Source organism: Antechinus flavipes, chromosome 2, assembly GCF_016432865.1.
Source record: "Antechinus flavipes isolate AdamAnt ecotype Samford, QLD, Australia chromosome 2, AdamAnt_v2, whole genome shotgun sequence".
Lineage (NCBI taxonomy): Eukaryota > Metazoa > Chordata > Mammalia > Dasyuromorphia > Dasyuridae > Antechinus > Antechinus flavipes.
In genome coordinates, this window is record NC_067399.1 from 377,072,955 (window position 1) to 377,649,670 (window position 576,716).

The following is a 576,716-nucleotide window of genomic DNA, read 5'->3' on the forward strand; positions in this document are numbered from 1 at the left end:
GATAGATATGGTATTGTGGAAAAAATTCTGGATTGGGAATCGGGAATCTTGAGTTTCAGTTCTGACTTTTAATTCTCAGCTTGTATGACCTAAGATTGTTTCCTTTAAGATAAGGGGGCTAGTCTAGACTAAGATGGCCAAGGTCCTCTCTAACTTTCACAATCTTATATTCTTGTCTTTGGAACTCAATTTTCTTATCTCTCTTTTTAAAATTCTTTATTTTTAATAAATATTGTTTTTATGAGTCATGTTGGGAGAGAAAAATCAAAGGAAAAAACCATGGAAGAGATAAAAAAACAAAAAAAGTGAACATAGCAATTTTCTTATCTCTTAAATGGCCAGGGGACTTCCTTGCCTACATTACAAAGGCTTTGTGAGGATGAGATGAAATAACAGGTGGAAGAGTCCAGTACAAATGGGAGACATTGCCATTATATATATTGATGTTTTTATGGTTGATGAGACAAATCCAAGACGCCGAGAGCCAGAGCTCTGGGTGGACAGGAAACAGTTTATTACCCATATGAACACAGATACTGTGGCGCACTGACGTACCGTTTGGATATTGTGAGACCCTGGAATCCACCCACTCATCCCATGCCCCAAGCACCTCTGCCTTGTGTTTCCAGGTGGGGCCCCCACTCATGACAACTGTCCCCTTACTGTTGGCAGATGCTCCTCAGCTGCTGATGGCTGGGCCCAGGGCCCTTCTGTCTCTTAGGAAGCCAATGGTTCCTGCTGTCCTCTCTACCACTAAAAAGAAACGTCCTACACGTAGATAAACAAATACAAAATACAAAAAAGGCAACAAACAACCGAATGGGCAGTGTCAGGTGGGCTTGAGAAAATCCAGGAATTTCAGATCCTTTTTTTTTTTTTTAAATTTTTTTTTTTTTCCCTTTAGGTTAAGATTTTTTTAAATGAAGTGAATCTCAGACAGCAAAGCTTCACTGTGTGCTGAGTCTGCTAATAAAAAGGGATTCTGGACCAAGAAGGAGAGGATGGGGTGGGGTTAGGGGATGGGGTGAGAAGTGCCCTTGGAGCATCTTGGTGCCCCATGAGATGATTCAATCTTCCTAGAGTCCTGGGCCAGGCTGGAAACCCCGGGACCAGTTCGAGGCTGACCCATCACTATGTCGTGCTGATCCGGCTCAGCTCCTGCCGGATTGCTGTAGGGACAAAGGAAGAAATTGTCTCAGAAGCAGGCAGAGGCTTCCCCAGGAGTCTCAGTAATGGTGTTATAAGAGAGTCCAGTGGGTACGGGGAAGGGGGACCAGACTGGGAATCTGGATTTGCTCAGTGGCTTTGGATAAACCATATCATCTGAGAGTCAAGTCTCCTCGTGTGAAAAATGGGAATAATGATAAGTGCACTACTAACCTTACTGGACTCTTTAAGGGCTTAAACTTGGCAAACTTGATGTGAGCTATTCTAGATCTAAAAGGAACTTCAGAATCATAAGCTATAAGATCAGGGCTGGAAGAAGTTTTAGAGATTTAGCCTATTCTTTTCATTTTATAATTAAGAAAGCTGACCACATTGCTAGTAGGCCCTATTTAAATGCTAGCTGTTAAAATTTTTTAACAGAACCCTGAGAGACTTCTGTCTGTACTCCCTGAAACCCAAGAGCTGCCACAGGGTCAGAGAACTTTGGGCTGATCAAACACAGCTTCAGCTACCTCTCTGGGCTTAAAACAACCCCCTTGTTTATTGTTAATACAGTTGGTGCCAGGGGAAGAGAGGGTGGGGCAGGACAGAGAAGGGAAGGAATAGTGGGTGTGTGGAGAGCAGAGTTAATAGTTTACTTTTAGTGATTCTTTTCTCTCTGGATTCTGTATCTCTCCCTCTCCCCTTTTTCACTTATTAACTCTTTGAATCAGCATCTGATATCTGAGCAAAACCAGTGAACATTACTTCCTTTGTCTTTCTTCTCCTTAGAGTCCCAGGACCTGACTGAATTTTAGGGATCCACCTTGGGAATTGCAGAAGAAAAGAAAAGGAAAATTCCAAACTACTCCCCCTCCCCCCCTTTTTTTTTTCTGCATAAGCCATAGTTTCAATAGATGTGATAATGGTGTTAATAGTCCCAAATACCTTAAGCTAATCATCCCCTTGTTTCTTACAAATAAACAAAAAACTCAAAACACAAGTATTTCCAGCTCATTCTTGTATAGTTCTTACATCTGTTTTCCCACCACTTTGTGTGGGAAGCAGGGAGGAAATGATTTTCCCCATTTTTAGAGGAGTAAATTTGAGGCAGAGCGGTTACACGACTTGTTCAAAGTCACACATCTAGTAAGGAGGAGAGCCAAGACCACAGCAAAATTGTCCTGACTCCCATCTCACTATCCTTTCCCCTAGAAATGCAACTCCCTACAAGCTGCTTCTCTAGCTACTCCAACCACTGAAGTGGAGAGGGATGCAGCTTCTATAGACTTGGTTTTTTCTGATGGAGTGAAGAATTTGGCTAAATAATTCCAGATGGCAACCATCCTGGCTCTATCTTAGTCTTGATCAATTTTTTTTTTCTCCACAAGGGCAGATGTGACTCAGATAAAATTCCATGGGATATTATAATCAATCAGTCAATATGCATTCATTAAATGTCTGCTCTGTATCCCAAACTGATTTCTATAGAATATGGTTTCATAATGAATTGTGCCGATCTTTTTTTTTTCCTCCTACCAATTTTGCCTTCTGAAATATGCCCTACTGAGGCTGCTATAAGGAAGCTGATATGGGGAATGACCAGCACTGACTAGAGAAGTGCTAGGATACCTGGACTCTCTGGAGTTATTGATGTGGCCTTGGGAAAATGACTTCCTCATTTGGATTTTCAAGTTTCCTCATTCACAAAATTAGAGTTTGCTTTCCCCTGGACCCACTTGGCATTTAAAATCAAATTTCACCTTTTATTTCATTTCACCTTTATTGAACTCAATGAGGAGGTATCCTTATTCTTTAATATGCACACCCTCCCTCAACCAGACTGTAAGCCTCTGGAGTAGGGGCTTTCTGCTTACACACAAAAATTATATATTGATTGATCCTTTCATTTTCATGTTAATTCTGTTGACCTGAATATTCAGAATTCTAAGCAAAGGACAACTCCATAATGGGGCTTCTACTCTCCTCCCTTATTAAACGTAAAAGTCTTTTCATTTCTTAGTTTCTTCAACTATAAAATGAGGAATCTGGACTAGATAGTTAAATTCTAAGCTCTTTCCCAGCTCTGACATTCTATATTCTATTATTTTAACTTCCCTCTTACTTCTAAGGCCTTATAGACTATGATCTTATCTATGTTCTATGATCCATATTTGACCTGTGGTTCTTAATTCTAAGGTTTCTTCCATCTACGAGAATTTCGGTTTAAAAATTCCTTTCAGCTTTATGATTCTGAAGTCCCTTTCATTTCTTTTTTGGACTATGTATCTGTATATTATCTATCTACACACACATTATATATATACATATATAAAAACATACATTACCATACAGAATGTACTATATATAATTTACTAATCTATTTTTATATTGACAGATTTTTTTCTCTGCAATCTTCCCTTTTCCCATTGCCAAAGAATTCATTCCTTTTATTTTTAGCATTCTGTGTTTTAAGAATTCCCACTCACAAGGTCTGTGGTTCTTCCCATTTATGGGCCAAACCCTGCCAAATGATTTTGTAGGAAACAGATCAAGCCTATTCACCTGAGGCCCAATTTCTATTCAGTAGGACCTGCCTGGGGTCCTTACCATCAATGATTTCCTCTTTGACTTTGTGTAGCTCCCTGACCACTTCTTCCAGTATTTCCTGTGTAAGATGGGAAAAAAACAACAATAAAGCCTCCCAGAGTTAACATATGGTCATTCATTTCTTTGTCCCACTCTACTTCCCTCAAAAGAATAGTAGCTCTCGGTATTGGGGACAGTTTGGGTTTAGTTTCCTTCATCTGAAGATGGGAGGCTCAGGACTGAAGAACTGAGGAATGTCTCTATGGAATTGTGAAAGACCCAGGCTAGATCTAGGTAATAAGGGGTTCAGAGCCTCCCTAAGGGATTGTTAGTATCCCAGGGCTATCTTTAGGGTCTGGATACTTCCTAGGGGTTGGATTAGATTCTTGCCCTTTTTCTTTAATCCATCCTTCCTCCCCATCCTACCCCCTTTCCTCCCCAAAAAGAAAAGAAAAAATCAAATTAAATGGCAGCTTCAAAAAGAGTCCCCAAATGAATGTTGAAGAGTAAGGAAATTGCCAGGATGGAGAGAATTTCTTGGTTTGGTGTGACAAGTTGATTGTATAACATTTATACAAAAGAACTCCTCTTCTCCTTTGTCTACTTCCTGAGTAATAACTGACTCAAGGGCTGGTGTGCCAGCAGCAGGCAGTGGGTGGAGCAGGGTGAGTCCTAGTTCCTGAATTCTTCTTCTTTCTCTCTCCCCCTTCTTTTTTTTCCTTTCCCTCTTTCTCCTCCCTTTTTGAGGGTGAGTGGAAAGGACACTTACCTGTTTCATCCGGTCAAAATCTAAGGCATCTAGAGCACCTTCATTGCCACTACCAGCAGGCTTCATCCTAGGAAGGGGAGGGGAGAAGGAGGTAGAGCAGGAGCAGGGGATTGGCCCTCCTTACACCTTCACTCCTCCAAAATCCCCTTCGAAGGACCCCTTAATGACACGTGGGCAGCCAATGTGTACAATCTACTCACCCTTCTACCTGTCCAACCTCTGTTGTGCCGAGTCCCGTGAAACTCAAATGCTGGCTTTTTAAGTGTCAAGGGGTCCAAACCATACTGTCCTTGTCCTGACTTCTCAGAGCTCCAGGCTTGGGTTCACACTACTCTTTTTAGCTTTACCGTGGTCCCATAGCAGAGTACAGATATGAGCCCAGGAATAGTTTATCATATACAGAGTGATGGAACGATAGCCATGGACCTGAGTTTGACCAGCTCTGCCCACAGGTCAGTACCAGTTTCCTCATCTGTAAATTGGGAATACTACTACTTATACCATCTCCCTCCCAGGGCTGCCGTGAGGAAAACAATCTAAATGGGATCATACATTACCAGTAGTAATATTGCTATTAGTCCTAATAGTAATGAATATTACTGATAATTCATATTACTGTTAATACTAATAGTAATTTCAATCACTGATGGTACTTAATAATTACTAATAGCTCATATCACTAATATCTAATAGTAATGAACATTTAATATTAATAATTTAACATATATTAGTTATATGGTAATAATATATTAAATTCAATAATTAATAAAAGAGTATTACTACAAATATTTAACAATTCATATTAATTATTATTAGCAAAAATCGAGAGTTTGGTTTTGGATTAGGGATCTGGCTTTCAATCCTGCTTTCCTGGAATGACAAGGACGATCTCCTTGCTTACCCCAACTTGAGACTTTTTGCTTTTTTTCTCTCTTTCTCTGCTTTCTGGGACTCACCTATAAGATCTGGAACCCATGAGGGCGCTGCGCCTATTGAAATCTAGGAACAATATTCCCATTGATGTTGCCCGGAATCCTTTCTTCTTTTATTTCTAAGAGCTATAGAATGATTTCTAGTGCTGGTGTCAGGAGTAAGATGGGGACTTGGTTAAAAGACTAGGTGGATCATAAGAGACTCAGGGCATAGGTTCAGGTTTTTTATTTTGGAGACAGGCCTTGATGACATTCTATGGGACTGTGTGAAAAATGGAGCTGTATGACAGCAGATAGAAAGATAGCTGTGTAATACTAGACACTAGAGGCAGAGAAGTTTATTGACTTTTTCCCCCTAAGATAACTTATTTTCAAAAAGGAAAGAAGACTTCACTTTCTGACAATTAAAAAAAATTGTTAATGGATAGTTAATGAACATCTAGAAAAAAAGTGATAATCACAAGGAGGTCACATTATGTGTAGAAGTCATCTGAAACCAACTTGATTTCTTTTTTGTTGAGGGTTTGAAACTGAGATAAGGAGAATTACATAGATAGTTTGCCTAGATTTTAGCTAAGTACTTGACAATATTTCCGTGCTAATCTTATAGATAAGGTGGAGAGATAAGGACTAGATCACAAGGGAATTAAGTGGACTTGAAACTGCTCACGTAGTTGGACCTAAATGATTACTGGTTCAAAGTCAGTTTTCCAGTGAAGTGAATGAAAACCTGGGCTTGATTCTGTTCTGTTTAACATTTTTATCAATGACTACATGGAGATATTAGATAATAATAATAATGATAACAGTAGCTAACCCAAAGAGTTTTAAGGTTTGCAAAACACTTTATATATATATTGTCCCAATGTGATGTGGAAAGCTTAGGAAATCTGTTGCAAAACTAGAAAGAATTAGTTAACACTCTGAATAAAGAGTTAGGATCCAAAGATAATAAGCAGCCAAATTTGCTATGATGAAATTTAATAGGGATAAATGTTCAATTGCTCAATTATAAGATTTGGAAAATTGTATAGAATCAGACAGCAGTCTGTTGGAAAAGCTTGGTGGGGTGTTAGTGAATTCTAAGTTCAATATGTGTCAACAGTGTCACAAAGCAGATGAAAGAGGACAGGAATACTGCTTTATTTTTTCTTTTTCTTTCTTTTTAGCACCTTTTAAGCTAATTAGCTTAATAGAAGGTATAATAATTTTTGCTGACCTAATTTGTATGTTCCTGGGCCAATCCTAAGGCCATATTGGGCCTTAGTTTTGGGGACTATAAAATAAGAGGTTTGAACTTTTGTTGTTGTTCAGTCATTTTTAGTCATGTATGACTGACCCCATTTGGAGTTTTTTGGCAAAGATACTGAAGTGTTTTTGCCATTTCCTTCTCCAGTTCATTTTACAGTTGAGAAAACTTAGGAAACAGGGTTAAGTGACTGCCCAGCATCACATAGCTAATAAATGTCAAAGCCCAGACTTGAACTCTGGAAGAGGAGGCTTCCAGGTTTTTGGACCAACACTTTGTGCACTATGGCACCACTTAGGTGTCCCAGAGATTTAAACTAGCCAGTCTCTGAGGCAGGGGGTTCTTAACTACTTTTTACAGGATGGATCCCCTTGGCAGTCTGTTGAAATTCCGTCCTTTTTAGGATGTTATTTTTTTTTAATTGAAGGAAATGGTCATTTTCAATTGGAAGTTAGTGAAAAAAATATTAATTTCCCTCCTCTAACCAAGTTCTTCTGTCCCAGATTAAGAACTCTTGCTTCAAGGGTTCTTTTTCTGAATCTTGTCTATCTATTCCCTAATTGTTCTCATCAAGAAAGGAAACAAGGACTACTTTTGACATAAGATTATAAATATAGACCTGAAAGGGATCTCAGAGAACATCTAGCACCTTTCTCTCCTTACTTTACAGATGAGGAAACTGAGGTTCATGGAGATTAATACTCTTGTCTATAGTCACACAGAGGAGGAATTTGAATTCAAGTTAGGAAAAATATACCCCGAATTTCCATTCCCAGTAGCTTTAGGGTACTAGCTTCTTCAGGAACCACATCATAAATCTAGAACTGGAAAAGACCTCTGGTTATCCAGCCCAATTTCTTTCTTTCTTTTTTCTTTTTTTTCTTAATAATTATAACTTTTTATTGACAGAACCCATGCCAGGGTGATTTTTTACAACATTATCCCTTGCACTCACTTCTGTTCCGATTTTTCCCCTCCCTCCCTCCCTCAATTCCCTCCCCCAGATGGCAAGCAGTCCTATATATGTTAAATATGTCACAGTATATCTTAGATACAATATATGTGTGCAGGACCAAACAGTTCTCTTGTTGCACAGGAAGAATTGGATTCAGAAGGTAAAAGTAACCCGCAGCCCAATTTCTTTACTTTTTACTACTGAGGAAACTGAGGACCCCAACAGGAGAAGTGCTCATGGTTTCACAGGAAGCAAATCTTGACTTCAAATGTAAAACTGTAGGAGCTGCCATAAATAATAGGTTTTATATACAAGAACATGCAGAAACAGAATCATTTTTGTGGGTAACTTCTCATGTAAACATTGTAAATTTTCCTCTGAAAGAAAAGATTTTTTTTCTCTTCTACCCCTTTTTATCAACCTTGGTTGCCTCCAACTGAATAAGGTGAATTTGGGAATGAGAAGAATGTACAAGAAAAATCCAAGACAAAAAAGAGGCAAAGAAAGGAGAACACCAGGCTAGTTGGAAAGCATGAGTGAGAGACCCAATATCAATCCCTTTCTCTGTAACTTGGGTACCTTCCAGAGTTCACTTCGGCGTTTCCTTCCCTAGCAGCACGGAGCCAAAGGAGGCAGGATACCTGGGTCTGGTGAAACCTTAGCCATTATCTTACTTCAGTAAGTCACCTTTTCCTCTGAATCCCCTATGAGGGGGCTGCACCAAATGATTTCTTAGGTCCCCTCTTGATTCTAATGTTCTATGAAAACCCAGATGCCTGTGGACATACCCATTCTTGCCCACCAGAAAGGTCTTATATAGAGATGGAGAATAACCCTCCCAGAGCAAGCTGTTAGAGGACAGACACTGGAGAGATTTGGGAGTGGAAGGAAGAGGTGTTAGTTAGGTGGCAGCAGACAAGAAGAACTCCACCTCTCAGAGGATAGGTGGGGTGGGTGGTGGAACACATGGAACAGGCTATTCAATACCTAGTGTGTGGCTGTGACTGAATGGGACTCTTAGCTTCAGGGCTCTTCGCCGATGACGGGGTTCTGAGCAAGGGAATGAGACAAATAGGATTGGAGCAAGGTTTGCTGAACCCCTTGTTCACCCCCACCCCAAACCGACCCCAAACTGGCCCTCCCTGGCTTGAGGATGCTCATGGCTCACCTGGAGAGTAATGAGGCTACGGGCTTCTCCACAGAATTGCTTCTCTCCCAGGGCTTCTTCCCAGGATCTGTAGGGTGGGATAAAAGAATGTGACTTCTTAGCTTCCACCTTTCCACACTAAAGCCCACTGCTTGACTATGACTCCCTCAGATGCACCAGTTAGAATCTGGGAATCATAGGGCTAAAAATGCGGGGACATCAGGTCCGACTTCTCTTCAAGTCATGAGTTTTGTCTACAATATCCCCAGCAAGTGGTAATCCAGCTCCTCCTTCACTTAAATATCTTAGTGACTATCTCTAGAATCCTACCATTGTACAATATCATTTGTTAGACTATTTTAAAAGTATATCAAACCTTTTAGATTTTATCCATTTGCACAGCATATGTTAAAACCAACTTACTTCCCTGATCTTGACCCTTACTTTTCAAAGTAGTTCCAAATTGCATAAAATACCTGATAGTCAATAGACCAAGTCACAATGCAGACTTAAATAAATACATTTATAAAACCATCTACAAAAGTGAGGGAGGAATATTCATCATCATGATGCTTCTTTTCATATGAATACATGACTTAAACATAAAGGTTGTATCATTAAAAAAACACAAAATAGGTGGCCATATCCTTGATTAAGTAAGTGTGATTAGCCAATTAATTAATTATGATTAAATGTGATCAATTAAGTGTGTCTAGGGGAAGAAGGAAGAATAGAGGAGATTACAAAAAAATAAAAGGAGTAATTTCCATCGATACTGAAAAACATTTGCATGAGTAACCCAATTGTGCTTAAGAACTTGTTTCTCACTGGGTCAGTCCTCTATTGCATAGGGTAAAAGGGGAAAATGTGAATTGGGTGAAAAAGTCTTCACATTATTTATCTCTTAATAAAGATCTGCTGTTCCACTGGTAGGTAGGCAATTAACATATATTAAAAAGTCAAGAACCATAAAGTCAAGAAGGCTTGCACTTCAAGCCTTCAAGTGGACGAGTAATCAAAGTCTAAGAACTTGTAGTTCTTTTTTTCTATGTTTGATTGTTTTTTTTAAACATTATTTTGTTTTCAACATTCACCTTTGCAAAACCTTGTGTTCCAATTTTTCCCCATCTTCCCCCCTCTCCCCCTTCCCCAAATCAACAAGCAATCTGATATAGGTTAAACAGAATATGTAGTTTTCAAAAAAAGAATTACAAATAACCATGTGAAAAATAGTTTCAAATCCTTAGTAGTAAAAGAAATTCAAATGAGAATAACTCAAAGTTCACTTCATAACCAGAAAATTAGTAAGGATGACAAGAATAGAAACTTTATAGGAGACTAGCAAACTAATACATTATTAGTGGACTGTGAATTTGTCCAACCATTCTGAACAACAATGTAATAAAAGTAACAAAATTTCCACACTTTTCAATGCAGAGATCTCTCTGTTAGGCTAATGATCAAGAAAGCAAAAGATAGAAAACTCCTATATATACTACTTTTTGTTGTAGCAAAGAACTGGAAACAAAGTGGGAACTCATTTGTACTATTTGAACTGAAGTGATTTAAGTAAATATGGTAAGTGAATGTAATGAAATATTATTACAGTATAATAAATGGTGAATATAAGGAATTCAGAGAAATACAGGAAAACATATATACTAATGCATGGTAAGTAAACAGAACTAATAAAGTAGACATAATGCAAATAAAAAAGAACAATGTAGGATGGAAGAAAAAAAAAGTGCCTACAATGTGCCAGGAATTATGCTAAGCACTTTACAATTATTCTCTCATATAATCCTCACAACAACCTTAAAAGGTAGCTGCTATTATTAACCCCATTTTACAGATAAGGAAACTAAAGCAGATAGAACTTAAATGATCTGCCCAGGATCACACAACTAGTATCTGAAATTGGTTTTGAGTTAAGGTCTTTCTGACTCTGGGTCAGTGAATCATCCAGCCAAACCAAAACTGAATTAAAATATTTATAATAACTTAATTTAGCTCCAAAGAAAAGAAATAGTGCTCTTCTTCTCTTTTAATGGTAAATAGGGGTAATAGGGGATGTAAGATGTCTTTGTTTTCAGATACAGTATTGCTTAGGTGGCTCAACTTAAAAAAACAAAACAGAACAATAAATCACATACCACTTTGTTCTAAGTAAAGTTTTGCTGGTTTAGAGACATGGATATATTTGAAAATAAGTGTAATGTATAACCAGTTAAGGGATCTTGGACAAATCACTTAAATTTTAGCACTCTAGGCATTTCTCTAGAACTTGAAGTTACTTACAAATTGCTTGGCTTTATGGGAGAAAGATTTTCTATATTGGGCAATTTTTATAAGCATGAAATATAATAGGCCTTGGGCCATCTCTCTAGTTCCCTATCAGAAAAAGACAAAAACTTGACAGAATTCAGTTGAAGTTACTAGAGTCCTAAATTTAGTTTCATTTAAAAGTCCAGTGCTAATATATATATATATATTTTCACAGCAAATTTTCTTTAATCTCATCTGGACACATGTGCCTAAGATTTTTCCATTACTCTTCTGGGGAGGCTAAATTGCCTCGTATTCATCACTTCAGAGATGCCTTTGCAACCAAATGAGTTGAAAAGAGACAGGAAAAATGATCAAGCCTTCATTTGAAAACTTCTGGAATTCAAACATCTCTAATAGCTGTAAGAAGCAGTCCTAATTAAACTGGGCCCAGGAGCTGGGTAAGTCATGTTCCTCCAGTGAGATTCCTTAACTCCCTGCTCCAGAAGCTCCAGAGGCTCAGTTTTCTCATCTGCAAAATGAGCTGGAGAAGGAAAAGGCAAACAGTTCTAGTATCTTTTTTAAGGAAATCCTAAAAGGGGTCACAAAGGGTTGGACACAGCTAAAAATGGCTGAACAATGTGGTCCAAAGGAAGGGCAAAGTCTAGAATGGATGCTTCAAAGTCCTGTGTTAATAAAATTTTAAACTAAATGTATATTAGGAACAGCTTCATTAGCATGAAGTAGAACATTTAATCAGTAGGCACAGTGGTAGTTTGGAAGACTGAAGGTAAGGCTATCCTTAAAGACAGTTAACAAGCTATATGTCATGGCTGTTGACTCAACCATCATCCTTAAACAGTCCCTTTACAATAATATGGCTGGCCTTGAGAAGATTGGGCTAAATTTTATGGATCATCAAAAAGGCATTAGCTAACCTAAATATATATATATTTTAAATAGTCTCATGTTTTTATATATATATTTCCCATTGTTTATATTTGTTTTCTTTTGACAAAACTTATTTTTCTAAAAATCAATACCGATAAATTTGTTGACTTTTTTTAGAAAGAAAGGAAATGTGATGGTAAAACAAAAGGCAACAATGAAACTTAAACCAAAATTAGATTAAATAAATATGGCAGAAAGAATAGAGCTTTGGAGTCAAAAGACAGGTTTAAATCCTGGCTCTACTCCTGCTTAGGAGTAGAAAAACCATTTATTTCCTAATGCTGGTAGTTTTCTTATTTGTAAAACGATAGACTTGAATTAGCTGACCTCTAAGGAATCTTCTAGTTTTAACATTCTGTAATCATTTGATTTTGTGATTTGGATTCAAGCTGTGAGCTCCTTCCTCCTTGATGGGATTCTATGTTCAGTGAGTCAAAATGTCTTCCCACATCTAACATTCTAATGAAAATTAAGATTATATAAGATTCCTCTTATAATGTAGACCCTTCTCTTCTGGAGCTTTTAAAGAATCTACCTTGAGGAGAGAGCCAGTTCTTAGTTGGATTCTATCATGAAAGTCTCCATCAGACAGAATACAGACAGTGTTTGATCTGGGACAAAAGTTTCTGCCGTCAACTAGGTTTGTGCTTACCTGAGGCATTTGGTGGCTGTCCAGCCCCTCGGGTCCCTGGGGAAGGCGAGGTGCTAGATTCTTCCTGTAAACAAAATATAGGACATCCTGTCAGTGCCTGGATGCTGTCAGCCTTAACTAGTCATACAAATGAATAATATGAGGCTGGAATCTTTTGGATGTCTTGTCAAGGACAATAATAGCAGGTGGTTCTCTGATCACCTGAAAAAATGATATCTATAGGCCTTCAGGACTGTTTCCTTCCATGAGGAAGTGTGAAATAATAGAGAGCCAGCCTCAAAGTCAGGAACAACTTGGTTTTGTCAAGACTTTCCTTTGACATAAACTGGTGTAATGAACCTGGGTAAGTCCTAACAATTCCATGGTCATTTTTGTAATTTTGATACTCTCAGAACTGAGAATTACAGAGAAGGTGCTGACTTATATTGGTAGAGGGCATTTCCTCTCTCAATAATATCCAAATCCCAGTCTGTAGATTGCAAGACTGAATTTTATCTAAACTATGTCATGTCTCATTGTATAGTCTCCACTGCGCAACATCCTACAGCTGGTGATTAGTTAATGGTTTCAGTAACTGAAGCACTGCCTCAAGGACTGAGTCCCAGATCCTAGGTTTGAGACTCAATGCTTTTTTAAAAATTTAATTAATTTATTTTTTAGATTATATATGTATATATATTTTTTACACATTTCCATATGAGTCATGGTGTGAGAGAAAAATCAGAACAAAAGGAAAAAAAAACAAAGAAAAAAAGGTGAAAATATAGGCATTGATTCACATTCAATTACAATATTTCTCTCTGAATGCAAATGGCATTTTCTATCCAAAGTTTATTGGAACTGCCTTGGATCACTAAATTGCTGAAAATAGTTGATCATCACACAATCTTTTGTTGCTATGCACAATGTTTTACTGGTTTTGCTTGCTTCACTCAGCATCAGTTCATAGAAATCTTTCCAGACTTTTCTAAAATTGATCTGTTTATCATTTTTATGGAACAATAATATTCCATTATTTTCATAAGCCATAACTTATTCAGTCATTTCTTAATTGATGGGTATTCATTTTCTAATTCTTTGACACTACAAAAAGAGCTACTATAAACATTTTTGCACATTTTTTGGTGTGTTTGGGTTGGACATTCTGTACCTTATTTGTGTCTAATATGGGCATATAGGGGCTGCTACATAATGACTTGTATAAATGACATTACTGAGGATATGTATGATCAGAAAAGATGACTAAGTTATATAGTGAGAAGAACCAAGAAGAGAATAAACATTTATATAGTATCTTCTATGTATTAGGATAACTCATACTCACAACCTCCCTCTGAGACAGGTGTAATTATTAACACCACTTTATAGGTAAGGAAACCAAGGCAGCTTTGCTAGTAAGTATCTGAGGCTGGATTTGAACTCAAGTTAAGATTACTTGCTTAGGGAGTCTTAGGGAAATAGAGGGAAAAAAATGTTGAACTCAAAATCTTACAAAAATGAATGTTGCTAATCTTTACATGAAATAGGTAAAAAACAACAATCAAAAGGTCTAGTATTCTATCCACTGCAACTTCCTAGCTGCCTTATGACAGATGAACAGCTGGAGTGAAAGTAGTACATTTACAATTCAAAGGAAAGCTCAGGGAGACCTCATAAAGCTGGTTCCTTTAGTTCTCTATGTAGCATGAATGGGAACATATGAACAAAAATACATCAAGATGAAAAAGACCTGAAAGAACTATGATCTGCTTTGGTTAAGAAATGCTCACAAAGTAAAAGTCTGAATGAGGTTTTAGTTTTCATTAGAATGTAAGCTCTTTGATCATTATATACAGCAACAAGACTATATGATGATCAGTTCTGATGGATGTGACTTTTTCCAACAATATACTGTACTGTCTGGAATATGAAAGAGATGCTGGCTTCTAAAAGGCAATCCAGAGGGAAAGAAGTTTGAAATGTGAAAATTTGATTGAAATTAAATTTGATTTGAATTTAATTTGAAAATAAAAATTAATCATGATCCTTGTCATGGATCCACCCCCAGAAACAGTTTCTCTCTTGTTGATCCCTTTCAAATCATCATTTGTGATCGAAATTTGCCTGTAGTAATCATATACTCCCAGGAACACTTTGCATTTTGTTTGTTTTTCAGCTTCCTCCCTGACTTTGGAAGAGGGGGCAGAGTTGAGTAGGAAGGGGAATTGGTGCTACTTCAGGAACTCTGCTTTCAGACCTAAAGCTCTTACTTGATCTTTTGGTCCTTTCTGAATATCCTAATATCTAAGAGGGGCACCATTGCACCCTAGACACAGCACTATTCTGGGAATTAAAGGGTCTGGATTTCTGTCTTGTCTCTGTTACCATTCACAATGTGATCTTAGGCAAATCATTTCTAAGATCTCATTAGTCATCTGTAAAATGAAAACAACTGAACAAGATCATCAAATCGTGTCCCAGATTTAGAGCTGGAAGAAGCATTATCTAGTGCAGTCTCCTCATTTTACAGATGAGGAAGCAGAGGCATAGAAAGGGAGAGTGATTTTTTTCCTAGAAAAAAAGGGTGTTTTCTTTCACCCTTGACTCTTATGGAAACATTTTACATGACTACACATGTATAACTTACATTGAATTGCTTCTCAATATGAGTATAAGGAGAAAGGGGGGGAATTTGGAATTCAAAGTTTATAAACTTTGATCATCATATAGTCTTGTTGCTGTATATAATGATCAAAGAGCTTACATTCTAATGAAAACTAAAACCTCATTCAGACTTTCACTTTGTGAACATTTCTTAACCAAAGCAGATCATAGTTCTTTCAGGTCTTTTTCATCTTGATGTATTTTTGTTCATATGTTCCCATTCATGCTACATAGAGAACTAAAGGAACCAGCTTTATGAGGTCTCCCTGAGCTTTCCTTTGAATTGTAAATGTACTACTTTCACTCCAGCTGTTCATCTGTCATAAGGCAGCTAGGAAGTTGCAGTGGATAGAATACTAGACCTTTTGATTGTTGTTTTTTACCTATTTCATGTAAAGATTAGCAACATTCATTTTTGTAAGATTTTGAGTTCAACATTTTTTTCCCTCTATTTCCCTAAGACCATATGGCAGAAATGGAATGGAGCACTTTGGATGCAGTGTTCTTCATCTTCTGACCCATTTATTTCTTTTACACTTGCTTCCCTCAGTTGCTCTACCAGTTAGCTCCACAGACTTACCAGCAATTCATCAAATACTCCTGTGTCTTTGCATTTGCTGTGTCCTCCATTCCTGGAATGACTTCCTTCAAGACTCAGGTAAAATTCTACCTATACTAAAAGTCTTTCTCTCTCATCTACTACTGTATTCATCTTCCTTCTCTCTCTGTCTCTGTTTCTGAATCTTTCTGTTTATATGAATACAAAGTAAATAATATTACAAAATGTGTAATATGTGTGATATCTACCTAATTGCTGACATGTTTTTTTCTTAACTAGACTGAATTCCTTGAGGGCAGGACCATCTTTCTGCCTTTCTTTGTATCTCTAGTGCTTAGCCCAGTGTCCTATACATTTATTGTTCAGTCATTCAGTCATGTCCAACTCTTTGTGACCACAGCGCCCATAGTTTGCAAGGAGTTTTCTTGACAAAGATACTAGTATAGTTTACCATTTTCTTCTCTAATGAATTAAGGCAAGTAGGATTAAGTGATTTGCCCAGGATCTCACAGCTACTAAGTATCAAAGGCTAAATTTGTACTCAGGTCTTTCTGACTCCAGACCTAGTGCTCTCTCCCCGAGCCACTATTGAGCATCATTTAAAAAAATGTTTGTTGATTTGATTTTTCACTGTACCACATTATTCTTTTATTCTTCACTCTTAATTGATTCACCTCAGACATTTCCAGAGATGGAGGCCAATTTCTCTAAAACTGTTAAATTCTATGCTGAGGGAAGCTTCCCTTTTCCCAGTGTTACAATTATGTCAACATGAGATCTTGGAAACCCAGGAGGGGTTAATCAAGAAAGTTAAGTAGATTAAACAGGGTAATCAGAATAACTAGAGGTTGTGTTTTGATGGCACAAGAGCTTCACACTACCTCATTTGGCTGGCTGCCGTAATTCAACAAAATGACAGGCTGGGCCTTCAATTTCCCATTATACTATGTTATTGTGAAAACTTTTGTTTAGAGGAAAAGTATTCCTTTGGACACTTTTAGGATCTTCAAGTCACTTACAGATTTATGCTGTTCTCTTAACCTGAAATGCGTGCTCTTCTTTCCCTTTCCCTTCCTCTTCTTAGCTGTGGATACACTGTACTTTATTTCTTTTTAAAAATTTCTTAATTTTAAATTTAGTATTTTATTTTCCCCCAGTTACATGTAAAACCAATTTTTAACACTGTTTTTATAAACTTTGAATTCCAAATTTCCCCCCTTTCTCCTTATACTCATATTGAGAAGCAATTCAATGTAAGTTATACATGTGTGGTCATGTAAAATGTTTCCATAAGAGTCAAGGGTGAAAGAAAACATAAATCAAAAAAACCCCAAAACCCTCAAGAAAAATTAAGAAAGTTAAAAAAAAAAGTATGCTTCTATCTACATTCAGACACCTTCAGTTTTTTCTTTGGATATGGATAGCATTTTTCAACATAAGTCCTTCAAACTTCTGTTGGATCATTGTATTTCTGAGAATAACAAAGTCATTTACAGCTAATCATCTTACAATATTGCTCTTACTTTGTAAACAGCATAACATTTCCCTTTGTATCAGCTCATAGAAGTCTTTCTAAATTTTCTTGAGAGCATCCTATTCATTTCTTATAGCTCAATAGTATACTATCATTGTGCTTTCTTTAGAGTCCAAATAAAATGCCATTTCTTTGGGGCTCTTATTCCTCTTGGACTTCACATTGTATTATTTCTGGGCCTCTCAGATTAAGTCATAACATTTTCTTTGAATCATTGCATTAAAAACTGTCTTTTGGTAGGGACTATGTCTTAACCAAACTTTGAATCTCTTCTGGTGCCTTCATACTAGACACATATAATAAGCCATGAATCTTTGGAGTTGGATAGATATAGTCTGACTTCTCATACATTCCATACAATAAGTTGTAGGACTGAGGATTTAACATCAGAAGGGACTTTAACCCAATGCATTCATCTGAAGGATGAAGATACTGAATCTAGAGGAAGAAAGTGATTTGTCTAACTTTACCCAAATAGTAAGAAGAAGAGCTGGGACTGAGAAGGCTTAGAAGAACTTACTTTTCCTGACTTAGCAATTTAGGGATTTTTTTTCCCTATGCAAACCATACTGACTCTGTTTTTGTTCAGTGGGATGAAATTGGATTATGGAAGCCCCATAGGAGCCATTGTTAATGCTTACGGTTTGGCTTTCATCTTCCTTTCTATCTGCTGGCTTGTCAGTCTGGGATGCTGCTTTTCTCCTAGGTAAAGGAAAAGAGAGAGAGTACATGTCCATCACTCCAAATTCCTGCATAAGCACACCTTATTAGGATCCTCTGAGCTCAAAGCTTCCTCAGTGAGTGGCCACATCTTGGGCTCATGCCATATTTCAGGGCTAAGGCTCTCCTGGGTAAGGTATACAAGGAGCAATAAGAGGTCCCACAGGGACCCTGGCCTTTCCAGCCCTGTCTCTTACTAGAGCCGCCACAGATTCTGTACACCTTGCTCCAGGGATGGGGCTGGAGTGTGGGTACCACGGAGGGGGAGGCTGCTCCCAAGATCCCACAAACCTCTTGGCCAGCAGTTTGTTCATTTCCTCCATGAGACCTCCGCCACCGCCACCACTGCTCGTCCGGTTGGCTTCTGACTTGGAAGTTCCACTGGGACTGGAAACCCCCGAGCCATCTTCTGGCTAAAGACAGAGAAGATGATACTCTAGGAATTTTGGGGATGGGGGTAGGGAGAAAATAGAGGAGGTAATAATGGCAAGAGAAATTATTGGGGACATTAGATCACTTAAAACCATGGAATTCTAGAGTTAGAAGTGACCTCAGAATCATAGAACATAGAACATAAACTGGAATGAATGTCAGTGATCACTCAATCCAACTGATTCATTGCATAAGAGAAGAAGGGACTTAATAAGATCATGGATTTAGAGCTGAAGTAGAGTTTGGTGATCATGAAATCCAAACCCCTCATTTTACAAATGAGGAAACTAAAGTCAGAGAAATTAAATCACACAGTTAAGTGTCTGAGGCAGCTAGGAAGCAACCCCGGTTTTGCTGATTCCAAATCCAGCAAGCTGGAGATAGGGTGAACAATAGAACTTGGTCCAGATAGAGTAAACAATAGAACTTGGTCCAGATAGAGTGAACAATAGAGCTTAGTCCAGCCAGTTGACTACTGAACTGTGCAGGGGTGCTGGAGAGGGGACAAATATTTCCTGGGCAGAGGATGGAGAATACAAACAAAAAAAGCAGAAAGGAGCAGGAGCCTTCCCTGAATTATAGACAGCCAATCTTCACAGATAACATTTACAGAGTCACAGGATATCAGAACTGAAAGGGCCCTCAGAGATCACCTAGTCTCATCCCCCCATTTTAGAGAAAAGGAAGATGAGTCGCAGAAAAGTTGTTAACTGTATGAGGTTACACAGAGAGTGAATAACATAAATGAGTTTCAGATCTAGATTCTCTGACAATTTAGTCAGTATCTTTTCTAGTTCATCCTATTTTGCAGAGGAGAAAACTGAAGGGAAATGATTTGCTAAGATCTTGCAGTGAGTTAATTTAATATATATATATATTTTTTACTACATCTTATTATGAAAGTTCTTTAGGGAAAATTTTAGGGAGATGGGAAAAGGAGGAACCAGGTAGGGCTGGTTTTTGCCCAGTAAGTCCCCCCACTCACCCGCTGGACTCTCCGTAGTTTTGCACCTGCCAGTGCTGCTGCAAGTCCAGATACTGAAGCATCGTCATGGATGGCGCTTTGCACTCCACTGATTGGCAGTGGTGGCGGTGGTGGTGGTGGAGCTGCCCCTGTGAGTGGAGGGGGCACTGGTGGTGGGGGCGGCGGGGGCGGCCCCCCTGAAGGTATAGAGGCAGTGGCTGTGGACGAAGGGTGTCCTGGGGGGAGGATGGGACCTAGGAACATGACAATACCTGGTCAGTAATGCAAAGCTCTTTCAATATCTCCATCCTGCTTCCTCTCTCAGGTCAGGGCTTACCCATCTCTGAATTTCTGGCAAAGATCCTGGAAGGTCTAAGGGCTCTTCCCTTCTGAGAAATTAAGGGGATCTTAAGAGCAGCCTCTTTTAAGAAGCATTCTGAGAGCTTTCCTTCCCTTCCTCCATCTCTCCTTTTTTTCTCACTTCTTTCTCAGTGTGTAGGGACAATATGATAATAGTAATAATATTAATAACAACAACAACAATAGCTTACATTTTTAAGAGTCCTTCATATTTTAGAAAGCAACCTCCTTCCAACAACCCCTAAGTTAGATAGCCCAAGTATATCTATCCTTATTTTATAAATGCAGAGAGATATGACCTGCCCAGAATCACCCCTTTAATAAGCATAGAAACCAAGTGTCTCAATTCATATGATCATTCATCCTATCTCACAGTCTCCCAGCTATCATAAACTTGCTTACATGTTGTTGGTTATGAATTAAAATTGTTTGTTCCAATTATGTCTCCTTAGTGAAAGAGTAATAATAAATAAAAGTTAATTATAAATATTTATTTCATGCCTGCTATATGCCAGTACTGTGCTAGCTCTGAGAATACAAATATAAAAAAAGACCAAAAAAAAAAGTTCCTATTCTCAAAGAGCTTCCAATAAAATAAGGGAAGATAACACACAAAAGGAAACTTAAAGGTGTGGGGGATACGTGTAAAGTGTAGGTGCTCGATGTAGGAGCATGGTGGAGAAGTCACAGAAGTTCCAAAATGTTACATTCAGTGGGAAGTGAGAAGATGTAGATCACTAAGACACTTTGTAGTAGTCCATAAGGACAAAGCTAATTTTTTAAAAAATAAAACTGATATTTTAATTTCAAATGCCATGAAGTATTTTTTAGATTTGTGTCTGTCCAAAGTATCTAGAATGGTGGTTCTGGTAGACAGTGCTTGCTGGTTACTTGGTCTTGAGTATAACGATATAAGATATTTGGAACATGGAGATAGAAAGGCAGAGAAATTCCTAAGAAAGCAAGTGATTTCTTATGATATGAAGGTGTCTGGAGGTAAGTAAATGACTTATAAAAGAATTGTAGAATATCAGAGATGGAAAGAATGAAAGAATGTAGATGACAAAAGCTGGAAGGAACATTACAGTTATAAAAGACAGAATGTTACAAGAGGAAAGAGTCTTAAAATAAGAACTTTCTATGTTACAATAGTAAAGGGCTTTATTATGAAACTATAGATCATCATAGCTGGAAGGAGTATCAAAATCCAGAATGTCAAAGCTAGCAGGACCTTAGAATTATAAGACACATTACATTAAAGTTGAGATGGACCTAGAGATTATCTAGCTCAATATCATTACACATAAGAAAACTGAGATCCACAGAATTTAAGTGTCTTATTCAACATTATACTCTGACAGAGAGAACTGAGGAATCCTAACTCCTAACCCTACATACATGCTGAATCTTAATTGAATGAATTCTGTTTAGTAAAGCTTAAGTTCTGTGTTCTTCACTGAAATAGAATTATGTGAAAATAGAGACATGATAAAAGACATGAATATGTCTTAAGTTTATTTTTTAAGAGGCAATTGGTGTTAAGTGACTTGCCCAGGGTCATACAGCTAATTGTCTGAGGTTGAATTTGAATTCAAGTCATTCTAACTCCATTCTAACTCCAGTGCTATTGCAATAACTACTGTGCTACCTAACTGCCCTATTCCTATAAAGCAATTTCCTCCTGACAATCCTTTTTATAACTATTTTAAAGACAAGGAAACTAGGCTCACAGAAGGCAATAATTAGCTAACAAATATTAGAAGTGAGATTTCAACTTGGGTTATTCTATCTTCCAGTCTTTTCCTAAATCAAACTGCCTTTCCATAGAATGTATATGTGATCATTCTTCTATTAAGAACACTTAAATAATCTGGACACTCAACTGATCAACTCTCTTGAATGACCAAGAGTTGACTTCATTTGGTTTCCTCTCACTTTTTTCCCCAGAAAAATCGATCACTGGGGCCTTGCTATTGAAGGTAAATTTCCTGCTAAATCTTCAGTGGATCAGCTAGGCTTCTCTGTTAACCACAAAATCACACGGCCTTGGGAATATAAAATGGCAGAAAGGGGACCCTATAGAAGAACAATTTTAAAAATAGGATCTGGGGACCTCTGGGGTCACCAAAATTCTTTTAAGATAGTCCATAAGGACAAAACTATTTTCCCAAAATAATTCTAAGATATTTTAATTTTAAATAATGTGAATAGCAATAGATTTGTCACATAAACAAAAGCTCTGTTAAATAGTCCTCAATAATTTTTAAGAGTGTAAAGGAGAACAAAAAGTTGAGAACTGTTACTGAAGAACATATAATCCCAACCATCATGAATGAAGACCCTCAGGTCTAGAGAAGCACTACTCCACTATTGCCCACTTCAACCCACCCTCCTTTGAAGTGATTTTTATTAAAATTTATGTATATGCCAATTATATCTCTCTCCCTCCCCCTTAATAAAACCCCAATGTCCAGAAGCCTGGGTTACAACTAATTTCCCTGTTTCTTCTTTGTTTTTCCTTCTCCTCAGAGGGTAAAGATGGAGGCCTTCATAATATGTCTCTCCATCAAAAACATCCCATGTATGGCATAGTACCCTGTGATGGATATCAATGAATAAGATATAGGGCATGACTTCAGGAAGCTAACATCCCTGTAAGGAGGAAGGAGAAAGGGAAGAAAGACTTATACACAAATCACTATGATTCAAGGGAGAAATACTGGGAAAGTTCAAAGGAGGGAGTCTTCCATAGTAGGCAGTGACAATAATTTTCATTTTGATATTACCGGGTATAGTGCCTGTGGGCATATGTTTAATAAATGCTTGTTGATTAATTGATACCAGATGAAGAGATCAGGAAGAAACTTCAGAGAGGAGATAATCTTTGATCTTGACATTGAAGGATGTTTAGATTTCATAAGACTTAGTTCCCAAGGGAAGGGAATTTTAGGCAAAAGGACCAATAGGAGCAAAGGTGTAGAAAGTGGAAAGTGGAAATACTAGGAAAGCACTATAACTGGTAATATCAAGATGAAAATCATTGTCGCTGCCCACTATGGAAAACTCCCTCCTTTGAACTTTCCCCTTTCTCCTTGGAGCTTGGAAAAGAGAGTTGTTTCTGTGGCCAGGGGCAAACTGAGGAAGCTTCTGGTAGGAAGTGCCCCTTGAGGTGAGTCTTTCCTCTAAAGCTCAATATGGTAGGGACCTGACCGATTGATCTCTGTTTCTTCCTATCTGCTTCCCTCTAAACTTTGGAAAAACCCAGCTTCTTTACAAGGAGGCTCTGCTGAAATCATAGACTTGAAGAGGGGGAAGAGACCTTAAGAGATCATCTATCCCAGAAGAAAAAAAAAATTGAGACCTAAAGGTAGAAAATAGCAGGATCCATAGCTAGCACTTTCTACACTTTCACAATTCTTTCTTTTTACTTCTTTTTTTTTTTTTAAATCAAGCCCCCATGAGAGGGAAGAGGCCAGGGCAAAGTATCAATGGATAACATCTCCATAATCCAGCCCTTCCTCACCTGGAGTTGAGGTTCTTCTCTCCAAGGACTCCTGTCGCTGTTGCTGTTGTTCCATCACTTGCCTGAAAGAAAGGGAGCAGTTCAGGTTTGTATCCTTTACCTGTCCAAACCCATCACCTCCTCACCACTGCATACATAGCATCCACATATTTATTTTTATGTCCGTATAGGCAGAGACTCGAATACTGTGTGTATATAGGATAGGAGGGCTTAGCATGGTGAAAAAAGCCCTGGCCTTGGAGCCAGTGAATCCCAAATGGGTGTTAATCCCACCTCTGCCATTTCTGCTTTAAGTAGTCTTGGACAAAGGAGATTATTTCAAATCCTTAAGTCTTTCTCTTCCTTTTATCTCTAAAATGAGGGTGTTGGGAACTAGATGATTTCTGAGGTCCTTCCAACCACAGCCCACAAAGGAGAACATGAATACTAGACATTTGTTTCTTTTTGGGGGGGTTAGCAGGGGGCAATTGGGGTTAAGTGACTTGCCCTGGGTCACAAAGCTAGGAAGTGTTAAGTGTCTGAGGCCAGATTTGAACTCAGGTCCTCCTGACTTCAGGATTGGTGCTCTATCCACTGCACCACCTAGCTGACCCTAAATATCTATTTCAATTTTCAAATTTAAGAAAAATTTTTGGTGGGGAAAGAGATTTGGATCCTTGATGTCATTGGCATCCTGGTGAGAAACTTGCCTATTGACAACTGTCCTACAGTTAGAGATTTTCCCAGGATACTGAGACATTGCCCAGCCAGTATTTGTCAGTGACAGGACTTGAACCTAGGTCTTCTTGCCAGTGTTTCTCAAGTAGTTTAATATAGAGGGGGGGAGGAATAACCACTGTACTGAGGACTATGAACCTTTGGTTTGAGTGCTAGCTCTACAATTTACTAGTGTGTGAACTTGGGCAAGTCATTTCATCTCTCTGGATCTTGTTTCTTTATTTGCCAAATGGAGATTTGTCTGTCCTTCTGGGACTGATCAGAAGAGATGACAAATATGAAAAGATTATGTAATTTATTGAACATCACTAGAACATTAAGTGATACTCTTCAATACTTCAAAAGACCCAAGTCTAAGCCTTTAGGCAAAGAGTACAAATGTTGGACCTGGATCCAGGAAAACCTAAGTTCAAATGTGGCTTTAGATACTTACTAGCTGTATGACCCTGGGTGAGTCACTTAACCCATCTGCTTCATTTTCCACAACTGTAAAATGAGGATTATAATAGCCCTTTCCTGCTAGGGTTGTTGTGAACAGCAAATGAAGTAATATCTAAAGAGTGCTTTTCAAACCTTAAATGCTCTAGAATTGTTGGCTATCATCAGTAACAGCATCATCATTAACCCTCTCATCTTATAAAGGAGAAAACTTCTGGTTCACATATTTTCCTCTTCTTTATGGTTGATGAAGTACTAGTCTCCTGATATGCCACTGACTGCTGATATGACCTTGAACAAGGGACCTGATCTCTTTAAGCCTTAGTTTCCTCTTATATAAAAATGAAGGGATGACCTAGATGAGATGCAGGTGCTTCCCTTCCATTGAACCGTAAAAGACAGTCTATGGTTGCTTTGAATAAAAAAAAAAATTGTCACCTAGAAGCCACCATTCTAGGAGTGAGCTCCCTGTCTTCGAGAGCTGAGAAGCAGCTGTCACCAGGCCTGTGTTTTAAGTATTTCCAGTTTGGTAGGATTTTTTCCATGGCTTTTTCTCCTCAAGGCACAGACTCACACAGCCCAGGATCAGCTCCATGCAATAAAGATTTCATTATGCTACTTTTAATTTACAAGCTTTTTTTTTTATTTTAAAGTTTTAGAAGAACTTAATCATTCAGTTTTAGCACTTTTCCCCCCCCTTTTGTTGTTGTTGTTGTTGTTGAGGCAATTGGGGTTAAGTGACTTTCCCAGGGTCACACAGCTAGAAAGTGTTAAGTGTCTGAGGTCAGATTTGAACTTAGGTCCTCCTGATTTCAGGGCTAGAGCTTTCTCCACTGCACCACTAGCTGCGCCAGTTCTAGCACTTTTTTATGTGACCTTGAATAAGACATTATTTTGGGGAGGAAGATGTGAAGTAGCATCTGAACATGAAGGACAAGACTTAGTCATTTAAGTTGATTTTTGTTATTCAGTTGTGTACAACTCTTTATGATCCCATTTGGGGTTTTCTTGGCAAGAATAGTGGAATGGTTTATCATTCCCTTTTTCAGCCCATTTTATAGAAAAGGAAACTGAGGCAAATAGGGTTAAGTGACTTGCCCAGGATCACCCAGCTATTAAGTATCTCAGGCCAGAACTCAGGAAGATGAGTTCCTGATTCTAGGACTGATGCTCTATCACTGTACCACCTAACTTAGAGAAAACCAAAAAATAGAAGGTCCTTAAACTCATAGAACACAGTGTCAGAATTGGGAGGAGCCTTAGAATTTTAGAATCTGAGACGTTAGATCTAGAAAGACCTTAGAGGTCCTTATTTCACATGGAAGGGGACTTAGTCCCCAAAAAAGTAAAGGGATCTGGCTAAGGTCATGGCCAAGCCAAAGGACCCAGCTATCCTGATTCAGGTTCTGCTGTTTTTCATAATCTAGCCTGGTCCAAGACAAGTTAATGAAGTTGTATCTCAGTTCCATCACTAATATTGCATAGCCGTAAAATCACTTGGTCTCTGTGGGTCTCACTTTCCTCCTTTTTATAAAATAAGAGTTGGAGCTGATGATTTCCAAGGTTTCCCGTAGCTCTGATATCCTGTGATTAAACTAAAGCAATGTGTGTGGTATCTTGATTCAAATCCTACCCATGTCCCAGACTTCTTGTGTGATCCTGGGGGAACCCCTTGACCTCTTTGAGTTTTGGTTTCTTCATCAGTGAGAAATAATGGGTTGTCCTGTTGTTTTTCGGTCATGTCTGACTCAATGAGACCCCATGGACTTCCTCAGCAAGAATACTGGAGTGGTTTGCCAGTTTCTTTTCCATTTTATAGATGAGCAACTGAGGCAAACAGTCATCAATATAGCTCGTCACATAGTTGGTGAACTCCAGATTCTTCCTAAGAAGAAAGATCTTCCTAACTTCAGACCTGCTTCTCTATTCATTGTGTCACCAAATTGCCTGAAAGATTAGATAAGAGGCAGACTAGAATAATAGATGGTAGGATAGTCTGTGAGTCAGGAACACTTGAGTTCAAATCTTCCCTCTGTCCCATACTAGCTAGGTGATTACAGGGTAAAGCAAGAAGACCTTGCAGAGAAGAAATGATCTGCCCTTTTAACTTTTTCACCCCTTTACTATTCCTGCCTTCCTGTCAGACCCAATCTGGCTTCTCCAGCTGGTCCCTTCCTTGTCCTTATGATACTTAACTTTTCCCATCTCAAGCCACTCCCTAAGATTAGAAGCTACAGGTAGTTGTATGTCTTCATCTATGTAAAGGGGTTACTAACTAGGGAGTTCCCAATGATGAAATCCTGGAACCAAACAAAAACACCATATCAAACATGTAGAGGGAAAGGCATTTGAAGGCTAGAAGAACCTGGTTAAATCATATTTCCTCCTTTTTAAACATCAGTGTCCTCATCTGTAAACTAAGGGGACTAGACAAAATCTTTAAGCCTTTTGCTACTTTAATTTTTCTTTACTCTCAACAATGGGCTAGAATAGGTAGGAGAGAAGGGTCACAGGTTGACAATTTTCCTGGTTTTCCAAGCTTTAAGAGCCCTGGTATTTAGAGAATACCCACTAGGGGGCCTCTCGACCACAAGAACACACTATAATTTCCCCCTTTGCTGTCTGACTGTTTCGGCCTGGTATTTATTTTTATTATTATTTATTAAAATCAAAATTCACCAAAAAGCAAAAAATAGTGCTCAAGTCAGAAATTCAGCAGAAATTTGTATGCTTAATGAAGGTGAAAGAATCTAGGTCTTTAGCAGTGAAATCTAGTCATCATATCCAGAATTAAATAATTCTGATGAATTCTAGAGGGACTTTAGCATCTAGGTGTTCTGGGTCTGAATTTTGTCTTTGCTACTTATTTGCTATGTGATCTCAAAGGGAGTCACTCTAGAATTGTTTCCTCATTCATAAAATGTTTCAGACCTGCATCTGTGTAGGGAGTTACTATGCAGGTTGTACTATATAAGGATGAAGTCATGATGAAGTCACCAGTTTGTGAAACTGAATTATTTAATATTTTGGGGTCTCAGTTTCCTCATTTGTAAAATGAGAGGGTCAGAGCAGATCAAAGTCTCTGAGGTCCACATGTGCTAAAATTCTGAGACCATCTAGCCCAATCCCATCTTTGTCCAGAGGAAGAAATTAGGACTCAGAGATTGAAGAGAAGTGTTCAAAGTCACAAAAGGTAACCTTTTGCCTTGTCTTGTCCAGAATCAGGTCTCCATGTCACTTGGTTCCAAGTATAGCCACATCCCCTTTTTTTCCAGCTTCTCCTTATGTGACCTCTCAGATTTCACTCAAATGATTTACCACTTTCTTTTCCAGCTCATTTTACAGATAAGAAAACTGAGGCAAAGAGGGATTTAGTAACTTACTTAGGGTCACACAGTTGACAAGTGTCTGAGGCAGAATTTGAACTCCGGTCCGACTGACTCCAAGATCAGTGTATTATCTACTGCCCTACCTAATTGCCTCTCTCAATTCTTAAGCATATATGCTTCTGATAATTTTGGAAATATGTATAGAAGAACTGTACATGTTTAACATATATTGGATTACTTGCTGTTTAGGGGAGAGAAGAGAGGGAGAAAAATTTGGAACACAAGATTTTGCAAAGGTGAATATTGAATACTATCTTTGTATATATTTTGAAATTATAAAGCTATTATTAAAAAAATTAGTACATACTTCCATGATTATCTTTACTTTCAAATCTTGGAAATGGCCCTCTTCAAAATGGAGGGCCATGTTTCTCATAAGAAGGGCAGCCAGGTAACATGGTAGATACAGTGCTGGGCCTGGAGTCAGGAAGATTCCTCTTCCAAGTCCAAATCCGGCCTCAGACACTTACCAGCTGTGTGACCCTGAGTAAGTTACTAACCCCTGTTTGTCTCAGTTTCCTCATCTGTAAAATGAGCTGGAGGAGAAAGGTAAAGCACTTTACTATCTTTGCCAAGAAAGCCCCAAGAGGGATCATGAAGAGTCGTACACGACAGAAAAATGAAAAATTCCTTATAAGAGACATTTGGTTTTAATTGTGGCAAAGAACAAGGTGACTCCAAGGGAAGGATTCTTGCTCCCTCTAAACTTTTTTTTTTTTTAAACTTAAAAATACTACCCTTAAGTACATCCTTACCCTGTGGCTATTTGGAAAGGGAGGCTGAGCTCATTTAAAATGTCAAAATAATTGGTTAATTTTGACACACCTACCTTACAGCATTATTCTATTTGTTCAGTAAGATAAATAAATCACTCAGTTATCATGTTTGGCAGAGGATATGACAAGTAGTATTTAGGCTTGGTTTGTACGTATGAAAATCTTCCATCTGTCAGTGCGGAGGGGAGGACACCCAATTTTTTCACTTTGAAAAACCTATAGATAACTTCCTCTCTAGATTAGGAAACTGGGTGAATAGTCAAATACACAGAACAATAATGGAAATAGCTGGTATAAAACTTTATTCTTTCTAGTACTTCCACATTCATCATCAGAAGGGTCTATATTAGTTTTGTGATGCAGCTAGGATGGGAAACTGAAGCACAAATTAAATTAAATTACTTTTCTTAAGATTTCATAGAATGTTAGTGTAAAATTCATAGTCAGAACTTAGGTCTCCTGAAAGCACTCATAAACACAAAGGATTCTTGTCATAATCAACTCTACTTGACCTATATTTAGTCACTTGGCATATAGATTTAGGTTGATATAATCTGGGATGCATGTAGTTATATATACTGCAAAGTTATAACTTCATTCATCCATTCTTTCATACATCCATTAATTCAACAAATATTATGTCTGTGACAGGAAGGGAGATATAAGATTGGGAAAAAAAATAAAAGGTTTTATCTCTGCCTTCTGTTAGAAGTGGTAAGACTTGAGATAATATGGGGCTTGATGGCCAGAGACCCACTTATGAATGTGAGATATTTGTAAGCTATGTATTCAACGGCAAGACACTTTACTTCTCAAAGCCTTGATTCCTCCCCCTTTGAGGGGAAAAGCTTAATATGTTATAGAAATGTGAGTTACTATTAGTACTAAAAGTACTTGCTAATAATGAGTCCTGACAGAGAGTCAACAACAGAGCATTAGAACTGGGAAGGACCCTTAGTACCTAATATAATGCCCCCATTTTACACAGGAGGGTTAGGGAGTGAAGTTTCTTGTTCATACAGCAAAATAGTTACAGCCTGTTCTTTCCATTATATTCTACTATTTCTATTGTATTTAAGTCTCCAATGCAATTGGAAGCAGTGGGGTACAGGAAAGGATTCTTAAATATTTCTGTCAGTTTAAACAAGACTCTAACACTATTTTTTTTAATGCATAATAACAAATAATCTTGTTGTTCAGCCATGTCCAAATCCTTCGAACAGGTTTACTGGAGTGGTTTGCCATTTCATTCTACAGAGGATTAAGGAGAGAACATAAGTTAAAGTGTCTTGTCCCAGATCATACAGTAAGTGTCTGAACTCAAATCTTCCTGATTCCAGACTTGGCGCTCTATTTACTGAGCCACCTGGCTGCCCACAAACAATCCTAGGTTCATTTATAACAAATAGACTCATGTGTTTCAGGATTCCTGGGAGTAGAGTTTGAAAAATCCTGGGGTCTTAGATAGAGTCAGTCTCAGAAAAAGGAAGACTATTTATTAAATTTCTCAACCTAGAGATTAAAGGTTGAACAAGAGAAGTTCTACATTTGGCACATCATATTTGTGTGATATTGAGCAAATCACTTATTCATTCAGCATCTGAGATAATTCTGTTTTAAGTCACAGAGCAGATTCTGAATTTCATTGGTAGAAGGTGTTTGCTCATCAGGAATGCTTTATACTAACAAACCTTCAGTTTAGTCCAAAAATGTCTACAACTATCACCAAAGAAAATGGCCTCTACAAGCCACAGTAACTCTCTTTTATAGATGAAGTAATATTAGCTAAGGTACTTGAGAAAGTAGAACCTGAAATTAGGGTAACTAGATGGGGTCTAAAATCAAGAAGTTCAAATCTGACCTCAAATAGTTACTAGCTGAGTGACCTGGACAAATCATTTGACTTAGTTTTCCTCAGTTTCCTTGTCTGTAAAATGAACTAGAGAAGGAAATGGCAAACCTTCACTCCAGTATGTCTGCCAAGAAAACTCCACATGAGATCATGAAGACTCAGACATAACTGAACAAGTCCTGACTCCCTGTCACCCTATCACTTCCAGGTTCCCGTTGTACACCAGCCCTAGTGCTAGAGTGACTGGTTATCAGGTCATTGAGTCAGCCCATCCAGGCAGGGTAGAACAGGTTACCTTCTCTGGACTTCCATCTCATCAGGAGAAGGGCCATTCTGCACCTGGCGCTGAGAGGGGGGGCCTGTTGAGGAGAGAAGCAGAAAAGTTCAAGAATTAGTAAATTGAAGGCCTAGCTTTGGAGTACCATGGTTAGAGGATGCTTGGGCCCTTTGGGATTTGGAAACATCCATAGCCCCTCATCAGAGAAACAGCTGATGTGCTGTCTTATACAGCATGTTTCCTGAGAAGGCTCACAAAGGTTATTGTGCTCTAAAAAGAGACTAAAATCAACCAAGAGGCCCATGGCAGCTGCTAATCTCAGGTGACCTTAGAACCAGAGAAGGTCAGAGCTGGGAGGCACTTTAGAACCATAAACATCCGGAGCTCAGAGAAACCTTAGAATCCTGGAGCCATCATGTTAGAGTTGGAAGAGAATGTGAATTCAACAAAACATTAGAAACATCTTTAGAACCATCAAACATGGAATATCAGAACTAGAAGAGTTCTTAGAATCCTAGAACCATAGAATAATAGAACTGGAAGATTTTTTAGACTCATGGAATCACAGAATGTTTGAACTAAAAGCAACTTTAGATGTTATCCAGTAGTCATTTTCATAAATGAAGAGGTTAATGATCAGAAAAGGAAGTGACCCATGTAAAGTCACAGGAGGAAATTAGTAACAGGGTGTATAACATAAGTGGCCTGAGCTCAGGGAAAGAAAGGTAGAACCTCTCCTGCATTCCTATATAGTTCATCCTCCACTCAGCTGTTAAAATGTCTTAAAGCACAGGTCTGATCTTGACACCGCATTCAATAAATTCCAGTGGCTCATCTAGAATCATCTATAAAATTCTCAGCTTGAAATTCAATATGGACCCTTCCTAAACTTTCTTCATGGATCTTGCCTCCCTCTCTCCTATCCCCATGGTCCAATAACACTGAACTCCTTGCTGTTCTCAAGCAAAATACTCCATCTTCTGAATCCTAATATTTTCCCTGTGGAATGCACTCCTTTCTCATCTCAAATTTTTGGTTTATTTAATGTCCTTCAAGTCTAGCTAAAATCCCATTTTCTTCACATTTTCATAATTACCCTAATGCTAATGCTTCCTTTCTGAGATTATTTCCAATTCATATATGTATATGATTGATTCTCTCTCTCTTTCTCTCTCTCTCTTCTTATTTAACTATCAATCTACCTACCTATCAATCTATCGAGTTTATACATAATTGTTTATATATTGTCTCTCCCACTAAATCCTGAATTCCTTGAGTGCAAGAACTTTTTGCCTTTCTTTGTATCCCCAGTACTTCGCATAATGCCTGAAGTTATTGAGTTATTAAATTAGCACTTAATAAATATTTGTTGACTGACACACTGGCACACAGGAAGCTCCATCATTACTACCACATGTAATGGGGTCACTTTTATTTTCTTTCAATTTCAACTTTTCCTTTTTCCTACTTGTTTTAGGTTGGAGCAGATGCTTTTAAAAGTACTTGGTAGGTAATAATCTATGAAAACTTTAGAAAATGTTGTCTGTTAAATTAATACAACTTTAAGGTAACTGTAATGTGTCAGCCCATCATCTATGGTAGATCTGGGCCCTTGATAAAGATTATTAACTTTGTGGTTCAAGAGCTGTGCTGATGTTTTTTAGAACTCTTTAATAGGTATTCTTTCATTAAATTTTCTAAACATCCCAGGGAATGAGATAGGGTTTGTGAAGGCTTGATGTCAGGAAAAATTCCTTAATAATTCAAGCTATCTCAAAGTAGAATGGGTAGCCTTGGGAAGATGTAGATTCTTCCTCATTGGAGGGCTTCAAACAAAGGCTGGAGGACCATGGGTCAGATATGATATTGTGGGGATTCCTTTGGAGTGGAAGTTAGAATACAAAGTTGCTGAGGTTCCTCTAAATCTCAAATTCAGTGATTCTAATTCAAGTACATTTTTTGTTGTTGTTATTTGACTAAATCACAGAATCTTAGAGTTGAGAAGTAGCATCTCATCCAACTTACTGATTTTACAGAAGAAAAAATTGGAGCCCAAGAATGAGAAATGATATGTCCATGTTTATGCAGCAATGATATAACAGAGTTGAAACCAGAACCATGAAGGGGTTGAGTCCCAGGCCTGGGCTCTCTCCTCTGCACCACTCTGTCTTACATGTTGATTTGGACTATATAGGTAAGTAGTTTAGGGCAAATTGCAGCTCTTGTATTTATGGGCCCATTCCACATTTATCATCCAGCTTTCTGGACATATCTATCCCTAGTGCCAAAGTAACCTGTTGATTTAGCCTATTTAATTAAAAAGAAACAAAGTTGAATTAATTATCCAGGATAAATCTGTTCAAGGCTCTGGCCACAAAAACCTTTAATAGCTGGATGATCAAATTTTTAATCTTTCAACCACAGTAGAGGGTGTGATGTGGTCAGAAAATGAAATTATATAAACTTAAAGTTGGAAAGAACTCGGAGGATTATCTAGTCCAACAAGCATCTAAAAAGGAATTTAAGTAACTTAGTCATTGGCAGTTAGTCATCTAGTCTTTACTTGGATCTCTATTTTTTTTTAAATTTCTCAATAGTATTTTTTCCTCCAAATACATGTAAAGATAGTCTTTAATATTCATTTTTGTAAGACTTTGTGTTCCAATTTTTTCTCCCTTTCTTTCCCCTTCCCAAAACGTTAAACAACTCAATATAGGCTAAATAGGGGCAATCCTTTTAAACATATTTCCTATTTGTCATATTGTACAAAAAAAAAAAAAAGCAAACCAAAAGGGAAAAAATATGAGAAAGAAAAAGCAGATAAACAAACAAAAAAAGATAAAGATATTATTTATCAATCCATATGCAGTCTCCAAGGTTCTCTATTTTGAAACAAGTAGTAGTTGCCATCCCTAGAATTTTGGAATTGTCTTGAATCACCTCAATGCTGAGAAGAACCAATCCATCACAGTAGATCATCGCATAACTTTGCTGTTACCGTGTACAATGTTTTCCTGCCTCTAATTGCTTCACTTAGCATTGGATATCTATTGAAATGAGGACCCAGTATCTCATTGCGCAGATGATGCTACTTTCTGATGGCTCTGATTTTTTTTTTTTAGGACATTTATCTATACATTAAATCAAATTAAGTCAAGTCAAAAATCACTTATTAAATGTCTACTATGTGCCAGCTACTGTATAAGCAATGGGTTTGCAAAAAAAGACAAAAATAAGACCCTACTCTCAAGAAACTCACATTCTAATAGGAGAGACAACACAAACAAAACATTGTACATAATTCAGGATAAATTGAAGATAATTTCAAAGAGAAGACATTAAGGTTAATGAGGACTGGGAAAGGTTTCTTGCAGAAGCTGCCATTTTTTGAAATGTAAAAAATAGGCTGAAGAAGATGAAGATGAGGAGGGAAAGGTTCCAGATATGGGGGATAATCAATGAAAATGTCCAGAGCTGGTAGATGGAACCAAGATTTGTTTCTTTCAGCTGTTCTTGGTTGTAGCCTCTGGGCCAAACTGACCAAATCTAATTCCTTTTCCATCTGATTGATTCCCCTTCAAATATTGAACATGACAACAGTAAATACAACAATCTCTTCAAGGCTCAATCCACTGTCTGTGTCATGAGAAAGGGAAGGATTGGCAAAGGAAGGTAATTCCAAACAGGGTAACATACTCTGTTGTACACTCTACTATGATAGCTATGAAGATCTGGCAGGATTCTTGAAGTCCATTGGGATCTGGTGATCATACTGATTGGGTTAGTACCCCAGTCAATGTGATATCAGTGCTTCTATGGATTCAAGAAATAGATGGGGGCAGTATAAGGTTTCAGGCCAGGGCCACTCTGAATTATTGCTGGACAGAGAAGCCAGAGGAGTCAGTGGTGCTCCTTTATTTTTTGGTTCCAAAGGATACTCAGAAATACCAATTTCCCACATGCTGGAAGTGCTTCAGTTCAGAAGGCACCAGTCACTAATGCAGGCAAACCATGATTACACGTGAAGTAACTTGAAGAAATGAATGCTTTTATTAAATGGCAGTCCTGTAGCATAACAAAGTAGAACTGGGCAAAGGCTTTAGCCTGTTTTTTATCAATATGATATGCTTGTCTTCAACTTACACACCAATATATTGCTGATCAGTTGAGGGCAATTGATTTCATTCCTCAACCTAGATTAGATGAAATAAAAGCAGAAATAAAGAATAGCCTACATTCAAATAAGTTGCAGGTTTTGAAAATCTACCCTATGCAAACTCTAGGAGTATTACCTACTGATGAATCAGATAGCAAAAATAATCATGATGCTACAAATTATTCTGCAAAGGGAGACTGGAATTTTAAAAAGCTTGTTCTTAAATACTATATGATGATCAATTTTGATGGACTTGGCCCTCTTCAACAATGAGATGAACCAAATCAGCTCCAATAAAGCAGTAATGAATTGCACCACCTACACCCAGCGAAAGAACTCGAGAGATGACTATGAACCACTACATAGAATTCCCAATCCCTCTATTTTTGTCCACTTGCATTTTTTATTTCCTTCACAGGCTAATTATACACTATTTCAAAGTCCGATTCTTTTTGTACAGCAAAATAACTGTTTGGACATGTATACATATATTGTATTTAATTTATACTTTAACATATTTACTATGTATTAGTCAACCTGCCATCTGGGGAGGGATGGGGAGAAGGAGAGGAAAAGTTGGAACAAAAGGTACTGAAAAATTACCCATGCATATATCTTGTAAATAAAAAGCTATAATAAAAAATTTTAAAAAGGAAATAAGGTCAGAAAAAAAGCTTGTTCTTAGTTTGATGCACAAATCCAATTATAGACCTACTATACAAGGAAAGAGAATTTTAAAAAGCTGGTAGCTACTATGACCATCATGAATTAGCATAGTATTTTGACAGAGTGCAAAAAATATTTTAGGACCTGCACACAATAGTTTATGAGAGTGAATATGGCCATCATTATGGTAAGGATCATGGGAGGAAAGGTAGAGCTATCTAGGAATACTCCTAAGGATGGGTATCAAATACCACCATGGCAGAAGTGGTTTGAGAAACTATTGAAGCCTCACACAAAGATATTGGAAAAGGATATCAATATGATAGCTGGTAAGCAAAGGAAAAAATCTGGACACTCTATCATTTAATTTAAAATAATGAAAATGAAACAGTTGGAATGGAATCCAGAAAACAAAAGTAGATCAGAAATTTGTGGTATCTTTAATTAAAAATGAAAGTCAAACAGGTTAAAATAATGCAAAGAGTCAAAGCAGGACAAATAACCAAAAAAAAAAAAACCCTAAAACAAACCCAATAAATACTAGGCAAAAGAAGTTTGAGAAGCAAAGGTATTGGAGGGGAGAGACAGACAGAAACAGATATACATTCACACACAGACAGAGAATATTCCTGAAGCATGTGAGAGAAATCTGATCATCTATATGGTCAAAAAACAATCTAAAAAACAAAAGAATTACTGGATCAAATGTGAAATAGAAAGCTGTATATTATTAATATAGTGAAGAAAAAATGTGATGTTGAGAGAGATGGCTAGAAATTCTTTGAAAATTTAATAGAAAAATGTCATGTTCAGACAAAATTCACTAATATTGGCTAAAAAGTTTCACAGTGACACAGAAATGATCAGCAAATGACTTTACTCACATTGTCTCCAATGCATCCCTAATTCTGTCTTTCTTAACAGAAGATTATCACATCTTTATTACTAAAAGAAGAGCCAGTAATGACTGCTCCCAATATAGGCCAATTTCATACTTATGTATTTTATACAAAGCAGTCAAAGCTTGCATCATTCAAAAAAATTCAATATACACTTAGAAAATATATTGTCAGAGGAACAAAATGAGTGTGCTTTAAAGTCCCAGGCGTATAAATAGGTACTCACGGATTTAGTATTTTTGGACAAGCCATCTGAAAGTGCTTTAACATTTATATTACTTTAATTGTTTACCATAAAGCTGTTGATTGAGTTCCACAATACTCACAGGTCAATCATGTACTGCAAATAGGTAAGAAGGGAAAGCAAAGTGAAATGTGAAAACATTTGCTGTCCACATCAAAAACTGTTCTCTAGGGGCTGCTAGTTGGTACAGTAAGTAGATAGAGCACCAGCTCTAAAGTCAGGAGGACCTGAATTCAAGTCTGGTCTCGGACACTTAACACTTCACAGCTGTGTGACCCTGAGCAAGTCACTTAATCCCAATTGTCTCAGCAAAAACAAAAACAAAAACAAAAAACCTGTTCTGATACATGTCATCAGTACAACATTAAGAATAATTGGCAAAAAATGGGGGCACTTAGGTGGTTTAGTGGAAAGAGCACCATTTCTGGAGCCACGAGAACCTAAATTCAAATCTGACCACAGGCACTTACTAGCTATGTGACCATGGGCAAGTCACTTAAGCCTTATTATCTCAAAAAAAAAATTAAAAAGACATAAAATATAGCATCTCTTAGGGAAACAAGTTTAACTCTGCTATAGTTAATAATAATTTATATTATATAATATACAATTCCTATTATATGTTAATATTTACATATAAATAACATAGTTTAATATTATATATTAAATAATAATCATTTTAAAACCATCATTATCACTTCTGAGTAGAAATGAATACATTTCCAAATCAGGAAATTATACCAAAACACTATTTATCACTTGAAACACATGAAGGATGATAAGGTATCTATTGAAAAGTCCATTAAATAGCTGCTTCTTCCTATGGAAGCTTTATTAATATCAAAACATTATATTAACTAACTAAATTCTAAATAACTAATTCTTTATGTGAGCTAAGAATGAATAGACTGAAAGGTTATGGATCATAAAAAGAACCTGATCCCAGTGAGATGTTGCTTGAGAGTTGTCAGAAAAGGAGGTTCTGGAACTGAGAATTGTGTTTTCTAGGCAAAAGTAGGAGGTGCCTGTTTCTCCCACTTGTTGCATAATTAAGCATCAAAGTCTTGAGGGGGATGGAGGACTTTGTGCCTGCAAGAAGCTTTATGTACATAGAGTAAAATTTATGAATAAATTAATCAGTATAGTACAAATTAGGAAGTATTTATTTTACAAAAATATTCCTCGTATTATTTGAATAGAAATAGGAAGTCTTTTGTAAAACTATTCACATTTAAAATTTATTATAAAAAAGTTCATTTTTGTAAATAAAAAATTTTTGAAAAAAAAACCCAACAAATAAATGAAACCTTCCCTAATTTATCTCTTTAATCAATGTTGATCATCACATATTAGAAGTACTTAGAGTGGAGCCACTTGTATTACAGGGATGCCAAGAAAAGCATAGCATGTCAGAGCTGGAACTTAGAATCACAAAACATAGATTAGCTAATTAGGAAAATACAGTAAACATCATTTAGTTTAACTGCCTCTTTTTAGATTAGGGAAGATGATGTCCTGAGAAGGGAAATCACTTGTCTAAGGTCATATCCAGGCCCAGATCCTTTCCCTTTTCCTTTCCTTTCTTTGTTTTAATTTTATTATTATTTTTGTTTTTCATAGAACAGTGATTCCATCCTTTCCCTGCCCCCATCCCACCTTCCATGTTGTTCTCTAACAAAAGGAAAACTTTTAAGTAGATCAGATACAGTACTGTATCTGATAGTACATACAGTGCTCTACTTTTATAGTCCTCCCCATCTACCAAGGAAAAAGAAGTATGTTTATTTATCATTAGTTCTCTGAATCCCAGGTATTTTTGACTCCATATCCACAGTAATTCTTACTACTATTCTATACCATACGAACATTCTAGGATCTGTTTCCTTCTTTTCTCTTCCTTCCTTCCTTCGGGTTAAGTGACTTGCCCGGGGTCACACAGCAGGAACCTGTTTAAGAACCTGTTTCCAACTGAGGACAGATGCAATTGTCCTTCAGCTCCATGAGCTCAGAACAGAGGATGCCCAATCATAGGCAAGAATGAGAAATTGAGTTTGGACAGAGACATCTTCCTAAGAGCAAAGATTTTTTTCCAAAGCGTGGGAGTAGAATTCCATTTTCTAGGTTTCCTTTATCTTTCTAGAATGTAGAAGCAAAAAGATGAACCTGACTTTCTGAGAATACTAAATACAATTCAGCATTGGCTCAGTTCAATGCCTCTGTAACTGCAACCAGGCAATAGGCCTGCCATCTGTTACCAGTGGACAGCAGCAGCACCAGAGCAGTCATGTGAATCTTCCCTGCTTTCTTTCAGGTATGGCCACTGCTGGGCAAAGTTGCAAAATAGGTGAAAATTTGCACTCCTTCCTAATTCTTGTGCCTTTTCCTCTGAGAGGGTCATAAAACCATCATCGAGTACTTTAGAATCATAAAATTTTAGAATTAGTGTAAGAAATGGAATTGAAATAATAGACTTTAGAACAATATGATCATATAGTAATATAATCCTGAATCCTAAAAACTTAGATGATAACATTTTAGAATTATAGAGTTAAATTCATTGTTCATTTTCTGGCTCAGAAACCATGCTTATTCAATAATAAAAACAATGATAATAGCTAGCATTTTTGCAAAATGTACTACAAAAATTAGCATATTAGCTAATAACTCTGAGAGGTAGGTACTATTTACCCATTTTACAGATGAGGAAACTGAGGCAAACAGAAATAAGTGACTTTCTCAAGGTCAGGAACTATGTATCTGAAACCAAACAGGAACTCAAACCTTCCTGACTTCTGGTCCAGAGTTTTATCTAATATGCTACCTAATTGTTGCTTGTCCTTCACTTTTGAAGAGAACCAACAACATTAGGGGGTGATGTCTTGACTTATGTGTGAATTGGATTTAAGTGAGACAGAGTTGCACAAAAACATCAGCATCACTCTATTCCAAAAGCAAAGTCCAGTGGTCAGACAGTGCCTTGGAGTATGGAAAGCTTAACTAAAAAGAATGAAGTCCTAATGTTGGGATTTCAGGCATTAGAAGAGAAAATGGTGGTTTGGGAGGGGATTCTTACAATTCACAACACATAGGTGACCGATTCTCCTTCGGGAAAGGTTGATTCTACCTTTCAATGACTTTTAGCACTTGGCTCACTATCTACATATTCACAGAATCCTCTGTCCCCATCACTTTCTCAATCCTCATCCAGATTGTTATATCACTGACATGGGAAAGCCTGTAGAATCACAGAATTCACAATTCCAGAATAGGAAAGGCTCTTTGGATTACATGACATAGAAAGTGTGAGCTACAAGGGAACTTAGAATCCTACTGAATAGTCTCTTTTACTTGGCTTCTGATCTGTGTTGGGAATGCTGAAGCAGTTTCCTCTTTAGGATAAGGTTTAAATCCCCTATTTTTTATTCTACTCTTAAAATAGCTCTTTTTCTATTTCTTTTCTGGTTCCTTATCCTTTTCTCAATTCCATGTAGTGGCTGTTTCCCCTAGAAAATATCTTTGTTCCTCTTCCTTCTTTGTATGCTTTGCTAAAACAATTTTATTCCGGTAATTTCAATTATCAACTCTAAGTATAAGATATTCCAAACTCCAATCCTGACCTCTATTCTTAGCCTGAGAGATTCAAAGACAGATATCATGTCCTTCCCATGACTTTCCTTCTTTAGTCTACATATTCCCATTTTTTTGGAATTTTAAGGTATTTTCTTGAGATCTTTCACCATTCTGATTGCTTTCTACATTTATAGATATCTCTCTGAAAACATGGTATCTGGAACTGAAGACAATACTTCAGATGTAAGAAGGTGGGTTTGGGTGTATTGCATTTAAGGTACTAGTAAACATCAAAGAAAGAGGTACAAGCAAAGGGTAGACAGCCACTTGGTATACTATAAAGAGGCTTTTTGTTAGGTAAAATTAGACCTTACTCGTGTGAGGAAGTATGGAGTAGCAGAGGTATAACTGGCCTCAGAGCTAGGGAGATGTGGGCACGAGTCCTACTTCTGACACATTCTAGTTTTCTATAGTCCTGGGAAAATCATGGGATTTTATGGACTCCCAGGAAATTCAATAGACCTAAGTTTGAGAATAGATCCTGACTTATACTGGTAGATGGATTTCTTCATAGTAGTTCCTTCTACAGTGATGAAATCACAGATCCAATTTTTAAAAAATTAGACTAAATGGTCTCTGAAAATTCAACTCTGAGGTTCTGTTATTCTAATTCTATGTAAATAATTTTGTGCAAAATAATCAATGAATCATCTTATTTTATCAAAAGAGATTGAGTGGTTTAATGGAAAGATTTACATTTATTCACTATGATAATAATTCATTTTGATATGAGAATTTGGAACATAAAACTGAGAATGTTAGAAAGAATCTTAGAATTATAGGCATATGAATTTCCAAGCTGCAAGGGACCTTAAAATAAGGCTATGAGACCTGGACTTTAGATATTATTGAACATAAAATGCTTGTGTTATAAACCTTAGAATCACTGAGCCGATGGACTCTCAGAGCTTGAAACCAACATTCAGAGAAGATGAATAACTTCCCTAGGATCACACAGCAAGAGGCATCTATCTTGTTCACAAACAGTGGGGGGAAGGGAAAACACTTTTGTTGTAGAATATTTTTTCCTATATCCTATAAAACATAGAATTGTTTTTCCTCCTTTCCTAGCTAACAATAACAACAAGAAATAGACATAGCATATCAATTGAAAAATGTTATGGTTCATTTTCTTACATTCTTGAGCAGGCTCTCTCTAGGAAGAATGGGCAACCAAAGGCTAAAATTGATGAATAATTCCTGTAGAAGTGAGTTTGGGAGCAGCTGGTTTCTGAATGAGATCACTATTTATTTGTACCAAAACAAAAATTAGGAGAAATGGGACATTGCCGGCCCAAAGGAAGGAGAAAGCTGGATTTGAGAGGATCAGCTTGCCCACCTATTAGAATAGCCTATTAATTTCTCCACAGCAAAAAAAGGTAATGTTTTTTTAATCTCCTACAATGAACTGTATGTGAAGTCAGCAGAAACTTTTAAGGAAACTCAGAATCATAGAACATAGAATGTCAGAAGTAGACAGGGCCTTAAAGTCATAGAACATAGACCAAGAAAACTGGAAATAACTTTAGAATTAGTACACTGAATTTCAGAGCTGAAAAGATCCTGAGAGAATAAGTTCTCCATTTCCCAGATGGGAAAGCTGAGGCCCAGAAAAGGGAAAAGTCCTGTCCAAAGTCTTAAGTTAGTTGATAACACATTATCATACTACTTCGAGCTATTGTTTCATGGTGTTTCTGAGTTTTCTTGATTATTTTGGTGACAAATAAATCTCCTCTCTCAAATAAAAAAGTTAACAGATAGCAAAACCAGGACTAGAGCCCAGTTTTTTGGCTAAGACTTTTCCTGTTGTACTTACCTTCATAAATTCTCTCACTCTTCCCAACCCAATTTCATATGCTGGTACTCCATGCTGAAATATATTCTCCTCATAAAATGCTCAGTATTTTTCCATCCTCTTTCTAACCAGCTCATTATTTTAATGGCAAACAGGCTTGAAATGCTTCCCTCCCCACCCCTTTCCTCCCTCCAACCAGTGGAACCAAAATCAAAGAATCGCTGCTCCTACATCCCTGGAAAACAGCACTTTTCAATCTGCTATTGTGTTAACCTGGGACCCCTGGTAGAGAGACACATATCCCTGCCCCAGGTACAGCCTGGTGTGCAAGTCAAGGTCAACAGAGGAACAGGAAGGAGAAGTGACTGTCACCTACAAGATACTCGGCAGAGAATGATCCAGTCACAGTGGCAGAAGCAGACGCAATGTAAGATCCACTCCCTGCTGACCATAGCTTGCAGGGTCCAAGGCCTCCCTCTAGACAGTCCTCCAGGTTGCTTCCTCATCCTCGGCACTTACCTCCCCTTCCACCTGGGGCTGGATTACCCAATGGGTAACTGATACTTTGGGTCCAGCAGTCAAATGTGCTTCTCTGTCTTCAATCTTTCATGAAGTTCCTGAATGAGCCTATGGGAAACCTGGCTGGGTGATTCTATCAGTCACCATGGACATTGCCGGCCCAAAGGAAGGAGAGAGCTGGATTTGAGAGGATCAGCTTGCCCACCTATTAGAATAGCTTTAGTGGGTTCATGCACCCCTGGACCACAGATTCCTTCTCTTTTTCCCTCTCATTCTACTTACCTATCCCTTCCAACTAGGGAAAAACTAGATAGGAAATATTGGGTTAGAGAGAAATAGCTGAGAGGCTGAACTGATGTATTCATTGGATAGTTGTTCCTCTGTAGTTCTTTCTTGCGTTTTATCTGACTCTGCTCATCAATTATTGCTTCACTCCCCTTTTCTCACATAAGCTTATGCTTATTAATCAACTCCTATTCTCTACTTTCATTTTCTCTCTCTCTCTCTCTCTCTCTCTCTCTCTCTCATTCTCTCTTTCATTTTCATTCTCTCAACTAGTTGGGATTTGTTTGACTGATATTATAGATCTGTCAAATGTCAGAATGGAAAGAAGCCTTGGAACCTGACAGAGATCCTTGACCTGTCCAGAAATACTCTACAAAAACTCTTCATTTCCAGTTCCAATGATCTTGTGATGGCATATAGTTGGGCAAAATAACTCCTAATTATTGCTCTAATTTCCTCTTCAATGGTGGAAAGTTCTCCCTTTTCATTTTTAAGACTAACAATTTTATTTTTTTCTTTCTTTTTTCTAATCTAACTAAAAGTTTATCTATTTTGTTGGTTTTTTCATAAAACTATTAGTTTTCTTTATTAATTCAATAGTTTTCTTATTTTCAATTTTATTAATCTCCCCTTTTATTTTCAGAATTTCAAATTTGATATGTAATTGAGGGTTTTTAATTTATCCTTTATTTCTAGCTTTTTTTTTTTTTAGTTGTAAGCTCGATTCACTGATCTTTTTCTTTTTTGTGCAAGTAAGCATCTAGAGATATAAAGTTTTCTTTAATAACCACTTTGGCTGCATTGATCTTGTGATGAAGAGAGCCATCTACACCCAGAGAGAGGACTATGGGAATTGAGTGTGGTTCACAACATAGTATTTTCACACTTTTTGTTGTTGTTTGCTTGCATTTTATTTTCTTTATCATTTTTTTCCTGTTTGATTTGATTTTTCTTGTGCAGCAAAACAATTGTATAAATATATATGCATATATTGGATTTAGCATATACTTCTACCATGTCCAACATATATCAGATTATTTGCCATCTAGGGGAGGAGGGTTGGGGGAAAAGGAGGGAAAACTAGGACACAAAGTTTTGCAAGGGTTAATGTTGAAAAATCATCTAGTTTTATGTTTTGAAAATAAAAAGTTTTAATAAAAATAATAACAAAATAAAATCTCAAAAAAAAAAAAAAGCTCTGTCATCACTTGAAGACTTTTGGTGATGAGCACCTTATTATACCCTTCCCTCTTAATATACTTCACTTCATATCAACATCTGCCCTTTTCTATTCCTATCCATTTTTGCTCATTCCTGTGAAAGTTCTACACATTTGAAATCCCCATCATCTATAAAATGAGGTAGTTAGACTAGATGGTTTTGGAGCAGTAAATGTTTTAACCACCAGCTCTCTGGAAAAGAAAGATGTATACTTGGCACACTTTTAAGTTTAATAATCATTAGGGAGATGGGAAGGAAAAGTGAAAAGGAAGGAGGGACAGAGGGAGAAAAAAATGAAGAGAGGGAAAGAGGGAAGGAAGGAGGAAGGGAAGAAAAGGAGAGTGGGAGGCAAGGGTGAAGGGGAAAGAAAAACAAGGAAAGAAGGAAGGGAGAAAGAATAGAAAGAGGGGATGAAGGGAAAGAAGGAAGGAGGGATGGAAAGAGAGAAGGGAGAAAGCAAGTGTTTATTAAGCACCTACTATGTGCCAGGCACAGTGCTAAACACTATAAATATCCCATTTGATCTTCACAACAACAAGGGGGGTGCTATTATGATCCTCATTTTACAGTTGAGGAAACTGAGGCAGACAGTGATTAAATAACCCGTTTAGAGTCACACTGCTACTAAGTCAACCACGATAAAAATATTAACATTTTCTTAAATCTGGATAATCAACAAAACAATAAACCAAGCCCTGATCAATAGCATTTGTCTGTTTCCCAGTATAAAGCTCCCCACTTTAAAATTAACAGTGTTTTTGAGATTTGATTCAATCCAGTTCCAGCTTTTCTCTTCTTTTTAGGTTTCTTTTTCTTCTTGGATTGGATCTATGGTTCTATGATTATATAACCCTGCTAAAAAAATCTTCTTTCCTCCAGGATCAATGTACCTTGTTCTTATAGCCACAGAATTCCAACATTTTCAAGGGGTTTTAAAATCATAAAATGGAGAATATGAAGCTTGAATTGTCCTTAGAGAAAGCCTGGATTTAGTACTCTTGCTCAGCACTCACTATCTGGGTATAATTAGGCAAGCACTGAGCAACTTGAGAACAAGGACTGTCTTTTTACCTTTCTTTGTACCCCCAACACACCAAATCTTATATAAAAGATTCTTAATAAAATGCTTAGAATCCACTGATTGGTACAGTGGAAAGAACCTTAGATTTGGAGTCATAGTGTTTAAAATTTAGAAGGAAGGGGCTTTCCTTAGGTCTCTGAGTCTAACTACTCCATTTTACAGATGAGGAAACTAAGTCCTGAAATGCTTGTGACTTGATCAAAGCTATATGAATAATAAGTAACAAAGTTTAACTATGATGAACACAGACTCGACTCTAAAACTGTCAATTTTTTTCATTGGCCTCCCACTGCTTCGAGTCCAAGGACCTGTGGTTCAAATCCTACTTCTAATCTTTACTATTTGTATGACTATGAATAGGTATAAACATGTTTACTTCTCAATAAATGATCAAAAAAGCAAAAAGGTTATACTCAAGTAGAAGGACCTGTGTTCAAATGCTCCTTCTAATTTTTACTACCTGTATGACTATGAACAAGTTACTGAAACATGTTTAATTCTCAATAGCTAATCAAAAAAGTGAAAGGGTTGTATTCAAATAGAAGGACCTGTGTTCAAATCCTACCTCTAATCTTTACTACCTGTATGACTATGAACAGGTTACTGAAACATGTTTAATTCTCAATAACTGATCAAAAGAACAAGAGGTTGTATTAGATAATCTTTTAGGTGCCTTCCAATTTTACACCTATGATCCTATGATAGACAAGTTATGTCTCTCTTAGTTTCAACTGGAGATCACAGTGCTTGACAGGTCCCAATTCATGAAGTTTTTGTGCTTCTTGTGGAAACCATGGGATAGACTCTTAAATACTATGGAAATGTGAGCTATAATAATGACAATGCAATATTAATACTAATGGAACTCCAGATATCCCTGTGTCAAAAATCCTCTCTGATAACTATTGCTGAAGCTGTGAGTCTCTGCTCCCATTATCAAATAACCTGAAATTCAGCAGAGCTGCCAACCCAGACAGTTGGCTCCTTAGGAACCAAAAGGAGTTTTCTTCCCTTCCCTGGCTGAATTCCAGGGAAACCCAGGCAGCAGGATCTACCACCGATCAGCTAACCTGTGTGGGCTAAAAGGGCCAGGCTGCCTACTTCTTTGGATTGGATCAGGGGAAAGGCTCCAGGCTCCTTCCATTACATCGTGCTCATAGACATAATCAATTTTCCTCTCTTCAACTGGTATTATCTTCACTGAGAGATTTTTAGTTTGTTTTTTGTCTGTTTGTTTGTTTAATTTTGTTTTATTTTGCTATTCTTCATGACCCTTCCAAACATAATATTTACCTGTCTTTGGTAACAGTGTGTAGCTGTGTGTGCATCCAAAGTGAATATTAATAAGAGCACAAGCAATGCATATAGGTCAACCAGAAAAGCAATTTTGTTTTCCATAATCTTCAGCAGAGATGACTAAAGAATGCTGGATCAAGTTGGTGAACCATGGGCAAATTGAAAATTTGGGCAAGTCTTTTTCTGGCCTCAGTTTTCCCTTTAGAGTTGTTATTGTAGAAGTCACTTTGAAATCCTTAAAGCACTTAGAAATGCATCATCATCATTAGTATTATCATGACAGTATACAATTGGATTGGATCATTTTTATAATTCTTTCCAGTTTATAACAGTCCATGTTCTATGTTCCACAGTCCTATTTGGTTCTGACAATTCACACTTATATCACAAAAACTTACATTTATTATTATTGAACAAAATTTTGGTCTTTGAATACCTTTGGAGTGTGAATGATACAATAGCCAAATAAACTTAACTAAATAAATGTTTAAAAGAAAAAAAAAGAAAAAGTCATTTTGAGGTTTATAAAAAAAATTTTCTTTACAATATTACTTTGTGAAGTTGTTGGTCTAAGTACAGTCATAGCTGGGAGATACTGTGGCTTCAGTTTCAGATCACCACAATAAAGTTAATCACATGAATTTTGTTTTTCAGTGTATATAAAAATTCTGTTTACACTTTACTAAAGTCTATTAAGTATATAACAGTATTATTTTTTAAAAAGGTATATACCTTAATTTAAAAATATTTTATTACTTTAAAAAAATGTTAAGTATCATCTGAGCCTTGGGCAAATTGTAATTTTTTTGCTGTTGGAGGGTCTTGCTCAATGTTGATGGTTGCTGACTATGGTAGTTGGTGCTTACGGTTGGGGTGATTATACAATTAGAAAATTAGACAACAATGAAGTTTGCCACATTGATTCTTCATGCTATAGCATGTGATGCTGTTTGATAGCATTTTACCCAAAAAGAATGTCTTTCAAAATTGGACGTAATCTTCTTGAACTCTGCTTTAACAACTAAATTTGTGTAAAGTTCTTCAATATTATTAGGTCTCAGGGAATAGGGAGGGTAGAGGAAAAGAACAGAGATGTAAATGGCTGTTGGGTGAAGTAAGTCAAAACACACACAACATTTCTCAATTAAATTTGCTGCCTTACATGCCTGTGGTTTGTGGTGCCCTAAAACAATTACAATATTAACACCAAAGATCATTGATCACAGATCATCATAACGGATATAATGATAATGAAAAAATCTGGAAGACTGTGAGAATTACCAAAGTGTGACACAGAAACACAATGTGAATTCATGATGTTGGAAAAATAATGCCAACAGACTTGCTCAACTCAAACCTTGTCTTAAATCTTCAATTTGTAAATACCTGCCAAGCACAATAAAACAAAGTGCAGCAAAAGTTTTCCCTGTCACATCCGTTTAACTGAGAAGGAAAATAAAATTTAGGAAACTTGTGTATTGCCACAAGTTAATGATCAATTATTGTTATTGTTATTATTAACATTACTACTATTATCTTTACAATATGTACTTGGAGTAGATAATTTCTAAGTTCTCTTCCATCTATAAGATTCTATGTTCTATGTTCTAAAGTCTTTCCAGTTTTGACATCCCGTAGTTTTATAATATAAACTTCTATTTATATTTCACTGAGGTTTATAAAAAATACATTTTTCTACCAAACAACCCTGTGTTCTTAGTCTAAGGATTATTATCTCAATTTGACTGAAGAGGAAGTAAAGTTCAGAGAACAAGTTAGTAGTCACTAACCAATGAGTTTTGAATCCAAATTCCTGATTGAGGCTATTTGGTTGTCAGAGTCAGGATTCAAATCTATGTCATTCTGATCTCAAGCTTAGTATTTTTTCTATTGTGCCATATTAGTCTACTTCCACTCTGACATTTTAAGGTCTTAGGATTCTATGGTATTTTTAGCTCTTACATCCTGTGCTCCAGTTTTTATTATTATTATCATTATTCTGAACTTAACAAAGTTCAGTTTTTGAAAGAAAATATATTTTCATGTGCAAAATAAAATATGAAAACAGGATTATAAATAAAACCACGAATCTCTATTCCATAGTGGTTGCTTAAAAAAAAAAGGTCATTATATTGACCAATTGTGACTCTAAAAGACTAATGATGAACAATGTCTCCTATTTAATATTATATAAAACATTCAACTGGTTACTTTCAAACATGTCTTGCTTCTGTTTCCTTTTCTGTACACTTTTTTTTTTTTACTATGTTTCAATGACTCTCTTTTTTTCTTTTCTAATTTTTTTTTTTGCCTCGTCCTTCTTCCTCATACCCCATTAAAGCGAAAAAGAAGAAAAAAGAAAAGAAACCCAAATAAAAAAACTATAACAAATAAGTCCTATACTCTATTTTTTCCTAAAGTTTTTTTTACAGCTTTACTATTATAATCCATTCCAAGGCTAAATTGAAATACTTTTGGCTTCCTATATCTCCTTATCCACCTCTATTTGACTGGATAATTAATTATAATTATGAATGAATTATGATTCAATAAGTATTCAGTGTTTTGAATAAATAAAGACAGTAATACTATTTCCTGCCAGGAAAAGAGTGCTGTCTCTTCTTCCAAGAATTCTTGCTATCAGTCTTCTCATCTTGGCAACCTAAGAACAATACTGCTTCACCCAGCTTCAAGCCTTTTCTCATACCCAGCCCAGCTCCTAATACAGTACAAGGAAGTTCTTGACTTGCAGACCTGCCTTCGTTCAATTCAGGAAAAAAGATTCCAGAGTTTATAGAATATCACATCTCCTATCTGCCTTTAGGAATTGCCTGACTTCCTATTTATATTTTTTCAACAAACTTGAAAATTAATAAAGACAAACTTTTTTATATATAAAGGCCAGAAAAAAAAGCTATGAATCCATAATGTGTAGCTTATTTTAAAAATACATATACATATGTGTGTGTGTGTGTGTGTGTGTGTGTGTGTGTGTATCTGTCTGTCTGTCTGTATGGGCATGAATATGTATATCATGGCCATACTTGTCTGTCTCCCTCGGAATTTCCTTCTATTGTCTTTCCTGTATTTTAAAAATGTCTCAAACCAAAAACTTCAATAAAAATTTAAAAAAGTCTCATTGATATCTTTTTTCTTTTTAAATCACTATGACTAATATCCCTTTCTTATCAATAAAAGCCTTTCTTTTGAATAAATAAATTTATAATATGAAAAAAAATAAATGTATAATGAAGCAGACTATTGTAAACTCTTCAGGAAAAACCAATCAGCAAATTATTGCAATAGTCCAAGCATGAGGTGATGAGGACATATACCCAGTCAAAGATCAGAGGAGAGAAGGGGATACATGTGAAAGATGTTTTGAAGGTAGAATTGACAAGACTTGGCAACATGTTAGATATGAGTGTGAATGAGAGTGAGGAATTGACAGCTAAATTGGGAGTTTGGGTGACTAGGAAGATGATATATAATAGGGAAGTTAGGAAGGATTTGGGGGAAAGATAATGAATTCAGTTTTGAATATGTTGAATTTAAGATGTCCCCCAGAACAGCCAATTCAAGATGTCACTAGGTAAATATGGAAAACAGAGGATCATTTACATAGATTATTATTGTCTTCTTTATTTTTGTAGTTTTATTCATTTAATTCCTTGCATGTCCTAATAAATGAACTCTCAGATATTTTATATATATGTAAATATATAAGTTTATACATGTATATACATAAATGTGTATATATCTATACCTATTTATCTCTCTAATGTATATTTGGTAATTTTTAATGAGATTTCTTTTTCTGTCTCCTTCTGATGGATTTTGCTGGCAGTATACAAAAAATTTGATTTTTGTGGGTTTATTTTCCATTCTGCTATAGTTATCCCTTCTACATTGTGGGAGTTAGTGGCACAGGGCCCAGACAACCTGGAAAATCTGCATAAAATTTTTGACCCTCCTCTTCTAGAGAAGTGTGAATTACTATTGTATTAAAAGATAAATATGTTGATATTATACAATACTATACATATATTTTATGCATTTCTGAGTTTCTAAACTTTTCTGTATCATCTGCTAGCCTTCCTGTATTGTCTGCAGATTCTGCAAAACTGCCCCCAAATTTCCCCTTAATTTCTTAAGCCACTCTGTAACATATTGAAACTGCAATAGGGAAAGCTGCACTATGGAACTTTGCTAAAGTTGTGAATTATTTCTTTTAAGTATTGATTGAATCTCTGGAGTTCTCTAAGTAATTAATCATATCAGTAACAAAAAGTAATAACTTTCTTCTTTATCTTTATTCCTTTAATTTCTTTTTCTTGTCTTTCTGATGAGGTTAGAATTTTTAGAATTGTATTAAACAATAATTATGACAATGGCTATTCTTGTTTTATTTCAATCTTACGAAAAAAGACTGAAGTGTTTCTCCATTAAAAGATGATGTTAACTTTGCTTATCAGAACAAAAAAGTCTAATGTGCTTTCTAGAATTAAAAAAAAAGTAGTTTTTAAAGAGTATCATCTTTTATCAAAAACTTTTTCATCATTTACATATATAATTATGTTATGTCAAATGTTAAGAAATTGTTTTGTTACTATGGTGATCTGTTATGTTTATAATTTTCCTAATATCAAATTAGCCCTGCATTCCTGGTGTAAGTCCAATCTAGTCATGGTATATAATTATTTCATATGTTGTGATAGCATCATGGGTAACATGTTAGTTGATATTTTTATATCAATATTCATTGAAAAAATTAGCCTACAGTTAGTTTTCCCTGATATATATATTTTTTTATTTAGGTGTCTCATCCATATCTGTATGTTGAAAGAGTATGTTAGGATGCCATTTTCCCTACTTTTGCAAACAATTTATGCAAAATTATAGTTAATTCTTCTTTGAATGTTTGGTGGAATTCACTATTTGCTCCTTTGTTTTTTTCTTTAGAAGTTTGTTTAGAGCCTCTTCAATTTCTTTTCCTGAGTTTGACTTATCTAAATTCTGTATCTCTTATTCTTATGCCATGGATATTAATATTTTTATAACTTCATCCATTTCATTTGAGTTATTTTGTGCTGACAAAATCAGAACAAACCATTTCTAATAGTTTCATTTCTAGTAAGTGCTCTTTTTAAACTTCTAATTAGAAATTTTAGTTTTCTTTTTTCTTTTATATTTTCACTCTCATAACTCATTCTCTCCTTGAATTAGCCAATGACTTATTTAATTAATTTTTAAAAATCCTTTTATTGAACAATTTAACAGTTTTGTCCTTAGTTTTCCTAATCTTTTTTATTTTCAGAATTTTTATTTTTATATTTAGTTAATATATTTGATTTGTTGATTTTTATGTTTTTTTCTTCTAGCTGTTTACCCAAATGAAAATTTTAGCTATTATTTTAAAAAGAGCTGCTATAAATATTTTTGTATATAAAAGTATTTTCTCTTTCTTTGATCTCCTTTAGGTATAAACTGATTAGTAGTTTACATCTTTAAACATTTTTATCACAACAACAAAACAAGACACTATTAATAAATGTAGTACCCATATGACCCCAAATTTCAGAAATTTTTAAGGGGCTATCCTATTGAGGAATGACTTAAACATATTATCTTATATAAGCATAATAATTATGCCATAAAAACTGATAAAAGGATAGTGGAAATTAGAAAGACTTCTATTTACTGATGCTTAGTAAAATGAAGTTATTTATACCATGATGACAATACTGTAAGGAAAATAACTTTGAAAGTCTTTAGAACTCAATTAATGCAATCATAAAACATGAGATCAGAAGACTGAAAATGAAATATATCAATCACTTCCTAGCAAGAGTAGTAATGAACTTAAAAGAACACATACACAGGCACAGCCAATGTGGGGACTGATTGGACCATGTTTGTGATTATGGCTTCTTTTTTTCCTTTGCTTCCTTTTTTTTTTTTTTTTTTCTTTTCTTTTTGTTAAATGGAGCAAATAAAGGAAGAACAGATTAAAAATACATGTATAAATATATACTTTTTAAAACTTTGTGTGACACAGATTATGCTAAGTGCTGAGGACATAAAGATAAAATGAAGGTCCCTATTATCAAAGAGCTCAAGCTGTAGTTGGATCCCTAGATAGCTGTGATTAGTGCACTGAGTGTACTATAAACAACCTTGAATAAGTGTAAACAGCAAAAGAAGCTCTACCTGACCAGCTGGAAATTGATACGTTACTTATCCTGCTGCTGTCCAGGAAGACTGGCCTTGTGAGTAAAATTCTCCTAATTAACCAAATTAGTCCTAATATAAACATATTAATGAGTATGAGTCCCTTTTTCTTGGATATTTTATTATTCTCTCAGATGGCATGCCATCCTACATTTGGCATAATTAAGGCAGACGAGATCTAACTTATATGTTATAGTTGGCAGGATAATCTTGCCTGCTTAGACTGGGCCTGGAGTTAGGAAGATCTGAGTTTAAATCTAGCCTCAGACACTTACCAGCAGTGTGATCTGGCCAAGTCATTTAACTGTGGTTTGCCTCAGTTTCCTCATCTGTAAAATGGGGATAATAATAATACCAAACTTCCAGGGAAGTTGTGAGAATCAAATGAGATGATAATTACAAAACGCTTATGGACCTGGCACTTATATGCCTGGCATATAGTACATCCTATATAAATGTTAGCTATTGTTATTATTATTATTATTATTACTATTAGTATTATTATTAGCTGGGTGATCTTGAGCATGCAATTCCCTCTCTGAGACTCAGTTTCCTCATTTGTAAAATAAGGGTGGGGGAGGGTGAGACTTTTGAAGTTTCTTCTGGCTTTAATTTTATGATCATTATGATTTATATCTCTCCACAAACACTCCAGGGGTTCCATGTAGTTCTTCTCATCACAGCTTTGGGGTTACATTAAGTAGGCTTATTTTATCTGGCATTTCACAGACACTGTGCCTCAGGGAAAGCAACTGCAGGAAAGCAACATTTCTCTAGACTTTGGGTTGGGCTACCACGTGACTAGCTAACTGGCTGGCATGGCAGCGTGCCCTGAGCATTGGGATGGTGGATCACAGCTCTCAGACTTTTCACTAGCTTTATCATGTTATAATCTTAACTGGAGAATGTAACAGCACTGAAGACATCGTTCTAATGGGTATGGGAGGAAGTTGAAACGCACAGAGGATCCCGCAACTTTATCTAATAATCTTTTTCCAGAGATAGGAGGAACTCAGGACTGAGCCCTTATCTCTTATTTTCATTTATATATTCATTCAACAAGTATTTATTAAATGCCCTTTGTCCCCTGCTAGGATAAAGAAAAATTGAGATGACATGGTCCCCAGCCCCTGTGCAACTGTGCATACTGGGGATGGTAAGTCCACATGTACCCAAATAAATTAGAATTTTATAACCACTATAGCACTACAATAAGCTTTATCACAGCATGAAGGTGAGTTTGAGCTTTTGGAAGCTCTTTCCACAGAGTCTAAGGTCTGGCAGTTCTTACCAAGCTGGAAGGACTTTGAATAGAGACCCAGCAATGGTGTATGTGTCTGTCACTGATGTAGAACGAGGCTCATTTCTTTGTTTTGTTGCAGCATCTTATGACACTGTCATTGAAGGCATGCTGGGGATGGAGGAGAAGGCTAAAATGGTAGAAATAACCATCTTGAGGAAACCAAAGATGGATATATTAAAGTGAGTGCAATAACCATACCCCCCAACAAAATCCACGTGTGAAGAGCGTGAGAAATGTATGTTACTATGAGAAACTGGAGGAAGATGTGAGTAATCATTTTCCTGCCATGTTTTCTTCAGGATGGTATAAAGGTTGATGTTAGCTTTAACCAAGACCCATAATCTAGGTGAAGAAGACCCAAATAATCAAAGTCTCATTATACAAATAAAAACATGTTACAGACAGCCCTTTGTGATGGCATGCCAGCCAGGGCAGAATGTGTACCAGTAAGAGGAGTAAATGAAAGTATGTTTGCTGGGGATGTTGTAGAATCTTGGCCAGAATGATAACAATGGTTATCATTTACACAATGCTTTTAAGGTTTTACAAATTGCTTATATTCATTATCTTATTTCTGCTATGGAATGGTACTTAAGAGCTTAGTTCATGTTTATAGTTTCCTGGAAAATGTCCTGGTGCCCCAAAGAATTCTCAACATCCAACTCAACACTCCTTCAGGAGTGTGAGCTCATAATTTTATGCTGCAATTTTTATCATGTACCCATAAAAAAATTTATCAAGTAACTATTACTATATTTGTAAGGCAGTTTGTCCTTCTATTGCTCCCTTTCCCTACTCCTAATTGCAGAAAGGATTAAGTCCTGAACAACTCATTATGTGACCATGGGTATGAGTTTTACTTTTCGTCTGTTAAATGAGAGGTATACTAGGTACTCTGGTCTAAAGTCCCTTCCATTAAAGACATTCTGATTCTATGCAACCCTTCAAAAGTCATTAGACTGTCTAAAATCTTGTGCCTGCCTGCGTTTCCTTCTACTAATCTAATACAAACTACATTCCACTTGGCAAGGTGAACATCCTGTTCTTTGCTCACTAAATAAGTCATTTCTCTAATATTTATCTGATAGAATCTTACACACCCTTCAAAGCCTACATCAAATTCCCCTTCCTCATAGGGAAGCTTCCTAATCAACCCAGCTCGTAGTTATTTTTTCCTCCTCTAAACTCCTAGAGCACATACTACCTATGCTATCCATTAGGTACTTGACATAGAGTCTTAGAAAAATAGACTATAGATGATCAAAAATGGGGGGTGTTTTATTAATCTTTTTTTGTAAGGCAATTAGGGTTAAATGGCTTGCCTATGATCACACAGCTAGTAAGTATTAAGTGTCTGAGACTGCATTTGAACTCAGGTCCTCCTAACTTCAGGACTGGTGCTCTATCCACTGCCTCACTTAGCTGCCCCAGAAGGTGTTTTATTTAGAGTAACTGAACACAGAATATCACTACTGAGGGAAAGGGCCTTAGAATCATAAAATATAATGCTGGGAGCATGAAAAGCCCTTAGAATCATAGAACATAGAAAGCCATATCTGAGAGGAGCTTTACAATCAGAAAATGTAGAATAACAGAGGCGGGAGTTGCTTTAAAATCACAGAATATAGAATACCAGAGATGAGGGGAATCTTGAAATCATAGAATTCAGAACATCAGAGCAGGAGGGACTTTGGAATTGTAAAATACAGAAGGAACCTTAAATCCTAGAACTGCCAAACTCTGAAAATAAATAACCAAATTGTTCACAGAAGGCATAAGCAAAAAGCCTTTAATTCCATCGTAAGAGGGAAACTAAACATGTATGCTAGGGTCTCCTCTAGGAGATGTTTGGCCTATAAGATCAGTGAGATCTTTAGTCATTTATTTTAACAGTTTGACAGAATGCAGAATGTCGGAGCAGAAAGAGACCTTTGAGTCATATAACATATTCTAAATTAATTGGAAGAAAGCTGGGAGAGACTTTGGGCCTAGAATTATAGGGAGAGTTGAAAACATGTCTGGCAGCTCAGGGCTATGTGACTCATGCTAATTAGATTGATGAATGAATCGATTTATGGAGCCACAATAATAGTGACAAACAACACATTTTCACTTACAATAGAATTCCAAAGATCTCATTGCTTATTGAGTTTCTTTTCTTTCTTTCTTTCTTTCTTTTTTTTTAAATGAGAAGGGAAATTCAGAAAATGTGCATTGCAATTTAATTTATAAATCAAGATGACCACCAGAGAGAGTTCTCTGAGCAGATCAGATTTTCTCTCAGCAGACTACCCAGAAGGCTGGGATTCTTGTTTCACATTCATCTGGGAAAGCATTACAGGTGTTGTAGAAATCACTAACCACCTCAGCAGCCCATGAGGTCAGGCATTCTTCCACCAGAGATTTAAAGAATTCCTTTCTCTTTTTTCTAGCTTTTTTGTTTTGGGGAAGGGGTGAAGGGAGGAATGGGAAAGGATAGTAATTTTGGAGTATTTTGGAAGGGAGAAATCTGCAATGGAAAGTAATTTGCCAAAAGCACTTAAGTGAACTCCAAAACTGAAGGTCACTGTGGTCCTATGGGCCAGTAGGTTCCCTGAGATGTCCCGTGGAGAGTCTTGCACCTTAGCTGGAGTCAGCCAGCATTGGGTCAAAGACCATTGGAGCAAGAACCAGGGTTCTGGTCCTACTCCTAGATTAGATTCCTGACTTTGAGCAAGACAGTTCCCTTCAAGGACACTCAGTTTGCCCATTTGCTTTTCCATCCATCCCTGGTGAGGCAGCTAGGTGGCTCAATGGATAGAACCAGTGCTTGAATCAGGAGGACCTGAGGTCACATCCAGCCTCAGTCACTTATTAGTTGTGTGATCCTGGGCAAGTCACTTAACTGTGTTTGCCTCAGTTTCCTATAAAATGAGCTAATGAAGGAAATTGCAAATCACTCCAGTATCTTTGCCAAGAAAATCTTAAATGGGGTCATAGAGAGTCAGACATAATTAAAATAACTCAACAACAATGCTATCATTGGACTAATCACAGAAGTGAGTGAATTAAAAGAACCTGATTGTTTCTAGAGACCAGTCATGATTATCATTTGAGTGAGAGGTATGGTGAGATTGGAAAAGAACACTTTTTTCTCTGTTGCTGGGCTCTTGGCCCTATAGGTCTGGCATGGGCTGCGGAGTCTGACAGCTGCCTGTGACTTCTCCCAGACCCTTGGGGATCCAAACTTCCTCTTGCAGCTGCTTTTTGTGCAATCAACAATCAGGGCACTCCCACAGCAAAGGTTTTTGTTTGTTTGTTTTTTTGTTTGTTTGTAATTAAAGCTCTTTATTTACAAAACATATGCATGGGTAATTTTTCAACATTAACCCTTGCAGAATTTTCTGTTCCAAATTTTCTCCTCCCCATCCCCTCCCCTAGATAGAAAGTAGTCCAATATATGTTAAATGTGTTAAAATATATGTTAAATGCAATATATGTATACATATTTATACAGTTATCTTACAGCAAAGGTTTTATGTCACTATTTTATCTTCATTTTGAAAGCGTTTCTTTCTCCTTTAATCTCTTTCTCAACTCTTATTGCCAAAGCTAGCATTTCTAATACAATATTAAATAGTAACGGTGATAGTGGGCAACCTTGTTTTACTCCTGATCTTATTGGAAATGGTTGCAGTTTGTCCCCGTTACATATAATGCTTACTGCTGGTTTTAAATAGATGCTCCTGATTATTTTAAGGAAAAGTCCATTTATTCCTATACTCTCAAGAGTTTTTAATAGGAATGGATGTTGGATTTTATCAAATGCTTTTTCTGCATCTATTGAGATGATCATATGGTTTTTGTTAATTTAATTATTAATATGGCCAATTATATTGATAGTTTTCCTAATATTGAACCAGCCCTGCATTCCTGGTATGAATCCTACTTGATCATGATGTATTATCCTGGGGATGATTTTCTGTAGTCTTTTTGCTAATATCTTATTTAAGATTTTAGCATCAATATTCATTAGGGAGATTGATCTATAATTTTCTTTCTCTGTTTTCAACCTACCTGGTTTAGGTATCAGTACCATGTCTGTGTCATAAAAGGAGTTTGGTAGGATTCCTTCATTCCCTATTTTTTCAAATAGTTTATAAAGTATTGGGGCTAATTGTTCTTTGAATGTTTGGTAGAATTCACATGTAAATCCATCTGGTCCCGGGGATTTTTTTTAGGGAGTTGATTAATAGCTTGTTCTATTTCTTTTTCTGAAATGGGACTATTTAAGCAATTTACTTCCTCCTCTGATAATCTGGGAAGTCTATATTTTTGGAGGTAGTCATCCATTTCGGAAAGTGTTTCTTTCTCAAGAACTCTCTTGAGTTCTGTGCATCTGTGGATCCTGATGCCAGTCAACCCAAGCACTGCTCATCTTACTATGGAGTTATCTAGTTCAGCTAGCTCATAAGGAATGTCCTTCTGTAGCACAGGAAGAATAGATAATTAAGGATGTCTAATAATTGGCTCATGTAACTAAAAGCAGATTCTGACCAGCACCTAGTCTTGAAGGTGAAATCTTGCAAATGTGTTGACCTGATAGTAAATCTCCATTATTAGAAAGTATATCAAAACACCCCAAATCCTCAACAATTATTAGTACCAGGGAAGCTGCTCAGGCTTATCCAGTGACACTTATAGTCTGTCCAGAAACAAATGGATAAAGGAGGCACAATAGGCTTTTTATTCTAAGAAATCTGAGACATGGGTTGCTACAGGTTTAGTTCTCTCTTTATGGTGGTACTGGATGGAGAAAGCCCCAATAAATGTGCAGAAGACCGTGGATGCCTCTAAATTGGGTTGAAGCCTATATAGGCTCCCAGAAATAATTGATTCAGCTAGGCTCTGGATTATAAGGACTAGTCTGGGTAGATATAGTTTACTTGTTGGACAGAGAAGGATTCTTTCCTTCACTAGCTTGAGGAGACTGTGAAGAATAAGACTGGATGAGGGAAAAGTTCAGCCGGACAGGTATGTTTTCATTTTAAGACTAGGATGTGGGAGGTACTGGAGAAACAACTCAAAGAACACATTTCACTCACTCCTGACCTTTCTGAGAGCATTCTAGAAAGATTTCATCTATTTGGATGGAAAACCTCAGAAACTATCCAAATGATCAATGGGAAAATTCTAGTACTTGTTTTTAGTATTTGATTAATACATTAGATACTAACAGATTCCTAGGAAAGAAGGGAAAAAAAGAGAAGACAGATTTCATTTATCCAGATGGATTATTTAAAACTAGTTTAAGCATATGCCCTGGATTCTTGTAGACTGGATACTCACTTAGAAAACCACATACTAACATTATCTTTGTTTTATAGTATTTTATTTATTTTGTTAAAATTTCCCCAATATTTAATTTAGTTCTGTTAGCATAAAACACAGCCTGGGGTTAATACCTTTGCCTTAAGATATCCTGGAGGTACTTGCAACACTTCAATGACTGAGAAAGGCACTAGGAACATGAATTATATAGAGGTGCTAGTATATATACAAGACCTTATTGTGTCTGGAAAGATACTGGAAAAACATGCTGAGTTCAACAGAAATGAAGAATGGATTAGAAGAAGCTAGTCTGAATCTACTGATAAGTATTAGATTTACGTAATTTCTGTTTAATATTTACAACTCAGCATTACAGCAAGCAGTAAACCTCGATTCATTAAATATAAAAAAGCATTTCTCATTAGGAAATAGCCAAAGAACTTTTGAGACTTATGGTTTTTTCCTAGGATTTTGTAGTTATTACTGAAAAACTAGATGCAGAAAGGGAAGACAGGTCAGTTTGTCCTGAATCCTCTAAAATTATTCTGAGAGCATCTGATTGAGATGCACAAGCTCTCATAGATTCAGTGAAGTGCTTTACACATGTTGGTTTATGCAGACCTGAGAAAGTTACATCTTGAATATGGCCATTATCCTGGTCATCAGAAACCGGATTTGCTAGCAGAGGACTTACTAACAATGAGACTTCATATCCCATATGCAGACTGGAATTCTTTGTCTTGAGGCAAGCTGTGGCTGTCACTGTTACAGAGAATTCAAGGACTATGTAAATGGAGCTAAAATTCAAGTGTAGATAAACAACAGATCTGTATTTTGGTCACTGCCAAATGGATATTTTTTTCTTTTTTTTGCTGAGGCATTTGGGGTTATATGACTTGCTCAGAGTCACACAGCTAGAAGTATTAAGTATCTGAGATCACATTTGAACTCAGGTTCTCCTGACTTCAGGGCTGGTGCTCTATCCACTACACCACCTAACTGCCCCAAAATGGAAACTTCTTGCTAAGGATGGGTGGCAGTACCTGTAAGTGTGGCCAGAGAAGACTAATATGGTTGGAGAAGCTTGTTTATGAAGGTATATGAATAATACTATTATGATAGCTTCCATCAAACATTTGCATGTAATAGTCATTTACTCAACATCTTCCCAGGGCAAAGTGATTTCCTCGAAGGTAGAGACAATATATTCACCTTTTCTTTGTCCCCAGTACTTAGCATTGTCTGGCACATAGTAAGCACTTAATAAATGCTTGTTGTTGATTGGCTGATTTTAGTATTGAGATCATGGAAGAAGAGCTGTGCAATGGAATTTTGTACTGGACTGTAACATGGTACCCTTGAAGGCAGTTGGTATTTGACAACTTTATTACCAGGAAAACATGACATGATAATTTTGGACATGAAGTTCAAGAGAGAACCTCTGATTGAGCTACTAAAAAAGTAATTATATTATTTATATAGAGGTCAGATATATTAACATACGTGAGATATGCTTGTTGTGTTCAATGTAAAATTCTAGCAATTTGTGCTGTATAGTTAGAATTTGGAATAGAAACTTTGGAATTTACGTACGTTGACTTTCTTTTCTCTGGAAGGAGATAGCTAAAACGTCATATTGACCAACCATCCCAAAGTTTCTAGAAGTCTTTCTCAATTTATGGATTTCCTGAGATCCATTCTGATTCTGGCAGAAAGTCTGAGAGCAAATAACTGAAGTAAATTTCGGCTATGGAAAGAAGCAGGAAGTCCAGGACCACACCCTACCATGCCCAAAGAGGCCCACAAGCTGAGCTGAGCATTTATTTAAACACCTTGATGTGCATATTAGGAACACCATGATCCAAACAAAAATTTCCCTGGCGTCACAGATAACATCCCAATTGCATAAGTGAAACTGGCAGCAAAGCTATTTGGGTAAGACCCACACCTATCCACTGACTCTAAAGTCTCTGAAGATGAAATGTATGCAAATCCTTATAGTTAGTATTTCTCTCAGCCTACAGATTGGCTAAAAGGAACTTACCAACCACCCAAAGTAATCTGTCTACTTACAAAATCACCCTGGCAGTGAGGGAAACTCTACAAAATCAATTTATCACAAACACCTATTGTCCATAGGGATGTTAGGTAGACTGTCTACTGAGTAGGAAGAAAGGAGTGATGGAGAAGGGACCCCTCATTATTCATAAAGAGTCAGACTGAGCTCAGAAGATAATGCTTTGGTGAAGAACTGTGTCCTGCAACTCATTTGTTTTCTCAGACTGAAAGGAAAGTGATTTCAGTGTTGGAGGGGGAGAGGATTGAACCTAAAAATGCTTGTTTTCGTATGTAGCACTACTTACTGTGAAAACTAATGTCCCTCCATAAGAGTTTTAAAATGCTGAGGTTATTTGGGGTCATTTACAATCTCAGGTTCTAGAGTGAAGACCTAAAGGCTTGAGGTCACTGACAATCAGTCTATATTATAAATCAGCTCAGGTCTAGGGTCTAAAAGGTTAATAAGTCACAAATGAGTTAGAACCATCTGACTTATCACCAAACTAACTTATAATATTGCCATAAAATTAGGAGAAATGATTATACATGTAACCATCAGATGAGAATATTGATGTTTGTGCACATAAGAATTCATTTTTGCACATGTTGATTATTATCGCAAACTTGCTGATTTATTTTCTTCTTGGCTGCTCATGTTTATTTCCTTATTTACTGTGAAGATATTAGGAGACAGATTGTTTTCTAGAGTTAAGGCTCAGCAAGTAGGATGAACCCTGAGTTTGGCATAGCAAGAATCTGGCAAAATCATGTAATTAGTATTTGATTTTGACTAATACCAGGTGTCCCTGAACTCAGGTAAGCACTGCTTGTTCTGAGTCTGTCCATATTCCAGTCATGAAGCTCTGCTATGAATCAAACTTATCTCAAAGTTGCTGTTACCCTCTCACTGTCAGGGCTACAGCTCACTGCAATAGCCACTGGCATAAATATTGAGATCTCTGCACACAGCCTCAGCTCCTCCCATTAGGGGTAGAGCCCCAGCACATGGGTCTTTGCATTCAAACTCTTTTCTTCAATTTGAAATTAAACTTCTAGAAAAACCTGAAAAGACTTACATGAACTGGTGCTGAGTGAAGTGAGCAGAACCAAGAGAACATTTTTTTTTTAAATAACTTTTTATTGACAGAACCTATGCCTGGGTAATTTTTTACAGCATTATCCCTTGCATTCACTTCTGTTCCGATTTTTCCCCTCCCTCCCTCCACCCCCTTCCCCAGATGGCAAGCAGTCCTTTACATGTTGAATATGTTGCAGTATATCCTAGATACAATATATGTGTGCAGAACCGAACAGTTTTCTTGTTGCACAGGGAGAATTGGATTCAGAAGGTATAAATAACCCGGAAGAAAAACAAAAATGCAAGCAGTTTATATTCATTTCCCAGTATTCTTTCTTTGGGTGTAGCTGCTTCTGTCCATCCTTGATCAATTGAAACTGAATTAGATCCAAGAGAACATTGTTTACAGCAACAAGAAGATTATATGATTATCAACTGTGATGGACTTGGCTCTTTTCAACAATGAGGTGATTCAAGGCAATTCCTTCCAATAGACTTGTGATGGAAAATATCATTTGCATCCATAGAGAGAAGGCTATGGAGACCGAATGCAGATCAATACATTGTGTTTAAAAACAAACAAAAACAGAAATTAAACCTCTGCTTGATTCCTGACTTTCCTGTCTATAATCTGTTCTGTTTGTTTATGGCCATCTAGTCCTTATTATTATATATGTGCTAATTATGCATTGTTTTTTGTTTTTTATGTTTCTATTAGCTATGTAGTGTTACTGTTAGTTGTTTATTTTTTCTATTCATATTATTTGCTTAAACATCAATAGTATCTGTGTGTCATCACTAACATATATGTGGATATGGCCTACATGTCATTTAAACATCTAGGTTTTTTTAATTATAATTTTTTTATTGACAAAACATATGCCTGTGTAATTTTTTACAACATTATCCCTTGCACTCACTTCTGTTCCGACTTTTCCTTTCCTTCCCTCTATCCCCACCCCTAGATGGCAAGCAGTCTTAAACATGTTAATACGTTATAGTATATCCTTAAATATCTAGTTTTTGAAGCATCCTATTTAATGATGGACTATCATCCCATATCTGTGACATGTAAAATCAATGTGGATGTGATACAAGTGGTACCATGTACCATCTTGTGATGTCAGAAGTACTCTCATCTTAGAAATACTTGTGATATTGGAATAATCATTTCTGACATATTAAATATCCATATCTGTTATCATTATAATATATATTTCAAGTATGCCTCAAGTAATTTCTCAGGGACTATGAAATCTATGGCTAAAGGATAAAAGTAGCAGGGTTTGATTGCATTTTTTAAAAAAAGAATTATAACTTTTTATTGACAGAATCCATGCCTGGGTAATTTTTTACAATATTATCCCTTGCACTCACTTTTGTTCCAACTTTCCCCCCTCTCCCTCTCTCCATCTCCTCCCCAAGAAGGCAAGCAGTCCTATACATGTTAAATATGTCACAGTATATCCTAGATACAATATATGTGTGCAGAACCGAACAGTTCTCTTGTTGCACAGGAAGAATTGGATTCAGAAAGTAAAAATAACCTGGGAAGAAAAACAAAAATGATTGCATTTTTTTTTTAATGTGGGAGTTGGAGAGGCTTTGAATATTGCCACAGAAGAAACTGAGTTTACAGGATGTCCACAATCGGGACTACTTGTCTATGAGTTTAAGACTGGAATAGAATTTTAGGAGAGGCTGGAAGATGGAATGGCATGTGTGAAAAGCAAATCAGCCCTTTCCCTTTGACTGATGAGACAGAGAGAGGGAGGGAGAAAGGGAGACAGAGAGAGACACAAAGATATAGAGCCAAAGATACACAGAGATAAAGAGATAGAGAGAAAACAGAGATATATTTCATCATTCTATTCATTTCTTTCATTCAAACAGAAGAGTCTGAGATTGTGAGCTCTTTAAGTGGGGCAGGTAGCCCATAGTCCAGGGCTGGTCTGCAGCTCTTGCTACAGCTGTTGAACAGTATACTGAAGCTACAGCCCAAGTTGTGCACTTTGATGGATGAGCAGAGACATAGCCAAAGAACTGGGATGGTGATGGCAGAAAGCTGGTGTGAAGCTGTGGCTAAGGCACTGAGGATGTAAGACGGACCAGAATCTGAGACCAGGCTTGAATGCTATTAAATAGGATTAACACTTGCCATGAAATTCCAACCTTGTGAAGTCTAGGTGGGAAACCAATCTCAAACGCCACTATTTTCCCCTTGTAATGTTTGTTTAGTAGACCTCAGTGAGTTTTAAAACAAGGAATTTCCCCCCTTATTTTTCTCTCCATCTACTGGATTTTTTGAAGGGTGATAGGAAGGCAGGTGATTGGACAATGCAGCTTTTTTTCCAAAGGGTTTTTTTTTTTTATTTGGCAGATTTGCTTATCATTATTTTTTTATTGTTTTAAAATAACAATGTGGTCACTAAAAAAGTTGATTGCCTATGACTTAAATTTATGAGAAAGGTTGGCTGATGAAAGGCCTATTTCTCCAATGTAAAGTTAGGATTTACCAAGTAGACATTTTCCTAATTTTTATATTTCGAACAATATTCCCTTTTTATTCTACTAGGTCAATATTGAATTGGGGCCAACCCCCAATGTCTGTGACCTATGGTAACTTTGGAAAGTGAGAGAAGGAATCACTTAGAAGTTTGTAAGCTGGACATTCAAATGAGCAGAGGAAATCCTGTGACCTTATACATGTTAGTGCACATACACTGAATACTTTTTGATGAAAACCCTTAATTGTTAATTTGACTGAAGCATCACTTGGAAGCCAAGTTATATATTATATGGTTAATTAGTTGACGCTTGTTTTTCTGTTGTTTGTAGAAAGTAGGGAAATGATTCAGGTATAGGTTGTTGTTGCTCCAAAAAACCCCACCAAGTATTTACCTGGCCCACATCGATCTCCCTCACTCCACCCCCTCATCTGACTATCTCTGTCTGCTCCCCCCACCCCAATGTCTCTCTCCTCTCTTTGTTTCTGTCTCTCTCCAGTGTTTCTTTCTCTCTCCAGTTTCTCTCTCTCTCTCTTTCTGTCACTGTCTCTCTCTCTCTCATTTCTCTCCCCTGTCTCTGTCTTTGTCTCTCTCTGTCTCCCTCCAGTTTCTCTTCTCTATCTCTCTTTCTGATTCTGTCTCTCTGTCTGTCTCTCTCCAGTTTCTCTCCTCTCTGTCTCTCTCCAATTTCTCTCCTCTGTCTCTCTTTCTGTTTCTGTCTTTCTCTTCAGTTTCTTTCCTCTCTGTCTCTCTCCAGTTTCTCTTCTTTGTCTCTCTGTCTGTGTCTCTGTCTTTCTCTTCTTTCTGTCTCTGTCTCTCTGTCAAAGGGAGAAAGAATAATTTTTTTTCCTATGAGGATACTAACAATTGGGGAAACCAGTGAAAGACTCTTCTAGAAAGTGGCAGTTGGGCTGAGTCTTAGAAGAAGCTAAGAGTCTTCAGGGGCAGAGGTGAAGAGTGAGAGCATTCCATGTATATGTAACATAATTTGTGTAAGGAAGGACAACGAGAACACAGGTGGGTTGTCATACAACAGGAAAAGGTAAATAGCTCAGTTTGGCTGGAAAGCAGAATATGTCAGGGAGAGTAATATTCAATTAGTCTAGAAATATGAGTGAGAGCCAAAATGTGAAGAACTTAAATGTCCAAAAAAAGAGCTTTCATTTTATCCTAGAATCAACAAGAAGGCCTTGGGTGTATTTTGAGAACCTAGAAACAACATTTCTCTCTTTCCTCCTTGTCACTCCTGACCCATAACCCATCCTTCTCAGGACCAGATTCAAACGTGACAATTACCCAATCTGATCTATTTACTGTAGCAATGTTCTGATAGGAAAGGCTATAGGAATTGTTTTCCAGTTTTTGATATATTTGTTCTAAGAAAAGAGCTTTTGCCAGACAATAGTTATTATTTGGCCTTTTTATTGTATTATAATTAATTCATCAAACAATTATTAAATACCTATTGTGCTTAAAAGGTTTTGTGCCTTTTGTTGGTGATAATAGTATAGATTACTACATTGTTCTCACCCTAGAGAAATTTATAATTTGAAAAAGGGAATGGGGAGAACATACTAACACTAATAAGAATGCCAGGAGCAAAGAGAAGGTGTGGTTTATATAGCATATTCTTAAGTAATATGAAAAGGAAGAAATGACTTTCACTTGATGATAATCAGGGATGCTCTGAGGAATTCACCTGCATGAAACTGGAAGGAAGAGGAAGAGTTTAATATTAATGTGGAATGAGCTGAAGAGGAAATGTGTTCAAAGCATGGAGGAAGGCATGCATGGATACATGGAGATGGGAGAAAACAGGAAAAGATCAAAAAACAGTTTGGAAAAAGAATTAGAGATGGGGGACATTGGAAGCAAGGGGACCAATTAGATGTTTAAGCCAGAGAGATTCTGAGGATTTGAACCTGAGTGATTCTTAAAGATTATATTAATCTGTATGATAAATACAAAAATGTATAAACCAATATTAATTGAAAATGATATATCATGTGTCAATATGCCTTGGTGGAGGGATTTTATTACTCATAACAAAAAATCACAGATCTAGTTAAAGAAAAACATAAATTGGGGCAGCTAGGTGGCACAATAGATAGAGCACCAGCCCTGAAGTCAGGAGGACCTGAGTTCAAATGTGATCTCAGACACTTAACACTTCCTAGCTATGTGGCCCTGGGCAAGTCATTTAACCCCAATTGCCTCAGCAAAAAAAAAAAAAAGAGAGAGAGAGAGAGAGAGAGAGAGAGAGAGAGAGAGAGAAATATAAATTCTTATCTGATTAGGGATCTCAAGTCTTTCACAATGTTGTCATTATTTTAAAATTGTTCTCTTGGTTCTATTCACTTCATTTTGTACCAATTCATGTGAGTCTTCCTGGCTTTCTTTGAAGCTATCCCCTTCACCTTATTTTTTTTTAAATAGCAAATTAGTGTTCTATCATTCTTATATGCCAGAAATTAATCAACTTTCCCATTGATGGCAATCACCACAAAGAAGCTGACTTCTCTCTCTCATACACACACACACACACACACACACACACACACACACACACACACAGAGACATCTGTATAGATATATCTATCATTATAATTATACACATACACATACATAGAGTGTATCTAGGTGTACAGTGGATAGACCACTGGGTCTAGGGTCAAGAAGATCTGAGTTTAAATCAGGCCTCAGACATTTACTAGCTATGTCACTATATATATAATCTTGAGTAAGTCATTTAACCTTTTTACATTCATTTCCTCATCTTTAAAATGAACCAGAGAAGGAAAAGGCAAGCCACTCTAGTATTTTTGCTAAGAAAACCCCAAATGGGATCATGGAGAGTAGGACACAACTGAAATGACTGAACAACTATATGTGTCTGTGTGCACATACACACACATATAAACCCATCTTTTGACACTGATATCATTAATAAGTCTATACTCTAAATAGATAAGAAAAAAGGAAAAGTATCCTTATGTAAACATATATATTTATGTGTATATCTATCTATCCATGCACGCATACATGTATTTATACATATAGGGTTTTTTCTTCATTCTTTGGTCAAAGAGTATATACTCTTTAAGTAATTTTAGGGGCATAGTTCTAAATAGCTTTCAAGAATGGCTGATTCACAGCTCCATCAACAAATACTTTTCTTTTTTTAACTTTTAACACTGATAAACAATTTTTATTCAGGCAATAAAACATGATTAAAAAATATGAGTACTTAGAATAATTTCATTTGTATAACTCTTAGAAATATTTAACTGACATAAAAGGGAAATTATGGTACATATGAAATTTACATAGATGATCATTACATATACAATGCAATCTTGGTAGGAGTTAAGGAGCTTTCACTCCTCCCTTACTGGCAGGTAATCAATCACTCACTCTATGGCAGTCACAGAGGCACAGCAGAAGCAGGTGTATAATTAGGATGGTCACTTATTGACACATAAGGTACTATATATAGAAATCTATTGGCAATGTACTCATGATGACAGCAACACTGAGGAACATACTGGCACTTTTGAGAATTAAAAGGGGCATTTAAATTCTACAACAAGGAAGAGAAGACTCTAGGTTAAATTTAGTTAAGGTTGGCTTAGAGTTCTAATTCTTAAGTCTACAAGACCATTTGAGGTCTCAAGTAAATACAGAAGATTACAATTATTATCCTGGGAGCTCCATGAGGGAAGGAACTGGTTGAACTATGGATCTTCTCCAGTCTAACACACAGTTCATATACGTTTGTCAAACTGATTTAATGATTTGATGGGCAGAGAACTTGATGAATTTTAGATGCCAGTTCAGGCAAAGGACAATATAGTCTTTAATAGCTCTAAAAAAAATAAAGAATAATTCAAAATAGAAGAATGGTTTAGCTGCATGCCTGGTCTCCCTTTACTTTTAGGTTATAGAATGCCATAGATATAAAATGATGCACTCACAGCATCCATGCAAACACTCTTTAATCCTTTGTAATTTAGTTTAGTTTCTCACAACACTATTGAAAATACTTGCTCTACTAATTCAGCTTCAATTAATCAAGGATGGACAGAAGCAGCTACACCCAAAGAAAGAACACTGGGAAATGAATGTAAACTGTTTGCATTTTTGTTTTTCTTCCCGGATTATTTATACCTTCTGAATCCAATTCTCCCTGTGCAACAAGAGAACTGTTCGGTTCTGCACACATATATTGTATCTAGGATATACTGTGACATATTTAACATGTAAAGGACTGCTTGCCATCTGGGGGAGGGGATGGAGGGAGGGAGGGGAAAAATTGGAACAAAAGTGAGTGCAAGGGATAATGTTGTAAAAAATTACCCAGGCATGGGTTCTGTCAATAAAAAGTTATTAAAAAAAAAAGAAGATACTTGCTCTAAGACCACTAATAATATTCTTGTCATGGAATCCAAAGACCTTTCATTCTTCTTGACTTCTCTATAGCAATGGATACTGTCGACATCCCCTCTACTGAATACACTCTCTTATTCTTATCTTTGCAGACACCACATTTTCTTTTTGGGTTTTCCTTCTATCTTTCTCACTGCTCTTATCTTTTCTGTCTCTTTTGCTGTTTTTTTATTCACTTCTTTCAACTTTACAGTAAAGCATTTCTCAAACAATATTTTTGATCCTTTAATCTTATTTCTTTAATCTGTATCTCTTGACAATCTTTTTCACTCCTATAGATTCAATTAGTATCTTTATATAAATCAGTGGTTCTTAAAATGTTGCCTGGTGACCCCTGGGAGCTTCCCAAGACCCTTTCAGGTGGGGGTCTTTCAGGTAAAAACTATTTTCATAATAATACTCAGATGTTTAAATTTCTAAGAAAGATAATAATATAGAGATAATCCATACACACAAATCTCTTTGGAAATAATCCTCAATAATTTTTCAGGATAAAAAGGGGTATCCTGAAACTAAAAAGTTTAAGAATTATTAATATAAGTTATTCTCAACATATATCTCTAGTTTTGATCTACTTCCTAAATTCTAGACCCCCATGTCTGGCTGCCTACAGGTTTCCATTTAATGTCCTCAAATAGGTCATGCCCCAAATTTACCTTATTACTTTTCTCCAAAAGCTCCTCTAAGTTCTTCTAACTTCATTCTTTTCTCCATTTGCTAGCTTTCCTATTGATACAATACCATAATCTCTCTTCTATCTGTTCTTTCTTTATTACTCCTATTGTCATGATTCTACTACAAGTCCTCACTCATCTGTTTGAAACATGTCAACAGTCTCCCAATAGATCTTCCTGCCTTTACTCCCTCCAGCCCATCCGATCTTCATACTGTTGCCAGACTAATCTTCTTAAAGCAAAAGTCTGGTTGTACCATTGCTCTACTCAAATCCTTTAGTGGCTTGCTACTGTAAAATCAAATAAATCAAGCCATTAAGAAAAGCCCAGTTTCCAGGTTTGTCATTCAGTTTCCACCATGATCTTTCACCCTTTTGCCCTCTTAGCCTTACTATATGCTATTCCCTTCAATATACTCCATCATTTCTGCCATGTTGCATTATTTCACCCTATTACTCCTCCCACAATATTCTGTATCTTTTTCTCTTTTCTCTAATTGATCCCAAAGTCTGATAAGACTCTCCTTTTGTCTCCTGAATTCCCATACCAATTTCAAGCCTCAAACCAAATGGTACTTTTTCTAGGCATCCCCAGTCCATAAAACCTTTTTCTTCCTGCTACCTCTTAACAGTATTTTAGTCTTGCCTTTCCAAGGTTCATTGTGTATTATTGTTCACTGTATATGCTTTTCCTCCCTCTAGTGAAACAAAAATTCCTGGAGGTTAACTTAACTCAGTTATGTTTCTCTATCAGTGAGAGGTACAATATTCGGAAATTTTCTTTTTCTAAGTTAGGTTAATTGAATTAAAGAGTGTGGTAAATGTGGACCAGTGAGTAGAGTACTGGACAACCTAGATGGTGCAGTGAATAGAATGAGTAAGGGAGACTTATCCAGTGTCTGAGATTTTGAACTCAGGAAGATGAATCTTCCTGATTCCAGTTAGCTAAGTGATGCAGTGAATAGAATACTGAGTCTATAGTCAGGAAAACTCATCTTCCTGGATTTAAATCTAATTTCAGACACGTACTAGCTGTATGACCCTGGATAAATCAATTCTCTTTGTGCAGAGAGTCACAGTCAGTGGAGGAACTCTGGGTAAGGTATAAGACCCTTCAGCTCAGAGGGAACCTGCTGACAATGTCTGCTTTGACCTCCCCATCTTCCCTAAGGGCTCTCAGCCTTCCTGAGAAGTCAGGAGGCAGTGACAACCTGTGTTGTAATTGAAACAGAGTGAAACCAAGTGGCAATCTACATACAATAGCAAGTATTGTTTTTGTTACATTATAAAAAGGGGAAACCCTTGAAATAAACAGACTCCATTTTTCCACCATCCTCGGGAGTCCTGCCTCATCACTTATCCACTAGGAAGATATATTTTAATCACCTCATCTTGGGGGCTCTAGAAAGCAATGTATGTTTTGTCACCCCAGCTTGGGGGCTCTAGAAAGCAATGGTACATTTTGTCACCCCAATTTGGGGGTTCTAGAAAGCAGGACTCAATATTTTAATCACTCCAACTTGGGGCTCTAGAAAACAGGACACAACATCTTTGCTTCAGTTTTCTCATCTGCAAAATAAGTGGGAGAAGAAAATGGAAAACTACTCTAGGATTTTTGCCAAGAGAACCTCAAATGGGATCACAAAGAGACTGACGTGACTGAAAAAATGACTGAACAACCACAAATACTAGCCCTCAGATGGGAAAAGCTAAGTTCCTTGAATCTTAGAGCTAGAAGACACTCCAGAGACCTTGCAGCCCCAACTGTACCTCTCCTGAGAAGTCCCTCTCAAGAATTAGTTATCTTGCTTTGTTTTGAAGCCTGAAAAGAATAATATTCTCATTTCTCTCACTTAGAAACTTGTTCTTTCAAGACTCAGCTTAGATACCAGCTCCTCGAGCTGCCACTGTTCACCCACTTGTTAGTTCCTTCACCTTCTTTAACTGACTTTGTATTTGTATTTAACATACTTTGTATGATGTGTGGACACATCATAACTAATATTCTTGCCTCCACTCTCCATAGTAGAATGTAAACTTCTTGAAGGCAGGCACTTGAAGGCCTAGTACAGTTCTTTGCACCTTATAGACACTTAACACAGGCTTAACTTGACTAAAATTGAAAATCTATGAGGGGAAACGCTACTTCCTGTGGCAGTTCATTCAACTTTTGAATAGTTATGTTAGCAGATTTTTCCTTGCATTGACCCCCAAATCTGTCTCTATCCTGTGTTATATCTTTAACATCTATCCAGTTGCTCCTGGTTCTTGTTTCTGAGACAAGCAGAATGAGTTTACTCCCTCTTCTGCAAGATGACCATTTAAATACTTCCAGGCAGCTCTCAAATTCTTCTTTAAGCCTTCCCTTTTCCTGGCTAGCTATCTTCCAGTCCTCCAACCTGTCCTTGTGCATTAGGATTTAAAGACCCTTCCTCATTTTGATTGCTATCTTCTGCATGTTCCCTAGCTTGTCAGAGTCTTTCTTCAAATGCAAGTATCCAGGACTGGATAGAGCTCACCACATGGAGTTTGTTCAGGGAAGGTCCCATCAGACAATCACTTCTCTCAGGTTAGGCACTTTGTCTATTTTATTTTCATTAAAAAAATTATTTAAGCAGAAGCTTCCTTCTATGACAGGAGGAGGAAGACCCCAGAGATTTTATTGTCTGGTCATTTTTCAATCATGTCTGACTTTTTGTGATCCCATTTGGTGTTTTCTTGGCAAAGATACTGGAATGGTTTGCCATTTTCTTCTCCAGTCCATTTTACAAATGAGCAAACTGAAGCAAATAGGGTTGAATATCTGCCCAGGTGACAGTTAGTATGTGTCTGAGGCCATATTTGAACTTAGAGACATGAGTCATCCTGAATTCAGATTCAGCATTCTACCCACTGTGCCACCTACCTACCCATATTCTGTTTAATTTAAATGGAGGCTAGAGTAAAAAAAATTAAACTTGTAAAGTATTTTAAAGATAATTTCATTTAATGCCCCTCAGTTTTTCAAAAAGGAAAAAATGACTTCTAGAAATTGAAATGACTAGCATGAGAGTTATGCTTCCAACCCTGATTCATAATTCAATGTTCTTTTTACTCCATTAAGTTACTAGTGACCTGCCCACAATTTTATGCTTGGCCACTTTACAGTTTCCTTTTCCTATATGGATATGACAGAAATGGGTCACTGGAAATCCAAGCCCTTTATGTTTTGTCACTCTTCTTTGGCAAGATCAGGTGCTCCTTTACAATTTTTATTGATCTCTTCTCTCCCTTTCTCAAGGATGTGGTAATTTATGGAAGGCTTTCTTAAAACAACATTGTGAATTTCATGATAATCTTTCATAGATTCTTATAGGTCTAAGGAGTGATTTTTTAAAATTTATCCAGGATATTTTCCAAGAAAATCCAAAAGGGGCCATAAAGAGTCAGACAGATTGAATAACAAAATGCTCAATTATTCCTAAATCCCTTTATCTTTTGGAAGACCATAATCTTTTGGTCTTTTCATCTTTTCATCTGCTTTTCCTCATATAACCCTACTCCTCATTTACACTATGACCTCCAAACCCTTGACTCCTTAGTTTTCTCCTAGGCCATCTTCCCTGAACTAGCCATTTTCTCCTATTCTTTCCATTTTGGCTGTTTGGTAAACCAATTCAACTGTATACTATTCTTTCTTGAATCCTTTGCCCCTTTTTATGCCACTGATTATGCTCAGTCAAGCTTCAACCTTGAGTTACTCTGGCCATTTGTTACCTTTGTGCTTATGTGGGCTGTTGAACAAACATGGAGAAAATCATGTAGGCATTCTGACTGGGTCCACTACAAATTTATGCTACACAACCTCAACTGGGTCCTCAGTGCTTCTAGGCAATCCTACTAGACACTCCTCCCCAATTCACTATTGCATTCTCCACAGTGGCTCGTCCAAACTTTTTTTTATCTCTCCTCAAACCACTTCTGGAGGGCATCCCCCTGACTCTCTCACCTGAACTCTGGCTTGTATTCTACCTTAAAAATTTGAAACTATCCACCATGAGCTTCCTCTATTCCCTTCTTCTTCATCTCTTATTACTCAGCCTTCTACCATTCTTCCTCCATCCCTCTTTCACATGAAGTGACTTTTACTAACTGAACAAATCACTTAACTTTTCTTTCTGCCTCAGTTTCCACACCTATAAAATGGGAATAATATTAGCATCTATCTTCCAGGGTCTTGTAAGGTTTGAGTGTGAAAATATTTGTAAAGTGCTTAATACAGTAAATGGTGCATGGTAGGTATTTAGTAGGCATCTAAAAAGAAAGGCAAAAGACAATCTCTTTTCTCAAGGAACTAAGCTGCATTGGCAGAGAATGCATACCATGTTGTGAGTAAATCAACAAGTATTTTTTAAGCATCTATTATGTGCCAAATAGCATACTAAAAGCTGAAAATATAGTTATTAAGAATGAAAAAAAATTCTTTGCAGAAGGAGCTTATATTCTAATAGGAAAAACTGATCCAGACATACATAGACAAACATAGATCCAGACCCAAAATAATAATATTAAATACTATACAAAAGAGAATTTAAAAAAATTAATTTCCTTCTCCAGCTCATTTTATAGATAAAGAAACTGAGGCAAAGTAGGTCAAGAGACTTGCCCAGGGTCACCCAATTAGTAAGTGTCCAAGGCTGGATTTGAACTCAAGGCAAATCCAAGAGGTATTCCTAATTCCAGGCCTGGAGCTTTATTCACTTGCACCACCTAGCTGCCCATAATACTTAGACATTAAAATAGTATATCTGTGGATGATGGCAAAATCAAGGGTGTGGCCATCTTTGTATGTGGCTGAAATTGACACATTTTGATTTATTTATTGATTTAATGATTTATCTATCATATAGTCAATCTGTATCAGAATGATGCAACTATTCAGGTCTGAGGTAGATTGTCTACATTGCGCCACATTGCCTCTAACATTATTATTGAAGACAATAATAATAGCTCATATTAATGCAGAATGATGTTTATAAAGCACTTTCTCCACAACAACCCTATGAGCCAGTAATAATCATTCCCATTTTTAAAGTACTTTCAAGGCTAGAAAGCACTTTAATCAATATAACCCTATGGACCAGGTGGTACTCGTACTAATACCTATTTTTCAGAAGGGGAAAACTGGAGCTTAGGGAGGTGACATGACTTACACATTCACTAAACAGAATTGGGAAAGAGCATGAACATAAACCCAATCTTGTTTACTTTAAACCCTTTCAAGATTTAAAATCTTCCTTGTATTATCTTGAGCTTATTGTAATTCACAGTAGTAGTTTCAGAAAACTTGGGATAGCAAGAATGGAGCAGAGACAATTCTTAATCAGAAGAGGGATGGTCTAGGAGGCAGCAATTTTAGACACCTAAATCGTACAATGGGTAGAGTGTGGAGTCAGAAAAATCTGAGTTCTTGAGGTACCATCTCACACCTCTCAGATTGGCTAATATGACAGAAAAGGAAAATGATATATGTTGAAGAAGATGTCAGAACATTAATTGCATTGTTGGTGGAGTTGTAAACTGATCCAACCATTCTGGAGGCAATTATGCCCAAAAGGCGATTAAACTGCTGCATGCCTTTTCATCCAACAATATCACTAAGAAGTCTGCATCCCAAAGAGACCATAAAAAAGAGAAAAGGATTTACATGTGCAAAAATAATTATAGAATCTCTTTTTGTGATGTCAAAGAATTAGAAATTGAGAGGATTCCCAATCAACTGGGGAATATCTGAACAAGTTGTGGTATGTGAATGCAATGGAATATTATTGTATTGTAAGAAATGATGAACAGTCTGATTTCAGAAAAACCTGGAAAGACTTATGAACTGATGCTGAGAGAAGGGAGCAGGACCAGGAAAATAGTACACACAGTAACAACTACATTGTATAATGATCAATTCTGATAGACTTAGCTTTTCCCAACAATACAATAATGCAAGCAATTCCAAAAGACTCATAATAGAAAAAAATGCTACCCATATCCAGAGAAAGAACTATGGAATCTGAATGCAGACTGAAACATACAATTTTTACTTCTTTTTATTGTGTTATTTTCCCCTTTGTTCTGTTTCTTCTTTCACAATATGGCTAATGAAGAAATATGTTTAACATGACTGCACATGTATAACCAGATGAGATTGCTTGATATCTTGGGGTGGGGGAGGGAGAAAAATTTGAAACTTAAAATCTTTCAAAAATGAATGTTGATATTTAACATATATAGGACTGCTTGCCATCCTGGGGGGGGGGGAGGAGAGAGGGAGGGGAAAAAACGAAACATAAGTGATTGCAAGGGATAATGTCGTGTAAAAATTATCCTGGCATGGATTCTGTCAATACAAAGTTATTATTAAATAAAATAAAATTAAAAAAAAAATGAATGTTGAAAACTATCTTTGCATGTAATTAAAAAAAGAAAATACTATTTACAAAAAAAGAAAAAAAAAGAACAACCCAAGTTCATATCTAATTTTAGACACTTTGGACAAGTCACTTAACTTGTCTGCTTCTGTTTCCTCAACTGTAAAAATGAAAAAAATAATATTTTAGTATTATTTTATTATTATATAATAATAATATAAGACTCAAAATCGATAAAGATTTTAAAGCACCACCAACTGCTTTAAATTACTACATAGTAGGTGTTTAATAAATGCTTTTTTCTTCCTTCAAGAATCAATATTCCATAAGTCCCTTCCAACTTGACAGTCTATGAATCTGCTACTCTCTGCTCTATTTTATACCTGGACAAGTGTTTTTTTTTAGTTCTATACAAAGGAAAATGGTGGTTTAAAACATGCACAGGGATGCTGTTAGAGAACAAATTGAAGCAGGTGGTTCATTTTCACTGATTCTAGCATTGATTCTGCTTCCACCATCTGTCAGCTTCTTCCATCCAACCCCTGGCAACCAGATGGCTGTTTTTCACATATCCTCAGATCTAGAAGGTGGTCATCTTGACCCAGAACAAGAATCCCCTCTATGACATTCCTGACAAGGGATCATCCAGTATGTACTTGTGAGGAAGAGAGGCAATCCAAGATCTCCCGAGGCAGCCAATAGTTTTCATCCTTTTGTCTTAATTCTGCCCCCTGGGACCAACCAGAACAAATCTAATTCTCTTCCCACCCAATTTAGCAATTTTTCTTTTCTTTTTGAAGACAATTCAAGTTAAGTGATTTGCTCAAAGTCACACAGCCAGTAAGTGTCTAATCTTAAATCTGAATTCATATGCTCCTGACTTTAATGCCAGTGCTCTTTCCACTGCACCACCTAGCTGCCTCACACATTGCAATTTTTCAAATACTTGAAGATATTAAAACATATTGCCCCCAAGGCTTCTCTAGTCCTCCTGAAAAAATACCAAATTATTTTAACTGATTTTTTAATGATACAATCTCAAGGCTCTACTCCATCCTTATTAACATTATAGTTTGTTGCTGTCCTTGCTAAAATGTGGACTCAAAACTGAACACAATATTCCAGGTAAACTCTGACCAGGGCAGGTGGTACATGATGGTTCCATCATTCTCTTCCCGCACCACCCCCCCCCCATTCTGTACCTTCTTCTGCTTGTAGCCTAAAAATATTTTTAAAATATTTTAATAGTATTTTATTTTTTCCAAAGGTATGCAAGGATAGTTCTCAACATTCACCTTTGCACAGCCTTGTATCCAAATTTTTCTCCCTCTTCCCTCCTCTTCCCAAGTTAATATGTATAATTCTTCTAATCATTTTCCCATATTCATCATGCTGCACAAGAAAAATAAAATCAAAAGGGAAAAAATGAGAAAGAAAAAAACCCCAAGCAAATAAGAGTAACAATCAAAAAGGTGAAAACACTATTTTTTGATCTACATTCAGTTTCCATAATTCTCTCTTTGGATGCAGATGGCACTTTCCATCACAAATCTATTGGAACTGTAACACCAAAACCACCCAAGCTTATCTGACTGCAATGTCACATAGATGCCTCCTGTTGAGCTTGCAACCTGCTAAAATCTGGAGACATTTTTCAAATGCATCTTTCTAACTATGTCTCTGTCAGGTTCAAGACTTTCCATCTATCCCTATTTAATCTCATCACTGTGAGACAGAGTGGTATAGCAGATGGAAAGCTAGTCTCTGAAGCAGGAGGAGCTGGCCTTAAGCCTCCCCTTCTGTGATCTTGGGCAAGCTAGTTACTACAAATTGTAGAGGTGGTTGTGACCTGCACTAGCAGGGGAGCTTCCTCATTTGGAAGGAATGAAATCACTTTGTCTAGTTCTCCACCTCTAATTTAACATTATTTGATTTATCTCAATGTTCCAGCCTATTGAGATCTTTTTGGAATCTGACTCTCCTCCACTGTGTCAACTCTCTTTCTCGCCAGGATTTAATCTATGGATTTAATAAATACATCATCTCTTATCTTTTTGTAAATTTGGTGAATCCCTTCTTGTGTGACCAAGTATAAGTCACTTAACCTATGAATACCTCAAATATGAAAAGGGAATAATAGCACCCACCTCAAAGAGTTGTGAGAATAAAATAAGATTTGTGGGAAAAAAGCAAATAATAATACTTAGCCCAATGCTTGGCACGTAATAGGTACGACACAGATGCTTATTCACCTCCCTTCCAACTCTGAGATTTGGAGACAAATAACACCATTGGATTTGAGAAGCAGCTAGATAGCATGATGGCTAAAGAGCTAGGGCCCAAGTTCAGATCCAGCCTTAGACACTAGCTGCGTGACCCTGAGCAAGTCATTTAATCTCTCAGCAAGGCTAGGTTGATCAAATATCTCTCCTGCTCAAAAGCCTTCAGAGAATTTCCATTTAACCTCTCTGTTTCTTCAGGTGCAAAATGGGGATCACAATATATCTTCCTTCCAGGATTGTTGGAGAGATAATAGTTGTAAGGTGCTTAGTACAGTACCTGGCACATAGGAGGTGCTAGATAAGTCCATTTCTTCTTTCTTTCCCTCCCTTCTTCAGTAGAAATAGTAAAGGAAGTTCATTTGTTCATTTGTTTCTTTCTCCTGTTTTATGCCCACAGCACATGGATCTTGCTTATGAGGTGTCTGTTATATGGTTGGTAGGTTACATTATTAATGAGTTTCACTGTACATTATGCAGGATGATAATAAAGATACTGCTTGTTGTCTTGCTGCAGAGGGAAAGTTTTGCTTTTGTAGAAGCAGCTGTATGACAGCATCAACTAAGATAATTATGACAAATGTTTAGACCCTCCCCACTCTCTTGGTCTACAAAATTTATTGCATCGGCTTGTTCCTCACCACACTCACAGACACCAATTTTTGCAACACTCAATACTACAACGCTTTAAGAGTTCTGAACACTTTCCTTATAACAATCCTATGAGATAGCAATGTAAACAATATTATTCCCTTTTAATAGAAGAAGAAACTGAAGTTCAAAGAGGGAAGTGAATTGCTTATCTTCACATGGTCAATAAGCGTTAGAGGCAGGATCTAAGTTTTCTGAGTCAGATCTAGCTTTTGCTTTCATCCCCTCTCCCAAGAATTATTTTATTTTAATCACCTTCTAATTATTCTCCCTACCTCCAGATTCTCCTCTCCTGCAGAGATTCTGGAGTCACCTCCCAATGCAAGGAAGGCTAGGCTGATCAAATCAGTGTTCTGCTCAAAAGCCTTCAGAAAATTCCCAAAACACACTAGATATCCCTTTCCCTTCACATTCCAGTCCAATTAATCCTTCCTTCCTTCCTTCCTTCCTTCCTTCCTTCCTTCCTCCTTCCTTCCTTCCCTCCCTCCCTCCTTCCCTCCTTTCTTTCCTTTCTTTCTTTCTTTTTCTTTCTTTCTTTCTTTCTTTCTTTCTTTCTTTCTTTCTTTCTTTCTCATTTCTTCTGTTTTCCTGTCTCCATGCCCTTGATTCTATCACTTTTCCTCATTCTTGGAATCCCTCTTCTAAACTTTTTCAGTTGAAATCCTACTGCCTGACTAAATTCTGATCTCCTCCATGAAGTCTTTCCTGATGTCGTCCCTTTCCTTCCCTTCTCCCCATTCCAACCCAAGGAATGTTTTCCCTTCTTGAAACTTGCTGATCATCTATGTGGTCCTTCTCATGCACTCTGTATTTGTTTTCTTATTCCACTCAGATTGTAAACTCCCTGAGGGCAGAGTTTAGCTCTGTGTTACAAGGGAAAATTCTGTAGACGTAAGAGTTCAGAGACTTGAGTTTAAATTTGTGAGTTAAACTAATGCATTATTAGCAGAGTTATGAATTGATCCAATAATTTTGTAGAGCAATTTGAAACTATGTCCAAAGGGCTAAAAAATTGCACATCAAGATAATTCTGGGAAGAACTCTGGAAGCTAGAGTAGGTTGGTAAATTTCAAACTTTCCCAATTTCCCCCACAAATAGAGCAAATTTGTGCCTCAGGGCAAATATAGACTTCAAAAATCAAGAAGAATTAGGGTTGAACTGGGATCCTCAAGATCTACAGAAAGACCTGGGGGCTGGGATTAACTCAATTGAAGTACAAACACCTCCAGGCTAGCTCTGCAGAAACATTAAGTGGGGTTACCTGAGTGTGGCTGGAGCCTCAGCAAAAATTAGGGAGACTTTGATCTCCTGGACTTTTAGAAACCCAGTTTGAGTCTAGGAAGCCTGAAGGAACCTCAGCTGATTAGGAGTGCCAGACCCAGTAGTGCTGTTAGATGCTGCCCTGGGCAGAAGAAACCAGCATCAGTGAGTGCAAAGACAAAGGGGAAGGGACACTGCTGGCTGTGGGCACTTGAGATCTTGTTTTGGGGTTCCTGGTCAGAGGGAACATCTGAAGTAAAGCCAGACACACTATGCCTCTCACCCCAGGATTAGAGGTGCTTATACTAATACCACTTATTTAAAAAAATAAATCGACAAAGAAGAAAGAACCCCACCATAGAAACATACTATAGGAGCAGGGAAGACTGGGGTTCATCTTTAGACAGAAATGGAGACCACTGGTACCTTCTGTACCAGAAGCCTCCATTTCTGTCTTTGTTTCTGTCTGTTTGAATATCTGTCTCAGTAGAGAATCCCAGAACCCTAGAACATCAGAGTAGAGCTAGAAGGATCCTTAGACCTAAACTAATTATAAATGAAACTCTAGTCAGTTGGAAAGATAAAATTCTCTGAGCTAGACCTCTATTGAAAATTGGGAGAAATGGATTGGACACTGAAGTAAAAAAAAAAAAATTCTACTCCAAAAAGTAATGTGAAATGGCTCCCTGCCCAGAGAAAATTTATAGAAAAACTCAAAAAAGAATGTAAAAATAAAATGAATGACATTGAGAAAAAGCTAAAAGTAAAAAAATAAAAATAAAAACCACCCAAGAAAAACAAGAAAATCATGAAAAAAAAAAGTAAACCAAGTAGGAAAGAAGAAAAAGAGTCTCAAAGACACAGATAAGTCTTTGAAAATTTGAATTGGGCAAGGAAAAGCCCAAGGAGAGACCAAGAAATAACCAGATTACAAAGAACAGAATATGAAACATCTTATAAGAAAAATGACAGATCTGAAGAACAGATCAGGAAGAGAAAGAACAAGAATAATTGGACTACTTAAAAGTTGTGACCAAAAAAAAGACCTTGACAGAATAATGCAAGAAATAATCCAAGAAAATTGTCCTGGAGTGATAGAACATGAGGTGAAAATAGGATTAGAAAAAAATCCACCTCAATGGGATTCTTTATGGAAAACACATAAGAACATTATTGCCAAATTTCAAAACTCCCAGACCAAAGAGAACATTTTTCAAGAAACAAGAAAAAAACAATTCAAATACACTGGACTTTTAGAATTGTACAGGACTTATCAGCAGCCACAATAAAAGACCATAGGTCCTAGAATTATATATAGTAACAATCAAAAGAATTAGGCCTGCAAATAAAAATTATCATATCCAGGAAAATTATCTATAACATTGAAAAAGAAAAAATGGACATTCAATGAACTTGCAGATTTTCAGGACTTTCTATCAACCAAACCTGAATTAAATAGAAAATTTAACACACAAGAGCCAATATCAAAGATCAATTTCAAGGAACTCAACATGGATAAATTTTTTTTTTTCACATGGGAAATTTATAGTATATGTTTAAGATTGACATTAACAATATGACAGTTCAAAAAAAGGATTGGGGCAGAGTTAAAGTAAAAATAGTAATTATGTCATAAAATGAGATTTAGAGGAAGAATAGACATAGAGGCAATATAGGGGGGAGGAGGGCTCATAGTTCTAAAAATCTACTCACGTCGGGAATGGCTTAAATAGGCAACACTACATATATACTATGAAGAGTATAGTCCCTTCCAAAATCTATAAAGGGGGAGAGATGGGCAGACAGGGAAGCAAAAGTGAGGGAAGAAGACAAAAGAGGGATCCATTGGTGGGGAGAGGTTAAGTAATAGCAAGGCAAGTTAGGAGCAGAATTTAAAGCAAAGGGTTAGCAGGGATAGAAAAGATGTGTCTCTTTCTGTTGTTGTTCATTTGCATTTTGGTTTTTTATTCATTTCCTTTCCTTTTTGACCTTATCTTTCTTGTGAAGCAAGATAATCGCACAACAAGAATGTTTGTGGCAGCCCTCTTTGTAGTGGCCAGAAACTGGAAGCTGAGTAGATGCCCATCAATTGGAGAATGGCTGAAAAAATTGTGGTATGTGAATATTATGGAATATTATTGTTCGGTAAGAAATGACCAACAGGAGGATTTCAGAAAGGCCTGGAGAGACTTACATGAACTGTTACTGAGTGAAATGAGCAGGGCCAGGAGATCATTCTATACTTCAACAACAATACTATATAATGATCAATTCTGATGGACCTGGCCATCTTCAGCAATGAGATGAACCAAATCAGTTCTACTGGAGCAGTAATGAACTAAACCAGCTACACTCAGTGAAAGAACTCTGTGAGATGACTAAGAACCATTACATTGAATTTCCATTCCCTATATTTTTGCTTGCCTGCATTTTTGATTTCCTTCACAGGCTAATTGTACAATATTTCAGAGTCCGATTCCTTTTGTACAGCAAGATAATGGTTTGGACACGTATACTTATTTTGTATTTAATTTATACTTTAATATATTTAACATGTATTGGTCATCCTGCCATCTAGGGAAAGGGGTGGGGGGAAGGAGGGGAAAAATTGGAACAAAAGGTTTGGCAATTGTCAATGCTGTAAAATTACCCATGCATATAACTTGTAAATTAAAAGCTATTAAAAATTTTTAAAAAGATAATTGCACAAATATGTTTACATATATTGGATTTAACATATATAACATGTATTGGATTGCTTGCTATCTAGGGGAGGGGTTGGGGAGAAGGAGGGAAAAATTTGGAACACCACGCTATGCAAGGATCAGTGTTAAAAAATTACCCATGCATATGTTTTGAAAATAAAAAGTTTTAATAAAAAACGAAAACAAAATAAAAAATTCTATCAAGTACTAAAAAAAAATGTGTGTGTGTCGGGGGGATATGTGTGTGTGTGTATATATATATATATATATATATAATTTTTTTTTTAACTATAGCCTGCTTGAGAGTGGGGAGGGGAGATGAAAGAGGGAAAAAAGAACAAAGTAAAAAAGGTACACAGCAAAGAACAAAAGAACAATTTAAAAGGAAATAAAGAAAAGATAGACACTCATAAATATAATTTCTTCTATTAATATGTATATGTATTGAATTGGTATTTATTGTTATATATTTTGAATCCTCCCTATTGTTCTGCTGGGCACATGTCAATGTTCCCTTTTGTTTCTTATTCTTTTATCTGTTTTTCTTTTTTCTTATTCTGTTTCTTTAAATAAAATAAATTTTGGGGAAACAAAAGAAACTGTGCATATCTTTTGATCCAGCAGTGTCTCTATTGGGATTGTAAACCAAAGAGATCATAAAAAAGGGGAAAGGACCCACATGTGAAAAAAATGTTTGTAGCAGCCCTTTTTGTGGTGGCAAGAAATTGGAAACTGAATGGATGCCCCTCAGTTGGGGAATGGCTCAATAAGTTATGGTAAATAATATAATAGAATATTATTGTTATATAAGAAATGATGAGCAGGTTGATTTCAGAAAAGCCTACAGTCCTACATGAATTAATAAGTGAAGCAAGCATAACCAAGAGAACATTGTACACAGTAACAACAGGATTAAGTGATGATCTTCTGTGATGAACTCTTCTCAATAATGAAGTGATTCAAGGCAATTCCAATAGATTTGGAATTAACTAATTCTAGGAAATAATTTTCTCTCATATATAAGGAATTTAAAGTGTTTCTTAAAAAACAAAACAAAACAAAACAGAAGAAACACACTATATGTTAATTCTTTTAGGAAGTAGCTTGATGGTACAGTGGATGGAGCATTGGAGTCAGGAAGACATGAGTTCAAATCTGGCTTCAGTCATTAGCTATGTGACTTTGGACAAGTAATTTAACCATTTGCCTCAGTTTTCTCACTTGTCAAAAGAGAGTAATAATTACTCCTATTTCCCAAGATTGTAATGAGGATCAAACCAGGTAATATTTGTAAAATACTTAGTTCTGGGCCTGGTATGAAATAGGTGCTACAGAAATGCTTACTATTATTATAGTTTTAATTATTTTTTAAAAAGACTTGGTCTTCCAATCTCATCTAGGCTGGAAATTCCAGGGCCACTTCAGATCCTAATTTCACTCCTAATTGGAATAGGAGCTTTGACCTGCTCTACTTCTGATATGGGCTGATTCTATCCCTGCTTAGGCAGTTTCCTAATACTTCCCTTCCTCCCCTTCTGTTGCTCTCTCCCTCAATACCTAACACCTGTTGTGTTGTAATTGCCTGTTGATGGCTTGGCTTGTTTCAAGTCTATTTCCATTCCAATTCAATCTGCCACTGAAGTGATTTTCCTAAAGTACATGTCTACCATGTCATCTCCTTCCCCCCATTCAATAAACTGCAAGAGCTTCCTTTTGCCTCCAGGATCAAAAACAAAATTTATTAGTGTTCAAAGTCTTTCATAACTTTCCTCCCTCCTACCTTTTCAGTCTTCTTATACCTTATTCCTTATCTCATATTGTTTGATCCAGTGACACCAGCCTCCTAGCTGTTCCATGAATGAAATGTTCCATCTTTCAGCTCCAGGCATTTTCTCTAGCTGTTCCCAAGCCTGAAATGCTCTCACTTTCCTGTCTACTGACTTCCCACCTTCCCTTATCGTCTCAACTAAAATCCCAACTCCTATAGGAAGTCTTTCCCAATTCCTATCAATTCGAGTGCTTTTCCTCTGTTAATTATTTCCCGTTTTTCCTGTATATAGCTTGTTTTGCATATATTTATTTATATGTTATCTCTTCCATTAGACTATAAGTTCCTTGAGGGCAGGGACTATCTTTTGCCTCTTTTTGGATTCCAAATTTAGCACAGTGTCTGGTACATACTATATGCCTAATAAATCTTTATTGACTGAATTGATGCAGAGTAAAATAAACAAAACTAGAAGAATAATTTAAACTGTAACATCAAAATTATAAAAATGAACAATTTTATAAATTCAAGAAGAAAAAAATGAAAAAGAATCAGAACAAGTTATAAAATAACAACAAACCTATAAAGATAAATGATTTTGAAAACTTTAAGAACTATGATCAACACACTGACCATTGATGATTCCATAGGATATATGAAGAAATGTTCTATCTACCAAAAGAGAAGTAATGAATTTAGAGTGAAGAAAGAGATATACATATTTTTGCACATAGTGAGGAAATTAAAAAAATTTACAAGGCATTTTTATTACAAATAATTTGTTTCCTTTTTCTTTTCTTTTTTCTCTTAGTGGGATGGGAAGAAAAGAAAATAGATTTTTTTTCATTTTTAAATAGAAGTGTGTGTGCTTCAAATGTGAACTATTGCATTTTCTGAGCAAGTTCACTGAATTGTTATTTTTGATTTCATTTTTACATTTCATTACTAGACCTTTCATGGAAGAGGGATTTTCTGGAAATGTTTGTAGTGGAAAAACAAAACTCATCAATAAATTTGAAAAAACTTTTAAGTGTAGGAATTTACATTTTTCTCTATTAAATTTGAACTAGATAAAGAACTGGGTCAGGAAGTCAGGAAGAGCATAGGACAAACAAATATTGTTTGAATTTGTCAAGATCTTTTTTGGAAACTGTTGTTGGAAACTCCCAGTTTTGAGTCATCTGAAATTTGCATACAATTCATGCCTTCTTCTGAGTCTCCGATAGAAAAGATGCATCAAAAATCCCCTGGAACCATCCACTGGAGACTTCTCTAACAAACCACATAAACCATTAATAAATAAAGTCACAACACTTTTAACCTAACTCTACTGAAATCCAGTGCATATATCCCATCTGTATTTATTTGTTATCTATCTATCTATCTGTCTTTATCCACCAGGACTTTGTGAGAAGTTTAATATTATGTTTTACTGCAATCCTATGTTTGCATCATTTTCCTGTTCTATCAGTCTTAGTAATAACCCTGTCAAAAGGAATGAGGTTAATCTGGTATGACTTGTCTTTGGCTTTTAGGGTTCACTTTCTAAATTAACTGTAGTTTGGCAAATTTTTTTTTTTTAAAGAAAAAGGAAGGAAAAAAGAGAAACAACATTCACTTTTATGCTGTTTGAACTTCTTATCATAATTCTTATCATCTAATTATATCATTTCCCATCTCCTGCCTCTATTTTTCATTTGTATTTTACTATCCATAACACATAGCAGTGGACCTTGTGCATGATGGTGGTGGTGGTGGTGAGGCAGTGTTAACCAACGCTTATTTAAGTGAACTGAAGGTCACTGTGTAAGATCAGAAATGGAAGGAATCTCAGAGGTCACTTAGCTTAAACCTCCCACTTTGAAAATGAAGATACTGTAGTCCAAAGAGTTTAGGAGACTTGCTTGTAACCTTGCACTAAGCATCAGAGTGGAGATTTTAACTCAGATCTCTTAATCTCAGAGTAGGAGATTTTTTTTCCCCCATTATACCACCTGGGCCTGGATATAACCTGGAAATAACTTTGTGATTTGATAAAAGCAAATAATTAATAATACCAATGTCATCAACCCAAGTTTCTAATTTCTATATTTATACACAGGTTAAGAAAAGCATGTGAGTCAGAATTAGGGTAGGAAATCAGAAAAATATTGCTATGCACCATTTAAAAAAAAAGAATTTAATTTTTAATTTTGGGGAGACAATTGGAGCTAAATAATGACACAGCCAGTAAGTGTCTGAAATCATATTTGAACTCAGGTCCTTCTGACTCCAGAGCTAGAGTGCTTTATCCACTCTCACATAGCTGCCCTAGAGGTATTACTTTTTGCAAACCTTAAATTAAATTAAATGAAATTTAAATTTAAAAAAATTTTCAACTAATTCAAACCACTTCCAATTGTCCAGTAATGAAGAGAGCCATCTATACCCAGAGAAAGGACTATGGGAACTAAGTGTGGACCACTACATAGTATTTTCACTCTTTCTGTTATTGTTTGCTTGCATTTTTGTTTTCCTTCTCAGGTTTTTTTTGTTCCTTTCTAGATCTGATTTTTCTTGTGCAGCAAGATAACTGTATAAATGTGTATACATGTATTGGATTTGACATATATTTTAACATATTTAACATGTATTGGACTACCTGCCATCTAGGGGAGGGGGTGGGAAGAAGGAGGGGAAAATTTGGAACAGAAGGTTTTACAAAGGTCAGTGTTGATAAATTACCCATGCATATGTTTTATAAATAAAAAGATATAATTTAACAAACAAACAAACAAACAAAAATTCAACTCAAAAAGTAGGTGACTACAATTCATTTTACAAAGCTATTGTTCATTTTGGAAAAATATTCACTTTAGGGCTCCTTCAAATAAAAAAAATAAGATCTTAATTAGAAAACATTGATTTTATCTTGTACCTAAAATCAAATGACCATAGATTTAGAGATGGAAGGAACCCAAGAAACTATTGATCAGGTCCAAGTTTCTCATCTCACAGATAGGGGTGAGGAAGGAAGCAGAAGGGAATATAGGAATAAGGTTTTATTTATATTTTTTTTTGGCAAAAGGTAGGTTTCTTTAGGAGAAAAGATACAGAAATATGAAATAGAGTTGACCGAGAATATAGTTAGCAAGGAAAGGGATTTTAACAATTAATCATGGAAAAGAAAGTACCCTGCCTTGCTTGCCTGGGGGAGTGGGAATCAGCATTTATTAAGTACTACTATGTCAATAATTTTACAAATATTATCTCATTTCAACCCCACAGCATCCTGGGTTGCTAGTATGATCCCCAAAACAAATTCATTTTTTAAAAAACAAATATAACCATAGATAATGAGAATTTTTAGAAGGAAATGAGAATAATGAGAAATCAAATCAGCATTGATAATGTCACAGTTTATAGAATCATTGAATTTAGAGATGGAAAGGACCCAGGATAATATCTGAATCAGCTTCTTAAAGACAGAAATTCTCTCTATAGCATTTTTTTTTTTTTTTTTGCTATCAGGGTTAAGTGACTTGCCTAGAGTCATACAGCTAGTAAGTGTCAATTGCTTGAGACTGAATTTGAACTGAGGTCCCCTGACTCTGGGGCTGGTGTTCTATCCAGGGCACTACATAGCTACCCCTCTTTATAGCATTCTTTACAGATGACCCTTCAACTTCTATTTGATCACCTCTGCCATCTCACAGCCTCCTGTGGGACTATTCCATTGTCTTATGGCTCTGATTGTTAGGAAGTTCTCCACATTAGACACAAATCTGCTTTCCACATTAATCCTACTTCAGCAATTCAGGGCCAAGCAGAAGGTGCAACCATTGTTTTCATTATTGTTGTTATTTTCTGTCATTTTCTGATTGTATCTGACTCTTTATGACTCTGTTTGGGTTTTTCTTGACAAAAATATTGGAACAGTTTACCATCTTCTTCTCCAGCTTACTTTTTTTTTTTTTTACACATGAGGAAACTAAGGCAAACAGGGTTAAATGATTTATTCAGGGTCATACAACTAGTAAGTTTCTGAGGCTGAGTTTGAACTTGGGAAGATGGATATTCTTGATTCTAAGTCCAGGACTTTATTTATTCATCTTATCACAGAGCTACCCCCAACTATAACTTATCAAGTACTAGTGTATAAGGCAGGAGAAGAAAAAAAAGGATGCGTTAATTTATTTTGGTATATGATGAGGCTCTCTCCTTCTAAGCCCTGAAATGCTCTGATTCTAAGAAGATAAAGTAACCCCATGAAATATGCATAAAAATCAGTCCATATCAGCTAAAACCATTTAGTCCCTTAGTCCCTACAGAACAAGACATTCTTGGGGAATGGAAAAGACTGTGCCAGAAGAAGAGGTTACTAACTGAAAACAGAAGTTCCCAGAACTCTTGAAATGGATAATGGCAAAAATGACAGGAAGAAACTGAGGGAAATCCAGTTTTTTTCAGTATTTCTCAGGGTTTCTTTCTACAGATAGGGATTTTAGTGACCAACTTAATTGTGATATTTCTCCAGACAAACAGTATTTATAGAACTGGAATTGGAAGGGCCTCACAATCACAAATACACAAAACATCACTATTGGAAAGGTTATATGCCATCAACTTATCCATCTCCTTCATTTTACTGATAAGGAAACTGAGGTTTAAAAAGGAACAGTGTTTTGCATATTTATACAGACTCATTAAGATCTTTTTTTTTCCTTTAGAAGAGGATCAATGACATCACTGGGTGATGACTTGACTTGAGGATAAATTAGATTTAAGAAAGGCAGAACTACACAAATTCATCAGCCTCATCTTTTCTTCTACAGTTGTTCAAGTCCAGTGGCATCTTATAAAAATTAAGATGACTGGCGATGGCCCAGGATGCAATGGATGACCTTGGTGTTTTTGATGTTTGACCAAACTCTAAGCATTGTCCCCAGAACCTGCTTCAGCTGCCTTCATGGCCATTGAAGTAAATTGTTCTCCTAGTCTCAAAATATCAAACTGTGCATGTCCTTTGATCCAGCAGTATCTCTACTGGGCCTGTATGCCAAAGAGATCATAAAGAAGGGAAAAGGACCCACATATGCAAAAATGTTTATAGCAGCCCTTTTTGTGGTGGCAAAAAACTGGAACCCAGAATGGCTGAATAAGTTATGGTGTATGAATGCTATGGAATGTTATTATTCTGTAAGAAATGATGGATTGGCTGATTACAGAAAAGGCTGGAAAGATTTACATGAACTGAGACTGACTGAAATGAGCAAAACCAAGAGAATATTGCATACAGCAACAAGATTATGTGATAAGCGACTGTGTTGAACCTGGCTCTTTTCAACAATAAGATGATTCAAGGCAATTCCAATAAACTTGTGATGGAAAATGCCATCTGCCTCCAGAATTATGAAGACTGATTGTGGATCAAAGCATAGTATTTTCACCTTTTGTTATTGTTGTTTCTGTTTTTATTTTCTTTCTCATGTTTTTCCCCTTTTTGATCTGATTTTGATGATGAACATAGAAATATGTTTAGAAGAATTGCACATGTTTAAGCCACATTGGATTGCTTGCTGTCTTGGGGAGGGAAGAGAGAAGGAAAAAAATTTGGAACACAAGGAACACAATGCTGAAAGCTATCTTTTTAGGCATTTTGAAAAATAAAAAAACTATTTAAAGAAAGAAAAAAATTGCTTTCACCTATACATTCCTTGGACTGAGGGTGAAGGGTAGGAAGTCATCTTATGCTCGAGGTGGCCAGCCCCACCACTCACTGATTTAGCACATCTGCTGACACAGTGTATCACCATGAGGTTGGATTGCTGTGCACACTACAGCTTCTGGGAGCCACAGCTGAGAGTTAGGTGGACATCAAGGGTGGATGGGCAGCTCTGAAAAAGGCTAGGAAAGTCCTAACACTAGAGGTGTTAGTCTTCCCTGAATATCCCAAACTCTATAGTAGCTAACTGCACAATTCCTTAGAATGTAAACATCTTGAGGACAGGAATGGTTTTCTTATTTGTCTTGAAAATCTGCAGTCCTATGCAGTGTCAGCCAAGCCCTTTGGGGAGAGACAGAGCTATCTTGTAATTTCATTGGTGTGAGAAGATCTGGATGAAGAATCCCTCTTACTAATACAGGTCTGTAACCACAATTCAGCTTATTTAGTTTAAAGACTAGCTGGGGGTAACTGAAAAAGTTAAATAAACTGCCCAGAATCATCCAGCTTGTGGGCAGCTAGGGTGGTAATGGATAGAGAGCTCTAAGGCTGGAGTCAAGACCTGAGTTCAAATGTGATCACGGACATTTACTAGCTGTGTGACTGCAGACAAGACACTTAATCCTGTTTGCCTCAGTTTCTCCATCTGCAAAATGAGCTGGACAAAGAAATGGCAAACCACTCTAATATCTTTGTCAAGAAAACCCCAAAGGGGATCCCGAGTAGTTGGACATGATTCAAATGACTCAACAAGAACACACAGCCAGTATGAGGCAAAGGTGGGGCTTGAACTCTTCCCTTCCTGATTCTGAGATGACTGTTCACTATCCCATGAAACCTGGCACATAATAGTTGCTTAATAAATTCCTGTTAGATTGATGGAATGTGTTTTCTTCCTGTGAACTCTTTGAAAGCAGGTTCTGTGTTGAGTGTAGGGCTTCACAGGTAGCTAGATGCTTAGGAAATATTTGTTGAACAGGATTACCATCTCAGCGATGAAGCCATCAGCCCTAAATGCATAAGATGAGATATGACTAAACTGCCTTTGGATTCTCGTGAAACCAAGAACAATTAATCCAAAGCCTCATGACTCAGCCTCCACTGTATGACCGGGCTTATTTGTAAATAGCCACCACCCAAAAGACACAGAGAGCCCTGGTCACTGTAGCACTTGGGTTTCACCCAGGCAGGGGACAGATCAAATTGCCTCCCTGTAATCCAACTCCTTCTTACTCACTCAGGCAGTTACTTACTGCCCCAGGCAGTCAGCCAGGATCCAGCACCAAAAATGTCCCCAGCCTCCAACAAAGAAAATGTTTGGGTCCCAGCAATTGTATTTCCTTCAGAAACCATGGTCATTCTCCCCTCCTCCCCGTCCTCCCCACTCCCTCCCCCAAATCTTTGTAGCTCTAGAGGCCCTTAGAACTCAAAGGGACCATTCAATCCAATGTTTCATTTTACAGAAGTTGTAACCAAGCCCCAGAGGAATTAAGTCACTTGTACAAGGTCACGTAGCTCAGTCAGTCTAAACTTGAGTTTTAGAATTCCAAAATAAGTATTCTTTTCACTGTCCCACTCTCTGTCCATGGTACTTACCAGCTGTGTGACCTTGTACAAGTCAGTTAGCTTTTGTCTGCCTCATCGACCTCATCTGTAAAATGAGGATAATAAAAACACCCACCTCTCGGGATTATGATGAGGATAAAATGAGATAATATGTTGTAAAGCTCTATGCAAACCTTGAAACACTATATAAAAGTTGTTTTTATTAAGATTTTGATTATTATTTAAATCTGGGGCTACCTTTTCCATTTCCCCTGAGAGTTTCCTTGTCATAAGAATTAAAGGACACATTTTTTCTTTTTATCTAGTGGCGATATTAGGTAATCAAAAGATACATATGTTGTTGTTCATCATTTTTTCAATCACCTCTGACTCTGTCAGACATTTGGGGTTTTCTTGACAAAGATACTGGAGTACTTTGCCGTTTCCTTCTCCAGCTTATTTTATAGATGAGGAAACTGAGTAACACAGGATAAGGTGATTTGTTCAGGATCACACAGCTGGTAAGTGTCCAAGGCTATGAATTCCAGAAGAGGAATCTTCCTCACTCTAAGCCTGGTACTGCACTACCTCACTGCCCCATAAATATATACATACATGTGTGTGTTGAATGTACACACACATGTATGTTCTATCTATCTTTGAACATATGTATACACAGACACATACATATATGTCTTTCTAGCTATCTGGCTTTCTTTCTTTTCCTCTCCCTCACCCTCTCCCTCCTTCCCTCCCTCTTTCTGTCTCTGTCTCTGACATATATAAAATATATATTTCAGAGTTGTTAAACAATCACCAATCAAAGGGAAATGTGTCGTTACTGATGAGTCCAAGAAGAATCCTGGAATCTAGCTGTATAGAGTAGGAAGAGACCTCCTCACTATCTAATTTAATCTGTCCTTAAATAAAAATCCCTTCTATGATTTCCTGATGTCCTAATCCAACCTTTACTTAAGGATCTGCAGAGAGGAGTGAGCTCTCTTAGAACAGCCCATGCCACTTTTGGAGAGCAATCATTGTTGGGAAGTTTTTCCTTATATTGAGGTATGTTTGTTCCAGAAAGGTGTCATTTAAGTTCTGAAAATAACCAAGGCTATTCTACCTAGTTGTCTTAAAGGGATGGTAACTGCTAAATTCAACCTGGCACTTCCCAGATAAATTCCAAATTGATTACTGTTTGCATCACCCTCTAGTCATAATAAGTAAGAAATATCCTTATTCATGGCTAAAGCTATTAAAATAGTTTTTTTTAAAGTTATTTTTGAAGTGGATACCACCCACACATTGTGGTTGGTTTAAAAGAAGTTGGTTTAAGGTAGTGGAGTTTTAAATGGCATAATCTCTCAATGGGTCGGTCACCTGTGTCTCATCTGCAGACAGAGGCTGCTGCTGCTTTTTCCTCTGCTGGTCGCCAGAAAGTAGAAGTAGCAACAGGGACCACGAATTACAGAGTCAAGTCCCCGAGCACTTATTAAGTGCCTATTATGTGTTAGGCACTAGGGATACAAAGAAAGCCGAAAGAACAACAACAACAAAAAAGGCAGCTTTTATTTAGAAACAAATTAAAAATTTCCTTCATTAAGACTTGTCCAAAAGTCATCTGACACTGGGATGACAAGATGACAAAAACTTTGAGATAGGAACTTTCAGTGAGGAAACTCCTTCTACCACTGTGATTCCTAATTTGAAGCTAGATAGTACACAGGATAGAGTGCTGGACATGGAGTTAGGAAAGTCTGAGTTCAAACCTGTCTCAGACACTTACTAGCAGTGTGATCCTGGGCAAGTGACTTAATCTCTACTTGCCTCAGCTTCCCCATCAATCTGGTATATAGTAGATATTTAACAAATGTTTATTCTCTTCCCCTTTCCCCAGCTTGCAAATTAGAATCTTAGAAACTTGTCTGGGGATACTGTGAGGGTAAGAGACCAAGACCCCACAGGCAGTATGTGTCAGAAATGGGATTTGCACTTAATTTTTTCTGACTACAAGGCCGATTCTTTATCCATTATGTAGCTACACTGCCTCTTAGCACAAGTTTGATTGTTCTCATTTTATAGATGAGGAGACTGAGCATTAAAGAGCTGGTAATTTGCCCAGAGTCACACAGTAGCAAGAGCCACAAGTCAAAGCCAGATCTTATCAGTCCATATCTAGTACTTTTTCTACCATTCCAGGTAATAAGGTCCTTCAGGAATCCTCCTCTATTGCCTATTATGAGGTGGTGGAGATTCTCCTTGGATCTCTAGGGCTTGATTGGAGGACTGCAAACTAGCAGAGCTCTTCCCCTCATTGGAGAAGCTATAAACACAGGCTTATCAATGGAATCTAAATTTATCCTCCGAGAATTAGCTGAGTTAAACATAGAGGGGCTTATCACCAGAAAACCAGAGGTTCACACCTCTAGAGTTTGGAAAAGACCTCAGAAGATCTTCATTTTACTATAGGGGAAACGGAGGCCCAATGACTCATGCAAAGTCATGGCAGTAATAACTAACATCTATCTATGCTCTGAGTCGAAATATTAATAACTAGCATTTAAGGCTTTAAGGCTGGCAAAGTATTTTATACACATTAATTCATTTGATCCTCACAACAACCCTGTGAAGTAGGTATTACTATTATTATTATTATTACTAATTTACAGACTGAGAAGCTGAAGGGTCACACAGTAAGTTTCAATGGTAGGATATGGACCCAAGTCTTCTGTCTGCCAAGTTAGCATTCTTTTCATTGTACTATTCTGCTTACAATGAACAACATGCTAAGGCATAGAGAATGGGTTGTGATCTGCATTCATGGAAGATGTTCCCCACATGGATAAAATAGCATCTTGGAACACTGATGTGATAGTAATAATCACAAGAATTCACATTGATAGTGATCTAAAGTTTAACGAGCACAGTAAGTGGTTAGCAATTTATTTTACTCCCCTTCCTTTTAAAATGAATTATTATTTGACTTTCTCCCCCTTTAACTGTTCTTTCTTTCACCTCTTTCCTTCACAAGCTAATTTGCAGAAGACAGATGAGAGTTTCTCAGATAAGGCTCACTCCTGATGAAAAGACTTCTTAGGTTTGGGCCATTGAACTTTATGCTGCATAGGAAAGCTAATTCACCTCAAGCCTGAGCAGCAATTTCTGCTCCTCCAATTGTCCAAGATGCCTCTGACTTAGATGGGAGTTTTATAAGCACATTTAACTACTCTCTAAAACTTTAAGCAGCTCTCTGGTGAGGAAGGCTCAGAACACTGCAGTTCTAAGAGATCAGATGCTGGAAGGAAACTTTTCAAAGGTCATAGGAAACCCACCAAGCCTTGAGCAGATATGTAGGCAGGCAGTGCTTTCTATATCTGTAAAAGTCCTGAAATAGCCATATGAGGGCTGCACACTGAGACAGCAGGCGTGACATTCCCCACTCTCTGTCTCCTGTCTAGTCTAGGCTTGGGGCCAATGATTTTCCACTATAAACTTCAATTTTATTGATAGTAATGTTTACACTAGCTAGCAGAAAAGAGCTACCCTCTCCAGCTGAGTAGCAGAAGTCCCAGCTATGAGATTCTCCATTAGAAAATATCTATGGATAATGGAATTGGTGCTACTGGGGTTCCAGAATGCCTCTTTCTCCTTCTTACACCTCCATCGTCTCAACATACCATTTTGTTATCTTGTTCCAAATTCAGTACATATGGGAAGAAAATAGGATTTGGATTCAGACTGCTGTCTGTACTAGAAATGTTAGTGTACTAGAAAATGCTCCAGAGTTAGAGGTCCTGGGTTCAAATCCTTCCTCTGAATGTCTAGTTTTTTTTTTAATCTTTCTGGATTTCAGTTTCCTTATTTGTAAAATTTACAAAATTCTTTATTGTAAAATTAGTAGAAGCTGGTTGTTGAGATCTTTTAAAACTGTAAAGCAATCATCCCATGACTTCTGTTCTACCACTAATTATTCATATGACTTTGGACATGTATACCTTGTTTTTCTCACCTGAAGGAGTTTCTCCAGTCGATGGGAATTCTATTCTCCAGAAAATGGGAAGGAGATGACAGGAAAGCATATATAAATAGATCTTGATGGGCAGCTAGCAAGCAAACATAGTTCTCACACATGACAAGTAAAATTCCCCCTCCCCCTTCATTCTTTCTTCCCTTTCCTTTTATTCTTAAGGTAAGTTTAGCCTAGAATTCCAGTTAATACTATTTGACCCCAATAAAGAAAGCCCCAGAAGGGCAGAAAAATGTTCCCATGTAGAACCCTAGGGGCTGCTTACCTCCATCTTGGGAATTCATGATGTTCAGAGCAAAGAGCATTGCATTGGAGAAGGTGGTCGCTTCTTCCTTGCTGGCGAAATTCAAGCCATAGACCTGCCGGGCATCTCGCCACTGGTGAAATGTTGGCGTAGCTTGATTGTACTTCAGCCCTTTCACAATTGAATAATTGATCACGACCTGGAAGAGGGAGGCGGTGGAGGGAGAAGAGACACGAGTAAATAAATAAAACTAGGCAGGTAAGAGGGTGGAAGGAAGATAGACAACTACTGCCCATATAAACCACACTAGATGTAAGAGCCCCAGGGAGAAATTTTCCAGCTTGAGAGATGGAGCTGGAGAATGAAAGAAGCAAGAGAGGACAGGCTTTCAGACTTGGAACTTGATGCAGTAGAAAGAACTCTAAACTTGAGGTAAGAGAATCTGAGGTGCTAGCTGAGTGCCCTTAGGCAAGAAGTCCCTTTACTTCTTTAGGTATTCAGATTCTTCATCTATAAAGGGAAATCATTGTAATTAAACTCTAAGGTCCCCATCAACTCTGAGGTTTTCATTTAATGAATACTTAAGTGCCCATTCTTTTTTTCAGTCCTATGGGCAAAAAGAATATTTTTATATTCAAAAACTGATATATCTATTACATTTATAGATATAGATATCTATGTATAGATATACATACACACATATAGATACATACATATACACACACACGACACAGGTCTTGCCCTCAAGAAGTTCACATGCTTACCTAAAAAAATTATACAATGCATAAATTAGATGACAAAAGTTGGTATGTAAGAAGGCCAATAAACACTAGGTACATAGTAAGTGCTTAATAAATTCTTGCTGACTAACCACTGCTTTCAATCTAGATCTTCTCTAGATCATACTTCACACTTCCCATAAACTTCCTAATGCATTTCTATGATCATATCATTCCACTGTGCACAAACCTTTTTTAAAGCTTTCTCCTACTTACATACAGAAAACTATCACTCCCAATGCTGACATTGAAGGCTCTATCAAATCTGCCTCCAGGGTGCCAGTTTATCCTCATCTTAACCTATTTCCTTCAAGTATTCTGTGTTTCAGTTCAGTGGGGCTACTTGTCCAACAGCCATTTTTGTTCTGAAATTTCTTGTCTCCACCATGCCTTTGCTAATACTACTTCCATGGCTTGGAAGTACTATGTGAATGTTTTAGAAATTCAGAAAAGTGCGGGTGAGCTCTATGGTTAAGGGGTCAGAAGGAAGGGGCTTCCAAGGGAATTTCTAACTCTCATACTTTTCTCAGTCCTCATCTTCTTTGCTTTCACTGCATCATCTGATCACTTCTTCCTGGATATCCTCTTCTTTGTTTTTGAGTATGATGCTGATCTTTCTCGGTTATCATCCAACTATCTGGACTTTTCTCAGTCTCCTTTGCTGGATCATCAACCAGATCCTAGTTCTTAATTCAAGCTGTCTCCCAAGGCTTTAGTATGGATTCCCTTCTTTTTTTTCCCTATACCTTTTCTTGTTGATTGCATTAGTCTCCTAGGAATTCAATTCTCATCTCTTTTGGCCCTCTATACTTAGCCCTAACCTCTTTTGAACTCCAATACCATATCACCAACTCCCTAATGGGTATTTACTCAGCAAACTCGTTAAATTCCTCCACTCCTTCCTAACTTCCCTATTTCTGCTTAGGCTTCCACTATCCTTTCAATCATCTAGGTTGTTAAGTTTGGAGTCATTCATGATTTTCCCTCTCTTTCATCTCCTGCCTGCCCTATATTTGAGCTGCCAAGTCTCAATAATTCTTTGTCTACAACATCACTGCCATGATTCCTTTTCTCTTCCACTAATATGGTTACTACCATTCTGACTCAGGCCCTCATTATCACTTGCCTGGGTTAATGTAATAGTCCCATATTGCATGTCTCTCCTCCCTCTAATCCATCTTCCATATAGCTGACAAATTAATATTCTTTAAACACAACTCTAACTATCTTATTTCTTGGCTTAAGAAGCTTCAAAGGAGCCCAATTGAATCCAGGATAAAATATAAGTGGCTTGGAATTAAAAACCTGTCAATCTGATTCCATTCTACCTTTCCATGCTTAATACACATGGCTCCCCTACACACCCTGAAAATTTCAGTATAATTGACTTATTTCCCTATACACAACATTCCATATCCTGTTTCATTTCAATGTTTTTGCTTTTGGCTACCTGCTATGTCTAGAATATATTCCCTCCTTCCACTTCCGTGGTTGGAGAGTATTATCTGGAGGAAGATCCAACAAAGGTAGAAAGGGAAGGAAGTTAGGTAGGAGAAAAATCAGCAGTTCAGGAGAATGGGATAGTGAGTGATAAGGGAAGTAAGGGTCCACAGTTAGCAACTGTGAGGGTCCAGTTGAAATTGTGTAACATACATTTGTTATGGATTCAGAATAGCTGCATGATTTCCTGCACCTTCATTTAACAGTATATGTGAAGGGAACTAATGAGGGGAGTGATCTAAGGCAGAGGCTGGGCTGGGCATAATCAGCAATTTAAAGGAGGCTAAGGATTCAAGAGAGAAGGACAATGTAGAATTAACTTAGTTTACCAAGGAGTTAAGAAGGAGAAAAGAGGAAAAAGTGGCTAGTGCAGGGGAGATGGCTTGGGAGAAAACTGAAGGGTTAAGGGATCGGAGCACGGCAGATACAGAGCAGGGTTATGTAAGGAAAGTCAGAGGGAGAGGTAAAAAACCAAAAGATTATGGTCAGATGATGGGATTTCAGAATTCTTGAACATTAGAGGTGGTACAATTGTGGGTAAGAGCAAGATCAAAGGCATTAAGCTTGCTCTGTGTGACTGTAAAGATCAGAAAGAGAGTTAATTAATAAATATTTATTAGGTGTTTACTATGTCCCAGAGCCTGTGCTAAATACTAGAGATGCAAAAAATGTCAAAAGGCAGTTCCTGCCCTCAAGAAGCTTACAATCTAATAGGGATGACATCCTTCAAACAAATATATACAAATCAAGCTATAGAAAGAACACTGTAATTAAGAAGCAGGAGAAGATAGGATTTTAGATGGAATTTAAAGGAAGCCAGGGAGGTCAGTAGTTAGGATGGAGGAGGAAAAAAACCAAAGGGTGGAAGTTAGAGGGAAGAAGATACAAGCTCAATGCTAGGAAGAGCTCAATGTCACTGGAGGTATTCAAGCAGATGCCAGAAAAGCACCTGCCAGGAATTCTGTAGGAATTCCTACACTGGGAAAAAGTTCAGATTAAACATCTTTTAAGTGTTTATTTTTATTTTGTATTCTTGAAGTACAATGTAGAGAGGAAAGAACATTTGATTTAGAGGCAAAAGAACTGAGTTCAACTTTAAACTCTGATACTTAATTTATAATTTCACTTTACTAAACCTCAGTTTCCTTCTCTCTAAAGTGAGCCGCTTTGAATAGATGATCATTAAGATTTCATCTAGCTTTAGATAGTTTAAGCCTATGAGTCTATATAGGGCAGTTAGGTAGCACAGTGGTTAAAGCACCAGACCTGGAGTCAGAAACACCTGAGTTCTGCTTCAGACATGACTAGCTATGAGACCCTGGGCAAGTCACTTAATCCTGTTTGCTTCAGTTTCCTTATCTGTTTTTAAAATGATTTGGAGAAGGAAATGGCAAATCGTTCTAGTGTCTGTGTCAAGAAAATGCCAAAAGAGGTCAAAAAAAGTTGGACACAATTTAAAGTGACTGAACAACAAGAACATACATGTTATTGTCTATCAATAGTATATGGGATCAGAAGATGATAGATTTAGACTTGGAAAGGGTCTCATCTGGGTCAGAAGTGTCAATATAGGCCAAAGCAGATTAAAATGCAATCGGGAAATATTTTTTAATACAATAGAACATAGATAATGTTAATAATGTGGTTTTCTTTTCTGTTTTTTTTAATATGTGATTTTCTAAGTCAAATATTCTAAGCTATTTCAGGGATACACATATAACATTTAGTGGCCTACATTTTTATTTTAGTTTGATAACAATAGTCTAGCCCAACCCTCTCATTTTACAGATGAAGAAAGCCAATGTAGAGAGGGCAAGTGACCAGAAGAGACACACATTTTCTCTCTTCCACTGCTGTGCTTTTTCTGATCATACTAGGGTCAGTGCTCTATAACTCATCATAGCCCTTAAGTACTCTGAAAACTTTGAAGTTCTGACTAAAGTCAGAAATACTCTCAGATTGAGTGATTTAGCCTAGGCATTCCCCTGCATTCTTTGAATGATGATCCAAGGGAATGACAAAATCCAGAGAAAGAAAACAGCCCCTGGAGAGCTGCTCATTCCTATGCCTTCTGCTAGGATCAATCACTCCACCTGAGGCGAGATGAAATGGGCTTCCTTACTTTCTCATGATAATTTATTCTTTATGGGGTCTAATATTATTAGATAATATTATCTATTTTATTATATTTTTATTTAGTTGGTTAAATTGTTGCTGTTGTTCAGTCATGTCTGACTTTTATCACTTGATAATACTCCTTTGATCTTCACAATCCTGGGAGGCAGATGCTACAGATGAAGAAAGTGAGCCAGAAGTTAAGTGTATAGGGTTTAAATACTTACTAAGTTTCTGAGGTTGTATTTGGACTCATATTTTTCTGACTCCAGGACCAATACTTTATCTGCTATGCCAACTGGCTGTAGGTATTCTCCTTCCTTTTAGGCTATGTTGTGGTAGGACTGTAGTATCATCATTACAATTCAAAGGTATGGTGGACAAATGCTCAAAGTTATAGGTCTTAATTTACTACTTCCAGACCCACTATTTTTTTTCCTCCTTTTTATTCTGCTTAGCTCAAGCTTGGGCAAAATAGGCTTCCTTTGGTTTTGGGGCTTGGGGATTATTGCTTATAGGAGAGGTGTTGAGATTGGGATGTAGATTTGTCACTAATATGCAGTGTGACATTGGGCAAACTGCTTCTGTCTCTGGTTCACAGTTTCTCAATATGTAGGAGAAAGAGATGGAGCAGATGATCTTTTAAGTTCTCTTAAAAGTTAATTATAAAATTAAAAGTTAAAAAGTTCATTTAGATTGATGCAACCATAATTTAACATTTCAATTTTTCTACATCCCCCTTTAAAGTATAATCGGTCTGAATAGTTCCTGAATGGTATACTGGATCAGGGCCAGGGATGTGCTGGAGCTTGAATAGGCTCTTTGAGCTGATTGTTAAATTTTCAGTATAAGTATTTATTCCTTGGTAATCAGCAAATGCTACTGGCACAGTCCTGCATCCTGCCTCCATCCTTTAGCTCCAGTTGTTAAATACCAGCACACTATTGGGCAGAGTTGTCTTGCTCATTAGATGAAAAAGATATCCTATCTTCAAGTGAAGGAAGTTTCTGAATATGTATTTCTTTTTTTAAAAAAGGTATTAACTGAACATCTTCTGCCAGTAAAGTCTAATTCTAGTTTAAGGGGCTGAGGTTGAAGGGATAATCATAGTTTTTGATCCCCATGAAGCTTGCAGTCTTTCACATGCACACATAGAGACTTGAAAATAAGGCAGAATGTTAAAGTGATCCCCAAAGTTTTACTAAGTGGAGGTTAGAAAAATAAGAGGGTACTTCCGATTGACAGGAGATAGGAAAATCTTAGAAGTAGGAAGAAGCATTTGGCCCTGGACTGGAAGAATAGGAAGGAATTCTATTGACAAATCTTGGAAGGAGAAAGGCATTAGAGATATATGAAGGTGTCCAGAAAATGCAAAAATGGGAATTTTGGGACTAGTTTGCTATCAAGTTTTGGCATATGGCCTTCCTTCTTTGGTTTCCTGTTCTCACGCTTCAGATTCATTCTGAAATGTTTCTGACAGATGCTGGTTGCAATTCATTCACCACAGGGAGAGGAAGCCTGGTGTGGTGAAGAGATTATGGGCCCAGGAGCAAAGAAACCATAGTTTTGGTGACAGCTCTGTCACTTACTGGCTTACTGTGTGATCTTGGACAAGTCCCTGTAATTTTCTAGGTTTCTATATCCTCATCAGTAAAATGCAAAGGTAAAAATCTCAAGTCCCTCTTCATCTTTGTCATTCTAAGGCACCATCATGTTCTAACATTCTGTGGTTTTATCCTATGACTTACAATAGCATAAAAACTAACCATTGCTCTTTCACATGAAGGAGCTTCCTACAGAATAATCTTTTGTAAGCTTCTTGAAGGCAAACACCTCGTCGCCCTTCCTTTTCATGCTAAAATGAAGCATGAGGCAGCTAGACAGAAGCTAACTAGAGCTTCATGGTTGGAGTCAGGAAGAACTGAGTTTAACCTCAGACACTGTGTGACCATGGATAAATGCCTATTTACCTCAATTTCCTCAACTGGAAAATGAGAATAATGATAGCACTTCCATCTCATGGTTACTGAATGAATCAAATGAGTTATTAATGCTTGGCACATAGTAAATGCTATATAAATTTTAGGCTATTATTTTAAAAACTCCAAAACTGCATAAACCTAAGATTTTAAGGACTTTACTGAAAAATGAAACAGAAAACACCAAAGTTACAGTTTTTTTTTTTATCATAGCCACTAAAAGTCACAATGGCCTGGGCACTATCTTAAAACCTTTTTGGCCCTCACTAAATCATCTGCTCCCAGGAGTTAGGAAACGTTGGACTTAACCACCAAACAGAACCCACACAACATGGGTTGTCTCCGCCTCTGTCCCAAATCTGTGATTCTCAAGTGGAGGATGTACTCACACATCCATCCTCAGCTTCTTTTCTGAGGCTTTGAAGATTAAAAATAAACTCCAGATGGGAAGGTGGCAAAAAGGGTGTTTATTCCAAATGCCTGCCATGCCCTCCCTTGTTTTTACTTATGAAAAAGACCTTGCCAGGGAGGTTAAGAACCACCTAAAATTTGCTCCTGTTCCCTAATCCTGTTACCAGTTGAGACTTGGTTAATATTGAATTTTAAATCATACACAGCTTCAAGAGGATTGGTCTTGGATTGGGAAAGCTGAGTTCAAATCTAGCTCTGATATGTAGTCACTGAACCATAATTTCTTTGTGTGAAAAAATGGGTACTACTATCTCTTGATGCTGTAATGAAGGAAGCATCTTATTAGTAGTGAAGTACAGTGAAGTAGTGAGTTGTATTAAGAACTGCTTAGAGTCACTGAGACGTTAACCAACTTGTCCTGGATCAGGCACCTGGGATTCAACCAGGGCAACCACTGAACCCAGATTATGGTGATTTTGAGGCCATATCTCTGAATGACAGACACTAGGCCATGCTCCCTCTTTCACTGTTTTTAATTACTTTACCATTGTTCCAAATAAGTAATTTACTCAGAGCCAAACAACCAATGGAAGTTGACAGTAGACTTTGAAGCCAGATCTTTCTTATTGCTTATTCCTTCTATCTATAAAAGGCTAAAAACTCTTGAGTTCATGCACTGAGGTTGGACAACCCAGCACTTAAGGCTAATTACTGTTAGGACAATACTCTATTAGAATATGCTTGGGAAATGACCCACTCCACTATTCTGTGCTGGCTCGATCTGTTGGTGTATAGAGAGATTTGGAGGAGGGATTAGAGGGTGGAGTAAGACAAGCCAGAGTGACTCCTGGACAGGAGAGGAAAAAGAGAGGTGTGGAGATTCCTGTGTCCATTCCTTTCATTTCGACCAAGAATAAAGACCAAGGACTTTTGCTTATCCTGACTCTGGCTGATTCTAAAGTATCCAGGGTGTTAACTCGGTCCTCACAATTGGCACCCAACGTGTGGACCAAGGACTCTACTTTCACTTAAGTCCCTGGTGACCAAGAAATTGGGTGAGTATTTTAATAGACAAACAGGAAACTTACTTTGTTAAGGGTTAAACTAGTAACCTTTTCTAGCTGCAATGGGGCAGATATTAGGGAAAGATTCTCCTCCACCCTCACCCCAAAGGAGATCTATAGGAAGCATACTCAGACTAATAAAAAGACAAGATTTAATTATAACTTGGGAGGAGATTGATGGATTCCTGGATACATCAGAACATACGTCCTCTTGATTCTTCAATGAAGAAGATACAAGAGCAGATAATTGGAAACTTGTAGGAGACCAACAATATTATAATGATAATGGTTCCAATTCAATTTCCAAAGAAACATTCTATATATACAACATAATACAATTGGTGCTTTCACCTCCTTTTCTGAAAAGTCAGGGAGGGCATGATCACCAACTTTTGGGGGCTCTCACCTTCCTGAGAAGTCAGGGATGGAATGACCACCTGTGTTCTAAAACAAAAGAAAGCAGGAGATGTAAAGGGCTGAAAACTCTTGAGTTCATCCACTGAAACCAAGCAATTAAGGCTAACTATTGATTGGACAATACTCTATTAGCATATGTTTGGAAAATGGCCTGCCCCATTATTCTGTGCTGGCTTGATCTGTTAGTGTATAGAGAGATTTGGAGGAGGGATTAGACGGTGGAGTAAGACAAGCCAGAGTGACTCCTGGACAGGAAAGGAAGAAGAGAGGTGTGGAGATTCCTGTGTCCATTCCACTCACTTTGACCAAGAATAAAGATCAAGGATTTTTGCTTATCCTGACTCCCCAGCTGATTCTAAAGTATCCAGGGTGTTAAGTTGGTCCTCACAGCTATCCTCTGACCCAAGACTCTGAAAGAGATCTTGGAGAAGACCTGCTTCTGGACTAACATGTTACAGAACAAATCAAGCAATAGACTTTTCTTAAATTCTTGCTCTGTGGCAGGCACTATGGTAAAAAGTGGAAACCCTAAGACAAAGACGAAATGGTTTCTGCCCTCAAGGAGTTTATGTTCTTTTGAGAGAGACAGACACATTCTTATAGGCATACACACACACCAAAAAATGTAATTTTGTTGGGGTCAAGGGGAGCAGGAAAAGATTAATGTGGAACCTGAAAATTGATCTCTTCCCCTTTCTTAACAGACATGGATAATTGGTTCAGAATGAAAGTGATTCAGAAAAACATATTAACATTTAACTTCTTTAGCACCAACAAATGGAATGATGGTTAGGGTTTTAACCATCAGACTCTCTACTCAGTCTCACCTAAAAAAGAAATGATTCTTAGGTATGACATACTCTTGAAAGATAATTGACCTTTGGAGACAAAGAGATTGTTCAAATGAAAGTTACAATAAGAGATGACATTTAGATAGTATTTTTTGGTTTACAAAGCACTCTGCATACATTGTTTCTACCTTGGAAAGTTAGTAATTCAGGTATTATCATCCCTATTTGACTAAAGTCCTCTGCCTGAAATGCTTTGCTTTCTAAGTTCTCTAACTTCCTTCAAATCCCAGATAAAATTTTATAGTCCACAAGATTCACCTTAAAGGTAGTGAATCTCTTCAATTCATCCTACATTTATATTTCTGGAACACAGCTGCATTTTTGCGTTCTCCCCCATGAGACTCTAAGTTTCTTGACAGCAGGATCTTTTTAAAAGATCTTTCTTTGTATCCCTGGGGTTTAGCATAGTGTTTAACACCTAGTAAGGGCTTAATGAAGGGGATATTCTCAGATTTTATAGATTATAAAGATTTTCCTTCTAAAGCCTAATGATTGGGGTCAAAAACCTCACGGGGTCTCTATGTCTTCTATCTAACTTCTCTGTCTATATATGCAGGTTGTGCATGGTTACTTACTTGTTGGTCTTGGAGCTTAACTCCGACGACCCTGAAGGTATTGCTGGCATTATTGTGGTAGATGTTGATCCGGCTGAATCCCTGCTGTCCTGGTTTGATTGGCACCCATTTCTTACTGGTGTCATCGTAGACCATCACGGAAGCCCGGGCTTGGCAAATACTCTGTTCACTGGGGAGCAGAAGAAGACACAGATATCAGATCATTGGTCAAGCTTCCTTTGTCCTTTAATTATATTTAATCAGGCAAGAGGTTGACCAATATAATGGAGAATTTCTTACAATCATGCCAGCTAAAAATTCATCCAGATGTCAGGGATACGATAGTTTTGTTTTTTTTTTTTTTTTGATGGTGGAGGATAGAGGCAATTGGGTATAATGACTTTCCCAGATGTTAAGGAAAATTTCTAAATAAAATGGAAAGACTGAACTATGTAACTTCTAAGAGCTGCCTCCCAATTTTGAGATGCTGTGAGTTTAAAATGATACAAGTCTAAGATTCTAAGACTATGATTCTAGGTTTCCATTAATAATAACAATAATGAAATTTTAATAGTGCTATAAGGTTTATAAAGTACTCACAAATATCTCATTTTATACTCACAACAACTCTGGGAGTAGGTGTTATAATTATCTGCAAAATCATAATTTTACAGATGCCTCAGTTAAATGGCAGGATTAAATGACTTTGCTCAGTGTTGTAGGGGTAATAGTGTCCAAGGATGGGTTTGAACTCAGATCTTCCTTCCTCCAGGTTTTGGTACATCATCACTGCCCTCATTGCCAGGATAAATGTATCCTGGCACAGTATTTTATTTTTATTTTTATTTTCTGGTGAAGCAGTTAGGGTTAAGTGACTTGCCCAAGGTTACACAGCTAAGTACTAAGTACTTGAGACCGGAGTTGAATTTGGGTCCTCCTGTCTCCAGGGTTGATTCACGGTGCCATTTAGATGCCCCCTAGTATTTTCAAATAAATAGATAACAATGTGATCAGATAATCTTCATAAGAAAGGCATTTTTTTCCTTTTTTTATTATAGCTTTTTATATACAAAACATATGCATGGGTAATTTTTCAACACTGACTCTTGCAAAACTTTCTGTTCAAACTTTTCCCCTTCTTTCCCCCACCCCCTTCCCTAGATGGCAGATAGTCCAATACATGTTAAATATGTTAAAATGTGTTAAATCCAATATATGTATACATATTTATGTAGTTATCTTGCTGCACAAGAAAAATCAGATCTAGAAAAAAAAAGAGAAAAAAAAACTGAGAAGGAAAATTAAAATGCAAGCAAACAATAACAGAAAGAGTGGAAATGCTATGTTGTGTTCCACACTCATTTCCCATAGTTCTCTCTCTGGATGTAGCTGAGTGTCTTCATTACTGAACAACTGGAACTATTTTGAATCATCTCATTGTTGAAGAGAGCCACATTTATCAAAATTGATCATCGTATAATCTTGTTATTGGCATATATAAGGATCTCTTGATTCTGCTCACTTCACTTAGCATCAGTTCACATAAGTCTTTCCAGGCCTCTCTGAAATCCTCTTGCTGATCATTTCTTACAGAACAATAGTATTTCTTTTCTTATAGAACAATAGTATCCCATAGCATTCTTATGCTTGATGGGCATCCATTCGGTTTCCAGTTCCTTGCCACTACAAACAGGGCTGCCACAAACATTTTGGCACATATAGGTCCCTTTCCCTTCTTAGTATCTCTTTGGGATATAAGCCCAGTAGTAACACTGCTGGATCAAAGGGTATGCACAGTTTGATAACTTTTGGGGCATAATTCCAGATTGCTCTCCAGAATGGTAGGAAAAGCATTTTTATAACACCTTATTTCTTCAGTACTCTGCTTTCCAATATCCATATTGCTTCATAATGTATCCCAGAAACAGAGGGAAAGGAAAAATGCATTTGAGCAACAAGAAAGAGATGTCACAAAAGTCCCTAAACAAAATCTATGAATTTAATTAGTCTGTCACTCAGATCCTATTAATTCTTACTTTACGCGGAGTTCTTACAGATTGAATGATCTAATTTCCTATTCCATAGTAAATTTAGAAATAGGAAATGAGAAGTGAGAGAAGAGAGGTTGCTATGGGTAGCGCACCCCCCCCATCCAAAAGAGGGAGAAGTGACAACTGAAAGTGTGGGAGGTGTCAGAAACACTAAAAAGCAAACATAAAAAATCACAAAATAGCAGCCCATGGCTTAGTACAGGGGCAAGGAACTTCACAGATCGTGGGTGGCTTTATGGATATCAGTATTATAATACTGGATAAAAATTGCTATTTATTATATATAAATTTAAGAAAAGGTTAGGATTCAAAAATTTCAAAAAAAGTTTTTTTTTTCTTTTTCAAGTGGCAGAGATATATAGGATCCATTCTGGGAAGATTTTTGCTCCAGAAGACGATATATATATATATAGTTTAATAGACTTGTAATGGAGAGAGCCATATGCATCCAGAAAAAGGAGTATGGGGAGTAAATGTGGATCACAATATAGTATTTTTACCTTTTTTGTTATTGTTTGTTTGCTTTCTTTTCTTTCTCATTCCCTCCCCACACTTTTTTTAATCTGATTTTTCTTGTACAGCATGATAAATGTGGAAATATGTTTAGAAGAGTTGCACAAGTTTAACCTATATTGGATTACTTGCTGTCTAGGAGAAAAGAGTGGGGGGAAGGACAGAGAAAAATTTGGAACACAAGATTTTTCAAGGGTGAATGTTGAAAATTATCTTTGCATGCATTTTGAAAATAAAAATCTATTAGTAAAAATTAAGCAAAAGAAAAATTAATAAATAAAATCAAAACCATTCTCAAAAAAAGGTTTGCTGCTTAGAATGGCAAACTCACAGTTATTCAGAAAAATGGCTCTGTCCTCCCTGATGATTCTGAAAAGATAAGGCTTTTTTAAACTAACCCTTAGTTATCAGTAGCAATGTGAACTAGTCATTCCGTTGCTGTCTGGTTTTTTGCTCCTTCCCTGGAGTGTGTAAGCAAGGGAATGGCTAGTAAATCTAGGTAGCCTGCCCTAGTTGTGTGATTTTGAGCAAATCACTTCTATCTGTAGTACAAGAAAAAAAGCACTCAAGACACATCATTTATTAAATGTTTACCATGGGCCAAGATTGTGCTTCATATTAGAGACACAAAGAAAAACCACTTCTACCCCACCACCAGCCCCATCAAACACCCCCCAACAACTGACGTTAGCTGGAATTTGAAGTAAACCAGTACTGTAACAGGTATCAATGAGGAACATTCCAGTCATGGGAGATAGCCAATGAAAATGTGCAGGGTTGGGAGATGTTGTGTTTAATGTAAGAAACATCAAAAAGACCAGTGTCACTTTATCAGAAGTTGTTGTTTTCATTGTTTTCAGTCATGTCTGATTCTTCATGACCCCATTTGGAATTTTCTTGACAAAGATGTTGGAGTGATTTGCCATTTTCTTCTCCAACTCATTTAACAGGTGAGGAAACTGAGGAAAACAGGGATAAGTGACTTGCTAGTAAATGGCTGAAGGGGGATTAGAATTAAGAAGATGAGGCTCTATCTATAGTACTATAAGTATAAGTAGCTATGAGATTATAATGCTGTTCATCCATGTCTACTATTAATAACTCCATTTAAGGTTTTCTTGGCAAAGAGTGGTTTGCAATTTCTTTCTCCAGTTTATTTTACAGATGAGGAAACTGAGGCAAACAGGGTTAAGTGACTTGTCACACAGCTACTAAGTGTCTGAAGCTGAACTTAAACTCGGATCTTTCTGACTCTAGGTGCCAAACTCCATTCATTGCATCATCTAGCCTGCTCTCATTCTATAAAATGTGGAGGGAAATAAAGTGTAGAGTGATAACTTCGAAGGCAGACAGTAGTCAGGTTACGAAGGTTTTAAAAGCCAAGCACAGAAATTTATATTTGAATTGAAAGCACTTAAATGAATGGTGTGTGTGTGTGTGTGTGTGTGTGTGTGTGTGTGTTTGTGTGTGTGAATGAGAAACAGAGACAGAAACAGAGAAAGAGACAGAGACATAGAGAGACACAGAGGGACAGAGAAAGAGACAAGAGACACAGAAAAACACAGAGAGACAGAGATATAGAGAAACAAAGAGACATACTGAGAGAGAAAGAGACAAAGACAGAGACAGAGAGACATACACAGACACAGAGAGAGGATAGTTAGTTTGTTTTGTTTTAGGAAAATTATTCTGTTTTTCGTTTTGTTTTGTTTTTCCCTGAGGCAACTGGGGTTAAGTGACTTGCCCAGGGTTACACAGCCAGAAAGTGTTAAGTGTCTGAATCAGATTTGAATTCAGTTCCTCTTGACTTCAGGACTGATGCTCTCTCCACTGCACCACCTAGCTGTCCCTAGGAAAATTATTCTGACAGTTGAATGCAAGATGGACTGACTGGAGTGGATATAGACTTGAAGCAGGGAGATGACAGATGACTTATGATAGCCCAGGTATGAAGCACTGAGAGCCTGCTCCAGGATGGTTGTAGTGTCAAAGAAGAAAAGGGGAGGGGCATATGAGAGATTATGAAATTAGAAAGAACAGGCATATGAGATGAATGATGAAGAAGACTAAAGAATCTAAGAGATACAGAAAAAGAGGAAGGCATGGGGAATGAGTGCAAAGACAGAGATAGATGGGGAATGGATGAGGGACAGTTAGAAGGTCAGTTTGACTGGATTATCGTGTGGGTAAAGGAAAACTATTATGTAGTAATCCTGGAAAAGCAGTTCTGGCTAGGTTGTGATGAGCTTTAAACTGATGGTTAGTTAAGTGTCTTGTACACTTGGGCAGTAATTCTCACTTAAATCAATATTAGATTCTGATTCCTCTAACTGTAAAGTAGGATTAGTACTATCTGCCCTGCTTCCCTCATGGGCTGGCATTTCAATGGATTAAATGAGATTGTGCTGGTATTTCAGAAAGTGCAAAAAAGTACTTTGGAAACTAAAGCAATACAGAGAGGAGTAAGTGATGGTTATTGTCTTGGCCACAGTGGAGGATGTCTGCAAATAAAATCAGAGGAGGCAGAGAGCCCAGGCTCTAAGAAGAGTTTGGAAAGCCCTGAGTTGTTTACTTTAAGCACAAGTAAACTGGCTTGAAACCCATCAGTTAGCAAACGTCCCCCGCTGAGGACAAAGTGATTTGCACAGAGAAGCCAGTAGTTTATAAAAATAAATCTGCCTGCGTTTAGCCACTGGGCTGAATTGAAACTTATCCTCAGAGCCCTGAGCCACTGAGAAGGAGGGGAAAAATGTTTTCTTTGAGAATTTAAAATGTTCATTTTTCTCTGGAGCATGTCCCTGGACAACCTGAGTCACAAACATAGAATCTGGAATTGGAAGAGAGCTTAAGAATGTGTTTAGGCCAATTCTGCCCTATGGATGAGTCCCCTCTATAGCAGTCCAGATAAGTGGAAATGAAGTCTCTGCTTGGATTCTTCCAGTGAAAAGGACCTCCCTTCTTAGCTTTCAGTGTTAGGAAGTGGGTCCTCATATAGAGATAATATCTTCTTTCTCTAACTTTGGCCCTAGTTCTGTCCTCTGGGGCTAAGAAGAACACATTTAATCCCTCTTAATTTTAACTGCCTTTAAAGTATTTAATTGTAATAATGATGTCCCTGCTTATCATTCTTACCCAGAAGAACATTTCTCCCCCTAATTCATTTAAACAGTTCTCATATGATAGGATTTCCAGTTTTCTCCTGATCCTGACCAACCAACCAACACGTATTTATTACTCATTTACTATGTGCCAAACATATGGGGCAGCTATGTGGCGCAATGGAATAGAGTGCCAGACCTGGAATCAGGAGACATGAGTTCAAATTCAGCTGTATGATTGTGTTTACCTCAGTAACTCCTCTGTAAAATGAGTTGGAGAAGGAAATAGCAAATCATTCTAGTATCGTTGCCAAAAAAAAACTCCAAATGGAACTATAGAGTATGACTGAAATGGCTCAACAACATGTGCCAAGCACTGTGCTAAACACAATGGGGACACAAAGACCAAAAAAAAATATATAAAAAGAAGAAGAAAAAAGAAAAAAAAAGAATTTCAGGATTAAAAAGGAAATTGATGTTTATTTATTCGACAAACAAGGATCTGTACTGGTCCTGAGACTGATATAAAGTTTAGTTAAGATAGTCTCTACCCTCACAGAACTTACAGTCTAGGAGGGGAATAAGATGAAATTGCAGAACTGAATATTGCATCATAAGTCTAAGAGGGGATGTAGAACACAGTTATTAGTTGGTTCTAGGAACATGGTAGACCCCTTGGCATTAAGGATGACCTCTTGCTTGGTATGAATTTCATGTTCCTCTATTGCGAATTGAAGCATTCTATGTATTTTCTTAGGGTGACATGGATTACATATTTAGAAATGAAAAAGGTCTTAGAGGTCAACTAGTTTTAACCCCCTCAATTTATCAATAAGTCATCTGGGCTCAGAGTGGGTAGCTAGTAGCTTGTCCAAGTTTGTATAGGCAGTACATGAAAGAGACAGGTCTTTTGACTCCAAATCCTGCACTTTCCACCATGGTCAGCAATAATATGTATATATTATAAGCATATGTGTGTGTGTATATACATATACACACACATACATATGCGCACACACATATATAAAACATACAGTTTGCAAAGTGTATTACACTATTATTTTAAAAATATTTAAAAGCACCTATGAAAAATATTATCTATTTTCAGAGAAATAGAAGTGTGAATGGTATGGTTTTACATATATCTATATCTATACATACACACACACACACATATATACATTCATATATATATAAATTATGTGTTTAATTGTTGCCTTTTTAAGAGGATGGTAGAGAAGGAAGAAGAAAAAGTGCACATCGGAGAACAAAAGAAAAATTAGAAGGAAGTACAGAAAAGCAAGATAACTGAAAACAATTTATTAATATTTATTAGTTTTGTTGATTTTTTTAAAGTAAACAGTCTGAAATGGAAATTCATGATTTTATATTGAATCCTTTATGTTGTGCTGTATACATGGAAATGTTCTTTTTTTTTTTTTTTGTCTTTTTGTATTTAAGAGCAAAATTAATTAAAAAAATAAAACCAAAGACCAAAAATAAACTCTAACTGCCTATTATTAACAACAGCTTTTACTCCATAACGGTACTCAGTTTCAAAAGTGCTTCAGTCCATCCTCTTTTGATTCTTGCCACCCCATGAAGTGAGTTATGAAAGTATTTGCTTTTCTCCATTTTACTGATGAGGGACCTGAGAGTCATACATAGGAAGTGAATTGCTTAGTATCATAGAGCTTGGGCTTGAGGTCTTTTGTCATCCTTTGTACTTTGATGATGCCCTTGGTAGAGGCAGAATCTTGGACTAGAGGGATGATGAGGCTACCATTTCCAATGTTGTTAAGAAAGGGGAATCCTCTAGATTTATCATGGACTACAGAGCTAAGCCAAGATCACCCAGACATCCTGCCCCACAATCAGAGCACCCGCAGCCTCACTTCCTTAATTACTTTGCCCATAAGGAAGTTTCTGTTTGGAGAAATCCATCCACTTCCCTAAGACCAACCAACACCATACAGCTGCTGCACTCAATGAAAAGAACTGAATCAGATCTCAAAATCAAATAATTATAGTGTTATCATAGATTTAGAGCAAGACAGATGCTCAAGGTCATGTATCCAAAGTTGTCAAACTCACAGTCAGCAAGATTCTCAAGTAAAGTTTGAACCAAATTAAAATGTAATTGCATAATGTCTAACACAATAAATAAAAATGTAATATAACATAGATAATATTAATTGACTTTCTAAGTCAATATGTGGTTAGCATATTCAATAGTATTTTATTTTCCCAAATACATGTAAAAAGACTTTAACATTCATATTTGTAAGATTTTGTATTCCAAATTTTTCTCCTTCTCAGCCTTACCTTCTCTCCCCCAAGACAGCAAGCAATCTTATATAGGTTAAATATATGCAATTCTTTTAAAGATATTTCCATATTTATCATGATGGACAAGAAAAATCCGAAGAGAAAAACCACAAGAAAGAAAAAACAAATAAAAAAGATGAAAATACTATGCTTTAGTTCACATTGTCTCCTTACATACTATATTCTTTCTCTCTCTCCTCCTCTCTCTTTCTTCCCTCTTTGACTTTTTGCATTTTCCATTCCAAGTCTATTGGAATTATGTATTTCTAGCATATTGACTTTCTATTTGCATTTGATCACTGATCTAGTCTAACCCCCTCATTTTAAGGAGAAGAAAACTGAAGTCTGAGGTTTGCAAGATCATACAGATAGTAAATAAGAGATAGATCTGAAGTCAGATACTCTGATTCTAAACCCAGTAGAGTCTACTATACTAGGGGTTTCAGTCAAGGCACTCAACAAATATTTATTAAGTGCCTACTATGTGCCAGCACTGGAGATACAAGAAAGGCAAAAACAGGATCTCAACCCTTAAGAGGCTCCCATTCTAATGGAGGAGGCAACATCCAAACAATTACATACACAAAAGTACGCAGAGTCTAATGGGAAGTATTCTCAGGGGGAAAGCTCTTGAGGAATAGGAAGGTTTAGGAACCAGGAAAAGCCTGAGATGTACCTGGGCCGAAGTCTAATGGAAGCCAGGAGGCAGCAATGAGGGCAGATGACTGGGAAGATGGAGGGAGGGATGGAGACAGCCGATGAAAAGGATCAGAATCAGGAGATGAAGTGCCTTGAAATCCGGTCCTTTGTCATGCTGTCCAGGACTCTTTCCCCTGTACTATGATGATGCCCCCTGATAGAAGTAAGACTAATGTTCCTAGAATATTGGAAAAGAACAATCTGCATGATAACTGGGAAAGTAGAAAGGGACCAAATTGGGAAGCACTTTAGTCATCAAACAAAACATTTTGTATGTGGTCACTGTGGGAATAGGGAGTCTGTGCAGTTTAAGATAAAGGGAAGTGACATGGGCAAATCTCCCCTCCAGAATGGCAGTTTGGCAGCTGAAGGAAGGATGGATTGGAGGGACAAGAAAGGAGGCAGGGAAACCTATTGGGAAGAAATTTTTGTACTCCAAGGATATCATCCACGATGATAATAGCCTGCCTAGATCAGAGTGGTAGCTGTGTGAATAGAGAAGAGATAAAGATGAGAGACGTAGCAAAGCTAGAAATGGAAATACTGAGTCAGAAATTCAGAAGGACACACAGAAAAGTAGGACAGCTTTGAAATCAATGTGCTGAATTTATCATTTTCTTTTAAAGATGAAAGTTGTACAAATAGAGATTTGTGGTTTCACATATACTTGCTGACTTGACTTGAATCTGCCTTTTCTATCCTTTGGATATAAAATTGCTCACGTATGTTAATTTTAAAATAACAAAAAAGTTAAATTGGAAAAAAAAAAAAAGATGTGTTGAACCTTGCAAAATTTTCACTGAGTGAAGACAATAACCAAGGCAGAGGGTCTTATATAAAGTTGGATGTGAAAGGAGAAGTAGAGGCATAAGCCATAGCATGTATTACCCATATATTCTTTGTTGTTCTGGACATTTCTGGGGGTTATTCATTTACCAAAATGTAAACTATGATAACTGCAACAACCCATACTTTTAGAGCACATTAAGATTATCACAATTATTTCTTTACAACAGAAGAGTTTGTAAAGAACCTCTCCCTGGTATATCTGTCCCTCTTCAAAAAAGAGATGACATGAGTATTATAAACCACATTTTAAAGATAAGGAAAAGGAAGGTTAAATGTGGGGTCAGAACCTATACTTAAACCCAGGTTATTTGTCTCTAACCCTAGCATTTTCACCACTGCATTCTGCTGCCTCCAAATTTATGCTATTGATTTGAGTGCTTCTACATGTTAGACAGAAATGATGTAGTAACTTACTGGAGAAAGGAAGGAAGAAGCTTCATTGAGCTTGAAAGCTTAGTCAATCAATCAAATAAACATTTATTAAGTGCCTACTATGTGTCAGGTACTATGTTAAATGCTGAAAATATAAAAAGAAATAAAAGACAGTGCCTACTCTAAAGGAGCTTACAATTTAATGAATGGGGAAGATAATCAGCAAACAAATATATATAAAAGTAAGCTATATACATGATGAAATAGGAAACGGGAGGTTGGGGAAGATTTCCTGTAGAAGGTGAGATTTTAGTTGGGACTTAAAGTCAGAGAGGTCAGTGGTCAGAGGGGAGGAAGGAGAGCATTCCAGGAAGGTGGTAGACCGAAAGAAAATGTCCAGAGCCTTAGCCTTGGAGTGAGAGGATCTGAGTCTCAGCTCTGTGATTCATGTGATTATGAGAGAGACTTTATATGTTTTGATTTGCAATCTCCTCTAAAACAGGAAGAATTCCTTCCCTGCTTCACTTTTCGGTATTATGACGGCCAAATAATCTAGTGGATATAAAGTGATTTGGAAAACACTAGACAGATATGGATGACTATTGAGAAATCAAAGCACTCTCTAAGGATTTCAGATCCTTCAGTATTGAGCATTCACAACCCCTCTAGGATTTAGTGAGAAGATTAAATATTGACTATTCTTTTTAAACTTTTGATATGTTTTGGTATCAAATAACTGATTGGTGGAAAAGAGAATGTAAATAGCACCTTGCACTTTACAACCAAAAATAGCTTTTTGACCAATGGTATCTGGGCACTAAAACTGCCGTCTGGATGGGAAGTTCACGGCATTTTGCCTATCATTTCTTGATAAGATTTCTCACGCTAAAAACAAATGGAAGATAGAACTAGTAGAAAAGGTCAATCTTACATCTGATTTAAGATTAAGTAGAAAAGGTTACAATCTAACACCTCTGTTCAAAAATCTTCAATAGCCTTCTACTGCCTAATAATTCAAGTTCAAACCCTTCTGGTCATACTTTATCTTTCCAGATTTTCTCATAGTATTCTCCTTTTGGTGCATTCTAAGTTCTGGCCAAACTAGACCAGTTTCTGCCTACAAACAGTGCCATGCTTTCCTTCCTCCCAACAATCCCCCAATATTTAATACATTTTATACTCCTCAGTTTCCTTGCTTTTGCTTATACTATTAGTAGGCATAGGATGCCCGCTCGTGCGCTTTCCCTCTCTCTCTCTCTCTCTCTCTCTCTCTCTCTCTCTCTCTCTCTCTCTCTCTCTCTTTTTGCCTTTTAAATTCCTTTAAAGTCCAATGCAAATACCATTTCCTTCTCAGCAAAGATCTTCACGCCACATCTGGGTCTTTGCTTTATACTTGACTGAAAGAAATAAATAACAACAAATGTACTTGCCAAGTGCCAGTATATACTGTAGTTAGTTTTGCCTGTGTGATATCATCTTCCTTCTGGTCTGTACAATATCTGAGAGCAAGAGCTGTAGATCAACTAAACATTGCTCGCCTCAGCCCCAACACTTAGCATCATGTACCCTAATGAAGATTCTCAGAGACCTATGTCCACTTAGCCAAAAGAAATCTTGGTCCAAGAAAGAACTGATATCTCCTAATCCCTGGAATATCTCTCTTAGTGATTCATCATAAACTGTATTCCTAAGAGGAAGGAGGGAAAAAGGGAAGAAAAGCTTCTGGGCCTTGAGTCTCAAAACCTGAGTTCTCTGGCTCTTTTCCCTAGGGTTGGGCTTTCATCATGCTGATATATCTGGCAAGCTTTTAGTTTCCTCATCTGTATCATGAAGTCATAGGGTTAGATTTGTTTCTTTTTTTTTAAATTTTAATTTTCTTTGGGGGGGTTAGATTTAAGACCCTTCTAGCTTTAACACCCTATGTTCTATGAATTTTGAACATCTTCCAGCTGAGTACTTAGAATTATACCAAGACTGGAGTTCAGTTCTGATGCGGGAAAATATTTAGAAAGGAATTTCCAATGGAAGTCTCCCTAGTATATTTTAATTGATAATGTAAATAACTGTTAGTGTCCTTTAATCACATAAACTTAACTAGCCTTTCACACAAACCAAGGAAGGAGGAAAATCCTCTCAGAAGTATGAAGCTGACCCAGAAATAAAACTTTTTCTCTCTGTTAATATACTTGGAGAAGGCAGTCATTCATCCAGGAGTGGGAAGTCTTGGATTCTAGCATTAGCTCAACTACTGCTACACAGAGCCTCAGACATATCACAGACATATCACTAAATACCAGAACTGGAAGCTGCCTTAGAATCACAGGATCTAACATACAGTGAGAAGGGGACCTTAGAGTCATAAAACATAGGATGTATGAACTAGTAAGGCATTTAGTATCACAGAACTAGAAGAGGCTTTCTAACATGAGAGAATATAGAATAGAATATATGGAGGAATCTTAAAATAACAGAACCAAAGAATGTCAGAAGTAGAAGAGGCTTTGAACTAATAGGATACAAATGACCAGAACTGGCAGAGGCTTCAATCATGGCATTGAAAAGCTGAACAGAACCTCTGAGATTAATATAGCTCCTTATCCCTTGCACTCTTTATTTTCCTTTTTAAAAACTAAAGAAACCAGGGTCCTTTTGATGACCCAAGTTTCAGTTTCTTCAGCCATAAAAGGGGTTAATAGTTTTTCACAAGGCTATTTGTGAGGATCAAATAAAATATTGTGTTTGAAAAACTGCATAATCCTATACAGATAAAAGGAACTATTATTTCCTTCCTGCAAAGATTGGAGAAAAAGGAATAAAGTTGAAAGGAATTCATCCCTGTTGGAGAAAGCAATGAAAACTTGACTCCAGAATATGGCAGGAATGGCGACTTGCAAACAAAAAAGTTCTTAAGAGAAGTTTCTCCTTCCTTGTGCCCTACTTTTTTCTCCCAGGCAAAAGTGATCACTCTCACTTCAAATTTCTCTTAGCACTTTGCCTGATTCTACTTTGTCTTGATCTGGTTCTCCTTTGTATCAAAGTTGTTTATGTACCTATTGATCCTTCCCCTTCCTGTCTATTTGAAGACAAGGCCTAACTTTTTATCACTGTAAGCTCAGTGCCTTGCATAGGATAGATGCTTAATACAGTTTTGATGAATTAAGTTTTAGAAGAAAGTCCTATGACATTTTCATTGTTGCAAAAACGACAGTTTCCCAATTTTCCCTTCCCTAGGATTTAGTCAGCCTCTTCCCACTTTCCTACCCCTTGATTCAGGCCACATTCTGGAAAATCCTGTTATGATGCTTTGACCATGCTCTGTACCCATTCACAGAGGTAGATTAGACCTTACCTCCTACCATCTTTGTGACCCTGTCTAGATGCAGAGCGAACCTGCTTTTTACAAAGAAGCCAGTCATAGAAGGGATATAAAATACAGAATCCTAAATTGGAAGTCAGGAGATTGGGTTGGAGTCTCAATTTTATAACTTATTAGCTGTATGATTTGGGTAACAGGAAAAGCCCTAAATGATGAACTTGGATTCAGAAGAGTAGATCTGAATTATGCCTCTGGCAATATCTAGTGCTATAGTTTCAGATGAATTTCTTCATCTCCATAGTTTTTAATTTCCTCGAGAAAATGAAGACTTTGGATTTGGTTCAAAAAAATTTCTCTTGGGCCTTGAATATTTTTGTAATTCTGGGAATTTTCTTCTCCAATCATTGTCTCTCCCAGTGTGTCTAGCATAATGCTCTGAACATAATAGGTACCTAATAAATAAATATTTACAGAATCTTCCCACTCTTGAAATCTCAATTTGATTGGTGCTAAATTCCCTTTTCCCCAAACCCCAAATCTAATACTCACCCTGACGCCATGTTCAAAAGTCTTGAGTTTAGGTGGTACCAAGACTTTCACCTCTGATACCTGAGGCTGAGTTTCAGTGGCAACTTGGCACCTTACACAGGCAACAATAGCTCTGGTGCAGACTCAACTTAAAACCCAACAGGAAAAGGAAATAGAGTTTAGCTACAAAAGGGAAATAGCCCCAAGTTAAAAATTGAAACTTGGAGCTAGAAATAGAGAAACAAAAGTACAGCTCCCCAATCTCAGAGCGTGAGAGAGGGTAAACTAAAGATCTAATCCGGAAATCCTGCAAGGCAAGTATTATTTTATTTATTTGAGACTGGAGGTCTCAGGTGTTGGGGGTGATGAGGACAGTAGAAAGGAAATGTGGGTTAAAAAAGTTTGACCATCTTGAAGGCACTTTTGAAATCATCTAGCCCAAATCCCTTAAATCACAAGAGGAAGACTCAGAGAAAGGATTGTCCAATGTCTCATTTTTAGTAAGTGACAGAGCAGAAATTTGAACCCTGATCTCTCATGCTTGGGGCAATTTCTACTTTACTGTGGTGCCATTTGGAAAGATTTATTGTATCATTAAGTGAGCTGGAAAGGTGGATAGCTCATTTGCCCAGAGTCCCCCCTCTTCTCTATTCACTCGTACATGTGTCAAAGCACTTATTTACTGTGTTTGCTACTAGGATGGATGCTCAGAAATTAGAATAGCTAACATTATATACCATTTAGTTTGCAAAGCACTTTATATAGGCTATATATCTATATAGGCTATTTAATCCTCATAAAAACTTTGTCAGGTAGGTGCTATTTTACAGCTGAGTAATTTTGGGCAGCTAGGTAGCACAGTACATAGAGTGCTGGGCCTGGAATCAGGAAATTTCTCTTTATGGGTTTAAATCTATTCTCAGAAACTCAGAAACTACACTAGCTGTGTAGCCCTGAGTAAGTCTCTTTGCTTCAGTTTTCTAATGTGCAAAATGAGCTAGAAAAGGAAATATTACACCATTTCAGTACCTCTGCCAAGAAAACTCTAAATAGGGTCATGAAGGAGATAGTTATGACTGAAAATGTCTCAACAACAATAACAACAAATGGAGGCTGAGAGAATATTAAATTATTCTGAAGGGTCACAGAGCTATTAAGTGTTTGAAGAAGGAATTTGAATTCAGGTATTCTTGACTCCATATCCAGTGCTCTGTCACAGTCCTTCAAATTCTAAGTTAATATTATTAACATACACAAAGATTTATAAGAAAATGAGAGAAAAAAGGATGAAGAAAGGAAGAGGGAAGGAAGAAGGAAGGAAAGAAATAAAGAAAAAGAAATAGAGAGAGATAGGAATGGGTACAGTGAAAGGATAAGGAGGGAAAGAAAAGGGAAGGGGAAGGAGGAAGAATGGAAAAGTGAAACAAGGAAGAAGATGAAAGAAACAAAGAGAAAAAGAGGGGGAAATAGAGAGGGAAAAAGAGGCAGGGGGAGAAGAAAGAAGGACGGAAGGCAGGAAAAGGGAATGGAGAAAGGAAGAAAAGAAGGAATGAAAGAAAGAAATTGGTAAAGTATGTATAACCATATATATAGGGCTGAGGTTGATATCCTTGTTTCACACCTGATCATATTGGGAAAGCTACTAGCTTAATTTGCATTATTAATGCTTGCTGATTATTTGAATTGAATATTTGCTTGCTGACTGTATTAGAAATTCTAGCAATAGCAATAAGAAAAGAAAAAGTAATAGAAGAAAACAGAATCAGGAATTAAATAATAAAACTTTCTCTTTTTGCAGATGATTTGAAAATCCCAAAGACTCAACTAAAAATTTAGTTGAAACAATAATTTTAGCAAAGTTTCAGGATATAAAGTAAATTCCCATAAATCATCAGCATTCCTATAGTTCTCAAACAAAACCCTGAAAGAAAAGACAGTTAAGAGATACCTTATTTAAAATAATTCTATAAAATAACTTATTTATATAAATACAATATAAATAATTGTAAAAATGTTAATTGTTCATATTTAGGCAGGGCCAATATAATAAAAATGACTATTTTATGTAAACTAATTTATATGTTCAACACCATCCCAATTAAATTACCAAAAAAAAAATACTGAATTTGAAAAAACAACAACAAAATAGCTACTCATATTTCTAATGTATTTTACAATTTATAAATCACCTCTGCAAGACAGATAGTACATTTTGCAGATAAGGAACAGAGAACCAGTGAGGTACAAGACATGTATGAAATCTCAGAATAAGTTCATAGAAAAGTCCGATCTTGAAGACAGATCTCTTGATGTCTGGGGTAGCTATGTGTGCAGTGGATAGGGTGCCAGGCCTGAAATAAGAAAGATGAGTCTTCTTGAGTTCAAATCTGACCTCAAATACTTAATAGCTTTTCAAGTTACTCAATACTGTTTGTTTCGGTTCTTTTCACAATTACCATAGCTAACTATCCCCTCCCCCATTTGTCTCATTCTCTTTTTCCTTTCACCCTGTCCCTCCTCAAAAATGTTTTGCTTTTGATCAGTCTTTCCTCCAATTTCTCCTCCTTCTTTTCTGCAGGGTATTGAGTGTGTATGCTATTTCTTCTTTGAGCCAATTCTGATGAGAATAATGTTCACTCACTTCCCTATCTGTTCCTCTTTTTTCCCTCCATTGTAAAAAACTTTTTCTTGATTTTTTAGTGGCAGATAATTACACCATTCCACCTCTTTCTTTCCTTTTCTCCTAGTACATTCCTCTGTCACACCTTGATTTGATTTTTTAGATATTATCCACTCATTCAACTTACACCTGTGCCCTCTGTCTATATATACTCCTTTTAACTGGCATAATTAAAAATGAGGAAGTTATGAGTTACAACTAGCATCTTCTCATGTAGGGATATAAACAAATAAACCTTGTTAGGTCTCTTATGATTTCCTTTTCCTGATTACTTCCTTATGCTTCTACTAAGTCTGATATACAGATATGTTTCATATACAGATATGAAAATCAAATTTTCTATTTAGCTTTGGTCTTTTCATCATGAATGCTTGAAAATCCTCCTATTTCTTTGAATCTCCATCTTTTCCCCTGATGGATTATACTCAGTTTTGCTGGACAGATGATTCTTGGTTTTAATCCTAACTCCATTGCTCTCTGGAATATCATATTCCACATTCTCCAATTCTGTAATGTAGAAACTGCTCAATCTTTTGTTATCTTGACTATGGCTCCACTATGCTTGAATTGTTTCTTTCTGGATGCTTGCAATATTTTCTCCTTGACCTGGGAATTCCAAAATTTGCCAATAAACTTCCTGAGAGTTTTCATCTTGAGATCTCTTTTAGGAGATGATTGGTAGATTCTTTCAATTTTTATATTACTTTCTGGTTCTAGAATACCAGGACAATTTTCCTTGAAATTTCTTGAAAGATATGGTCCAGCATATATGCTTTAACATGCTTTTTTTAAAAAAATATTTTATTTTATTTTATAATAACTTTATATTGACAGAATCCATGCCAGGGTAATTTTTTTACAACATTATCCCTTGCACTGCTTTAGCATGTATTGGTCAACCTGCCATTGGGGGAAGGGGATGGGGGAAAGAGGGGAAAAATTGGAACAAAAGGTTTGGCAATTGTCAATGATGTAAAATTACCCATGCATATAACTTTTAAATAAAAAGCTATAATAAAAAAATTAAAAAAAGAAAGATATGGTGCAGGCTCTTTTTTTTTTTTTTTTAATCGTAGCTTTCAGGCAGACCAATAATTTTTAAATGTTCTCTCCTAGATGTATTTTCCAGGTCAATTGTTTTTCCAATGAGATATTGCACATTTTTTCATTCTTTTGGATTTATCTTATTGTTTCCTGATTCTCATAAAGTCATTAGCTTCCATTTGCTCAATTCTAATTTTTAAGGAATTATCTTCCGCAGTGAGTTTTTGTAATTCCTCTCCCATTTGGCCAACTTTGCTTTTTAAGAAATTCTCATTAGCTTTTTGTATTTCTTTTTGCCTCACTCTCATTTCTCTTCCTAATTTTTCCTCTTTCTCTTACTTGATTTTCAAAATCCCTCTTGAGCTCTTCTGTGGCCTGAGACCAATTCTTATTTTTCTTGGAAGCTTTAGGTGTTGTAGCTTTGACTTTGTTATCTTATTTTGGATGTGTACTTTCATCTTCCATGTTCTATGGTCAGAATCTTTTTACAATGTTTGCTCATTTTCCTAGGCTAATTCTGCTTTTAATTCTTTGTTAAAGTAGGACTCTATTTCCAGGGTTGAGGGTGTAATGTCCCAAGCTTTAGGGACCTGTACTGTGAGCCAGTACTACTTCTCAGGTCTGAGTATGGGCAAAGCAACAGGGTTCTGCCACAGTGCCAAAAAAAAGGTCTCTGCAATCTCCCTCTGACTAGCTGTCTAGTCCCTTCCCGTTTACTCCTTCCCCTCCCCACACACACTTGTTGGCTAATACCCTCCTTCAGAGCCTCTCACTGTTTTGCTGTGGGGACTACAGCTTCCAAAGCCAGATTCTGGACTGGGGCTTCCTTCACATCCTAGTGCACCAAACCTTTTTTTGCTGAGTTGTCCTTGGTCTCTATGGATGGAGAGGTTTGGAGATCCCTGCCACTTCTTGGTTTCCTGGGTCCCGCTGTGCTGGCACAATCTGTGCTGAAATTGAGCTCCAGACCCACCCTGATGCAACAGACTACTCCCTGCGGCCCTTCCAAGCTGCCTTTGGCTGGAAAATTGTCCTAAACTATTTTTTTGTGGTTCTGACACTCTAAAATTTGGTTAGACTCATTATTTAAAGCTATTTGGAGAGTGTGAGGGTAGAGCTAGGGGGAGTCCCTACTTTCACTCCTCCATCTTAATTGAACAGCTCTTGATGCCCAGTCCAACGTTCTTTATTCCTTCCATCACTCCTTTCTTACTGCATATAATTCAATTCATTGTGTCCTGGATTTCAAATCTGGAAATGTCTCAGAGATCATCTAGCTCAGCTTCGTCCTTATCTAAATCACAAAACCAAGGACTAGAAATGTTCAGTCACTTGTTCAGATCTCACAGAGGGAACTTGTGTCCTCTGACTTCAAAATTCAGTGCTTCTTCCCTCTCCCCCTGCGGCCTCTCGCATTTGCTGACCCTTCTGCCTATTACACATTGTCTTTTCCTTCACACACTTTATGATCCAAGCACACTGACCTATTTGCCAAATCTCACTCATGAAATGCCATCTCTTCTTTGCCTTTATAGTAACTGGCTTCATTCCTTCTTTGAATCTGAGCTCTCCTCAAATCCTAGCTCAAGTACCATCTCCAAGTAAGTACCAACAACCTCCCCCCTAAAAGAAAGTCAGGAAAGACTTACCTCCCTCACAAATTATCTAGTATTTGCTTTATATGTGTTTTGCTGGACTGCTTCACTATAGTCTTTGTACTTCCAGTATGTTGCACAGTACCTTGATACATAGTAATAATTCATAAATGTTTGTTGATTATTCTTTTAAACAGTAGCAGCTATATAGAGTTACAGAGATGACTAATAATAATGATTTGTAATTATATTGTATCTCATAACTTATAAAGAATTATTTACAGCAGAAACGACCAACAGGATGACTTCAGAGAGACCTGGAGAGACTTCCATGAACTGATGCTGAGTGAAATGAGCAGAACCAGGAGATCATTATACATGGCAACAGCAAGACTATATGGCGATCAATTCTGATGGACATGGCTCTCTTCAACAATGAGATGATTCAAACTAGTTCCACTTGTGAAGTGATGAAGAGAGCCATCTACACCCAGAGAGAGAACCGTAGGAACAGCGTATAGACCACAGCATAGCATTTTCATGCTTTTTGTTGTTGTTTGCTTGCATTTTGTTTTCTTTCTCAGTTTTTTTTTTTCTTCTTGATCCTATTTTTTCTTGTGCAGCAAGTTAACTGTATAAATAGGTATACATATATTGGATTTAACGTATATTTTAACATATTTTTTAAATAACTTTTTATTGACAGAACCCATGCCAGGGTAATTTTTTACAACATTATCCCTTGCATTCACTTCTGTTCCGATTTTTCCCCTCCCTCCCTCCACCCCCTTCCCCAGATGGCAAGCAGTCCTATACATGTATTTTAACATATTTAACATGTATTGGACTACCTGCCACCTAGGGGAGAGGGTGGGAGGGAAGGAGGGGAAAATTTGGAACAGAAGTCTTTGCAAGGCTCAGTGTTGAATTACCCATGCATATGTTTTGTAAATAAAAAGCTTTAATAAAATAAAAAAAAAAGAAAAGAATTATTTACCTCCATTATGTCATTTGATCCTCCCAAGTGCATCATTTTACCTGTGAGGAAACTGAGACTCAGAAAGATAATGACTTGTCCAGAGTCACACAGCTCATCTTTATGAAGTTTTCAACATATTAAATGGATATTGAGGAATAAGACCTCCTCGGAGCAATTTGATTCTGTTTCCCCTTATTTAAATAAGTAAATTTCTTGATTTATATGCCCGTGATTTGGGTTGGTCTTTGATAATACAGTGGAAATAATATAAAGAAAATTTTGGAGATGCTTTTAAGTGGGCATTTTGATAGCTCCATTCTAGATACTTGGATTAGTATTATGTCTTCCCTTCTGTCTTCCCAAACCCAGACTCATCAGATTAAGTTAGATAGGTATCATGCTATTTCCAGGAGCATCAGACAATAACTATTCCTTCTTTGATAGATTGGACACCAATGGTTCCATCACAAGAATATGTCCAAGGCCCCTCAGGAGGAATAATTTCCTCTTTTTATCCCATATCTCCAATATCAGCAAGAGCATATGATTCTGATTTCAAAGTTGGCTTAAACTCCACATAAATTATGAGAAGAAAAGTTCCCATATACATAAAAATACATAGCAGCCCTTTTTGTGATAACAAAGAATTGAAACCAAAATAGATACCATTGATTGGAAAATAACTAAACAAATCGTGGTCCATGAATGTAACAGAATAAAGTACTATGCTATAAGGAATGATCAATATAATGAATACAGTGAAGAATGGGAAGATGCAAATCAACTGATGCAGAATGCAATAAAAAAATAGCCAATAAAACAATATATACAATGACTATAAAGTAAATGGAAAGAATGACAAAAAATTAAAACATTCGATTGCAAAATTACAAAGCAAACATGCTTCCATAGAAGGTAAACCCTCTCATTTACAGAAGTTGGAATTCCATCATTGTAAATTTATTTTAAGACTTTTGCCATATAGATTAATAGAAGAGGAAATAAATTACTTAAATAGTCTATTCTGGAAAAAGAAATTGAGCAAGTTGTTAATAAACTTCCCAATAAATAACCTCCAGGGCCAAATGGATTCACAAGTGAATTCTGCCAAACGTTTAAAGAACAATTAATTCCAATACTTTACAAATTATTTAGAAAATAGGGGAAGAAGAAATCCCACCAAATTCCTTTTATGACACAGATATGGTGCTGATACCTAAACCAGGAAGGGTCAAAACAAAGAAAAAAAAATTGTGGATCAATTTCCCTAATGAATATTGGATGCAAAAATCTTAAATAAAATATTAGCAAAGAGATTACAGCAATGTATCCCCAAGACTTTTGCCACATATTGGTCAGTTTTGATGATTTTTTTCCTCCTTTTTGTCTTTAAAAATATTATAGCTCTCTGGGAGAAAAAAGAAAAAGGCTATAGAAGAGAAATTTTGTTATGTTTAGAAAAACAAAAAGTATCAGTAAAATTAATGTTTTTTAACTCAATCTTTAGAACTTTATTCTTTCATATAGTGTGGCAACTAATTTAAGGCAACAGATATTTGTTAAGCACACACAGTATACAGTACTAATGTATGTTCACTACATGTAATTTGGCCTTGGAATCATACTTGTTACATCTAAGCCCATTTCCTTAGGTGATCCAGTTTATCTGTCTTGGAGCAGCTGATCTCATTGTCAATTTAAGTGATCAAACATTTACAGGTACCCTTTCCAAAACATCATTTCGCAGTGGAAGGCTGTGATAGAGATTTGGTTTTGAGTCACAGATCACCATCACCTAGTTCTCTGTGGCCTTGGAGAAGGCACTTGATCTCTCTTTAAACCTGAGTTTCATAGTACAACTATCTTTTCCACATTTTAGCTTTTCTCATAGTGGTCTTGATATATTATAAGTGGGTATAAGAAGTAAAATGGGAATTTTGGGGGGAGTTTTGCAGAAGCCACAGATGATACATGAAAGTTAACAGACAATACCAAAAAAGTGTAGAAACTCAGAAATGCATAAAATATATGTATAGTATTGTATAATACTATGTGTATAATATAAAATTATAGAATATCAACATATTTTAATCTTTTAATTCCATAATTAATTCAGACTTCTCTGGTACAAAGAAAGGGCTAAAAATTTTTTATACAATCTGGGAAAATCTATGGGGACACTGTGTCCCTAACCTCTTTGATGAGGAAAGGGTAACCATAATTAGACTTCAAAGAAAGTATAGCGATCATGTGGTCCACTTCTTTTAGGAAGGGAAACTGAGACCCAAAGAGTGAAAGTCAATAATACAATAATAAGCAGTAAATATAAGCTTCAAGCTCATATCCATTGCTGTTTTCCATTACAATTGCTTACTCATCCACAAAAACAAGTGTTAAAAAATTTTTGTTTACATGTAATTGAGGAAAATATAGTTAGGTGGTATAATGGATAGAGTACCAGCCCTGGAGTCAGGAAGACCTGAGCTGTGTGACCTTGGGCAAGTCACTTATCCCTGTTAGCCTCAGTTTCCTCATGTGTAAAATGAGCTGGAGAAGGAAATCAAATCAAATCAAATCAAAATGCTTGAAAGACTGATTTTATTTATTTTCTTAGTTGTTATTGTTGAGTCATTTCAGTCATGTCTGACTCTGGGGTTTTCTTGGCAAAGATATTAGAGTGATTTGCTATTTCCCTCTCCAATTTATTTTACATATAAATAATTTTTTTAACACTTGTTTTATAAATTTTTGAGTTCCAAATCCTCTCCTTTTTTCTTCTTATGAAGAAGACAAGCGATTTGATGTGGATCACATATATGCATTCATAAAAACATTTCCATATTAGCCATGTTGCAAAAGAAAATGCAGATCAAAAAATTCAAGAATAATAAAAAAGTCGCTTCTTTTTGTGGAGGTAAATGGCATTTTTTTCATCATAAGTCCTTCAGAATAGCCTTACATCTTTGTATTGTTGAGAGTAACTAAGTCATTCACAATTGATCCTCATACAGTACTGGTGATAGTGCGTATGATGTTCTCCTGGTTCTGCTCACTTGACCTTGTATCAGTTCATCTAAGTCTTGCCAAGTTTTTCTGAAAGTATCCTGCTCATCATTTCTTATAACGCAATAATATTTCATTACAATCATATATTGCAACTTGCTCAGTCATTCCCCAGGGGATGGGAACTATAAATTCTAAGGTCTTTTCTAGTTCTATATTCTCTGTAAGAATTGGAGGTGGGGAGGGAAAGAAAAAAGGAGGGATTGGAATGGGACAGATCTTCACAACAAAAGAAGGAATTTGCCATAGCTTCATTTTTCTATACAGTGCTTCCTGTGGTCTACCTTACTTCCTGCCCTCATATCACAAAGCAACCTCATAAATTTTGCCACATGCCAAACAAACGTGTGAAAGAAGCTAGATGCAGATTACAGCTAACAAGCTATAGAATCAAAAACCTTTGAACAAAAACTCAAACAGGAAGTGGCATAATGTCAGGGAAGGAGTACTAGATTTGGTGTCAAAGGCACACATGTTGTCTGTGCTGTTTATTATGTGACTTTGGGCAAGCCATTTTGGGACTCAAAGGTGAGAAAGTTGTCCTAGATGAACTCTTAATGACTCTTCTAGCTCTATGATTCAAAATGGGGAATTTGGGATGAGAGGTAAAAGACAAGTGAACTCATCCATTCAGGAAGAGAGCAAAGGAAAAGTACCCAAAAGGCTGGTCTTGTGCAAATCCCAGAATTAAGAGAAACTCAGGTACCTCAGGGATCAATGTAATTCTGCCTTCTGAGTTGACAAAGTACACTCTTGGGCATTCTCCTACCCATCATTTCTGCACCTTCTCTTTTTCTCCAAATCATCCTTCCCCACCTGTCATTCCCCATCTGCCCAAGGTCTTCCAATGCCTCAAATTATTCCTTCTTTCCATCAAAATTTATACTATGAATCTGATTCCTTTCCCTCCTTCTCCCCATCATTTCCCCAGACCAAGCCAGACATCTTACTCAAAGCTACAAAGATCTAGGTTTCCATAACTGTATGTTTTATTACCACAGGTAGAGACCACAGTCTACCTACATGTTAGAAGGTAGTTTGGGGACCTTTTGTGGATCAGAGAATTAATTTATCTGTTGAACAACTTTGTATAATTAGAATATTTGAGCTTAGCAAGGCTGGCAGTTACACTGAACAGACACATCTGAATTTACCTCCGCTCTGCTTGAAGATTTTCCCATTTGGTAGGCTTTTTCAAAACTTGCCTTTTACTCTGAGAACCTGAGGTCAACTTCCTACTATCATAAGGATCAAAAAAGGAGAGCAGTGAACTTAAATGGAATAAAAATTTAGGTGTTAATGGTTCTGGTCTTTCTTTTGTTATTTGTGAAGGTATAATATAAATTAACATACCATTTATAAAGTACTTTATTTGTTGATAGCCTGAAAGTGGACAGTACCTATTTAGTTCTTGAGCTGAGAGAGGTGCCTAGTATTTATTAAGCACTTAATACATATTTAATCAATGAATAAATGAAATCATTTATTCAAGATCTGTGGAGTTCTTTTTCTTCCTTTTAATATAATAGTTCTCTCTGCAAGAGAAGGTTTCTCGAGGAGATTTTTTGGAGGCAGCCTTAGTATCAGTTCAGATCAATAAATTATCCCAACTGCAGCCAGCTGGTAAAAATACTAATGTTTATTTCTTCCAAGTCTTGTCTCTTTCCTTGGGCCCGGATAGCTAGATTCTTACAGGCCTATCTCTCTGCTTGGTTCCAAGAGCTCCCTCTGAATGTCTCCAAATCCAAAGGGTTGTCCTTCAGCTTCAGCCTCTGCCTCTGCCTCTGCTTTCTTCAGCCTCCAGCCAGCTCCACTCTTCATGTAATTCCAGTGAAATCTGTCCGAGAGCCTCTGTCTGTTTCTTTTATATGAGAGAGAGGAATTGTGGGATACGAGAGAGAGGGATTATAGGTTTTCTCCCATAGTGCTCTCTGGTCCTAAGAGCTTCAAGGGAGGTGTGAATTCACAAAGTTATACAGTTAACTTTGTGAATCTCTCATATTTGTGAACTCCAATGAGTAAAGGTGTGAACACAAGCATTGTATCAATTAGTTCTACTTAGTACCTTGTTTCAGGTTCTGGCCCAAAACATCTTCTAGTAAAATCAGATCAATAATCTATCAACTCTAATGAGTTAGCAGATTGTAAAGATTCCAACAAAGATCACATGTCTAATAAGTGGCAAAAATGGTGAAGCTCTATTGAAACTGAATCTCTTTGTAATCTCTCTTAGAGCTTCCAAAGCTTTTATTAATTCGTAAAAATTCTTGTCAATGTTAAAGTCCTTTAATCTATGATGTTTTGTAAACTTTAGCGTGTCCTGAAAATGTCAATGCCCTTTGAAAACTGTAAAGCTCCTTGTGAATTCTTAAGCTCATTGTAAATATTTTAGGCCCTTTGTCAACTATAAAGTGCCCTGCAAATGTTAGTCTTTTATAAAGCACTTTACATGAAGAACTTTCATAAAATACTTGAACAATAAACCATTATAGGGGATGTAGAAAAATTGTGTTGTGGACTAATATGGGAGCCAGGAGGAATGGTCCTTCTGGGGAACAAAGGCACTTAGGAAGAACTATTAATTCAGGAGATTGACTAGTGGTGGAAATTTCAAACTCAATGGTAGGGCTAGTAGAGGAAAGTTTGGGGCAAATGGGTTCTTCAGAACATGCTATGCAGATAGCTGCTTTTCCTACTCATATAACATACACACTAACAACAAAGAAACTTTGAACCCTGTAGAAAAAAAATCAATCAATAAACATTCATTAGCATCATGCTAAGTGCTAGGAATACAAAAAGAGACAAAAGACAACCCCTGACCTCAAGGAGTTTATCTAATAGAGAAGACAACATACAAACAACTATAGGTAAAACAAGCTATAGACAGGATGAATATGAAATAGTCAACAGGGGAAGGCTTTGGAACAAAGAGGTTTAGGAAAGCAAGGAACATGGGATGTTAGGAATAGTCATTTATACTTGAACACATGTTAGTAGAGACAGTGTTAAATCCTCAAGCTGTGTGGGAGCTCAGAAGTCTTCTCATTGAAGACTTTGGAAACTTAGAACAAAGAGAAGTGACTTATCCAACTATCACAGATAGAGCTGGAATGAAGAGCCCATTTCTTCATTCTCTTTTTGGGGGGGTGGAAGAAATTAGGAATTCTTCAAGGAAAAAATGGAGCCTGTTTATTAGAACAGCAAAGTCTAATCACCCTTGCAGACTGTTCATTTTCCCTACCTCAACCCTATGGATTCAACGGTATGGATATTATTATCATTTTTTTGCATAAGGAAATGGCATGGATGTTATTACCATTTTCTGGATAAGGAAATATAGTTCTAAAAAGAAGTGATTCAATGAAGTCATTAAGTTTTAGAACTGGTATTCAAACCCATGTTTTTTGATGCCTGGGATCATGGGAATTTAGAATCTAATCCATCTCTGTCATTTTAAATATTAAGGAATTGAAATCTAGAAAAGCTCAAATCTAGGTAAGACCTGATAGGTAGGTGGCACTAAGTCTGGAGTCAGGAGGCTCTGAGTTCAAATTTAGTCTCATATATTAGTTTTATGATCATGGGCAGGTCAATTAACTTCTGTTTACCTCAGTTTCTTCAGTTTTAAAATGGTGATAATAATAGCACCTACCTCTCAGGACTGTTGTGAGGATCAAATGAGATAATACTTGTAATATTTGTAGCACAATATCTGGCATAGAGTAGGCACTATATAAATGCTGCCTGTTATTATTACTATTACTGAAGTCACATAGTTGTAATAAGAGAGCTAGATTTGAATTTTTATTCCAATACTAGTACTTTTCTCTTTGATACTTCACTTATGAGTTTCCATTTTTTTTAAGAGCTTCCAAAGCCTTTCACATACAATAGCTCATCTGATTCTGACAACAGCTTCCTGAATTATATAATTCAAGTATTACTATTATTATTATCCTCATTTTGCAGATGAGGAAACCTGGACATAATAAGGGGGGATGATTTATTCAAGATCATATAGAAATGAGTGACAGAGTCACTTGAGCCAGGTACCTTGTACTTTGTACTAATATCTGAAGCCTAAAGGAAAAAAGTAAAAATTTGAAATATTAGGAATTAAAAGTCACAAAGAAAACAATGTCTATTGCTTTGGTTGACACTAGGTAGTATAAAGGTCATGAAAGGAACAAAGGGTCTCAAAAATATTACTTTTTCCTGACTCACTATCATTAGCAATCTTTCTCAGGTCCCATTATGAGAAAGGATGTCAAAGGGCACACCATTGGTGAATCAGGGTTATATTTCAATGGCACATTTCCCAGAATTTCTTAAGAATTTTTTTAAAGAGTTCTATTTAAGAAATATTTTTTTTAAAAAGCAACCCTGATGATCTATTCAAAATCCATTATAGAAAGGTCACCATTTACTTCTTACTTTTGATAATAGTAATATTAGAATCCTGTCCATTTGTGTAGTCTTTTATATTTTTCAAACTGTTGCTCATCCATTATCCATTTATCACCACAAGAATTTTGTGCAACATAAAGCCTTAAAGAAATGTAAGTATTAGCCTCCGAATGATGGAGATAGTGAAAGTTTTACCCCCATTTTAGAGAGGAGGAAACTGAGGGCAGGATTTCAAGCTCTCACAGCTTGAAATGGGAGCTGAGACAGGTCTTTTAACTTTACCTTCAGTTTCACAGCATTCTTCTTGAGGTAGACACAGGAAAGCATCATTCTCCAGATAATGATGAGAGGAAATGACTTGGTTACAATTATAGCAACAGCTAATGGTAGAATCCAGACCTGTCTGCCCCCCAAAAACATGACACTTTAACTCAGTATTTAAAGGGTCAAATGACCCAAGTTATTGTCCTTGCTTTGCCTTTCTGAGCCCATGATTGCAAGGTCACTTGGCAGTGCGGATGTTATAAATTCTATGTGTCTCAGGACTTTTTAGCTTTTGACATCTTATGATTTGAGGAGGTGAAGCTGCCACTTTTTAGGTCAAGATACTATAAACTTTATAGGAAAGATCTTGCAACTACATCTTCCTGCTAAATTTTCCATAACTAGCTTTCCTCCCCACTCTCTTCTGCTTCCTTCCTTTTCCCCATTATCATTAGTAACCCTGGCAATATCATGCTCCATCCTCAAAGGAAGAAACCCTTGACAGCCTTTGCCTCTTGCCCTTTATAAGCGATGGGCTCCAGGAAATGAGCCTCAACCTTATGAAGAACAGGGACAAGGGAACCATTTATAGACCATATGGAAGCAAAGAAGTGGCTGTCACATATACAGAAATATCTCTTGTGATGCTGTTTGCAACGGAGTCAGCTAAACATGCAGCAACAGAGAGATCAGCAAATACCTACTATCTAGGGCACTGCAGTGCCAGGGAAATGGTTACCCTGGGAATGAGAGATTCTTTGAAATGTACCCTTTGCACGGAGCTACCCTGCCTGACTATGCATGGTGGCCAGCAGCAGCCCATCGCCCCTTGGGGCCTCTTCTCTTGCCTAGACAATTGCAGAGGATGTTGCTGCCCATTGATAGCATGAAGCACAAAGAAACCAGAAGAACCTAAATTAACTAGAAGCTAATTAAAATAAACTGACAAGGACTCTATTAACTGGAACTGTCTTCTTGTCTCACCCAAAGGGAAAAGAATTGCAGAATGTTAGCACTAGAGAATGGATCTTTTTAAACTTTCTTATTTTATAAATGAATAATTGAATTTCATGGTGTGAAAGAATCAATCAATATGTATTTATAAGGTGTTTCAGACTCTCATCCCCTCTCCCCAGGACTAGTACATTGATCTCTCAACTAGTCTCCCTATATCAAGTCTCTCCCTACTCTAATCCGTCTTCCAAAAAGATGCAAAGTGGTTTTTTTGAGTTCAGGTCTGATCACATCTCTCCCTTATTCAATAAATGACATTGACTTCTTACTATATCTAACATAAACTATGAACTCCTCTGCTTTTAAAGATCTTCGCAACTTGGGGTCAACCTAATTTTCAAGTTTCCTCCCCTTATAGCACACTACAATTCAGCCAGTTCATTTTCTTGTCTCCCCCTCTCCCCCCCCCCCCCATGGCACTCCATTTCCTGGTTCTGTCCCTTCACATTCTATACACATCACAGAATTCCTTATTTCCTTCAACATTCACCTCAAGCACTGTCTTCTCTACAAAGCTTTTTTTTATTCCAAATGCTACTACCTTCTTTCCTAAACTACCTTCTATTTACGGCATTTCATTATGTATCTACTTGTTATTATATATATATAATTGTACACACTTATAGTTCAACATCTCTCAACTTTTAAAGAGCAGAATTTATTCCAATTTTGCTTTTGTATTCCCAATGACCAGCACAGTGCCTGACACATAGTAGGTGCTTAACAAATGTTTATAAACTGTTTAGTTCCCTACTATGTGTTAGATGCTATTATAGACATTTGAGATTTTAAAGACAAAAATAAAATAAACCCTGCCATCAATAATTTTGCACTCTATTAAGAGAGATATGTTGTCCAGTCATGTCCAACTCTCTATGATCCCATTTGGGGTTTGCTTGGTAAAGATACTGGAGTGGTTTGCCATTTTCTTCTTTAGCTCATTTTATAGATGAGAAAACTGAAGCCAACAGGACTAAGTGACTTGCATAGGGTCACACAGTTAGTGTCTGAGGTTAGATTTGATGAATATTCCTAATATTCTTGAATATTTTTCTAAAATGTTGTGTGCTTAGAGAATGGCCTCTCAAGAAACTGGAAACTGAGCGGATGCTTATCAAATGGAGAATGGCTGAATAAGTTATGGTATAGATTATAATGGAATATTATTGTTCTGTAAGAAACTATCAGCAGGATGATTTCAGAGAAACCTGGAGAGATCTACATGAACTAACGCTAAGTAAATTGAGCAGAACCAGGAGATCATTGTACATGGCAACAGCAATATTATATGATAATCAATTCTGATGGACATAGCTCTCTTCAACAATGAGATGATTCAAATTAGTTCCAATTGTTCAGTGATGAAGAGAGCCATATACACCCAAAGAAAGGCCTGTGGGAACTGAGTGTGGTTCACAACATAGCATTTTCACTCTTTTTGTTGTTTGCTGCATTTTGTTTTCTTTCTCAGTTTTTTTTCCTTCTTGATCCGATTTTTCTTATGTACCAAGATAATGGTATAAATATGTATACATATATTGGATTTAACATATTTAACATATATTGGACTACCTGCCATCTGGGGGAGGGGGGGTGGAGGGAAGGAGGGGAAAATTTGGAACAAAAGGCTTTGCAAGGGTCAGTCTTGAAAAATTACCCATGCATATATGTTTTATAAATAAAAAGCTTTAATAAAATTTTTTTAAAAGAGAGAGAATGGCCTCTGAGAATCATAAACTCACAAAATTTTAGGGTTTTGGAACAATGGGTTCTTAAAATTGTGGACCTTTAAAGTCATAGAATTTCAGTTATAAAAGACCTTACAACCAGCATTTTATCCACTGCACTACCTAGCAGCCTGACAACAGGTCAATTTATAAGTCTATACAAACATATTTAAAATAAATATAATTAGACAGATTACCAGCAGCTGAGATATCTTATAGGACGTAACACTTGAGCTAGGCTTCAAAGGAAACTACAAGTCCCAAGAGATAGAGATGAAGAGAGAATGCAACCCAGACATGGGAGACAAGAGAGTGAGAAGGTCTCAAGCAGTACATTTGGAATGAGACACATGGATTTTGCAAATGTTATTATTGTGAGCTTCTCAGTCTGGTGTGAAGGGGAACTGTTTGCTCAGCAGTCCCCAAGCTGTGTTTTCTTTCCAAAGATTACCTAATGAGACTAATGAGCTATTTGTGTGCAGATTTTGGTATATTCTCCTGTGAATTCTTCATATCTGTTTTCTTTGATAGGTGAGATATGCTTTGATACCTTATATTAAAAATTTTGCTTCTATGTGGGAGTTTAAAGGAGTAGGGTAGAGATTCTGTTATTCATATCAGGGACATCTGCCAAGAGGTACAGTGAATAGCGTGTCAGTGCCGGAATTAGGAAGACAATTCTTGAGTTCAAATCTGGCCTCAGATATATGTATGTGACCCTGGGCAAGTCACCTAACTCCTGTTTGCCTCAGTTTCCTTATATTAAAATGAGTTGGAGAAGGAAACCACTTCATTATCTTTACCAAGAAGACCCCAAAAGGTGTCATAAAAAGTTAGATATGACTGAACACCAAAGTCATGAGTTACTCTACTATGTGCCAGATACTATTCCAGGCACCTGAGATTTTTTTTAAACAAAAATAAAATGGATCTTGTCATCAAGGACTTTACATTAGAAGACATAATATGTACACATAGGGAGATATATAAAACATATTCAAAATATATACAAGCTGTTTAAGCTTCACTTTAGAATTTTCCTCAGAGTCAAATTTCAGGGTCAAGGCTTGAGCCAAGAAGAAAAAAAAAGGCCCTTTCAGGTCAAGCACTCATCTAAAGTCCTTGGGTTACAATTGAATGAATCATATAACTTTGTATTGAGGTGAGTTCTCTGTCACAGAAGGTCCTTAAGTTGAGGTTGCCTGACTATCTTGCAGAGGGAGCTTGAGAGGTTCTCTTGGAAGAGAGGTCTTTTGTAATTCTAAGATTCTATGACTTTAAAAGTCCACGATTTTAAGAATCCATAGTTTCAAAGTCCTAAAATTTTGTGAGTTTATGATTCTCAGAAGCCATTCTCTAAGCACACAATATTTTAGAAAAATATTTGGCAATAAAAGTTGGAATATAGTTTTATGCTTAGCTCTAAGTTAGCCAGGAATTAAAAAAAAAAAAAGAACTCTATCCACTACTACTATGTTTCAGCATTTCTGATAGTAGACTATATCTCATAGCCTACAAAAAACAAAATAAAATTGTTTATTGATCAGCTCCTGCCTACTGACAGAGTTCTGCTTCGCCAAGAGCCCTGACATTGGCCCAAATCTGAATTCCCAAGCCCAGGAGGCAGAGGAACTCTCATGCACGATTGCTTTCCAAAATATACCAGAGAGTGGTTAATGCTCTATGGCCTCCGGGAATTTTTGGACTCTTCCAAGTTAATTAAAGGCCTGGTTTAAATGGCTCACATTAAGGGTTTAGAAGTCACATGCCAGGCTTCTCTGATTACAGATATGGCAAGAGGACTTCTCATACAGTTCACCTGGCTCAGAGGGGCCAACCAGTGAACAATTCTGCAACCCAGGGCTATTTACTTTTGCCAAACACTTCCTTTGCCCTCCACAGTCTGTGTGGGCAGTAGGCAAAAATGAACTTTCTCAGATCTTCTTAAAAGAACCTTCATACTCTGAAAAATCTCCCGTAAAATAAATGAGGGCCAAAATGAGGTATAGTGCAAAAAGAGTTTTGGACTAACAATCCAAAACTAATTTTGGACTCAGGTTCTAGTCTCAGTTTTAACTTATTATGTGACCTTCTCATTTCCCTCCCATCTCTGGTGAGGGATGGATGATAGTGGTGGATGGTTGAAAAGGGGAGCTAGAAATACTAGGATTCATTTCAATACTGTTTCTTTTCAATGTTTGGCCTTTTTGTCTCCCTAGGAGAGAGCCAGGCCAAATCAGTACAGACAGGGCTGCCAAATTGTGAAAACTGTTTATCATAGATTATGTAGGTAATGAGGTATAAGAGCTAAAAGGAACATTTGAATGGTGTGTCACAGGGATGGGAATCTTTGCCAGAGCAATAGGGCCACTGGTGGTGGGCTACCATCTTTGTTCTTCAACTTTTAATGTTTCTGGTAATTTCTTGAGACTTCTCTGAGCCTCAGAGTAAGGCATAGTGCTAGTCACCCAGGAGATGGAAAAGTAAATAGAAAGTGCTTTTCTGCCTCATCCCTACCGCCCTAGTCCCCCAAAGACTCAATGAACAGTTCCTACTGAGAGCACCAAAGCAGGGAAGGGGAATTGTAATTCAGTTCCCCTAACTGAACTAAATATATAAATTATAGAACATTATATTAGAATTGGATAGGATTTCAGTTACAGAAATTAGAATGTCAGAGCTGTAATAGATTTTAGTATCAGAGAATACAAAATGGCATATTTTAAAGGGATTGTGGAATCCTATTTTAGATAAAACATAAGCTGAGTTGAGAGGGAAGTGAGAGATCAAAGAATGATAGAATGTCAGAGCTGGAAGGAATCTTAGAAATCATCTCCAGGGGTCCTCAAACTTTTTACATAGGGGGCCAGTTCACTGTCCCTCAGACTATTGGAGGGCCAGACTATAGTAAAAACAAAAACTTTATTTTGTGGACCTTTAAATAAAGAAACTTCATAGCCTGGGTGAGGGGGATAAACATCCTCAGCTGCTGCATCTGGCCAGCAGGCCGTAGTTTGAGGACCCCTGATAATCTATTCTCTTCCAGTTTGCAGGGAAGAAAACTGATTCTCGGAGAGGAAAATGATTGGCTCAGAATCACAGTAATTAGTGACCAAGTCAGGATTTGAATACAGATCTCCTACTTCTGAGTCTAATGACCTTTCCCTTGTGCCATATGACTTTCATCACCATTAGCAAGTTTGTATGAAAGGCAGAAGGTCATAAACCAAGAGGTGAAGGAATCTTAGAGGTCACTGAGTCAAAACACCACATTTTATTGTTGCTAATATTTTTTGACAGTATTTGTTGCTAGTTTTTTTTTTTTTTAAGCTATCAACAACTTCCATTATTTTTTATTTTAGGATTTCAGCTAAGGCTTTGCATTTCCAAGAGTGGAAATTGGATCTGCCTAGGGGATTCTTGTATTACCTAACATTTTCAATTCTACTGCCATGAGAGGAATGCCTTAAAAGCCTTTAGTGAGATAGCCCAGCATATGATCTTTAGATGCTATCAACAACCTTTCCATTGGCCTGTGTTCTCCTACTGTCCTTTGTTCCCTGCCTGGCTGTCAAGGACCATTCTTGAAGATGGACCAGCATGATCCACAAACAGTATCCAATTTTATTTTTAGAATAAATTTTAATTGATATCTTGGAATACTGCCTATATATCTTCTACAATCCCTCCTCTGCTTATTTTTCACCAAACCAACCCATAAACCAAGGAATATTTTTTAAAGGATAAAAGAAAGGAAAAAAAACCAGCAAAACCAATCAAAATTAAAAACCTTGAAAATATATGTATTTCATGTAATATTTCATACCCATGGATCTCCCACCTCTATGAAGGAATGAGAGGTCTTTGGAATCTTCTTATCCTTTGCAGTTATGCAACATTTATTTTCAACTGTTTTGTGGTTGTTGTTCTTTCCTTTAAATGTTATATTTCTTTTAACTATTGTTTATTTGATTCTGCTTGCTCCACTCTTCATCAGTTCATATAGATCTTTCCATTCTTTTCTGCATTAATCATATTCATTATTTCTTACTGCAGAAAAATATTCCATTGCATTTATGCACTAATTTGTTTATGGTACCAATGTACCAATTTGTTTGACCATTTCTCAAATGACATATGCATGTAATTTTCAAGGGGAAATTAAAAATAATGTACTAAGAAAAGATTAAACAAATTCCTGATCATTGTTATCTCTTTTGAGGATTTGAGCCTGATGTTTCAGAAAGTAGCTGCCTCCCCACAGTAGTCATGAAAAATTAGAGATGGCTGGATAAAAGCCCTATTATCACTTCCTCCACCTTCTGAAAAGTAACACTCATGTATACAGACAGTGATCACGTTGCACTTCAAATAGGTAAAAGAATGGGAATGGCCCTCTCTTAAGTTAAAGGAAACTTTGGAAAGATTGAAAACATTAACAAAAGAAGAAAGAAAGGCTGTTAATTATCTGGGGCCCCTATATATTCCACCTCTTCTATTCTTTCCTTTTAAAGTTAAACTCAAATAGTACCTCCTTTAAGATGCCTTGCCTGCTTGCTTAGCTTGTTCAATTGTGTCGGACTCTTTGTTCTCTATAGATCACACAGCATGCTAATACTGAATATGGGATTTTCTTACAAAGATACTAGAGTGGTTTGCCATTTCTTTTTCCAATGGACTAAGACAAATGAGGTTAAGTGACTTGCTCAGCATCACACAGCAATGAGTTTCTGAGGTTTGTTTTGAAATCAGGACTTCAAGATTCCAGACTTTGCACTTTATACACTGAGCCACCTACCTACCTCCTGATCCAAATACCCTATCCCTAATTTGGTAAATATTTTCCCTCTTGACTTCACATGGTACTTTATTTTCACCTCTCTGGTATATAAATTATTTAATATTATACATTACAGTGTAGAGAAAGAATTTTGATATTTTGCTGGTACTTTCATATTTTCTTATAAGTTTACTTGCTTCTTCCTGAGATTCTTAGTATGCAGAGAATGTGAACTCTGATTGGTTAAGTACATGGTGTCAAGGCATTCAAAACAAAAACTGAGAAAAAGAAAAAAGGAATAATTGACAAACATACCTATAGCTATAGTTTTAGACATGAGATTTTTTCCTCTTCTGGGTAAAGAACTAGGCAGTTTCATTACTAGTTCAGTCAATAAGATTCTCAGAGGTAGTCAAATTTATGAAATACATGTTCAAAGGGACCAGATTTGTATACTTTATTATTTGTATATTATTATTTTCTAACAAATTGTGCCAATTAGCAGCTCCATCCATTGTGTACCTATTTTCCATAGCCATTCTTTCCAGCATTGAATGTACTTCATTTTTAAACACTTTTTGCCAATTAGATGAGTAAAATGACATTTATTTTTGTTTTTATTTGCTGAGGCAATTGGGTTTAAGTGACTTGCCTAAGGTCACACAGCTAGGAAGTGTGTTAAGTGTCTGAGGCCAGATCTGAACTCAGGTCCTCCTGACTTCAGGGCTGGTGGTCTATCCATTGTGCCACCTAGCTGCCCCTCATTTTGCATATTTTTTGACTACTTCTATATTGGAAATGCATCTTATTATCAGCTTTGTGTCAATTCCTAGTAGATTTGAGGTATCAGATTTTCATAAGAAATGTTTATTGCAAGGGTTCTCCTCCCCCCCCCCCCCCCCCGTCTAATTTTTTTCTGGCTGCAGTACTTTGTCATATAAAAGTTTATCACTTAGATATATATTTTGATTCACAATTTCAAGTTATCCTCAGTTTGTCCATATCCATTGATGATATTGTTCTATAGTTCTCTTTTACTCCCTTATCCTTACCAGGTTTGGGGATCAGGATCACAGTTGACTATAAAAGAGAATACGTGGAGCAGCATCTCTCTCTCTCTCTCTCTCTCTCTCTCTCTCCCTCCCTCCCTCCCTCCTACTTTGCAAATTTGAATTTTTTATTCTTTTGTAAACGTTACTCAATTCTTTTATATCTTCAGTTTTATTGGCACATATCTCTATAAAAGCCTTTTCTTACTTTATTTCTTTATTTATTGCACTTTTCCTTTCTTATTTCAGTAATTGATTTATCAGTTTTGATCTTGCAGACAGAGATCACTTCAATCTGAAGGGAAAGTTTTATTGAAGAAAAGGAAGGATAATAGATTGAGATTGTGACAGAATTAGTGAAGAGGAGTGAGCATAGGAAAGCATTAATTTCAAGTTTGGAAAATGAGCCATAGATAAAAGGAAGAAACTTGTTTCTCTAATGACAAGACAGCACAATTAATGTCTCCATGTGAATTGAGAAGGAGTGAGAGGCAACACAGAATAACTCATCTTAAGGAACTTGTAAACAATATGTTTGAGGTGAACTCTCAATATTCCTAATCTCATCTTCTCTTCCAACATATTTGTGTTTAATGATTTCCAGTCCTCCAGCACTGAAATAGATCTCTCCCCTCCATCTTATACTATCTATCATCATCTTTCTATCTCTTCTATGAAGCCTTCTCTGATCTCTCCAAGTACAAGTGATCATTTTCTCAACGACTTTGTCAGGTTGTTCTGTTTGACACCTCCTTTGCACTTAATCTATTTTAAATTTCATGATTATTTTTATTACACATAAAAGAAATATGTTGCTTGGAAAGAGTAACAGGAAACAGAAGGAAATATGTGACTTTGGAAAGAGCATCAGGATACCGAAGACTTGAGTCCAAGCTTTCACACATTCTAAAAAATGTGCTTTAAAATGAAGATAACATGATTGTAAATCAAGTGCCATGTAAACATGAAAGTGCTACAAATATATTACTTGTTGTACCTATGCACAGCCCTCATCTTTTCTACTATATATGCTTTCCTTGAAGGCAGATATAAGTTTTTTTTTTTTTAATCTCTAGTAGTAGCACAGATACTTGAACATATTTCAAAGTCTCAATTATGTTACTTCATCAATGTGGACACTCCCTCTTGTGACAAAGATCACAGTTTTTCCCATGTGACTTCTGTTCATATTTTTCTGTAGATTCTCAATATGCTGAAGACTTTATGCTAGCTCTCTTAATTTTATATACATAGCAGACAAGAGCTTTCTTTCAACCCATCAACCTCACCATTTCACTAGCCCTCCTTATTTTCTAATCATCTTTCTCATTGGTGGCATGTTGATAACATTTCTTTGGTTGGTAATGTATGTCAACTTAAACCTACTGTTCATGGGATTGCTTTTTTGGAAGATTCTGAGCTTTAATTCTGTAGAGACTATAGTATTTCATTATTCACAGCTAGCAGTGTATTGATAACTCTTTAGTAACTGGCTCTCAAAAAAATGTATGCATAACACTTATAAGTCTAAGCTCCATTATTAATGTTTTCTCATCACTTCTTTAATTCTGGACAATCAACAAAACAATAAATTTAAGGCTTGATTTACTATAAGAGTTGGCTCCAGGACACACTATGGAATATTCAAAATACTGATGTTATAAAGATGGGTCCTTTTTTCATTAAGAACTTTAGAATCTTAAATTCACTCACAATTTCCCCAAATCAATTTCACTTGCTTTATTCTTTCTTTTAAATTCTGAACCCAGCTCATTTTCGATTTGCATGTATGTACTGATGAACCGATTCTATGGTCCTTAAAACTCACTTTACCTACTTGATCTTTACAGTAAAAATGATTAAATAAAATTTTTGAGTGGTTTTGTGCATATATGCATATGCACACACAAACATGTATATGTATACACACATATATGTATATATGTGTGTTCTATGTGTATATATATATGTATATGTGTGTGTTCTATGTGTGTATATATATATATCAATCTAGCTAGCTGGCTTTGGAGGTTTTGTATTGTTCTGGGCAAAGATTCAATCTGCACAATTTCATTTTTAAAGGGAAAAATCTAGAGCTCAGTCATTTATATGAAATCCTTCTATTTGACATTTTTACTGTTCAGCTTCCATGATAGTACCAAAAACTGCTGGTAGTTGTTTCTCCTTCCATAATTCCTCACTTGATATTAATGTATATTGTATACTTAAAATTTTTCACTGAGCATTCTCCATTTTTTAACTTCTAAATTATTTTGATGATAATTATTTTGTAATATAATTTGTGATCTAGTACTAATAGGCTCTTTTACTTTCCATCATTTTTCATTAATTTTCTTGAAATCCTTGACTTTTTTTTCTTCACATAAATTTTTTACTATTTTTTCTGGTCCTTTGGTCATTTGATTAAAATGGCACTGAATAAATGAATTCATTTAGGTAGTACTGTCATCTTAATTATATTGATTTGACCTACCATGAACGATTAATATTTCCAATTATTTATATGTTATGGCAAATTGAGTTTTGTTTGTCAACCAATTGGTTAAAAGCAAAAGCATTTTATGAAATAGCATAGAAACAAAACTAAGTCTCAGGGGAAAAAACATACACTATGAGTAGAAAGAATGAATACATATCAGAACAAACTCACTTAGGGAATATATATGGTAAAAACACTAATGAAAGGAGCTTATGTAGACAGAGCACTCACGTAGAAATGTCAATATGATTCTGAACTATTTTCCAAGGAGGTATTAAATTTTTTTGGAAAAAAAAATAGTCTATTTCAATGTCTATTTTCTCATCTGTTTCCTGTTTTTAAGCAATATCTTATTTATTCATTAAGGTACAGAATTTTATTTTAGTTCTGTATTATCTCTCTTCCCATCCATTCTACTCTATCCAATTATGTAGAGTCATACAAAACAAATTTCTGTTTTATCTATTTAAAAAAGAAAAAAAGGAATGGCAAGGGGTGGAGGGGGTAGGGTGGAGTCTTCAATTTATACTCTAAGTCTGTCCATTACTTCTCTATCTAGAGGTGGATAGCATATTTCATCATGAGTCCTTTGGAATTATGACTTGTCATTGTGTTGATAAGTGTAACTAAGTCTTTCAAAGTTGGTTATCTTCACAAAATTGCTGTTACTGTGTACATTGTCCTCTGGGTCTGCTTACTTCATTTTGCATTTGCCAAGTTTTTCTCAAACAATTTTTTTCCCATTATTTCTTATAGGCAATAGTATTCCACCACATTCATATACTACAACTTGGTTGGCAATTTCTTAATTAAAGGACATTCCTCCAATTTCTAATTCTTTGCCACCACAAAAAAAGACTGTTATAAATATTTTAGTTATATGAGCTATTTTCTTTTCTTTTTTATCATATTGGGGATATATCCCTGGTAGTGGTTATTTTCTCATCAATTTCCTATTTTTATTTCAAAGAATATGCACAATTTAATTGACTTTTGAACATAGTTCAGAATCACTTTCCAGCAATTTTGGAATCACTGGATTCCAAATACTGGTTAAAATAGTTGACAATTTCCCTAATAGTACATTAGTGTGCCTGTTTCCCCACATCTCCTCTGGTATTTGTCATTTTCTTTTTTTCTTTTCTTTTCTTTTTTTTTTTTTTTTTTTTGCTAGCCTAGCCAATCTGATTGATATGAAGTGGTACCTTAGACTTTTTTAAATTTATATTTCTTTAATTAATAGTGATTTAGAACAATTTTTAAACATAACTATTGATAGCTTTAGTTTCTTCCTCTGAAAACTGACTATTTGTATTCTGTGACAATTTATCAACTGAGGAATAGCAATCTTATTTAAATAGAGTCCCCTTCATTGCATTCTCACTTTTTTCCTAATTTGATATTAATTTTGATCTTTAATAAATCAGTGGTCAAATTGTCTGTGAATAGTTGATTTCAGAGTGATACTATAAGAAAATTAGAAGAACAAAAGATAGACTACCTCTCAGATCTGTGGAAAAGGAAGGAATTTGTGGACAAAGAAAAACTAGAGCACATTATGGAATGTAAAATGGATAATTTTGATTATATTAAGTTAGAAAGTTTTTGTATAAATAAAGCCAATGCAGACAAGATTAAAAGGGAAGCAGAAAACTGGGATAAAATTTTTACATCCAAGAATACTTATAAACTCCTCATTTCTAGAATATATAGAGAATTGACTCAAATCTATAAGTCTTACATGAATTGATGTTAAGTGAAGTGAGTAGAACCAAGGGAACCAGCAACAAAATTATGTGATAATCAATTCTTATGGACGTGATTCTTCTCAACAATGAGGTGATTCAGGCCAGTTCCAATGGTCTTGTGATGGAGAGACCCATCTGCACCCAGAGAAAGGACTATGGGGACTGAGTATGGCTCACAACATAGTATTTTCACTTTTTGTTATTGTTGTTTGCTTGCATTTTGTTTTCTCTCATTTTCTACCCTTTTTAATTTGATTTTTCTTGTGCAGCATGATAATTTTGGAAATATGTATAGAATTGTACATGTTCAACATATATTGGATTATTTCCTATCTAGGGGAGAGGATAGGGGTAAGGGAAGGAGAAAAAAATTTGGAACACAAGATTTTGCAAGGATGAATGCTGATAACTATCTATGCATATGTTTTGAAAATAAAAAGCTTTATAAAAATAATAATAGGATTACAAGGTAATAGAAGTATAATTTAAGAAAATGAATCTTGGGCTTCTCTTCTTTCTTATGACTGAACCAAATTTTCCACAGGACTGCTCCAGGCTCAGAATTGTATTTTAGGAAGATTATCTTGGTAGTTAGAAAAGAAGAGAATGGATTGAAGAAGGCGGAGGCTGGAGGTTTGGAATCCAATTAACAGGCTCTTGTAATAGGACAAAGGTGATAGAGGCCTGAACTAGGGTGTTAGAAATGTAAATACAGAAAGGATGGAGTATAGATGTGTGATATGTTGTTGAGACACCAACTGACTGGAAATAGTGAATGAAGGAGAGAAAAGAAAAGAGGATAAATCTAAAGCTGTGAACCTGGAAAGGCAATGTGACTTTAACAAGAAAAGAGAAATCTGAGAGAGGGATCATCTAGGGGAGAAGATAATGAGTTCCATTTTGAAATGCTGAGTTTGAATTGCCAAAGGAAGGTCAGGTTTGTATATACAAAAGGCATTTGATGATATAAAACACAAAGTCAAAAGCAATAGTCTAAGCTTGTTTATAATGATCTAGGTTGAGATGACAATTAATCACTTGGGAGCTTTACTTTTCCATAACACCTTGAGTTAAGATTGTGGAGGAAGAACTGGAGAGGTTCAGTGTTGAAAGAGGTCATGTTTTTCTAGAAGATATGTATAAGAATAGGATGGCTAGTTGGTACAATGGATAGAGTACAAGGAAGACCTGACCAAATCCTGCCTCAGACACTTTCTGGCTATGTGATACTAGAAAAATCACTTACCCTGGGTTTACCTCAAATTCCTCAATTACCTGCAAAATGAACTAGAAAAGGAAATGGGAAACTACTCCACTCCAGTATTTTGCCAAGAAAACTTAAATTTGTTCCTGAAGAACTGGATATGGCTGAAATAACTACACAGCAGCAGCAACAGCAACAGCAGCAGCATTGTGCTTAGGAAAAGGAGTGAATTTTTCTGCATTGCAGCCCAATTCCTCTGTACACTTCCTGCCTTGAATAACTGGGACAATCCTATCTATACTCCTGGTATATTGAGGAGATGGGAGGTTCATTATAAACCTTCAAACTGTCATGATGACCTCATCTCTCCAGTGGAGCATCTCGGGACAAAAAAGAGCAAGAATTTGAGCTCACACCCTTTTGTCCCAGAGGACAGAACAGGTACTTGAAGTCATGGCTGTAGGGTAAAGATTAGTGTATTTCTTTGATGTTGTAATCCTTTTTTTTCCCCTTTAATTGGTGTTGCTCTTTTCTTTGGTAAGAAATCTAAGTGATTAGTTAACAATAATTAAATTCAAGGAGAAGGAAGATTACCAGAGGATGGGTAAAGGGGGTAGAGCCAATAAACCCTGAGTGATCCTGAGTATGGAAGTAAAGTAAAAGAGTAAAAGAAGAGATTGCTTATATATCTCAAGAAATTTTAATATATGCTTTGGTAGTTGCTTTTTTTCCTCCCTGATTAAAATTCCTTTTTCAAAACTGACAAACTTGTCCTGCTGTTCTATGGAGAAATGAGTCCCATGCTCTTTGGTCAGTACAGTTTGTTCATTACTCTTCTAAGTTGTATTTCCTAAAGGCTTTATGTCGCCAACATTTTTGCATAAGTCTAAAGCTGTCTTTTGTGTACATCTGTTTATAATTTTGATATGATGGGAAAAACATTTGGTGGACAATTAAGTCACTTAGTTATGTAGTACCAGTTATATTCTGAGCTTTGCTACTGACTTAGTATGAGATTTTTGGTCCTCAGTTTTCTTCACTGTAAAATGGGGATCTTTCATCACTGGACAATTATAATCAAATGAAATATATCTAGAGCCCAATTCTCCTAAAGTGGTTGAATTATTTGAATTTATACTACTATGTGGGATGGATGCTAGATCCCCTTTCCCAAATTAACTAATCAGAGACATCTTCAAGTACAAAAAGAAAGCATTTATTTAGTCCTTGCAGGGAGAGGCTCAGACACACACCTGGGAGCCATCCCAACTCCTGCCATGTGCTAGTGGAACCTGACCAGCTTCAGACTTGTGGCACTTAAAAAAGCAAAAGATGTGAGTCTTTTCATTGGATAGACTGAAAGGCCGTAATCATCCTTGAGCAATGGTCACCAATGTTGTCTACTCCCTGTGGGTCACATCACTTCCTGTAATTTCACTAACTTCCTGCATCCCAGGATTCAAAGACTTCCTGAAACCTGAGGCCCAAAGTCTCATCTTCCTCTGGATATAGAATGTGACAGTCTTAATACTGAAAATATGCTGAGAAATACTTTTTCCCATCAATTCCATTCAATATTATTTTATATATATATATATATATATATATATCACACACACACACACACACACACACACACACACACACACATATATTTTGCATATTAGGCAAGGAGGTGGAACAGTGGAAAAAGTACCAGACCTGGATTTAGGAAGACTCAATTTCCTGAGTTCAAGTCTGGCCTGAGATGGCCATGGAAATTTCTTTAAAAAGACAACAATGAAGTTTGGCCATTTCATGGCTCCTCCTTTTACCTGAGGTCATTGTACAGCTATTAATTGGCTTAATTTCAATATTGCTTCTCAGGGAATATGGAGGACAAAGGAGCAGAGAGATGCTAGTTGATAGAGCAGTCAGAACACACACAAGATTTATTAAGTTTATATGGGCATGGTGTGTGGCAGCTGATAACAACTGCAATAATAACATCAAAGTCACTGATCATAGATTACATTAACAGATATGATACCATATATCATCAGAACAGATATAGTAATATTGAAAAATTTGAAATATTCTGAAAATTGCTAAAAGATGATTTAGAGACATTATACAAGCACATGCTGTTGGAAAAATAGCAATGATAGACTTGCTCAACACAGGATTCCCACACTATTCAATTTGTAAAAAAAAAAAAAAAAAAAAAAAAAGCATCATCTATGCAGTGCAATAAATGGAAACAATAAAATGAGGTTTGCCTATACTGCTATTATTCTAGTGCTGAGATTTTGTGGCCTTATCCTGCCATCTCATGGATGGGAGAAAGGAAGGAGTCATCAGTACAAGTAAGGAGAAAAGCACTAGAATGAAATTAAAAAGACCTGGAGATCAACTATTAGTTCTGTCCCAATTGATTAGGTCAAATTGCTTCCTCTCTCTCATAGTTTCTCCATTTGTAAAATGCTAAAATGTCTATGAATCTTCTTTGGCTGGAGGGGGTGTGAAACTGTGTTCCCTTTAATCTGTAAAATTATCACTCTGAAATTGTGTCCCCTTTTGATCTGAGAAATGAGGGTCTCCCAGACTCCAAGGAGTCTAGAGAGGGCCCATCCTCCCAGGATGAGACGAGCAACATTATTCAAGGGCAAATCAACTCTCATTGATCTTATGGAAAGTCACATCCTTATTCAGGAAATTCTAAATTCAGAAATCCTGGTCTAATCAGCTCAAACTGCTACCAACCCCCCCTCCTCCCCAAGAGCTGCTCATAAAATAGGTTTCCTTTTACTCATTTCTTTGCAGAATGTCCAAAGCAGGACTATACCTTGTCCCTTGGTATAGCTGCCTCTCAGGACCCTGCCTGCATTCTCTTCTCAGTGCCAGCCTCCATTTCCCTAACAGGACTTTGCCACTAAAGAAGTCAGTTTTTCTAGCAAAGCTGACTTCTCATTCAACAATAAACTTCCATTTTTGCCACTTAATATTTCAGGTTAGTGAATTCTTTCATGAAGGATCTGCATCAACCAAAAGGGGATTTCCACAGTTCTCTGCACTGCCACTAATCTCATCATGGCTAATATTCTGTTCTATGAGTCTAAGGTTCCTCCTACTTCTAACCTTCTATGGTTCTGTTCTGGTACAAGCTTCTCTGATTCCAATACTGCTGCTCTTTTAAAGTTTGTCCAACAGAAGCTGTTATGAATAAGGCAGATGGTTTGTTTCATTCCTCAGTCTGGACTGAGAGGAAATAAAATCACATGTTAATGGTATTTTTTTTTAAAAATGAAACCTTTTTATCTTTGTCCAAATGTCCTGACTGTTGTTTCTGGCATCATCTTTCAGATGGTTTATTTAATTCAGGATCACATTAACATCTCAATAATGAATCACTTCCATTGGATGTGATTTGGCTTTTTTTTTTTTTTTTTGACACATTTGTGGAAAATAGACTAGATCTGTCAACAACTAGTTCAAATGGAGATAAGTCTGGTATAATGTAGTAAGAGAACACGGGATTTCTTGATGGAGGATCAGGAGACCTTGCTTTGGGGATGTCACCAATTAGTTATTCATAATAATAGAATTAGATCTGGAAGGATCTTTGAAATCAATCCTTAATTTTAAAGATAAGGAAACCAAGGGCTAGAGAAATAAAATTATTTTTCCAAGGTTAAACACATAATAAATAATAGAGCCAGGATTTCAAGTCGGTGCTTCTGATTTTAAATCCTAAATCCTACAGCCATTATTCTTTAGGACCAAACTATACTTTTGAATGCAGCAAAAAGGGAGTGTTCCAGGTATGAGGAACAGCCAGTAAAAATATTACCATTGGAAAATGGGGTTTCTTATTGAAGGAACACTAAAGAGTCCAATGTCATTGGATTGTGTGTAAGGAGAAGGCAGGATCAGGGAGTGATAAGGAATAAAAAGATTAGGAAGCTACCAGATTAGAGACAGCTTTAAAAGTCAAACAGAGGAGGTAGGAGGACTGAACTTGGTGGAAGATCTCATTAAATCTATGGATCTCACCAATAAGGGAACTCCTTCTAAAAGTACAATCCAACCACTCCCCATCCTACACAATTTTTGTCCAACTCTTCCCACCTCCCTCAGATCTTCCAAAAATGATCCACCCTGGAGGTCTTTCTCAAGATCTTTTAATGTTTCATGAATACCAATGCAAAGCCTAGGCTTGCCCTTTGTTGTTCCTGGCTCTTTCTACCTGATCTTTTCAATCAACCACTAATTTTCTTTTAGAAATTTTCTACACTTCTTGCATAAGAGTCATCAGTGGTAAGTAATTTTGATTACTTGTAGATTATGGTGATTTATGATTCACAACCATAAGCATTACCTGAAAAAATATTTGTTCTTTAGTACAGAACTTTTATTTCACTAGGTTAAGGGACTCTGCAACATCATGTCTCTATATCTGAAGAATATTGGTATTGAAAAGATAATTTTTCTAACACACACACACAGAGTTGCTGATGGTGACAAAGGAATGGTCAAGAAAGGTGGTAGCATGATATAGTGAATGCAGTATTGGACTTGAAGTTCAGAAAACCTCAATTCAAATATATGATTCTGGTAATTCCTTAGGATTTAAGATGAGCTGCAATCTGCATTGGGAGAGAAAGTTCCCACATTGAAATTCTCTGAATTAATGAAATCAAAGACCATTGTGTATTTGTATGTTTGTGCATTTGCGTGTGTCAGTCTCAGAAATTTTTATGTTAATGATTTGTTCACTGTTTGAAAAAGATTGGCAATCATGGCAAAAAGCCTTAACTATGTAAAATGTAGGAATAGAAGAGATCTCAAAGAATCCTCTCCTATATTCTTCATCCAACCTTAACTTAAATGATTCCTGAAAAATAAACCTTGCACTTAAGAAAGATACAAATAAAAAATTATTGGGGGTCTGAAGAATACTTTCTACTCTTAAAAGCATGGTATAAATAAATGAAAAAGCACATAGCAGCATTTGCTATGTGCTGAGCGTTATATGAAGTGCTAGGTATACAATTTTTTTAGAAAGTAAAGACATTCTTGTTTTGTCAAGAAGCTTACATTTTAATGGGGAAGATGAACAAGAAGACAAAAGGTAATGAATGGTAGCTAAAGAGGGGTACTTAGGTTAAGAAAGTTATATGGATGGTGATTAGGGATAGTTCAGCCATTTTTCAGCTGTGTCTGTCTCTGTGACCGGAGTCGTTTGCCTCATTTTACAGATGAGAATACTGAGGCAAACAAGGATAAGGCTGAGACTGGATTTGACTTTAAGAAGAGGAATCTTCTTAACTCCATACTTTGTATTCTATCCACTGCAACCATAGTGACAGAACTGCAATGGGGGAGTAATCAACACAATCCTTCTAAAAATGTGGTGAGAGTTCTTTGGTCTTGGCTGATGGTTCCTGAATTGGGATTGAGGGGTGGGCTTGCTCTATGCCATACATAACCAAGTCTATGCAAGGCAAACTACAAAGAATTTGGAGTAGTGATGGGTCTTAGAGTTGCAAGAAAATCATGTTCATGTGATCTTACTGCTGTGAATTCAGGAAAGGCAGTCAGAAGCTTTTATGGCCTTTCTGGTATTCCTGGTCTATGGTCTATGAAAGGGACACAAAGCCAAGCTGGAATAATAACAGGAAAAAATATAAGGAGCTGCCCTTCCCCCTCTCCAACTCCTCCTCCAAAAATCTAGAAAATTCAAGAAAAAGTAACAATGAATCACATTTTTTAAACTCATGTTGGCACAAACAGAAAGGTCTGGGGACATTGGGGAAGGGGTTTGATTAGAATTTTGGGACTGTTCAGAGTACTCCAGCATAGAGAAAGTACCTGGGCAAGGAGGGTCAAGAAAATAGCAGCCAGATTAGCTCTGTTCTTTTCTCCAGAAGTGCCCAGAAGATGCCAGCATTTATTTGAAGTCCAAAGTCAGAAAGTAGGCTGGAAGAATAAGTAGAAGAAAAAAGAATCCCAGCATAAAAAGTAATTATGAGAGAGATGCTCAAGACACAAAATCATTAAAAGGGACTACTTTAAAACACCTATAAGCAAAATCTCAAAAAAAAAAAAAAAACCAAATCTTAGAAACAAATTTAACCAGAATCCCTGTAAATGAGAATGCTAGATGAGAAAAACTGGATAAGAAATAAGAGTTTTAAAGAAAAGATTGGAAAGGAAATTAGTACCCTGGCACAAGAGGTACAAAACCTTTTTCGAGGAACAAACTCCCTGAAAATTACAATAGACCTAAAGAATTCAGTGAGTCCATGAAACAAGAAATATTAAAAGAAAATTAAAAAGCTGAAAAAATAAAATACATAAAGTATCTTACAGCAAAACCAATTGACCTGAAAAATAAATCAAAAAGAAAAAAAAATCATTTATATGACATAACCAGGAGCCAGGGACAGAGACAGAAAGAGAAAGAAACAAAGAAAGAGAGAGAAAGGGAGACAGAGAGAGAGAGACAGAAACAGAGAGAGAGAGAGAGAGAGAGAGAGAGAGAGAGAGAGAGAGAGAGAGAGAGAGAAAGGAAGGAAGGAATCTAGGCATAAAATTTTAAGAAATCTTAGAACCAGAGAACAAGGTGGAAATAGAATCCACTTGTCACCTCCTGAAAGAAACTTCCACAATTAAAACTCCTAGGAATCAAAATCAAGAGCTTCCAGGTCAAAGAAAAAAGTCTACAACTGGCCAAAAAGAATTCAAATATCAAGGAAGATTACACATGATTTAACAGCTTTTATTATAAAAAAAATAGGGATCTTGGAATATAATATTCCAGAAGACAAAAGATATAGGTTTACAGTCAAGTATAAATTATACAGCAAAATTGTGCATAATGGAAAAGAACAGAGTTGCATAAAAAGTTGGAAGTTCAAGCATAAAAGTTAAGAGAAATATGGAGGGACAGCTAGATGGCACAGTGGATAGAGCACCAGCCCTGAAGTCATGAGGACCTCAGTTCAAGTCTGGCCTACTACACTTAATACTTCCTAGCTGTGTGACTCTGGGCAAGTCATTTAACCCCAAATGCCCCAGAAAAAATTAAATAAATAAATAAACAAATAAACAAAAAGAGAAATATGAAAAAGTAAACACAAATGATGGCAACTAGGTAATAGAATAGATAGATCAGTAGGTCAAAGTGAGATCTGAACTGAGGAAGACCTGAATTCAAATCTAACCTCAGATACTTACTACCTGGATGATCCTGGCCAAGTTATTATTATTATTTTTTTAGGATTAATTTTGTTTTATTTTGTTTTAAATCTGAATTGCTTGATGATTTTCCATAAACCTGAGCTTATATATATATATATTTTTTATTATAATAACTTTTTATTGACAGAACTCATGCCAGGGTAATTTTCGATTTTTCCCCTCTCTCCCTCCAGATGGCAAGCAGTCCTATACATGTTAAATATGTCACAGTACAGATACAATATATGTGGGCAGAACTGAACAGTTCTCTTGTTGCACAGGAAGAATTGGATTCAGAAGGTATAAATAACCCGGGAAGAAAAACAAAAATGCAAACAGTTTATGTTCATTTCCCAGTGTTCTTTCTTTGGGTGTAGCTGCTTCTGTCCATCATTGATCAATTGAAACTGAGTTAGGTCTCTTTGTTGAAGAAATCCACTTTCATCAGAATACATCCTCATACAGTATCCTTGTTGAGGTATATAATGATCTTCTGGTTCTGCTCATCTCACTTATCATCAGTTCATATAGGTCTCACCAGTCCTCTCTGTATTCATCCTGCTGGTCATTTCTTACAGAAGAATAATTACAGAAGAAGAATTTCTTACAGAACAATAACATTCCATAACATTCATATACCACAATTTACCCAACCATTCTCCAATTGATGGGCATCCATTCATTTTCCAGTTTCTAGCCACTACAAAAAGGGCTGCCACAAACATTTTGGCACATACAGGTCCCTTTCCCTTCTTTAGTATCTCTTTGGGATATAAGCCCAGTAGTAACACTGCTGGATCACTTTGATATGCACAGTTTGATAACTTTTGGGGCATAATTCCAGATTGCTCTCCAGAATAGTTGGATTCGTTCACAACTCCACCAACAATGCACCAGTGTCCCAGTTTTCCTGCATCCCCTCCAACGTTCATCATTATTTTTTCCTGTCATCTTAGCCAATCTGACAGGTGTGTAGTGGTATCTCAGAATTGTCTTAATTTGCATTTCTCTGATCCATAGTGATTTGGAACACTCTTTCATATGAGTGGTAATAGTTTCAATTTCATCATCTGAAAATTGTCTGTTCATATCCTTTGACCATTTAACAATTGGAGAATGGCTTGATTTCTTATACATTAGAGTCAATTCTCTATATATTTTGGAAATGAGGCCTTTGTCAGAACCTTTAACTGTGAAGATGTTTTCCCAGTTTGTTGCTTTCCTTCTAATCTTGTTTGCATTAGTTTTGTTTGTACAAAGGCTTTTTAATTTGATATAATCAAAATTTTCTATTTTGTGATCAATAATGATTTCTAGTTCATCTTTAGTCACAAATTTCTTCCTCTTCCACAAGTCTGAGAGGTAAATTATCCTATGTTCCTCTAATTTATTTATGATCTCGTTCTTTATGCCTAAATCATGGACCCATTTTGATCTTATCTTGGTATATGGTGTTAAGTGTGGGTCCATCCTGGCCAAGTTATTTGACGCTATTTGCTTCAGTTTGCTCATCTGTAAAGTGAGGGAAGAAGAATATGGTAAGCCATTTTACCAAGAAGAGCCAAATGGGGTTGCCAAGAATAAGACAACTATGAAGAATCTACTTATATTCAAATATGAGGAGATGAAGTCCTCTTTATAGTCATCTATCATTATCAGGAGTTACAGAATCTAATTAGACAAGGTCTGGGAGTGGTTCTATTATGTGTTGACAATCTTAAGAAATAATATAAAGAGAAGAACAATACACAAGGTAAGGGGGAGAGAAAGGAATGTTAAATGTAAATATTTCACATACTAAAGATGTGAAAGTTGTTTCTTTTTTGGTTTTGAAAAGGACTAATGACTTCAGAGGGTGATTTCTTAAGTGGTGCTGCTGGCATCTGTGAGGCAAATCCAGAATCATTGAAGATAAAAGTCAGAATAACCGATGGCCAGGAGGAGCCGGAAGATCATGACATCTTCTATGTTTAATCAAGGTCTATGGACTCCAAGTAACAGCTTCAGCAGCTTTTATGGCTTTTGGAACACATTGTTTTATGCCCCCATTCCACTGGGTAAAGTCCTAAAATGTTAGGGATATGCATCCTTTTAGCTAACCAATGGCTTAGTAACCTGCCCTCAACCTGGTTTAGTCCATCTGCTGAGACTGTTTACTGGATTGTGGCTGCTGCACATGCTTCTTGCAGCCACAGGTGAGAGCTGAATGCCAGGTGGACACCACAGCTCTGAAAAGGGCTCAGCTAACCCTCACACCAGGGATGCTAGTCCTCTTTGAACAACCTCCTTGAATAATCATAGGTGTATCCAATCAAGGAGGAGGGGTAAGGGAAGTAGCTGACCCTTGAACTTCAGTCTCATCTGAACTGGTCAAGCAGGAAGAATACACAGGGACACAAAACACAGCTGGATACAGAAATACATTTTATTCAACAGGGAAATGGGAGGGAAAAGAAAGAAAAGAGAAGGGGTGTAGAGGGCTGAAACTCTTGAGTAGTTGCACTGAGGTCAGTTCAAGTACTTAGGGCTAATTACTGACTGGACAATACTCTATGGGCACATGCTTGGAAAATGGTTCTTCCCACTATCCTGCGCTGGTTCAATGATTGGTGTATACAGAGGGACTAGGGGGTGGAGTAAGACTAGCCAGGGTCACTCTTTGGCAGTAGACGAGGGAGAAGGCGGTTATGGAGATTCTGCTTCCATCCTGTTCAATCCGGCGTCTAAGGACCAAGAATAAAGACTAAGGACTTTTGCTTATCCTGACTCCGGCTGGTTCTGGGGTGTCTGGGGTGCTAGCACAGTCATCACAAAGGGAGAATTAGAGGAATCTTTGACTATTAAATGAGAGATTAGTCCTAAATAAAACAGATGCTAAGGATATGCAAATTATTCTTTTTGAAGAATAGGAATCTGGGGAGATACCCATCAACTAGGTGAACCCATTATGATATATAATATCATATAGAATATTATTGTGTTATAAAAAATGATGAAAGGAAGGGTTTTAGAAAAACCTGGGGAGAGTTGTAAGAAAAGATACAGAATGAAATGAATAAAACAATTCATGCAGTTACAACAATACTATAAAGACAAATAACTTTGAATAAATTGGGAATGCGAATCATCATGATGACCAACTACAATTCCAGAGGATAACACTACTAAACTACCAAATTAAAACTACTAAACTAAACTACCCACTTCCTCAGAGATGAAAGGATACAGCATGAGACATAGATTTTTTTTTTTAAATCCTAGAGTCAGGAAGTCCTGAGCTCAGATAGGACTTCAGACACTAAACATTTAATAGCTAGATGACCCTGGGCAAGTCACTTAATCTCAATTGTCTTACACACAAAAAATATAGCCAATAAAGAAATTTGCTTTGCTCAACTATACATATTTTTAAGAGGAATTTTGCTTTTTTTTAAAAATTATTATTATTATTCTCAGTTTTAGGGATCCTGGATGAAAGAAAGAGAAGGCAATTTTTATTAATTACAAAAATATATAACTTAAAAATTATTTTGAAAAAGAATATTTTATGAATGGCCTATACTACTTGGGAGGCAAACCAGAGAGTACACCTAAGAGGAAATCTGATCAGTGCTTTGTAAACTCATCTTGAGTATTCTATATCTGATCCTTCCTTGGAAGAAGCACTGTATATTGCAATAAATACTAGACTGAAAGCCAAGAAGATCTGATTTCATAACCAACCATTGAAACTTTCTAGATACCTGGGACGTGTTAATGCAGCTCTTGAGTTTTTGTTCTCATCTGTGAAATAAGGACAGTAAATATCCATAGCAACTATGTCACAGGGCTATTTTGACTATTCAATGAAATGATATGAATAATGTGTTTAAAGCACCATAACAATGTCAACTATTATGAATTGTTGTTAATTAATAATAGGGAAGGATGATAAAAATAAGGAAAACATGAATCATGAAAAAGAAATGAGAGTCTAAAGGCTAAATTATCAGGGAAAAATGGCTCACTCACACCTATGTATAATGAAACCTTTCTTTAAGAAAGGTATCAAGAGCCATTGTAGTTATAAACAAAGAACAAAAATATGAATTATTTTTTAACAGATAGGAAATTATTTTTCTTATATAGAGTCATTCTTGTATCAGTCTAATACTATATGACCACTATGTCTACTATAAAAATAAAACAATGCAAAAATCAGTAGAAAGAAAAGAATTAGAAAAAAAAAGCTTATAGTACAATGAAAACAATTCCACCCCAATTTTTAAATAAGCTGTTAATGAGAGAGATATGGATATGATAGAAATTATAATCATTTCCTAAATAAGTTCATGTAAATTAATTGAAATGAGGAGAACAAAACAGACTATATACTACATCAGTAAACAAACACATTCTTCTTGCTAAGGAGAAAGCTATGATGGCTTAGGGCAATACTATTTTTTAATATAAATTGTTGTAAAATCTTATGAAAAAAGATGGTCAAGGATTATAATCATTATTACTATATGATTATTTGATTACTTCATATAACAAAGAGAAATCCTGAACTTTGGAGACAGCTTTAATTAAGCAAAGTCATCCCAAAGGCATTTTGGAAGGAGGATAACAATTGAAAAATGGAATAGATACGTAGAGGTTTTTATACAAATATTTTTACCATCAATCACAGTGCAGTCATCACTTTTGGAATCAACATCAATACTCTCTGTGTGCCACATTTGAAAGCAGAAATAGCACTAAAAACAAAGCTATTAAGGACAGTCGAGGGGCAGCTGGGTAGTGCAGCAGATCAAGTGCTAAGTGTGGAGTCTGGAAGACTCCTCTTCCTCCTCTTCTGGCTTCAGAAGCTTATTAGCTATGTGACTGATTGGATGAAGTTTTCTCAAATCTGAGTCTAGGTCTAAGTCACGTGATCCCAGAATTCCCAGATTCCCCTAAAATCAGGTCTTGGGCCAAGATTGAAGGAAGTCACATTATCTCTGGGCCTAGGTCTCTAAAGGTCAGACCCTCAATGACAGGAAGTTATAGGAAGTGACATGACCCATAGGAAGTAGACAACATTAATCTGGGAGAGGAAGACCCTCAGGGTTTCTGGCCAATGCAGAAATGATTGCTATTTAAAAGTATCATTTTTATACACATGCAAAGAAAATAGGCAGGCTTTGACAAGGATCGAGATTTGCTTCATCATTAGTTTTTTTTTTTAATTGATATCTTTTTGTTTTACATCATCTTCACTTCCAAATATATTTTTCCCTATTCCCCTACCCCACAAAATATCATTTATAACAAGAATTTTTAAAAAGCCATTCAACAAAACCAGCCAATGTACCAAATGACTCTATACTCATAAGCACCTACCTCTTGAAAGAAAGAAGCTTTCACAAACTATATTATGTAGGCAGCCATATCTTTATAGTCATATAATTGAATGAAATATTGTAGGAGATATTTATTTATTATTTAGAGAACACTACTGATTTAATTCAGAAGAGTGAAATGTTTTCTTCCAACACAATATTTTCCATGCATGTCAGAATTATACACAATTCCCTTCAATGATATACACACACACACACATATATATATATATATATACTTCTTTTGATGACTGATTACTAATCTCAAATGAGGTATGTCTTTTAAAAAATCCTAATTCTGACATCTCATTGTGGTGTTGGGTGGCTCTATGCTCTCTAAGGCTATGAGATAGGATGGTTGTAAGCTCTATCATAGCAGAAAGGCTTCAAGTAGCAACAGACTGAATCTGGTTTTCAAGGACTAGCCTAATTAAGCATGGTGGGACTCATCACCCAAAGGTTGGGCACCTGGCACTCCACATGGCCAAGCTAATCCATGAAATGAAACAAACCAATTCTCCATCCTATGTACTTCTGATCCATTTGCTTCTTTAGTTATAGTGACAAAATGTTGGAAAGGGGGCAGTTGAATCACAGAATTTTTAGACCATTCATTAATTAAATTAAACTTTTAGTTGACTAGTGACATTTCAAATAAAAATCTTTGTTCAGTGATCAATGAGTAGACACACTATTGGAGAAAATCTTGATATTCTCACTACATGGCAGAAGGGAAGAATGAAGGAAGCTCTTATAACTAATTAGAAGGGTGACTCACAGTTAACAAAGTTGATTTTATCACTTCAAACAACAGCTAGAGATATATATCTAGTCCAGAAGTGTCAAACATACTGTCAAATGTGGCTCACAACTCCCTTGAGTGAAGCTGAAACCAGATTGAAATGTAATTGGGAAATATTTAATAAAATAAATAAAATATGTTAATTTTTTTTTCAGTCATTATGCACCCACAGGAATCTTTAAATACAGCTTAATGATATCTGTTTCTACCTAAAGCTTATTAACACTGACCTGGTTCAAGCCCTGGTTTTACAAAAATCCAGCCCTTTTCTCCAAAAAAGCAAAATAATATAGTGAAATTGAGAGGGAGTAGGCAGGTTAGGACAGCTCTGACAACTTAATAGTTGTTTGACCTTAGCAAAGTTAAAGTTCTCACCCTTCTCTGAGTTTGTTTTCACAACTTTAACATGAAAATTATAATGCTGACACTGCCTATCCCCAAGGCCATTGGGAGGAACACTTTGTAAATGGAAGAGTGATGTTTATATAAACTATTTGTAATCTATTTTTCTTGTTATTTTAGTTTAGGGGGACAGGGATGCTGACTTGGACTATAGTTTACTCAATGATTCTAGGGCATTTCTGAGGAAGAGGGTCCTGTCAACAGCTGAGAACCCAAATCATCCTAATTAACCTTAAAGAGTGATCGGCCAGTGGAGATTAAATCTCTGAGAAACCTAGTCTAGTTTATCTTTTTACCATTTTTCAAAGATGAAATTTAGGCTTGGAACTTTGGAAACAAGAATGGAAACATAAATAGCATAATAAATGTTTATAGAATTAAATTGAACACATGTAAGAGAAAGGTGCGTGCACGCGCGTGCGTGAGCGTGTGTGTGTGTGTGTGTGTGTGTGTGTGTGTGTGTGTGTAAATCCAGAACTGTGATTTCAATGATAAAGGGACTTCCCAGTGGGGAAACTCCTGCCAATGCAGATCAATAACTTATCTTAACAAGTTGCCAGAGGCAACTCTCAAAAATATACTCTGTGAGAATAATCTAATTTCTTAGTGCCCAAGGAAAAACTTTAAGAAACATAAATGCTAAAATTTAATAAGAACAAATGCAAAGCATTATACATGGGTTTTAAAAAATCAATTTTACAAGTATGATGAGATACATGTGACTAAACCTTTTTTTTAATTTGAAAAAACTAGGGATTTTAGTGAAATATAAATTCAATATCATTAACAGCATAATGTATAGCCAGTCAAGCTAATGTAATTTTTGATTGTATGTGAAGACGCAGGATTCCCAGGAATAGGCAGTGATAGTCAGTCTATACTCTTCCCTGGTCAGATGAAATTGTGATGACTGCATAAAGCCCCCTTTGGAAGAGAGCTGTCATTACAATTATTCCCAAGTCATAGTAGACAAGACTAGAATAGAAAGTCTCTAACTGCTGATTCCTATGAATACGGAATTCCCTGGAAAGACAGAAAAATCATCTTTTTAGTACTCTTCTCTTTAAACTAAGTTGGTTATAGCAGGATAATTCTTGTGACCAACTAATTTTCCCCAAAAGGGAAGTTAGGGTTAGGGTGTCCTCATAAAAAATGAGGAAATTTGGAGCAGAGAGGTGGAAAAAAATCATGATCAGATTTATGCATAAAGATCAGATAAATGCATATACATACATTTTATTATGGCTGGAAGGTATGGTTTGAGAGAGAGAATGCAAACTGGAAAGACCTGTTAAGAGATTACTGAAATAGTCCAGGTGGATAATGAGTGAATTCATGTCTTTTCTCCAGAAGTCAGCTATAAATTCTTTGTGGGAAGGGATGGCACCTGATGCTAGCACTATCAGACTTCTGTGCAATGTTTAATAAATACTTGTCAGTGAAATGATTAGCCCTGGAAAATCTTGGGTATGCAGGAAATCGGTACAATTTTCAGGAATAAAGAGGTTCTTATCTGAGAGGGAGCAGGTAGAGAAATGTAAAGAATATTCAACTTGGAGTTAGGAGTTATAGGTTCAAATCCTGGCTGCAAATTTTACTAGCTGTGCAACTAAGTCATTGAATCTCTTTTAAAAAGCTTTGACTTCCTTATCTTTGAAAATGAAATGAATAAAAATTGAACTCCACCTACGTGTCTCCTAGGAACATAATTCAGTCTACATCCATGGGATGATGTCTTCTTTCATCTATGGAGCTATACTACTGAGGACACCAGGTGCCACCTTTGGAGAACTGCAAGCAGAGCCCCAAAGTATACAGATAAATGCATATACATACATTTTATTATGGCTGGAAGATGAGAAATATTCGAGAGGACACCTGGAAGGGAAGGGGGGGGTTGAAGTCTCAGAAGACAGATATACCATGAAGTCATACTATAGACCATACCTCCTGGGAGCCTCCCTGCCCAGATTAAGAAATCAAAGCTATGCTTCTTCCCATGAGTTTAACTATGAGTCCCATTTCTTTGACCAATTTTCATTTTCTTAAGCTCTATGAATGGTGGGCTTACTGATGAGGTCCTGAGCAAATAGATGTAGCTGACAGAGAAAGACTGAAGTATTGATGGAATTACTCCCTGAGGCAAGCAGGGAAGGACACTGATGGAGATCAGTTTAACCTTATAGTCCCACACTCTGTGGAGGTCATCCATTCAGAAATCTAAGTTATGTCAAACCCCTAAGGTTAAATTTCCCCTACAAATCTGTCCATGACTTACTGCTGCATCCCTTTTGGAGTAATAGCCTGCCATAGCATTTTGCCTCTTGATGTCTTTCCCCTTCCCCTTCTTCATGCTTTATGATTCTTTCCCCTCTTATTACTAACTCTTTTAGGATACTAAATCCCTTTTAGGATTTAGCCTGTCAGTTAAGGTCATATTCCAGGCTCATGGAGTGTTCCCTTTCTCCTGGTTAATTGTGGACTCCCACTAGGGAACTTGTCTTTTCCATTGTTAATTGTTACATGCTCTCCCAATTCTATTTCATATTTACCATTGGTATCTATTATATTCCTTCATTTTGTCTGTGACTTCTTCTAAATAAACCTCACTTTTGACAAAAAGAATGACCATTGTGAATTCTTCACATGATGGAACCCCAACATTTGGTGCCTTCATCAATCTCTTCATTTGGAACTAAGAATTAGTCTCCGAAATCACATTACCAGGAGGAGTTGGTAACAAGACATTAGGTGGTAGCCACCACATTATAAAGCTCCCAGATTTTCTGGGTAAGGGCAATAACCCAGAGTTATGAAAAATTAGTGCAAAGAGTTCTCTAATATTAATGATGATGATGAAGAGGAGGAGGAGGAGGAAAAGGAAAGATACAGGCATAGGGGACAAGAATTGGGTCTTTGATTTCACTGGTTATAGGGAATTCCCAGATAAGGATCCTCTACTTATTTGTCTGCAACTCACTATCTTAGAGAGTTGACTATAACACTGGACTTGTGCAGGGTCATATAATTATTATAGTTATAGTTAATATAGTTAATAGTTATTAAGTGTCAGAGAATGGATTTGAACTCAGATCTTCTAAATCCTAGGACCTGTCTCTTATGCCTCCTTAATATCTGAGCCTTTTGTGTTGTCTAAGAGTATTCCTGTATGAAGGGTCCAAGGAAACCACTATTATGTGGCATCTCTAGTCTGTACTCTGTGTCTCTCTATATGTAAAATGGATCTTTGGGTTAAATTATTTTTAATGTCCTTTCTAGTTTCTCTTATTTAAGGCTCTTGCCAACTCCAATATTTTATGCCTCCAAGAATGGCCTTTGTAACCCATTATGGACACATACCATATTGACTTTGAAAATTGTTTATTTCCAAATATGTTTTTAATTTTATATAGAGGGCTATGAGTTCCTTTTTAACTTAGACAATAAATGATCCCTTATCTAAACTATCTGGGAAATTCAGCACTCTACCTAACTGAATATTCTTTGCAACAGAATATTGCCGTACATAATATCTGGGAACCCCCAATTTTCAACTGGAATATTGTAAAATGTATATAACATTAAAACTCTTACCAAATCCATTCTGGATAGTGCAGAAGACATTTTAATTAATATCAAAAAGTAGGAAGGTTTCAGATAAAAGAATCAGGTCAGAAAAATGAGTTAAATTGAATAATATGACATTTAATAAAACAAATGCAAATGTAAAGTTCCATGCTTTGATTAAAACATAAATGACAGAAGTGTAGGATAAGAAAGATATGGTTAGACAACATTTTAGAGGAAAAACATTTTGGAGATTTTAGTAGACTGCAAGATTATAAAATGTCAACAGTGTGAAAGGGTATCCAAATTAGCTAATTTGATTTTAAGCTGCATGAATATAAACTGAGTATCTGGGTCCTGGTCCACTCTGACCTAGTTTAATCATACCTAGAGCACATTGTTCTGTTCTACATGTGACATTTTGAGAAGAGCATCATCAAGCACATCCAAAAGAGGACAAAGCAGGATGGGAAGAAAAGATAGGAATATTCCAAGCCTTAAGAATATCATTTGATAGTGGAATTATTACTGAATAATTGGTTGTCAACTGTAAAACAGAGCTAAAGATGCTTTATCCTTTCATGTATGTGTCCTCAGGCTGAAGCCTGAAGGACCTCTTTTGATGCTATTATTATCATGTCCCTACTTTTTCTTCTTATAGCAAATTTCTATAATCAGAGCAAGTAAGTGGTCAATAGAAGCCATGTGTACAATACCAGCATGTAAGATCTTGCTGCTTTCAATCTGAAAATATGCAGTCATTATATCTTAAATAATTAAGTAAATGAGTATTTGGTCTAGTCATCTGCCTCTTACTAGATATATACCTACATGAAATTAGATTCCTAAATTGATACACTATTACAACAATAATAGGATCTATTGATTATTGAAATAAAATCTGAAACATTTTCAATATAGTCTAGAGAAGAGAATTTTAGTGCAATCAGTTTTCTTGGGATATAACTTAATGGAATATTTTGTGTTACATCAATGAAAACGTTGATTTTATTATTAGTGTAGAAATAGCATCTGTTTGTACTATGTGTCCTGTGGTACAGACATTTTTTTTTTATTAATGTCCCTCACAAGTTTTTTACTCTAGGAGTAGAAACTCTTTACTTGCAAGAGTGTTATTGCTTATGTTTCCATTTCAACTGTTATTCAATCTTTTTGTAACTTTTGTCTCTTCTAGGCTCCAAGCCATGAACTTCCAACTACTTGCACAATCTGAATACCACCTGCTACCTGATTCTGAAACTTAGCACCCCTGGAAGCTGCTGCCACCATCTTCATTGTTTCTGAGGCATTCTAAGTCTTAGAATTTAATAATGGGGTGCAAGTCACCTCTAAGCCATATGAAGACCAGTCGTCACTTCTACCTCTAAGCCATAAAATTAGTATATCAATGACAAAAAGCCCCTCCACTTTTCTATCTTTTCCCTATAAATTTATCTTTTTGATCCTGGTTCTTTTGGAACTTAGACCCATTTTAATTGCCATTACAATTATAATAAAATTTGCCTCTTGACTTGGAAGAAAAAAAGAACATCATTTGATGTAACTGAGAATATTAGCTTAAAAAACGACTTAGGGGATATATTATAGTTGTCTTTAAATATTTGAAGGTCTATCATGGAAAAGAGAGGAGCCATAACCTTAAACACAGAAAGGAGAATTAGGGACAATGGACTAAAGTCACAGAGACAATATAAGGAAAAAATTTACTGACAATTAGAATACAAAGATTGAATTGGCTCCATTTGAGTTCATGTTTTTCCTTTTAGTGAGAGTTTCAAGAAAAGATTTGAAACCAATCAATAAACATTTCTTAAGCACCATGTATCAGGCACTAAGTAGGGCAGATTTCTGTTTAGTCATAGATTGCATAGGGGACATTAGATTCTGAAATGTTTATTTCAAGGTTGATTTCAGAGCATTTATTTCTCTTAAACTAGATTTTAAGCTCTGTGAAGATAGGGATTATATCTATTTTTGCCTTTCTATAACAAGCACAAGAATAAGACCTTGCATAGAGTGATTATTAAATAAAATGTCTGTTGAATGAATGTTTAATGAATGATTGATACTGCAGATTTTTCAGAGAGCCTAGTGGCAGTTTTTGCAAATGACAGGTTGCTTACATACAGGGCCAGCTGCAAATGTAGGATGTGTTCATGAACTCTTAATCTCTGGAAGCATGCAAGCAGAATCTGGTTGAGCACCTGTCAGATATATAGGATTCTTACACAAAGTTGATTAGAAAATGCTAAGGTCCCTTGTATCTCTAATATTCTATGATTTTGCAAGGGCAGATGAATGGTTCTGTTTGTCAAAAAAATATCTCCAATTGGTCTGCCTTGGGGATTTGAAATTCTCATCACAAAGGAAATATTTTCTTTCTACCAGTGGTCATTTAATAAATGTTTGCTGAATCAAATTATGGTATTGAAGACTGATGTTAACATGGGACTATCTCTATTAAACAAAATATTTCCTTTACAATTAAGTGATCACATTAGCTCTTGTCACAGGATCTTGGAATATCAGAGGCAGAAGGAACCTTGGAAGAAAAGAACCATAGAATGTTAGTGCCTCAAGGGATTTTAGAACACCATCATTTCTTTTAGCTTTCACTTTTCTCTCTTAGCTCTTAGTTTTCAGAGCATTCTCAGTCCTCAGATAATTCAGGGGTAGAAAATCTCTTAAGCCGTACCACTATAGCATATTAGGGTTAAAAGGAGTCTTAGAAGTCTCCTTCTCCAGGCCCTTCATCTTACAGCAAGTAAACTGAGTTCAAAAGAGGTAAAGTGACTTACATCATATAAGTATTTTGTGGCTGCTCAAGAACTAAACTCAGTTCTCTTAAATGACTAGCTAGAAGTCTTTCTTTTACTGATTTCTGCCTCTCCAGATATTAGGCCCTTTACAACTAAGGGAAGCTTAAATTATGATGGAGAAAAGAGGTAGGAAACGTATAGAGCATTTGGCTCTAATCTGATAGGTCAGTATCACTAAAGGAAATCTGGGAGCACCAGAAATCAGGGAGGAGGTGATAGCGGGAGGTCATGAAAAGAACAGAGAGAGAACTGCAGGTTGCAAAAAAAAAAAAAAGAGTAAGGAGAAAAGGGAATAAACATACTACATACCTCCTATGTGCCACATACTATGCTAAGCCCTTTACAGATATTCTCTCTCATTTGATCCTTTAAAAAAGCTCTGCAAGTTAGGTGCTAGAGACTCATTCTGGTAACTTTACAAATTTGGTAAGGATCTTTGGCTCTTGCAATGTTTATGGAAGAATTTATTGTAACCTTCTTGGGGATAGTGTAATCTTTGACTACTTAGTATTCATGGTATAATTTAGTGGTGTCAAACTCATGTAGAAATAGATATTTGTATGATACATATTGATTTGGAAAATAACTCATAATTATCTATGTTGTATTTTTATTTATTTTGTTAAACATTTCCAAATTATATTTTAATTTCTTTCTAGTGGGCACTGGGGAGTTTTGTAGGCTGCTTGCTATTCCTAGACTACAATTGACACTTCTAGTGTATTGGAAAGAATGGACTGGATTCAAATTTTACTTCTGTGACTTTACTACCTGCAAATTGACCTTTGTCAAGTCTTAAGACCTCAATTTCTTACCTCAGTTTCTTCGTCTGTAAAATGACAAGTTGAAAGAGTTCTAAATTTATGGTTTGATGATTTCTACAGAGAGAAAATGCCATTCTGGTGGACAAAGACTCACACATTTAACTTGGCCAACTAGCTTGCACATTAATTTTCTGTGGGATGAGTCAAAACATGCTTTCTTAAGTTAAGAAAAAGTGTGAATCTCCAAAAATTCCTATAGCACATTTTTAGAATTTTTAAAAACTATATCTACCGATTTTTCACCAATTTATCACCAAGGACACTAGAGTCATCACACTTGGAAATGATTACAGACTCAGATAAACCGATAATAGGTAACTGAAGAGAACATATATGGAGGGACTAGACAAAATACACATAGAAGAGATAAGTAATGAAATCAAACAATCTTGGAGGTATTGAAGAAATGATTCTCAGGGTATCTGAAGGAGGGGAAAATAGTAAAGGCAAGGAAAAATCTAAAGACCAAGGTCTTTATTAATATCAAAAAAAGGTGACTGAGAAAACATCAACAACTACTTACCTAAATGCTATTTTCCCAACTATAAAAACTTTTATGATAATAATTATTACACACTATAATAATGTATGAGAATATTAGATGTAGATTGAATCTTTACCATTATGTAATATATTTTACTGTTTATTGTTTGTTCATTATTAAAAATATATATATATATTTGGTTTGGTAAAGCAAAACACTACCTTAAAAGTTGTCTTCCAATAAGGTAAACTATTCCACATATCAAAATTATAAAATATTCCTTGAAAGAGATAACATAAAGAAAACTTTGTCCAATTACTCTCTTAAAAGGTAAAGCATGAAATAGAGAAATTTATTCTCACTAATATATGTTTGCCATTGTCACAGAAGAGATCTAGTAAAAAAGTTTAAGCTGAAGAGGGATTCCAGAGGGATTCCATGTGGATAATGAAGTCCTTCAGATGCCCATATTTGTGGATGAGTTGCTGGTAGTATCAAGTTCTACAACTTTACAGAATCTGATGGATGAGATTTATAAAATTTCTCTCTCTCTCTCTCTCTCTCTCTCTCTCTCTCTCTCTCTGCCCAAAAGAGTTTAGCTTAACTATCTACACAGAAAGGCAAGTAGATGAATGTTTATTATGCAGATTATGATAGTCAATTAGATAAAAACAACTTTAGAACTAGCCTATCATTAAAACTATCTGTCTATCTATCTACATGTTCCATAGGTAGAGCCCACAAAACTTTTGACACAACCCATTGGCATTTGCAATTTCTCAAATGTAAAAATAGGCTATAGGATGAAATAACTTCAAAAGTCCCTGCTATTCCTAAATATATGATCCAATAACATTTAATTTTCCCTGAAACAAGGGTCCACCTCTTAAAAACCGCCAATATTCTGACAGTGTTGCTATACAGCTATAAGTCATGAAATATTCCAGTTTCAAAAAAATTAAATTATTTTCCCTGAGAGACAATCAGGAAATATATGGCAAGTGAGCAAGCTATATCATATAATAAGATGTACAAATAAGAACCAGAGTAAAGAATTTTAATAAAGAATTTTATAATCAAAAAAGAAAATGAGATGATCATGTGGCAAGAGCAAAGGATAAATAACAATCTGTAGATTAAACTAGTATCCTCTCACAATCAAGAGAAATTAAGATAAAATCCTGGCATACTCAGTAGAATTTTTGGGAATATAGTAGAATAATTATACAGGACAGACCAGCAAAAATGTGTTTCAATTGCATTGGTGGGGCTGGGGAGGAAAGATCATCCACATAGGTGAAAACATAGATGCATTTGTATATCTATAGGCATGAAATACAAATCACGGATTCCCTTATTACCTGGATAAGTCACTTTCTCTTTTCATTAAGTTTAAATTTTTTCATCTATAAAGTGGAGATGAAACTATTTGCACTCTCTGTCTTATGAGAAGGTCAAATAAAAACAATGCATATAAGGATAAGATAGAGAATTTGGAACTCAAAAAATTTTTAAATGAATGGTAGAAAGTTTTTAATTAGAAATTATTTCATGGCAGGGCCAGGAGATCATTATATACTTCAACAATAATACTATATGATGATCAATTCTGATGGACCTGGCCATTTTCAGCAATGAGAGGAACCAAATCAGTTCCAATGGTGCAGTAATGAACTGAACCAGCTACGCCCAGCAAAAGAACTCTAGGAGATGACTAAGAACCATTACATTGAATTCCCAATCTCTGTATTTTTGCCTGCCTGCATTTTGGATTTCCTTCACAGACTAATTATACAATATTTCAGAGTCCGATTCTTTTTGTATAGCAAAATAATGGTTTGGTCATGCATACTTATAGTGTATCTAATATATACTTTAATATATTTAACATCTACTGGTCATCCTGCCATCTAGGGGAAGAGAAGGTGGGGGGAAGGAGGGAGAAAATTGGAACAAAAGGTTTGGCAATTGTCAATGCTGTAAAATTACCCATACATATAACTTGTAAATAAAAAGCTATTAAAAATTTAAAAAAAGAAAAAAAAGAAATTATTTTATGAAACTTTATATTTTAAAAAGAAATAATTTGCAAAGTTTTAAAAATTTAGTTCAACAAATGCTTATTATCTATAAGAAGCAAGGAACAGTCAACAGTCAACTTGTCAACTTCTATATAAATATTATTTTTCATTATTACAGAATCAAAGATCTGAATTGGAAGGGTTTTCAGAGGATTTCTATCCTCCTCACAACTTCAGTATGAATCTCATCTCCAATAGCCATGACTGGAAGTCATCCAATCTGTTTGGTTATATCCAGTGATGGGGAATTCATTATTATCATGAGACTGCCCATTCCATTGTTGGGCAGTTCTGATTGCTAGGAAGTTCTTCTTTGAAGTTAGCTGAAATTTATCTACCAATAATTTCTTCCCACTGGGGATATATAGAATTATTCTACCTTTTCCCCCCATCAAAACCTTACACATATTTGGATATTAGAATCACAACTCCCTACTAAGGATATGTTCAGAATTAGAAACCGTAACCTAGATGTGTACTTTTTTAACAGGACTTTTGTCTTCTTTGCTCTGGGCACCATATTTTTATTAAAATGGCCTCCAATAGCCTTTACTTTTTAGCTGTTGTGCACCATTACTAACTCATATTGAACTTGTAGTTCACTAAAACTGCCCAATCTTTTTCCAACTAACTTCTCTCTATGTTTTCTCCATTTTGCTAATGTGATGATTCTTCAAACGCAAGCATAAAAACTTAACAAATTTCATCTTAGATTTTCATCTGTCAATATCTTTTTATTTTTATTGTCATCTAGTATATTAACTTTTCCCCATAGTTCTGTTTCTTCTGAATATTTTATAAGCATATTATTAATCTTTAAGTCAATCTAACATGTGTCCTCTACTGCTCAGTGCTGTCCAAGGTTCTGGCTACATTAAAAATACAAAAAAAAAGAAAAAACCCAAACCCAAAAAACTTCCAACATAGCCCTTCCCTCAAGGAGCTAACATTCTATTAGAGAGACAATATGTATAGATATAAATATACATGAAATATATATATAGTGTGTATAAGAATATGTAGAGATACACATATGCATATAGATAAAGAGACAAATACAATAGATATAAATTGTAATTTTGGTGGGATGTCATAAAAGCTTGTAAAAGAGGAATCAGGAAAGGTGTAATATAAGAGAAAGTATTTAAGCTGTTCCTTGAAAGGATTCTAAGAGGCACACAGAAGAAAGGCTGTGTTCCAGGTACGGTTTTAGTTGTATATAAAGGAGAAAGCTATACAAAGAGGATAAAGTCTGTATATGGATATTAGAAATGCAATGTCATCTGTGAGACATAACAAGACTAATTTGGCTGGATAGTAGAATCTTTAAATGTAAGTAATGTAAAATAAGTCTAGAAAAGTAATACTAGTAATAATGAGAATAATCATGGCTAATAGCTATGTAACATTTCAGATTTATGAAGTACTTTACAAATTTTATCCTTACAACAATCCTTGGAGGTTGGTAATATTATCCCCATATTACAGAAGAAGAAATGATTCATTTAGGAGTAAAATAGAATCATAGAATCAAGGCCCGTAACTTAAAAATGTCTGAGTTTATATTTGAATTCAGCTCTTCCTGACTTCAGGTCCAATGCCCTGTCCACTATACCTACCTACCTATTTAAAAGCCAGGTTATATAGAATCTTAAGAGTTTGTATTTGATCCTAGAAACAATAAGGAGCCAATGGAATTAATTGAGTCAAAGAGTGGTGTGGTTACATGTGAGCTTTAGAGACATAATTTTGGCAGTTTTATGGAGAATAAATTGTAGAAGAAAGCAATAAGGCAGAGAGACCAAGTAAAAGGCTTTTTCAATAGTCCAGCAATGGGGGAATGAGAGACTGAACTAGGGCAGTGATAGTATGAGTAAAGAAAAAGGGGCAAATCCAAAAGATGTAGAAAAAGGTAAAATTAAAGATATGTGGAAGCAAATTGAAAATGTGATATGAGAGAGTGAGGAATTGAGAATGAATCTAAGGCGAATCTGGCTGATTTGAAGGGGACAATGATCCAATGACAGAAATAGGAAAATTTAGAAAGGAATAAGTTTGGGCAGGAGGGAGTGGAGTTCTTTGTGGGATATATAGAGTTTAAAATACCCAATAAGCATCTGAACATTCAGTTTAAAATATCTAATAAACCGTTCAAGATGTGGGACTGAAACTCAAAGGAAAGACTGGGGTTATATATATTTGGATCTAGGAGTCACAGATATAAAAGTAATCACTGAACCCATGGGAAGTGATGAGGTCAACAAAGGGAAAGTATAGAAAGAGAAGAAAAGAGGGACTAGGATAAAAACTTAAAGTACACCTATACATTTATAGTAAGAGGGCAATAGTACATAGCTAATGATACAACAAAGAAGATGGTCAGGAAGAAAACCAAGAGAGATTAGTGTTGAAAGCTCAGAGAAAAGAAAGTATCCAGGAGAAAAGGGTAGTTAGTAGTGTTAAATGCTACAGAGAAATCAAGCATAAGGAAGATTGAGAAAAGAACACTGGATCTGGCAAAATTGGAAACTTTGGAGAGGCCATTTTCATCTGCAATTGGAAACCAAGACAGGGCCAAACACAGATCCCTCATGCACTTTAGTAGTTTTCATTTTAAGTTGGAACCTATCATTTATTTAACAACTTCTCTTTGAATTTAGACACTGAAATATTTCTAAATGAACCCAATTTTACTACCACCTAGCCTATATCCTTTCATCTTGTCCAAAAGTAAAGCACAAAAAATTTTGAAATCTAAATATTAAATAATTTTAAATATTTTCCTGATGTACAAGTCTGATAGGCTTGTAAAAATGATTTTATTCTAACATTATCTGTTTTCTTATTTTTGTCTATACATTTTTCAAATTAAATTTTTATTTTTGGGGGAATAGTCTTGACAACATCCTTTTTTCATTGTCTCTTCCTTTCTTGTAACAAAAACAAATCAAAATAAAACAAAAAAAAACAGATCTATAAAACTAACAGGCAAATCTACTGATTCTGCTAATGTATACAATATTCCACATCCATAATTCTCTGCCTCTCCACCAAGAATTATTTTTCATAATATCTTTGAGATCAAGAGTATCCACTGCAATTAACTGCTTTTTAGTATTGTTTTCCCATACATGATCACATTCATTTGTATACTATTCTGTTCTGCTTTCTTCATTCTGCATTAGTTCATGTATACCTTCCTATATCCTCCCTGAGGGAGATGTGAATTGGCTTGCCAAAGGTCACTCAGGCAGAAATGTTAAAGCCAGGATTTTGAATTCTAATCCCACCACTCTAAAGCTAAAGCTTTTTTACATACCAGTAGTTTAGGTAGGTAATGCAGTAGCTGGGGGAAAAAGACCTGAATTCAAATCTAGTCTCATACAACTATGGAAAAGTCATTTAAAGTCTCCCAGCCTCGGTTTCCTCATCTGTAAAAGGGGATAATAATAGAGCTTGATTCACAGAGTTGTTGCTTTGCTATAAATGCTAGTTGTGTTATAATTACTATATAATTTCTCCAAAATGCTGCTTCTCCAAAATGAAGAAGCAAATGGCTTGCTCATTACACAGCTTATAGAAATTTGAATCTAACCCAGATCTCTAATAATTCCACATCTTACACTATCCACTATGTTATGTTCCACTTAGTGTTTTTGTGACAAAATCTTCTGATTGATTTCTCCCTGCTTCCTCCTGCCAATGATGTGATACTTTTGAAGGTTCATTTAGCCAAGACAACCAGCGAGTCCGATGTAATCAGCTCTCCCCTTTGGAGGGTGAGATCCATGTTTACGATCTTTGGAATCACATCTTTCCCACCCCCTGCAGCAGGCAGAGTAATGATAATAAAAAAAAAACATTGCATTCATTTTATGTTTCTGGATATACTCCAAGATACATATGTGGCTATGAATGTGTCCTCTCTTCAGGAAAAGGGGTAACGTCACTGAAGACAAATACCCCTTCAGTTATGGAGTATGATCTGGGAACACACATTAGCAATATAGCTTGGGTTTCATATGATACTGTGTGTTGCAACTTGTTAATGCACTTAACATGTAATACTGTAGCTTATCATTATCTGTAAGCTAGATACTAGTTGGAGAGGAGAAATATGACATCAATCAATAATTGTCAATATTTTTCAGTATTTTGTGCCAAACTAAATACTCTGTGAGGACAGGGATCATATCTAAACTTTGCATCTCCCATGATCTAGCACAGTCTCAGGCACACAATAAGTACTTGATAAATGTTGGTTGAATAATAATAAGTTAGCATTTCTATAATGCTTTAAGGTTTACAGAGCCCTTGACAAATATTGCCTGATTTGATTTATCCTCACAATAATCCTGGGAGGTAGGGATTCTTATTATTCCCATTTTGTAGATAATGAAACTGAGGCTGAGAGGCATTAAATGACTTGTCTAAGGCTATTCAGCTCATAAGTATCTGAGACCACTTATGAACTTAAGTCTTAACTGCCGAGCCAGTGTTCTAATAACTGAACTCCCAAGGGATCTGGAAAATGAGGCTGATAACAAAGATGAACTATAACAATTTACATGACTATACTGCTTAAGACTTTATTACACATTTTCTTCTTCTTTTTTTTACTGAGGCAATTGGGGTTAAGTGACTTGCCCAGGGTCACACAGCTAGGAAGTGTTAAGTGTCTGAGACCAGATTTGAACTCAGGTCCTCCTGACTTCAGGACTGGTACTCTATCCATTACACCAACTAGCAGGCCCTACATTTTCTTCTTAATAATCCCTCGAGCTGGGCAGTAGAAGCAGTAAAAGTAGTTTTTAATTTTATTTTACAGAGGAGAAAACTGAGACTCAACAAGGTAAAATCACTTTTCTGTGGCTTCCTTTGCCAGTAAGAAGCAGATTAATAATACTAACCAAAGTCTTGTGACTCTAATTTACCAAATCCTTCTATTCTTCTTAGGCCAAAGGCTCTAAGCAATGGCAAGACTCAGTTTCTAAAGAGCTAGGGCTGAAAAGTAAGGGTACAGACCTCTATTTGTCCATTCCTGCTTCTCCTATTCAAAGGGTCTCTGGTATTGCTACCAGGGCTCCTAAGAGGACAACTAGAACCAATAGATGCAAGTCGCAATCTGAGCAAACAGAACTGTTTATCGTTATACCAAATTCTCAATCAATGAAAATATTCAAATAAAAGTTGGGTGAATACTTGTCAGGAATGCTAACTAGAGAAGTTTCCATTGGGCTAAATGTTGTTGCTGTTGTTGTTTTAATATATATAGCATATATACATATGCATGGGTAATTTTTCAAGACTGACTCTTGCAAAGCCTTCTGTTCCAACTTTTCCCCTCCTTTCCCCCACCCCATCCCCTAGATGGCAGGTAGTCCAATACATGTTAAATATGTTAAAATATATGTTAAATCCAATATATGTGTGCATATTTATACAGTTTATCTTGCTGCACAAGAAGAATTGAATCTAGAAAGAAAGAAAAAAAACCTGAGAAGTAAAAGAAAAATGCAAGTAAAGAATAACAGAAAGAGTGAAAATGCTATGTTGTGGTCTACACTCAGTTCCCATAATGCTCTCTCTGGATATAGATGGCTCTCTTCATGACTGAACAATTGGAGCTGATCTGAATCATCTCATTGTTGAAGAGAGCCACGTCCATGAGAATTGATCCTCACATAGTCTTGTTGTTGCCATGTATAATGATGTCCTGGTTCTGCTCATTTCATGTATTATCAGTTCATGTAAATCTCTCCAAGCCTCTCTGAAATCATCCTTCTGGTCATATCTTACAGAACAATAATATTCCATAACATTCATATACCACAATTTACCCAACCATTCTCCAACTGATGGGCATCCATTCAATTTCCAGTTTCTGGCCACTACAAAGAAGGCTGCCACAAACATTTTTGCACACATAGGTCCCTTTCCTCCTTTAAGATCTCTTTGGGGTATAAGCCCAGTAGAAACACTGTTGGATAAAAAGGTATCCACAGTTTGATAACTCTTTGAGCATAGTTCCAAATTGCTCTCCAGAATGGCTGGATGTGTTCACAATTCCACCAACAATGTATCAGTGTCCCAGTTTTCCCACATCCCCTCCAACATTCGTCATTATCTTTTCCTGTCATTTTGGGCTAAATGCTTTTTGAGGTCACTTCTAGCTCTGATATTCCATGATTTCTGAACAAGAATATGCAAGATCTTGCACATCTATTCAAGATGCATAAATCCCCATAAAGAACAATATAGATTTCTCTCCTCTCTTTTCCACCAAGGAGATACTAAGCAAAAGGAGGAGGAGGGAGGAAGAGAGAAGAATAGAGGAAGTTTGACAGACTCCAAAGAAAAAGCAATGAAATGAAGTCTCTAAGACAGTTTTGGCAAAGGGCTTTGCACATAATGGGTGTTCAAAAATATATATTGGGGGCAGCTAGCTGGTGCAGTGGATAGAGCACCAGTCCTGAAGTCAGGAGGACTTAAGTTCAAATCTGGTCTTAGACACGTAGCACTTCTTAGCTGTGCAACCCTAGATAAGTCACTAAACCCCAATTGCTTCAGTTATATACATATATGCATATATATATATGCACACATATATATACTCAACTTTGACCCAGCAAGAGTTCATAAAAAAGGGGAAAGAACCCAAATGTGCAAAAATGTTTGTAGTAGCCCTTTTCTTATAGTAGCAAGGAATTGGAAACTAAAGGAATGCCTATCAGTTGGGGAATGGCTGAATAAGTTATAGGGTATAACTGTAACAGAACATTATTATTCTATAAGAAATGATCAACAGGATAGTTTCAGAAAAGCTTGGAAAGACTTCCATGAATTGATGTTAAGTGAGATTCATAGAACCAAGAGAATATTATATATAGCAACAGCTAGATTATGTATGATCAATTGTGATGGACTTTGTTCTTTTCAACAATGAGTTGATTCAGGCCAATTCCAATAGACTTGTGATGGAGAGAGCCATCTGCACCCAGAAAGAGGAGTGTTTGCTTGCTTTTTTTTTCTCATTTTTTTTCCCTTTTTGAACTGATTTTTCTTATGCAGCATGATAAATGTGGAAATAGATTTAGAAGAACTGCACGTGTTTAACTTATATTGGATTGCCTGCTGTCTAGGGAAAGGAGGTAAAGGTAAAGGAGGGGGAAAATTTTGCAACGCAAGATTTTGCAAAAGTAAAATGTTGAAAACTATTTTTGCACATATATTGAAAATAAAAAGCTATTATTAAAAAAATTGGTTGATTGACTGATGTCATATTATTTCCCCTCAAACTCAAGCTGAATGAAAGTTTATAGCCAAATTCTTGTTGCTAAATTCATTCAATTATTCAATAAGACTATGTCATCACCAATGTGCTCAGGATTTGGGACAAAGATATAAAGCTTAGATAAGAAATGGCACAGCGGGTAGAGAACTGGGTTTGGATTCAAGATGCTTCTAATATGTATGAGATGTGTGATCCAGAGCAAGGGACTTGCTCTTTTTTGGATTTTGGTATCATCATTTATAAAGCAAGGAAGTTGCAATCAATAACTTTTAAGGTGCTTTTTAGATGTAATTATATGACCTTATAATATAGGGTCCTTTGTCCTTTTCTCTCTGTATGCATCTTTGTTGCTGTTCAGTCATTTTTCTTGGCAAAGATACTGGAATAATTTATCTCCTTCTCCAGATCATTTTACAGATGAGAAAAATGAGGCAATAGGATTAACTGATTTGCCTAGGGTCACACAACTAGCAAATATCTGAAGTCAGATTTGAACTCAGAGAGTCTTTCAGGTTACAGATCCAGCACTCTATCCACTGTGTATGTATCTTGCCTAGTGTACATCTTAAACCTTCCTCCCTCCAATTTCTCCAGTGGCAGGATACTTATTTTATAATTAAATTCAACAACTATTATTAAACACTTCACATGTTTATAGCACAGTGCTAGATGCTGGGAGAGATAGAAAGTTTAGATGGAGCACTATCCCTGACCTCTGCGGAGTTTACAATCTAATAGGTTTACTTCATAAATAATATATATAGAAACATATGTCTTAAACTTATAAATTATAATTTACAAATACATATAATTGCAATAAATTGATAATTACATTTCATGATATATGCATTAGAGAGGGCCACAAATGAAATGCTATATGAGACCCAAGGATAGAAGGAAAGATAATTAGGGATAGGATCAGGGAAAACTTTATGGAGGAAGTGGCATTTATTTAGATTGTATTGTAAAGATAGGGAATAAAGGAAGAATCTAAATTTTATTTCTTATATGATTTGCAAACTCTATTCAAAAATATGTATTAACAGGGCTTTATGTTATTTAAAGATTTTAACTTTTAAAAGAAGTCTAAATCCATTCTCTCCTGTCCTCACTTGTCCTGGTGAGGAAAAACAAGAGAGCGACTATTACTGCCATTTTGCTGGTGGGGAAAAGCTATTCTAGAAAAATGAAGTGACTTTTAAGATCACAGGGGAATTTTGTGACAGAGCCTGGATTGGAATGTGATCCCTTGACTATCAGTCTCAGGTCTTCTTTCAAATAGACATAACACACAATTCTATAAAAGCAATATCAACCTTAAAATGCTATTTTAATCAAACTCTTTTCATTGACTGAAAAATATTTAAACTACAGGAGGTAGATACAAATGTATTATGTTAGTCATACATATTTTGAGAGAAGCACTTTGTTGATAATGAAATACTATTTAAGCATAAGCTCTTAATTCTTATTATATTTATATAAAATATATGAATATTACATATATATTCATATATTCCAAGATGGTCTATATAAATTTGGTATAAGTACTTCTACAACATCTCATGTATCTGTCCCTTCTTTACTAATGCTATTTTCTGCCTTCGTTCTGGCCTTCATTGCTTCTCTTCTGCATCACTTAATAGTTTCTTCTACCTGGTGTCTTCCTCCTCCCTTCTTCAATCTGTCTTTCACTCAGTTATAAAGCAATCTTCCAAAAGAGCAAGTCTAACCAGGTCACTACCTTACTAAAGGTCTTTGTGATGTTCAGTTTTTTTTGATCTGAATCTTCATAACCTTGTAGGATGTCTGTCCATGGGGTTTTCTTGGCAAAGATACTGTAGTGGTTTGCCTCCTGTTTTTCTAGTAGCAAAAGTTAAATGACTTAGCCAAAGTTACACACTTAGGAAGTTTCTGAAGCTGCATTTGAACTCAGGTCTTCGTGACTCTAAGCCCAGTACTTTATCCACTGTACCACCTAGCTCCCTTCTCCCCACCTCCTCCTTAACTCAACCTTCTTATTGCTTAAGTATTAAGATGTTAATTAAATTATCTAGTCCCCATCTATACATGGGTGTGTGTTGCTCTTGAGAGCTGATATTAAATTTTCAGCGTGAGCATTTATACCTCAAAATCTACAAATGATATAAATCAGGGCTTGATTAGTTGTTTTGTCAATTGCTTGTATTTAAGAAAATGACAGCAACAATATTAATAATAGATATTAAAACTAAAAGTGTGTTGTGAGTACTTTTTTCTTCAGAAAACAAGTTTTTAAACATTTATCAGCACAAATCTGCCTATAGGAATGTTAGTTATTATTACTGTTATAATATCTAAAAAATATATTAAGCATCAATTTCCTACATCCTAGCTCTTCCCTCACTGAGCCATCTTCTTCTTGCTTCTACTGAGCTGGGTGAAGAATTCACAGGGACTCCCCTGATAGTTTAAATTTTTGAGAAAAATAAGTGAAGCTAAATGTCAGATACATGCTACTGGCTTGAAGTAATTCAATATTAGATTATGTATATTCCTTTCTATGACATGTTCTAATGTTTATGGTATGTTTTTGCTTACTTGTATTTTTGACTCTGTCAATAATATTTTCAACTTTCTCAAATGTCATATCCTATCTTTTGTGAAGCTGTATTTTTGTTATTTGCAAGCCCTGATCAAAAATCAACATGGAACTGGAAATGAGGATGGCAATGACCCACAGGAGCACATATCTCATTAGTAAATATTTGTGATTATTTAAGAATGATGTAAAAATGTTATTTTTTTCTCTCAGTTTATGTGTATTATTCTTCTAAAAAGTTACTATGTTGTTAGTATGAATATTTATTAATTTGTTTGGTGCTAACAAGTTAATAAATAGACCTTTTGGTTGTTTTATTTTTGGCCTACAGGTGCTATTGAAAATTTGAGATACTAAGGGTACCGTGAACTATGAAAGTATGGGAATCTCTGTTCTACAATATTCCTTTTCTTTAGCAAACTCTACTGTATACTATAATTGGTTTACATGTTGTAGTTTTCTAGCAAACTATACTTTCCTTGAAGATAGGGACTTTATAATTAAAAAAAAAATCAACAAAACTTTTAATGACCCAGGGCTCTCGTTCATATGAAGTAGAAATTTAATCAATGTATAAACCACATGAATTCACAATCAATTTCTGAACTTTGAAGGAATTTCAGAGGTCATCTAATCCAATCTGTATCTTACTTGAGGATAATAGGTAACCCACTCCCTTCCAAGGTGGACCATTCTATTTTAGGATAGTTTAAATTATTAGGAAGTTTTTCCATATATCAAACTTAAATAGATTTATTTCTTTTCAACATGCAACCACTTATCTTAGTTCTGACTTCCTGCCCATGTAGAAGAGTTCAATCCTTTCACAAGGTAGCCCTTCAAATATCTAAAGATTTCTATCCCATTCCATCCCTTCTGTCACTCATTTAACTAATTCTTTTCCAAGCTAAACATCCTAATTCTCTTTATATTATAATAGGGATGGTAACCTTAAGACCCTTTACTATCCTGGTTATTGTTCTCTGGAAACATTATGGCTTATCAATATCCTTTCCAAAATATGACACCCAAAAAATGTTTGTGGCAGTCCTCTTTGTAGTGGCAAGAAATTGGAAACTGAGTGGATGCCCATCAGTTGGAGAATGACTAAGTTATAATGTATGAATGTTATAGAATATTATTGTTCTATAAGAAGTGATCAAGAGAATGATTTAAAAAGGCCTGGAAAGACTTACATAAACTGATGCTAAGTGAAATGATCACAACCAGGAGATCATTGTACCCAGCAACAAGACTATATGATGATCAATTCTGATGAACATAACTCTTTCCAACAATGAGATGATTCAGATCATTTCCAATGATCTTGTGATGAAGAGAGCCATCTACACTCAGAGAGAGGACTATGGGAACTGAGTATGGATCACAACATAATATTCTCACTCTTTCTGTTGTTGTTCACTTGCAGTTAGTTTTTTTACTCATTTACTTTCTTTATTTTATCTGATTTTTCTTGTGCAACAAGAGAATTGTATAAATATGTTTACATATTAGATTTAACATATATTTTAACATGTGTAACATAAAAAAATATGGCACCCAGAACATAACACAATATATGGTCTGATTGTGACAAAGTACATTCTTATCTGAGATTGATGTAGGATATGTGTGATAATGAAATATACATAAAATCACATATTGAAAACATAATAATTAATTTAAATTCTTTCTACCTATAAAATCAATTAGGTATTGACAACAAAAAACTAGAAATTTTTTTTCGTAGATATAGTTAGACCAGATGACTTTTGAGGGAACTAGAGACAGAATTACTGAGTCTCAGAATTAGAAGGTATCTTAGAGTCATCCAGTTCAATTCATATCTAACCAAAACTTTTTTTCTGAAAAATTACTATAGTAGCTATCCATGAGTAGACATTCATCCAACTCCTACCTAAAAACTTTCAGTGACTGCCTCCCCCATCCCCCAAAAGCAGCACATTCTACCTTTGGACACTTCCAATTGATGAGAAGTTCTTACTTATACCAAGGCCACTTCTACCTTGGCCTATAATTCTTCCTTCTGGAAACAAGCAAGTCATTAGGGTACCTTAGGAGATTCTTGCTCAGGTATGTATTAGACTAAGTCGTAATGGTTAACTCAGATAATAAACATAGCTCCAAGACTAAACTGAACTTCAAATATGTAACACATCTCTTGTATCACCAAACTCTCACTGATGATGCCTTCTATCTCTGAGGTTCTATGAACCATTGACAGAGCACTTAGCCACTTGGCTCAGAAGTCAAGAGGGAAGGAGAGTGAAATAAAAAAGAGAGGGAGGTTATGACTAAAGGTACTGGTTAAAGAACCAAGACTTAGTTAAAATTATGTTAAAGTAATTAAAGGATATGAGTCTCACATCACAACAAGCCAGAGAGAACACATCTGAACAACTTGGGCCTGGAGTTGTAAATGGCAGGAAATTTCATTTATTTCTCTTAGATGGCTGATTTCTAAATCAAGGACAGTCAAAAGTTAAACCTAAGTTCATTCTTCACATCATGTTCATTTTATCATATTACAAACTTCTCATTTATTTATTTATTTCATTTATTACTTTCCAAACCCTAGTCCTTGAGTTCCTAGCTAATGATAGAAAGAAGGAAGTCAGAAGTTCCTCTTAGAGGAGGGAACCCCCTTATCATCAATCTTTTGGCTAATAAGCATTCCTTAAATTAGGGCAGCTAAATGGTGCAGTGAATAGAGTACCAGCCCTGAAGTCAGGAGGACCTGAGTTCAAATCTGACCTCAGACACTTAACACTTCCTAGTTGTGTGACCCTAGGCAAGTCACTTAACCCCAATTGCCTCAGCAAAAAAAAAAAAATAATAATAATTATAATTTAGATTATGACTTATACTTGCTCCTATCCTACAGATCAGAGTAATGTTGGGACATTAGGCACAGGTTTCACATCAAGGAACATGAAAAGATCAAGGTCACTTCTACTAAAGACATAGTTTATATATAGGAAACAGCATGTCATCCAGGACCTGAAGTACAGAAGATCTGTTAATATCACATTTCTGATATTTTTGTGATCAAGGACCAGTCATTTAATGTCTCTCTGCTTTATACCCGATATGTAAAATAGGGATGAAAATAATATCTGTATTATGTCAACAGTATCATTATAAAGCTCAAATGAGATAATATATGTAAAATGCTTTGAAAACCTTAAAAGTTCTATTATTATCTATCTTTTTTCCATCAGTATGGTGATTAGAAAGGATTGAATGATATAATTTCTGGGTAATTCAATCATTTTATTAATAAGGCCAGTATATTTATTAATAAAAGTTTAGTAATTTGGCTGTCTCTTAGACCAAAGACTATTACGATGGTGGACTCAAGGTTCCTATGTTCTTTTGGAAGGAGAGTGTTCAAAAGGATGACAGTTCTGATTGGTTAATGATTAATGAGAGAATGAATATTATAATGAGCCACTGAGAGTGAATCATGTCACTCATGGACAGAAAGACTATTTCTATACCCAGACTCCTCCAGTTTGGGGCAATTTAGACAAAAGGGTCTGTCTCCACCCAAACTTGATTGAATAGACTTCACTTTAGTCTAAAGATTCCTTATAAGGTTGGGTGGAGTTAAATAGAAGAAGTTAACTCAATCTTCAGAGATCAAGGTCTTGAAAATAGATAAAAAGGGGACTGTGAATCTCCCCAAATCATGAGTTATTAATAATAATTTCTTTCATTAGTAAACTATCTGTGTCTTTCAGTCATCTTCCCTATGAATCCCCTGCTCTGTTAATCTATTAATCTCATTATCCCCTCAAAGCCCGCCTTATGCTTTCTCTGTCTACCTCAAAAACCTACATTTTTTTAGTTTGTTTTTTTTTTACAAGCAATGCATTTTTTCATCTCAAAATATAGTTCCTCTAAAGAAAAAATCAATGATTTTGGAAATATCACAGTAATTAATTTTCAACTACTTTTGGAACCAAAGAAGAAAGAAATTGGACTTCTTGGATGCATAATAGTTTACTAAATACTGAATAAAAAATACTGAATAAATACCCAAGTAAATCTCAATTTCAAAAGAATAACACATCTTTCATATCACAAGCCAATTGAAGACTGGCTTACACTTGCTCAGTGCTGAACAAAACTGGTGATAGTAGAAGGATCCAAGATTACAAATCAATATAGCTATCATGATTACCCTATATTTTCTCTTTTCTAGGTTAAACATTCCCAATTAAAAGATCACCATTGTTATTCATCCTATGTTCTCAAAGAGAATCAATGACATCAGGAGGCTGATGTCTTGTCCTGAAATGTTAAATGAGGCAGAGCTGTGCAAAGTCCTAACCCCTCATCTTCTTCTCCAGTCATCAGGATGCAATGGCAAAACACAGGTCGAGACAACCTATGGAAGATGCAATGGAAGATCTTGTTGTTTTTTTTTTTCTTAAACTGAGTCTCAGTTTGTCTGAGGCAATGCCCTTCTATCACTTGCTCATAGAAACTCGAGTGAAATGCACTTGAAGTACCAATATCCTAATCCACTTTTCCACAATCAGAATGGACCAAGGGCTGATTGGGTTACTCTATTCATCTTGCTATTCCTTTGCTGAAAGACTTTCTTTAAGTTCATCTGTGCCTTCAGGAGAAAGTCATATGATCATGGAGATGTTGAATTTAGTCTATATTTCTTAGTAAGGTATTTATTCAGGTTCTCCATAATCCAGCTCCAATTTACCTCTCCAGACTAGCCTCCCATTAATCCTATAGAAACCCTACATGGCCATCAAACACTCTTCCCTATATGATAGGATAGTTCAGTCTATTCACTGTCTCCTGAATATGCCTTGTATTTTCCCACCTCCTCTGCTTTGCTCACACCATTTCCCTTTTTAGAAATGCCTTCCCACTTCTCTCAGCTTATTCAAATCAACTGGTTCTTCAAGATCAAAATCAAAATTCACTTCCTTCTTAAAGAAGCATTTTATGACTATTGCCGATTCAAAGTGACATCTTCCTTCTCTCCACTCCTATGCATCTTTTCCATGCCCCTTATTTGCAAGCATCAGATACTTCATGGTATTATTAATTACAAGATCAGAGGATTATAAAACTTGACTTGGAAGGGACCTCAGTGATAAATTTTTTCCCATCTATTCTGATTTTCAGCTTATTTATGAGTAGATCCAGACTCAGAGAGGGTTAATCCTTTCATGCATATCATACAAAAAAAACTTCTTTCCCCAGTAATAACTAGCTTTTACATAGCACTTCAAAGTTTGAATGCAGTTTATAAATATTTCATTTAATCCTCATATCAACCCTAGGAAGTAGATGCTATTACTATCCTCATTTTACATGTGAGGAAACTAAGGTAGATTATTAAACGTGACTTAATAGATTGAGAACTAATGAGGACCTTATAAAATTACCCAATTTTGATTCAGTTCAATAAATATTTATTAGGTGCTTGCTGGCTATAGCATTGTTGTTCTGGAGTTGTTTCAGTACCATGACTCTTTGTGACCCCATTTGGGATTTCTGTGGCTTTTCCATCTCATTTTACAAATGAAGAAATTAAGACAAACAGGGATTAAGTGACTTGCCCAGGGTCACATAACTAAAAAGTGCCAAATTTGAACTAAAGATGAGACTTCCTGACTCCAGGCCCTGTGCCCTATCTACTGAGCCACACTTTCTTGTCATTTTACAGATGGCGAAATCATGGCATAGAGAGGTAAATGACTTAGAAAAAATCACAAAGGAGGGAAATGGCAGAGCTAGAACTTCAACCCAGAGCCTCTGAATACAAATCCAATATTCTTTCCTTTCTTCCCAACTTCATGGTATTCCACAATCCCAGTAGGAACATGGGCATTAGAAGCAATAGATTCCTTGACTCATTAACATTTAACGCTGCAATATTCTTCTAATTCTAGGGTTCCTTTTTTTTTTTTTTTTTTTTTTTACAGCTGGAACCACCACCACTATACCCACTAATCCCACCAGTGACCACTAGTTTTATTCTGTGGACTTAGGTGATGCTTGAGATCACAATATCCTAGATTTAAAGATGGAAGAGACTTCAAGTCATCCAGTCAACCTCCTTCATTTTACAGAGAAGGAAATGGCAAACCATTCCAGTATCTTTGCCAAGAAAACCCAAAAGAGGTCATAAAGAGTCAGGAATAACTGAAAAACAACTGGATGAGAAGTTTAGCTATTTATTTATGGGGCGTAAGATCAGACAGGTATTTTAAGTGCAGTCAAATCAAGTCAAAAAGCATTTGTAAATAAATGGTAAAGTCAAGATGGGAAGTCATTCAATTTCACCTGGGACTTGGGAAATTATATAGTAAACTCCAGTCCTTCTTAGGGAGCAGTGTGAAGAAACAGCATTGGATATATAATGACATCATGGAGGTTAAATCATAACTGTGAAATTTACTATGGGATAATATGCCTAAAGTGTTTAATAGATGGGCTAATACATAATAGGGGCTTAATTCATGCTGGTTCCCTTCCCTACTTTCCTCTTAGCTGTGCAACTTTGGGCAAATCCATTAGGATCACAGAAATTAAAACTGGAAAGTTAATCTTGAAAATTATGTGGTGACCTGTGTTTGAGTCTGGTCTCAGACATTTTCTAATTATATGACCCCAAGAAAGTAGCTTAAACTCTGTTTGAATTTTCTCAATTGTAAAATGGGGATAATATATATTTTTTTAAGTTCTCTTAACCTCACAGGGTTGTTGTGAAGATAGTGGTTTGTGAATCATCCCTATTGTCATTGACCAAGGCCACATAATTATTAAGTCCCCAAAGTGGAATTTGAACCCAAGTCTTCTGATCTCCAAAAGGTTGTGTTCATGTTATAGCTCTCAGACTAGACTGGGAGCTTAGGATCACACAAGCACAGAGCTGGAATGGCCCTCAGTGACCAGCTGTTCCACCTCATACTTGAAAATAAATAATTTGATATATAGCAACTGAAAATAAATTATCTTTCTAACACCTCTAACAGATTTCCTTTCACCTCTGGGAACCTCAGTTTCCTCATGTGGCATATGGGATAATATTATTTGCCCTATAAACCTCACATAGTTATTATGGAGAAAAATGCTTTGTAAACTGTAAAGTATTATAAAACTGTGAGTTGTTATTTAGCCTTTACTTATATTCTTATTTGTGTTTGTCTTGTGATTTCAGATTTATAACTTCAGGCATAGATGACTTCTCTCTGATCTCACCATACGCTTACAATTAGTAGTCAAATCTTGTCATTTTTACTTAATATCTTTCCTTGTCCCCTTTGCTTATTCAAAAGACCACCATCCAGGTTCAAGAGTCTTTATCATACCTTTCTAGATTATTTTATACCTCCTTCTTCTCCATTCTTCACTCCCTCATTAGATTATAAGTTCCTGGAGAACAGAGACTGTCTTTTGCCCCCTCCCTCCCACCTTTTTTTTTTTTTTTTAAATCTTTAGGGCTTCTGCACATTGCCTGGCACGTAGTAAGTGCTTATTAAATGCTTATTGACTGACTGATATCCAGTGGCATTGGCTGTCAGATATCCCTTTTCCCCACATTAGACATTTACTTTGAATGTCCTCCAAACCTGGAATACTCTCTTCTCATCTCGGCTTCCTGGACTCCTTGGCTTCCTTCAAGTCCCAATTAAAATCCCATGTTCTATATGAAGCCTTCCCTGATCCCCCTTAATTTTAATTTCTTCCCTTCCAGTTTATTTTATGGGTAGCTTGTTTGTGCATGTTGCGTGTTGCTTTCTTCATTAAACTGTGAGTTCTTTCTGTCTCTGCCCAGCACATACTAGGTGCTTAAAAATGTTTATTGACTAATTCTCCAATCCAATCCATTCTACACACAGATATCAAAATAATTTTTCCTAAAGCAGTTTTGACTGTGACTGTCCTGTTCAACAAGTTCCAAGATCTCCAAATTCCTTTTAGAACAAAATACAGTCTCCTCTATTTATATTATTTTAAAGCCCTTCACGTCTGGGTCTAGTCTTATTATATATTACTCTCCTTCACATACTATGTGGTTCAATAAATCTGTCCTCACATGAAATTTTATCTCCAATTTTTGTGCTTTTGTATATTCCATTCCTTGAATACACTCCTACCTCAACTCTACCTTTCAGAAGTTCTCACCCCAGATGCTGGTGTCTTTATCTCCACTGAATAACTTATCAGCAGAGAAAAAGAGAGGGAGCATTCCAGGGCTGGAATTCTGCATATGCTTTAAGATTTATATGTGGCTATCCCAGATGGACTATCAACTCCTTGGGAATAGGTACTATCTTTTGCCTCTTTAAATTCCCAGCACTTAGCACTTAGTTGTGTATCCTCTGGCACTTAGCAGATGCTTAACAAATGTTTATTGAATTGAATTGAATTGAGAGCAGAGGCAGCTTAATTTTTCTCTCTTCATCCCTAGCACTTAGCATGATATTTTGTATATAATAGGAACTTAATAAATGCATATTCACATATTTGTGTTCATGCAGTATTCTTCTGACTATACTGTGAGCTCAGATTCACAGAATCTTTGAGCATAGGAGAATTCAGAGTTCACCTAATATGATCCATAACCAAAATTTTTTCTATAAAATCCCTGACAAAGGCTTGAAGAGCATTTGCAGTAATGAGGAACCCACTACCTCCAGCAGCAGCACATTCTATTTCTGTATTACTATAACTGTTCAGATCTTTTTTTTCTTCCCTGACTCTTTCCTCCTCTTTTCCCCCTACTTCAAACCTATATTTGATATTTCCACCCATGGCTTCTGCTTTCTGGGGCCAATCAGAACAAGGCCCTGATCCAAATGATAGTTCTTCAAACACCTACCACCAATATACCAATCCCTATCATCTCATCTCTGTCCTCTATTCTCAAGTCTAAACATCACTAGTTCCTTAAATGAAGATTCATTCAGCCTGATTTTGTGTTTTTCACCTTTCTGGAAGTCCTCTCAATCTTTAGCCAATCAATGTTCATTATCAAAGGATTGCCTAGAACTAAGCACAATTCTCCAGGTATAGCCTGACTCGGCAGAGTATGTAGAGAATCAACTCTCTTCTCTGGTAACTAGGACCAAATTTACTTTATTGGCAGAACCTTTAAGAGTGGAAGCATATTTTAATAATTCCTTATATCCCTTACATAATTAGTGTGGTTTAATGGAAAAACTCTGAATCTGAAGTCAAAGGATCTGAGTTTGAATCTCCACTACACCATTTTCTGGCTATTTCTGGTCTTTGATACTTAGTAGCTGTGTAATCTTGGGCAAAAAATTAGACTAGATGGAATTAAACTAGATGATCTCAAAAGAGATTTCAAGTTCTAAAATGAAGTGACTAAAAAAGTTAAGCACTTTGAGGATATAGACTGTCTCCCTGTTCCTAGTGTCTGTCATACAGTAGGTACTTAATAAATGTTTATTGTATGAATGCCTGTTATCATTGAATGGACCACACTTAACAATGATCTGACAACTGGAGTTATACAGCATTCTAATAGATTCCTCAGGCCAAAAAACCTGCTGGCAAGTGTGAAATGCCCCTAGTCCTAATTTCTAACATTGGTTATAAAAAATAGTCCTTGTGGTATAAGATCAGAGTTTTCTCACAATCTATGACCTCTTTGCAACCATAAGAATTAGCCTTTCCAAATCCCAATTTTAAGTAGCAAGCTTCTCCAAGATAACACAGACAGAAATCCTTGAATCTTCTTTTTTTAAGTACCAAGTTTACAGAAAGATATCAATAGCCCAACCTTGTAACTCACTTTTCTGTATGAAAAGGGTTCCTCCCTTTTTCATTCATTCGATTACTCATTCTTATAAATATCTACTAAGGTGGTTGTTTTATGACTTTTTTTAAAAAAAAGGATTTAGGGTTGTAGCATTTTGGGAGATCAGAAGAGGGTTTTATGATCATGGCTGTAAGGCTGTCACAGAATTCTGGTGGACTGGACACAAGGGACTTGGATTCAAATAACCTGTCTTTTTGAATCTTCGTTTGGCCATTTCCTGGGCGTGTGACCTTAGATGATTATTTAAGCCTTCTGAACCTCAGTTTCCTCACTTGTAAAATGAGGTAATAGATTAGATGTTCTCTAAAGTCCTTCCATCTCTGCTATACCATCTTCTGTGATTCCATGGTCCCTTCTTGCTCTGTCATTTCATGCTTTATGATTCCACAGTCCCTTCCTGCAATGTCATTTCATGTTCTATAATTTTAAGGTTCCTTCTTGTTCTGACATTTCATATTCTGTGATTCCAAGGTCCCTTCTTATTCTGGCATTCCATGTTCTATGATTCTAAGTTCTCTTCCAGTTCTGACATTCTGAGTCACTAGTCTTTCCAGCTGTTATAATGTTTAGGCTTTGCATAAAAATAGAGTAAATCATTCTCAGAAAACCAGAGGCTTGCAGAGGTCAGGAATCCCAGCAAACACACTCCTTCATAAGCTCACAAGAGGTGGCAACACACATAGAATCAGTCTGCCTTCTCAGCCCTGCCCCCCTTATTTTCATTTCTCCCAAACTACCATTCCCACACGGATACTCAGGGATGGGTTCTCTAAGGAAAGGGGGTAAGTCAGCCTCACAAAAGATGCTAATTTGGAACATTAATAACTGCAGCAGCAGCAGCTGAACGGCTTGCAAACAGCAAAGAGAAAGCCTGCTTAGGAAAACCCTTCCAACAGGCTTCACTCGGAGCTCCCCAGCCAGGAGATTATTATTAAAAATAACAACCATCTGATGAAGTCAAAGCCAAATCTTAGCTCTGCAGACTTGCCAAATTCTCCGGCTTCAGCTACTACCATTAACATTCTTTTCATTCCCCCTCCTTTTTATTTATTTATTTTTAAAAGGAGCATCACTATCTCCTGGGTTTGACAAAGGGTAGACCGATGCTGGGTGGTTTGGTATTCAGAGTCCCACAGCGGCATCCAGGTGGGTCTAAATCAGTTCGTACAACAGAAAAATCAGTTATCTAGCCATCACTTCAGCCTTCACTTAGCATCCTTCCTTTGGATCCCGGAGCTTTCCCTCTTCCCCCCAACCAAAATCCCAGTCCTTCCCAGACCCTGTCTAACCCGCCAACAAATATTGAAGTCAGCCCTGCCTGGCTGCAGCCAGATCCCAGAGTGTCATTACACAGCAAAAAAAAAAAAAAAAAAAAAAAAAGAAGAAGAAGAAGAAGAAGAAGAAGAAGAAGAAAGAAAGAAAAAAGAAAAAAAAAAAACCCTCAATAAGCTTAGAACAAAAAGCCAGGTTCGGGCTGATGCAGGAAAGCGGGAGCCTACCTGAATTCTTCAAATGCAAACATGGCCTAGTAGGAGGCAGCTTCCTTGGGATCCACGGTAATCTCCCTGGCACAGAGGAAAACCATTTAGTTAGCGAGGCGGGCTGGCGGCGGCGCGGGTGTGGGAGCGCGAGCAGGAGGCTGGCGTTTTGCAACGTAGGGCCGGGAAAGGTTTTCTGCAGACACTGGCCTGCGGCCTCGGGCTCCGCCAGCTGCTGACAAGGAGCAGCTAACGGGGAAGGCAGGAAGAAAACCATGTGATCAGCTCAGCAATTCTGATGAATGCAGCACCCTGGGAGCTGCCTTCTTCTACAGCGGTGGCAGGCAGGTTCTGGGTAGGACCCGACTGGGCCACGCGCTCAATCACGGATCGATTGGTTCCACCACCACACCTCCCCCTCCAGGGTATGCATCTCTAAGGGAGGTGGGGGTTGGGAAGTCAAGGAGGAGAGAAGGAGTAGCCAGCCTTTGTCATTGTCATCTGCTGGGCTAATTGGGTGAATCCCGCCGCAGCTTCCTGAGCTTATTCGGATAGTGGCTAGCCACGCTGGTGGGGGATGTTTTCACTAGAAGCAGCAACTGACATTCAGCCGACTTGGAAAAAATCCTCAGAAATCTGGTGCTTTCTGCAGAGGGCTGGTAATGTCTCTTTTCTGCTCTCAAACCGTCACCGACTTCCTCCTGTCAGTCAAACTCAAGACCCTTTGCCTAGAACTCAGCTTTCCCCGCAATCCGGCACCACCCAGGTGGCCGGGAGTTCGAATTTTGCCTTTAAACTTAAGGTGCAGCGAGTCTGTACTACTCTGCACCTTCTCTGAGTGTCCATTTCCTCATCTTTAAAACTGAAGGTTCGGACTCAGTGACCTTCCCTTTTTCCATATCACTCTCTTTCAGCCCAATTGTTCTCTTTGCTTGGAATATTCTGTGTTTCATTCCATTACTGAATCCCTACCCATCCTTTTAAGCTCAAGAAAAGGCGTGGAGGTGTAAGAACACACATACGGAGAAGAGACTGCGTGAAGAAGTAAGAGTGTGATTTTAAGATTCCTCTCAGATCTGATATTCAGTATTTCTATGATCATAGAGGTATAATTGGATAGATCATAGAAAATTCTCCAGAGCCAAATTTCACAATTGCCAATAATGATGATTCCCGCCCTCTCCTCCCCCCCCCCAAAAAAAAAAAAAAAGACAGAAAACGCTCAAAAGGCTTAGAACTCAGGGTCAGGCTTGTTGGAAAGTGGGAACTTAGTTGAATTCTTCAAATGCAAACATAGTCTAATAAGAGGCTATTTCCCGTGGGATCCACCATAATCACATAAAGAATTTTAAACGTCATTCTGATGTTCCTTTCTTACATCTTTCTTGCTGTCCAGCCACTCTGCAAAACCACAAGCAACTCTGAGCATTCTTTCAGGATAAAAGACGATTGGGAAATTTGTTAAAATGTGAATATTTATCTAATCTAATTTGCTGAGAGCCTGTAGCCCTGAGTTGTGTCTTTTCTCTGAGCTTTCTAATTGGCTAGGTGACTTCATTAATAAAATCTCAAAGTGTACAGGAAGCAGCTAAGTTGCCCAGTGGATAGAGCACTAGGCCTGGGATCAGGAAGACCCAAATTCAAATCCAGTCTCAGCTACTTCTTAGCTATGTGACCCTGGGCAGATCACTTAACTCTAACTGCCTGACAAAATCGATCCCCTGCTGGAGAAAGGAATGGTAAACTATTCCAAGAAACCCCAAATGGAATCAGGAAGAATTGGAAACAACTGCACACTATCACAACATCCTAAGAGAAATGTAAACACCAAGAATTTAGTGAGAAAATTAGTAGCCAGGTAAGAGAGGGAACACATAGCTAGTCAGAAGCAAAGCTTAAACTAGCTTCTAGCTCCTAAACCAACAATCATTCTGCGACACTCCATCCTTCTTTTCCTAGCAATTCTAATAGTGGGAAACTTAAATTAGGAGTCAAAGACTTTATTCTTGATTCTCTCATAAATTCACTGTATGACCTAGGACAAGCTGCTGATAGGGGAGATAATAGAATTGGAGCTCGAACCAGTAGGAATCATCTAGTCTCCCCTCTCATTTTATAGATGTGAAATTTCTGGTACTGACAAGTTGGGTAATTTGCCCAAGAACACAGAGATATTAAGTGACAAAAATGAAATTCAAACTTGGAGCATTGGATCCTAAATCCATAACCCGTTCTCTATCCCCACTTGTGACAGAGTTACAACTTAAAATCTCAAGTTGCCAACAACAATTTTTTTTTTTTTGTCTTCCTGGAAAATGTGCTTTATTGAGGAGCAACCAAATCTGGCCTCTCACTGAAGTAACCCATAAAATCTATTGTGATTAGATTATATGGCATAGACCTGGGATACAAAAGACCAAGCTTTTATCTCACCTCTTTTTCTGATTAGGTTAGTGGACTTTGGCATATTTGGAGGGTGTGTGTATATGTGTGAAATGTGCAGTACTTCATTTTTTGTGCCTCAGTTTCCTATTCTATAAAAAGGGAATATTAGGGAAGACTTGTCCCCCCAGGGAAAGTCTGTGAAGAAGCTAATTGGTAAAATTAGATTCATTTTCCCCAATCCACCTGTTGTCAGATAAATCATTATAGAAACATGAGACAAATAACAAGGCAGGGACTAAACCAAGGGCAAACATTGATGTTTATGGCTAAAGCCCCAGGAAAGAAAGCAAAAAGATAAAGTGGGAAGGTACCACGGCAAGGTGATTTGAACATGATACAGGACTGTGTACTATTCTGTTTGGTCTAGGAAATATAGAGGAATACTTAATTTCTCAGGGCCAATTAATCAATTTATTAAGAGCCCACTAGTTACTGGTATTTGGTGCCAGGTAAACAAGAGGCAAAAGAAAGTTCTTGTTCTCAAAAAGCTCACAAATTAACACATTAAAACAAATATATCCTGATGAGTTGAAATTTTTGCTCATTCTTTTTAACACTTTCTAGGACTAAAATAAAAAGTAATAAAAATAAAATAAAAGATAGCAGCTCACCCAGACAGCTAACAATCTGTGTGGTAAATGTAGAAAAACCATGATGATTTTCATCATATTTTCAAATATATGAGGGGAAGAAGGCCTATGTTTGTTCTGTATTATTCCAGAAGGGAGATCTTGTTCAGTTCTTTCAGTCATGTTCAACACTTCATGACCCCCTTTGGGGTTTTCTTGGTAAAGGTATTGGAGTGATTTGCCATTTCCTCTCCAGCTCATTTTACAGACTGGAAACTGAGTTAAACACGGTTAAGTAACTTGCCCAATGTCACACAGCTAATAAGTATCTGAGATCAGAACTAGAACTGATCAACAGCAAATTGGAGGAAGGAAGATTTCAAATATGTGTGAGGAAGAAAACTATAATAATTCTAGCTGACCCATAATGTGGGGAACTTTCTCAAAATCAGAGGTTCCCTATCATAGGAGATATTTAAAGAGAAAGTCAAGCAGTCACTTGGTGATAGTATTGTGGCATTAGTGGACTAATCTTTAAGATCTCTTTTGAACTAAAAGATACTATGATTCTTAAAATCCAAGTTCAAGTGTGTAAGGAATACATTTGCCCACCTGACTAGCTAATCACTGAAGCTCAAGGAAGCTCAGAAATCCTGTAGGGAAGCAGGGTTACCTTGTGAATAAAAACCAGCAATAATAGCCCCAAGCTCTTTTTCTTGTCCCAGGAATCTTCTCCCACCCCACTCCCACCCCCACTAGTCTGAATCAGCACCAGATTGCAGGTTCAGGCTCCTCCATCTCTTCCTTCAATATTTATTTCATTTTATTCTATTAGACCTAACTAAGAATCCCACAAATACTCACCAGACTTTACTGATTTGGGAAAGAGTGCCTTAGGTGGTACCTATCCCAACCAAAAGTCTTGATTCTATCATTCTTTCTGACTATCTTATATTTTTTAAGCATGTCTGTTTAGTAAAGATGGTTTGCTTTATTGTCTTATTTCCTTCTACTGGACTTGGGTATTACAAACTTTCCTATATCTATCTGTATTGACAAGATGGAAGCTCTGATCCTTTCAACTGAAAGTGGTTTTTGTCTCTCCCAATTTAAGAACATTTTATTTGCATATGTGCTTAGCAGTTGATCAACTCTACCTTGCATCATACTTATTTGTAGGCATGGCTTATTTCTTCCCCCTAAATTAAGAGTTTCTAATGGGCTTGAACCATCACCAATTGTTGTCTTGACTTATATCTTGCCACTGGTTCCTGATGACTTATAGGAAAGAATGAGACTGAAGATTTTGCATAGCATAGCCCTGCCTCATTTAAATCCAATTCACTTGTAACTCAAGACATCACCTTCTGATGTCATTGGTCTTTAAGAAGAGGGGATGAAGAACAATAATTTTAAAGGGCAAAGACTGCATCTGTTTTATCTTTATATTTCTAATATTCAGCAGAGGACATTATATATGGTAAGGACTAAATAAAAATTTACCTAATAGAATTCTGTTATTTAGTTTAGTTTTGTTTTGTTTTTTCATAAAAATCATAGAATTTCAGAGTTAGAGGGCCCTGGGAAGCCATCCAGTCTATCAAGAGATACAATTTTAAATTGATTTCTATGGTCATCCAGTCTTTGTGCAAAAATTTCAAGTGAAGGAAACCTGTGTTTTCCCATTCCACTTTAGAAAAGCTATAATTGTTAAGAAACTTTTCTTTTTCTTTTTAAAGATTCACCAGATTGAGAGGGTTAGTTCTGTAAATAAGCATTTCCATTATGAAAAAAGAATAATTACTCTCCCAAATATGCTGAAGTTTCATAGAATAGAGACTAAGTTAAGGACACCAGGACAGTACCATTTGAAAGGCCAGGTCACCTCCAGGGAACACCCTGGCAGGAAGAGAAAAGCTTAGTCTGTGTCTACATCTGGAAGAAACAGAGAAAGCAGAGTCTGCCTTCCAGATGTCTAACATAGCCATATGGGTACCAGTAAATATTACATTGACTGACCACATTTGTTCCCTTTTCTTTTTCATCCAAAGGGCATAAAATTGAAATAACTATGTTCAATTAAGTTATGCTGATATGGGCCAATCCCCAATGATGTACAAAATATTGTCCTAGGGACTATGGGCAGTGTATGACAAACAAGACAGCCATTATCCATGTGCTAAAATTGCTTATCATCATCACAACAACCCACATTTCAATGGCATACCACAAAGTGCTTTTCTCATTTATAATCATGTAAATAATTAGTGCAAATGATATTGTCCCCAGTTTACAGATGAGAAAACTGAAGCTGAAAGAAATGAATCAACCTGGTTCATGGTCTCAAAATTAGTCCATAGCACCAGATTTATAAATGCCAAGACTGTCAGCCCAAATTAATTTTTTTTTATCAGCACTGGATGTTGTCCAAAGGGTTTTCACTCAATTCTTTATTTCAGGTGGTTACGAGATCACCTGGGAGATGAACAAATAGCAAATGTTATTGAGAATTTATCAGGTAGATTATAGATTTGGAGATGAAAAGGATTCTTACAGATCATTTAGTCCAAGAGTTTTTCTTTTATTCATAAGGAAATCAATTATGCTGAAATAAAATTTTGAAGATATTTTAGAAAATACATTAAAAGAATCATACTTAAGGACCCCTGATTTGATCCAACCCTTTCATTTTACACTTTTAAGGAAACTGATAGGGGAGTTGGTGTAATGTTCTTTGGTTCGGTTTTCTTGGGAGTCTCTGGGAGCAGCCTTCTTTTCAGTTCAGTAATCACCACGAGAATAGCCAGGTGTTAAAGTCCAAATCCTTTATTGTCTCCTTGCTGGGGCTGGGCAGCTTTCTTAGAGGCCTTCCAGAGTCTTGGTTTCAGTGGAGAAAATGAAGGTGGAGAGCCTGCCACCAGGAGCCTGACCAAAGAGCAAATGAATCTCTCTCCTTGGTTCCCCAGTCCTTTGTCTTCTCTGCTTCTTAAAGAATGTAGCTGAGGCTTCTAGCTTATATGCTCTACACTGAGTATAAACCAATCATTATATCACTAGGAAACCATTATTTGTGGTAAGATGAAATCAATCATACTGAATTTAGAAAACTATTAGGCACCATGATAAACTAGATAATCATTGTATCATCAATTCCACTTAGTTGAGTACCTTGTAAGAATCTTTATTTCAAGTTCAGAGTTCTGGCCCATAACAAGTTGGTGACACAGGTAATAAATAGCCAAGTCATAATCTGTATCCAAATCCCCTAATTCCATATCCAGTGTTTTTTTTTTTTTACTACATTTTTGGCATATAACATACAACTAAATGGGAAATTAAATACTCAACTCTCCCTTATCTTCTTCAGTTTAATCAAGAAATACTTATTACATAGAAAGACCTAGAGAGACTTACATGAACTGATGCTGAGTGAAATGAGCAGGACCAGGAGATCATTATATACCTCAACAACAATACTATATGATGATCAGTTCTGATGGACGTGGCCTTCTTCAGCAATGAGATGAACCAAATCAGTTCCACTTGTTCAATAATGAATAGAACCAGCTACACCCAGCAAAAGCACTATGGGAAATGAGAATGAACTAAAACATAGCATTTCCAATCCCTCTGTTTTTGTCTGCTTGCATTTTTTATTTCCTTCTCAGGTTATTTATACCTTATGTCTAAGTCTGATTTTTATTGTGCAGCAAAATAACTGTATGCATATTCATATATATATATATATATATATATATATATATAATATATATATATATATATATATATAGTATTTAACATATACTTTAACATGTTTAACATATGGGTCTACCTGCCATCTAGGGGAGGGGATGGAGGGAAGAAGGGGAAAAGTTGGAACAGAAAGTTTTGCAAGGGTCAATGCTGAAAAATTACCCATGCATATAAGTTGTAAATAAAAAGCTATAAAAAAAGAAATACTTATTACATATCTACTGAGTGATGAATACCATAGCAGCAACCAGGGAACTACAAGTACAAAAAATGACACGGTCTCTTGCCTTCAAGTAATCAGTCAATGATAAATTATTAAACACCTGCTTATAGATTACAAAGACTTTTAAAATAATCCTAATACAAAATAATTCATAAGTGTACAAGTTGAGTACCAAATATTCCATTGGCATTCATGTAGAGTCAAGAGATAGAAAAGACTTCCAAAACACTATGAAGATTCTATGTGGAGGATTTAGAGGGGGACATGGACAAGAGGCCAGATATCTAGATGGAAGAGACTGTATCCCTGATGAAAAAAGTATCCACACCAATGAGATAATGGCTCCATCTCGATAGTAACAATGCAACGTGGCTTTTGGCTTTTGGTGGGGAGGATAGTTATTAACTGGGAATATCAAGAACATCTCCTTGGTAGAGGTGAAGATGGCATTTCAATTAGCTTTGAAAGGCTGTGTGGAAATCCAGCATGTGGGAGAGGAGATGCAGGGGACATCGCACTTCAGGCACAGAGCTCTATTAATGTAGTTTGAGTTAGATTGAGGACGCCAGGGTACAATGCAAGAAAAATTCAGCAATCTCTTTTGTATCACTTTTGTTGCCCAGAGGAAGAGACTGAGTGATATGTGCTCTTTAGGGCTAATATCACAACCCTAGTGTCAGAGGGATATGAGGGGGTTTCTCAGTCCCCAACTCTAAGCCTTTCTTTTGGAAGTAATGGTGACCTCTAAGCCCATTAGTACCCATCCTAGACAATGGCTAAATGATTTTAAACAGAAAAGAAAATTTGACATAACTACATAGTACAAGATGAGAGCCAGCAGAGGAAAAATAAAACAAGCAAACTTTATTGAGGTAGAATATTCACAATAGCAGGTGGGCAATCAGGGAGGAGAGAAATAGGGCAGGTTGAGTGAGATACCTGGTGGAAGGGGTCATCAAAGAATACTAACATCTAGTGGGTTTTTCATAGGGTTGTTGTACCTAGAAGCAGCTAGAGGGGCAGCAGATAATGCTTTGGGTCTGGAGTCAGGAAGACTCATCTATGTTCAAATCTGGCCTCAAACACTGTGTGACCCTCACAAGTCACTTCCCCCATTTGCTTCAGTTTCCTCATCTGTAGGATGAGCTGGAGAAGGAAATGGCAAACCACTCTAGCATCTTTGCCAAGAAAACCCCAAATGTGATCATGAGACATCAGGTACAACTAAAATGACTAAACAATACAGCAACAACAAATATCTGGGTCAAGAAGGACTAGTCATTGGAGAAGAGGGAGAAGTCTGGAACCTGGTGTGCAGGTCAGAGTTCAGGGACTTATCCTGATTTGTGCCTACTTGATATTCAAAGTCCCCAACTTTGGGGAAAGCACAGACTTTATTTCAGCTGGATGACTCGGGAGTTTTGAGCTTCCTCATCTTTGTTTAGTCAGAGCAGGAAGGCTACTAAAATACTGACTATAGTAGAGACAATAGGAAAAGCACAGGGTTTGGCTCATGGGGACTATGAGTAGTACAGTTTTTCTGGAGCATAGAGTACATAAAGAACAGTAATATTTGATAGAACAAGGAAGAGAGTTGGACTGAAGATTTCAATCAAGTTAATCATTTTGAACTTTACTTGGTAAATAATAAGAAGCCATTGGATGGTTTTGATCAGAGGAGTGACCTTAATATGTTGATGTACAATTATTTCAAACTCTGATTCTTCTTGTACAGCAAAATAATGTATGGATATGTATACATATTTTGTATTTAACATATACTTTAATATATTTAACATGTATTAGTCTACCTGCCATCTCGAGGAGAGGGCAGGGAGAAGGAGGGGAAAATTGGAACAAATTACCCACACATATATCTTGTAAATAAAAAGCTATAATAAAAAAAATTAAAAATATGTTAATGTACAAAAAAAAATCTGACTCTATTTGGAAGAATGGATAAAAGAAGGCACTTTCCATCTATTGTTCATAAAACACAATTAGCTTATATACTATTCTATCCCTGAATTGTGAAGGGTAGCAAAGTGGTACAGTGGTTTGAGCAGTGGTCTTAGAAATTAAAGACATCTTCATCATTCAAATCTGTTTCCTCTGTAAAGTGAGCTGGAGAAGGAAATGTCAAGACACTTTAGTATCTTTGCCAAGAAAATTCCAAAATTGGGGTCATGAAAAATTGGACACAACTGAACAATATCAAAAATCTTTAATTGTATCACATATGGTATAGTGTTATTTTCCCAACTAGATTTTCCCAATGACATTTTTAAGATCTGAAACTTAGCACATTGTAGGTGCTTAATAAATGCTTTTGATTGACCAACCATATCTATTTTTCTCAAGAAACCTAGGACTGGGCTTATGAAAGAAGCTTAAGTGATAATTCTTTAAAAACAACAACAACAACAACCCAAAACCGTTTTCCCTTAAGCTAGCCTGGAATCTGGAACATACATTATTCTCTCCTGCTTCTATGTTTTTGTTCACAGTTTTCCCTATTAATCAAATTCTCTTTCTTCCTTCTTTACCTGTTAAATTCCTACTCAGTCTTTAAAATCCAAATGGAATTTACCCCACTCCGATACCATGGCTCAAACAGTAACAACTTAAATCTGGGAAGACTCTCTCTCCTCCCACTTCCTTCACCTGGCAGTTTATTTCATGTGTTTCCAGGATACTTATAATATTGTGGATTGTAATCATCTGGGTTTGTTTTATTCCACTATTAAACTAAAATCTCCCTGAAACCAACTGCTATATTTTATCTAAATTTTATTTTTCTTCTAGTTCCAAGAGCACTGTTCTGCATATAGTTGGGGCTTCAATAAGTTTTTTTCTTTATTCCCACATTCCCCATTCCTCTCTATGATCTCATAAGATCACTTCCTCCAATTAAACATTTATTAAGTACCTACTATGTGCAAAGTACTATTTCTAGAGGCTGGGAATAATTTTTTTTAAGTAGTCTCTACCTTCAAGAAGCTTGTATTCTACTGGCATGATGGAGGTAAAATATGCACCTAAATATCAAGTAAATACAAGAAAATTGGAAAAAAGAGAGTCAGCACTAATATTTGGGGAGATCAGGGAAGGTTTTATGGAAATAGTTTCAATTAAACTGCAACTCTGATTGAAAGTAAAAATGCTGGGAGGTTAAGAAGATATTCTCAGCATACATGAAGTATTATGAAGGGCTAGACAGATGGAATTTCAAGTTTTAGAAACAGCTTTTAAGTTCAGAGAAATTAAATGATTTCCCAGAGTCACACAGTTAGTAAATGTCTTATGCAGGCTGAGAACCTAGATATTCCTGATTTTAAACCCAGTACTCTATCTACTTCACCATGCTAACTCTCTTAAATTCAGTTCATCTGGAATAAAGAGTGCATAAAGGGCAGAAGATAAGATTTGAAATATGGAAAGATATTCTGCAACCGAGATTGAGGGAGGGCTTTTAAAAACTGGCTGAAGACTTGTGCCCTAGCGATAAGAAGGAACATTAAAGATTTTTGAGCAGAGGATGGTATGGTAGGATCTATCTATGTCTAAGAAGATTTTGGCAACAGTATGGAAGTTGGATTGGAGAAAGGAGAGACTAAAAAAAGAAGGATGAGTTAGGAAGTTCTTAGTTCAATACCTATTGAACTATCAATAAAATTCAATAGCTATTGAATATCAAAGGCTGGATAATGGGAGCCCAAATGGAGGAAATGGCAGCATGAGTGTAAAGAAAAGGACTTTTGGGAGAAATGTGGAGGTAATAATGGGATTTAGTAATTGATTGTTATGATCCTACAAGGAGTTGTTATGGGCCAGAACTTGAAACAAGGTACTAAGTGGAATTGAGGAGACAATGATTTAATCCTACAACAAATAATGGTTTCCCAGTGATATAATGATTGGTGTATACTCAGTGTACAGCATATAAGCAAGAAGCTCTCAGGGGCAGACACACAAGCCCACTAGAAGCTCATTTGGAGGAAGCTACAGGCTGAAGATGGCAGAGACAAAGGACTAGCAACAGGAGCTCTCAGAAGCAAGAAGAGAGATAGGCCTCTAAGAAAGCTAACCGGGCCCAAGGAAGGAGACAAGACTTAAAAGGAAACAATAAAGGATTTGGACTTTAACTCCTGGCTGTATTTGGGGTGATTACTCTGAACTGAAAGGAAGGCTACTCCCAGAAGCCCCCCAAGAAACCTGTTCCCAGAGAATATTATATTTTAGAGAAGAGAATATTACAATTGATTACCTACATGAAGGGAAGAATTGAGGATAAAGTTGATATCTGGTTACTCTCCACAAAATAGGTAAGTTTAGAGGTGGACCAGGTTTAGGGGAGAAGACAATGACAATAGAAGAAAACAATAGTGTCCATTTTGGACACACTCTTTGTGAATCAGTTGCTCTATACATTGCCTTAGGTATTACGGGTAAGACTCAAGGATAAATAGGAAATTGTACACCCTCACCCCACCCCCACATGCATGCTTATATATATATATATATATATATGCATATATACACACATATGTGTGAGTATATATATATGTGAATTAATTGTGTAGAACGAGGGTATTTAACTTGGGATCCATAAATTTTGTTTAAAAAATATTGTAATAACTTTATTTCATCATCATTGGTTTCATTTGTAATCTTATGCATTTTATTTTAAACATTTTAAAACATTATTCTGAGAAATCCATAAGCTTTACCAGACTGTCAAAAAATATTTAAGAATGTCTCATATAGATGACAAGTGAGCTCATAGAAATTAATGAGATTTCCAAGGGATAGAATGCAGAGGTAGAAAGGAAGGAAGCCCAGCACAGAACCTTGGGGAATAGTTATGCATAGAGGACAAGATGTGGGTAATGATCCAGGAAAAAGGACTGAGAAGGAGCAATAATATAGGGAAGGAGGAGAATCAGGAGGGAGTGACATTTTAAAAATCAAAAGAGGAAAGTGTATATAAGAGGAGGAGATACTCAATAGTGTCTATAGTGCAGGGAAGTCAGTCAAGTGGGATAAAAACTAGGCAATAAACCAACAGGTTTAGTAGTTAATAAGATCACTGGGAACTAAGGAGAGAGCATTTTCACTTGAGTGGGATTGGAAACTAGATTGTAAAGGACTGAGAAGTAAATGGAAAGTGAGAGAGTGGAAAAAGTGAGTATAAACAACTTTTCCTAGAGGTTTACCTATGAGAGAATTTATATCATGTTTATCTATATATATGTGTTATCTTGGTACAAAACTGTGAGACTATAATTTCCTATTTATCCTTGGATCTTACCTGTAATACTTAGGGCAATGTATAGAGCAACTGATTCACAAAGATTTAAAATGAATAAAAGGATTGATAGATTTCTTGAGTGACCCTTGGACATAACCTGAATCTTTTTTCATTTTTCACAAGAAAGAAGAGAAAGTACTATTGACTTAAGTCTGGGAAATCTAGTCTGTAAATTGATTTTATGGGAATTTGCTTAATCTATACTGGCATCTGACACTCTTCTTTCAGCAACATCTGGGTTAACAGAACCTTGATAAAGAATATATTCCTAGAATGAGTGACTATCTCTCAGTCCATGTCTTGAGGAATATTTTCTTGACTATTGCATTTCTTAGATTTCCAAAGCTGGTTTGGAAGTAAATTAAAATCTTTAAGTCACTATGGTTGGTCTACGATGGCAGATCTGGAGACTTGTAGATGTGGTCAAATGATTCTCTGATGTGGAATAGCTCTCCCTGTGGATCACCCAAATGCCCATTATGACAAGGAAATACAATAATAGGCTCAAAAGGCCCCAGTCTTTTCACTCTGTTTAATAAGGCTGCAGTACAGACTTATAATCTTTTTGGACTACAATTTGGACTAGCTGGTCCAAAGAAAATATTGATATCTGGACTAGAATAGGTGACTAAAGAAAAAAATACAGATCAAGAACAGGCTATAGAAATATGATAATAACATTTACATATTATTTAGGGTTTAAAATGATTTCTTCACAATAAATCCATTAATCAGTGAAAACACCAATTACAAGACTTAGCATGGCATAGTCAATAACACGCTGGAATTGGAATCAAGAAAATCTGGGAAAGACTGGTTTCAGATACTTCATAGATGTGTGATCACAGACAAGCCACCTCTCTAAAAACATCTTCCTCAAGTGTCATCTGCATCCATAGAGAGAACTATGGATCAAAGTATACTATTTACATCTTTTTTTAAGTTATTATTTGTTTGCTTGTTTTTCCTCATTTTTCCCCTTTTGATTTGATTTTTCTTTGCACAGCATGACGAATATGAAAATTGTTTAGAAGAATTGCACCTATGTCAGATTGCATACTGTTTTGGGGAGGGGAGTAGAGAGGGAGAAAAATTTGGAATACGATGTTTTGTAAAGGTGAATGTTGAAATTATCTTTGCATGTATTTGGAAAAATAAAATACTATTAAAAAGAAAAAGAAAAGTACCTTCCTCAGTTGCTATGAGAGTAAAATAAAATAATGTATGTATAGCATTTTTCAAACCTTCAAATGTTATATATATATATATATGAACAGTATTATTTTTATCCTCATTTTACAAATAAGAAAATTGAGGGGAAGAGAGATGGAGTAGATAAGTTGTGATTTCTCAAAGACACAGTTAATAGCAGTCGGAATTTGAACCCAGATCATCTGATTTCAAAGTCAGTGTTCTGTATTATAGAAGGATGGAGAAGGAAATGGCAAACTATGCCAGCATCATTGCAAGAACATCCCTAATGGGGTCATGAAGAATGAGACATGACTGAAACATGAACAACATGTTCTTTGAACAACAAAAATTATAGAACGAATCAAACCCCATCTTAAGTCTTTTTTTTTATTCCAGGCTAAACACTTTCTACACTGCCAGTTTCTTTCCCCAATTTTCTTTTGTCATAAAATCCAGGTCCCCAAAAACCTTTCAGAATCATAATTATGGTATCCTGATTATGGCTTTGTCCCACGGTGCCAAAATTGAAAGGACATTGATAACCCTAAACTTCTCATGCAGCCTAGAAACAATCAAACTTAGTACCTAATTAATAAGAATAATTAAGTAAAATAGGAAGTTAGCAAATGATGTATTTCTCTAGCAATTACATTCCAGTAAATTTCTTCCTTATCCAGTTTTAGTCTCATTGTCCAATGGATTCTCAAAAGTCTCTTTTAACACTACAATTTAAAAGCATAGATTTTGTGGCACTCAAGTTTTTTTATAGTCCAATTCTCACAGTCATACATTGCTACTGGAAAAACAATAGCTTTGAATAGACTTTTACCAACAAGGTGTTATTTCTGCGTTTGTAGTATAGTTCTCTAGATTTGCTATCGTTTTCCTTCCGAGGAGTAAGCATCTTTTAATTTCACAGCTGCAGTTACCGTCCACAGTGGTCTTTGAGCCTAAGAATATAAAATCTTTCACTGCTTCCATTTTCTTCTGATCTTGCCAAGATCTTAGGATTTGGGGTTTGTTGGGTTTTTTAATATCGAGCTTCAAACCAACTTTTACACTCTCCTATTTCACCCTTAATTCTGCTTTACTTTCTCTCATCAGAATGGTATCATTTGCATATCTAAGATTGTTGATATTTCTTCTGACAACCATAATTCTAGCTTTTGATTTATCCACCTGGTATTTTGCATGATGCACTCTACATATAAATTAAATAAATAAGGTGACAATATGCGACCTTGTTCTTCTTTTCCAATCTTAAGCCAATCAGTTGCTCCACGTTTCAGTCCTAACAGTTACCTCTTGGCTCTCATTCAATTTCCCCTGGAGATAAGAAAGATGATCTGGGACTCACATCTCATTGAGGACTTGCCACATTTTGTTGTGATCCACATAATCTAAGGCTTTAGTGTAGTCAATGAAACAGAAATAGATTTTTTTTTTTTAGAACTCCCTTGCTTTCTTTATCATCCAGCAAATGTTGGCAATTTACTTTCTAGTTCCTTTGCCTCTTTGAAAATCAGCCTGCTCTTCTGGTAATTCTTGGTTCACATATTGCTGACGCCCAGCTTTCAGAATCTTAAGCAGAACATTGCAGGTATGTAAAATGAGAATATTTGTTTGGCAAATTGGACATTCCTTGGCATTGTCCTTCTTTAAGACTAAGACTAAGATATAAACTGATTCTTAATCGCAAATCTAATGACCTTTTCCTAACTCTCATCTTTCTTCATCTCTCTGCAACTTTGACAATATTGATCGTCCTTTTCAGCATATTTTTCTAAATTTTTGTGACACTGCCCTCTTCTGGTTCTTCAATTTTATATTGTTGGATTTTCCTCCAGTACATGCTCATTAACCCTGAGTGACCCCCTAAAGGTCTGTTCTTGGTTCTCTTCTCTTCCCCCTCTAGTTACCTTGTGTAGGGGAACTCCCAGGAGTTTAATGATCATTTCTGTGCAGATGACTCACAGGCATATTCATTTAGCCAGACCTCTCTCTTGACCTCCAGTCTTGCATCACCAACCACCTATCAGATATCTCAAACAAGAAATACCACAAACATCTCAAACTCAGCATGTCTAAAACAGAACTCATCATCTTTCCTCCCAAACTCTTTTTCCTTCTAACCTTTCCTATTACTATTGAGGATTGCATCATCTTCCCAGTCACTCAGGTTCACAACTCCTTATTCCATATATCCAATCTGTTGCCAAGTTTTGTCATTTCTATCCTCACATCTCTTCTATAACATTCTTCTCTCCACTCATACAATCACTAATAAGGTGCAGGTCCTTCTAACCTTATTCCTAGTCTATTGCAATAAACTTTTGGTTGGTCTCCTTCCTTCAAATCTTTTTCTAGTCCAATCTATCCTCCATTTAGCTTTCAAAGTAATTTTTCTAGTTCTAACTACACTATCTCACTGTGCAATAAAGTCCAGTGCCTCCCTATTACATCCAGGACCAAATAAAAAAAAATCCTGTCTGACTTTTCAAGTCCATTCAGATATTTTCAAGCCCCTTCCTACCTTTCTAATCTTGTTGCTCGAGACTCCTTACATACTCTAGGATCCAGCAATACTGATTCCTTTTTGTTCCTTGTACATGACCTTTTGTCTTCTGGTTTCATTCAAAAATCAGTTAAAATCTTATTTTCTGCAGGACATTTTTCTTGGGCTTTCTCCCAACCCTGTGAATGCCTTCCCTGTTAAATTACTTTCTATTTCTACTGCTTTGTATGTTGTCTTCCCTCTTAAAATGGGAAGTCTTGGAAGAGCAGGGATTATGTTTTTGGTTTTTTAAAATCTCCATTGATTAACACATTTCCTAGCATATAGTTAGCACTTAACAAATTCTGATTGACTGACTATAGATTCACTCTTTTATTTGTGTGTATTCTCTAATCCAGGGAATATTTGGGGGCCTTAGGCAATATATATATATATATGTATTTTTTTTTTTTTTTTGTGCAAATACTGGCCTGAAAAAAATGTTGCCACATTCTTGGACCCATGTGAGGTATGCCAATTTATCAATGAAGATTTAGAATAATTAGCTTATAATATTTACCTTTTCATAGGAAGTATTATGATTTAAAACACTGACTTGCATACAGGCAAGATAAATGAGTTTGTATTATTATCATAGTTATCAATACTATTATTCAAGTTACAATTTTATGTAGTATTTGAGAGCACCAGTGGGTTAAAGAGTGAATCTCCTTCCCCTCCACCTCATTTTTCTGTTTGTTGGAGACAACATTCATCAGATATTTCAAGAAAACAATTTATACAATGATGGCCCATATTATTCCTACACTGCCCAAAGTTTGTCAACATTTGAATAGCTCATTACTTTCTCAAAAGGAAGCTTCAATGGCTTTCTAATGTCTTAGGATCAAATATAAAGTCTTCTGCTTGTATTCCAAGCCATTTACAGTTTGGTTCTATCTTATCTTTCCAGACTGATTACACATTTTTTCCCCCTCAAGCAATAAATACTCTAGCAACACTTTATTTTCCCCATACATGACATACCATTTTCTTTCTCTATGTTCTTTGTTTTGCATCCTCCCCCCAGCCCCAGCATAATGGAAGTTCCCTTGAACACAAGAATTGTTCTAACTTTTGTATTAGTATTTTCAGCACCTGGGACAATACCTAACACTTAGAAAACTCTTAAAATATACAGACACTACAAAGATAAAGATACAATTCTGTACACAAATAACTATAATTCAGGACAGGTTATGATGAATTCAAGGTCAATGTACAAAGAGCTTAAGAAAAATTTAGGGGAAAAAGAACTTACAATTAGGAGGATCAATGAAGATGGTACTTAAGTTTACCCTTTGGGAAAAAGAAGATTTTGTCAGACATACAATGAAGAGAGAATGCATTCCAGGTGGGAAAGAGAGATTACAGAAATGTACAGAAGCAGGAGATGACAAATAGATCTTAGAGAATATCTACTCTTTCTGTTATCTGAATAGAATTGTATAAAATTAGATATACAAACAAAATGTAATAGCAGTATTACATAATTTCAAATAAAATATGCATTAAAACAAGTCCATTAAGGAAACCATATAAAAAACAGTAAAAATGATCAAAGGCAGTGTAGAACAGTAATGGAGAGCTGGTTTGGGAGCCAGGAATACCTGACTTTCAGGTCCTGCTTCTGATACATACAGGTTAGGTCCTGATCCTGGGGAAGTCATTATTTCTCTATACTCTAGACAACTCTTAAGTCCATAAATTGCAGAAGAGATGCGGGTCCTCACTGGTAGAATTTTGGAATTTCCTATCCAGTGAACTCACAGATTCAATCCCTATCTTAAAAGTGATTACTCAAATTAATATATTTCATTGATTTATGACCTATTATTGATTGTTTTCTTACATATCTTTCAATGAAGTAGCTAGGATAATTTGCATGGTTGGCTAATTACTTAAATCGAATTAACTACATAATTAATTACTTAATACAATTATTATTTATATTTCTTCTATCTGCCAGGACATATGTACAGAATTTTAAAAGTAATAATAATAATGTATATTTAAGCACATTGTTCTTACTAAAAATTAATATTTTAGAAAGAGCAAAAAGGGTTTTGTACTATTAATAAATAAAACAAAATATTTCAAAATTGTTTACCTTAATCTCTTTTTAAATATCTATTTAATCTTTATTTCATAAAGTAACTACTTATGAGGTTCTTTGATAGCCAAGTGGGCGTTGACAGAGATAGCTTGAATTACTGTAAACAATCTGGAAGCCTAGCTACTCCCTAAGGAAAACCCTGTGGAGCTGATAGGATAATAAATGGATCTTTAGATTTGATTAGGCTTTTTGTTCTTGAAGTGGACTTTATTATAACCCCAATCCATGGAAGTCTCTGGTAGAATCCTTAGCTGAATTCTTAGCATTGACAAAATCATCATAACAAAAAACATCATATCATATCCAATCAAAAAGCCAAGTTATGATGTCAACCCCAAAGTTATCTTTCCCATATATATAGTGCCTCACTAGTCTGCTAAACTTTTTTTTTTTTTTTTTTTTTTAAGAAATTTAGCTCTCCAGTCAATAGTGTAGTTTCCCACTTGCCAAGCCTTTCCTCCTAATGGCATCTTGGGTCCTTTGTTAATTGCCAAAGACCCCTTTCTTTGCTAAAATCTCATATGGAGTTAGCTCACTTTTAGCAGCATAATAAAATCTTTGCCCCTTGATTTAGAGAAGGTCTAAGCCTACAAATTATTTTGAGACAACACATAACACTAGCCCATTACCTCAATATATTTTGGGTTATTACCCTGTACTCTATCATTTGGTGGCTCACCCCATCATTTTGGTGGCCCTGTACATGGAGTGTCTGATTGTGCCTCAGTAACCTCAACAGTACAGGTAGCACACACATATAATTTATAAACAACCTTTTAATTGATGAGTACAATGTTGAAATAATTTAGAAAACACTGTCTTAAGGCAATAGGAATTTAAATGACTTGTTCACAGTCATGCAGTTAGCATGTGGTTGAGACCAACCAGCTTCAAGCCAAACTGCCTTTTAACACTTCTGTATTTGAATCGAAATCTACCTCTTTGCAGATTATACCCATTACTTCTATTTCCCTTTCTGTCTTCCAAAGCAATAGAGAATGGAGACGTTTTCAAATCTACATTTGCTATTATTTCTGAGATTATAAGGATAACAAATGAGATGTCTGATCTAGGTGACACATTGGAGAGAGTGCTGGACTTAAGAGTCAGAAAGACCAAAGTTCAAATCAGACACCCACTGACTGTATAAGGACAGACACATGTAATAGTTCTTGCCCTTACTTTCCTTATCTGTAAAATGGGGATAATAATGGCACCTAACTCAAAGGATATTATGATGATTAAATGAAATGTGATGGGTAAATTACTTTGCAGACCCTGAAGCGTTATGTAAATGTAGTGGTGATGGTTAATGATGATGATGATGTCTCCATTGAATACTTGGTCCTTTCCCATAGCCCATGGAGGTGGGAGGGAAGCAACATGGTATCATTAGATCTCTTCTGAGCTCCTTGCCTCATCCTACAGTTGTCTAGAAAATCTCCAATATCTTTAGCTGTGTATTTTCCTTCCCACCATATAGAAGATTTTGAAAATCTTTTAAAAGGTCATTTCCCTAGTGTCCTGGGAAAGGAATAGCTCTGCAGCAACTCATTCCCTGGCACATGATCCCACCTTTTAGGTGTATTTTTTCCAGGTTGGCACCAGACTGAGGATTTCCTCTTCCCTCCCTCCTCCACTGGTTTCAGAGGGTGGAGAAGAATGAATTAAAATGTTTGAAGAAGCCCCAATCATTTATCTTGACGGAGCTGGGAGTGGAGACCTCGAGGAGCTGAGCTTGTTACATGCAAAGATGTGGCAACCATCCACCTTATCTATGAATGAGGATTTTTCCCCATACTGTGGTAATCGACCCAGGCCTACACTTTCACCCTTCCACCACATAATCTAGAAAAATGAGCTGATTTAATTAGCATTTAGAGATTCCCTTCTTCCATAAACTATAACCCATATAAACAAGAAAATATTCTCATGGTTGTGGAAGTCATTCATAATTATTTGATTTTATTCTGCACATTTCATTTTATCTTAATGCTTTTTTGTACAAATGATGAAGTCCTCAGTAACTAGATACAATTGGCAGAGAGACACTAGAGCATTATTCCCTGGAGCAGGCAGGAAAAAAGGTCTGATAAAGACCAGTTTAGCCTTATGATCCCATCTTCTGTGGAGGTCACACAGTCAGAAATCCAAGATATGTCAAACCCCTGAGGCTCACCTTCTATGGGGAATGTGGGCAGCCTCATCTTGCTATGTCTTGTCAAAAATCCCAGTCATGTGTCTGAAGTTAAATTTCCTATATAAATTTGCCTATGGTCCTTGCCATTTTTACTGAATCTCTTTGGGTCAATGCTTCCTGACAATGGTGCGAATGTGTCCCCTCTCTCCTCCCCCATTCCACATGGTATCTCTCCTCTCATCCCCATACCATGTCTTATGGTGTCTTTCCCCTTATAGCTAAGTAAATCTTTTAGAGTGCTGCCAAGTAAGGGCTCACTCCAACTACATGGAGTGTTTCTTTTCTCCTGATTATTTTTGAGTTCCACAAGGGAACTTGTTTTTTCTGTCATTAATTAATTTTTTATAATAATAGCTTTTTATTTTTCAAATTACATGCAAAGATAGTTTTCAACATTCACCCTCGCAAGATCTTGTATTCCAAAATTTTCTCCCCTTCTCTCCCCCTGCCTCAGACAGCAAGTAATCCAATAAGTTAAACAAGTCTGATTCTTCTATATACATTTCCACATTTACCATGCTGTACAAGAAAAATTAGATCAAAAGGGGGAAAATGTGAAAGAAAAAAACAGGCAAGTAAACAACAACAAAAATGGTGAAAATACTCTTTTGTAATCCACATAGTCTTTTCTTTGGATGCAGATGATTCTCTCCTTTACAAGTCTATTGGAACTGGCCTGAATTACCTCATTGTTGAAAAGACCCACGTCAGAACTGATCATCACATAAGCTTGTTATTGCTGAATACAATGTTTTCTTGGTTCTACTCACTTCACTTAACATCCGTTCATGTAAGTCTCTCCAGGCCTCTCTGAAATCATCCTGCTGATCATTTCTTATAGAACGATAATATTCCATCACATTCATATACCTTATTCAGCCATTCTCCAGCTGATGGGCATCCACTCAGTTTCCAGTTCCTTGTCACTTCAAAAAGGGCTGTCACAAACATTTTTGTACATGTGAGTCATTTTTCCTTTTTTATGATCTCTTTGGGATATAGACCCAGTAAAGACACTGCTGGATCAAAAGGTATGCACAGTTTGATAGCCCTTTGGGCATAGTTCCAAATTGCTCTTCAGGATGGTTGGATCAGTTCACAACTCCACCAACAATGTATTAGTGTCCCAGTTTTCCCTCATCCCCTCCAACATTCATCATTACCTTTTCCTGTCATCTCAGCCAACCTGAGAGATATGAAGTGGTACCTCAAGAGTTTTCTTACTTTGTATTTCTCTAATTAATAGTGATTTAGATCACTTTTTTATATGACTAAAAATGGTGTTAATTTATTTGTCTGAAAATTGTCTGTTCATATCCTTTGACCATTTATCAGTTGGAGAATGGCTTGTATTATAAATTTGAGTCAATTCTCTCTATATTTTAGAAATGAGTCCTTTATCAGAAATCTTGGATATAAAAAAATTTCCCCCAGTTTTCTGCTTCCCTTTTAATCCTGGTTGCATTAGCTCCATCATTAATTATTAAAACCCCTTTCTTGCTATATGTTCTCCCAACTCTATTTCATATTTACCACTCTTGATGTTTATTTTACTCTTCATTTTGCCTATAACCTCTTCTAAATAAACCTACCTTTTTTCAAAGAGAATAGCTATTGTGAATTCTTCACATGACTAAGCCCCAAGATTTGGTGTTCTCCTAAATCACATCATCTGGTACCTACAAAACACATCATTTGGTACTTCAATCACATCACATATGTCAGCAGGGCTCCCAAGGCAGATTCTGCATCTAAGAATGTTTTTTCTCTAGATATCAGTGCAGATCCCATGCCATCCACGTCCTTTAATTTTATGGAATTATAGTTCCAGTCTTGTCCATAAAGTGTCCTAGACTATTCATAATAAATTTAAGAGGTCTGAGGATCAGAGAATTTTAGATTTAGAAGTAGAAAGCACCTTAAGTATTATCAGGTATAATACTTTAATTTTATAGATGAAGAAAATAAGACTTAGCTTAAATGAGATCTTTACTTCAAATTCACAGCACTTTGTTGATTCCTCTTTTTGAATGTTCTAATATTTTGTTTATTTTAGGGCAACACTCAAATTGTTATCCTTCACTTTCATTACATAAGCAGCCCATCTATTTTTCTAGTCCTGTGTATCCCTGATGATGTTTCTTTCTACATGCAACTCAGGACAACTGGGCATGGAATAAGGAATACCTGATTTCAGATCTGGCCTCAGAAACTTATTAGATGAGTAACTCTGAGCAAGTCACTTAACCTTGTTTGCCTCGGTTTCTCATCTGTAAAATGAGGTGGAGAGAAAGATGGCAAACCACTCCAGTATCTTTGTCAAGATGTTAAATAGAATCACAAAGACAATTAGGGTCACACAACTGAAATGATTCATTATCATTATCATCATCAACAATATTTTGCTCATTCTGTTGCAACATTCAGATTATATCCTTCACTATAAGCAGCCCATCTAATTTCCTATATATACATCGTTGATGATATTTCTTCCTAAATGCAACTCATCCTTTGAAACATGCTACAATATGTACACAGGCACATATGTGTATTGTATTTTCTTCTTCCTCCCTCCCTCCCTTTTCACTTTCTCTCTCTCTTTCCTTCCTGCCATCCTTCCTTCCTTCCTTCCTTCCTTCCTTCCTTCCATCCTTCCTTCCTTCCATCCTTCCTTTCTTCCATCCTTCCTTCCTTCCTTCCTTCCATCCTTCCTTCCTTCCATCCTTCCTTCTTTCCATCCTTCCTTCCTTCCATCCTTCCTTCCTTCCATCCTTCCTTCCTTCCTTCCTTCCTTCCTTCCTTCCTTCCTTCCTTCCTTCCTTCCTTCCTTCCTTCCTTCCTTCCTTTCTTCTTTTCTTTCTTTCAAAAAATTCTCAAAAGAGTAAAACTTTCAGGTTGAACATTCTCCCTACTTGGTACAACCTTCTCTCTATGGAACTGCTTACCAATGACTATTCTCTGTACATTTCTCAGAATTATAAACATTCAAGAGGTAAAAAACTTCAGGAGAAACAAGAAGTCATTAATGGTCTTCCAAAATTTGTCATTCCTTCAATGAATATTTACTTAGGATCTTCTATGTAGAGTACTGTGCCAGATACTGGGGATGATACAAGATTTAGATAAGACAGCTCTTGCCTATAGGAAACATCATCTGGAGGGGAAGAGTGTATTGGAGCTGGGTCTATGTAGGGAAGGTGAATAGTTAAAATTTCAGTCTGAGCATTTGAACCTCAGAAATTGTCAAAGAAAGGGGAGAGGATGGAATAAGAATTTGGAGCTCAGAAATTTTTTAAAGGAATTTTTAAAATTGGTTTTTTTATAGAAATTGAAAAAAAATACTTGAAAGAAACTAATAAAGCTATAAGCCAGCTCTGAATTTATTGTTGTTGATATTTTTGACTATCTAGACTTAAGAAAGCAATGGAGAAAATGCTAATAATTATATATAATAAAATGTTAATAATTAAATTTTAATTTTAATATTTTATTAAATATAATTATTTTATAATTTATATATAATTTAATTATAATTTAAATATAATAATTTTAATAAAAATTAAATTTTAAATTATCTTATGAATACATTTCTCCCTTCCAAACCTCCACTCCAAGAGCTAGTATGTTACTAACATACACAAATATAAGTAACTGGATATATACATTAACTACTTAAGTGAATTCATCAGAGATGTCAAACAGAGTACTTTGTGGGAGGAGGTAGGGAACAGAAATAGGTCTTAGAAAAGTTGTAGGCAGACCCCAGACATTTCCTAATGGACAACATTCAATTCAGTATTATAGGCGATAGAGGTCCTTTTTTATGTGAAATTGTTATTTAAGTAATTTGATCATCAGTCCACCATTAAAAAAGAAACTCTTTCTTACCTTTTCCCTAAGATATGTCTCTTTTTCAAGTTTTCCTATTTTTTGTTGATTACATCACTATCCCATATAATCCCAATTATTCAGGTTTAAAACTATGTAGTCATCCTTGACCCTTCCCTTCCTTTTCTTGCTGCTTCTCATGTACCATGTATCTTGCCCTCGAGGAGCTTACATTCTGCTGGGGGGAAACAACATATTGAAATGGAAATGGATAGAAATTATGTACAAAGTAAATAAAAGACAACTGGGGAAGAGGCATTCATCATTGTGGGGGAAGGAGGCAAGGGTTGAAGGAAAGCATTTTAGACATGAGACACAGCATTTGCAAAGACATTATGTTAGGAAGTGGAACCTATAGTGATTTCCTTTTTATTGAGGCTTCATTAAGGGTTCAATGGAGATGGACAATCTGGGAATAGAAGCTCAGAAAGCCCACTTAGGTAACAATTCTCCACAGTCATGTTATTATGAATCCATTGTTTCCTTTGCATTCTAGTTGCTTCCATTAAATATCTAACAGGTCCTTTTCACCTCACACCTGAACTCCTTCCAATTGCATCAATCCTGATTTCCTTTCTTCCAGTTCTTCTCCCTTTTCTATGGACCATTCTGCTTGCCACATTGATCATCCTAAAATAATGAATCAATTATACCATGTTCCAAATCAAAAGCCTCCCTCTGATTCATACAGTACAAACACCTCATTTCTCATTGTTATTATTTTTTATTGCTGTTTGTCCTTCATTCTTGAAGAGATCATGCCAACAGAAGGTGATCCTATGACATGCAAATGAATTGGATTTAAGTGAGGGAGGGCTGTGCAAGTCACCTACCTCACTTTCCCTCCAGAGCCATCTGGGTCTAGTCTCATTCACATTGCCCATCATTCTAGTCAGGTGGAGCCCTTTACTGTGTCAAACACAGACGTGACATTTTTACTTAACTATCATTGCTCGTATCACTCTCACTTTGATGGATATCCCATTCTCTGCCTCTGAATACCATTACCCGTTAAGGCTCAGCTAAAACCTTATGTCTTCTTTGAACCCTTCCTTGATTGTTCTCATGCACAGTGTCTCCATTTATTAGCATTTGTTGTCTTTACAATTCCATGAAGGCTTCATGATCAATAGAGAAAGACTAATTAAGGCATGAATGAATGCTAAGGAAGTACAAGCAGTAAAGAAGGGCATTCTTCTCAAGATACCCACCTTGTACAAGACCCTGTCCTCATTACCAATCATTCCACTGATTAAAGAGTTGCTGAAGTTGCTGGCCAGCGACTCCATGAAAATGGATAGAGCCAGAAAATTAACTGAGCACCTTTACTTTCAGAGACAGGTGTGTGTGTATGTGTGTGTGTGTAGTAGGGGAGATATATTAATATATGAAGTGCAAATAAGATGATGCAATGAGTATGAGTAGCTTTAGAAATTGCAGGACTCCATATAAGCCTTAGGTGGCATTATTATATATTTTAGGGCATGGAAGACTTTGAATTCTTCCATTCATGAGTGACTGGTGTTACCCAAACAAGCAAAAGATGAAAAACTTTTAACAGAAATGCTAAGGCCATTTCTGGGACCATAAGACTGATTTTGCATCTGTCCTCATTTTGGTGGGATGATTTCATTAGAAGATGGAATTCAATTGGGTCACTTAGTCAGCAGTCATCCTCCTGCGGAAGCACCCACTAAGAGGCCAAATTATACCCTGCAATTCACATCTGCAGCTGCTCCAATGTCACCCTGATATGCAGAAATTAGCCAAGAAAGCCTTATCAGGAAAAGGAAGAGAGAAAAAAAAAAAAAAGAAGATGATATATAGCTACTATAATCCAAAGAGAAGGAATTTATTTATGCATCAAACATTAAGTGCCTGCATAGGAATTTAAAGCTAAGTAAGTCATGGACCTCATTCTCAGATTGTAACTGAGAAGAAAGAATAACACTGAGTTGACCAAGGTCACCCCACAGAGCCAGGAATAGAACTTAGGTCTCCAGACTCCTGAAGCTGGTCAACTATACAGTGTCAACTATAGCAGGTTATAAAGCAATGTGAACAACCTGTGGCCAATAAAGAATAAAACAATGGTCCATTTTGAATAGTTTTGTTATCTTTTAGTAGCAATGATAATTTGTTAATAATGAGTTTTTCAGTGTTTATATCATTGCACTATTTCCTCCTCTTTCCCCCTCCCACCTCCCAAATGAAGAAATATCATGACCTTGGAGTCTTGATCTATCATTTAACAACATTAAGTTCAAGGAAAATTAGTCATCTTGTGGTTCATACTTAGCACAGTCCACCCTTCCTTAGACATGCTGGTGATCTTCTGCTCCAAGGGGTTCATCATAAACCAGAAAATGTAAAAATGCCAAATTGCTAAAAGATTAGCATTGAATCAGGAATATATGCTTATAAAAACAACTTAATATACAATGTGTCCCATAGGAAGGCATGGCATATTCTTGGAATAGAAATATGTTATTTAGCTACTAATTACAATTGTAGCTCACATTTACAATAATTAAAAACTCATCTTATTTTATATCTTACTTTATTATTTATATCTTTATTATTTATTTTATAACTTAATTTTATACTTTGCTTTTATTTAATCTCTATTATTTATTTTGTAGTTTACTCAATTTTACATCTTACTTTTTATAATCCTATGAGATAGATAGTGAAGATACTATTATTCATCCTTTGCAACTAAGGAAAACAAGAGAGCTGAATTGACTTGCTGATGTTGCTCTTTGCACGAACCAGAATCTGAATCTAAGTATTTTGATTCCAAAATCAAGGCTCTTTCTATTACTCCACATTGCCTCTGAATAAAAACCACAATCTATATTGGCAAGCAAGATTAGATGAAGACAAAGGAACTCATAGAATAAAATACTTTGTGTGTGGCCCAAGTTTTTCCAAGAAATAATAAAAGCTTACATATAAGCACTTTTTCTTTAAGATTTAGTCCTGTCCAAGAAGATTATAATCTCAAGCAAAAATACCAGAATAATTTTATGTCTATATTTTGATGGATCTAATTAAGGTAGTTCTCCCTCTACCACATACAGTCTGTGTGTGTATTGTGTAGAATATGATCAACTTAAAATTGGAGGACCTGAATGCAAATCTCACATTCACTACTTTTCTGTTTTATCTTGAACAAATCATTTAAACTTTAAAAGTCTCAGATGCCTCATCTATAAAATGAAAACTGTTGGACTGATGACATGTAGATTTTCCTTGATTTCTAAATCCATGATCATACTGTGTTTCCCCGATAATAAGACCTATCCCGAAAATAAGCCCTCTCCTTACTGTGTAAGATTCCTCTAAAATAAGCCCTCCCCCGAAAATAAGCCCTATTGAGATTGCTACTGTAGTGAAGGTGATCCCCTGTGCTACACGCTACATTATGGTACCCTCTGTATGCACCGTTCCCTCTCCCCCCCCAACTCCACGGGTGAAACGCACGCCGCGCTCTGAGCTGCATCCAATCAGAGCTGCAGCAGTGAGCGCGTCATCCTGTTCTTCCCCAGTGATTTCCTTGCTGGCACCATTGAGAGCAGTGCCGCGGAGGAGAGCTGAGGCAGGACAACATAAAAACCCGGTATGTAAGTGGGAGTGAGGGGTCATGATGGAGGATAAAAGGGGCATGATGGAGGATAAAAGAAGAACTCAGGGGGCATCATGGAGGATAGAAGGAGCACTCAGGGAGCATGATGGGGTTAAAACATTATTGAGGGGCATGATGGAGTGAAAAGAAGGATTGATGGTCATAATTTTATTATTCTGTCTGCACGGGTCACCTGTGTTTTGGCAATTCGTTTGGATGGAAAGAAAGCCACACCTCTAATCATCAGTAAGGGCAAGAAAGATAAGACTGAACGTGTATCAGGCATTTACGTTCTTGAAACCGAAAAAGCCTGGTATACACAAGCCGTTATAAGAAAATGGGTTGATTTAATGCTGCCATTTGTTATGCGAAGTAACCAAAGAGGTCTGATAATCTGGGATTCAGCCAGCACTCACCGCGCTAAAGAAATGAAGAACTTCCTTGCAGAGAGAAGAATAGATCAAGTAATGATTCCTGCAGAAATGACTGCCTATCTCCAGACCCTTGATATTGCAATAAACAAGCCATTCAAGGACCGTTTGCACATGGAAGTTAATGACTACATTGAAAATAGAATGGAAAGAAATCAGCGTGGAAACTTTGTGAAGCCCTGTCTGCAAGAAGTCGTGACTTGAGTGAAGAAGTCATGGGATAAAATTACTGACAGCCAAGGCACTACGAGCAGGTTACCTGGACAAGACATGTTCATTTAAAGAGAGCTATATTGCTGGACATGACAGATTGGGTCCACTTCTTCTGAAGGAAATAGAGGTGCAAGACATCCAGGATGGAATTCAGAGTATGGACACTTATGACGATATTGTTGAAGAAGATGACATGATCATTATTAAATAAAGGTACTTTTTTTTGTTCACATTTACCTGTTTATTAAAATTGCTGTCAATGTTCATTAAAATAAGCCCTCCCCTGAAAATAAGCCCTTTGGTGGTTTTTTTTTCTGTCCAAAAAATTTAATAAGACAGTGTCTTATTATCGGGGAAATACGGTATAATCAGAGGACACTCAGAAGGCATCTAGTTTAGGAATCTAAATAGGAAAACATTCCTGATGAGCTGACATCTGATCTTCACTTGAAGACCTCTAATAATGGTGAATTCATCATCAAGCTATTCTGTTTTGTTGGATAGCTTTAACTGGAAGAAAATTTTTCTTTACATCAATCACAAATCTGTCTCCCTAAAACTTCTTTTTGACGGTTTGAGTTGCTCTCCTGAGCCATCTCTGCTCTTTTGTTTTTGCTATTTTAAAAAAATTATTGGTAGTAAATCAAATAAATGTTCATCTTGATTCCAATTTAATTCCCTCAATGTAAAGTCCCTAAAATTGTTAAATCAAAGAACATATGAGGATTTTGACACAGTACATACAACCTCATCCTTTATTTTTAAAAAAGATATTGTATGTTTTTAAGCTACATTGAATAACAGAAAAGTAGTAAATGTGAGATTTGAATTTGTTTATCCTAACCATAAGTAGGGACCATATTTTCATTTGTTCATTTTTTAAAATTTCAATTAAAATTATTTTGAGGTTGTATGCATATAGCCATAATGTAGGTTTTGATAATTTAACATTCAACTATCTGATATATGTTTTCATCATTCTTATAGTTAGCAATCACAACTTTGAATATGAACATAATGGATTAATTCATAAAACAGAAAGGAATAGTATAATGGTTTAGAAATTAGACTCTAATAACAACAGAAAGATATGCATAGAATTTAAAAAGGGGACTGGAGTAGAATCTATTGTGCTTCAACTAAAGCAATAAAAGTAGGGGTAATAATCAAGATCTTAGACTAACCAAAAGCAAAATAAATTTAATTAAAAGATATAAACAAAGAAGCTATATTTTGCTAAAAGGCACAAAAAACAATGAATTAAAATAGTTACTGAACATTTATTCATCAAATGGCATAACATACAAATTTTTAAAGGAAAAGTTAAATGACTCAGAGGAGGAAATAAGAAAGAAAATGATAATAGTGAGAGACCTTAATTTGTCCTCTCAGAAAAAAAATAAAACTGTAAGAAGTAAGAAAGAAGTTTAAAAGATACATAGAATTTTAGAAAAGACAGATATCATAGACCTCTGGAGTATATTTAATGGCACTAGAGAAAACTATGCTTATGTTCAGGTGTGCATGGTACCCTCACATAAGTTGACCATGTATTAGGTCAAAGAAATCTCAAAAACAAATGGAGCAAAGCAAAAATATTAAATCCATTATTTTCTACCCATTATGCAATAAAATTTCATTCTATTAATTATCTATTAGCTAATTTGATTTAAAAAAACTAAATTACTAGCATCAAAAATGAAAAAGGATGAATTAAAGATGTATTACTTAGGAAAAATGTTATTATCTCCAAAATTTTACATGAATAAAAGAGAGAATGTGTAGATCTGGTCATAAAACTGAAATTTTTAGAAAATCACCAAAAAAAGAATCTCCAATTAAATACAAAAATAGAAATTCCCAAAAGTAAAGGAGAAGTTTATAAAATTAAAGTTAAGAAAATTGAACTAATAAAACTAGGAGCTTTTTTTTTTTTAAGAAAACAAAAATTTTAAAATGAATTATTGGCTAATTTTATTTTTTTAAAAAAGAAGAAAATCAAATTACTAGTATCAAAAATGAAAAAGAATGAATTCACGATCAATGAAGAAGAAATGAAAGCAGTTATCTGGAACTATTGCACCCAACTATATGCCAATAAAACTGACAATATAAATAAAATGGATGAAAATTTACAAAAATATAAATTGCTCAGATCAGCAGAAGAAGCAGCACAATAATTAAATAATCTTATCTTAGAAAAAGAAATTGAAGAAACCATAAATGAAGTTCCAAAGAAGGAGAAAAGAAAATCTAGGAATAGATGGATTTACAAGAGAATTATTTGTTGTTTAGTCATTTCGGTTGTGTTTAATTCTTTATGACTTCATTTAGGGTTTGCTTAGCAAAGACTTTGAAATGGTTTGTCATTTCCTTCTTCAGCTTATTTTACAGATGAGGAAACTGAGGCAAACCAGGGTAAGTGGCTTGTCTAGCGTTACATAGCTAGTGTTAATGTTAGAAGTTATTTGTTCTTCCTAACTTCAGTCAAATGTGTTTTATCCACTGCATCACTTAGCTGCCTCACAAGTAAATTCTACCAAATATTTAAAAAACAATTCCAATATTACATAAACTGTTTGAAAAAAAAAAAACAAACAAGCAACTCCTACCAGATTCCTACTCTGATGCAAACATGATCTTAATGATCTTAATCTCTAAACCACAGAAAGGGAAAACAGAAAATAGAAATATAGACCAATTTCCCTAATGAATACTGATATCTTCTTAATAATGTGAGCAACAAAATGAAGGACTAGACATTTTATTTGATCCCAATGACTTCTCAAATCTTTCCAAAATGGAAATTATGCACTAAAGAAAAAAGTAACTTCAGCTTTCTCCATGGTGTAGGACTCTCAGAATCCAAAAGAAGGTAAAAAACAAAATAAAACAACCCAAACCCATGGACTGATTCCTACTTACTTTGAGTTCACTCAACACTCCTCCACCACCTTCCAATGTTTTACTAACAGACTCAAGGACAATACACAGGCTTATAACAAGATCTTCCCCAAACTCTGATCCCCAATCCCTCTTTTTAGTAAATTACCAACTTTAGCTCTAAGTTACAGAAACTTGCTCTGGCTACAACTGTGTCTGCTCTGAAGCCAAAGCTTGCTAGGACCCATAATCCTGAAATTCTAGTGATGGAGAGCTTTGAACTGCTGGGACCTGGCTGGACAACTGTGTAGCACCAGCACTAGCAAGCTCTGAACTGCAGGCACCAAGCCAAAGAACTAAGAAGCAGATGGAACTGAACTAGGACATCAGGACAGGATGCTCTGTGTGTGTGTGTGTGTGTGTGTGTGTGTGTGTGTGTGTGTGTATTTAGAATGGAGGGGGTCTTGCAAGATTACATCAAGCTTAAGAGAAAGATCTGGCTAGTTGTGACCACTCAAAAGTGACTTAGGCAGAGACCTAGGCTTGTAAACCTTGAATTGCCCTGCATGGGAGGTGGCTGACATGCTTTGAGATCCAGCCCACCAAAAAAAAAAATTAATTAAAAAAAATACAACCAGAGGAGAGGTAATCAGAAAGTGAGCAAGAGAAAAAATACTGAAAATGTTAAATAAAATAGTAGCTAGGAGATTACAACAATATATTATGAAGATCATATACTATAACCAGGCTGGATTTATACATGAATGTAGGGCTGGTTCAATATTAGGAACACTCTAAACAATATTGACCATATTAATAACAAAAAAAATATGGTCATTTCAATAGATGTGGAAAAACTTTTAATAAAATAAGCACTCATTCCTGTTTAAAAAAAACATTAGAAAGCATAAAAATAAATGGAGCTTTCTTTTTTTTTCTTTTAATTAGATCATTTTTATTTTTTGCTTTTGACTGAAGCATAATAAATTTTTGGAGCTTTCTTTAAAGTGATAAGTAGTATCTATGTAACACCAAGAACCAGAATTTTCTATAATAGGGACAAGCTAGCAGCCTTTTCAATAAGATCAGAAATAAAACAAGAATATCTATTATAACCATTTCTATTATATAGTAGAAATATTAGGTATGACAATAAGAAAAGAAAAGGAAATGAAAAGAATAAACACCGACAAAAAGGAAATGAAACTATCATTTTTTATCATCAGTAATATGATGACTTAAAGAACGGAAGAGAGTCAACTTAATTGAAACAATTTACAATATCAGCAGTTTCAGGATATAAAATAAACCCACGCAAATCTTCTACATTTCTATGTTACCCACAAAATCCAGCAGAAAGAGATAGAAAGAGAAATTCCATTTAAAATAACTACAGACTTTATAAAAACATTGGGACTCTACCTGCCAAAACATACCTACGAACTCTATGAATACAATTTACACCAATAAAAACAGATAAAAATAACGCAGAAATATTAATTGTTCATGGGAAGACTGAGCTAAAATAATAAAAATGAGAATACTACCTAATTGATTTAGTTATTCAGTACTATACCAATTAAGCTACCAAAAAACTACTTTGTAGAGCCAGGGGGAAAAATAAAATTCATTTATAAGTACAAAAGATCAAGAATATCAAGGGGATCAATGAAAAAAAAATTGGGAAAGAAGGGGGTCCAGTAGTACCTGATCTCTAACTATACTACAAAGCCCTAATTGTTCAAATATTTTGATACTGATAAGAAATAGTGTGGTTGGCCAGTGGAATATTTTAATTACATAATATATTGATATAAATTAACACAGTAAACCGAAAGATCCCAGTTATTGGGACACAGGCTCCTTATTTCAAAAAATCTGTTGGAAAAACTAGAAAACAATTTGGTAGCTATAGATGAACAACATGTCATGCTATTTATGTATAAATCATACAAAAATGTATGATTATACATAAAGAATTATATCATAAGTGCATTATAGGAGCAAAGAATAGTTAACCTATCAGATTTATGGAGAGGGGAAGAAGTCGTGATCAAACAAAAGAGGTTCACTTAACCTCTTTGTTATTCTTATTCACTTAAGTGAATAAATGCCGATTTTGATTGCATAAAACTAAAAAAGTTTATGCACAAACAAAACCAATGCAACTAAAATTAGAAGGGTATGTCTTTTCTTTGGTCATTAGATTGTAAAGGAATATTCTTTTTTTCTTATTATTATTTCTATTTTTAATCCAAACTTGAGTAGCCACATGGAATAGCCTGTGGGCTACAGAGACAGGAAAATTTGGATTCCTCTTAAAGATTTTGTGTAACTGTTGCAAGGGACTGAAGTAAAGAGTACCAGATCTGGAGTCAGGAAGATCTCTTCCTGAGTTCAAATCTGACCTCAGATACTTTCTAGCTGGATGACCCTCAGCAAATCACTTAATTCCTTTTGCTTCAGTTTCTCAAATGTAAAATAAACTAGAGAAAAAAATGGCAAGCCACTCACAGAATCTTTGCCAAGAAAATCCCAAATGGGATCATAAAGAGTTGGATATGACTGAAACAAACAAGCCTGAGTAAATGACTTTACCTCATAATATCCTCCTCCTCCTCCTCCTCCTCCTGCTGCTGCTGCTGCTTTCTTCCTCTTTCTCCTTCTCTTCTCTCTCTCCTCACTTCTTCTGTTTTCTTGGATATAACCTTCTAAATCTATTATTTAGCTGTTACAGTGGCCAAAGCGTCACCCCCCCTCCCATATTACTTACAACTTCTAGATCTGAGAAGAATAAAATTATTTTAAATATTATCTTTTCAGTTAAGAGACTTATCTCTTGTTAGACCTTCTTGTTATCAGAAGAGTTCTCTGTCAACATTTTAGTCTGCTTATTTCTCATATCCACCTTCCATCTTCCTTAGCACATCCTCAGGGTTTTTTTTTTGGGGGGGGGAAGGATAGGGGGGGGTGTAAGACAATTCTGGACTTTTGGCCCATGTTTCTTAATGTATAATTCCTAAGCCCTTGTTTTCTTTAAAAAGGACAAGTTGGAAATTTAAAATTTAAAATTTAATTTAATTAAAAAAGTTCAAATTGCATTTTCTTTCTACTGGCATTCTCGTTAATGTTCTTTGGTACAGCTTGATTTATGCACTTCTGGAAGTTTGTAGTATTTTTTTCCTTGTTGTGGCTTTGAAGTTAACAATAATGTAGGCAACCTGCACTAAATAGAGAGAAATTACTGTGATGCCTTACTAGGGCCAGGAAATTGCCCTAAACACTCCTGTGTTAATGGATAACATGTCTGCTCTGGGAAGTACTGTGGTATTATTTTGAGGGTGGACTTAAATGATACATTCAGTTGTTTGAGGAGAAACTTGCTAAGCTCAGACAGGAGCCTCTGTGGATATTACCAAGTTGACAGCAGCATGATGAATTAACCACAAGAATTTGATCAAAAACTTATCTATTAAGCTCTAAGGTGGTTAAGCTGCATCTGTGCAAGGAACATGTATTTCAAAGACTACAGAACTTTAACATATAATGTCTACATTTAATAAAGCTTAACTTCTTATTTGTCTGAGTACTGTTTCTTTTTTGCTTTTCAAGTTTTTTGTTTGCCAATTTTAGAAATTTTTTTCTGATGATACCTTGGGTATTCTCATTTTTTCCCCTTCAGATTTTAATAATCCTGAGACTTCTACCTTGTGACAGATCTTCTAGGTCTGTTACATGGGTCTGCATGATTCCCAGTGGTCTCAGTAATTCATTGATTTTTTTCAAGTCTGTGTTACTAGTTGCTCTGTATTCTTTGCAGTTCCAGATTTTGCTGTAATAAGGTAGCATTTTTTTCTCTATAGATTTTTGAGATCAAGTCACCAAAGATTTAATAAGTGCCTACTATGTGTCAAGCACTGTGCTAAGTGATTGAAGATATAAAGAAAAGCCCTTCATCAAAAAATAGTCATAAAGAGGACCAGCTTTTCAGGAGTTCATGCTATTCTTGGACTATACTTTATATTGCAAGTACCTGCTATTCTGGATTTTGATTGATTGAACCTCCAATTTAAGGAAGGGACCAAGCCAGTTATGCTCATTCCTCTCTATGCCATACAGCTGACCCATTGTCACAGGACTTTCTCTATCATGTCCCAAGCACTTTTCTTTTCCCCACTTTACTTCCTTTTATATGTTGTCTATCCTATATCTTGAGGACAGGAGCTCATTTTATTTCTTCTTGTATTTGAATTCCTAGGGCAAAGCACAGGGTTTGGTTGTTTATAATGTGCCTTAATAAATGCCAATTGATTAACCGATTTGTGGAAATTGGAAATAGGGATAAACAACATGAAACAACAATTTACAAACATGACACAGACAAAATAAATTGAAGATAATCTTAGTGAGAAGACAATAGCTTTATGGGGAAATGGGTTGTTTGAAAAGGTTTTCCATCATGCTCTCTATATTGGTCATTCAAAAATTATTTTTTTCCTCAATCTTCATTTTTGCCTTCTTTACATTTTCTATTTTAAAATTATAATCTTGAAAAACAATAACAAAATGCAAATGAAATTTCCATAAGTGAAGAAAAGCAAAAGTATTTTATGTGAAATTGAATTTCTATTATGTATACATATATATTCTTTTTAAAAAAAAAGTTATGTAAATGTTTAACATGTATGAGACTGCCTGCCATCTAGGGGAGGGGATGGAGGGAAGGAAGGGAAAAGTTGGAACAGAAGTGCTTTTAAGGGACAATGTTGAAAAATTACCCATGCATATGTTCTGTCAATAAAAAGCTATAAAAAAAGTAATGTAAAAAATTAATATGGTACTAGCAACATTGTACTTGTCTGTGTTTTCTTCTGAAATTTGTTTGGTTCTCCTCTTCTTTTCTAAAAAAATGTTTAGTTGAAACTTTTTAGTTTTTTTTCTACTGCTAGTTTCTATTCCTCTTGTACAAGGACCCTTCACCCAAAATAAAAGCCCTCCCCAGTTATAGTGAGGTGCAAATCACTCAGATTAAAGTAAAATAAAATGTTTTTATTGACTTACAGGATAAATCACATCTTTTAACATTAAAAATTTTTAAATATGTAATATATGTTCCTTTTGCTGTACTCACTTGTTTTAAAAAACTATTTGGCACTGAATTCACAGAATTTTGACATGTATTCTTTAGCTTTTTATATCATGAAACTACACTTCTGACATTTGATATTAAACATCTTGGTAATGAAAACTTTATATTTTCAAAGTCTAGTCTTAATTATAATTCATAGATTTTCATTGGTGTTTAAATCAGGTGAATTTGCACTGACCCATATTTATCTTTATTTCTTGAATACATTTCTTAACTGTTAATGATACATAACATAATAAAGATTGTGCTGCAATAATAAATATTCCATCTCCATTTGGAAATTTCTGTAATTTCAGAATCAGATGAAGTCCTGGATAACTCCTCCTCCTCCTTCTCCTCTTCCTCTACCTACTTCTTCTCTTCCTCCTCTTCCTTTTCCTCCACTTTCCTTCTTTGCCAATGTTAATTCTTACTGAATTTCTTTGATTTAAACATGCCCTTTATTAAGAATTTCTCTTGGGAGAACTCATTTCCATTTCTTGCTTTGGGAAACTTAATTCATTTGCTTTGAAATGTTTTAAAAATTGTATAAATACTTTTATATTTCAATTAATTTTTACTTTCTAGTATAACTTCTTACCTATTTTTCCTCTTATTGGTTTTGTTGGTTTTAAAGTGTATGAGAGTCAGGCAGCAAAGAAGAGTGGGAAGAACAGTGGATTTGGAATCAGCAAAGATCAGAGTTCAGAATCTCACTTCTGATACTTAGGAGATGAATGATCTTGGATGGGGCTTTATTGTTAATAAAAATGGGAATAATAAAACCTATAATACCATTTGGTATTGTTTTGAAGCAAATAGGTGGCAAATCTTTTAAGTTGTCATATAAATGTAAATTAAGTTATTATAGCAGGAATGATCAAGAAATCGCTAATCTTTTCAATATACATATTGGGAGCAAAGTGAGTCATTCATTTCTTTCTACATATAGATGGTGTGAACTTTGAAATCAGTTTATTCTTTTTCCTTATCAAGAAAATGCTAATAATGCTTTCTGCTTCTATTACCAGTACATTAAATGACCAATTCCCCCAGACTGCCATAATGTGAACTCTCTCAATCATAACTGCACACAAAAAGCAAGCTTGTTCTTCCAGACAGTCTTGTTAGCATATCTAAGACAACTATGATGAGAATTCAGTTCTCTCAGACTTTCATGATAGCATTTTTAAAGGCAGTCTCAATATCTCACTACACATTCTTGTCACTCTCTATATCATATTCACTTGAGGTAAAATAGCCAGCTAATAACCCTTGAAAAGAAAAAAATCTGCAAATATCCCACTGAGGTTTGAGTATTAGTCTCTCAATTGCTCGACTAGTAATTAAATGATTATTAAAGTGATCTATTATTGGATACTCTTCTAATTATTCTTCCTGACTGCAGTTCTGGCACTTATCCAATGCACCAGCTAGCTGCCCCTCCTCTCAATGCAATAGAACATAGTTATTGTTAATATATGGTTTTCCAAGTCAATATGTGACAAAATTCCTTATTATGATTTAATAACTCCAGTTTCTATTTGAGTTTGACACCACTGATCTAACCCATAACAATGACCCATAAGATTTTTGCTGGAATACAAATGTAAAATTGGGATAAGAATTTTACTATAATAAATATTATTATTAATAAGAATATATAAATCAAACTTTACCCACTTTCATAATTTAACAATGACCTAGAGAGAAGACTCTTGTTTCAAAATGTCCTTGCCTGTCAATATAGATTATAGCTCAGGGCCCAACAAGAAATACAAACTTAGTTCAAATTCAGGTTTCTTCAAGAAATGATTTTTTTTTTTTAAAGATGGGATTTATTTTTATTCCTTGTAAATCTTGTGGTGGGCAGTGATCATATCCTTGCTTTTTTTTCTTTTCACTTCTGATCAAAATGCTTCAAGTACTGAGGAGGAACTTTATTTGATCTGTAATTTCCTAAGAGCTCAGTTGGACTCTTCTCTGATTTTTGAAATATGTCCTCTAATAACTCTGGTGGAAAGTATTTTAGATCGGGATCTGGACTTCACCAAAAAGAAGTAGAGAAGAGAGAGTAAGTTTGATGATACTGCTGTCTTACAAAAGAAAGCTATTCTCATTTCAAAGGGAAATATGTTAACTTCACAGGGCCAGCTAAGGGACATGGTAAACAGAGTACTGAATCTGTATTCAGGGAAGACCAGAGTTTAAATTTTGCCTTAGCAACATAATAGCCATGTGATCCTAGACAAGCCAATTAACTTCTACCTGTCACAGTTTCATTAAAGACAAAAACACAAACAAGAATGGGGCAATTGGATGGTACAGTAGATAGAGCACTGGCTCTGGAGGACCTGAATTCAAATTCGACCTCAGACAAAACAACTCACTCACTCTAGGCTAACCTCCTTCCTGTCTTGCTACTTATCTCTTTATAAGGTTAATAATACTTTAAAGCAGGGGCTCCTAATTGTTTTGCATGCAGGTTCCCTATTGAAGCCTTATGGATTTCTTTCTACAGTAGTGTCTTTAATACACAAAGTAAAATACATGGGATGATAAAGGAAACCAAGTATATTTAGTTATCAATATATTTTTAAGAAAATAAATTCAGAGATTCCATATTAAGAATGCTTGTTTTTAGAATGCACATGTATACATCATAAAACTCTTTACATTACAGTAAAAAATTTTTTGAGTTCCTGTAACAAAAACAAATAGGCCTACAAGCCAGTCACATTATGGATAAACCTCTGGGGATGAGACTCTCCAAGCTTAATGAGACCAGTCTCTGGATCACAGACATATCATCCATCACTGAGCCCTTACTTAAAGACTTTCTGGCTTGGCAAAGTCTATCGGAATTAAAATTCCTCTAGAGTAGTCTTCAAAAATCCAGGGCCACCTCAAGTCAAGATGAACTCTTTCTTGGTCTTTAGGCCAGAAAAAAAATCATTTAAGCTTAAGTTATTAATAACTGGTAATGAATCGCTGCATTTGTAGATCAGGGGCATGTTGTTACAGATAACCAATTCTTCCCAAGTTCCACAGATAAATCTAGCTTTGGATAGAATTGGGACAAAAATATAGAAGCTCTCAAATTTGAAGGTAAAAGACCAAGATTAGAATCTAGAACTGCTTTCCTTTCTACTGATGTGATCCTCCCCTCTCTTAGCCTCTGAGGGAAGGAAAAAGTAGAGTGTGACAGAGGGCAGGAATGATGTGGACAATATGGAAGATCCCTTTGGTCACTCAATCTTGTGATACTATAATTCATTCTAAGTTAATTGAACTCACTCCACAGCTCTTAGTCATCTTTGAGCAATTATGGAAGTGGAAGAAGCATAAAACCTCGCAGCTGGAAGGGATCTCAGAGATTTCACAGCATTCGGGACTGTAAGGAATCCAAGAGATGACTTAATCCAACCTTTCATTTGACAGGTGACAATACTGAGATTCAATGCATGTTTAGCCCAAGGTCACATGGCAGTGAGGGACTGGCAGCAGTACTTGATCTCCAGCCTGGATCTCATGAAACTCTCAGTCATGAAAACCACCTTTTTGCTATCTTGCTATCTTGCTCCTTTGCTTTTCCATTCTCCTTGTCTGATCCACAGCCAGTGTTTGGCTTTTTGCCCATCTAGTTTTAACATGTTTTGACAAACTCAAGGCAGGGATTCAATTAAACATTGTCTGACTTCAGAGAACAGAGTGTTAAAGAAACATTTAGTTTTCGAGCCCAGGAGGTCTGTGGAGATTTTGGTCTGTGCTAGTAACAATAGCACACTCCCTGAGTCTTTTTGAGGGAGTTGAGTTGAGATGTGAGTGAGAGAGGTGTGTTTGACAAATGATTTTACATTCTTTCATGGGAAAAGAAAGAAAGACTCTGTGGAGAATGGAAAATTAAACTTAACTGATTTTGAATTAGGAACAAGCGGCTTAATTGAATTTGCCTGCTTATCTTTTCTTTGTTCCTTGAATATATTGAGTATATTCATTGGTTTTATATCTATTTATTTTTCCCCCGAGGCTATTAGAGTTAAGTGACTTGCCCAGGGTCACACAGATAGGAAGTGTTAAGTGTCTGAGATCACATTTGAACTCAGGTCCTCCTGATCTCAGAGCTGATGCTTTATCCATTGCACCACCTACCTGCCCCTACAATTTCAATTATTTATTTATTTTTGTAATAATTGAGGAAACGGAGGTTAAGCTAGTAAAGTATCAGTGCCCAGATTTAGTCTAAGTCCTCTGATTCCTTATTTGATAGTACTCCTGGCTCCATGCTTGAACGCCTTTCAGAATCAGAAGGAATGTCAAGGATCTCCAGAGAGTTGAGGATAGTTATCATTTCTACCCTAAATGCTATCTCTAAGTTAAAAATGTCCATTTCCTTTACTTCTTTAACTATAAAAGTTCAACTCCTGGTCTGGCTTAATCAAAGACATGGGCTTTGGGAAAGGTACTCAGAGAGTACAACATCAAAATGAAGGTGAAATGTTGATTCTGCAGTATCATAAAATAAAATATCAAAAAATATTGAAGATTCAATATCCTGGGAAAAGATAATAAATATCATAGTTTATTGGTTCCTGTTTAAGTGTTTGTCAACAATAGCCTGAGTCTTGTAAGTTTTAAGCGTTTTATTTGTGCAAAGGAAATAATAGCTATCCCACATCTAATCTATATTTTCTATTGAGTAATTATATTTCCTTTGCCCCCACTTTTGGGTAGATACCTCAATGTGAGCTAAAATTTAAAGTAATTTTTTCTGGGGGCTTTGGGATAATGATGTAAAACAAAACAAAACAAAAAGCATAAGAAAAAGATTCAAAGTCTTCCTTTAGGTGGTTAGGAAATCCCAGGACTAAACCTAGTCTCAAATACCTGGGTTCAGAACTAAGAGAGACCCCTTAATAGAGAGGAAGAAATTTGTGGAACGCCAGTCCCCTGGACCCACAGCAATTATTACTATTATATTTGACTGGTGGGTGAGGGGTGTGTTAGTAACAAAGGGCATTCAGCAAAGCTCTTGACTAAACGTCCTAAGAGTCTTAGAGTATTCTTGTGGCCAGCATGGAAAGATATGGGCTGAATGTTAATCAGAAATGTTGGTAGCTAGTTGAATAACTGAATAATGATTAATGGATTAGGGTGAACCTAGAAGGAATGGAATTCTCTTGTGGAATGCCCCAGAGAGCTCTTCTTTGGCCCCATTCTATTCACTATTTTTATTAATGACTTCAATGATGTTAAGATAGCCACTTTTGCAGATTATTCTAGGACGTGTCATAGGATGACAGAATGGAGAATCAAAAAAAAAAAATCTGGGCATTCTAGAAAGATGGGGCCAAAAGTAACATTTTTAAAAAAATAAGTAGAGTTTTTAAAAAATGCTTTAACAAAGCTCAAGTGCCATATAAATATGAGTTGTTCTCTGAGATATCACTACACACCTGTCAGATTGGCTAAGATGACAGGAAAAAATAATGATGAATGATGGAGGGGATGCGGGAAAACGGGGACACTGATGCATTGTTGGTGGAGTTGTGAACGAATCCAACCATTCTGGAGAGCAATCTGGAATTATGCCCAAAAAGTTATCAAACTGTGCATACCCTTTGATCCAGCAGTGTTTCTATTGGGCTTATACCCCAAAGAGATACTAAAAAAGGGAAGGGGACCTGTATGTGCCAAAATGTTTGTAGCAGCCCTGTTTGTAGTGGCTAGAAACTGGAAAATGAATGGATGCCCATCAATTGGAGAATGGCTGGATAAATTGTGGTATATGAATGTTATGGAATATTATTGCTCTGTAAGGAATGACCAGCAGGATGAATACAGAGAGGCTTGGAGAGACCTACATGGACTGATGCTAAGTGAGATGAGCAGAACCAGGAGATCATTATACACTTCGACAACGATATTGTATGAGGATGTATTCTGATGGAAGTGGATTTCTCTGACAAAGAGACTTAACTGAGTTTCACTGGAGAAATGATGGACAGAAACAGCTACACCCAAAGAAGGAATACTGGGAAATGAATGTGAACTATTTGCATTTTTGATTTTCTTTCTGAGTTATTTTTACCTTCTGAATCCAATTCTCCCTGTGCAGCGGGAGAACTGTTCGGTTCTGCAAATATGTATTGTATCTAGGATATACTGCAACATATTTAACATATATAGGACTGCTTGCCATCTTGGGGGGGGGGAAGAGGGAGGGAGGGGAAAAAACGAAACATAAGTGATTGCAAGGGATAATGTCGTGTAAAAATTATCCTGGCATGGATTCTGTCAATACAAAGTTATTATTAAATAAAATAAAATTAAAAAAAATATGAGTTGTTGTAGTTATTTAGTGGACCACAAACTAGAGTATGATGTGACAGCTAAAAAAAAAAAGAACTTGATTTTCAGTAACATTAACAGAAGTCCAGAGAGAGGAAGATGATAGAGCTCACTCTTCTGCCTTAATCCAGTCACTTATGGAGTATCATGGCTAGCTGAAGCATTATATTTAAGAGAGAGAGAGATAAATTGGGAGATATATAGATATCACCATGTTTATGGTATGGTGAATATAGAGTCAATCTTGTTCAAAGCCTGACTCTGATTTATACTGGCTGTGTTACCTTAGGCAAGTCACTTAATTTCTCAATATTCCAGTTGATTCTTAAAGACTATGAGGCATAGAAAATGGATTAACTTGCATTAACATCTACTGATACTTTGAAAATTGGAAATCATATGCATGTTATATCAAGCAATCTTTCACTCTCTAGAACATCTCTTTCTCTATGTGGCATAATAGGATTAAGACAAATCAACAAGGATTTATTAAATGCCTACGATGTGCCAGCACTTTATTAAGTACTGGGAATGTAAATAGAAACAGAGAAGCAGTCTCTGCTCTCAAGGAACTTACATTCTAATATAGAAAAGCAGCACATCAAAGTAAGTTGAAAAAATGGTGGGGAAGGAAGAAGGAAGTAAATATGATAGAGAGAGTCTGGAGAATTAGGACTAGGGCCCAGAGAAAAATGAAGGCATAATTAGTCTGGGCACTTTTCTTAAAATGGAAGTTCTGGGGATAAACAACCAATCAGAGGAAGGTACCTTAGGGGCAGAGAGAACTTTCAGGGTAAGAACCTTCTTGTATAGGATGGACAAAGTCCAGAGAGTTAGGAGTGGAACTTGGAGAGGTTTTTATATTGCAAGGTTTCATATTGACTATAACATAGCACTAAAGCCAAGAGTTGTTATTGTTGCTGTTACTTGTAGTTACATAGAAAATAAAGTCAGGAATGCAGCTCAGACTGGAGGCCACTTAATCTTTCTGGGGCTTAGTGAGAGAGATTTGGGCTAGAAAGCCATTGTGATTGCTTCCAGATCTAAATCAGTCATTTGTGATCCCATATGATCTGTTTAGCTTTTGTTCTTAGGAAAAGAACACATATTTTAAGCAAATTTAACTCCCTCATTTGATAGATAAAGAAACTCGATTAGATTCATTCCCATGCCAATCTGAAGATAACACTGAGAATGAAAAAGACTTCCTAGTTCAAGCTGCCATGCAAATACCATGGGGCATCTTTGGTAGAATCTCCCAAAATATATTTAGAGAGGATCCCCATAATGGGCTAAATGGGAGGAAATAGGGATTTTCCTTTATTAGATAATGGAATGAGATAATGAACTTTGAGTCAGCACCAGACCCAGGAAATCAAAAGAATAAGCAATCTGCCAAGAGCACTCTAGCTAATAGCACTTGACTACGTTTGCTAGTTCATTGTTTCACTTAGGAGTTTGAAGAGCCCAGTCCACCTTTATCAGGAAAAGGCTTTCGAGTCACCAACCCTGAGCATATGGGAATAAAGCTAGTAGAGCATACTGAAGAGCTGAAGTCTAAAAGAGAGTGTACAGGAGCATCAAAAATGAGACCGACAGAAAGGCGTCCAGCAGGCTAGATGGAATACACAAGAAAGGCCAGCAGAAAGGAGCATGGAGACAGCCTCAGCAGGAGTTTGGGATGCAAGTGTGAGTTCTAGTCACTCATATGTCCCCTACGCCTTTCCCCTCCATGATTGTTTCCTGTTGTATGTGTTCTTTTTGTGTGTGTCCTCCCCCAACTTTTGGTATGGTAACCTGTGGGAGAGTGTACCCCTCATATGTGATTGGGAAAAATCTTTTCTTGCCTCTTTAATTGTTGTGCCATCTAAACGAGTAAGAGAAGGAAAACATTCATTTATTAAGTGCCTATGATATATCAGGAATTGTACTAAGTCTTTTACAGATATCTTTTTTGATCCTTACAACAAACTGCTAATTCATTATCAGTCAGTCAATAAATATCTTCAAAGCATCTGTTATGTATTAAGTACTGGGAATATGGAAAATCCCTGCTCCTAAGGAGTTCACAGGAGGCAATATACAAACAATAATAATCAATAAAGGGAGGCACTAGAATGAAAGGGGATCAGAAAAGACTTCAGTATAGAAGGTGGGATTTTTAGATGAGACTTGAAAGAAGCCTTTGTCTCCTCCATAGGGATTGTCACACAGCTTAGAATATAATAAGTGCTCAGTAAATTTTTTATGTTGTTTCTTCTCCTCCCCAAACTTAAGAAGCATACTATTTGTCATGCAAGGAAAAAGGACATCCATTGTTTCTCTTTTGACAAATACAACTTCTTTGGAATTCTTTTTGTCTGTTTGGAGTTTCATTCTGTTTATAAATGTAGTGCAATAATATGAATGTGAGAGTGTATATGTGTGGTGGAGTAAAGAAAGGAAGGAAGTAGGAAATGGGAATATTTTTCCTCTTCCTATCAGGTTGTTGTAACTGTGAATTTGAAAGTTTTTGAGGTGAAGTACTGGTGGGAGGGAGTCCAACAAATTGATGAATTTGCCTTTAGTCTTTTCTAATGAAGAATAAACACATCTCCTTCCATTTTATAAAAATTTTAAGACTTGAACTTTTACTTTGATACCTGGGCTAGTTTCTTCCAAAGGAGGCTATTCTCCCTCATCTTAGAGACTTGAAACCTCTAGTTCCCTTCAGGGCTCAGTTCAAGTATCAACTCCATCAAGAAGCCTTTATGGAGTGCTAGGTGCTAGAGCACTGGTTTTAAAGTTCAAATCTAACCTCAGATATTTTTAAGCTGTGTGATCCTGGGCAATTCACTTAACACTAATTGCCTCTTAAAAAACAAACAAAAAAACCAACTTCACTAGTTTTCTGTCTTCCATTAGAAAGTAATCTATATTTATTTATCTATATATATTGTCTTTCCCTAATAGAATATAAGCTCCTTTACGACTGCTCTACTTTTGTATTTGTGTTCCTTGGTACTTAGGGTACAGTAGGCATTTAATAATTACTTGTTGGTTGAGAAACCAGGCATGGGTCAGACCATAGTCAAAACAATCTAAACTGCTTGTGTAAATCAGTGGACCAAAGTTTTCTAGAAGAGAATACTCAGAAATACCTGGTATTCCCAAGTATATCCCCAAGAGCACTATAAATTATCCACAAGTGCTAGGTCTGCTGAATTTTAACCCTATCAGATAGATTGGGTACATATTATTATCACTGTTTTACAGATGGGAAAACTAAGGATCACAAAGGTTGTATCTTTTTTAGGGTCACAGAGGGCAAGGATTCTTAACCTGAGGTCCATGAACTTGTTTCTAAAAAATATTTTTATAACTATATTTCAATATAATTTCCTTTTGAATCCAATGTAGTTTATTTTGTGCATTTAAAACATCATTGTGAAAACAGAGTCTATAGGCTTCACCAGACTGCTCCAGGGTCTATGACCCCCCCCCCAAAAAAAAAATTAAGTACCTTAGGACAGTTTCATGGATTTAATGAAGGAAAAGGAACTTAGACACCATTGAATCCAATCCCTTTATTTTAGAGATGTGAAAATTGAAGCCCCAAGAGATAACATAATTTGCATAAGATCACAGAGATAAGTGTAAATAATAGAATCAGTTTTCAAATCCAAAACTAGCACTGGATTTGAATTTTTTTGCTTTTTTATGATGCTATCTAAGATCTTTTCCAGGATTAAACCCTTTGAAACCCTATTTAGAGAGTGAATCATTTTTAGAATTATGGACCCTTTTGGCCATCTAGTTCAGTATTTACCATAGTACATAGTAGCTACTTAATAAATGTTTATTGACTGATGAAGCAGCTCCCATTATTACACTACCTCACTGTCATTTCAGCATCTACAAGCTGATTTTCTCTCAAATCTAGGTATATTTTTAAATCTCATAGCTTTAGATACTTCTTGGATTCCTTCATTTCTTAATTAAATTTTTTTCAATTAAAAGTCCTTCACTGTTAATGAACCCAGCCTGACTACTGATTGAAGACATGAATATCACTATTGTTACCTCCTTCTTTTTCTTTCTGGACCACTACCTAATTAATTAGACATCTAAACTAGCCCTGCCCCTTGGAACACCAAAGCTATCTATGCAGGTTTGTCTGCTAAATTTTTTAAAGTATTTTATTTTCTTCCTAATTACATACCAAGGTAATTTTTAGAATCCATTTTTTACAAGCTTTTGAGTTTCAAATGTTTCTCCCTCCTTCCTTCCTTTCCCTTCTTCTGAAAGTGGTAGGCAATTTAATATAGCTTATACATATGCTATCATATAAAATGTATTTCCATATTTGTCACGGTGGTGAAAGAAGAAACAGATCAAAAAAAAAAAAAAAAAATCAAAAAAGAATAAAATAGGAGCAGCTAGGTGGCGCAGTGGATAGAGGACCAGCCCTGAAGTCAGGAGGACCAGAGTTCAAATCTGCTCTGACACTTAACTCCTCTTAGCTGTATGACCCCGGGCAAGTCACTTAACCCCAAGAAGAAGAAGAAAATATGTGAAAAAAGGTAGGCTTTGATCCAAATTCAGAGTCCATCAGTTCTTTATCTGGATATGGATAGCATTTTCCTTGGTAAGTCCTTTGTCTTGGATCATTGCTTAAAACAGTTATTCATAGCTGATCATCACTCAGTGTTGCTGATATTGTGTACAATGTTTTCCTATTTTTGTTCTTTTCACTTTGCATCAGTTCATACAAATCCTTCCAAGTTTTTCTAAAATCTTCCTGCTCATCATTTCTTTTACACAAGAGTATTCCATTACATTTGTATACCACAGCTTGTTCAGTCACTCCCCAATTGATGGATATCCCCTCAATTTCCAATATTTTTCCACCATGAAAAATATTTTTTCACATGTAGGTTCTTTTCCCTTTTTTGGATGTCTTTGAGATATAGACTTAGCAGGTGGCATTGCTGGATCAAAGGATATGCACAGTTTGGTTGCTCTTTTAGACATAGTTCCAAATTGCTCTTCAGAATGGTTGGCTCAATCACAATTCCACCAATAATTTGTTAGTGTGCTAATTTTCCCACATCTCACCAACATTTATCACTATCCTTTTTTATCAAATTATCCAAATTTATCAATCTAATAGGTATGAGGTATTAATTTGCATTCCTTAAATAAAAAGTGATTTAGAACACTTTTTAATATGCCCATTTATGTCATTTGAGGATCAATTGGGGAATGGCTTGTATTCTTATAAGTTTGAGTCAGTTCTCTCTATATCTGAGAAATGAAGTTTTTATCAGAGATATTGTAAAAATAGTCTTCCAGTTTTCTGCTTTCTCTCTAATTTTGGTTGCATTGGTTTTGCTTGTACAAAGGCTTTTTAATTTAATATAATCAAAATCACCTATTTTATGTTTCATGTTCTCTATTTCTTGTTTAGTCAAGAACTCATCCCTTCCCCATAGATCTGACATGTAGACTATTCTTTGCTCTTCTAATTTGATTATGATGTCATTCTTTTTGTCTAAACCATGCACCTATTTTGGTCTTATCTTGGAATAATATGAGATATTGGTCTATTCCTATTTTATGTCTTTTTGTTTTCCAGTTTTCCCAACAGTTTTTGTCAAACAGTGAGTTTTCTGCTTCCTTCTAGTCATGGCTGCATTGGCTTTATTTGTACAAAATCTTTTTAATTTAATATATCACTTTGCATTTCATAATGCTCTCTAATTCTTTGGCCATAAATTCCTTCCTTCTCCACAAATCTGAGAGGTAAACTATTCTTTGTTTTCCTAATTTGAATAACTCATATTTCTTCAGCAATTACAATTTATAAACAGCTCTATAAGGATGGTAGTAAATTTTCTTTACCTTATCTTAAACATGGGGAAATTGAAGTTCAAATACGTGAACCATTATAGCTAAGATCAAATCTAAACTCATTAGGTTCCATTTCAGGGCTTTTATTACTCCATTCCACTCTCCCCCACCCTTCACCAAGATAGATATATTGGAAAGAGACCTGGACTGAAAGCCCAAAGATCTGGTCCTGGTTTTCTTACTTATGAACTCTGATTTTGGGCAAATTTTAATTTCTTCATCTATGAATTGAAGGAACTAGATAAAATTATCTCAAGAATCCCCTTTATCTTTAATTATGACTCCAATGTTTCTTCCAGTTCTAATCTTCTGTGTTTGTAGGATTCTAATGCCTTTTCCATATCTGACATTCCTTGTTGTGTGAACATAGAAGAACATATGCAATCAGATGTAAACCAGGGAAGTATGAATGCCCGGGTTGGTATAATATATTTTGTGTTTAGTGCTTATATCTATGGATGGTTTCATCAGTCACTCTGGTTATGTCTGTTAGTTCTCCCTCTCCTCTTTTGGGAGAAGGAATCTAATCTGATGAGACTAACTTAATCTGTAAGGTCCCTTGAAGACATGAGACTCTGTTCTTCTATAAGTTGTTTCTCTAAATTCTCTTCTATTCTAAAGAATCATGGGACTTAAGAGTTGGAAGAGTCTTAGAAATCATGTAATCCAATTCCTTCATTTTACAGATTTTACTGAATCCCAGAAAAATTAAGTGAATTAACTAAGATTACACAGTAAATAAGTGTGTTGACTTCAGTCTGAATCCAGTATTATTATATTCTTCTGTACTCCCTCCTTTGTTTGTAAGACATTTTTTAAAAAAAGGTTGGTTGGTAATAAAGATTTTATTACCCTTCTCATAATAACAACATTAGGTCTTGATCCTCGTGTTAGCATCTGAACAGCTAATCTCACTAGATAGTGCCATGGAATTTGAAACCCCAGACAGTGATGGATATTCTGACAGACTGGTGGGGCCAAAATGAATCATACAAGATTCAACATACTGAATTGGGCACATGTTTAAAACTATATTTACATGACTTCTCCCTTGGTAATTTGAGAATTTCTACCCTTATTTTGGAAATGATTTTGTTTTCTCTAAGTTCCATGTTAGATTTAGCCTTAGTAGTCAACTGCCAAAGGGGTTTGATTTGAGGCATTAATATGAAAAGTCCTCTTGTCCCAAATATGCTTCCCACCAGCCTGCCTAAATGTCTGAAATTCTTACCATAATCTGCTCAACTTTCCTGTTAAAATGCAATCCAAGAAGGATCATGGTCCTAAACCACTATTCACTCTTTAAGTCTTTAAGGTTCACAAGACTCTTAGGTACAGAGAAGGTTAAGATATAGGATTAGTAAATGTTTATGGGAACTGAGAAGAGTTAAGTACAAAGAATACAGCATGGCTTGGGAAAGGCAGGTCATGATAGGATATCACAATATTGTTATTCAGTCTTTTCAATCATGTCCAACTAATTCTTTGTGAACCCATTTGGGACTTTTTTGGAAAAGACCCTTGAGTGAGTTGTCATTTCCTTCCCTGGTTAATTTTAAAGATTAGGAAAGTGAGGCAAACAGAATTAAGTTATTTATCCAGGGTTCCACAGCTAGTAAGTGTCTGAGGCCAGATTTGAACTCTCAAAAATGAGTCTTCCTGATTCCACTTTATCAACTGTACCATCTAGCTATATCCCCCTTATCCAATACAGAGCACTTCACTAATTTGTGTGTGATTCCTGTGCAGGGATCATGCTAATCTTATCTTATCCAATTTTAGAATATATACTGGCAAATTAAGTACAAAAAATTAACAAAAAGATAATTTTTAAAGTTATATTGGGAGCAAAAGGATGAAAAAGAAAGGGTTAGAACCCCTGCTTGTAAGATAATCATAGATGAAAACAGTAGGCAGGATTGGTCTACTTTTGTTTTTCCTTACTCTATATAAAGAAGAATAATCTTCAAACTGGAAAGGATAAACCAAAAATTAATAGGGCATGAAAATCCAACATAAGTGAGGGTATGTTAAGAGAGAACTAGTTATTCTCAATGAATTAAATTCCTCAGAACCAGATGGACCATATCCCAAGGCACTTAATTGTTTGTGGATAAGGTTGCAGAGTCATTGTTACTGAGCTTTGGGGAAAAATGAAACAAACATGAAGAATAGGAGAGACACTAAAGAATTGGAGGTGAAAAATATTTTCCTATTTTCATTTTAAATTTCAAGTAAAATTCTAGAATAGATTATTAAAGGAATGGAAAACAATGATTACTATGAGTCAGCATTTAAAAAATTCCAGACAGAATAAGTTTACTTCCTTTTTTTCTCCCGCAGAGTTATTAGCATAGTAGATTAGGGAAATGCATTAACCATAACCTGAATTTTAGCAACACATTTGACCAAGTCTCTTATGATATCATAAGATAAATATGGATAAAATGGAGAAATTTAAGTCAATTCCACAAACATTTATTAAGTTTCATCAGTAAGGCATTATGCTAAGTTCTTGGATAAAATAACAAAAACAGTCACAACATCATGGATTTTGTTTGGATTTAGAAAACCCTAGAGAATCAGCAAAGAAACTAATTGAGGCAATAACTTCAGCAAAGTAGTGGGGTACAATATATATATATCAAAAATATTTCTATGTAGCAACTATAAAATTCAGGAGGAATTAATAGAAAGGAAAATTCCATTGAAAATAGCAGCAAAATACATAAAATATTTAGGAGTCAGTTTATCAAGACACATTTGATACATACTTATGTAATGTGCATATATGTAATGTATACACATTATATATATATTACATAAGGTACTCTAAGTGTATATATATATCATACATACATATATATATACACACACATATAATTACAAAAGACTTAAATATAAAGACAAATAACAGGAGGCATATTCCTTGCTTATGGTTGCTCTATGACAATATAAATAATAAAAATGACAAAACTAAGCTAATTAATTTGCTGCTCTACCAATCCATCTAACAAGGAATTTGTAGTAGTATTGTGCTCTATAGCCTAGCAGTTTATAAAACTAGACAAAATAATAACAAAAGTCATTTGGAGGACCAAAATATCTAAATTTTATGGGAAATAATGGGAGTTGGGAAGCAAGAATGAAGGGAAAATAGACTATAAAGACTGTCATTCTCTCTGTCTCTTTGCTTACCTCTCTCTCTCTGTCTGTTTCTCTGTCTCTTTCTCTTTTCCTTCCTTTCTCTCTGTCTTTCTCTGTCTCTGTCTCTGTCTCTGTCTTTCTCTCTCTCTTCTCTCTCTCTCCTCTCTCTATCTCTGTCTCTGTTTATCTCTGTCTGTCTGTCTGTCTGTCTCTTTCTCTCTCTCCTCTCTCTCTCTTCTCTCTTCTTGTTGTGCCACAGTTCTCTTTTAATGTCCTGACCCAGTTTCCCTAATTGTCCTATTTAGTTACTTTGCCTCAGGTTATAACCATTTCCTCTTAATGTTTGATAGGATAAAGGAGAACTTAGGCTATACTTATTCCCTCTTAATGCTTAATGGGATAAAAGTCTTTATCCATTTTAGACATCATTAGCATGTCAGGAGCCTCTCCAGTACCTCCCTCTATTATGTCATCCTCATCCTAGGTTCCTCCCCCTCATTAGGTTATCCCCATCCAGGTACCTCCCCCATTACATCATCAGTCTTGTAATCTTATAAAAGAATCTTGTATCCAACATTCAGGCCTAGATTCTTTAAGATGATAGTCTCATTCAGCCTGGACCAAATCATGGATCCATTTGGTCCCAGTAAATCTCTCCATTTAATAAGGTATTAAGTTGTTCTTTAACCTCTGTCTTGCTCAGTTTCTCTGGCATTACATTTTGGAGGCCCCAGTGAGATGTTAGAAAATGAGCAGGATTAGAGATAAGAGACTTTCCAGTCTCTGCCTTGGGCAGGGTGGCTGCAGATCTGAATTCTTGGCCTGGAGAGGCTGGGTCCCCCTGGATTTTTTTCCAGAGTCTCCGGGAAAGAGAGCAGTTTCCAGCCACAAAAGCCTGATGGTAGACACTCCCATTTCGGCCACAGGAGAGTAAGTCTATCTGGATACCTTTTGGGGTACCATCTGGTTAAGTCTTAAGACCTGTTCTGTTCTGTCTGTATAAGACCTGTTCTGTTCTGTCTGTATTCTAGCATCTGTATTCCCAGAATTATGAAATGCTGACATGCATAAATTCTGGGAGTAGAGTCTTCTGGATGCAGGGGATCCTACCTGGGTGTCTAAGATACATCTGTATGCCAGTTGGCACAACTCTGGGCATTCCAGAGTATAAATCTAGGTGTCTTTTTAAGACACCATCTGGCTTTTAAAAAAGGGAGGGGCCCTCCGTTTGGATTATGGGAGGGAAGACTGGAGCTGACAATTTCCTTCAGGGCTATTCTTTCCAGGTAGCCCCTACTCTGTGTTAAATGTTTTGATTGCGCAGTCTATGTGTTTTCTGTGTTCTGTGTTATTTGTTTGTCTGTTTTGTTATTTTAAGAGCTCTGTTAAATTTAAGAACAATGATCAATTTTGGGAATTGGTTATTTCAATACTGTACGCCAGCTGGAGAAAACATTTGATTAAGAATTTTAGGATGATTCTGAATTTGGAAAATGCCTTTGCATGCCAGATGCCTCTTTGGAGATGGAGTGGGGGGGAAGGGCAGCCATGTGGAATTCTTTCCTTCTCTCCCTCCCCCCACAAGAATTCCACATGGCCACCCTTCCCCTCTCCCTTTAAACTGTTCCAGAATTTTTTTTTTTTAATCAAGTTGTATCCCCCTGGTTTTGGATAAAAGGAACAAACTGATTTGTATAAATATAAGGTTATGGTAAACATCTGTTTAGGATTTGCTCAAAACTTTGGTTAATGGGAGTTGTTATTGGAGGTAAAATTTCTTGGGTTTGTAGTTAATATGTCACTGTTTCCTCCTATAACTGATTTCTGTAATCAGAGCAATGGTCAATAAGAAACTGTTAATGCAATTCAATTATGTCATACTTTGCTATTTCCAGTCTGGTTATATGTTATACCTGGTTATCTGTAATCATTATACCCTAAATACTTGAGCAAATAAGTATTTAGTCTGGTCATCAATCTGTTACTAGATATTGTGTCTGAATATTCAAGTTTTTTTTTAGGGTTTATAACTAATGAGAGGGCACATCTTGTAGCAGTCCTTGTGGACCAGTCTTTCTATCTCAGACTGTTCTAACTTTTCTTTGTTAGACTAAATTTTGTTTCTAGATTTGGTCAAATTACAGACATATTGACTTGCTTCTGTGACCTAGATCTGAGCTTTGATTGTCAGCACCTCACACCACATCTACCCCACTCCCTGGACTGAGCATCTCCACGTGACCGCCCTTCCCCCCCCACTCCAACTCCAAAGAGTCAAGGTCGAGGGAAGGCAAACTGTAGCCCAGGATAATTAGATGCTGCACAGCTGAAGTAGCAGAGAGCAGTGGGGGGGGGGGGGGGGGAGAAGGAAGGAAGGGGGAGGAGATGAGTTTAAATCTTCACCCTTGAAGAAAAAAGATCCCTAACCCACCCAACCTTTAAAGTAGCAGAGATTGGGCAGGGGTGGGAGGGGGAGGAAGAGTGTAAGATTCCATAAAACCCTCATGTCCAGCAGAGCTGGATTTAAAGCATAATTTACAATGTTATAATATAGGTAACAAATTCTGAACCAAATACCCTTTACATTCCCAATAATATAAAACTGTTTTCCTATCACATTTCAAATAATGAAACAGCATAGTTTTTCTTTCTCTCCCTCTGGCCCTATGTGGCCATTACTCCCAATGGACTTCTCCTAAGCTCCAACTTGGCCAGAGTTGGAGCCTTCAGAAAAATCATATCCTTTTTGCTACATAATTTACCTAATTAGAGGTACATGACCCCTTTCAGGCACGTTAACAGAACTTCTTTAACAAGCTGTTGTTCTTTTAAGATCTTATACTTAAAGATAACTCAATCTAGCCTGCATAGGCAACAGTAAAATTATTTCCCACAATTTTAAAACTGCCCAAAAAAATACTCAGAACAAATCTGGCATAGCAAGGCATTTCCCAAATTTAGAATCATCCTAAAATTCCTAATCAAATGTTTTCTCCAGCTGGAGTTCGGTATTGAAATAACCAATTCCCAAATTTGAGCATTGTTCTTAAATTTAACAGAGCTCTTAAAATAACAAAACAGACAAACAAATCACCAAGACCACAGAACACACATAGACTGCGCAGTCAAAACATTTAACACAGACCAGGGGCTATGTGGAAAGAATAGCCCTGAGGGAAGTTGTTGGCCCTTCCCCCCCCCCCCTTTTTTTTAAGCCAAATGGTGTCTTAAAAAGACATTTTATAATTCTGGGAATACAGATGCTAGCATATAGACAGAACAGAACAGGTTTTAAAATTTAACCAGATGGTACCCCAAAAGGTATCCAGACAGACTTACTCTCCTGTGGCCAAAATGGGGGTGTCTACCATCAGGCTGTTGTGGCTGGAAACTACTCTCTTTCCCAGAGGCTCTAGGAAAAAAAATCCAGGGGGGCCTGACCTCTCCAGGCCAGGAATTCAGATCTGCAGCCACCCTGCCCAAGACAGAGACTGGAAAGTCTCTTATCTCTGATCCTGCTCATTTTCTAACATCACACTGGGTCCTCCAAAATGTAATGCCAGAGAAACTGAGCAAGAGATTAGAGAATATTTTAATAATTTATTAAATGGAGAGATTTAAATGGATCCATGGTTTGGTCTCAGGGCTGAATGAGACTATCATCTCAAAGAATCCAGCATCGAATATCAGATACAAGATTCTTTTATAGGGTTACAAGACTGATGACATAATGGGGGAAGTACCTGGATGGAGATGACCTAAAGGGGGGAAGGCACCTAGGATGCCATAATGAGAGGTACTGGAGAGGCTCCTGCTATTCTAATGATGTCTAAAATGGATAAAGACCTTTATCCCATCAAACATTATGAGGGAATGATTATAACCTAAGATCTAAGATATAAGACCTTTATCCTAACATTAAAAGGGAATGGTTATAATCTGAGGCAGAGTAACTGAATAGGACAATTAGGGAAACTGGGTCAGGACATTAAAAGAGAACTGTAGCACAACACATATAACAACAAGGATACATTATGCACACTTACACAAATAGATAACACATGTACAAAATAAAAACAAGTATGCTCCAAGTATGGACACAATTATATATTTGTATTTTATTTATGTCCTTTTTTTATCTTAGTTATGCCAATCTCCTCCTAGCTCCCTCCTTTTTGGTCAAGATAAAACAATTAATCAAAAATCATACAAAAATGTTATCTGGTAATGTATACAACATTCTGTTCCAGCAGTCTTCTTCCTGGACAACTGTTGTGCCATAGTATAATCTCTATCTTGCTCAATTTCTCTGGCACTACACAATGACTCTTTAAAAGGTCTTTCTGTCCTTAAAGGAGATATATAGTCAAATTTGATTTGACTAAATGGCTTCAGAGTGATAAAATTTTCAACCACAGAAAATCTTGGAAACTATTAAATCATAAAACTATTAAAATCCACATTACTGACACCCATAATATCACAAACCTATGAAGTATTTAAGTAATAATTATTTTGTAATTTCTAATGTCCTTTAATAATTACAATTGAAAATCATTACCTGTTCAATTATTAGGTCTTATTATTAGGTATATCTTCAAAACACTTATAATTATGAGAATCTGGTGTTTTCCTTATACATTTCCGAGGTCGAAGCAATTCTGGGCCTGGGGTACATAGGGAGTGTGTGTGCGTGTGTGGGTGTTTGTATTTCCACCAAGAAATAAATTAAAAGGTGTACTGAAATGCTAAAACATTAATTAAATGTAATGTTGCTATGTTGAGTTTAATTTAAATTTCAATATACTCTAAATCATAAAGCTGGGTATATAGGACCATAGATTTAGATCTAGAACAGGGGTCCTCAAACTTTTTAAATGGGGGCCAGTTCATGTCCCTCAGACTATTGAAGGGCCAGACTATAGTAAAAACTTTGTTTTGTGGGCCTTTAAATAAAGAAACTTCATAGCCCTGGGTGAGGGGGATAAACATCCTCAGCTGCTGCATCTGGCCCGCAGGACGTAGTTTGAGAACCCCTGATTCTAGAAGGACTGCAAACACTGAGTTCAATTATGTGCTTTTACAGGTGAGGAAATTGATGCTCAGAGATACATAGTTACCTGCCCCAAATCACACAGCATGTTGTTGCTAATTCTGTATCCATGGGGTTTTCTTGGCAAAGACATGGGAGTGGTTTGCCATTTTCTTCTTCAGTGGACTAAGGCAAACAGACTTGCCTAAGATCACACAGCCAGTGCCTGAGACCTGATTTGAACTCAAGTTTTCTTGACTCCAGGAGTGGTGTTCTATCCCCTGTCCCACCTACCTGCCTCACCATTCTGTTAGCTTTGAGTTAAGGTTTTCCAGTCCAAAGTCAGTGCTCTTTCTGTTAGACCACATTGTCTCAGAGGTCTTAGGAACTGAGGGTCACCTTTAAGAAAATGGGTATAATCAAGCTATAAGCACTTAACATTCCCAAGTAGAGCAGAGGTGAACATCTAGCAAAGGCTTATTATCCTCTTCCATGCTTTGAGGCTTGATCCATATCCTGGCACCACAAACTTAAGCTATTAGAGAACAGATGATTATGGTCAGGAGCAGGAGCTAGGGGAGCATTTCTGCTCCAACTATAAATCTAAGAAGCAGGGTGAGAGTCAGCTTCTCTGGCAGACTGGCTAAATACACAAGGTTATCCCTTGACTCAAAGTAAGCAGAAGTAAAGCAATTGCTCCTCTCTCCCATAGAAAATATTCACTTTTATATGAACCAGGATCCCTTGATATATAGGGAACATGAGAAACAATAACCACTCCCACCTTCTAAATCCCTCCTTGTGTCTTTCTTTGCCTTTTTGTTTCCCCCTTAGATCACAGATTCTAAGGGATGATGATGGTGGTGGTGGTGGTAATGATGATGATGAAGCTCTTCAAAGTTTTGCAAAGCACTTTCCAGCTATCTTATTTAATTTTTACAACAACCCTTGAAGTAGGTACTATTATTGTCCTCACTTTATGATTGAGGAAACAAAAGAGGGTCACACAATTAAGTATCTGAGGCAGGATTTGAATTAAGGTTTTCCTGACTTGAATTTAACATTTTATATTTGCTGCACTGAGTGTCTAGATATCCATCTTAGTAATTCCTTGTGAGTGAGAAATTTCAAGAAATCCCAAGTCCTTCTCTAAGGAGAGATGAGCACAGTTGAAGGGATCTTGTAACTGAAGGATCAAAAAAAAAATCCTTATCCAGGGCCAGGAGATGGAGTGTATCACATTTGCTCAAACTGTGCTGGTCTAAGATGGATGTAAATTCAAAATATTCATTCTGTAGTCTCAGAAAGTTGTTGTTCTCTTCTGAATGGAGGATAACAAGTAGGAGTTGCTTGATATGCCTTGTTTTCTGAATTTCATTGGCTTTATATTTGAGTCTTTTTACATTTTAAGTACTTTTAGAAGGGTGAGATAATGGTCATCCTATGCCTGATAGCCATATTGGACACTGAGTATCTTTGCTAGATGGAATTATGTTACCAACGTTTTTGAGAGGTCCTAGTCCTAAGTCACAGCTGAGCTTTGTTTTGTTGATTTCCTTGAGGTTTTACAGTGGAGTAGGGAAAGAATCAGAGAGAACATAGCCAGATTCTCCCTCTCCTTTAGGATTAAGTTCTCACAGAATGAATGTAGGTAAGTGTAAGCCCAAAGCTTTGTGGGAAGAGGGCTCTCTGTCCCACAGTGATATGGTAAAGTGGCAAGAATACTGGCTCTGGAGACAGAGAATCTGGGTTAGAATTTTGGTTCATATTTATTTGGTGTGAATGATTGTAGTGTAGTGAAAAAGAACTAGACAGCCTCAGAGGACCTTTCTTCTAATCTTGCCTCTGTCATTCACTCTTTCAAGATGAGCCCTTCTCTAGGTTTCTTTGTTTTCTGAGGGGATTGGTCAGTCTATACAATTCCCTTCTAGCTCCATATGTTCTAGTATGGTTATGTCAGATTCTGTTACTGAATGTATCTTTCATAGAGGGAAACCAGAATCCTTCTATGAAGTACCATTAAAGCAATTGTACTAGGACTCTGTGCCTGTGAGGAGTAGGGTGGGGTTGATGAGAGCTGGAGAGAGAAGAGTGTCAAACTCTTCAGCTCTTTAGAATTTCTTAAGTCTGTTCAGGGTCACTTTGGGTACTTCTGCCCTTCAACCTTGATTTAAAATATTTTTATTTTTCAATCATGTATAATTCTTTGTTATTTTCATTTTTTTTCATGTATAATCCTTTGTAACCCCATCTGAAGTTTTCTTGGCAAAAATACTGGAGTGGTTTGCCATTTTATTTTCCAACTCATTTTACAGATGAGAAAATCGAGGCAAACAGGATTAAGAGACTTACCCAGGATCACACAGCTAGTGAGTGTCTGAGGTCAGATTTTAACTCAGGAAGATGAGTCTTCTTGACTCTAGGCCTAGCACTCTATCCCCTGCATCATCTACTTGCTTGAGATACAATATGGATGCTAAAGGAGAATGAGACGGGGAGGAAGCCAACATGAGAGGAAAGAATAATCTCCCTCATATCCCTATGCCCAGTTTACTATCCTAGAGGCTTTGGGGCATTTCTCTTTAGGTGAAATCTGGGGTTCTCTCTGTTGAGCCAAATTACCTTTCAAAGGGAGAGCTGTTTCTGTTTTGTTATTGATTTAAATAAATAAATTGATTTCTTTGCCAAAAAACAAAGTCAATTATGGAAATGGAACCGCTAAAGCAATCATTGATGAAATGGGAGCATAACACTTAATCTGCCAAACTAGAAAGATGATTGGTGGTTTAGTTTTCTGTCCTAGAAATGAAAACCAAAACTGCAGAAGGAGAGAGAACATCCTTTTCATTGTTGAATCAATTTGTCATTCAAGGAACATCCCAATTGACAGAATATTTTCATACTCTAAGAGGATCCAAGTGATTCACGTGTCAGTCGGTGAGCATTTATTAAGTGCTTACTATATTCTAGACACTCTGCTAAATCCTGAGAATATTAATGACAGGGAGCTCACTGTCATCAGCATAAGCAATAATCTAGAGACTCTCATAAAAGAGCTGGAGTCACAGACTATCAGGGACAATTTAAAAATGCTTATTTTTCAGAGAAGAAAGGACAGTATTTTCCTCAAACACTGGAATCTCTTCATTTCTATAGCTTTGCTTTCTGTATATTTGTTCCTAAAGTGTGTGTGTGTGTGTGGTGTGTGTGTGTGTGTGTGTGTGTGTTTCCCCTGTGCATGTGTATATAGAGAGTGGGGAGATGGAGGAAATAAAATGAATTATGTTCTTGTTGATCAGAAAATTAAGTAATGCTGTATTCTAAAGGGACCAGTTATAAGAAAATTTTCATTAAAAAACAATTAAGGAAAAAGAAGGGAGAAATAGGGAGAAAGAGAAAACCATCTGCATACAAAATAATGTTTTATGGTATTAGCCTGAGCCAACAGCTGTACATTTAATTATGTACAAGGGAATTAAGGGATCTTGCTTAAAATTAACTCAATCCTCTCAATATTCTATATATATATGTACACATGCAGATTCACATGCAGAGTTACCTACACAAATGAAGAATCCATTGCATTTATCATAATAGTTAATGTAGATATTTCCATAGTGTGTATATGTGTGTGTGTGTATGTATGTGTGTGTGTTGCATTTCTAATGGGCTATAGTATGACACCATTGGGGTCTTGACAAGATCTCCAGGGGTGTTCAATGGAAGCAGGGGAAGATGGATTTCATCCTACTCCTAAGACTAAGCCAATAGAGAAATTTGTTTCCCCTATGAAACTCATGGTGGTGAGAGCTCTTAGTCTCTTCCCTCCTAAGTGGAGCATGACACCTTTAGGGACTTCTCATTTTTGTCTGTCACTTTTCCCAGAAAAGACATGGACAAAATTCCATCCTTCCCCCCTCCCTTGCTTCTCTCTACCTCCCAGGTAACTTGGTGGCTGGAGAAGGCATCCTGTGGCAGCTTCTATACTTCTAGACACTGAGTAAAAACTCCATCTCTTTTCATTTTTTGGTGGGTCAGAATGAGTTGTTTAGGATGAATAGGCATGAAGAGGTAGAAATCAGAGCCACAGGTATCATTACATGATTTTCCCCAAACTTGCTCCCATTTCATGCCCCTGTTTCTATTGAGGTTATCAGCACACTTGAGTCATTTAGATATAAAACTTCTGTGCCATCCATGATTTCTCATTTCCTCTACTCTTCATAAGCAATCAGTTACTGGATCTTATTGATTCCACATGTACAACACCTCTCACATTGATTTCTTTCTACTCACATGACACCAGGTCTAGTTCAGGCTCACATTATCACTTGTATGGACTATTACAATAGCTTTTTAATTGATCTTGACCCAAATCTTTTCACATTCCAATTCATTCTCATAACAGACAATATGACATTCCTAAATTTCTCCATAATCAAATATAAGTTCATTTTATCTTATTTAAATTTTTTTTGTTTTACAATGTAAATGATTAATAATATGGTAGCATATGTATATAATTTATAAATAAATATACAGATATTTGGAGTAAATTTCAAAAACATTTTTACTGATAAAGGTATTTAATATGAAAAGTTTAGAAACCAATGATATAGAATTAAGTTTTATATATGCTTTACATATATTATGCTATTTGATCATTACAAGAACTCTGTTTTATATCTACTTTATAGATGAGTAAATTCAGGCTCAGAAAGGTGAAGCGATTTGCTCAGAATGACAAGTTTGAAGATATCTGAGACAAGACTCAAACCCAGTTCTTCCCTGAAGAACCATTATACCACATTAAATGAAACAAGAAGGCTTCTGATTTCATATCACAGCTTCCACAAGAGTAGTAATTAATATACTTCAATCATGAGAGAGATTTCTCCCAGCTTTTACCAGATAAATATTCAAACTAACCTTGGAAAAGATAATGGAAAATCATTATCTCATTTCTTTTAAGGGAGACAGAGAAAGTGTCAAGTATGAATCTGTATTCTGTTCATATACCATGAAGAGCTAGCATGCATAGACACACCAATGTACAGATAATCTACTGGAATGATAATAGCTAAAATTTATGTAGACATTTACTAGCCATGTGACCATTAGACCATGCAAAAGGGATAGGTCAAGACAGAGAGATGGACAAATAGAGAAAGACAGAGACATGCACAGAAACATACATACAGACCTAAAAAGACAAAGAGATACATAGTGATAGAAATAAATAGACAAGAACAGAGAGAAATCCATACATAACCATAGAAAAATCACAGAGGAATACACAGAGACAGGAAACAAGAAAAAGAGATATACAGAAGAGAAAAACATGCATAAGGGAGAAAAATGGAAACAGGGAGGCACACCCAGGTCTAGAGAAACAGAGAGAAAAAGGGAGAAGAGGAAGAGAGAAATTTCTCAAAAGGGAAAGAGAAGCATGCACAGAGGAAGACATAAATGCAAAGAAAATCACACAGAGAAAGATATGGTGTGAAAGCACCAAAAAAGAAATTAAGCAAGGTCTATGACACATTTTATCTTTCTGGAAGTCTGCAGGATATTGAAAGCAAGGAATAATTGAGTAGATTCAGGGCAGGGGTAAAGTGGTGTGGATAGGTAGAAGATGGGGAGATTTTGAGTATGGATGTGCAAATTGGCCCTCATCCTTTTGATCAGTCATTGGCTTTGCTTTTGGAAAATCCTTAAAACTCACCAATTTTTCCATTCAAACTTTTCCATTCAAATTTCTTTTATACAGCCAGGTGCAAAGGACTTGGTGCTGAGAGCTTTCAGTGCGACAGGCAACCTGCAGTCACTAATCATTTATAGCTAAGGTACCATGAAGAGAAGGCAGAGCATGGATAAGTCCTAGGTTACTGCAATGATTGAGGAAGAAATGGCTCTAAAATGTTGGAGTGGTAAGACCAACAACCTTAAAGGCTGGGATGGAATGGGACTAGATCAGCAGTTAGGATCCCGGTTGAGATCTCAGTTGCTGGAGAGATCAAGTTGGGAAACTGATTCCAGACACTTGCCAATTCCTTACCCTACACCCCTCCTCTAATTGCAGAATTGATCTCCAGGTTTTATGACTTTCTTAATCATTATTTCATCCTTTAAAAGGTACCAGAACCAAAAAAAGATGAACTTGAATTTGGGACCGGAGTCTCACTAAAAGGAACTAGTTGTTGGGATAGAAATGATAGGAATCTTGAAGGAAAGAGAGAATTCTATTTCTCAAGCTTAGAATTTGTGATAAAGAAGGAGAAATATGAGCCAGTACCTAACAAGTTCCTAACATATAGTAGAAGCTTAATAAATTCTTGTTGAATGAATGAATGAACAAATGACACATACCCTAGAATTTTGAATAGCAGAGAATTTTAGAGCTAGAATTTTATGGGCTAAAGGACCAGCAAAGAAAATAAGGCCAAGAGGAACTAGAAGATTCTCAAGAATTAAATTCTGAAAACACAAAGAAAAACAATTATGACAAACTGGAAGTAGGGAAGATGTCTAAAGAGACTGATGAAAATGCCCAAGGAATTCGCTGATAAACTCAGCTTTAAAAAAAACAAACTCCAAAACAAACAAACAAAAAAACAACCCTCAGTTATGCTTGTTTTTAACCTGGAAACCAGGAGTATAACAGATTATGAATATAAAAATTTGTATTCCTGTACTAGTATTGTCATGAGTACCAAAGCTCAAAATAAGCTGACATTAGTGAGGAAAGCGAAGAACAAAAATGGGTTATTGTTGTTCCCTGTCAAAGTTATACTGGGTAAAAGAGAGAATCAAAGGGATAGGGTTAAGACAGAAAAGAAAGAGAGAAAGCTAAATTTCTTACCTCTTTTTTTTGCTTCTCTGCAAAACGAAATGATCTTTGGATGAGAAGAAACAAAAGGGGATAATAGGGAGCTAAGAACCAAGATGACTTGATGATTGATAAGAAGGTCCTGAATTGGACTTCTGGTCATGATGGCTGGCTCACTCCCATATACCTACTCTAGAAAATGCATAGGAAAAAAAAATCTACACCAAATTGAATAATGGTTAACAAATCAAATGAGAAACTAAAACTGTCTTCTTTCAGCTCAGAATTGTACAAAAAGTTCATAGGCAATAGCCAGAACCAGTGCTAGAAAACACATCAATCATCTCTTGGTAAGGCAGAGACAGATCAGAGACAAATATCTGTTGCTGCAGGTTGTGAGTCTGGTGGCAATTAGAATAGAAGGCTCCCCAAAGAAAGCTCCAGAGTGGTTAGAAAGCTTCAAATTGGTGAGTAGTAGTTAGCTTCCTTGAGAGATGGACAGAAGAAAGGGAATAGACAGAAACAAAACACTATTTAAGAGGGAGAAGATAAAGAGAAGACAAACAGGAAAAAAAAAAAAAACAGAGGGAAATAAATGGTTAGTAATCCTAACTATGAATGTGAATGGGATGAAATCATCGATAAAACAGAAACAGATAGCAGAATGGATTAAAAACCAGAATCCTACAATATGTTGTTTATAAGAAATATATTTGAAACAGAGAAGCACACAAGAGAGTAAAGGTAAGGGCTAGAGCAGAATCTATTATGCTTCAGCTGAAGAAAAGAAAGTAATCATAATTTAACAAAGCAAAAGCAAAAATAAACCTAATTAAAACATGAAGAAGGAAACTGTATCTTGTTGAAAGGTATCATATACAACAAAATAATATCAATACTAAATATATAGACACCTAACTTTTCTAAATTTCTAAATTTCTGAAAGAAAAGCTGAATAAATTACAAAAGGAAATAGATAATAAAACTATACTAGTCAGGGACCTCAATTTTTCCCTCTCTGAACTATATAAATCTAACAAACATCAACAACAACAACAACAAGAAAGAAGTTAAGAAGGTGAATAAAACTCTGGAAAAGTTAGATATGATAAATCTTTGGAGAAAACTGAATGGGAATAGAAAAGAATATACCTTTTTCTTAGCAGTGCATGATATTTACAGAAAAATTGACCATGAATTAGGGCATTAAAACCTCATAACCAATGCAGAAGAAGCAGAAATAGTCAATCCATTCTTTTCAAAACATAAACTATTTCAGCAGATCAATGAATTGGGCATGCAACTTAAAAAAAAAAAAACTAGAAAAGGAACAAGTTAAAAATCCCAATTAAATACCAAATTGGAAATCCTGAAAATCAATGGAGAGATAAATAAAATTGAAAGAAAGGCCATTGAATAAACTAGAATAAAACCAGAAGCTAACTTTGTAGAGGGGTGAGGGAGAGCAATAAAATCAATAAACCATTGACTAATTTGATTTTTAAAAGGAAAAAAGAAAATCAAATTACAAATATCAAAAATGAAAACTGCTGGGAAAACTGAAAAATAATATGGCAGAAACTAAATATAGACCAACAAAAATAAAGATAAGGTTAAAATGAGTACATGATTTACACATAAAGAATAATATCATAAGCAAATTAAGAGAACATGGAATAGCTTATCTGTTTGATTTTTGAATAAAGGGAGAATTTGTGAACAAACAAGAGATAGAGAACATTACAAAATGCGAAATAGATAATTTTGATTATATAAAATTGAAAAGTTTTTCCACAAACAAAACCAATGCAAGCAAAATTATAAGAAAAGCAGAAAACCGGGAGGAAATTACCTCCAATATATAGAGAACTGAGCCAAATTTATAAAAATGCAAGTCATTCCTTAATTGATAGATGGTCAAAGAATATGAACAGGTAGTTTCAGACAAAAAAAATAAGATGATAGTAACACTAAATATATATATATATAAAATACGGTAATATAAATAAATGCTCAAAATCACTATTGATTAGATAAATGCAAATTAAAATAACTGAGGTACCATCTCACATCGATCTCACTGATTAATATAACAAAAAAGGAAATGATGGATGTAGGAAAGGGTGTGGTAAAACTGGGACACTAATACACTGTCATCCATTATGAATGAAGAGTTGTGAACTGATCCAACCATTCTGGAGAGCAATTTTTGAAACTATGTTCAAAGGGCTATAAAACTGTAGTTCATATACCAAAGAACTACAGTCAGGATCAAATAATATCTGGCAATTTCTATTAAAAATGAGAGAAAATAATGGAATACAATATTCCAAAAGGCAAGTGATGTAGAGTTACAACCATGAATATAATTCTACAGGGTAGAAGAGAGGGAGAGGGAGAAGACTGTTCATAAAATAGAGAATTTTCAAGCATTTCTTGTGAAAAGACTAAAGCTGAGTAGGAAATTTGAAATACATACATGAGAATCCAAAGAAATCTAGAAAAGTAAATTTATTCAAATCTTATATTTGGGTCTGTCCTTGTAGTATTCAAATCCTAATGAGGGAGAAAAATCAAGTGTTTCTGTAGAACCTTAATATTTTCAAAGGACTATGAAGATATTTAACAAGAAAAACAAAGGACAAAGTAAAAATTACATATCAGTTTTTCTGAGAGTTTGAAGAGGGCAAAAAGAAAAGAAAGGTAAGGAATACAATAGTTTAGACAAGAGGATTAATTTCTCATAAAGGAAGTGCCTAAGAAGAGTATACAAGCAAAGAGGAAAAGTTAAGGAGAAATAGGCACCAGAGAAACCTTACTCTTAGCTGAACCAGATAAAGGAATGTTGAGTCCATACATACAATTTAGCATAGAAACATAAAACTCCTAAGTTGTATGAACTGATACAGGCGAAGTAAGTAGAACTAGGAAAACAATCTCTCCAAAAATAACACTTGAAAGACATCTTTGAAAACCTTAAAACAGTGATCAATCCAATGACAAACTATTTCTCCGGTTTATCTGTGAGGAAGCATGTTATCTGCCTTGTGACAGAGGGGTGATGGACTCAAAGAAGAAACAGACACTGGATTTGTTTTGCTTGAACCCGCTTATTTGACAAAGTTTACCCTCCCTCCTCCATTTTTTTAATTAGGGGGAAGAGAGGGGTGTGAGGGAGAGAAAACAATAGCTAGAAGTTATAAAGAGGCAAATTTAGTTTTGATATAAGGAAAAACTTCCCAACAATTAAAAGCATTCAAAAGTGGAATGAGTCCCTTCTAGCTGGAGGCCTTCAAGCAAAGACTGGTATTTGGTACAGTGGATTGATTATTCTTCAATTATGAATTGCAGTGCAACTTCCAATTAAACCCCTATCTTTCCAAAAGGCAGAGTGAGAAAGAGTAAGCCATCACAGAGATACCAGAGTCACAATCACGGTGAGACACGTATGCACAGAAGAGACATACAGAAAACACAGGTACACCGACAGATGGAAATACAAAGAGAGAATCAGAGATAGGCAGAGATTGAAGTCAGTGACAGGGGCAGGAACAGAGACAAGTACGGATAGGAGTGGGGGCTGGGAGAGAGACCAGCACCCAGAGGGCACAGACACTGATTTAGAGATGGACGAAAACCACTGAAGGAGACACATAGATTGCAGCAGAAACATAACCACAGTGAGAAAATGGGGGAAAAGACAATCAAATAGAGCAGAATACATGGGGAAGGGGAAGAGAAAGATGCAAGAACATGGCGAAAGAATTTCAGAAAGGGCCCCTGGATAGCCATCTGCCCTTCCTTCATTGTCAAACAGCAGAAAACGATGACATCAGCTGTCATGTGACTCCAGGTCTTGCCAGCCAGAACTGCCAGAAACGTTCTTACTTCCAGGTGTGAGACCCCTCCCTCCTCACCCATACACTTCCCAACCTGTGCCAATTGGGAGAACATCCCGGAGCATCCTCCCACACATCCAACACCAGCACTATCCCCGGGGAGATAAAAACGGGAGGGGCGGGGAAGAGGGACAGATGTCCGGCCTCACTTCCCCCAGGGATTCCCCTCAGCTTTGGGCAGAGCTGGATCAGGCCAAGGCCAGCTCCCGGTTGGAAATCTTCCAAGTTTGGACCGACGCACACAGCTAGCGGGGAGGGAGGTGGGGCCACGAGTTGTAGCTCCTCCTCACAGCCTCCCCAAGGCCGGGCCCCTGCCAAACACAGCCACATGTGTCAGACTCCTCCCGGACCCGTCTCGGGCCCAGCTCCAGGTTTGCGTCCGCCCAGACTCCCCAGCACGCGGCGGGTCTGGGGGGGGGGGGGGAGAAGAGGGGGCCGGGCTGCAGAAACGAGCCTCCCTCCCCCAAGCCTACCCGGCGCGCGAGTCCTAGGCATTCCTCCCCTACCCAGAATGAGACCTCACCTGGTTGAACGAGCTCACCTCATTTTTCCCGGAGAGCAAGCCGCGTGTCGCGTGGAATCACTGGTGGGGGCGTCCTCACTTGCACCTGCAGCTGCGTGGGGTTGGGAGGAAGAAAGGATGAGAACCTGGACTGATAATCAGGGACTCGGCCCCAAGCGTAGTTGTGGCAGTGACTCGGCGTTTGGCTGGATTTGGGAGAACGCTGATGGCTCATCGCGGGCGCGGGTGGCGTGGAGGCGGGGGTCCTTTGGCTGATTTGGGGCTGGGGGAGGGATCCCAGGCTGCTAGCTATGGCCACGGGTTCCAGCAGCTGACAGCCCTGGCCGGGTCCCTGCCATTTTCCTATGAGTGCGCGCGTGGGTGTCCCTTCTCCACCCCTCCCCCTCCCCTCCACCGCGGATGGGCTCGGAGCAACACACTCCCCTGGGCCTGACGGGGATGAAGCGTAATGGTAGTGGAAACACTCCTTAGGGCAGAAGAAAAGCAATCAAAAGCCACTCCACGAGTGAGAAGAGGACAAGAAGGGGGAGGATGGAAAGGGAGAAGGCCCCAGAACATAGGACAGAAGTTATGGAGAAGACCGGGAAGAAAGTGGGGCACACCCAGATCCCAAGCTCACTCACACCATAAGGAGGCGCCCACATATGGCTCTGCTGGAGTTGGGCTAAAAGATGCTTTAAAGGTTAGATGGGTGGGTAGGGGGAGGGAGCTCAATCTACTTTGCTTCCAAGACGTGTAGTTTAGGTAATGAGTGCAATGAATATTTAAAAGGAACACCAAGAGTTTGGGATCAAAAAATGACTGTTGGAAGAAAGCTGGAAGGAACCTTGGAATGAGAGAACACAAAATGTCAAGCAAGGATAGAAGAAATCTTATAGAGCATATGCTGCACTGATCTCCAAACTTTTTTGATCATTCATCTGTAACAAGTTTGAGGATGCACCCTGATATGCGGATATTTATTTGTTACATATGCACATGTAACTCCCCTAATATTTATAATCTAAAAAACAAAATATAAACATTAAACTTATCTGGCACTCTCCCTTCCTCCTTCCCTTCTTTCCTTCCACACATTTATTTAGAATTATCCCATCATACTCAACTCAAAGTGATAGTCATAAAAGAATTAATAATATTTTGATATATAAAAATCAAAAAAGTTGATCTTATTGAGTCCTTTAGGTCTTTAATGTTTATATTTCTCTTGAATGTTAATGTCAATTTGCCCCCTAAGTTCTGCTGTTTTCGTCACAAATACCTAAACGTTTCTCAGTTTTTTAATTATCCTTTTTTAAAAATTCAGAGTTATTACTTAAGTTTTCTGGGTAAGTTACTGTTGGTAGTAACCTCAGCTCTTTTATTTTATGAAATATATTCCAAGACCTAAGTTTCTTCAACATAATAGCTGCTAGTTCTTGAGACTAAGACATTAGCTTAAAAAGGCCAAGCATCTCCCATTGCACTCAGGACTATCTCCAGTTGTCCTGAGATGTATTTGGCCACCCAGATGAACTGGAGGAGAAAATGAGGCAGGTGATCTTGCACAGTCCTCCTTCATTTAAAGCCAATTCATTTGCATGTCATGGCATCATCTCTTTATTTTAGTCTTCTTTGAGAACAAAGGACCAAAAAACCCCACAACAAAAAGATTTCAACAAAGATGTTATAGGCCATGGACAGATTTATAAGGAAATTTAACCTTGTGGGCTTGACATCGTAACTTGGCTTTCTGATCTGCTACAGGTTACTCAAGACCTCCATAGAGGGTGGGACTGTAAGGTTGAGCTTATCTCCACCAGTGCCCTTCCCTGATTGCCTCAGGAAGTAATCTTATCAGTACTTCTGACTTTCTCTGCCAACTCTACCTTGTTACTCAGTTCTTCATCATTATGACTGGGAGGATGCAGGATGGTGGGGCTCTTGAGGTAAAAGGAAATTTAGAAAGAGGGTAGGACTTGGAGAAGGGGAGATATTGAGTTGAATTTTGGACTTAAGAATTTTAAATGGTTGTGAGACATCTAGTTGTCCAGTAAGTAGTTGGAGATGCAAGACTAGGTGAAGTGAGATGTTCTCTAGAGAGAGTACAGCAGCATGGTTTGGAAATACTTGAAGTAATTTGAAAGTTTGGTTCTGGGTAAGATAAGGTGAAAGTGATGTAATGTGATTTGGGGGCTTCTGTTTTAATAAGTCCTTGGTCTTCTGGCTTTGGAATCTGTCTCAGAAAACTGAGCACACCCAATCTATCTGAACACCACCCTCAATTCATCATTCCTAGCCTTACTCTTGGGCCATAGAATGAATATAGCTATGATTGAAAACTATAAGTCTATCTTCTTGCTTCAGTATCTTTACTGTATTCTCTTAGAATTCAGTTCACTCAGTAATTTTAAGAAAATCTTTGCCCCTTAACTAGGAGATGGGTTCAAGCCTGCAAAATCTTTTGAGACACCTCATGATATGTCTGGGGTCCCCCTCCTTAATATCAACAAAAGATCATCTATTGAATGAATGTCGATTAATGTATTATTCATATGTTCTCTATAATTTCCTGAGATTAAAATGTTCCATGCATGAGGAATGACAATGCAGATGGCTTTGACACTGAAAGAGTCTAGGGATTGTGGACTATCACTCATCCCTCTTAGAAAAGTGCACAGGGAATTGGAGCAAGTCGTCTTCTTTGGAAGAAGACTTGGAGGTACATAAGTTAACTTTGCAAGAATTTTGGAATACAGATTTGGGTACAAAAAATAGACTCAGACGCCACTTTTATTAGCCAGTAACTAAATATTCATTAAGTACCTACTCTATGCCAGGCACATTTGAGGGTAGCTGCATTGTAAAGAAGTTCATTTGCAACCATGTTAATTTTCCTATGCTCAAGATCAGGATCCCTATTAGAATTGACCTTGATCCTAGGATAGAGATGGTGTAATAGAACTGTGTTCTCCTCATTTTTGGGAGGGGGGTGGATCTGGGTTGGAAAATCCCTGAATCTCAATCCCTCCTGATCTTTGGGAGCATTCCCACCCTCCTACTTGATTCCCAGGGAAAACTCCCACAATAATCCCCACCTACAATTCATTTGGAGATCTTGGCCTGGGGCATAATTACCACCCATTATTGCCCTGGAAATTAGTCCCTCAAGTCATCTGGAGATTGCTCACTAGCTCCGGGCCATAGAAACCTAAATAAAAATAAAGATTGTACCCCAAACTTCGCTATCTTCCTAATCAGGAAGGGGCCCACTGAGAGAAATAGTTTCTCAGTGAAATAAACCCATTTTTGCCAAAAACCTCGCTTGCAGACTGGGACAGCGAATTCTTTCACAAAACCTGAGACACTGGCCTGGGGACCCATCACTGTTAGGGTATCTCTCAACCCTCAACATTTGGTGGCCCGTATGGGGATACCTGAAATTTTACATCCTCCTGGCCATGGTAAGCCTCCTCTTGCCTCTGTTGTCTCTGTTCTATAGCAACGGACAACCCAAACACCTGGGAAGGTTTAGGACTTTCAGGAGCTCTATGCTCAGCAGACTTTCTTGACTAGGGACACCTAGACTCAGAGTTCCTGCATCTGTTAGCAGAAGTAACCTTAATCAGGAGATTTCTGTCACCTCTTTCCTTCTCTAGGGATGGCTGAGAGGACAGCCAGAATCCAGAAAATCTAAGACTTGTGGCAAAAATGGGACAATCCACCTCTGTCTCTATTCCTAAGGATTCTTCCTTAGGCTGTCTCTTAAAAAAAACAGAGACAAATTTGGCCTGAAAGGCCTCAATATATAGGGAACCAGGAAAAATGGCCCACTAATGGCTCAATAAGCTCAATTAGCTGTAGCACTATCCAGCAGCTTGATTTGTTTTGCCAAAGGCAAGGCAAGTGGACTAAAGTTCCCTATGTCCAAGCCTTTATGGCCTTGTCTCAAGATCCTAAATTAAAACAGCACTGCAGGATGATGCTGGTAAAATTTATTGGAGGGGAATCAAAATTAGATAGTAACCTTTAAATACCCCCTCCTTCCTACTCCTCTAGGGACACAGGAGCCCTCCTCTGCACTCCCATGCAGTCCTTATCAGGAGGCATGTGGATCCCTTCCAGAACTACTCCCTTATCAAAGTTAGGACCTTATGTCCAACAATATTTCTTCAACTTGTTCCTCCTCATCTCCTGAACCAGATCCTGAAATTTCCCCACCCCTCTCCTCAATCCCTCTCATACAAGAAGTGGGACCCCTTTTTCTCTTCAGCATCTAAATTCAGCTACCCTTTCTAACCTCTACCCTCTGGGAGAAGCAGCAGACTCTCCGGAAGAGACACTCAGGGTACAGGTGTCTTGTTCAGTGTCAAATCTCTCCCAGATTAAGGATCTTTCCTGGGGAGATGTTAATTAAATAATCTGTCCCAGATATGCGGAGGAAGTTGCAGAAGCCAGCTTTGGGCCTCAAACTGACTCAGCTATTAGAAACAGCAGAGGAGGAACACCACATAGTCACAGCAAGAAACAAAGAACAGGCTCAAATTTTGACTGCTGCCATCCGGGAACTATAGGGGTTCATGTTTCAAGTGTCATGGATAGGGCCACTGGGTACACAACTGTCCTTAGAAGAAACCCCTGGTCCTTGCCCTGAATGCACTGGAAGAGAGAGACTGCTCACAGGGTTCAAACTCCTCCCCCTCCCCCAATGCCCTGCCCTCTGGACTTCTCAGGACCAGCAATGTTAGGGCCCAGGGTTTGGCCAGGTCACTCCTTACTCCATCACAACAGCCGAACCCCAGGTATCATTGAATGTGGCTGGTAAAACTATTGAATTTCTTTTTGATATGGGGGCTTCTCTTTCTATCTTGCTTTGGCACTCTGATCTCACCCACTCAGGATAATGGGGATTGAAGGGAAAATTAAGAACTGTTTTGAGACCTTTCCTTTGCCCTGCCAGTTTGGTGATCTGTTATTTAAATAATCCTTTCTTATTATTCCCTCCTCTCCTACTCCCTTATTAGGGTATGATTTAATGGTGAAATTGGGAACCATTTTCTCTTCTCACATCTCTGGGTGATTTTCTTTGTGCTTCTTTCAAAGGACTTTCAAAGTCCTCCCATATTCCCTCTGAAATCTGGGAGAAAATAGATTCCTTTGTCTGGGACCTAGGAATCCCTGGGTGTGCCACTCACACTACTCCAGCCTTAGGCTGTGGGACCCAGTGTATTCCCCCATAAATGTCAATACCCAATAATGCCAAAGGCTAGGAAGGGATTGCAACTTCTGATTGAGAAATTTCTTAAGCACAAACTTTTAGTTCCCTACAAGTCTCCGGCAACTCCCCAATTCTCCCTTTTAGAAAACTGAATGGGGAGTTTTGTATAGTGCAGGCCATTATTCCAATTCACCCCATTGTGCCTAATCCCTATACCATTCTTACTAAGATCTCTGGGGACACAAAGTGGTTCTCCACTCTAGATCTTAAAGATGCTTTCTTTTGCATGAAGATTTTTGCATGAAGACTCACAGTTTCTTTTTGCTTTTGAATGGGTGAAGCCAGGAGGGTATCCCCATTAATTAATGTGGACAGTTCTGCCCCAAGGCTTCCGAGATAGCCCACACATATTTAGACAGGCACTGGCTAAAGATTTAAAGGAATTGGAGGTACTTAACAGCAGTTTCATGCATTAAGTTGGATGACATTTTAATCTGCAGTCCCACCTGAGAGGCTTCCCTAAATGCAGCCATAAAAACCCTTAATTTTCTGGCCTCTAGGGGCCATCAGGTCTCTTTATCCAAAGCCTACATTGCCTGCCAGTTCGTTAAATATTTGGGCTATAACCTAACCCCCTTTCAAAGCCCCTTGACTGGGGCCCGATCAGGTAAAGGCTTTTAAGACCCTGAAAGCCAAACTGATTTCTGCCCCTGCCCTGACTCTACCCAATTTAGAAAAGCAAGAAAATACAAAATTTTGTATGTAGATGAAAGGCGGGGCCAGGTCCTGGGGGTCTTAACTCAGGTTCTTGGACCTGATCCCAGACCTTGGCCTTCTCAAAGAAACTAGACTCAATTTCCCTAGGATGACCCTCCTGCCTTAGAGCAGTGGCTGCCATGGCCCTTTTAATTGAAGAAGCCTCAAAACTCACCTTACGGCAGCCATTGGAGGTTTTTAACCTCCCCCCAGGTTCACAGCATTTTAGAAGCCAAAGGGCATCAGTGGCTCACTAGTGAACCCTGACATTCTGCTCCCTGACAATGCTCAGTCCGGAGACATCATTCATAATTGTGAGGAAGCTTTAGTTTCTGTCTACTCCAGCCAACCTGACTTGAGGGACATTCCTCTTGGGAACCCAGATGGTGACTGATTTACAGATGGGTCTAGTTTTCTTGAAAATGGGGAAAAAATGGCAGGATATTCTGTAGTGACCCTCAATAGCGCCCTAGAACCTAAGCCACTGCCTCCTGGGACTTCTACCCAGAAAGCTGAACTCATTGTCTTAACCAGAGCCTTGGAACTAGGGAAGGGAATGAGAGTGAGCATCTATACAGACTCTAATTATGTTTTTCATATTTTGCATGCTCATGGGGCTATATGGAAAGAAAGGGGATTTTGAAAGCAAAGAATTATCCTATTAAATATGCAGGGGAAATTCTACAATATTGCAAGCTGTCTATGACCCCAGAGAGGTTTCATTCATATTTTGTAAAGGAAGCCAGAAGGGAGATTCACTTCAGGCCACGGGGAATAGGTTTGCAGATTCAGCTGCTCGAGCTGCTGCCCATTCACCCCTGACTATGGCATCTTTAATCCCCCAGCTCCCTAATTCTTATACCCCTACATATAGCTCACAGGAACAAGCCCTTGCAGAAGGAAGGGGATACACCCTTTCCCCTTCTGGCTGGTTTCCAACACCCTCAGGCCAGCTTTTAATCCTAGAGGCAAGCCAGTGGAAACTTATTTTTGGTCTTCACCAAGCTACCCACTTGGGAAAAAATGCTCTTCAATCCCCTGTCAAACGCATTTTTACTGGTCACAAGCTGGGAGAAACGATCAGACAGGTCTGCCAGGTCTGCCCAGTCTGTGCCCAAGTAAATCCTGAAGGAGTTGTTAAATTCCCCCCCCCCCCCAAGCCTGTTCAGAGAAGGGTCACATACTCAGGGGAGATTGGCAAGTAGACTTTACACATATGACCCCCTGCAAAGGTTACAAATTGCTTTTGGTCTTTGTTGACACTGACTAAATGCAGCCATAAAAGCCCTTATTTTCTGGCCTCTAGGAGCCATCAGGTCTCCTTATCCAAAGCCCACATTACCTGCCAGTTCATTAAATATTTAGGCCATAACCTAACCTCCTTTCAAAGTAGAAGCTTTTCTCTGCAGGACTGAGAAAGCTCAGGAGGTATCAAAGTACTTGCTAAAAGAGATCATACCTGTTTTTGGCCTGCCCAGCTCCTTGCAGAGCGACAATGGCCTGGCCTTCACTTCTCAGGTAACCCAAAATGTGGCTGAGGCACTTAAAATCACCTCCACTCTGCCTGGGGTCCTCAGGCTTCTGGGAAGGTGGAGAAAATGAATCACACCCTCAAGCAAGTCCTTACTAAACTGTGCTTAGAGACTGGAGAGCATTGGGTGAAGAATCTCTCTTTAGGGCTTGTTAGAATCCACATTGCACCTTGGGAAAACATTAAGCTGAGCCCCTTTGAACTTCTGTATAGGGGACCCTTCCTATCCACTGACATTCTTGTAGATCCAGAACAGCATCTGGTCACCCAGTTTGCCACACTGCTTGGTGCGGTCCAGAATATGCAAACGAGCATCTCCCCAAACCTACAGATGCTCATGCTCAGACTGTCTCCCCTGTAAATCCAGAGGACATGGGTACCTGAAATCTTGGAAGCCTCAAGGTGCTGCCCCCCTAGGTGTAAAGTGGAAAGGCCCATAGAAGGTCATTCTGATTACTTCAATATCAGTCTAACCGGAAGGGTTCCCCAGCAGGACTCATGTTTCTAGGAATGAAAATGCTACTTGTTACTTCTCCTTCAAATATTTCAGAATATTCCTGTAAACCCATAGAAGACCTGAAGACATTGTTGCCAATTTTCAGAGTGTGAGGTGAAACCTTAGGGTAGTTTGTAATATGATCTTTAATATTAAAGTCATGTTTCCATTTAGAATGTATCATGGAATATGGTATAAGGTGTTCATCTAAGCCTCATTTTTTTCCAGCATGCTTTCTAATCCTCTTAGTTTTTTTTTTCCTAATTTATTATCAAAGAATTTTTCCCTAGATAATAATGTAAGGTCTGGAAGTACTATTCCTACTTCATCCCCTCTTCTTTTTGTCATTTCCCTCAAGATTTCATTTTTCCAAATGAATGTTATCATTTTATTAAGTCCTATAAAGTATTCCCTTGGCAATTTGATTGCTATTGCATTAAAAGTGTAAATTAATTTTGATGGTATTGTAATTTTTATTAAATTGACATGACCTAGTCATGATCACTGAATATCTCTTCAGCTATTTAAAATCATCAAAACTAACCAAAATGCTGAAAATGACTGATATTATACATACATATGTATGTCTATATGTATTTATAGGCTTATATGGGGCACCCTTGATGAAGATTTCAGAAAGAAATGGATAAGCTTTTAAAAATTCTATAATACCATAGTACAATCTTACAATCAAGTTTGATAAAAAAGAATAAAAAATATAAATTTTCAATGTTAATTTTTTGTTGATGTAAAAACAAAAACAAAACAAACCATTGAGATTCCCTGGGAGATGTAACAAAAGACATAACTTTTATTAGATGATCATTAGATCATTAATATCAAGGAAAGAATACATAAAAAAGGGAGAGTATATACACTAAAGATATATCACCATAATGGAATATGCCTCACAAAGTCCAATGGGAAGAATTATTTCCTATAGATGGTGAGGTCATACAGATAAATATACCTTTTTATGAATGGTATCACGATCATTGCACCAAACACTGATATACTGCAGAGTATCCTAAATAAGATGAATCATTACTCAAAAGAGTCTCGTTTAATTACCCAAACAAGAAAATACAAGTAGATTGAAGAATAGCTGTCATCAGTATTATGATACCCAGTTGTTCAGGTGATTCATAGAACTGATTTAGCTGTACACATCTCTTGAAGAGACACTGCAAATGTACATTGGGGTGAAGACATAATGAAATGGAAACTGGATCAATTTTGAGAACTTGTGCAGTCATTTAAGTTTCTTCCTGGAACAAAGACTTATTTTTAAAACATCAAATTTTTATGTGGCTCCGAATCAGTAGGCAGAACTTACAAAGTTGGTGGTTGCTCAAAGAGCAATGGAGCAGTTCATGGTAGTGATGTGTAGTCTAAAACATATAACTAAAGAGGACTTTCGACCTTTGTATGTGGACTAGAAAAAGACCTGGATCCACCCTATAGAAAGAGTGAGATACCGTGAATAAAGTGCTCTATTCCTATTCTCATATTGGTAAGACATCTAGAAAGAGCATTTAAGCAAATTCATTGAAATTCTAATGGAGGTTCTATATGAGAAGATTTTCAAGAGATGCAAGAATGAGAAAGCATGAATGGTGATCTGCACTTTTTGGAGGAAATAGCCATATCAATGAGATCACAAATATGTTAATTTTTGTTTGGAGGAAATTTTCTTCTGGATTATTTACATTACATTCATTTTTTTACTTTATTTTTTCTCCCTCCCTCCCTCTCTTTTCTTTCTTTACCTAGGTGAATGAAATCCTCCTCCCTGCCTTTCCTCCAATTTCTTTAAGTATCATTTTTTTTCTTTTCCCAATACAATTTTTTTTTTACTTTGCTCTCTCTTTTCATCATTTCTCTTTGTCAATTCTGAATGTTATTTTCTTATTTATGGATTATATATTCTTTGTCCCTTGTGGAGGTAAAGCTTCTGGAGTGCCAGTTTTGAGCTCTCTTCTATTATTGTATTTGTAAATCATATATTTATCCCCCCATTTTCCTCTCTGGTTTACTCTTAGAAATATCAATTCATGATGGAAGTAATATCAGATGGAAGCAATGTTGTATGTGTCTCAAGTGATGAAACTCATTCTTAACTCTAGTCCTGTAGGGTAAAGGGAAGATGATGTCATTCCTAAGGTCATAGGAATGTTTGATCCTAAGTCTCCCTTCCTCCCTGAATCTTTTACTACATACATGTATCTTTTCCATGAGAATGTTCTTTATTGGTACTCTCTTCTTTCTTCTCTTTTTCCAAGCCTTCAGCTCCGCTTCTTTTATTCTGTTTTCTTAACAAGTCACCTCTTTGTTTTTCTTTTTTTGGAGAGAAAAAAAGGAATTATCTCCTTATTGTTACCCTAAGACTTGGTAGGAGTGCACCCATTGTTCTCCTATCATTTATTCCATATCTCCTAACCTAATATATACAATTTCCTACTCTCTTACTCCTTCCAATATAAGCTATTGATTTAATTATAAAGGCTTAGGAACTTTAGCCCATATAGTACTAATTCAACTCTTCCATCTTTCCTTTGCCCAATTCTGCAAGTTTGCCTTAAATATTCCCTTAGGTATGTATTAGTTGTCTAACTATTGATATTTGCCATGCATGTTCTGTTCAGTCCTAACACGGCCTCCCAGGCTGTTCTTCATGTAAGACATTCTATCTCCCAACTATGATCATTTTTAGTGGCTGTAAAGTTGCTTAGCACTCTCTCCCTCCCTTTTCCACCTTCTAGTTTCCTTTATGATTTAGCTAAAAAACTTATCTTCTGGAAGAACCCTTCCTAGTTTTCCTTAATCTTAGAGCCTTCCTCTGTGATTAACTTCAGTTTATTCTGTGTGTGTGTATGTATTTATATATATTTCCTTATTGAAATTGTGAATTTTGATAATTATATGCTTTAGAATTTGAAGTCCCTTCCCTCTTCTCCTCCCCTCCCCCACCGTGATATGTGTACTCAGTTAAATCACTGCTTTGTTTATATTCAGAAGTTCTGGACAGTCTTGTTTTGTTTTGTTTTGTTTTTTTGGCAGTATAGCAATCAGGATTTTTTATTTGTCATGCTTTTCTGTTGATACTTAAATCCTATGATATTTAAATTATCTCTATACTTTTCTGTTTTCAATTTATTTCTCTTTTGAAAAATTTCCTCTCTAGTATTTTTGTGTTTAAAATACATTATTCTCTCTCAAGACTTATTTCTTTTGAGATATTTTCCATCATATATTTCCCCCATTCTATGTTTTAAAATTCTGCATTGAGCCCTGATTTTTCACATAAATTCATTCTTTTAAAACATTTATTACTCTTTTGAAACATTCTAGAATTTCTTATTCCATGATCTCTGGACTTTGTTACAATACTTGTTCAATGTGACCTGGCTTCTTCCTGAGGTATTATTTCTTTTTTCCTTTTCCTTCTCATTTTTTCTTTCTCTTCTAAATTCTCTATTCTATCTGCTTACAGATTTTTATTGAGGATCTTTTCTTGAATTTTTATCCTTTCTCCTGTATTCTGCTTCTCACCTCTGGGGTTTTTTCCCCACTGGTTAATTCTTCCCTTTTACATTGCAGCACTGATTCCTTCCCCATACCGCTACCCCTTCTCTCCTTCTTCCCCTCCCCAACACTTAACAGCAGGAATCTATCTTCTTCAAATAAGGGACATAAGAACTGTTTTGGACAAGTTCCCGTCATGGATAACCTGGGGATGGAGGAGAGAGGATTAATTTTAGTTAGATTTCTAGTACTTTTCCCTTTTAGCCTGTTGTCCTCAGTGCAGGCCGTATCTGCACATATTTTGCATTCACTCTTTTCTTTCCTTGGTTTAAAAATTAGACTCTTGTAGAGTTAGGAAGAATTAAGGGTAAATCACAGCCATGGGGGAATTCTCTGTGGTTGGACTGTGAAGCATGCTTATTTTCTTGTATTTTCTGAATTTAACACATGCAATTGTGGGAGCTGAGGTGCTAGTATTTAAATTCTTCAACATTATTTCATTAAAAAAAATCTTGTACAGATTTATTTTTATTTCATATAAATAATAAAATAATAAATTGATGGCTCTGTCATCTCATCCCTTTCTCATTTTAGTTATGTATAATTTCTAAATATCTAGTTAATTTTAAATTTGTTTTCTGACTTCATTTCTAGCACTATTTTCTAATGGAATGAGTTTGGTTTTAACTGAATCTAATATTCTGTTAGTATTCTTTAAGGACATTTCTAATCTATTGAGTTTCATCATTTTTTGTAAGATTTTTAAAATCACATTCCATTCCCCCATCATTTCATCTTGTGATTTTTTTTTTTTTTGTGAATTTCATTTATTTCTTGATTTGGTTGCTTTACTATGTGACCTGAAAAAAAATTTAGCCTTATTTTTCATACTACTACCAGTACATCTTCAGTATCTCTCTCTTTCCCTTCTATCCTGCCCTCTCCTTCATGTTTTGCCTTTGTTTCTTTTGTTCCCCTCCATAATGGTAAAACTATTCATTTCTAAAAATGTACTTTCCCCCCTCATTTTTTGGGGAAAATTTCTTATAGTTTTGCTTCTCTTTGGAACTTATGTAACTTTATCAGCAGGATTTTGTCAAAATAGCTAATCTCTTACTCCTTCAACTTTGCAGTATTTTCCTATGAAATATTTACTGCTGCTGCCCCTCTTCTCTATTTCTGCCACACCGCCATCTTAGTTCAGGCCTTCTTTGCCTTTTGTTTGGACTATTACAGTAGCCTACCCATGAGACTTCCCATATCTACTTTCTTGCCTCTTTACTTCATGCTTCTTCCTGACATCAGATTACTTTATTTTAAGTACCCTACTCTTCAATCTTTCCTGTTTGTCTAGTGAACATATTCAAATTCCATAGTTTAGATAGTTCAAGATACTTCACAATTTAACATGAAATCCTATAAAAGTATTCAAAACATCCTGAAGCACAGCACATGGTCCATGTGAATGGAAGATTTCCAACAATCTATGTATGAAAAATGACATTATGAAGGTGATAGATAACTTCATAATTTAAGTAAATACAATTTATGTATTACCATTTTGAGAATTAAAAAATTTCAATAGTTACTAGGGAAGGCTTGGATAAGATTAGTTTCCTTTAAATCATATAGTTTATAAGAAATTCACTTTTAGTTTTCTGGATCATGGATGATATATTGGTAAAAACAGACAAACAGTAAAGATACGAACAAACCAATTTCTTTTTGATACATTATGTTTATTGGTGACCTGCACTTTGAATATAGCAGGCTGGAGATGTAATAATAAAAAATGCTTCCAAATGTATTTATATTCTTGTATTTCATCAACCACTCTAAAAAACCAGTGCTGGAGAGATCAAAGAATTCAACACCTTTACTTGTCTGGAACAAGCAAAAAATTTAATATTATCTTATAAGAGTCTGCTAATTACTCTTCTATTTTAAAATCTTAGATACATTCTCCAATGTAAACAATAAATTTCAATCTGTGTCACACAATCAAGATTGATAAGGCCTTCTTGACGATTTATGCCAACTCCATTATTACATCATTGCAAACCACAATCTTATTTCATACTATAAATATCCACCCATGCACAAAAGACAGGGACCAGAAGTTGCACATTAATATTTCATGTAGCCTTTCAAGACTTCCATTTTCCTCTATAGCTTTATGGTACACTTAAAAAGAGATCCTTTTCATTTGATCTACTTGGTCTTAAAATACAAATATACAATATCCATAAGCATAAAAAAAGTAGAGCCTAGCCATAGCCATTTATCATGAATTGCTAAAGTCCTATGCAAGTACAATACCATTTCATGCTGATTAATACACAGATTATGGTAGTTATATGTCTCAACCATTAATGGGCTTATGGTCAGTTACACAGAACATATGATTTATATGCATGTTAAAAGGTTGGCTTTAGTTTGGTTAGGCAGTACAGTTTATAAGAATCAGTTAAATACTTGCATACCCTGCTGATGTATTTTAATTAATTTGGAATAGAATCTGTTTTTTAAAAAAGGGATACAATCTTTTCATTTCTTCCCCTCCTCTGACCTCAGGAGACTTTAATGCCATACCTTAAAGAATGCAACCAAATGAAACTAAATATAAGCACAGCACAAATGATGTCACCCCAAGGTCAATGTTCACAATTAAGTCCATTACTATATTATAACAAAACCTCACATAATGTCACAAAACTGCTGCAACATGACACCTCTGCCCCATTGTGCATTATTTCTATGCAAATCACTTCCTTGTGTAATGTTTTACCTACTGTCCTGTTTAGAAGGAACCACTTAATTCTATTCCATGTGGTATGCCTGCATTCAACTGTGTTATTAGTAACTTGGTAGTTTTTAAGTTGGCTTTTTCTTTTCATACAAGTTAATCAACAACAGCCACAATTCAATACCTCAGCATTACTATAAATATTTGAAACAGAAGATCTATGTAGTGTAGATGGTGAATTAATAAAGAACATATATATTTATATAGTATACTATTTTAAAAGGCATTCTGTGACCATTTCATAGAGTATAGAAAAGTTACTAAGTATTTACCAGTTACTTTTGCTGTTATCACTGTATTGTAAACTGTGGAGTCATTTTTATATTAACTTTGTACTGTTTTATATATCATACAACAAAAGGAAGAAATAGAAATTGTTTTCCCCAAAGTGACATATATCAAATCACTAAGCTAAGGTAACTGGCAGAGGGCAAAATTTTCCTGAGGTTTGTAAGAATTTTTAAAAACAAAACAAAACAAAAAAATCACAGTGACCAAGCTCAACTGCACATAGGGATCTTCAATATGCAGCCTACACAGGACGTCTTTACATGATTTCCAATGTGTATTAGTGCTCAAGTCCATGCTAAATGACTCGCCACTGCATAATACTTGTATCTTTTCCACCTGTGGAGATGAGATGGCTGTCCTCATAGAGAAAATCTACATTAGTTACGTGACTACTGTGTCCACCGTATACATGACTGGGAGCCTACAAAGCAAAATGAAAGTGAAATATTATTTGTAAAACATTTATAATTAGCAATGCTTCAATTCAATCCAAACATGTATTAAGCAGTAAGTGTGCCTTCTTTTGTCTTTAGGGAACTATCTCTAGAAAAGTAATATTCTCAGCACAATGATACTGGTTATAACATAAAGATGAGATCATAAATTTGGAGCAGGAAGGCATCTCAGCTACTATCTAATCTGATGTCATTATTTTACAGAGGAAACGAAGACCTACAGAGATCATGCCAAGATCTCAGTCAATAAACATTGTTAAGTATCTTTTATGTGACAGGGACCAAGGAAACAAAGGAAAAAGTCAGGCTTGGCTTAAAAAGCAGAGTCTAATGGAGGAGAAGAACATGAAAACTTCCATATACAAAAAAGATCTATACAGGACAAGTTGGAGCTCATCAGCAGAGCAAAGGCACTTATATTTAGAGCACTGGTAAAGGCTGCTGCAGAAGATGTCAGAAGAGGCAAGATTCAAACTCAAGTTCTCTGCCTCCAAATCCAGCATTCTTCTACTATGCTCTGATGTCCTATGACTCAGTTATTGTAGAATGGAAACTCAGAGCTGGGAGAGACTTTAGAAGTCATCTAGTCTTTATCTCATTACATTTGTAAAGTGCTTAGCACAATGACTGGCACATAGTTGGTGTTTAATCAACTTGTTCCTTCCCAGTCTTTTCTCACTTTCTTCTTTGGTAAAACAGAGATAAGACAATTTGTACTCTATACCTCACAGGGTTATAAACCTTCAATTGCTATATAAGACTATGACATATCTCCCTCCAATCTGCAAATAATCCATTTCAATTTCATGTAAAGCACATTTCTTAAGCATTACTATGTATAAGGTACTAAGCATATAAAGGCATGAAAATGGAAACAGTCTCAAACCAGTTCACATTTTGTAACATACACAATGATTGTTTTTATAAATAATAATGATAGTGATGATAACATTAAGCACAGTCTTTCTTAATCATTCTAGAGATTTGTGTTTTTTTATAGGGGCAGGATGTAAGGGTTATTTTTGTAAAGCTGGATATTGTCTGCTCTGGATCATCCTTCAACTTAGGTAAAATCACTGCCAAATTTTGGCCGGATGGTTGCCTGGTCAAGACTTAAAACATCTAGAAAGAGTTTCTACAGTGAGGGAGAGTTCTAAACACTAACAAGAGACAAATCCCATGTGCTAAGATATGAGGATGTTAAAAAGGTCCCAAGTCATTAATCTTTGCTAATTGATAATTACTGAATTTTCCTTGAAGAGGATTTCTAAGGACGAGATTAATATGTTTTTTAAAAGCAATACCTTACCCTGAATTGTGAACATGGATAAGAGAAGAGATGTACTTTGCCAAAGTCATCACCAGTTGATAAAAGTTTTTTCTTGTGTGACCTACAAACAGCATTGATGTCTGTTCCATCTGAGCCTTCTGGCCACACTCCTGAAATACAGCAGACTTTTTACATATTTTATATAATTACTTTTTTGTGAAACTAAAACTAATATTTCTTTAATACAACCAAAATATACAGTCATTTAGTCTTGGATCTGGGACTTCAGAAGGCAAATACCATTCTAGCTTCTTTTATTTTCATCTTTCCATATTAGCCTATTTTCATCAAATCACCAGAGATGGGTTTCTTAACATCAAAGAAATAAAAGTTACTTGGAAGCATAGCAATCAGGGATCATAGCATAATCTTCCAAGGCAAAATGAATAAAAAATAGATTTGTATAGCCTCAGGTAAAAGTTTCCTTTCCAAGGATACCAGTTTCTTCCTATATAGAATGTAAACTCCTTAAGGGAAGGCAGTATCTATCTTACTTTTCTATTTGTATTCCCAGTAGCTAGCAACAAAGTCTGGCACTTAATAAATTTTTGTTGATTAATTACATAAATTGTGGACAAGAATCCCTCATCTGCTTATCTCTCAGGATTCCTAGGCAGATCAAATGAGTAAATGAAAAATGAAAGTATTTAATAATTCCAAAGTGATACATACATAAATAATTTTGTAATTTTGTAATTACATAAAAAATACATAAATAATTACTATTTTTCCTCTCTAAATAATGTGCTTTTACAGTATACATTATATGTATCCTTATATGATAGACAAGGGCTTTCATTTCTAATTTGCAAAGATTTCTATTCAATTCAGTATGACTGATATTTATTAAGCTTCTACTATGTGCAAATGGTAGAAGACACAAAAAAAGTCACTCCACTTATACATTCTATAATTTGTGCAGAGATAAGCAAATAAAGACACTTTGAGAAGGGGAAGAGCACTGCTCTCTTGATTTTTGAGGAGACAGCACCTAAACACCTAAATAAAGCCTTGACAGAAAGCAGGGATTCTACGAAGACAAAATGGAAAGATAGAGGGATAGCCAATAGACCAAGTTGGATAGAAAACAGTGGATCTGAAGGGAGATCACATAGAAGAAGTTTATAAAAGCTAAGATGGATCCAATTTGAGGAAGGCTTTAATACTTTGAAATTTATTAAAAAGGAAATAGCCACTTAAAATTTTTGAGCAGTAGAGTGATATAATCAAATTTGTGCTTTAGGAAGATTAATTTGGCAGCTTTGTAGAAGGTGGGATGGAGAAGGAAAGAATGGGAAAATCTTAAATAGGAGGCTATTACAATAGTTCAGGTAACATAGCTAGAATTAGATTGCTGGCAATAGGAACAAATAAAAAGGGCAAAGTTGTAAGCTATATTGTGACAGTAAAATTAAAAAAAAATAGAACCAATGTTTGGGAAAGCTAAAGGAAGGCAATGGCAGAAAAGAACAGGGACTGGGGAGGATAGGACTATGATAGATGCACAAATTGAGAGATGGGAGATTGGTAGCATGGAAAAGGGTTTTTTGTACTGTGAATTGAAAGGATTGGGGGGAGGAGGTTGGAATTTGAAAGCAGTGATTGTGGGAAGAATAGAGAGTGGGATCAGTGTGTTGTTTTCTCTCCAATAATCAAGAAGCTTCAATTAAAAAAAGGAAAAAATAAAACAAAAAAATCACTTAATGTGTCCATCTGATTTGGATCTAAGAAATTTCAATCATTTCTCAGATTCTTTATGGGAAGAAGACTGAAGAAATTCTTAGTATGAAACTACATGCACTGGAATTCTCTAGGACCCCAAAGTGGTAAAATCTGACATTAATTATTAATTGGGATAGAAAAGTCTACATAGTGCAAGGTAATTTAGGCAAGCAACTAGTTCAGAAAAGAGAGAGTGGAAGGAAGGAAGAAGAGATCAGAGAAAGTCTGATTTTAACAAGTTGTTGGAAAATAAACAGACAAACATTCTGAGATTTAGTCTTTTTATTTAATAAAGTTTTCAAGAAACTTACCGAAAACATGGAATCCTAAAGTACAGGTATATGTAACCCATTCTATATCTCTGGTTGTTTCCACACTTACAACTTGCTTACATACAGAAGGGACCCCTAAAAAAAGAAAAAAAAAGAACTGATGGGCTAAGCTATAAACAGAAGTGATGAACTGAAACACTAAAAGGGACTTGGTTCATCCCATCTTCATGATTTCAGGTGTGAATTTCTAACTGTTCTCCTCAAAAAGGAGCTTCACAACCTCCTTGGCCTATCAGTTCCATGTGATACCAATACTGACTATTATAAATGGTCATTTATTCCTAAGATTCTAATCTGAATTCTTAAGACCTCACCTGAACCATTCATTATTAAGTGTAAGACTATTTCTTGCTTGGTTCTTACCTCCCTTTTTGGGCCCCTCTCCTATCTTTGGGTCTCCTCATTCCTACACCACTTAAAGAACACAATTTTCTTACTGTCCTCTTGCTGCCCATGACATTCCTCTCCTCCTAACTGGGTTCCTCTTTTCTTACAATACTGTAGTGTCCTGAAAAGATACTGGACTTGGAGTCAGAAGATCTGGTTTCAAATACTGTTTCTAATAGTTATTCTAATCATATGATCCTGAATAAAGTCAATTTCAAAGCTTCAGTTTTCTTATCTAGAAAAAAGAAAATATCTGCTTTGCTCACCTAATGGAGGACTGTGGAGAATATTATATAAATGCAAACTGTTTTTAGGAATCTTCTCAACATTTTCATCCTCTAAATATACTTAGGAAACTAGACCACTAACAATTCACATTAAGATAAGAATGACTGTTAGACACTTCTCATAATTCTCTCAGTCTTGCTTACTCACGTGAATTTCTCATTGGTTGAATTTTAATCAGTGCTGGGGAGGCATTTGATGGACAAAGACTTTCTCTTAGATAACACAATTTATTTCTTCTTTATATAGCATATCAAAATTTGCCAAGTGCTTTCCTATAACAAACTCTGTGAGGGAAACAGTGTAGGTATTACTTTCTCCATTTTATAGATGAAGAAACTAAGGCTGAGGACATGAGGTTATTTGGCTAAGATAACAGAGTTTATAGGTTAGAAATGGGATTTAAAACAAAATTTCTTGACTCTAGCCCAGTACTCTTTCTACTATATCACACTTCCATGGAAGCAGGAGGAGAGAAGAAAGTTGTGTTTTTCACACACTATATAACTTCTCTGCTGGAGTTATACTTTGACCCTGCTCTAAGTCATATTCCTTCCTACTAGCTTTCTACTTGGAACTTGAGGTCAAGGCTGCCAATTTTCATTTCCTAGGTGGTCTGTTTGAATCCAAGTGGGGATCTTGCTCTTTCCTGGCTTTCATTATCTGGGGGCAGGTATCTCTGATAGTCAGAACCTAATGTCCTAGTCCATGAATCCTAGAACAGGGAGAAATTTGAGTCCCTCTAATTTATGGAACTTTAGTGGGACTTAGGAATAGCTTCTACATCTGTCTAATTTGTCCCTTCTTGTCCCTCTAGTCAATCTTAGAAATGACTGGTTCAACTGTGCAAAAGTGGTGATCATAGTTATTTCTAAAAGGCTGAAACTCTTGAGTCGATGCACTGAGGTCGGATAACCGAGCACTTAAGGCTAACTACCGATTGGACAATACTCTATTAGCATATGTTTGGAAAATGGCCCTTCCCACTATTCTGTGCTGGTTCAATCTTTTGGTGTATATAGAGAACTGTGGGAAGGATTAGAGGATGGAATAAGACAAGCCAGAGTCACTTGGGCAGTGGGGGTGGAAAAGGAAGGTTGTGGAGATCCTGCATCCATTCCCTTCACTTCTACCCCTAAAGATCAAGAATAAAGACCAAGGACTTTTGCTTATCCTGACTCCGGCTGATTCTAAGGTATCCAGGGTGATAACTCGGTCTTTACAGTTATTTATGGGAATCACTTGCCATTTGTGTACACTTATCATATAGGAAAATAAAGACTATGTATAACATCAAATGTGCAATCTATTAACTCTGTTGAAATCTTATTTTATTTAATTTAACATTTAACATTAACCAACATTTCAAGAAATGTTCAATCTTTGTAGCTGATTGCTTATGTTAACATCACTGTCCACTCACAACTAAAATAGATTAGAGAGAACATTGCAGAAGACTTATAAAAAAGCCCTCAATTTACTCACTCTTAGTTCCATCCCTGCACTGTAGATATTCACCAATCCTTTAATCATCCTTGGGGAACTTCTCTAACTCTCTCTAAGGTATTCATATGCCTCACTGTAGTAGTGCTGAGAACCAGGAAAGAAACATTTTTCAAATAAAGGCCCAACAGAGCACAGGTATTGGTCCTAGAATATGCTAATAGTATAAGGATGGAGAAAGCAATGGGAGGAATAGTGCTGTTGTGACAATAAGATATTAACACAGAAAAAATAGCAGATAGGAGAAGAGTTATCTTATCAATGGGTAATAATTAAGTTATTAGTAAGAAAACTTGCTGTCTGGTCTTCCTATTTCACATGCATCCCACTTTTGTTGCTCCCCTTTTTTAGGTATTACATCTTCTTTAAGGATGCTTTTGATCTTAATTTTAACCATATTTTATCTTTGTTAACTACTGGAGAGGGAAAAGAATGTAGAGTATGACTAGATAATTATACCCGCCAAGTATATTACAAAATAAATTACAAGATTTAAGTAATTAGTTAATAAGTACCAATTCTAGGAGAGGCATTATCCTTCATACTAGGGATACAAATACAAAGAAAGAAGCTGTTCCTATTCTGATCCTTTGACTTCAAATCCATTTTTCTTTCCATTGTATCATTCTCCTTATAAGAGATGCATTTCTCTCCATCACTTCAGCTAGTTCTTGAACACTAAGGCATAGGATGGCTTATTTTTCTGTATATCTCCCATAGTTTTGGGTATTCTGTAGGTCCTATTTTTATGATTTCATTGGTGTATATAACTACTAATAAGGAAACTCTTTCGACAAAAGCAAATCAGCAACTGTTTTGCAATTTATAATCTTAGAGGTTTGCCTGGAGCACTAGAAGTTACATGACTTGCTCAGGGTAACCCAGAAAAAGTACATTTTAGACAGGCCTCCCAAGGTTTTCAGAGCCAAAGGTTGACTTTCTACTATCCACTCTGCTATAGGCAGCTGATGGCAGAAAGGATGAATATTTAATGTCATACCTGAACAGTTTTAGGTTTTTTATTGTTTAAATGTAATGCTTTAATTAACTAGTAACAAACCTATCAAACTCATATAAGAGGTAGAAGAGACCATAAAACAATCTTGGATTATTAGTGCTAAATCTCTAGAATATAAGAACATAGAATGTCACTGCTGGAAGGCATTTTTGGCATGAAAGAGTCATAAGATGTCAGAACTGGAAAAAACTTGAGAGGTCATCTCATTCAACCACATGATTTTGCAGATCAGAAAATTGAGATCATTAGAGGGGAGATGATCTGCTTGTCCTATGTTACATAGCAAAGTAATCTGTTTCTATTTTTGTGACATATCCTGGAGCGAATTACATATGTCATTTCTACCCCAAAATAATTTAATTTACTCACAATAAAGAATTTCATAGTCCCCTGAGTTAGACACAAGGTACTGAGAATTAACAGACCAGTCCAAGTGAGTAATAAAGCTGGAATGACCCTAGAAAGAGAAGAGAATTTTGTTATTTTCATTGCCATTATACATTTTTAATTCAAAGTAAAGTATTAAAATAATTCATTCATATTTATCATAAACTAAAAAAGGTACTTACTGAGCATTTGCCAATTCGACTATATTTTCTCCCACTGTCATAAACACCATATATATAGATGCAGTTGTCGTGTGAACCTATTGCCAAGAAATTTCCATCTATAAAGAAAAGGGTAAGGATAAAACCATAAATTTATAAAGGCCACTATTACAGTTTCCTTAGCAGATTTAAACAAAATCACATGAAGACAATTATTTTTCTGTGGAAAATTACCGTATTCTGAAAAGTATAAATTATTTCGGGGGAACAACTTACTGTTGGTACATTATCCGCTTAGTCATTCTTGGTAAAGAGGCGCAGGAGATTCAAAGCTTAAAAAAACACATTCTTTCATTTCAGTCTCAAATTTTAGTTACTTCCGGTAACTTGTAATGATGTAAAGAAAGTAACGAATTTGGAATCAGAAGATCTGGATTCAAATTATAGCTATTATACTATTTGTATAGTAACTATTTGTCACCTTAGGCAGTTAGTTTATCTCTCTGAGATTTAGTTTACCCAACTAAATCTCTGGGCCCTCTGATACTTATTAGCTGTATGATCTTGGGTTCTCTAAAGTCTCAAGTTTCTTTATCTGAAAAATTAGGGGATTGGATTAGATAGCTTTTGAGGTACCTTCTAATTTTCTAATCTCTAAATCTAATTTTGTGCTCTCAATCATAGATTTTTATAGCTAGAAGAAACCTTAGAGAATAAGTACAACCAACTTATTAGAGATATGATGAACTGAGGCTCCGAGAGGATAATTTGCTTCAGAAAATGCAATTAGTTTTTGGCAATGTCTGGTCTATAAACGAGGCATCCTGACTTCCAGACTGGATTATTTCTAGTTCATTCTATTATATTTAGATCTTCAGAATTTAAATAATTATTAGTCAAATTCCAATGATATTTCAATTAATGGTGTCTTGTTCTAAAAAGTAATTTATACATGGAATTTCACTGTTTATGTGATTATTAGATAATGCTCTTTTAGAGTTACCTTCCTTATACTATGACCAAATGTATGCTAGCTATTAAGGAAGACCTTATTATTAGCTCACCCTTCTATACAATTAGAAAGATTTATAAAAGATTTTCCTCATAGCAGCTTTGTTAGATAGAGAGTTCAAGTATCTTTACTCCTGTGCTGCAGATGAAACAATTCTAGGACATCAGATTTCTAGGTTCTAGGACAATCAAATCAGATGGATGATTTCTTGAAAGATGTTATCTAAGCTCTCTTTTTTTTCATCATGGTTTTCAAGTAGTCCAATAATTCTTAGATTGTCTCTCCTGGATCTATTTTCCCAGTCAGTCATTAGTCTGATGAGGTAATTTATATTATCTTCTAGGTTTTTTTTTTTGTTTGTTTGTTTGTTTTGTTTTGTTTTGTTGTTTGTTTGGTTTGGTTTGGTTCTTGTTGTCTTATTGAGTCATTCATTTCCATTTGCCAATTCTAATTTTTAATGAATTATTTTCTACAGCTAGCTTTTTGTTAACATCCTTTTGCATATGGCCAATTGAACTTTTAAATGAGTTGTTTGTTCATTTGATTTTTTTTTCCATTTCACCAATTTTATTTTTTAGGGGATTGTTCTCCTTTTCCATTTCACTAATTCTGTTTTTCAAGGAGTTATTTTCTTTTTCCATTTTGCCAAACCTATTTTTAAGGAGTTTTCTTCAGATAATTTCTGTGTTTCCTTTTCCAAACTCTCCTGCAAAGTCTCATTTCCTTTCCATATTTTTCTTCTGTCAAGATTCTTTTTCAATCCTTCAAAGAGAGCCTTCTGAGTTGGAGCCCAACTCATATCATCCTTTGAGGCTTCAATTGGATAAGTTTTATCTTTAGTGAACTCAGGTTTGAGGTTTGTTCTTCCCTATCACCATAATAACTATATATGGTCAGAGCTCTTTTTTGTTGGTTTGTTTGTTTTTTTTTTGCTTATTTTTAAAGATTGAGGTCTGATCTTAAAGCAAAGGATAGATTGTCCCAAGCTTCCTCTACAGGTGACAGTTACTTTATGTTGCTCTGGGGCTGGTGCTGTTGGCTTCCTTCCCTGTGCTGAGTGGGTGTGGTCAAGTCCCATTATGCTAGAGTTCAGGGGCTCACAATATGGCTTCTGTAGTTGTGTTGGAAGTCTCATAGCTGGTCTCCCAATCCACTGGCTTCTGAACCAGGATAGAGTAGCCAACGCTGCTGTACTTTGGCTAAGAGACTTCTAGAAGATTCCCCTGGCAAGTGGAGGACTCTCCACCCTGAGTCCCTCTACTGCACGAATGCTGGGCTCCCTCCCCTCCCTGCCCAATTGAGACAGACCATTTCTGAAGTTCTTCCAAAATATCTTTTGCTGGAAATTTGTTACACTCTAAATATTTGTGGGTTCTGTTTCTCTAAAACCCAGTCAGAGGCTTGATTTGGTATGGATCTGAGGGAAACCAGGAAGAGCTCAGATAAAGTATTCTCTGCCATTTTGGCTCTGCTCCATGGTTGCTATTTCTACAATATCTCCTGTACTGCTCCCTACTTTCTACTCACATGGCCACTACTCTGTTTTAGGACCTCATCACTTCTTACCTGGACTATTGACAGAGCCTCCAAATTAGTGTCCCTGTTTAAATTCTTTTTCTACTCTAATGCATCCTCCATACAGCTGCCAAAGTGATTTTCTACAACCATGTCACTCACCTATTCAAACTCCAGTGGCTCTCTATTATCTCTGAGATCAAATATGAATTCTTTTGCTTGGCAGTTAAAGCCTTTATTGATTTGCTTTACTATACTATACATTACTTCATTTCTCATAACCTGTCAGTCAAAGCAAACTGGCCAGTTTACTGTTCCTCACACTATAACTTCTCTCAGACCCACTATATTACCTTTGCACTGGCTGTCACCAAAGCTATTATATACACACTTTTTCCTATTGTCCACTTTTTAGAATCCTTAGCTCCCTAAAATGGTCAGCTCAATCATCATTTTACATGTAACCTTTTTGAATTCCTTTTTCTTTCCCACCCTACCCTCTCATTTCTGTCTCTCCCAAAATAATCTTCTATTTTATACTGACCTCTATAAGCAGATGTTTAATTAGCTTCTCAAGGGAGAAGACTTTTACTTTTTTTTTAATTGCCCAGAGGCTTGTATAGTGTCAGACACATAGAAGGTTATTTAGTAAATATTTGTTGACTGATAAAGTAAAGGAATTAAGAAGTGACTGAATAGTATACATACTGTCCATATAATTTCTCATTTGCTGAGAGAAAATGTTGGTAAACATTTCAGGAGAGACTGTGAAAGATCTGGAATAGCATTCTATATATGTCTCTATCAAAATATTGTATCTATAAGCTTGCAACATTCCTTGCAAAAGATCAATTTCTGACCTCTGGGTAAAGGTTATTAGGTTTGATGATTTTTTAAAAAATTACAATTAATGATCTACTATCATAAGTAGAAAATAATACAAATATTCTAGTGAAAACAGATTACATAGGAAAAGCCATGAGGCACTGTAATATACAAGAAAGGACAATGAGTTTTAAATCAGAGAATCTGGATTCAAATCGGGAGTCTCCTGCTTTACTAGCTAGAGTTTGTTCTCTCTCACCTTTTGTTTCCCCAATCAGTAAAATGATGGGATTGTCTTTAGTGATCTCTGAGCTTCCTTCCAACTTAGAAGAGGGAAAAGCATCTCAAAGAATCTAAAGATTTAAAATAACTGATAAAAAAGATAAGGAAATCTAAATTGAGGCTGGAAATAAATTAATACGCCACAATAGAACTATGGTATGAAATGGGACAATGACAATATTTAAATTAGCTGAACTCTACTCCAGTATAATGGAGGAAAAGTCAACCAAGTAGCTAGTATTAAATTTATTTAGATTTAGCTGAGCAAATATAATCTTTGGATCTCAAATTTCTTGAGAGCTCTAAATTAAAAAAAAAAAATCAAATGGGAGTACTATAACCACCAGATTTTCTTTGGAGACTCTTGTATAAGATTATATAAATCAGAAGATCTGAATTCAAATTATGACTGACCTTTTTGAGTTTGTGTCCTTATTGTAAAATGATGATATTAATGCATGCAAACCATCCCATCACCCCCCAACTATAGTGTTGTTGTGAAGACAGTGCTTTCTGAAGTGCTAGAGAGAGGAGTTTTCATTATGATTGCTTTGCAAGTCCTTAGCAGAAGAAATAAAATTTCTCTCCAGACAAAGAACAGAGAAATTTTCTTTTCTTTTTGTGTGTGAGGCAATTGAGATTAAGTGATTTGCCCAGGGTCACACAGCTAGTAAATATTAAGTATCTGAGGCCAAATTTGAACTCATGTCCTTCTGATTTCAGGGTAAGTACCCTATTCACTGCACCATCTAACTCCCTCAGGAAATTTCCAATTAGCAAATGACAGTGGGTAAGACATGGTCATATCCAAGGATCACGGGCCTTCTCTAGCTTGAGTATCACATATTGAAATGCACCTATGATGTCATTTTCTCCTATGATTCAGAACACAATGGCCCCAATGTCTGTCTATTTTAAGCATCTCATATTCACGTCCTCTAGTAAAGTTTGCCATAAGGCAATTTGGCCTCAGATACTTAATACTAGCTGTGTGACTCTGGGCAAATCATTTAATCCCACTATTCTGGGAACCCTTCCTATGTTTTCTTAGCATCCTAAAACTATTAATGAGCATATGGGTGCCCCAAGTATTTGTTTGAGGGCATTCTTAATTACTGAGAAATACTATTATTTTATAATAGCAATTGAAATTTTCCAGGGCACAAAAAGCAGTTCTACTCTTTGAGAATCTCAAAGGTGAAAGAATTTGGATTTAGAAGACTTAAGTTCTACATATAGAGTGTTCCAAATTACTGTTAAGACAGTAATACAAGAATATAAACTGCTTGCATTTTTGTTTTTCCTCCCTGATTATTTATACCTTCTGAATCCAATTCTCCCTGTGCAACAAGAAAACTGTTCGGTTCTGCACACATATATTGTATCCAGGATATACTGTAACCTATTCAACATGTAAAGGATTGCTTGCCATCTGGGGGAGGGGGTGGAGGGAGGGAGGGGAAAAATCAGAACAGAAGTGAATGCAAGGGATAATGCTGTAAAAAATTACCCTGGTATGAGTTCTATCAATAAAAAGTTATTAAAAAAAAGAATTAAAAAAAAAGACAGTAATACAAGTTCATACTCCAACCACTAATGCCAAAGAGGACAAGGTTGATCAGTTCTATGAAGACTTACAATATCTTCCAGAAGTAACATCAAAAAAGATGTCACACTTATCATAGGTGACTGGAATGCTAAAATAGGAAATTAAGATACAATTGGAAAAAAAGGTGAATTTGGTCTTGGTGTCCAAAGTGAAAAAAGGCAGAGATAAATGGAGTTTTGTTAAGATAATTTGTTGGTCAAGGCAAACACTCTTTTCCAATAACCAGAAAGGTGACTCTACACATGGACATCATCAGATATAGAAATCAGACTGATTATATACATTGCAATCAAAGAAGGAGAAGCTCTATATAGTCAGTTAAAACAAAACCTGGTGCTGACTGTGGCTCAACTCAGGAACTTCACATTCCAAGACTCAGATAAAATAAAGAAGGTAGGGAAAATCATCAGACCATATGGTTTTAATTTAAATAGCCTCCCTCATGAATATTAAGTGGAGGTGATAATTAAATTTGAGGAATTACATTTTTGTGTGTGAGGCAATTGGGATTAAGTGATTTGCCCAGGGTCACACAACTAGTAAATATTAAGTATCTGTGGCCAAATTTGAACTCATCTCCTTCTGATTTCAGGGTGAGTACCCTATTCACTGCACCATCTAGCTCCCTCAGGAAATTTCCAATTAGCAAATGATAGTGGGTAAGACGTGGTTATGTCCAAGGATCACGGGCCTTCTCTAGCTTGAGCATCACATATTGAAATGCACCTATGATTTCATTTTCTCCTATGATTCAGAATGGATATCCTATCCTATGGATAGGATTCTAGGATAGAGTACCTGAAGAAATATAGATAGAAGTTCTCAATATTGTATAGGAGCCCACAGCAAAAACATTACAAATAAAAAAGAGGAACCAAAAAGCAAAATGGTTACCTAATAAAACTTTACAAATAGGTGAGAAAAAAAGGAATGGGGAAACTTATGCCCAACTGAATGAAGAATTCCAGAAAATAGCAAGGAGGGATAAGGTTTTCTTAAATGGGCAATGAAAAGAAATAGAAGAAAACAATGGAATGGGAAAAACGAGATCACTTCAAGAAAATTAGAGATATCAAGGGAAAGTTTCATGTAAAAATGAACAGACAAAAATGGCAAATATTTAACAGAAACAGAAGAGATTAAGAACTGTTAAGAATATACAAAAGAACTATACAAGAAAGATTTTAACATCACTGATAACCACAATGTGGTGGTTATTGATCTAGAGACAAACATACTGGAAAATAAAGTCAAATGGGCATTAGGAAGTATTGTTAATAATAAGGCTGGTGGAGGTAATAGAATTCATACTAAGCTATTTGAAACACTAAAAGATGATGTTGTTGAAATGCTGCATTCAATATTGCCAGCATATTTGGAAAACAAAACAGTAGTCACTAGATTGGAAAAGATCAGTTTATCTCCCAATCTTAAAATAGGGCAATGCCAAGGGATGGTTCAATTACTAAACAAGTGCACTTATTTCATATGCCAGCAAGATTATGCTTAAGATTCTACAAGCTAGGGTTTAGTAATATATCAAACAAGAAGAACAGACTGATTTTTGAAGAGGCGCAGGATTTAGAGATGAAATTGCCAGTATTTGGTGGATTGTGGAGAAAGCAAGGAAATTCCAGAAAAAAAATCTACTTCTGCTTCATTGATTACACTTAAAACCTTTAATTGTGTCAATCACAACAAAATGGTAAGTCTTCAAAGAGATGTGGGTACTAGATCATCTTACTTGTTTCCTGAAGAAACTGCATGAGAGCCAAGAAGCAACAGTTAGGACGGAATATGGAACAACTGACTGGTTTAAGATTGAAAAAAGAGACTGACAAGGCAGTATATTGCCATCTTATTTTAATTTATATGCAGAATATATCATGCAAAATGCCAAGCTGGCTGAATCAAAAGCTGGAATTATGGTTGTCAGGAGAAATATTAACAGTCTCAGATATGAAGATGATACCACTCCATTGGGAAAAAGTGAAGAATAAAAGAGTGTTAAAGCTGACTTGAAGTTTAACATTAAAAAAAAGTAAGATCTTGGCAAGTGGTCTCATCATTTTCTGGTAAACAGCAGAAGAAATGGAAGCAGCATCAGATTTTAGATTCTTAGGCTCAAAGATCACTGAAGATAGTGACTTCAGCTATGAAATGGAAAGATGCTTGTCTCTTATAAGGAAAACTATAGCAAATCAAATACTGACGTAGAAGTTTAAATATTTTGGCCACATAATGAAAAGAGGCGACTCATTGGAAAAACCCATGATGCTGGGAAAGATTGAAGGCAAAGGCAATAGGGACAGCGGAGGAGGAGATGGATAGATTGTGTCATTGGAACAATGAACAAGAACTTAGACTTCAAGAGATAGTGGAGGGCAGAAGGGCATGATGTGCTATGGTTGTTCGTGGACTCAGGAAAAATGAGGTGTGACTGAATGATTGAACAACAAAAATAACAACAAAACAATCCTGAGTTTCATTTTATCAAGTTATTATAACAGTATTCTTTTGTGAAAAAGTGAGTAGTTGCCCATCTTTTGAGGAAATGACGAATATGAACAATTTAGAGAAACATGGGAAGATTTCTTGGAAGGGACACGCTATGAAGAAATATAGTATGGTTGTGAGATTTGGACTATAAGGAAAGTTGAGGAACACAGAATCAAAGCTTTTGAATTGTGGTGCTGGAAAAGACCTTTGAGAGTCCTTTAGACAACAAGGAAATCAAATCAGTCAGTATTTAAATTAATTCAGGGTAATCACTGAAAGATCAAATATTTACATAGAAGTTTAAATATTTTGGCCACATAATGAAAAGAGGCGACTCATTGGAAAAACCCATGATGCTGGGAAAGATTGAAGGCAAAGGCAATAGGAACAGCGGAGGAGGAGATGGATAGATTGTGTCATTGGAACAATGAACAAGAACTTAGACTTCAAGAGATAGTGGAGGGCAGAAGGGCATGATGTGCTATGGTTGTTCGTGGACTCAGGAAAAATGAGGTGTGACTGAATGATTGAACAACAAAAATAATAACAAAACAATCCTGAGTTTCATTTTATCAAGTTATTATAACAATATTCTTTTGTGAAAAAGTGAGTAGTTGCCCATCTTCTGAGGAAATGATGAATATGAACAATTTAGAGAAACATGGGAAGATTTCTTGGAAGGGACACGCTATGAAGAAAGCAGAATCAGAGGCACTATACATGTTTTGGGTAGTTCAGTGGCAGAAGCACTATGCACAGTGACTATAGCAGTGTAAATGAAAACAAGACTAAAAAGACAGTTGGTTTCAGATTCAATACAGTAACCAATCTTAGGTTCAAAGGACAACTCATGATGTATATTTCCTCTACTAGAGAGATGAAGGATTATTCTATCAGAATGTTAGAAAGAAATTCAAGCATCTATCCACATAATAGATGCTTGAATGTTCTTTATTACAGAGGTTTTTAAAGGCTTACAGAGACTGGTGTGTAAAACAAGAGACATCAACAATATCTTTTTAATTAAAAGGATTCATCAAATTCCTGCTGAAAAGTCTTGATCTACACATAGTTTATTCAAAACTAAAAGAGAAGGGCTGAAGAAATGAAGAGAGTCTATTAGGACCCCATATAAGTGCAAGTACCATTGAAATTTGACTGATACAGTTTTTAAGTTTAAAAGGAAGCAATTCTACATAGATTTCAATAAGTTCAAGTTTTAACAGTGAGTGAATTCTTTTCCAACCTGGTGAGTACCGCATAACAGACAGCTGTTCATTCCCATCTGTGTGCACTGTAACTAAATCTTTTGTTTCTGTGTCAAACACAAACCACCTGTTAGAAAACAGAAGAAAATTGCATTAAATTCTTGCAATAAGAAAGAGTTTAAAGTTGGTTTAGTTACAATAATACCTGTACCCACTGTAAAAGGAAAGATCTCTAAGACTCTATATCAAGCAACCTTCATATGTACATATTTCCTAACAAGGCAAAATTACATGGTTACTCCTTTTTATATTTCTATATTACAACCTAAAACAGGGCTTATTTTCTTGGATAATAAAAATATTTTTTATGTTCAACATAGGATATGAAGATAAATTTCTATAAGAAAAAATACAAACAAGGGAAATAAGAATTATCATTGTCTTTCTGATATGAAAAAGATTAGGAAATGTGTATCAATTTGGGACACATTAAATTTTTTATAGTAAAATTTTTATACTATTTTCAAACTACTTCAATAGCTCAAAAATATAAAGCAGTCATGTAATTTAAGGATTTTAAAGTTTGGAAATTATTCAAATTAAGTTTGTAGAAAACGTTCCTAGTGTGCTAATTACAGAAAAGTGGAATGTCAGAAGTTCAAGAAACTTAAGTGATCCTTTAATCAAATTCCCTCTTTTTACAGGTGGAAAAATTGAGTTGAAAACTTTACAACTCAGAGTAGTTTTCCATATACCTCCTTTAATAAAGATTAGACACTCAGGTGTGCTTTCTGTTCTTAAGTAGATAGGGCGCTAAATTTGAAGCCAGAAAACTTTGAACCCAGGTTCAAATTGTTGGACAAGTCACTTCCTGTTTGGAGGATTATTCTAGCTATGGGTAATTACCTCCTGCACTACTCAAAGATGCAAAACATTCCAATAAAAGAAATATTAAACAAAAGTCCTTGAATGAATTGTTCCTTACATGCATAACTTGTTTTATCATCTGTTGTCAAAGTATGGTTTAGAATTATTTTTTACAATAGCATTATGATGTTATTTGCCTACTAAAATGTCTCTTTCTTCCTTTTTCAACCATAAGTGTGAAGCTGAATTTTGTTTATACACTTCAATCAAAACTTCATATCAATAACAGACTGAATAGAATCAGATATGAAAACTTAGTTATCTTTATTAAGCTGGATATAAGAGATTTGCAAAAATAAGTAAAATGATGTCTTTCTTTTCACTACTTTTTTGTTTTTGAAAATGTATTTATTCATATATTAGATTACTTGCTATCTATAAGAAGGGATGAGAGGAAGGGAAGGAGAAAGAATTTGGAACACAAAGTTTTGCAAAAGTGAATGTTGAAAACTATTCATATATTTTGAAAATAAAAAGCAAAAAAATAATTATTTTTCATAAGAAAGTTATATCAACATATCATATATTTGTTATTTTAATGAATTAATAAAGCAAATATGCTTAAAATTATTAGTTTTCATTTCCAACATGGTAAATACTAATACATATAATCCACATAACAAAAGCTCTTTGGGCTCCTCAATGCTTTTAAGAGTATGAAGTAGTTCTCAATAATTTTTAAGAATACAAAGAAGTTTTCAGATTAAAAAGTTTGAGAACAATTGTTTTAAGTCTAGAGACTGGCTCAACAGTCTAATCAGTTACAAAGTTAAAAGTTAAATCAGACACAAAGTAAAGTCAGGAACAAATTCTCCTCTTTGTTTTGCTTTGAACGTTGTTATAAGCTAATGGACATCTATGAGAGCAATGAATAGGCTCCAGGAATATTTTCAGTGTTTAATCAAGGCCTTTATCTCTATTGGGAGAGGACTAAAGTTAATCATGTGCATGAATGAGTTCAGGAGATCTTGTCCCTGTCTTTTCTCCTCCTTTAGCTGCCTGAATCAGTTGCATCATTAAAGGATTTCAAAGGCAGAGATAATGGATAGTATCTTGTTTCTTCAACAATTCATTGTATAGACTCCATGAGAAGCCAGGAAAACTTTACTAGTATCTGTCATCTATGAGAATTTCACTGTATTAAACAAGAAAGTAATGAGAAGTCATCTTTGGTGAATTGCTGTCCCTGCCCACAATGAACTTTGTTTTCTTGGACCAAAGTGTAATTTGTAAATTAAGATGGTTGATCAAAATTGCCTCTGATAGATTTAGATTTTCTTTTATTCTTAGATTGATGATCATATAATTTGCAGCAGCTTGTTCCTCCCTCTCCTACCCCAATCTATGTCCAACTCTCCTTCAATAATCTCACATGGAAATAAAATATTTGTTCATCCCCTGTCCCAATTCTTCCTTAGTATGGCTGCTAATTTAGTCAGTCACCAAGTATTTATTATGTCCTTATTAATTATCAGGCACAACATTAAGCTCTAGAAATACAAATAAAGGCCAAGACATGATCCCTAACCTAAAGGAGTTCATATTTTAATGAGGAATGTATTAATAATTATGTTCATATAAGATATATACATGCTATTTGTGCAATGAACAATTCACTTAGGGACTTCCCCCCAGTATTTTTTATATTGAAATATCTTGTGTCTATGAGAGGAGCTAGAAAGAAATTGCCCAGGGTTAGAAGAGGCCCTAAAGAGGAAGTGACTTATCCAAGAGCTGATTATCTTTATCTTTATCTCTATTCATCAATCTGGGAAGGTAGAGGTACCTTCAACACAAATAAGAAAGTTCAGGAAAGGAGAGGGTTTGTGGTTAAGGTAGTAATAAGTTCTGTTTGGGACATATTAAATTTGAGAAGCCTATGGAACTTCAAGTCTGAAATGTGTAGAATAGTTTGTAATGCAAAACTAGAACTTGGGAAAGAGATAAAAGTTGAATATTTAGAGTTGGGAATCATCTATATAGAGCTAATTGAGCAGATGGGAGATGCTGAGACAATCATTAGATAGTATAGAAGAAAAATTGAAGACAGGCCTTTAGTAGCATACCTAGGTATGGCCAGGGTACGGCAAGGATGAACATCCAGCCAAGGAGACTAGGAAGAAGAAAACTTATGTAGAAGGTAGAATCAGGAGAGAGCAGTGTTAAATAAAACAGAGAGGAGAAAGTATCCAAGAAGGGATGGTGATCAACAGTGCCATTTAGAGAAGTGTTTGCTGCCAAATGCATAAAATTAAACTGGAAGCTAAATTTGATTAATTCTTTTTTTTCATTTAAAGAAAAAAAATCTGCCAATTATTGAAGTAGATAATCTCTAAGGTCTCTATCTAGCTCTAAATCCTATGAACTATTATTTTTTACACTGTTTATCTATAACAACCATTTAACCTTAAATAAACTCTCTAAGTTTCAGTATTTTAAAAACCTGAACAGAAAGAATGAAGCTGACTCTAGCAACCCATTTAAAATACTAATATATTGGCATCTATTATATCCTTAAACCAATGCAAAGTCTAGGAACCAAAGGAAGGGATGCTTTGCCTTTCCTGTTTAACCTTTTATGTATGCTTCTCTTGATTCTTATATTTGAAAGTTAAATTTTCTATTCAGCTCTCATTGATTCCCCTGCCGCCCTTGAAGATTATACTCAGTTTTGCTGAGTAGATGATTCTTGGATTGTAGTTCTAGCTCCTTTATTTTGCTTCTGATCCAATTTGAAAAAGAAGGTCTAGATTTAAGGGAATTTATTTAAGTTTTCTGTATTCAACTTTTAAGCCCCAGTTTGCTTCTTTGTCTTCATTATATACTAATATGTATAGACCACTGATTATTGAAAAATGTTAATCAGGCAAGATTAGCCTTAGTTATCTAGTTACTGGAAAGTATACTCAAAAGTCAAGGCAAGAGTCTGATAAAACCTGATTTGAATCATAGGCATGTGATAAATAGTCTAACAAAACATTGTGTTGAGCTTATCAGATTCCATTTTTGAGACAATGCTCCTTAATGTTTGGTCAATTGGTCAATATTTCTCCAATATTTTTTGATTTTCATAAAATCAAATCCCAAATATTATATTCTGGCAGAAAAATAAACACAAAACATATTTGAACATTTAACAACCCTTTTCATATAATAAAAAACAATAAGGAACATGCAAAGAAAATGCTATTTGTAAGAATGTAACAAGAAAAAAGTTAATTATGAATGCTGAACTTTGCTTGTGAGTTTGTATTTGGTTCCTGGTAAAGCCAATAGACTCTCAAAAAATGCAGTCCAGTATGCAACTGGAATATGTCTCTGGGAGAAAAAAAAATCTGATTTTCAGTGAGCTACTAAAGAAAAGCACTCATTTATCTTACCTTCCAGTTAGTGTTCCAATTGCAATTACAGACCCTGAAGGATGAAAACCAGAAGACTGTGCTGGATCCTAAAATATTTCAAAAGAGGTATAAATTAATAGCCAGAAAAATTTATTTCTATTAAACAAATAAAAGCAAGAGTCTATTGCCTTAAGATAATCCTATAATAAAATATTTTCAAAAAGAAATTTTTTTTCTTACTCATTTAGAGTGATGTCATATTTCAGGAAGAAACAATGGGATATGGAAGGAAAAATTCCTGACTGGGAGTTGGGATTCCTGGTTTCTAGTTCTGACTATGGCAGTGATGACTGAATGTGACCTTGGCAAAGCCACATTTTTTCTCTGGATCTTAGTGGTAGTGCTAGGACCAATGGGTATAGGTGCTAAGATATAGGTTTAATTTTAATATGAATATAGCCAGTGGTTTTTATGTAAAAACCTTTATTGTTTCTGTAGAGATGCCAGTTTCTAGGAAAATTCCAGAGGAATACATAACATATTTTGTGAGATATACCAAGATGCACCAGAAATTAAAATACTAAGATTTTTTCTAAAGCATAAAGTGAATAATGGAAACTGTATTGCCCTGAATATAGTCTGGGGTAGGAAGCTGCATGATTGAATAGGATAAGCCATGATGCTTTGAAGCATCTATAATTGGCTTTCTTTTTTCCTTCTACTGACCATGTTTTAGAACTTTCTAGAGGTCATGAAAATGGCTACTAAGCAGGATCACAAGGGAAGCACAGAGACATAACTAATACTGTCCTAAAGCCTTGAAAACTAGAAAATTAGATAAATGGAGGCCAGTGTTGAAATAATGATTCTCATCCCAAGACAAGTAAAAAGCTTGAGAAAAGGGTAGAAATGGTGCCTTCATATAGGAAGATGTTATTTCTTTTCCAGCTTATCTTGCTCAGGATAAACTATCCAAATACACTATGCTGTTTCCTTTGATGATTCATCAAAAGCATACCCCTTATAACACCACACCATTGGATAATTCCACAGCTCTCACTTGGGCCCTCTTCTTCTCTAGCTATATTCTCTCTTGATGTTTTTAATTAGTTTACATGGGTTCAAGTATCATCTTTATGCAGAAGACTTAATTCTCTACATTCATTTCTGGTATGCTTCCCAAGCTCTAGTCATATATGTCCAATCTGCTTCTTAGATTACATGATCTACTCATAGTTACCACCTTAATCTAGATCTACATCACTTAGCACCCAGACCATTGCAAAGCTTTACTAATTGGTTTTCCTTCCACAAGTCTCCATCTACTCCTATCTTCTAGTTACTTAAAGTGATTTAAAATTTTTGAAAAATATTTTATTTTTAAAATTATATATAAAACAATTTTAAATATTCAATTTAAAACATTTTGATTTCTAAATTCTTTCTCTCTTCCTCCTCACTGAGAAGGCAAGCAATTTGATAAAGGTTATACATGTACAATCAAGCAAAACATATTTCTGTATTAGTTATATTATGAAAGAAAACACAGACAAAAAAAAAAGAAAAAGAAAAAAAGAAATGCTTCAATCTGCATTCAGATACCATCAATTTTTCTCTGAAGGTGAATAACATTTTTCATAAAAAATCCTTTGTAATTCATTCAGATCATTGTATTGTTGAGAATAATTAAATCTTTCACAGTTGATCATCATATTTTATTGCTGTTACTGTGTACACTGTTCTGGTTCTACTCACTTCACTTTGTATCAGTTCATGTAAATCTTTCCTTTCATGTTTCCTGAAAGCATCCTACTTATCATTTCTTACAGTACATTAGTATTCTATCAAAATTACATACCATAACTTGTTCAGTCATTCCTTAATTGATTGGCAGCCCTTCAATTTCCAACACTTTGCTACCACATAAAGAGCTGCTATAAATATTTTTGTACACATAAGTCCTTTTCTTTTTATTTTAAAAAAATCTCTTTGGGGTACAGGATTTTGGGATACAGTGATATTTCTTGGTCAAAGGATTTGCCCAGTAATCCTTTGGCCATAGTCCCAAACTGCTCTCCAGAATGGTTAGATTAATTCACAACTCCACAACAGTACTTTATAATGTCCCAGATTTCCCACATTCCTACCACATTTGTCATTTTGCTTTTCATAATATTAGCCAATCTGACTACTCTGAAGGGGTACCCCAGGCTATTTTAATTTGCCTTTCTCTAATCAGTAGTGATTTAAAACATTTTTTCATTCGACTATAGATAGCTTTGATTTCTACATCTGAAAACTTCATATACTTTAACAGTTTATTAACAGGAGAATAACTTATATTCTTATAAATTTGATTCAGTGCTTTACATGTTTGAAAAACAAGACTTTTATTAACGAAACTTGCTATATATACACACACACACACATACACATATATATTTAGGATTACCTCCCATCCTATTTCCCCCCCTTGTTTATCCTTCTCTCTTTCCTTTCACTTTGCCCCTCTTCAAAAGTGTTTTGTTTCTGACTACCACCACCTTTAATTAATGCCCTCTCCCCCCAATTATCTCTTTCCCCTCATACTTTCCTATAAAGTAAGATAGCTTTCTATATCAAGATTCAAATGTTGTCTGCTACCTCATCCCCCACTCAATCTTGAATCTTCCCCTCCACTGTATAAGCTCTTTTATGTGAGATAATTTACCCCATTCTACCCTTCTCTTCCATCTTTCCCCAATATACCCCTCTTTCTCACATCTTAATTTTTTTTTTTTTTAACTATCATCCCATCATAATCAACTAACCTTCATGCCCTCTATGGATATTCCTTCTAACAAGTCTAATAATGATAAAATTCTTAGGAGTTACAAGTATCATCTTCCTATATAGGAATGTAAACAATTTAATCTTACTGCATCTTTTATGCTTCTCTTGAGTCTTATATTTGAAAGTTAAACTTTCTATTCAGCTCTGGTCTTTTCAAAACAATTTCAATAGAAATACTTGAAACTCTTCAGTTTTACTGGGAAGGAATTCTTGAAGTCCTAGCTCCTTCATCCTTTAAAATAACATATTCCACATCCCCTGATCTTTTCACATAGAAACTTCTAAATCTTGTGTGATACTGACAGTGGCTCCATGATACTTGAAATGTTTCTTTCTGACTGTTTGCAATATTTTCTCCTTTTGTCTTGGGAACTCTGGAAAGTGGTTATAATATTCCTAGGAGTTTTCATTACAGGATCTCTTTCATTAAGTGAAAGGTGGATTCTCTCAATTTCTATTTTACCTTTTGGCTGTAGGATACCTGGACAGTATTCCTTGATAATTTCTTGAAATATGATTTCTAGGCTCTCTTTTGGGGATGATTTTTCTGGTAGTACAAAAATTCTTAAATTATCTCTCTTTAATCTGTTTTTCAGGTTAGTAATTTTTCCATTGAGATATTTCACATATTCTTTTTTTCATTCTTTTGACTTTGTTTTATTATTTCTTTATGCCTCACAGAATCATTAGGTTCTAGTTGAACAATTCTAATTTTTAAGAAATTATTTTCTTTAGTGAGCTTCTTTTTATGCGGTCAATTCTACTTTTAAAGGAATTCTTTTCTTCAAGGGATTTTTATACCTTTTTTACCTTTTAGTGTATTTTTTTTTTTTACAGCATTATATACTTTTTTTTTTTTGCCGATCTCATTTACCAAGATGTTGATTCTTTTTTTCATGATTTTCTTGCATTACTCTCATTTCTTTTCTCATTTTTCTTCTACTTCTCTTTTCCTATTTTAAAAATCTCTTTTGAGCTCTTTCATGAATTCTTTTTTTTTGGGTCTGAAATCTATTCATATCTCTTTGAGGTTTTGTATGTAGCTATTTTGACCGTGTTGTTTTCAGAGTTTGTATTTTGACCTTCCTGTCACTAGAGTAATTTTCTAAGGTCAGATTCTTTTAAAAAAATTGTTTGCTCATTTCCCCAGTCTATTTCTTACCTTTTAACTTTAATGTTATGCTGCCATCTTGGTTACCTACTCCCTAAAGTGATTTTCTAAAAGTACAAGTCTAACCATTTCACTCCTCTACTCATAAAACTTCCATGGCTTCCTATTGCCTTTAGAGGTAAATAAAAACTTTGTTAACTAAAGACTTTCACAATCTGGTCCTAGCTTATCTTCTCAACCTAACATTACTCTTCCCATATTGTACAGTTCAGTCAGACTGGTCTTGCTGTTTTTTGTCTTTTCTCACTGGCAGATCATATGTGAGTATAAATTTCCTATTCACTTCTTTCCCTTAGTAACACCTCAACTCCAATGTCATCTTTTACATGAAACCTCCCTGATCCTCACAACTGCTAATGTCTTCTTCCTACAAATTACCATAAATTTGTTTTGAATATATTTTGTTCATATTTATTTATGTACATGTTGTCTTCCTTGATTGACCAAAAGTTCCTTTGGGGTAGAGAATGTTTTCTTTTTTCTTTTTGTATCTCTTTTGATTAGCAGTTTCTGGAACACAATAGTAGGTTTTCAATAAATGATTGTGGATTGACTGATTACATCTCTGAATTCAGAAGTCTGTGATAACAAAGAGGGAAGCCTAGACAAATGGCGGGGGTGAGGTGGGTGGGAGGGGTAGTTCCTGAATTATGTAGAGAGAGTAGATTTCATATCTTAGTATTATGAATGATGTTTCATTTCATCCCCTAATTTTTTTTTTTTTTTGGTCACTCCTTTTGAGTCCAGAAATACAATGGTAATTTAGATGTTCATACTGGAAAAAAATTTGTATGATATACAGTGTGATTCTAAATCAATGTGATTTTGGATCCAGATAATGGAAGTTAATATAAATTGCTTACCAACTCTGAAGTGTGGGCTTGGTTACAGTGGCAAACACCCGAAGCTTTTGTAAGCTGAGTACCATCTGGTGGTCAATATTGATACTGCAGCCTCTCAGGAAAGAAGCATGCTCCTGAGAGAAATTGAGACCATGGGCTGGTGGTTCAAACAGGATGTCATCTGGTCAATCAGGCATATATTGCCTTCCATCTCTGAATAATATAATGCAGAGGTTCTTAACCTTATATGTATCATGGATCCTTTTCAAAGTTTGATAAAACCTATGAATCCCTTCTCCAAATAATTTTTTTTTAATTACATAAAAACAAAACACACAGGATTACAAAGGATACTGATTATATTTAAATATAGTCTGTAGAGAGGAAGACTACAATAATGTAAGTATTTCAAGATATCTGCCACATATGTTATATGATATGAAAAATATCTGTGATTTCTATTGGTGAGAAAGTATAGGGAGTACTAATACTACTGTGATTTGTTGCTTACATTCATAATGGAAAGAAATGATACATTTCAGTTAGAGGTTTGTTAAAATGATATAATTTATTATTTTTTTGACTTCCAATTTTTAGATTTTCTGAAATATATCCATAGCTGCCTTATAAAGGATGGGGGAAAGTTCTTTGATGCCAAGCTAAGCACTTTCAATATGTTGGCACATCTCTGGATTGGCTTAAGAAAGGCACTTTAGCTGCAGGACTAAAATACAAAGGTGCTAGAAACTCCAAAATACCATAAAATCATAGTAGGAAAATTTCCTAACAATCTGAGTTATGTAAAAGTGAAGTTGACTCTTTCCAGAGATTTTCATATAAAAGCTGGAAAGATGTTTTTGAGCAGGGGTCCTCAAACTTTTTAAATAGAGGGCCAGTTCACTGTCTCTCAGACTGTTGGAAGGCCAGACTATAGTAAAAACAAAAACTTTGTTTTGTGGGCCTTTAAATAAAGAGACTTCATAGCCCTAGGTGAGGGGGATAACTGTCCTCAGCTGCCACATGTGGCCCACGGGCCGTAATTTGAGGACCCCTGTTTTTGAGGATATTTCTATTTAAGCTGATTTAATTTTTCTTTGAAAATGAGATTCTATGATTCATTAGTCTTTAAGGTTTCTTCATACATCAGATTCAGGTTATATCTTCAACAGTAGAATGGAAATCTCCATATTGAAAAAATCTTGTTAAATCAATATACTGAATGGTATCCTTTTCAAATATAAGTTTCTACTTAACTGCCTGGAAATAAAAATTATTATTATATACTGTTTGGGATATTTTCTTTATAGGGAAAATGACTGAGTTGACTAGTTGATACTTAAGAGATAAACATAAATGCCTTTGTTTAGCTATTTAGTCTTTCACAATCTGGCCCTAACCCACCACCTTCCCAAACTAGCACCTCTCCTTTTCATACTCTGAAACTCAAACTGAACGTGCTGTGAAACTAAAAGATCGGAATGAGACTTTTCAAAAAACTCATCATTTTTATATAGTGTTTTCTTGGAGGTTGTAATCAAATCATTATCAAAAATTATATACTTAGATAGGAGTGGGCAAATGAATTGATAATAAGGGAAAACTTCCAGGTTATATGACCAACAAGATGAAGAACTAAATATTTTCTCTTATTTTTGCAATCTCTCAAACCTTTCAAAAAATAGAAATTGTGCTGCAGAGATAAAGCAACTTCACCTGTCTCCATAGTCTAAGATACTAACAATCAAAGAAGATAAAACTTTCACAAACTGATAACCTAACTTGTGCTCACTGAATACCTTTTCCCCTACCGTCCACCATGCCCAGCTTTCAACTGCAAGACTATACTAGCTAACCTGACCCACTGGCTTGTTTTTTAGATCCCCATAACATGATCTCACTTAGAGATCCAAACACCATGCTGCAGAAATTTGCTGAGGTTGTAAAAGTGCTGTGGCAATGTTTTATGTTTACTAGAGCTGTGCAGATAAAGAGCAGAGCAAAAGGAACAGGGCAGAAAGTGTGTTTGGATTTGTAACAGAACAGAGTTCAAATCCACACAATGAACCCCTCATCCAATACCATGGAGAGCTAAAATCCAAATCGAAGAAATTTGTTCAGGTTGTGAAGGTAGCAATATGACAACATTCTGTATTCCTGTGCCATGGAACTGAGAAACAGAGAATGGGGCAGGATGTCATGTGTGGAGAGGAAGAGAAGGAGGTATGTGTGTATACCCTTCATTAAGCTGGAGGGTAAAATGCTTAGCATCCAGTTGGGGACTGTTCTGTTTCCCAAAAAGTCATTTATAACAGAGAGCTGGGCAGGTGATGAATCATGAATTGCCCAAGGGAAAGGGCTGAGACACCTGAGATTCAGCATCCAGGAAACCACTATTAGAAAGGAATGTCAGAATATAAAAGGGGAAAATAAGGGAAAAAAGGGATTGAAATGACCAATGCTCTTGGGAGGAAGGAAATTCTAATACTTTGCACATAAGCAGGCAAATCGACAGAGAAGAAAATATGTCCTCCAAACTAGTACGTAAATAATTTAGGTATCTATGAACAAATATTGCAAAACAAAAGAAACTGATTTAATACCTGATGAGACAGGGAACCATGTGGATTTTAAGGCTAGTATGTAACCACAACAGTTACTGAGTTCTTTAAAAGAGAAATGAGAATTATGAGACCAGAATTTATGACCTGCACAGCAGAAATAATTGGCAGGATGGAAAAACTTGAATTCATGGTGGCAAGTTGTATCAAAGAAACAAAAGAAAGGACAAATGATTGGGAATGCAAATATGCAGAAGTGAAAGGTGAACTGAAAGAACACAATAAGAGTAAAAATGGAGCCAAGAAATGGATTTTGTTGTTTCTGAGTATGCTTAAAATACAGTTGCAGTTTAAGGTCCCTGGGTGTCAGCATGGTGTGGAGCTCCTATTTTATTTATCTCAATGTGAAGATGAGATCCCTAAAAGCCCCACTTCTGAGGAAGCAGGGACTGTTTGAAACTTATTGAGAGTCTGGAATACAACTAGGTCTAGGAAGATTTAATTTCTCTAGAAGTAGGAAGACCAAGCCTACACTTAGAGACCAGGAGTGAAATAGTAAATAAGTGAATGAATGGATGGATATTATTGTGTCTACTGCCCCCTTATCCTAAGCCACAAGGAAAAGCAACATGGCATTATCTGTATTATCATTTTGCCTCAGTGTCTGCCACAACAAACTCTATAGTCATTTTATTTGTCTTTTCTCTCACTGTTCCAATGCAGTAACAACAACAAAAACAACTGCGTATGTCTATGTCTATAACACTTTTCTCATATCAATCTTGTCATAAGATTGTTGGTACAATTATTATTAACCCTATTTTACACATAAGAAATAAATGCAGAGACTAGTTAAGTGACTTGCTTAAAGCCATTTCATTCAACAGGTATTTATTAAAGATCTGTTATCAAATCATTATGCTAAGATCTAGAGATACAAAGACTAACTGTAATACTCTTTGTCCCCAAGGAACTTATATTCTACTTCTGGGGGAAGTTCAGGCTATTAAGGATATGGCATCTGAGCTAAGCCTTGAAGGGAGCCAAGGATTTGAGGAGGTGAATTTGAGGAAGGAGAGGACAGATACCCTCTGAAATAAGATGCATTAGGTAAGCCAGTTTTGTTGACACATAGAGTGCATAAGGTAAAGTTATGTACAATAAACTTGAAAAGAAAAACTAGAGCTCTATCATAAGGGCCTTCCTTCATTGGAGTTTGTATTTAACTCAGAGGCAAAAAGTAGGAGATCTTATATCTTCTTAAGCAAAGATGTGATATGGTTAGATCTAATTTAGAAATCATTTCGGCAACTCTATGAAAGATGGATTGAAGAAAGCAGAAACAGTTGAGGCAGGAGGATCAAGTAGGAGGCTATAATAGTATAGGTAATAATGTCAAGGGCCCAAACTGGGATAGAGACCCTATAAGTAGGAAGAAGTAGATAGACAGAAAAGGTGTGATGGATAAGATTTGTGAAGTAAACACAAGAAAAATGTAAATAGGAAATTATTAATGATGGAATAGGAGCAGATACTGTAGCAAGAGGGAGTTTCCCAGCACTACTACTGACATGGACATTAAGATAATTTAAAAAAACACAATCATCAATTTGACTGGGATCATGCTCTGAAATTTATGACTTGTAAAGCTACTTAACTTCTATCAACCTCAATTTCCTCATAGGGATATCTCACAGGACTGTTGTAAAGAAAATTCTTTCCAAATATTCAAAGTTGTTTATAAAGGTGAACTATTATTATTCATTTATTTAATGCTTATTCAATACTTATTGTATTCAAAATATTGTGCCAGGTGTTAGAGATGGAAAGGTAATGTTCTTTACATAATAACCACTATACTTTTATCCTTATACTTCTATTTTTAAAAGGTAACAGTAATTCTTTTCTTAAAACCATGCCATTTTTCCCCTAGTGGGAATTTGATGTAGAATCTGTACATTGTTCTATTGCTTTATCAATGAATATGTATTATCCAGTATCAAAAAAAGTATTAATTAAAAAATTAGAATTTGTAAAACCCTCTTTACAATCATTACCTGAGATAATTATCCCACTTTATAGATCAAGAAAGTGAGGTTCATAAAGGTGGGATGATTTGTGATTTGGCCACAATTATATATCTAATAAGTACAGAGTTGAAACATAAACCTAGAACTTTTGATTCCAAAGACAATGTTATGTTATGAAGACTTTCAAGTAGAAAGATACATAGTATCTTTTAGTGTTTCTTTTAGTGTTCTGATATGTAATAGTTATTTAAATCACCCATGAAGAGTTTATCCATATGAAGTTGGAAGAATAAACAAATATCATTAACTTTCAACATCATACTTGAAGATTTCCTTATTTGAGGTTTTTATGCAAAGGCTGGATGACTGCTTATCTAGTTAATGTAATTAAGATTATTCCTTTTAAGGTACAGATGAGACTAAATGGCCATTCAGATCCCTACAAATTCTGAAATTCTGTGATTATATGAAGCACTGGAGCTAAAAGTAGAATTTTATTTTTTCTACCTCGGTTTTAAGTTTTAAGTTAACCCATTTAAAGATTCTTTTAGATATAAAGGTGAGGCTGAAATAATCTTACCTTATTTTAACCTTGAAGTCTTAACTATCTGAGAATAAAGCTAAATAAATCAATCATAAGTTTTGGGGAAAGGTTCTTAATCTTTTTGTTATGGATCCCGTTGGTAATCTGATGAAAACATTCTCAGAATCACATATTTCCTTCAAATTCTTGGGTGCCAGTTTAAGACTCTTTGCTTAAGTGCAAAAAAATTTTTGAACCTGCAGTATGAAATGATACTGTACAAGAATGGTACCTGAACAGCTGATGAAACTTGGCCAAATCCCAGGAGTTATCTCTAAATTTTCAAGCTTGTTATAACTGGATTCATTGAGAAGTTAGAGCCAACCTAGAATTCAACTAAGTCTCCTGAGGACCAATTGCTTGGGTGAAAGAGGGGAAGAGAGAGGCCTTGACTTTGGCTTTGGACTAAGTCTCCTCCTTGTCCCTTTCTCCTGTTATAGCCAGAGGAGAACTTTGTAAGCTTTAAGGCCTTAAAGAATTTGGGGCTTCCCATTTTCCCATCAGCATCCTAGCTGCATCTTCCAATCAATAAATAGCAGCGTTTGTATCAAGAGCCAAGGAGAGGTAACAATAGTTCACCATGCTTAAATGGAACTTCTTGAGTACCACATAAACAGAATGAAGAGATTACAGAAACCAGGAGCTGTGAGCCATTCCTTCACATATGCTTTGTAAGATTTAGCTCACTTTTGCTTGAGATCCATGTATTTATGCAAGAGTATACCACAGACATTGGGAGTGTGGCTATACTACCTAATCTTCCATTCCATCTGATAAATATTCCTTTCTATAATCTACTTAACACTAGATAACTAAACTGGGGCAGGGAGAGTAGAGAGCACATTAGTAAGTGCTTGAACCAGTGGCATTAAAGAATTTCCAATAGAATTTTTTTCTTTTTGCTGAGGCAATTGGGGTTAAGTGACTTGCCCAGGGTCACACAGCTGGGACATGTTAAGTGTCTGAGACCAGATATGAACTCAAATTTTCTAGCTGCCCCATTATCAACAGAATCTGGTTCTGTAGACCTGAGTCTTATCTGTGAGATCAGGCATTGGGGTAAAGATCTGCAGAGCACATATAGATTTTTTAATAATTATCTCTAAATTATTTTAGCCATTTTAAAGTCCTTGGTCAAATTTCAGTTGTGGAACTTGATAGTTAACATATTTTTTTGAAAAGTATAATTTAGGGAGCAGCCTAATAAATTACCTGACTGAAAGCTCAAAAATAAGCCTTCAAATTATAAAACAGAAAATGTTTGACTCAAGGTCATTATGAAATTTCTAAAAGAAATTCATTGTATGAAAGCTTGGTTATAATCACTTTTTCTTTCATGTAAAATTATTTAAGAAAATTAATATATTATATTTGTAATGTGTGCATGTATAAATCAGAACAAAATACTAGCTTTATGCAGGCATTTACCTCTATTATTTTACTCCAGATAGGCTGATGACTTATTGCATCCCAGAGTGTAACATGTTTGTCATGTCCACATGTCAAGAATTGAGATTTAGAAGAATGGATGGCCAGCCCCCAGAGTTCATCAGTATGGCCCTACAAAAAATAAAGAGGAAAAGAAATTGTTTTCTAAAATACTAAAATCAAAAGTATGGTTTTAGTATATCATGAATTATGGTTTGATGGCACAATTTGCATTTATTCTTCTCAGTTTGTTTCTTCCATAATTTTCATTTTTAGCTTACATTCTATAAACTAGTCATACCTTATATTTCTATTGTGTTTTTCTTATAACAATCCCTATGAGCCAGGTAGTAGAAATAGTTATTACCTGAATCAGTGGACAGCAATAAAAATATGTTATGAACCCACTTTTTTTGGTTTGTTTTGTATGTTTGTTTTGGTTTTTTATAGCTTTTTATTTAAAAATATATGCATAGGTAATTTTTCAGCATTGACAGTTGCAAATCCTTTTGTTCCAACTTTTTCTCTCCTTCCCCCACCCCTTCCCCCAGATGGCAGATTGACCAATACATGTTAAATATGTTAAAGTATAAGTTAAATACCATATATGTACACATGTCCAAACAGTTATTTTGCTGTATAAAAAGAGTCAGACTTTGAAACAGTGTACAATTAGCCTGTGAAGGAAATCAAAAATGCAGGCAGACAAAAATAGAGAGATTGGGAATTCTATGTAGTGGTTCATAGTCATCTCACAGAGTTTTTTCGCTGGGTATACCTGGTTATGAACTAAAAGCTAAAAGATGGTAGGAATTCTATAGAAGGTGAAGGAGAACATTCTAGATAAAGTGAATATCCTGAGAAAAGACATATAAACACAGTTTGTATTTGGGGGACAGAGAGTTGTTCATTTCAGCAAGAACAAATAGTATATTAAAAAAGACTTAGACTAAAATAGGATACCATCCTTGCTCTGGACACCTGGGTTTCATCTATGAAGTAAGAATTATAGGAAGTCACTGATGACTTTTTAAAGCAAGTAATATGGTCAGATTCATGGATAAAAGGGGATTATTCAGGCAGTATATGAAAGATGTATTGTAAAGGTAAGAGTGGAGTCTGGAATAACTTGTAAACCTAAGCAGACCATTATATTAACACCTAGGAAGCTTAACTCTCTCTAAACTCAGAATCTTGGCACAGAAAGGGACCTCAGAGATCAACTAGTTTAATCTATTCATTTTATGTCAGGAACATATAGTCCAGAAAGTCAAGATTAACTGCCAAATCACAGCAAGTTAGGAGGCCAGAGTTGGGACTGTCAGGACGTGAATTTTCTAATTTCCAAGTTAGTGATTTGCCACTTTAGCACACTACTTTATAATATATTCTATTATAGCTTAAAACCGCAAAATAATAAAATTTTGGTTAACTTACCCCCAGTTGAAACTTACCTGGGTAATTGGATTAAAATCCCCAGACAGAGTGCCTTGTAAAACAAAGTTCCTAGTAGTGCCAATCAAGACAACATCACCTTTTCCCTCAGCTACTGTTCTTATTGGACCAAACTGTTCTGGAATCTGCATTTAAAACAGGCATAGGAAAATAAAAATTAAGTAACTGATAAAGTTATTCTCAAAACATAACCATATAAATATATATATATGCCTGTCTAGTATTTATTATCTGAGTGTCTGGCAGGTACTTTCTCAGGAGGCACATTTTACTCAATAGATATCTGAGGAATTAATGACCAAATGATCAAAACCCCAAACTATTTTTAAAATGTTACTTATTTGAAAACAACAAATGATTGATTTTAAAAATACCAACAAAATGAGCTTTTTGGGAGGTGATTTTTTTTGACTTTTTTAATTCATACCCTAATATTATGAAATCCTATTAGAATTTTTACTTACAGATGACAACTTGAAAGTAAATAGTATATTAATGTATATTATATATGTGATATGTAAACATATACATATTTCACATATATATTTATAAATAAGAAATATTTTCCTCTACAAAGTTCTACCTATATACCTCCCTGTGATTCAAAGTGATCTTGGGATCTTGAAAACTTGGCCATAAAACATAATCTCTGTTCATGCCAGAAAGGCTTTGATCCCAGATTATGACTACCATCTGAGGCCCAGTTTAGGTAGTAAAAAGAGACTTAGCAGGAGACTGTCCATTTGAATGAATAATTAAAAAAAATTACTAATTTTTAAGGCATATGGAAAGATTCAATGTTCCTTATAATACAGTGGGGGGAACATAATCTAGAAATAGTGGATAGGAAAGATTAATCCTTTTGCTTACCAGGAGTGTACATTGCTCAGCCCCCTTTACTGAAGAGGAAGGCCAACCTTTCCTTTCCTGCTTTGTCTCCTGTCATTTGTAGATTGACTTGTAGTATAGTATTGTCACTGAAACCCTAGACACCATGACTTCACAGGCCCAATTGATAATTAAACCAGGACAACAAAGTCATATTCATGGCCGAATCTTCTCAATTTCCTGAGGGAAAGAAGGCTAAAGTAGTGGCCATAGCAATTGTTGTTGGTATTTCTATGACTTAAGCCACTGAGCAGTTGTAATTCAGTTTGGGTTGGGACCAACACTGCAGCTATTGATGCAAAGATTTCCCTCATATTTCACCATAGCCTGATCCCATTCCATTGGCTTATTAGTAGTGAAATCTATTTATCACTTGATACATTTTTGGCCTTGGCGATCCATGAAACAAAATGAAAAAACATAAACTAGTCTTCAGCCTTCTGTGGTCCTCTTTCATTTTAGTAATGAGATAGCAAAGAACACTAAGAATCCTACAGTTTTTAGAAGTCTACAAACAATAACTTACTTGTTTTTATTCTAAATGTAAAATCTTTACCCCAATGACCAATGAAGTGACATAATAAAAGATGAACTAAATCATATCAACTTTGACATTACTAGCTAAACTACTGTGGCAGATTTGTAGATCTACAGAGATAAGAGTTAAATTGGATAGGCAGACATGGATAATTGCATTTTACATCATTTAGAAGAATATTCACACCAATGAAATCACAGAAGCAATGGAATAAAATGAATTATTATTATTTTAATAGTAAAGATACAATATTAAAATTTAAAGCTTTTTTAAAATGAGTTTTATATATACCTAGAAGTGTTGTTTTTCTTACTATAATGTACCCAAAAGACAGAGCTTATTTTGTTTTTCCTTTGTAGCTCCTAAATTTAAGAATTCTTGGCATAGAAAAGTGTCTAATAAATGCTTGTTGACTTATTCTATTAATATGAATTCTTTGTTCATTAATAGAGATCTTAAAAAATGATTATTTATTCAGAGCATCTATTTATTTATTTTGCTGTGGTGACTGGGGTTAAGTGACTTGCCCAGGGTCACACAGCTAAGAAGTGTTAGGTATCTGAGACTAGATTTGAACTCAGGTTCTCCTGACCTCAGGGCTGATGCCCTATCCACTGCCCCATTTAGCACCATTTACCAAGTTCTCTCTCTCCCTTCTATCCTTTCCCACCTATTGAGAAGACAAACAATATGCCAATTATACATATGAAATCACACAAAATGTATTTCCATACTAGTCATGTTGCAAGAAAGAAAAGTAAAAAAAGTTTACGTCAGAGTTAATCAGTTCTCTCTCTAAAGGCAAATAGCATTTTTCATCATAATTCTTCAGAACTGTCAGATCATTATATTGATCAGAGTAACTATAAATCTTTCACATTTGATCATCACTATAACATCATCGTTAACTTGTACAATATTTTTCTGGTTCTGCTTTCTTCACTGTGCATCAGTTCGTGTTTTTCTGAAACCATCCTGTTCATTATTTGTTATATCACAATTACATGCCACAACTTGTTCAACTATTCCCCTGTCGATCTGCATTGCTTCAATTTTCTATTCATTGCTACCACAAAAAGAGTTGCTATAAATATTTTTGTACACCTAGATTCTTTTCCTTTTTTTTTTTTTTAAATCTCTTTGGGATATAGGCCTTATAGTGGTATTGTTATATCAAAGAGTATTATGATTTTAAAATTCTCTGGACAAAGTTCCAAGCTGTTTTCCAGAATGGAATCAGTTTGGATCAGTTCACAACTCTACCAACAGTGCTTACATGTCTCAATTTTTCCATAACCCCTCCAAAATTTGTCATTTTCCCTTCCTGTCATATTAATTAATCTAAGATCTGAGATGGTACCTCAGAATTGTTTTAATTTATCTTTTGCTAATCAGTAGTGATTTAAAGCATTTTTTCATGTGACTATAGATAGTTTTGATTTCTTTATCTGAATATTACCTATTCATATCATTTGACTATCAGTTGGGGAATGATTCTAATTTTTATAAATCTGACTCAGTTTCCTATATATTTGAGAAATGAGGCCTTTATCAGAGGCACTTGCTGTAATTTTCTCTTTAGTTCCTTGCTTTACATCTAATCTAGAATTTATTGGCTTCAGTTGTGCAAGACCTTTTAAATTTAACATGATCAAAATTATCCATTTTACTTCCCATATTCCTCTTTATCTCTTTCAACCCCTGTTTATATATTAGTAGTAGCTTGTAAATTGTCATGTGTGGTTAACTGGTGAACAATTAATGCCTATTGTAATGATGACTTTTTCTGAACTCATCCAGCCCGATTCTTGGAACAAGAATACATATTTGAAGACTTTGCATCTTGATAGGACCTACTAGAGCCTGTACCGTGCCATTAAAAACCCAAAGTTACCTTTGAAAGGTATCAACAGTGGAGATATCTTTTATATTTCTAGACATTATATTGCTTTATTTTAGCAAATATAGCATATCATTGCAATAACTATAAATTGTTCAAATGAAAAATTATTTGGCAGGTTAGTCTTATTTAATTCTTCAATTATCTGTGATTTCATCAGCGTGGACAAGCTCTTCACTATCAGAGACTGCAACTTTCCAACAACTTAGTGGATAGTTTTTGAGAGTTTAAAGGATTAGCCACTTTTAACTTGGCCAGGCTTGGATCTCAGACAATAGACACCATCCCTCAGCTGGCACAGTTTCAAAGTCTTTCCAGCTTGGTAGGACCTGCCAGCATTTGCTTTTCCCTGGCATAGCTTTGGAGAACTCAGGGTCACCTTTGTCATTATGCATCACTGGAGGAAGACGAGTAGATTGTTTAATGAAGCACTCAACATTTGAAACACTCTCAATTTTCCGTGAAGTCACATTCACTATAACTAAACAAATGGCTTCTCACTAAAAAAGAAATGAAAAGAAAAATAGACCTCATAATCTGAAAACTTTAAGCATTCTAATCCTACAAACATATAAAGCTATCTGCTTCTGACTAAAGCTTTGTTTCCCCCAGAACTTGTTTAGATAATGGTATTTTCTAAAATATGGTATTATGGAGAATTCTTGATAATTCACATTGTGAAGAATTAATGAATTTGAGCACTCCAGGCAAATCCAAGAGGAGCATTTTTTTTTTTTCATGTGAGCATAGACCACTGTTAAAACTACACTATAGTAAGCTCTTACAATAAGATTTTTGCTCTAAATATATCTCTTGGCAAGAAACTGAAAACTGAATAGATGTCCATCAGTTGGGGAATGGCTGAAGAAGTTATGCTATCTGAATGTTATGGAATATTATTGTTCTGTAAGAAATGATCAGCAGGATGATTTCAGAGAGGCTTGGAGAGATTTACATGAACTGATGCTAACTGAAATGAGCAGAAGATTATACAATGATCAACTCTGATGAACATGGCTCTTTTCAACAATGAGATGACTCAGGCCAGTTCCAAAGATCTCGTGATGAGGAGAGCCATTTACACCCAGAGACAGAACTGTGGGAACTGAGTGTGGATTACAACATAGCATTTTCACTCTTTTTGTTGTCGTTTACTTGGATTTTATTTTCTTTCTAATTTTTTTCCCTTTTTGATCTGATTTTTCTTATGCAGCAAGGTAATTGTAAAAATATTATAGAAGAACTGTATCTGTTTAATATATTTTGGATTACTTGCCATCTAGGGGAAGAAATGCAGAGAATGGAGGAAAATTGGAATACAAGATTTTACAAGGATCAATGTTGAAAAATTTATCCATGCATATGTTTTGAAAATAAAAAGCTTTAATAAAAAAGTATCACTTCTGATGTGAATAAACAGTGAAAGGCTAAGATGTGAACCTAGAAAGAAGAGCACCCTTGTGGAGCTTATTTCCGCTTAAAAATAAGAGTAGGAACCCTCTTGATCATATTAATAGCTGTATTTTGAGAGTAACTCTCAACAAAGTTGGTCTGCCGGGAGTAAGGGGAATGATATGACATCCTCATAGGAGCAATGGGAAGTCTGGCAATGTGCATCTGTGTGAAAGAATATGGCTTAATGACCATCTTGTGTTTTGATTAGGAGAGAATCAGAATTTTATTAGCACAATGAGTTAATTGCCATAGCTACTTGCTGGAGATATGGAGTACAAGGAAATTCTTTATGTTTGGTGTTGGGTGACTGTCACTGGATTTCTATGAGATGTGGCAAAGAAAGAAAACTGATGACTACAGATTGTAGTAGTAACAATTTGGCCTCACAAACAGAATTATATTTGGCAGGAAGCCTGCATCAGCATCACTGACCACTGGCAGATATAGTCTATAGGGACACATCTGATAAGATGGATGGAGCTTCTGAGGACCATATTTGAACATGGTAAAACAGTGTGGCCTCTTTCAGGAGGCTAAGTGCTAAGTTCTGTTCTAAGTGCTTTACAAATTTGATCTCATCAAATTCTTACAATAGCCATGTTGATGTAAATGTTTTCATTATCTTTCTACAATTGAGGAAATTGAGGCAAACAGAAGTTTAGTGACTGCCTATGGCCATGGTGCTAGGAAGCTTCTCAGGCCAAATCTGATTCCAGAGCCAAGGATCTCTCCACCATACTGGTACCCTAAGAAGTTGAAGACTATTTGTCTGAAAGAGGAGTTAGTCTAGCAACAAGGAAAATTTGAACAGGAAAAAGAAATCAGTGTTCTTATGATTAAGGGAATGTTCATCTGAGTCAGGATAGAAAGGCCTTTAGATAAGAATAGAAGATATTTATTTCTCTAAGTCCAAATGCTCTAATTAAAAGGAAAAAAGCTATTCTGTAGGTGGTGGTAGTTTTTCCTTGGTTTGTTTGTTTTTAGTAGTTCACATTTTGGCTATATAAGCACAGGCAGGAGATGAGTGAGCAATTGTACATTTATATGTTAATAGTTATGTGAGTTATGATGGATTAAGGAGACAACCAGAAATTCAAGAATCAGATAAGGCAGAAAAGAGAACTTGAGCTTATGTGGTATGTCATGATTATTTTAGGAATCACAAAAACTTTTCACACTGGGCTATGAAACTAACTAGACAACTAACAGGTCCTGCTATGTGAGGAAAATCCCAGAAACCTATTACCTATCATTAAAGGCAGGCAAAACACAATGGGAATCCAGGGAAATATAAAAGGTAAATTTGTGGCTTTCATGTACCATATATTTGGGCCTCCTTAAGTATCTGTAAATTCTGTTTCATAGATAGCGCTAAACTGACATAGATTTGGAAAAGTCCTCTAAGATTTACATTTGTCTATCTAGGGAACCATAAACCAAAAAATTTTATGGGGGATAATATGGCATAATGGGGTTCAATATAGTACTGGGTTCAAGTCTTAGCTGATGGGTATTTGCTGGGTGGCCTGGGGAAACTACATATCCTCTTAGAACCTCAGACTTAATCCTCGCCTTCTCTATTAAATGGGTTGTGACATACACTAGTAGAAGGAATTCTCATGCCAAAGGTTTCATGTGTATTTGCATAATCACAAACTTTTATGACTTTGTGTTAAATGTACATCTGCCCATATTAGCAAACTTAGGAGCGTGTTTAACTGAAATTTTATTTAAAAGCATTAATATAGCTTCAGGATAAATACTTGGCGCCTCTCTAGCAGTTGGGAAGAACTATTAAAATTATATCAGGTTTTTGACTTTGAACGTATATGGATGTAAATAAATGATGACAGTTTCAAAAAGAAGGAGCAAAAAGCCTTAATGAAATTCTAGTAACACTGGATTTGAAAGAAAAGGAATGGCCATCCATCTGAATTGTGAATTCAGAAGTTTTATAAAACTAATAGTTAGTGTACAAGTTGTTGATACAAGGTTTTAGATAATTTACAGAAAAATTGCTTTGCACAGACTATGCAATATTTTGGTGATCAAAAAGAAATAGTTGTTTTACTGATTGGGGTATGTTGAAGATCATCTCAAATATTCAAATTCAAATGGATTCTTGGGCAGGTAGGAGCAAGTAAGACTTTAGGAATTATCCTCAAGTAAATTATACTAGCACACTTTCCTAGACTCAGAATGGGAAACTATTTCTATTGGTCTCATTGAATAGTTGCAACATAGATTAGGTGGCACAGTAGATAAGAGTAACCAGAACGGGAGTCAGGAAGACTCATCTTCATGAGTTCAAATCTAATCACAAACACTTACTAGACCCTGGGTAATTCATTTAATTCAGTAGGTCTCAGTTCCTCATACATAAAATAAGCTGGAGAAGGAAAAGATAAACCATTCTAATATCTTTGCCAAGAAAACCCCAAACAGGGTCACAAAGAGTTGGACATGATGCAAATAACTGAACAACAGGAAAAAGATGTGTTTACTATTCCTCATTAATGTCCTTCATAAAATATGGCATCTCGAAATTAACTCAATACTTTAGGCTGTGTTCTGCCCAGGGCAGGGTCCAATGGGATTATCACTTTTCTAGTCCTATATACCTGTGGTATCAAACTCAAATAGACACTGTCTATTATATACAAATTAGTATATAAGTATCCCAGTGGGTTAATGTTGCTTTAAGATTTAAAATGTAATCTATGTTTTACGGTATTTTAATGTATTTAAATATTGTTAAATATTTCCCAAGTGCATTTTAATCTGATTTGGGCTATGCTCAAGTATTTGACACCTCGGCCATATCCTACTCCTTTTATAATACATTCTAACTTTCTGGGATAATATACCACCCTGCTAATTCATATAGATTTTGATGTCTAATAAACCATTCAGAGATTTTTCCTTGAAAACTATCTAACCAAACCTCTTCTATCTTGAATCTGTGACTGATTTTTCTGAAGTCAAGAATGGAACCTGACATTCTTTCTTAGAAATTTCTTCTTCTTATTATCTTACTATCTTCTAGCTCATCAAGATTATACTTGTCATCCAATGTGTTAACTATCACTCCACGGTTTGCGCATTCAACAAATCTGATAAACATATTATGACTTTAATGACAAAAATATTCAGCAGCACATATCCCTGGGACATTAGTAAAGACTTCCTTCCAAGATGACAATGAAAAACTGAATTAATTACTACTCCCACAATTCATTTATTCAGCTATTCTAAACATAACTAAACATACTACTGTAGGATTCAATGCTCTCATTGCTGCTGTCCAGGTTTGTTTTCCAGTCAAGAAACAAAGATTGCTAGGTGGCACAGTGAATAAAGTGCTAGGTCAGAAGTCAGGAAGATTTGTCTCTCTGAGTTCAAATCTGGCCTTAGATAGTTACTCAGATACTTCCTAGCTATGTAACCCTGGGCAAATCACTTAACTGTTTGACTCAGTTCACTAATCTGTAAAAATGACCAGGACAAAGAAATGGCAAATTACACCAGTATCTTTGTCAAGAAAACCCCAAAGGGGTCATAGAGTCAGACATGACTGAAAATGCTGAACATTCAAAACTTATTAACCCCAATTCTTTTCTGTGTAGAAGGAAAGCATGAGGGATTTTATCAAATAATTTGCTAAATTCTAAGCAAATTATATCTAAAACATTCCCTATGATTTACCAGTCAGTAAACATATCAAAAAAAAAATTTAAAAGGCCACTTCAAGACCACATTATTTTTTCTAAATGTTCTCTTTAATATGTTCTAGAATTCTGCCAGGAATCAAAGTCAAGCTTATGGGCTAACAGTTTCAAGACTATTCTCTATATAATTTAAAAAACTGTGACATTTTTCCTTCTTCAATGTTGCCATATTTCTCTAGTTCATAAGATTTTAAAGAAAACTGAGAATTTCACTGCTCAGTAATCATATCCGCCAATTTTATCTCATAATGCAATCTATTTAAGTCCTACGACTTGAACACACTAAAAACAGCTAAATGTTCTCATGTTGTTTCCCTAGATTATCAACTCTCTATTAGCTATTTTTGTTTTGTCTTTTCCATTCCAAAGATTATTTTGCCTTGGGAAGGAAAATACAAAATAAGAAGTGAGTATGTAGACAACCATCACTGTACTGTTTATATCAATATTTTTATTCCTTCTTGAATATTCTCTTTTCTCTAATACAACTAAGAAAAAAATTATTTCTGTCCTTAACTTTGTGAATAAGGCCAGATAATTCTAAGTTTTTGCACTTAGCGGACCATGGCTCACATTTACATTCATCTTTCCTTGTTTCTAATCTGTACAAGCTTTTGCTTTTGTTTTTTTTCTTTCAAAGTTCTAATTTGGTGGATGAATTCCCTTCATAATCAAATTGGCTTCTTTTTCCTGACCAGAACTGTTTCTCTTTGAGTCTTCAGAATTTCATTGTTAATAGATTTCTAAGCCTTTTGTATTAATGTCTGTTATTCAGTAGGGAATAGTCTATGAGATCCTACCTGTTCTTTTTCTGAATCCTTATTTTTGCTGTTCTAAAATCTAAAGTACATGACAGACAAAGTTCACCTTTCCTCTCCTCTAGCACAGATTTAGAATATAATAATTTACCCCAAAATATGATGAGAATAATTTTAACAACTAGCATTCTTATATCTCTTCATAATAATAGCAATTGCCTTTCAAGATTGTTGTGAGAATCAAAATTAGATTTTATATATATGTATGTATTTTTATGTATACATACATATGTGACTGACAATGCTTATATATATTATATATGGTAAAACTTTTAAAGTACTACATAAATGCTAGTTATTATTTTATTATTATTGTAATTAAGCTTTTATAGATTTGTTTTTACTTCCACAGCTGTCCACAGTCTTGAGACAATGCACTTTGTACTCTTTTGATCATTTGGTCCAACTCAGCATTCTTCCTGGGAAATCCCCCAACCTCCCAAAAAAGTTGAACCAAAAAAATTCAGTTACAACCAAAGAATTAAAACACTTACTTGGAATCTGCTATAATAAACTCTGAAATACAATGAATCCAAGTGGTGAAACTTCACATAGAAGAAGCTGGAAAGTTTTCTGATTTCTTATTTTTATTCTTTTCCACACCCCACTCCCCCATCCCCAGACCTCTCAAGAGTGAACAGGATCTATTTTTCTTTTGATTCTACTATGTGCCTGAATGTTGGGAGGTCACTTGGTGAGTATGTAGAATAAAGATAAAATTATTAAAATTCCTTTTGAAGCATAAAACTGCATTAATTATCCTTAACATGATAACATAAATTATAGAATAAAGTGATTGTTAACAAAGGAATTTGGTAACCATAGAAGGTATTAATGTCAATAAAGTAAAAAGAGTAGAAATATTTTCCACAGATATGTCAAAATAGAAAAAATGGCCACGTTAAAATGGATAGTTCATTCTATTATAACATTTAAGAAATAATAAATCTGTAACAACTTCAAATTTTAAAGCCTTGGCTTTCACAAAAATCATATATTTTATCCCCATTTAATTTTCCCATATTATTTTTTGAAAGAACAATTGCATTAAGTACTCAAGGATCATAAAATGATAGTCTACATTAAAAGTGCTCTTTTGTGTTCAAAATGAACCACAAGTTAAAAGGTGTATAGTCTAACCTCTGTTTTGTGAAGTTTTTGATAATTTCCATTCCAAGAGATGAGTTTTCTATCTTTTCCTCCTCCTGACACCAGTGTGCCATCCCTTAGCATACAAAGTGCAAAAATGCCCCCCTCATGGGCCCCTTGGATTGCATAGCTTATTCGATTTGTACCTACGCAGACAAAGAAAAAGGTAATTAGGACATTATTTAGTGTAATGTATTTGGCTATTTATAGATATCATTTAATTTTTATTCTGTATATCAAATTGCTAGTTGTACATACTATTATAACAAAAATTTGCTATAAGTTAGATGTATATGTATTTTATGATTTAGAAAGTGCTTTCCCCACAATACTTGTTTGAGGTAGATAATAGAAGTGTTATTATTCTCAGTTTTATGTAGGCAAGTGATGTTTAGAAAGGTTAAGTAATTCTCCTGTGATCCACACTGTTAGTGAATGTCAAAACGAGTATGTGAAACCAAGTCTCCTGAGTCTAGTCTGGCACTATTCCTAATCCACAGAGTTAACTCTTTCCCAGATTTATCCAGTAGATGAAAAAGTGCTCAGTGCTCTTTGGAATTATGGAAGAGAATAAAGAGCTTACTCTACAAAGAATCAATTAACATAAGAAAAATTATTTTCATTGTGAAGGATCATCATTGTGAGGCAGCCAATGAAACTTTGGCATCTCTCTATTTCTAGGGAAACTACTGAAATCTACCTGTAGACAGTGGTTCAAGTAACATGGGCCTGTAAGTCATTGTGGCAACTTAATTTCTATGAATTAATAACTCCTCTACATTTCATTCTACTCCATGATGAAAAAGAGACAGAATTTGGAATTCATAGGGCTTTCTGGCTTATTAGGTATCATCTTCTGAAAAGAGAAGCTAATTCTCAGAGTACCCTTTGGGAAATGAAGAGAAGAAGGGAGTGGCCTTAGGTAAAATGCCAAACAGACCAGGTTTGGTTTCTATTTTTCTCACTATCCTTTTCTCCTCTTGGCATTCCCACTACCTTACACCCTAGGTACCTTAAAATTTTAATTCAATTAAACAATTAAAGAAATATTGAATGCCTACAATACTCAACACAATGTTCTTGGTGTTAAAGATACAAAGACAAAAATGGAAAAAGTTTCTGTCCTTAGACCTTACCTTTTCCTATGGGGATACAACATATATAGAAAAATAAACAAAATAATGAGAAGGGAGAGGGTATTAACAATATGGTAATAAAAGCAATATTATTTTGTGTAGTAAGTGGCACTTGACCTTTGAAGAAAACCAGGGATTCTGAAAAGGGGTTAGAAGGGAGAGAATTCAAGAATTCAGGACAGTTTTGTCAAAGACACAGAGATAGGAAATGGACACCAAGTTCCATAAAAGCTAGTAAGTCAGTCTGGCTGTACACAAGTACAGCTTGTGACAGGAAGTAATTTAAATTAGTCTGGAAAGGCTTACTGAAGTCATATAATAGAGAATTTTAAATGCCATGTTGGCGAAAATGTATCTGACCTTAGATGTAGAGGAGAGTGAAGATTTTTGAGCAAGGAACTAATGTGCTCATATTTATGCTTTGGGAGGAATAATTTGGCAGCTGTGTTGAGAAATATTGGAGAGACAAGAGTCTAGAAGCAGGGGAATCATTTATTGGGCTATTGCAATAATCCATGTGAATGATGAAGCCTGAACTCCGTATTAAAAACACAGGCCATTTAATTTTTTCATGATATTATTTAATACTTGTTATGCCTACTCCCAACATTTTTTCTTGAAAAAAGTATTTATTGAATGGTCACTATGTAGGATGATTTTGTTTAACTCTTTTTATTTGTTATAAGAGAAGCCTCGCAGAGAGTATGAGCTGGCAATAAGATATATCAAAAATGACTATGAAGCAAAAACAATAGATAGCAATAAGACTTAAGGAAGAAAATTTAAATAAAATCTTACAGAGGAGATGGATAAAGATTTTGAACAGCATTACTTCTTAAAACAGCAAGAAGTAGAAGGAAAAATGAGTGTACCAAAAGTTAGGTACAAGTTACCACAATCATATTGGGGATATTTAAGGATGAAACTGGAAGGAATGCAACAAACATAAAAATGGAAAATATTTTAAAATATTTTTATGACATTTTTCTCCTTGATGATAATGGAGTCAGAATAAATAAATGGGTTCTAATGTCCCAGTCCCATAACATCTACATCATATAGCTGAATGAAGGCTCTAGACAACACAAGATTCTACTGTAGTTATTGTTTGATGATTATAAAAAAGCACTTGATTTCAAATGGTAAATAACATCTTAATATTTGTCTTTAATAAGGTATTTTCTATTGATATATCAAAATGACAAAAATTCCTTGAAAAATGTAACAACAGAGAACATTGCTAAAGGATTCTTTTAACTATTAAATCAATTAAGGCATAAAATATGGAGACATATATTTATTAAGGATTTTGTTAGATCATGGAGGATATCATATGCAGAATCCAAGTAGAAGAGCTCTGTCTAGATGATGAAGTTTTTGAGATGCTCCTGTTTCTAGATGACACTGTAGTGATTGCATATGAATTTGACAACTATACACTACTATTTACTAGACATTGTGGACATTGTGCACTTTTATAAATATTATCCCCCCAGATCCTCAAAATAACTCTGGACTACCAAGTGCTGTTATCCTCCAATGAGACAAACAAAGTTAGATGATTTGCTTGGGGTTACACCAGCATGACACACAAGTCAGTGTCTGAGGACACATTTTTAACTCAAGTCTTCCTATCTGGATCCATTATAGCATTAATTGTCTCTGGTATAGGGAACTCCCTGTGCAGAAAATGTCCTTCTATGTAGGTCAATAATTTAATTTCCACCTCAGACATTTTGTAGTTGTGTAGTCCTGGATGAATCCTGAGCTTTTTTGTGTCTCAATTTTCTCATTTATAAAATAAGGAAGTTGGACTGGATGTTTTTGAAGGCTGTTTTCAGCTATAACTTAACAGCCATAAAGACTTGGGGGGGAGGGAGGGACTGGGAAGGACTTACCTTTAATCACAAAGCTATAGTCTTAAGGGAATTTTGGCTGGCTCTCTACCAATGTATTAAATCATCTCACTTTTAATTAAATTATTAATTCTACTGATAAGAAACCAAAACTTGGTCATAGATCTTATCCACTAAATTTCTATAGCTTTAGTGCTTCTAATTCTATGGTGCTTTTCCTTTTTTTTTTTTTTTTTTTTTTTAAACCAGACCTGTGATTTCATCAGAAGAGAGAGAGCTCTGGGGTGGAACATCCTCTAACAATGGCAATCTATTATTTCTAGTTTGAAAGAGTTGATTGGAGTACTGAGAGTTAAGTGACTAGGCTACTAATCATTACTGGAACAATGAGTCAGTTTATTTTATCTGGAAGACTTGAACTCAGGTTTGTTTGACTTCAAAGCCAGCTCTCTATCCATTATGCCATGCAGCCTCCAAGTACTTTTGAATTCCCCTATTTAATTTAACATTTGACTACAAATATACTTATAACAAATACATTTTAGAGAAAATTTTCATTAAAGTTAAATTGAACTTTTGTTAAGAATACTTCCTAAACTCACTGTATTAATAACAATTACTATTTTTTAAAGTATCAAGAAAAATTTTCTGTCTCAAAAAAAATTTCTCTTACCTTTTCCCCAAACTAAGATGTTGCCACTTGAATCTCCAGTAATAGTATCACCATTTTCAGAAAAAGTCACACAAAGGACAAACTTTGGCTTCTCTTGTTTCTATAGTGATATAAACATATATTTTAAATTAAGAGATTGTCTTTTAGCAGATTATTAATCTCATAATAAAATTATTGCCATGTAATTTTAATGAAATCCTAATTAATAAATTATAAATATATCATTAAGTTGGTCATAAGGTGTTAGATTTGTTTTGGCCCCAGTGACATAAAAGAGCAAATACAATATTATGGAGGGATTTTACTATGGGTGGGTAAGAGGGATAATCTATATTAGTGTAATTATAAGCGCTTAAAGAACTACTGAAGTACTTGTTAAAAGTGGCTTTTATTTGTATAGTGCTATTCTCCAGAATAAGTATCAGTATAGTATCACTTTTGCCTGTACTTACAAGTTCAGTTTTGAAACAACCAAACAATTACAGGAAAATAAGGAAACAAAAGATCATTATTGTATTAGGTGGGAAGAGAATCTTGTGAACAAAATAACTAAAAGACAAAGTAGTGAGTGAAGAAATCTAAAGAGGACAGGATTACTTCTGGATAGAATTGGGGCAATTAGAATAGGACTTGAAAGAATAGTTTTGGAGGAAGTTGAATTAGTCTGAACACCCAGGCAAGATATAAAAGAGAAGAAACATCTTTGAAATCCTGGAGAATATAAAAAAAGAGTCTTTGTTTCTTATTCTAAAAGTTCAGGGAGAAATCCTAACGTGATATCAGAAATTTGTTAAAATGAGAAAGAGGATACAAATTCCCAGTGAAAGATCTGAATTGGTTTTCTAACTAAACTTGAGAAACAACAATCCAAATTCTTAACTTTATTAATTTTTGTTTAAAACATTACTTAAGCTGGACAATACTGGATTATAATTATGCTATATATATGTGTATGTGTGTGTGTGTGTGTGTGTGTGTGTGTAATGTGATATTCTTAATACTGTAGTAGTTTCTATATTATAAATTAACTAGTTGAAATTATTGGTTTTTCTATGACTTCCCTTAAGGGAATTATGGGGTACAGTCTAAAAAGCAGACATTTACTACACATTTCTTTTAACTCCTTAAAAGAGTAGAGGCAGAGAACAAGATTAGCATTGACATCAAAAAATTATCCCTTTGGTATTTTTATACTTGGATCCCCAGAATACTTCCTTACTGTTCCTATTCTCCACTTTTTTCCTCCTTCATTCATGGGTCTTTAGTTAACTAGTGATGAGATCAGAGACATTCTATGCTTTGCCTAGGTTTTTTCCTTTCTATTCTTTTCTCTCCTCTATTCCATTTTGCTCTCCTCCTTTTTTTCTTTCCTCATAAGTACCAGTTCAATTACATCCCAAAGAAACAAGTTTCTAGAATACTTTTTATTAGTAATATTCCATGATATTCTAACATTTTCCGGTCATCTAAACCAATAAGGTCAAAATAAAATAAAAATGGCTGCGTATTCATTTTGAAAACTGCAAATTAACATTATACATGTTGTATTGTATTTTTATTTATTTTGTTAAACATTTTCCAATTATATTTTAATCTGTTTGGAAAAAGTCATTCATGAGTTTGACACTTCCATTTTAAACTTAGTATTCACAGGGTAATGAATTAGAGATAGACAACCCTGATTTTAAAGTACTGATTATTAAATCAATAATAAACAAGGAATTGATTTAATAAATACCATCAGAAGCAACTCCTTAAAATAAGAAACTATATTTATATTCGGACTTCTAAACAAAGAGCTAAGAAAATTTTTAAGATGATTTTTGACATCTTTAAGTTTCTTTTTGAAAACATTATCATTTAATACTTGTTTGTACTTAATTTTTACCCATAATTTTCATTTTACTTTTCTTAATTCAGTTAAATAAATATTTTTAAAGTGCCTAATATAGACAAGGCATTCTACAAGGAACAGTAGCACAGTCTTGCCTTTAAAACATATGTATGGGGCAGCTAGATGGTAGAGTGGATAGAGCACTGGCCCTGGAGTCAGAAGGACTTGAATTCAAATCTGGCTTCAGACACTTATACTTACTAGCTGTGTGACCCTGGGCAAGTCACTTAACTCCAACTGCCTCTCAAAAGAAAAAGCAAAAATATTTCCATATGAACGCAACAAGTATGGTAAATGATAAAATGAAGGGACAAAGTAGAGCTCTTGACATCACTCTTTAAAAAAGTTTGAAAAGGGGAAATGACTTTTGGCAAGGCTGGGTGATATGGGGGAAAGTCATGGAAAGCTTCATGGATGAATAAATGCCGATATTGGGTCTTAAAGGAAGAGAAGTATTTCAACAAATAGAGATATGTAAAATTATATTTCAAAGCATTGAAAAGATACACAAGAAAGTTTATTAGGTCATGAAATTTTACAAGGCCTCTTACTTAATATTCTAGTGTAATCACCTACAATAAATCATTCTCCTAGGTCTCTGGTCCTCGCTGCCCCACACAGGGGTTCAAAATCACTTCCTTTTCTTCACTAGTAATCATATTACCTGTACATAGAAAAGCAAGTTAGAACTTCCCTCTCTTCATATTCAAGTGTGGTAGGACTAATGAAAATCTCAAATTTACTATTTTGAAAAGGTCAACTGATTGATTCTTAGATATCACAATTGATGTCCAGGCTTAGTATAGACACAATCAATCAATCTACTAAAGTACCTACTATTTGTCAGGCATTATATTAAGCACTAGGAATAAAGAGATAAAAGTAAAAAAGTCCCTTCCAGGAATCTATTTTGGGCAGAGTGGGAGGAAGTTTTGTGGTATCTCTGTTTATATAATGTATACATATCCACAAAGCACACCTACTCACAGGTACACACAGGTACATACTTCATATATGTGCTTTGCATAGATGTATATATACACAGTGATTAAAAGGTAATTGGGGAGGGAGTATTTAGCCACTAGGAGGTGAGATCAGGAAAGCCTTAGTGTAGAAAATGCTATCTAAGCTGAGCCTTGAAAGAAAGCAGGGATTCTGAGAGGTAGGAGTAAAAAAGGAGTGTATTCCAGGCATGAGGGAAATTACAAAGGCATGTAAAATGTGATGGAACTTCCATTATAATTTAGAAATAACAAGGAGGCACAATAAATAACAATCCAGCATAGCTAGATTGTAGAATCTGTATAGGGGAGTAATGTATAAAAAATTCAAAAAGGTAGGAAAAGACTAGGCTGTAAAATTCTTTAAACACCAAATACAGTTTGTAAAGGGAACAGGAAGCCATTGGAGTTTATTGAGTTGGGGAGGGAAGACGACATGGATAGAACTATGTTTTAGGACAATCAGTTTGGCAGCTATATGGATAATGTGGAATGAGGCTTGAGGCAGGGAAACCGGGGGCCACTGAATAGTTTTGGTGAGAGTGGATGAGGGCCTGAACTACAGTCATGGAGAGGTGACTGTTGAGGATGGGATGTATGAGAGATGCTGTGCAAACAGAAAGGACAAAATCTGATAACTGAGCAGACATGTGAGAGCAAGGAATAGAGGATGATACCAAGCTTCCAAGTCTAGGTGACTATAAGGAATCTGGTACCACTGACAGCAAAAGATAAGTTCAGAAAAAAGGTGGGTTTGAGGAAAAGAGAATGAATTCTGTTTTGGGGTTGTTGAGTTTTAAATGCCTGTAGAATATTAGACCAAAAAAAAATTTAAAGCAATGCTAAATGCTATTGTAATTAAACACATTAACTCCAGTTTCAATTACTTCTCTAACACTTAATCATTACATTTCATTTGATGAAAAGGAAAAAAAATATATAATTTAACCTTACCTCAAATAATCCTTGTTTTTTAATAAGGGAGCTTCCTTCTAATGTCCAAAAGTAAAGATGTGATTTTCCGCATGTAACAATAATATTGGTATCCGTGGGGTGGAAATCAGCAGCAAATACAGCTTCATTAGAACACTTTAAGAAAAATGTAAAAACTGAATGCATTAAATCCTATTAAATACTAAACTTAAAAGAGTAAATTTGAACTACAAATGTGCAGCCAGCTTATTTATGGTATTACTCCTTTCCCTTCTGTTGTCTTATTTAACTAATCATATTGAAGCTGGTTGTGGTCCCTTTAAGAAACTGTATTTCCTATTGATCTGTGATCTCTTTCAGAATCTCAATCATTCCTAGGGAAGCATATCCTCCCCAGATAAGTTATCTTTCCAGGATGCCAGGACCTTTGATTCAATTAGAAATCCTGGTCAAAAAGTACCCCTTTGAAGTGCTGTTAATTCCAATAGGAGACCTGGGCTGTCCTAGCCCCCACTGGATCTGACCTGCTCGGGCTGTCCCAGGCCCCATGAAGACACCCATTATAATAGCTTCCATCAACTAAAGTCTTTGCAGATAGTCTTTGGTACTCACTTAGCTGCTAGGACTTTCTGTCCACTGAGAACTGCATCAGTGCAAAACTCCATTTTCCAAAGATCTGTCACTATAGAAGTCAGTCTCTTGGTAAACTGATTTCTATCTAACAATAAACTTTCATTTTGCAACTAATAATCAGGAATGAGTGAATTCTTTCACTCCTAAAACTTGCAGGCAATTTAAAGGGGATTCTTAACAACTCTCTTATAGCCACTAATCTAGACCACTCAAACAGCATCAATATGATATGCATGTCACAATCTATTAGAAAATATACATGGCAACATGGTACAATGGAAAACCACACGGGCTTTGGAGCCAGAGAACTTTGGTCAAACTTTATTTCTCTTTCTGAATACCTGTGTGAAATCTGGATAAAACCTTTTACTTCTCTGATTCTCAGTTTTCTTTTTTATAAAATGTGAGTGCTGGACTAGATCAGCTTGGAGACCCCTTTTAATTCTATATCTAGGATTTTACGAAACTTTTTTGTTCCAGTTAAAATAGGTAATTCAAAATGTATTCTAAGAAGAAATAATGTCCCTTATCTAATTTTTTACTTTTCAAGAAATTGCAAATCAGCCTTTACTGAGGCAGATGTTGCTTGTGGATTAGGAATAAAATAAATTGGAGGCAAGAGGGAAGAGGAGAGAGGTCAGAGAATGCAGCTGCCTCTCGGTCTCCTTATATCATTATCATCTTCTCACATGAAGGGATCTATTCTGCTGGTCAGATCCCCAGCAGCCACTAGCAGTTTGCTCCCATAATAGAGCACAAATATTATCTCAGTTTCACAGGAGAGGAAACTGGAGTATAGACAGTAAATGATTTGCCCCTGATCATACTAAGTAGCCAAGTTAAGATGTGGAACCAGATCTCATTCTAAATTTAGAACTCATTTGTCTAAATTATGTGCTGATATGTAAGGAATGTAAACAATTCCCTCCTTCCTTTACCTGAAAAGATTTTCTAAAAATATTTGCGGTGGGTAGAAGAATTAGGATACACTACCAAAAGCAATAAACTTTCTTTCAGTATCAAAAATACCTCAAATAACAAGTTTTACAATTATTAAATGCTAGAAATAAATGTTTGTTTTCTAACTATTTAGATACCCAAATATTTTGTGTTTTGTTTGTTTGTTTGTTTGTTTTTTTGGATGAGGGAGTTGGGATTAAGTGACTTGCCCAGGATCACACAGTTAGTAAGTGTTAAGTGTCTAAGGACAGAAATGAATTCAGGTGCTCCTGATTTTAGAGCAAGTGCTCTGTCCGTTGTGCCATCTAACTGCTCCCTATCTAAGTATTCTGAATGTTCTCACTGTCTCACCTATATTCCTAATGGAAAACATGCTTCTTAATTCATTTTAATTTATTTTTTAATAGAATTGTGTTTTTGTGTGATCAGGCAAATATTTGTTAAATGCTATTTAGTTTTGCTTTAATAATATCTTTTTTTTTTCTGTCAAAAATGTTTATTAAGCATTTCCTATGCATGAGACTCTGTATTAAGGTGTTTTTTTAAAAATAACTTTTTATTGACAGAACCCATGCCAGGTAATTTTTTACAACATTATCCCTTGCACTCACTTCTGTTCTGACTTTTCTCCTCCCTACCTGTACCCCCTCCCCCAGATAGCAAGCAGTCCTTTACATGTTAAATAGGTTACGGTATATCCTAGATACAATATATGTGTGCAGAACCGAACAGTTCTCTTGTTGCACAGGGAGAATTGGATTCAGAAGGTATAAATAACCTGGGAAGAAAAACAAAAATGCAAGCAGTTTATATTCATTTCCCATGTTCTTTCTTTGGGTATAGATGCTTCTGTCCATCCTTGATTAATTGAAATTGAATTAGATCTCTTTATCGAAGAGATCCACTTCCATCAGAATACATCCTCATACAGTATCATTGTTGAGGTATATAATGATCTCCTGGTTCTGCTCATTTTACTTAGCATCAGTTCATGTATTGCTTTAATAATATCACTGAAAAATATTTATCTCCCAAAACCACTTTTTAAAGCTTTAAGAGGAATGAGAAAGGAAAGGCTTTTCCAAAAGCAAATTTAATAGCTAGACATTAATTAAAAAAAAAAAAACGTTTCCATAAACCAAAGCAATAAATTGTAAAACTGTCTAAACCAGGAGTGCTCACAGAATGAAAAATTATCAGTTGTCAGGTACTTTTTGTTTGCCCCACACTCTATTAGACATTGGGAGTTTAATAATAGAAAAGTGGGAAAGGCAAACCCCAATCTCTGTTCTCAAACAGTTTATAATTACACTGAGAAAATAAAATATGCAGGTATTAAGAAACAAAAGATGAATGTTATGCACACATAATCAACTAAAAAACTGCAAGGAAGAGTTTGTGAATTTTAGATTAGTCTATAAGAAATAAATGAAAATTTAAAAAATCATTATGGAATAGGTTTATGGAAATCTAGGATTTAAATCAATAAAGAAGACAGTAATGAACTTTCAGTAAAGTACACAGGTTAGGTGTATATCCTGCAACCTGTAGTAAGATGAAGGACAAACCAGCAAGTATTTCCATTCTATCAATTTTATTTTATTCTATCAATAATATTCCTGGATAACAATTACAAATGGAATGGAAAGAAGGGAAAATTCTCAGGAATATCTTATAGGAAAAATTATCAAGACTTAGTAACTAAATCTGGAAGGAGAAGAAGGCAGCTAAAGTGATTCTAAGGTATCTTACTATATCAGGATGAGAATTAGGGAGCAAGGGTTTAAATCTAAAAGAAAAGATATCTGACAAGTTGGCACCAAGAATAAGAAATAATATTTTAGTACAAAAAACCAGACAAGTGAATAGGGATCCAACCTTGACATCTGCCAATTTTTCTTCTTTCTGCCAATCCCACACAGAAAGCACATGGTCATTGGAGTCATCTACTGAACAAAGATTACTTCCTCCGTTCTGAAAAACAAAGTCAATCACAGGAAAATTTCAAATAAACATAAAATAAGTTGGATGTTTTCCTTTTTAATAAAAACTTTCCTTATCTTAAAAGCATGATTAATTTTAAAAACATAGGTCATACTTGTAAAAATAAAATTGTTTTGTCAAGGAAAAAGTATTGAAAACTAGTATTCATAATAGGCCACATTTTGATTTTATAATAAATAGTCTTGGAGGGAGAATGTAGCCTATATTTGGGTCAATATGACATTCACATTATCCAATTCTTTGGTACATGTGTACTTAGCCAGAAGAGGTGTTGGCAAGGAAAATTATGAAGATAAAGATGTAGGAGAGTAAAGGAGAAGAGACATGCTCTTCTCCTGTCAGTTTAAAATGGCTAAAGAAGGGTAATTCTGATTCTTAAAGAAGATAATTGCCTAATGGAAGAAGGTTTCTAATTCACATTAGCAGTCCTCCTTAAAAATAAAGAAGCAAGCATTTACATTTACACACAAATGTTTAATTTTATGACATATACTTACATATAGTATAAAATGAATATGAAGTATAAAATAGAGACGTGATAGAATATAGTACTCTGTTATGGTATTGAACAAATCAGTATTGATTAATTCATACTATAACATAGAATACATAAAATATATTTAAATAATATTTAATATATTTAAGAATACATAGACTTAAATATGCAGTGTATTGTTAAACATCAGATTAATTTCAAGAATCTACATACTTACAGATTTAGAGAAAGCAATACAGGTGACTGCTCGGTCAAAAAACCCCATTCCAATGACATGCAGTGTATTCAACGTGACAGAATCCCAGATGCGTACATGTGGGGGTAATTGCTATTAAAACAAAAATGTAGAGATGGCAATTTTGACAGATTTGTCTGTTTTTTCTTGAAGCTGAAATAAGAGACCATCTGAGCAATAATGTCAACTAGGATAAAGGGGTCTGTAAAGATACATCATTATTTTCCAAGGTTATCCCTAAATATAGCAAATATAGCTTATTGATTTATTATGAAGTAAAAGACCATGGTATAACTTATATTTCACAAATTCTAACTAAAATTTGATGATTCTATGATACTAATTACACCTAATTTAAAAACTTGTTTTGCCTATTTTTGTTTATTGCTAGAATACAGGGTTATAAATTGATCTACACATATAGGTTATAAAATCTTAATCTTAATATGACAAGGAAAATTAAATATTAGGTATATTATATTCTCTTAGGCATTATATTATTAGTATGATGAAGTTTGTCACCATCATTCCCAATCAAATTTATAAAATACATAACATTTTTGAATCTTTTGAAATCCCCAAAGCAAATAATTATTATTAAACTAAAAGTTCTCTTTATGATTAGCACTAAGCCAAACAGCAATTTGTGATAGAGATAAGTCTGGTTTTAGGAAGGTTATGCAAGAGCAAACAAATTCTACAGGGCCTACCAAACCAGAAGGTCTCAAAGTATGGTTTGGATGACAAAATATATCAGTCACCTGGAGGATCAATCTGTTAAAGTACAGAATCTCACCACTAAAAGTCTGGCATGGCTCTTCATGAAACCATTTCCTATGATATGGAAGGTCTTATTTTTGTTGGTGGAGGGTTAAACTAGATATACCTTAGTGAAGTCCTCTACGTTTAAGTCTATGATTTCATGATCTTATGACATCATAAGAATCTGCTTTCCACTGTATATGGTATTTGACATGCAAGCCACCAAGGAGTAATAGAAACATTTTTTGGTTTGTTTTTTATTTTATTTTATTAAATTATTGTTTTCTAATGTTTACTTAAAGAAAATTCTGTTTTCATAAAGATTTCAAAATTGAGTTCAATATGATTTAGGTAATATGTGTGGGCTATAAAAATGGAAATCTTATATTAAAATTTTTATCTGAAATAATATTAGATAAGATATTGCAAATACAACAGAGGCTATAAATAAATACTATTTAAAACCAGCTTTAATTCTGTTCAGATTAGTTTTAAAATTTAAGTCTATTGGTTTTAGTATTGCTATTTTAAGCTATATTGGAGGGAAGAGAAAAATGACAATAATTTTGATATTTTGATTACTCTTCCTCTAACTATACAGATTACAATCTGTTCATAGTATCTTATTCTGTGCTACTCCTGTCCATGTTCTGTAAATTCTCTACAAAGTTACAAACATCTGGGGGTCTGACTGTAGATATCTTGCTAACCAATGAAGTAGGCTCTCCACTGATCATCTCTCACCATTACTATACAATTGACTCATTTTCTTTCTCCAGTCTCTGATAGTCATCCTTAATGGTGCTTTTTTTGCTCAAATTGATCTTCATTGGAAATGTATTACAGATTTTTCTTCCCCCCATATACATTTCCATTGCTCTTTGGATGATCTGCAAGATGAATACTTTGGAAACCGATATTCCATGACTTTTAGCCATAAACAGCAAAAGAAGAGAATGAAAGAAAGTATATGGTTGTTGCTAAAAGAGGAATTATAACAAGATGATAATGGATTATGGAGAAATGTGAGAGCTATTTACATCTTATTTTGATTTTTTTTTTCCCCTGAAAAGAGCTCTGGATTAGAAAGAACAAAAATGACTGAGAGAAAGGTGGAGCCAACATAGTGGGTCAAAGGCAGCAACCTAGCCAAATTCTCCTAACATTTCCAACTTTAAAATAACATCTTAAATTAAAATTTGGAGAAGAGTCAACAAAAGGTCAGAGTGATATGTTTTTTCTAGGCTAAGACTACTAAAAAGGTTGGCAGGAGAAATCTGTGATACCACAGTGGGAACTAGTCCAGAGTATTTGTAGCAGCAATACCAGCAGTGAGCCTTGGAAGAGGATAGGAAGCTGTGACAGCAGCAGCTGTTCTGTCAAACCAGATATAGCAAAGGTGTCATATACCTGCTCAGAAAGGATTTACAGTAACCCTTTGTACTGGGGGCAGTTAGGATGATTAACAAATCTATTACCCATAAGAAGTTAAGTTGAAGTTGTGGGGAGAAAAGGATTGCTTGTGCTTAGTCATAAGGGAGCAGAGGATCTTGGTCCAGAGCCAAGGAGAGTGCTTATGCTTGTAGCTGCAAAGGAGCAAGGGTCTTTAACTGATAAGGGCCAGAGTAGAGAACAGAAAAGAAGTGATAACACTTCTCCCTGGATCACACTACCTAGAAGCACCAAAACCTTGAAGACCCCCAGAGTTAGCTCTGAAAATAGCAACACAATAAAGTCAGAAGCTTGGAACAGTATCTCCTAGCTCTCTGGAGGAGATTCCAATTTTAACATAAACTTTAAAGTCGAGAAAAAAGATAGAAGAATGAGCAAACAAAAAACCTGACCATATTAAGTTGCTACTTAGTAGCAGGGAAGACAGACGATGCTCAGAAGAAGACAACAAAATGAATACAGCTACAAGCAAAGCCTCAAAAACATATTAATTAGACCCAAGTCCAACACGAATTCTTAGAAGAACTAAAGATAATTGAAGAAAGAAAAGAGAGTGATGCAAGAAGATTATGAAAAAAGACAGCCTGGTAAAGGAGGGTCAACAAAACAAAACATCCTGAAGAAAATAGATAGAATTGTCCTAATGGTAAAAGAGGCACAAAAGTTAAATGAAGAAAAGAACTCTTTAAAAAGCAGAATAGGCTGACAGGAAGAGGAGGTACAAAAATTCACTGAAGTGGGGCAGTTAGATGGCATAGTGGATAAAGTATTGGCCCTGAAGTCAGGAGGATCAGAGTTCAAATCTGGCCTCAGACACTTAACATTTAACAATGAAAATAAAGTCAAAATAATGAAAAAATTAGGAGAAAAATGTGAAATATCACATTAGGAAAGGAACTATCTGAAAATAGATCAAGAATAAATAATTTAAGAATTACTGGACTACTTTAAAGTTGTGATCAAAAAAGAATTTAGATATAATATCTCAAGAAATTATCCAAAGAAAATTGCTATTAAAAGAATCCAGTAATCACTTTCTGAAAGAGATTCTAAAATGAAAACACCCAAGAATATTATAGCCAAATTCCAAAGCTTCAAGATCAAGAAGAAAATTCTGCAAGCAATCCATCCAGTTGATGGAATAAGATCTAAAATGAAGAAACCATTCAAACTGTGGAGCCACAGTCTAGAACACAAAAGATTTAGAATCTTTCATCTTAAAGGAGCAGAGACTTAGAATATGATATTCCAGAAGGTAAAGGAAATAGGATTATAACTAAGAAGAACCGCTCTAGCAAAAGTGAGTATAATCTTTCAAGGGAGAAAATGGCTATTTAATGAAATAGAGAACTTCCAAGCATGCTTGATAAAAAACCCAGACCTGATTAGAAAATTGATATTCAAACACAAGATCTCAAGAGAAGTATAATAAGGCAAACATGAAAGACAAATCACAAAACTCAATAAAATGAAACTGTTTATATGCCTATCAGGAAGGATCTTAGTATGATCTTTAAAAAAAGATTAAGAGGTGAGAAAAAGAAATGCAATGGAAGAAGAAGGAAAAGAAGAGGTGGAATGAGGAACATTATCTCACAAAAAGTCACACTAAAAGAGCTTTTACAGTGGAGGGGGAAAAGATCATGATGGCAGGCAGTGCTTAAACTTTAGCCTCATTAGAATTGGTTTAAAAAGGACAGAACACACACACACACACACACACACACACACACACACACACACACACACACACAAATTTATTAGACCCAACAGATTAAGAGGAACAAAATCAGGTAAGAGAAAAAGATAACAAAATGGGGGGGGGGAGGAGGAGATCAAAAGTGGCATTGGTCAGAAGCAAAATACACTTTTGAGGAGGGACAAAATAAAGAGAGAGAGAGAAGGATAAACAGAAGAAAATAGGATAGAAAGAAATAATTGGTAATCATTAACTGTGAATGGGATGAACTCTCCCATAAAATGGAAGTTGAATAGATTAGAAACCAGAATCCAACAAATATATGACATATTTGAAACAAAAAGATACACACATGTAGATAAAATAAGGAGATAGAGCAGAATCTATTATGCTTTAGATGAAGTAGAAAAGGCAGGGCTATTAATCATGATCTCAGATAAAGCAAAAAACTACATTTTGATAAAAGTATAATAATGAAGCAATATCAAAAATTTTATAGCAATTTTTTTCTGATAAAGGCCTTTTTTTCCTCAAACATATAGGGAAATGAGTCAAATTTTTAAAGATAAGAGCCATTTCCCAATTAGTAAATTGCCAACCGGCAATTTTCATAAGATAACAAAACTATCTATAGTCATATGAAAAAATACTTTAAGTCACTATTGTTTGGAGAAATATAAATTTTAACAATCTTGAGGTATCACCTTATACCTATCAGGAATAACAAATGGTAAAAGGGATGAGGGAAAATAGGTACATTAATGAATTGTTGGTCAAGTTTTTAAATAGTTGTGAAAATTTGTAACTATGCCTAAAAGATGATAAAATTGTACATATGTTTTATCTCAGCAATACTACCAGAGATAAAGAGATAAAAAACTTAAATGTACAAAAATAATTATAGCAATTCTTTTTGTGGTGGCAACAAATTAGAAATTAAGAGGATGCTCATCAATTGGGGAATGGCTGAACAAGTTATGGCATCTGATTATGATGGAATAATACTATGTTATAAGAAATGAAGAAAATGGTTTCAGAAAAACATGGGAAGACCTATATGATAAAAAGTGAAATGGGAAAGATAGGTGGCATATAGTGAATAAAGTACCAAGCCTGGAGTAAGGAAGTTTCATCCTTGAGCTCAGATCTGGCCTTATACATTTACTAGTTCTGTGATTCTGGGCAAATCATTCACCTCTGTTTGCCTCAGTTTATTTATCTGTAAAATGAGGTAAAGAAGGAAATGGCAAACTACTACTATATCTTTGCCAAGAAAATCCCAGATAGTGTCATGAAAAGTTGGTCATGACTGAAAACAATTGAACAATGACAAAGTGAAGTGAAAAGAATTAGTGGATCATTATATACAGAAACAGCAATATCATAATGATGATCAACTGTGAAAAACTTAAGTCTGATTGCTACTATGATCCAAGATTGTCATGATATGGGAGTCACCTTCCAGTGGCTGCTGGAGGTCTGAGATTTGTAGAAAGGATCTCTTCATGTGACAGGATGATGATACAAGGAGACCGAGAGGCAGTTGTGTTGTTTGACCTCTCTCCTCTTCCCTCTTGTCTCCAATTTATTTCATTACCAATCCACAAGGAACACTGCCTTAGTAGGGCTGCTTTGCAACTCCTTCAAATGTTATGATTCACAGCTGTGGAGGCTCTTGAAGAATTGACCTTCCCCTTTTCTTAGGCATGGTCCTTAACACAAGATAATATAATCCAAGATAACATTTTATGATGAAAAATGTTTTTACCTCTAAGGAAAGAACTGATGAATTCTAAATGCAAAGTGAAGTATAGTTTTCCCATTTTCTTTATTTTCTTGACTTTTGTGGGGCATAAGGGGCTTAATGTGAAAATGTTTTGCATGATTTCATATATGTAATTGATATATAACTTGCCTTCTCAGTGGATAAAGGAAAGATTAAGAGAGGAAGAAAGAATTTGGAAATAGTTTTTTAAATATTAAAAATAAGTAAATAATATATATATATTTTAAACAAACTAGCAGAAAAATTAAAATTAAAATTTCCTGTTCCTTTTTGGAACAGGAAATAAAATGACTAAAACAAGAGAGGTCATAGTGAAGTTAAGATGTTAGAAAATAGCTTACTATCCTGGATGATTTCAAGTCACCAGGCTCAAATAAATTTAATATTAGATTCCTGAGTTGGCAGAAGTGATGATGCAAAGCCAGAAGGGATAGCTAACATACTGAATGATGCATTAAGATCTAAAAGATCTCAGGCTATTTTATCTTACTAAAATTTAAAAGTGATAAAAGTCTTGCACTTGTGTTCTAAAAATTACCTTCATAAGTAAGAATTAAAGGGTAAAGTTTAGATATCAGTTCATATGAAAAGATCTAAGAGTTTTAAAATTAGTTCCATATGAGTCAGTGTGATATGGTACCCCCCTCCCTCTCCCCCTCCAAGTTGACATAAACTTGGACTGCATTAAGAGAATTATAGTGTCCTACACAACTGATATGATGATCCCATTATATTCAGATTTGATCAGATAACATGTAGTACTGTGTTCAGTTCCAGGCACCATATATTAAGACTATAACAAGATGGGGAGACCCTAGATGAGGACAATTAGGAAAGTGATGGGCCTTGAGGGAAGGCCATTTGAGAATTTGTTATAGGAATTAAAAGTTGCTTAGTTTACAGAAGAAAAGATGACTTGAGGCTTGCAAGGCATAATAGCTGTCTTCTGGTATGTAAAAACTATCATGTTTTTGTATTTTCCAGTCTTTTCAACAAGCTTTGTGATAAATGCTATGATCTGCTAAAGATCATCATTCACAAAAGCCTGAATGATCCTTTCTCATATCAAAGCAAAGAATACCTTTGCTTTGAGCACGGATTATTTTCATATAAATTTTGTAGAGTAGGATGAATAAACACATGGCCCAATAATTATTATTAATTGCTTTTATTAACTCCTTTTTTTTTTTTGCAAGAATGCCTAGGGTTTCCCCTTGCCAACCTGTTTATATTTCCTTTTCTTTATATACCTTGAGAATAGATCCTTCAAACCCCCCCACAAAGTTGTGTCACATGCAATATCAAATTTCTCTATGTACAATTGACCTAATATATTTGTTCATCTCATCTCTGTGTTCTTCAGTTCATTTCCATTTCCTTATATAGCACATCTGGGACTATAATGTTAGAGCTGAAATGTGGTGGTTTTACTGTCACTGATAGAGCAAAGAATTTGTTATAAAAATAATCAGCTTTTTTCCATTTTTTATATTTGTTGTCCTTTTTCCAATTTCATCCTTAAATGCCCCCATGATGATTGTTTAATTCAGTTTCTTATCAAGTTTAAAAATTTTTTTTCTTTCAGTGCTTCCCCCTATATCATCTACAATATTTTGCCATTGTCCTCAAAGATTTTACAAATAAATTTATATTCTAAACCAGGTTGCCCTTAGCTATAAAGTCTCTCTCTGTTTGGTCATAAGAAGTATTTGTTAACTAAGGTGGCTTTTAGGCTCTTTGTAGTCTTGCTGTAGTTATTTAAATTGAGAAAACTGCTTTATCAAATAGTAACGTCTGTGGTACTGATTTTTTAGCAATTTGACTTTTTAAATAAACTTTATTGATTTATTTTTGTTTTCATATCACTCACATTTCCACTTGAATTCTTCTTAACCCTTTCCAGAGAGCCATCCATTATAAAAAAGAAAAAGGAAGAAAGTGGAAAACATATCAATAACAAAACTGTTAAACTGGTTATTCAAAATTATAATATTAATCAACATATCAAAAAATCTGCTTATAATTTTGAAATATTTAGTTTAACTGTTTTGTTGTTGTTGTACTTTTCATTTACATTGTTGTTGTTACTGTGTTAATACTTCCTGGTTCTTTATTTCATCCTTCCCTGTATTTATTATATTCATTGACTTTTATAACACATGAATGTTCCATTACATTATTGTACCATTGTGAGGTCTTTTAAAAAGTCATTTCCCAAATGATGGGGATCTATTTTATTTTCAGTACCTTGCTACTACAAAAAGATCTGCTATAAATGTTTATGTAATGTTAGACCTTTTTTTTTTTTAAACCAGGAGTGGAAAGTGCATCAAAAGTTATGAATTTTTTATTCACTTTCTCCAAGCAATTATGAATTACTCTACTGATTAACTGGACCAATTCACATCTCCACCAACAATGCTCTGTGTACCTATTTTTCTACAACTAACAACAAATGGCTATTTTAATCTTTTTGCATCTTTGCCAATAATGTGCTATATGTTAGGTAAAATTTCAAAGTTGTACTGATTTATATATCTTTTATTGTTAACAATTTGGAGCATTCTTTCAAATGACTGCTAATAATTTGCAGTTCTTTTGGAAATTATTTGTTCATATCTTTTTGATGACTTACCTATTAAGAAATAGCTTTTGTGCCTGTATATTTGTTGTCTACATATCTTGCATTGCTGTTGTTGTTCTTCAGTCATGTCAGACTCTTCATGACTCCATATGGAGTTTTCTTGGCAGAAATTCTAGAGTGGTTTGCCATTTCTTTCTCCAATGGATTAAGGCAAACAGAGGTTAAGTGACTTGTCCAGGATCACACAGCTAGTATCTCAGACTGGATCTGAATCCAAGACTTCCTGCTCTAGACTCAGTCCTTTATTCATTGAGACACCCACTTGCCTCTTGTATATTAGGCTCTTATCAGAGATAATTATACAAAGTTTTGTTTCCCCCCCCCCCCCCAAGTAAAAGAGATTCTTTTTATCCTTGTTGTTTTATCCTTTATGTATTAAGCTGTTCAAGTAAACAAAAATTTTTAACAACTACCATCTACTTTCCATTTATTTTTCATTTTATGATTATATTTTTTAATTCCCTGGATAATTAGTTTTGAACAACTATTTTTGTTTATTCATTGGATAACTAGTTTAATTTTTTACCTTGTTTTTTAATGATTGCTAAAAGTTTATCAATTTTGTTAAGTCTTTTAAAACTGCTTTTAGTTATCAGCTCTTTTTGATGTCCAAATTATTTCTCAAATTTCTTCTTTTATGCTTGAGGTTAATAATGTTGGCTTTCTCATTTTAAATGTTTATACACACATATATTTAGCTCATCAATCCTTTTGTTTTTGTTTTGTCAATGCATGTTTTTAGTGATATGTTTATTCCTTTTAATTGAATTCCAGAAATATTATATTGTTTCATAATTATAATTAGCTTTCATATAGTTATTTTTATGATTTGTTCTTTTACCTGCCCACTATTTAGGATTTCATTATTCAGAATCTAATTAGGAATGCATCTTTTCCTTCATGTTTCTAAATTGATTACTTTTATTATGTTGTAGTCTATTAAGGGTATGTTTAGAGTATGTCTTTTTCATATCTACTTGCAAGTTCTTTGCAAGTAAATATTTTTATAAAATCTATTTTTGTAAAACTATCTATTTTTATAAAACTGTCATGAAATACCAGTAAATGTTCATTCTCTCATAATCCTATCTAGAACAAAAAAAAATTAACTCTATATTCTTTAAAAGTTTGTTCAGTTTAATTCTATTCATTTTTTAAATCTAAAAGAAAGTTTAGATTTGTCTAGCTCTGAGAAAGAAATATTAATATCTCCTATTATTACTTCTATCTTCTTGAAGTTTGCAAATTTGCAATTTGGTTAATTTTCTTCTGTGAATTTGGATGTTATATCATTTGTACATTTAAGTTCTATATAAATATTAGTTCAGTGTCTATTGTTCTTTAAAAATGTAATTTCCTTATTTTTTCCTATTGATAACATGAATTTTAATTTTTTCTAATAACTTGAGAGAAACTGCTTCTTAAAAATTCATTTCGTGAATAGTAAATTTTGTTTTAGCCTCTCTTTTAATAATAGAACTAATGTCTTTGCTATTTAGATATGTTTCTTGTCAGTAACGAATTGTGGAATTTTCTTTTCCTATTCACTGCTCTATCACTTTATTTCATTTTACTAAATTGCCTAATCCATTAATATTTTAAGTTGTGAGAAAAAGATTTACATTAATATTTTAAGTTGTGAGAAAAAGATTTACTTTCCTCCATTTTTGTCTTTAGTATTGCTTTCTTTTAAAGAAAGTTTTTTTTCCTTTTGTTCTCTTACCTCCTTTAAGCTAGTGCTTTGTCCTTATTATTCATTTTGCTTAAATTGCTTTCATACTATTTCTTCTCTCTACCCCATCTGTCAACTTTTTCTTTCATTTTGGGATTCGATTTCAATTATTGATTTTTTTTTCTTTCTTTTACTTGGTTATCTATATTACCTAAGTGATTAGTTCCTTTTCCTGTCCTCTTTAATTTCTAATTTCTCTGCTTTTTTTGTCTTCATTAATTCTCTTTTCTTAATCCTGATTCATTATTTACACATTTGTTTTTAACTTTTAAAAAATATCCTTATGCAGTTAATGGTCACAAGTATATAGTTTGAGCTCTTCAAATTTCTTCTATTACTGTCTTTATAGGTTTTGCCTCATTGTCCCTTTTTTATCCTGTTGTGTCTTACTCTTATAAGTTCATGAAGGAAATGATGTAGATAAAACCAGTGCAAATTATCATCTGTCAAATCACATAGTTCAATGCTACTGTACTCTTCCCTATTGACCCAAACTATCTCATTTCTGGGTCCATAGCCTCTTACCCTCCTGTGCGCCTTTTATTTTTAAGGAATTCCAATTTCCTTTATCCAGAGGAAATATGTCATACATGGAGGTACGACATACTTTGAAAGTATCTCCCTGTGTATCAACAATCTATAGATCTTCATTTTCCATTGCTGTTATATAACTCTGAGGGTACCTGTTCTTTATTGGGAACCACTTCCTCCTTTGGTTGAGACATTACTCTTATATTTTCCCGTAGCTTCAACCCACCCCTTCTCCCATTCTTTTCATTTTCCTACAATTCTTTCTTTTCTTTTTGTTTTTTTCCCCTCAATAGTATTTTATTTTTCCAATTCCATGTAAAAGATAGTTTTCAATATTCATTTCTGCAAGAATTTGAGTTCCAATTTTTTATTCTCCTTTCCTTTATTTCTCCCCTCCCCAAGGCAGCAAGCAATCTGATATACATTCTACATGTAGAATCATTTTAAACATATTTCCATATTTGTCACGTTGTAAAAGGAAAATCAGAACAAAAAGAAAGAAAAACCTACTAAAAAGAAAAAGCAAGCTTTAAGTCTTTCTTATAACATATAGAGATTATTTCTTCACTGTTCATTCAGATATTTGATAAGCATATATCACATTTTCTCTTCCATGTCTTCCCTCCCCATTTATGCACCCTCCCACTCTGTGATTTTATGCAAAATATGATTTTATTTCCCACAAGTTTGTGCTCCTTAGACTAGACTCTGTGCCCCATAGAAACTTCATCATAAAATATTTGTCATCTTGCAAGACTGTATCAGTTTTGGTACTCATATCTCAGTACCCTTGGTACCTTTTATCCTTCTGACTGGAACAGTCAGTTTTGTAGTTTTTGTAGTTTTGTAGTAAAGAATTCCTCCTAAAGCTCCCATTTAAAGCTTCCATTACCACATCAGGCATCGCTACATTTTTCATTCCTTGCCGTGGACCTCCACTGTGCCCTCAGCCCTCCTCTTTTCCCATTTTTCAGTTTTCTTTTGTGTGCTCCTATTTTTTCTGTCATTTCCATAGAATCCTTGAGGGCAAGGAGTGAGTTTCCTTTTTATATTTGTATCACTGGCACTTAGCAAAGTGACAAAATATGTATTTAATGTTTACTGAATGACTGATTTACCTATGGGGGAATTGTAGGATTTAATACATAGTACTTCAATTCTGCTTCTCTACTTTTACTTCTATTTCTTATATTCTGTTTGCATCATTATTTTCTTGTGCACTTTAAGAAATCTAATGATATCCCCTTTAAAAAAAAAACAAAAAACTTTTTTCCTTTCTTCTTAAAAATGATCCATATACGTCTATGTAAGTATGTGTGTGTATACATCTCCCCCTACCCACCCACACCCACACCCTTCCTCAAATACTTCTCATTTGTTGAATATCCATATTTTTATGCTGAAGATTAGGCTTAGCTGTTTTCAAGAAATTTTTATTTGTATTTGTATCCTTTGCTTCTTAGAATATACTATTCCTTTCTAGGGTTTCTAGTAGCAAAAAATAATCTTAGGTTATGTAAATTTCCTTTCATGTATATTTTAAGGTCTTCTGGGTACTTGCAGAATTTGTTGTTTGTAGCTGGAATTATTAGATTAATCATCATGTGCCTTGGAATTTGAAATGTCTTTTTCCCTTCCTGTGCGTTATTTAGATATTCTTTTAGATGAGGCTTTCCCCCCCATATTCAGAAGTTCTGGGCAATTTTCATTATTTCTGGAATTATAGTAGTTATGCTTTTCAATCTGCCAATTTTTTTTTTCTGGGAGGCTTAAAATTCTTAAGTACAGCCTGTTTTTGAGGTCAATGATGTTTGCTTATATAGAAATCATGTATTCTTTTAACATTACTGCCTTTTGCTTTTCTCCAGTTAAGTATATTTGTAATCCAAGTGTGTCTTCACTCCATATAGATATTGGAAATAGAGGATCACCTTCATGCCACAACAAAGCACAATATTAGGACTTGGTGGATAATGCCATTTTTATCTTAAATGTCTACAAATTTTTAATTAGAAATTAAAGTTGGATTTTAATAAAGGATTAATCATTATATAGCACATTACATAATATAATAACTAAACAATAGTACCATTAAATAATTCTTGCCTGACACCAGTTTATTTTGATTACATGAAAAACATATCAACTCACTTTTCCATCCTTAGATGTACCTGCAACTTGGCCTGTTGCTATGGTGATCCTATCAGGATGAACTGCTAGGCTAGAAAAGGAATATTTGTTAAAAATGTATACTTTAAAGAGAAGCTACAGTTATATTATTCCAAATATAATTTCATCTGTACATAATGATTAATCAACTTAGATTAGAAACAATTTTAAATGTTTTCAGGCACAGTATATGTTATAGAAATATTTGACATAAAGTTAGTAAACTGTTATCCAAAATGTAAGATATAGGGCAAAACAATAATACAAGGATAATTAGTGATAGTTTTACTATCCTATTGGCATCTCATTATTACATCTCATTAGAAGTGATTGGAAGAATGATGTTATAATAAAGTTTCATAATGTTATGATATATATAGTGCCATTTAATTAAGTTGTATCAATCACATTGTTATGAAACAAGGATGGTTGGGCAGAGAAAAAAATTCTTCATGATGGAGCCATAAGATCTGGGTTCAAATTCTGGATTTGCCACTTAGAACCTATGTGATCTTGGGCAAGTCATTTCTCTGAGCCTTATTTTCCTCATTTGTAAAAATGAGGATATTGAACAAGATAACCTAAGTATCTTCCAGCTCTAAACCTATGAGTCAATATACATTTTGCTGGGAGTACTTATTTTAGTCATTTCAGTTTCATTAAATATTTTCAAATAACTTTCCTGACATCATCCATGATTAACTCATTTTTTCTTACTTATGTTAGGACTTTTATTTCAAAACATAAATTTGTTTAAAAATATTAATTTTTTAATTCAAAAGGATCAAAATAATTTGTGATGTATCCAGATACTCTTAAAGCTTGTGATTAGAAGGTATCATTTTCAAAATGGTATCTATTAATATGATTCATCAGCCAGATATATTTATTAATAATGATGTGGAGCTTGGATGCACTAGAGAATAACCAATAAAAAATAAGAACAAAATCCATTTTCTTAAGATATCATACTCCACTGGGAATTCAGAAAGACATGCAATTACAAATAAAGATAAAGGTTGTGATGACATATAGTCAGGATTCAATGGTACAGCAGTAGAAAGAACATTGAACCATGATTCAGAAAGTCTAAATTCTGATATTAATTCTTTCACTAACTAGCTAGCTGTGGAAACATTGTATATAAGGGAAAATATGGAAGGGAAGGTACTTAGTTGAGGTCACATCACTAATTGGTAGAAAAGTTGGATCAGTGGATCTCAAAAGCCTGTTTCTACTTTAACATTCTATAGTCTGTGTTTTTATATTCTGTAGTCCTATAATTTCAGAATTTCATTTTCTAGATAATTTAAAAAGTCAACATTGTCTCTTTAATATTCTGAATGACCAAATGCTTAAATAGTCAGAAGATTGTTATGTACAATTTAGGGATCAAAAATGTGTTAGTTAATTACTATTTTATTCATATATCAAAATATTATAAATTCAAAAAATAAAAATAATAAAATAATAAAAAAACATAAGTTCTATATCTACATCTACAAAAAATTAAAACAAAAAAGGAAATTAGTCTATACTTTTAGCCTTTAGGTGGTTGTTAAAGAAATCTCAAGCAGTAGTTTCCTGTGTGGTCAGTTGTATGTACATCCCATAAGGGCTTATAAGGTAGACATTTAATAAATGTGGACATTTAATAAATGCTTGTGTACTAGACCTATGATCGTAAGGTAAGCAGAGTGGCAAAAGATCACTAATAGCTAACAGGAAAGGTGATTTTGTGGAAGAGATTTTCCAGTTTGGTGGAAAACAATTTTACCATGACTACCATGGCTAGTTTAATAATTACAATAATTGTTAATAATATCAACATATAAGTTATACTTTCAAATTTATAAAGTCTTTTGTACATATGATTTAATTTGTTTTTTTGTTTCTTTCTTGCCTTTTTGCTGTTTTCTACCTATCACACAACTGCTCACATTTCTGATGTTTAGAGTTAGGAAAACTATTTCCTTACAAAAACCCATTTGCTCCATACATGCTCCATATTTTACATATGAAGAAACTGAGGCTAATAGTGATTTTTTTCCTGTAGTAAATAGTAGAGGCTTTATTCTAACCTATGTCTTTGACTCCAAGCCCACTGTTTTTCTCAGTAAACAATACTGCCTGTTATATTAATCCCAATACTAACAAATTTTATATTAATACTTCTGCCATTGAAATAATTTAAAGTCTTAAAACATAGCTTGGTAATTGAAAAATTTATACACTCACCACTTCACATCATCATTATGACCAGTATAATGTCTCTGAAGTTGTTCTTCAACATTGTATAACACAACTACTGATGCAATGAAATATACCGTTTCACCCGTTGGAAGTAGGTATAAGTTATTACGACAGTCACGTCCCCTATACCCATAGCTTATTAGTATGTCAAGGTGAAATAATATTTCTTTTAGATTTGTTCATTATTAATTAAAATAATTTTAACTGTTTTTGATCAGTATAAACTATGAAATTTTATTCTGAAATAGAATGAATGTGATATAAATTATACAAATTGCTAAACAAGAAAATATCAGTCAATACTTTTTTTTTCTACCAAAAAGTATACTTTCTAAAAAAAACTTTAATTCATTTCACCTACAATCTGGAGACGTACCATTTTTAAAGCATATATTAAAAAGATTAATTTTATAACTACATAAAAAACTCATATGATTAACACGATTGTTTTACTTTTAAAAAATTAACTGAAGCAAATACTTTTGGAGTCACTTGGAGTGAACCGTTTGTAGTTTATCAGGGCACTAACAGATATATCGGAAGGAGGACGTCAGATATTTAATTTTTTTGGCATAATTTGTATTTTGCCTGAATGTTTCTTTTACCCATAGATAGAAGAATTCCATCAATCAGGATTTATTCTAACCTTGTTTTTCTTTCTATCATATCATTCTTTTAGCAGATCTTAATTGTTAATGATTATATTACAAAATTTATTCTGTCAATAAGCTTGGAATAATTCTGTTTCAAAGTTTGTTTTGTTTTGTTTTCTACGGATCTTTTCTTTTTTGCCTTTAGTTCTAGCCTTTTCCTACTTTCTTAGTTATACTTTCTTCCAAATTATCTTCTACCCCTTTTCTTTACAGAATTTTTAAATTTTAGAGAGAAAATTTGATTGTACCAATGTGAATTTTAAGAGGTATGGTATTTAAACCATATCTTCTCCCATTTTTCTTCCAAAGTGGAAGTCAGAATGTCTGAACCCCAGGATAATCCTCTTTCCATCATCTTGAACTGTTCTCATTCTCTCTCCTCTCTCTCTCTCTCTCTCTCTCTCTCTCTCTCTCTCTTTCTCTCTCTCTCTCTCTCTCCCTTTCTCTTCCTCCTCCCACTTCAATACACCCTGATTCTGAACCTCATATCTCCTTGGTTTTGTATGACTATTTCTTTATCATTCCCTTAAATCAAATAGCTGATTATTAGCACCCAAAGAGCTCAAGCTTAAAAAGGGCTTGTCTTTTTCACTTGTCACTTGTATATTGGACTTCATACATGGCGAGGACTTTTAAATATTTGTTAAATTGAACTTACTATTTATTTAACAATAACAAAAATAGCCAAGAAAGGCAGAAGGGAAGATTTTATTTTTCTGATATTAAACGACATCTAGTTCAACTCAACAACTACTTATTAATAACTGAGATTAATAAAGATAAGATTCATTTTTTATTAAATTGAGAGAGGAAGATCACAATTTGTTAATCAATGCTCCAGAGACCTTACAGGGTCTAGAGAAATTTTTTACAGTAGACCATTCTAGCAGCAAAGATGTTAAGGAGCCTTCATGGTTCTGGAGTACCTTAAAGAGTCAGACTCATCCTTTTATTACAGAAGAGAGTAAAGCATTATACTCATCACCATTTCTTACATTAACTGACCATGTTATTAGAGAGGAGGACCAGTAGCAGACAATGCATCCAGGAGACACAACAAGGACAGCTATAAACACAGACAATAATGGAAAGACAGGCATCTGGGGAATAAAGTAGCTTCAAGGAGTATAACACTCCCACCCCCTTTTAAATAAGAGATGCATTCCATATATGGACTTAAGAAAGGTTTTCCAATAATAAGGAACTGTTACTCTTTAGCCATACACAATCTCCTTACATGTACCTTGCTATCATCACACTCTAAACTTATTCTTTTCCTGAAGATTTTTCAGGAAGTTCACCACAGACCTTTGCAAGGATATTTATTACCAATTGCTCTCAACTTAGCAAAATATTTAAAAATTTAATTTAATTTTAATTTAATTTAATTTTTAAATTTAACTTTTAATTAATTTAAATTTTGCCAGCTGTCAAAAGGAAATATACCAGTCATGGGCAATAGCACAAGAAACTCACCAATTTAGGGTTACTGAATATTGTCAAGAAAGCAATATGGAGGGAAAAGCACAAAAGTTTAGGATCAGCAAATACTAGTTAGCAAGATGTAAGGTCTTTGCTCTTGAGAGATAATGGTCTAACTATGCCATTTACCCACTTAGTTTCATCTGGGATGAAATAGGATTTTGGGAGCAATAGCCACATGATTTTTTTTTTAATGGTGGTAAAGGTATTCTTTGAAAGGCAAATATTTGTTACTTTCAATTTTGATTCCATTACTTATGACATTCTAGTTTATTCCTTTTTCTAAGCCTCCAGAAAAATCTCCACAAAAATAAAAATTATATTAGATTCAAAAAAACCTTAGCAGGGGTCCTCAAACTTTTAAAATAGGAGCCAGTTCACTGTCCCTCAGACTGTTAGAGGGCCGGACTATAGTAAAAACAAAAACTTTGTTTTGTGGGCCTTTAAATAAAGAAACTTCATAGCCCTAGGTGAGGGAGATAAACGTCCTCAGCTGCCACATCTGGCCCATAGGCCGTAGTTTGAGGACCCCACCTTAGCATACTAAATTTTTCCTTAAATATTAATTGAAAGTAGAATTAAAAACTGTTTCCATTATTAATTTCTCCCATTAGGGTAATGAAATGAAATTTTATTGGCTGAAAAATGAAATAACTTCACTTATTGATTTCTAAAACTCATTATCTATTATACACAGTTTTTCTATATTCTTTGATCCAGCAATATCACCAGTAGGCCTATTATATCTCCCTCTCCCTCCTGCCAAAGAAATCAAGACAGAAGAAGAACATATATGTACAAAAATATTTATAACAACTCATTTTGCAGTAGCAAAGGACTGGAAACCAAAGTAACCCATCAAAGGACAAAGCTGAACAAATTATGGATATCATCTTATAGGAAGTTGGAGCATGTCTAAAGCATGATAAAAGGAAACCAATACAAATGAAAGTAGGTTGATGAAACTAGGGATATTTAGCTTGTAGAAGAGAAACTTTAAGAGAGGGCACAATCACCATATTTATATAATTAAGGCTTGTCACATTAAAATAAATTAGGCTTATTTTGTATCCTTCTCAACTAGTACCAGTGAACAGAAGAAACAGGAAGACAGATTTCAGCTTAATATAAGAAAAATAATTAGAGCTAATGAAAAGTGGAAAAGGGCCTAGACAAGACAGCTGTCTGAATGGCGGAAGGCAGTGGTGCTCCCACATAACTACTTCAGCAAAAATAAAACAAAATGCATCACACCAGACCAATAAATGATCAACAAATTCAATGCAAAACTTTAGTATATGATTTCTTGTACTCACAAACTACATAAAAAGATAGCCAGACTTTTTTGTACTACTAGCCATGTCAGTATTAGTTAAGGCAAAAAAGTTTGTTTTCACATTACTTGGAAGCTTCTCAGTGTGACCAGAGAGGAATCAGATCTATAATAGTTGGCAAGCCCTTTTGTCTTGAGGCATTAAGAATGAAGGGCTCTGCTGAGAAAAGCTGAAGACCAGTTTGGGTGTTGCTGTAATAGAACAGAGAAGCCTGGGCCTTGAGATAAATAGGTTTATAAAACTTTCCTGAGATGATGTAGGATATAGAAAGTAAACTGAATCTCAAAAATCCAGGAATGGATAATCTGAGGAAATAGAAATCACTGTAGATAATAGAGGTGACCTAATTGGAGAAAAAGCAGATTTACATATCCTATCCAAAAATGGAACAGGAAGGGGGGGAGGGAAGAGAGCCCTACTTCAAGAACCAAAGCCAGAGAAATGGGGGGAAAAAAAAAAAAAGAAGCAAGTCACTATCTACTAAAAAAAATTCAGAGACATCCAAAAATCGAACCTAGGAAAGAATAATTCCATAATTACTGGAACTATTTTGTTACTGCAAGAAGAGATTAAAAGGAAAAAAAAGATTTTCTAATTTTCTACAAAGACCACATTCTAAATAACTGGAATAAGCAAAATTATGAATAAAAAATTAAATAAAAGCTCTAGAGGAAAGGACTGGAAGAATAAATAAGCTTAGAGGAGAAAGCTGGAAACTACTTAAATAGACTTCTTGAAAACTAGAATAGACTAATCAAAATTTATGAGAAACCAAAAAAAAAAAAAAAAAAAAAAAACCAAAAACCAAAAAACAAAAAAACAAGGGTAAAAGACTGGGGAAATGGAAGCAAATATAAGCTATCTGATATTAAATTCAACTGACTTAGTAAAAAGGTCCCAGAGAAATAATTTTAAAATGATTGGATTCCCCAAAAACCATAACAAAAAAGTATGGACAGTGTACTTCAAAAAATCATAAATTTAAATTGTTGTTCAACTAGAATGAGAAGGCTAAAATTAAAAAAAAATCCACCCTTTAACTTCTCAATGCAACCACAAAATAAATCTTCCAGAAATGTCAAAGTTAAAATGCTGAATTTCTACATCAAAGAAAAAATTCTTACAAGCATTCAAAAAGAAATAGTAGCTCAAGTACTAAGGAAATAGTCAGGATCACACAAGATCCATCAATTTCTACCCTAAGTGAGAAGTGTGTAATAAATATTAGAAAAGGGAAAAGATATGGTCTTACAATTAAGAATAACTTACTCTGAAAAGCTGAGTCTTAAGGGGGAAAAAATAAGCCTTTAATGGAATAAAGGACTTTTAAATATTTCTGTTGTAAAGACTAAAGCTAAGTAAGAATTCTGAAATGCAAATGTAAAAGTCAAAAAGATATAGAAAAACCCATATTTATTTGAACCATTGGATGTTGTTTAGTTAATATTCTAATGAGAGAGAAGAAACAAGTATTTCCTCAGAATTTTAATGTTTTCAGAGTACTTAGTTAAATAAGAAAAAGAGAGGATGTAGGAATGGTTTGGTTCTATTTTATTCTATCCATTAAGAGGAGAAAGATAAAGAAAGTTAAAAAGAAAGGCATAAGGGGGTTATAACTTGCTATTTTTCACAACAGGAATGGATTAGAAGAAAAGTATGCACAATGTACAAGAAGGTATAAAAGAAAGTGGATATCAGGTGAACCTCACTTCTATTTAAGACAAAATTGGATTGAGAACAGAGACTCAAGAATTTGATTTAGAAATGTATCAAGCTCAATAGGGTAACAGATGAGGATAAGGAAAAAGAGTCTAAGAAGACAGTACAGGGGGTAGAGGAGAGCATAGTAGCAAGCAAAACATACTTCATGATATCAAGGGAAAGATTAAAAGCAGACAAAGTAGAAAAGAAGTAGAAACTAAGAGTGTGACTGCCATTTGAGTAATGTGTGAACAAAATGTGGTATATGAATGTAATGGATAATTTAGAAAATTCTGTTAAGTATCTATTAATGCAAAGTAAAGTGAGCAGAACCAGAAGAACAATTTATATAATAACATTTTAAAGATAAACAACTTCAAAAAAGTAATGATCAACCACAGTGTCAGAGGGTCTATGATGAAATGAAGCATGTTAACCATCTCCTAATCAAGAGGCAATGGATGCAAGTTGCCAAAAGAAACATACATTTCTGGAGAGTCATGGGTGGATTTGGTCCTTCCTGTTGATGTTAATTAGTTACTAGGATGTTTTTTCTCCTGTTTTCAAATGAGTAGAGGAATTATGAGGGGGAGGGAAGGTTAGTAGTAGTGCTACCAAAATAAAAGATCAGTGAAACATTTTAAACATTTTTAAATGTACAGAAGATAACATTAAAAAGTTCAAAAGGAAGCACAGACAAAGCAGGATAGGTATAAAAGTAATGTTTACTGAAAGCAAGCAGCGATTCACAGTTTCATACATAATCCCTTTTGTGTTTTGCTGTATATATGGAAATGTTCATTGTTTATATGTCTAAGAATATATTTTTAAAAAAGAGTGGAATAGCCTACCTTGTAAGGTATTGAGTGTCTTTTCAACAGAAGTCTTTAAGAGAGCTTAACATTTATCTATGAAAAATGTTGTGGAGTAAGTTTCCATATAGGCAAATGACCTCTGAAGTCCTGTTCAACTCTGAGATTTTATAAAAATGTGAATTATCCCCATTCCCCACAAAACACACACACACACACACACACACACACACACACACACACACACACACACACACACACCAAAGCAATTCTTATCTTAGGTATCCTCATTTTTCTCAGTAATATATCCCTTTGCAAACTGTGGTAACAATAGGAACACATTTTATGTAGGTAGGGTTCCTTTCCCTTTAAGTAGGCTGTTTTTCAGATCATTATTGGGTTGGTTTTAGTGCTACATGAAGCTTGGATAGACTTAAGAGAGACAGTGGAGGATAGAAGGATCTGGCACTCTATGGTTCACAGAGTCACAAAAAGTTGGATTGAAAGACTTAACAACAGCAAACCAAGAAATACCTTCCTGACTTAGTGAGATCTGTTCCTGGGGTATATTTAGGGATGTGGAGAAGTAATTATGTTAAGTACTCACTTTTAAACCTTAAGAATTATCTTTTAAAATTTTTTTGCTATTAGTGAAATTTTATGGCTCACTAGTATTTCACTGCATGTTAATCTTGAGCCTAAAAAAAGGACTAATCTGAATTGCATGCCAATACAAGTTGCATTTTGTTATTTTGGGTTTTACTCCTATAAATGCAACATTTAATAGTACTTCAAAGAGTTGTGTATAACACATTTTTCCTACTCTTCTTGGGCTTTTTATTTATGGACAAAAATATTCTTTTTGTGAACATTAGGAACTCCCAAATCTCTTAAAATTTCTTCTTCAAAAGACATAAATGGTTGATTAAACTTACTAGAGTACATTTATTTAAAAAAACCCTGTCTTTTATTTACTTATAGGCCTAAATTTCATCAATTTATGATCATATTCACTAAGATTTCCCCTCTATTTTTAAGCCCTTAACAGATTTCTCTATACTGTAAAGTTAAAATTAAGGTTAGTAACCACTCTGATGGAATAGGTAGGTAGTGCAGTGGATAGGCCCCTGAGTTTGGAATCAGAAAGACTCATCTTAATGATACAGCCACAGATATTCACTAGTTATGGGACTTAACCTAGTTTGTCTCAGTTCCTCATCTATACATTGAATTGGAGAATGAAATGGCAAATCATTCCAATATCTTTGCCAAGAAAACTTCAAATGAGGTCATAAAGAATCAGACATGATTGATGCAACTAACAAACTAACTGAGAGGCCATTTAATACACACCAAAATTCTTCCTAAGGATATAATTAGGAACACTATAAGCATAAAAACACTATATCTTAAACTTTTTGTAGCTTCTACACAATGACCCTGTAAGATAAGTAATGAAAACATTATTTTCTGCATTTTACAGATACTTGAGTATATTTCCCATAGCCATGTAGCCAGCAAATGTTAGAATTAAGTCTTTTCTTTTTTTTCCTGAGGCAATTGGGATTAAATGACTTGCCTAGGGTCACAGAGCTAGGAGCCGATTTGAACTCAGGTCCTCCTGACTTCAGGACTGGTGTTCAATCTACTGCACCAACTAGCAACCCCAGAATTAGTTTTTAAACTCAGACCTTCTGATTCTGGATCCTGTGCCTTATCTACTATGTATCATCTTGAATTTAATTGTCATTTTTAATGTACTTTTATAGAAAAGGTAAACTTTTATATTATAATGCATTATAAGTAGAAAACATAACAATACTCCATTTTCGTGAACAAAACAACTATTTTATAAAACAATAGCTTTTCATAGAATGGTAAAGCAGAAAGGAATCTCAGAGATGATCTAGTCCAAATGCATATCACAGATGAGGGAAAAAGAAGCCCTAAGGTCACAGAAGTGACCACATAGCCACGGCTCAAACTGAATTCTGATTCCAGATTAAGGGTTCTTTTCACTATATCACATGATCTCTATTGAGTATATTTTCAAAACATTATGTTAAATGCCTATTTTATTAATCTGAATTGAATGTAAAGTATATATTTATTTACTTTTAAATGAAACAGCTCATAATTTTATAAACATTTAAAAAATCTAAATAAAACTTAAAATGAACATCAACCAACTAATAACTTTCAACATGACAATAGCCAAATAAAGGATACACCCATTCCAGTTTAAGTCTCTTGGTTGGTAGTTCTACTTTTGCTTCCAAATTATAAGATTCCACTTGATCTTTGGGCATATACATAGTAACAGGGCGTCCACGAAGAAACATTTTTACGTATCCCTCCTCTACAAAAAGTACAAATATGTCAGAGTAATATCCAGGTCACAAATAAAATTGAAAAATAAACTTCACACCCTCTATCACACATGTATACCTTAAAGATGAAAACTTTAAATGTATTGGATGCTCACTGAATGATTCCACAGGAAAAAAAGTTAAAATAATGAATAAAATATTCTATTAAATAAAAGTTTGCTTCAAGTTTTTGTTTTGTTTTGACATTCTACCATATAAATAAATCATATAATTTAGAATTTTCTAACAGAATATTATAAATGTTAAAAAATACAACAGACTCAAATGAAATTTCCAAAAAGACATTGTAATACTTCAATTTTCTCTGTCCTCAGTACAGAGAAAAATGCCATCAAAGCAAAATTTACAATTAACTCAAAAAATCCAGTTATTTAAAAAAAACTGCAATGTAATTTTTCATATGTAGATGCACACACTACTTATTGATACTTAAACTGATTTGTTATATCTCAATACAAAGATAAATTCTGATATACCTTTAACACAATATATAAGAACACAACCATCAGCAGAGGTACCATGCTAGTAAACATGCAAAAGAAAAGTGCTCAAGTGAAAGTTAAAATAGGACCAGAAGAACCACAGACAGATGTTAAACCTGTTAAATAGACAAATGGTTTTTAAAAAAAGATACTCAAGAAATTCAACTTTCTAAAACAGGCATAAAAATTTCCAAAAGAAAATGGATTGGATATAGAAATACTGTACCAACAAGAACAACAAAAATGAATAACAACTGAAAATGCTGACTTGATGCTTTAAAAAGTTTTGTTAGCCTGAGAAGAGATATTTAGCTCTGATTAGAACTTTGGGGAAAGTGATAAGGCCAAGTCCTTAACTTAACTGTTTTGTGGATCTCTGGAAAAGTTTGTTCAGCCTCAGATTTCTTATGTGTTTGTTGATTTCTATGAGTCTATCTTTATATCAAAGAAAGCATCTAGCTTTCATTCAATTCAAATAATATTTGGATCAATATATTGGAGGAATTTATGGAGAATAATCATGGTAACACTGGAAATAAAAGGACAAGATTTTTATAAAAATTAGACATTTAGCAAATTACATTTGTCAGTTTTAAGCATTTTTGAATTTAAAGTTTAAATATACAACCTAATTTTTTATCTTGTACATGTGCTTCAAGTATCTTTGATCAAAACTTTATACTTCATATGTAATTTGGTTGGCTAATGTTATTCCATGTTCTTCATTTTCATATATCTCCTGTAAGTCATTCAGTATATTTGATTCTGGTATTGTCATATTTCTGACATTCTTCCCTTCCTTTCCACATTTAAATGCCACCTTTCTAGCCAAGAATCTCATCATCTCATATATGAATTATTGCAATAACTTCCTAATGACTCCATCATTTATCACCTTTATAGTGCATATTAATTTAAGGCTGATCATCTTCCTTAACCTTAATTCTACTGGATCATTCATCTATCCAAAAGCCCTTTCCATTAATTTTCCACTGCATCAAGTCTAACCTCCCTTGCCTATCTTTTACCCTAAGTAGCTTTACTTGCCATTATTTCCTAATAGAAATGCTTTAGTCTGATGAGGTTGGTCTTTGTACAATTTGGCAAATATATTCTGCTCAATCCTTCCTTTAGTACTTGCCCATCCTTTGTATTTTCTTGTTTGTTAAAAATTCTTGAAAGCCACAATTAAATGTCAATTTTCTGATGGAAGCTTTTCCTGTTTATCATGGAATTTTAGAATCCATAAGAAACTTTAGAGGTCATCTTGTCTAGCTGCTTTCTTGGGCTTGAACCTTTCCTTTTTTTCTGAATAAATTCCAATACTTAAAGTCTTTCTCAAGACCACAATTATAATTAAACTCCCTTACATGCCTTGATAAGTGAAAGACAATATGGTGTCTATTAAAAACGTTGATCTTGGAGCCCAAAGAATTGCATGTATATTCTAGCTCCAATAATTACTCAGCTGTATGAACTTGGTTAAGTGTCTTAAAACTTTTTATGCTTTGGTTTCCTCACTGATAAAATGAGGGAATACTATTTGTACCATACAAACTACAGAGCACTATAAGTATGAGTTAAAATTATTACTATCATGATTGTTTTTGTCATTATTATGTGTTGGTCATAACTCCTGAATTAAATTCTAATTTAATGAGAGCAAATATACTAATTTTATATATATTATTATATATAATATAGAATATAATAGAAAAATTGTCTTGGAAGTATTCTATAAGATCAAATATTTGTCACTCAAGTTATTCATTATATTCAGTATAAAATTATGGTTTTAAATTATATTCACAAATCTAAATATTCTGAGGCATGATATATTTAAAATATGGTACACTAAGGGTCTCTGTGCTAGTAGTTTTGCTTATTTCAATAATACATATGTTCAGATTTAACATTAAACTTGCAAAGTTACTAAATATTAGTGATCAAAAGTAAAAAATTATTAAGATAGTTATTGAAAAAGAACTGCTTTAGTCAACTGAAATTTTGGCTTATGCAAATTGGATAAAAAAGCCCCACCAAACAAATAAAAAAAAGCTAGATTCAATAAACCAATGGCTAATATATATGATAGGATCTAAAAGCACAAAATTCTAGAGTGACAGAAGCAAAAACAATTGCAGACCTTAGGCCAATGTATTTAGAAATGAAGGCCAATTCAATAAATTTTTCATTAAGGAATAAGTATTTGCTGGACGAAATGAATGAATGAATGAGGTCCATATCCATATAGCTTTTAAAATACCCCAATAAAATGAAATTTTGAGAAAGAGAAAAAAATTAGGTCATTCCCACAACATTAAAAAATTAGGTATACATAGAATAAAAATTTATGAAATGTACAAATATATCATACAATAATTTATAAAATGATTAAGTTTACTTATAAAGCAATTCTATATTACTAAAGTATTGGGCTTATTCAAAGATATTTTTGTTTATTGAAAATTCACTTACTAAACAAAAAGGAGCCAGGGAAAAGCAATGCTTTTTCAGACATACATTAGAGCAACAGCAAGCAACCACCAAATCTACAGGCTTTTTAGTAGGGATATTTCAGCAGAAGTGCAGGATATAATTTCAAACACAATGGGCATCCAGGGATTGCCATATAGCTCTCTTAAGATTTTTTTAAAAGATAAGTTCCTAGTATCTGCCAAGATAAACCAAGATCCAAATTATAGCCTCTAATTGGAATATATCCAAGAAGACACTTACAAATGCTTTTAAGAAAGTAAATTGAAGTGGATTATATTGCCAAAAAAAATTCATACAGGAAGACTTTGTGTTTGCCTGTATGAAAAGGAAGTTTCTATAGCTTGGTATTGTAATAGTTTTTGCTCAGAGAGCTATGAGGTTTCAGAGGTGAAGCCTACCTTTGCAGTGTGTCACACGGCGTTTCCCTTGTGATTTCAGAGACAGAGACAGAAGTGCTTGATAAAGAGATGTTCAAGTATAACAAGACTGCCCTGATCCCTGCTCTATCATATGTTCACCTGTTTTCAGTCAGAGGCTACCTATCAATTGATTAAATATTGACCATTCAAAGGATGGTTATAAGTGTATTCAGTACAAAGCTCTTTGAAGTGCCCATGATATACTTTTGTGATGTATTATTTCATCAGGTTGGGTACTCAAATAACCCAATACAGATTACAATCCCTCCATGATTTAGTAGACAATTTAATAAATGATTGTGGCCAAAGGGAAAAAAAAATCAATCAGTTACTATCAGTGGTTTGATGATAAGCCTCTCTGAACTTTTGCTTAGTCAGATTCTCAGACCATAGACATACAGTCCATTGCTGGGCCATACACAAAGATTTTCCAGCTTGGTAGAACCTTGGCAGAGCTTGTAGTCCCCGGAATTACCTATGATAAGCAAGGGTCACCTCCATTCTATGATGAGGCATTAGACAAAGATCGCAGTGGAAGATGATAAAATGAATACTGACAATTTTCTTTTCAAAATATTCTATTTTAGTTATAAATTTATTTTAAGAAAAAGTAAAATTAAATTTGTTTCTTCAACTTGGATACTTAAGAAAAGTGTCTGCATTTTCAATGCAATTTAAAATAAGGTTAATACACTAACGTAGCATTTCCCTTATTATGAAATGTGTTAAAAGAAAAAAAAATAGATGTTTACAGGTATATATTAACTATTAGTGTGCAGTATAGGAAATCAAAAGGCAAAAAAAAAAGTTACTTTTAGACAGGGTTATAATTTGATGCATCAGAAGCTTCCCCTTTTAAAGAAATGCAAATGTTTATGAAAGAAGTCTGGTTAGTAACAAAGGAAACAGAAGCCCTTTATCTTTCAACATAGAAAATCCTGTTATAGCATGGGCAGTGGCAATTCAATCTTCCCCCATATTGCCAAATTGAAGTACCTTAAATCCAGTTTGGAAAGGGACCAATTACAGGGTTAAGAGTCTCTAGAACCTTTAAAATCTTGGTCTCGCTGTTAATGACCAAAAAAAGAGTACCAATTATTATCTGAACCACTTGATAATTGGGAGCTAAGCCGACATTGTATACTTGTCTTACATAATCTCCACCATACAAATGTTATAGTCTTAAAAGTGAATTCAGTGACAAAAGGGTTCTAAATGCTCAGATTCTATATCTCTGAAACCTTTTGTTTGTATTAATATCTCTAGATTTGAAGAAGCAAGGATATATAAAATAAAATAAAACCCGACCTACCTGCACTGAAAATTGGTTCCTTGGGTTTGCTATAGAAATAAAACAGAAAATAAAATTAAATATTGAGTGTCTGGGATATAATATACTCAACATTCATAATAAGCATGTTATCAGTTGCAGTAATTCATTTCATTTAAAGGTCGCATAAATTTATTTTGCTCTATCACTAATGAATAAACTGAATAAGTTTTGGCATATGGATGTGATGAAATAATAATATGTTTTTTAAGAAATATGAAAATAGATCATTTCAAAGCAATATGGAAAGACATGAACTGATACAGAGTAGAGTAAAAATAATTTATATTGTAATATAATATTATAAAAATTAACTAATTTAAACATTATTATAATTTTATGAAGAATAAAATGATCAAAACCAGGAGAACAAGTATATACAGATAATTTACAGCATATTTGTATACCCAAGTAAGTACAAATTTCATATACACACAAATAATACAGTAAGATTATAAAGCTATAAGATCAATACAATGATTATTTATGATTTTAAAGTAAAAATCAGACTATACACCTCCTGGAAGAGGGAACAATTTAATGGTGCAAAATGAGACCTACTTTGTACACAAACAATGATGGAATTTGTTATGCTTTATTATGTATGTTTGTTACAAGAAATATTTTTTTTTTTTAGTCAATGGGTGGAACAGGGAGAAGAAGAAACACTTAATTTTTTGGTAAAATTTTTAAATAGAGAAGATGGAGATGCTATTAATGTGGAATGTAGAATGCACTAGTTTTGTTTTATTTTGTTAAAAGTGACTTCTCATATGATTGATGTAATTTTAAAAAATTAAAGCTTTTTATTTACAAAGCATATGCATGGGTAATTTTTCCAACACTGACCTTTGCATAACCTTTTGTTGCAAATTTTCCCCTCCTCCTCCCCACCCCATCCCCTATCTGGCAGGTAGTCCAATACATACTAAATATGTTGAAATACATGTTAGATCCAATATATGTATACATATTTATACAGTTATCTGATTGCGCAAGAAAAATCAGATCAAGAAGGAAGGAAAAGAAAAACTGAAAAAACCAAAACCAAAACCAAAATGCAAGCAATTAACAACAGAGAGAGAGTGAGAATGCTATGTGTGGTCCACACTCAGTTCCCACAGTTTCTCTCTGGGTGTAGAGGCTCTCTTCATCACTGAACAATTGGAACTAGTTTGAATCATCTCATTGTTGATGAAAGCCACGTCCATCAGAATTGATTATCATCATTGTTGGTGGAATTGTGAACAGATCCAGCCATTCTGGAGAGCAATTTGGAACTATGCTCAAAAAGTTATCAAACTGTGCATACCCTTTGATCCAGCAGTGTTTCTACTGGGCTTATACCCCAAAGAGAGACTGAAGAAGGGAAAGGGACCTGTATGTGCCAAAATGTTTGTGGCAGCCCTGTTTGTAGTGGTTAGAAGCTGGAAAATGAATGGATGCCCATCAATTGGAGAATGGTTGAGTAAATTGTGGTATATGAACGTTATAGAATATTATTGTTCTGTAAGAAATGACCAGCAGGATGAATACAGAGAGGCTTGGAGAGATTTACATGAACTGATGCTAAGTGAAATGAGCAGAACCAAGAGATCATTATATACCTCAACAATGATACTGTACGAGGATGTATTCTGATGGAAGTGGATCTCTTCGATAAAGAGAGCTAATTAAGTTTCAATTGATCAAGGATGGACAGAAGCAGCTACACCCAAAAAAAGAACACTGGGAAATGAATACAAACTGCTTGCATTTTTGTTTTTCTTCCCGGATTATTTATACCTTCTGAATCTAATTCTCCCTGTGCAACAATAGAACTGTTCAGTATTGCACACATATATTGTATCTAGGATATACTGTAACCTATTCAACATGTAAAGGATTGCTTGCCATCTGAGGGAGAGGATGGAGGGAGGAAGGGAGGGGAAAAATCGGAACAGAAGTGAGTGCAAGGGATAATGCTGTAAAAAAATTACCCTGGGAAACGAATGTGAACTATCTGCATTTTTGTTTTTCTTCCCGGGTTATTTTTACCTTCTGAATCCAATTCTCCCTGTGCAACAAGAGAACTGTTCGGTTCTGCAAACATATATTGTATCTAGGATATACTGCAACATATCCAACATATATAAAACTGCTTGCCATCTAGGGGAGGGGGTGGAGGGAGGGAGGGGAAAAATCGGAACAGAAACGAGTGCAAGGGATAATGTTGTAAAAAAAATTACCCTGGCATGGATTCTGTCAATATAAAGTAATTATTAAATAAAAATTTAAAAAAACATTACTCTGGCATGGGTTCTGTCAATAAAAAGTTATTTTAAAAAATTGATTATCATATATAATCTTGTTGTTGAAGTGTATAATGATTTCCTGGTTCTGTTCATTTCACTTAGCATCAGTTCATGTAAGTCTCGCCAGTCCTCTCTGTATTCATCCTGCTGGTCATTTCTTACAGAACAATAATATTCCATACCATTCATATGCCACAATTTACCCAACCATCCTCCAATTGATGGGCATCCATTCATTTTCCAGCTTCTAGCCACTACAAACAGGGCCGCCACAAACATTTTGGCACATACAGGTCCCTTTCCTTTCTTTAGTATCTCTTTGGGGTATAAGCCCAGTAGAAACACTGCTGGATCAAAGGGTATGCACAGTTTGATAACTTTTTGGGCATAATTCCAGATTGCTCTCCAGAATGGCTGGATTCGTTCACAACTCCACCAACAATGCATCAGTGTCCTTGTTTTCCCACCTCCATTCCAACATTTGTCATTATCGTTTCCTGTCATCTTAGTCAATCTGACAGGTGTGTAGTGGTATCTCAGAGTTGTCTGAATTTGCATTTCTCTGATCAATAATGATTTGAAACATTTTTTCATGTGGCTACAAATGACGTAATTTGTTAATATAATGTAAAAACAAAATACATCAATAAAATCTTCTCATTTTATTAAAGAGAAAAATTCACCAACTGCTTTATCAATAACCTTTATGCAGAGGGAACCCTTAATATATCTAGTTTTGAGTTGCCTTCTGAGTTTAAGATCCACATCTCTGTCTATACCAGAGTTTAACTGGATTTAATTACCATTTCTATGCTGATGATTCTCAGATCTATCTATCTTGTCCCAACATATCTTTTGACCTCCAATTTCACATTTCCAGATACCTTAAAATGGATATCCAGTAGACATCTTAAACTTACCATGTTCAAAATGGAACTCATTACTTCCCTTTAAACTTTACCTGCCTTTACACTCAACTACTCTTCCCTATTACTATAAAGACAACTCTGGTTTGCAACCTAAACTCCTCACTGTATCTCCCCTATCTTTGTAACATTTCTCAAACACGCCTCCTCCTTTCCTCTGGGCAGGGACCCACCTCCTCATGCTTGGATTACTCCCCCAGTTTCTCTGCCTTTCAGCCACAAAAGTAATTTCCTAAAATACAGGTCCCATCAGGTCCTTTCCTCCTGCCTTCAGGTGTGGGCACAAAAAACTGCTCACCACTCCAAATTCTTTGCCTCTGCCTTTCCAGTCTATTTTTCTGCTCTACACTTATTATTGGACTGAGTAACACTGACATACTAGCTATTCCACAGTCAAGCCACTCCATCTCCTGGCTCTGAGCATTTTCTCTGAGTGTCTCCCATACCTGGATTGTCCTTTGTCTCCTTGGCCTACAGAGGCTTCTTTCAGGTCCCAACAAAAATCTCATCTTTTCCTGCATGTCTTCTCTACCCCTTCCTAATTCTGGTGATTTCTCTTTGTTATTTATTTCCTATTATCCTGAGTGTAGCTTGTATTGTATATATTTGTTTGTGTGTTGTCTTCCTCCACTAACTGTAAGCTCTTTCAAGACAGGGACCTCTTTTTTTTTTTTTTTTTATTCCTAGCACTTAGTATAGTGCCTGGCACATGGCAGGTGCTTTAAAAATGCTGAATGATTGATTGATTAGAGGATAATTCTACTTGAATGTCCTACAAGCACCTCTAAATTGAACCTGTCCCAAACCTAGTTCATTATTTTTCCTTCTAAATCTATTTTTATTCATTTCCCTCAATCTCTGATGTTTGAAACCTTTTTGTTCTCTGACTTTTCTCTTTCATCTCTCATGTCACAGTTTTTACATTTATCTACTGATTCTTATTGTCACCATATTAATATACATTTATCTACCTGATTCTTATTGTTACCATATTAATATACATTTATCTACCTGATTCTTATTGTCACCATATTAATATAGAGCCCGATGAACATCTACACAACTATTGTAGTAGTTTCTTAACAGGTATGGCTATATTCATTCTTTCTTTTAACCTTCCAAATCATCTCTTACAAACTACCAGACAATTCCTTTACGCATAAATCTGTTACATGGATCCTTCATTTAAGAGTAAAATGTAAAACGCTAGTCTAATCCTAGTCTAAACTAGGATTCAAAGTCCTTCATCATGACAGCTTTCCAATCTTCTCTTGTGTTATTTCTTTCCATTTAATCCATGGTCTAATCATATCAAACTACTTATCATTACTTGTAAATACCACCATTCTCCCTACACTCAACACCCATTTTCCCATTTTCTTTCCTTTGTTTATGATATGCCTGATATCTTTGCTATCTACTAAATTCCTATTTATAATTTAAAGTTAATATTATGGTTAAAGAAAGCCTACTTGGATTCATTTAGTTGGTAAGGACTTTTTAAACCAGTTTACCCGAATCTCACATAAAATACTTTATTCCTTTATTATGCCTTAATTATGAATATGGACCATGGAATAAGGGGCCCACCTCAGAATAAATAAGACCTACTGATACAAACTGATTGTGTGACCCTGGGAAAAAAATCACTTATCTTCACAATGTTCTGAACAACTTTTTAAAAAATTTAATTTAATTTAATTTTATAATAACTTTATATTGACAGAATCCATGCCGGGGTAATTTTTTTGCAACATTATCCCTTGCACTCACTTCTGTTCCGATTTTTCCCCTCCCTCCCTCCAGCCCCTCCCCTGGATGGCAAGCAGTCCTATATATGTTGATATGTTGCAGTATCCTAGATACAATATATGTTTGCAGAATTGAAGAGTTCTCTTGTTGCACAGGAAGAATTGGATTCAGAAGGTAAAAATAACCCGGGAAGAAAAACAAAAATGCAAATAGTTCACATTCATTTCCCAGTGTTCTTTCTTTGGGTGTAGCTGCTTCTATCCATCATTTATCAATGAAACTCAGTTAGGTCTCTTTGTCAAAGAAATCCACTTCCATCAGAATACATCCTCATACAGTATCGTTGTTGAAGTGTATAATGATCTCCTGGTTCTGCTCATTTCACTTAGCATCAGTTCATGTAAGTCTGTCCAAGCCTCTCTATATTCATCCTGCTGGTCATTCCTTACAGAACAATAATATTCCATAACATTCATATACCACAATTTACCCAGCCATTCTCCAATTGATGGGCATACATTCACTTTCCAGTTTCTAGCCACTACAAACAGGGCTGCCACAACCATTTTGGCACATACAGGTCCCTTTCCCTTCTTTAGTATCTCTTTGGGGTATAAGCCCAGTATCTGAACAACTTTTTAAAAGACTTCAAGTTATAGAACAAAAATTAGTTAAGAGGGATCTTTTTTTTTTTTCAAATCAGAAGTTCTCTATCTAGTGAAATCATATCTCCTTTTCCAAATTTGCATGTGTCACATCTTGATCCATGAAAATAAGGACTATGCTATAATGAAACTTAATATGTCAATTAGAAATGAGTATAATACTCTTTACAGAATAGAAATTTAATAAGTATTAACTCTAACTGAATGTAGTTAATTAAAAGAGAAAGAAAAATACTGGTAAGGGATGATTTCTTAAAAATGGTTACTATTATGACACACATGCACACATTCTCCCAATTTCAACATAAATGTTGGCCTAATATATTTGAAAACTTAAAACTACACAGCATCAAGAATTACAGATAGTTCTTCCAACACCATTTGATCACAAAAATCTAGAAAAAACAACAAATTAAATTCTAATCAAAAATCCAAGGAAAAAAATTACAGCGATGTTTTTTTCCCAGACAGAGCTGGTATATATAAGGAGACAAGTAAAAGATTTCTGTACACTGGTGACAGAATCTGGTCAAAGATGTGCCATTTCAGCACAAGACAAGAAAGAGTTACAGATTCATACTCTGACCTTGTGCAATATTTGGGAAAATGTTTCAAGTCAGTTCTGTTGTTCACTATCATAGATCCAGGGTGGACTGAGAGAAGGGAACCTCTGCCTAAGATTGACGTTTCTGAATTGAGCCCTCAACTATGTACTGATTTAGAAAAAATTCAGAAGCAAACAGTGTGATTCTAACATCAGGACCTGAGCAGGGTCTTAGTTCTATTTTTTATCCCAGTGTAAAGGCTAAAGGGGGAATAAACAGGGAAGGAATCTCAGAACAAAAGGAATCCTGTAGTTCCATCACTCTGAATTAGCAAAGATTTCTAACAGTCTGAATAGATAGTGGTTGAATCCAGCAGAACTCTTTTGGAATTTCTAGCCTGGAAAAATCAATAGGAGTACTATGCAGACCCAAACCCAGGTCAGAAACTTGCAGAATTAAGATCAAGAGCATAATTGCCCTATTATCATATTACTTTGGGAAGAATGAAAGCTTATACATGCCCACCCTGAGTTAACTCTGAGATTCTGAAATAGTATAACATTTAAAACTCCAGGAAAGCAGCAAACTCAGACAAAATCTCAGCTCTGAGATTGTCCCCAAAATCTGCAGAGTCTGGCCTTAACATAAAGTCTAAAGTCAGAAGTGGGTTGGAAGAATGAACAAACAGACAAAGACCTACTATAGTGGCAGGAAATCTTTTTTTTTTAATGTGTTTTTTTTTAAATAATAACTTTTTATTGACAGAAACCATGCCAGGGTAATTTTTTTTTACAACATTATCCCTTGCACTCACTTCTGTTCCGATTTCCCCCTCCCTCTCTCCACCTCTTCCCTTAGATGGCAAGCAGTCCTATATATGTTAAATATGTTGTGGTATATCTTAGATACAATATATGTGTGCAGAACCGAACAGTTCTCTTGTTGCACAGGGAGAACTGGATTCAGAAGGTAAAAATAACCTGAGAAGAAAAACAAAAATGCAAATAGTTTATATTCATTTCCCAGTGTTCTTTCTTTGGGTGTAGCTGCTTCTGTCCATCATTTATCAATTGAAACGGAGTTAGGTCTCTTTGCCAAAGAAATCTACTTCCATCAGAATACATCCTCATACAATATCATTGTCGAAGTGTATAATGATCTCCTGGTTCTGCTCATTTCACTTAGCATCAGTTCATGTAAGTCTCGCCAAACCTCTCTGTATTCATCCTGCTGGTCATTTCTTACAGAACAATAATATTCCATAACATTCATATACCACAATTTACCCAGCCATTCTCCAATTGATGGGCATCCATTCATTTTCCAGTTTCTAGCCACTACAAACAGGGCTGCCACAAACATTTTGGCACATACAGGTCCCTTTCCCTTTAGTATCTCTTTGGGATATAAGCCCAGTGTTACACTGCTGGATCAAAGGGTATGCACAGTTTGATAACTTTTTGGGCATAATTCCATATTGCTCTCCAGAATGGCTGGATTCGTTCACAACTCCACCAACAATGCATTAGTGTCCCAGTTTTCCCGCATCCCCTCCAACATTCATCATTATTTTTTCCTGTCATCTTAGCCAATCTGACAGGTGTGTAGTGGTATCTCAGAGTTGTCTTAATTTGCATTTCTCTGATCAATAGTGATTTGGAACACTCTTTCATATGAGTGGTAATAGTTTCAATTTCTTCATTTGAAAATTGTCTGTTCATATCCTTTGACCATTTATCAACTGGAGAATGGCTTGATTTCTTATAAATTTGAGTCAATTCTCTATATATTTTGGAAATGAAGCCTTTATCAGAACCTTTAACTGTGAAGATGTTTTCCCAGTTTGTTGCTTCCCTTCTAATCTTGTTTGCCTTAGTTTTATTTGTATACAAAGGCTTTTTAATTTGATATAATCAAAATTTTCTATTTTGTGATCAGTTAATGGCCTCTAGTTCATCTTTAGTCACAAATTTCTTTCTCCTCCACAAGTCTGAGAGATAAACTATCCTATGTTTCTCTAATTTATTTATAATCTCATTCTTTATGTCTAGATCATGTACCCATTTTGATCTTATCTTGGTATATAGTGTTAAGTGTGGGTCCGTGCCTAATTTCTGAGTGGCAGGAAATCTTAAGACAAACTGAGAAGTAGAGAATATCTGTAAAATATCTACAAAAATATTTGCAATGTATATAAAATATCTATGTCCTCAAAGAAAAACTTTGCATAGGCTTAAGTCCAAAGAAAATTCTTAAAAGAAATGAAAGTTTTTGAAAGAATTAAAAATGCTATAGAAAAATAGGGAAAGTTAATAAGAGCTATGGAAGAAAGGTTTGGAAAGAGAATTATTAATTTGGAAGAAGAGGTACAAAACTTTATCCAAAATAGAAAAAATTTTCCCTGAAAATTAGAAATAATCAAATAAATGCCAATAACTCCATGAAACATTAAAACCAAGTCAAATGCCAAAAAATAGAAGAAAATAAAAGGTATCTCAAAGGAAAACAACTGATCTGAGAGAATAAGGAGAAAAAATTTAAGAATCAAAACTATTGATAAAAAAAGAGCTTAGACATCATATTTCAAGAAATCATAAAAGAAAAATACCCAGAACTCTTGGAACCAGAGGGCAAAGCATAAACAAAAGCAATTTAACAGATACTCATCTCCTGAAAGAAACCCCAAAATGAAAAAATCCCAGGAATATTCTAACCTAAATATAAAACTTCCAGGCAAAAGAAAAAAAAAATAACGTAAGCAGCCAAAAGGAAAGAATTCAAGCATTGAGAAACAACAGTCAAAATCACACATGATTTAGAAATCTATTAAGAGTGATGAACTTGGAATACATTATTCCAGAAGAGAAAGGACATAAGCTTATAAATAACTTAAAAAACAGTATAATCCTATGGGGGAAGGAGAGGAAATGGACTTTAACAAAATACATTTTCAAGCATTCCTGATGAAAAGATCAGAGCTGAATATAAACTTTGAAATATAAATACAGGAATCAAAAGAATCAAACAAACAAAAAAGTAAACATGAATGAGCAATCATAAGGGACTCAACAAAAATAAACTGTTTACATTCTAATATTGAGAGATGATATATGTATCTGAGGACTTTATCATAATCAAGAATCATAGGGGAAATCTGATTAGATAGAGTATTTGGGAATGTTTCTGTTATAATCTATATAAATACAGAGGAAGTGGTATAGTGAACCCCACTGTCATCTGGATTGGTCAAAGAAGAAAAGACTATAAACACAAACATACATACACACAGAGCTGGTTAAAGAAATTCAGCCAGATCCCAATGAATGTAAAATAATGAATTCCCTGAAGAAATTCCATTACATATTTCCAATAGGCAAGAAGTAATTATCATATTTTATGTATTTTAAGTTCAAATAATGGGAATTCAATTACATGTAACAGCTTCAGGGGATTTATTGCTCACATTAATAGGATCTACTAGTACATTTCATTGAAGAGAGAAACAGTTGGGAAAGGAGAGAAAGTAAAGGAGAAAATAACATGAAAGGTACATTAAAACAACTAGATAGTATAATGAATAGAACACTGGACCTAGAGTTAGGAAGACCTAAGTTCATAACTAGTCTCAGATATCATTTACTAACAAGCTGTGTGATCCTGGGTAAATCACTTAATCTCTGCCTCATCAGTCTCTTCTGTAAACCAGGATAACAACACCTCCCATATTGTTGTGAAAATAAAATGAAATAATGTTCAGAAAGCATGCGAATCTCATAAAAGTTAGCTATTAGGATTAATCCTAAACAAAACAAAGTCTAATAAGGATAGATTTCAAAGATCAGCTTAATAAAAAAGAAAGGATAAGAATCTGTTATTGGGCTTGGATAAATAAAAGAAAAATGGGATATGGGAACAGAACTTTTAAATCTAAAGAGCTGATGTTGATTTCATTTCTTATCTCCTTTTTCAATATGATCAGAGAGTGAGAATCAAAGAGGACAAATGTAAGAAAATAGGATGGAGGAGAAATACACAATTAATTTAATATGAATATTATGAATGTATCCATAAAACAGAAGAGAAAAGAAGAATTAGAAAGCAGAATCCAATAATATACTGTTTACCAAAAAAAAAAAAACCATGTTTGAAACAAAATAATATTCAAAAAAATGTTTTTACTGAATCTATTTTGATTGCCTTTGATGTCTCTGATGGCCTAAAAAGGCAGGACTATAGCTATCATCAGCTCAGATAAATAGAGTTAGTCAAATGAGATGAACCGGGAAACTACATTTTATTGAAAGGTATCCTGGACACCTTTTAATTGTCAAACATTTATGTTTCATATATAGTTGCATCTAAATACTTAAAGGAATAGTTAAATGAAGAAATACATGAAGAAATAGATAATAAAAACTATGATAGTGAGGGATATCAATTTTCCCCTCTCAGATGCAGAAAAATCTAACAAAAAAATGGATTATGATTGAACAGAATTTAGAAAAGTTAGAGATAATAGACCTCTAAAGATTATTGAAAGGGAACAGAAAGCTAGCTAGATAGAGTTAGATAGACAGATAGATAGATGGTTAGATCAATCCGTTGTGTATGACACTTTTATCAATATTGATCAGAAAAGCAGAAATATTAAATACATCTTTTATGGACCAAAATGTTATAAAATTTATTTTCAGTTAAACTTAAGTTAAACCCTATTTCCCTTAGAATTAAAAACAAACTCTTTTACTTGACATTCAAAGTACTTAATTTAGATCTAACCTAACTTTACAGAGTGATTTATAATACTCCCTATAGGCACTCTATCAATCTTTTTCTATCATGTCCAACTCTTCATGATCTAATTTTAGATTTTCTTGGCAAAGATACTGGCCATTTCCTCCTTCAATACATTTTACAGAGAAAGCTAATAGGATCTTGAAGGATGAACACCATCTTTCTTCACTGCTACCTCTCCAAGTTTCCTTACAGGCTCACCTCACATACCACATCCAAGAAAGCTTTCAAGAGTCCTCCACTCATTGGCGTTCTCCATTCCATCCCAATTACTTAATATGTATGTATAATATATATATGAATGTGTATGTCCTCCCTCACTTAAATAAAACTCACTTGCATGTCATGGCATCATCTCCCTGATATCATGTCTTTTTCAAGAATGAAGGACAAACAACATGTCTTAATTACTTTTTGTATGTGTATATGTATAAACACACATGCTCAATGCCCAGCATATTATCTAACACTTAGTATGAAATGCATGTTGGACTGAAATGAATATAAATTTCACCTATTGTTATTAGGAATCTGAATTATGACAATTTACACATATCTTGAAATCTCTAAAGAATTAAACTAGAGATTCTTAATTTATAAAAAGCTTCCATATGATTTGATTCAAACAAATAATTTCAATGTGAACATTTCCCATTTTAATGGATAAAACTGACGTGGGTTAAGCACCAAAATGATGTAAGTAATGTAGATACCAGATGATGGTAGGTACCAAAGTTGGAGTTTAGTCATGTGTAGAATACACATTGGCCATTATCTTTGGCAAAAGGTATATTTATTTAGGAAAGAGGTTACAGACAAAATGAAGGAATATAACAGACACTGGAAAAGGTAAATATGAATTAGAATTGGGAGAGCATATGAAAGACAAGTTTCTCAACATAACTTACAATTTTAGCCAATAGAAAGAGAGCACCCCATGAGGTTGCGACATGCCCCTAGTTGGCAGGCTAAATTCTGAAAGGGTACACTGAGCACCCTGAAAGAATTAATTAGCTGTAAGGAGAAGTGGGGTTGGGAAGCATAGTGGAGTTAGAAGAATCACCATGTGGCATGGGATGGGAGATGATAAATAGAAAATCACCACAAAGCAGAGTGCCATGGCAGACTAACCAAAAGAAGAGTAGCAGCCATGGGATGACCCATTAGTAGATTTTATAGGAAAAATTTAACATCAGCGACACGACTAGGATTTCTGACATGGCATGGCAAGGTGAGACAGCTTGAGATCTCTACAGAGGGTGGATCTCGGGGATTTGACATAACTTGGATTTCAGACTGGACGATTTCCCCAGAGGGTGGGACCATCGAGCTAAACTGATCTCTATCAGTGACTTCTCCCAACTCGTCTCAGGGATCAATTCTTTAGTTTCTCTATGTACAAAATACCATTTAGGACCTCATCAAAATTATATGCTCTGAAATTTGCTCATAACTTAATATGTTCGAATATAGTAATTTTCATAAAAACCCACTTTTAAAAATATAGAAACCATATTATCAAAGATATTAAAAATTTTATTTTAACCAAATCAATAGTTGATTATAAGTACACAAAGTCAATTTAACCCCCCCCCCCCCCCCCCCAAAAAAAATCTCTTAAGTGGAGATTGTTTCTATAGATCTTAAACTCAAATTTGGGATAAATAAATATGTGAATTTATGCTTTATGTTCAGGTTTAAACAAGATGACATCTAAGGTTCCTTTCTGTTCTAAAGCTATGATACTATGGTTTTCCCTTATTCTGGTAGTCTGATGTGGTTTCAAAGAATGATATATAATTTAAAACTGTTTGCCACTAGGTGGCATTATTTAGTTTTATATATTTTAGGTGTTAATTCTAAATTTATAGACCTTACATATTAATCATATATGCTTGTTATAACCTTGTCATTTGGTAAGAACGTATATCTTTTCAAAATTTTTCCTGAAATTTTGGGAATCTATGCATTACATTATTTTTTCATATAATGTTTTCTCCAAATGCAAAATTGGAGGACTTTAGACTAATAAAGATGATTTTAATTTTAAACTGACTTTTGGTTTTAGTCTACTGATAAAAGTACATACTACACTCAAAGAGGGAAAAATAGCTGTTTGTATTTATTAAAAATGTAACTAATTTTAATTCTAAAGTAAGCCTAAGCTATATATTAAAATAAAACTGAAGTAGTAAAAAATTTTTATATTTTCCTATCATGTAAAAATTCTTTTTTGGGGGGTTTTATTTAAGAATCACTTAATGACTATCTATTAGATAAGACTGTCTTAATTTTGTTGGAAGGAGAGATTCAAAGACATTCTCCCACCAACACCCATCTCTGATATAAAGAGATACAGTGGTGCAATGGTAACATACTAGATTTGAATTTAAAAATTTGGTCCCCAGTTTTGGCACCAGCATTTTATATATATAATTGTATAAATGATATTATTTCTCTATATCTTGGTACCTACCTACTTTAAAGGTGGTTGTGAGAAAAACAACTACTTTCTATGGTCAGAAACTTTTCTTGTTGTCTACTCCTTTTCCTAGTTTATTACTCAGCTTTTAATTCTTTCTTAAAGCAGGGCTCTATTTCTAGGGTGGAGGGAGCACTGTCCCAAGCTTAGGGGTTTTATGCATCTGTTTTCAGAGATCCTATCCAGCACTTAACCACAAGCACTCTTTTCTGCCCTGGAATTGTTAGAAGTGTCCTCATCCCACTGAGGCTATATAAGACCTAGTATGCTAAAGTAACAGAATCCTGCTTTGTTAGTGCTGGACCAGGATTGGGGTTGTGCAGCAGCAGTTTGCACTGGGATTAAGTGCTGTCAGAGAATTGACTTTCTAAGTCCTTTCATTTCTGCCTCTTGGAATCCTTGTTTTCCTTCAAGATTTTGTTCAAGTATTATTGTTTACAGGAAGTCTTTCCTAGTTCTCCCAATTCCTAGTGCCTTCTTTTCCCACTATAATCTGTCCTCCACTCAGATTTCAAATTGATCATTCTAAAGACAAGCCTGACCATATCAACTCCCTAATAAATAGATTCAAGTGGCTCCTTATTTTCTTTACTATCAAATATAAAATCTATTTGACACTCAAAGTCCTTTATAATTTGGGTTCCTCCTACCCTTCTCAGGCTTTTTAAAAATAACTTATTCCCACAAACTCTGTAATCCTTCACTAGAGCCTTCCTGTTCTTAAACAAGATACTTCATCTCCTGACCAGGATAATTTCACTCTTTTCCATACCTGCCATACCTCTCTTTGCTGTTTTCCTTCAAGTTTCAGTTAAAATATCACCTTTTAAAGGAGCCTTTTCCAATGCCCTTTAATGCTCAATGCCCCTCCATGGCTTACCTCCAATTTATGATGTATAAACAATAGCTGTAAATAGTTGTTTGCATGTTATTTCCCCTTTATACTGTGTGCCCTTGAAAACAGAGACTGCAACTTTCTCTTACAACTTTCTTTTTATTCCCAGGGCTTAGCACATTATAGATGTTTTCTAAATGCTTAATGGTTGACTGATTGACTTGAAGGCAACTTTCACTTCTGTCTTTGTATTTTCAGTATTTACACAATGTCTGGCATATATTTAATGTTTAATCAATTAGTAATTGTTTACTTTCTTGATGAATTTTTCTTTATCATAAACAATTATATCATAACCTAGAATATTGCCTTAGTCGGGGTTTCTTAACCTTTTTTTAAACATGCCATGGGTCTCTTTGGAAGTTTAGTAAAGTCTAATTACTATTATGATCTGTTGCTTACATTCATAATTGAAGAAAATATTGAATGTCTATTAGAGGTTGCTGAAAATGGAAATGTAATTCTTTTCCCATCCAAGTTCATAAACCTCCTAAAATCTATGTTGGGTGTCTATGGATTCCTGGTTAAAAAACTCTGAAAGAATGACGAATATGGTCATAGTAAATTATCTATTAGACTAGCTGGCACCCTAAAATACTTAATTACTATATAGGGTACCATCATCATTCCAGTGTCAGTGTTTCACTTGTAATACATATATAGTTACAGGTTTAGATCTAATCTTAAAATGACTTTAAATGCAGTCAAGTCAAATGACTCCTTTTGGAGATGAGGAAACTGAAACCTGGAGAAGTCAAATGACTTTCCCAAGACCTCACAACTGGTAAATGTTATAGGCAAGATGTGAAACCAGTCCTTCCTGACTCTAAGTCTAATGTTTGAAGCCAAACCTTATTGATTCTATCTCTACACCACCAATCGCATAAACTTATTTCATTCTCTCTACTCATATCCTAGTTTAGGTATTAATAACCTTTAACCTGAACTACTTAAATAATCTTCTATTTGATCTCCCTGCCCCAAATATCTCCCCATCCTAATTTTGTTGTTGTCTGATTACTTCAATGGAATACAACTCTTTGTGATCCTATTTGGGTTTTTTTGTTTTTTTTTTTTGGCAAAGACAAAGGAGTAATTTATTTTCTTCTCCAGCTTCTTTCCTTCTTTCTTTCTTTCTTTCTTTCCTTCCTTCCTTCTTTCTTCTTTTTTTTCTTTCAAAGGAACTTGTTTGATTTGTATGTTATAAAAAATTATATGTATATAATGCATGATAGCTCTTCAATTAGAAAGTGATCTCCTTGAAGGCAGGGATCACTTTGCTTTTTTTGCGGAGGGAGGAATAATACTCAGTTATACTTTTCAGAAGTTTAATTAAATCCTCTCATAAATATCTTTAGTGGAAATATTTACTCATTGCATTTACAAAAGCTGCGGGATTTCAAAGATAAAACAGAACTGAAGTTTGCACAATACAGAGATTCCTGTGGAAATCTTTAATAAGAATCAGATGTACAGAAAAAGAGCCAAGTTTACACAAACACCCAGATCTAGATGTTTCAAGTCCACCTTTCAAAGTCTCCTTTTGAATTCAGAGGAAAATGATGTGCAGTCACAAAACATTCATATTAATTCATGTTTATTTGCCCATTTCAATTACGTCAATATCTAATAAGCTCCACATAGTATTTCCATCTCATTATTATAATCCTCTGATAAGAAACATATTGATAAAAGTAATTCAAAAGTAGACTATTCCAATTATTTAACTCATGAATGAAGCAATGATACACACAAAATAAAATATCCCAACATTCAGAAAAAGTCTATCACTAAGCTTCAAAAACATTCCTGTGAAGTGATCTATAAGTGTCATCTAGGAACCAGAGGAAATATTTATAAACTTCTTTTACAGGAATACATCAGAATGTGCAAACTTGGAAATCTGACAGCTTGTGGTTTACAGTCATAGCTTTATGACTCAGCCTTCTACCAACATGAACATTTGGAAAAAAAAAAAAAAACCATGTCTAGCCTATGTGTATAAAATCCTTTCACCAATGGTACATGTGGCCATCATTTAAAATGACAAAGCAATCAGGCATAATACCAGATGTACATGATGAAATTGGTCTCATCTACATAAGAAATGAGCTATAGTTATATTTTTGTCAATTAAATGACATCAACTAAATTCAATTTTTAAGTAAGCTATTAAAATACCCTAATCTGGCTTTTATTCAATAGATACTACTATTAGAACAAAATCTTACCTTTTGTATAATAATTTATAAAAATTAGTTTCAGTGGAAAAAATTATATAAAAAATCAAGGCTAAATGAATTTCATTAAATTAATAAGTCCATTACATCATAGTTTTTATATAATGGTCAATTTCATTCAAATGTCAATATTGCCATTTTCATTACACTTTGTTTTTCATAATAAATGAACATAAATTTGAATTTCTAGTACCTAATTTAAAATAATTTGCTAAAATTTATGCCAAATAAGTAATAAATTAAAATAGGATAAATTAACAATTATAGCACCCTATTTGGAAACGCAAATTTAGAAAAAAAGGGCAAAATTCTACACACTTATGCAAATATACAGCAACGAGATGTATTACAATGAAAACTGGATGTTTCTCTCTTTAAACATAAACATATTTGTGCAAACTGCAAATAAGAATTATTTTCAAATTTGTTTGATTGGATTTTGCTTTATTGTCAGCAGCCTGGAAATAACTGAAGCCAGAGATTTATAGGATGATAGATTTTTAAATTGGGAGGGACCTTAGAGATTTATCCCTATCATTTCTATCATCCTTTCAAAAAATTTAGTCCTATTCTGAATTTTCCTGAGATAATTCCAATCTTTTCTCCTCTTCTCCTTTTTTCCTTTATTTTTTTCTTCAAAAATGCCATTTATTATGAAATAACAAATAAAATAAATAAAAAAAACCTAATTCTCTTTAAGGGAAAGGGAATATTGAGGGAAATGATAGTAATGTAATAAAAATATTAATAAAACTAATTAAAACAAAAGAATATTTTCCTGATGTCCACAACTACTGATGCTCTACATCCCTAAATTACTTCATAATTATATTACATTTATTCTATGCAAACCTCTATCTATCTATCTATAGGACACTCAGTCAATAAATATATATTAAACATTTACTATGGGCCTGACATGATGTTACAACGTGGAGATACAAAATGTAGTCCCTGCTCTCAAGGAGTTCACAATCTAATGAAGAAGAGAAATGCAAACAACCATGTGTCAATAAGACATACACTGGATAAACTGGAAATAACCAACAAAGAGAAAGCATGAAAATTAAGAAAAATTAGGAAAGGTTTCCTTGAGAAGGTGAAATTTTAGCTAGAATTTGAAGGAAGATAAGATAGCCAGGAGGTAAAGATGAGAAAGGAGGAAATTTTAAGCATGGGGAACAGCCCAAGAAAAGAGGTTAGTGTTACTAGATTAAAGAGTATCATGGAATAAGTAAAGATAAGGCATAAGAAAACTGGAAAGAAAGAAGGAGGGCAGGTTATGAACATCAAATATATAAATATAAATATATAAATATATAAATATGATATAAACAATGGAGTGTTTCTCAAAAGAATGTAAGAAACTTGAAAGCTCTTTGGTTTTTACATCTGTATTGTTGAGTTTAGCACATTCCCATCACATAGATTTTTGTTGACTTACTGATTTTTGTTTGTTTGGATTAGTTCTCTCATACTGATGTAGGAAATTCCTGAAAAGGATACACCTTCAGCCAGTTTAAATTGACATCTATTCTATAATTTATAATCTTATAGATTTTCCTGGAGCATAGGAGGGCAAATGATTTGCCAGGATCACACAAGTCTTATCACTTTAAAAAGGGAAAAAAAAAAGTTCAGAGAGGTTAAGTAATCTGTCCCAAATCTAACAGCTTCAAGAGCCAGTCTGCCAATGAGAAAGCACAGAATATCTGGATGTAGCCCCAAAATGTTATTTCTCTGATTAATGATAGCAAAAAGGCGTAAATAAGTCCCCTACCTCTCACTGTTCTTTTTACCACTAGAAGAGCTGCTGGTGGATCCTGTGCGGTTACGGTTCCCTTTGGAATCTCCATGGCTTTCCCTCCGGCCACCTGGAGACACTCGTTCACTAGAGCTGGTTCTTTTGATGGTGCTAAAAAAGAGGAAAGCAAATTAAAATAAAATCTACACAAAGGAGAATCTTCAACAGAGTGAATGAATTTATATTAGTTTTGATTTCTGAAAGTAAGAAAATGTGAATAAAATACCATAAAATAATAATAACTGGCATTTATGTAGCACTTTGATGGAATATTTTGCACCTTAAACATTTGAAACATGCAGGGACAGTGCACTGAATCTGGAAATCAGAAGACCTCTCTGTACACTCACCATTAGCTAATGATATTGTCCAAACATTACAGTGCACATGTGAACTAAATTAAAAGGAAAATCTGGCATGTTTGTATACTAAAGTGACCCTTATATAATTCTATAATTTTGTTTCTAAAGTGACCCTTATATAATTCTATAATTTTGTTTCTTTGGTTAATCTCTGGAAAGAAGACCTTAAAATATCTTGCTATTTTTTTTACAAGAATTAAAAAATATAGATATCCTATACTTCTCACTTTTCCAAAAGCCCTAGAAAAACTGCTGATAGATCATATGGGATCATAATTTCTCCTTAGTTTTCTATCTATTTAATTTTGGGCAAACTGCTTCATTTCTCTGGGCAACTGTTTCCTTACTCTATAAAAAGATGCTTGGTCAGAATAATCTCCAAGGTATCTTCCAATTCTAAATTCTAGGATTCCATTATGAAATTCGAACTTCAGGAATTACAAAGTGCTTCCTAATATTCCTATGGAAAAGATGTATATGTAATACCTTCTGTGTAATGATAATAATGTTATCATTACATAAAAAGCAAATGGATATGTGAGATTTAATGAGTGGACACAATGTATATAGAAATACTATAGGAAATTTCAGTAGGAATGTACTGCCCTGAAATAACCTCTTTGTGACTATCTACCTCAAAGGGTTGAGGAAAATGCTTGATAAACATTCATATGCTACATAAATGGAAATTACTATTTTCTATTAACAATTTATACACTATAAGCATATATAGTGCTTATAATGCTAGTATGTGGGTATAATTATTTGTCTGATTAAGTGTAAGCGGTTGTTCCGATCTGTATTTATGTTTGTGCAAGGAGAATATATTCAGGTTACTCATATTAGTATTATATCTTCTAAATATTAATAGAATTGTCCAATATTGGGTTTAGGGATTTTGATGAATTGTTGGGATTAAATGACAGGTGGGTTTGAGCTTTAACGCTTTCTTAATTGGTGGCTGCTTTTAGGCCTACAATGTTTTGTATATGTTTCATTATCCTCTAAGTAAGTTTGTTTATATGTCAAAAGAGTTGTCCTCCTTTTGAGTAGCATTTAAATTTAAGCATATAAGATAAATACAAATAGAATGACTAAAATGCAAATATAGCCATGTAAATGTTGCATATCAATATGTAATATATTACTTACATAAAATACATCTGTAAAGTTGGTAAAGTGGAAAATATAATTGAACTTGGAGTCAGAAGTCCTAAGTTTAAATTGTGGCTTTAAAACATGGCTCATGACTTTTAAAGACTTATTTCCTCCAATGTTTAACAGACAATTGAACATAAGGGAAAGTAGAATAAGGTTCAAATCCAGTCTTGGATCCTGTTATGTTCCTTTTTGTTTCAGTTTCTTCAGTTATAAAATGAGGAAGCTGAACTCAATGAAGTCCTTTCAAATTCTACATTTATGATTGCAGTTTGTTTAAAATAAAATAGTTGGACTAAATAATCTCTAAAGTATCTCACAATCTAGAGTTTTGAGATTTCTGCTAAGGATAGCACCAACAATAATTGAAGTTCCTAGAATTGCTATTCTAGATTGGGTTGAGTCTAAGAAGGATGGAAAGATTTCACAAATAAGGAACATTTTACACATCAAGCATTTTGAAGGTCAGAGGGATATGGTTTGTAAAATGGAAGGCACTTAAGGCAAGAGGAATTAGCTGTATAATAACTCAAAAGACAGAGGAGGCAACTTGTAAGCAAGAGATAAGGCTAAATAAAGTGCAATACATTTATTTATACTGGGCAGCAAGCAGGTTTCAGAAAGAACAATTGTCCCAAGTTCAACCTAGTAGATTTTAGTAATGTTGAAATCTATAAGAAATAGAGGAAGGGATCAATTGAATATAACTCTCAGAGCAACAACTGAACCAGTTTCCTTCTTGTCTAAGTTCAGTAAGTATAAAAATAACAAAGAATACAGAGAGAATCTACAGATGACCTCATAATATTTGAAAGTAATGACAATTGAAAACATACCATCTCATCATATCAAATTAAAAATTTTTTAAACTTATTAAATACTTATTATTATATGCAAAGTCTTAAGATAGGTATTGGGGCTCAAAGATAAAAGGTAACAAAACTTTTTCCTTCAAGGAATGAATATAATGAAAGGATAGGATATGAACATAATGAGTTTATATATGAACACAATACAACTTACAAAAATGATAAAGGTAAAGAAGAGTCAAAATCAAGCATTTTAGAAAACTTGGATAGGGGAAGACCACCTTCTGCTAAGGAGGATTTAGAGAAGAAAAAGTTTTATGAAGGCAATGACCCCTGAGTTCATTTCTGAGGGGAAAGAACAATTTTAATAGGTAAAGATGAGTAGAGAATATGAGCAGTAATCTCTCCCTCTTTTGAACTCACATTTTAAGTATGGTTCATTTTGCAATTTATTAAATACTGGTTTGTAGTTATTTGTATACATGGTGTATTTCTCCTAGTATGGATATCTTATGGGCAAAAAAAGATTGCATTTTTCATAGTATTTAAGAGAGAGAATTATATATAGAAGAATCACAAAATGTCAAAGTTGTCAGCGTGGCACATGAATGAATGAATGAATGAAAAATAATGAATTTGGAATCAAATGGTATAACATGAAATTCTACCATTATCTGTACATCATGTGACCTTAAGTCGATTTCTCTGGATCCCAAATAATATATTTATAGAATTAATGAGCAAGATTATATGATTTCTAAATTCTCTTAGAGTCTTAAATCTATGATTTCATGTACTTACACATTATCTGGTCCTATTCTACTAACCTACCAAATTATAGATGAAGAAACTAAGGCTCAAACAGGCTGTCTTTAAGCAAGGCCATATGTCTTCTAAGTGGCAGAGCCAGGAATTGAATTTGAGTCTCCTGTTTCCCAGGTTTACATGGCTCCACCCTCATAACTTAATAAAGTAGATATTCCAAGGATCATTACGCTTATTTTAAGCATGAATAAACTGAAGTTCAGAAAGTCTAAATGATTTGTCCATCTATGGCCCACAAGTAATGTGTCAAAGCAGGAAATGGATTTCAAGTCTTTTGACTACAAACCTAGCACTTCTTCCACCACACTACACTGTCTTTATTGAGACTACCATTCTTTGAGAGCAAAGTCATGATCGTATTCTTTTTAAAACCTATATTCTCTAGTACAACACTGAACACTCAAAATATGATGGTTTGTCAATAAATACTTATTTCAAATAAATATTTGGCAAGATCCAGATCTTAAAATTTATTAAACTTCATCAAAGAGTTTATCTGGTTTGCTCAGATTCAAATTCATGGTTGTTTTGCTTAAGTAAACTGCCCTGAAGCAACTTCTAGTTCTAAGGAATCATAAACAGTGGGATAGGAAGAATGCTGTAGTGGAAAGAGTACTGGTCTTAACCTTAGTCACTTGTTAGTTCTTCGGCCTGAGTAAGATACTTTGCCTCTTTCCTCAACTGCAAAATATAAATAATAATAGCATTTATCTTGTAAGGGAGTTGATCAAATGAAGTGATATTTGCAAAAATCACTTAGCAAAATGCCTGGCACATGTGGCTGCCAGACATTCAAATTAGATGCATATTCCACTCCTGTTCCTTCCCTTAAATATTATACACCAAATTAAATAGTAATACTAACCAAAGATAAACTAATTTTCAGAAGACAGAAGATAATCTTTACTTATAAACCACAATAAATATTATATTGAAACACTATTCTTTCAATATGATTGTTTTGAATCAAAATCTATTTTCTCAAAACATTCAGAAAAAAATCTGTCTTTCACAGCTGGAAATTAAAAATATAAAACTGGGAAAACTGTGGGTAGTCTCAGTTGAGTCTCAGTAGTGGGACTCAAAACTTGAGCTCAAGTTCTGGATCTAATACTTACTAGTTGTGTGACCCTCGGCAAGTCACTTCACCTGTGTGAGCCTTGGTTTCTTCATCTGTAAAGTGAGGATAATGATACTTACATTACCTGCTTAATTGTGAAGAAATTATGTTGTAATTTAACCTTAAAGCACCACATAAATGAGTTGTTATAGAAAAAATTGAAGATGAATTAAATTTAAGACAAAATATAATCTACAAAATTCCCTAATGTGAAGCTTGTAGTATACCACTGAACATGCCACTTTTATCAGTGGAGCATTAAGAATTAAAAAGAGACTTCCTTAGTTTCATCAGTATTCTTGTCAGTAATTAAATATTTGCAAATTCATAGGAAATTTGAGAATTATACCAAATATTCACTATTAAAATTGTTAAACTATATCTTGTAGACATAACTGGTATTTAGTAAATGTATAATCATGTAAAATCAATATAATATTTAAGAAACTTAACAGGAATATCATTCCTGTTAATAACTTCCTTTAATATTTCTATTAATATCCCTATTGATATTTCTGTTAATGAAGATTAACAGGGATATTAATAGAAATATTATGTTAATATCATTTGTTATTTTTATAGCACATATCGGAAAGAAATCTTTGTTTTGATAATTGCATTTAAATTTCCTAAACAATAAAGGTTAATACTTAAGACAGCTATATGATGAAACAGTTCACTAAGGACTACTAAAAATTACTTTATTAAAAATAGAGAAAATCTAAAGAGCTAGAGGGTAAAACTACCACAAATCTAATATACCCTCACCTTTTAGTTGATTTATTCAGTTTACATGCACTGAGAAGACTCAAAGATCTGTTTAATCTATTTTCAAAAGGCACAGAAACAAAGCAGAAATAAAGTGAATAAGACTAAAAGTGAAAAGTATAAATAAATTACAGAAATGCATAATACAAATATGAAAACAAAAACATTTGGCCTGAATTCAGACTTAAATATGATCTACCATAATAATACAACACAAATAGATTTTTATCATCATGCAGCAGCATTAAATGTTCAAATTACCCCCTTCCCAAATCTTTTAGAAAATATGCATATGTAGAAAAAAAGCACAATAATGACTTTTTCCAAATGAAGTCTCCTGTAAATCTGAGGGTTTGTTAAATCTCAAGGTTAAAAATAGACAATTGAACCTCAAAAGGGGATATTTTAAGATAGCAAGAAAGAAGTATTAAATGAAACAAAATCAAATAAATGGCAGAGAATATCAGAGGAATTGTTTCCTCTATACAGCTGGGGGTAAATTATGTTATTATTATTTTTTTAGTAGAAGTATAGGTATGGAAAAAAATTTCAAACTAAAGGAGTAATTCGCTTTAAGTATTTTAAGGTAATTCTTTTTACTATAGAAACATAGAGAAAACATCCCTTCACCCAAAAATTAATTTTCTAAAGGCTTAAAAATTTAACTTATTGCACTGCTTATAATATATTGTATATAACCTAATAATAATATAATTGGCTTTGCAATACAGCTTTGTAAGTTTTGCAATGAGTGCTTTATATACCTTATCTCATTTGATCCTCACTTTACAAATGAGGGAAGAATTTAAGAGAATTATTGTGCAGTCACTTAATATTTTCATGACTTCACCTCCAGGGTTCCAGACACTTCAATAAGAACTTTATATATTTCATGTTCACAAAACATTTTCCTCAGAACAGTTTTGTGAGATGAATAGTACATTAATGATCAATTATCATCATATAGATATCTAGAGTAGCAAAATGATATCTCCAAGGTCAAATAAGATCGGAACTGACATAAGACTCCACCTCACTTGACTCTAACAACAATGCTCTTTTTACCACAATATAGTTAAGTTAAATGTAGAGGCAGCTGGTGCCATAGTGGATAGAGTCCAGGCCTGGAGTTAGGAAGATAGACCTAAACTTCAAACTTAACCTCAGATACTTGCAAGTTCTATGACCCTGAGTAAGACACTTTGCCTTTGTTTCCTCAACTGCAAAATGTAGATAATAATAGCATCTATCTTGTAGGGAGTTGGTCAAATGAAGTGATATTTGCAAAAATCACTTAGTAAAGCATTTGGCACATGTGGCCAAATTTAGATGCATATTCTATTCCTGTTCCTTCCTTTAAATATTATACACAAAATTAAATGGTAATACCAACCAAAGATAAACTAATTTTCAGAAGACAGAAGATAATCTTTACTTATAAACCACAATGAGTATTATATTGAAACACTATTCTTTCATTCTGATTGTCTATATTTCCAAAACATTCAGAAAAAATCTCAGTCTTTCAAAGCTGGAAATTAAAAATATAAAACTAGGAAAACTGTTATATTAAGGCAATAGGCTATTTTCTGTGTTTTAAGTAGGGAAAAAAAAACCCTGATTTTGCTGTTAACTAAAGCAGTGATAATTGGTACCAATGTCAAACAATGATATTGCTTTTCTAAAGTACCACTTTCCTAAAGTAGAGTAGATCTTCAGTTTGTATCAAGAGCTTTTCTTATCTATCATGTATCTAAGAATATACCTGTGGTAGTAAGATCATAGACCTAGACCAGGAAAGACTTCAGAAAACTCCCCTTCTTTTCCAGATAAGGAAAGTGAGTCTCTCTGAGGCTCAAATCAAATGATTTGTCTAAAGTCCCAGAGAATGAGAGTCAGAGGAGGGATCTTTCAATTTTATTAGTTTCTCCTTTTATTTTTAGAATTTCAAGTTTAGTTTTTGATTGGCAATTTCTAATTTGCTCTTTTTCTAGCTTTTTCAGTTGCAAGCTTAATTCATTGATTTTTCTCTTTCTCTATTTTATGCAAGTAGGCCTCTAGAGATAGAAAAATTCCCCTTATTACCGCTTTGGCTGCATCCCACACATTTTGGTATGTCGTCTCATTACTGTCATTCTCTTGGGTGAAATTATTAATTGTGTCTATGATTTGCTATTTCACCCATTCATTCTTTAGGATGAGATTATTTAGTTTACAATTACTTTTTCGCCTATTTTTCCCTGGCTTTTTATTGAATGTAATTTTTATTGCATCATGACCTGAAAAAAGTGCTTTTATTATTTCTGCCTTTCTGAATTTGAATTTGAGGTCTTCTATGTCCTAATATATGGTCAATTTTTGTATAGGTTCCATGAACTGCTGAGAAGAAAGGGTACTCGTTTCTGTTTCCATTCAGTTTTCTCCAAAGATCTATAATACCTAACTTTTCTAGTGGTCTATTTACCTCTTTAACTTCTTTCTTTTTGATTTATCTAATTGTGAGAGTGCAAGGTTGAGCTCTCCCACTATTACAGTTTTGATGTCTATTTCTTCTTACAGCTCTCTTAACTTCTCCTTTAGGAATTTAGATGCTATACCAGTTGGTGCATATATGTTTAGTATTGATATTGCTTCATTATCTATGCTGCCCTTTAGCAAGATATAGTGCCCTTCCTTATCTCTTTTAATTAGATCAATTTTTGTTTTTGCTTGATCTGAGATCATGATGGCTACCCCTGCTTTTTTGACTTCACCTGAAGCATAGTAGATTCTGCTCTAACCTTTTACCTTTACTCTGATATGTCGCTCTGCTTCAAGTGTGTTTCCTGTAAACAACATTTTGTAGGATTCTGGCTTTTAATCCGGTCTGCTATCCACCTCTGTTTTATGGAGGAGTTTACCCCATTCACATTTATGGATAATATTACTAATTCTGTATTTCCTGCCATCTTGTTAACCCCCGATTATGTTCTTCTCTTTCCTTTACCCCTTACCCCCTCCCAAGTATTAAATTTATGAGTACCATTTGCCTCCTGCAGCCCTCCTTCTTTAGAATCCCTCCTTTCCCCTTAGAATCCCTTCCTTTTTTAAAAACCTTTCCCTTTCAATTTCTGTAATCCCTTCTATTTATCTTACACCTTCCCTTTTTGCTTTTCCCCTCCCACTTTTCAATGAGGGGGGAGAAGTTTCTCTGTAAATTGAATATGTCTAATATTTTCTCTTTGAGCCAATTCTGATGAGAGTAAGATTCCCACTATGATCACCCCCCTCCCTTTTTTCCCCTCACATATATAATAGGTGTCCTTTGCCTCTTCATGAGATGTAGTTTCCCTCTTTTTACCTCCACTTTTCCCTTTTTCTGATACAATTTTCTTTCTACCTTTAGATCCTTTTTTATAACAGTAAATCAAATTATACATGTACTCTTTATGTGTATCCATAACAGAAATACAGTTCTCAAGAATTCTTTTTATCTTTTTATGCTTCTCTTGAGTCCTATATTTGGAGGTTTTTTCTTCAGAAATATATGGAATTCACCTATTTCATTAAATGTCCATCTTCTTCCCTGGGCAAAAATGCTCAGCTTAGCTGGGTAATTTATTGTTGGCTGCATACCAACTTCCTTTGCCTTTCAGAATATCAGATTCCAGGCCCTTTGATCCTTTAATGTGGAAGCAGCTAAATCCTGAGTGATCCTTATTGTGATTCTTTGGTATTTGAATTGTTTCTTTATGGCTGCTTGTAGTCTTTTTTTCTTTGGTTTGATAGTTCTGGAATTTAGCCACAATATTTCTTGGAGTTTTAATTTTGTGATCTCTTTCTGTAAGTGATCGAAGAATTCTTTCAATGTCTATTTTACCTTTTGTTTCTATGACATCTGGGAAGTTCTTTTTGATGATTTCCTGAAAAAAAGTGTCTAGGCTCTTTTTTTCATCATGTATTTCAGGGAATCTAATAATCCTTAGATTGTCTCTCCTAGATCTATTTTCCAGGTTGGTTGTTTTCCCCATTAGGTATTTTATCTTTTTTCCTATTTTTTCATTTTTTGGTTTTGCTTGACTGATTCTTGTTGCCTTGAATCATTTGTTTTCATTTGTTCAATTCTGAATTTTAGTATGTTATTTTCTTCATTTAGTTTTTTAACTTCTTTTTGTATTTTTCCAATTGAATTTTTGAATGAGCTGTTTTTTCTATGGAATTTTTTTCCATTTCACAAATTCTTTTTAGGGAGTTATTTTCTTTTTGCATTTCACAAATTTTGCTTTTTACAAAGTTATTTTCTTTTTTCTGTTTCACAAATTCTGTTTTTCTGGGAGTTGTTTTCTTTTTCTAGTTTGTCAAATCTATCTTTTAATGAGTTATATGCTTTTTCCATTCCACTATGTCTATTTTGTGTTGCATTTTCCAGACTCTCTTGCAAGATTTTCATTTCCTTTCCCCATTTTTCCTCTAGCTCTCTTTTAAGATCCTTTCTAAGTTCTTCTAGGAGAGCCTTGTGTGATGGGGATCAGGGTATTTCATCCCTTGGAACTTCACCTGGAGACAATTTACCTTTAGTCTCCTCAGGGTTTGAAATCTGTTCTTCTCTTTCACCATAAAAACTGTCAATTGTTAAGAGTCCTCTTCACTTTTTTACTCATTTTTTAAAAGTTAAGGTCTGTCTTTAGGGTGGGAGAGGTTTTCTAAGCAGCAGCAGCTGCACTGGGTCAGTACTGATTCACTCCTAGTGCTGGCCCTGCCACATGGAATCGTTAGCAATGCCCTGGGGCTCTATCTACTCTGGCATTTGTAGTGGTTGCCCTGGCTGCCTCCCTCCCATTTCCAATTGAAACAGACCTTTTCTGGCAATCTTTGAAATTATCTTCTGCTGATAATTTGTAGCACTCCCAATATCTGTGGGTTCTGCCAGTCCAGAATTCAGAAAGTGGACTTCATAATTATTGTGAGGGTTGTAAAGAAGGTCAGAGAGAAATGTGTGTTGTCTCCATCATCCTGGCTTTCCCTCCTAACCCCCACCCCCATCCTCCAAGAGAGATCTGAAGCCCAGCTTTCTGATTTCACACTTTGGCTCTTCCCAGTGCCATACTTCCTCTCAAGTCAAGTGATTTAGCCTGAATCCTCCAGAGAATCACCTAAGAAATTCTGATAAGAAACTCAGAAAGCCCTTGTGGCAATTCCTTCAGATCAAAGAGAACTGAAAACTCCATATTATGACCCTGATACATATATATAGACAGAGAGACATACAAATTTTAATGTTCTCTATGCTTGGAATTCCCTTCTTTCTAGATTTATAGAATTGGTAAAATCCTTAAAGACTATCTAGTCTAAATACTTTCTGAATAGTATCTTCTTTACAAATGCCCTGCAAGCTATCTAAAAGATCTTGAAAAATATCCAAAAATAGAGAATCCATTTCCACTTTTGGATAGTACTAATTTAAAGAAAGTTTATTTTTACATGGTTCTCTCTAATTGTCACCCACTATTCCTAATTCTGTCCTGGGATAAAGCAGAAAAATCTATTCCCTGCTTCCACATAAAAGTCCTTCAAATATTTAAAGACAATTTTCAAGTTCCTTATAAGATTTCTATTCTTCTAACTAAATATCCCAAATAGACTTAATATGGCATGATTCTGTATGTACTGGTCACCCTTCTGTGAACTCACTTCAGTACATCTATCTAAAATATATCATTAGAATTGAACCATGAAATTTCAGATACAGTCTGAGCAAGAGAGTACCACTTTCTCACGCTAAACATTATGCTTCTATAATTCATATTAATTTTGAAAAAAACTATCAAATTATCATCTTGTTCCATGTCAAGAGAAACATCTATCACATTCTCTCCCCATGGCATAGAAAGAATACTAATCTTGATCAGAACATTCTAAGTTCAAGTTCTGTCTTTACTATTACTTGGACAGTTTATTTAATTGGACAATTTATTTAATTTTTCCATGTCTTGGGTTCCCCATATGTAAAATGGGAATTATAATATATATACATTATAAAATTCTAGAAGGAAAAGCATTTTGCAATTCTTTATAGAGTTTTATAGAGCTCTTTAGGGATAGGGGTTATTTAATTTTTGTCTTTCTATCTTCAGCATCAAGCACAGTTCCTGGCATGCTTTTTTTTAAATTTTATTTAATAATTACTTTATATTGACAGAATCCATGCCAGGGTAATTTTTTTTACAACATTATCCCTTGTACTCGTTTCTGTTCCGATTTTTCCCCTTCCTCCCTCCACCCCCTCCCCTAGTTTTATATATGTTAAATATGTTGCAGTATATCCTAGATACAATATATGTTTGCAGAACCGAACAGTTCTCTTGTTGCACAGGGAGAATTGGATTCAGAAGGTAAAAATAATCCGGGAAGAAAAACAAAAATGCAGATAGTTCACATTCATTTCCCAGTGTTCTTTCTTTGGGTGTAGCTGCTTCTGTCCATCATTTATCAATTGAAACTCAGTTAGGTCTCTTTGTCAAAGAAATCCACTTCCATCAAAATATATCCTCATACAATATCATTATCGAAGTGTATAATGATCTCCTGGTTCTGCTCATTTCACTTAGCATCAGTTCATGTAAGTCTCGCCAGTCCTCTCTGTATTCATCCTGCTGGTCATTTCTTACAGAATAATAATATTCCATAACATTCATATACCACAATTTACCCAGCCATTCTCCAATTGATGGACATCCATTCAATTTCCAGTTTCTAGACACTACAAACATGGCTGCCACAAACATTTTGGCACATACAGGTCCCTTTCCCTTCTTTAGTATTTCTTTGGGATATAAGCCCAATAGAAACACTGCTGGATCAAAGGGCATGCACAATTTGATAACTTTTTGGGCATAATTCCAGATTGCTCTCCAGAATGGTTGGATTCGTTCACAGTTCCACCAACAATGCATCAGTGTCCCAGTTTTCCCACATCCCCTCCAGCATTCATCATTATTTTTTCCTGTCATCTTAGCCAATCTGACAGGTGTGTAGTGGTATCTCAGAGTTGTCTTAATTTGCATTTCTCTGATCAATAATGATTTGGAACACTCTTTCATATGAGTGGTAATAGTTTCAATTTCATCCTCTGAAAATTGTCTGTTCATATCCTTTGACCATTTATCAATTGGAGAATGGCTTGATTTCTTATAAATTTGAGTCAGTTCTCTATATATTTTGGAAATGAGGCCTTTATCAGAACCTTTAACTGTGAAGATATTTTCCCAGTTTGTTGCTTCCCTTCTAATCTTGTTTGCATTAGTTTTATTTGTACAAAGGCTTTTTAATTTGATGTAATCAAAATTTTCTATTTTGTGATCAGTAATGGTCTCTAGTTCATCTTTGGTCACAAATTTCTTTCTCCTCCACAAGTCTGAGAGATAAACTATCCTATGTTCCTCTAATTTATTTATAATCTCGTTCTTTATGCCTAGGTCATGGACCCATTTTGATCTTATCTTGGTATATGGTGTTAAGTGTGGGTCCATGTCTAATTTCTGCCATACTAATTTCCAATTATCCCAGCAGTTTTTATCAAATAATGAATTCTTATCCCAGAAGTTAGGGTCTTTGGGTTTGTCAAACACTAGATTGCTATAGTTGACTATTCTGTCTTGTGAACCTAACCTTTTCCACTGATCCACTAATCTATTTCTTAGCTGGCATGCTTTTAAATGATTGCTTGATTGCATCAAATCACAGAATCTATAAGATCTTTTGAATTAGATTCATGAATATTAAAAAATGATTGGTCAGAAAATATATACAACAAAAATCAACTGAAGAAGACCCTTACTCATATTAACACACAATCTGATGTATAGCCCATTTAGTAATCCCATCAGCATCTATAGCTGGGACAGAAGTTACAAACAGATAATGAATGGGGCCTAGAAATAAACAGAAAGAAAGTTAGATGGATTGTCTTTGAGAAACTGGCACAGAATTCCCACAATTCTAGGCTCTTTCTTGACACCAAAATTCATTTTAAAATACCAGTATTATCTAAGAAATGTGGCTTAGTAGACAAAAGCTATTCTTGGATCTAGAAAGATATGAGTTCATATTCTGATCCTTTTAGCATTACTAAATTTCATCTTATTATATTTTACCATATTATTCTAATCTATAGAGATGTACTTAGATTCTAACACTGCCATTTAATGCATTAGCTATCTTTGCAAACTTTATCATTTACATATTATCAAATTCAAATTAGGTAAGCATAATATCTATGGATGTCTCAACTAGAATCATCAATGAAAAAAAGCTTAACAACACAGGAGTAAGTACAGGTCAAGACAGACTTCAATTGGCAGCATGTAGAAGACCTTTCAGGATGATATTAATGATCTCTTCAAATCTAATTGTTCAATCAGTTTTGAATCCAGTTATATCATCCATTTTGCCCACATAGAAAAGATAAGTGATCCATCTTTTAAAGTACAAATTAAACCCGTTCTACTACCTGAAGCTTTCTTACATCTCTATCCCCACTCCTGCCTTCTCTGTAGTAACTTTTTCCTTTGGGACCTCACATAACACACACTTTGATTTCTTTACACATTCTATAACACTTGCAATACAATGGGTTATGTAATATATTACATATATTTGGGCAGTATATTTGGAGCAGTTAAGTAAGTGGCACAGTGAATAGAGTGCTGGGCCTGGATCCAGGAAGACCTGAGATCAATTCTAGTCTCAGACATGTACTAGCTATATAACTCTGGGCAAGTCACTTAGCTCTATTTGCCTGTTTTCTCATCTGTAAAATGACTTGGAGAAGGTAAACCACTCCAGTATCTTTGCCAAGAAAATCCTAAATGGGATAATGAAGAGTCAGACAAAACTGAACAACAATTGCAAATCACTGCACTGAATAAATGTTTATTGAATAAATTCCTTTTTAACTCTTGAAAATAATCACAAGCCAAATTTAACAACTATTTTTCATAGTAATTTAAAAAACAAAACAAAAATTTTCAGAAGTTCTGGGAAATAATAACAAAAAAGACAATTGGAATGTCCTGGTTTTTTCCTATAATTATGTGATCTAAGTAATTTGTTATTAAGATAATTCTCACAAGCTGAACTTTTGGTTGGTTATCTTAAAAGGAAATTTAACATTATTTAATATTCTTTACAGATCAACTTTTTTTTTTTTTTAAGAGTGCTGTCTTTTGTACCAGTTTCTTTCTCTTTTTCTTTCTTTTTCAAATCCTTTACTCTTACTAGTTTTCTACTATGGCAATGTTTTGTTTCTAAGCTGTGAGAATGACTGATTTTCTCTTTTTTAGAAAAAAAAAACTTAATGGATATGCTACTCTATTGACAGTGTCTCCACTGGGCAAGATATGACCTGCTGCAGTATTTTCCCTTAGATTTTTTTCTTTTTGACTAATAGAATCAACATTTTCCTAAGGATACTAAATCTAGATCTTAATTGGTAACACAAAACCACTGCGCACTGGACTTTTCATAAGCACTTAAGAAAACATTGGAGATAAAACATGCATGCATATACACACACATACACAATTGCCATCTTGGTTTCTACTAGTTCTCTAGTATGGAAAAGTTGTATCAAGAAACTGTATTAATATATTTTAAATGCTTTGAGAAACACTATAAACTAATCCTAATGTTCAAAATGCACAATCTACTTCTTTCTGTATTGTAAATATCAACCACAATAAGGCAACTTAGGTAAAAAACAATGATCTAATTCATATTTCTCTAATTCTTTAGGGGAGTTGTCACAGAATTCCATAAAGCTAATACTAATATATTGTTTTCTCCTAACTTCAATAAAGTTGAGAACTCAGATCAATGAAGCAGAAAAGTCAGTGGAAAAAAAGAAAATAACAAGTTATTATTTGAAAACTAAGCTTGGATGTCCAGATTTTTAAAGAGTTTATATTGTTATTAATTTTTCCTTTTCCTCGGCATTACATGCAAATAAACACAATACAAAATAATTCATGATGTGTCATAATCTTAAATAGCTTGTATGTAAGATCTATAAGGGTAAGGGCTATATCCAAGCTAAATTTTGTATTTTACCCCATACCTAACACAGTGGTATACAAATAAAAAACACTAGTTTTCATTCAGTTTACAAACTGAATTCTTTGTTTCTTGGCTTAAAATTATTTAGTATATAATGGATTTGAAATTAGGAAATCTAGGTTCAAAGCCCCCCTCAGTCATTAAGGATTAAATAAAATAAGACACATGAATTGCTTTGTACATTGTAGGGTCCTATGTAAATGTCAATTCTCTATCTTATCTATAAACAACAGCATTTTAGAGCTAAAAAATACTATGGAGGCCAAACTACCTTGACAGAGTGAATAAAATTGATTATTGTCTTAAAAAAGTGTTTTGTATCAGTCTTTAAAATTTTTATGAAGAAAGAATTAAATATAATTAAAGTATCATTACTGTTTGTAATTTATCTGCATACATTTCATTTTCCTTTATAGTATGATACAATGGAAAGAATCATAGTCTTGTCAGAGATCTTGGTTTGACTTCCACCATTATCACTTACCACGAATATAACCTTAAATAAGTCACTTTCTTTTTCCAGGCTTTAGTTTCCTTGTTTAAAAAAATTAAGGAAAGCATATGACCAGTCAGGTCCTTTTTCAATTTTTAATCTATTCTCCTACAACTAATTTTGCTAAAAATGTTTAAGATTTACATATGTTTACATAGTTTAAAGAGAAATGAATTCATATAATAGTCTGTATACACTGTGTACATATCCTATTTACTTTATGATCTGTGCTTAAGATCTAATTCAGGGGTCCTCAAACTTTTTAAATAGGGGGCCAGTTCAGTGTCCCTCAGACTGCTGAAGGGCCAGACTATAGTAAAAACAAAAACTTTGTTTTGTGGGCCTTTAAATAAAGAAACTTCATAGCCCTGGGGGAGGGGGATAAACATCCTCAGCTGTTGCATTTGGCCCGCGGGTCCCCTTTTGAGGACCCCTGAAATTGATTCATTTAGAAATTTACCTCTTTGGCTAGCTATCTGCTAAAAGTCTTTGTTTGAAGAGAGTTACTTAATTCTGCCTACTGCAAACAAAAGTAGTCCAGATGCCATACCTTTTTCCTTAAGTAAATAGTTTGGACACATTATTTATTATAGCTTAGTTTAAAAGAGCTTAGGTATAAGTATAACCATGCGAGTACAGTTTTTCTTTTCTTTTCTTTTTTCTTTTTTACAGTTTTTCTTAGCATCTAAATAACAGCAAACTTATATTCTACTAATTTTTTTAACCTAAAATTTGTATTCTCCCCATAACTAAAAATGCTCTGTCCACGGTGAGTATCAGTAGGTTTTTAAACAAATATTTGTTCAGTTGAATTTAAACTTACTTAGTAGCACTGAACTGAAATGTTTAATAGTAATGAACCCTTATTGTCACGATAGCCCAAAGGAAGGGACAGAAAAAAAGAAAAGTACCTGCTGCTACCTCTGCCTTTTTTGGAAAACAAACAAACTCTGAAGAGATACTTACAGGATAAGATTTCATTAGCTCAACAAAATTCTCAGGAAAAACTGGAAGTCTAATAGAAATTGTTTCTTAACCTGGGCCTATAAACATTTTTTAAAATTTGTTAACCATTTCAATATAATCAGTTTCCTTTTAAATTTTATGTATTTAATTTTATTAATTTAAAACATTTTAGGGGAGATGTTGGAATTTTTACAAACTGCTAATTCATTAGAGTTGATTGGGCCAGAACCTGAAACAAGAACTAATTGATACAATGCTTGTGTTCACACCAGTACTCATTGGAGTTCACAAGTATGGGAGATTCACAGTTACAACTGTGTAACTTTGTGAATTCACACCTCCCTTGAAGCTCTTAGGGCCAGAGAGCACTCTGGGAAGAAACTCATAATCCCTCTCTCTCATATCCCACAATTCCTCTCTCTCATATAGACAGAACTCGAGATCGTGGCTCTTCAATTCGGGGTGTTCCACACACTTGGAATCATTTTCTGGAAAGTAGCCAAAATCACAGAGAAAATCCTCTAGGGTGCAGATGCAGATGGACAGCTGTTTGATCACCATGTAGTCTCGACCATTGTGACAGACCGAGGACTTCTGCAGGTGCAGGTACTCTTCTTTGTAGCCCAAGATACATCCATCATCATGGTCTCCGGGGTCTGTAGAGTGAGCCAGCCAGATGGTATAGTCCTTCTCTTCACAGTTCCTGACAAGGATGTTTTTAAAATCGATGGTGAAGGAAACCCATTTCTGGGACAAGAAAGATTCCGTGAATCCCCAAATATTGATATTCATGGACTTAGCTCCAGGCTCGGATGCAAGGCCAGTGAAATAAATGTTTTTTTTGGAAAATGAGTATTTGTTCCAGCACTGTCCTTCATCCGTGGAGAACTTAATCACATTGATAGGATGGCGACTGTGCTCAATGGCCACGATCAGGCCCCCCCGAATCCAGGATGGTGTAACAGTGAGGTCCCTCCAGCATCTTGGTCCAGGAGTAGCCCCCATCATCGGTGATGTAAACGTCCGGAATCATCATGGAGATGGCATTTCCCACACTACCATGAGGGATGACTATGCCCACAGCATTGGGCTCTGACAGGGGTGCCAAAATGAGGTTTTCTCTCCCAGAGAGAACCTTTATATTATTTTAAAGAAGAAAAAGAACACCACAGAAACAGACAATAAGGTTCTCCAAATTGCCAAAGAAGTTCATGACATGAAATAACTATGAATTCCTGCTTCAGATCAACATCAGACCCTAGAGACCAAAATCAATATAGATATATGTTCTTTAATTTTTAATAACTTTTTATTGATAGAACTCATGCCAGGGTAATTTTTTACAGCATTATCCCTTGCATTCACTTCTGTTCCGATTTTTCCCCTTCCTCCCCCAGATGGCAAGCAATCCTTTACATGCTGAATAGGTTACAGTATTAGATATATGTTCTTAAAATGAAATGTCATACTTTAAAAATTTAGAAGAAACTAAAATTGCATTATATAAAAATGAAGCAGTTGAAAAGTGAAAAAATATTTTAAAAAATCAAATATCTCTGACAGGAGTGTAATATCCAAAACAAAGATAGCTAAAAAAAAGAATAAAAGTCATTCCCTAATAGATTCGAAGACCATATACTTCTCAAAAGAAGAAATGCAAACTATTCATGATGATATGAAACAAGACTCCATATAACAAATGATAAGAAAAATGAAAACTGAAACAATGCTAAATGTCAGTATGCAAATTAGGAGAGATTATGAAATATGGAAATAGTGAAATGGTAAAGGGAATATGGAAAAATAGGCACATTAATTCACTGTTGTTGGATCTGTGTTTTGGTCCAAACATTTTGAAAAGTAATTAAGAATTATGAAAAAAAAAAAGAGAATCAAATGTTCATATATTTTTACTCAGAAAATTCCATGCCAGGAATATATCTGAAGGTCAATTATGAAAAGAAAGTTCCCCATATATACTAAAATGTTTATAATACTACATTCTTTAGGAACAAAGATCTATTCATTCACTGGAAAATAGCTAAACAAGTTGTGGTATGTTCACAGAATATGATATTACTGTATTATAAGAAATTATGAATTTTATTATTACTTATTATATTTAATAGAAACAGGATATATCAATCAAATTATCAAAATTTTATAGAGCTAGAAAAAAAGCAATAACAAAATTCATTTGGAAGAACAAGGGAATTGATAAAAAAATATAAAAAAAGATGGACTATTCATATCAGATCTCAAATTATGTTATAAAGTAGTAATCAGCTTTTTTTTTTTTTAAAGCAACTGGGATTAAGTGACTTGCCCACGGTCACATAGCTACTGTCTGAGGTCAAATTTGAACTTGGGTCCTCCTGACTCCCTGGTCTGAACTCTTTTCTATTGCATCACACAGCAAGTCCTACAGCATAAATCAGGTATTGCCTAAGAAATAAAATAGTGGATTAGTATAATGGAATAGGAACACATTACATTATATTAAACCATCATAATCTAATATATGATGCAAGCTTTTGGAACAAAAACTCATTATTTGACAAAAATGCTGGGAAAGCTGTATGACGAAACTAAGCTACAGACCAACAATTCGCACTGTATATCAAGATAAGGTCAAAATGGGACCAAAAAAGGTAATAAGGAGCAGAGCCAAGAAGGTTAGAGAAGCCAAAAAATTGCTTAAGCTCTCAACAATTTCCCAAGGAAGCAACATTAAATCAAGCCTCTAAAAGAATTATGGAGTGACAGAATCCACAAAAGGCAGTGAAGCAATTTTCCAGCCTAAGATAACTTAGGAGGACTTCAGGAAAGGTCTGGCTCCTTCGGGTAAAAGAGAAGCATATCCCAGTGCAGGCGACATAGAGGCAAACCAGTAGGAAGTTCTTAACTAGCAGAACTTAACTAGCAGAGCTAGCAATAGTTCTGATGCAATGAGCCAGCTATGAGGTCTCCAGTGGGCACACTGACAGTCCCAGATGCTAGGGCAAAATGGACTTGGCTAAGCTTGTCTTCCTAGTCCAATTGGCAAGCCACCAGTCCCAGAGACCCTGGTGCAGATAGCCAATGATAAGGCTCCTGGTCCTTAGCAAAAGAAGCTTGTGACAGTGCCCCTATACTACAAGCGCAGAATACAACTTTAACAAATGAGCAAAAAATAAAAAAGAGTCCTGACTACATAAAGCTACTATGGCAATAGGGAAGATCAAAACACAAACTCACAAGAGGGCAAAAATGTCAAAATGCCTACATGTGAAGCCTCAAAAGGGAAGATGAATTGGCCTCAAGTTCAAAAAGTCCTCTTTGAAGAACTCAAAAAGGATCTGAAAAATCAAGTAAGAGAAGTAGAAGAAAAATTGGGAAAATAAATGAGTTACTCAAGAGAATAATTAAAAGAGTCAACAAAAATTGACTGAAGAAAACAACTCCTTAAAAAGTAGAACTGGTCAAATGGAAAATGAGGTACAAAAGCTAAGTGAAGAAAATAATTCCTCAAAAGTAATTGGAAGCTAATGATTCTATAAAACATCAAGAATCAGTCAAACAAAATCAAAAGAATGAAAACAATAGAAGAAAATGCAAAATATTTCATTAGAAAAACAACTGATCTGGAAAATAGATCCAAGAAAGATAATTTAAGAATTATTGATTCTATTTAAAAGCCATGATCAAAAACAAAATCTTTCAAGAAATTATCAAAGGAAAATTACCCTGATGTCTTAGAACCAAAAAATAAAAATTGAAAGAATCTGGGGAGGATTCTGGAAAGATGGTACAGGATGTCAGAAAATTTCAAGTTCTCCAGATTTCCCCCACAAAAAGAAAAAATTTGCACTTCAGAGCAAACACAGATTGGTAAAAAATGAGATTCTGGGCAGAACAAGGGTACTCTTGCAGTAATTTGAGAAGGATGGGGCTTTAACCAGTGTGAAGTATAAACAAGACCTCCAGGGTATCTCAGCAGAACCACACAAACTTTCACCTTCTAGACAGTGAGGGAGAGTCAGGGTCTCAGTCCACATAGATTGAGGGAACCCTGGCTGATAAGGAATACAAGGGCCCAGATATATTGCAGGGCATGAAGGAATTAGCACAATGGGTGAGCAGTGGGGCAGGGACTCTGCTAGTTGCAGGCATTTACAAGAGAGTGGAGCTTTTGGTTTTGGGTTCTAGGTCAGAGGGGAGAACTAAAGTGAAGATAGAGGTACCTTTCCCCCAAACCCAGGATTAGAGATATTTACACTAATAGTTCACATTTTTAAAAAATGAACAGGCAAAGAAGAAAGAACCCAACTATAGAAAATTACTATAGCAATAGGGAAGATTGGGGTTCACCTTCAGAGGAGAACAGTAAAGTAAAAAAAAAAAAAAAGCCTTTTCTACCCCAAAGGGGTTAAAAAGCTATCTGATCAGAAAGAATTTATAAAACTCAAAAATCAAATGAGATTGAGGAAAAACTTAAAAAAAGAAACATTCAAGAAAAACAAGCAAATTATGAAAAAAAAGTTAACCAACCAGAAAAGGAGACACAGAGTCTTGAAGAAAATAAGTCTTTGAAAATTAGAATCGGGCAAGGGAAAGCCAGTATAGCTATATGAGATCAAAAAATAACAAAACAAAATATCAGAAATGAAAAAAATAGAATGAATGTTAAACATCTTGTAAGAAAAACAACAGATCTAGAGAACAAACCAAGAAGAGAAAATATCAGAATACTTGGACTACCTAAAAGCTGTGACCAAAAATGTACCTAGATACAAATAATACAAGAAATAATCAAAGAAAATTGTCCTGGAGTGATAGACTATGCAGAAAAAGTAGAAATAGAAAAAATAATTTTACCAATCACTACTTCAAAGATGAGATTCAATGTGAAAAACACATAGGAATATTACTGCCAAATCTCAAAATCCCATTTTAAAGAAAAAATTTTGCAAAGAACAAACAAAAAAACCCAACACCAAAAAACGATTCAAATATACTGGAGCTACAATTAGAATTTATCAACGGCTATGATAGAAGACTGCAGATCTTGAAATAAAATATATAGACAATCAAAAGAAGTAGGCCTGCCGCTAAAAATATCATATCCAGCAAAATTATGCACAGTACTGAATTTTTAAAAATGGACATTCAAACTTGCAGATTTTCAGGACTTTTCTCAACCAAATCCTAATATAATAGATAATTTAAGAGCTAACATCAAAGATTAAAATTTCAAGGGGCTCAACGTGGACATATTATTTATATTTTTTGTATGGAAATGAATACCATATGTTTAAGATTGACATTAGCATTTAGGTAGCTCAAAAGAAAGACTGGGGTAGAGTTGACTATGATCTGACTCTAAAAGAGCAAAACTGTCTAGGAAAAGGTAAAAATAGTAATTATTATAAACAAATCAGGTAGAGAGGAATAACTGACAGAAAGACATTAGAGAAAGGGGAGGGCTGGTAGTTCTGAAAAACTACTCACATCAGGAATGGGTTAAATGAGGAGCACACACACACACACACACATACACACACACATCATGAAGGCACAGCACTCTCCCAAATCTATAAAGAAATGAGGAAGGAAGTAGAATAAGGCGGAGTATAGAAGAATTATAACAGTAGGGCAAGATATATAAATTAATGGGTAAGGAATAAAGAATAAAGTGGAGTTAAAGGGATATGTAGAGCGTTGGCAGTGGGACAAGGTGTACAGATTAATGAAAAAAGAATAGTGGGAATTAATAGGAAAGGGGGGAGAAGGTAGCATAGGATAAAGTGAGGTACAGAAAGATATTTAGATTAATAGAAGTGGGATAAGATGTATAAACTGAGGAAGGTTGGGGGAGAAATGAAAGGAGAAAAAAGAATAAAGTAAAAAGTCCATAGCAGAGAAAAGAGAATAACCTATAAGGAAATAAAGAAAAGCTAGACAGTCATGAATATAATCTCTTCTATTATTATATATGCTTTCTTGAAATAGAAATTTTTTGTTATATATTTTGAATTCCCCCTGATGTTGTGCAGAGAACAAGATATTGTTTTGTTTTGTTTTTCTCATGGTTTTTCTCTTTTGTCCTTATTTTTCTCTCCCAACGATTCATATGGAAATTTGTTTAAAAATGAATGTACATGTATAACCAAAAATGTTGTTTTATATGTAACTGGGGAAAATTTTTTAAAAAAGCACAAAACAATGTATAACAACAAGATATTACATAACGAACTATATTTGATGTCAAAGAATTTTTGAGCATATAGATGTCTTAACTATATTTAACTATATTTAACTATATTTATTTGGTAAATAAAGATTTCTTTTAAAAAGAACTAAATAATCAGGAAAACTCTAATATTTGCTGAAAATGATATATCACTGAATATCTAAAACACAGTATGTCATAAGCGTTAACTATTAGATCATTATTTTTAAGGTGTGATTTTTTTTTTAAGAGAAAACACTCAATTAAAAATTTTATAGATTTACTATCTTTTAAGAAGAATTTAATGCACTGATAGGTAATTCTGGGTTTTGCTTACCTTTTAGTTGCTGGTGAAATGGTTTCCTTCCTGGCCCCTGAGGGGGAAGGGAGAGAGCCACTTGATTTCTTTGGTAACACGGTTCCATTATTAACAGTAGTTCTTAAAGGCAGTGTTTGTACGAGGGGTCTTGCTATAATATAAGCAGAAAATAAGATCAGAATTTGCTGCATAAAGATAATTATATATATTTTTTCATATGGGAGAAAATATACATGTTAAAGATACCAGAAGAGTTTAATTAATCTCACTGATCTGAAAATTTAAAATACTTCAGAATAAATTCAGTGTCAATGTCCACCATTTAAAATAAATTGTTTGAAATGGGTTTTAACCATGTAGAATGAGTTGTTTCAATTTATACTCATAAATTTATTATTGATTATAGTATTATAAATGACCTATGTAGCCAACAATGTAACTCTTTCAAACCCATATTTTTAAAATTCTAAAAGATGAGTGTCAGACTAAAACCATTTTGGGTTTATGATAGAGGAACTCAAGAAAGGCTAGAGCCACATTCCTCCTCCTTCTGCATTTTTCTAGACAGTCAATAAAGAGATTCCTCTTGCCTCTTTACACAGTCCTGATCATATATTAAGTGTTCAGCAGATATCTGATGACTGATTAGAAATATCTATAACTAGCTTTATGAAATTATCAACATAGAAGAAATATAGGTTATTTGAATCCCCTAAAAGAAGAGAAGTGGATTCTAATCAAAACAGTTGTAAATGAAGATAAAGTAAGATTTAACAAAGTGTCAAATGTTCAATAGGCACTCACCTTCCACATGATATAAAGAACAAAAATAAATAAAATTTATTCTAAATTTTAAATAAAGCGAGACTTCTCTATGAAAAACTTGAACACATTGAAATTTCTTAAAAGAAAGAAAGTACACATTGCATCATCCAGCACACCTTTCCAAAACCTTTTTTTTTTTTTATATAACTTTTTGTTGACAGAACCCATGCTTGGGTATTTTTTTTTACATAATAAGATACTCAACTTGTGACAGATTTGGTTCTTCCCAGTGGTTCAGTGATCCAAAGTAATGCCAATAAACTTTGGATGGAAAACGCCATCCCCATGAAGAGAAAGAACTATAGAGACTGACTGTAAATCAACACATGATATTTCTGGGATTTTTTTGTTTGTTTGTTTTGTTTTTCTCATGGTTTTTCTCTTTTGTCCTTATTTTTCTCTCCCAACGATTCATATGGAAATTTGTTTAAAAATGAATGTACATGTATAACCAAAAATGTTGTTTTATATGTAACTGGGGAAAATTTTTTAAAAAAGCACAAAACAATGTATAACAACAAGATATTACATAACGAACTATATTTGATGTCAAAGAATTTTTGAGCATATAGATGTCTTAACTATATTTAACTATATTTATTTGGTAAATAAAGATTTCTTTTAAAAAGAACTAAATAATCAGGAAAACTCTAATATTTGCTGAAAATGATATATCACTGAATATCTAAAACACAGTATGTCATAAGCGTTAACTATTAGATCATTATTTTTAAGGTGTGATTTTTTTTTTAAGAGAAAACACTCAATTAAAAATTTTATAGATTTACTATCTTTTAAGAAGAATTTAATGCACTGATAGGTAATTCTGGGTTTTGCTTACCTTTTAGTTGCTGGTGAAATGGTTTCCTTCCTGGCCCCTGAGGGGGAAGGGAGAGAGCCACTTGATTTCTTTGGTAACACGGTTCCATTATTAACAGTAGTTCTTAAAGGCAGTGTTTGTACGAGGGGTCTTGCTATAATATAAGCAGAAAATAAGATCAGAATTTGCTGCATAAAGATAATTATATATATTTTTTCATATGGGAGAAAATATACATGTTAAAGATACCAGAAGAGTTTAATTAATCTCACTGATCTGAAAATTTAAAATACTTCAGAATAAATTCAGTGTCAATGTCCACCATTTAAAATAAATTGTTTGAAATGGGTTTTAACCATGTAGAATGAGTTGTTTCAATTTATACTCATAAATTTATTATTGATTATAGTATTATAAATGACCTATGTAGCCAACAATGTAACTCTTTCAAACCCATATTTTTAAAATTCTAAAAGATGAGTGTCAGACTAAAACCATTTTGGGTTTATGATAGAGGAACTCAAGAAAGGCTAGAGCCACATTCCTCCTCCTTCTGCATTTTTCTAGACAGTCAATAAAGAGATTCCTCTTGCCTCTTTACACAGTCCTGATCATATATTAAGTGTTCAGCAGATATCTGATGACTGATTAGAAATATCTATAACTAGCTTTATGAAATTATCAACATAGAAGAAATATAGGTTATTTGAATCCCCTAAAAGAAGAGAAGTGGATTCTAATCAAAACAGTTGTAAATGAAGATAAAGTAAGATTTAACAAAGTGTCAAATGTTCAATAGGCACTCACCTTCCACATGATATAAAGAACAAAAATAAATAAAATTTATTCTAAATTTTAAATAAAGCGAGACTTCTCTATGAAAAACTTGAACACATTGAAATTTCTTAAAAGAAAGAAAATTTTTAAAGGCATGAAAATATATGCATACAATACGCATTTGTCATGCCTTTCTGTTTAGTTTTCTTTGTTAAGCTTGCTCACTAACATCAAAAGCATATATGATTGTTATAATTTTAAAGAGAAGACATGACATTAAAAAAGAAACAAAGATACTATATTAGGAAGTAGAAACTTGTTTCCAGAGCAGGATGCATTTCAAATATATTTTGTTAGTTAGATTCCAGGTTAAATTTCTGATCTACAAATAGAAAAATAAGATGTTTAATTAGTAAAGAAATAGTGAGTACAAAACAACCAGAGAACTGGCTAATAGAAGGTGTTTATATATTATATATAAAATATTATATATTAAAGTATAGAGGAACTCTGATTTATTTTGGTGAAAGAAGTACCACCATCTATGAAATAACTGTTCTTCTCAAAATTGAAGTTTTTAGATGGTGTTTTGTTCTTGAGGATTAGGAATTTTAGGATTTTAACATGTGGATTCAATCAAATGAAAGTATTATATATTTAAAAATTCTCACTCCTATCTGATTACTTCCTCCATAGCCTCTTCACCAAATGCCTCTGTACCCATTCAGGAGACCAGGCCCTGAAAGAATTGCAGCCCTGAGGCTCCACTCTCCTAAATGGTGAGTTGCCTCTCTTAAAACTAGGAAAGAAAGTCTAACTATGTTTCATTTAACTCCCTCCTCTGTGGTCATCTCCACAGCCTCCTTACCACTATGAGAATATCCTTTTCTTCACATCATCCTCTCCTGTTTCCTCATATCTATGGAGGAATTCCTCAGTTGCTCTCCAATTCTGGAGCAATAAACAATGACCAAATAAACTAGAAAAGATATGTTAATCTACTCCCTTGTGACCTTCTATTATACCTATAACTTTTTGAATCCCTCCCTTGATATATCACTCCTCTATGTGTGTTGTTTCTTCTATTTGAACATAAACTCCTTTTTTTTTAAAAGAAAGAAAATTTTTAAAGGCATGAAAATATATGCATACAATACGCATTTGTCATGCCTTTCTGTTTAGTTTTCTTTGTTAAGCTTGCTCACTAACATCAAAAGCATATATGATTGTTATAATTTTAAAGAGAAGACATGACATTAAAAAAGAAACAAAGATACTATATTAGGAAGTAGAAACTTGTTTCCAGAGCAGGATGCATTTCAAATATATTTTGTTAGTTAGATTCCAGGTTAAATTTCTGATCTACAAATAGAAAAATAAGATGTTTAATTAGTAAAGAAATAGTGAGTACAAAACAACCAGAGATAGATAAACAACCGGTTTGAAGTGTTACAAACTTCCTATGGAATCTATAATCTTCAAATGCACAAAAGTGGTTCCTTTTTAAAATTCTTATATTATTTGCGGGAGAAAAGGGAATGGGGGAAGTGAACAGTTTGGATCTAGTCTTATTTCTCTTTCTGAAGACCACTATCATTTTGCTTAGAAAGAGAGCCTTTTTACTAAAAAACACTTTCAGAATAACAATGAAACTGGAAAGACTCCCACTGGAGCAGGGCCTAATTATTGTTCTCTTAAAGTCCAGTAGAAAGAGAATTGTACATGGATTAGAAAACATTAGTTCAAGCCCCTGATCTAAAACTCATTAGCCATGTGAACTATAGACACAATGTATTTAAGCATCAGTTTCCTTATTTGCAAAAGAGTAAATATTAACTAGTAACTGCAGTAACTACTTCATTCATATGGTTGTTATAAAAAGAGCACTTTGTAATTAATCACCATTTAAAAATTTATTTTATTAAAAATGAACTGCTATAATTTTAATTTTAATCAGATATATAATTTTGCCTTTATGTTTATCTTATCATTATCAAAATAACTAAATATTAAATCATAAAATCTCACCTTCCGATGAAGAGTTTTTTTCTAAAGAGGAAGAGTCTCAAATATATAAGGATATAAAAATATCATAGAGCATCAAATGTGAATAAGTACCATACATACTTGAGTAAAAAGATTTATTCATGAATAAACAATTTCTAGGGGTTAACCCTTTACAAAGAAAAAAAATATTCTGAAAGGCCCCAGGCTCAATTTCATACTCATAAAAAGCTAGAATTAAAGAAACAGTTTCTAAGATCTTATAGGTTATTTTGATTTCTGAGTTTTTTATTCAAAGGATTCTTTATTGCTGTCCTACTTCAGTGCCTCATTATAGTATGGAAGCAACTGAATTTTTTGAAGGCTGTGTCAGTCTTTTGAAGGCTATGTCAGCAGAGCACAGGTTTTACCAGGTTCTGCCAAGACAAAAAGGCTTTGAGTGTGGGCTAGAAATAAGCTGTGTGCTAAACAACCAATTTAGCTAATAGATGATGAATTTATCTAAAGACCAATCTAGCTAAGCCCAGAAAGACTCATCACCAGAGAACTGGCTAATAGAAGGTGTTTATATATTATATATAAAATATTATATATTAAAGTATAGAGGAACTCTGATTTATTTTGGTGAAAGAAGTACCACCATCTATGAAATAACTGTTCTTCTCAAAATTGAAGTTTTTAGATGGTGTTTTGTTCTTGAGGATTAGGAATTTTAGGATTTTAACATGTGGATTCAATCAAATGAAAGTATTATATATTTAAAAATTCTCACTCCTATCTGATTACTTCCTCCATAGCCTCTTCACCAAATGCCTCTGTACCCATTCAGGAGACCAGGCCCTGAAAGAATTGCAGCCCTGAGGCTCCACTCTCCTAAATGGTGAGTTGCCTCTCTTAAAACTAGGAAAGAAAGTCTAACTATGTTTCATTTAACTCCCTCCTCTGTGGTCATCTCCACAGCCTCCTTACCACTATGAGAATATCCTTTTCTTCACATCATCCTCTCCTGTTTCCTCATATCTATGGAGGAATTCCTCAGTTGCTCTCCAATTCTGGAGCAATAAACAATGACCAAATAAACTAGAAAAGATATGTTAATCTACTCCCTTGTGACCTTCTATTATACCTATAACTTTTTGAATCCCTCCCTTGATATATCACTCCTCTATGTGTGTTGTTTCTTCTATTTGAACATAAACTCCTTTTTTTTTAAAATTTTTATTTAATAATTACTTTACATTGACACCCGTTTCTGTTCCGATTTTTCTTTTCCCTCTCTCCCTCCACTCCCTCCCCTAGATGGCAAGCAGTCCTTTATATGTTGTATATGTTGCAGTATATCCTAGATACAATATATGTTTGCAGAACCGAACAGTTCTCTTGTTGCATAGGGGGAATTGGATTCAGAAGGTATAAATAACCCGGGAAGAAAAACAAAAATGCAGATAGTTCACATTCGTTTCCCAGTGTTCTTTCTTTGGGTGTAGCTGCTTTTGTCCGTCATTTATCAATTGAAACTCAGGTCTCTTTGTCAAAGAAATCCACTTCCATCAAAATATGTCCTCATATAATATCGTTGTCGAAGTTGAACATAAACTCCTTGATGGCAAGGACTGTGTTTTTATTTCGCCATATCCAGAGTTAAGGAGAATGCTTGGCACATAGTTAAGTATTTAAAGTTTTTTATTCATTGTATTTGTATGAAAGTCATAAGGCAGTGTAAATCATGAAGATCTGAAGCAGATTGATAAATTCTTATACCTATACTATGATTCTAAATGTTAAAAGGCCATCTAAACTATATCTAAATCAATTAATCCAACATTTTCTACAAGGGATCATTTAGCCTATACAATCAATCAACAAACACATAATAAGTGGTTATCAGGTACCCGGTACTATGCTATATGTTGGGAATACAAAAAGTGGCAAAAGATGATTCTTGCCTTCAAGGAACTTATAATTCATTGAGGGAAACAGCATGCAAACAAATATATACAATTCAAGTAATATACAAGATAAACAGGAGATAATTCACAAGAAAGCACTGGAATTAAGAGAAGTTGGAGGAAGGCTTCCTGTAAAAGGTGGAATTTTAGTTTGGACTTAAAGAAAGTGAGGAAAGTCAGTAGTCAGGGGGAGGATAGAGAGAACTCCAAGCATGGGGAATAGTCAAAGAGCAGTGAGATAATCTCTTATTTGTGGATCAGCTAGTGTCACTAGACTGAAATATACATGTCAAGGAATAAGATTGTAAGAAGACTGGAAACATAGTTATGAAGGGTTTTGAATGCTGGAATATTTTATATTTGCTCCTGGAGACAATAGAAAATTACTGAAATTTGTTGAGTGGAATGTTGGGGTTGAAGGTGACATGGGACCTATGCTTTAGGAAAATCACTTTCCTGGCTTAATGCCGAGTAGACTGGAATGGGGAGAGACTTGAGGTAGGCAAACCCATAAACAGACTATTACAATAATTCAGGTAATGTGATGAGGACCTGCACTAAAGTATTAGCAATGTCAAGAGTAGGGAAGGAGACCTAGTTGAGAGATATTGAGGAATCCAGGATGACTCCTAGGCTACAGCCCTAAGGGACTGGGGAAATAGTATTGCCCTCTGCAATAGGTAGTTATGGTAGGCAGGAGTTAGAGAGGGCATAAGGGAAAGAGAATAAGTTCCATTTTGGATATAATGAGTTTTAAGATATCTACTAGACATTCAATTTGAGATATCTAAAAGTTCTTGAAACTCTTCAGTTACAGAGAATTTACTACTTCACTAGGTAGCTCAAACTGATGCGGGCTGTGGTCCCTTTAAGAAACTAGTCCTTTCAGATTGATTTGTGATTCAGATTACTCTCAGCCCCTCCTGGCTGATGCATCATCAATTCAGGAAGGTAGGACCTTTGATTCACAAATCCTGGTCAAAAGCATCCCTTTGAATTCCAATCCTGTCCCAGCCCCAACCTGGATCTGAGCCAACTTGGGCTCTCCCAGCCCCCATTCTAATGATCTGCTCAGGTTTCCCAACCCTCACCAAGCAAATTCAAGCCCCCAGTGAAATCCATCGAGGAGCCAACTTGGGACTTCACCTACAGGCCCCTTTCGATGAATCTCTCATTATGAAAGAGCCAAGCTGGAGTCCTCTCTTTGCAGAGGGTCAAAACATGCCAGCTATGCCATGCTTGGCATCCCAAGGACTCTATGCCCACTGGAATCTTGTTTCTGGAGCCCTCTTATCTCTATCTTCACTTGTTTCCTTAATGGTGAGTTGCCTCTCTTAAAACTAGGAAAGAAAGTCTAACTATGTTTCATTTAACTCCCTCCTCTGTGGTCATCTCCACAGCCTCCTTACCACTATGAGAATATCCTTTTCTTCACATCATCCTCTCCTGTTTCCTCATATCTATGGAGGAATTCCTCAGTTGCTCTCCAATTCTGGAGCAATAAACAATGACCAAATAAACTAGAAAAGATATGTTAATCTACTCCCTTGTGACCTTCTATTATACCTATAACTTTTTGAATCCCTCCCTTGATATATCACTCCTCTATGTGTGTTGTTTCTTCTATTTGAACATAAACTCCTTTTTTTTTAAAATTTTTATTTAATAATTACTTTACATTGACACCCGTTTCTGTTCCGATTTTTCTTTTCCCTCTCTCCCTCCACTCCCTCCCCTAGATGGCAAGCAGTCCTTTATATGTTGTATATGTTGCAGTATATCCTAGATACAATATATGTTTGCAGAACCGAACAGTTCTCTTGTTGCATAGGGGGAATTGGATTCAGAAGGTATAAATAACCCGGGAAGAAAAACAAAAATGCAGATAGTTCACATTCGTTTCCCAGTGTTCTTTCTTTGGGTGTAGCTGCTTTTGTCCGTCATTTATCAATTGAAACTCAGGTCTCTTTGTCAAAGAAATCCACTTCCATCAAAATATGTCCTCATATAATATCGTTGTCGAAGTTGAACATAAACTCCTTGATGGCAAGGACTGTGTTTTTATTTCGCCATACCCAGAGTTAAGGAGAATGCTTGGCACATAGTTAAGTATTTAAAGTTTTTTATTCATTGTATTTGTATGAAAGTCATAAGGCAGTGTAAATCATGAAGATCTGAAGCAGATTGATAAATTCTTATACCTATACTATGATTCTAAATGTTAAAAGGCCATCTAAACTATATCTAAATCAATTAATCCAACATTTTCTACAAGGGATCATTTAGCCTATACAATCAACAAACACATAATAAGTGGTTATCAGGTACCCGGTACTATGCTATATGTTGGGAATACAAAAAGTGGCAAAAGATGATTCTTGCCTTCAAGGAACTTATAATTCATTGAGGGAAACAGCATGCAAACAAATATATACAATTCAAGTAATATACAAGATAAACAGGAGATAATTCACAAGAAAGCACTGGAATTAAGAGAAGTTGGAGGAAGGCTTCCTGTAAAAGGTGGAATTTTAGTTTGGACTTAAAGAAAGTGAGGAAAGTCAGTAGTCAGGGGGAGGATAGAGAGAACTCCAAGCATGGGAATAGTCAAAGAGCAGTGAGATAATCTCTTATTTGTGGATCAGCTAGTGTCACTAGACTGAAATATACATGTCAAGGAATAAGATTGTAAGAAGACTGGAAACATAGTTATGAAGGGTTTTGAATGCTGGAATATTTTATATTTGCTCCTGGAGACAATAGAAAATTACTGAAATTTGTTGAGTGGAATGTTGGGGTTGAAGGTGACATGGGACCTATGCTTTAGGAAAATCACTTTCCTGGCTTAATGCCGAGTAGACTGGAATGGGGAGAGACTTGAGGTAGGCAAACCCATAAACAGACTATTACAATAATTCAGGTAATGTGATGAGGACCTGCACTAAAGTATTAGCAATGTCAAGAGTACTTCAGCAAAACAAAACAAAACAAACTATTATCATACATTGATACTCTTCCCAAAGTAAAATAATTTTTATGAAATTGAATGGTTGAGGACCAGGTTGGGAAATGGTACTTTGAAGTACAAAACAAACAAACAAACAAAAAACCTACCTATAATATGTACAGAAAACTAATTTTAAAGTCAACAACATGTGAATCAAGTCACTCTAGATTTCGGAAGTTTGACATTTTAAAGTTGCATTAAAAAGCTATATAAGAATTTAAATTTTTTTAAACTGGCTAGATATATTTAAAATGGTTATTGGCTATTATCAACAATTTTTAGGTTTCCTGTAAAATCAGTGGCATGGTGGATAGAAGAAGAAGCCAAAAAAATCCAAGTTGAAAGCCTATCTTTGAAACACACTGACTTTATGATTGAACATATCATTTAATTTCTCAGTGCTTTAGGCAACTTGATAAGACTATAAGTTGCAGAGAAGATGATATGCATTGATAGAGAAAGTGTTCTCATTGAAAAGTTGCTTAAATCAATGAAGTAACAGGTCTAGTACTTAAGAAATAGTCCTTTATAGAGCTCCCTATTACCTAAATGGAGAGGACAAGTAATTAAAAAAAAAAAAACTGATAAAATTCTGGATTTTCAAATAAAGTTAACCAAATATAAAGGAAAAGTTATTTATCATTCAGGGAATTTAGTATAAAAGGAAAGAGGAAGGTAAAATGTTAAAAAAAAAAAAGTAGAAAAACAAAATCAGATCCTCACTGCATTTTGTTATAAAACCTTAAGTTTAGTTAACCAAGATTTTGATTCATTCTACTACCCAATTCTTATCTTTCCTTCTCAAAAAAATAAATGAAATCTTCAATAGCAATTATAGCAAAGAGTCTGACACTTGAGTCTTGTTTTCTGACTCATTCTACCTAACAAATCCTTGTCCAGTCTTGTGGGTTTAGTATCTCATAAAAGTCTGAAGTTAAACATATCACATTATACTCCAGACTAGTTAGAAAATCAAATCTAATCTTGATTAAAAGGGACTCCCCTTTCAAGTGACTGAGACAGAATTGGAAAGGATCTTAAGAGGTCTACTAATCAAGCCCATACCCAAGAAGGAACCTCCTGTATAAAATTTTAAACATGTGAAGATTTTATATGATGGAAAACTCACTATTTATCGAGGCAACTCATCTCACTTTTAGACCGCTAAATCAAGAACTGATTTCATAACCTTGCACATAGCAGGAATTAAATTATCTGCTGAATCGAATTTATTAAATTGTAGTTGTGACTGAGTTGGCCAGAGCATCTATTTGTTTGTTAATGTATTTATTAATTATATTTATTATTTTAACTGACTTTAGTAATTTTTTTAAAATGTGATTTTAAAATATTGCAAATTGTGAGAGAACTTTACAATGTTAGGTGTTAATTTAATAGCTTACTAAATCAATCATATTATGCAATTGTCAGTGGCTGTTAATTTGTTTTCCAAATTGTGTTTTTTTGATGTCTTACCTGAAATAGCAGGACTGACATGTTTATCAGCCTCTCCAGCAGATGCTTTTTTAGTCATATTCTGATCTATGAATTAATAGGGCTATTAATATTACCAGTAATAGAAAATGTGTAAATGGAAGCATAAGTAAAAAGGAAAAGAAGCCATATTAAATTTTCATGAACTTACATAAAGCAAGAAAAATCTAAAATTCTTTTTAGTTAACAAGTCCAAAAACAGATACCTTGGGATATGAGGAATAATGTAATATTTTTCCTCTAATTGAGTTATAAAGTCCATAAAAACCTAAATAGTTAAAATTAATGAGATACACACACATACACACACACACACACACACACACAAACACACACACAGAATCAATATAACTGTAAGGATTGAGTTTCATAGGTTTATAGGACTTAAGAGCTAAAAGAAAACAAAGATTCTAGGAAAATAAATTTAGAGATGGCAGAATCTTTAGAAGTCTTTCATTCTAAAGATAAGGAAATTGAGGCTCAAGAGAGGTTATGTGACTTGCTCACAGTCACACTGATAATATGGAGAACTGGAACTTGAATTTAGATCATCTGACTCCAGATCAAGAGCTCTTGTCACTATATCATATAATTTCCTTTTTAGGTCCCCTTTTGCTGTTGTGTATTTCAGTTCAGAGGCTGAAAACTTAGAATAATCTACATGTAATATGCTTCAAATCTACATCACAAACACATAGCCTGAATAAAATCAAAGAATAATAAAGTGGTAATAATGAGTTCTATTAAGTTTACTCCCTGAGTAGAAGGGAAAGGATAGGTCATACAGCAAAACTGTATCTCAACTTCCCTGAATAGCAAAGCTCTTTTCACATGAAATTATCTGCATTTGACCAGGAGAAAAAGGCAAAAAGGCAAAAAGGCAAAAAAAAAAAAAAAAAAAAAAAAGCATCTGCTCAGTAAAAATCTTTTCTTTCTTCCTAGGTTGTAATGACATATAGGAGTTAAGTAGGAACACTCATATTCCACTTGAAAAATTATAGAATCTTAGAGTTGGAAGGAACCTCAGAAGTCACCTACAATAGTCTTTATCTGAAACATGAATTGCCTCTGTAATATTTCTAGCAATTTGCTATTTGCTTAAATGCCTACAGTAAAGAGGAACTGACTACTTTATAAGACATCTGCTTTTGAAAGCCACTGAGACATTTTATAGTATTGTCAATATACCATTTCCAAGTGTAATATATTTTTATATTTTGTCTAACACATGTCCATTCATGCAAATCTAAATTGAGCATAAAGTACTTTGAGCTCATTAATGTTAAAAACTTTTAAAAATAATTTTGCATAGAAGTATTCTTTTTAAAATGAGAACTTCCTCATAACTCAAAGAAATATCTGGGCAAATACCTCAAGTAATCCTTCTGGAACTAATATTTTTTGTTACTTCCTTAGATTAACTCTAAAAGACACGTAAGCACCTGAATTCAAGTGCATATGAGGTGGTATACAAAGCAGCAACAATTACTATATGTTGTTCCTAAAGTGCTGAGTAGTAATAAGAGCATTTAAAATAATCTTAGTTATACATTACTTTATAATTTGGAAAACAAGTTAAAAAAACTTAAAAAGATTGTTTAAATTTTAGAAATCTGCCTTGAGTACCCAGCAATAATTATTTTGGGAAAAAAAAAGAATTTACTTCTAATTTCAACCAATGTGTAAAAATGGAGCTAATCATTTTAATAACACTTCAACCTAACTCCAAAAAAAGTATACATATATATGCATATATTCTGTGAAATAATTTGTTAAACTTATTTATATTTAAGTTTGTCTGAATTTTAAAAGTTCTTAGCCATAAACTATCTGAGAGCTAATAAGGTATAATATGACTGTGGACAAGTTACCTCACTAAGTCTCGGTTTCCCTAGCAGTGGAATTAGTAATTCTTGCACAAATAATTTCACAGCATTATTTTAGTTAAGCGCTTTTGTGAAACTTAAAACATGCTTATTTTTATTATCATCCTTAGAGTTGGTAAATATTAATCAGAAAGATTTACTAGAGGGGTGAAGTTTTAGTTCAGCTTTTAAAAGGACAAATCAATATTCTCCAAAGAGATGGAACTTTTTAATGATACACTTATCACAATGAAGGGTATGTATAATAGCTAGAATTCATTTTGACTCAAACAAAATCATTGTGTACTTTCGTCATTGGGCATCACACACATACACACACACACACACACACATCTAAATTGTGCTTAACATTTTAATAATTTGTCAATTTAAAAGCATAGTCTATTAAAAACTATAGAAAAAGTCCATACAAATTAATTATGTTACAATGCACATATCTGAAATGTTTACCTTTGGTAGGTCCTTTTCTGTTCAGCATGGCCTGTTGTTCTTCAGTAATATTCAAGCGTCGGACTACATCAGCCAGAGCTGACTTGAGCAGCTGAATATCATCTTCTTGCATCTGGACCCGCTGCTCCAGAGAAGCAATTCGATCAGTTACTTCCATGCTACTTGCAGCAGAAGCACTGTCATCTAAATCAAAGGATATAGCAAAATATGACAAAATGCTCCTAAACTAGCTGAAGAAATTTTTTTTTACTGTATCTTCCTCCTATTGCTCAGTACTTAATAGGAATAGTTCAGGTACCAATATTATGCCAGCAGAACACAAGCTTTACCAGGACCCACCAAGCTACAGAGGTTTTGAGTTAAGGCATGTATATGCCTGTTGTCCAAGAAAATTTGGAGAGGTTCATCATTGGGAAACTGGAAATTTGCAATGAATTTCTTGAGAGTTTTTTGGCCATATAAACTCACCTTTAAAAATATCACTATTTAATGAATATTTAACACATTGAATAGGGAAATGTCAATTTGTATTGAGATAGGCAATATCTAAACCAATGAAATCACAGTTTTCTGACATATGTATATTTAGAGAAAATTCATATTGGGTATACTCATATGCCTCTTTTACACTAGGAAAATTAAATAAAAACTAAATATGAAAAAATATTTATCCTAAAATCATATGCTATAAATTGATTGAGCTTCTGTTGCAATGCAAAGATTAAGGTATACAGAACTTCTAATCTTTGTTCCATTTACTTCATTTTCATGCTTGCTTCTGTTGCTGTCATTAAGTTATTTCCTATTCATCATAATGAAAATGAAAACTGAAATAGGAGTCAGAAGAGCAGGATATGTTATTATTCTATTATGATCTTATTATTAATTGTTTTATCATTAGAACTCTAATTACTGGGGGACTAGTAAACTAGAATTCTAATAATAGTATTATTAGATTTATATGATAAACATCATCAGTATTTTTTATTTACAAAATACAAATAATTATTCTTTCCTTTACTGGTACATATAAAAATCTTAATGATCAAATAAGAAAATGGCTCTAAAGTGTGTTGTAAACTGTAACATATAAGTGTGTAAGATATTGTGCTATTGATGAATATTCTTAAGAATAAATAAAATAATATGTGTGAAAGGACTCTGGAAAGTATTAAATATTATAAAATATAAAGGATCATTATTATAGGAGTTAGCCTTGAAATTAGAGGCAATCTAACCTAATAATATTATTTTACAATTTAGGAAAACAAGATCCAGAGAGAGATGAAATGGCTCATCCATCCATAATCATGGAGTCAGGTCTTCTTACTTCAAATTCATTGTACTCCCTAGAAGTAAATAAGTAAATTGGTGGCTAGAGCTTTGGGTCTAGAATCAGTAAAACCTAAATTCAAATCTGGTCTCAGATGCTTCCTAGCTATGTAGCTATGTAACTCTGGGCAAGTCAATTAACCTCTATCTATCTCGGTTTCCTCAAATGGAGACAATAACAACCTCTATTTCCCAGTGTTGTTGAGAGACTCAAATGAAATAATATTTATAAAATTCTTATCATGGTGTCTGGCACATTGTGGGTGCTATATAAATACTTATTTCCATCTCTTTTCCTCTAGGTTTGGGCCTAGTTCCAGAGGATCACAGAATTATAGAATTTTAGAGTTGAATGGAACCCTATGGATTATTTATTCTAAACTCCAACATAATCTATAATTATATATTCCACAGATCTTAAAGAGTTAACAGACAGTAATGACATGACCTCTAAAAACTACTATATAAAGACAGCTGGGTGGCTCAGTGGACAGTATGCTTGGTCTGGAGTCAAGAAGACCTGAGTTTAAATCTGGCCTCAGACACTCACTAGCTTGTGTGATCCTTGCCTTAATGCACTGGAGAAGGAAATGACAAATCACTTCTGTATCTTTGCCACCCCTTACAGGGTCATAAAGAATTGGACACCACTGAACAAAACATAAATACTATGGATGACAGAATTGGAGTCCAAAGTTATCTCAGTAAGCCATAATGATGGATTAATAAGAACAAGCTAGAATTGGTGGCATGATAATTACTATGGAGAACTTTGAATAAAGAAGAGCTGTAAAAAGGGGCTTATAATAGCACCTATTTCACAATGTTGTTGTGAGAATCAAATGAGATCATAATCTAAATAAAAGCTAGCTATTATTGTAATTGAATAAAGATAAAGATCTAAACTTCAATTCCATAGCAGAAGACAGTAGATATATAACTGTTTATGCAAAAGTAAATCATGGGTTCTAGCAATCAAATAACTTCATTATTAAAAATACAGTTCACAGAATGAAGAAAGTAATAATCCATATAAACTCTAGTCTAGTCATTACATATCTTATAACTAAGGTACACTATATTTTAGAAGAGAAACACATACACTACAATGAGTCCAAAGGATGATAATAAAGATATTGAGAGTACTAAAAAAACTTTGCCATACAAGGAAAGTAGTATAGATTTTTAACCTAAAAAAAGGCTTATGTGAAGATGATAGCAGATATAAAATATCTGGAGGGCTGTTTTGTGGGTGAAGAATTAATACTTTTATTCAGCTTGGTTTCATAAGAAAGAACAAGTAGACTCTATAAGAAAGAAGACTGGCTTATTGTAAGGAAGAATTTAGTTCAACATAAAGTAAGCTTTCTAAAAATCAGCATTATTCAAATAGCACTATTTGGTTGGAATCTGGATGAGATTACATTGAATTCTAATTCTTTCACAGGATTTTGCTTATCTCAAATACTTAAAAATGTTTATTAAATTAATAGACTCCTAGAATGGGTAGTGATTTATTTCCCTTTCAGTGGGAATTTTAAAGGTGAAGTTTTATAATCATTTGTCAGGTGTGTTATAGATTTGAAATAAATGCCTTCTGAAGTTCTCTCCAAATCCCAAACTCTTATTATTCTATGAATTTGTTTTTCAGCATTAATATTTCTTTAAGAATTGCTTTATACTCTCCAACCCTTTATGTTTTTTAAAACAATAATAATTTTTTACTTTTCAAAATACATGCAAAGATAGTTTTTGATATTTACCCTCATAAAGCCTTGTGTTCCAAATTTTTTTCCCTCCTTCATTATTTCTCTCCCTCCCCTAAAAAGCCAGTATATATAGATAAGCATATTTCCAAATTCATCATGCTACACAAAATCAGATCAAAGGGGGGAAAATGAGAAAGAAAAAAAAAACCAAGCAAATAAACAACAGCAGCAGCAGCAACAGCACAGGTGAAAATACTATGCTATGAATCTGGAACTATGCCCAAAGGACTATAAAATTGCATATCCTCTGACCCAGCAGTGCCCTTACCGAGTCTGTATCCCAAGAAAACCAGAAAGGAGGGGAAAGGACCCCTATGTGCAAAAATGTTTATAGCAGCTCTTTTTGTGGTAGCTAAGAACTAGAAAAGGAGTAGACACCCATCAACTGGAGAATGATTGAACAAGCTGTAATACATGAAGGTAATGGAATATTTATTGTTCTATAAAAAATGATGAAAAAGTTGATTATAGAAAGTCCTAGAAAGATTGACGTGACCTGATGCTGAGTGAAACAAGCAGAACAGGAATATATTGTACACAATAACAGGAAGAATGTGTGATGATCAACTATGAAAGACTTGATTCTTCTCAGCAGTTCAGTGATCCAAAGCAATCCCAATAGACTTTGGATAGAAAATGCCATCTGCATCCAGAAAAAGATCTAAGGAGACTGAATGTAAATCAATACTATGCTATGCTTACTTCTTTTTTCTTTTTTTATCTCTCCCATTTCCCTTTTATTCTGATTTTTCTTTCCCAACATGATTCATAAGGCAATGTGTATTAAAATAAACTTACTATAATAAAAAAAGAAATTTGCACTGAAAGCAAAATAAATTACCTGGAAAGAAAAAAAAACCCCAGTAAACTAGGACAAATGAAAAAGGAAATACACAAAGTACAGAAGATATTTAAGTACAAAATATCTTTAAAAAGGAGACTTTGTCAAATGGAAAGAGAGGCACAGAAATTCAATGAAGAAAAAAATAAATTCCTTAAAAAGTAGAATTGGCTAAATAGAAAAAATATACTGAAGAAAACAATTTTTAAAAACAGAATTGGACATATGGAAAAGGAGGTACAAAAGCTCACCAAAGAATATAATTCCTTAAAAATTAGTATTGAGCAAATGGAAGCTAATGACTTTATGAGAAATCAAGAAACAATGAAACAAAACTAAAAAAAGATGAAAAAAAAGAAGAATGTAAAATATCTTATAGCAAAAACAACTAACCTGGAATATAGGCATCATCTTTCAAGAAACTGTCAAGCAAATCCACCCTGATATTCTAGAACCAGAGGGTAAAATAGAAACTGAAAGAATCCATTGATCACTTCCTGACAAAAGATTCCAAAATGAAAACTCCCAAAAATATTATGGCCAATTTCCATAGCTCCCAGGTCAAGGAGAAAATGTGACAAGCAGCCAGAAAGAAACAAAGTATCATGGAGTTTCAGTCAAGATAACAAAAGATTTAGCAGCTTCAATAATAAAGGCTAGGAGAATTTGGAATGTGATATTCCAGAAGCCAAAAAATCTAGGATAACAATGAAGAATAACCTACCCCCTAAAACTGGGTATAATCATTCAGGGGAGGAATGGGTATTCAATGAAATAAAGGACTTTATTTTTTTTTAAAAGAAAGAAAATACTATGCTGCGATTCACATTCAATCTCCATAGTTCTCTCTCTGGACTTGGATGGCTTTTTTCATCATAAATCTATTGGAATTGTCTTGAATCACCTCATTGTTGAGAAGAGCTAAGGCCATCACAGTTGATCATATAATCTTGCTATGTATAATGTTCTCTTAGTTCTACTCACTTCACTTAGCATCAGTTCATTCTGAGTCTTTCCAGGCTTTTCGGAAATCAGCTTTCTCATCATTTCTTATGGAATAATATCAATTACATTCATATAGCATAACTTATTCAGCCATTTCCCAAATGATTGATATTCACTCAATTTCCAGTTCCTTAACACTACAAAAAGGGCTGCTATAAACTTTTTGCACATTTTTATGATCTCTGTGTGATACAGACCCAGTAGAGACACAGCTGGATAAAAGGGTGTGCAGAGTTTGATAGCCCTTTGGGCATAGTTCCAAATTGCTCTCCAGAATGGTCGGTCAGCTCACAATACCACTAACAATGTATTAGTGTCCCAGTTTTCCCACTTTGTCTCTATTTATTATTATTTTTTCCTGTCATATTAGCCAATCTGAGAGGTGTGAAATGGTATCTCAGAGTTGTCTTAATTTGCATTTCTCTAATCAATAGTGATTTAGAGTATTTTTATATGATTATGAATAGCTTTAATTTCTTCATCTGAAAATTATCTGTTTATATCCTTTTACCATTTATCAATTGGAGAATGGCTTATATATTCTTATAAATTTGAGTCAGTTCTCTCTATATATTAGAAATGAAGCCTTTTATCTAAGAAACATTGCTTATAAAAAATTTTCCCCAGTTTTCTGCATCCCTTCTAATTTTGACTGCATTGGTTTTGTTTGTACAATTTTAAAAAATTTAATATAATCAAAATTATTTTGCATTTCATAATGTTCTCTAGTCCTTCTTTGGTCATAAATTCCTTTCCCACAGATATGAGAGGTACACTGTCTCTTTTTCTCCTAATTTGTTTATAGCATCACTATATCTAAATCATGAAACCATTGAGACCTTATCTTAGTATAAGATGTTAGGTTTTGGTCAATGTCTTCTTTCTGTCATACTGTTTTCTAATTTTCCCAGAAATTTTTGTCAAATAGTGAGTTCTTATCCCAGAAGTTGGGGTCTTTGGGTTTATCAAACACTAGATTGTTATGTCATTGACTATTGTGTCTTATGAACCTAACCTATTACACTACTCTTTATTTCTTTGCTAGTATCAAATGGTTTTGATGATTTCTGTTTTATCATATAGTTTTAGTACTGGTTCAGATTTATGTTTTATCTAATTTAAAAGCACAAGAGACATACGGTATTTAATTTCCACAAAATATGTGTATTTATTCTGGAAATAAAAGCTCTATAACATTTCTCTCAATTGATCATATCAATGGTGTCCAAGCAGGTAGTCCAATACCTCCATACACATGCACACACACACACCCACACCCACACCCACACACACAAAAGGTTATTAAATCCTAATAACCGAAATTTCAGGCAATGTATAAGAGAAAACAAACATTCTGTAGAGGATGTCTGTCTTTTATATTAAATAATTATAACTAATATCAAAATATTGTATGCCATAAAGTATACAAGGTAGTAATGGCTTCTTATGAAAATGTAGAATCTATCTACTAAAAAGCTATTAGAAATAATTCATAACTTTAGCAAAGTAGCAGGATACAAAATAAATCCCCATAAGTCCTCAGCATTTTTATAAATCACCAACAAAATCCAACAGCAAGAGATACAAAGAGAAATTCCATTCAAAATAACTGTTGACAGCATAAAATATTTGGAAATCTATCTACCAAAGGAAAGTCAGGAATTATATGAGCAAAATTACAAAAAACTTTCCACACAAATAAAGTCAGACTTAAATAATTGGAAAAATATTAAGTGCTCTTGGATAGGCCGAGTGAATATAATAAAGATGACAATACTCCCTAAACTAATCTATTTATTTAGTGTTATACCAATCAGACTTCCAAGAAAATATTTTAATGATTTAGAAAAAATAACAACAAAATTCATATGGAACAATAAAAAGTCGAGAATCTCAAGGGAATTAATGAAAAAAAATCAAATGAAGGTGGCCTAGCTGTATCTGATCTAAAATTATATTATAAAGCAGCAGTCACCAAAACCATTTGGTATGGGCTAAGAAATAGATTAGTGGATCAGTGGAATAGGTTAGGTTCACAAGACAGAATAGTCAACTATAGCAATCTAGTGTTTGACAAACCCAAAGATCCTAACTTTTGGGATAAGAATTCATTATTTGATAAAAACTGCTGGGATAACTGGAAATTAATATGGCAGAAATTAGGCATGGACCCACACTTAACACTGTATACCAAGATAAGATCAAAATGGATCCATGATCTAGGCATAAAGAATGAGATTATAAATAAATTAGAGGAACATAGGATAGTTTATCTCTCAGACTTGTGGAGGAGAAAGAAATTTGTGACCAAAGATGAACTAGAGACCATTACTGATCACAAAATAGAAAATTTTGATTATATCAAATTAAAAAGCCTTTGTATACAAATAAAACTAATGCAAACAAGATTAGTAGGGAAGCAACAAAATGGGAAAACATCTTCACAGTTAAAAGTTCTGATAAAGGCCTCATTTCCAAAATATATAGAGAATTGACTCAAATTTATAAGAAATCAAGCCATTCTCCAATTGATAAATGGTCAAAGGATATGAACAGACAATTTTCAGATGATGAAATTGAAACTATTACCACTCATATGAAAGAGTGTTCCAAATCATTATTGATTAGAGAAATGCAAATTAAGACAACTCTGAGATACCACTACACACCTGTCAGATTGGCTAAGATGACAAGAAAAAATAATGATGAATGTTGGAGGGGATGCGGGAAAACTGGGACACTGATGCATTGTTGGTGGAGTTGTGAACGAATCCAACCATTCTGGAGAGCAGTCTGGAATTATGCCTAAACTGTGCATACCCTTTGATCCAGCAGTGTTACTACTGGGCTTATATCCCAAAGAAATACTAAAGAAGGGAAAGGGATCTGTATGTGCCAAAATGTTTGTGGCAGCCCTGTTTGTAGTGGCTAGAAACTGGAAATTGAATGGATGCCCATCAATTGGAGAATGGCTGGGTAAATTGTGGTACATGAATGTTATGGAATATTATTGATCTGTAAGAAATGACCAGCAGGATGAATACAGAGAGGCTTGGAGAGACTTACATGAACTGATGCTAAGTGAAATGAGCAGAACCAGGAGATCATTATACACTTCAACAACAATACTGTATGAGGATGTATTCTGATGGAAGTGGATTTCTTTGACAAACAGACCTAACTCAGTTTCAATGGATCAATGACGGACAGAAGCAGCTACACCCAAAGAAAGAACACTGGGAAATGAATGTAAACTATTTGCATTTTTGTTTTTCTTCCTGGGTTATTTTTACCTTCTGAATCCAATTCTCCCTGTGCAACAAGAGAACTGTTTGGTTCTGCAAACATATATTGTATCTAGGATATACTGCAACATATTTAACATATATAGGACTGCTTGCCATCTAGGGGAGGGAGTGGAGGGAGGGAGGGGAAAAATCAGAACAGAAGCGAGTGCAAGGGATAATGTTGTAAAAAAATTACCCTGTCATAGGTTCTGTCAATAAAAAATTATTATAAAATAAAATTTTAAAAAATGTAACTTAAAAAAAAAAGAAAATGTAGAATCTAAATGTTAACTTTATATAGATATCAATCAGTTGCGGACATCAGTTCTATTGTCAGTTCTTGATTACAAAATAAAAAGAACCTAACTTTTTTATTCAACAAAAAATAATTAAAACTTAAACATCTAAAGTTAGTATTTCAGTTAAAAAGAACTTGCCTAAGGTTACCTAAAATTTCCTCATGACATAATCAATATTGCTTTTTAAAGTGTGATAGAATTACTGCTATATTTAGTGATTGAATTTTCCCATTCTAGTCACTGCAGTTAATTAATCCTAATAATAAGGTTAAAGGACCTCTTGGCAATAACATGAGATGTTTGAAGTTCTTAACCTGTATAAAGAAGAGGGTTGTATTATTCTACTAACTTCAGACTTCAGTTCAGTGGGAAACAAAACTAATTAACATAATAAACAAAACTCAAAGTTGGACTTAACCACTGCAACTATAATATCCTACTGAACATTACAGAAAAATTTGTAAAGCATGATCTGAGTTTTCATCTGAGTTCTGTCAAGAGACTTCATTAGATGAAGGAACACAGCTAGCACCAAAGCTTAGTAGTTTCTTTATCATTCAAATGTTAATACTAGCAATTTAATGCAATAAACATTTGTCATGAATACACTATATGCCTAAAGCTGTGTTAAGGACTGGAGATACAAAAAGAGGCAAAAGATAGTCCTTGCTCTCAATGAGCTTACAATCTAGCAAAAGATATAATTAAAATATATTTTTGGGACTAATATTAAAATAATTGTGAATAATATAATTTCCTAATCTTCCCGAAAATTTTCCTAAATCATCATTTGAATTCAACAAATACTTGTTATTGTTGTTATCATTTGTTGTTGAAAAATCTCTAATGAGAGGGAACTAAAGAAATCTCGTTACATTTTTAACACCCCTAATAGTTTTATGTTATCTAAAGCCTAAATATCCTTCTTTACTGTCCTTTCTGCTTCTTGAATATTGAAGCTGCTAGATCTTGTATGATCTTGATTATATCTCCACGATATTTGAATTTTTTTCCCTGAGTGTTTATAATATCTTTTTCTTAATTTGTCAGTTCTGGATTCTGCCTACAATGTTCCTGAGAGTTTTCAGTTTGGGATTTCTTTCAGAAAGTTACTGGTGGATTCTTTCAATTTTTACAACAATTCCTCTTTTTCTAGAATATCATCACAGTTTTCCTTGAAAATTTCTTGAAAGATGATGTCTAGACTCTTTTTTTGATCATGGTTTTCAGGTAGAACAATAATTTTTAAGTTATTTCTCATGGATCTATCTTCCAGGTCAGTTGTTTCCAATGAGATATTTCACATTGTTTTCTATTTCTTCATTCTTTTGATTTTGTTTTGTTGTTTCTTGATTTCTCACAAAGTCATTAGCTTTCCTTTGCAAAATTCAAATTTTCAAGCAATTATTTTCTTTGGTGAGCTTTTGTACTCCTTTCCCATTTGGTCAATTTTGCTGTTTAAAGCATTCTTCTCATTTGCCATTTGTATTTCCTTTTGCACCACTCTTAATTCTCTTTCCAATTTTTCTTCTATCTTTCTTGATTTTCAAAATCCCTTCCATTGCCTGAGATCAATTCTTAATTTATTTTGAAGGCTTTTAATATATAAGCTTTGACTTTATTACCTTCTTCTGATTTTGTGTTTTGATCTTTCTTGTCACCATAGTAACTATCTATAGTCAGCAACTTTCCCTGTTGTTTGCTTATTTTCCCAGTCAATTACTTAGCTTTTAGCTCTTTATTTCCAGAGATTATAATGTCTTAAGTTTCAGGATTTTGTGCAACTGTTTTCAGAGATATTTCTAGGGACTTGAACCCAAGTGCTCTTTTCTGCCCTGGAACTGTGAGGAGAATCCTCACTCCACTGTAAATTTTAATATGCTAAAGCAACAAAGTCCTTCCTCAGTACGAGTAAAAAGACCTCCTATGGGCTGAGGCTTCTGGAAACTGCTGTCGCTGCCGCCCACACTCATTTCTGGTTTCCCAAGACCCTCTCACTCTACTGACAAATCTTTTCTGTTTACCTTCCAAGTTTTCTTTAGTGTCTCTGGCCTGAGAGGTCTAGAAACTGCCAGTATTGAAACTGATTCAGAGGTCCCTACATCCGTTCCTGCTGGGGTCAGGTTTGGAGCAGGGATTAGGCTGACATGGCCTGAGCTGGAAATGTGCAGTGGACTCCTATTCTGGTTACAGACCTTTTCTGCTGACCATCTAAGTTGTCTTTGTCTGGAAAATGTTCCACTCCATTTTTCTGTAGGTTCTGATACTCTAAAATTTGTGTAGAGTCATTACTTAAACTAATTTGGAGTAGTTTGGTCCCTGCCTTTACTTCGCCACCTTGACTTCACCTGTATAAATAATTTTTGCACATATGGGTCCTTTCCCTTCAAAAAAAATTTATCTCTTCCTAGTAGTAGTATTGCTGGATCACAGAGCATATAAAATTAGGGTCTACAAATTAAAAAAACATATGACTATGTCTCAATATAATTGGTTTCCTTTGTAATATGTTTTTAAATTTTATACATTTAAAAATATTATTCTGAGAAGGGGTCCGTAGGTTCCATGAGACTTTTAAGGAGTTCAAGACAGAGGAAAAAAAATCTAAGAACCCCTTCTTTATAAACACTTTGGATACATTTCCAAATTAATTCCAAAATGGTTGAACTACTTCATAGTTCCACTAACAGAACAGTAGTCTGCCTATCTAACCACAGCCCCATCAATAATTGTCATTTTTCTCCAATTTTACCAATCTGAAGGTCATGAGGTGTTTCTCAGAATTTTTAAGTATGCATTTCTCTAAATAGTGTTTTCAAATCATTGTTGAAAGTCTGATTTTCTTTCTTAGAGAACTTGTCTACATATTTATATAAATCCCATTATATATACATATACCATAGAGACTTGTCCAATCTTTATTAGAGAAATTTGCAGCAATATTCTCCCAATTAACTATTTCCCTTGTAATTCTAACTGCATTGATTTTGTGTGTTCTTGTTTCACCACATTTTAAAGACTAAAACCTCAAAGTAGACTCAGTATTACTAGATTATTCATTGAATCTATTTAGGAACTTAATTTGCATTCTTTTTTGTTAATTTTTAAAATTACTCTGCATATACTGGGTTTCAGAAAGAAAACAATGATCTGATCACACTAATGTATATATTACATAATCTTCTGGTATTTCTGCAGGTAATAATTCTAATGTTTAATGAATTGCATTAAATACTAAAGTTAGTCCTCCCAGATATATATACACACACACATACACACACACACACACACACACACACACACACACACACACACACACATATATATAAATGAATAAATGAATCTATAATTCATAAACCACCAAGGGAAAAGAATAGTTTGGGGGTTTTGTGATAGTAATCTTAAGAGGGGAAATGTTTATGCAGACTAAAATTGCTTGGGAGTCAGCTCTCTTAAAAATTTACCTAATCTCAGAATTTGGAGAGATCTCATAGGCCTTTTATCTAATCCATAGTCCTTTTCAATATGTCCTACAGGAGTCTTTATCTGAAGACTTAAAGCAAGAAATTCCATTTTTGGTAGCTCTAATTATTAGGAAATTTTCCCCTACATCAACCTTAAATATGTTTCTTTGCAACTTCTAATCATTGGTAAGTCATTCCTGATTTTCACAAATTTTTCTATTTTCTTCTTCTTTTAAACTTATAAATTTAAAAAACCAATTAACCAACCAATACATATTTAAATGTCTACTACTATGCACTAAACATGATAAGGCACTAAAAGTTCTCCTTTCCCCTACTCAGGTCAAAGGGAGATGGTAGGGATTGAGGCAGTGACTATATGCATGAGAGTCATTTGTAAATTAAAGATTCCCATCTCTATATACAGATATCCTTAGTAGTTATTTTTAAATTATATTCATATTTCAAAGTTATATAGTCCTCAATATTGATTCACTTCTCAATGTCATGTAATGAAATTTCAGATCCTATCATTGTGCTGAAACACAGTCTTTCAAAAGTTATTACAGATGCCTAATAACCTTTTCTCACTCCTCATCCTTCTTGACTTCTCTCCTACTTTTGACATTGCTGATCAACCTACCTTCAACTTAGATACCTTCTTCTCTTTTCTTATTCTGTGATACTGTTTTCTCCTGAGAACCTTCATGTTTATCAGAACTCTTCATCTCCTTTTCTGGTTTATCATCTGCTTTCTGCTCTCTAACACTCTATACTCTATCTCTCGTTTCCCTAAACTATCCTCTTTCCTTGTTTTACATGCTCCCATGGGTTCAAAGTTCATCTTCATACAGATGATTTCCAAATACATATGTATTTCTATGTCTTTAATTCCAGTCACATCATCATTGATATCATTACATATCTTCAACTGGATGCTAGATATCACCAAGATGTTCCATATCAGCACCTCAAATTTGATTTGTCTAGAGTGAAACTATTTACAATTTCTCTTCCAAACATACCCTTCCTTATTTCAGCTAAGATTACCACCATCTATGTTCACAAATAAGATTCAACCTTGACACTCCTCTCTCTCTTATCCCCAACATTTCTAAACACTTGCCAAGTTCATTAAGTATTATCTTCATTTACAAAGTCACCATCTTATTACAATTTGGCTCCTTTATACCTTGCCAGACAATTATTTCACAATATTTACCTTCTGTGTTCTAGAAAAACTGGACAATTAGCTCTTCACTGAAGACAGACGATCTCTCTCCTGTATCTATAAATTAGCATGTCATCTCTTATATGCAGAAATAACTCCTTCCACATCCCTACCTCTCCAAATTTTTATCTTCAGTTTAGTTAAAATGCTACCTTTTACTCAAAGTCTTCCCTGATTCCCCTAGTTGTTACTGCCCTTTCTTTCCTTAAACTGCTTTTAGATTTATCTTGGGCATAATTTACATATACTTGTATGTATATATTTTCTTTCCTCTGATAGAAAGCACAATCTTTAAAAGCAAGGATCCTTTCCTTTCCCCTTTCCTTCTTTTTTGGTCTCTTCAGAGTCTAGCACAATTCTTAGTAAGTAGTAGCTGTTTAATATATGTTTGCTTATAATCTTAGGACCATACTGTCCCAGTTAAGAGGCACATAGGTCTCCAGAATATAGATATAGAACTGAGAGGAAATACAGAAGCTAATCCAATTCCTTCATTTCATCACTGAAGAAATTGAGAGAATAAGAAACTAGTTGAAGATCACACAAGTAGTGTCTAGTAGCATATCTAGGGTTCAAATCTAGGTCTTCTGACTCAAAATCTAGCATAATGTTATTAAAAGTCAAAAAACTAACTTATTCTGGCTCTGTATTTTGTTAGGTTTGGAAGTGTCTATCATAAACAAAATATTTCAATCTAATTTTTAAAAAAGTAATGTGTGAACAAAAGAAAATTTAGAACACATATTCAAATAACTTTTAAGGAATCAAGTTTCTCTTAGTGTGTCAACAGAAGGGGAACAAAGTAGGATTTTGTGGTGGTGGTGATATTTTTGACCTATAGCTTGTCCTCATTCTTTAAGAGCAAATAATGATTAATATTAATTTAAAAGTAAACCAAAGGCAGTTTTATAAGCAAATACCTGATGATCAAAGCAAGTCTATTAATTCAATAGATAAATTAATGCGTATATATGAACTTTTTCCCAATAAATTTACTTTCTCATTTCATAAATTAAAATCAGCATATGACAAGTATTAAATTTAATGTAAGCCATGTATAACTTATAAAAAAGGATTTATTATTTCAGGGAGTAGGGAGGGGACAGAGAGAGGGAGAAAAATTTAAACTCAAATTTTTTAAAAAATGAATGTTAAAAATTGTTTTTACATGTAATGGGAAGGGGAATAGTTTAAAATTTTAGTGTAATCACCATAACATTTCCAAAAAATGTAAAATGATATATCATTTTAAGTTTTAAAAATTTTAGTTATACAATGCCTGAGTGAGTAGTTCAAAAGAAATACTGGGGCAGAGCTGAATATGACCTAATTCTAAAAAATAAAACTGTCTAGCAAAAGGAAAAAAAATAGTAGTTATTCTATTCAATGTGGTGAAGAGGAAGACTTGATACAGAAGCATTAGAAGGGGGAGGAAGTCTGATAGTTCTGAAAACCATAGGGAACAATACATATACCATGAAGGGATTAGCACTCTCTGAAATCTATAAAGAAAAAAGAGGGAAAAGAATAGGATAAGGTGGGGAACAGAAGGGTGTATAGATTAATGGGAAAGGCTTAAAGAGGGAGGGAAAGGGTAGTAACAGGACAAGGTGGGATGCATAAGGTGTTTAGATTACTAGGAGTGGGATAGGGTATGTGGATTTATGGGAATGGGATAAATGGGGAGGGAGATCAAGGGTAAGGGGCAAAGATAAGAGAAGGATGCGATGAGGGAAGGTTAAGTAATAGCAAGCCAAGTGGAGGAATAGAACTAATCTAAATAATTAGCAGAGAAAGGAAATAAGAGATAAATACAAACACAACAAGGATCAAGAGTAGAACTTATTAGAAAAAAAAAAGTAGGGCTAGTAATCATTGATCTCAAAGTCAAACTTAAAAATTCAATCAAGAAAGAAATCTATATTATATCTCAGCCATATTAATAGTTTTAGATGCATGTCTACATAAGTATAAATGTATATGTATGTATATTTTTGTGTGTATATATGCATATAGACATATGTGTCTGTGTATATAGATATATATGTATATGGATGTGAATATATATCCATGTTTAACTGTAGCCTGCTTGCGGGAGTTGGAGGGATGAAAGGCGAAAAAAGAATAAAGTAAAGAATGTGCAGGAGAAAAACAAGAGAATAACCTACAGGAAGGCAAAGATGCACAGTCATGAATATAATGCCTTCTATTATTATACATGCTTTCTTGAAATGTAAATTTATTGTTACAAATTCTGAATCCTTTCAAATGTTCTGCTTTCCTTTTTTTGTTTTCCTTTTTCTTTATTTGATTTTTTCCTATTTTGTATTTAGTTTTAAAATAATTTTTTAAAAAATGAATTCTATAAGTACAATCTAGAAACAATATTTTTGGGTATCAGTATTTAATGTAACAAATAACCAACAGAGGCAATTAAGAGCTCAGTGCATAGGGCACTAGGTTTGAGATCAGGAAGAACTGATCTTTGGACAAATCATTTAACTCTCTTTGCCTTCATTTACTAGAGAAGGAAATGGCAAACCACTCTAGAATCTTTGCCAAGAAAACCCTATGGCTAATTTGGAGTGCTATATTCTACAGGATCAAGAAGAGTCAGACACAACTGAAGGACTGAACAAAGACAAATAATCAATAATGATAAGCTTTCCAGTGGGAATGTAATAGGACTTTGGAGTGTGTTCAGAAAAACTATTATCAATGCACCTTGCTTCTCTGTCTTCCTCTATGACATAGGAAGAATCAGCTTTTTAAATTGGATGCATATCTAGAACAACTGCATCTTTAAAACTATCAGACTGGGGCATTTTTCCCTGCTATGTCCAGACAGTGAAAATCAGTTTAACACCAGTGTAAACACTGTGAACTGAATGAATCAGGAAGAACTGATACTTTTCTCTATTTTTATCCTATGGCAACCAAGAAATGAACCTGAGTTTGTAATATTTTGTTTGTCCTCAATTTCAGATATCGGTGGCAATCTCCAATGAACTCAGAAGTCTGAACTGGTATTTAAAGTCCTCTACAATTTTGTTCCTTCTTACCTTTTCAGACTTAATTATTTCACATTATTTATCAAAGTGCCCATGAAGTCATGATTCCAAGCAGGATATTGTATTAACACTGCTGTAACAACATTTTAGCTTTCCTCTCAAGTTCAGACTTTTCTGTAGAGTATAAGCTCTGCCTGGTTCCACCAAACTGGGAAAGTTTTAAGTATAGACTTTAGAATAGACTATGTTTTCTATTCAAGGTAAGGCTTATTACCATAAGGTTAGGAATGGATGGAGTCTGTTTTTTTGTTTGTTTTTTGATACAGTGATACATAAAAAATACATATTTTAAAGTTTTGTTCCGCAAAAGTTGCTAAAAGGTACAATGGATAGAGTGAGGAGCCCAAGTCAAGAATTCCTGAGTTCAAAAAAAAAAAGAATTCCTGAGTTCAAATCCAGCTTCAAATACCTGTGTAATCCTAGACAAATAACTTAGCCGCTGCCTGCCTCAATTTCTTCATCTTTAAGATATGGATAACAATAGATCCCACCTTGCAGAATCTCATCAAATGAGATAATACATGTATAACACTGCACAGTTCCTGGCAAGCAGTAAGTACTTAATAAATTAATCCTTCCTTCCTTCCCTCTTTCCTTACTTTCTTCTTCCCGTCTTTCTTTTCTTCCATAAGGGTACCAACTATAGCAAAGTGATAGGAAATGGAGCAGAGAGAGTTAAGAAAACTATAGTATTTAAACTATCTTCAAATGTTAACAGTTGCTATTAATGTCTGCTATTTATCCAATTATCAATGAGCTGAAAAACTACAAATGAAGTAATAATCTACATTTATTGCAATTCTCAGTATAAGTGAAATCTAATAAATTGAATAAATATGATACAAAAGGTATAATTAAGACCTTCATGACTAGAAAATAATGCAGGAAGGTTATGTACCAAGAAGGAATGCTACAGTGATACATAATGTATATTTAAAGAAATGGAAGGTCTCTAGCATACTGACTAGATCTTCTATGATCTCAAGATTAAAATTCAAGAAAAGAGTTAATGAGTGGCCATGACGGGGAAAAAGGGTGAAAATGAGATTAATTGTATTTGGTATTTATATGGGCAGTCGTGTTCTGAGTGGAAGAAAGGAAATTTTAAAAGGAAATAGCTTTAGGGAAATATAATAGAGTTCAAGTATTAGTTTACATTTCTGTCATTTTTATATGGGAACTAGAACAGTCATCATTGTTCCAGCCTATTGTCAGATGATGTATTTATATACTTCTTTTTTTTTTTAAATTTAATTTTATTTAATAATAACTTTGTATTGACAGAATCCATGCCAGGATAATTTTTACACAGCATTATCCCTTGAAATCACTTATGTTTCATTTTTTCCCCTCCCTCCCTCCTCCCCCCTCCCAAGATGGCAAGCAGTCCTATATATGTTAATTATGTTGCAGTATATCCTAGATACAATACACATTTGCAGAACCGAACAGTTCTCCCGCTGCACAGGGAGAATTGGATTCAGAAGGTAAAAATAACTCAGGAAGAAAATCAAAAATCAAATAGTTCACATTCATTTCCCAGTATTCCTTCTTTGGGTGTAGCTGTTTCTGTCCATCATTTATCCAATGAAACTCAGTTAAGTCTCTTTGTCAGAGAAATCCACTTCCATCAGAATACATCCTCATACAATATCGTTGTCGAAGTGTATAATGATCTCCTGGTTCTGCTCATCTCACTTAGCATCAGTCCATGTAGGTCTCTCCAAACCTCTCTGTATTCATCCTGCTGGTCATTCCTTACAGAGCAATAATATTCCATAACATTCATATACCACAATTTACCCAGCCATTCTCCAATTGATGGGCATCCGTTCATTTTCCAGTTTCTAGCCACTACAAACAGGGCTGCTACAAACATTTATATACTTCTAAGTATAGATTAATACTAGTTTTTGTAAACAAATATTCCTGAAATAAATTCTCATTTGCGGGTAGCTGTTTAAAAAATTCTCAATAGAATGAGATAATAATAACAATGACCCAAACGTAACATTAAATTATAAAAATTTAAGTAACAGCAATTTTAATAGATGCCTCCATTCCAAATACTCATTATCACCAAACTACGTGGAATGAAAGGCTTTCAAAAGAGAGAGGCCTAACAGTAGAAATTAAATAAGATAAAGTACATATTATCTCTCTTGTCCTGTCTGCTATTGGAATTGTCCTATGCTTTCAATGAATCCAGAGAAGATGAAATAAATGCCAATGCTTTCATTCAATTACAAAAATAAGTTAATTTGTGCAGTAGTCCACACTAAATAAAAGAACAATAAAAGGATAGTGCTTTGTTTCAGGACTATTGATCTTATTTCTCAGGGGAAAAAAATCCCCACAACATTTGTATATGAAGTTCTATCGAGCAAACTTCCATTTACACAATTCCATTAATGCACATGATAGTTTTATTTGGTTACATTCTGTGTGCCCCTTTACAAAAGATTAATCTTTTTTAAAGGTCAGAATAAAAGTTCCAAACTTATTATTTCAATTTTTTTTTTACAAATGTTCATGAATTGTTACATCTCCAAGAGAAATTACAAAAAATATATTTAAGCTACAACTTACTAAAGCATGTTAAAAATCCTATTCAAATGTCTCATTCATAGTTTATAGGTGACCTGAAGTTCAAGTAGGTCTTACAAAGGAGGAAAAACTTTGAGATTAAAAAAAAAAAAAGACAGTATGTCTATCATGCAAAGACTAGTCTGGTTAAGTTTGGAGAAGATGATCACCATGAAGTTGGCCACCATGTAATTTAGAAGCAGGGGTGGAGCCACACAAACTTACAAATATTATCTTCTGAAGCAAATGAAGACTCAGATTTATATTATCACCAATAAGAGTAGCTTTATTAATGAAAAAGTATTGAATGAATTCTTAAAGTGTGGATCTTCAAAATATTTGGGTAAAAAGCTTTGCTTGTAATGTGAATTTAGAGTTTGTTTATGTAAGTGAATATATATTATTTAAGAACTAAAATGCAGCTTGTGTCTGTCTTTTATGAGTAAAATATGTAGGAAAGAAATAGAGTTATTACCTAAATTACAAAACCTGTCTACAAGGTCTAAATTCTTACAGCTCTTTTTTTGGTATTATACAACAAATATCTTCTACTCTTCTTCAATAGGATTGAGTAAGGCATTTGGAGGAAAATTTTTTTTAACTAAAAAAAAGCTGTGTAATACACTTATTCAAAGGCAAAATATACTGCCAGAAAATTCTGAGTTTGGAAAAGTAAATGGTAAATAAGGATAATAGGTCATATTCATATCAATCTTTTTATATAGTATTTAATTTGATCCTTATAACTCTGAGTATTTAAATAGCCTGTTATTACCCTCCTCCCCCTTCACCTCCCATTTTATAGATAAGGTATCTGAAACTCAAAGGTGTCAAATGGCTTGTCACATATCTAGTATATGCTCAGGTTTAGATTTGAAACTGAATCTGATGACTAATATCCACTCTACAATATTATTAGTGATTCGATTTGATTTCATTCAAAAGCTTGTAGCTTATCTTATAAACTTCATTTGAGTTTTTTTTTTAACAAAAATTATGCATTTGAACAAATGAAAGCATTTCTGATAAAGAAGAGTAAATCTTGATCTAGCAACCATGGGAATAATTTTGGCATTCTCTAAAATTCTCCTTAAGCCTTCCCCTTCTGCAACTTCTTGTTGCTTAGAGCAACTTCTGTATTTATTCTGCCACCTATCATGTACTATATGACCTTTTTCCAAGACAAATTTGGAACTCATTTCCTATTAGCAAAAACTGCCTGAATAAGCAATAAGGAAAAGGCTGAATTCAACAAGTAGAGGTTCAGGTTATTTCCAAAAGTATACTGATAGTTGTACTTTTTTTTTTTATTATAGCTTTTTATTTACAAGTTATATGCATGGGTAATTTTACAGCATTGACAATTGCCAAACCTTTTATTCCATTTTTTCCCCTTCCTTCCCCCCGTTCCTTCCCCCAGATGGCAGGTTCACCAATACCTGTTAAATATGTTAAAGTATAAATTAAATACAATATAAGTATACATGTCCAAACAGTTATTTTGCTGTATAAAAAGAACTGGAATTTGAAATAGTCTACAATTAGCGTGAAGGAAATCAAAAATGCAGGTGGGCAAAAATAGAGGGATTGGGAATTCTATGTAGTGGTTAATAGATATCTCACAGAGTTCTTTCGCTGGGAATAGCTGCTTCAATTCATTACTGTTCTACTGGAACTGATTTTGTTCATCTCATTGCTGAAGATGGCCACGTCCATCAGAATTGATCATCATATAATATTGTTGCTGAAGTATATAATGATCTCCTGGCCCTGCTCATTTCACTCAGCATCAGTTCATGTAAGTCCTTCCAAGCCTTTCTGAAATCATTCTGTTGGTCATTTCTTAAAGAACAATAATATTCCCTAATATTCATATACTACAATTTATTCAGCCATTCTCCAAGTGATGGGCATCCACTCAGTTTCCAGTTTCTGGTCACTACAAAGAGGGCTGCCACAAGATGGTTGTACTATTGATACAAACCTTTTCTCAGTTATGAGCTCAGAGTAAATAGCTAAAAAACAGTCTATCTAGATTGGGCAATGAATCAATTCAATATGATTACAAAAATTTATCATTCATATTTAACTTGGTAAATATCTGCTTCCCTCTATGTAAATCATACCTCTAAACATTTTAAAATATTTGACCTCTGTGATTGAAAGTCCTCATTATACTAAAAAAAGAAAAAGAAAAGTGTTCAACATATGCTTACATAATTTTGTTTTTAATGGTATTCACAGAAGAATTACAAACTTATAGACATGTTTTGGAACTTTTGGAAATGCACTTACTTGAAAACTGGTATTTCAGTTGTGCCATTTTCTAATGATTTCAGTCCTGCTTCTTGCCCCATGTAGCACCCTTAAAAGTCAAATTTGAATATATGCTCAATACTCAGATCTGTGATCTCATAATGCTAGGAATTCTCTACAAAAATGCAAATTGTGACACATCTATGTCACTTCATTATGTGCATCTCTTAACCAAGTTATCTCCCAGGTACAACATGGCATTGGGGTGGGGGACTCTATTCAACATACTATATTGGAAGCATTCTTCCTGCTATCACCAGAGTACTCTGGGGACACTCTGACTGTCCATCTATCATCCCTTGCCTTTGCTATGTGACCAGCCCATTTTTTCTTACTATCATACAATTGTTTGATGACATCTTTTATCCAATACTTCTTCACCATTTCTCACTGGACATATGTCATATAATGCTTACACTCACCACATATCTCCCCTGTGCCCTTACTTTTTTGGAAACAATGATATTTCAAATCTTGCTACTATTATAGAAATACTGGAAAAACAAAATAATTGAAAAGTTGAACATTTGCTTTCATTGAAGATAGAAGCTAGGAAAAAGTACTAATTCTGATGATAGACATACAATAAAATATAACCAATAGAGCAAAAAGGTAAATTTGAATAGCTGAATCTGCCAAATTGAATTTGCCTTTTAAGCAGCAAACTTAAATTTTTTCAGTACTGTGTTAAAAGATCTGCCTAAAATATAATATAGATATCACTGACTTCTTGAAATGGAGAAAAAGAAAAATTGAGATAATTTAATTTTTACTTAATGATTCAGAATCATTTGAAATGTTAATTATTTAACTATTTTCTAAGTCTCTACTGTGACTCATAGAGATCCATTTCTATTTAAGTTTGACACCACAGGTTTAGAAGATAATGAGAACACTGAGTAGAGGTGGCTTTTTCAAATTTAGTTCAGTACTGAGATAGAGGATAATTAGTAGGATAGAGGGATCTAGTGAGAAGTTTTGTGGTTGTTTTTGTTTAAGAATGCAAGAGACATGGGCATATTTATACTCATCACTGAAGGAGTTAGTGGATAGGGGAGATATTAAAGAATAGAGACAGTAGGAATGATAGTTGGGGTAATCTGCTAAAGAAGATGAGAGTGAACAGGTTTGAAGGAACATGTAGTAGGTTAGCATAATAGGGTTAGCTTTGTCAAGAAGGGCAATTTCATCTGAGACTCAAGTTAAATATGAAATAGTGGGAGAAGATCTCAGAGGGAAAACACTAGGGGAAGAGGGAGGTAAGAAAGTCTCTTTTAAAAGGTGGGATTTTAGCTGAGTCTTGAAGCTCAAAAAGCCAAGAGGTAGAGATGAGGAGTAAGAAACTTCTAGGAATTGGGGATGATCATAGTATATAGATATGGAATGCAATATGTAAGGAATATCAAGGAGATCAATAATACTGGATCACAGAGTATCTGGAGGAGAGTAAAGAATAAAAAGATTGAAAAGCTAAGATGTGGCCAACTTATGAAATAAGGGCTTTAAAGGCCAAATAAAATTTTAAATTTAATTTGAGGGAATAAGATACCATTGGAATTTACTGGGGAATGGGATAGTTGGGGAAAGGTATATGATATGGTCATATCTGTACTCAGAGAAGACCAATTTTGCAGCTGAGTGGAAGACTGGTGGAGTGGGGAGAGAGTTGAGGTAGAGAGCCAAACAGAAAGCTATTGGGATAGTCCAAGCATGAAGTGGAAGTGACAAGTCTTGAAAATAGATGTGAGTTTTATGAGAGTGAAGAAGAAAGGATGACATTGAGGTTTCAAGCCTGGGTGACAGAGTGATGGCGCTGGGTAACCTTATCAGAAAGAAGACAATTAGGAGGAGTGACAGTTTGGGAAGAAGAAAATGAGTTCTGTTTTGCTGTTTTTAGTTAAAGCTGTTTTGAAGACGTCTAGTTTGGATGTTCAGTAGATAGCTGCAATATGAGACTAGAGGAGAGAAACAATGAAAGAGTTGGATAAAGAGATCTGAGAATCATCTGCATAGAAATGATAACTGAAGTGTTGATGAGATAATTAAGCAAGACATCAAAGAGGAAGAAGAACCTCAGATGGGTAGAAAGTAGAAATCTGGTTTGGACAAGCTAAATTTGAGATGCCAAATATACATCCAAGATGAAGAGAAGAAAATCATAGTTGATGATGAGTTTAGCAAACATCAGCACCAGATATTTAAATTGGAGGGTCACTTGTAAGGAGATATTTTCTCAATCAGAAGAGCTATAGAGAGAAAAGAGAACTCAAGATGGTGACTTTAGGAAAACTCATTAAGGGAATGGAAAATAGTTTATAATTCAACAAGAATAATTGAAAAAAGAGAAATCAGAAAGGTAGAAGGAAAACTAGTAGACAGCAATAAATGTCACAAAAACCAAAGAATAATAATATCAAGGAAGAACTGAAGAAAAATCAAGGAGGTTACTGAATTTGACACACTTAAGGGATTATTACTCAGATATGGTGCTACCCAAATTTGTTTAATTTAAAATTAAAATACAAACACAAAAATCACAACTGTACTTAAAAGCAGTTTGACATAATAGAAAATACAGGAGACAGAGAAATCAGAATCAGACTAAGATAAGTTTAATTTTTTTAATAATTAACATCTATGTAAATGGATTATAATAAAAATACATTTCTATAATACTTTAATATGTAGCAATTTTATTTTTATGATAATTTAAAAAGTGATTGAATCTCTATCAATTGGCTATGAACCATAAGGTTTTTTTCTCTCTCTCCAAATACCAATGGTGAATCATGTTCAATTATCTTTATTTCATGTTCTTCTTTTCTAGCAGCTAGGTGGTACAGTAGATAAGAGTTCCAAACCTGGAGCAAGGATGACAAGTTCAAATCCAACCTCATATTCTTACTAGCTATGTGACCCCAGATAAGTCTGTCGGTCTCAGTTTCTCCTTCTAGAAAATGGGGATAATAATAGCAAAATAGTAGCAAGTACTTATCAATTGTGTGTCCTTCCTTCTTTTCTTCCTTCCTTCTTTTCCTCCTTTCCTTCATTTGGAAAAGGACAGGCTTTTCTAAGTCAACTATGAAATTTCTCATGCAGTTTCTGGACCCAGGACTGAGAATTTTCCTCTATTCATAACTAAATGAACCACTCTCCTTTCCATTTTTTTCATTAATCCTTTTGATATTGACTTTTCATTCTTCCAAATGAATTGTTATTTCCTAGCTCTATAGATGGGACTGAATAAATAAATAAATTTAGGCAGAATCATCATTTTTATTATATTAGCTTGGTCTACCCATGAACAACTGATATTTTTCAAATTGGTTAGATCTGACTTTATTTATGTGAAATGTTTTGTAATTTTGTTCATAGAGTTCCTGGATTTGTCTTTGCAGGTAGGTTCCCAAGTATTTTGTATTATCTGCAATTATTTTAAATGGAATTTCTCTTTCTGTCTTTTGCTGCTAGACTTTGTTGGTAACATAGAAATGCTGATGATTTATCTAGGTCTATTTTATATTTTGTAATTTTGCTAAAGTTGTTAGTGATTTCAAGTAGTTTTTTTACTTGATTCTCTAGGATTCTCTAATTATACCATCATATTATCTTGCAAAGAGTATTTTATTTTCTCATTGCCTATTCTAATTTTCAATTTCTTTTTCTTCTTTTATTTCTGAAGCTAACATTTTTAGTACAAAATTGAACAATAGTGGTAATAATGGGCATCCTTGTTTTATTCCTGATCTTACTGGAAAGGCTTCTAGCTCATCTCCATTACATATAATGCTTGCTGATGCTGATACTTATTTTAAGAAAAAATTTTATTTATTCCTAAGCTCTCTACTATGTTTAATATTTTGCTGAAAGCTTTTTCTGCACCAATTGAGATAATCACATAGTTTCTGTTAATTTTGTTATTGATATGGTCAATCATGATAAGTTTTCTTAATATTAACCAAAAAAAAATCATTTAAAGGTAGTTGAACACTTATAAGTTTATAATTTCTTGGAAGAAAAAGTACTGAACTTGGGAGTTGGAGAATTGCATTAAATTCTACCTCAACCACCTGGGCAAGTCACTTTATTTCATTGTCAATTTCCTCACTTAAAATGGAAATAACACCTACATTTCCCACCTTACAGGGCAGCTATGAGGGCCAAATAAGCTATTTCTTATAGAGTATTTTGTAATTCTAAAGTGCTTGTATAAATAAAAAGAATAGTTGATGGTTGCACACAAGGTATAAAAACTGTAACAAAGCAGTGTATTGTTATTGTGCCAACTATGGGGTAATGCCAAACTCAAATTTTTTCTCTGAGCCCTTTAAAAAAGATTGTTTTACCCTTTAAATGCCTAAGAATAATCTAATCTAAAGATCTGCTGCCTTTCGTACTTCAAACTTCCCCATGCTGTCCTAGAAACTGTCCCCTGATTTTCCACTTCCACCCCTCCATCTCTCTAATCTATAATAATACCACTGCTCAAACCAAATATTTTTTTAAATTATAAAGCCAATTATAAGTGCTGGAAGAGGAAAAAAATACCCAGGGGGGTAGATTTCACAATGAAAGGGGAAGGGTCATGTAAAAGGTTCATGGCAGAGGAGTAAAATAAGGAGACGGGAATGAGCATTAATTAAGCACCTGTTATATGCCAGTTGGGCACTGGGCTAAGCACCTTACAAGTATTTTGTCATCTAATATTCACAACAACCTTGTGAGGTAAGTGTTGTTATTATTAAGATTTTACAGATGAGAAAACTAAAACAGAAAGTGGTTAAATGACTTTCCTAGTCAGGAGCTAGAAAGCATGAAAGAGGAAATTTGAAATCAAGATTTTCTGACTCGAGGACCAGCAATGCTGGCCTAAATGCCAAAATCTGATTATTATCTTAATGTTGTACGGTTTGTCCAAATAACCAACTATGGTTTATAAGTCAATATATCAAAATATCTTACCTTAGCTCCAAAATGTGTTCAATCCTTTCTCTAAAAAGCAATTTTTAAAAATCATCTGAATATTTTCCTAATTATCTGGATACTATATCTTGTTGATACAACTTCAAAATGATTGATTTTCCTCCCAACATTGCATCCAGATGCTCTAAAGTCATAACTATTGAGGATGCAGGCACATAAAATTTCAGAAAAGCATTCATTCACTGGGAAATGGACAGAGTTTTCCATTCATATTTAATTGAAGTTAGTTGGCCACATAAAATTTGCTAATAAAATACGGGGCAGTTAGGTGGCAGGGGCAAATGGGTGGCGAGGGCAGCTAGGTGGAACAGTGGATACAGCACCAGATCTGAAGTCAGGAGGACCTGAATTCAAATCTGGTCCTAGGCACTTAATGCTTCCTAGCTATATAACACTGGGCAAGTCACTTAACCCCAATTGCCTCAGCAAAATATATATATATGTATGTGTGTGTGTGTGTGTGTGTGTGTGTGTGTGTGTGTGGAGAGAGAGAGAGAGCGTGAGTGCTAAAATAGTTTATCATTTGAAACAAATATTTAAGAAAATGAGAGACAATATAATATAGGGACCTCAAAATCATGAAGACCTGGATTCAAATTATGTCTTTGATATAGTGATTTGGGATACCAAGCTTAATTCACTTAAAATCTCAATATTCTAAACAACAACTTAAGACTATCAACTATAAATTCCATAGAAGGTAAAGATAATGTAATTGTAGAAGGATTTCTTAACCTGAGAATTCCACTATACCAATGAAATTTTGGGTCCAGTCTCTACCTCTATTTAAAGAAATGCACCTCACAATTATTTCAGTGTATTTGTAATTTTACTGCCTTAACAATGAAGAACAAAATCCATGTTCACCTTGCATCATGTGTAACTTTTGTCCATGTTCTGCAATAAATTCTAAAGAAGAGTTGCACTAGATGTTTCCCTCCAAGTTTTTTTTTTTTTTTAACACATGAGTGACTTGGCAGTAGTCAGTCAATAAATCTGACTTTGCTAGATTCTCTTGGAACTTTATCTCACTTCAATTGGCAGCACAATTTTAATAAATCTTTTCCCCTTAACTTGGAGACAAAGTGTATAAATTCTTTCACCATACCCACAATATCGACCAGAGGACCTTAAACTTGTTGGGGTGTCTTCTACCTCAATATTTTTGATGCCCAAAATGGACAAAGATTTATCATGTTATTTGACAGCAGGCTAAAATTCCAAAGGAATCTAGTAAAGAGTCAGAATCAAGAAGATAATTTCATAGGAAAGAGAAACAAGTATTAGGTTGAGATGCTAATATTATAGCTTAGAGATACAATTGAGGAGTGGTAGGGGTGGGGTTGCACCCATCATTGGATTATATGGTTTACTAACCCACAGATTATTCTCTGACAGTCAGCATTTTTTGTGGCACTCCCAAGGTCTGGTAGCCTTAGGATTTCTCAGGAATTGCAACTTCCTCACAACTCATCTGTTGGAATTTAATAATTAGCTGATGAAATAACTAATTATTGTAAAAGAAGTTTTCTGAATCTCTCCTTGTGCACTTAGCTCTGGTAGGGTTGTGTAGAAATAAAGTAATTACCAAGTGTTTACTACATTTTAGGCACTGTACTAAAGAATGGGGATACAACAATGCATGCAAGATTCTTGCTTTCAAGAAGCTTACATTCTCATAGAGGAGAATAGTACATAAAGGTAAGCTAGACAGAAGAGGAGCCAAGATTGCAGAGTAAAGGCAGGAACTCACCCAACCTCTTCCCCAAACTGCTCCAAATTCCTTTAAATAATGACTCTAAACAAATTTTAGAACATCAGAACAGCCCAAAAGATGTAGTAGAATATCTAGTTGAAGGCAACTTAGAAGGTCAGCAGAAAAGGTCTGTGACATCAGAGTGGAAGTCCGTATGCAGGGCCCATGAAGGTCATGCCAGCGCAGCCCCAGCTCAACCTCTGAAGCTGTGGTGTATTGGTGGCTTCCAGACCTCTCAATCCAGAAATACCAAAAAAGTTTTAGAAGGTGAGCAGAAAAAGTCTGTGGAACCAGAATGGGAGCCTAGCAGGCAACCCCAGAGCAAGTTGCTCCAGCACAGCCCAAGCTCCAACCCAAGAGGTATGGTTTAACACAATACAGTTACAGCTTAACAGTGGGATAAGGGCACTCCTAATAACTTCAGGGCAGACAAAGAATGTTTGTAGTCAGATTCCTAGAAAGATAACTGAAACAGCTGCACAAAACCTCTGAAACGGGATGGTGCACCCTCCACCCTGAAATAGAGCCCTACTTTAGCAAAGAGTTAAAAGCCGAATAACAGACAATGAACAGACAACAAAAAATTGTTTCTAACCATTGAAAATTACTATGGCGACAAGGAAGATCAAAACACACATTCAGAAGATAACAAAGTCAAAGCTCCTACATTCAAAGCCTTCAAGAAAAATAAATAGGCTTAGGCTATGGAAGAGCTCAACAGGGACTTTGAAAATCGAGTGAGAGAGACAGATGCAAAAAAAGCTAATGAGAAGAATGTCTTAAAAAGCAAAATTGGCCAATTGGGAAAGGAGGTATAAAAGCTCACTGAAGAAAATAATTCCCTAAAAATAGAATGGAACAAATAGAAGCTAATGATTTTATGAGAAATCAAGATACAATAAAGCAAAACCAAAAAAATGAAAAAAAAATAGAAAAAATGTGAAATATCTCACTGGAAAAACAACTAACCTGGAAAATAGATCCAGGAGAGATATTTTTAAAATCATTGGTTTACCTGAAAATCATGGTCAAAAAAAGAGTGGGTAGGCACCTTAGGGAGAGGACCTAGAACTCAAAAAATCTCAAAAACAAATGTAAAATAAATTGTTTTGAATGTAATTGGGAGAAAATATTAAATAAAGTAAATCTACAAGTACCAGAAAAATTATTTATGGATTTTTTAAAAATTAAGGCAAGCTAGAAAGAATTAATGCTAATCTATGACAATATAGATGACCGGGAAATGGTGTGGAATCATGACTCCTAGCAAAATAACATAGAGCCTTGATTATTAGAGCCTGTAGTCACAAGAATAAATATATAAGATTCAATGGGAAGTGAAGAAAAATGAAAGATGAGGATGATGACCATAATTCAGGCAATATGGTGTGGATATGGCCAAGAAAGAGTGCTGAATTTGAAGTTAGGAGACTTGAACATGAATTGTGGCTCTAATACTTTCTTGTCCAGCTTTGGACAAGTTAATTTACCTTTTTTGAAGTAAGTTTATTTTAGTTTCTGAGGCAGACACCTCAGATTATATGTGGAAAAATCCTGGTAAGCTTTAAAACGCTATAGAACATTGTTACTTGATAGGCTGACAATCTGGCAATGGTTGTATTTGCTTTTTGAAGAACTGCCAATCTAAGTACAGAGTAAATTCATTTGGCCATGGCAAGCAACCCATGTTTTTTTCATGAAATATACAAAATTATCCTTAATCCCCAAAGGCCCCAAAGGTCAGCACAATAGCTCTGTAGACCTTTTGCCACACTTTCCTTCAGAGCCTCCCTTGAACTAGATCTAGCAATGTGTGTATCAACTTCATCATCTATGTGGACATCCTTGGAAAATATATTGCCAAGGTTAAAAAAAAAAAAAAACCTGTCCTCAGCATTCAAAATTTTTCCATTTGCTGTAACTAATGGCTCCACATATGGATAATATGATTCTGGCTCTCTTTTCTTGGTATTGTTAAGCCAAAATGTACATGAGAAGCAGAGAACTAATCCATAACTTTGTTGCATCTTAATTTTGGAGGGCGCATTGAATACATAATTATCTGTGAACAAAAAATAATATACTAACTTTCTCTCCACTTTAGTCTTGGCTTATAGCCTTTTCAAATAAAATAATTGATCCTCCATATTGTGGCTCACCTTGATGCCATGTTTGTCTTCATTGATGCCTTCATTGCATCATGCCATGCATGTAATGCCTGAAAACATTGCAAAAAACATCATGCTAAAAAAGCATGGGAGCAAACACTCACAACCTTGCTTTACTCCATTGGTGATTGGGAAAATTCAAGAGCATCATCTATTATCCTGAATCTGGCAAGTATGTCATCGTAAAATTGACACACAATACAAATGAATATCTCTGGGCAAACATATTTTGTTATGCAAGCATGATTTTCCACAAGCCTCATGACTAATAGCATCAAAGGCCTTGGTCAAATTGACAAATGTTTCTGCTTCTGACATTTCTCCTGGAGTGGTCAAGCAGCAAACACCATATTGACTGTTTCTCATCCCTTTCTAAAGTCACACTGGCTCTCAGGTAAATTATCATTTTCCAAGTGAAGGATCAGCCTATTAAGTAGGATTCTGACAAAAATCTCACCAGCATTGACTAAGAAAGACTCCCCTCTTATGATTGTTACCAGACAAACTATTTCCTTTACCTTTATAAAGATGGACAGTAGAGGTATCCTTGGGGATACCTGGGAATATCCTCTTCTTGCCATACAAACCAGAAAATTTCAATCAGCTTTTGTACCATCAGTGAACACTCTGTCTTTTAAATCTCGACTGGATTAGAATCAGCACAATAAAACTATACTAGTGGGGGATCTCAATCTTGCTCTCTCAGAACTAGATAAATTGAACCACAAAACAAATAAGAAAGAAGTTAAGGAGGTAAATAGAATTTTAGAAAAGTTAAGTATGATAGGGTTGGAGAAAACTGAATGGAGACAAAAAGAAATATACTTTTTTTCCTCAGCAGTTCATGACACCTATACAGACAATGACCATGTATTAGGGCATAAAAACCTTAAAATCAAATGCAGAAAAGCAGAAAAGTAAATGCATTTTTTTTCAGATTCCAACACAACAAAAATTATATACAATAAAAGGCCAGGGGAAAACAGACCAAAAATTAATTGGAAACTAAAGGATCTAACCACAAAGAATGAATGGGTGAAACAACAAATTATAGACATAATCAATAATTTCATCCAAGAGAATGATAATAATGAGATAAACATACCAAAATTTGAGGGATACAGTCAAAGCAGTTTTAGGGAAAATTTTATATCTCTAGATGCTTACTTTCATAAAATAGAGAAAGAGAAGATCAATCAACTGGGCTTACAACCAAGAAAGCTAGAATAAAAACAAATTAACCCCCCCCCATTAAATATCAAATTTGAAATTCTGAAAATAAAAGGGGAGATTAATAAAATTGAAAGAAAACATTTGAATTAATAAATAAAACTAAGAGCTGGTTTTATGAAAAAATTAAAAAATAGATAACTCTTTAATTAATTTGATTAGAAAAAGAAAAGAAGATAATCAAATTGTTATTCTCAAAAATGAAAAAGAGAACTTTCCACCAATGAAAAGGAAACTAGAGCAATAATTAGGAGTTATTTCGCCCAACTTTATGTCAATAAATTTAATAATCTAAGTGAAATGGAGGAATATCTACAAAAATATAGATTGCCCAGAATAATAGAAGAGGAAATAAATTACTTAAATAGTCCCATTTTAGAAAAAGAAATAGAACAAGCTATTAATGAACTCCCTAAGAAAAAATCTCCAGGGTCAGATGGATTTACATATGAATTGTACCAAACATTTAAAGAATAATTAATTCCAATATTATGCAAACTATTGGAAAAATAGGGAAAGGAAGAGTCCTACCAAATTCCTTTTATGACACAGATATGGTACTGATAGCTAAACCAGGTAGGATGAAAACTCTCAGAGAAAGAAAATTATATCCTAATTTCCCTAATGAATATTGATGCAAAAATATTAAATAAAGTATTATTTACAGTATTTAGTAAGATTACAGAAAATCATCTCTATGACCAAGCAGGATTTTTACCAGGAATGCAGGCAGGGCTGGTTCAATATTAGGAAAAATATTAACATAATTGACTACATCAATAACCAAACTAACAAAAATCATATGATTATCTCACTAGATGCAGAAAAAGCATTTGATAAAATCCAACACCCATTCCTATTAAAAACACTAGAGAGTATAGGAATAAATGGATTTTTCCTTAAAATGATCAGTAGCATCTATTTAAAACCATCAATAAGATCAGGGATGAAATAAGCTTGTCCACTAATACTATTACTATTTAATAATGTGTTAGAAATGTTAGCTTTGGCAAGAAGCTAAGAGATTAAAGGAATTAAGAGAAGATAATGAAGAAACTAAATTATCACTCTTTGCAGATAATATGATGGTATATTTAAAGAACCCTAGAGAATCAACTAAAAAACTGCTAGAAACAATCCACAACTTTAGCAAAGTTGTAGGATACAAAATAAATGCACATAGATCATTACCATTTTTATATATTACCAACAAAGTCCATCAGCAAGAGATAAAAGGAGAAATTCCATTTAAAATAATTGTTGATAATATAAAATATTTTGGAATCTATCTATCAAGGCAAAGTCAGGAAGTATGTGAACCCAACTATAAAATATTTTTTAAACAAATTAAATCAGATCTAATCAGCTGAAAAAATATTAAGTGCTCATGAGTAGGCTGAGAGAATATAATAAAAATGACATTACTACCTAAATTAATCTACTTATTTAGTGCCATACCAATCAAACTCCCAAGAAGTTATTTTACAGATCTAGAAAAAAATAACATTTCATCTGGAAGAACAAAAGGTCAAAAATTTCAAGGAAATTAAAGAAAAAATGCTAATGTAGGTGGCCTAGTATGCCAGACTTAAAACTATATTATAAAGCAATGGTCACCAAAACCATTTGGTACTGGCTAAAAAGTAGAGTAGTTGTTCAGTGGAATAGGTTAGGTTCACAGGACAAAATAATCAATGACTACAGTAATCTAATGTTTGACAGATACAAAGAACCCAACATTTGGGATAAGAACTCACTATTTGACAAAAACTACTGGGAAAAATAGAAATTAGGATGGCAAAAACTAGGCACTGACCTAAACCTAATACCATATACCAAGATAAGGTCGAAATGGGTTTGTGATTTAGACATAAAGAATGATATAAGCAAATTAGAAGAACATAGCTTAGTTTTCTTTTCAGATCTGTGAAGGAAGGGATTTGTGACCAAAGAAGAATTACAGATTATTATTGAACACAAAATAGATAATTTTTATTATATTAAATTAAAAAGGTTTTATACAAACAAAACTAATGCAGACAAGATTAGAAGGGAAGCAACAAACTGGGAAAACATTTCTACATTCAAGGGTTCTGATAAAGGTCTCATTTCTAAAATATACAGAGAACTGACTCAAAATTATAAGAATTCAAGCCATTCTCTAATTGACCTAAATGGTCAAAGGATATAAACAGAAATGTTTTTCAGATGAAGAAATTGAAATCATTTCTAGTCATATGAAAAGGTGCTCTAAATCACTATTGATCAGAGAAATATAAATTAAGATAACTCTGTGAGATATTACTACACACCCTTCATATTGGCTAAGATGACAGGAAAAAATAATGACAAATGTTGGAGGGGATATGGGAAAACTGAGACACTGATAAGAGTATTGGTGGAATTATGAATGGATCTAACTATTCTGGAGAGCAATTTGGAACTATGTCCAAAAAGATATCAAACTGTGCATATTCTTTGATCCAACAGTGTTTGTACTGAGCTTATATCCCAAAGAGATATTAAAGACAGGAAAGGGACCCACATGTGCAAAAATGTTTGTGGCAGCCCTTTTTATAGTGGCAAGGAACTTTAAACTGAGTGGATGCCCATCAGTTGGAGAATAGCTGAATGTTATGGTATATGAATGTTATGGAATATTATTGTTCTGTAAGAAATGACCAGCAGGATGATTTCAGAAAGGCCTGGAGAGAATTATGTGAACTGATGCTAAGTGAAATGAGCAGAACTAGGAGATCATTGTACATGGCAACAATAAGATTATACTTAAGATCAATTCTGATGGACATGACTCTTTTCAACAATGAAATGATTCAGGCCAGTTCCAATGATCTTGTGTTGATGAGAGCCCTCTACACCCAGAGAGAAGACTGTGAGAACTGACAATGGATTACAACATAGCATTTTCACTTTTGGATTGCTTGCCATCTATGGGAGAGGGTGAGCAAGCAATCCAATATGTTATACATGTTAAAATAAGTTAAATCCAATATATGTAAACATATTTATACAATTCTCTCTCGCATATGTTTTGAAAATAGAAACTTCAATTAAAAATAAGCATTTTCTTATTATTCCTTATATTATTTCCATATATATATATATATACACTGTGTGTGTGTTTGTGTGTGTGTGTGTGTGTGTGTGTGTGTGTGTATGCACGTGTGCGCTTGCCTGTTTGTTGGTTAGGCAAGTAAATGGGGAAAGTATGTGGGAATAGACTAACAATAAATAGTAAAAGCAAAACTAATTACAGAGTCAACTCTTAAAAGTAAAATACCAATTAATACCAAAAAATGGAGGAAAACACAAGCCTAAAAATTTTAAGTTTACATGTGAATGTATTCAATACAAGGAAGGAATGGCAAAATTAAAAAAAAAAAAAAACAAAACTCAATCATCTATTGCACACCAGAAATACAAAAAAAAAAAAAGAAACACATGAAATAAAAGTGAGAGACTGGGATAAAATTTACTATGTGCCAGATAATTCTAAAAAAGGAGATATAATCAAATAATGTTAGATAAAGCAAAAATAAAAATTTACACTAACAAGGGATAAACAGGAAAATTGCAACATGTTTTAAGGAATTATAGACAATAAGCCATTATCAATATTAGTTAAATGGCATAGCATTTAAATTCAGAAAAGTTACATAAATTACAAAAATATGCATAGTGAGAATAGGAAGATACTTTAATGTCATGCTAAATCTAAAGAAATATAACTGAATGATAGATAGAAACAAAAACAAATGGAAAAAAAAAAACCTCTTTTGAGAAGTTAAAACCAAAAGGTTTAAGATATCTTCTGAATGGGAACACTTGAGAGAATACATGTATTTTTTAGCATTTCTTGTTACTTTTACCAAAACAGACCATGCAGTAAGAGATAGAGATAAATGTAAAAAAACAAAGATTACCATAAAACTATACATATCCTTTCTATAGTTATTAGTATAAGAAAGTTATTAATACAGAGAATATAGGCAAAAGACTTGAAAACTTCAGAATAGAATTCCAAATAATGAAGGAGTCAAAAAACAAGTTATGGTAACAATTAATAACTTTGTGAAAGAAAATGATAACAATGAGACCACAAAACAAAACGGAATGCAGCTAAAGCAGTTTTCAGAAGAAAAATTCTTTCTTTGAAAATATACATTAAAAAACAGAAGATAAGCTAAGTGTTCAATTTTTAAACATTAGAAATTAAATAGGAAATCTTAAATGAAAAGGAAGAAAACTTTAAATCAGAGGAGAAATTAATTCCTTCAAAATGATTTTTCAAAAATCAACAAACCAGCCAAAATGCTAAAAAAGGAAAAATTAAATAAACAAAATAAGAAACAAGGTAAAATCACAATAAACGAGTTTCAAAAATACAAAATTATAAACTAGCAAATACTGAGAAAAAAAGTAGAGGATTATTTTCAAAAATACTCGATATGGGTGACTTAGGTTGATTGGTTTTGCTGATCTACTTTCTGTTTCTTTTTCAAGAGATAATTTGCTGGATCAGAATGAAAGAGGAATATGTGAAAAAATATGAATGACAAAAAACCTAAATAAATCAATTAAAATAGTATTTTAGAGAGATCACTGGCAAGGGTCTGAGAAGTGCAGAGCAAATTGAGGCAACAAGATAAACCGCTCTTTCTAAAAGGTCGCAGAGCAGAGAATGGAAGAAGATAAAAAAAAAAGTTTGAGGGGATGGCAGGTTGGCAAAGACTTTTTTAAGGATAAAGGAAGCCTGCTTGGGCAGGTATATTTGTAGAAGCAATAGAAAAGGTGATATATAGGAATAAACTGAAGATGAGAGAAGGAATGAGGTAAACTGGTGAAATGGGAATGGATCATGTGCACAAATAATGAGACATGATCTATTTTCTCATTAGTCTAAAGCTAAGGAAAAAAATTATGAAGAGAGTACTTTTGAGGTGTAGAATAGGAATTTTAGTCAGTGAAAGTAATAGAGACCATGAGTGATTACATTCCAAAGGACTAATTCAGTGAAATCCTATTAATAAATTATTGGCTTTATCATGCATCTCTGAGGAAATTCAGGGGATTAGGACAGCAAGTGATTATTTGTGGGAATTGAGTGAACCACAGATTCCATCTTGTGACTCAGTTCTGGGACAAGCTCAGTTCTCTTTCTCTTAAATTATGAGTGTAATCCAAATTTTGTCTTGTGAAAAAATTTTATTCAATTGTGGGAACTGGGAGAAAACCTTATTCTATTGTTTAAACCTTGCTTTGCATGGCTGGGAAGCTGAACCACCTCTACCTACTATTTGGACACCCTAGATTGTGCTCACCTTAACCTGGTCAAATCCTGAAACAGGTGCAAGGAGTTTCTCATAACTCATAACCATCTTAATCCATCCATTTATCTTTTCTGAAAACTGCTTCCATGTTTTTTTAATTGTTCATAGATACTTGGGAGTGGGGATAGAATACCTTTTTTTTTCTGATTTCAGGGAATTCCACTTGTTTTTTCTCACTTTCCCAATATGGAAAGTCCTTAATCTTTCCTCGAATTAGAAATAAAATTACCTTATGCTATATTCTGGTTAAATGTTTCCTTTTGATTAATTGGTCTTATTTGATTAATTGGTTTTAGTGTACAGAAGTCTATCTTTTGAAGAAAAGGGGTCTGGTCCCAATTTGTTAGGAAATTGGTATGAATTGTTTAATAAATCAAAATTCTTGGAAACTTGAATCTTGTTTCTTCAGTCATTTCGTCTTAAATTAAATCTGATAATCCCTAGAGGTTTGTTTTATATTTAATCATGGATGAACATTTGGAATTTTGTCAGCAAATGAATGACCATTGGAAAGTTAATTTCTTTTTTGTACCTCTCTCTCCTTACTATTGTACTGTTTTTAATATTAGGAGGATAAAATATTTAATAAGATTCACAAAGGAATTCCAAATATATTGCTGCTTGGTTGACAAATATTTTACAATTGAAATTTCTAAGATATATTTATTTAGCTGGATTGCAGAGAGTATTCATGTGTAAGATGTGAAATGTAGGTGAGGGCCAGTTTGCAAAGAGCTTGAGAAGTCAGACAGATGAGTTTGATCCTATTGAAAAAAACAAGAAGCCATTGGATTTTATTGAACAGGCATGGGAAGGAAAGGGGGTGAAAGAATGAGGAATGGGACATGATCAGGCCCATTCTTTAGGAAATTATTTTGGTGGCTGCATGAAAGACAGACTGGACTGGAGAGGGTATTAAAGCAAATCAACAGAATAGAAGCCTATTGCAGCTGACAGGGCAAAAAGTAATGAAGATCATAAACAGGGTGTTAGCTAGGTGAGTGGAGAGGCAGTAATATATTCAAAAAGTGCTGTGGAGATAGAATCAACAAGTCTTGGCTACTGACTGAAAATGTTAAATGTCTTTAAATGAGAAATCAAGGAAATCAAGGTTTCAAATTTGGGTGATTAGGAGGATAGTGATGCTCTACTAGTAGTAGAATAGGGATGCGTTTTGGGGAAAAGATAATGACTTCTGTTTGGGACATGATATGTTTGAGGTGTATGATATACACTTTGAAATATCCAAGAGGGAATCAGTGATGTGGGGATGGAGCTAAAAGACCCACATCTTTCTCAAGGACTTTAGTTGAGTCACCCCTTTTTTGTGACCCTGATATCCCCTGTCATAAAAATAGTGCTGTCGATTTGCAAACTCTGCTTTAAGGACCAGTTCAATTCCTACTTTCTCCATGACATATTTCCCCTATAATTCTTCAGATTTCGTTTGATATCTCCCTTTCCCTGAGCATATAAAGAATTTGAAAGATAAATATAAACCATTAAGATAATCCCCAATTTCAAGGAGCTTTCATTTTAATGGGCAACAACTTATAAAAAGGAACTTGAAGGGATAGGAATTAAAATACAAAACTCAAGAGAAGCATTAAAAAAGTGAGAAATCATGAGAAATTTTTAAAAAGGTTAAACTGTTTATATTCTCAAATGGGAAGAGAACATATTATGATAAAATCCCCAAAACTTTATCATTATTAGAGCAGTTCGGAGGAGTCAACTTGGGGGACATAGGTATGAACCTATTATGTTGCGTTGATCTCAAAAGAAAAACAGAAGGCTTGGAAAAAATATGGTGCTAAGATAAAAAGGAAGGAAAAAAATGAGGAAAATTATCTCACACAAAACAGGGACACAAGGAAGAGTATTTATAATAGAAGGGCAAATCAAGGTAGGGTAAGTAATATTTTCAAAAAGGGATTATTAATAAATACACACACACACATTCTCTCTCTCTCTCTCTCTCTCTCTCTCTCTCTCTCTCTCTCTCTCTCTCTCTCTCTTTCCCTCTCTCTTTCTCTCTCTCTCTGTTTAGCCAAGAAGTTGGAGGAAAAGGACTAAGAGAAAAGGAAGGTAGTAACAAGAGGGAGAGCAGATTGAGGAAAGCAGCAGATAGGGAGAGAATATAAGAGAGCCAATTTATCCAGGATAGGAAAGTTGTTGAACAGAAGCAAAAATTTGGTGAATATACGATTTTTTTGAGTTCTGATTATTTATATCTTCACTTAGTTCATTAAATCTATTGAATGGCTTTCCAGTTATTTGTTTTCATAAAAAAATAATCATTAACTTTGAAATTTGTGAAAATAACTTTGGTTTATTAAGCATTTTCACTACAGATGCACTAAGGGTAGATAATGTAGGTATCTTTATTTGTAGACAAAGAAATAGCTACAGCATGGTAAACATAGAATTGGTATGGAAGCTAGGAAGATCCAAATTCAAGCTCTGATTCAAGATAGTGCACTGATTATATGACCCTGAGCAATTGTTTAACCTCCAGTGTTTTAGCTCTGGGCTTATTAACTTTTTCCACTAGTAATCTTATTTTCCCCAAGAAATTTTTACCTGACCCCAGGTATACATATATACAAAATAAGTATACAAAAACATTTACTGCTAATAAGTATGATTTATAAGATTCCGTGTGCAGTCATAAACCACAGTTTAAAAAACTGGCCTCTAGACAACTTTCTAAGACTACATATTACAAAAGTATATCAATATGCACTGATAGAGGGAGTTTCCTCAGTAATTTCTTATCAAACTGAAATCACAAGTATAATCTCTAACTCTATTTTATAGACAACAAAGCTAAACGTAAGAAAAATTAAATGACAAACTCATACTGTTAGTCAGTGACAAAATAAGGCCCTGGATCCAACTCTCTTCTCCAAGGCATTGTCTAGAGCTTTTCTACTATATTATAGTTTATACTACTTCTCAATTCCCAAATTATATTTTAGTGGTTCTACATCAAATTATTTGCTATCTTGAGAGAGAGGGAGAAAAAATTTTGGAACTCAAAATCTTACAAAAATGAATGTTAAAATCTATCCATGTAAATGAAAAAATAAAATACTATTAAAAAGAAATTTTTTTAATTTAAAAAAAGATTATTATATCACAGAATACAATTAAATAATGCTGGTGATTCAATAGGGATGACTATGCTGAATTTTATTTTTCTCTTAAATTGGAGAAATAGGACTGATCTATATGAAGTGAAGCCTGACATATGGCCTTCTCTCTTGTTCCTTGAAATCAAAATAACTACCATGGAGGGCAAAACTAATTTTAGTAATAGTATTAATTTAAGCTCTTGGTCAAGTTGAGTAGGAGTACTTCTCAAAATCGTTTTTTAGGGAAGTTTGGATAGAAATGATTTGAAGAGACATTGCTATTCTGCTATTATTCTTTTATATTTAAAGCTCTGAAGACTATTGTACATATCTGCTTTTCATAATTAATAAGAGTACTGGAATTTAAATGCATCTCATAGACTGACAAGGCATTTTCAGGACTTCTGTAACAGATAGGATGATATGTACTTATTTAGCTCCTATGTGGTTCTAATGCCTTCCTTTAGATTTCTGTATTTTGAAATGTTTTCCTTCCAAATAGTTAAGAGATTATGAGTATTTGGTATGAGAATATATATTAAATATTCTTAAATTTCTGTGATTTAGAATGAGAGTACAGTAGTTATGGACACTAACTCTAGCTGTAATGATGTTCTGGTTCCAAAACAGGTGATGTACTGAATTCTCAAGCATATTTGGGAGAAGGAAGATATATTTGAAATTTTCTAGTATATAAATTAATTCCAATTATTATTAATTGATTAGCAATTAGAGCAGCACAGTACAATGGAAATTCAGCCTCAGAGTAAAGAAGACCTGTTTTCAAGACTCATTTTAACTAGTTGACACTGAGCAAGTCACTTAACTTCTAAAGACCCTGGGGACCTCTTTAAGATGATAAATAACTAAACTATATTGGTAGAAAGACATTCCTCATTGGAACTTCCCCACACCAATGAAGTTACAAATTTAGACTAAAATGTAAGAACAAATGATGATGACAACTCATTGATAGTGCCTTATGCTTTATGTTTTCTTCACAATAATCTTGTGAGGTAGATATCACAAATATTTTATTCTCACTTTATAGATAAGGGAACTATGGTTCAAATAAGTGAAATATTTGCTTGCTATCAGTTTCATCCTACTAGTAAGTGTTGGAATTAGGATTCTACCCCAGTTCTCACTGGGATCTAGGAATGAGTTCAGAGCTCTTTCTACTATACCATAACTATGACTTTTGTAATTTCTACCCACTATAAACAGTACAGATCACTTTGAAAAGATTGCAATATGATAGTTAACTCACTGAGCTATTTTTAGTTATATTTTAATATAAATATTCAAATAAAAAGATCAACGAATTTAAGTTATTTATATAGCAAAATTCCTAAGTGTTCGACTTAATTTTCTGTGATTGGTTGCTTAATTTGAATTCAAATTAATGATTTTTCATATATTTTAACTATTATTAATTATAAAATTCTTCTAAAGTGACAATTCAATGTATCACATTAAAGGATCCACTGTTGAAAGACTAATCCACTGGCATTCCCTTTTGCCCATATGAAATTTTTCTTACAGTTTCATCCTACCTCTGATTCTTAAAGTTATCTTACATATAGTCATAAGATTAACTACACAAACTAAGCACACCACTAAATGTCATTTGAGAAAAGCTTTCAAGTTAACTCATTTGTACAAAAAATATGTAAAGTAAATTTGTGAAGTCTTATCATATTAACTCTGACTTATCTATAGCCTCTAGTGTGAAAGTGAACTTGCAGACTTCTGGTATCATCTTCAGTAGACTTCTGGTATCATCTTCAGTACCACAAGTCAGGGGTTGTTGCCTCTTTCAATGATCATCCCTAGCATGGGTTCTCTGGAGTAAAGGCCCCTTTACTCATCTCTTCCATCTTCTGGCCCTCACTGAGAAATGTCTCCTTCTTCACGACCCCATTTCTCCTACCACTCTTTCCAGTACTGAATATGCTATCATTCATACTTCCTATTTGATCATGATAAAGAAGTCATACACTCCTTGTTCTCCATTTTCCTACCACCTTCGCTAAGTAACCTCTCCTCTTTTAAATTTCAAGTTCTTTAAATTTATCACCTAATGTAGATTCCAGAAGTTCCTCCTAACAATCTCCTTATTTCCTGATTGATGTGTAATTTATAGCCTTTATCTATCTCCTGCCCCCACAATAGTGAATTCCAAAATACATTTGGATTCTCCATCAAATAGCCAAATTGGCCTTCAATCTACTCAATTCTAATTATTTATTCTTCAATTCTAACTAAGATACACACAAAGTTGGCCAGACCTTTGAAGACTAATACCTATAATTGTTCAAAAACTCTGAATTTCTTTATCTGATTGTTTTCTCATTCCATTTCTGTAATGTCCAGACAAACTCTCTGGAGTATCTCTGGAAGATCTCTGAATGAGCCTTGGTCTTAGGTGGAGAAGTGATGAAGGCAGGAGAGCCACCATGAAGCTGGTCAAAGATGGAGTCTGGAGTCTGGGGTCTGGAGTCTGATGTCTTCTCTGTGTCTGTGGCTGAGACTCTCAGTTGCCAGTCTTCACAGCCCTTAAATACCTCAGTACGATTACATCACTACAGCAACTGAGCATGTGCCAACTATAGCCATTACACCACCATATTATACTAATTATATGCCAACTAAAGTGATTACATCATTATATCACATTAAGTATAGATTTAACTAGAGAACTATTATCCCATCAATCACACTGAGTAGATGCTTAACTATAAGCACCCTGATGTCCTTAATTCAAGTATACCTTTCCAGAGTTCCAGCCCTCTACACATCCTCCCTCCCTCCCCCAACCCCCCCTATGCCTTACCTAACTTTTGTTCTCGGTGTGAACTCTATTCCTTCTACCTCTTCCTTAGTCCTTAGTTCCTTAGTCCACCACTCCTACACTTATTAATATGCTTTTCCCACTTTCCTGTCAAGATCCACTGATGAGCCAATTTAACTCTACACTATCCTCTCTCCTAGAATCCTTTGTCTTATAGTAAACTACAACTTGTCAAATTCCAATCCTGAATTACTCCTACCATCTACAACCTTCATTCTGATTGATATGCTGCCAAATAGAGCTGTGGGAAATCATAAAAACCATGTTAAATGGGCACGCTATAAATTTATATTATGTAATCTCAACTTGGCCTTTACTTTATTTAGCAAGGCAAACATTCTATTCCTTCCTAATTGACTTGCAAACTCACTCTGCACAGCCATTGTTCCACACATTCTCATTTCTATTAAGATTCTCACTGTGCTCCTTTACCCCACTTCCTCTTAGCTGAAGTTCTCACCTCATAGTTCACCCCAAAATTTGTGATCATTCATCAAGAACTTCCCTTCTATCCTCCTCTTTATTTCATATCATGCAGACAGTCTTTCCTTCTCCAACTATTTCCTCCTTAACTAAAACTTCAAATAAAAAAATGGCCCTCTGTTTTACAAAGACCAACTTTTGATTTAATCTCCTTCCACCTCTTCTAGCAAATTGTGTCCATTTATTTTCAATAAGCTATGCACTGACTCTTTTCCTGAAACCTATGAACATGTCTCTCCTGTCTACAAAAATACTCTTACTAGACCTTACTATCCCCATTAGAAGTCATCTTTACAAAGCACTTTTCTCTAATCCATTTTCCATTTAGCTGCCAAGGTAGTTTGTGGGTGATGTTTTTGTTGTTTTTCTCTAAAGCATAGGCCTGACTATATCACTGACTACTCAATGAATTCCAGTGACCCTCTATGATCAAATATAAAGTCCAGAGTTTGGCATTTAAAACATTTTACATCTTGAACCTTTTCTACCTTTCTAATTTTCTTACATCTTGCTCCCTTTCAACATGTTCTATGATCCAGCTAGATTGGCCTACTTGAATTTCTCCAAATATGACACTGTAGCCCCTGCCTATGTTCCTTTATAATTATCATTTATATCATTTATATTTATGTCAGCTCTCCTCATCTCCTTCACCTCACCTCCCTCTCCGTTGCCCTGACTTCCTTTAAGACTCAACTTACATTCCATTTTCTTCAGCAGGTCCTCCCCACCCCCAGCTCTTGGTGGTTTCCTTTGTCAGATTATTTTCCAAGTATTGTTTGTACATGTATATATGCATAAACCCAGTTACCTACATACATATATGTGTACATATAATAAACATTATATATACAAAAATAAATTTTATGTATACATATATATGAACATACAAAATATTAGTTACTTGTTGTTTCTCATATTATAGTGTATACTCCTTAAGGATAAGGACTGTTTTTGCCTTTTTTTTTATCCCAACAACTTAGCATAGTGCCTAGAACTTATTATTTGTTGATTGAAAAAAAAATTTATCCCATTCTTTCCTTCTCACTGTCACTACCTTCATTCAGGTCTTTATTACTTACTGAATAGATTATTATGATAGCTTAATAATTATTCTCCCTGTCTTCAGTCTCTTTAGGTACCCCCTTCTTAACTTCATCCTTCACAGTCAGAATAATCTTCCTAATGGATAGCTGTAATCATATCACTTCACAGATTCATAAAACTTCAATGGCTTCCCAATGCCTACTAAATAAATCATACAAAACACACATACAAAACATAAAAATAAAGCCTGGTATTCAAAGTCTTTCCCAATTTGGCACAAATTTTGCATCTTCCTAGCTTTATATCACACGACTATTCGTATTCAATCTCATCCTGGTCATTTTTTGTTCCTAAAATAGACTCCTCTCTTTCTCACCATCTCTCATGTTAAAATCCTTCTTTTCTTTAAGAGCTATCCTTCATAAAACCTTATTTTTGACCCATTCCTCAGTCAGAAATGATTCATTTCTTCTGATTCAGTTTCCTATGCCATTCTCCTTGATCTTTTCAGCATATTTATCATATTCTAATTTACGTTATAGTTATATATGCACATCTTACTCCTCATACTAAATTATGAGATCTTTATGTTTAGAGACCCATTTCATCCTTGGAATTTTTTAAAATCAGAATTTAATATTGTTAAATAGAACTTTTAGTTATTTTTACTTTTCCTCCCTTGGACCTAACATAAAACTTTTTACTTCTTTTATGATCTTATAATGCTCCATTCTGCTATGTAATTATTGTGCTTTGTGCATCTGTCAGATCTTCACAAAAGATCAGTAGTTCCATGGGGACATTTATGTTCAGGTGTTTTATTCCTGTATTACTCTTTCCCCAATAAATTTTTTTTACTTTGCATTTGGTAGACACTAAATATATTATTATTGAAAGAACTGAAGTCATTTTTCTCTAATTCACTGTTATTTATGTACATGAAATACAAATTAATAAGCAGAAGTAATATGGACTTTCAGATATGACTATATATATGTACACATATACATATATATATTCTGATAAACTTGCATTGACAGTATCACTAAAGAGGAGGGAAAAAACCCTCAAGAATAGAATGTTAAGTCAATTTCAGGATTGTACTTCAACTCAACTGACCATCAAGTCCAACAACAATAACAAAAAAAAATTTTCTAGAATTATATCTCACTCCATTGTCATGTCCTAAACCACACTGCCTAATTAGTATGTTGGCATATTAAGGATAGGAAATGGACTAGTGATTTCATTAGTGTAGGAAATTCCAGGATGAAAAACATTTTCTACAGAACTTTCTCTCAGAGTTGCACAGAGATAATTGAGAGATTCAATGACTTGCCCAGGATAAGATGTATTATGTATTTCAATATCAGGACTTGATAATAAAGAAAATATCAGGTCTTCCTAGCTTCAAGGAAAGCTCTTTACTATGACACACTGCCTCTATGTTTGAATATTGCTGATGGCAAAAATTCCTTCTTACCTAAAAATACACAAGTATAATTTTCTAGTTATATTTTTATATATCATAGGAAGAGTCATAAGTCTCATCATAAATATATATATATATATACACATATATATTCGGTTTATGTAGTAAATCTTTTAGCTGGTTAATAAATTAAGCAATCACAAAAGTTCACAGATAATTTTATGATTGCTATCAAGGAACTTTTATTTGCTTAGAATATAAATTTTCACTCATATCTGACTCTTTGTGACCCCCATTTGGGGTTTTCTTGACAGAGATGCTGGAGTGATTTGCCTTTCCTTTTCTAGCTCATTTGAAAAGATAAGGAAACTTAATAACAAAGTTATTAAGTGTCTGAAGCCACATTTGAACTCAGGAAAGTCTGGATTCTAAGCCTAGCTATTCCATCCATTTCACTATCTAGCCAATCAAGGGAACTTTGTGTCCCAATTGTAGCTAATACTTCCTATCTATATGATTCAGGGCAAGTGACAATCTCTCTGTAACTCAGTTTCTTCTTTTGCAAAATGAAGAGATTTGATCAAATGACCTCTGAAGTCACTTCTACTATCTCCATGACCTTAACCAAAGCAAGGAAGATAAATGTCAACTACTATTAACTTTCTTCAAAAAGCTTAGATTTTTAAGGTAGGAAAAACACAGGATATCTGCTGTACTGTGGTAGACGTTAAGTTAGAACAAAATTAAAACATATTCTTTTCCATAACAGATAAGAACTCCTTAAATCATTTAGGAGGTAACATGTTATTAATATGAAAATGATGTACTAATAGCTTAGTAGATTATGCAGCACACAGCCTTAGATGGAACTCCATAATCTAGCTTTTGCACATTTTTTCAAATTGTGGAGTTCCTACAGATGTCTTTACATAAATATTCTACTGATAATTTATCTGTCTTGCTGGAAATCTTTCATTTATTCTTTTACTATTTTGGAAGTAATTACAATAATAAATATATTTTAAAGTTTACAAAGTATTTTTCTCACAATTCATTGAAGCACTTATGTTACTCATTAGCTAGCTATTTTGAAAAAAAATGCAATCATAATGAAACTCCATAATGAATGTTAGTTTGAACTTTAGATAAATATATGATATATATATGCAGACATATATATATACTGACACACATATATAGTATTTATATAATTATATATGTACTATATACAGGGAAAACAAAGAATATCTGTTATTGTATCTAGAGATAAAATTATTACATAGTGCTTATAATTTTGTGTGACTTACAGGTCAAAATTGAATCAATAAATTACTTTATAACAAGACAGTCTCTCTCATGAAAATAAAACTGTGAAACAAATTAATCCAAGAAAACTAGAATTCAAGCTTGTTTTCATTACTCCACCTATTCAAAAAAAGTTAACAGGATCATGCTCACCAAAACAAAACAAAAACTTTGGGAAACTTTTCTAACGGGAAAAAGCAAATGTAGAAATTATGTATGACATTTCTTTGTGTATGAATTTTCACATATTATGTTGCAGAAAAAATGCAGTATTTTATGAACATATTTTTCGTGTTTAATTATCTTTCAAGAATCTAAAATCACTTCTTTCAAAAACATTATCAATATATTATAATTTTATTTTTCTTGCTTTTAAAAATCAAATAGAATCTATTGTACAATAAATCAGTCGAATTCTTCTCTTGCATTAAAAAAGTTTTTAATATGAACTCGACTTAGGGGTTATTTTATGAAGAACAATGTAACTAACATAGGTTTGCTTGAAGTGTGGTTAGTAAATCTTCAACAAATTACTACTATGCCTTGAACTTTCTCTTGTTTAAACCGCCCTCCCCCAATTTTCCAAATCACTATTTTAGCTTTCCTATATGTCAATTACATTCTGAAAGGATTACTGTTATGACATGCCAGGGTGTTAACTATCTATATATATATATTCCTTTTATTTAAATTTCAATACCAAAAAGTCTTGGGGTACATATTGAAGAAATTTCAAAGAACAGAACTGGAAATCACCAGCAACTTATACTTTTTTTTTTTAAGGCACTAATGACAGTTGTACTATGAAAGACTTCAGATAAGAACCTCACTCCCTTATGAGACTGGATAAACTATACACGTGTCAAATGCAAAAGATTTAGTGAGTGGGCAGTGGTTTTTACACGTCAGGGGGATGGAGTGGTTGATTATTCAACAAGCCATGGAGAAATTGAAGAGGATGTCATAAACTGTATTTCATGCAGTTCGACATAATACCCCAACACAGTGATCAGTGGTCATTTGTAGGGATGCTGGATAGCAATAGTGTTAATAGAAAATTTCGAGTTTTTCCTCAACACCTTAAATACAACCTTTTTTTCCAAGAAACATTTTTTCCCACTGAAGTAAACTAAGCTAACTTTCTGACTTAACGAGGAGATGGGGAAGAAGTTTCTGGTTTTTCTCTGGGTGGGACAGGTTAGCATGGCTATCCCTTTGGCCTGAGAAAGGCCTTTTGGATTGAATCCCCCGAATCAATCAAAAAGCATCTCCCCTTTCCCCACTACCCTCCTCCCTACCTCCTTTTTCCTTTTCAGAAAGCTGGTCTTGGAGCAGAAACAAACAGTGGTGGCCACCACCACCACCACCAGCAGCAGCAATAGCAGCAGCAACAGCTTCCAAGCTCCTTCCTGCTTGCTTTCCCTCCCTCTTTTTTCCCCCTTCAAGACCAGGTTTGCAGCCAGAATCCCCGAGAGATCCTCCTCTCCCAGCTACCGCCCTGCCGCGGGACAGCGCCGCAGGGATAGATGGATGGGGGTGCGAGCGCTTCAAGGAATCTGGGGAAAGGGGTTCGCGAGGTGTAGAAGGGTGGGAAGCTGGGGAAGCAAAGAGAGAACCCCCCTCCCCGCGCGTGCTTGTATACACAAACACAAACGCAAACGCACACGAGTCCTCCAATGCTCCTCACCAGTTTCTCTCTCCTTACCATTGCAGAACTGAAGCAGCGAGGAAGTGTCATAAAGGCTGCTATAGCTAGAAAATCCGTCCTCCATCCTGCAGCCGGGGCAGCTCCCGATTTACACGGTCTCGGCGGCGGCTCAGAAGCTGAGCCTTAGCTGCCGCTGCTGTTGCTGCTGCTCTCGCCGCTTCTCACCCACACACTGAGCTCTAGGGCTGGGGCTGGGGCCGGCCCTGCTGTGGCGGCTGCTGCTGCCGGTTACCATAGCAACCTCCTTCACCCCGCCGGCGCCGCCGCCGCGCGCTCTCCCAGGGCAGCTGCGGCCGCTCGCTAGCCCGCCCGCCGCGTGAACTAGGAAAGGACCAAGGCCGGCCTGGGCTGGGAAAAGACCGGCTCTGCCCGGGAGGGGGCGGTCTTGGGGTAGCCTGGAGCGCGTAGGGGAAATAAGAGCTGTGATAGAGCAGGCAGGCGGTAACCCAGTGGGCGTCTACGGGGTGAAAAGCAAGCACTGGAGGGGGATACTTCTTCCCCAGAGGGAGACAGGCCTGAATGACTTCCCCACTGTCGCCTCCTTGGGCGCGGCAGGTAATGAAGGGGCATAAGAGCCAGCAGCGCTGAAGGCGCTGGCACAACCTCCTCCCCTCTCCCCGAGTAACGGCCTGAGGCCGATCGCGCGCTGGGGAATCTCTCGCGCGAAGTAGCGGCCTCAGCCTGGTCGGGTCAGGGCGAGGAGTGGAAATGGCGGCTGGAAGTGGAAACGAGCTCCCCCCTCTTTTTGGGGGTGGGTGAGTGGGTGATGAGAACAAAGGAAAGGGAGAGAAGACACCCTTAGTAATTCTAAAAGGACTGGATTAACTGCGGGAGAGAAGTCGGCGAGACAAAGGGGGGACGGGCAAGAAAAGATTACAGTATAATGAATAGTCGCGCGGCCGCCGCGCCGAGGGTCCAAGGACCAGGCTCGCCTGCCCCGCCTCCCGGTGAAATGGAGGGAGCCAACGGGACCGTTGGGGATGCACGTCTCTCCCTCTCCCCCCGCCCGCGCACTAGGGGGGGGGGGTGAGTAGAAGGGCGGAGCCCTGGAGCCCACTCCACAGTCCAGTTGGGAACCCCCTTGGACGACCCTCCCCTTCCTACAAAAATACTTTGTTTAAAAAACAAAAATCCCTGAGAGCCCCATTCCCGGTCTGGAAGCCATTTTCATCGTTTCCAGCACCAAACATGGACACATATGGAAGCCTCCTAAGATGTTTTTTTTCCATGAGTTTAGCACAACCTTAGTGTTGGCCAAATCCTGTGGAGCTGGCTTTTAGTAGTTTGCAAGGCTGTTTTCCTTGCAAAGCATTGCCTCCAAGAGCTAGGGCTGGGGAGGAGGAGAAAAGGATGAGGAGTGTAAATTGTACAAATGATGCTCAGGAGAAAGGCCTTCTAACTTAAATCTGACTTAAATCCCTAATTCCTGGATCTTTACAGATTAAAAAAGGGCAATCGTGTTTTAATTGTAAAACTTAATGAATTAATATTCATCAAATGTACATGTATCATGTACAAATGGTAATAAAGGACTGGTTTATTCTATACTCACCCCCATTCCCACCTTCCTTAAATTATTTGCTGCTTGCCACCAAACTTATTAGACCTAAATATTCAAAGATTTAATTTTTTAAAGTCCAATTCATGTTGAGTCTACTATTCAAAAGTAATTGTATAGATAAGGTAAATCTTCATCTTTTTTTTTTTTTAATTGCACTATGATTTGACTTTTGCCTTTTCTAACGGAAAGGATATCTCTAATGGGAAGTAAGTGAAACAGCCAAAAAACTTTAAGGTTGTGAAGAGAACTAAATTATAGAAATACTCCACACATGAGAAAAACTCTCCAACCACTGATCAAAAACTGAATGGATAGATGGAATATCTACATTTGCCCAAATATAGAAATAAAATCCACTCCCAGTTTTAAGAATTAATTTTTGGTCAACAACAAGCTTTTAGGTGCCTGCAAAATATGGAATTCTGGGGATATGAAAGAAAAATAATGAAAAACAGTCTCTTCTAAGCACCTTGTAGCACTCAAGCTGTCATACAATGTGCATTGGACTAGTAAATAGAAAATAATTTAAGAAAGGAGAGATCTAGAATAACTTTTTTTTTTTTTTAAAGAAAACATCCTGAACTGAACTTTTAAGAAAACTACTAAGAGGCAAAGTTACATAAGAAGGGAGAGTATTCCAGACTTAGGAGTACTGCCTGGGTAAAGGCCCAGGGAGAAGAGATAGAATGTTGAGTTCTGGCACAGCTAGTAGACCAGTTTGGCTACAAAACAGTGTTGTAAAGTAAGTGCCAGACTGAAGAGGTCTTGTTTTATCCTGGAGGTAAAAGGGAATTGCCAATTTTTTTTTTTAATGGTTGGGGGGAATGACTTAATCAGACGTATTTAAAGAAATACTAATTTGTAGCTCTGTGGAAGATGGGTTGTAAAAGAGAACAAGACTGGAAACAAGAAAAATAGAATGCTGTTGGAATAGTACAGGCAAGAGGTAAAAAGAGAGAAAGGGACAAATGGAAGAGGTGATCTTAGGGTAAAAATCTTCAAAACAATTGTTAGACTATGAAGAGTGACTGAAAGAGTCAGGGACTACTGAGGTTTCAAACCTGAGTAACTAAAATTTGTAGTGCCCTCAACCATACTAAGAAAATTTGAAGGAATTGTTGATGGAATATTTGGAGTGGGGGGACAGGAGGACAGTAGTAATATTTCCACTATAGTTGGAAACAACTGGAAGTAATATGAATAAAGCAAAGAATTTTAGGAAAGGCCATTTTGTGAGGTAGGAAGATCATAAGTAGATTAGTGTGCCACACACACAAAAAAATCCAAACCAAATCATTGTTTTAATGATCCAGTAACTTCACTTCAAATAACGGGCACAAGGGAGAATGATGAGTAAGATTTTTGGTCATGTGACTCGGGTTTGAGATATTAAAGAGGCTAAATGCTTAAAGACTTCTCAATAGTCTTAATACTTTGAGAAATTCTTCAAGATGAATCAGAAAATATGTGGAGAGCACTAGATAATATCAGAAAAAAGGAAATTAACACCTGTACAGGAAATGATTAGTGATTTGGGAAGAATTGAATTTGTAGTCTCACCAAGTTAGTGTAAGATTAAAAAAAAAAAAAAACCAGCAATTTCAACAGACTTTCAAATGGGAAATGGGGGAAAAGCGAAGATATTGACCTTGATTGTAACCCATTCTTGCAAAAATTTACCCAATGGAAATCATTGACAGCAAGGGACCAGTAGAATACCTTTGACCAAATCCCACAAAATGGTCACAATTGTATGATCAACTCATTGAATTGATTCAGAAGTGTGTATATCTGGGTACAGGACTGAATAGGAGGAAGAGACATTTAAGATTGCATTTTAGGAAATCATACAGAGTTTTTAATTATTGTGATCTGATCCCTAGTGAAAATTTTTATCAGTTCTGTTAAAATAATCTCCAGGAAATACAGTTCTGAATCTTGGAACACCACCCAAAAAATCAAAATGGTAAATGACCCAGAGAACAATGGAGAAAAACATTGTGCTGACTTATTTCCAGTAGTCAATCTTATATATAAAGTAGTATAAAAGATATATTCAAAAGATGTGAAAGTATGGGATAAACACACTAAAAGCTTTACTAGTACTATAAACCAACAAAGTAAGGTAAGTATATTGGTCTATGAAGAATCACAGAGAATTAAAAAAAAAGATGAATAGACTTCTATAAGCTGTCCTGCTGAAATTCATGGGAATCATAAATTCATACATTCATAGTATCACAGATACATTAGAGTAGTAAAATATGGAAGAAATGTTGAATCTTCATTATAAGGAAATTCAAAGTCTAAATTTTTCAGATCTGAATAATCAGCTCTAAGACAATCATTTAAACATGACATCCTAATATCACCGATTTTTCATAGCAATGATAAGGTGTGTGAAATGTTTTTAGCACAACACTAATATCTTGCTCTACATGAGCAAAATTTAGCACACTTAATAAGGATCTGCATGTTATGTCAAGTATAATCTACAGAGCATAAAAATAGTTCTGTGGAAAACTTTCAAGACAATCTATGAGAACAATAAGAGATTTAAAAGCCCAAACATTTTTAACTGAAGAGAAGTCTATTTGAAATAATTTAAAGTTTACTCTCAAAAATATATAAAAAATGATTTACACTGAGACAATGCACAAAACAAGCTTTTTGGTGGCATTAATGGTGTTCTCACAAAGGAAAAGAAGAATGCAATTGTGTAGTTCCTATTTGAAGAAGTATTTTGGGGGGAGTTAGAGACATGAAATTTAATACAAAAACATCTAAATGAATGCTACCAAAATTTTCAGGCAATGTGATATAAAATTAAAATCTGTCATTTCACTATATGTGTTAATAAAATCCTATCATTTGAAGTTAAAAGTAATCATAGAATCTTAAGAGATCACCTTGGCTAACCTCTCATTTGAAATAATTCTAAAAAATCCCCTTTAGCTTCTATTTATATACTTTTAGAAAGCGGGATTCTGTGAAGTAACCAATTCCACATTTAGATAGCTCAAATGCTTAGAAAATGCAAATATTTTCACATGTGTATGTATCAGAAACTGTTTTCTTGTGATTTAAAACCATTGGTCTCAAGTTTTTTGTTTTTTGTTTTTTGTTTTTTGTCCTTTTAATGGGACAATTCTTTAGTTATTTAAAGACAGCTATGTTACCCCACCTCACCTTTCCCCACCAAGTCTTTTCTAGGCTTCATTTCCTCAACCATGACTTGTAATCTTTCCCCCCATACACAGAATCATTCCCTGGAACCATGATACCCTGAATTCGACACTGCCTCAGAGAATCCTAATCATAGAATCACAGGCATTGAGTTGGAAAGGACTTCAACAATCATCTGGAACAACCTATACACAAAAAGATTCTCACTGTAACATACTTGACAATTGGTTATCCAGCCTCTACTTGTAGACCTCCAATAGGGGAAAAATCACTTCTCAAAATACACTTCACTTTCGAAAAGCTCTTGAGTTTTAGGAAGTTTTTTCTTCAATGTGCTCATAACTTTCATCCATCCATCCTTGTCCTGTTGTCCTGTTGCAATAGCCACAATTGTCTATTCTCAGCTTTGGAAATGAGTTCCCTAACCCTGAAATTATTCAGGTAGGGGGCCAAGTGAATACTTGTTGGGAGTATCTTTAGAGAGGAGCTATACTTCATATAGATTTAAATTGTACTAGAATTTTTTTTAGGGTTTTTTCCAATTCTAGAATTCTATGACAATGGAGTATATGTGACAGTAGGGCAAGAAAAAGAGCAGTTGGAACAATTTTTGTTCTTACAGTAAAATCCTCTCAGTTTTTCCAGTGTGAATTCTTAGAAGATGCTTCCTCTTCTTCACATGGCAGAGAAAATAGGGAGACTAGCACCTAGCAAAAATGATCATATTTTAAGTTTTATTGAAGGCTTTCTATAGCAACTATAATTTCATTTTTTAAAAGTATGAAATGGAAAAAGCAGCTTTTGAACCTTATACAAATATCAATAGATATGAAAATTCTTATTATAAAATATATTTGCTATCAGTAAGCCATCTCTTCAAAAATATTCTTGATAAGACAATATGGTTCTAAAGAATGGAATGTGCAATTTTTAATAGTGAAAGGAAGTGGCAAATTCAATATGTTGCTTTTTTAGCTTTCAAGATGTTTAGTCAACAGGCAACATTACAATTTAGTAAATTCTAATTCATGATGCCAAATGAAAGACACATATGAGAAAAGGAAATATGTATCAAGAGTAACAAGAGAAGACTGCTACTCTGGGGCACCCCCAATTTTTTTAAATATAAAAAAAATTAGAGAAAGGCTTTCAAGGTAGATCATCTAGGAAAGATTTACAAATGAACATGGAGAAGATGAATAGGATGAGCAAGCATCTACATAGATACCAGAAATATCTACACCAATGAGATCACAGATTTAAGCATAAATTAATAGACTTCAAAATACTTATTCAATTGCAAAACTTTTCATATACATGTAGCTTAATATTCAAGAATATTTGCTTTTACTCCATTGTATATTTTAGATTTTCTTAATAAATGCTTGCTGTTTAATAATATATTCAAAACTCTGAAAATACATTAAAGAAAGGTAATAAATTTAATTTCTAATATAATTATCTAAATAATAGACATTTATTGAGGCAAAATTAAAATTCTAGAACATTTAAAACCCTACACTTAAAGAAGAGCTAAGAGAGACTAAAAGTAAAGGAAAGATGCCTTGGATCTGATGTCTGGACCAGTTTTGAAATAAATAAAAAATAGAAAAAATAAAATCTGCAGTTAATTATTGTACTCTGGAATTTTTACTTTCCAAATACAGCCCAAAATAAAAGGTAGAATCAAAAAAAAAATTATATGCCAGGAATACCTTCAAGATATCAATTTTACCTACTACCAAAACTATATTTAAATGAGCTAGGCCATAAATGTAGCCAGTATCAGATCATGAGGTAAAATATGCACATTCATGAGATTCCCTAAAGTTAGAATACACCTGACTCTCCAAGGCTAGTGGAAGCAAATTGATTAGCAAGAACACATAAATTAGGTTCAGTTCATAAAAGCAATGGTAACAGTACATGTTTCAAACCATTTGTTTACATGCTAGTCATACTCTTATCCAGGTCTTCCCTGCACCTTTTGAAAGAGAGTACAATGCTTGTGAATAACTTTCTCATTGCAGTGTCTTTTGAAGCCATTGTTTACATAATCTTCCCAACTACCAAGCCTTCTTTACATTTCAGTGCTCTGCCTCATAACAGGAGGACTGGAAAAATAATGGTTGAAAAGTAGATATCAGAATGTAACAAATTTAAATAGTAATAGTCTTGGACTTGCAGAAGAATTGGGAGAAGGTAAAGTATAGGATATTCTTTGAAAACTTTTGGCAGTGACAAGGGAAGAGATAGGAAATCAAAATTGATGCTGTTCTGGAAAGTTATTTGTAAATCAACAACAATAAATATGCATTTTACAACAAACAATCAATGTAATCCTGGCCATAGTTTCAAAAAAAAAAATGGACAGCATAAGTATATATTATCACTTAACAATAGAACATGTGAAACTGCTATTTTAGAACTGCAATCTCAATATATTTGAGTATAATTGGCTCCCCCCAACATTAATGGATTTCAGATTAATTGATCAAGTATAAAATTCAAAAAACAAGGGAAATAATGGTACCATTATGCTCTGCTCTGGTTATAACATAATGTTGCATTCAGTCTGGGATATACATTTTAGGAAGGATATTGCCAAATCAGTATTTCTGAAGACCACCAAGAAGAAAAGATATCTAGAAATCATGTTACATGAGGAATGGATGAAGGAACTAAAAATATATAGCTGGAAGAAGACAATCTTTTGGAGTGGAGAGAGAGAGGAGAGAATATGATAGCTGTCTTCAGATATTTAAAGGGCTATTATGGGAAAGAAAGAAATGTACTTATTTTTTGGAGCTCCAAAGATTGGAAATAATGGATAGAAAAAAGGGAAGTGGTATAGAATGGTATAGTGGAAAGAGCATGGAATCAAGGGACCTAGATTCAAATTCCAAGCTCTGAGGCTTACTATCTGTGTGGCCCTGGACAAATTACTTAACCTTCCTGGGTCTCAGTTTCCATCACTGTAAAATGAGGGGATTAGATGAGATTACTTCTCATGTTTTGAGAAGGTCTACATCTATGCTGCTAAATTTCAAGAGAATAAGATTTAAGTCCAATATAACAATTTGGTGGAACACTAAAAAATAAAAAAGTTCCCTTGTGAGAAAATAATCATTACCGATAGTATTGAAGTATAAGCTATATGACTATGTGAAAAGGATCTTTTTAGAAGGAATTAATGCAGTAAAAAACTGGATTGGAGGATCTCTAATGCCACTTTCAATCTAATATTTCAATAACAGGGGAGCATTATGGTTAAGAGAAGGCTTTTGAAATATAGGAAAGACTTGAACATATTTGTTGAAGTTATTAGAAAGGAAAAAATTAAAAACAGAGCAGACAATTTAGGTACTAAGGTTCTATAGGTGAAATAAAATATTTGGAAAAAGTTCTTGGCACAGTGTAGATGCTATATAATTCTTGTTTTTTTTTTCCATTTATAGGAACCTGGATGGAATAGGACGAGATTAGGGGCAAAGGAGGAGAAAAAGAGAATTAGTACTTTCTTTGAAATAGAAGGGAAAGTAGAAAAGTTAAAAAAAGATTTTTTAATGTGCTAAGAATTCTTCCTAATACACAATATAACTTAAATGTATTAAGCTCTATTAACATTATGCCTTGAATACATCTAACTTTTGAATAATGAGTACCTGAAAAATTGTATTCAGATCAAAATTTTATAATCCAGTTCAAATCTTGGGACAATGCATAAGAAAAGCAAAGAAATATTATAAATCTTTCTTCAAGTGAAGATTTTAATTATATATTCATATTTTGTTTGCTTAAAACAAAGTATACTTGTTTGAGGCTGAAGTATATCATAGTCCTGAAAAAAGATGAACACTAAATAAGTTACTTAGGAAAAAATTTGTACCTGAGAAAGGAATAGATAGACTTGCTTACGTTCGTTATTAATAATGACAGCAAATTAAAATTACCTTAGATTTCTCAGAGTAAAATTAGTGCATTAAGTATTCACTTAAGTTATATAAGATTATGTTAATCATGTATTACATAGTAATTAATTAATGTGGTAATAAAATGCTAAAAAAAATCAGAACCCAGTATGACACCACAATATAGCAATTTATAACTAGAAGAGACTTAAATGTCATTTAGTCTGTTCTTCATTTTACAAATGAGAGAGTCTGAGAACCACAGAAAGATGAAATGATCTGCCCAAGGTCAAATAGCTGATGTTTTGACTCTAACTCAGCATTTTTTCCATCATACTAAACTACTTTGCTTTAATGCATTCTATAGGTTTTATGTACTTTAAATCATCTTAATTATTCTATTTTCCCCACTCCTTGACCACAGTATTTTGCACATTTAAGAATAGGAGTGTGCTTTTATGATTTCACTAGTATAAGAAAGTCCCAGGAAAAAATCTCCATCATTGCTATATATCAACAATTTATTCAACTTATAACAATGATTATCAAACCATGTTTCCTTCTGATCTAGTATCTATTACTGTGAGAAATGAAGTTATGTTGAATAGGTGAGTAACTTAAGAATTGTGCCCAATAAGAAGCTATACATTTCCATATAGTAAGTAAAATAAAAAAGATTTGCTATGGAAAGCAGTATGGTACAATGAAATGACCATAGACTTAGAACAAAGAAGTCTAGGTTTGCCAATTATTCATTGTGTGATATTAAGTAATAACAATAGTCCTTATTTATATAGGCCTTGAATAAGGATTATTAATGTATAGAGAGAATCTTAAGGTTTTTAAAGGATTTTACCATGGAAGGTAGGTACATAAATGTGATTGCTTCGATTTGTTTTTCTGTAAAAGAAGAAAAGTAAAGACAATATTTTCTAATTTACTTCTTTTTACCGAATCAAAGAGAGAAATTTCAATTTGCCCATGGTCACACAACTAGTAATTATAAAATGTTGAAATAAATGCCTGTGAAATTTTAAATTTAGCTTGAGGGTAGCTAGAATAAAGTGATCACGAATATGTAACTGAATGCTTACAATAATGAATTATTTTCTTCTCACAAATGGTAAAAAGAATCAGAATATAAATATCACCCGTGTAATCTTTGAAAGTGACCAAATTATATCTCTTCTCTGAGTCTGAATGTTTGTATCTGTAAAATGAGGTTTATGAACTAAGATAATTTCTAAGGTTTCTTCTAGCAATATGTTCATTTCATCTAAATTAATATTCTTTTTAATAGGATTATGGATAGGGTAGACAGCCAAGTGACACAATGGATAGAACACAGGTTAAAATTAGGAAGATTTATCTAATAAGATACTTATTAGCTGTATGACCTTGGGGAAGTCACTGAACACCCTATTTGCCTTAGTTCTTCACCTGTAAAATGACTAGAGAAGGAAATGTCAAACCACACCATTATATTTGCCAATAAAACCTCAAATGGAATTGTGGAGAGTTGGACACAACTGAAACAAACGAATAACAGCAATAAAAATGGATAGGGTGTTGTTAGGTGCATCTGTGTGGTTTGGTAGGAAAAAAAGGAGAAGAATGTAACCATAAAAAAATAAAGGACACTATCTCTAGATCTCAGTTTCCCTATCTGCTATTTGGGCATGTTGAATAAAATGATTTTTGTTTCCCTCCAAATGAAAATTTTATTTTATTTCTAAGATAGTCCTTCCAAAGAGCTTAATTTTTACTTAAAGTAGGGGACATCAGATGCACTATCTTTGCAAACAGTGTGTCATCTAATCTTTTTTCTTTGCCATTAAGGAAAATATCAATTGATTTCCAAGAAAAGCAAAAAAAAAAAAAATCCTCCAATTACCAATGCATTAAATGGATGGAAATCAAGGCATTTCTGTTTCTAGCCCTTCAGCAGGCAGATGTGCAGGGACAGTTCCAGGAATCAGGAGTGAGGCTCAATAATGTCAGGGGTTGTTGCTCAATAACAATGGAGGCTTTGAGCCATTCATCTTTCTTTCTCTTGCTGTAATAAATTCCTTACTGGGACCCAATGCAATTAAAGTGAAGAGGGCCATCTCCAGGGAACCAAGCACATTTTGTTAAATAGGTTCATTGCCACATAAATTATAAAAAACAAAGACTCTAATCAGTCACTTCTGGGAGGGGCTTCAACTTCTGGAGATTAATTTGGGAAGTCATCTGCTCTTCTAAATGACACCCTAGATTTGCATATGAGTTGATGCATATATTTTAAAAAGAAATAAAAAGTTCTTTATTCTTTAATAGAATCAGGTACACAATACTACTAAAAAACAATGACTTTTGAAAGTCATTTTCTACCTCTGCAGTTTATTCTTCTGAAAATTAAAGGGTTGGACTTTTTCCAATGAATTCTTGCTTTATTTCTACAAATGCTTTTTCGATGTTTCTACCTGGATATTCTGGACTCCTCAAATTCAACATGTAGAAAATGGAACTCATCTTTTTCCTCAATATGTAAACATCCCCCTACCCCGCTTGCAACTGCCTGAATTCTGTTGCTGTTTGCTAATTGTTGCTCCACTTTTCTAGTCAACAGTCTCAAAACCTCAGATATTTCCTCTTTTCTATCTCTTACCATATCCAAATTAGTCTGCTTGCACATATTTCATTTATGCCTTTCTTTCCATTCTCATTTGTTACTCCTTTAGATCAAGTCCTTTGTATTTCTTACTTGGACTACTATAATAGTATTCTACTGCTCTCCTCCAATCTCCTCACAGCTACCAAATCAGTCTTCCACCTACACAAGACCGACCACATCATTCCTTTGTCCCAATCATTAAGTTCCACAGGATTGTAGATTTAGAACTGAATAGAATCCTTCATTTTATGAATAAGAAATTAAGACCAAAGATATTAAAATGTTTATCTCTATTGCTTCAATAAAAGGCACATATAGGGAAATCATAATATTTGTTACAGTGAATTGACTAGATGATCTCCATGGTTCCTAGCTACTCTGCCATTCTATGTTCTATGATTCTAAGGTCCTTTTCATCACTGATATCATGTATTGGTTGGTTTTTCTGGATTTGTTCCCCTCTTTGTTATTTTTAATTTTTTGTCATAAGAGATAGTTGCTTGGAGAGGGAAATGAAAAGGATATTTTGGGAAATATGGATGATGTAAAAACAAAAGATAAGGCAGCTAGGTGGCACAATAGATATAGTTCCAGGCCAGAATTAGGAGGATTCATCTTCCCGAGTTCAAATTTGACCTCAGACATTTAGTAGCTTTATGACCTTGGACAATTAACTTACTCCAATTTGTCTTAGTTTCCTTAACTGTAAAATGAGCTGGAGAAAGAAATGGCAAACCACTCCAATATCTTTACAAAGAAAAGCTCAAATGGGATTGCAAAAAGTTGGATACAACTGAAATCTAATGACACCCTCTGCTAAATATTAATTTTTAAACCCTCCTATGTTGTCTAATTCTAAGATACCTATATATCTGACATTCTGTGGTTCAAGAATTCTAAAGCCCCTTCCTGCCCTGATATTCATAGGATTATAACTCTATAAACCTGGAAGAGAACTTGTAAATCTATCTAGTCCAATGCACTCATTTTACATATAAAAAAGCAAAACTCCTTCAGAAAGTGCCAAAATGATCTGCTGAAAATCACATAGGTAACAAGGGTCAGATGTAAGGTTTGATCCTGGACAGACCATCTCATTCCATTCCATTTTCTTTTTGTTCTTTTATGTTTCCATGATTATGAGATTCCTCCCATCACCTCCTTAAAATAGGTTGACAAGTCTTTTTCTTCACAATGATAAACACAATGAGTTCTCTATATGAACAGGATTCTAATTGAATGTATCAGATGCCATTAGGAAGCAAGGGATAGAGAGGGACTTGCTTCCCAACTTCATAAAAGGAGCATTGTGATGATAGTGTATTAGATATATTTAGGAGGAGTCAAAGCTTTCAGAGGCACAGGTACTAGATTACAGAGAGGAAAAGCTTTTTGCAGGGCTTTCATTGTTCTCAATCAGTTCCCTGTGTATGAAAGGCTTCAAAGCAAATATTTATATTGATCACCAAAAAGAAATAATTGGAAAAGTATTTCCATATTTCCAAGATCTCCCAGGTCTTGGGAAGCAGAGAATGTGTTATTCATCTTTATATATCAGTTCTTCACACAACACTTTGCACCCGTCACCAGATCATAGATTTAGAGCTCAAGTAATTTGAGGGATTTAATTCTTTTATTTATAGGTGATAAAAATGAGATCTGGAGAAGATAAGTTATTTTTCTCACATTACACAAGTATTTTGTCACATCACACAGAGGCAAAACATAAACCCAAATCAGCACTCTTTCTCATGGATTTCAGATTAATTAATGCCTCTCTAGGTGCAGATTGTTTGTTGAATTAAAAGTGGATAGGCATTACATGTTTTTATAATGGCCTTCAAGAGAAGCAATAGATATGATTATATATATATGTATATATATATATAAATATACACACATGTACATACATAAACATCTGCAAGTATAAGTAAATATATACAAAGTAATTTCAGAAATAACTGTACAGAACAGGAAAAGGCTTATGTAGGAGTTTGCACTTGAACTGAACCTTGAAGTGAACAATGGCATTAATACATTCCAGGCACAGGGTACAATTATACATGAAAGTAGGAGATGGAATGTCATGTACTGTGAAGAGCAAGTAAACTAGTTTGATTGAAATGTAAAGTCAAGGAAAAAGGAAAGGAAAAATATTAAATAATTCTAGAAAGATAAGGTGGAGGCAATTGTAAAAAGCATTAAATGCCAATTAAGGTTTACAATTTATTCTAGGCCTCTAGAATAGGCAGTCATTGAAGCATCTTGAACAGAAAACTAACATGATGAAATATATTTTAGAAATATAAATTTGGTATCTTTGTGAAAGACTAATTCAGAAGGAGAGATACTACAGTCAGGAAGACCAGTTTTGAAGTCACTGCAATCACAAGTCAAGGAGCAGAGAGAGCCTATATTAAAGTGGTATCTATCTGAATAGGGAAGAGATTCAAGAAATGCAGATGTAGAATCAACAATACTTGGCAATTAATTGAGGGCAAGAAGGGCTATTAAGATAAAGGATGTATCCAAGATTGAAAATGTGATTAGAAAGATAGTGGTGCCCATAATGGAAATGGAATAAGAAAGAAAGAAGTGAATAAGTGTGTATGAGTGAGAGAGGATATGTTTGTTTTTTTTATTATAACTTTTAGTGACAGAACATATGCATGGGTAATTTTTCAACATTGACCCTTGCAAACACTTCTGATCCAACTTTTCCCTTTCTTCCCTTCATCCCCTCTTCTAGATGGCAGGCACTCTCATACATGTTAAACATGTTAAAGTATATCTTAAATACAATATATGTGTACATATTTATGCAGTTCTCTTGTTGCACAAGAAAAATCGGATTTAGAAAGGTAAAAATAACCTGAGAAGAAAAATAAAAATGCAAACAAACAACAACAGAAAGAGTATAAATGCTATGTTGTGGTCCACACTCATTTCTCAGTATTTTTTTACTGGATGTAGCTGGTTCTGTTTATCATTGATCAATTGGAATTGAATTGGATCCTCTCATTGCATAAGATAGCCACTTCCATCAGAATTGATCCTCATATATTATTGTTGTTGAGGTATATAATGATCTGGTTCTGCTCATTTCATTAGCATCAGTTCATGTAAATCTCTCCAAGCCTCTCTGTAGTCATCCTGCTGATCATTTCTTACAGAACAATAATATTCCATATCATTCATATACCATAATTTACTCAGCCATTCTCCAATTGATGGGCATCCATTCAATTTCCAATCTCTAGACAGTATGAAAAGGGCTACCATAAACATTTTGGCACATACCGGTCCCTTTCCCTTCTTTAATATCTCTTTGGGATGTAATCCCAGTAGTAATACTTCTGGATCAAAGGGTATGCACAGTTTGATAACTTTTTGAGTATAATTCCAAATTGCTTTCCAGAATGGTTGGATTCATTCACAACTCCACCAACAATGCAACAGTGTCCCAGTTTTCCCACATCCCCGCCAACATTTGTCATTATCTTTTCCTGTCATCTTAGCCAATCTGACAGGTATGTAGTGGTATCTCAGAGTTGTCTTAATTTGCATTTCTTTGATCAATAGTGATTTGGAACACTTTCATATGAGTGGAAATAGTTTCAATTTCATCATCTAAAAATTGTCTATTCATATCCTTTCATCATTTATCATGTGGAAAATGGCTTGAATTCTTATAAATTAGAATCAATTCTCTCTATATTTTAGAAATGAGGCCTTTAGGATATGTGTTTTTAAGACTATAATGAATAAAGACTATAAGTTCCATTTCTGGTTGAGTTTGGGATATCTAGGTAAGCCATCTGCTTAGAGCTGGTAACTGGACTCTTGGGAACTGGTAAGATTATCAAGGTACAGTTTAGAAGAGAAAAAAGAGTCCGGTGGTATACTCATTTTTAGGATAAGCTTACTCCAAGTAAAAATGAAATAATGGTTTATCAAACAAGATTTGAGGAGTGGTAAGATCAGAGGAGAATCAAGGAAAGTTTATTGTCCTGAAAATCTAGGGAACAGAGAATATCAAAACAGCTCTGGGGTTTTGCCTTGTAACAATCAAGTTGTTAAAGATGACTAAAGCCAGAAACAAAGGAGACATATTACTAATGTATTATTAGTAGAACTGTGGATTGGTTTGAGCATTCTGGAAAACAACTTGGAATTATGTGAAAAAATCAATTAATACTTATTAATTAATTATTAATCAATAATTATTAATTAATAATCATTTATTATTTAATTATTAATTATAAATAATTATTCATGTTCATTGAATTAGAGATCTCAATACTAAACATATATCCTAAGGATGTCAAATTAAGTCAAGAAGCATTTATTAAGCATTTTTTTCTCCATGTGCTGAGCTAAATGTTAGGGATACAAAGAAAGGCAAAAACAATCCCTACCCTTAAGAAGCTTATACTTTAATGGAGAAGAAACATACAAATAATCATGTACATCCAAAATTTAAAGTGATTAAATAGGTAATTTCAGAAAAAAGGAAGAGGGCAGCAACAAAAAGTCAAACAGAGGGAACTACTGGAACTTATTAATAGGTGTTGGGTGAATGATCAGACCTATGCTTTTGGAAAATCTTTTTGGCAATGAAGTAGAGATTAGCGTGGAATAGAGAGAGACTTGAGGCAGCTATTATTATAATTTAGACCTGAAGTAATGAAGGCCTGCATCAGAAAGGCTGCTATGTCAGAGAAAAGGGGATATTTATGACAGATTTTGCAAAGATAGACTCAAGAGGACTTAGTAACATATCAGGTATAGAGGGGGAGTGAGAGTTGCAATCAAGGATGACACTTTTGTTGCATACCTGGGTGATAGGAAGATGGTAGTGACAAATAGTATTTACTATTTAGAAAATATTTAATATTTAGGAAATTCTGAAGAAGGGAAGATTTTTAAGGAAAATAATAGCTAGAATTTATATAGTGTTTTAAGGATTGCAAAGTGTTGTTTTTTGTTTTTTGTTTTTTTTACAAATATCCACTTATTTTATCCTCATAATAATCCTGTCAAAGAGTTACTATTATTATCCCCAACCTTTTTACAAATTAAGAAGTTGAGGCCAAGATAGGTTAAGTGACATACCCAGAGTTAAACAGCTATCTAAGGTTGGATTTAAACTCAGTGAAATCTCACTGATGAGTTCAATTTTGAACATGTTGAGTTTAAGATGTTCACAGTTTGTTTAATTCATTAATAGACATTTTGAGATGCAAAGGCCAGGAGAGAGATTAGAGCTGAATAAATAGATATGAGAATTATCAGCATAGAGATGATAATTGAATCCATATGGATTGATGAGATTATCAATCAAAAAGGAAAAATGAAGGAGTAATGAGATCACTAAAATAGAGGGAGGAGAGAAAAGTACCTAGGACAGAACTTTTGCAGATACCTAAGATTAGGTCAGTTACAGAAAGAATAGTTCAATATATATCAAACTATCCACAGTAGCACTTTTAGTTGTAATAAGGAAAAACAAAACAAAAAACAAACAACCCAACAATAAATAAACCTAGAAATAAAGGAAAGACCCCCCCAAAAAAAGTGGTATATAGAGATAACGTGAAGACTTGATGTAGTAGTAGTAGTTCATATCCCTCCTTTCCTTCTTCAGAATTTCCTAAATACTAAATATTTCCTAAATAGTAAATACTATTTGTCACTACCATCTTCCTATCACCCAGTTCATATCTTGATGTAGAGCAGTAGTTCACATGTCCCAAGTTAAGAACAATGTCATTTTTCAGATGAGAAAATCAAAACTCAAAAAGGTAAAGCAACTTGCCCAAGGTAACACCAATGTCACAATATAACTTGTCATTTTAATTTTATTCAATCACAGAAACACTGAGTAAATACCAATTATTAAGGCACTGCACTGGGCCATATGGTAAGCTACCAAAATGTGACAAAATAAAAATAAAAATTTGCAAGCATATTACAAAGATTATGTTGATCTTCACAAAACCCCATATACTAAGTGCTCTTATTATCTCCACTTTGTACATATGAAAACTGATCCTGAGAAAGAATAGGTAACTTGCCCAGGGACACACCTCTAGTGAATGTATAAAGCAGAATTAGAACTCAGTTCTATCAAACTCCAAGTCTAGCATTTTATCCACTAACAGTCAGCTGAAAACATATCTCCAGTCCTTAAAGAGTTAAAAACCAAATGGGAGAACAAAACAAGGATCCAAATAAGGTTTATACAAGGTGAAGTGTGATAGGGCAAATGAAAGATCCATAGAAATTGCTCTAAGAAATTTGAATTTGAAGGAAGATTTTTAGTTGGTGGTAAACAGAAAGTTTCATGAAAGAGATGCCACTTGAGCTAGAATTTCAAGAAAAATAATTCTCAGCAGGCAAGAGATGAGAGTACTTTCTGGGCATGATACTAGTGAAAAGAGGTAGAAGAGAGCAGGACTACATATGGAAATAGCTAATTGTCCAATTTACTTAGGTAAAATACATGATGGAATAATGGGAAATAAGACTGGAAACTTATGTCTAAATTTTGGGAAGTTAGGAAACAGAATTTAAGGAGAGAAAGAAGGAGATTATAAAAATAGCACTTAAAATATATTTGTCAGAATCAAAAGAAGGGAGACAAATTGACTCCAATTTAACAATGTATCTGCCTGAATGTAAAAAATATATACTCTGATGTAGGAGTAAAAAAGAGAGACAGTACCTACAAGTGAAAAAAGAAGATTCCTATGGTTCAATGCCTAGTTACATTCAGATTTAAAATCTTAGACTTGTACACTCAGAGGATTTTGCTTCCTTCCAATCTTTTCCCCCTGTCAAATTGCACTCAACAAAAAAAAGATTTCATTGATTTAACAAGCTTTGCCAATTATATTAACTTAATAGTAAGTCTATAGAAATTAAATGGGATGAGTTTTCATCCCTTCAACTCTACATTGTTAGTCTAAAGCAGGAGTCCTTAAGCTTTTTTGTCATGGAACTCTGTAAAACCTATGGTCCTTTTTGAAGATAACATTTTTAAATGCATAAAATAAAATACATAAGATTACCAAAAAAATCAACTATATCGAAATATAGTTATTAAAATATCAAGTAAAACAAAATGCACAAACTCTATGAAATCCTTCTGTAGAACCCAGCTTAAGATCTTCTGTTATAAAAAAGCTAATGCTCTCTTTTTACCATCAGAAGTGCAAACATGGCTCAAAGGAAGAAGTTTCAGAGATCTTCAAAGAAGGGAATATTTATTTTTATTTTTTAATAATAGCCTTTTATTTTCAAAATATATGCAAAGATAGTTTTCAACATTCAAAAAGGAACGATTTACCAAAGACCAAAGAAAGTGGGTAAATTATAGCCTTAAAGAAACCTGGATTATCCAGCAGCAGAAACTAAAAAAAGATTTAGAATAAAGATATGAAAGAATATTGGTCATGAAGTTATGTTGAAATCCAGAACCATCATGCTCGAGAAATTAGCCCTACTAAAAACTTCTGTGAAATGGGCCAAGAAAAAGGAATCTGGTTGTTCCATCAAGACTTAGCCCTGACAGAAGACAAGAGAAAGAAGGGAGATGCTCTAGATCTATGGGATAAAGTCCAGTCCCTGATTGGCTTTTTGATCTTATGGTTCTGAAACTTCTGATGCTCTGCATCTGTTTGTGGATATATATATGGTAAGAGCTTTATTAGAGAAAAAAAGATAGGCTTCTCCTCAGCCATGACATATTTCTGCTTTTTTGTTACATAGATTCCTAGCTCTCAGATTTTAGCTTGACCAAACTAGAACCTCTGAAATCTGCAGCTTTTCAAATTGCTTGAAGAGTACAAAGAGAAAAGGATTAGATATCGTTTAGAGGTGGAGGTTTCCTATTCTGAAAGGAGCCTGCTAATAATATCTACAGTAGCTGTAGATGTCACTTCAGGCTACTTTTTTCATCTCTGTCCTTCTTTGAGTGCTCCCAGAGTCACTGTGTATCCTCTACTTAATTTGGGGAGGAGGAAGAGAGAAAGAAAGATGAGAGAAAGAGAGAGAGAAAGAAAGAGAGAGAGAGACAGAGAGAGAGAGAGAGAGAGAGAGAGAGAGAGAGAGAGAAACACACACACAGAGAAAGAGAACTAGAAAAAGTAATATAGTTCAGTCAAAAGAGCACCAATCTAAGAGTCAGGAGACCTGGTTTCCAGTTGCACCTCCAATTTTAAGCATGGGACTTAGAGCCAAGTTATTCAGCCTACATAATAATAAGGCTAACCCTCAGTTTTCCTCCTCAGATACTTCACAAGGGTGGAGGTGACTGTACTTTCAAAGAATCAGTGTGGCTCTAGTTATAACAAGTTCCATCATGCTAGAAAGATTTAGGGAGTGAATGGCCTAGAAATGGGGCATTTGTTGTCCCAGGACTAATTCAGTGTGTAGAAGATAATCACTACAGCTCTGGTCAGGCCTCGAACTTCTTCATTCAAAGTACATTTTAAAAACCATCTATTAAGGCATGGGGGAATCAGGAGGGCAGTTTCTAAAAGAGATCACAATGGGGCTGCTAGGTGGAACAGTGGATAGCGCATCAGCCCTGAAGTCAGGAGGACCTGAGTTCAAATCTGGTCTCAGACACTTAATAATTCCTAGTTGTGTGACCCTGGGCCAGACCCCAATTGCCTCAGCAAAATAAACAAATAAATAAATAGATAAATAAATAAACTAAACAACCTGAGTTCCTTCAGCCAATCTCCTTATGACATCTACCAAAGCTCTTCTAGTCTTGGCTGTGCTTCTCTGGATGCTTTCTGTTTTACCCCAATTGCCTCAGCAAAATAAACAAATAAATAAATAGATAAATAAATAAATAAACTAAACAACCTGAGTTCCTTCAGCCAATCTCCTTATGACATCTACCAAAGCTCTTCTAGTCTTGGCTGTGCTCCACTGGATGCTTTCTGTTTTAACAGTGTCTTTCCTAAACTGTGATTCACAGAACTGGACACAATGCTCCAGATGGGATCTGACCAGAGCAAAGTACAGATGGACTATTGCTCCTTTATTCCTAGAAGCAAAGTCTCTTATAAAGCTGCTTGAAATCACATTCGCTTCTTTGGCTACATTACACTACTGATTCACATCGAGATTGAATACACTTTTGTCTTCATTTCACAGTGGGGAGATGGCAGTTAAAGATCAGAAGATTCAATAGTTCCTCACAGATCTCAACTAAAAAGGGGGTATATTCAGAGAACTATAAAGATCAACAAAAAATTGACGAGAGAAATGCCACCATAACCCTCCTCTCACCTTATATAGGATTATGGACCATTTAGGTGTTGCAGTTGATAAACTTCCAGTCCTGGAGTCAAAAACACTCATTTTCATGAGCACAAATCTAACCTCAGATATTACTACTTGTATAACCCCAGGAAAGTCACATAACCCTGTTTGCCTCAGTTCCCCATCTGTAAAATGAGCTGGAAAAGAAAACAGCAAATCCCTCCCCACAAATCCCTCCAGAACCTCTGCCAAAGGGAACCAAACGGAGTCATAAAGAGTTGAACTTGACTGAAATGACTCAACAACATACAGAATTATAGAATTTTGAACTGGAAGGTACTTTAAAGATCATCTAATTCAAAATCCTTATTTTATAGATGAAAAACTGGGAGATAGGGATTTAGTAGAAAGAGAATTATATGCAAGGTCCGAGGGACAATATTTGCATTCTATCTCTAATAGCTCCTTGCTGTTTGACTTGGGATAAGTTACTTTCCCTCTCTAGAACTATTTTCCTTTGTGTAAAATAAAGAAACATAAATTATATCATTTATAAAGACTTTTTCCAGTTCCCAAAGCTATAAAAATCTGGACTGTGAAATCAAGAGAGGTTGAATAAATTCACTTATAGTTATATAAGTAGCATGCTGCAGTGTTGCGATTTGAAACTAGATTCTAATCTGCGGTATTTTCTTCCCTTACTTCCAACTATTCTATGCTACTTCCTATGGCACTTTAATATTTACATGGCTTTTTCCCCTTCAAAACGACCCTGTAAAGTAGGCAGTGTAAGTACTGTTATCTGTTCTTGACACATGAGGAACCTGTTGTTGAGTATCTTGCCCAAAGTGATAAAGCTAATAATTTCATGGCCAGTTACAAACTTAACCCTTCAAACTTCAAGTCTACTGTTGTTTCTGCTGCATCATATTGTTTTTCAATAAATTTTTTGTTGTTCAATTGTTCAGTTTTATCCCAAATTTTTGAAATCCTATGGATTTTCTTGTTCATGGGGTTTTCTTGGCAAACTCACTGGGATGGTTTGCCATTTCCTTCTCCAATGGATTGGGGAAACAGAGGTTGAATAACTTGATCAGGATTGTATAGCTAGAAAGTATCTGAGGCAAGATTTGAATTTAAGTCTTCTCAACTCCAAATCTTGTACTCTATCCATTGAGCCATCCAGATGCCTCTCTTTTCTATGTATGTTAAACCTAATTTGAGGATTTAAAATGATAATCCTTCCTCAAATGTTTATTAACTCTGTGATCTCGGGCAACTTATTTAATTTTTGTCTGCCTCACTTTGCTCATTTATAAAATCAGGATTTTTAAAGATGAATGAGCTAATACATGTAAAGTGTTTTGCAAATCTTAAGATATTACATAAATGTTACCTTTTATCATTTTTAAAAACAACTAAATTAAGTTAGAAAACTTTAAGTAAAATTCTTAAATTTTATTCAGATTAGAACAGAGTTCACCCAACAATTTGTATTTGAGCCAACCACAGTATATTTCCTTATATTTTCCTTTTCCCTTTTACCCAGCAATCTAGAAATGCTGATTTTGCCTTCCCAAAGAATATTGGCATTGCATTTGGAAGAAAAGAAACTTGAATGTCAATCTCTCTTTGGCTCTTAAGGCATGATTTTTTGGGAAAGTTTGAGAAGAATTTCTTTACAAAGAACTTTAATCTTTGCAAAATGCAAGAGAGGGTCTTGGTAACTTGTCTTGGTAAGTAGGAATTGGAGTAGACATCTGCCTATTTGTCGGTCCTGTTCTGAGAATAAATGGCATTGCTGCTAAAAAAACTCTGCTCAGAATAGTTTTACTCCAAAAATGGCTTAAAACTGCCTTGGGTTTTTAGGTTTTTTTTTTTTTTTTTTTTTTTTTTTTTTTTTGCTTTTGACTTGTATAAATACAAAGATACAAAAAATGTAAAGGAGGCTGGAGAAGGAAGATGAATGAACAGAGATGAGAGAGAAACAGAATTCTCTGAGCTATTTGCTCTCTCAAAAACTGAGATAATTTTTGTCTTTGCTACATTTACAGAATGCCAAAACAACCATCTCAACTGATCAAGAGGAAGCATGGAGTATGGATATAGTGTTTGAGAGTGGGGAGAAATTACTTCACCTTTCAGTATATCGGTTTCCTCATATGTAAAAGGAGAATATTGGACCCAATAATCTCCAACATCCCTTTCAACTGTAAACTTATGATCTTTTGATCCAATGACCAAAAAAAGTACCAGTTGAAGGAAATTTTCCCTATGATTTGAAGCTGATCAAAAGCAGAACAGATTAGCTCAGGAGACAGAGTAGTAAGTCCTTTCTCCTTCCCTTCCCATTACTGAAAGTCTTCAAAAGGAGATGTCATTAACAAAAATAATATAAATTTAGAATTGGAAGGGACCATAAAGAGTATCTAGTTCAACCCTCTCCTTTTATAGATGACAAAACAAAAGTACATAGGAGAAGTTTCTTGCCCAAAATCATGGGTAATAAATTAGGAGTCAAAGCAAGGTTTTCTAACTCCAAATATAGTTTTTCCCCCCAATATATCACACTGATCATATGTCAGATAGTGTGGAGAGTATTACAGCTTGGAAACAGGATGATCTAGAGACTTTTGAAAACCCTTTTATAACTCTCAGATTCTGTAACTAAAATTTTTCACTTCTAATCCATTTTTCTGGTATAGTACCAAGATAGCCTTTAAAGAATAGTCATTGAAAGTGCCAATTTTCTGATTCCTCAAAATAAGGAAAAACATCAAAGAGCTGTCTCCATTTGTCTCAGAATATAATACTAGCTAAAGTGGAGATCTAGCCTTGGATATAGTGGATATATTGGGTATATGTGTGTATATTGCAAGTTCACACACAACTTCCTGAAGTTTCTCAGTTATGCTTTCTTACCATACTGATACATGACAAAACCAAAGCATAGAGAGATTAAATGACTTGCCCAAAGTCAGAGAGCTAATAATTTCATATTCAGGAAATGGCAAAATCTGAAAAGCTGAAGAACTTATGAGTCTGTAGCTCAACAGAGCCAATAGACCTTTTGAAAAAACTTACCTCCCCATGGAAATATATTACACATTCAGAGTAAATATACCAAAATGACATATTATTCTTGAGAACCTGTCAGTCAGGGCCTACATCAATCTGCCAGAAAACAAGACTACTTTTTAAAATTCAAACATTGGCCTTCTCTTCCTTTTTCCTAAAAACTTTGGCCATTTATTAGCAATCTCCTTATTCAGTCAAAGAGAATTGTGGGAAATTGCTACCCTCATTAAATTTTAAATGTTCTTTCCCCCTTTGCCAACAGAAATAAATTATTGATGTTAATTTTTGTGTATAGTTAACATGTTCAATGGAAACTCAATAGCATGCAAAGCCCATTTTCATGTCTAGTGTGACAAAGGAGCTATTCATTAAACATAAATAGTGTTAAAATTCAATTAGCAGTTCATTTAATAGATTGCAAGCCTTCCAAAGAAACTGTGAAACATATATAATTAATAGAAAACATCAAGAAGAAATATGATCAATGAAATGCTTCTTGCTCTCTGAATGAACAAGTTGAACCTACTACAATAATGATGATGATGATGATGATGATGATGATGATGATAACAAGAATAACAAAAATGATGAAAATTTCTACATAAGTCTGAGGTTAATAAAGTACTTCCAACAATCCTGTGAGAAAGAATATGCAAGTTTGACAGTGCTCATTCAAGCAGCCGTAATGAAACAAGTTATAGACATACTTTTAAAAAATGAAGAAATTTAACTAAGAACTTTGATTCTATTACTATGAGATACAATAGGCTATTTTTAAAAATCATAATTATACTAGAAGTTAGAGGGTCTAAATCTAAATTGTGGTTCTGCTGCTTATTACTTGTGTGATGTAAGGCAATTTACACTTTAATCTTCAGCTTCCTCCTCTGTAAAATAAAGGGGTTAGGCTTGATAATCTCCAAGATTCTTTTCCAATTTAAATGCTATGATCTTATAACTTAGGTTCAAAGTCATCTGTCATGTAATAGTTTTGTGACTATTAGCAAGTCACTTTGTTTTTCTGAGTTTTGTTTTCTTCACCTATAAAAGTGATAATAGATTCACAAAAGCATCATAATAGTTTTTGTACTACCAACCTCACAAGTTTAGGAGTTTTTATTTTGGATGGTAAACAGCAAACAAGTTTGCAGATTTAATTTTTTTTTAAATTGAATTTTATAAAGGTACAGTACTTCCTATCTAAAGAATTCTTTTTTGTTAATTTATTTCTAAGGTAACAAGTACATTCCTCTATCTTCCCGACCCATTGAACAATTTAAAAAATAGAACAAACTATATCTAGATATACTTGGTTTGATAAAATAAGTTCCCATGTTAGTTGTATCTGAGTCTCTACATTTTTAAAAGTTCATAATCTCTCTGTCAGGAGGTGAGTGGTATGTTTCGTCTTCTTTCTTTTGAACTTGTATATTATTATACTGTTGATCAAATTTCTAAAATCTTTCAAAGTTGCTTTTCTCTCTAATGTAATTATTATTATATAGATTGTTCTCCTAATTCCACTCAGTTTGCACTATATGATCTTAGTTTCCTCTGAACCTATTTCATCATTTCTTATGGCACAATCATATACCATTCCATTCACATACCATTTGTTTAACTCTTCCCCATTAGAAGGATCTTAAAAGGTTGTTTTGAGAAAAGCTCTTTCTATTCTGATTATGATAGACTACAATGACATTACTTCAGGGTGGTATACCAGGACTTTCAAAGCTGTGCTAGGGAGTACAAGTTTTTCACCTACTCAGGAGGGTTTTACAAGCTGGAAAGTATGGTTTTGGTGGTAGACTGTACATCTGTCATCTGTCCAAAAGCCAGCCCAGCTAAGGAGAGAGAAGCATGTTAACCAAAAGAGTGCCTTCCCAGGAAATTAATTTTCAGCCACAGCAGCATCTCAGGGGGGGAGAGTTAAAATTTTTTATCAGTGGAGGATATTACCATAGCAGTGGAATCATGATTAAGCATCATTCAGGAGTCTTTATAAAACTTTACTTGTTCTGGACTTGAAACGATCTCATGCAACATAGATAAATGATATTATGATCCTCAATTTACCCATGAGGAAATAGTGAAATGACTTGACCTTGATTATCCAGCTTGTGTCATAGGCAGATTTTCATCCCATCTCTCTAATTCCAAAATGAACACTCATTACTTTATACTATGTTGCCAAAAATGTCAATATCTATAGAAAAGCAATATATTTTATAAAGTATACTGGATAAGGTCTAAATACCTAGGTTCTAATCCCAATCCATCATTCACTAAATCATGTTAGTCTTTTGAGGCTTGGTTTTCTTAGATATAAAATGGGTATAACATCACTACCTACAGCAAAACATATGCTACCTGCTTACAAAGTCATTGTGCAGATGAAATAAAATGATATGAAGTCCTATATCAACAGAAGCTATTATTCTGAACAGAATTTACCTTCATCTGTTTTTGTTAATATGTTTTGTTGTGTTTTGATGTATCTGTGTGTATGTGTGTGTTTGTTCTGTCACTTCATCATACTGTTAGGTCCTGGAAAACTGAAACTAGTTCTTTGATTTCTTTTACATCATATCTAACCCCCTTCCCCACAAAAATATGCTGGTCTTTTTTTTTTTTTTTTTTTTTTTTTTTTTTTTTTTTTTTTTTTTTTTTTTTTATTTGCATTTAGTGCCCAAAGAAGTAGCTGACCACAATTTTGAGAAGTGGATTTTTCTCATGCTTCAGTGTCATGGATTCCTAGATACAATGATAGGCAGTTCTGGCTCTCTTACAACACTACATTTGGCATGCCTCTTGGATGGCAGCAAACATGCTCATCAAATAAAACGCTACCCGTCTGTCAACTTACCCACCTGCTGCCATTATTTTTATTTGGAAGCTGAAGCTGCAATACATCCTGATATATTTTGGAAGTTCAGATAAAGGCAAACTTGGGGCTATGTAATTTAGCCCCAAAAGGGAGTCCTGAGATAATTTATTCCAATCTCTCATTTTATATATGAAGACACTGAATTTCAAAGACAATATATTATACAATCAGTAAATAGCATAGCCAAGATTCATATCTGGATCTCAGGATAACTCTAAATCTACTTCTTTGCCACCTGATGCATTTGATTCTTATAGTATTGGAATTATAATATCTCTCTCTCTATCCATCTATATATATATATATATACATGTATGCGTGTATATATAACATATACACACATGTTTATATTGTATTTGTGGATATTAATTGTAATCTAAATAGCACCAGAATGAGACTTTGATTTCAAACCCCTATCTAGTACTATCCAACTTGTGAGACCCAAAAGAGATAATAGACAAATCCTAAAGTGCTATGTTAGAATCCTAGTGTTAACTCAACTTGAAACAAGGTGATAACTCAAGGGAGATGTTAGAATCCTAGTGTTTTTTTTTTTTTTGAAAATTTAATTTTATTTAATAATAACTTTGTATTGACAGAATCCATGCCAGGATAATTTTTACACAGCATTATCCCTTGCAATCACTTATGTTTCGTTTTTTTCTCCTCCCTCCTTGCCCCCCCCCAAGATGGCAAGCAGTCCTATATATGTTAAATATGTTGCAGTATATCCTAGATACAATACATATTTGCAGAACCGAACAGTTCTCCCGCTGCACAGGGAGAATTGGAGAATCCTAGTGTTAACTCAATGGAATTGATACAATGCTTATTGGTTCACACCTTAGAGCAAATCCTTACAAAGTGATAAGGCAGTTGCCTAATTTAGCATGGTACTTAGCAAATTCTCTAACTCACTAATGTATTTAAATACTCATTGGAATTCACAAATATGGGAGATTCACAAAGTTAACTTTGTAACTTTGTGAATTCACACCTCCCTTAATCCCTCCCTTGGAGGGGAAGAGCCAACCTTTTACACTCAGCATAAATAGAGCTTCAGTGAGCCAATCTGGATCAGTTCAGCAGAAGCCCTCTCTCGGAGGCAAGACAGATTCATTCCATCTTCCACCTTTGTGCTGGCTGGAGGCTAAAGGGAGCAGAGGCAAAGGACTAGCAGCAAGAGCTCTTGTAACCAAGGAGAGAGAAGGCCTCCAGAAAACTAGCCGAGTGAAGGAGATAAGATTTTGGAAGAGACAATAAAAGACTGTACTTTAATTCCTGGCTGCATTTGGGGTGATTATTACTTTTAATTGAAACTAAGGCTGTCTCCAGAAAACCTCCCCGAGAAACCTGCTCCCAGAGAGAACCATTATATTTTAAAGAAGAGAACACCACAGTGCTATATAAATTTTAAAAATTTATTTCTTACATTTTTATTTCTAATTAAATTAGATTAAATTAAATTAGAAACTTATTTCTAAGATTTATTAACTTAGATTAGAACTAAAGTCTTCAGACTCCAAAGTTTATTAGGGTAAAAAAAGCCACAAAAGCACAACTTGAAGGTGAGAATTAAAGGGAAGAATGGCAACCCTATGCCTTTGCTTAAATCAGAGAAAGGGTCTACTGAGTTAATTATACATATGGGTCTCTCCCGTTTTTTTAAATTAGCACCACCTGTACTGTAGCTTCTTTTTTTTCTTTTCTTAGTGTGTAGTCTGATTGCCATAATTGCCATGATTCTACTGAAGAAATGGTTCTACTTGTACATGTCTGCTTATTCTGTGGAATTTGTTAGATCTATACTCCACCTTCCAAAAACACCTTCCAGCTTCTCCCATGCCTGAAATTCTTTTAATAGAAACAAAGAGATGAGGCTTAATATATAAACAGCCTAAGGTAAAATATCACATTGAATTATATTCATGCCAAGGTATAAATGATTCATATGAAATCCTTTTCTAGAAGAAGGTTTCAATGGAGAGAAGGAAAAAAGAGCATGATCATCAAAGTGGATGGGCACATAGAACAGAATGAGAGAATTTGAAGTTTTCTGGCTTTATAGTTTTTCTGTCAATCTTTTTCCTTATATAATAATCATAGTGATAATATATTTCCTTTAGTACTTTAATGCTTACAAAGTGCTTTTCTTACAACCGCTCCTTCAGACATAAAGTACAATTTCCACTATTCCCATTTTCATAAAGTTATTAAGAATCAGAAAAGTGAAATAATTTACCCAAAGATATTCAACTAGTAAATGTTGGATTCAAATTCAGACCTTCTTTCTCAAAGACCAGTGCTCATTTCAGACATCCCTCTCTTCCTTAGAACAAGTAGTAATAAGCACATTAGGTTCTTCAAAGTTCCTATTCCATTTATTCCATAAATGTTATAGGGAAAACAAGGAAAACATCTAAATCCCAAATACCTCTTCTTATGAAAAATTATGTGGGATTTCCAACTATGACCACAAGATGGATTTTCATTCTTATAAATGTAAAAAATGTTTTATATCAATTATAATTAAAGAAATGAAATTAAAGTGATTTTGAGGTTCTACCTCTTTATCCATCACATTGACATAAAAAAAGGGATGCATATTGGAGGGTCTTTGGGAAAACAGACACTCTTGGTGGAGTTTTAAATGGGCCCAATCTTTCTGGAAAGTAATTTGAAATTATTCATAGAAAGTCACTAAACAGTGCTTCCTTTTTGCTATATCTTTTCTAGGTCTATGTATCAAAGAGATTAAAGAAAGAGGAAAAAGTCCTATATGTATAAAAATATTTAGAGCAGCTCTTTTTGTGATGGAAAAAAAAAAAACAACAGAAGATAAGATATCTATCAACTGGGAAATAGCTAAACAAACTGTGGTATGTGGTATAATAAAATACTATTATGTTGTAAGAAATGAGAAAAAATATAATTTCAGACTAACATGGAAAGATGTATGAATTGTTGGAGAGTGAAGTAAGCAGATCAAAAGAAAAATTTATACTACAATATGAATATTATAAAAGCAGTTATGAAAATTTCTATGAGCTCATGAAGCATGAAATGAGAATAATAGGGAGAATAATTTGTACCATACCAACATTGTAGAACAAACAATTATGAAAACCATAAAGATTCTGATTAATACCACCACCCATAATTCCAGAGGTACAAGGGTTAAGCATTCAATATACTTCCTAATAGAAATGTTGGACTCAAGGTGCACAATGAGGCAGATATTATTTGAGCACATCCAGTGGAAGTATTTGTTTTGCCTAACTATACTTATTTGCTATATGGATTTCTTTTCTTTTTTTTCTTCAATAGAGTGGCATATGGAAGCAAAAGAATATAGTTTTTTTTATTAAAAAATGAAATTCAATTTAAAAAAATCTGTGATATTTGCTATACTTGTCAAGTGAAATTTAGTTTAATGTTCCATACTGATGGCAGAAAAAGTAGAGTGGTAGCAGATTTACTCTTAATTTCCTATTTTTACTTTCTGTGCTGCCAAACCACATCATATATTTTGAGCAGAGCAAAGACAGTGAGGTAGAGAGGAGATGATTAATTCATTTATCACATATCCATGTTTTCTGGCAGTAGTTCTGGAAACAGGGGATATAAGATGACAATTGTCAACTGCTTATTTTTTGAGATCTTCTTTTAAATTCTTCCAACTTCAGAAAAACTGCACATATCCACATAGTGTTCCTGATAGCCCCTCTCCCTAGAAATTTTAATTGAAAGAAATAGATCAATGATACAACAGATAAAATAGGCAAATGTATTCATCTGTATATTTTCCTAGCTCCTTAGGTTGCTTCATTCTTTGCTCTTGAAAGATTTTTTTTGCCATGACACTGTGGTATTGGGAAGAAAAAAAGAGTTTAAGAAGAAAGATGCTGAACCACAGCCATGGGCACTTGATTCTTGGACACATCAGTCACAGAGTAGCTATGGTGGAGCACAGATTGTGTGGCCATCCTTTAGCAGTTATGAGAACTTAAGCTAAGATGTAAACTCTGCCCAGAACCACAGGAGTCAATGCTGCCAGGGAGAGTCAAGTTTGATGCAAAGCAGTTTTGGGGAGTTAAATTGGCTCTCTTTCACAACATTTATTTGTCCTTCAATTGATATTGAATATTGACCCCTTAAAAGGATTCCAGATACATAACTACCTCCTAAATCCTTTTCTTCATGCCTTAGAAATGATGAGTGTACTCAGGAAACTTGGTAACAAGTCATTGGACCGAGAACTCCACAGAATAGTTTTTAACAAGCATTCTTCTCATTTTCTTTTCTTAATAATAAAATGTGTGTAGCAATAGTGTGGATTTCCTGCATTATCATCATCATCACCACCAATAATATAGAGCCATGAATAAGAAAGGAACTTTCACTTTGAAAGTGAAATACAGCTTTGAGTGCAGAGATAACAGATTTTTCCATTTTATTAATTTTGGGAATCACATTGAAATATGATACTAATATAAGTTAGCATCGTCATACTAATAATAATATTATATTACTAATGATACTAATATGATTTAAAGATGCTAAATTAAAGATACTAAAATAATTTTGTATCTTGTATATCTAATTCCATACAATAATATGTACTTTAAGGTTTGCAGAACACCTTATGAATATAACTTATTTGATCCTTATAACAATTCTAGGAAGTAGGTACCATTCCTATTGTCATTTTACAGATGATGAAACCAAAATAAAAGGACTTGCCCAAGGTCACTCATTTAATAAGTGTTTGAGGAAGAATTTGAACTTGAAGCTTGCTGACTCCATATCTAATACTCTATCTACTATAATATCCTATATAATATCCTAGCTATTAGATCAGTGACAGTTTAATTAATACAATACCCTGATTCCTGTAAGTCTGCAGAAAACAGAATGATGAACCAGTGGCAGGCTGCTATGCACCTTCATTTCACTTGGAAAGTCTACACTGCCTGTATCCACTGTCACACACATATTACATATTAATGAGATGTATATATACATATATATATGTATATATACACACATATGTACAAATCATATATATATACACATATATACGTATATATGTACATATATACATCTATACGTATATATGTATATATATATATATATATGCATGTGTGTATGGATGTGTATGACAGCTTGTTGTTTTTGTCCTTCATTATCAAAGAGAACTATGATATCAGGGAGGTGATGCTATGACATGCAAGGGAATTGGATTTGAATGAAGGAGGACATGATCAAATCAGTCAATATTAAAAGAATTTATTTCAGGGTATTCACAGAAAAGTCAAATATTGATGCTGAAGCTTAAATACTTTGGCCACATAATGATAAAATGGAGCTCATAGGAAAAGTCTTTGATATTGGGAAAAATTGAGGAAAAAGGAAAAGGGGAGGGTAGAGGATGAGGGGAGGGATAGATATAATGTCATAGAACCAATGAATATGAACTTGGACAAACTTTGACAGATAGTAGAAGACAGAAGGGCTTAATAGAATCACAAAAAAATGGACACGAATGACTGTACAACAAAAAATGAATATGCGTGTATATATGTATAGTCAGAAGAATTTCTAGTACTAGCAAAGTCCAGAGAGAATATGAGTACTTGTTTTTAATATATAGTACTGAGTACTCAAGTTAATCTGTGCTCTAATTCATTTTAGAATTTTCTCTAACAATACAGATCACAAGTTAGTCATTCTTTCCCATATAGTGTGGCTCTTCATGTTCTCCCAAAGTTCAGCAAAGAAGGCCCATCCCACACGCTAGAGACTATTGCCCTTTAAACCAGTACCAGTGAAAGTACCAGTGGAGTGCTCTGACTATCTACCATTCTTCATTTTTGGAACATGGCCAGCCCAAATTCTTTTTCTATCATATGCTGTGGTAACTTTTTGGCTCCTGTTCTTCAGAGAGCCCCTCATTCATTCTGTGTAGCAACATGCTGGCATTCATTTTGTTGCTCTCCATTGCTCTCTGGATGATATTAACTTTTATTTTTCAGAAGCAATTATATTCCATATCTTGTTGACATACAGTATTACCAGTCTATATTGAAAAGATGGGCCTGTGTTTTCAGGGAGCCATTAAATGATCTTTGCAATTTGCCAAAGGCATTCTAGTCTATTTTCTTCCTGTTATTCAACTCTTAGCCCATATTATTATCCAACCTGGAACTCCATCCTCAGAATTGCCATTATCTTTGGTCAGAATACATCTCCATCATTTAAGCCTGATATTTGGTTTCAGAGGGGCATAGAAAAGGATTTCATCCATAGATTCTGAGGAATTTTGACTGATTTTCATATTTTAGACAGGAGACATTTTGTTGTAAAAGAGCCTATGAGCTAGCATTTCTTTTACTGAATGAAATACTTTAATAATCAACCAAAAGAAAATATTGTTGGGTCATACTCTATCTTTCAGTCAATCATGAAATGGTTAAGATGTTCTTTTTAGAATAAGATCTGCAAAAGCCTGTTTGTTCAAAATTCCCCAATGTAGATGCCCTTCAGTTTATGAAGAGATGATTTTCCAAAAGACTTTGTCTAATGGTTAGTTATAGGAATCAGTGAATAATGTTCTTTTGGCTACCTTTTTTTTAGTATTATTATTAAATATTTTAGGATTAGAATCCAAATTTGCTCTTTTCTCTAGACCATAGTACTATCAGGAAAAAAATAAACTGAGCTGAGCCCAGACCCCAATAGCAGCATATCACTAGAAACTTGATTCCAAGGTGATACTGATCCATTAATCAACTTTTTTTTTGGACTCAGTTATTCAGCCAGTAATGGACCCACAGAACTTTAGAAATTAGACCACATTTCTCCATCTTGTTTACAAGAATATCCATCATTAGCAGTCTAACATAAGAATTGTTGTTTCATTTATTCAGCACCAAAACCAGAAATAATTACTATTTACATTCACTTTAATCCAAACAATGACCAAGCAGGGATTGACCTGGGACTTACAGTTGGTCAGTCAATGAGAGCCAGAATGATTTTGATTTAAGGTATGGTACTTTTTTTTTTTTTACTTTATTTTATTTTATTTTATAATAACTTTTTATTGACAGAACCCATGCCAGAGTAATTTTTTTTACATTATCCCTTGCACTTGCTTCTGTTCTGATTTTTCCCCTCCCTCCCTTCACCCCCTCCCCTAGATGGCAAGCAGTCCTATATATGTTAAATATGTTGCAGTATATCCTAGATACAATATATGTGTGTAGAACCGAACAGTTCTCTTGTTGCACAGGGAGAATTGAATTCAGAAGGTAAAAATAACCCAGGAAGAAAAACAAAAATGCAAACAGTTTACATTCATTTCCCAGTGTTCTTTCTTTGGGTGTAGCTGCTTCTGTCCATCATTTATCAATTGAAACTGAGTTAGGTCTCTTTGTCAAAGAAATCCACTTCCATCAGAATACATCCTCATACAATATCGTTGTTGAAGTGTATAATGATCTCCTGGTTCTGCTCATTTCACTTAGTATCAGTTCATGTAAGTCTCTCCAAGCCTCTCTGTATTCATCCTGCTGGTCATTTCTTACAGAACAATAATATTCCATAAGATTCATAGACCACAATTTACCCAGCCATTTTCCAATTGATGGGCATCCATTCATTTTCCAGTTTCTAGCCACTACAAACAGAGCTGCCATAAACATTTTGGCACATACAGGTCCCTTTCCCTTCTTTAATATCTCTTTGGGATATAAGCCCAGAAGTAACACTGCTGGATCAAAGGGTATACACAGTTTGATAACTTTTTGGGCATAATTCCAGATTGCTCTTCAGAATGGTTAGATTTGTTCACAACTCCATAAGGTATGGTTCTAATTGGCAAATCCCAAGATAAAAAGTTTTCCTTTCCCAGATTGATTCTTTTGGTTGGTTGGTTGGTTGGTTTTTTGACAAGTTAAAAGAGGCTATTTTCTGCCACATTTCTTACTTAAGCTTAATTCTTGACTGGGCATTGTTGAAATCAGTTAAAATCCTTAGTTTAAAAATGCCAAGATCTCTTCCTACTGTATTCAGGGACATTTCCAGTCCTAATTTATATCTAACCATGGGACCCAGATGGCTCCAGAGGAGAAAGTGAAACTGGTGCACAGTCCTCCCTCATTTAGATGCAATTCGTTTGCATTTCATGGCATCATTCTTCTGATGCCATGATCTTCTTTGAGAATGAAGGACAAATAACGATACTTAGTACCTACTATATGTCCACTCTGTGCTAGACATTAGAAGGAAAGGACTACAAAAGAAGCATAAGACATAGTCTTAAGCCTCAAGAACTTTATGTTAATAACTATGATGATAACTTATGGTAACAATATTATGACTTTATGATAATATTATAAAATTATGATCTTATGACAATAATACTATTATTACTTTTTGATAATAATAATTTAGTGTAATGAGACAAATAGTCCATGTTCTTAAGGAGATGTTATAATATAGTTGGGGAGTGAATATTTACACAAAGAAGAAAAATTCAAGATTATTATCATTCAATACTACTTCAAGAAATATAGTATGTGGTAGTGACCAAAGTATTGGGCTTGACTTCAGGAGACTTGAGCTTGAAATGTCCAACTGTGTGTGTGTTTCTGAGCAAATGATCTCCCTTTTTCAATGATAATATCCTCTTTTGTAGAAATGGATATTAGAACTACTTATTTCAAAGGGTTGTAGTAAATGAAATGGTTTGGAATGCTTAAAATATTCTCCAAATGTGAATCATTAATTGATAAAGGAATTTCACTGGTCAAGAAAGGACTCATTCTGGGCCTTGAAGGGATAGGTAGGTTCAGGGTAAGCAGAGGAGGGTATGGTCAATTCAGAAGAAAGGTATAATATGAGCAAAACAGGAGCAAAAAAAAAATCAAACCAAATCATCCAATATTTCTTGAAGTCCTACTCTGGGCTCTAAATTCTTGACAGGCTTCTCTCACAAATTTGGGCAATGATATATAAATCTGTTAATTCAGAATTATGGGCTATAGGTAGCTTTTAAATGTGCAACAATAATATAAAAATCAGTCACTCTGCTCCTGAAGAATTCAATGGAAAGCCAGCATCTGTGCTTTTTGGCAGACTCAATGACTACATCTGAGCCCATAAAAATTGCACATCTTAGAAAAAGGCCAGATAAAATAGACTACTGACATTCTGAAGGCAGAAACTGGCAGGGACCACCATAGCAAAAAAAAAAAAAACTATTTCAAACTTGACTACTCCTAGACTTTCATGCAAAATATAATTGCAGATAATAATAACTAATATTTATATAGTGCTTACTATGTGCCAGGCACTGTGCTAAGCAACTTTACAATTACATCATTTGATCCTCCAGCAACCTTGAGAAGTAAGTGCTATTTTTATCCCCATTTCACAAATGAGGAAACTGAGACAAAAAGAAATGACTTGCCCCAGGTCCCATAGCAAGTAAGTATCTGAGGCTGAATTTGAACTCACATCTTCTTGATTCTAGATCTAGGGCTCTACCCCCTGGGCTACCTAAGTAGAATTACCAGTGATATTAGTAAGTTATTGCATTATAGAATAAGCACTGAGTGCCAGGAGATTTGAGATTTGATCTTGGGTACATTACTTAGATAAGACTCTCTATCTGGGTCAATTTACCCTAGAGGAATCAGCTGATGTTCATGTGCATAGATTTAGAGCCAGAAGGGACATCGGAGTCCATGTAGTCCAACTCCTTCATTTTATCAATGAGAAAACTTAGATCAAGGAAAGTTAGATGACTTATACAAAGTCATACAAGTAATAAGTATGTATTCCTCAGGTTCTATCCTGTGTTTTCTTGACCTTCTGTGCTCCTTCACTTGGTGAGCTCATCAACTCCTATGGATTTAATGATCCTTTTTATACTGATGATTCACAAATACATCTCCCTTGCCTCAATCTGTCTGCTTACTCCCAGAGATGTACTCTTTACTCCAGGGATACTGACCTTCTGACTGTTCCATCAACAAGATACTCCTTCTCTTGGCTCCTGGTATTCTCTTGGGTTGTCCTCCATGTCTGGAATACCCCTCCCTCCTCTACTCTGACTTCTAACCTGGTGACTTCCTGGAATCCCAACTAAAATCTCACCTTCTATAGGAAGGTTCCCCTAACCCCTCCCTCATAAGGCCTTTTCTCTGTTAATGAATTTTATTGATTTATTTTTCCTGTATATAACTTGCTCAATATTTACTTGTTTGTATTTTGGTTCCTCTATTTAATTAGATTGTAAGGTCCTTTAAGACAGAGATTATATTTTGCCTCTTTTTGAATCTCTAACCTTAGCACAATGCTTGGCACACAGTAGGCACTTAAAAATGTTTATTGATTGATATTTATAATAATAATAGGATACACTAGATTCCTTTGTGTTTTATAATATATGTGTGTGTGAATATTACTAAATAAGATAGTCTTTTCTCAGTTTTCATTCTAATTGCTGTGTCTACAGTTCTTCAGACATTCAAGACTCCTTTCTCCTGAATACTTCTTTGCTCTGTGATTTTTGTGATGCTTTTCTTGCTTGAACCTGTCTTAACATTCTTCGTTCTTCTTTGTTATATTATCATCCACCTCCCACCTATTAGCATAGATGTCCACCAAGATTCTGTCCAAGACCCTCTTCTCTCCATTTCACACTCTTTTTTTTTTTTTTTTTTTTGGCGCTCTCATCAATTTCTGATGATTCATTTATCATCATTCATCCCTCATCTCTCCCTTGAACTTAAGCATTAATTATCTGATAGAAATCTTCACTGGAAGACCTGGCATTGGCATATCAAAATCAACACATGCAAAAAAACCCCAATATTATTTTCTCTAAAGACCATACTTTATTTTCCAAATTTTTCTATTTTTGCTGTTAGTAACACCATTTTTTCAGTCATCTAGGTCCATAACCCTTGGAGTCATCCTCAATTCCCATTTATAAATAGGTTTCAAGTTTCATCTCTTTCTTTCATCCCATCTCACTGCATCTCTAATACCTTTCCTTCTCTCCACTCACACAGATAATAACCCTAGTCAGGTTTGGACTATTGCAATCACCTCCACAATGACTCTCTCTGTCTCTAGTCTCTACCCTCTCCACTATTCTTCAAAAACAAATCTAATTAAATCACACACTTCTATTCAAAAATATTCAGTGGCTCCCTATTGCCTCTAGGATAAAACACATTCTCCTATTTTAAGCGATCTGCAATCTGGCTTTCACTTATCTTTCCAGACATTTCATATTACTCCCTCTCACATCCTACTTTCCAGCCAATCTGGCCCACTAGCTTTTGCCAGGATTTGACATATCATCTCTTTTCTTCTGGGCCTTTCCAGAGTTTGCTCCCCACTTCCTCCACCCCCATCCCTATACTTGGAATTCGTCCTTTCCTCACTTCTGCCTCCTAGATTACTTCTAGGCTCAGCTCAGGTCCACCTTTTACACAAAACCTTTTTAGACCAGCCTCTTCAGCTGCTAGTGCTCGCTAAATCTTCAAATTATTTTGTATTTGCTTGTGTGTGTGTGTGTGTGTGTGTGTGTGTGTGTGTGTGTGTGTGTATGGATATATGTAATCTACTCTTCAGAATATAAACTTTTTAATGACAAGACTTTTTAATTTTTGGTTCCTGTATCCATAGCATAGCCTAGTGCTTTGCATGTAGTCGATATTTAATAAATGGATGTTTGATTAAAAAGATTTAAAATTATTATAAATTTTAATCAATAATTTTAAATGTTGTCACAAGTAAATATTGAGAGACAATATAACAGAGTCTAGAGAGCTAGATCTAAAGATCTAAAGATAGGAAGACATAGGTTAAAATTCCATTCTAAGGGTGTGTGACCTGGGGCAATCTATTTAATTTGTGAGTTCTCTAGGCAGCTTTTGTAGTACTATAAATTGTAGAGAAAGTAATGCTCTACATTGAGAAAAGAAGTTTCTTATCAAGAGCCTCTGTACCAATAAAATCACAGACCCATCCTAGATGGGTCTATCCCTATCCCTTTTATAAATAAATGTATCTCTGCATTGTCATAGAAATGCCTTCCAAATAAACACATGCATACAAAATATAATTTATCTGCTAGGAATATATACATACATATGAACATACATACTATATATATATACACACACACACACAGACATATGTAATTGCTAGGAATTTAGAGAGAGAGGTGAAGCCAGGGCAAGTCTGAGATCATCTTCCAATTTAACACTTGAAAGACCTTGTAAAGTTGAGCATTTAAATTCTTTTGCCCCTCTCTACAAAGCCTATGACAGCAGCTGTTCAAAGCCACACTGTAAATGTAGTTGGAGCAAGGGGTGGGACTGTGGCCATGCTGGCAGACTGCAATGATTGGTGAGACCCTCCACCCTTCTGCTCCTGAGTCAAGAGGGACTTACTCTAGGAATTCAAGAACTTCTTGGAAATCCCTTTGGTCTCTTTACCATGAAAAGGAAAGAGACTAGAGAAAGTTACCTCCATTTTATATTGGCTGCTATAATTTCCGATAAACTATTCTTCTCTTCCTGTGGGGCTACTGTCCATTCACTGTCCAACAGTAAATGCATTGCTGTTAATATTTTGTTGTGTAAAAGAAATTAATAGTCACGGACTCTTATTTTGTTTTCTCTGTCTTTTTCTTTCTCTCTCTGTGTACACACACATACACACACATTTATATAGAAGGCTATATGGATATATAAACAGATATATATACATATACATATGGATGTGTGTGTGTGTGTATTACTACAAAAGACATCTAAGGAAAAAATAGTCTGGATGTAAATGGAATATAAATCTACTTCCCCCCCTTGAGGGTTTGAAAGGTGTGAAGTAAAGTCTCTGGAACATCACAAGATTGGAATGAACTTGAGATCTTTTTTTTTTTTCCTTAGGCAGCCCAAATAATTAAACAGGAGAAATAACAAGCAGGGGGAATGCTTAATAACTTGAAGCAAGTCAAATTTTCCTAGACCAATGAGAAAAAATATTTTACAAGTAAATCAAAGCTCAGGACAAAGAGAAAGGGAAAAGAGACTTGTTGGAATCTTTTAGCAGTGTACTCCTGAGTCCCTTTCCCATTTCCGCTTCCCCTACTTGTGAATAAGGATATTTATAGAATGAAGGACAACTCCTATACAGACATTCATAATCAATATTTACTTTTAGATGTTTCTGACATAAATATTGTAAATGTTAGTAAAAGGCTTAAGAAAGGAATGCAAAGTCAACCAGCATTGAATACATAATCAATATTATTTGGAATCAAATCTATTCATATCAAGGAAACACTCTATTTCCATCATTTCTTTGCCAGGAGATCTTCAAGTCCTTTAGAAGCATTAATTAAAAATACTGTATAACATTACAATGGGGAAGTGTGTGGTCATTTCTTAAACATCAACATAAAGTGCAGAGAATTTCTGATGTTCTAGAAATAGAACTAAAAAGTCAATTTCTGAATTCCTGTTTGTGGTTGTACATGATTAACCCATAGCTGTACTATTCTTCTTTCCTAGCTGTATGATCTTGGGCAAATTATTCATTCATAGCAACCCCTCCAAGAATATTGATTGTTGTACCTTATACTACTTGAACACTGGGGCTACTTTTAGTTTTAACGTTATATGTTCTGTGATCTTAAGATACATTTTAGCTCCAACATCCTACATTCTATGATTCTAAAAACCTTTCTAACTCTGACATTCTCTGTTCTCAGAGTATAAGGCCAACATTCCATGATGCTACTTTTTTTGCTCATAATTATTTAGAGATAGCTAAAGTGAAATGAGTAGAACCAGGAGATCATTATATACCTCAACAACGATACTGTTTGAGGATGTATTCTGATGGAAGTGGATCTCTTCAATAAAGAGAGCTAATTCAGTTTCAATTGATCAAGGATGGACAGAAGCAGCTACACCCAAAGAAAGAACACTGGGAAATGAATATAAACTGCTTGCATTTTTGTTTTTCTTCCCGGGTTATTTATACCTTCTGAATCCAATTCTCCCTATGCAACAAGAAAACTATTCGGTTCTGTACACATATATTGTATCTAGGATATACTGTAACCTATTCAACATGTAAAGGACTGCTTGCCATCTGGGGAGGGGGTAGAGGGAGAAAGGGGAAAAATCGGAACAGAAGTGAGTGCAAGGGATAATGCTGTAAAAATTACCCTGGCATGGGTTCTGTCAATAAAAAGTTATTTAAAAAAAATAAAGAGGTAGCTAGAGCCTTCAAGACTTTTTTCTAAATTTGTAAATAATTATTAATTTATTTTCCAAGGCAACATAGTAGGTAGAAAAAAAGAGAAACATCTTAGATTGAATCTCCCATTGAAACTTTTAGGCAAAATAATATATTTTTTTAATTTTAGCAAATTTTAAAACCAAGAAAGGCCAGTTTGGTTCGGCCCTTTGAGAATGCCAGTTTTATTTTTAGGGACTTCGGGAAATGTTTGGCAGCTCATTTCAGTAAGCTATTATGCTTGGAGCAAGGACTAAGACTGAATCAGAATTCCACCAATTTCCACTGAACAATTCTTGTTCAAAATAATGCTACGTCAAAGTTGGCTGTTCAGTGCTGGAATTAGCTCATGCTGAGCATTCAGCATTTGTTGTGGAGACCAAGCACTGCTCAGCTTTCTAAGAGAAACTCTTCATTTCTTTGAAAAATGAGCCTGACATTTAGTGAACAAAAGCCAGGCTAGAAATGACATGATTTGATGTTGAGGGGGGATTGAGAGGGTTACAAATCACTAATTTAAAAGAAAGCCTCTTACGCGAGCCTTGTTGCTGTTAGTTTAAATACATTTTATGCCTTCTTCTATGTTGTCCTACTTCTTAAAGCACTTCCATGTATCATAAATAATGGATAAGGAGGACATATTTGCATATTCATAATAATCATTGCTTTCTGAGGTCTGTTATAGTCTGTCAAAAATACTCCTCAGAAAAGGACAAGATCTAGATAGAGCTGAAGGACCTAAGAGAAATGAGATACTATATTATAGCTTTGAGTTAAGTGTAGCCTGTGTCCCCAAATTCATCACTATTTGGTAATTTCATTAAAATATGTATGTATAATATATGTTTCCTCAGAAAATGTACACAATTGTGCCTCTCTACTTCTGACAGTTAGCTCCAGCCATATGTTTGAAGAACCAAATTAATGAAAACCCTCTGGAATTCATGCCTTTGTGGAAAATCCCATTAAAATACAGCTTTAGATGTTCTTAGAATGCATACACATACATGTAACACTTGGGTTTTTCAGAGCATTTTTATAAGTGCATTGAAAATGGACTGAAAAATAAAAATTAGAGATTTACAAATAATAATATGAGCTCATGTCATATAGCACTTTGTGATTTACAAAAGGACCTTTGAATATGTTAGCTCATTTGAGTCTCAAAAAATATCCTAATTTTACTGAGGATAATTTACATTACACATATTAATACACAGAAGAACCAGGACTCTAAACTTAGTCTTCTTATTTCTAGTCCAGACTTCTTTCCACTTTATCAAATGTCTTAGTGGACCCTCAACTCTAGGATGCATTAAAATATTATGATATAGACTGTTCTATTCACTTGTTTTCAGTCAAGTCCAATTACTTGTGACCCATTTGGGGTTTTTTTGGCAGAGATATTGGAGTGATTTATTATTTTCTTCTCCAGTTTAATTTGCAGATGAAGAAACTGAGGCAAACAGAGTTAAGTGGCTTGCCCAGAGTCACACACCTGGTAAGAAAGCCAGATTTGAATTCAGCTAAAGGAGACTACCAGACTTCAGACCAGGGGCTGTCCAGTGGTCCTCAAACTTTTGTTCTCAATATCTTTATCCTATTAAAAATGATTGACAATTTGTCCAAAGAGTTTTTGTTTATGTGGTTTATAGTTATAGATATCGATCACATTAAAAATAAAAACTAATTATGAATTTGTAGACTCTCTGAAAGGATTTCAGAGATTCCCAGGATGCTTTGGACCAGACTTTGAGAACCACTGCACTAGACTATCTAACTGCCCTATGATGTGGGCACTTTGAAACAAAGAAAACCCAAGGTGCTGGTAAAAAGGATGCCAAAAAAGAACTTACAGAATTTGGAAAATCTGGCTTTATTTCACTCTGACTTTTTCCATGATAAATCTCTTCTAGGAAAAAGTAGAGCTCTCTCTCACTCTCTCTGTCTCTCTGTCTGTCTCTGTCTGTCTCTGTCTCTCTCTCTCTCTGTTTATCTCTCTCTCTCTGTATGTATATATAATTTTTTTCATTCTGACTATTGTATTTAGCTGTGTGTGTGGCCTTAAAAAATGCTCTCCTTAATCAGCAAGTTTGAGGTTTCGGCAGATCTCCACACTACTCTGTAGGAAGAAAATATGATTGGAAAAGGACATTAGAATAGAAGTCAGAGAACTGAGTTCTGCCTTTGACTCACTATGTGATCTTAACCAACTCATTTCTAGTCTTTGGGTCTCACTTTTCCTACCTGTAATATAAAGAAGTTGGATTTATGATCTTTGGATCTATGATTTCTGATCCTTTAGTTTTCTATGAATTTGGATTTGGGGAGTTTTAAACACAAATTGTTGAGGGATTTTTCCTAAATAATGACATTAAAATGTTACACATGAATCCAATGACAGCTTTCATTCAATAGCTTCTATATCACATCTTGCTTATGAGCAACACAAGTATGAATTGTGCATTTTGTTACCAAATTGCCTATTATACTATAATAAGTTGTTGTTGTTGTTCCTTCATGTTTGACTCTTCACGACTCCACTTAGAGTTTTCTTGGCAAAGATGCTAAAGTAGTTTGCCATTTCCTTCTCTAGCACATTTTATAGATGAGGAAACTGAGGCAGATAGGGTTAAAAAAAATTTGCCCAAGGTTATAGCTAATAAGTATCTGAGGCAGATTTGAACTCAAAACTTGAGATTTTGAACTCAGAATCTTTCTGATTGCAAATGCAATACTTTATCCCTTATACCACCTAACTGCCCACTATATATAATATATTTTCTTAAATCAAATAAGAACAATCTTAGTGAGTTTATAAGTCTCTAAGTATATATGTGGGGCTGAAGCCACAAGACTAAACTCACAGGAGGAAAAAATAGATTCTCTGAATACTATATATCTTGTTTATTATGTAGTTATATTTCAAGAAATTAGTAAAAGCATGGCTTAATAGATAAAATACTGGATTAGATGTCAGGAAGATCTTGATTTTATCACTTATTAGCTATGTGACCATAGTGGGGCTGCTTATAACCACTTTAGACCTCAGTTTTCTCTTAGAAAACAATGATAATAATATTCTACCAACCCCATGGAGCTATTGTAAGACTCAAATGGGATAGTGCATGTAACAGCATTTTGTGAAACCTCAAAATGCTATGTAAATGTCAGAAATTATTATTATTGTTTTTTTTAATTTAATTTGTTTTTCTTGAGGGTTTCTTGTTTTTATTAAAGCTTTTTATTTTCGAAACATATGCATGGACAATTTTCAATATTAACCCTTGCAAAATCTTATGTTCTAATTTCCCTACCCCTTCCCTAGCAGTAAACATGGTTAAAATATATGTTAAGTCCAATATATGTATACATATTTAATTAAGAGATTATTATTATTAAGGAATGGGCTGCAAAAAACAAAAAAAATTATATCACTGTCAATAACATTCTCCAGGAAAAAAATATATTACTGCATTTCCAACTTCATAGAAGCTTAGATCTTGAGCTTGAAGGGATTTTAAACACCATCTAGCCTACTCATTTTTATAGATGAGGAAAACTGAGGCCAAAGGAGGTTAAGGGACATACCCATATTTACATAGGTAAATAATGTGCTCAATGTCACTTAGCTTGTATATAGCAGAACTGGAACCTGGGACAGGCCTTGTTTTCTCACTTCCAGTTCAGAAATCTTTTTTCTCCATCATACTGCCTCTGTGGCTACATAATGATGTGCATCAGAATTAGGATTTGAAGACAGGTCCTCTGACTCTGAGCCATTATTCTTTCCACTGTAACATACCTTTCCCTTTAACTTGTCTTTCACTGGTTCCTTCTTTCTTTCATCATAATGATGCTCAATCTTGGCCCATAATAGGAATAATTTTTTTTATTTTTCCCTCTCTTTCCTCCCTTCCCCTGACCTAAGTTCTAAGAGTTCCACTTTCTCTTTATTCCCCTGATTCTCTCTTCTTCTCCTTTTACATAGTTATCACTCTAATTTTCAGATTCTCATTTCTTCTTATATAGATAATTATGGTAATATGCAGAATCATCTGCATAAGAGTGATGATTAAACCAATTGAAGCCAATGTGAGGATGAGAGAGAGAGAGAGAGACAGAGAGACAGAAAGACAGAGACAGAGAAAGACAGACAGAGATAGGCAGAGAAACAGAGACAGACAGAGAGAAAAAGACAGAGACAGGAACAGAGAGAGACAGAGAAAGAGACAGAGACACAAACAGAGACAGAGACAGAGACACAAACAGAGACTGAGAGAGGAAAGAGAAATAGTGATAGAGAAACAGAAACAGAGAGAGACAAGCAGAGACACAGGGAGACAGGCAAGACAGACAAAGACTAAGACAGGGAGATACAGAGAGAGAGAAGGAGAGGAAGGGAAAAGAAGGGAAAGGAGGGGCAGAGAGTGGAAAAGAAAAGAGAAGAGAGAAGATTGATTTAATTTGGAACTCAGCAATAGGATCTGAACAGGTTTACAGAAATGATTGAATAAATTTTTAACTCAGAAATTACTGGGTGATAGCAGCAAAAAGAGGTTCTGAGTGACAATGAAGAAAAATGTTTCTTCTTCCTTCTGGTTCAGTAATAGAACCAGAAAGCAATAGAAGGAAAATTAGTCCTAAAAAGGTGGCAAGTATCTTCTGGAGGAAGCCAAGTTTGTCAAGTACAGGATGGAAAGAATGTAAGAGAAGGGAGTTTAGGATGAAGAGGAATTTGCTCATAGTAGAACAGGGATTTCAAAGGGCATAGCAGAAGGAGATGGGAGATAGGCTGGGCTGAGGTGAAGGGAAAAGAGAACAGGGAGTGGTAGGAGCGGGAGGGGGGTTGCTTTGAAGAGAGAGGCTATCCCATCTAGGAGAGGAGAGTTTGCAAGACAAAAACTTTGCTTTATACTTTCCTTAAAAAAAAAAATCGAAATCCTTAGCCTGTTATTTAAAGCCCTACAAGGCCTTGCTTCAATATTCCTTTTAAGCCTCAATTCACATATCCAGGTTTTCTCTTTTTTAATCCAATTGTTTTCCAAAATTTTTTTTAGTACCCTCCCGTATTTCCCTAAAAACACAAAATTCTCCCCTGCACTTGAGATGTGTTCTCCTCTCATTTCTGTCCATTGCAATCTTTGTCTTTTAGGAGTATTACTTTTAGGAAACCTTTCCTGAACCTCTGAATGAAAATAAGCCCTCCTTCTGATTTACCTAGAGTATTTTATCTGAATTTCTCCTTGCCTGGATGATGTAGCTTGTGCCATATGTATCTATTATCCCACCCACACCCCCCCAATAGTTTAAAATTCCTTGAAAGCAGGAATTCTGGGTTTTGGGGAGAGAGGGGAAGAAGGTTGTGTATCTTTGTATCTCCAGTACTCAACATAATGGTATATGTATGTAAAAAATACTTTTAAATGTATGTTGTATTAAATTGAACAGGATCTTCCAGCTTGATTTTAAATGATTGGACACTATAAATTTCTATAGGGAAATATTGACTACCTTTAGAAGAATTATCTCAGTTAACTTTGTAAATTCTTTTACATGTCAGTAAAACTCAAACTATCCACTTTCTTTAAAATGCTGATTTTGAGGACATTTGAAAAAAGAAAAAGAAAATATTTGGATTTCCTGCCACCACCTCCACCCACTCATAGATCACAGAGCTTTCAGCTAAATGAGTCAATTTGGTTTAAAATTTTGAAAACTGGAAATTCTCATAGAACCTCATAGTTCAAAATCTCAGAATACCAAAGTGAAAGAATGTAAAAGTTTGTCTTAACCAACTCCCTCATTTTTCAGAGGAGAGAAAAAAGACCCAGAGAAGACAATTGATACAACTGAGGGAAAGTTTGAGATGACAATTCCTGGAAGGAGTCTCTGTACTTCTCAATTATAGCTTCCAACAAAGGATTGCAAGGCTAAATATTGACCTTCCTCACTTCCTTTCTCCTGGAGAAGACAATGCAGGGCAGAGGCCTGAGTGACCTGCGCTCAGGAACCTAGATTCAAATTCTGACTCTACTATTTATTATCTGCATGGCTACAGGCAACTCATTTCATTTCCAAAATGAGAGGATTAGTCTATATTATTTTTAATGTTCTTTCTAGTTATAGTAAGACAGTGATAATGCACAGATTCTGAAGATGGATGATGATCTGAGTTCATGATTGAAAGGGAGAAAATATGGTGGGTGCATTTAGAAAACTATTTCTCTCAAAGTTCCTAAGCTGCTGCTTACCTAATTTGACTCCATCACTTTTATGGAGGAGGAAACTATTGCTCAAAGAAAGTCAGATCACACAAAATCATGACAAATGAATGCCAGAGTTGTCAAAAAAAATCAGCTGCTTACATAATTTTCATGGATTAGATGGACCAACCAATATGAAATGCCAAGCTGAGGAGCTGAAAGAGATGTCTCATTTTTACCCATTAGCATCACTGGCTAATTTATTTTGGCGTCATTTCTTCTAGAGATCTTGCACACATGTGGCTGGGTGGGATGACTCCCAAACCCTGGCTACTACTTTAAGTGACAGCATGTGAGCTCAGATCCTATTCCTCATTGCCTGTATTATTCAAATTTCCACTTTATCGCCAGATGGTGCTACCATAAGCCACTAAAGGTAAAGAAAGGATGCTAAGACTGTTTCCTTTTTTCTTCTAATGGCTTTTCTTCTCTCTTCCCCCTGCATAACAAGTGCTGCTATTTCCTGACCTTAGATACTGAAACAATCCTTCTTCTTCTTAAATTAACTTAAACCATTAATGCAATTGCAGGGTATAGATTTACAGTCTTTTCCTAAGAACCACCTGTCCCCCTCTCCTAATTAAGTACAAGATTGGAAAAGACTCAACTGCTTTCAGGTCAAGCAAAATTGTTTATCCTGGAATGCTAATACTTTTGAGAAACTCACGAACAAATCTAACCATGAAATATCACAAAAATAGATAGTCCATGCCTGAGTCCTCCTTTTAAAAAATCTTTACCTAATCCATATTTAACAGAAATCATAACAAAGGAATAAGATCTCACAAAAACAATGATCTTTGATTCTCAGGTGGTCCTGAATGATTGTCTTCCATTTTTTGAGCTTCAATTTTATCATGTGTAAAATCTTTGACTACTTACCTCACAAGGTTTTAGAGGAATGCTTTATGAATTCCAGAAATGATGACATCCTGCTAATCTTTTCAAACCTTATTGCACCATAAAATAATAATGTACATTTCTGAAGGATTTTTAAGGTTTATAAACACTTTCTTCACTATAACCCCCTATGTATGTAGCACATAGTGCAAGCATGCTTATTCCTAATAGATTTGGGTCTTGATTCACATTTTACAGGTAAGGAAATTGAAAGCTAGAGAGCCGAGGACTCCGAGGTCACCTAATCTTAGAGTTAAAAGTGTTAACACTGTTTGAGTTAGTCTCAAAGGTTTTGTAGCCCTATCTGTATTAAAAATATAGCTAGGATTTGAACCCAGATCTCCTAATCCCAAGATAAGAAATGCATCCAACCTGTTGATAAAAATTTAAGTTATTATTTGCATCACTGATTCGTAGAGTCACAGTAGAACTGGAAGGGACCTTAATGATTATCTGTCCCAACTCCCTAATTATATAGATGAAAAAATCTGAAGTGATTTGCCTAAGGACACACAAGTTATAAGTAAGAGAATTCAAGTCCACATTTACTGATTCCAGATTCTTTGTTCTTTCCTGGTATACCACAGACCACTCCTCTGTTATCAGAAAAACAGTTTTCATAATATTATTGGTGCTATAAAAATAGATTTTCTCCTCCTCTTCTGTCTATCATTGTTATTGTTATAACTATACTTCTAAAGTCCCCTGTGCCTCATCAATGCAGTCATTGGCTTTCATAGATGAAGCCTATGGCTCTAGCAGGTTCTACTAAATTAGAAAGGCTTCAAGCATGAGCCCAATAGCAGACCACTGTGTCTATCATCCAAAAATCATCCTAAAACTGCAGAGATTTGTTACCAGGCTGGCCATAAGAAATATTTTCCAGTCCCAGTATCACCAAATACAAGCTACTAAAGTATCAAGGAATTGTGGTAGGCATCTGTGAGTCTCTGTCCCCACTGATGAAATCACAGAACCCTGAAATATGGAAGAGCACCACTATTAAGATAAGATCATTTTAGAAGTCCATAAAGCAACTTGAGATCTTCCTGAAAATTATACTGTCACACCTGCTCCTACTTTGCAAGTTCCTTTCTTGAAACAGACCTAAATAATTCAGCCACTGGATTCATGTTGCTGAAACCTCTAAGCAGGGAGACAAAGGGCAGACTAGCATAGCAACTGAGCTACTTCTGACCCAAACAAGCCTTAGAAACAGTGACCTGCAAAGGATCCCAAAGTTCCAAAGGGGCCCAGCTGACCCGGTTCTTCAGGAATAGCCACCATAGGCATCAGGACACTCGCTTCAGAAACTGGCGGCTAAATCATTTGGCATTTGAAGAACGCTGCAATGGAGACAGCTGGACTCCCCCAGCTCCTTTTTTTCTCTTGTGAAGGTTATAGCAGGGGCCCACTGGAAATAGTTGCCACTCCGATTAAGCTTCCTTGAAGCCACAGCATTAAGATGATGTCATAAGAACCAGCTTAGGACTCCAAGGTCACCCCAAAGAGAGAATTGGTTTCCCGTAAATAAGCCAATTTAGAATTTGAGCCACTTCAGTTGGATGTTTGACATCTGAAAAGATTGACCATGACAACCAAATGAAAAGCAATCCAAAGAACAACTGAGAATCTTTGAAGATGTGATAGTTTACCAGAAAAATAGATCACATTTCTATACCCTTTTTTGGGTCTTTCTGGCCCCCCTTCCATTACACTTCTATAAGACAGGTAGAGCCAATATTATTATCCCCATTTCAAGATTCTAGGAATTAGGGCTTGAAGAAATCTTAGAGTTGATTTTCTGTACCTTGTAACAAAAGAGAAAAAAGCTAAATAAAACTGATATACTACTACTATATATCTGACAGAATATATTACATCCGTATCTTTATTGAAAGAAAGAAAGTATATTTCCTCAACTCTTCTCCAGAGTCAGACTTGGTCATTATAAGTCTATTTAACTAATCCTACAAAAGAGTAAACTGAGGGCAGAGAGGCCCAAGATTATATAGTTAGTGACACAAACAGGATCTGGGACAAAGTCTTTTTAACTCTAGAGTTAGCATCTGATTTCAAACCAAACCTTTCCATCTCCTACCACGCTGCAAATGATTGGGTCAGTCAACAAGAAAAAGACTGTAACATATGGATGAATTGTTCCTGGTCAAAAATTCCTTCTAATTATTACACGATGAAGGCTGATACACTAATTCTGGGGAAACTAAGAAGCACAATAATAATAATTTGTGACTCTATAGGACTTACAAAAAAAGCTTTTTTTCATGTTAAAAAAAGAGAAAAAACTCTTTGAGATAGGTAGTACAAGTAATATTCCCATTTGATAGATAAGAAAACTGAGATTAAGAGAAACTAGATTATTATCCAGGATCACACAGAAAGTAAATGCCTCAGTGGGGATTTTTGACTCCCAGTTTAAATGTTTTTTTCTTTATATACAAGAACTCCTCAATATACCACTAAAAACATTTCTTTTGTCAGAATACCTGGCACAAAGTAGGCTTTTAGTAAGTTCTTATTGATTCACTGAATAATTAGCCAGTAAGAAAACCATATGTGAATCCTTATTAGCTAAAATATCACTTTATCTTAGATGGGCAATTACAGGGCAGGAATTTTTTTCCCCATAAGAATCTGCCTTAGTGAAGAGAGAGAGAGAGACAGAAACAGAAAGACAGAGAAAAAGAGAGACAAAGAGACAGACAGAATTTTTTTATTACTAAACATTTTTAAGAAGATATTTGGGACACATGATATGTAAAAATTGAAAGTAAAGAAATTTCAGCAGTTTTAGGAAAACTACATCATAAATTGTAAATTTAGAGGTGAGTAGAACCTTAGAGATTATTTTATGTAATCCTATTATTTTATAAGTGAGGAAATAGATCCATAGATAGGAAGTGACTTGCCCAAAATCATGTTAATAGGTAGTGCAAATCCATTTATTCTGATTCCACCTCCAATTCTCTCCATTAGACTCATGCTGTCTCACATTGGTCTTTTTCCTTTAAACATACACACACGTGTATACATACAAACATGCACACCCATACATGCATGTTTCACACATAAACACATATGTGCCAAATACATACACATAAATGCATGTACATGCACATACCCATACTGCATTTGTAGTTATAGGACCTGAATTCAAATCCTAACCCTGACATTTAAAAACTGTGTGATCTTAGGTTAAGTAACTTACTGTCCCTGAGCTTCAGTTTCCCCTTCTGAAAAATGAGACAATTGGATTAAATAATCTCTAAGGTTTCTTCCAATTTTGAATCTATGGTTCTATAAATATATTATCTACTTTTACTTCAGTAAGTCTCAATTTGGCGTGAGGGTGGAGTGGAGTAGAGCTTTACAATTTTTATGTAGTTATAAAATTTTAAAAGTATTTTACAATTAAAAAATGTGGTTCTTTACTTCCTTCACACCCCCACCTTCAATACACATATTTACCTGCTGTTATAAATAAGTTTCTTAAAAGGATCTATAAAACCAAGGGTGGAAATAATTACCTTTGGCAAGTCTCTGATCTTTGTATCTCAAGGGAGCTGAGGCTCTGGAGGAGGGAAGTGCCAAAGAACATAGGAAGAAAGAAGTCATGCATTACAATCCCTCCCCTTCACCTCACCCCTAATGAGATTTCCCTGTGTATATTTCACAGCAGTAGTTGTGAATATTGAACTAGCTGAGCTATTTATTCTCCATAATTCTTCAAAAAGAGAAGAATAGAAAGGATAGTGAATGAATCTCTGGCTTGTTTTTGGTTCCTTTCCCCCAACATTATTGGAATCAACTCCAAGAAGAATGGTGGGGAGAAGGAAGGGAACACTCATAGGCAAGAGTTGTAAAGGTCCTAAAAAAGAGCAAAGGTTCCTGGAGACAACCTTATCCACATGAAAAAAAGCTGACTGACTCAGAACACACAGTTTCCATTAAAGACATAAGTTTTAAAAGAGAAAAAAATTCTCCCAGCGGTAACTGTAAAAAGTAAAAATGACTCCTGAAATCTGTATTTTAAAATCAGGTCCAGAAAAATTATGCATCATCCCTACAACAATGTAAATGAAACAAAGATCTGAAATTGAATGATGGGTAATTATAATGATCAAGTTTAGCCCTGAAGTACCCTTCCTTCTTTGAAGTAGTGCAGGATTATGGGCATAGAATCATGTGAGGTCATTAGCAAAATGAAAGATTCCATATACTACAAAATATTTATAATGGCACATATTGAAGCAGCAAAAAATTATAAGCAAAGCAGACTGTTATTGATTGGGGAATGGCTAAGCAAATTGTGGTGCAGGAATGTTCTATGCTGTAAGAAGTGAAGAACATGATGAATTCAGAGAAGCATGGAAAAACTTACATGAACTGATTCAAAATGAAGTTAACAAAGCCTGGCAATCTGACTACAGAAAACCAATGGAAAGAACAATAACCACAAAATCACCCAAACTGATCAAGCTTGGCCCTAAGAGGAGATATAAAACATCTTCCCAATTTCTTTGAAGAGGTAGGGAGAAAGGTGAACTGGGGTGCAACATACACACCAGTTTTTAGACTTATTGATTTTATCTTCACAACATATTTCATAGATCTTTTCTCTCTCCTACCAGCCACCATTCTCCTTAGTGATAAGAGTCAGTCATCTCTTGACTAGGCTTTTGTAATTGCTTTCTGATGAGAGTCCCAGCTTCTAGTCCCACCCGTCTCTAATTCATCCTCCATATGACTGGCAAAAGAACCTTCCCATGCTTAAGAACCTTCAGAGGCTTCCTAATGAATTGGATAAATGGCAGACTTCACAAGCCTTTTGTAGTCTGTCACATAAATGTCTTTCCAAATGTATTTCACATTACTTTCTGTTCACACCCTCTCCATTTTAATCAATCTGGTCTAGTTGCTGTTTTCTAAGCTTGGAATTCCATCTCCCAGATCAATATCCCTTGTATTGTTCCACAAATGGAATGCTTTCCTTCCTCATTTCTATCATTAAGAATCCCAAGTTTCCTTTATAGGTCAGTTTTTGGTCTTCCTCCTATGGGAAACCTTTCCTGATCTCCCTAGTTGTTACTATTCTTTCCTATCTCACATTATCCTTTTCTTTGGACCAGTGAACTAGATGCTTCACTCTCTATGCTCCAGAAATTCTCTCTGACTGAATGCCAAGGCTGGAATGTTCTCCATCTTGCACTCTGACTACTTATCTCCTGGTTACCTTTGAAATCCCACTTTCTAACCTAACTTTCTTCCCCAAGTATTTTTAATGTAACTTTCTTCTGTTAATGATTTCCTTTTTATCTTGTAAATAGTTTTTTTTTGTATATTAATTTGTATGTTGTTGACTCTTCCCCCACCATTGGATTATAAACTACTTGAGGCAGGCACTATCTTGCCTTTTTTTTTTTTTTTTTGGTATCCCCAGCATTTAGCACAGTGCCTAGCACATAGTAGGTGTTTAATAAATGTTTTTAATTGATTGTCTGCTTACATGCCTTGAAGGCAAAGGATTAATTTTTTGTGGGGGGGGTAGCTTATATGCTTGCAATAAGAAGTATTTTAAAATTCTTGTGGAGTTCAGTTTGATTGGAGTTAAATAATGTGACTCCCAAAGGCTAATGTTATGCAGTGGTATCCAGAACAAGAGAAGTGATGGGCCTGGTGTGTTCTGTTCTAGTCAGACCACATAGGAGAATGTTGTATTCAGTGCTGACTGCCCCATTTTAAGAAGGGCATTAGTAAATGGAAAACATTTGGAGGATGATTAACAGAACAGTGAATTGTTTTAGGCTCATACTATATGACCTTCTACTAAAGTAATCAGGAGGAGGAAGAATATGGGAGAAACAGAAAACTTATTGTGCTTGGATTCAAGGGTCAGAAACAGGGTGAGAGGACAAACATTTCAGAGAGGTTTGATTTGGGTTTGATATAAAGAAAAACTTTCCACCAACTAGAGCTTTAGAAAGGCTTTGGGATATAGAGGGTTCCTTCTCACTAAAAATCTTTGAGCAAAAAGCTGGTTGGCCAAGTATTAGAGTACAATGGAGAGGAATCTCAGGCAGATAGAAGTTAGGCTAGGAAACTTTCAAGATCTCATCTAGCTCTAATATTCTCTCACAGAGATGCTCAAATGAGATAAATATGCATAAAGGACAGTGCTATGCAAGCAAAAATTATTATTTGATTTTCTTAATTAAATGAATTATCAACCTTTTCCCAATTTTGTTTGCAATATTTGTTGTTTATGGATAGTGAAAACTCAATCTTTGTTGTTCAATTGGGTCCGACCCTATGGATCATATGTGACCCTCCCTATGGACAATAATAGCATGCTATCTGTGGGGGTTTCTTGACAAAGATACTGGAATGGTTTGCCATTTCCTTCTCCCAAATGTTCCTATTTTACAGATGAGCAGCTCAGGCAAATAGGGGTTATATGAGTTGGCCAGGGTTACCTAGCTAGCATGTATCTGAGGTTGGATTTGAACTCAGACCATCCTAACTCTTGGCCTAATGCTCTGTCCACTGCACCATCTATCTGCCCTGAAAACTCAGCCTGCCCTTGGCCAAATTATCATAAAATTTAAACTGAGAAGTGTAGTGTTCTCTTCTCTAAAATATAATCGTTCTCTAGGAGCAGGTTTCTTGGGGAGCTTCTGGAGGCAGCCTTAGTTTCAGTTCAAAGTAATAATCACTCCAAATGCAGCCAGGAGGTAAAGTCCAGTCCTTTATTGTCTCTTCCAAATAGCCTGGTTAGCTTTCTTAGAGGCCTATCCCTCTCCTTGGTTCCCAGAGCTCTTGCTGCTAGTCTTTTGTCTCTGCCAGCTTTAGCCTTCAGCTCCCTCTGAATCCAAAGCCTCCAGCCAGCACAATGGTGGAATATCGAATGGATCTGACTCCTCCTCCGAGAGAGTGGGCTTGTGGGAGCTGTGACTTGAAAATCTCCTCCACTGAATCCTGACTTGTGAATCTCTCCAAAGTCTCTAGTTGGCTTGTGAGAGCTCCTTATGTATGATCTTTTAAAGGTGTGAACTCTAAAGATGTGAGAGGTGTGAACTCTAATGTGTGAGCTAATGTGTGAACTCTTCCAAAGGTGTGAATGAAGTACATAAGCAGTGTTTCTATCAATTGCAGTGACTTAGCACCTTATTTCAAGTTCTGGCCCATAACAGAGAAGAATGCCATACTTGGAATTAAAGACATGACTTTATACCTTAGGTAAATCATTAATTTCTATGGGGCTCTGTTTCTTTATCTTTATGAAGGATAAGATGATATATAATATGTCAGGCACTCACTAGCAGTCTCAACACCCCAAGTCCTAAGTCCTTGTAGGTCTTTCCAATACTCTCCCATGTAGAGACAATTGGTTAGTTGTTATCCTTCTTTCTCCAAATGGACCCAAATGACAACACTATGTTAGAGTGGAGTTACAGTGTGTCTGACTGTGGCTGAGCTCGGGGTGCTCTACCACAGGTCAGACACAAATAGTCCATATGAACATTTGGGGTGGTTTTTCTAACTTGGTGCATCCTGCATTTCTTCTGAATTAATTCAATTCTGGTTGAATTTGCTCACAGAACAAGACACCTTCTCTGATGAGGGCACGCCATACTGAGAGATCCTGTGCCAGTATCTCCCATGTCATACAATTGATTCTAAAGTACTTAAGGGACACCTTGAGAATGTTCTTGTATCGCTTTTTCTGACTGAGATTAGAGATATGACTGTGAGGTCTGGTTTGGGAGATATGCTCAAGTCCTAGTTTCCCACTCTCAGTCACTTCTTAGCTCTGTGACTTTAAGGAATATCATTTTAATCTTTCTGAACCTATTTCCTCATCTATAAAAATGGGGATAACAATAGCATCTGCTTCCTACTGTTCAAATGAGTTAGCATATTATAGTATAATCTATAGGTGCAAATCTTAAAGCACCATGTAAATAATATTTGTTAATATTATTGTTATAATTTAAAAGGACTTTTTTCTCTAACAGTCAGTATGTGGGAAGCTAGGTTCTGTTTAAACTTCATTATAACAACTTTTTATCTTAACATTTCATAATTTTCAGAAATTTGTATAATCAAAATTGCTCTCAAACTATTATCCAGAGATAACCGATGTTCCTTCCCAGTTAAGATCCTTAGGATGGTCCTGAGACTGATCTTTTGTTATAATATGAAAATGTCTACATGTTTATTCCTATAATTATAAGGCTTTTCAGTTTTTAAAGAAACTAATTGTCAGAAAATTTTTTACAGAAGTAGAGAATTCTAATCAATGCAACGAGTTCAGAAGTCTGAAGATGAAACATACCACTTACCTCCTGCTTGAAAAGTGATGAACTTAAAATGCAGAGACATTAACATTTTCAAACATAATATAGGAATTTGTTTTGCTGAACTATTCGGATCTGTAAGAGAGATTTTATTTGTGTGTTTGTGTGTGTGTGTGTGTGTATTTCATTTGCTCTAGGAATGGCATTGTAAGGAACAGAATATATTTTTTAAAAAGAAAGAAAAATTTTTAAAGTTTTTTTTAAAAGAAAGAAAATTGCTTTCGTTATATATTATGCAGACTGAGATGTCTTTAGGCAAAGCATTCAATACTCCAGATAGTACTTGAACTAAACAGCATATGAATAAGAGAATTTTCAACATCAGAAATCACTCATCATGTCATTTAATAAAGTCTCCTGAGGAAATGAGTCTGTGATACTGTGATTAACAGCTCTTTCCAATGCTTGTAATAACATCTCATGTTTGACACCTTTTATCTTTCAATGCAAGGATTCATTTGAAAATGGATATATTAACATTTTATGTTGTAACCCAAAGCTCTGGAAGCCTCATCCACTACCTTGGGAACAATAACACTCACTATCTGGACACTATTTTTTCACCTCTTATTTTAATAGGAGAGTCATTTAATCAGGCTAAACATACTGCCAAATATTTTCTTCTCTGAGTATTAAATTTCAAAGCTTTGGAGGTTTTAGTGGTCTCATCCATGATATAGTGTCTCTCCCTTAAATTATCAAGGTAATTAAATATTAAAGAGAAGGTATAAGAGAGAAAATTGGATTCTGTCACTAAAATACACCATGTCACTTTGGACCAATCACTTCTCTCCTTTGTACCTTAGTTTCCTAACCTATAAAATAAGTTGTGAACAGGATGATCTCTAAGAACTACCAGGTCTAAAAATCCATATTCTACAATTCTAAGATCCTGTCAAGCTCTGAAGTTCTATGTCTTATGAGTCTGCCTTGGCATTATCATTTTAAAGTAGAATTCTAATTTTTCTCCCTAGAATTTGTGAATACAAATGGAGTCCAACAATAGGTTTATTTACCTTTAGCTGTGAAAGACTCCAATTGTACTCCTGAAACCACAGTCCTTTTATCTTCTATGCCAGCACCTTCTGTATTATATTTCGTACAAGAGTATAAGTAATATCAATTATCTGCGTATTTAGTTGTGAACTCCCAAAGAGGTGAACATTAAGTCTCCTGGGCCTCAAAGGAGAAAGCCTGGTGATTATTTTTAAATCTATCAATCCAACATAAGCACAGGTTCAATCTTAGCAAGCCTAGACCATTGCAAAGAAAACAAACCACTGGAAAATAAAAGGTTAGATGACCTTAAGTATTTCCCTGACTTTTAAGGGAAAAGCTCTGTCAAACAATTAACTTGAGACTCAAACAAAACAAACCCCCCCCCAAAACCCCACTCCAAATAAAATAAAATTTGACCTCTTATTTTGAAGCCAGAATTACTGATTTGACTCTGAAATTTGTCTCAGAAAACCAGAGCTGGAAAGTTTCATAGAATCCTGAAACAAAAATATCATAGAAGAGGTTTCAATTATAGTCTAATTCAACTTTTTTATTTTTATAGATTAAAAACTATTAGGACCAAAAGAGAGAATGTGACATAGCCAAACTCACAAAACAAATTAGACACAACATCCCCATATTTGGTGCTAAGTGAGTGGCTGATAGGTTAAAATAATGACTATTAGAAATTCAAAAATATTTTTATTGGACATTTCTCTCATAAAGGTCCTATTTCTTAAATATATGTGTGATTGACTTATACTTCTAAAAATAAGAGCCATTCCCAATTAATAAATAGTTAAGGGATATGAACAGGCAATTTTTTTTTTTCTGAACAGGCAATTTTCAGAAGAAGTAATCAAAGCTATCAATAGCCATAGGGAAAAAATGTTCTAAATCACTATTGATTTTTAAAAAAATGTAAATTAAAACCACAATGAGGTATGACCTCAAACCTATCAGATTGGCTAATATGTCAAAAAAAAAAAAAAAGGAAAAGGACAAATGCTTGAGGTGATATGAAAAAATAGGGATGTTAATGCATTGTTAGTAGAGAAACTGGCCCAAACATTCTAGAAAATTTAGACTTTATCCAAAAGACTATAAAATTGTGATACCCTTTATCCTACTACTAGGATTAAATAAAAAGTTATCAAAGAAAAAGAAAAGGAACACTATGCAGAAATGTATTTACAGCACCTCTTTTTTGTAGTGGCAAAGAATTGGAAATTGAGGGCATAGCCATCAATTTGGAAATGGCTGAATAAGTTGTGTTTCATTATTGTGATGGAATACTGTTGTGCTATAAGAAATGACAAAGAGGATTAGTTTCAGAAAAAAAACTTGAAAAGACTTATATGAAGTGATGCAAAGTAAAGTGAACAGAACCAGGAGAACACTGTACATAGTAACCAGTAATACTATCACACAAATCATTTGTGAAAGATTTAGTGACTGGTCAATACAATGATCGAAGACAATTCCAAAGTACTCATGATAAAAAATGCCATCTACTTCCAGAGAAAACTGATGAAATAAATTCTAATTGAAGAATTTTCTTACTTTCTTAATTTTCCTTAATTTTTGTTGCAACGTGGTTAATATAAAAATATGTTTTTCATGACTTCACAATCTAATGGATATCATATTTCTTACCATCTCAATAGGTAGCGGGCTGAGGAAAGAGAATTGGGAACCCAAAACTTTAAAAAATATATAAATATTTTAGTTTTTCAAAAAGAAAAATATCTCCTCCTCAAAAGAGTCTTCTAGTTCTTCTTGCCAGATTATTTACATATAATATCTTCTATACTTTTAAATCGATTGCTTACTCCCTTATAATTCTGACTACTTCCTTACTCTGGACCTCAATTTCCTAATCTCTAAAAATGAATAGGCTGGGAGTGGGAATTTCTAAGGAGAATTAAGGAAACTTCTAGTTCTGATAGTCTAAGATCTTGTGGAGATTCCATTATCATTTAGAGGTTCCTGATGAAAAGAATGTAAAATTAAATTTCAGAGGTAAGAGCAAGAGAAAAAGTGAGATTTTGGGTGAGTGGGGGAGAAGAGGAGAAAAAAGTGAGGAGGATCTAGATGTGAGATTTCACCGCTATGGAAGTTCCCTTCATGGTTATACATCAGCAACCCTTACATAAGTTACAGTCTTAGAGAGTTGCTTTAAGGCTCTGGGAGGTTGTGACTTGCTCAGGGTCACTCATTGCTTGCTTGGGTGTGGTGTATGATACAGGACTTGAACTGGTTCTTCCTGACTCCTAAGCCAGCTCCTTTATTCATGGCACTATGCTGCTTCTCTGCACAGAGCATTAAATTAAATAAAGTAGGTGTGGGAGGAGTAAATTGTGTAAAACAGTCTAATTCTCAATTTATTCTCAATTTAGTGCTTGTTCCACTAGTTTTGAAGCTTTAAGACTTATCTGTGACTCACAAGATGTCAAAACCAATGAATCGGCTGGTCTTAGTGCCTCATCTGCAGTCTCTCTTTGACACAGTGTCCTAATTTAATAATCATTTGCACATATGAAGAGATGTTGGTCCTGCCCTGTTCTTTTCCTATCCATGACAGCACCTGAGCTTGTCTTACTGGTTTTGAATGAACACTGGATAGTCAGCACTACTATCAATGGAGAAAATAAATGGAATGGAGATTAGAGCTGCCATTGGGGATAAAAGTACCTCTGAAAACAGAACTGCTATTGCTCAGAATAAGTCTTGGATCCCCTGAACCATGTTTTGAACTTGGCAATTCTTTTGCGTGTGTGTGGAGGGAGTGGGGAGGTGTTTATTTATGTATTTTTTTAATTAAAGTTTTTCTCAACAGTATTCTTTTCCCAAATATATGTAAAGGTAGTTTTTAACATGCATTTCTGTAAGATTTTGTGTTCCACATTTTTTCTCCTATCCTTTCTTTAAGACAGTAAGCAATCCAATATAGGTTAAACATATACAATTTTTCCAAACAGCTTTTCATATTTACATGTTGTGCAAGAAAAATCAGACCAAAAGGGAAAAAAATGTGGCAATTTGTTTTTTGACTTATGCTTATATTTACTGTCACCTTGGGGAGAAAAGAAGAAGGGATGAGGAAAAGAAAGAAAGAAAGAAAGAAAAAAAGAAAGAAAGAAAGAGAGAGAGAGAGAGAGAAAGAAGGAAGGAAGGAAGGAAAGAGGGAGGGAGGGAGGGAGGGAGGGAGAGTGAGAAGGGAAGGAAGGAAAAAAGAAAGAAAGATAAGAAAAAGAAAAAGAAAGAAAGAAAGGAGGGAGGGAGGAAAGGAGGAAGGAAGGAAGGGAGGAGGGAAGAAAGGTGGGAGGGAAGGAAGGAGGAAGAGAAAGAAGGAAAGAAGGAAAGAAAGAAGGAAGGAAGAAAGGAAGAAATCATCATTGCAATAGTCTTCTGCTTAGTGTTCCCGTCTTAATTCTTTCTTCTGTCCAGTCTATCCTCTATTTACTATCTCAGTGATCTTCTCTAAAGTGAAAATCTGGACATTCTCCCTATCCCCATTCAATTCATAATGTTTCCATATTACTACCAGAATCATACATAGAATATTCTATTTCATTTTTAAATCCTTTATAACCTGTCCCTCTCCTACCTTTCCATTCTTCTTACACTTTATTCCCCTCCATGTACTTATATAATTGAGTGATACTGCCCTCTTTGATGTTTCTTATACAAAATACCTCCTTTCTCACAACTAGAATATTTTCAGTGACTATTTCCTATGTTTAGAATTCTATTCTACTTCATCTCTCCTTCCTCAATTCCCTTGTTTTCTTTAAATATCAGCTAAATTTTGCTTTCTGTGAAAAGTCTTTCCCAATCTTCTATAATGATAGTGAATATTAAATAAAATTAATTAATTAACTTGAGTATTATTTGCAGAGATATCTAGTTCCAGAAACTAGAACTTGAAATACTAGTGCTAAATGAACCTTACTGGGAAATGTATCAATGAGCTCAAACCCCAAAGAATACTGGATTAAGAGTCAGGAGACCTGAGTTCAAGTTCCAATTATGATCTTGGACAAGGCATTATATCTCTCTGAAGAAGAGGTCAATATGATTAAGGGAAATTAACAACCTTGGAAAGAGAAAACACTCTTTTTTCTTAGCCCTGATTGTTTTTCTAGGCAAAACATCCCCAGTTCCTTTGCCTGATGATCACATAACATGGACCCAAGTCTCTTTGCCATTCTAGTTACCCTTCTCTGAACACCCTCCAGCTTATCAGTGTCTTTCCTATGTGATGGCATCTAGAACTGAGCATAATACTCTTATCTGTGGTCTGACCTAACTATGGTACAAAGGGAACATCACTTTCTTATATCTAGCAGCAGTGCTGCTCATTTTGGTCCAAAATTGTATTGGCTTTTTTTGTCTGCCACCTGACACTGCTACTTGTTTGGGTTTCTAGTCGGTTGAAATCCTTTCTGACAGCATACTATCTATTCACAACTCCATTCTCTTGTCTCATTTTGTTTATGATAAAACATTATCAGAAGAAATCTCAGCAAGCCTGTAAGGTCTTCATCAATCTGTAAAATATCCACCCACTCTTATGAATGTTTGAGGGATGTTTTTACTTCAAAGGAATAGTCATATGATGAATGTATCAATATACTTGGAAGTAAAATTATTTCATGGTTACAGAAATTCCCAAATAGAGGTGGAATACTGCAGTGTGACCTTACAGCATCCCACACAGAGCAAAAATTTGAAAAATTTAGCCACGAAGATGGGCAACTAGGAAGCACAGTGTATAGAAGGCTGGACCTAGAGTCAGGAAGACTCATCTTTCTGAGTTCAAATCTAGCCTCAGATTTTTACCAGCTGTGGGACCCTGTGCTTCAAGTCACTTAATCCTTTTTGCCTCAGTTTCCTCATCTATAAAATGAGTTGGGAAGGAAATGGCAAATCATTTCAAAGTTTTTGCCAAGAAAACCCCAAATGTGGTCACAAAAAATTAGACATGACTGAAAAGCAACTGTCGGAATGGAGATAGAGATATATGTGAATCAATGTTCTGAAACTCATCAAATTTAAACCACACTAAAAAACCTATAGGCTATAATCAAGAATAATCTTGAGAAAATTAGCTGTTTGTTAAAGGTAAGCTTAATATCCAACATGATGAGTGGTTTCCTGATTAAGAATAAAAGAATATGAATCAAAATCTTGTGAACGCAATACCAAATCATGTAAAAACAAGTGCATTCAGCAAAAAATGATATATATTTAAAAATTTTTCAAAACCCTAGAAAGATGTAGGATTTAATGTACAAGCCATACAATTCGATTGCTTTACCTTGTCCCAGTTAATTCATAGACTCCCACTATTCCCCAACATGTATTCTAACATTTTATTATACAGGAAGAATTATGGGCAGAAAGACCTTGCCCTTTGCCACAATCTCAGATGGGGTCTTTACCAGTACCAAACTTTCAAGTTTGTACCTGGAAGGGAAGAGGAGAACAAGCCACAGTCAAAACAAACTACTAACCTCTGCCATGCCTTGATCAAGAAAACAGCCCAAAAATAAAAATTTGGAACACAAGGTTTTGCAAAAGTGGATGTAGAAAATTATCTTTGCATGTATTTGGAAAAATAAAATACTATTTTAAAAAGGGAAAAAAAGAAAAAGATAACAGCCTGGAACCCTTACTCCTACTTTTGGTAATAATTATAACAATAATCTTTGTTGCTTTTGATTTTTAAAAAATATTACTAATGAAAAAATCAATCCAGGCAGGTTTCCCCCCCTCTCTTTCTCTCATTCTCTCTTCTTTTTCTTTTAACAAAGACTCTCCTAAAAAATAGCATTTGAACTTGCTAGGAAGTTACTGGCAGTATGAGCTACTCTTCATAAAGTTACACAAAACAGAGACCTATGTGTTTAGTAGCCTTTCCTAAGCTTTTAGATGGTTTGTCTTAGACAAATCCATCTGATAAATCAATTCAGTCTATTTCTCTGGTGGTGCATTTTTCAACTAACTCGGTAATGATCAACTTGGCTACTTGTCCCAAAATAGGGTAATTAATGGAATATCAGAACTGGAATGGGGCCTTGGAATTATAAAACACAAAATGTCACAATTGAAAGAGACCTTAGAATAATAGAACACAATGTCACAGCTAGAAGAGGTCTTAGAATAATAGAACACGGTATTGCAGCTGGAAGGTCTTGGAATTATAGAACACAATGTCACAGCTGGAAAGGGTCTTAGAATTATAGAGCATAATGTCACAGCTGGAAGGCTCCATAGAATCATAGAACACAGAATGTCACAACTGGTTGGGCATTAGAATCATAGAACATGGAACATCAGAGTCAACTTTTTCTATAATAAATTTTTCCTGTGAGGGTGTCCTTTTCCACTACCAAAGTCCTCTTTTCCCCTCACTTTTCATTGCCTGGGAACCATACTTCACAGGCACTTGATGCTAGAGAGGGAGAAGAGTGTCACTGTGGCTGAAATATAGGGGCCAAGTAGACCCAGGGCAGATTAAAATCCTGAACAAAAAGTTGTGAGTGAACATTTTGTTTGGCTGGGCCTCCCACTCAAGGAAAGACAGCAATTTGTCTCTGTCTCCCTAGAGCAAACTGTTTAGAGGCCTCTCAGCCTAATTTAAACATGTCTTCAGGAATCTCACCTCATTTGTTTCAATAGGGAAACATTTCAAAGCAATCCTGTTGTTAGAGAAAGCATCACTTTGTCTTCCTTTTCATCAAGACTGCCTCGTCACTGACCTCAAGCCTAAATAGGTGACAAAAGAACATTATTCATCCCTAAGCAAGTGCCGTGGGTCAAGGAACAGGTTAGAGAAATGAGGATTTATCAGAGACAGGGAAAAAAAACAAAGCAGTAATTATAGATTGCAGATTAGATTGTTAGGTAAAATTATTTAAAATTTTGGTATTGTAGAGTGAAAAACAGAAAATAATTAGAGACATGAAACCTAATCAGCTGTGTAATCTTTGACTATCTGTGCTTGAGCTTCCTCTTTTGTAAAATAAAGAAATCCACAGAAATATGAGAACCACAGAGTCAGAAAGGACCTCAGAGTCCAACCAGGGCCTGAACAGGAATCTAATCTACAACATGTCTAACAAGTAATTAGCCGGCCCTTGTTTGAAAACACCCCCATGGGGAACAATTCATTCATTCTCTCCTGAGGCATCCCATTCCACTTGAGGATAGCTCAGATTGTTAGGAAGCTTTTCTACAAATCCCCTATCCCTCTCCCTACCACCATTTTTTAACTAGTTCTGCTTTCTGAGGAAGTCTTACACACATTCTCTGTCACAGTAAATGATAAAGTGTTCCCTTTCCTCCTAGTCTTCTCCAGGTAGTTGTTCTCAGTTACTTCAACTAATTCTCAGATAGCATGATTTCCAATCCACTTGCCCTCCTGATCACCATCTTAAAGAAATTCTATATTTGGTCAGTGGCCTTGTAGGAAAATGTTATACATCGTATTATTCATGCAGGGTAGGCTAATTTTTCCTTAAAAGGCATAGGAACTATTCTTGAAACTAAATTGATCTGGGACAGGACTTTCTTAAACTTTTTTGACTTGTGACTCCTTTTTTCCCCCAAGAAATTTTTATGTCAATCCAAGTATATAGATATATAAAATAGGGATGCAAATCAAACATTTACTAAAAAGAAATTATAATTTCATAACCCTTACATTCAATTACAAGGGGTCACAAACCACAGTTTAATAACCTAGCACCTAGGGGATTAAAACTCTTATTACTGATCTAGCTTTCTGGTCACAAGTTTAAAAACCCAGAGTTTGAGGAGTTGAGCTCCCTTAGGATTGAAATACATTTCTGATCACACATACTAGTGGGACAAAATGGAGATGTAGGGAGCCACACCCAATGGAACCAATGCTATCACCTCACTGATTATCATTTTTGAGTTTGTTCTTTTGAGTAAACATTTTTATTTTGTTAAATGTTTTAATCATCTGTGAATGTCTTATTTTCCTCAAATCTAGAACCTTACCCACAGGACTGGTCTGTGTTAGGTCTAGCCTATAATACATTGTCTTATATTTATCTATTATATTCTAGTTTGTAACTTTACTGAAGACAAACTCTTATTTTTTGTCATTGTTTCCCTAACACTGAGCACAGTTCCTTGTATATAGTAAGTACATAATAAATGTTTGTGGACTATCTTAGTTTATAGATTCTTTTATGGATTTTTATTTTCTCTTTCAAACTAGATTTTAAGCTCTTTAGGACAGGGAATGTTATTTATATTGTAATGTAAAATATGTATAACATATAATATACAATATTATGTGATATATATGTATATTTATCATCTATATATCTATGTATCTATCTATCTCCCTAATATTTCTCTGCATTCCCCCCAGGATCTTTGGGACTAATATATAATAGGATAAGTAGGATTCCCTTACTACAGCAGTAGTCTACTTGGATCCTACATTCCTTCTGGTAGTCTCCTAAGCCTAGTTAGGGGAATAACAGTAAAGAAAAGATTAAGGTGTTATACTTGGTGCAGAAATGAATTTGTGCCTTGTTAACCCCTTATGAAGAATAGAATTATTCCTGATGAAATTAGGGAGGCTCCATTCGAATTCTGGGCTAGATTAGTCTCATCCTTGGCAGCCCTTTAAAAAAATGAGTCTGTCAACTTGGTGACAGTTAGATACAGTGAAGGCTAGGAGCAACTCTGTGGAAAGTAATCCCTAAATCTTTACCAAAGGAAAGTAGTTGTTGTTCAGTTGTATCCAATTCTTCATAACCCCATGGGAGTTTTCTTGGCAAAGATACTGGAACGGTGTCCATTTTCTTCTCCAGCTCATTGGATAGATGATAAAACTGAGGCAAACAGGGTTAAGTGACTTGCCCAAAGTCACACAACTAGCAGTGACAGTGGTTTAATTTGTGGAGTCAGATCCTCCTGACTATAGGCTCCATGCTCCATCTACTGTCACCTAGCTGCCCAAGGACAGCAGAGAAAGGGACTTTTCTCTCTTCCTCTTTGGTCAGCCATGGCATCTTACAGTGAGTAAACCATGAGAAGGAAAAGGACATGGGGGTCCTGTGTGTGTGTGAGTTGTCTTGACTATGTGTGTTCCCTACATATTGTTTTCAGTGTTCTTTGTATTTGTGTCAACTCTTCCGATGAGAACTATATGGATCTAGAAAAGAATAAATCTCATGCTGCTGGGGAAAATGTTTTTAGCCACTGTTCTTACTATTCCATCTTAATAAATGCCATTACTTTGAGCTAATTTTGTCTATTTACTATTAAAGACAACCTCAATGAAAAGGTGTTCGTGCTTTGTTTTAAGAATAGAGATCCACAGAATTTCCTACAACTTATAATAGTAGTTATTTCCCCTATCACCACCATCCTGGGGAGCCAAACTTCAAAACTAAATATGAATTTGAATTGTGGGGGGAGTAGGCCAGAGGGTTTGCTATGGTAGGTACTAAATAATTTAGGAGGGAAAAAAGGAAGAAAGGAAGGAAGGGAAGAAAAAGGAAGGAAAGAGAAAGGAGGGAGGAGTAGAAAGGGGAAAGAGAAGGAAGGGAAGACAAGGGGGAAGGGAAAAAGGGAAGGAAAATAAAGAGAAGGGAGAAGGGAAGAGAAGGGGGGAAGGGAAAGGAAAAGGAAGAAAGAGAAGGGAAGGGGGAAAGGAAGAGGAGGAAAAAGAAGGTGAAAGGAAGGGAAGAAAAAAGAGCGAGAGAGGAAGAAAAAAATGAGAGATAAGTAACGAGCCAGAGCTTGTTCTGGGTAATAACTATTTTCAAATGAATAAAAGGAAGGGACAATCTCATCATGAATTTTAAATCAAGGAATTTTCATAAAAGGGATTAGAAGCAAATTTCCCTGAACTTCTTGTGGTTTTCCAACTTTTTGCTCCATGGCATTGCAGCCGGCCTCATTTCTTTTTTATACTCTCCCATTTTCATTAGTTTTATAAAACATTAGGGAAGAGTAAACATTTATATAATATCTACCAGGTGCCAGGCACTGTGTTAAGTCAACCTTGAAAGGTAAGTGCTATTATTATCCCTATTTTGTAAGGCAGAAGTTAAATGACTAGACCAGGATCACACAGCTAATAAGTGTCTGACTGGATTTGAATTCAAGTCTTCCTGACTCCAAGCCTAGCATTCCTATCACTGCATCACCTAGCTGCTTCCACTAGACACTCTAATATTAGAACTAGAAAAGAACTTAAAACAGAATAATACAAGTTCCTTGAGGACTGGGATTGTTGTTTTTGGACTTTTCCTCCCCAGAAGGCACATATAAGATATATTTACTTAAATATAAACTGTCAGAGTTGTAAGGGATCTTGGAATCATAGAACACAAACTATTGAGGCTAAATCCCATCAGAAAAATCAAAATATTACCTCTCCCAATTGGAAGAAATCATTATTTTCAATCCCTTCATTTCCAAAGGAAAAAACAGAGATGTAGAGAATAATTTTGGCCCAAATCTTACCCAGGGAGTTGATCATTAGCAGAACTGAAACTGACCCTCAATTTTGACCCCTGAGTCAAATATATATCTCTCTGCCTTATGTGCCTAGCTAAGTGTAAGATACTATAGGGAATATTAGTAGAAGACACAGGTATTCCCTTCCCTCAACATGAGCTGGAGCTAAACCATGTGGCACAGATGCTATCCAATATGCTGGAGGTCAGAGGGGAAAAAAAAGTGAGATCAATTTATTTGTAGCCAGAAGGTGGTGGTGGTGGGGTGGTGGTATTGTGGGAGATAATATTTCATATTTCTATAGCACTTTACTATACAACAGACCAAGTAGATAGGTTGTACATTTAACAGATGAAGAAACTAAGTCTTAGAAAAAGGAAATTATGTTCAAGGTCACAGAGTTTATAAATGTCAACATCAGGTCTTGAATCTGGGTCTTAAGCATCTACTATGTGCCAGGCACTGTACTAAGAATTTTACAAATATTTTCTCACTTGATTCTCACAACAACAGGTGCTGTTGTGATTCTTCATGATTGTAGAAACTGAGGCAGACAAAAATTAAGTGACTTGACCAAGATCACATAGTGTCTGAGGTCAGATTGGAATTCAGATCTTCCTGATTCAGTACTTTCTATTCACTGCCATTACTAGCTGCCCCCATTCATTATATCTGAAAGAATCAGTCTAAAAGTTGGATTTAAGTTAGTTTTCAGCAGGGCATCCATCCTCAGCCCCAATTTTTGGATAAAGTTCTTGAACAAAGGCCACAGGAAGGAAGGTAGCTGAGAAAATAGATGGGATATGGTGATTCTATTGTAGCTGAGAAAATGGATAGGATAGGGAGGATTAGATCTTAAGAACAGAATAAGATAGGAAAAAAGTCTACTAAGCTATGACTAATAAGAACAGAGAGCTAGCTGAGGGGAATTAAATTCAGATTACTTCTCTTAGCCAAGGTGGGTTTTTCACAGATTCTTCATATGAGAATTACAGGGTATACATTGTCTGCTGCTTTAAATTCCATCTCTAAAATTTGAAAATGCGAATAATGAAACCTGAGGGACTTATTTTTGTCTTGAAAAAGCCACAGCCTGAACTGGAGCCTTTAATTGAGAGTTTGAAATTTATTTTTTAATATTAGCTACGGTCTACTTATTCCTCCCTTCTATTGTGTCTCCAGTCTGGGTTGTAGGATAGACTTCCTGCCCTCACTAATCTCTGATTTTTTTCTTTCACCTCCCATGGCAAATAGATTCAAATCTTGCCATTATTTGCTTCACATGCTTGAAAACTTCAAATTACCTATTACACTTGAGATGGTGGTAATTAGATTTTTGTTGAACAATAACCATTTAGAGAATGTGTGCTTGCAAATAACTCTTGGCAGAAATCCAAAATTAGTCACTAAAATAAAGCTAAGCCTAATGTTAAGCAAAACCTGTATGAAATCTGAAATTTCAAAACAGATATATACATATATGCATGCACACATGTATCCACACATGTGCACATACACACATGTGTATTGTGTGTTCATATGTGCATGCATATGTGTGTCCATTTTTTGGGGAAAAATCAGGTGTGTGCATGTGGGCATGTATATGTATAATGTGTATGTGTTTGTATCTACATATATTTACATATATGTAGATATTTAAACCCATATATTCTAGCAAAATTGGAATATTCTGCAATCTCTGTCTTCTTTCTTCCCTCTTCCATTTTCTGGCCTTTGCTTACACCATCCTCCACATGTAGAATGAATTTTGGACATATCTATTTCTATCAGTTGGAGTTCCTCTGAGTTTCCTTTAAGAGACAAATTCAATAATTTCTTTCTCCAGCAATCCTTGTCTGAAACCCCACCCCCAAAAAAACCTCAGGTGAGGTTTTCCCCCTTCTTAAATTCCTCTCAGTATTTTCTTAAACCTTTCCTCTGCACGTGTTTCATTACCTTTACTCAAAAGCAACTTTAGAAGCTTACTAGCTCTGTCACCCTGGCAAATTAACCCATTTGTCTCAGTTTATGCAACTGCAAAATGGAGACAGGTATAGTATCTACATTATTGGGTTGTGAGGACCAAACAAGAGAGCATTTGAAAATCTATTAGAATAGTGCCTGGCACATGGTAGGTATTTGATAAATACTTGTTTCCTTTTCATTATTCATAATTATTTGTTTATTTGTCCCCCATTGTAAAAAGAATTATATGGTACTTTAATTCATAAAGCACTTCTCTTATAACAAACTTCTCAAGAGTGTAAATATTATTATTTCCCCTTTCTGGTTGTTTTTTAGTCATGTCTTAATTTTAGGGACCCCATCTAGAGTTTTCTTGGCAAAAATACTGGAATGGTTTGTCATTTCCTTCTCCAGATCATTTTACAAATGAGGAAACTAAGGCAAACAGTGGTAAGTGACTTTCACCACCCAGATGCCCATACCCAGCCCCAACTCTCCTCCAACACCCCCCTCCCACACACACACATTTTAGATGAGGGAATGAAGACTCAGAAGAATGAAGTAATTTGATAAGGTCACACAGCTGATTATTATGGAAACTAGGCCTGGAACCTAAATGTTCTGTTGTTGAACTATTTCCTTTCCACTGTGCTATGCCTTTTTAAAATAATCAGATTGTTCACTCCTTAAGAAGTCAATCTAAACTTTTCTTTCTATTAACAGTGTATTACACAGAATAGGGGCTTAATAAATGTTTAAGTGAATTAAATATATAGAATGACAATGTTCTTTACTAAAATTTAGGGTACTAGATTTGAAGAACGACATTGACAAATTTGAGTGCCTACAGAGGAGGTGACTGAGATGAAAATGGTCCAAGGATTAGAGACTCTGCCATTTGAGTATGAACCGGAGGAACTGCAAATGCCTAATATGCAAAAGAGAAAACTTAGAACATAAGTGGTGCCTTTGAGTATATTAACAGATAAACATGGAAGAGGGATTTATGAAAGGCTTTATAGTGTATCGGGAAGAACACTGGATTTAGATTAGTTTAGATCTTGGGCTTAGGTTTCTTCCTCTGTAAAGTGATTGAACCTGAACATTCAGGGAAGATTAGAGACAATGCAATTTTAAAGGCATTCATAGAATGATTTTTTAAATATATCAATAAGGGGAAAATTCCAAAAGAATGCAAAAATCATTGGTTATGATTTTATTTTTTTAAAAGGCAACCAATAAGATATAAACACTAACCCAATATCTACTTTCTTGTCTCTACAAAATCTTTATGAGAACTATCAATGAATATAGCAAGAGTATATCTGGAAAAACACAAAAAAGAAAAGAAACAGAAAAGCTCTTATGAATAATTCTCTATAAAATTCATAATCATACCATTAATAAAGAGTTAAGAGGGCCTGAGTTCATATTTGGCCTCAGACATTTACAAGCTTTGTGATCCTGGCAAGTCACTTAAGTCTGTTTGCCTCAATTTCCTTATCTGAAAAATGATCTGGAGAAGGAAATGGCAAACCATTCCAGAGAATCTCAAATGGGGTCACAAAGAGTCAGACATGACTGAAAACAACTAAATAATAATATTGATAAGTTAGATTTATTATAATTTCAAAAGTCTGCCAAGTGGCAAATAGAGACTGAAGAGAGCTGCAAACTAAGAGCTATTTTGTTTCTGTTGCTGCTGCTCTGTCCTCTCACTCCCCATCATTGATCCTCTCTGATTTTCTCCTCTGCATCTTTGGAAGTCAGATTAACAGCTTCTTCATCAGAAAATTCTGCCCTCCAGTTCCAGGTCCTCAAAAGCGTCATCTTTTCTTGGATAAGGCAAACTACCACTCCATGTATCTTTAGATATGTTATCCCTAGTATAAAATGGTAGCCACACTGAATAACTGATAAATAGGGGATTCCCAAGTGTCAAAATACTAAGAGTTTTCCCAAACTCAGGCTGAAGCTTGCGGTAGAATGGAAGCTTTTTCCTCTGACCATATTGGGGAAGAGGAAGGATAGTAGGAATGTGCTCATCTGGGAAATAGTTACTGAGAATATTTTTTGTCCATTTCCTTATCCAATTAAATACTCTTGCTGCCTCTATAGTGTGATTTTCCTAGGTTTCTATTAGCATAATCATAACTAAATATTTAGACTCAAGTTGACTTTAGAGGTATCTAGTTTTTTATAGAAATAGGAGCTCAATGCACATGGGGTATATTTACCAGACAAACCTCTGAAACATCAACTCAGTTCTAGAAAATGCTAATATGAGCTGGTACTTGAACACACTCTCTCTCTCTCTCTCTCTCTCTCTCTCTCTCTGTTTCTCTCTCTCCTCTCTCTTTCTCTCGGAGGATGTCCATGATGAACAAAGGATTTCTTATAGATGGTGATGTCTTCCAGATTGTCCTAGTTTTGGATGATCTGCTGACCAAATGGAGCCTCAGAACACTATAAGCTCTTCTCAGACCCAAAACAAGGATGCTCTCTAGCTATCTCCTTATTACATCTCCTGTCTCCTACTTGACTCTCCCACTCCCACCCTAGAGCTCTTCACTCTGCTTCAGGACAGTTCTTCATAACTAGTCCAACCCCAAAACCCCCACACTGATGCCCTTTGGTGTTATATACAGCTGCCCACATATCCTTTTTCCAGATTCTTCACCTTCTCCCACTTTCCACTTCTTCTTTTGGGAATTGTGATCAAATCAATGCTACCATTATAGGAAAACTCACACAAACCATAGTTCAATGGGTCCATTCACAATTTCTGTGATTTCCTGGTCCAAAATAATCTTTTTTTTTTTTTTTTTTTGGCTACCAGCACCTTATATATATTGTCTTCCCCTTATTCAATGGTAAAGTCCTGAAGTTTAGTAATTGTCTTTCTGTTAGTATATATGCCTTTAGAATTTAACACAGTACCTGGCATGGAAAAGCACTTCATGAATACTTTTTAAAAGTAATCTATTCACAAAATTAGTTACATGTCAGAAGCACAATTTTAAAATATATTATCTCCATAAAAACACATGGACTTCTCTGGCCTTTATGGAGGTTGAATCAACACTCTTCATGTTAGTTAGCATCAGATATTAACCAAATGAAGAAGTTGTTCACTCAGGCTTCTACCGAATCAGTCAGGTAAGAGAGAGTGCCTTAATTCACATTTGGGAATTTTTTCCATACTTTTATTGATTCCAAGTTGCCTCCTGTCACCAAAGCACATTTTTAACGACAGTATTTTTTTGGTGATACTAGTTGGTTATAAATCATGAAATACAACACTCTAGTAAGGATTTAAATTTTAGATTACCCAAAGGTCAATGGCACCTGGAATCTTCTGGTGGCCCTGGAATCAGGAAGACCCAAATTGTAATCCAGCCTCACAAATCTACTGTGTGACCCTAGTCGAGTCATTCAATCCTGTTTGTCTGAGTTTTTCATCTGCTAAAATAAGCTGGAGAAGGAATTGGCAAACCACTCCAATATCTTTGCCAAGAAAACCTCAAAAGGAACCACAAAGAGTCAGATATGGCTGAAAAGACTATAAAAAGTCAAGGGAAAAATGTATTCTGGGTATAAGCCAAATATTACCTACATTCAAGAAAGGTCATTAAATATGGATAGGTTAGAAGCTTCAGAAAAGAACGGATTGCCCACACTGACAAAATCAATCAAAATCTTTAAGTCAATTATAGCTTCTTAGATTCAATCCATCATTCTAGCCTACTGACATTTTTTCTATCCTGACTCCATTAACCAACATGTTAACTATCTGAACTTGGTACATTTGTAAATTTGATGATATGTATGTAAATGTGTACGTATAATGGTAAGTATGCCTTCATCTAGATTTCTATTCTTTAATGGATACATGATTTTATTCATGTGAGAACTCATTCCAAATGTCTATACCACAACCCATCCACATATCTTGTGTGTAATTCTTGTCTGTAACTTTTGCTTATATTTAAAAAATTAATTTCATAAAAAATTATGCCAATAAGTCATCTTCTTGATCTTTAGTTTATGGGCTGTCTAGTTACTATCTCACTACATGAGTAGCATACCTTATTCTATTGATCATTCATTTCCTTCATGATAATTTTTATGTCACTTCTTGTATAAAAGTAATCATAAGTGAATTTACATGACCTACTTATATTTACCATGATGAGTCTCTTCTTTGTCCTTTTAAGTCATTTGCTATTATTTTCCCCCAGAAACTATGATGTTTTGTGCTTTTTATCCACCAGAAGATTATTGGAATTAAAAAAGAAATGCATGAGTTTTTAATTTCTTAGACCAGTCTAGTATTAATAAAAGGACTAAACAGTTTTCTAGATGCAATTTATTCGACCCATCTTTGTTGTGTCCTGCTTTCTAGAGCCCCCAAGTTGGGGTGACAAAACGTACCATGCTTTCTAGAGCCCCCATGCCAGGGTGATTACAATGTACCATCTTAGTGGAGAAGTGATGAGGTGGGACTCCTGAGGAGGGTGGAAAAATAGAGTCAGTTTATTCCAAGGACTTTCCCCTTTTTATACCCTCATATCCTTATGGAACAAAACCCTAGACATGTGCTAAATATATACTGGGCATGTAGGACCACATAAACAACTTGCTATTGTATGTAGTTTGCCACCTGGTATCACTCTTCCACCTGGTATCACTCTGCTTCAATCACAATCCTAACTACCTCCTGACTTCTCAGGAAGGTGAAGAGACTTTAGGGAAGATGAGGAGCTGAACTAGACATTGTTAGCAGGTTACCTCTGGGCTGAAGGATCTTATACCTCACCCAGAGTTCCACATTGTCTGTGGCCCTCTACACATATTTAAAATCTCACAATTGGCTAAAAGCTGTTGAAAACAAAAGAGGTTATCATATTTGTTCTTCTCTAAAATATAATGTTCTTTGGGATCAGGTTTCTCAGGGGGCTTCTGGAGGCAACCTTAATTTCACTTCAGTAAATACCCCAAATGCAGCCAGGAGTTAAAGTCCAGATCCTTTATTGTCTCCTTCCTTGGGCCCGGTTAGCTTTCTTAGAGGCCTATCTCTCTCTCCTTGATTCCAAGAGTTCCTGCTAATAGTCCTTTGCCTCTGCCAGCTTCTGTCTCTAGCTCCCTCTGAATGTCTCCAAATCCAAAAGTTTGTACTTCAGCCTCCAGTCAGCACAGGGGTGGAAAATGGAATGAATCTGTCTCCGCCTCCGAGAGTGGGCTTGTGTGCCTGGCTCTGAGAGCTTCTTGCTTATATGCTGTACAGTGAGTACACACTAATCATTATATCACTGGGGAAACCATTGTTTGTTGTAGGATTAAATCAATCTTAAACTAAATTTAAACATTGTCTCCTCAATTCCACTTAGTACCTTATTTCAAGTTCTGGCCTATAACATCTTCTTGTGGGATCAGATCAATCATACTGAACCATGCTAAATTAGATAATTATTGTCTTTATTAATTCCAGTGACTTAGCACCTTGTAAGAATCATAACAATATTTGTTGGATGTTTTATTTTTTTTAAATATTCAACTTGATAGCTTTAAAGTACTTCCTCCAAGAAAATAATTTTCAGCATTGATGATGAGACAGACCTTCTTTCTCATTACAGGAAGATGAGGAACTATGGGTACAGAATATTATTTATATAACATTGAATATACAATGGCAGACAGTCATCATATCAACTGATTTGAATGAACTGTTTTTCTTTGTCACAAGGGAACCTTTAATGCTGATTGAGGTGGTGGTGCTCGTGTTATTTACCTAATGTAAATACAAATGGTATCAATAAGAAATTTTAGAAAGAAAAATATTGGGTTAACTCAAGATAAAAATTAATATGGATAAATGTAAAATAATTTGTTTCTTTTAAAAAAATCAAATTCATAAGCACTGGATAGGAAAAGTGTGGTTATGCAGCAATTTATCAGAAAAAGCTCTGAGAGTTTTAGTGGACTGCAAGTTGGAGTTGAGTGATCAGTGTGATATAAGTCCATGCAATCTTAGGCTGTCTGAAGAAAAATATAGCTTATAAGATTGAAGAGATGATTGTCTCACTCTGCCCTGGTTAGACCAATACCTGGAGCATTTTGTTTAGTTTTGGGCATCATACTTTAGGAAGGACACTGATAAGTAGGTAATGGAATATATTCAGAGGAGGGCAACCAGGAAGGAATTCAAGGGCCTTGAAATGATGACAAATGGGACTCCATTGAAGGAAGTGGGAATGTGTAGCCTAGAGGAGATAAGATTTAGGGGAAATGTGTTAGCTGTGTTCAAGTATTTGAAAGACTGCCACATGAATGGAAGGGATTAAACTTGTTCTGCTTGACCCCAAAGGTCAGATCTGGAAACAACTAAAAATTTTATAGGGAAAAAACTCAGATTGAAATAAGTAAAAGTTTCTTAAATATTTAAAGTTCTCCAGAAGTAGAATGGGTTGCATTGGGATGTTGGTGGATTCCCTTTCATTGTAAATCTTCAAGCAAAGATTAAATTACCACTGGTCAGGTATCCGGTTGTATTAGGTGGACCCTGAGTTAACTTCCCACTCTGAAATTGTTTGATTTTGTGATCCAGGTCTTCCTAACTCTGATGACCCACATCAGAGGTGGAAGGGACCTTAAAAAGCATCTAATCCAACCTGTCATTTTACAGATGAAATAGCTGAGGCCCAGAGACGTTAGGAGATTTGATTGAGGTAATACAGCTAATAAGGGCAGAGTGAGGTACTATTATGCTTGGCCCTGCCAGCTCACTATGGCTTCCTCCTTCTCCATTGCAGTCAGATTTTTCCAAACCAGACCAGTGTCAGTGTGGTATAGAGCAAGGCCCCAATGTGGGGTCCATAAACTTACAGGCAAATTTCATGGGGCCTATGAACTTAGGAAAAAAAATGCATCTTTATTTCAATATATCCAGTTTCCTTTGTAATCCAATGTATTTCCTTTTTTATCTTTAAAAAAATTAAAATTCTGAAAAAGTTTCACTTGATTGCAAAGGAATCCATGACACAAAAAAGGCTAGAATTCTTGATGTAGTAGAAAGAGTATTGGTTTTGGAATCAGAAAGTCTGTATCTAAATCTCACAGGAAAGTCAGTTCTCCTCATGTTAAAAAGAGAAGGTTGGAATGGATGGTCTTGTAAGGTCCCTTCTAGATTTAAAATCTTATGATCTGAAATGTTTATTCAGAAATGAGGTCATTCCCTGTAGCAAATTCTGTGCCTGGCAGTTTGGCTAAGACTTATGGGATGACTCCTGGCATGGCTCCTGGCTTTGTCCCGTGGGGGCGGGGCAGCTGGTTCTGACTCTCCTTGCAAAGCTCTAACAGTGGAGGGCATTTTTTTTTCCTCTGTGCTCAAGAGCCTCCCTCTGGAGCCCTCTGGGCACGGCATCTTTGGATTCTGCTTTTTCCTAAGGCTCCTAACCTTATTGATTCAGAGCCAGCCCTGACTCACAATATCAACCACAACAAGCAACTCAGGAAATTTTATCATATCATCGCAGCAGTGGAATAAATGATTGTGCTGTGGGGGAAGGAGGTACTTGCTTGGAATGGTCATTCTTCTGGTTCTAAGGCCCCTTCCAGTTCCAGCAATTTTTTTTTTTGAGATTCTAAGGCATCTTTTAATTCTAAGGCTCCTTTTAGTGTTCTTAGATTTAAGAATTCCCGGTCCTATGACTTTAAAAGCAGAGCTTCTTAACCTAAGATCTATAGACTTAAAAAAAAAAAAAAACTTTAAAAAGTAATTAAATAAATATAATTAATATGATCTTAAAATATAAATGGTTTCATTTATAGTCACATGTATTCTAGTTTTTAAATTTAACATTATTACCAGAAGGAATCCACAGGCTTCACCAAATTGCCAATGACACAAAAGAGGTTGAGACTTTCCTTTAAAGTCCTTTTCTTGTTTGAATGAATGTTCAAGTATCTATAAGAGAATGCTTTGTGCCTGGCACAGCTGTAAAACTTTGGAGATATAAATACAAAATGAGTCAGTCTCTGCCCTTAAGCATCTTCTATTCTAATGGGGAGATGTGACATAGATAGAAGAGTAGTGGTCTTACTTTTGGTTTGGAGAATGGAACTATGGGTAGTGGATCCTTTCCTACAGCAGTGGTGCTTCACGATCCAAGATATTGATTTGATTACAATTCTCAAACCGAGAGGAAGATGTGAAAAGCTGAGGGCAAGTGGGGAGTGGCAGAAAGGGTGTGGTGTACCAACCAACATTGGCTGCAGGGGAGATGACAAGATATCTACACATTCCCATCATTGCCACAGCCTGGGAGAAAAGAAGAGCAAACATCATTCACTCTATTTTAATATTAAAAAGCAAACCCAGAGAAAAGAACTACATAGCAAAGATCACACAGTTCCCCTGATTCCCGTTCTAGGGCTCTTTCCGTGGTCCTCTTGTACTCTTGCAGTAGGAATGACAGAAGGCAGGTCATACTTCTATGAGCTATTTTGCAAATTACAAAGTGCTTTCCTTCCCTTACAATCCTGAGAGTTAGGAAGTACAAATATCATTGCTCCCATTTTATCAATTAGGAAATTGAGACCAGAGATTAAATGATTGTCCTGAAGTCTCCCAACAAATTAGTGGCAAATTAGAGCCCCAAATTGCAGTTAAATCAGATTTTCATCATGTCATAATGCCATAATGCTCCATCCTGAAATAAAGAGAGATTTATGCAATCATAGGACTTTGAAGCTGAAGAGACATTTGAAATTATTGAGTCCAGCCTCCTTATTTGATTAGATGAGGAAATTAAGAAATGACTTCTCCAAGGTCACTCAGGTCTACTGGGAAAATGCTTCACTCTGGACCTGGCAGAAACACAGTTAAGTGTTAGCCTTTTCCCTGTGGTACCTCATTCAAGATGAGTCCTCAGTAAATATTAAAGAGTTGCCTTCATGCTTCTTATTAAAACTCAGTGCATTAGCCAGTTTTCCAACTGGCTCTCTCGGAAAGCACTTTAAGTGGGAGCATGGATCTGTCTTGTGATTAATGATAATGAAACTTTATATTGTCAAAATCCATTAGAGTAGCTAAGTATTGTATGTCAAAAGACTAGACAATACAACCATATTTTCCAGCAACCAGCTGGTCTGAGTAATATCTACCTCACCATGTTGGTGATTAGAATGATTACTGGAATTGGGGATTGGAGTGGGGTGGAGGAAGGCAGATAATCCCTTATTGAGGAAGGGAGAATAGGATCCCCCGTAGAACCCAAGTGAGCATTGGCCAAAGGTCAATTTTGGAAGCAAGTGAGCAAAGGCCAAAGGGGGATTTTGGAAATCCAAGGGGCTAAAACAGAATTAAGAATCAGGTAAAAGACAAAAAATACAAAAGAAAAGAAAAGCAAAAAGAAAAGCAAAAAAAATGCAGAAAAGAGATGCAAACAAAAATGCAGGAAAAAAATGTATGCTGTGGAATTAAGACTGGATCAAGAAGCAAGATGGGGGCTGGCAATCTGTGGAGCCCCAAACTGTCAGCTTGTCTTAACGTGTAGCAGGAGTGTCTCAAGAGGAATTAATCCCTCCTGTCTATTCTATCACTTTAACAAAGTGTGAATTTCTCTCTTTCTGAATCTTTTTTGCTGAGGCCTTTCTTTGGGCAGTGAACCAAGGGAATGGAATTGAATGAAGAGTTCCCAACCTTGGAAGTGGGAATAATAAATCATATTTTAAAAATAATACTTTAAGGTTTGCAAAGTGTTTTCCTCTCTATAGGCAATTGGCAGATGATACAAATATAATCATCTCTATTTTACAGATAAGAAAAAATGAAGTTCAGAAAGGTCAGTTTATTTGCTGATAGTTGCACAGCTAATAGGTATTAGAACCATGATTTGAACCCAGGTCTTCTCCTGGTTTTCCTAGCAACCCTGCGCTGCCCCTCCATGTCTTTTCTATTTCTTATGCTTTGATCATAAGAATATGGCTGTTTTTATTGAAAAAAATCTTTTCTATTCTGGAACTTTGGCTTATTGGTATTAGCTCTGTTTCCTGGTGTTGTGATGTGGGAGTCATCTGCCAGAGGCTGCTGGAGGTCTAACTCAGACCTGTAAAATGATGTGAGAGGATGATGATGATACAAGGAGACTGAGAGGCAGTGGTGTTCTCTGACCTTTCTCTCTTCCCTCTTACCTTCAATTTATTTCATTCCCAACCACAAGGAACAAAGTTGCTGCTTTGCAATTTCTTCAAGTGTTATGATTCACAGCTGCAGAAGCTCTGGAGAACAGACCTAACTTTCACTTAGGCATGGTCCTTAACACCTGGAGCAAGAGAACAATCTCTTATGCACATAATGGCCCTTGAAAGCAGCAATAGTTCAGTATAAAAGTATATATGAGATTGGGAATCAAAAGGCCTAGGTTCAAGTTCAGATTGGATTATTTATTCCTTGATTAGTCTTAGACAAGTCATTTAATTTTTCTGAACCTCATAAATGGAATCCAGTTGGAACAGACGATCTATAACTTTGCTTTCAGCTCTAAATTCGATGATCCTGTATTTGAAGATATGGATCATACTTCCCCTAGGAAGTCTTTTCTTCTTTAGTCTAAATCTTCCCAGTTTCTTCCATTGATATTTTTGTGTCCTGGCCTTTAGTTCCCTCATTATTCTAGAATAATGATATACAAGCAGATATACAAAGAAAAAGTTATAGAAGGTAGGCAACATGATGTAGTGTGTGGTCTTTGATGTCATAGAGCCTAGATGGAGTATCTTACTTCTTTTACTTACTTATTACCTGTGTGACCCTTAGTTAAAACCTCTGGCTCACCCCAACTTTCCATTTGTTGTTTAATTATGTTTAGTGTATCCAACTCTTTGTGTTGTTGTTTTTATTGTCATTTGCTGTTGTTCTTGGTTTTTTGACAAAGATACTGAAGTCATTTGCTATTTCCTTCTCCAACTCATTTTACAGATGAAGAAACTGAGGGCACACAGGATTAAATGACTTGCGCAGGATCACACAGCTAGTAAGTGTCTGAGGCCAGATTTAACTCAGGTCCTCTTGACTGGAGGCCTGGAACTCTATCTATTGTATTATCTCACTGCCCAAATTTCCATAGATGAGAGGTTATTGCCCTGGGATCCATGAACTTGTTTTTAGAAAAATATTTTGATGACTGTAATTTTTTTTTTTGATGACTGTAATTTAATATAATTACTTATGCATTTACAAATATTCTGGGAAGGGGATCATAGGCTTAACCACATTGCAAAAAGGTCCATGACAACAAAAAATTTAAAAATTTCTGCCTAGATGTGTAAAGATTCAACAATGTCACGGGAAAGCAGAACTTCAGCTCCCTTCCTCCTCAGCCTAAGGCTAAAAAAGAGTGCCTAAACTTGCTAAAGTGTCAGCTAACACTTGCTACTACTTCATGGTAGGTTTCACCTACCCTTAGGACCTAGTGAGTTCACTTTAGTTTCTTCAGTTATAAAATGAAGGAATTGAATTACATATAACTAAGATCTTTTACCATTCTGAACCTATTATCCACTAAAGTCTTCATCAGGAACTCCACTCTCCCCACATCACACTTTTCTCTCATCAGTAGCACTTTTTTCCTTCCCCATTCCATCCTTTACTCTCTGATTTAAATTGAATCTCATGAGAGGACTCCAAAAACTTATATTCTTAGGGCATATATAGGACTGTTAATATTTTTGCTACCATTGTTCAATTTCAGTGAGTTCTGTTTTTCTGAAAACAAAGCTTTACATAGGAGAAATATCCCTGGCTTTAAAGAGATATAGACTGGTCAGGCTGTCAGTAACCCACTGTGTGACTTTGACCCCTTCTCCTGTATGCACTTGTTTCTTATTCATAAAAACAGGGAGCTAAACAATCTGTAAGTAAGACTCCTTTCAGCTTTAAGATTCTTATTTTATCTGTTATCATTTTTAAACTATAATTTTAACTAAATAAAATAATAAGGAAAAAATAAAGCAGCAATATGGAGAATTTCCTATGTTTAAACCTTATGGACCTGCCATCTCCCAACTACAGTCTTAATCAAAATTGGTATCTAAGATTCATCATTGAGAATCCAGACCATTACAAATCACTAGTGTTCATGTCCAAACTGAGAAACATAGACCAACCCCCTTCTCACTTTGATTTTTTAGAACTGTTGTTTGGTTCTGTCACTTCCCAGGTAGACTCGAAATCATAGGTGAAAGTGAGGAAATCCACCTTAGAACCTCCTATACATTCAGATAAAATATTAGAATCAGATTGAATTATCCCACTCCTCCAACTGTTTCCCTTTTTCTCTCCCTCAGAAGGGAAATCTCCCTGGTTAGGAAAAGAACAGCTTAAATAATTAATATGTTTTGCTTTCATCTACATGTAGGAATGACAGGAAATCTATGTAGCTGGTTCTGATGGAGTGTAGCAGTCTGTCAATAACAAGAAAGAGACCAAAGGCAGCCTTCAGGGGTTGTTGGGATGTCATTCACTGATACAACTGGTATGAGTGACATGAAATTAAAATCTCCTGTCAAGAACTTGACCAGTTTTTATCTCTGCAACAGACAGGGATTTACATCAGGCTAAAATGTCATCTAGCAACCAAATTTTCTAGGATGCTTTAGGGTTTAAAAGTATTTTCCTAACAATTGTGCATTGTTGTCTTTCATTTATAGAGATAACTGAGGCTGAGATCAGGTGACCTCTTAATGAGAGGTCATCATTACTAAGTGTCACTAAATCAGGTCACTTCAAATCAAGTGTTCTTTTTTTAACTTCCCCTTCCACATTTCTGAGACATAAATATTAAGAGAAAGCAGGGAAATAAAATATTAATAATAACAATGAATAATTTATATTTGTACAAGTTCTTACACTTACAAAGTGCTTTCACATCCATTATCTTATTTAATCACCAAAACCCTATAAGAAGTCATATCCCCATTTTCGAGATACGAAGTCCGAGGCTCAGGCACAAAAAGACCTGCTCAATTGTGCAATTAGAAAGTCAATCTTAGTGAGTCAGATTCAGGTGATAGAATCATAAAATAGCAGAGCTAACGAGAAGGCATTTCCTTACTGCACAGCTAAGGAAACTGAGGCTCAAAAATGGGAAGCAACTACAATCAAAATAAGTGACAGCAATTGGGACTAATACCTATGTCTAATGATTTCTAAGATATGGCCTAAGCCAAAAACTTGGACTTTAGTCCTGACTCTTTTCCTAATTATTGGTGTGACCTTGGCAAGTCATTTTCCATCTCATGACTTCAGTTTCTTTAATCTTTAAAATTAAAATATAAGGATTCATCTAGAGCAATGGTTCTCACAGTATGACCTGGCAACCCCTTAAAAGTCTTTTCAATTGTTCCATGAAATTCACGCTTTTTCTAATAGTAAAGAGGTTTAATTTTTAATACAGTAAATATTAATAGATATAACCCACATAAACAAAAAGCTCTTTGGAGAGGGGCCCTCAATAATCTGTAAGACTGTAAAGGGATCCTGACACCAAAAGTTTGATGATCACTGAACTAGAGTTCCCTTCCAGGTCTGATTTATTCTGCATTGTTCTTGTTTCTCATCAGGTATCTTTTTCAGATTCTTTCCACCATTCAGAATCCAAGAAACATCTAGATAGATACACAATAACTCTTGTATTAGCATTAAGTCAAGGCCTAGGGCAGAAAAATTACCAAGCAAAAAAAGTATGAGTATCTTAGTCACTTCTATAGGTAAAAATGTAAACATTTCTACTTATTAAAACATTTAGATTGATAGATTCCTTTGTCTAATGTGTTGATGTATATGATTAACCTCTCAGAGAAGATACTATTTAACCATTCAATCTGAAATCCTCATGTAATTGAATAATTCAGGAGTTAATTCGGGACAGCAATTTGGAATTATGCTGTAGTTCTAATGCTGTAAAAATGCACATACCCTTTGATCCAGCAGTGGGTCTGTATTCCAAGAGATCATTAAAAGAGGGAAAAGGACCCACATGTGCAAAAATGTTTGTAGCAACTCTTTTTGTGGTAGCATGGAACTGGAAATTGAATGGATGCACATCAATTGGGGAACAGCTGATTAAGTTGTAGTATTTGAATGTAATGGAATATTATTGCTCTATAAGAAGTAATAAGCAGGTTGATTTCAGAAAAGCCTGGAAAAACTTACATGAACTGATACTGAGTGAAGTGAGCAGAAGCAGGAAAACACTGTACATAGTAACAGCAAGATTATGTCATGATGAGCAATGACAGACATAGCTCTTCTCAGTAATGTGGGGATCTAAGATAATTCCAATAAACTTGGGACAGAAAATGTCATCTGTATCCGGAGAAAGAACTGTAGAAATTGAATGTGGATTGAAGCATCTTATTTCTCACCTTTTTTGTTTTGTTTTGTTTTTGTTCTTTTGTTATCATTTTTCTTTCCCTACATGACTAATGTGGAAATATATTTAAAATGATTGTCCATGTATAACCTATATCAGATTGTTTGCTATCTTGGAAAGGGAGAAAGTAAGGAAAGGAGGGAGAAAAAATTTGGAAGTCAAAATCTTATTAAAAAATAAATATTCAAAACTATCTTTACATGTAATTGAAAATATAAAAATATGTTAATTTGCTTTTTAAAAGAAAGTTATCCAAATCATGGGTATTTTTCCCATTAGTAGAACAAATAACAATCACAGAATGCCAAAGATAGATGGAACATTAGAATTATAGTATGTAGAATGTCAAACCAGAAAAGGGGCCTCAGAAGTTATCTAGCTCACACATTTCATTTTATAGGAAGAACCTGGGAGTCAAGGGTAAAATGATTTATTCAGGATCCCACAGTCAGTAGTATAAATTGGATACAAATTGAGTTTACAATTCCTGACTCATAAGTCCAGAGTTTGTTGACTCATAAGTCCAGAGTTTGTTACAACATTATTTTAATGAAAAAGAATCTGGTTATTTTAATTGTGTTCACTCTTTGTGACCCCTGGATGAGGTTTTCATGGTAAAGATACTGAAGTGGTTTGTCATTTCCATCTCCAGTTCATTTTATGTGATTTACCTAGAGTCTCACAGCTAATAAAAATCTGAAACTGGATTTGAACTCAGGTCCTCTTTGACTGAAGTTCAGTGCTCTCTCCACTGAGCCATCTAGATGCCCAGCAAGCTACTAAGGATCTGGAAAAGTGTTTTATTTCACTTTATAAATCCATTCTGTGGCTAGCACAAGAACATACACACAGCAGGTCCTTCATAAAGATATGTTTTCTACTGTCCATTTCTTTCCAACTGCAGGATTCTATCATTCTATGAATGTTGTCTTATGCCCACATTTCAAAATGACCTTTCTATCTACACATGTTTCTTACTAGAAATAGAGTGCAAGTTTTCTTATGATACTAGTTACGCTATTTCATCGATTCTAGCAAAACTCAGTGGCCTTTCTTCCTATTGGGTTTATACCTTTGAATTTGCCTTTTTCTCTTGTCAGACTAACAAGGCACTACATTTTTAAAGGCTCACCATGATTGATACAGACAATATCAAATTACCAGTATGACAAGCAATCTTTTTTTTTTTACTTTGCAGTCCCATGATGAAGAAAAGACCCCCCTTTAACAATTAGATAAATCCAGCAACAAATTATGCTTCATATCATAACCCTCCCAGGAACTAATTATTTTTTCCTCCAGTGGAGTCCTTTAGACAACAAACTCTGAGACATATATTTCCTCTATAATGTTTCCTCCTTAAACAAAAAAATAAACAAATCTCTCAATTTATAGGGTGTGTCTATAATGGAAAACAGTTTGAATGGCAGAGAACACCATACCAAAAATTTTAGGCCATTTTAAGGGGATTGGTTTAAAACTGCTTCAAGACTTTTTGAGCTGTGTTAAGAGTGAGAAGAAACTTTAGAAGTCCTCTGGTCCTCTCATTTTATTAACTGGAAAACTAAGGCCCAGAGATAGGAAATGAGTTATCCAGCATCATATAGCAAGTTTGCAACAGAATCAGAAATAGCAGAAAGGACTCTTGGCTCCTAATGTACTGTCTAAGAGTTTGCCAAAGGACGCCCCATTGCTTTCTCTAGTCCTCCTATTTGAAAAAGACAGAGAATCATGGAGCTTGGATAGGGTATATGATGCTGCCCACACTTGATATCCATTTCATTATTCATATCAGATGCAGGCTAAATATTGTCCAGGACTCCTGAAATATCTCTCTCAACATAGTGCTTATTAGCAAGAGCCCAGAGTTACCGAAGACCAGAGCCAAGTCTCCTGCAAAAAAAAAAAAAAGACAAGAGAGTTTTTTCCTTTGCTAGGTCAGCTCGCTGAGAGATAAAGCCAGAAAGGACCTGTCTGAACACTTTCTCATTCTTAATACAATGATATTGTTCAGTTCCTAGAATGAGAGCAAGCTGGCTCTCTGCAGTGCCCATGAAGCTGGTATGGTTGAGTTTGTTTTTTGTAGTTGTTCTAGGGCTTAACACAAGCAACCTGTCTCTGTCACTCTGGGACTTACAGCTGTACTAAGTGTATCTACTGTAAGTTTTAAAAGAAGGATGCTGGCAGAGCAAACCCTCTATAAAGAGCTCCTGAGGTGAGCGTGGTTCCTTAGTAACTGACTCACTGGCTGAACGATTCAGAGGTGTTTGAACTTAAAAAGGAGAAGACTTAGGGAGGCCACTATAGCCATTTTTGGGCATTTGAAGGGATGTCTCAAGGTAGAAGGATTTCATTTATTCTTGTCCCCAGAGGCAGAATTAGGACCAAAGCAAGGATGTTATTGGGGAACAGATTTCAGCTTAAAATAAGGACAATTTTCCTAACGGTCAAAGTGTCTAAAAATGGACTAAGTTTGCCTTGAGATGTACTGAACTTCTCTCCCTGGAGATATATAATCAGAGGCTGACTAATTGTCCCTTTCAATGCCTTCCAGTCCTTTCAGGGATTTTTATATTACATGAAGGCTTTTCTTTTTTGTCATCATGAGACAGGGTGGTAAATGGAAAGAACATTGGACTTGCAGTCAGAAGGACTGAGTTCAAGTCTTGGTTCCTACACTAGCTAGTCATCTGACCTTGAGTGAGGACCACCTCTCTGAGACAGTTTCCTTGTCCATAAAAAGGGGGTTATACTTATATTCAAGGGCCAGCATGATATATTAGAGAGGGGATTAGCCTCAGTGCTGGGAAGATTTGGTTTTGGGAACCACCTGTGACACATACTGACTGGGACACCTGACAATTCACTTAAACTTCTCAGTGCCCCAGGCAAATCTCAGACTAAATCAGGGATTCTTAACATTTTCTGTGTCACAAACTCTTTAATAGTCGGGAGCAGTGGTTCTCAAACTTTTGTTCTCAGTATCTTCATGTTGTTAAAAAAACTATCAAGGATTTTGTTCACATGGGTTATATTTATAGCTATTTACTATATTAGAAATAAAAAATAATTTTGAATTTGTAGACCCTCTGACAGGGTTTCAGAGACCCCAACAATTCTTTGGACTACACTTTGAGGACCACTGGGAGGAATCTAATTTAGTGAACACTTTCTCAGGAAAAAAAAAGTTTTTAAATATATGGGGAAAAAACACAGATGATTATGAAAGAAATCAATTATATTGAAACAAGGATATAATATTTTCCTAAATTCATGGATCCCTTGAAAACTATTCACCCCTTAGGAGCTTGTGGATCCCAAATAAAGAACTCCTTTCCTATGTGGTACAAAAACATATGCATTAATAGAGGGAATTTCACTACTGAGAGTTCCCTATCTCAATGAAATTATAGATCCAGATAAGAAAAAAAAATACTTAAACTGGAGGAAATGGTCTAGAAATCTTAAATTTTCCTAGTGTGAGTTTATATTCTATTTCAGATAATATATAGTCCATTTCTTAATATGTAAAGATAAAGTAGGTAATGAGGTTTTTATCTAGAATAATTCAGACAACAAGTAAACACAAATTATAAATTCATCCCAGATTTGCTGCGGGGGGTGGGGGGTGCAGCTGGAATGATTCTGATACTGCCCTTAGTTCTCTACTCCCCTTTAAATGTGTAGACATAGTCTCAAAATAGAGTACCCACTCAGCTAGCAGTGGGGGAGAGTTTTAAATTAAAGCTTCCTTCAGTGACAGTTTAGAGGCTCTGAGGAGTCATCATCCCAAAAACGAGAGTGGTGTTTGCTCAGAAAGTCTCTCCTAGCCTCCTCCACGAAACAACCCCTTTCTGACCCTAGTCAAACCCACCAAGAACCCAGTCTGTCTCCCTCAGTGAACAGGTTCCAACAGCCTCTTCCTGCTCGCGGTTGACAGCCCCGGGGCCTGAATTGTGCCTCATACTGACAAACTGTAACCCCTCCCCACCAAGAAAAAGAAACAACCTTGCAAGATCCATGCTACCCCCTCTGCCCATTTGCTTTTTTGGACACTTTGGTGCCCCTTTAGTTCACTGCCCAGACCTCCAAGCCAGCCTGGGGGTTCGACTTTGCAACCTGAGCCCGGGAAGGCCTGGGGGCCACAGGGTAAATATAAACCTGGCACTCACCCACAGGGAGCCCTTCATAGTCTGACATCATGTGAAAAGTTGTCTCAGGCAGGACCCGGCTGGAGAAGGAAGAAATCACGGGAAAAATCCGGCTGTAGGCAACTTCTCCAGTGAGTAAAGTGCAGGGGAAAAGACTGAATATTTCCAGCTGCCCTGGCCACAAATATCCCCGCCCAGGGAGTTCAAGCAACAATTCCCATCTGCCTTCTCATTATGGGATGGAAAGATAAGAATGTGCTTTTGTGCCAAAAGAGCAGGCTATTGGTGGATAAACTGGTTGTCCTCCCTCCCCTTCTCTCTTTCCTCTTTAATGTCACAGGGGCGCATTACTCAGTGAGAAGGGCCATCCCTTAGAATGGAAAAAGGCTCTTTAAGGAGAGTCCATATCCTTTGAAGGAGAGAGGAGACTGTGGGGAGACCCCCCAAAGATCCAAATTCCGAACAAATCTGAAGTGCTCAGAAGGATCCAGGTGAAATCTGCTGAAATCTAACAGATATTTCTCATGCACCTAACACTAACAACAATAACTTCATGGCTGTAATGCTAAAAGTTGACCACATGCTTTTTTTTTTTTTTTCCACAAGAGCCCTGGGAGACACTAGAGAGAAAAGTTCTCATTCATAGATCATAGGATTTAGAGCTCACAGGGACTATTTTAGATTAACCCTACATTATACAGATTAGAAAATTCAGCTACAAAAGGGAAGTGACATTTTCAAGGTTGTACTCTTTTGTTATTTGTTCTTCCTTCTCAAACAGGACCATGACATCAGGGAGGTAATGCCTTGACTTGCAAATGAATTGGATTTAAGTGAGGGAGGGCTGTGCAAAGTCACCTGCCTCTCTCCTCCTGAGCCGTCTAGGTCCAGTAGCAAGATGTAGATCAGGATGATTGGAGATGGCCCCATCAAGATTATACTATAAGTTGCCACAGAGTTGGAACTTGAAATTAGGTTTTCTGAATGTCCATTGAAGTCTCTCCCCATTCCATTAAGTTGTTTCCACAGGACTTCAGAATCTTGGCAAAATGGGTAGAACACCAACCCTGAAGACAGGAAGTTCTAAATTCAAATGTGACCAGATACTTACTAGCTGTGTAAACCTAGGGCAAATCACATAACTCTGGTTGCCTCAGTTTCTTCATCGGTAAAATAAATTGGAGAAGGAAATATTAAACCACTTCAATCATTTTGTCAAAAAACAACCAAATGGGGTCATGAAGAGTTGGACATGACTCAACAACAATAAAAGAATCTTAGGCTGGGACAAGACCTTAGAAGTCAGATGGTTCAACCCAAACCTCACAGAGAGTCTTCTCTACAATATCTCCAATAAATGTTTCTCCAGTTACTGTTTTAGGACTACCAGCAAGGAGACCTCACCAGTGGTGACATATGACTCAAATGAGATGGTGAATGTAAAGCACTTAGTAAACCTTAAAATGCTATAAAAAGCCTATTTGTTGTTATTATTATTGTTATTATTATAAACCTTTAGTAACCTGACTTCTAGGTGATGACTTCATTCCCTGAGACTTCCACTGTACTTTTACTAAATTCATGCAAATATTTATAGAGCAATGTAAGTAAATGTTTAACAACCAGGCTCTGGGATGGGGGAGGAGGGGAAGGGGGAAAGAAGGTATGAACATACACTTTAAATTTTTCTTAAGGCTAGATAACCAACAAAACAACAAAGTAAACCTTACTGATTTCTGAGATGTAAATGCTTATATTGAAAAATTCAACAAATAGTTTTGTAAACGGTTCAGAAGTGCCCCCATCATTCTTGTGGAACCCATCAAAACATCCTACTTATGAACAACTCTGCTTGTGGGAAATATACTTTAAAATAAGGAATGAATCAAAGGCATTTCTTAATATTAATTTCTTAGGATCAGAGATTTAGATCTTAAAGGTACCTCAGTGGTCAACTAGTCCCCACTTTACAATGAGGAAACTCATTCAGAGTTGTTAAGGACCTTGATCCAGAGTCAGAGATGAAATTTCAACCCAGGCTCTCTCACCCTAGAACCAGTATTCTTTTGATCATACTGAGTCTTTATTTGGAATGTTGCCTTTTCTTATGGATGGTATGGTCATGACCCTTAGTGCCTTCCAGAGAATGGGTTTCACTGCTGCTAACCAAACTGTCTCAGAAATCCATGAGATGGACTTTGGGGAAGAAAGTGACCTTTTTGTCCTTTTTATTTTATAAAGAACTAGATCAGGCTGTGATCCTGGGGTAGATGGAGTAGGGAGGCATGGAATTACCAAGAATTGTTTGTTAATGGCTGCCATGGGTCCTACTTCTGGGACCAATCAGAAAAAAAAAAAAAAGAATAGCCCTTCTTCTACATGTCAGTCATTCAAGTCTTCTTCAGATTACAAATCCCATTCAGTTAATTGTCTCCAAAGATCTTAGCATTTTGGTTGAACTTTTTCTGGATGTGGTCCAGCTTATCTATGTTGTCTCTAAGTTGTGTCTCACAGAATTGGACATATGACTCCAGATCCCGTCTAATCAGAACAGATTAAAGGAGAGGTCTTATCTCCTTCATTCTGGACACTCTTTTAATGCAGTCCAAATTTTCATATATAATGACTTTTCTGGCTGCCACTATTGGCTCTAATTGATCTGACAGTCCATTTCAGGTCCTTAGTCTTTTCACAGAAATTGTTGTCTAGTCTTGGTGAAGGTAGTGTTTTTGAATCTAAGTAGGACTATATATTAATTCCTATTGAATTTTAGCTTATTAAATGTGAACACACTGTTCTACATAATCTTTTTGAAATCTGATTATGTCATCTTAATGAAGCTAGGTGATACAGTGGATAAAGCACTAAATCTCTATCTGCCTCAATTTCCTCTGTAAAAGTATGGATAATTTTAGCATATATCTCCCAGGGTTGTTGTGAGGAAAAAATGAAATAATATTTTGGAGTGTTTTAAAGAGAAGAGTAACATTTTTGATAACTAGTTTCGTGTCATTTACAAACTTGACAGATATATTTTCTATATCTTTAATCAAATAACAGACAAAAAGTTTGAAGAGTACATTGGCAAGGATAGATCTCTGGGCCCCTCAATTAGATAATACTAACTCATCAATGACTAATCTCTACTCTTTAGCACAATGCCTGGCATATAATAAAGTATATAAAACATAACAGTTGACTGTCTTGCTAACTACTGCTTCTGTTCAATCCTTTAAATACTTCTGAATCTGATTAACTATATTATAATACTCTTTATCATCTCCTCAGGAATAGCATGACAAATGTTTCAAATGCTTTCCTGAAATCTAGCTGCAGGAATATCTTGGAGACATTGCAGGTTCAGTTCTAGACCACCACAATAAAGCAAATATCTCAATAAACTGAGTCACATGAAGCTTTTGGTTTTCCAAATAAAAGTTATGTTTACAGTATTCTGTTATCTATTAAGTATACAATATTATGTCTAAAATATGCATAATGTACAAAAATATATATAAAAATCAATAAAAAATCTATTGCTAAAAAAGTGCTATCATCTGACCCTTCAGCAAGTTTTAATCTTTTTGCTGATGGATGATCTTGTTTTGATGTTTATTACTGCTGAGTGATCAAGGTGATGATTGCTGAAGGTTGGGGTGGCTGTGGCAATTTCTTAACATAAGACAACAATGGAATTTGCAGCACAGATCAACTCATCCTTTCATAAAAGATTTCTTTGCAGCATATGATGCTGTTTGATAGCATTTTGCCCACATCTTTCAAAACTGGAATCATTCTCAATTAAGTTTATCTAATATACTTCAATATTGTTGTGTTCAGTGAATAGGGAGGCCTTAGGAAAAGGAAAGAGATGGAGGAATGACTGGCTGTTGAAGTAATCAGAACATACACATCATTTATTGGTTAAATTTGCTGTCTTATAAGAGCTCAGTTTGTGATGCCCAAAAAAATTAAAATAGTAACATCAAAGATCACTGATCATATATCACCACAAAATTTGCAATATTTAAAAAATTACCAAAATGTGACACAGTGACACAAAAGGAGTACATGCTGTTGGAAAAATAACACCAATAACTCAATGCAAGGTTGCCACAGACCTTCAATTTGCAAAGAAAAAAAAAGCATTATCTGTGAAGCACAGCAAAGCAAAATACAATATAATGAGTTATGCCTATATATCATGTCTATAACACTCCCTCCATCTACTATTCTAGTTATCATGTGAAAAAAAGGAAATGTAGTCAGTCTAGTATGGCCTGTTTTTTGTGTAGTCACTTTGGTTTCTAGTGATAATTGCTTTATTTTTTAAATACTCATAAACAACCCTGTTTTAAAATGTCTAGATGAAACGATAAAAAGAACTAGTTCATCGAAAAAGCTTCCTTGAACTAGTTTTCCTGTATTATAGGTCCCTTTATTGGAAAAAATAAAGAGTAGATTAAACATAATATGTGACTCATAAAATCACAGTCTGCGAATCATCTGAGATCATTAAGTCCAACATATCTCTGGACAGGTATTCCCTTCTTCAATATTTCTGATGTGTTCCCTTTGCCTCTGCTTGAAAGGGTAGGAAGAAAAAGAGAAGACTAAGCATTGATATAGCACTCACTGTGTAGCAGGTACTGTGCTAAGTGTTGTTTATAATATGGTCTCACTTGATTCTCACAAAAACCCTAGGAATTATCCTCACTTTACATCTGAGGAAAATGAGACAGTGAATTACCTAGGATTTTACTTCAGGTCTTCTTGATCGCAAACTCATTATTCTATCCATTGTGCTTGAAAACCTCCACTAATGGGATATTCATCCACCATAGCTATTCATTCTACTTTTAAAGATCTTTTATCACTAGGAAGTTTTTCCTTCTATAGGACTGAAACTTGTCTCCCTGTGGCATCTTCCATTGTGACTAATTATGTTCTTCCTAAGTCTTCTCTCCTCCAATCTAACCTTCCTAAATGTGCAATGATGCTTTGATCTCAATTCTTGTTTGGTCCTTCTGCTACTTGAGCCCTACCTCCCCCCCCCCCCCCACTAACTTACTCATCTTTTCCCTAATTTTCACCTACCAATAATTATTGCTTTTTAAGTTGATTCCTTCCTACATCCTACTTTTCTGCCCCAAGAGTCTTTCAGAAATCAACTTCTTGCTTTGATAAAAAAAACAAACAAACAAACAAAAAGATTCAAAAGGACTTAAAATTTTTTTCCCTTTAAAAATAGAGACTTTGGCTTTTTGAATCCACTAAATTGAGTGGGAGGCAAAGGCTCCCTGGTTTCAAAATTTAGTTTCATCCATAAAACACTGCCATGGACAAGGAAGTTATTGGTGCTGGAGGTGTAATGGGCATTAATACTGCTCTACAAGAAGTGCTGAAGACTGCACTCTTCCAAGATTCCTTAGCTTGGGAATTTGTGAAGCTGCCAAAGCCTAATACAAACACCAAGCCCATCTTTATGTTCTTGCTCTCTGCTGGAATGAACCTACGTATGTAACGCTGGTTGAGGCCCTATGTGCCGAACACCAAATCAGCTTGATCAAGATTGATGACAAAAGGCTGGTTTAATAGGTAGGCCTCTAAAATTGACAGAAAAAAAACCCATAATGTGGTTGGCTGTAGTTGCTTTATTGTTAAGGATTAGGGCAAGGAATCTCCAGTCAAAGATGTCATTGAAGAATATTTAAAATGTAAGAAGGTCATTGGTCTGATTTGAAAAAAAAATTTGTAGGCTTTGTTATCATTTGAAGGAAAAACTCCCTTTACTTGTGCCTTATAAATCTTGATCTATAATTTAATAAAAACAGCATCAAAAGCCCACTTTTGTGTCTACACAAAATATTAAAATAATTCATGTAATTTGTTGTCTTCCACAGATTAGATGAATTTGTTACAGTGAAATATTGAATTATATTTGAAAGTATAGAACAAATAATCATGAAGACAAACATAACAGAAAGTTATGTTTTAAAAAGGCAGAATTAAGTGGTAGAAATTGCAGAAATTTCATGCCTCAGGTTCTTAATTTCACCATGACTCTTTTAACCCGAAAGAAAAAAGCACTTTCTTCACTGGATTTAGGCCCTGTTTGCTGGGTGGTAACTCCCAGCAAAGTCCCTTCCTGATCTCAGACTCCAGGATATAAGAATTATTCTTATGTCTGTAGTATTCATTCATTAATTACTTTATCATTTATTAGGCATCTACCACGTCAGCACCAGTACACTCTCAGTCAACTAGGCTGATATCTTGTATGCTTCCACCTCCCTCACTTCATACATCTAATCTAATTGCCAAGTCCTAAGGGAATTCTAGTTCTAGAATGTATCCAGCTCTCTCTTCCATTCCCACAGCAACCACCCTTATTCAGACACACATCTTTTCTCACCTAGCCTATTGTTAAAGCCTCCTACCTCATCTTTCTGCCTTCAGTCTCTACTCCACTCCCTTAATTCATCATTCAGTTGCTCTAGTCATCTTCCTAAGTAATCCTCTTAATGCATAACTTTGATCATGACACTCCTCTCCACCCTACCCCACCCCCCAAAAAATCATTAGCTGTTTCTCTGCTGCCATTAAATTTAATTCAGCGGCAAGAACACTGGATTTAGTCATTCAATAAGCCAGCCAGTTAACAAGCACTTACTAAGCACCCTTTAAATGAAAAGCACTATGCTAGTGCTGAGGATACAAAAATAAATGAAACAGTCTCTACTCTCAGAGAATTCATATTCTAGGGGAAATTTGGGCAAGTAATAGTAATGCACTTTGGCTAGAATAGATAATGCGTGTATTAGGATAATATGAAGTAACTGAGAAGCTGTAAGATTGTAGTGTAATGCCAGAGAAACTGAGGCAAGACAGAGATAGGTTTTTAATCATTTTAATGTGGACAGTTTTAGGCTAGCCGACCGAATGGAACTCATGTTCAAAAATTGTTGGAATCTTTACAAACTGCTAACTAATTAGAGTTGATCTAATCTTACAAGAAGATGTTTTGGGCCAGAACCTGAAACAAGGTACTAAATTACTACCTTAAAAAGAACTAATTAATACAAGGCTTGTGTTCACACCTTTACTCATTGGACTTCACAAGTATGGGAGTTTCACAAAGTAAACTTTGTAACTTTATGAGTTCACACCTCCCTTGAAGCTCTTTGGGCCAGAGAGCACTATGGGAGAAAACCCACAATCCCTCTCTTGAAGGAGCATAAATAGAGCTTCAATGGGCCAGTCAAAGAAGTTTTTCAGAGTGAAGAAGCTACAAGTCGAGATTTCAGCGGAATTATGCCAGAAGCCCTCTCTCCGAGGCAAGGCAAGAGAGAATATATTTTCCACTTGGCTGGCTGGTCGCAGAAGAGAGTTCAGCTGCATTGGAGAGGAGTTGGTGGCTAGGCTCCTGTACTTCCCCCACTGAGACCAAGCTGGTCTGAAAGACTCCGCAGAAAGCTAGCCGAGCCCCAAGTGAAGGAGACAACAGATTCATTCCATCTCTGTGCTGGTTGGAGGCTGAAGAAAGCAGAGGCAGAGGCTAAAGGACAGAACCTTTGGATTTGGAGATATTCGGAGGGCTCTAAGCTAAACCGGCTGTGTGTTGAGAAAAACAAGAACTCCAACATTTGAACTCACCACATTTTGGCGCCTGAACAGGGACCGACAAAATCCTGATTCCAGGGAAGGCACCCAGAGAGAACTTTTATAATATTTTAAAGAAGAACAAGAACCCCACATTTGAACTCACAACAAAAAATCATTTGGCCCTGAGGAACTGAGGCAGGGAATTTATATAGCTAACTAGGGTTTGCACACAGGATGCATAACCTGAGTATATAATCTTATAGGGGAAACAAAGGCAGATAAGGAGGGCAAGAACATGGGTGGGTGGACAAGCCATAATTCTAGGAAAAGATCATAACTTAATCTTGCCAGGGTCAAGATAAGACAGTCCTGGGCAGGAGACAGTGAGGCAAGTGGCAATACTCTAATGGAGGGGGAATTATCCTAGCAAGGTTCAAGATAATGCACCTGGATTTTATGACTCAATGGTATGCCAAGGATTTTCCTGACCCAATTCTCCCTGTCCTAATGGCAAGGAAAGGGGGTGGTCATAATAATTTTATTCAGGGCATGACAATTTAGGGCATAACAATAAGATAATAATTTTAGTACTAGAAAGGTCCTAGGGGCAGTTATATGATACAGATCAGATCTCATCTGTGAGTTCAAATCTGACCTCAGGTACTTATTACCTGTGTGATTCCAGAAAAGTCGCTTAATTCTGCCTCAGTTTCCTCATCTATAAAATGAATAGGAGATGGAAATGGAAAACTACTCCAGTATCTTTGTCAAGAAAACCCTAAATAGGGTCATAAAGAATCAGACTAAAAGTGACTCAACAACAAAGAAAGGTTCTCATTGATCAACTAGACCAGTTTTCTCATTTTACAAATGAAGAAATTAAGGTCCAGAGATTTAGTGACACAATTAATCGACTGGAGCCAACTTTTGGAAGGTCTTAAATTCTAAGCTGAAGAGTTTGCATTTTAACCCCAAAGGCATAAGGGAGCATTTGAAGATTTTTGAGATGGGGAGATTGCATTCAGATTTATCTATGCTTTAGGAAAATGATTTCGGTAGCTGCGTGGAAAAGAGATTGCACAGATAAACTAGAAGATGGGCAAACAAATAAGAATTCATTACATAACCTCTCAGGGGTGGAAAGATTATAAGGGGTGAGGCTTATAAGATGCATCTGGGAGATAGTGTAGTAGTAGACACACAATAGACTAACATGCACTTGAAGTATGCGACCCCAAAAGACTATCCCAGCTTTGAGGCATTTTGGAGGTTCTACTGCTATATACCAAGCCCAATATCTATGATTATAAATCATTCATGCACTCCTTTCACCTTTCACCCACTGGCAGATGCCTGAGGCTATTAACATTCACTCAAATGTCAAGTACATACTTAAATAATTTAGTTAGATTAGCAAAATCAAGATCAAATCAAGAAGCATTAGATACAATACATCGCAGAGGGCAGTATTTTTATCCCTTTCCAGGTCAGTTCCTCAAATTATAACCTCCCTTGAAATCTGCTTTTACTTTCTTCATACTCCTGAAGGTTAGAGATTCAATATATTAAATGTATATTATCAGAAACCTTCCATCTCTCACCTGAGCAACAGCAGGACACAGGCAGTTTTATTCCCAAAAGGTTGTCACAAAGGGACTTGTAAGAACTTCATGGACAAACAGGATCACTCAAACACTAATTGTGTTTTACATCTCCTGAGTCCTGGAAACTGTGCTGAGTACATGTATACTCTGTGACTGAAATAACTAACTAAAAAGAGTACTGCTAAACCAAGTATGCAAGTAAAAACTGAGCTGAAAATGTCTATTAAAGGCAGTGGACTAAAGAAAAGCTATCAGATTTGGCAATTAAATGTAATGCCCCTCACACTATAGCTGCCCTTCCATTCCTAATGCAAGAAGCCTTAAAGACTTTAGGTAGTAGGGAGTAAAATAGAACCATGTAAAATGGATGTGAGGACAATGGTAACCATGTTCATTATTGTACTAATCCACATTCCATAATGTGACTAGCTGTAATTGAAATTGGAGATTCCCTCCACTGATCAAACAAATCATCAACCCTCCTGTGTTCTTATTCATATAGGATCTTGTATTTCAGTCCCTTGGCATTGAGTGACATAAGAACCCATATAGTTGTTTGCATATTATCTCCTCCCCACCTGTGGTGTCCTCTTCTTTTTTATAATATGCTCGTTCTCTCTGGGAGCAGGTTTCTTGGGGAGGTTTTCTGGAGGCAGCCTTAGTTTCGGTTCAGAGTAATAATCACTCCAAATGCAGCCAGCTGATAAAATCCAAACATTTATTTTTTCCTTCCAAGTCTTATCTTTTTCTTTAGGCCCGGTTAGCTTTCTTAAAATCCTCTCTCCCTCTTTGGTTCCAAGAGCTCTTGCAGCTTGTCTTTTAGCTCTTCCAGCTTCTGCCTCTAGCTCAACTCTGACTCATAGCTTCTCAATCTCCAACTGATGCTCCCCTCTCAATCTTTTCAACTGAACTCTCCTGACTGAGCTCAGCTGTTTTTATGCTGTTTTAGAGGTATAAACTCAAAGGTTGACTCCTCCTCTGAGAGTGGGATTATGGGAGGTGTGAATTTGAATATCTCATACTGAACCCTGAAATCTCCCAAACGTGTGAACTAATGTGTGAGCTAATGTGTGAACTCTCAAAGGTGTTAACTTAAGCATTGTTTCTATCACCTTGTTTCAAGTTCTGGCTCATAACCACCCCCCCCCCCCCCCCCCAGATTTGGGAACTCTGAGAACAAGAACTGATTTGCCTTCCTTTGTATCCCAGGCTTAGCACAAAGTCTAGTGAACAGTGGACATAATAAATAAGTGCTTGTTGAGTTGATCCCAAAGTTCCTCCTTCTGTACCTAATGACAGTAAAACTGGAAATATGAGGGAAGCATCCTGAGTGAATTATTATTGAATTCATTTGTTTGCACAAAGGAGAACTCAATTTGCATGTGTCCCAGAACTTTGAATTTCAATAGAGGCTATAGAAAGGAGGAAAGGAAGATTTCTAGGGAGTTTGCAACTGCTTGGTAGATGCTATGGATTTGATTATGCATTGTGTTCTCTGGTTCTTAAATACTATTTATTATTGATTCTAGTTTAAAAGTAAAAATCTTTCATATGGTGGCATGTGTCAACTTCCAAGAAAAACCAACTCCATTATCAATCAATCAATAAAAGGGTATTGTGCCAGTACTGTGCTAATGCCATTGTCTTCATTTGAACTGCCTAAAACTCTAAGAGGATTCCATCGTAAGTTTAGACTTCTATGGACAATGAAAACTTTCCTGAACTCATTCCTCAATGATTAATAAATTTTTCCATAGGAAAGGATCCACATATGCAAAAATGTTTGTGGCAGCTCTTTTTCTGGTGGCAAGGAACTGGAAATTAAGTGGATGCCCATCAATTGGGGAACAGCTGAATAAACTGTGGTGTTTGGATGTACTGGAATATTATTGTTCTATAAGAAATGATGAGCTGATTTCAGAAAAGCCTAGAAAGACATATATGAACTGATAATGAGTGAAGTGAGCAGGACAAGGAGAACTTTGTACACAGTAACAGCAAAATTATGCAATGATCAACTATGACAGACTTTGCTCTTCTCAGCAACACAGTGATCCCAAGACAATTCCAATAACATGAGGGATAGAAAATACCACCACATCCAGAGAAACAACTAGGAGACTGGATGCAGATCAAAGCATACTATTTTCACATTTTTGTTTGTTTGTTTGTTGTTTTTTTTCTTTTTCATCATTTTTATTCCTTTTGTTTTGATTTTTCTCTCAAGATATGATTAATATGAAAATATGTTTAAAATGATAGTACCTGTATAACCCATATCAGATAGCTTGCTGTCTTGTTTGAGGGAAGTGAGGAAAGGGAGGGAAGAAAAAATATGGCACTTAGAACCTAACAAAAATGAATGTTAAAAACTATCTTTACATGTAATTGGAAAAATAAAATGCTATTGAAATTAAAAAAAAATTTTTTTTTCTCCAGTTATACCTTCCTATCCTAGTGATTCTAATGCAATAGCATGCTGGTTGGTCTTCTTGCTTCAAGTTTCTCCCTATTCCAGTCTATTCTCAGCCATTAGTGACCTTCTTTTAACTATGTCATTGCCCTATTTAATAAAGTCTAGGGGTTCCCTATTACTTTCAGGATCAAAAATAAAATACTCTAATTTCAGAAAAGCCTGGGGAGACTTACATGAACTGATGCTGAGTGAAATGAGCAGGACCAGGAGATCATTATATACTTTAACAACAATACTATACAATGATCAATTCTGATGGATGTGGCCCTCTTCAACAATGAGATGAACCAAATCAGTTCCAATAGAGCAATAATGAATTGAACCAACTACACCCAGTGAAAGAATTCTGGGAAATGAGTATGAATCACTACATAGAATTCCCAATCCCTCTATTTTTGTCCGCCTGCATTTTTGATTTCCTTCACAGGTTAATTATACACTATTTCAAAGTCCGATTCTTTTTGTACAGCAAAATAACTGTATGGACATGTATACATATATTGTATTTAATTTATACTTTAACATATTTAACATGTATTGGTCAGCCTGCCATCTGGGGGAGAGGGTGGGGAGAAGGAGGGGAAAAACTGGAACAAAAGGTTTGGCAATTGTCAATGATGAAAAATTACCCATGCATATATCTTGTAAATAAAAAGCTATAATAAAAAAAATTAATAAAATCCTCTATTTGGCATTTCAAGTCCTTCATAATATATTCCTTTCCCTCCATGTTTCCAATCTTATATTTTACTGACACTACCCACTACCCTCCTTGCATTTCTTGAAGAAGATACTCTACCTCTTAGGTAGAATCTGAGGATCAAATAAGATAATAGCTTAACATAGTACCTGGAACACCATAGGCATTAAAAAATTCTTGTTTCTTTCCTTTCCTTCTTCCGACTGGATATTTTCATTGGCTATCTCATTGCTGGCATATTCTCCTCCTCAATTCTACCTCTTGACTTCCTAATGCCAGCTAAAATCCTATCTTCTACAGGAAGTTTTTTTCTAATTCCCCTTAATGCTAGTGACTTCCTTCTATTAATTCTTTTCAATTTATCCTGTATTTAGCTTGCTTGTATACAGTTGTTGACATGTTATTTCTTTATCCATAAGATATGAGTCCATTAACAGTAGGAATTATCTTTTTTTTGGGAGGGGTAGTCTCCACATTTAGCACAGTGTCTAGTGCATAGTAGGCATGTGGGCATCCAACATGCACAAATATTTATTGACTAACTAACTGAAATACTAAAGGTCAAAAGGAGGTGAGATTAGCCAATGGATGGGAGCTCAGAATTAATCTGAATTGGATAATTTTTCTGTGCCTTTGGAGTTAAGAAGGAGAGGTGAGGGATGAAATTTCTATATCTCCGGTAACAACAGAAAACATGACACTGAACAATCCCAAATGGACTTGTACAAAACTGCTAGAGTAATTGTGTTTATCATCAGTTTGTAATTATCACTATCAATTGTTGGCTAAATAAGTGATTATTTATAGTCAGCAGTTTTAGTAACGGTACATTTTGAGCCAAATTCAGAAGTGAATGAATGGTAAGGAAGCAGAAACAGCAACAATAGACAATTCCTTTAAGAAATTTTAAGAGCAGCTAGTGGACTCAATGGATAGAGTGCTGGGTCTGGAATCAGGAAATCTCATCTTCCTGAATTCAGATCTGACCTCAGCTACTTACTAACTGTGTGATTCTGAACATGTCACTTAACCTTATTTACCTCCACTTCCTCATCTGTAAAATGAACCAGAAAAGGAAATGGCAAAGCACTTTAGAAACTTTGCCAAGAAAACCTCAAATATGAATTTGAAATGGCTTAACATTTTGGAATTTAGGAAATAAAGTGCAAAGAGATAAGGAGATTTCATTTGAGGGGATAGTAGGGTCAAGTGAAGATTTTGTAAGAATAGAGAAGCAAAAGTCTGTGTAGAGGACAGTTTGGATAAAGAGCACTTTTCATTTCCTTTGTGGGGAGTGGGCAGAATTGTTTACACCAGTCTCCATCCATGAGAGGCCTAATCAGAGTGCAATTGATTTTCCTTAGTCATTATCATCTCTACCTACTGATCTTTTCTCAAGGTCGTTCCTCTTCCTTGTATCTTACTTTGGGATGAAGGGAGAAGTAAAGAAAATTACAGAGACCTCTGGGATAAAGTTTCCTGTCTCTTTGTAAATAATATTAGTTCATGAGGTGTGGTGTTCTTGTTCTTCTTTAAAATATATAATATGATGGTTCTCTCTGGGGGAGAGGGCAGGTTTCTCAGGGAGGTTTTCTGGAGGCAGCCTTAGTATCAGTTCAGATCAATAATTACCCCAAATGCAGCCAGGTGATAAAAGTTCAGATCTTTTATTGTCTCCAATATAGCCCGGTTAGCTTAGATTCTAAGAGGCCTATCTTTCTGCTCGGTTCTGAGAGCTCCTGCAGCTTTGTCCTTTGCCTCCGCTCCCTTCAGCCTCCAGCCAGCACATAGATGAATCTGTCTCTCTTGCCTTCCGAAGTAATTCTCTCCTGACTCTAGCTCAACTCTGTCTCTTGGCTTCTTCTGACTTGACGCTCCCCTCTCCATGTAATTTGGCTGAATTCTCCCCACTGGGCCTCTGCTTTCTTCTTATATACCAGAGAGAGGGATTATAGGTTTTCTCCCATAGTGCTCTCTGGCCCTAAGAGCTTCAAGGGAGGTGTGAATTCACAAAGTTACAAAGTTTACTTTGTGAATCTCCCATACTTGTGAATTCCAATGAGTAAAGGTGTAAACACAAGCATTGTATTAATTAGTTCTACTTAGTACCTTGTTTCAGGTTCTGGCTCAAAACATCAATTCTAATGAGTTAGCAGTTTGTAAAGATTCCAACAATGAGGGTTTTAGCATAGGGCAAATTTACCATTTCTTTGTGGCTTCCTTTCTGTGCAAAGCTAGGAAGTTTAAAAATATAAATCATAAACAAAATTAATTAAATGTTCTCATTCTTCAGGTAACCTGTTAATTGCCAAATCTAGAAGATGGTCCTCCAATCAGTTAAATTTGGTATTTTTGAGGTTCAAGTAGACCCCAAAAAGGTTGGGGTTCCAGATCAGGGTCAAGAGGTGTCTCCAAAGAATTTGTAGGTTCAGACCTATCTCCAAGTCAAGGGGCAAAGTTTATTATAAGTGTAATGCCAATTAAAGTGAGCTAAGTTCCAAAAGAATTTAGCAAAGAACCAGGAGCAAGAAGATAAATTATAGGAAATAGTAACAGAGACTAAATGCTTCATTCATGTCCCTGATATGCTAGGCTTAAAGGTGGAGTTGAGGAGTGGCCAGGTATGCAATTCCTTATTGTCTTAGAAAGTAAATTATCACTGGCCAACAGATTGTTATATGACAGCCAGCAATGTTTGTGGAATTACAGCACTCCCAAAGCTAGGGAACCTTTGGGTTATTGCTGTATCTTCTCTAGAAGCTAGGGGAAGAAATACATCATTTTTAATTATATCACTCCCAAGGCCAGAGAGCCTTAGGGTTATTGCTACACTGCTCCTAGAAGCTGCATCCCATCATTCCCCCCTCAAGCAATTGGGACCCAAAAGGGACAAAGGGATGAAGGTCTCATCTTCTGGAGCTGCTTCTGATTGACAAGGCATGTAGAGTTGGCTCTGCCTAGCAGGGTTCAGACTGAGAAGAAAAGACTTGAAAATGGTGGCAGCAGCATCTAGGGGGTAAAGAGGCTCAGAATCAGGTAGCAGGTGGTTAAACAAGTAGTTGGAGGTTCATGGCTTGGAACCTAGAAGAGACAAAGTTTGCAAAAAGGTTGAACAATAGTTGACATGGAAACATAAGCAACAACATCCTTGCAAGTAAAGGCTTTCTACTCCTAGGGTAAAAGACTTGGGAGGGTCATTTATATAAAAAAAATCTATACCTTAAGACACATAGTATCAACAGATGTTATTTTCACACTAGTAACAAACTTAAATAAAACCAACTTTTTCATTGATGTAACAAAATATCTCATTAAATTACATCCCTTTGAGAAAACTGCACTAAAATTCTCTTCTCTATCAACTAAAACTGAAAATGTTTCATATTTTATTTCAATTATTAATGGAATAACAGTTAGGTCTCATAGACAGTGTATCAATTTAGAAACCTAATTTCATAAAGATATATATCTGGTAACAGACAGATGACTAGACCAAATATTCATTTACCTAATTACTTAGCATATAATGACTACATATTTTCAGATTGTGAAAACAGCAAGATCTTATATACCTGTATTGTGCTCATGGCTTCTACTGACTACTTGTTGTAATTATAGAAATTTGCTATAAGAGAAAAAAGCAAGAACATGATTATAATAGCATCAAAACAGGTCCTTCAGGCTTCAGCCCGAGAGCACAAACATGACAGGATAAAGCATCCTTACCTCTGTCTGACTTTAGGTAATGTTAATAATTGACAATTAATCACGCAGTAAATATTCCACCTCATAACCAGATTCAAGAATAATCAGGTGGGTAACAAACAAAGAAACAGAACTGGAAAACTTGAGCAGGGGCCAAGATTGTCCTTCCAGCTCTTGGTCAGATAGACATTCCCATGACTATGACAGTTCAAAATGGCATCCCTTTGACTAACTTATGGCATTTCTCTCTAATGGTGGCTTGCTGACTTTATATCCATCAGACAATTATACCCAAATTCAAAACTCAAAACGAGTATTTGGCCTAGTCATCTGCTTGTTACTAGATATATATCTATATGAAATTAGATCCCTAAATTGATATACTATCTTTGGGACCTAACTGTTGATCACTGATCATTGAAACAAAATGTGAAACATCTTCAGTATGGTTTAAAGAAGAGAATTTGCTTGCAAATTCTAGTGATCATAGCTTTGGAGCTAGATACATTATATTTTCTCTCATGAAGTTACAGTAAGCAATAAAAGTTTACCAGAACTCATACATATAAGAGATTTTGTTTAATATTTTTAACATGTTTTTCTTTTCTTCTTGAGTTTAAATTCACCCTGGTGCAAGAACCAATCATTAGAAATTATTTCTATATGATAAACAAGCTTAAGATTCTTAGTAAACACATTCCTTGTTTAGGAACTATATATCCCAAATAAGCTCATTTCTGAGGACTGATGACTTGCCTACCCTAATGGTTTAAAGAAAATCTGCCTGCTGATCAATTAAGGGGAGTTGACAGAAACCCCAGAAAAGGGGCTGAGCTTTCGTTGCTCACCCTAACTGTAGGCTTCCATGGACTGTGTTGTTTGATACCTCCCCCATCTTTGTGACGAGGGAAAATGGTGCTGCACACCTTCATCCTTGAAGGCAAACTTTTCCCTTTTGCCCCACACATAGTAATTACGAATTTTAGATTAAACATGATGCCAATAATTCCAAATAAGTTAATTAACAATCTTAGAATTTTCATAAATAATAGCCTTAAATAATAATCTTAGTTGTAATTTTCTCTTAATTTTCTAGTAAAGGTGAAAATACCTAATTTCCTAAATTACATTCACAAAACATTATAAAACAGGGTTAGCAAAGCTACATAAACTTTCTATCCTCTTTAGTTGTTCAGTTTATTTTGTCTCCAAGTTGTTGCAGCTTTGGAAGTTCTCAGGTAGGATTCTGGCTTCCCTTCCTGTTCCCTTAAATAAGTTTCCCTTTTGTACTAGGGAGAAAATAAGACAATTCTTAAAATTGAAACATAACAATCTATTGCAAAAATGAATAGGAGATTCATATAATTTACAGTGGTTTATAATTTTAATATACATGCCACTTTAAATAGTTATAAAATTGACCTAACTTTAGTTTATGATATTCATTAAATTAATTAAATCTAATTAAATGTTCCAGTCAAACTGAATTACTGCTTGGTCATTTTCCAGTTCACACAAACCATTTCTATTTTGTGAGCTAGGAAAGAATTAAGTACCAGCTTTCACTAACAGAAGTCTGACTTGGGATAAAGCAAAAGCAGGCTGTTTGTTGCCAGGGTTTTAAACTAGCAGCAAACTGCTTTTCTATTTTCCTAAAGTTCTCAGATTCTTAAATCTTCTATTAACACTGTCAGTTCAAATAGATTACAACTTATATATCCTTTTAGTAGGCCTTAATTAAAGCTCTTTTAAAACTGCTTTTATTTTCATCTCAAACAAATCTCACTCAATTGAGCATATTTTCTTTATTTCTCTCTTACCCCTCCATCCATGTATCCCTATTCCAATCAGAGAAAGAAGGAAGAGGGAGAAAAACAGACTTTCCCCCTCTATATACTATCCTCCTAGTCTTGGGGAACCTAGGAGTAGTTATCTTAATTTAATTGAATTTGTTTCCGAGTTACTTTACACACATATACACAAATTATTTACCTCAACATTAGTATTGTGTATTGGTCACATCTAAACATCCATGTTAAATTGTCAAATATGAAGCAATAGCATTCAATAAAACAGTTAACATCCATATAGCATTTGCTTTATACTAAACACTTTAGCAATCATGTAATCATCACAATAACAATCATTATTATTTCTCTTTACAAATTAGAAAACTGGGCAGAGAAAAATAACTTGCTATAAATTACATAGCTAGTACATTTCTACAACTGAAACAGAGAGTGGTAAGCTTACCAAATGCAGAGGCTGACTGGCTTTTTTACCCAATATGGCCATGCTTGGTGCTGCTAGGGGTACCCAGATTCTTCCCAGGCAGGTGCTGGACAGAACGTGCTGAAGGCTGGGGTTGCTGGTCTCAGAATTTCTCTCTGACAGTAATGGTGCCATGAAATACTGACCATACTGGACCATAGGGATCCACCCCTAACTCCCAAACTGGGTTAGGGAGGTGCATAGGCAAAGTATGTGCAGTTCCCCACAGTTGTTGCTACTTCCCTGTTCTACAGGTGGGCAGAATCAAATTCAAAAAAGTTTTCCTAGTCTTTAGCATTCTCTTTTCTTAATCTGATCTGAGAGGGGCCAACAGAGGGATATGGGCTATATTGATCTCATTAGCAATTCCCACAATTGAAATACACTCAGGACTCTGGGGAGTAGACCATGCTGTGTTATCAGGGTTGTAGAGAGGGTCCCTTAATACCTTCTGAGATGCTATCCCTTTTCAGCATCTACCTTAGCCTTAATGTAAAGTGAACGATAGATTTTTTTTTTCCCAATGGAGCAAAAAGGAACTCTGGACAAAATAGGAATCAAGGAAGGATTAGCAAAAAAGTTGCTATTTACCTAGTTGCTGTTTTTTTTTTTTTTTCATTCTCTTCTTTCAGAATTTCAGGATCAATGTCTCAGGAATTTTTTTTTCTTGCAATTTAAAAAAGACTAATTGCCAAATTTTTTAATCATTGCTCTCAAAACCTTGAGAATCTGCTAAGATGTTATTTTTACAGTTCAATAATTTTAATTAGCTAACTTCATTTCTGTAGCCCCCAACTAGGTCAGAACTGGAGTCTTCTGGAAAAAAAAGTCAGGCTTTTCCCTTTTTAAGGAAGGAGTCAAGGATGTTAAGAAATCTTTCCCAGTGTTCTAAGTACAGCATAGAAGTGTTTTCTTGCTGGTTAAATCTTTCCAGGTAACAAAATATAACTCACAGAACAAACATGACATTCTGCACAGAAATGCAGATATAGACAAAAATGATATGGAAAAGGACTATTCCATTTTTGCCACAAGACATAAAATATCTATTCCTATAGTGTCTCCCCTCCTCTGGGATCCCAGGGAAGGTAAAAAGATGGCAAAGTTTCCCCAGTTAGAAGGGAACTATGGGGAGAATTGCAAGGAGTCTCCAGTTAAGGAAAGTTTGCTGAGAGTGGAGTTCCTGATGACCCAGATTTTTTTTTCTTCATAGATATTTGAGATATCCCAGCTATAGGATAGAGGGAGAAAAGAATGGGGAGGCTTACCTTGACCAAGGAGTGAGTAAAGCCATGAGAGACCAGACTTTCCCTGTATGGACCACCAAATATTGAGGCTCAAAGGAGACCCCAAAAAGATTGGGGTTCCATATCAGTGTCATGAGGTATCTCAAAAGAATTTGCAGGCTCAGTCCTATCTCCAAGTCAAGGGGCAATCTGGAACTATGCCCAAAGGGCTATTAAACTGGGCATACCCTTTGACTCAGCAGTGCCACTACTAGGTCTGTATCCCAAGGAAATCATAAAGAAAGGAAAAGGACCCACATGTGCAAAAAATATTTGTAACAGCTCTTTTTGTGGTGGCAAAGAATAAAAAACTGAGTGGATGCCTATCAAATAGTGAATGGCTGAATATGTTGTGGCATATGAAGATAATGGAATATTATTGTTCTATAAAAAATGATGAACAAGCTGAGTTTAGAAAGGCCTGGAAAGATTTACATGAACTGATGAGGAGTGAAACAAGCAGAATGAGGAATACATTGTACACAATAACAGCAAGAACCTGCAGTGATCATTTATGAAAGACTTGGTTCTTTTCAGTGGTTCAGTGAGCCAAAGCAATCTCAATAGACTTTGGACAGAAAATGCCATCTGCAGCCAGAAAAAGAACTATAGAGATTGAATGTAAATCAACACATGCTATATTTACTTCTTTTTTCTGTTTTTTTTTTCTTTCCCATGGTTTTGCTCTGATTTTTCTCTCACCAACGTGATTGATAAAGCAATGTGTATTAAAAATGAATAAATTTTTAAAATGGAAGTCATCAATAAGGAAAAAAAATTAAAGATAAGAAACACTTAATAATAAATTATTTCTCTTGGTGCATGCCATAAACATAAAACACAAGGCCAAAAAAAAAAAAACCAGAAGAGGAAAACAGAGAGTAGAGTAAATTGAGCAGTATTCCAGTGGTGCCCCTAATGGCCATAATTCAGTCAATTCCTGCTAGATTTTCTTAATAATCAGTGGCAAACTAGGACAAGTAAAAGGTTTCAGCCATTACAAGGCTTAGAATCACACTCCTGGAAACCTCTCCCCCTGCTGTTGCTATTGCTCTTTACACCATTCTCTCTCTCCAATTATCTTTACCTTTCTCTCCCTTATAAGATTTTTAAAAATCACCACTAGAGCAGAAAACTCCACTCTCCAGTCCCAATCTCATAACATCTTCTCCTTCTGTGCAGAACAGAAATTCAGCCCCAGGACTTTCAGGTTTGTAAGTAACTTCTCACAGCACCCAATCTGAGCTTTCTCAGAAAGACTTCCACATTCATAGGTAACAGGACATTGAAGTATCACAGTAGATAGAGTGCTGATCCTTGAGTTAGGAAGGTCTGAGTTCAGATTGAACCTCAAACACTTACTGCCACAGACTGGACAAGTCACTCAACTTCTTTTAGCCTCAGTTTCCCCAGCAGTCTCTCTGTCCAGTGACTAACTGTCCATCCAAGTCTAGCAGCAGTGGAGTGTGGTGAGGAGGTATCTTAGCTGCAGAGTGCCCCTGAGCAGCCCACCCAGCTGAAATACCAACCCTAGGAGGCTTAAACCCAGCTGAATGGCTGTTCTATTGGAGACACTCTCTGATAATGAGCTGAACAGTAGAATAATTCATAGTAAATATTGTAGAGATTCTCCAGAGAAGAGAACATTGGGACCATGCAGTTCTAAAACTGAACCGCCTTGGCCATATGTAATACTTACAAAGACAAGACATTTCTCCATAAGAACAACAACAACAACAACCCCTTTGTGAATGGGGTAAAATGGGTGTAATAATAACACCTACCTCTGAGGATTGTTGTGAGGATCTAATGAGATAAAAATTGTAAAGCATTTAACACAGTGCCTGACATATATTAACTGCTATATAAATATTAGCTGTTTTATGTTATTTTTACACTTTTAAAAATTTTGGATTCCAACATCTCTCCCTCCCTCCAGTCCCTCTCTCATCCATTTGAAAAGGCAAAAAATATGATATTCCTTTTACATGTGAAGTCATACAAAATATATTAGCCATGTTGAAGGGGAAATAAAGCAAGAAAAATAAAATGGAAAAAAATATGCTTCCATTTGCACTAGGAGTTTTTCAGTTCTCTCTTTGGAGATGGACAGCAATTTTTTTATCAGAAGTCCTTTGGAATTCTTGTGGATCATTGTATTGCTCAGAGTAGCTAAGTCTTTCACAGATAACTATCACCACCATGTAGCTATTACTGTGTATAATATTCTACTGGTTCTGCTCACTTTTCACTTTACATCAGATAAAATGTCTTCCCAGGCTTTTTAAAAACTATTTTCTTTTGTCATTTTTCATAATATAATAGTACTCTGTCACAATCATATACCACATCTTGTCTAGCCATTCCCCAATTGATAAGCATCCCTTTTATTTCCAATTCATTGCCACCACAAAAAATCTGACAGATATTTTTGTATATATAGGACCTTTTCCTATTTCTTTTCATCTCTTTGAGATGCAAACCTAGTAGTAGTATTTCTGGGCCAAAGGGTACACATAATAGTTTTTAGTTTTATAGTTCTTTGGGTATAGTTCTAAATTGTTCTTCAGAATGGATGGACCCCTTCTCCACTCAACTAGCAGTTATTACCTATTATTATTATCAGAGAAGGATCTAGTAGATCAAGAGAAACTGGAGAAGAAAGAAGAGGGAATGATTGACAGAGCAATCTCCTAGAGAAGGTGGAAAAAAATATCTAGGGATTGGCTTTTGCAAGAAGAAAGAATATCTCTTTCTCAGAGATAAAAGCAAAGAAAAGGGGGATGGACAAAAATGTCAAAGAGTTTTAAGGTTTAAAAAGAAAAAAGGTAAAAAAACTCACAGTAGATGGCCTCAACTTTATTCAAGATAAGGTCATCTGCTAAAAAAAACAAGGGTGTTTGATGAAAGTAGAAAAAACTTCAATTATAGAAACTGAGTCAGAAGGCATCACAGGGGCCTTCCACACCAGAAAATACCAACAATAGATAAATAGCCTGTATACAAAGATTTCCACTGAAAGAGAACCCATCAGCTCCCATGGAGTCTATTTGAATTTGGAAGAACACTAATTCTTGTGATGTTTTCCTTCAATTTAGTCTAAATCTGCCTTATTACCTAGCCATGACTTCTTATTCTGACTTCTTAATTCTGAATGAGATAAATGAGAAGAATGATTTTCCTTTTTTTATTATGACTTAAAGACAACTTAATACTACAAATACTTAAAGACAACTAACAATCGCCCCTTCCCAAGTTTTCTCTTTTCCAGAATAAATATCTCCAGTTCCTTCAATTAATTTTCACGTGGAAAATCTTCTTTACATACCTTACTTCTTGATGAGCTTCACAACAACCCTATCATATAAGTTATTACTGTTGTGCTGTATCACTTTTGTCCTACTCTTAATTAATTACCCCATTTAGAGTTTTCTTGGTAAAGATACTGAAGTGATTTGCCATTTTCTTCTCTACTTCATTTTATAGATTAAAAAACTGACGCCAACAGGACCAGCTGACTTGAACAAAGTGACTAGGTCAGGTTCACACAGCTAGTAATTGTCTGAAGCTGGATTTGGACTCAGATCCTCCTAACTCCAGGGCTAGTTCTCTATCGACTGTACCACCCAGTTATCCATGAAGTAGGTATTATAATTATAATTATACTCATTTTACAAATGAAGAAACTGTTTCTTTCAGATCCCAGCTAAAATTCCATCTTCTATAAGAAGTCTTTCCCATTTTATCTTAATATTAATGCCTGAAATTTGTCAGAAATCATCTCCAATTTAACATTTATATAAATTGTTTTATATGTTGAGTCTTGTCTTCTCCATTTTGTGCTAATTCAGAGCTGGTTTTTAGTGAAATGCTTGACACAAAGTAGGTACTTAATAGATGCTTGCTAATTTGATTTGTCTAAAATTGAGAGGTTATGTGATTTACCTTTAGTTATTAAGTATCCGAAGTAGGATTCAAATCTCTGATTCCAGAGTCAATACTCTTCCCCTATACTGAGTTGACCTATAAGAAAACATTTCTATTGCTTGATTGTAAGAAATGAAGGAGGTAGTTTCTGAAGAACCAAAGAAATGTCCCTGCAGGGCTCACTTATTTCACTCACATTGCCCCTGGCAGACTATATCCCCAGAGGTGAAGATTACTACTCCTAGGTTTCTAGGGATAATCCTATGGATAGGTAGCTATTCTTGCAAAATCAGCTCATAAATCCCAGTGTACTTCCCCTTAATGACCAGTTCTATTCTATGACATTTAACTCAAATGGCATAGCAAGAAAAAAAATAGTAAATCCAAATCATTTTCCCCAACAGCAGAGCCACAAACTCTCACTTAATGTACCTAGAATCCAGGAGTAGGCAAAAGTTGGTACAAACTAAAAGCAAAAGGCACACATGCAGAGAACACAAAGGGCCAACGCAGGTCACAAAACTAGAACCGCACAGCCCCAATGTCCTCTCTAAAGAAACCCCACAACATTTTTGTATGGGTTGCTCTACGGTTTAGTTGAGCCAGTTCATTTTAGGGACAGTGTCTCTAATAGACAAACAATTCATTTTAGTTTAATCCTACCTAGGGTGTGGTATTGCAACTGGACTGGCTAATCTACTACTGCTCAAAGGTATTCTGCAACTGTGTTGGCTCCTCTCCACTGCTGCTATGCTTAGATGAGCACTCACTAGACAGAGGGAGGCTGCTGAGCAGTGGCAGGCAGGCTGCTGTGCCAGGCTATGTCAGATAGGTTGGTTGACTACTGGGTTCTTCTCAGAGTATAACATCTCTACTGGATGGGTCAACTCAATGATCTCTTAAATTCACTTTTTAATAGGCAATTGTGGTTTTTCCCCACCTTCAGTCAAAAGTTTATCTAGCTTCTTCACTTGAAGTGCTCTTTTCAGCTAGGGCAACAACTATCACTTAAGATTATTAGAAGCTTGTTCCCTTGGGTTTTCTCAAAGTTTAGCTCTGAGATGATTTGTCATCTTTTGGTAGAAGATGAAAGAAGACATGATTCTCTTACAGATACATTTTTCCTGAGTCAAAGTTCCTTTCTTCAGTAAGCCACTCCATATTACTTTAGAGAGTTATTAGCTTTTTTATGTCATGGACCCCCTTGACAATCTGCTAAAGTCTAT

The 576,716-nt window shown here is 35.2% G+C and overlaps 2 protein-coding genes, 1 long non-coding RNA gene, 1 other non-coding gene and 1 pseudogene across 14 annotated transcripts; 1 reads left to right on the forward strand and 4 right to left on the reverse strand.

The window, feature by feature from the left end:
* Positions 1-491: 491 nt before the first annotated feature.
* Positions 492-261,962, reverse strand: EVL (Enah/Vasp-like). 6 transcript variants are annotated; one of them, XM_051978387.1, is made up of 14 exons: positions 261,318-261,962; positions 106,514-106,682; positions 96,844-97,021; positions 30,858-30,921; positions 23,391-23,452; positions 19,529-19,761; positions 18,403-18,524; positions 18,033-18,093; positions 12,656-12,719; positions 8,809-8,875; positions 8,628-8,690; positions 4,505-4,571; positions 3,712-3,814; positions 492-1,169 (listed from the first exon to the last, which is right to left on the reverse strand). In XM_051978387.1, exons 1-14 carry the CDS (start codon positions 261,320-261,322, stop codon positions 1,132-1,134), a joined length of 1,296 nt encoding a protein of 431 aa, XP_051834347.1. In that variant the 5' UTR covers positions 261,323-261,962; the 3' UTR covers positions 492-1,131. The 6 variants fall into 6 exon arrangements, with proteins under 6 accessions (XP_051834347.1, XP_051834345.1, XP_051834348.1 ...); XM_051978385.1 differs by lacking the exon at positions 261,318-261,962 and adding an exon at positions 193,112-193,653; XM_051978388.1 differs by lacking the exon at positions 261,318-261,962 and adding an exon at positions 193,112-193,514 and having other exon boundaries at positions 3,757-3,814.
* Positions 243,574-243,675, reverse strand: LOC127552622 (U6 spliceosomal RNA). The gene has a single exon (XR_007951480.1). It is a non-coding gene; the product is annotated as a U6 spliceosomal RNA (small nuclear RNA).
* Positions 261,963-274,522: 12,560 nt separating the features above from the next.
* Positions 274,523-463,562, reverse strand: EML1 (EMAP like 1). Of its 6 annotated transcripts, XM_051978391.1 has the most exons (25): positions 463,410-463,562; positions 414,758-414,940; positions 412,404-412,469; positions 403,212-403,344; positions 383,465-383,521; positions 378,399-378,533; positions 360,008-360,036; positions 358,675-358,701; positions 355,135-355,264; positions 346,909-347,058; positions 344,653-344,722; positions 331,878-331,988; positions 331,039-331,134; positions 327,589-327,723; positions 323,740-323,839; positions 320,066-320,220; positions 309,598-309,723; positions 308,144-308,275; positions 296,739-296,806; positions 292,470-292,558; positions 283,503-283,600; positions 283,303-283,390; positions 279,720-279,815; positions 277,666-277,796; positions 274,523-276,322 (listed from the first exon to the last, which is right to left on the reverse strand). In XM_051978391.1, the coding sequence occupies exons 1-25, from the start codon at positions 463,474-463,476 to the stop codon at positions 276,197-276,199; spliced, it is 2,598 nt and encodes an 865-aa protein (XP_051834351.1). In that variant the 5' UTR covers positions 463,477-463,562; the 3' UTR covers positions 274,523-276,196. The 6 variants fall into 6 exon arrangements, with proteins under 6 accessions (XP_051834351.1, XP_051834352.1, XP_051834353.1 ...); XM_051978392.1 differs by lacking the exons at positions 383,465-383,521; positions 403,212-403,344 and adding an exon at positions 401,564-401,696; XM_051978393.1 differs by lacking the exon at positions 383,465-383,521.
* On the reverse strand, positions 362,121-365,810 carry LOC127549917 (uncharacterized). The gene is made up of 2 exons (XR_007950749.1): positions 364,257-365,810; positions 362,121-364,216 (listed from the first exon to the last, which is right to left on the reverse strand). It is a non-coding gene; the product is annotated as an uncharacterized LOC127549917 (long non-coding RNA).
* Positions 463,563-557,254: 93,692 nt separating the features above from the next.
* On the forward strand, positions 557,255-557,769 carry LOC127546452 (40S ribosomal protein S12-like; annotated as a pseudogene).
* The last annotated feature ends 18,947 nt before the right edge of the window (positions 557,770-576,716 follow it).

What these genes read in the sequence shown, in the direction of transcription:
- EVL (XM_051978385.1), bottom strand. Translation starts at nt 193,134, where the DNA reads ATGTTTGCATTTGAAGAATTCAG. An exon ending in TTAAGCTCCAAGACCAACAA is followed by an intron (nt 97,022 to 106,513) that starts GTAAGTAACCAT and finishes TCCCTCTTCCAG; the next exon opens with GTCGTGATCAATTATTCAAT. An exon ending in GAGAAGAACCTCAACTCCAG is followed by an intron (nt 19,762 to 23,390) that starts GTGAGGAAGGGC and finishes TCATGTTCCTAG; the next exon opens with GTCCCATCCTCCCCCCAGGA.
- EML1 (XM_051978391.1), bottom strand. Translation starts at nt 463,476, where the DNA reads ATGGAGGACGGATTTTCTAGCTATAGCAGCCTTTATGACACTTCCTCG. An exon ending in GGTAAAAAGAACAGTGAGAG is followed by an intron (nt 360,037 to 378,398) that starts GTAGGGGACTTA and finishes TTATTTCTATAG; the next exon opens with CAAACCCAAGGAACCAATTT. An exon ending in GTATTGCTTTCTCTAAATCT is followed by an intron (nt 331,135 to 331,877) that starts GTAAGTATGTAG and finishes TTTGTTTTTCAG; the next exon opens with AACGGAGGAAGTAATCTTTG.